The sequence below is a fragment of the Aythya marila genome (genome assembly GCF_965140915.1).
Source record: "Aythya marila genome assembly, chromosome: 1".
Taxonomy (NCBI): Eukaryota; Metazoa; Chordata; class Aves; order Anseriformes; family Anatidae; genus Aythya; species Aythya marila.
In genome coordinates this window covers 166149358-166726073 of record NC_139042.1, presented here as the reverse complement: position 1 = coordinate 166726073, position 576716 = coordinate 166149358, and the positions used below count along the sequence as shown (strand labels likewise).

Sequence of the window (576716 nt, the reverse complement as noted above, 5' to 3'; positions counted from 1 at the left end):
CTGTTAAATATTTTGAGACAAAACAGGCCTTTCTGCTGCTCTTGCCACTGTTTGAAGGGGCAAATTTGAGGTTTGGAAGTATGCCTGTAGGAAGCTACTAAAGTAATTCTGGTCTCTTCACATCTACACTCACGTGAATAAGGACCTGGAGGTGGAAGAGCTGCCCCAGAAAAACCTTTTACATTTAGTCTCAGAGGAAGAACTTGAGACACTTCAGGGCATTTCTACTTAATTCCACTTTTGTGTGTGTGTATAATGCTTTTAATTAATACTACCAAGTGGGTATTTTCCCTGCTCAGCAGACAGGAAAAGAGCCAATGTTATGTCTGTACTATACTCTAGACAGAGAGGCACCCAAACTATAACCTTTAAAAGGCATCTGAGGAAAGGTTCCTAGCTGTCTCACAGCAAGTAAAAAATGTTCTTGGTCATAACTCCAATATATTCTTTGTTATAACCAGATTTGGTTCTACACTGTTATTTCTCCCTTCTTTGACTGATATAAGACAAGCAGTGAGAAAGTGGCAATTGCTCTTTCTTTGGTTTGATGTTGAAGTCTTCCCCCAGAATTCACAGATTATTACAATTTGTATCTTCTTTTTATTAATCCAACAGGTTGATTCTCTGGCTGAAAATGAAAGCCATTTCCCTGCTTTGCATTACTGCTGCATCCTCAGCTTTAAGAGGATTCATTCCCTTTCATATTTAGATCTGGTATTGCATTTTCTGTTTTATTCATCCTTAGAAGACCAGAAGGCCTCCCTCCACCCCTCCTTTTTTTTTTTTTTTTTTTTTTTTTTTTTAATTTACTTAGAATAAGCACATTAATTAAACGGTTGCATTTGGTTGGCTGAAGGTTATGCATGTTACTTATTTAGCTGGAGGTTTATCTGGCTGTCAGAATAACTCGCTGGAGACATCACAATTTGATAACAATACTGGTCAACCAATGTGACCTACCACAGGACCACCTGTGGTGGACCTTATGAGCCAGACTGTAGCTCTTATCCCTGCCTTTTCTGGCATGATTTTATATGCTACTGCACCTCAGGCACACAGTATGTAGCTTCTGTCAAGCCTTCAAGAGACCAGAAGTGTGATTCAGAAAGGGCTGGTAAACATTGAAGATATGACTCAGAGACGTCCATGTTACCTCTTCTTCCAAGATTTCCAGGGCTATAAGCAAGGGAGAAAAGGAACAACCAGACAATCAATTTATGGAACATTGAAAAGGTCAAGATATTGTAATATGCTGTGTAGCACTGAATTTATGAGATATTAAAATTCAAATGCTTCATTCCTAGGAAAATAATTGCTGTGGCATAAATACAGAAGCACAGACTTCCAGCCTGGTGGCAATTAAATATATGTATCTACTCCAATTACACCCTGAGAGAGAGATCCTCTTTGAGATCCTGTGTGATCCTCTTTGGAGGTTGTGTTAAGGTATAGTTTTTCAGCTTGGGCACAATAACTTAACCTGATTACAGTTTTGGATAGAAATTGTTCCTTCCTTCCTTCCTTCCTTCCTTCCTTCCTTCCTTCCTTCCTTCCTTCCTTCCTTCCTTCCTTCCTTCCTTCCTTCCTTCCTTCCTTCCTTCCTTCCTTCCTTCCTTCCTTCCTTCCTCACAAATGACATGATGAGTAGACATCAATAATCAGATCAAACTCTGTTAGCATTTTACCTTCAGCAGGTGAAGTGACAACCTCAGGACCCTCTGTTAAGATCTTTTTACTTCTTATTTTCTTTCAATAGTTTTGGACACTCAGTTTGCACTTTTTACTTGTTTAACTGGGGCAAGGAATTCTGCCACTGATAATTGGCTTTATTTTGACTAATTCATCTTTTGAATTTGGTATACCATCCCCTAAAACATTAGGTGGGAGCCATTTTGCTCTAAGAGAGAGACAAGGTTTCTGATTTGTGTGCTCCTATGTCTCTCACAAGCTTTTGAGAAAAAGCCCTTCATCACAGTCTGTGATCTAAGTCTCTGGTCATTGCTGTATATCAGAGTGACTAAGAGGTTTGCATCACTTTTTAAATCAGTACCCAAATCTGGACCCACTTCTACAGCTGAGGATGCAGCAAGAACACAGGGAGCAGAAAATATTCCTGTATGCACACATTTCTGAATGTTTGCAGAGAGAAACCAGACATAACTGTAATAGAACATGGAAGGTGATGTTTGCCATTTGTTTTCAGTTTCTGAAAAAAAAAATAAATTCTGTCCCAAATTAAAGAAGAAATTACTGCCATGTTTCATTGTAACTATGAATAAACACAGTTGCAAGAGGCAGGTGAAGTGGAAAGTAGGGTTTGATGCCCAATAAGCTGACAAAGCTGGAATATCAAGTGCTTAAAATGATGCAGGGTCACACTGCTAACAAATCCACTTTCCTAAATTTAATGCAGAAGCTGTCTTAATGACTGGAGGTATAGCTATCTATACCAAGGGGATTTCCTCCAGGTATAGCCTGCTAGAAGTCACTCTTGGAAACCATTCTGCTCTTCACCAGTACCAAAACCTCAGTAGCTGCCAAATGAATATTCCTTGGCTTCTTTTGCTGCTTCAGCTTCTTCAATTCCCTTCTCATGGTTTGGGTGACAGAAATCTCATACTAGATGCCCAAGTTCTGGAACAAATCCCATATGATTGTGCTTATACGTGTTTCATGAATGTATGATTCGCCCTTATTTGCAGTGAGTTACCACTGACTGCAAGTAGCTTTTGCCTCCATACAGGATGGGGCTTCTGAAATAGAGTCAAGAACCTACATCTTGGGTGAGTGCCAGGAACACCACAAGGCAGATGCTTGCTGGAATTATAAACTATAGGCTACTCCATAATCCTCCTCTAGTTGCAAGTCACATTTCCAGAGATGTTAATATCTAAAAAGATGCAGGCTCCATCCTGCAGGTAGGAGCAATAGACCTGAGAGGTGCTCAGAAACTTTTGCCAGAATATTAAAAATATAGAATATTACAAGAGATCTCAGTCATCTGAGAACTTAAGAATTTAAGGATTAATGAAGTAAAAACATATCCATGTCTCCTCAAGATATTTTCTTATATCCATGGCAGACTGGTGAATCTGGCAGAAACGTGTTTATGTCTGCTGGGCAGATCCAGTTATAAGAAAAAAATTGCCTATGAAAGCTATTTTGCCAGTACGAAAGCTATAGAAGCTCATTTCCAATGCATGTAAGCTCTTATTTAAGCATCACAAAATCACTCTTCAGGGTACTTTTGGTCTTTGTTACAAGAAGCATATATTTTATAATGCCGTCTGATTGCTTTGTTTGGGTTATAATGGTTTTGCAGTGTTATTTAAACCTAAATAATTTGGTTTTCCTTCTGCTTTATGTTTAGAAAACTTTATGTTCTTGTGTTTTATGTTGGTTTTGTGCATGGGGCTTTTTGTTTGTTTGTTTTGTTTTATTTATTTATTTGCTTCTATTTGGAAACAAATAAACTAGAGAGCATTTTCTGTGCCATCTGAAGTTGAAAATAACAGCATGGAGTCGGGGCGTGCTATTCTAACAGAAAAACAGCAAAAATCGAGAAGGTTAATTTTTTTACAAATTCTAAAACTATAAAAAGTGCTGAGCATGCGGTTGAAGAAGCTGTGAATTTAGATCGGGGGACTGGTGAGTTTTCCCCTTCTTCAAAGTCAGATTGCAGTTCAGTTGCTGATATAACAGGAACTGGATGTTTCACCCACTTTTTCCTGTGAAAATACTGTTTTTAGGCACTTAAATTGTCCATTTCTGACCATTTAAGTTGTCTTACAACCATGGTATAATGAAAACAAAATTTTGTTTGAAAATTCATCTACAAGTGAAAACGAGGCTTGAGAAACTAATACAGCATTAAAATTTGTTGTCCTTTGAATAACTTTACCTTTAGAACACGCTTTTGGAAATGAGCAGGAAAGTGGTCTTTCCATCAGAGACATGTCTCTCACCATTCTACAAAAACCTGTCCAGTTTGAGCCCTTTTGTAAAGCGCAGCTGCACAGCAGAGTGCCTTCAGTGTTGACAGCTAAGAGTCAGGGCAAGAGTTAGGCTGAGAGTTTTCATCTTCCATGAGAAAACTCACTTCCGAATTTGCTTAAGTTACTGGATTTTGGAAAATCACATTTGCACAGATGCTACAAGGATGTCTTGAATTTTAGCAGCTCTGCTTTCTGAAGAGAAGACTCAGTCTCTCCAGAGCAGCTCCCACCTCCGTGGGCTGGCAGCCAGGCTGTGCCTTCCCTACGAGAGAAGAGGGCACAGTAATGAGGGGCATAGAAATGAACGCTTGTGCCTAAAATGCATGATATGCACAGTATTAAGACCATATCATGAGCAGTTAGGATAAAACATATAACTGAGGAAGGTGCTTCATTAGCTGAGCATCATCCAACAAGTTCACCAAATCTAGTGAGGTCATGTAAGAGGGGTAAGGCAACCCAAATGGTGATCTGAAATGGCTTATCCAGCAACCAGTGCAACCCCCAGTTTTCATTCTTCTGATGGAGTCAGGAATTTTCTGTTCTTGGGAAAGATGCCTTCTTTTGTTGTTTGGAGTTTGGGCTTTTCCCTGGTGTGTCTTAAGGGTGTTACATCTCCTGAGTATGTTGTGCCCGTGGTTTTGTGATGCATGTGGTGTTTCAACTCAGAATTTCTTCTCCTGCTGTGCACATGGTCCCCTGGGGATGTAGTCTTGAGCTCCCATTCAGGTGCCTGTGGCTCTGTAGAGGGACAACACAGTCTCCCTCAAAGTTCAGTAGCTAAATGTCAAATTCCTAAGCTTTAATAGAGTATCTCATTTTTTCCCCCCCACATATTAAAGGTTTCTGATTAGACATAAAAACATCTGAAGCCCATGAAATCAGATTACAGAACTTCCCATGCAGATTAAAAAAAAAGGTTTTTGCATTTTACTTGACCCCACAAAATACAGAGTTTGCAGCATGGCTTGATTACCATTTTGAGAGAAATATTAATGTTAAAACATTTCAAACTTTCAAATACTGCCGTAACAATAAACTTTTGCTTTTAATACAGCATACTTTTTGGATTAAGTACTCTTTTGCTACCACTTGACTCCAGAGTCTTATAGCAATTTTTTGCCTGAGATGGGGATTTAGCATGTAAAAGGTGCTAATGTATTGGGCTCACAATGCAGTATAAATCTTTATGGTTGGCAGGAGAGTCCTTTATTCTTTGTGACAAGGTCACGTCACATACAGTGATGTAATTTTGAAAGGACTGAAAAGTACCCAGTCCTCAGGGATAATATATTAGTTTGTCTTTGTGAGGTTTTAATTGTTTTGCCATTCCACTTACGTGAGCGTATGGTAGCTAAGATAATTGATCTCATTCAAACACACAAGCCAAGATGTTGCAATTTCAAACTAGCATGTATCACTGCAGTTATCTTAAATATAATCAAAATAAATTTATTTTTAATTTCATTTAAGTGACACCAACACACTTCTTTTTGTCTCATATAGAGAAAAACTAAAACATAACTAATATAGTTTTCTATTTTATTTATTTATTTATTTATTTTTTATTTCCCAAATTTTGCAAATTAATTCACAGACAGCTTGAGGATACTTAAAACTACTTTTATACACTGTTAAATAAGAAACTGTGGAGTTTTACATATGAAAGGTATAACTATGCAGTTCATTCTAAAGCTGAGTATTGCTTTTTTATTTTTTTCACTATCCTTTGTTAGTCATATTGCAATAAAAGCAAAAATAAAGAATTAATGAATATTTTCTCTACAAAACTGCAAAAGTCATTGTAGAAAAGTCTTGCTAATAAATAAACCGCCTCTGGATACTTTCTTTGATGTGGAATATGTCTTTCTGGAGGACTAGAGGCCTGGTTACTGTTGCACTGTCAGCCACAGGCTCCTAAAACTGCTTGAGGCATGAGATGGAGTGGTGGAGCCTAAGAAACAGTGAACTACACTATCCAGGAGAAAAGTGCAAAACTTTTTGGAAAAACCAGCCATCACAGACCAATTGTGAGTGAAAATGAGGTGGGAGAGTTATGAGCACTGCTGTTGGTTTTGCTGCAGGGGACAGAGTATGGCATTGAGGGCACAGAGCAGATGTGGGTAGACCACTGGGGCTGATCTCTGGACTGGGATAATGGCAATACCTCACACCACGGTGAAAAACCTTCTGCTAACGAAGCTGTGGTTCTGTCAATATGAGCCACATCTACATTGGAGGCCTCAGCTGACACTTCTCTACTCCGTAAAAAATGCATCTCTCACCCGATTGACCTTTTGGGTGAAAGTCTTGCAGCAGAGATGCTGCCTGGATAGCTCGCTGCCCTGTGCCTTCTACACATGGACAGAAATAACCTCAGAGATATGCAGCCCATGGACAGGGTTTTCCAAAAGGTGTCTCACCTGGCATCTTCTCTCACAGAACTACCTCTGCTTTACTCAAACTGGGAGACAGTCAGCCTCCTTCATGTCCTGAACTTTAAGGAAAGATGGCCTCGAATGTCCCCTTATGTGTTATAGTGTTTTTCAAACTATGATCAAATTGTTTTGTGTTTTGTTCTGTGCAAAATATGGCAGGATTTGGAAAAGTGGCCTCTCGGACACTGTGGTTGTCCATTCCTGCCTTTTGTTTAGCCCTTTCAAATAGCCTTTGTTATTTCTTAACACTAAGCTCTCGCTAGACTGCTAGCAGCTGGATTTTTTACGCCTCTTGTTTTCTTAAATAGAAATGGCTAGCTGAAATGCCAGGAATTATTTGGAATGGGGAAATACCACACAGCTCAGTGGGAGAGTTTTTTGTTTCTTTCATTTTTTTTTTTTTTAATTTTATTTTTTCCTCCTGCATCCAAACACAGCTCCACTGGCTGATTCCTCCACCTCCAGCCTCGCTAACAATTTAAGCTCTGCCGGAAAGTACAGTTTCAACCTCAGCTACACCGAGCAGCAGTGCAAAAATAAAGAGCTATGAGGCCTAACCAGCTGATAGTCTGTAAAAGGAAGCATTTTCAAAGACCCACAGGTGTCATGGGGGCCGCTAACTGCAAACCATCTTCCCTAAACCTACCGCTTGCAACGTGTTCTCCCTCCTCTAGCTCTTGCAAGAAAATAGGAAAGAGAAAAAATAACAATTTTTATTCTGGAGGAGGAATTCTCTTCTGTCCCTCCTTATCTTGCCTGCTGTTCTGCAATAGAGCAGGGCTCCTTCTCCTTAAGGAAACCATCTGATGACTTTTTTCTCCACATTTCTCTTTCTCAGGAGTTGGAGCACATAGGGTGTTGCCTGCGATGACAGAGCAGTGAGGGGCCCGCTCTGTGCTCTGCCGCCCGGCTGGGTTTCCGAGCTGAAATAACTTGGAAGTTGCATCCCCCATCAGTGCAAACTTGAATGTGAGGGAAAACTGCGCCCTTGGGGGCTGAGCCAGACCCAGCAGTGGACCCGACACTGCAGGAGCAGGGAGAGGTACGTGACATACTGGTGGGACAGAGACAGCCAGCACATGAGGGGTCAGGGTGGAGACTGAAGAGGTAGCAAGAGCTGCCAGGCTCCATCCATCGACCTGCTCCAAAGTCCACCCAGACCTGTGAGCGGCAGCTTTTGGCACAGCTCTGTCTTTATCTGGGTTTCCAGCCTTAAGGATGAAGAGGACTTCTTCAGGCCGGGCTCACTTGTTGGGACGTGTGGGGCTGAGGAGCATTTCACATTGTGAGTGGGGAGAGCAGGGGGGATGGCATGTTTCAGAACTCTTGGATTTAAATTTTTTTTTGAGTCTTTTAATTGCCATTAAAAATGTGGAGGGGTAGGAAGTTTTCATCCCCGCCGATTACATATTCTTCCTCCCTATTTCTATGCCCTGACCGCTTACAGCACCAGCTCCCTGAGGCGGGGGCTGCCTCTCCTTATCCCCACCCGTGCAGCCGAGCCCTGCCGAGGCCTTCGTCTTTCGTCTCCTGCGGTTCCTCACTCACACCATCCCCAACACCCCGAGCAGCGCACCCCAGCCGCTCTCCCCGTCCCGTGCCACCCCCCCCAAGGCAAACTTTGGCCGGCCCGGCACACCGGGGCGGCGGCGGGCGGCGGGGGCAGCGGCGCACGGCCCCTTTAAATTCCAGCTGTGCGGCGGGGGGGGGGGCAGCACCGCTGGCGGCGCGGCGCGGGGCTGGGGCCGGGGCCGGCTGCCGGTGCTCGGCGGCGGGGGCGCGGAGCCCTGCGGAGCCCCGCGGAGCCCCACGGAGCCCCTCGGAGCCGCTCGGAGCCCAGCGGAGCCCGGGGGGAGGCGGCGGCTGCTGCCGGCGCCGCGGTCCCTCGCGGAGGCGGCGAGGATGCGGGTGGCTTCTGCCTTCTTTTTTTGCCTCCTCGAGATGATTTCCATAGTAACCTGATCGAGCGGTGCAATTTCGGAAACTGGGGTGGCTTTATTATTATTTTTCCGCTTTTTTTTTTTTTTTTTTTCCGTCTTCTCTCTCCCCGCTCACGTTTTTCTCCGCTTCTTCCTTCACCACCCCCCCCCCACCCCGACACCCGCGCCCCCCTCCGAGGAGTGACAGCCGGCAGGTAAGGTGCCCCTGCCCCGCGGGGGCATTTCTGCGCCGCCAACTTCCCCGGGCGGCAGCGGCCAGCAGCGGGGTCCTGCCCGGGGGCTGCAGCCCGGGGCCGGGGCCGGATCCCCGCCGGGGGGGGCGGCACGTCGGGGCGGGGTGCAGCGGGGCCAGGGAGCCCCCTCCCGGGGTTACCCCCAGGGGAGAGCGCCGAGCTCCTCTTACCCTCTTTGTTTGCTTGTTCCCGGAGAGGGTTTTATTCTTCCCTTTGTTTCTCCCTCCTTTTCTTCCTCCCCCCCCCCCCCCCCTCCCCTTCAACCCTCCCCTGCCTGGTTTGTTTCCTTGCTCGTCTTTCCTTCCTCCTCCCTTTTGTGCGGGTGACAAATCGCACGCACTTTACCTTCAAACCTGCAGCGAGCGAGGACGCAGCCACCCGGCTGCCCGCTCCCGGTGCGGCCGGCACCCGCCGCATCTCCGCTCCTCGCCTCCCCCCGGCCCCGGGGGGAGCTCCCGGGGCACCTCGGGGCGCCCAGGGGCCGGCCCTCGTCGAGGGGCAGCGGCCCAAAGCAGCCCCCGGGGGGATGCACATCGCGGAAACCTGTAGGCAGGTCAGTCTAGAAGCTTCTCCCCCCCCAAAACCCGCTCCTTGCCCACCCGCCTGGGCCCGTCCGGAGAAGTTGAGGATGAGGGATGTGTCGTCTTGCTGCTGCCTTGGCCTTGGGTTGGCAACGGCACCAATGGTCCCATGGGTGCCGGGCTGCCAACTGGGCTGCCCTAAGGTCCCAGCCCTTCTCCTCTCTGCCTCCCCTTGCCTCCAGAGCCCAGCATTGTTCCCACCCGGGTGGGCTGCACGGGGCAGGCCCCACAGGTATAGGTTTGGTGGTTGGGGGCTTTTCCCAGTTTCCATCATACCCGGCTGGTCACTATTGCCAGGTGGTGGCTGTGCACCATCAGGTCTCTGCTGAAACTTACTTAGGGAAGGCTCGCCGCCTTCCCTGCTCCTCCGGGTTTCATCCCTAGATGGGCTTCCAGACCGTGACTCAGTTGGGGATGGGGAGGGGGAGTTTGTCATTTTTATACCGGTTTTTACTGAACGCAATGAATAGATGAGTCTGGTCATGGCTTTTTGTTTCTGTCATAAGTGATCAATAATCATCTGGTGGTAAGATGATCTTATTACAGAAAAAGCCAAAGTGCACACTGAAAACAGCTGAAATACAAGGTCAATAACTCATGTGTTATCAATGTTAAGCCTGCTTTGCATATTAGAAGATGACGTATTCCTTTCAAAGTAAAGGCAACTTCAAGCTTTTGATGAGCATTATTTCTGATGTAAATAATGAGCGTTCGGTTAAGACAGGAAACCATCCTTGTTTTGCAGAAGGTTGCCCATCCTAATACACCCCCGGACCTTTTACAGTCTTCGTTTAGACAAGGTGGAGGAGGATTGCAGTGCTCTTAGGTGGGAATAGTTTTTGTAGCTGCCAGTACAGAGCTTGGTTTGTTCCTCGTGCCCAGCAACTGCTACAGGCTTTCCAGACACAAAAGAAAGGCGTAGTCTGTGGCCTGAAGAGCGTGCATGCTAAAAAGGCAGTCAGCTGGAGGGGAAAGCCGATCAACAAACAGCTCTGCCGCCAATTAATAACTAGCCTCGTTTCGGGAGATGCGACAGGCGAGAGGGACGAGCAATGCGTGCTGGGGTGCCGGTGGCTCAGAGAGGACGGCTGTAACCTGCTGGTCAAGCCTCCGGTGGCAGCGGGATGAGGAGCCAGAGCTGTGAGAGAGGGAGCCCGGACAGGAGGAGGCACGGGGGGCAGGTGAGGAAACCTCTGCCGGAGAAGGAGCCAGGTACAGCGCTGGAGCGGGGGAAAGCAATACGAAAAGAGAGCAGGGCAGATAACCAGCAGGGGAAGAGGTTATGCAGGGACTTGGAGGCTGACATAAAAAGCTTGAAGTAATGAGTTTAATCTACAAAATCTAGTTCTTAAATTGTGTATGCCTGCCAATTAACTAACCATTCTGCAAATCAGAATGGAATTCAGATCGTATCTTGGTAAATGTATTGACTCTGAAGTGCTGCAAGGAAAAAAGAAATCTCTCCTCTTTCCCCTACTGGGGGCTTTAAATATGAACAAAAATCAGATCTGAGAATTGAGGAGCCTTTTAATATACTCACTTTCCTGAGTTCGCCTCCTATATAGCATATAGACTCCCACAGTTAAAATCAAAAACCCCAATGGTAATATGACCCCAGGGAGCCAAATTCAGAGTGGTTGTAGGGCATCTTCCCCAGTGAACGTTGCAGTGCATTGTGAGGAGGGGTCACCGTCAGTCACAGTGTGGGCTAGAGTGCAGGAGATGTGTGGCTCTTACCTTGCAGGGAGCATGCATGCATCCCATATAAAACACAGCACAGTGAGGGAAACTACAGCCCTCTTGGTCTTGTCTAGCAAATACTTTGATATTACATGTATGTAAGAAAGAGTTGCAGCATTACCCCTATATTTAAGAGAGTGCTCATGTATGTATTAGTTAATGTGTGCTGTAACAGTTTTCAAAATGGCTGAATGCTATTGATCCAATTAAAAATACTATAAGAGAATATCTGAAATTAGTTTAAATTCCAGCTTGAGAGGACTGTAAAAATAATTTGAGTAGCATGTTGCTTGAGCAGCCAGCTGTAATAATTCTAAGAAATTGACTGAATCCTGCATAAAGCTATTGTTTCACCCAGATTGGACTGGTATGGACTTAGAAATACAGATGTAAATATTATTGCACGGGGTGCTGATCTTGGTGGCAGTTTCTGGCATTGATTCCTCTCTGCTTTTTCTGAGTCTGGGAATGTTTGCTTTAGATGGCTAGCATTAATGTGGTTTAAACTACAGAGGATCAAAAATTCATTATGTTTGATTGCTTGTGCAGAGATGTAATAATACAGATTTTCTCTTTTTCTTAGAGAATTGCTATCTACTTCATGATAAATTTTACAGCTAGTTTCCACATTGATCAGGGGTATATGGTTGGGATGTGTTTATTTTTAATAGGGACTTGCATCTATGCCTGTGCATCTTTTTATACTAGCCGCCTGTGGTATTGCCTGCACGTGTTCATGAAGCAATCTGCCTGAGAGCTGTTAAAATTTGCATGTACAGAACTGTTATGTCTATATGTAGATCAGTTACTACTGCAAGGATAAGTGTGTGCATGGAAAGTTGTTAACAAAGAAGGATGCTGGCTTCTGAAAACTGCCCCATTACTTTAAGATAAACTTTCATGTAATGCATCAGCAAAACAAGCTAGTCAGAGGCAAAAATACTACTGTGTTTTTGATTATGTCCTGCATCCAGGTTATGCTAGTCAGTATAATATACATTTGCAAGGACCCAACACTATGCTTGCCATTAAAATACTTAAGATTTTGTCAGGATAAAACCAGATGTTCAGCATTTGCCTGACAGTTGTTGAAGGAAAAACTATGACAAAACTTCTCTGCAGAAACATTTTGCAGAAGTATGTAATGGTAAATTACTGTATGCTTTAATTTTCATGTTCTACTCTTCAAAATGACCACATGCAAAATAGCACCTCTTTACTCTGTTGTTTTCCCCCTCTCCCATCTATATTTAGAATAATATCTATTTAATTGTGTGACAAATAAGACATATTACTTTTTTTAACCCAGAAAAGGCAGATAGGATAATGGGTTTGGGAGCTGCTCTCTCTTAACTGCACATTGGTGGACCAGAATTCAGCTTGGGTTCCCATCCCAAAACATCCCTCAAGGCTTGCCAGTCCTGGTGCCCTGCACTTCCAAGTCCTCTGGATCTGGGCTATCACAAGGCCTCGCTGAAACTCTGCATAGGGTAAAAGCATTTAAAAAGCCAGTCCTTCCTCTGACAACTCTTTGGTCCTCACCAGCTACTTGGACTGCTGATTGCTGTCTGCATGTGTGTCAGTTGTCCTGTGAGGAGTTCTATGTTGGATGGTAAGAGCATCAACGTTCCTGTCTGTGTAACTATAGACGTGCAAATCAGTAAAATGCACACAAAAGTGGCTTTTTCCAGTGGGAATTATGAAAGAGATCCATCTGATCCTAAGGCCCAATGAGCTATAATTTTGTTAACTTCTGTGGAAGGAGAAGATGTCCAGGTTTGTAAGGAATAGATCAGTGAGCATCATTTACTAGAGTGACTGGTTTACAGTATTTGTATTTAAGTGGAGTCTAGAGACCTCAGCCAGGCTCAGGGCTCAGAGCAAATGTATTCCACTTGGAGATGCTTCAGTTGGTAGGCCTACTTCAAATGGGACAGCAAGGTTCTTTCAGATTAATTCAACACATCACGACTGCCCAGCCAATAGACAGGAGAAGAATGTAAGTAGGAAAAACAAACTCATATCATTATGTCTGCTAATCTGTTGGTGACTTTCCATCTCTAAACTTCATTTCTAAAATGATAATAACTGTTATTTGTTATACGGCAATATAATCATCAGTGGTTGATGTACTTGTATGCATCGTATTTCAGCACCGGGTACTTACCTGGGCTTTAAAACAGAAGTTGTCCCTGGAGGTGTTTGAAAGTTACCCCACTCTTAATACTTTCAGATGAAAACACTGCAAACAATTGAGTAGTAACTGAAAGCCGGTAAAGTAATAGTGTTAGTAAAGAAAGTTAAGATTTATACTGAACTAGACAAACATTTGCGTAAAGTTAAAAAATGCCTAAGGGCTATGAAAGATCATAAAAAAGAATGCTTGACTGAGAGCTTACAGAAATAGAAGCAGTTGTTTTCTCACCAGATTTTAATGAATCTTCCTTCGGTAGCAGAAAACTTGAGATTTTTTGATTATTCGGAACCATGCTCGTAGAGAGATAAAAGTTAATAGTAGATGCCTTTTAAGTGGGATATCCTGCAGTGTTCTAAATAATTTGATTCTGAGGAAAAATAGATCAAATGTGTTTACATGTCATAAAAACAACACGAGGTATTTTTCATATTAGATTTATTACATATATACCTTCTTCTTTGTGGAAAAATTAGATAAATGTGCCTCTTCTCTCTGTGCTATTGACATTTTCATTGGCAAGTTGATGGATGCTGTTTAAAACAAAATGGTTTGCTGAAGACTAGAACAATCACTTGTTTTATATTTGGGAAGAAATATTTTCAGCAAGGATTATGGGTTGATCTGTAAATTATGCATTAATCAAGTTTACGGTTACAAATCTGAATTTATGGAGCAATTACCTTTTTCAGAAATAGGTGCTGTATCAAAGGATTCTGTTTTGCTCATCTTTGGCTATATTTCTCAATGCTGTCAATTACTTTGTACGGTGAAATGTTACTTTTCCTCAAGCATAAATGTAACATCTAGATATTTTGGCCAGTAGGCTCACTTCCACCTGGCTTTTAAGTATAGGTCCATATCTTCCTCTGTTTTATATAGCATCAGGTCAGTTAGAAAACTGATCCTAGGTAACATGGCAATTTGGAAGAGGATGTTGAAACTAAAATGGTCTAATAGTTCATTATGATAAATTTTGTTTACTGTAGATGATCAGATTTTATAGTCTAACTCCAGCCAGACTATAAAACTTTCATCCTTGGTCTTTGGATGGACGTCTTAATGCATAGTTATTATGTCTTAAAAATAAGTAAAGCAGGGGGAAATGGATAAAATTGGAAATACTTACAATAACCTTGACAAACCAGCAGCTAAAAAGTGGTGAAGGGACAGTTGATGAGTTTTTAGAAGTACCTTAGAAGATATGGATTCCTATGATCTATTTAAGGGCACTGCAAATTCATTACACTTCTGGAAGTAGCAAATCCAAATATCCTTTACTGAAAGTCTTAGCTTGTAACAGAAAAAGCTGATTAGTCATCCAAACAGCCAAAAGAGTTAATGTAAGAGTCAACATATCTTATTTTGGAATATACACTACAGAATTGCTTTAGTTATTTAAAAGCATATCAATATGCATAAGGCATTGAGTTACATTAAGAGTTATTAAGCAATATAAAACTCCAGTAAAATCAGTATTATTTAATTTTGAAGCTTTATCTGCATATCACAAATACAAACTCCTGTAGTGCTCATACATTTTGGGGCATGATTTCTTTAAGACACTTCAGAGGAAGAAGTAATAAGTAAATGAGACCATTATTTTGGAGAGTATGGGAAGATTTTTTTCTTCTTTTGCTAACACTTTGTTTATGTAACCTGTAGCCCCTTCCCTTGAATATCAATGCAGTCCTGTGGTTCTATGTCACTGTGATGCAGAGGTAATGAAGGCAAACCTTTACAGAGTATCACAACATTCTCAATATTTTGGCAGTGCACTGGAGATAATTTCAGCATCGAGGCAAAGAAGCTCTGCATTGATAAGCAGGTTTCAAGTTCAACAGCTGGGCAGAAATAAACAGTGCCAAGTGGTCAGATACTAGTTTAAAACCACCCTGCTGAGATTTCTGTCATTTGCATAAAGACCATGAATGACTTCTAAATAAGAACAATAACTTTTTATGCATTTTCCTTCTTCCCACTGCCCAGCAATCAAAGTAAAACATTTAATAAAATTTAGTTTTAACTCTGGTTCAGTCTTCTTTCAAGACCATCATTGCCTGATTGATGCTCCATAGGTACATTGATGAGGTGTCAGCAGGGAATGATGGCAAGACAATCCAGTCACCCAAAGGGTCATGCTTTGATGATTCTCTGAAGTGTCCAATATTCCCATTTACTGCCTGTATTTGGTGCAGGTTCTTCCTCTTTTTCTTCTTAACTGAGAAAGTTCTGCAAATGGGTTACACACAACATGATAATAAAGTGTTTTCCCCCCCTTTCTTGCTTTAGTCCAGCCAAAGAATGTCTTTGAGAAAAGAGAGAGGACAAATGGAAGAGAAGGCAGAAACCTTGTCAACAGATGTGAATGAAATTGAAGCTAGGCCAATTAAATGAAGCTTGCCTGATTCCGAATACTAAAATGTTCCATTGAATTTTTGCTTTTTATTTTTTTACATTCCAACAGTGCTGAGAAGAGGATACCATCATAGGATATAGGATGACTGGAACATTGGAAATCTAAAATTTTTTTTTTTTTTTTTTTTTTTTTTGTAGTTTGTTTGTTTTGCTTTGTTTTGTTTGTTTAGAAGAAGCTGAGATAGAACAGGAAAATGATTTGTTTCTGGATGAAATTTTCATTTTGTTGTTTAAAGCCAAGCTTTTGGTTTCCTTGTCAAGAGCTAAAGACTGATAATGCATCCCACTGGCATAGATATAATTTTATGGACATTGCTTCCACCTGAGTAATCTCACTTTTCTCACAGCACTCCTGCCAATATGAATAATCAACAGTGATCTTGACCATATTTCTTTGTGCTACATAACCTGTCTCCAGCCTAACCTCTCTCTTACTCTAGTAAAGAGACCTGGGAGAGCTGTGCTCTACCACACAAATCACTAAGTGCTCCTTTTTGGCACATTTTGAACTAAAAAGACATCTGTTTGGATGAGCATTTTAGTTACTTCTAATAAGTAGCTAAAAGGATTTGAATGGAAGGACTTACGTAACTTTACTTACTATAAGTGAAATACAAGAAATGGATGTGCTCTTTGATTCAAGTTGTTTTCTGTCACATTTTATTAATGAACAGATTAAGGCAAAATAACAGTCTGCATCATTGCCACTTTTGGACTGGATTTTGCTGGTAAATGGTATAGTGTTATGGAAGTCTTGAATATGATAGTGGTGCTAAAAAAGATGTAAGTGATAGTTTGATCGTAACACAGATGCACAATTAGTTTAGATGCCTGTGTACTGATGACATTTAAATTCACATTTTCCACATTGCAGTTTAAATGATGCTCATGTCCTTGTGGTCATTTTGTTACCTCTCTGTAACTGCTCGTTTTCAGCAAGAGTCAGTTTTAAAACACTGACTTTGACACTGAGTCAGTTTTGACTAAAACTCCGTAATTTGTTTTTAAAAGGTTTACTGCATTAGAAACCAAAACAATTTTCTTTTATTTACAGTAGCTTGGCTGCAGGATAATTTTCTGTGATCTCATCCATAGATGAATCAATTAAGAACTCTTGCTACTTACTAACCTGTTCTCTTCCTATACATTCAGTGTACTTTGATAGAAGATCAAGCTTGAACACATTTGATTTTTTTTTTTTTTTGAGGGGGGGAGTGGGGTGGTAGTTTATAAATACCTCTTTTGTAAGAGATCTTTTTTGATCCATACCATTGCGTATCTTTTTCTTCTATAGCATATTGCAAATTGTTCACATTATTATGTGTATAAGGTGAAGTTTCTTAAGTGATCTTGTGCGCGTCAAGTAGCTAATTTAGGGTATTCTGACAGACTACCTGGGAAATCCTATGGAACACTGTCAGACCCTGGCTGTTCTAGGAATTTCTTTGCTTTGTTTTTTCGTTTCTTTTTTATTGTGTTCAACCTGTTTTAGGAAGGTAGGCAACCACACTGGATAAAACCTTGGCTGAGTGAAGGCTTGAATGCTGACTAGCAAAAAGTAGTTAACAGCTTTGAATTCATGTTTTATCAACCCCTTTCAGAGTCAATGCTCCACTGAAGTAAGGGAAAGAGCCAAATTAGTCTCTTGAAGCTATTGTCACTATTATCTGTTGCCACACTGAAGAAGAAAACACAAGGCTGATTCAGGTTTGACTGGCTGCATTCACAACTAAAAGGATTAACTACTACTGATTCTGCCAGGCATATTATTTCTATTCTGATTGCTTCTACTGACTTTATTACCACGGAACATCTCTTTTTTATTATTATTATTATTATTTTTTTTTTTAAGAGAAAGAAATATAAAGAAGTCTGTGGAAATAACAAAAATTACTGATCACATGGCCTTGGATTCAGTTAGACATATTACATTTCATAGAATGATGGAATCATTAAGGTTGAAAAAGAACTCCAAGATCATCTGGTCCAACCATCAATTCATATTAGCTTCCAATTTTTATACTAGTCACCTGTGAACTGACCACTGGTAGACTCCAGAGAGAATGAATTTATCCAGTCATTCCTTCAAAAGCTTGTTTTATGGTCACAGTCAGAGCAGGGTAAAATAAGCAAAAACTTTGGATTCCCCATGCCTACACTGGCAAGCCAGCTCTATGAGGCTGTTGTAAGCCTATGCTTCTTAAGATATTTTTCCTATTTTATGCTACAGGCACCTGCTGTGTCAAAACATCATCCACAAGATAGAGTAAAAGATGGAAAAAGCTGTCTCAGTGCAGGCTGGCATTTGGAGTCAGAATTACTTTGCTTTTCTCCTGCTGTGTATTTTTCATTGTTACCATTTAACTTGATTCTTTTCCTCCTGAAATCAGGCATCTAAGTGGTTTGCTGACTGGAAACAAAGTGCACTGACAGCACTACTACAGTATCTCTTACATAGTCCTTGGTCACTTTATTTCTGAATAAACCTGGAGTACTATGTTCAGCTCTGGGGTCCCCAGCACAAGAAGGGCATGGAGCTATTAGAATGAGTCCAGAGGATGATCATGGGGCTGGAGCACCTCTCCTATGAAGACAGGCTGAGGAAGTTGGAATCGTTCATCCTGGAGAAGGATCCGGGGAGACCTTATAGCAGACTAAAGGGGCCTGCAAGAAAGCTGTGGAGGGACTCTGTTAGGGAGTGTGGTGACAGGACAAAGGATAACAGCTTTAAGCTAAAAGAGGGTAGGTTTAGATTGGATGTTAGGAGGAAATTCTTCACTCAGAGGGTAGTGAGGCCCTGGCACAGGTTGCCCAGAGAAGCTGTGGATGCCCCATCCCTGGAGGTGTTCAAGGCCAGGCTGGATGGGGCTTTGGGCAACCTGGTCTGGTGGGAGGTGTCCCTGCTCATGGCAGGGGGTTGGAACTGGGGGGTCTTTAAGGTCCCTTCCAACTCTAAGAATTCTGTGGTTTTATGAATGACTAGAGTGCTTCTGGCATTTCTTGTCCTATGAAGAGATGCACTTCAGTCACTTATCTGTGGAAGTGTCAACAGATTATTACCATGTTTTCCTACGTTCTTTGAACTATGTTGTATATTATAATTTTTAAGCCAATAGAGTAAATATGTATATTAGAAACAGAAATATTTGTCCCCATATGCCACATTCTGAAAAAATTTCTTTTCCTATGTGCTAGAAGGTTTGTACTTAGCCCTTTAATGTGAAACTTCTGAACAGTAAAGTAAGATCAGTTTCCCTAGTTTTTGAGGCTCTCTGTAAGATGTTGCTAACATCAGTAACGTGTTTAAAGACCTGATTTAGACCAGGTGTGGGCTCATTAAATTCTCAAGCGTACAAACTTATAAGAACTTTTTAAAATGTTGTGTATGATATAGCTACAGTCTGCTGTTGGAAGATCCACTCTTCCCTAACTTACCCAGCCTTTCCTCAAGCTGATGAAAACTTCTCTTCAGTGCAGTAACTTCATGGCGCATAATTCAATGATGTTAAAATAGGATAATTCATTCCTTTCCCTCTCACATTTTATTTCTTTCTATTAAATAAATTCCAGGCTCAGAAGTAACAAGAGAGTTGCGTTCATGACATGAATATAACTGAGATTTACCTGCAGAATACTTGCATGTTGCTGCCATTTTCAAACTGCTACTCTCACTAGTAATATCACATTACTTTTTTCATGCAGAGATTTTGAGGTACTGAGTTCCAACCATCTTCATTTTATGATGATCAGTCAATGCGTGCAAGTCAAGTCTTAATTTATTCCAGCCATTAGGTGGCAAAGATTCTTGGATATCTGGACTGCAAGCAATACATTATGCCAGAAGCAGACAACTTTTCTGATGCTCCAGCTTGAACACCAGGATCTTCACACACTGGGAGCCACAGGACCAGAGTCTCCTTTCCAGAGCACAGAGCAAATGGGGCAAGTTGACTTTTTCTCAGGAGGGAGATGGAGATAGCCTCCAGAGGTCTAACACACTACATTACAGACAGGAGTGGTCCTAGACTGGTATGATGTTGACCTCAACATTAACTCTTAGCTTAATTCCTTTTTCTTGAAAGATTTGAACTATCTAACAGTTTCTGTGTAGCTGTGGTGTGACAGCTGCTCTTAAAAGCTGTTCTTTGGGAGGAGTGGCTGACATGCCAGAAGGCTATGCTGCCTTTCAGCAAGATGTGGACAGGCTGGAGATACGGGCAGGAAGAGACCAAATGAGGTTTAATAAGAGCAAGTGTAGAGTCCTGCACCTGGGAAGGAACAACTGGACATATCAGTACAGGCTGGAGAGGAGCTCTGAGGAGAAGGACCTGAGGGTCCTGGTGGACGACAAGTTGACTATGAACCAGCAGTGTGCCCTCGTGGCCAAGAGGGCCAATGGGATCCTGGTGTGCATTAAAAGGAGCGTGGCCAGCAGGTCAAGGGAGGTGATCCTCCCTGTTTACTCTGCCCTGGTCAGGCCTCACCTGGAGTACTGTGTCCAGTTCTGGTCTCCCTGGTACAAAAAAGACAGTGATCTCCTGGAAAGAGTCCAGCAGAGGGCCACAAAGATGATACGGGGCCTGAAGCATCTTCCTTATGAGGAAAGGCTGAGAGACCTGGGTCTGTTCAGCCTGGAGAAAAGAAGACTGAGAGGGAATCTCATCAATGTGTATAAATACCTGAGGTGTGGGAGACAGAGGGATTTGGCCAACCTTGTTTCAGTGGTTTGTGGGGACAGGACAAGGGGCAATGGCCACAAGATAGAGCACAGGAAATTCCACACCAACATGCGAAAGAAGGGGCCCTAGATTAGTTTATATATATATATATATATATATTTATATATATAAACTCCCTTCCACAAATTGCTGAAAGATCTGGTGTTTGTTTTATAAAATATGAATGCCCATGCCTAGCTGCATATGTGAGTGATGGCTTGTAGCCGTGCCCATGCTGTCCTGGGGAGCAGACAAGGGACACTTCCAGCATTGTATTGCTTGGAGCTTTGTCTTTCTTGTACCCAGTCCTCCCATCCTTCTCATTCACAGCCCCTATGAGATTAAGTGGCTGATAGTGTTCCATGACCCGTACCACTGCTTTCCACTTTGAGGGCCTGAAATAGATTTTTCTTGTCTCTGACAAGTGAAAATCCTGTCTGTGCCCTACGACCCATTGCCTGAAGTGTGGAGGAGAACAAGTAGCTGATATAGGGGCACTAGAGTGTAGGGCAGCAGCAGCAATCTCTTTGCAGAGCACACAGCTTTCCTGCCATATGTAGCAGAAGCATCTTCCACTGACCCCTCTAAAGACTTATAGAGTTGGCCACTGTAATCATAAACTGTACATGCTGCTGGACTAAAACCAGTACACATGCAGTGCCTTTGCTATAGGCCTTTACATCTAGAGCAACTCCACAACAGAACACATTTTAGCAATAAAGTTAACAACTGTTACTAGTATGGTGGTTAACTAAGTCCAGAAGTGCTAAGGAAACATATTCCCAACTAGCAAATTGTAGACTCATCTGAGGTCAAGAATATGACATGTTACCTGAGAGTATTCTCCAGCATGCTTGTATGGAAAATAGTCAGACAGTGGAATCCATTCGTATCTACCTGCAAAAATGACAGAAACTTGGTATAAGTTATTGTTGAAGAGTAGGTGTGAATTCTGTTTTACTTTGCTTGCTTTGCAGTTTTTTTTCTTTTTTCTCCATGTGAATATCATACAACACCCATTTGAGATGAGCTATTCTGTGCTGTTTTCACCCCCAGCCATTTTTTTCTTACACCCCTGTAGATGGTAATTTTAATTAATTTCTGAGTTATTAAGAATATACCCACTCAGAGGAATGTGCTAAACAATGCAATTCTAAAGATTAATTGTACAGATGTAATTAGAGTCATGCTCTCTGCTCAAAAGCACTACTGAATGTCTACAGTGACATTATTTAAATCATTTGAATCTATGTTGGACAAATGCCATTATCTCTGAAAACTAAATCTGCTCCATAGTGCTTGATTATCCTCTTGCTTACAATATTTTTAACACAGCATGCGTGTCTTCAAGGTACTAGTGAAACTAGTTCTTTGTCCCTTAAAAACAAAACAAAACAAAACAAAAACACCTAGGCAAACTTCAGAGAAGAAATGAAACAATTGCTTCTCTTTAGTGGTCATTCCCTTCAGACTTTGCAACAGAAGGCGAATCCTGTGTTCTGTGGAGCAGTTTCCTGAAGATTAAGTGCAAAATAATTACTACTTTTCAGTTGTGTGAATCAGTGGGGCACAGGGCAAGGATAGTTGGGGGTTTGAAAGACATGAGGGAAGTAATGGTGTTAATGGAAAAGAAGTGGGTGGTAATCGTACATTAAAGACCCTGGGATATTAACCTTTGACTTGCACATGTTGTTTATTTCATGCTTGATTAATAGTTTTAAAATTTAGGAGGAAAGGCACCTTTTGGCCTTTTAAACAATGCACACCTTCAGTGAAACACTTCTCTTTGTTTTGTTTGCTTATTGGAAAGAGGAAAATCGAATTGTATTATTCAGCCTCGCAGCCAGTTTATTACATTTATAGCAGTTGTTGATGGCCTCTTATTTGGAGCCTATGCAGTTTCATTTGGAGTGCTACACATGCTGCATTTATCCAGAGGATTAACTGAATTCTCTGCATTAGGGGGGTGACCTTGGTGAACCAAATGTGTTTTTGAGAACGTACAGGTTCTCCTTGATTTTGGGGGAGGTGTTTTTATTTTATTTTATTTATTTATTATTATTTTTATTAATATCTCTGAGGTTTGTATGCTGACTTGTCCAAGTTCCCTTTTCTGTTTTTGAGTGAGTAATATAAGTATTGAGCAAAATTCTGCCTCTGCCTCAAGTGTAGGGTCCCCCTTGACTCCCAGTAGGAGCCATGAATGTGCTTGCAAGAGCGGAATCAGGCTTATAAATCTATGGTCATGCATTGAGACAGGCTAGCTCTAGTATGAGACAAGTGGGCTGAGTGCTATTCCACTATTACTATATTTCACATTTTAAATCACAGACTAGTAAATTGTCAAATTTGTATATGACCAAGCAGAATCAGTTTGATCAGTGCAATTTACATGGTGTGAATATTTTACACAAAACCAAAAAAAACTCAAACTCTTTCTCTTCAGTGTGAGTGAGATATTATGGATCAGGTTCTTTTAAGGCTGTTTAATGTTTTGGGTATCCAGTTCCCATCTAATTGTATAGGTTCCTTTTGTAGCTGGGCAATTCTAACCCTAATGGTCTTAGAGGGAAACAGTCCCTCTTTGCCTCAGATTCTGAGTCCAAATTTCTATAAACAATGTAGCATAACAATATGCTTATTGTCTTTTTTATAGATGTTTTCCCTTGCATTATAGGAGTGAAATGCCTCATACATATTCACCTACAAAGAGCTTTAAGTTGGAAAAATCAGCATAATAAAATGTTGTTTAATTTTGTAGACTTTACTTTGTTTTCATAGCAAGCAGTTTTATATCCATAAACATCAGATTTTCATATCTGTTATTTATGTAAATTTCTATGTCTGTTATAGATTTGCAGTCCTTGCATATTCTCTATTGAAATTTGATTATGCTGTTTGTAAAACACAGACAAGAATTTAATGCCCATTCGTGGTGATGATGAAGCGTTTTCTTGCTTTTCAGAAGCACACTTAATTGTCTAATTTTATCAGAGGTGGAATTTAAATAGATATATCGAAAAAGCTAACAGAATGAGTGTATTTTTGTTTATTATGGAGCTTTGAGTAAATGGTATGTGACTGTGAAAAGAGCTGCAGTGTGTGGGCGTACTGGTGTTTGAACTGCTGATTGCTGCCAAAGGTTACTGGAGTGAAGACAAATGAATTCTTCAAGGCAATTAAAGGTAATGTAGTTGATGAAACAAAATCTTCAAATCTCTCTCACTTTCATATAACTTTAGATTTAGGTCAGCGTGCCAGTGACATAAGAGCACACAGAAGGTAAAAGCCACTGCTGAAACTTCTTTACAGACGGTCTGCCATGCTGTGTCTTTTGGGGAGGAAGGAGTACCGACAGGAGTGTTTAACATTAAAGCTAGGCACACTCCAATGGTTCCCATTCAACTCTGAATACACTTCAAGGTCCTGATCCTACTGTTGTTAATGGACTGGGGCCTGTCTTAGAGACTGCCTTTCCATTTTCATCCAGGATACACAGGTTTAACGAAGATGCTGCACTTATTATAGCCCTGTGTGAAGCAGGGATTCGGAGACAGAGTGCTTCAAGCATGGATTGAGCAAGCAGCAAAGGTCAGAGTGAGCCTGGACCTGCTTACAGCATGCTGTGAAGACCAAAGTTTTTCCCTATAAATCTTCCCTCAGCAGAGAGATCCAAATTAATTTAATTCTAATAGCAGGAAAGAAGTGGGAAGAGGAAAAGGGTGGAGTAGTAGGATAGAAGAGAACATGCGAATCAAAAAAAATGCAGGGGAATGTAATAAGCATGTGTTGTTCTGGAAAGAAGGTTGATCTAAAAAAAATAAAACTTCCTGCTATTAACTAAAAGAATACAAATCCAAACAAGCTTAAAAATAGATATCTTTCATATCTTTCCATTAAAAAATAAAAAGGAAAGAAAACATCTTAGATTTAATCGCTTTTGTTTGTTTATTTTAAGATGAGACTTCTGTGTTGTCTCAGGTTCAAATATCAGGTTTCTGCACTCTCACAAAAAACAAGTGCAAGCCCCTGGCTATTTCAAGGGCTGTCACTTAAGTTTGCTAGCAGCAGAGTGGTATCTCTGCTACCAAAGGAAGCTTAAAGGGGAAAAAACAGCTGCATACCAGCAGTCAGAATATCCTATGGGCAGAGATTGTTGGTGCTCTAAGCAGGTCAGCTCATCCAAACTCTTAGTATATATGTTTTAATTCTCTGTGCCACAGCTAGAACACTTCATACTATGCTTCTACTATATATCTATGCATAGTCCAAAAAAGATCGGGTTAGGCAAACATTTAGTGGGTAAAAGTCCCCGTAAACAAATCTTTGCTATCTGTTTGCTGCTTTAGGCTCAAGGAACTCAGCAAAAGATGGTGGACAAAACTGCCCAAATTGCTCTGCTTTCAGTGTCAGGTCAGTGGGACATGTGTCTTGAAGTCACTTTGAGTTTCTGAAATCTTACCTATTTTCACACTCAAAGAAGCATGTTTACAGTGCAAATTTTGGGGGAATTAGTTTGTTTTTATTTTTCCCCCTATGATTCAGCCCATTTTATTATAGATGACTCTGTGAAAAGCAAGTGTTTTTACTGCTATACATTTGTGCAGTGTGTGCTTCTCCCATAATATAGGGGTTCAGGGCATCTAAAACATCTTTATGGTAAAAAAAATATAATGTTTTGAGGGTTTCTAAAGCTATACTGAGAGGGAAGGTCACAAGGTATTCATAATCTTTAAAATGAAAATGTCTTACTCATTTAATCTTTAAATGAAAATCTCTTACTCACTTACTTCAAGGAATTTCTTTCTCTACCCACACAAATAAAGGCAGGGCCAGTACATCATATTAAAAATATATGTCAAAGCAGGAGTTCACAAGATGTCTTTCATCCCCATCCTGCTCCATCCTTTCTGCTCATCACTCAACGTCTTTTCCCTACTGAGCACCAGCCACATCATGAGGATATGTGCTGCAGCTTTGCCTTCTGGTCATCTGACCGTCACAGTACAGTTTAGGTTGGAAAGGCTCTCTGGGGGTCACCTGCTAGCTCCAGGGCTGTGGTGCCAAAATGGTGCTATCATGGGAAGTGGATTTTCCTGTTGCAACCAGTTGCACTGATTATGGGCAATGTAACAGCTTCCGAATGCAATCTTCCTAGAAACCCACCCGGAAGGGTGTGTGAGTGCTCTTGGCTGCCATCAGTCAAGGCCCACTTTTGCCACTTGTTGTAGCTTTCTGTGTGGCAGTGGAAAAAGTGGGGGGAAGTCTGAGGAGAAGTCAGTGGAGAAGTCTGAGGAAAATACTTTATCCTTAAGGCGTGCCAAACTACATATAATAATACCTGAAGCAAAGAGGTCACATCAGCTTCCCTCAGCACAGCACTGCTGTGTCCCAGGGAACCCTCTGTCCAAACTCTAGCAGGGCCACCAGAACAGCATAAAATGAATTATGAACTAGGCAGGTGATGTGGGAAAGGGCAGGAAGTTTAGCTGGGAGACAGGAGGAAGAAAGGGGAGCACCATATACTCCCCTGTGCTGGCAGGGGATAGAGTCTTTGTCACATCAGGAAAAGAAACAAAATACTTGATGGAGTGAATGGTGTCTATTTTTAGCAGAAAGAAAATACCTTCTGCATCTTTTGCACTACAGAAGGAGAGCACGTCTTTATTTCTGCTTGAAATAAGGGATTCGATCTGGCTATCCAGTTCAGCCAAAATGCCTATGGGAGTCACAGCTCTCTCTGGTGACAATGACTTGGAGACGTCATGCTCGCGTCCTTTCCATCAGGCCATTAATCACCCGGCAGCTGCAGCGTGTCTTTCTGCAGGCTCTGGGGAGCTCAGAAAGGGTGTGAGGAACCCAGGGAGAGTGGCAAACCGGCATGCCAAGGGGTCTGGCCTTCGCCATGGGGCAGCCACTGCCAGGCCCTCCCAGCAGCAGGTGCTGGGGCAACTCAGGGCGCGGATCCCCTGCCTGGCTGGGTTTCAGTACCCAAGGTGACAGCGATGGTTGTGTGCATCAAAGTTGTAATTTAGTTGCCATAACAACAGGGCACATCCTTTGCAGTCTGGGCACTCCACGCCTGGTGTACGATGTTCGGCGGCTGCTTTAACAAGCTAAAATTGGCTTTTATTTCATTCTTGTAACATCTATTGTTTTGGATAGAGGAGGAACAGCAGCTCACAGCCATTGTGCTTTATGACTTTTTTTTTTTCTTCCAGCTTGTCCTAAAACTCATGGGTACAAGGGAAGTGGAAGTCCAGGTGGCATCATTTTGCATTCTAATTTTGAAAACTTAACAATAAGTGCATAGCATATATATATATATATATATATATACATATATAAACAGAAAACACTTGCAAAAAAGATTTAACATACCTGGGAGTTGAATGTCACAGTGAGTTTCATTTGGACTTTTATTCATCATTAGCTATGGAAAATATTACTGTGATTTTAATAGCATGGTGTTCCCATCACATGAAGTACCAGCAAGTTGGTATGATCTATCAGTAATGTGATGTAGACTGTTAGTGTTGACCATTCTATAAACTTAAAAACAAATAAACTAACCAGCAAAAACAGTTGTACATTGGAAATTCATGATCAGAAATAATGTAAACAAACAGAAAAAGAGCCTTTTTTCCTCTCTATGCTCTCTTGTTCTGCTGACATTAAAGGGTCTAGGCCACGGCACAACGAAGTGCAAAAGAAGTTTTGTCATTCCCGCTGCTTGACTCATCCCTTAGCATTCAGGAGAACTTTCATGTGCACAGATCTTTATCAATAAGTCCCAAACTATTGTTTTATATCTGTTTACTACTTTGATATTTAGTAGACATGTAAGGTAATTTCTGAGGTAATTTTCACCCTAACTCTCAAAAAGATCCAACTCCTTTTAAGGTGACTTCAATCATGGCTTAACACCTTGTCCGAAAGTGATCTGAGGGTTATTGCACAGAAAGCCTAATAAAAGATTTATTTTTCAAAATAATAAGACTGAGACAATAATATTTTACTACACTTTCCTCAACTGGACAGGTAAAATATGTTTGTGTTGACACTTCTGAAGGACAATTCTTGTTCAGGAATGATTTTATACACAATGAGAAGCTGGAATAGCAACAGCAATCTTTGTAAATCCTAATCAAAATCATAATCCAGTTGAATAAGTCTGCTTTGTAGAGTTAAATCACTGTAATTGCACCTGTTCTGTCAAACCCATAGGCCAGTAGCTGCACAGAACTATCTCCCTGTCTAGATATACTGGAGTCAAGAAATTTTCTCTCTCTCTGCACATTTTTCACCCACTTGTGATTCCTAACTCAAGCATTGGCATCAGGAATTTAACCACAGTCCCTTGAGTGCAGATGGTCAGCATATTAGTTTACAGTTCAGCTCAATCTGCACCTCCTCCAGTTGGTTTCATAGTCCACCGGGGGTTTTCTGTGTGCCATTAAGTTAATCCTGGTTCAAATTATCCTAACAAATAAGAATGCCCTCCAAATACTTTTTGAGGGAATTTTATGAATGACCAACTTTGAGGAACTGCATGGATTTTATTCTTGTAATGCATTTCAGGTATTCAATATTTTGTGACCTTCTGAAACAATAGTTTTAGTGTTTACATTCATGGTAGAATAGCAAAGGGATGCCCTCTACATCACGTTGTACTTGTAAAATGCTGCCTTTATTATTAGCAGGGGGAATTGCACAATATAATATTTGAGGCCATAACCAAAACAAGTATAAATTTTCCATAACGGGAAACTCTATCTTTCTCCTCCATGACCAAATTATAGTCTGTTAAAATCAATAGACAATAAGGTAACTGAGTTTTGAAGACTCCTCAAGTAATTCTGCTGCCATAAACAGTCCAAAAATCAGCTGCTCAGTTATCCAAGTTTCCAAATGCTGACTCTCATCTTTCTTTCAGTAAACATAACGTTATCAGTTACATAGGAATATGCTTTCCAACATTGAAACTATGCTATTATGAGGTGCTTGAGTGTTTTGAACACTGAATGAAATATAAGTACCAAGTCCTTGTTTTGTGGTAAGCATCAGATAAAGGCTGTGTACTTGAAAATGCAGTGTATATTTCCTTTAATATTTACATAATCATTTGTTGTTTAAGGGTGGCATGGAGTAACAAAGTTACTCTTGGTAAAAAGAAAAAAAGGTGGGCAGAAAGAAAGAAAACGTGACTCATCAGTTTATTTTCATGAGAAAATTTAGCTAGGTTCCAGCCCCGGGAACAAGGAGAGTGGTTACACTCCTCCAGGCTGCTCTCCCACTACAGCTAAGAAGCTGTGAAAAATAGACTCTTTCAGGGCTTGAATGTGAATGAGTTGAACTCTCCAGCTACTAGAAAATCTTTTCAGAATCAGACAGAGCTGAGCAGGTTTTCAGTTAGTCGTATCCCATTCATTCCCTCACCCCTTATCCTCCACATACTGATTCAGCTTGTAGCAGCACAGGTTAAGGCTTTTGAAGTCTGATCAAAGATCCCACACTGGCTGCAGCGTGGTGGAAATGAAGGCACCTTGCCTGTACTGCTCTTCCTTATTGCGAACGTTATAGCTCCCTCACAGATAACACCGTCATCTAAAACAGGAGCAGAAACAAAACAAAAATGCAAATTGCTCTGTACCTTGGCTGGTATTTTAGCTGTTGAATTACGAATAATCCAAGAATTTTAGCTAGTGCTAAAAGATTTTGTTCCCTCCACTCACTGACAGTTGCTTCTCAAATCCTACTACCTCACCTCCCTGATGTAAACCATTACCTCTCTCTAAAACGAATTACAAATAATGTTTGGATAGAACTGAGTACACCTGCACCACCTCTCACCTGGGAAGAAAGAATTACTTGTGTCACATTTTACAGCAACTGCTTATGAATCACTGACACGTTTTTGACTTTTTAGAGTTCCCATTTCATTGGAATGATGAGTGAACTGGATAACACCTTGTCCTTAAACATTTGTCTTTTGAGTATGATCAAAAGCCCCATGCAGTGCCATTTTTACATGAGGTCCACATAGTCCAACTTCTTGTAAGGAAGGTCTGGCAGGGAAGACCTCTAGCTATGCTGATTCACATTTTGAAAGAAATAGAAGTATTTCAGGTCTCTTTATTAATAATATTAGCTTAATATCTATTTATAAAACAGTCATTGATAAACCAATAATAGTTTAAAGTTTTAATATTAAAAAAAAAAAACAAACCACACATTTTTTACATTGAGTTCCAAGCTGGACAACTTCTGCTTCAGTTTTTCCAAACAGATCCTATTCTATTTATGTTGTCTCCTGAAACTATATGTACATTCAATTATAAATTAGAAAACACTTTTTGCTATTTTTTTAAGGTTGAAACAAAATACTGGGTCAGTATTTGGTCATGAGCTAGAGCAGCAAGTAACACCTCAGCCTGTCACTGTTAGCCTACAATTTTTCTTTGACTTGCTGGTGTTTACATATTTATTGCTTTTTTTTTTTTTTTTTTTTTTTTTTTTCCACCCCTTCCACTTACCTCTAAATTGCTAGACAGGATAAGGTTTTTGATTCTCTTCTCCTTTTGAAGTAAGTCTTGCAGTGGAGATGGGTCTCATGGCCATTTTCCATACTACAAAGCTTTCTGCAGGAACAGACCTTGAGAGGAGATTGTGAGATCCTTCTTGGTAGATGTGTGTGAAGAGACCTCTCTGCCTTTCTCTTTGCTTCTTGGGTCATCTTCTTCAGCAGCAACCTCCTCTCCTGCGAGGGAGCAATAACTCCAGAAAAGTTTATGAAGGATTTCTTGAACTGGCAGCTGGTGTCATTTTGTTGCCCAGTTCTTTTATTACTGACAGTTTCTCACTGTCCACATCTGATGTCAGTGCTGACATGTACCAAGCTAACCAAAACATTTAACTAGTCAGCAACATGATACCCACAAGCTAGCATTTTTCACTTATCTCAGCATTTTTTTTCTGTAGAGGAGAAAGCTAATGGTTTCTGTATAGCTTCTGATTCAGTGCAGAGACTGTGCTCCACTGTCAGTTCATTTCAGTCCACATTGCATCTTGTGATTTTTTTTTTTTTTTCTGTGCAATTCAAAAAAGTATTATTTTTTATTATCTGCAGTATGATAAATAATGTTTCAATGAGATTGCTGATCTACAGCAAGCTCTGAATCAAGCCTAGCACAGGGTTTTCCCAAGTCTGTGAAGGGTGGGCAAAGTTATGGACAAAGACTGGGGTCTACTGAGTTCTGTTTTCCTTCACAACCTCATTATTTAAATGGCTACTGATAAATGAGGTACAGAAAAAGACATTAAAATGACTCATGATATCAGCAAGCATTGCTGCCTGGAAATGTCACATTGCTGTCATTGCACTGAGATAATAGGACCCAATATTTGCTGCTGTATACAATCAATATGGTGAATTGATCCTGGATCCTTTCTTGCTCTTTGCAGAAGAGAGGTGCTGTTGGCCAGAAGTAAGGGTAGAAAAATAAATAAATAGTTGCATTTATGTTTGTTATTAATTTTTATAGACAACAGAAATAAATATTTTTGTGACTTAAAATACAGTGCATTGCAATGTTTCCTGGTGAGGGTGATTAGAACAGCATGTAATGGTGTCTGACTAGCAACATGAATTCATTGACTACCAACTGTTGAATCTTACATATTTGATCTGCTTCTAAACTTTATGTTTTATTAATGTCAAACTTCAGTTTTAATAAGTCCTGATTCTATGCTTCTCAGTCAGCTTCTGAGAAATGAAATTTTTGGGGCTCGTTCCTAAGGAAGAAAGGACGTAGAACTGAGCCTGTCATTTCTGCATAGTATTAACCACGCTTTGGTGTTCAGAGAACTCTTTTAGATCCTTCCATGCAATACACATTTTATAAGGATAATAACAGACAGAAAAAAAAAATTCTGTGAGCTCTGTACTCTGTAGCTTTATATTTTGCTGCATTGAAATCTGGAAGGAGAAGGTCTTTAGGGTTGCAGGCAAGACTATGGGATTCTGGGGTGCATCAGGCCCAGCACTGCCAGCCAGGCTAGGGAAGGGATTGTCCCACTCTGCTCTGCGCCGTGCAGCCTCATCTTGAGCACTGTGTTTGTTTTTGGGTACCACATTATTAGTAGGACATAAAACTGTTAAGAGAGTGTTCAGAGGAGGGCTAAGAAGATGGTGAAGGGTCTAGAGGACAAGATGAGTTCCCTTGGTTTGTTCAGCCCAGAGCAGAGCAGGCTGAGGGGAGGCCTCATGGCAGCCTGCAGCTCCCTCATGAGGGGAGCGGAGGGGCAGGCGCTGAGCTCTGCTCTCTGGGGACAGCAACAGGACCCAAGGAAACGGCATGGAGCTGGGACAGGGGAGGGTCAGGCTGGGGGTTAGGGAAAGGTTCTGCACCCAGAGGGTGCTCGGGTACTGGGACAGGCTCTGCAGGGCAGGGGTCATGGCACCGAGCCTGCTGGAGTTCAAGCAGCATTTGGACAATGTCTTCAGACACATGGTCTGATTTTTAGATGTCTTGTGCAGACCCAGGATTTGGCCTTCTTGATTCCAGGAACAGGGCTTGCTACTGGTAGAGCACACTGCTTCCAAAAGTCAGCACACAAATGGGCACACCTGCTGTCCTGCCCAAAGCCATGCAGCAGTTTGGAGCTGTGCAAGAGGCAGAGCCCCAGTTGTAGGATGCAGTACCTGCTTCAGTCATTCTTGTCTATGTAGAGTCATTAAAGCTATGCTGTTAGGAAAAGAAATGTGCAGGCAGATACTACGGCCTGACCTGACAAGCCTTTCATTTTAATGACTGCTTTAGCTACACCCAGGTTAGGCATGGCAGAGAGGGGTTGCATATATTTTATGGTGTTTTATTAAACCTAAATATATAATATATACTTTTTATTTTTATTTTTATTTTTATTTTTATTTTTTTTGAGGGGGTCAGGGGTAAGTCCTTCCATTTCAGTTTGTACTTGTTTCAAGAGATACTTGATTCAAAACTAAAAGATATGGGGTTTTCTGTGGATGTGTCCGTGAAGGCCCAGCAGCCTGGATGGGCAGCCCAAATTTAATTAAAATAAATTACATCTGTTCGTGTGTAACAACCTCTTATGGTAAACACTGTGTAAGGGTGTCTTGGTGTTTCTGTGATACAGCAAGCCAACCAAAATTTCCGCTTTATTTTTCTTAAATAGAATGAGATGATCCTTCTGGTAATGCCTTTTAAATTTGCCTTTAAAAGCAAATACTGAAGGGGGGGGGAGGAGGGAAGGGAGGGGGAACACGACTACGTTTCTGCAGTAGAAAGCCCATGAGATTTGGACTTCATGGGAGTTTTTAGTAACAGAAGACTGTGAACCTTGTGTTGTTTGTCTTTGTGATGTCCTACCTTACAGTATGAACAGAGAATGCATTTGATTAATCAGATGAGTGTTGTGTCCTTTTCCATGAGCTAACTATCTATCAGGTATGCATCTTCCCCTGAGTTTTAAAAGCAATCTTAGCCTGATATTTTAACTGGTGTGCTACAGTATTGTTGGCATATATCTTGTATTCCTTCATATATAGTATGTTGCTCTACACAATTATTTTGTGTTCACATTGTAAAGTATATTTGAAGCTTTTCTGAAGTAAAAGCACATAACCAATGCTTTAAAAAATATTGCTTGAGGAAATCATTTTATTAATCCTACACACAATATCCTTCCTGTCAAACAGTGGAATTTAGATGGCAGAATCAATAATGTAGTATCCACATGGGGATTGCTAATACACAAATTAGTGCATGGTGCTTCTGCACTTGGTAAGAAAGATAGCCTGTATTCTCTCAGTCCTTTATTGTTGTACAATCAAAGAGAATTGTGGACACAAACAATCCAGTAAAATATAATGGAATATTTCATGAATTGTGATGTTTACTAACAGGAGTAGAAGTTGCTTTTTTCAAGGCATGGCTGAACAGCGTAGCAAACAATATTTACTGTAGTAATAAAAGGCAAATTATCAGTGTTTTCCTTTAAAACCCATCACAGAGGTAAACTAAAATCTAACACAATCTGTAACATTAATGCACCCTGTTTACAGCATAGTATGTGAATATTGCAATACTGATGGTTCATCATATTTATTCAATGTAACAATATTTTTCTGAGTTACTGAAAATGTAAAGGGATGTAAATTACATATAATGAAATAATTTAATTTCTAATGATTACAGAATGATCTAAATATACTGAACAAGACCCCATGACTGCATACTCCAGTAATTGCTCAGTTGCATGCTTATTTTCATAATCAATGCATTACTCAGACTATCTTCAGTGGAATTTATTACCTCATTTTCAGTTTCACGCTACTTAAATATGCAGTAACCAGTCCCACAGAAAATTGTGATCTGTACAGCAAAGAATCATGGTGTCAGAGGTCAGAGTTCTTTGTTTTCATTCCTTTGAAATCACTCTTTAATATTCTAAAAAGGGCAAAAAGCATGTAATTTGCATTTAAAGCACTGCTTTCCTGCATTACATCCCCTTAAATATATCTTTTGGATAGTGGACATTTATCATAGCATTCCTCTTGACTCTAGAAACAGTGCAGAAGGTAGCTGAAGAACCTTTATAACCGTGCAGTACAAGGCAATAAATCCCAAACTGTCACATGATTACTATGGTAACCATCAAGCCTGTCGGGCTTCCAGCTGTACTGAAAGGTAGGTTCAATTTTCAGCTCATCAACTCTTCCTGGTGATTTACTTGTTGACACTGCACGTTTGATATAGTAGTGTTAATGCCCTCTTGCATCGCAAGGGACTAGTACTGACACCCCTTTTTATAAGATGTTGTTCTGTAGCGACCTCAGGAAATCATTTAAAATTGTAGAATTGTATTTCTGTCAGCAAATGCATAAAGTGGCATAAATTACCAGATTTCAATTCCTATTTTTAAGCTGCTGTAACTTTGTATAGAAGAGCAGACCTTCTTTATACAGGAGTATGAAGTATGAGTTTGGAATTGAGATGGAAATCCTGTATTTGCTTAAACATTTATAGTAGGGAATACATACAGGTCATCCCGGTGTGTGTATCACTGCGTTTGCAACCTTCTTCCATTCTTTGCTGGAGAGACTGAGACGGTTTTGGCACGCTGTATGGTGCTTTGTCTTTTTTGTCCTGGAGAATTCTCTATGGAAATGATCTGTGTTTCTGAATGAGTACAGCAAATGCTGTTACGCCTCAAACAGATTACTTGAAATGTTACGTTTTGCATTTACACACCCACTTACTTTCTGCCCAAGGCAGGCTGAAGCTGCATCAGGTGGGCCAAATAAATCAGGGATTGCTGACTAGCATTGCGTTTTTTTAAAGCTGTCTCTCTGCTTTCTGAGGTCAATCCAAGTATGAATGCTATATAAGCTTAAAATGTTTTTGATGTTGAAGAAAGGAAAGAAATCCATGCCAGTTTTTAAAATTTGAGTAGGTTTGGGAACAATGTAACTTTTGAAACATGAGTTACTAGAGAATTTGCATGTGTGTGCATGTGTCACTTGGAGTGTGGTTGGATCCTCTGGTATCCAGTTAGGTGTGAAATCTGATTGCCTTAGGGGTAGATAAAAGCAATCAGTCATAATATCTCTGTTAGGAGTGGATTACTCTGTGTGTTGAAAGCCAAAATCAGCACTTAGTTTTTCTCTCCGATGGGGTGTTGATCAAATGTAACTTCTCTACTCTGATACCTTTCTTAAAAAACACTGTAGAAACCTGGTATTTTTTTGCATTCCACTTTCTGTCAAACCTGATGGAAACTGACTGGTTGTTGCTAAAGGCAGCAGTTATGGGAGGGAGTTTGTCACGTCACACACATGCCAAAGAACTAGTATATAATTTTTTTTGTTTGTTTTCCTCGGAAAAAAACAATGGAGAAAAAACCCTGCAAGGAGCAACTAGTATGTTGTTGGTCTGGTGCCTTTTAAAGTACAGCTTTTTGACCAGAAAGAGCGTTGCTTAGTTTGAAATAGTTTCTTCTACCAAGACATTTGATGCCCGATAGTGGTGTCACTCATCCCATCTTCCACTGCAAGAAGCCTTTAAAGATCTGCATCTTGAAGGGTCTGTAGGTATCCCTGCCTTCCTTTCCCTAAAATAGTCCCTAAAATCCGCCTGAAAACACTGTATATGTCATGTTACAAAAAGAGCCAAAGCATTGCTGATGGTACTAGGGATTTGTAACAGTATATCTGGCCAGAAATTTTACCCTTCTTCAGGCATAGTTATCTGCTGAAAAATGTTTGTATTTGGTTACCTGTAAAAAATGTTGTTAATCTTTGAGACATTGAAAACTCTGAAAGTGGAAGTGTGCTGTTCATCATCCCTTCTCACAGCATAAGTTTGGGTTTTCTTCCAGATGGCAAAGGCAGAGGTGGGAGTAGGGCCCCATCAGACAGGCAGTGGTTTGGCACATTTTTTTGCTCCCATTCTCTGCTCACTGCTATATCAAGTTGTTTTCTTCCAGTATTATTCCAGGCAGGTAGAAGGAGATTTCATGGAAAATACTGCTACAAGGCCAGCCTTGACCTGTCAGACTTAACGAGGGAGACCATTACAGATCCCCAGTCCCAAACAGGCTGATGTTGGGTGTGGAGGTTGTATGGGATGTTGGAATAAGGGGCATTAGGATATAGAGTTTCTTTGGGCCATTTCCCATTGGTGGGTTTTCTTCCCTGCTGTTGTGGTAGATTGGCCTTGGCTGGCTGTCTGATGCACATCTAGCTGCTCTCTCAGTCCCCCTCCTCAACATCACAGGGAAAAAAAAGAGTTGAAAAAGGTCATGGCTCAAAATAAGGACAGGGAGATTTCTTGTTAGTTACCATCATGGGCAAAACAGACCCGACTTGGGGAAGATTAATTTAATTTATTGCCAATTAGAAATAGAGTAGTATGGTGAGAAACAAAGACAGAACTAAAAGCTCCTTGTCTCCATCCCTTCTTCCAAGGCTTGACTCAAACATTCATTCTTGACTTCTGTACCTCCTCCCCCTGAACGGTGCAGGGGAATGGGGGCTGTGGTCAGTCCCTAATAAGTTTCTCCCCCCAGATCCGCTGATTCTACGGGGGCTGCCCACAGGCAGCAGCTCTTCAAGCACTGCTCCCGCATGGCTCCGTACCACGGGGTCCATCCCCCAGGAGCAAACTGTTCCAGCACGGGTCCCCCACAGGTGGGCGGCAGCTCCCCCCAGACCCCCTGCTCCTGCGTGGGCTCCTCTCCACGGGCTGTAGCTCTGGCCTGGGGCCTGCTCCTGCGGGGGCTCTCCATGGGCCTCAGCCTCCTCCAGGCCACATCCACCTGCTCCACCGGGGGCTCCTCCACCCATGGAGGGGCTGCAGCGTGGAGATCTGCTCCATGTGGGACCCATGGGCTGCAGGGGGACATCTTGCTCCACCAGGGGCCTCTCCACAGGCCGCAGGGGAATCTCTGCTGGCGTGTCTGGAGCACCTCCTGCCCTCCTGCTGCACTGACCTTGTTATATGCAGGGCTGCTTCTCTCACATTTTGTCTTTCCCATCTCTCACAGCTGCTGTGCAGTGTTTTTTATCCTTTCTCAAAGATGTTACCACTGAGGCACCACCAACACTGTTGATGGGCTTGGGAGTGTCCTGCAGAAGAAAAAATTCGTTCATGAATTTTTAACTGAATGGTGAAGACCAATACACCCGTTATTTAAGATTTCTCTCTAAAACATGTTATTTTTGCACTGAACAAGATCTTGCCAAGACCTACTTCCTTTTCTTTTACCATTTGTTACAGACTGTATGTATGGAAATTATTCATCTGATTTCAGTGAGGCTTCCTTTGAAAACAGAGCTATTACTTCTCAAAATTTATAGTGACCAGCACAGAAATTAAGACTCTATTCTGCATTTCCCCACAGGATAATGACTAATATATAAGTGAGGTGGTGGGCAAAAGAAGCTGTTAGCTTCTGGCTTTATGCTGGCACCACAGTAGTATTTCATCTAATGAAATTACATAGAAATGTTTTTATTTGAGAAGTCTGATACTCAAAAATGTGATATATTTCTTGTGTTCATTAAAATGATTACTCCATTCCATATGATGACTTAGTCTCATCTTCAAAGGATCAGTAGAACATTGTCATGCAGGGCCATGGGCTTATGGGGAAAGGACAGAAGAAAAGGGACTTTTCATATTATAAGGAATGGTGAGAAGGAAAATCTGAGAAAGAAAAAAGTCTGGTTTTGTTTAAACGTTTGACAGTGATAGATGTGGGTTAGTGTTGCTTTCCAGACCACAGTTGCTTGAAGGCAGTAAAGTTCACTTTTTTGTTCTGGCAGGTCATAGCTAGAGCTTTGTTTGAAACATTGGTTCTTGGCTATGTTGTTAAGCAGAAACTTATTAACTATCCGTATTTTCACAATCCTAAAGCTATATCTGGACTGAGATTTGAGTAGATGTATGTATCTTTCTGGACAAACACAGATGGATCCAGTTCTCATTGGAAAGCTGCTTATAATTTTCTCTGGGTAATTTATGCATATCACAAATCAGAAACGTGCCTAATAAAACTTGGTATCATTTTATACTAGGAGCTATGTATAATAATAATCTTTTCTTGAAAGGTGCTAAGACTGAAAAAAAAGCTGACTTTCTACCATGAACATGGTCAACAATTTATTAAAAGTCTTCTATTTTCTAGAATTCTGCATCTTCAAAATTCATAAATTTTGCCATAAAATTTGGTTCTGGAATCTGAGCTTTCATTTAAAGAGAAATTTATCCCTAACTCTTATTGCTGCAAAGAAAAACTTAAAAAGCATGAAGGGAAGTGTGTCTTCCTTCATGATCATGACAATGTGAAATATGAAAACCTCATTTGAGAGGTTATTAACTCTGAAGCACAGTGCTTTGATAATTCTAAGGCTTGCTCAACTCCTTGAGTGCTGTCCTTTTTAGCAGATGTAGCTTCTTTGCTAGCCTGTAATATCATCATTAATAGCTGTATTGATTCGGTCATCCATTGTTATATTTAATTCATTGCAAAAGTGCAACCACCAAAGATGTTACATAATCCAGAAATCTTAGTGCACTCAATTGGAAGTTGGAAGAAGGAAGCTATAAAATGCAAGGGACCTTTCCTTTCTCTTTATTGCATGAGTCATCCTCATCTTCTCGACACTTCTGACATATTTTACATGCTGTCATTTGGATAGCTTCTGAATTTCGTTCTTTCCCTACATCTCTACATGTTGCTGCCAGGAAGATTTTTTGTTTCCACAGTATTATTAGCTCTACTCCATCAGATTCCAGCAATATTACAATAAAAGGAAGCCAGTGACTATAGGAGTTTTCACTGTATTGGTGCTCTATTAAGACTATGCATCAGTGTATATGATAAAATGGATAAACACTGATAAAGGGCAGAGAACATAACTATTATCCATGTTTTTGCAGTTACAGAGCTCTGTGATGCATTCACTAGTGCTATTTATACATGTGTCACTGAGTAGTCAATAATATCTCAGTGCTTCAATTTTAAAATAAAATATGGCTTTAAAACGCTATAATAAAATCCAAACGTACTGAAATGCTGAAAGATTTTTTCTTTTGTTTAAATATATTTATTTTCAGTTAAAAAGAACACTGTCTCCTGATGATAGAGTTGAGGGAAATTATCATTCACAAAGCAAATCAATGACAGCTCTGCATCAAAAGTGTAGAGCCTAGGAAGGGTTGGAAAGCTAAATTGAGGCATAAATAACTTAGGCTACTAACAGATAGGATGAGGTTTTAGAGAAGGAGGTCTGAAGGGAGGAGAAATGGGACAGGTGTTTCACAGGACATGCAAAAATGAACTGGTTCCCTTCCTGCTGTGGATGGGACTCACTGCTGTGTGGTGAAGGATGCTTCTGGCAGGCAGCATGTATGATGCTGAAACATTTTGCAAAGTGGGCATGTCGCAAAGTGCTGACATTGGTTCCTTGTGAAGGATCAACAAGGCTGGAAGAGTTTTGTTTTGGGGAGGTGATTACAGGGACACCATGGTGGATTCCCCATGGCTGAAACACAGCGGCTGTCTATATAATTGGAAAAGTGGGGAAAAATGCAAAGGTTGTCTGGGAATGGATAAGATCCAGCATGCTCTTGCTGTCATCTGCAGGAGATTTCAAAATAAGCCAGTAGCAACCTTTTCCAGGAAAACAAAATTAATCCCCCTCTGCTAGAGAAGGGAGAGTATCACGTTGAGTATGCTAATTTGAGGTCCTCTTTATAATTTACTTCATTTGCAAATCATGTCATCAACTTTCCACATCATGCAGACCTAAGCTCCGGAGTGAAATATATTGTTTTAAGAAAAGGTGGACAGTGGCATAAATCAAGTACAAGCAGGTCGTTGTTCCGTGGCTCTTTCCCTTCAGCAAACATGCGGTAATGAGATTTAGAGAAGGTGGAGGCAGGGTTTGCAGTAGAGAAATATACGATGGTGACTGACAACCAAGGCGAGAGGAATAAAGGAACCCATGTTTTCAATTAACCATGTCCATGATCAGACCTTGAAAAAATGAGATAGTGGCTATGTAAACCGTGCATAATTTTTGCCAGCCTGTATCAAAATGAGACATTATCACAGTGTGCAATGGAATAGATTGCCAGAGGCAAATGCTTATGTGATAACTTTCCCAGGGGAATAAATGAGAAAACTTGCATGCTGTCAGCTGTAACATTTTATATGTTAGCAGCCATTTTCCGTTTGGGAGCCGTCTTTGGCAAGTGGCAGAAAGATTCCCTTTACACCCAAGAAGGGACAGAGAAATGGTACATATTATACTACATGTATCTATCTATATATTCACAAACAATAGTTTTATAAACCTTTTTACTTTCAAAGGTCTTTATCACTCATTTGCATAGATTTTCATTAAGTTAATGCATTGTTAGTGGTCAGAGGTATGCAGTACTGTAAATTTTGAATTTGTTACTGAATTGATTTTTCTGTGTTATTTTAATTACCTGTTATAGTCATCTGTATATTTCTCCAATTGATGCATTTTTGTGGACTGAAAAACAAAGTATTTGATTTGTACCTGAATCACAGATGGATTCTGCTGATAAAGAAAATCCAAAATATTTCAATAACATATTGGCTGGTATAAGAAAAAAAAAAAAAATCTTGAACAGCGATTTGTGTGGTTTTATACCCAACTACGTACATCCAATATGAACTCTGCTCACTCATAAAACTCTGCTGCTTGATAACTGAAATTTATACTCACTCATACACCCCATTCCTTTTATCAGAAGTAATTAACCTTGTGACTGATTCAAACCACCTCTGGTGTCTGTTAATAGAAGTCCCTTAATGACATACATTTTTCAGATGTTCCAAAAATGAAAATTAAGGTGACCATTTCACAAGTAACATGCACAGTGAAGTTTTATCTCTTGCCTGAACAAATGTTATTGGTTTCTTTTAGATCTTGTTCATTTTTGTCACTTTGGTCTTTGTATGTGCTTAGGCTGTTCTAATGCATGTTTGTCTTTTACTGTTTTTGGTCTCTTGTTTTAGCATGTCTCCATCTCTGATGAGTACTTTTAAATACTTAGTATTTCCCCTGGGTTTTTCTTGAGATTTGTTCTGTGTAGCAAGTTCACAGGGTGGTACTTTCAGAACGATTTCCAGTGGCATTTGGCTGAGTGGCATGACTGTGTCCTGTGGGTGCTGCAGGCATCTCTTCCATTCAGACCCATGCAGCTGGTGAACATTTCTTGTCCTTGGAAACATGGGAGGCTCCTAGTTTACACTGAGCAAAATATGCTGACCTTGTGAATTAATGTACTGAATTGTGCTGGAGCAGTCTCCTAAAGTGTAATTAGTTTCTTAGACATAGTCTGCCAAATTTTTTGGGTTGAAGTGTATATTAGCTTTGCATTGGGGCTGAGATTTCAGGAGCTCCATATTGATCTGAAGTCCTTGCTTTCTAACAGCTGTTAGACTGCAGACTCTCAGTCATGGTTGCAGTAAGAAAATGGCACTTTGATATAAAGCTCAGTTGTTAAATAGTTGCAGAGACTGCCTTATTGCCCCCTAGCCCTATGAGTCTCTCAGCATGCGGCTTGGCTTTGCACATAGTGTGGTTGGAGGGGCAGTCCTACGCTTCCTCCGCCTCATCTGTTTCCTCAGCTCATGTGCTGGATTGAGCAATCTGTGAGCCCAGTGAGTCAGTTCAGCCAACTGATCTGATAGAGAACCTTGTTTTGGCAGATCCATCTTCTGTCAGGCAGGTCACTGCGCCAGCTGGCGCTGCAGTCGTGTGGTTGCCCCTTCTGATGCTGGGGAGGAGCCTGGTGGAAGGTGAAGGTGCTGCTTTCCGGGGTATCGCCCAGCTTCACCAGGCTGCGTGTAACTTTACACTGAATTTCAGGATGGGTGCCTGGATTTTGAGGTCCGGTGAATGGATTTTATGCAGTTATTTGTTATGCAATTCATGCTGCACTGGTTTTCAGTCTCCAGAAACACTGAACTGTAACCACCAACCAGCTTTGAAATTGCATAAATCTTTATGAAGGGGGTTTTGTCTTCACATGTTTTGTGTTATTATGAGCTAAAGATGAATGCTGTTAGTCTGTTTACTTTTTTTTCATTGCTACCTGTAGCAATGTACCTTTTCCCATGGTTCTAATGTAAACTTTACAAGTCCAAAGTGTCCTAGATTCTCTGTGCATGTTCTAAATATTAGAATCAGAAAAGCTTGTTTGTCTGTCACTAAGGATTTTTTTCTTTTTTTCTGGTAGATCTCCTAAAGGTTGATATATTTCTCCTGATTTCTCTTGGATATTATTGATTTTTGTGTGTGTGTGTGTGTGTGTTTGTTTGTGTGTGTTTATATGTTTCTGGCTTTTATTTTATTTTATTTTATTTTATTTTATTTTATTTTATTTTATTTTATTTTATTTTATTTTATTTTATTTTATTTTATTTTATTTTATTTTTATTTATTTTTATTTTTATTTTTATTTTTATTTTTATTTTTATTTTTGTTATCAGAACTAATATAAGCAGGCAGCGATTTGTATTATGTGAAAGAAGAGAAATTTGTGCAGTCCACACTTGCATAAGCTCTCGTGCAGCCCTTTCCAGAGCAGCAGTCCCAGGATAACATCACCAAGAGGCACTGCATAAAGCACCGAGGTGAAAAGGCTGTTCGCTCAGGGCAGTTCCTCAGCCCAGCCCAGCACTTTCCTTCTCATCCCTAGGAAGTCCCAAGGCCACTGTTAAGGGCCTGGTCTGTAGACTCCAAGGCTTTCCCTGCAGGATGGATGATGCCTCAAAGTAACGGGGAGAATTACTTTAATTGTTGGTTCTGTTCTACCGCCACCTTGTTAGGACTTGTTAGAGGAGAGGTATCCTTTCTTCTCTCCTGAGAGGGCTGGTAATTTACTTTGCTTTATGACATTTACCTCCTTTGGAAATTAATTATTTTCTCTCTCTGTCTTTGCAATTTTGATTTTCTCTTCCATTAATGCTTTTATCGTTTGTTGTAGCATCTCTTGCAATCCAATTTACTTATTTGTATTGATATTAATTTATTTAATTTAATTTTAAGATGCTTCACTTTCCTCCCCAAAGCCTTCATAGTCTCTTCAAATAATATTTGTTTGGGTCTATGGATTATAACCTGTAGCATGCTAGCTGCAAGACCCCCTTGCAGAATTTTCAGATTAGCACTCAGATGTTTTTTTCCAGCCCTCATTTGGCAACAGTGTGCTATTAGGATCTGCAAAGCTATTTTTGTTGTTGTTGTTTTGTTATTGCTCAGATCCCACTGTAAAACCTGCTATATAATGCTATAAAATCAATGGCTTGATCATGTGCTGAGCTTTCAGCATGATATTTGCTATGTCTTTTCCTTTCTTGTGGTTTCACTCTTTCTTTCTCCTCCTTCTCTCTCACCTCTTCCCACATGTAAGGTCTCTAAGACAGGCACATTGATTTTGATTTGTTCTGAGAATAGTGAAGTCCAATGGGGCTTGGTCTTCAACCAAGACCTCTTAGTGACTTATACATGTGCTTCTAACTCTTATGTGCTTATCTCTAGCCTGGGGCTTGGTCTTCAACCAAGACCTCTTAGTGACTTATACATGTGCTTCTAACTCTTATGTGCTTATCTCTAGCCCCTGGAAACTTTATCTCTAGCATCTTTCTTTGTTTATCAGACATATGATTTTTTTTTTTTTTGTCCCTTCCAGTATCTTTTTTTTACCCTTAATCTAACATCTATTTACTTTCTCATTTATATAATTTTGGAAAACACTCACAGGTTAAAAAAGACTAATGATCTCACCCAAAATGTGCTGTGTGAATTTGTTAAACAAAAATCAAGTTTCTTGTTTGTTCTTGTTTCCTTATAATTTTAATTAGCAATGATAACTTAATTATAGTTATTCTGATTAGAAGCTCTGGCATATGATGTTTACTACATGTATTTGCTGTGATAAATACAAGTGCATAATCCCTGAGTATGAAAAACTTGCTGTAGACCTTAGAAGCAGAATTTTGAAGCTTGTTGACTTTGTTTGAATAATCCTGTTGGATACATTACATCTCTCATTCTTGGGATGGCAGGTTTATCTCTCAAAAAAATAAGTCTTGCTATTAATTTTCATGATCTTGTTATGCTCCATAATAAGACAGTAATATTCTTGCCCTTCTCTTAGCTTTAATAGGCTGCAACTTTATGCTAATATTTTTCAAAAGTTCCAAATGGACTATTTTTAAATGTTCATTGCTGTTTAGCAAAACCTGTGCCAAACAACTCAAGGGACGGTTTTATTTTTATTGTTGTTGTTGTTTGTTTGTTTGTTTGTTTCCTAATAGGTTGGTTTTTAATGCAGTTGCTAAAAACATGGGGAAAAAATAACACCTTGTGGCTAAACATCTACTAGAGATTGACAGCATTGCTCTTTGTAAAATTTTAAAGATCGTTTTAACTCAAAAATTCTTTATTAAAATAAGAAAAAACTTCTAATTTGCATGTGTGTAATAGAGACCAGAACTCAGTTCTTAAAATAGGAACAATTTTGTTTCTAGAAAACAAAAAGTAATAAAGCACAATCTTTTCCTTTGAATGCAACAAAAACAACAGACCATGTTTCACCGCAGTTATGCTATTTGCCTTAAACAAGTATAGAAGGATTTTTTTTTTCAGTGAGTGCTGCTTAGATTCTGAACCTTGAAAAATCCCATATTTAACCTAAAGCAGTTACATAAGAAAATCTCAGTAATAAAGCTGTTTGTATTTAACTGATAAAAATGTATAAAAATGTATAAAAATGTAATTCTACATCTATGCAAAGTATACTGCTGCATTTAGAAGTACTTCTGGACAATATCAGATGATGCCAAAATACTGATCATATAACCAAGACAATGAATCATTACAAGATGACCTACTATCTGTGAGATACCTAAGTTGATTTCCTAAGGCACTTAAGCTTGTTTTACAAAGATAGTATTTGCTAAAGATTCCTATACACATGTGTATTTTCTATTCCTTTTCTTTTTCAAGACTGTATGGACAGTTTAGAATCCTTTGGGCTATTTTTATTTTTATTTTTGCTTTCCTCTTGTAATGTCTCAGTTGAATCAGGATGATAAAATAAACTGTGGATGCATGCAATGATGATTCCATTCTTTTGTGCAATGTGGTATTGCTTTTGCTTTTTTTTTTTTTGGCACAATGTAAATGAAACATTCTCTGCTTTTCAAAGATTTCCAAAGGCCTTTCTGATGTGTTGCCTGCTATTCCCTGATGTTGTATGCTCTCTCTGTGTAATGGTATCTGTTTCACTGCCCAGTACTATTTACTTCTTTTTACTGATCTCCTTGTTCTATTTGTTTCTTCCTTCCTTTTCTGGTTTTTATAAAGCCCTTCTTTTCCTCTGTGAAATAGCAGCTGCTTGAGATAGGTAATTAACTGATGTATACCAGATCAAAGGGCTGAAGATTGGTCATTAATCTGAAAGTTCATTCAAACACAGTATTTAAATGATTCCTTGAAGTTCTTGGATCAAAATGTTGAGATAGCTGTCTCATGCTATTTTTCATTGTACTTAGGCAGTTGCTTGTAAAGAGAATTCCATACATCTACACAAATCACCAAAACCAAGCATTTTTTTTGAAAAGAACAACAATGTGTATATCACTCTAGGGTTTTAATATGTACAGTGCTGGGTGGGTGATACATGTATGACATTTTCTTTATGAACTTTATGCCAGTGGGGCACCCATGTCTAACATCTGTGTTGAAAAACTGCCACTAACCTTCTAACCAAACATTGACTCTAACCGAGGCCATTTCTCCCCCTCCTGACACAGACATCATTGGTATAGTTTTTGGGCTGAAACTGATGGTTACCAAATAATAGCAAAATTTCAAAATCTTGTATGTGTGTGGGTGCTTTATTCCACTGGGCACCCCAAAAAGCACGTGTTGAAGTGCAGAGAAAGTTTTCAGAATGGTTCTTAAAGTGCAAAACCTCTCCAGCAAAATGTTCGTCATCATTCAATGTAGCTCTAATTGTGGTTTATGTTAGTAGAGGCTTCAGTCATGGCCAAGACAACTGTAATCCCTTTTCTAGCATCACCTCTGCAAAGCAAAGCTCTTCCCACCATTTCCTTCATCTTTAATGCAGTTTATCCATGTTCATAACCTATGAAATTCACTCCTGACTAATAATACCGATAGAGAAAAGACTATATTTAATACATTTTTCTGGTTGAAATGTTAGACACTGACATTTAGCTTCCAGGGAGAAACAAAACAAAACAGTGTTGGAATTATTTGTGACAAAGCAGGAAATGGCTTGGATATGCTTTCTTACTCTTGTCCTCAAACATGATTATGTTTTTCTGCTGATTGGATATTGACTTTTCAGCATCAGGATTAGACTTTGCAATGAATAAATTACAGAGGAAACAGTATATTGCAGTCCAAGAATAATCATCCTTATATGATAACATCTTCATGGGGATGCTCGAACTGTATTAGCAGTGGTTTCCAATACTTGCAGGTCATTGTCATAAGAGTACTGCCCTTCTGACTCTTCATGTTCTCCACTGTTACTGCTTTGTTCTTGTTGGTGCAAACCTATTGGAAAAGTCAAAGCCTTGTGCAAAGCACTTGCTAAAATTATTGTTATAGAGATAAGTAATTTGGGGAAGAATTTTAATGGATTTGGTGAAAGTGTGGCATGTGAAGTGGACATAGATTGAAGAGTTCTTTTAATACTAAAACATTTCTGTACACATGTGCTCCTGATGTGCCAGCATCCCAAAGTTGGTGGATGTATAAGCTTTACTTGGATGTAAGGGTGTTGACAGTGAAGGCTTAGTCATGTAGCTGTCACTGGGAGCAGCTGGGCTCAGACATATGTGATGAGGCGACTAGGGACATGCCCAATGGCTTTGTGAGCTGGAGTCTACTGTGCTACCTTCCCATCAGTCATTTCTGTCAGTTGTGGGAATAATCTTTTTGTCCTTTGGAGAAAACTTTGGGAAGGGCACTAGAGTATTAGGTGTATTCAGGTGGCTTTGTTCTGCAGCTTCACTGAAATTGGAGCAGTTTGAGCGCTGTGGTTTCAGTGATGCAGCCCATCTCAGACATGAAGCAGTCCACTGATCCTTGCTCAGTAGACTGCAAGTGTTAAGGTGTCTTGGCTTAAACCCAGGGAAAAACAAACAAACAAACAAAACAAAACAAAACACATTCATTTTGTACTGAGGGAACTGGCAGAGGAGCTGGCCAAGCCACTGTCCATCATTTATCAACAGTCCTGGCTATCGGGGGAGGTCCCAATCGACTGGCGGCTAGCAAACGTGACGCCCATCTACAAGAAGGGCCGGAGGGCTGACCCAGGAAACTACAGGCCTGTCAGTTTGACCTCAGTGCCAGGAAAGCTCATGGAGCAGATCCTCCTCAGAGTCATCATGCAGCACTTGAAGGGGAAGCAGGCGATCAGGCCCAGTCAGCATGGCTTTATGAAAGGCAGGTCATGCCTGACGAACCTGATCTCCTTCTATGACAGAGTGACGCGCTGGGTGGATGAGGGAAAGGCTGTGGATGTGGTCTACCTTGACTTCAGCAAGGCTTTTGACACCGTCTCCCACAGCATTCTCCTCAAGAAACTGGCTGCTCTTGGCTTGGACTGGCGCACGCTTCGTTGGGTTAGAAACTGGCTGGATAGCCGGGCCCAAAGAGTCGTGGTGAATGGAGCCAAGTCCAGTTGGAGGCCAGTCACTAGTGGCGTCCCCCAGGGCTCGGTGCTGGGGCCGGTCCTCTTTAATATCTTCATCGATGATCTGGACGAGGGCATCGAGTGCACCCTCAGTAAGTTCGCAGATGACACCAAGTTAGGTGCGTGTGTCGATCTGCTTGAGGGTAGGAAAGCTCTGCAGGAGGATCTGGATAGGCTGGACCGATGGGCTGAGGTCAACTGCATGAAGTTTAACAAGGCCAAGTGCCGGGTCCTGCACCTGGGGCGCAATAACCCCAAGCAGAGCTACAGGCTGGGAGAGGAATGGTTGGAGAGCTGCCAGGCAGAGAAGGACCTGGGAGTGATGGTGGACAGTCGGCTGAATATGAGCCAGCAGTGTGCTCAGGTGGCCAAGAAGGCCAACGGCATCCTGGCTTGTATTAGGAACAGCGTGACCAGCAGGGCTAGGGAGGTGATCGTCCCCCTGTACTCAGCTCTGGTGAGGCCGCACCTCGAGTACTGTGTTCAGTTTTGGGCCCCTCGCTACAAGAAGGACATCGAGGTGCTTGAGCGGGTGCAGAGAAGGGCGACGAAGCTGGTGAGGGGCCTGGAGAACAAGTCCTACGAGGAGCGGCTGAGGGAGCTGGGCTTGTTCAGCCTGGAGAAGAGGAGGCTCAGGGGCGACCTTATCGCTCTCTATGGGTACCTCAAGGGAGGCTGTAGCGAGGTGGGGGTTGGCCTGTTCTCCCACGTGCCTGGTGACAGGACGAGGGGGAATGGGTTTAAGTTGAGCCAGGGGAGTTTTAGGCTAGATGTTAGGAAGAACTTCTTCACTGAAAGGGTTGTGAGGCATTGGAACAGGCTGCCCAGGGAAGTGGTGGAGTCACCATCCTTGGAAGTCTTCAAAAGACGTTTAGATGTAGAGCTTAGGGATATGGTTTAGTGGAGGGCTGTTAGCGTTAGGTTGGAGGTTGGACTCGATGACCTTGAGGTCTCTTCCAACCTAGAAAATTCTGTGATTCTGTGATTTTTGTGATGAGAGCTATCAGGATGTACATTTGGCAAGGGGAAGCAACCCTACTGAGGGCAGTGGTAAGTAAGGAATTGGACATGCAGTCCGTGCTTTGCTGTAACTGAGCAGCAGCAGGTACACTGTGAAGTTCACAGCTGCTATCTCTAAGTCTTGCTTGGGTTTCCCTGTGGTCCTCCTCTGGCACTTTTTTTCTACAAGCAGTGTTGACCCCTCTGTGGCTGCAGGGGGCTCCATTCATGCACACACAAGCAGGAAGAAAGGAAAAACCCCCAGGACGAGGTAGAAGCTTTACACTACAGCCTGGATCATAGCTTATGTTCTCCAAGAAGGAATTGTACTGGTGGCCCCACTTACCCCTCACCTGTCCCCTGGGAGCAAGCAGTCTATCTCCACAGATTTTAATTGTGAAAGGAAGAGACCCATTAATATTTTTCCTCTGTACCCTACAGCCCTCATGGAGAAGCCAGAAATATCATCTGTCCCTCAACACTTGCCCAAGCAAATTGAATCTATTTATTACTGCCAAAAATGTGTATTTGCTGTTTTTTACAAAATATGTATTTTCTACATTTGGAGAAAAGTGGTCTTAGATAAATTGTCATCCCTTCCAAGTAAAATACTCTATTCCTTGTTATTGCTTTCAAACTTCAAAGATAGACGGAGGGGCTGAAAGTGTCAATATGTTATTAATTCTCCAGTGGCAGGTTCCTGGCACCAGTCATTCAGATGAAGAGCCATGATAAAGTGAAGCAGTTTAAAATTACAACAAGTTCAAGGTAGATATAGTACCTCATTCGCAGTATCTTCAGGCGAAATACTGAGATGAAATTGGTGAACTTTGATTGATTGTTTGTTAATCACACCAGCGGACAGAGCTGACAAAACCAGCTGCCCTTACAAGATAGTGTGCAGCCATTCATTTCTACCCTGTCATTCGTGCAATTTGTGCAAGAAATAGCTTTTAAAAATGAATTAAAATTGATGCAAGTAACAGGTAGTGAGATGCAGCTGGTGTGGATTCCAGCAATACCCATTTCACAGGGGCAGTGGAGACAAATGCACTTTCATTTTTCCCCCCATAAAGGTTGATGAAGATGAACTAGATTAGAGTATGATTATAGACAGAAAAAATAGCTCTGAGAGAACAGTATAACCTTGCCTTGCCTACCAACCCCCCAGAGTGCTGGATTGTATTTGCTCCTGTCTGTGGAAGAAAAGAAGATACTCCTGCCATTGCCCTGTGGTGCTGGTACAGTGGGGATGTAGCAGGCTTCAAAGACTGCCCCTGTTCGTCCTTCTTCATATGCTGTAGGAAAGTCTTCTTACGCATATTAGCACTTCAGCAACACTTTTCACACAGACTTAACCCCCATCCCACAGCTGAAACAAAGTGATTTTAATGATTTATTTTTTTCTATGTAACTACCTTACATCTTTCGCTTCCATAATAATGAGCTTCCAGTTCATTACAGCTCTCTCTGTTCTTTCATGAGCAGCTGAACCACTCTAGTGACTTGACACTGCCTGGACTGACAGCCTTGCTCCTGCACTGTCCTGTCCTCTTCCCATGGTTACACTATCTGACCCTTCTGCATTGGCTGTGCTGCAGTTTGACTCTCCTAGAAGACTATTTAATCCACTGAAATGGCAGGAGGTTCTAGGGTCTCCTGTGGGCCTTGCACTGTGACAGGTTGTACCCCTTCCTAACTCTTCCCTCCTTCCTTGAACATCAAGTACAAGCAGTAGCTTTTTTTGTGTGTATTTGAAGAAGGGCATGGAGGTGCTCATGTCTCTACAGCTGAGGAGGAAACCTCAGTGTGATGGTGAGGAGGGCGAGGCTAGGACGTTGGAAGGGGGGGGAGCTCTGCAGCAGGAGGGCAGCAAAGGCAATGGGGCAGCCTTCCATCTCCTGAAGCATCACTGAGGGCATGGAGGAGTCTTACAGTCCTTAAGCAAGCTGAAATTGTTTTGAGAATCCATGTTGGATTTGCAGTGCTGGCAGCACAAAAAGCGTACTTTGATTTGCAAATGGCTGCATTTTATATGTAAATTACTGGAAAAGATAAATGTGGAACCCCACAAAGTCGCTTTTAGTTAACGTCAGAATGTAATCCAATTTTAATGAACACAGCCTAAACTTTTAAAGAGCATTCACTTAATTGGAAAAATGTTTATTTGTTGTGTTCATTTTTTTTTTTTTTTTCCTTAACGAATATTTGAGATGCATTTGGAATATATTGCATAACACCAATAAAAATTTTACTAGCAATATGTCTGGGTTTGTGTGCATTTGAGTAAGTTTACTTTCCTATTTTTATACCAGATTGTAATGCAGGAACTCTATTATCCATCTTGCAGCTTGCTAAATAAGCAACAATTAAATGACTCGCTGGGACTAATTAAAAATGATTCTTGCTGCTCACTCTCTACTTTCACATATAGCAACTTGAAACTTTAACATCTTAACCATGTTTCCTGTCCCCTTATACTCTCCACCTGATTTGTGAAAACTGTCTGACCACTGCAGACCTTTTCAGGTGGGAAATTTTTCCTCCTTTTTATCAGACTGTTCAACCAGTATGTATCTCTTTGTAAAATGAAATATTCCTCTCCCATGTTGGTACGCCAGAAACTCAGGTAGGCTTTCCAGAAGGTGAGCACGATGCCTAGGACTTTGGCCACGTAAAGTGGCTGGACATAATGGGAAATTGCTTATTACAAACAAATAGATGTCATACTGGGACAGGGTGTTTTGCAACAATTTGGGAATACAAAGGTGCAAAGGGTGGAAGATTGTAGAACAGTATCTGTAGAACTTACCACCTAGTGAAATCCTAGGGCTATAGGTAACAGAAGAGGATTTCTATTTTGAAACAATCAGTCATAGAAATAAGGATCTACTGTTAGTTTTTTATTCACAAATCCTGAGAAAGACTTTGTAGAAATAAAACACAAAGTGTTAGAGCTGTGTGATGTGTCAGGTTCACGTTGAAAAAAAGGCTTTGTTTTTGTACATAAAGGAGGAGATATCGGTCTACACATCAAAAGAACTTGCTCTTCATTCTTTCCACCTGGTTTGGGATTTATAAAATTTCTAATTTTTGTATAGTAAGAATGACATAATGAAACAATCACAACAATGATTTAAATCAAACTTATACTACTGGAAAGGGATAAAGGCATAAATTTTAATTTAATTTAATTACAATTTTAGCAAGAATAATTCAAGTATTCTTTTATCCAAGCTTCCATTATCACTGAAGTTTAAACTGAATTATGTACTCTCTATATCTGCCAGTCAAATTCTATTGTTATTATTATTATTTTAATTCAGAAATATTGTGGATTTATGGCATTATCTAAATTCTTATGGACAAATAAGCTATGATTAGGTAGGCAAGAAATTACCTTCTCTGCCAAATTAAATTGTCTTTCATGTTAATTACAGAAGCTAATACCTTCCGTTAAAATAAAAATTAAAATAATAATAAATGATGAATATCTTCACTCATTAATAAATTAAAATGTATGTCTGTTAGTTTAGCAACAGTCTGAAACACTTTGTGATTTTGTTTTGAACTTCAGCTTTGATCTAATTAGGCTCACCTCAAACCTCCACCTTGTAGTTTATACCACTGATGGAAAATATTGTACTGACAAGTAAGGAGCTGGTTGCAATGTCTTTTTTGCCTATGCCTATGTTAATACAGTATATTAACTTTGTGGTTGCAGCCAACCCAAGTTCTAGCTCCAGCAAGCTTTCCCAGGGACTGTTTTGGCTCCTTGAAACAAATACTGAAGTCTCTGATGATAAGTACACTGACTCAAAGCTATGAGGTTTTATTGAACTAAGGACGTGATTGGATGAGGCTTTGGGCAACCTGGTCTGGTGGAAGATGTCCCTGCACATGGCAGGGGGATGGAATTGGGTGGGCTTTAAAGTCTCTTCCAACCCAAACCATTCTGTGATTCTGTGATTCTGCTATTCTGTGATCCTGTGACATATATGATGAATTGTATGAAACACGGAAAAAAATATTTTGCATCCCCTCACCCCCCTAGACGGTCAATCAATCCAGAGTATACTTTCTTAAACTTTCCAAATCATAGAATATTTATATTTCTAATCTGTTTTTTTTTTTTTTTTTTTTTTTTCCTACATGCATATGATCTAAGTGTACTAAATATATATTATACCTATCTTTTTAATCATTAACTGTATTTTTCCCTATAAACTTTTAACATCTTTCAGGAACTCTCTGTGTCATTTTGGTGTAAATGTCCATTAGTTCATTTACAAGAAATTAAGCTTAAATTTCTATCTGTTTTTGATGCCTCTCTATTTTTGAATGTTCAGTTTAGAGGCATACAGGGGTTGAAAAGGCAATGCAAGCTTAACGCCATATAACCTTTTCTTGAATGTGTGCTTCATGCACCCCATGTTTGATGAAATGCTTTGAGTGAGCGTTTCTCAAATGTACTTACTTCCAACTGTTTAGATGGTGTATACTAGGAAAACTAAGATATTCTTAATTGCTCCCACTGCTGAAACAGTACTGAACAGCACGTGCAAATGACAGAGGCTTAGTGTTTGTATATTATGCAGAGAGGTTTTCATCTTATCCTTTCCATTGTTGTTGTTTTGTTTTCTTTAAAGGGCAACACCTGGCTCTTGAAATCAAAAGTGAAAGAGAAATCAGAACACAGAATTGTGTGAATAGCAGAAAATGTTAATTTACCTGCAAAAGGATTGTAATTGGGAGCCACCATACAAATGCTTAAGATGTGATCAAATAGCAGTATATGAACTTAAGTAAGCATTTTAATCTCTCAAAAGCATGCTATGAATGAGTCTCCTTGAGAACTAATCAGAAGGGGCTTTATGTGCTTTGTGTCATATTTAATTATAAAATAAATAGGTGTTTTCTATTGCTAATAAACTGTTGAAACGACATCCTCAATTCTGAAGAGATGTTAAAGTATCTATTTCTTGTAGAAGTCAATAGGATTTGGGCACTTTTTGAAGATTTGAACATTATAACTTGATATCAACACTCTGTTGCGTTTTTTTTTTTTTTTTTTTTTTTTTTAAAATTGATCTTGAAACAACATAAAATTAAGATGTAATCTGAACACATTTGATAATGTGTTGTCCCTACCAGCTGCCTTCCTCTGTTAGCACATGTGTTTGCATGGCAGTTCCATTAGCCAGATCAAGGGGTTGATCCAGCTAGGGGAAAAACACCATATTTCTCTGATCTGATTCATTGTGTGCCTGTATAACTGGCTACACACAGGAAGAGCATGTAGGGATTGAAATTAATAGCCAAGGAGAAGGAGAATGAAGAGAGCAGAGGACTGCTGCTTTTGGCAGCTGTGATGATGAAGGTGTTTGCTGAGTACTTGCCATGTTTAACCCACAGTAACTGCAGGCTGCCAGCAAAGGGTAGTCCTGCTCTGTCTCCATCCCTAGTGCTTTCCTAGTGATCATGGGCCAAGTCTGTGGAAATCCAACCAAACAAAATAGATATCCATTTGATCTGCTTATTCAACAAACTCCTCTTGTAGCTTCCTCATTGCTATACCAAGTGCAGGGGGGAGGAGGGACCTTACTGTCAAGGTGAGGAATGTGGAGAGGAAAAGTTATAGCCTCTTGTTGACAAGAGGCGTGTGTACTGAGCTAGATAGCAAATCTCAGTCTTTATTCTCTGCTTTACTCTAGCTGTTGAAGCTGAGAATTTCAGTAAACTAGGAAAGTGAGGCTCTGTAAGATTTTTATTGGCATTTGTTACTCTGACTTCCTGGACTTTTTGAAAAATTTTCATCTTGGAGCTATCAAATATTTTTGAAGAACAGTAGGTTGCTTATTTTGGCTCTTTCAACCTTTAAATAGTACTGTTATAATTTGTAGCCATCAACATGGGCCTCCGTAAGTTAGCTGAATGCACAATAAAGACCATCCATGCTCTAAGACTCTTGCAATTTAAGTAAGGGCAGAAAAAAAAATATTCTCCTAATTATAAGTAAATTGAATCTCAGTAAAATGAAATGTGAGATCTTCCAGTTGCAAAGGTGAGTCAAATGTCTGATTTTTACTGAGAACTTCCCCCTCCTCATGGACTTGTTTGAAGTGGTGAAGAGCAAAAAAAGGAAATTAGATTTTCTGAGTCTTAGGCCTGAATCTTAACCAGACATGCTGACTATCTTTCTTTTCTATATTCTATAAAAAAAAATAAATTACCTTATTGAGAGTAGGCAGGAGTGCTTAGTTAGTGCCAGAGAAACTGATTTAATGCCTGATGCTGATGGAAAGATCCATTGGTTACTGTTAAGCGAAGTGGTCTGGATGCAGCCTCAAGCTCAAAATATCACTAAACTAATGCCAGGACCTGCTAAAAGATGCTTTCTGTACTTGCCATTTTTGTAACATTCCTTCTCCATCCCCCCAAAACTAAAGCTTTTCCTAAAAAGGGGAAGAGAACAGGAAGAAAGAGATGAATCTTGAGGAAAAACATAATGATTAAATCCCTCCAAATGACCCTCAGAACAAATAGGATGAGAATGAGGGTCGCTACTGGAATCAGGATACTTGTCTAAATTGCATTTTGGTTAGGAAAACTGAGGTAGGCTTTCTAGTTTTAATTTTTAATTTTTTATTTAAAAAAAAAATCACAACAAACAAACTTTCATGAAGATGATTAGTAAGCCCTATGAGTTTGCAGGGGCAGGTCAGTTTAGCTTGCCTGACTTTCAGGAGGAACACTCTTGCTTCGTCTATTGACATCTGTAGGTAGAAGCTGGAAATCTCTCTTAACTGCTGAAGATTTATTTAATACCAATTCCTGTAGGTTTGTACCTGGTTATAAAGAATTACTCATTCCATAGCACGTGGGCAGCTCTTGGGAGGCAGGAGGAAGGGAAGAAAACATGTTTGACTTGGGTTTTTCCTCATAGCAGTCCTTTCAGAACACTGATGTCTGCATTTCTATTTCTTCCTGAAGGACAAAACTTGACAGAATGATGAGCTCCAGTATAAAAAGTGTTTTAAGAAAGTTTCTTGTCTCCATTTATTCATTATTTCCTTTGCTTCTTGCTGCGTAGGTTGTCTGTACTAGTGCCCTAAGTGACAACCTGCAGTAGTAATGAGGCAGCAGACTTTTCTCTAATTGAACTCTGTCAGTCCTTCTCATTAAGCCTGCAGAATGTGTGCTGGCTCTCTAATCCAAACTATGACTTTAATTTCTTCTTTTCATCCCCCATCTCACCCGCAGCATGGCATTTGTGCAGATAATGAATACCCCATTTTACACATCACGTGTAGGAGCAAGTTAATTGCTGCTGCTTGGCTGGGACCACCTTCTTGCTTCTCAGTCAGCTTGAGGGAGCTGAAGGACTGGGATTTTGTGATACCTGGTGGTCTCAATCATGGGCAACACCTAGGAAGCCCGTGTTGGTCACCCAGCATGAAGAAGGGAGGAGCCTAGTAGTCAGTTTGCTCCAGAGCCTGCACGGCATAGTTAAATTGTCATCTATCACAGTAGTGGAAAGACATCTCTTTAGAAAAGCCTATGCTTTTGATAGAGATCGCAGACTGTAAGCATAATTGTCTAAATTCCCTTGTGTGGCCTCTTTCTTGAAGATGGGCAGCTGGGATTGCAAGCACCTGGGATTCACCAGAGGTGAGCAAGCCTCTCTGGTCAGAGGTGGGATGGCTTCTCTGCTTCGTTAGAGCTATCTAATAATTAAGGCACTGTTACCTTCCATCCTTGTGAAATGAAAGTTGTTGCTGCTGTAATTTAATGCCACTCCATGTGTACATGCATTCATATCGACTGCTGTAAGGATTGTGGCATGCCTGGAGCTCTGCTTGAATGCATGCATTTGTAACAATATAGGGTGTGTGGCAAGTGTCCAGGTGGATGTGGGTTCTTGTTCTGTGAAGAAATGCTCAAAATACATACTTGCTTTTCAAAGGACTATTTCAGCACCTTTTTGCATTTTATTTATTTATTTATTTATTTATTTATTTATTTATTTATTTATTTATTTATTTATTTATTCCAATGCTAGTACTGCTGGGGATGCTTCTTAGATTTTCACAAAGGAAATATACTGCTGTTTGTTAGTGTTTTGAACTGTTATTTTGTCTGTTGAATGTAGATAGCATTTACCTGACTTTGTGACCCTAATGCTTTGGTTGGCAAGTAGAGGCTCGTAAATCAGAGATAAGGTGTACTGAGACTGACCTGAAAATATGAAGAATATGTTTAAGAACTTTCATATTGGCACACAATATTTTTCTATTGATATTGACTTTTTTTTGTGCCATTTTTTTTCTACATAATACTTGAAAGAGCATTAAAATGGAAGTTAGAACAGCTTATAGATCAGAAAACTCTTTGTATAAGGTTAAACAATGGCTATGTAGCTGTCCGAAAGATCATATTTGCAATGAAAAAAATTTAATAGTCAATTTCATTTTATTGAAAATAAGCTAAAGCTTCAGGAATATGAGATTTTTCAACATAATGCAAATGTCTAGTGAGGAAAAAGAAAGTGTTTTGAAATTAAATAACCTATGTCTACAAATTGCTGCATAAAAATTGGAATGAAAGGCTTCACTTGAGCTTGGAAGTGAAAGTGCTGCCCCTTTAAAGTAACATTCTTCTTTGTTTCTTTACATTTTCAAGGATGACTGCAGATACTGTGCCAGCTCACCTTCAAGGTGCAGCAGTAGTACTCTGAAATTTGACAGGCTGAAGTTTTGAGTTGAATTATACTGACAACCTTGGTCCTTTATATCTCTCTTTAAGGTAGCAAGCCAGAAAACAATATCCTGTTAATAATAACCTTGTGAGTTGGCATAAGGCATAATCTTCAGAGAAAGGGAATAAGGTAGAAATGTCTTAAACAACTGTGAAATGAACTAGCAGAAATTGGTTGCTTAATAGATGTGGGTTTTAAACTACAGGTCAAACATAACCATCCTGGAAACCTTAAGGCTCTTTCAAAGTGGTCTCTTAAGATGATAGGCTGCCTGCTAGGGTTGGTGATCTGAGCATTTTGGGTATATGAGTCATCTGTCACCTAGGCTCCCATCTTCCAAAGGAAACAATGAATTGAAGCTCTCATTTTGTTGGTATGTGGAAAAATAACTAGGTAAATTGTTAATCTGCTTTTCATTTGGCACCTTTTTTTTTTTTTTTGCCCCTACAGAAAAATTTTGTAAGACTACCGTTTGGGGAAAGTTATTTCGGTGGCAAAAGAGCAGCAGAAAAAAGTAAACATTGCAGAAACCACATGGCTGAGTAAAAAATAAAGTAAAAAATAAACATAAAAGCAAATCCAAGCTGTTGAGAGAATAGCAAACTTGATGTTATTCTTTTTGTTGGCATTTTGGTTCTTAGGCCTTTAGGGTACACTAGATTTATGCCTCTGTAATACATTCTTTTTTCTTAAACTATGACATCTTACCATTTCTTTCTCTCTCTCTCTTTTTTTCTTTTTTTCCTCCTTTTTTTTTTTTTTTTTTTTTAAATGGAATTTCAGGAATGTTTTAAGCTACTTGTATTTTTATAATTAGAGGTGGTGGATAATTTGATAGCTGACTACTGTTTTATATCTAATATTACGTTGTCTAGCTTTCTCCCAGATCCATTAATTTGTCTAGACCCCCTATCATCTGTTTTCTGTTGATCCTGAAACACTTGAGACTGCTTTTGTTCTGCAGCAAGTAAACTGTGTGTGGAGAGCCGGTTGGATACGTACTCAGGCGCAGGAGTTACCTTATGAAGGAAGCTAATGTGGCTTAGCCAAATGTTCTTGTCATGTACTTTTAACAAGACGTGCTGTCTGATAACTTTCAGCTGTAAATCCCTTGGTGAGCCCAGCCTCTCAAGAGGCTGCTCTGACTTGCACGAGGTGTTGCTCTGCCAGCCGGCAGCATCTGGAAGAGGAGGGTCACGCTCCACTTTGCATTAAAACTCTCAGGGACCGCAGGACTTGAGGGATGGTGTGTGCAAAAGTGGAAAGTACAGGGCTGTAAGCAGCTGCCTGCAAACTAACAGCACTTAGAAGTGTGAAGCTACTCATAGAAAGCTTTGCTTCTTACTGTGGGTGGTGCTTTTAATCTAGTTTCCTGTGTAAAACTCGGTGCTTATTTCCAAATGGGATGTAGGCATGATCAGAAACTTCATACGGTCACCTGCTTGGATTTCAGCCTAGAGTATTTCTTGTGTGATTACTGGTGTTTTTATTAAGCTTTTTATTATCTTTTGGAAGAATAAAGCCTAAACCAGCACCGAAAGAACATTGGGTAGACATTGTGTGTTGTAAAGTTACCTGTGTTGGCAGGGAGTTTCCTTCTCAGTGAGTGGGATATACTTTCTGTTTATTCCTGGTAGTGCATTTTGCCATACTCCAAATGTTTTGCCTTTTTTAATTTTATTTTCTTAAATCACTTAATACCTGCATACACTATGGTGTGAAAAATATATTTCTGTTTTTATCACTTGTTTAAAAATTCTTTTATTCATACAGAGCTCGTTCTGAACACACGATATACTTGAGGTCAAACTTGTCACCATTATGTGTCGTGTCCCCCCCCTCCCCTTTTTTGTGCCCTACTAAATTTAAAAGAAGAAAATTCAGGTTCTTTAAAACCTGTAGTGAATTCACAGGATTGTTAAGGTAATAGACACTTTGAGAAAACAAGTATATATGTAGAAAAGAAAAAAAAATAAAAAAAAAATTCTGGTCAGAAATCTTACCTTCAAGCTAAGGGTCAAAAAGACTAAGGAAGGTCTTATTTCTTGCTCCTATAAAATATTCCTTGTTTAAATATTTCCTAGTGTTATCTTTTCTCTATTGCCCATGAGAGTGCAGGAAAAAATGAGCTAAAAATGTCTTTGGAACACTGGAGATTTGAGGTCCCTGAGGGAAATCCAGGTTTGCTTCTGCAAGTCCCTAAGCTCTCAGGTGGATGGGTCCAGGGGGATCATCTGTATTGCTACTTCAGTTTCGGATGTCAGTGCTGCCACTAAGTGAAAGTCATCCACAGGCAAAATTTAGATCAGTTTAGTCGTGTGTCATCTGGAGAAAGTCCATTAGTTGAGTTAGCTCAGCCAATTCTCCATGAACTCAGTCTGTGTGCAATAACCTGGACAGTGTCTAGCCCTTGTCCTGTCTCTTGTGGCCTTTCTCACTCTGAGCAGATCCTTCAAGTGAAGACACCTGTCCAAAAGAACTGGCTGTGCTGCATCAGGCTGTTACATTTGGGAGTAAAAGTCAGAGGTGCCCTGACCTGTGTTGGAAATGTCTCTGCAGAAGTCCCTATGGATTTTGCTCCATCCTCGCATGAGTTGCTGGGAACAATGCCAGCCAGAAGTGGAATCCCTCGTTGAATTCTGATATTTCTCATTCTTTGTTGGAGACCCTACAGCATAGTTTCTGTCTGGGGTAGAGGAGTTTCTGGGCTTAATGCAAGCTTCTAATGGAAATTTTGTTTTTCCTGTTAAAGCTTATGTGTTTTGTCATATTTTATGTTATACACATGACAGGCCTGACTTCATAGAGAATTTCCAAAGAGGACTTATTATGACTTTGATTTCACAATTTAGTGTATGATTTTTTGGAGTGCCTTTGGTCAATAGATGGAGAATTGCATGAGAGTTAATTTCTTTCCATTCCTTTATTGCCTTTGCTTTACGATGATAATCCACAGTATGTGTTATTTCTGGACATTCAACCAACACAGTTCATCAGATAACCTTTGAGTATAGTAACACATGATGAGGCAGGTACTTCACGGGCAATTTCATGGCTCTACCCAACAGAAGATTTAATCTTCTCCAATCACTCGGACAATTTCAGCATTGAAGACAAGTGGTTTTGACTGCTGAACTGAATTTAAAACAAACTAACCAAGAAACCAACACTGATGTGTTGATGTGGGTGCAGTGTCTAACTACAGTTATGTTGTGATAAAAGGGACTTGGACCTTCAAAATCAAAATTCCGGAAAGAATGTATGAATAGAATGCTTGGAGAACAGTAAGGTATGCAATCATATCTTTCCTGAAAAGATTTACATCTATTCATATGAATTAGCTGCCATTGTGTGGTACAAAGGTAAATAATCTTAGGCATCACAAATAGATGTACTTATTTCCCAAATCCTTTCTATTATAAAACTGTTACGTGTTATTATCATGTCTTAGGTTGTTTCAAGCTTTCCTGAATATTCAACTTTTTGAGTAGAAGCCTTCTCTGTCTCATATAGGTATCAAATTATCTTTGAGAGAGGGTTATACAGAAATTAACAAAAACAACTTGGTCATTGCTCAGAATCTATCTATGAAAAATTAACTGCTTTGTCCATGTTAGACTCATGTGAGAAGCTTAGGCATATCTGTTCTTTCATAGAGTTTTTTTTGTTCAGAAACTTTTGATAAACCATATATTTCTACCATTTTGTGAGTGCTTTATTGGGGGGTGTGGGTGTCATTTCTAATAGTAGCTCAAATTTGTTTATGAACCTCTGGAATCTGCTTCCGCAACTGCTTGATATTACAGCTGGCTGAAACTTGGCATGTCTGTTTTCAGTGAAATGCCAACACTGAATTTTCCTCTTTTGAATGAGGATGAAAACAAACATTAATTTGTCCACAAAACTGATTTTTCAAAAAACATTATTTCAGCTTCATTGAGGAACTATTTCAAGGAAATCAAAACATTGTATTTGGCTTTTGACTCATATAATTGTTCCATGTAATAGGAAATAACATTCTAAATGAAATGTCTTAGAAAGAAACGCGGCTTTTAAAAATAAATTAAAAAAAAAATGTTTTGAATCCTATTATTTTCTTCTTGTATTTGTTTGTATTATTTTATTGAAATGCTGAAAATGAACTCTCTAGCTTCCAGTTTGCTCTGAATAGCAGTTTCCACCATTCCTTCTGAACCCAGTCAAACTTTGTTAGTGTTCAGAAAATAACTTAGAATTTCAGCATTGTGAAGCAGTTTCAGTGCTGGAGCAATGGAGGCTGAATGAGACCTCTGTAATCGCCGGAAACAAAGAACACTGTCTTTAGATCTTCATTCACTTCTGTCCCTTGTTACTCGTGCCTGGGCAGCAGGAGAGAATTTAACAGTATGGTTGTGAAGGTTTAGAGTGCATTAGGAGAGCTGGAAATGGAGAAAGCATCAACTTAAATGCAGAGTAATTAAACTAGTAGCCAAGAGATAATTGGACAGGATAAGGTTGACGAGCTGTGACCAGGTGTCATGATGTCAGTAGGAATCCTGGGTTTGTCCTCTGTCCTGCTATCAACAGAAATAGTAAAATCTGTTGAGAAATTACGCTTTACTTCCCTTTTGTGTCCCCCGTGAGAGGAGTATTTTTGCAAAATCAGCATGCAGAGCAATAGGATCTATCTATTGTCTCTGCTCATGTTCTACCTTAGTGAAGGTAAATAAGGAATGGGTATTGAACTACCTACAAAAAACAATGAGATACTTGGAAACTACAGAACAGTTACCTGTTCTGATGAGCCTTCATTATGTAATACAGCATAGAATTTGGTGCCAGTTGATATTTTAGAGGACAAAACTGTGCAGGATTTGAAAGGGACCAAAGCAACATAGTGGAGGAGCTCACCATAGTCTCTGGCTCAAATATAAAACAAAAACAAACAAACAAAACTACAAGCTCACGGAAGCTGTAGGGCTCCTAAGGAAAAAATCGTTCAACAAATGCTTGACTTCTGTTTAGCTCTCTAAATGTTAAGTACTGCTGGAGCCAGGGTCCGTACATCTTCTTCCTTGTCAGAAACGGTTGGTCTCAGTTTTGTGCAATATTTTTTTTTCTTTTTTTGGTTAATGTATGTTTTTTAAGGACCTGAAAAGCTATAAATATGGCATTAAGAGTTGATAAATCAGTAAGCTGATGTCATAAGTAATGTAAAGTCACACTTGAAACTGCCTGTATAGAGTGAATTGTCTCCTCCAGTGGTTCTGTTAATGGATCAGATCAAAAAAATTAGCAGACATTCACAAAATAACATAATATTTGCACATGAGAAATGCTAATTAAAATCGAATACTTAGCTTTGTAACTAGTTTTGTTTATTTATTTGTTTTATTTTATTTTTTTTTAAGTTAGAGAAATGTGAGAATTTCTATTTCACTTTATCAGAGGGTTTCAAAGTTGACATTTCTGAATTGCAAGCATGGACATTTGGCATTTAATCTATAGCATGTACCAACAAGAGCAAATTAACATTAAGGACAGTGGTTTTGTTCTTAAGTGCCAGGTTTTTTCTTATCTTGAAATGGAGACAAGAAAACCTGCCTCACACTGTCTTACCCTTGCCCTAGCAGTTGTAAAGGGATGCCTGTGTAAGGGGGTCTTTCCAAGGATACCTGATGGGTCAACACTATGAGTATGGTCCTTAAAGGAGGTAAAGGAGGTATACCGTTAAAGAGGTATGTTAATGACTGTAATAATGCCTGCATCAGAAGTGATAACAGGAGGGTTCTTGCAACTGGTTAGGTAGGAAGCTTAGTATGTTCCCATTTGCTTCTTATTTGGGTACTATTAATACTCTCTTGAATGCAGAAATAGTGATTTTTCTAAAAATATGCATTTTTCTGAGATGTTCCATTCTTAGCTATGGTGGAATGGTGTTTATTGGGGGTGGCAACAGCCTGCCCATTGAACTTCAGAGCTTTGTTGAAGGTCACTAAGGTATTAGGGCTCTGTAGGTCACAGGTTTTATTTTGAAAATAATTTGGCAGCCCAGACACAGGGGCTCTGTTCTTCTTTTACTGTAGATTTCAGTTCCACAGAACTTCTATATTATTATTATTATTAATTATTTTAAAGAAGTTTCCAGTTTTGCACATCTAAAATGAGTAGTGGTCATGACTGCTTGTTTATTTGTTTTTTGTTTGTTTGTTTGTTTTGTTTTGTTCCCCAGTTTTGCCACTATTAAGTATATCATTTTGTTAGTAATGTTAATAGTGACTCTTACCATGTTTGGCAGAGTGCTCTTACAAATAGTGTTTAACTTCAATCTCAAAATGTTAACAGCAATGTTTGAATATAGAGCATTTGTTAAATGCATTATTATTCTCTTGTTTTCCTCAAGATGACATTTGCATTTACTTTTACTTTCATGCAGCATTCACTAACTGGTGAAGGAAAAAGAATTATTTTTTCCTGTTATATAAATATGGATTTTTTTTGCCAAATTCACCCTATCTTCTAGAAGAAACCCATACAAGAAATTCAGGGAGACATCCCTGTGGTTGACTTGAATTTCCTGCAGTATTTATGGCAAGAGTCAGTGAGATCCCATGGTCCTGCTTGTCTGAAGGAGTCACGGACAAAGAGTTCCCTGGGCTTATAGAGGCTTTGAAGAAGAGAGTAGTGATATCCAAGATACAACTACAATTCTTTTCCTTCTTAGCTATCATACTCTTCAAATAGATATTCTGTTGTTGACCAGATTCCTTGGTAAAACCACAAAAGGGATTCAGTGGCTGTTTCTGGATGGATGTCAACTATGGCAGTCGGTGCTAGTATTTTATAAACTACAGAAATCAGGCAAGTTTCTGGTTCACCTTCTGCAAAAGTTGCTGAAAATAATTTGGAGGAAGAAGAGGAAAAAATAATGTGCAAGACAAAAATAAAGCTTGTTGGAATATAATTCAAAATCCTCTATCTCATTAGTATTGAGACGAGATGTATTCGTAAATCAGTTATCTAAATGAAACTGCAAATGAGGCTAATAATAACATTTTTCCATAATATTAAGATAAGAACTAAATACAAGATTACAGTGGCAGTGGTAGGTTGTAGATATGTTTTTTTACTTGAATTCAGGTTCGTATCTAAGATTTTTTGAAAGGCAAAATGGTGTTTTTCTACACGAAAGCTACACAAACTTTGTTCAAAGGGTGCTGAAATAATCTCTTGGAAGTAAACCTCTAACTACATGGAGCTCTAGAATCATTATACCCTAGGCTATTTTTAATTAAGATTTATCAGCATTTTTCAACTGGATTATGAAGTGTAAAGCTCCTAGGCATGGTTATGAACAATGCATAGTAAATATGCTGCGACAGTGTTTTCCACTCCCTTCTTCAAGCCCTCCAAATCTTCAAGTTGAAAAATAGCATTTTATACATGTACTAGCAAACCCTTTGTTATTGAAATACGTGGTAGTTAGGGCTCTATTTTTCTATTGTTTGCATGTGAAGTAGCTTTGCATTTCCACAGAATTTGAATGCAATTTGTCATTATTCTCCTGCTTAGCAGCTGGTGCACATCACTGGATGCTGGCCAGAAGGAAAGGTGGGAGAAGGGGTATAAGCTTCTAAAGAAAGGGTATTGTTTGATTTTTAACTACCAAACAACCACCCCTCCTTTCTCTTTTTCTTTCTTTCTTTCTCTTTTTTTCTGTGCCAAGCTTAGATCTGTGCCAAGATGATGCCTCAAATTCATGTATCTCAGGGTTGACTGCAGTTTATGAATGGTACCTATATTAAAGCATTTATTTTACTTGTGAACAATGTGTCTAATTCCCGTTACAATCGATGAAAATCTAGAAAATTAATTTTCCTTAATAGGCAGCTAGTGCCAATTGAGTTAACTTCGGGAATTGCACGTTGCTTCCAGCTGTTTGTCCAGAGGCAGGTGAGTCTTCCATTGCCCGTCTCATATATGCCATCCCTTGGGCACTTTAGGTGACATCGAATGCCTATGTAAAGATAACTGAATTGAGCTACAGGTCAGGCTACTGGCTCCTAGGGAGTGATTCAGCTTTCCCTGAAGTAGGCACTTAAGTTTGTTGCCTTGACTAGTCACTATGATGGGAGCTTGAATGCTTTACAGAGACACACCTAAATGCAGATGTTTAAATCTTGGATAGATCCCAGTCAGAAGAATTACCTTGCCTCTGATAACAGTTTGGGATTTTGGCAGCCTTAGTTGTTAATTTACATCATGAGAATTTAATTTTTGTACAACAGCAGTTTTCTTTAATAATAAACCTTTAATAAGCTTGTTCAGTTTAATGCTGGCCGCCTTCATTATTTTGTACATAATTTCATGGCTAGAAGACCTATATATGGATGTGAATATGTAGCTGGAGAATACTTAGTTCAGTATTTGTTTGAGCTGAAAGTGGTTTGCTGGGAATAATTTGTATACAGGCATGCATCCACTCTCTCCATGCAAATATGAACCATGAGCAGATTTCTTATACAATTTGACTTAATTTTAAATGATCCTTGCAGCAGCTTGCATTATTTTAAAGTGTTTCTACAGAATAAATTATGCTGAAAACTACTTATTGATGACTTGTTTTTATCCAGACTTGGTTAAAAAAAGTGCATGTAACTGTAAAAATCTATCCAGGAAGGGTCCCTTAATCTCTTCATAACTTCCAAGTGGTAGATGAGGCATGCTGCAATTTCCTAGGCTGGACACCAAGTATTGCCTGGATAGTTGTGAATCGTGTTTTTACTGTCTCAAACAGTAATATCATAACAATCAAAGATAAAATAACAGAATCCCAATAGATGCATAAATATGTAAAACATTTTATTTCCTGTTTGTATTACTCTAATGCAGTGATATGAACAAAAGTACTTGAGTATGTTGTCTCAATTTTATGGAAAGGTTATGCTAAATTGGCAGTTGTGGCATTTGACCAGAAAAATGAGATTTAAAATTGTAACAATAGAATCTGAAAACCTGCTAACTTGCAATGTTTGGTTGTATATTCACTATCAAATAACTGAAATCAGTTTTATTAAGAAAGAGGAGAAAAATTTTAAATATTGACACAATTAGACCTACAGCTGTAACAAAGGGTATTTCAGTTTTTCCCAATATGTGATAGTAATACAACCTGAAGTGCTTTTGTTGTTGATTAACCCTTGGAGAAGGAAGGACTGAATTCAAGTAGAATACTAGGATTTCCTTATGAAATTCATAAAAACTAATTTGTGTGAGGAATTCAAAAACACCTGGGAGAATGGGTAAAATTATTTCTGTAGTGGTGATGTTGAGCAACATATTTAATTGCATACTCAACATGCAATGTACTCCAAGAAAATAAGAATTTTATTTCCACCTAAGCTCAAAACCTGAAATTTCGGATGCTCAGCTATCACCTGACCTTGGGGAGAACAAAGTTTTTTGTTTTGTTTTGTTTGCAGGTGATTTTGGGGGGTGTTTTTTTTTTTTTTTGTTTGTTTGTTTTTGGTTTTGTATTATTGTCTTTTTATTTTTTTCAAAAAAAAAAAAAATCAGCATGCTGCATGAGCTTCCAGTATTTCTTCTGTGGATGAAATAATTAAATGGTAGAATAATGGTACAAAACTGAAGCTGTTTTTACCTTTTCAGCTTTTTCACATTGTTTAGCTTTGGAAACTCCAACCCAGCATGAAGGCTTGGGGCCTGACTTGTCCCATTACACTGAATGAATATTTGGTGTGTAAATCAAGGTTTATGGATTAGACTATAGTTATGTTCTGCTAAACTGACCTTTACTTCACCAAAGATTAAACTGATGCGATATGTAAACTGCTGGGGTTTGGGTTTTGGGTGTATTTTTTTTTTTTTTCTTTTTGCTGTTTCATGCAGCTATGTATGAGGTAGCTTTTTCTTGCTAGAATTTGTCATGCATGCTTTGTTTGTGTTTAAATGTTTTTGATTATAGTGTTCTTTCAAGATCTAGGGGGAAGGATGCATTTTCGTATAAATATACAAGGCAAAGCACAATAAAGAATTGAAGATAAATACTGGAAAGAAAACCGATCAAGTGCTGTTAGGAAAACAATTAAAACACTTTACAGAACATTCCATGTTATCACACTGTGTTGAAATGTGGCAAGTAGGAAGGTAACATTTATCACAACAGTTACGGATCATTCATTAGCCTTCTGTATTTAGATCCCATGAACCCTGAATGTGTATTTCTGGACTTCCTGAGACATAAGGTGTTGTCACTGGCTGTTGATTTCTTAGCAAGAGTCAGGGTGTCAGGGCTCAGGCCTGATGTTATTAAGGCACAGCTGACATGCAGAAGTCTGAAGTGCAATATGTGTGTTTAACCTTCAGTTGGTTATATGTGTGTTGGCAATATGTGTGTTTAATCTTCAGGGCAAATGTAGCTGGTATAACCACATTTTGTTGTGGGCTAACTGAAGACCGTAGCCCAAACCAAATGCAATGTAGTGTGCAGAAAGAGCTGTTCGCATGATAAATATTGAGGTGGTAAACTGCAGTCACTTGTCTCATTAGCTTCCACGTTTTGAACCCTCTCTGGAGAGCTGAGAAAGATGAGAACTTTTGACCTCCTCAGCAAAGCTCTGTGACCATTACTCACTTCTCCAAACTCCTAAGTAGATCAAGAATTGGATCTGGAAAAGTGTGTGATGGCAGGATGTGTCTTTATGATCACACAGTGAGGAAAGCAAACAGATGTATTCCTTGCAAAGGGTTCAGCACTTCTCATTTTAGAAAGTCCTAGATGTTTTTTCCATCCCCACCTCTCTGAAGGACTCTTTGGAAACTGGGCCAGAATCTTCTAAGATTTTCTTTCTAGATTTTTTGCAGATTGCTCTCTTCCCTCACAGAGGGAAGCTGACTTCCTTCACCTTAGATTTGTTAACTGTTTTCCACATGCAGTCTTTTTCTGAGTCTCTCATGCTGTGTGATTGTTTATTTTTCCTCTTTCTTTTCCAGGATTCAGCACCTATACAGGTATGGTTCTATTTAGAAGAAATACCCACTCATTCAAAATTTTGCTAACATCTCATTCCACAAAGAAAGATTATTGTCCTAGACTTTACAAGTGCATAGTTCAAAATTGTTTGTCTTCATACAGATGCTAATTAAAGTTTGTGCTCTGTTGTCTGTCATGACCAGTTCTCCCTTAATTACTGTTCAAAGCAGCTCTGTGAGAGCAGGAATGCTGATCAATGTTGAACCCTAAATGAGCAGGATGCTCTGGGATGCTTTCATATACCTTTCTTGGCAAAGGCTGTGATTAGAAGCACAGTCTAGCTGCACAACAAATATTTGAGTAAATAAACTCTCCATTATGGTACTGTATCAAATTCATTCAGTATCCAAAACCCATCACACATTCAGTGTTTCAAGTAGTTGTCTAAGTGATGTTGATGATGGTCCATGGCTGGTTTTTGGTTTTATTGTTATATATATATATATATATATATATATTTTTTTTTAAAGTAGATTTTCCTTTCAATATTTTCACCTCCTCAAGGTTTATCGTCTCAGATAAATTAGGTGTCAAATATATTTTTAGGGCCTGGAATATGCCTGATCAATTCATGAGCAGAAACCTCACTCTCTTCTACCCAAATTCTGTTTTGTTTTGCTTTTGATACCCCAGTAAATGTTGGCTTGGTGATAAAATTACCAGCATAGAGCCACCATAAGAAGGAAAAAACAAATAACACAACCCAGAAAACCAGAATTTTTCCAAAGGAGGTGCAGAAGGCAAGGAAAATATACTGTTAGTTTGCTTATAAATCAGGATGGTTTTATTTTCATGCTTAGCAATTATAACCATGTTTCTAAGTTTTCCACATGAATCATCTCTGATATTTGGTTAGCATAGTGCAGTTGTGCTGTAGGTCAATAATGATGGGCTTAAGGAGTCAGAGTGCCAAAAAGGCCCTAACTGTGAAGAAATAATATGGTGGTAATTACTGACATGGTGACTTTATGTCGCCAGACTTGTCGCACTCTACCATAGTGGGGATAATGACCATGTGGGATACTGATTCTACCTGATAAGTTACAGAATCAAGGACGGACTATGGGGAGGACAATTTTATAGCCCAATCTTGTTAAGCTGATATGAATCAGCTATTAATCCTGGTTACAATGTCTGAGATCTCTGAGTAGCATTGCTTGCAAGCCATGGATTTGGGCACATAAGTGATAAGGATGCATGTTTCCTTTGTGCTTTCTTTATAACCACTGGAAATGGAAAATAGACATGGTCCACAAAGACGAGATCCAAGCTTGCATACAGCTCATTTCTAAAAGTGTAATGAATGAAGGTTGTTTATGGTCTATCTCTTTTGTGCATTGGACTGCATGGTGTGTATATGTACAAAATCATCATTACTTCTCTGTGTGCTTCTTCAGCCGAGGCCTGCTAACTTCACAAAAAAATCACTTCCGCACCAGTACCATTAAAAGAATATTAATCATAAATTTCCATTGTTCTTGGTTACTCTGAAGTTATCCATATGACCACTTTTGGACGTCTTGCAATACAGCTAGTTCTGTACCGACTAGGCTTTTTCAATACCTCTCTACCCCAGTCAGTCATTCTAGCAGAGTAAAGCTAAAGCTAGTTAGTTTTATATAAACATTGGAGCCCACATGTCCCAGATGAGTCATGAAGAAAATTCTCTGAGGCAGTTCACCAAAAATACTGACTTTATTTTCTCAGATTCAAAAAAAAATAATAATAAAAAAAAATCAATCTGTGTAGAACTTAAAAGACAGTATTAAAATTCAGCATAGCATACAAGAATTACATCATGTCACACATGCTCTCAAAAATAGCATCTTGTTGATGGCATTCAAGTAACAGTATTTAACTGTGCATTTTTCACAGTTTTCAAGATGTTTCATGGAAATTTATATATAACAAGAAAGCTAAAGCCTCTTATTCTCTGGCTACTACAGGAGGCAGACTGCAGTCCGAGGACCTGTGACAGGACAAAGCATTTCATTTTGCCCTGAAAACCCTATCTGCTCTATTTTAACTGAAACAGCTGTGACCAATCTCCATTTCCCAATCTCTGTGAAACCTTTTAAATGGCAGAAAGAGTTTCATGTTGGAAGTGTTGCCCCTCAGAGCCAGATGGCACATCAACCAGTATCCACAATGGCTAAAATTACCACTTCTGAATGGAGGATACTACTGCAAGTACAGATTTTCTCTGACAAGAGCCAGGTTTTACACAGTGGGATTTCATTTCAACTTTAACTCTTCACGTAGCTCTATGTCAGTGGAGTCTGATCTTTTAGTAGTTTCTTTCATGGGGTGGAGAACAAATATGTTCTTTGTTCACTCCAAAAGTGTTGTTCACAATGCAGGGCAGAAAAATGTTGAGACCAAAGCTTGGCATTGGCAGATGTGTGCTAGCACCAGCCAAAATCTTCTTCCTGAAGTTTGGCAGGATAAGAGCTTCTCTTTGCTATCTTGGTGTGAAAAGACAATTCATGCTTGGGAATCTGTCCCCATGTCATCTTCTGCATGTGTAGTCACAGAGCAGGTGGTGTATAGATTGTACTATGTAGATAGCAACACATGCAAATTAGAATGAACTAAAATCCAGGGTGACTCAAGGTGGGAGTGAGGTGTACCACAGACTCTGGAAATGTTATTGCTTCTTGTGGAGTTCTTATCTGCATGCTTTCACCTTCTTCCCAAACACAAACAAGAAGCAGTTAAGCCATCAACTGTGGCATATTAGGAACAGATTATAAACTCATATGAACCTGACATTTGTTTAATGGTCCTTGCCTGGATTTTGAATGGGTAGTGGATAGGTTCTTCTGTTCTATAATGAAGTTAGCTAATGCTTCACATATTGAAAAAGAAAATAGTTGTAAAGAACAGGAGATATACCTTTTGATTGTGAGGCTTTTGTTGATAGCCTTTTGGCTGACTCCATGTTTAGCATATGTCTTTGTTAATGTTTGGGTTTGGGTTATGGATACACATTTGAAATCAATATTTCCACTTTGGTTCACAGAACAGTATTGGACCATGCCATACATGGAGGAAACAAAACCAGATGAAGTGCTCCAACCATCCATGTATGATTTTTTTTATTTAGTCTATGAATTTATTTAGAAATAGTTTATCTCCCATGCTATATGTGTACTGTCAATGTCACGTCCTGAACACCAGCTCATTCACACTACAAATGTGCTGTTGGGCTGTGCTGCTTCCTGGTGCAGCCTGAAAACACTGTCAAGAACATTGAGGGTTCCTCCAGACTCAGGGGACAATAGAAGGGGAAATGCCTAGATAAGCCAAAAAAATGGCTCATCTAGGGGGTGCAGTTTGGTTCAATTTTGGGGTCTAAACTAATAAAACATCCCTCTCCTTGTAGAGGAAGAGGTCTTGCTTTGTCACGAGTGCAAGTGATAATCACACAGTGAGGTCTGCAATGAATAGTCTGTTCATATCTAAAACACCTTGTGAAAGCCATTAGCTAAGGTCAGCAGCTTATACTTTTGTGCCTTAGCAGCTTAGAGATCCTTTTGCCTCAGAACTGCTATATGCAAATATGTGTCTAAATAGCAGTGAAATTGCATTATCCATATTAATAATCATAAGAGTAGCACTTGTAAGACCTGTGGCTTGCAGCACATCTGGTCCTTGTCATAATGTTTCAGAGAAAATGCTCCATGTAAAATGCTTGGTTAACCTGGGCTTGCAGGCTTGAGAACCTAACAAAGCTGTATTACATGCTCAGGTAGATAATAACTGGGTTTCAAGTTTGTAGAACTGTTTTGTGACCTTTTTCTTATTATACTTGTGCATATCACAGTTGAGTTCCTCTGTGTAGTCCATGTGTAGGGGTGACTCACCAGTGTGCCATGCAAAATCATGTGTATAAAGTACCCGTGCTCCTCTTATTCTTTCTCTCTTTTTGTACTTAGAGAAAAAAATGTCTATTTATCAAGAAGAAATTATGGTGGCAACAAGTCCCTAATTCAATCAGCTTTTATTTAGGTATTGGAAATCTTTATGATGCTGCAAAATGTACTTGTTCCATCTTTCCAGTGCTATGTTTCTTGAGATCAAAGAAAAGTCGAATGAGATCTTTTCCTCTTACCACCATTGTTGAGAAGCACTGTGATTTAAAAATAATTTTAATTATTTATTTAATTATTAAGATATTTACTTGCAAAATGCCAGGGCCATGAATGTCCTTGTTCCAAGGAGGAATGGCTTCTCTGCTGTTGAGAGATATGTTTACATATTAAAAGGAGCTGAAGTGCAAAGATGATCAGATGACTTCTGATGACTGTGGCACACCTCCAGCCATGCCTGCAAATACCCCACCTGTTAATCCTGGGTGCTGTTGCTGGGTTGAGTTCTCACCTTTGTGAATGCCCTATGAACAACGATGGGTAGCTCCAGACTGGGAGAAGGAGACAGTAATGCCATTTCCTAATACTGCTTTTTCCTTTTCTCTTGTTGCCATGTTACTGGTCTGGTAACTGTCATCCCCCTGTGCCTCCCTAGTGCTCTGGTTTCTACTGCATCCAGTGGTAACTCCCTGATTGCTATCAGATATTGTAGGTTCTCTGAAAGTACAATTTCCACAACTAGTGTAGAAATAATATTGATCTATTCAAAGCCATATCCCTTTTTATATTACAGAAGAATAATGATTTACATAATCGTGCATTACTTTTTTTTTTTTTTTAATTTATTTACTTATTTTTTGTTTTGCTTGTGGATTTTTTTGGTAAATAACACTGTGAATCTGTGCCACTGCTAATCTCATATTCTCTTACCTGTTATATTTGTCATAATACAACCTGTTAATTGAATCTTGTCTCAATTTGTACTTTAAGTACTGTAAGCCTAGTACCTCATTAGCACCACAAAATCTTGATCACATAAGAACCTTTGTGTATTACTGCAATGAACATATTAAACTGAAATTTCCTCTTGAGATAGCAATAAAAATAATGTTACCAGCGCTCTTGAACTGCTTATCAAATAGAAAAATTATTTTAATACCTGTATATTAAATGAAGTGGAATACTCAGTGACCACCATACTGCTGTTTCCATGAAGGAGATAGAACTGGAAATGTAGGTAAAAGTGCTGACAATGCTTTGTATAAATGTTTTTTAAAACTTTTTGAAAGAATGTGGGGGGAAATACTCTGATTTGTGGTTTTGATATTGAAGGTTTTTTTTGCTTTTAAACAAGAGAAGCAAATCTTATAATTTTGTTGAGGAAAGAAAAGCCCCCTGGTTTTGTTTAAGCTCTGGGTGTTACAAGATACAATGATGCCTCCTTCCCTGCTCTACCAGAGTTTGTTTCTTCGGTGCTTGTCAGTGCAGGAAAGCTAAATGATGTTCACAGTGCTGTTGGATTATTCCCAAACTAGTTTCTTCCAGTAAGTGTATTATTTTAAAATATACTGTGGCCTATGACCACTGGTGAAACATCTTTTGAAACTAGAACCATCCTTCTTCCTTTACTGGCAAAGACACTGATGATGCTTCAAGTCTGTGGTCTTGCTCAGTTCTAAGAAACTAATTCATTGTGTCCAGTGGAAGCAGTCCAAAGGGATAGTCATTGAACAGTTACTTCTTTACAATTACTCACCTATTTCAGACAGTTATGCATTGTCTGTGGCAGCAACAGCTTTTCACTTTAATTCTCCTGCGGTATGAATATGTACAATTTAAATACTATTATAGTTTGATTCATATTTTCCCTGATGTATAGTAGAATAGTATTTATGGTGGTATGGCAACAGCTTTTATGAGTATTCATTGCTCTGGCTGTGCCTCAGTGTTTAATCACTCTGCCATGAGCAATATCCCTGAAAGGGTAACAGGATGTGAGCATCCTGGTTCAAGAAGAACAGCTGCAACAAGATTATTAAACAATTAGTCTCAACGTACCATGTTTTTGGGATATATTGATACATTTCAAGCATTTTGGGAGGTATCAAAACTACAGTAATAGATTTGTTGGAACAGAAGCATGGAACATATGTCTTCAATAGTAAGGTAACAGGTTTGCTAAATATAGTTTTTTTTTTTTTTGTCTTTTACTATGTTCTGTGAACCAGGGTGATTGACAGTAAGCTGTCCAGAGTAACAGTCTGACCTTACTCAATCGATGCTCTTACTTTTTGGTAAATTCTGCTTTAACATAAAGCCATTTTTTTTTTATGCATGCTTAAATTAAGTTAAATTTAGAGAAAAATTACTGAAGAATAATTAAAAAGAAGAAAACAACATTGTTTTCAGAGTTAGCTCGGTATAGAATTATGCTTACTGTGTATATATATATATTTTTGTATTTTTTTTTTGCCTTACATGTATGTAATTGAATGATATGCTTTCTGTTTTCCTCCAGAGCTTTCCAAGGGAGAAGAGCTCAGAAATCAATATTTTTTTTTTTCTCTCCTGAAATACTCAGTATTTCATAACTTGAATAATGACCCTCTAAAATTTATATTTCAAAACGGTTTAAGTCCAGTAGTTTTAATAGGAAATATTATTAAAATTCCATTATTCTAAAGTGGTCAAAGTTCAACTTTCATTAATCATCATAGACCTTAAGTGAACAATTCTAGTCTAGAGATCTATAACTATGTATCATTTATTATTAAAGCTAATTGTTTGTTTAATTATTCACAGCACTGTCATGGATTGATTTCTCTGTGGTCTAGGGATAGAATTTGACTCCATTATTAAAATAATTTAGAGAAATATGTTGTACAATCTCTCTATTTGCAGCAAATGTAATTGAAAAAAAGTTACTTATTTTTCCCAGAAAGTATTTTTGTTTACCTGTTAATAACAAGTCTAATTTTTGTACATAAAAAACATAATGACTTATGTTTTGATATTTTTCTATGTTTTAATTTGAAATACCATCTCATATTAAATACTGTTGAAAGATTATAAAACTTGCAAATTTAACTTCTATGGTTACTGCTTCCAAGGAATAATATTAAAAGAATTTTACAATGATGGTAAATTTAAGCAAAGGGGAGAAGTTGATATATAATTTCACCTGCCTGCTTCACTTCCAATTTGAATGTATATTTGTGTTTGAGGTAGTACTGCATATTTTACTTCGGTTGTTTTGGTGTCAGACATCAAATGTTGAGAACTATTTTTTCATAAAGTGTGGTATATTAGCTATTACTGAATTAAATCCTAAGAAGCTGGCGAAACTGGGATGGCAAGGGACCTAGCCTTATGACCATTGTGTCTTAGCACATGATCAGCCTAAATTGCTTTCTTCTGCTGTCTGAAGGTGGGTTTTTGTTTGTATGTTTCTTTGCTTGTTTTAGTAGCAGATCAATCAATTACTACATTTCTGCTGTTCACTTCTGGATGATTATCCTTAGTCATGGAAAAATTTCCTGAAGCTTGCTTTTCTTTTTTTTTTTTTTTTTTTTTTCTTTTTTTCCTGGATAAGAATCCCGTGGGTTTTTTTTTTTTTTGTTGTTTTTGTTTTTTGGTGTTTCCTTATGAGGTCCCTGAATGTCCTCACAGTCATTAAATGGGCTTTTTTTTTTTTTTTTTGGAGGGTCCACTTCTTTATTGAAATTAAGTATATAAGACCGGGTGCTGAATAATGCAGGATTACTTCATGACTTTCATATTTTCAGTGTTTAAAAGCACTGGCATGCTTGATATGTGTTGTGCATTTCAATAATGGTAAGAATTTGTTACCTATCAAAAAAGAATTGAGTCGTGCTATATGTAGGATACCAAGTGATTTTTTTATTTATTCATTTACTTTTAAAATAAGAATGTATGTTCTCCATTTTCCTGGTGGACCACATATTACTGAGTGAGTCAGTCATGTAATCCTTAGTTTGGTTAGGTAGAAATTAATGTCAATAATCTTTATTGAAGACCTTTATTACGTACCTTGGTATGTAATATTTATGCTTTCTTCACTAGTCTAAGTGCCTTGGTCCCTCTTGATAGACAGCAATTAGATTGACCTTGCCTTCATATTGGCTGTAACTAATGTCATTGTTTTCTTCTAAATACTTAAAAGTAGCTCAACATTGAGTAACTTCATGGGAACGGGGTTTTAACAGAGTGGTATACAGTTTTTGCTTGTAAGTGCGTTTCCTACCCTATCCCCATATAGATGCTAAATACGTCCTTTCCAGGCATCTGGAAATTTGTTCTCCAAGAGTTCCCATAGGTAACTGATGGCAAATGTGGAATTACCTCAGACAGGTACTGATGGATATCATGAGGATAAGTATCTTGAGGATATAATGAGGCTTTTCTGGGTTAGGAACAGTTAGGGACTATTGCAATAGTTGTTAAGAACATAAGAACTGGCATTTGATCAATCTTCTACATTTTGCAAGTGACAGTGTTCACTAATGAACAATAAGAAAAAGTGTAAAGAAGAGATACATGACCACAACAGTTGAAACTATTGAATTATTTTTAGTTAGAAACTAAAAATAGAAACTATTATATATAAATATATATATATTCTATATATAAAATAGAAACTATTTATAGTATGCTCTCCCAGCTCAGTTTACAGGTTTCCTGAACCAAAGTCACTTACCTTAATGGATGCTTAATTTTAATCAATGTGTTTGCCTAAGTTCTTGCACCTATTTTAAGCTTTTAACATATTTTAATTCATGTGTGATCATTTTAAAAAATGTACTTTTTTTTTTTTTTTTTTTTTTTTTTCCAGACCCAGTGGTTTTGTTTCAAAATTCTGCTTGCTAATTTGTTAATTTAATTTTGATGCTTCATGTCGTATTGGAATTGTAGACTATTATTTTCTATGTACTTCTCTTGATCATTCATGATTTTACAGAATTTTACATCACTATTGTCTTCCTTCCAACACTCAGACTGAACAGTATTAACACATAATGCTGCTAATAGGAAAGTATTTTCCATTAATTAGTTGACTAGCTCTCTATTAATCTGTTTTTATGCTGAGGCTTTTTTGATGACAGTTTTTGAAGACACCAGAGCCCATGAAGTTACTCAACTGTGGGAACATGTGATGTATATAAAAAGTTACATATTGAAATTTTGTTTTTCATTGCAATCCTTCCTGATATTCTATATGGTACTCTGGACAGTCATCCAAAACTAAGTAATGTTTTTCCCTCTCAAATGGGACTTTTGGTGAATCTCAACTACCATTCCTAAATGGTGATGATAAATTTAGAGTCTATTACTAGCTAATGACAACCAATGTTAGTTTTGGCTATGTGACTGACTTTGACATTTGAATCTCACTTGCCATTTTATTGTCCATTTGCTCAGTATTGTAAGACTTTTCTGTAACTCTTTATAGCTTTATTTTTTTAAGAATCACTCAGGGTTACTGAACATGCTTTTCATTCATAATTCTTCTGTCTTAAAGAATGTATTAATCTGTGAATTGATCTTTCCTCCTATTTCAAGATAGCTGTGTTTCTCAGAGCTTTTTGTATGGAACATTGCTGCTTTTGTGACTACTGTCCTGCTTCCTGATCAAAGGCATTTTGTAAATTCAGAAGATGGCCTTTCATTCACCTGGTAGCTAATTCATTGAAAGAACTTTTAATATTTCTGTCTGCTATCAATTCTTTCACTAAAGCCATGCTGGTCCTTCTCTTGCATACCACAGATACTCATTTATGTACTGATGCTTTATTGTATTTTCCAGCAATTAAACTGATTTAAGGGATAGATTGTACAAATGGGATATTGTACAATAGTCACGACAATACTTTGGCAATTTCATGTAAGAACTCTTTCATATCTCCTTGATGAACACCATCTGTCTTGGCAATTTGTTACCACTTTTTATCGATCTGTTCTACAGTTTCTCTTTCTATAGAAAGAAAGACTTGTTATGGGATCTTTCATTATCTCCTGGCGTAAAAAAAATTCTTACAGCCTATTTGCTATCTGTTGCTGGCCATGCAAGCTCTTTTGTAAGCTTTTTATTAATTTATTTTAAAATAATTAAAACTTATTATTGCTGATAATGCCCTTAGAAAACTGTTCTTCAAATTCTTTACAGATTAATCATTATTTTACATTTAACATTTTATTTTACATTTGGGAGTATTGGTGGATAGTCGGCTGAATATGAGCCAGCAGTGTGCTCAGGTGGCCAAGAAGGCCAATGCCATCCTGGCTTGCATAAGAAGCAGTGCGGCCAGCAGGGCTAGGGAAGTGATTGTCCCCCTGTACTCAGCTCTGGTGAGGCTACACCTCGAGTACTGTGTTCAGTTTTGGGCCCCTCACTACAAGAGGGACATCAAGGTGCTTGAAAGAGTCCAGAGAAGGGCAACGAAGCTGGTGAGGGGTCTGGAGAACAAGTCCTATGAGGAGTGGCTGAGGGAGCTGGGCTTGTTCAGCCTGGAGAAAAGGAGGCTCAGGGGCGACCTTATTGCTCTCTACAGATACCTTAAAGGAGGCTGTAGAGAGGTGGGGGTTGGTCTGTTCTCCCACGTGCCTGGTGACAGGATGAGAGGGAATGGGCTAAAGTTGCACCAGGGGTGTTTTAGGTTGGATATTAGGAAGAACTTATTTACCGAAAGGGTTGTGAGGCATTGGAACAGGCTGCCCAGGGAAGTGGTGGAGTCACCATCCCTGGAGGTCTTTAAAAGACATTTAGATGTTGAACTTAGCGATATGGTTTAGTGGAGGACTTGTTAGTGTTAGGTGAGAGGTTGGACTCGATGATCTTGAGGTCTCTTCCAACCTAGACAATTCTGTGATTCTGTGATTTAAGTTGCTGGAATTCAGGGTGTGTTATTTGCATGTAAGTTCCATCATAGTTGCTACTATTTTTTAAACAAGCACACATACAAAATGATTATTTTGGGGTGGTTTTATTGAGCTGTTTTTAGGCATCTTTTTTTGCCTCTTTTTCCTTCCCTTCAAACCCTTGTCTTTGATCTCTCCCTTTGTTATGGAACATGGGCACAACCACTGTCTGCATTCCAGCTCTCCTGGACAGGTTGTCCAGATGTATTGTGAGGTGCCACCGCTGCATCCAGCACAAGTCCCTGTGTGAGCCTCACTGGCATCACTGACGTGGCTGTCTACTTGCCTGGGATTTTTGTTTTATACAGAAGATAGCTCTAAACCTCATGCACAGCACAGTAAACCAGAAAATGTGTGCACTCTTGCTGAGCTTGTGTTCATTTGTGTTTGCTCCAAAAGATGTTGAAGTTCTCTGTTTTTTATCTGTTTGCTTACTTGCTCCCTCTCTTCCCCTTTCTCTTCTACCAGATTGCAGCTTCCTCCCCTCACCCCAATGTATGGATTTTTTTTTTCCTTTGTTTCCTCTTGTTTCCTCTTCTCAGATTTAGACGTAGAGGTCCAATTACCAAAATTCATCTGTTCACTTGGAATGATGTGGCATATGAGCATTTTGCTTCTGAATGCTAACAAAAAATAAGGCATTATCATGTAAGTTTTACCTCTTTACTAGCTTTGAGGATGAAAGCAAGAATTTCATATGTACAAAGATTTAGAGGAGTTGGTAGAAATTACCTCCTCAGCTTGGAGGCTCACTATTTCTGTCCTTGTGAAAAAATGTTTTGTGTAGGTGGGTGTATTAAAGTATTGAAGGATTCTACAGGAAAGTTAGGTGATGCTTGCAAAGGTAACAAGTCAAAACATGACAGTATTGATACCCATGGTATTAATGGGTATTAATATTAACCCTATCATGAGTAGGGCATTGTTCTTCATGTTATAAATCATATTAAATATTTAACTATGATTCCTTTATGCTGTGATGTGGACTTACCTAAGAGCACTTCCTTTTTTGCTTGCAGTTCTAGCATTTCAGTTCCGGACACCTTTATTTTATGAAAGCCTGGTTCTTCTTTTGAGACATCCATCAGCTTTTCAGCTGTTATTACCTTAAATATCATCTTCTGATTAGAAAGGGAAATCAGAAAGATGTGCATAGAAATTTAGATTTTTTATCTAGTTTGTTAATGACTTTAAATGCTAAAAAAAAAAAAAAACAAAAAAAAAAACCACAAAAAACACAAAACAACAAACAAACAAACAAAACCCAAACAACTACAACCAACCAAAAAAAAACTACAACCAAACAACAACAACAAAAACTCACCTTATTTTAAAGCATATATATTAATTGACTTGTTATGGGGTAGTGTTGGGGTTTAGCCCAGCAGGCAGCTAAGTACCACACAGCCATTTGCTCACTCCCCACCAGTAGCATGAGGGAGAGATTTGAGGAAAAAAAGCTAAAACACATGTGTTGAGATAAAGATGGTTTAACAGGACAGAAAAAGATATACATGTATGTTTAGAGGATTAATGATTTGAAGAATATTTTTGTATCTAATGAAGGGCTTAAAGGATACTAAAGTACTGTGAGACATTCAGATGCTCAGAACAATAGAAATTTGTTTTTTAAAAAAAGGAAGAATAGAAGAGAAAACAAAACCAAAGATACTTGGGGACATATAGCAATTAACCATGAATATATCCTATTGTTGAATTACTATGAAACATATATGTTATGGAAGGGGGAATCTGTAACACATACTACATTGTGAGCACAAAATGAAATATAGTTTACATGTTATTATCTTTTATTTTTATTTTCATTTAATCCTTGTAGGTTTTGCAAAGCTATTGGTCTTTTTTCTTTAATTTGTCAGGAGAGTTGTAGGGAAAAAATGGTAAGGTAGCTTTATCTGAGAAGATAAATGTGCTTTGGTTCTGAACTGAAACATGACTATAAAATTATACCTTTCTACTCAGGAGATCTGATCTCTATATTTTTAGTCTGTTTCATTCATTAATTTTAATGATAAAAAGTCATCTTTCACTGTTTTTTATCCCAGTTGGGTAGAAAAACCTTCACACTGCGAAGAATGTATTTTGTTTTGCCTTATACTTAATTATTAAACTTGATATCTGGCCTCACAACTGGGAATAAATTGTCCAAATTTAGCCAAATTCCACAGCATAAATGATTTATAATGTTGAAGATTACTGCTGTACTGCTTATATCTATATACATAAATTTAATATATGCATATATATATATTTCTTCGTGACAGCTTCTCTATTGAAAGAACTCTGCCAAAGACAGAGAAGAATTAGCTTCTCCTTTACAACTCACCAGGCTGACTTTTCCAATGTTAGGTTTGCATCCCTACACAAATCCCTCTTAAATTAGGGAGACCCAGTCTAGAAACAATTGAGGTACACACATAACGTTGCCAAGAATAAAACCTGAGGAGAGACTTCTTGAAGTGGGACCAGTTATTGGCACTTTAGTGGGCTTTGGACCATGCTTACTAATACACTCTGAAGTTATTAAAGTCGTAAATAAATTCGCCTCATAGCAGCTGCTTGCTTGGGGTTTTCTTGGAGGTGGGAATAGTGGAAGGGTTGGATATTCTTACTTAGTGTTAAAATCTGATAGAGTTCTTAATGTCTACTGCTGTTTTGACCACAAATGAAAATCTACTATAAATTAAGATGTATCCTTGTTATTCATTTATTTTTAATTTAGTCCTTTAAAGCTTTTTTTTTTTTTATTTTATTTTTATTTTATTTTATTTCCTGATTCTGCTGACCTATTTTGCTAATATGCTTACCATCCTGTTTGTTTATTAAGAGGAAGGCCAACAAAATTTATACTTATTTATTTGTTTAAGTTAAGAATCTTGGGGAAAGAAGCCACTGTTTTCTCACAATGCAGTAAAGGACTATTCAGACATGGTTGAAGCAATGTGTATTATGGAGAAATGCATGCATGCGAGTGGTGTGAATGAAATACATTTGGGCTATACTGGCATAAGTCATTCTCTTTAACTGTACAGAGAGATCATTGGTGAGGTGTCTGTGACTATGTGCTTGCTGCCTCAGCTCAGATGTATTGCTGTAGAAGACAGTTACAGTCTGGAAGCAAAATCTACAAGCTTACATGCTTTCTTGGAGGAGAGTACCTAGGTCTGTACTAGGTACTGTACCTAGGTCTGTACTAGTACTAGGTCTGTTGTTTAGATGGAGAAGGGGGATGAACCAGCAGCTGAAGTCTGTACATTCCCATTGCAGCATGGGATAAATGTGTGGTGCCTCCATCCCACTGCACCTTAGAGATCTTGGGCAGTCCCCAAGCATCAAGTTGTGTGACGACAGTTCTACTGAAGAGCAGGAGTATGTCCACAGAGGATGACACTGCTCTGAGAGCACAGGGTGTAAATGAGGATGCTCCTGGCTCTTGGAGGTCCTGAGTGGTGCTCTGAGATTCATATCAGCATATCAGCCAGCACCTGAAATGTAATAAGAGTCGTGTTGTGTCCCCCCCACCCCCAATTCCACAACTAGAAGTTGGATTTCCTCTCAATGTGAAATGTTCTGAGAAGTGAAGTTGTGGGTTGGAAGGGTATAAGGAGATAATAAGGAAGTCCCACATTTTCTTTGATATATTCATGAGTCATTACTTAAGTTGCATGGTCTGAAACGTTCAAAATCTCCTGTGAAATGGAGCACTGAGAAATGTTTCATCTGTTCCTTATTGGTATTTGGATTATGGAAAAAGGGCAAATCTTAAATTTGATATTTCTGTATCTCATAAAGATCAGCTGTGTACAAATTTACAAAAAGATCATATTGATTCTTCCTGGGTGTTCTTATGTTGAGTAGGGAACCTTTAACATGGAGAAACAAAGTTGTTCCTCAGTATTGTTCCATTTATTGTCCTGCAGAAAGGAGGGTTTGCAAAGATAATTTGTGAGCATGTGTGTAGTTAACAGGCATCATCAGTTTAACTTTTCTTGATACACATGATGTAATTATGCATATGTACAAAAAAGAATGGTTGTTCAACTAATACAATTTATCTATAACAAAGCCCAAATCAAATACAAAAATAATGTCTAATTGTAAGTATCTAAAGCAAGGAGTTACAACTTTAATGCATAGAAATTAGTTTCATTACATCACTGCCTAATGGCTGAATGCTAAAATAAATGCCTCAATGGCACCAGGGATTAATTAGGGACAAAATCTGTTCTTGACTATTTCTAGTAACTTGAAAATAACCAAAACATATTATGGAGTTGCAAGGGTGTGATTTATAGCACAAGATAATCTTTTGCTTTCTCTTTAACTAGCAAGAGGGTATCTGAAGTCTACATGTGTCTTTTGGGGTTCTCCAGTTGCTGCCAATGTGAAATGTGTAATGAATAAGAAAGTGTACATATATGTGTGTGTGTGTGTGTATACATATATTTTTTTCTTTAACTAAGTAATAGCATGTTCAGTTTCCAGAGAAATAACAGCTTTTATCTGAAGTATTTTTACTAGTATGAAGAAAGTTTGGTAACATAGGAATATCATTCATATTTTCATAGGAAAAAAAAAAAAAGATTAGTTATTAAAATGACAGTTTCAGCAAATACCAAAGACAGCTACCCTATGCTTGTGAACTGGAACTCCATACTGAGATTGAATAGTCAGCTTAGCCTCAACTGATTTACTTAACTTGCTAATTTAAGCAGCAGCTGCACTCATAAATCACTCATAAATAGCACATCAGCAAAAGAAGTCAGTAGGAGCTTGGCTTTTTGGACTATATAAGGAAGATGTGATAGACCAGATTCATTCCTGCTCTTGAGCTACCTATAGAGCTACTCTGTATCATGCAGTTATAAGAACTGTTCCTATCTATCAAGCTTGATATACCTAGGTGCCTGGGGAATATTTCTGATAAAACTCTCTAAGAATGCCAATCTGTTATTTTGTTATGGAAACCTAATTCAGTCGGTAAAGCAAAACCTGACTGGGCAAAGTAACTGCCGTGGGCAGAGGGTGTCATGCAAAATGTATCCACATGCAAAATGTGGTACAAATCAGATAGATGGGGAGATTTATGCAGAGAGAGTGCCAGCATCAACTTTCACGGAAGCCTCTGGTAGTGAAGGGAGGAAGGGAGGAAAGGAGTTTTGCTAGTGGAAAACAAATGTGGTTTGACTGGATTGTGGATTGCCAAGAGGCAATCAGAGCAGTGGTGGTGCCCACAGTGGGAACAGCAGGATGGAGTCAGTGAGGGTCTGGCCAGAGAACCAGGAAGGCTTGGGAATTGCTTCCCATGGCCTTGCTTGTCCAGGTACCTCTCAGGAACTAGGGCTACAATCTCTGAAATCCCAGAAGTGGAAATCATGTTGCTTGGCCTGTACCTGTTGTACATCTACCTTTGGCTCTGCATGTTCTGTAATTTGGCCGAAACTGTTTGAGTTTTGATTTATTTAGGCTAGAGAAGAGGAGGTGAAGAATTTCCCAGATGCTTCAGGTAGAGCTGTTCAATTACTGGCTTTCAACCTGGGTGTCATGTTATTGCAGACTGTGAAACTGCACTTCAAACTCATTTCTGGGGAGGGGTGCTTTGTCCTGTTGGGAAAACAACCTGAAAAATAAAAGGGTTGCAAATGGGTCATTGCAGATTTCTTTTAAATGATCAACAGTCCAAAGTTATTCCCCAAGCATAAATTGAAAATGTGACATTCATCCACCATAATGTTATTTTTCAGTGAAGAAAAATTTCTGTGGAAACATTCAATGTTAGTGACTTCCGACATCCTAAAAAATTTGGGATGACAGATGGTTCTGTTGAAAGAAATACTCGGTGGTTATTGTCTGGCAAATGCCCCAGATACTTCCAAGTTCTCTATAGGCAGTTTGACAAAGTACTTGGTTTTCCCACTGTAATTCTGTCTTACTGAATTCTGCATAATTCTGCATTAGCCTTCTTAATCTGTTATGATATGTCTTATTGTAACAGCAAGGCAGTAAAAGCAAGACTTGAACCATTAGTATTTGGTTCCACTTGTCAGGAGGTTTCTTTTTTTAAAAATAAAATAATAATAAAAAAGTTAAATGATATGTAAAATGGGCAGGGTTTAAAAATAAATTCCTCCTTGAAGTGTAGGGTCTGGATTTTTCATTTGCTCAGTAGTTGCACTGTTTCAGATATAGTGTAATCCTTACAGTTTTGTAAGTAGGTTTGAGATGCTTAGTTTGAATGCCAAGGTGATTCAGGGTGGCTTTCAGGCATCATCTTTTCATCCACAAGGTAGATCCTTTGGATGATCTGTGATGATCCAAGTTTTGTCTCCTCAGGCCACTTGCAACCCTGCCTGCGAGGGACCCAGGCATGGGACATGGACTTTCGTTCAGTCTTTTGGTAAGGAGGTAGGTGAATGTTACCTATTCCCCATGACATTCCTATGGAGAAAAGGGTGCAAACCAGCTCTTCTCCCTCTGCTCCTTGAGTGTAACTATGGTTTAAGGTGATTCTCTTTGTTTTCTGTCATTTTGTGGGTGATTTGAACCAGCAAAATGTTGTAAGTTCCATTCCAATGGGCTTTATGCGCTATTTGAAGCGTGTATGCATTGGGGAAAGGATCAATGTCTGTGTATCACCAAGACCACAGGGTCTTGATTTTCCTCCATCTTTTCTGTAAACTCAAGTTATTTCTTTTGCAAATCCAAACTAGCTGCACCTGATTGAAGGTTAGCATAACCTTTAGAATGACGATAGAAGGTGTGGAGCTTGTTTTCCTCATGGCTGGCTTGTTCTTGGAGCTGATGTCTCAGCAGGGAGATGTGCCTTGAGAGGTCTGGCATCTCCCTGCATTTCCAGTTACACCACCACCACCAGCATGCTGGAGTGCTTCACTCAACTGGTTCTGCTTTGCCCATTGCTTCCTCTGTGTTCTTATCATTGTGTCTTAACAGTATGGGGTCCTTGCAGCTTGTGGGTACTTTTGTTCCTGACTATAATTAAGTCCTCTAAAAACCTACATAGAGTTAAATGTGATTCAGGCAATATGTAGGCTTCATGAAAACACCACCTCAATGATTTTTGTCTAAGAGTGTAAGTAGTCTTGAGCAATTGAGAAAAATTGTGACTTGCTGCCCCCGCTTCCACCCAGCAGGATTTATTCCAGTCTGTTAAGAGAAAATCAGGTTCCCCGTTTAATACAATTCATATACTGTCTTCTAGAATCATTGTGCAATTTCATCCATTCCCATGAAATCTTTGTTGGAGGCAGAAGTTCTGTAAATAGTTAATTTGACATCATTCTCCTTAGTCAAGATCAGCTATAAATAGTATTTCTGAGTTGTGTTGAGTCTGAAAGCTCTTGCCTTGGATTTGCTGTCTTCATTCTGTGATAGCTGCTTTTTTTTTTTTTTTTTTTTTTTTCATTTTTCCCCCTCATTATTGCTCTGAACATTTAAATATCTTCTTCAGCAGTGGAATACTGATGTTACACAGATAAAGGAAATACTGGTTAAAAGGATTCATGATTAATTTCATAAAACATATATATTTTTTTCATATGCCAGTCAAATAGGTAATTATTAAAATTAAACATATGAATAATCTATGAAAAAAAGAAAGAGTGAGCCAGAATTCCTCTAAAGGTGGTAGATATTGCTTTTATTAGCAGTACATGTATTTCCTTAGCAAACTTATCTAGATTGGTAGGATCAGTAGTAAAGCTTGGTTGTGTATGTGTGATTAGCACGGGTATTTGGATTGACAAGGGGAATTTTTAGGAGGCAGTTCCCTAGGTGCTCCCTGTACCACTGCTGTATCTTATGTATTAGGGAAATGGAAGGAGAGTGTTCAACCAAATCTGGAGTTGTAGCTGGTAGTTATTTGTGAGCACCTCCACAGAAAAACCTCCAAAGTAGAAACCACCTTTATATGCAGTTTTGCCTCAGCTCAGCATAAGCCCTGCTTGAAAATAATTTCAAATATATACGGGGTAATATGCTTCAAATGAGAACATTTCAATTGTCAGGCTGCAATGTCGGGTAAACTATATTTTATTTAGGACTTATGAATATCAATGCATGCACCTAAGCTGGTGTAGAGTTATGGCCAAGAATGTGAATGCAAGAAGGAGGAGGGGCAGGGGTAAAAAAAAAAAAAAAAAAAGTCAGTAAATTCAAAGTGATGGTTACCAAAGCAACTATGATTCTTTTGCACTTGTACTGTAGTAGTGCTGTATACTTATCAGCACTGCTGAGCTCTGATGTGTTAATATATACATGCAGTGTAGCTGAGTAACTGTGGGAACCAAAGTTGTGGGGGTTTTGAGATGTAAGTCTATTGCAGAGTGCCAGAGATGATAGAGCATTTTGATTTATTTTGGTATTGAATTCACTTCTTTGCAACAGTCATAGAAACAAGTGTCACTAAAGACAAATAATGGAAAATGAGAACATATAACTGTAACAGAGCAAAATGTGTGCAGATTTTCTCCCTCAGCAGCCAGACAAAATACAGGGAAGGAGGAGAGGAATAGACTTTTGTATGGCAAAAAGTGATTATTTTCTTGCTCCTGGGAGAGGAAATGAGTTAAAAGATTAGATTAAAAACCATAAATTAAAAATTGTGGTTACAGCAAATGGGAAATACTTTAAAGATAAGGAGCTAGCTGGAAGAGTTATATACCCTTCCCACTGCCACCAGGCTTGCTGAAAGGATGGCACTGGGAAATGGCAGGAGTTGCCTGGGTTCTCCTGATGGGCAAAAGCACCACTTCTGCCCTGTTTTCCTTCCTACATGGTGCAGTGAGAGCTCCCCCTCCTGTTTTCAGCCTTAGTTTAGCTTCTAGATAATATCAATAATATTAATTAGCATTTTAAAATGAGTATTTAAGAAAATCTGCTAGGATTCAGGAATGTTCTTGCTGCCACACCTGAGAAAGGCCTTTCACTTGTGTGACCTGATGGCACGTTGTGCTTCTTGGCTCTTGGCTCACCAAAGCAGAATTTCTGTTGGAGTGCTTGAGCTGAGCAAATACAAGAACTGGCTGTGACATTTGGTAGAGCAGTTTATTGTGAGGTTTTGTACAAATATACAATTACTGTGGCCAGGAGAGAAATACTTTATGATTTGTTACCAAGTACAGTGGCAGAAAGCTTTTTCAGGGTCCTTACATTTGTAAACCATCCCCAGTCAGTAGTCAACCCAGTATACCAAAATGCCGTTTGTATACCAAATCCAGGAAAAAAAAAAAAAAAAAAAAAAGACCAAGTGTGTTGTAGTGATTTGAAGAAAATCAGGAGTTTGCAAGACAAGGTATTTTGCCTGCCTGCTTGTATCTCAGATGTTTCAGTGACAGTTGTGTTCATGCAGACACGTTCCTATTGTATTAGTCAGAAAATATGATTGAGGTTTATTTTAGCTTCACGGTTTTATGCCAGATACAGTACCTGATAAAGTTAGAGTATTACAGTTACGGTGATACCTTATCTGGTGTAAAGCAGCTGTACAAGTTGAACAGTCAGAATTGTTTGAGCTTAGATTAGATCAGTGATTTGTGTCAGGCAGTTCATGCAGTTTGGGTCCAGGCATTAAAGTCAGATTTACTATCCGATTCAAAGTTCTGGAACAGCCATGACAGGATATAGGCAACTTCAGCTTACAGGCTGAGCCAGAGTTCTTCACAACTTTGCAACTCAATTTTGCTGTAGGCTAACAAGTTGGAGAGTCACCTGGTGTGCAGCACATGGTCTTTATTATCATGAAGGTAATAGGTTTCATTATGTGTTGAAACTAGTTGTCCATGCTAACAATCCAGGATTTATATAGCCTAATTTGTCAAATTCAACTGTAGAAATTCAATTTGATAAAGAAGTAGCAGACACAGCTCTGCAGCCACCCTTACCCTTGCCTTTTTATCTGTATCTGTGGCTTCTCAACAGAAATTGGAAAAAGCAATACTGAAGTTGTAGATACCAAATAAGATCTAAGATATCCATGCCTCCTTTTAGTTATTTCTAGAAAGAGATACCCAAGTAACACTGTATGCTTATTTGACCATGGTAAGTAGATTGAATAGTCTGAGAAAGGTAACAAGCTTTGTAGCTGTGATGGTAAGTTAAGAACTGGTTCCTTGTCAGTACATAAGTGAATTGCTGAAGGATTCTTCACTGGAGTGACATAATCGCCTCAATGCTTCCAGAGTCAGCCTGGGATATTTTCTTCAGAGCTGCTCTTCATGCAAAGTGGATTACCCATTGCTATCCACAGTTAGAAAAAATATTTTAATAACAGTTGTTTGCTGCCTTGTGACAGGTTTCCCTACTCTTGATTTATTTTTGGCACAGCCTCAGTCTGTTTTTTCTTGAACATTGCAATAGAATTAATTCCATAAATAACTCAGAGCTTTTGTGTGTCATATCTAGCAGACTTTTTTTTTTTTTTTTTTTTTTGAGTGGATGTATTCTTGTGTAGGTTGTCACTTTTTTTTTCCTCCCTTGTATTACTTTTGAATGAAGCCACCATAATCTGATGTTAATTTAAATGTCAAATTAAGAATGCTTATATGGAAGTCAAGGATCCTACCCCAGCTAATTATTCACTAGGGCTTCTGCATTCTATGTTAATGAGGTAAAACATGCAAGAGACCAAGTAGCTGAACATCAAAGCTGCCATAAGTGAACATGCAAGAGACTTAAAACTAAAAAAATACCCAAACAGCCTTTTCTCAACATGCCTAGATAAAAAGAGGAGGTATTTATATGGCTTAAAGCAATAATAAAATTCCTAAATTTTAAAGCAATAATTCAAATTCCTAAATGATAGTCCAGTGCAGAAAGATGTCATCTATCCACAAATCAGGAGTCCATGCACACAGCACAGTCATAAAACTGATGGAGCAATGCAAATATTGGGGTGCAGTGTAGTATTATCAGTTTCCAAGGAGGGATGGGTCAGTCTTCTGAATGGGCAAGAAATTTAGACAACCATGGTATGTTAAGGACACCTGCAACAAACCTGCTATTAGCATCCTTGGTTTCATCCACTAGTTAAGTATTTGCATTGGCAGACTTTTGGATAACTACTGGAACAAGGACTGTGTATCTTTTGTCTGCCTAAGATAGCAAGTTAAGTGCTGTCATCTGTTCAGCAGGTTGACTGTACACTGCTCCCGCATGTCTGCCACCTCACAGACCTGTTGCTCTGATGTGCTAGGTAAGGGCAGCAGTTTTCCAGTGGTCTCAAGGAAAGTCTGCCAAAATCAGCAGCGCCTGTGCCTGAGGAGTTGTGCTCAAAATCTGCATGTTAAAGTAAGATCCTTGTGTGGTTTAATTTACTGTCTTTTATTATTATTAACATAATGGTTTGTGACTTGGTTAAGAGGGCTGTTTCTGATAGTAGTAGCAAAGATGAGGGGACTTGTAATTTTGGATGAGATAGGGTAGTTATTGTAGTATCTTTGTGAAAGCCTCTCAAAAATTACCAGAAAAGACATGGGAGTGTTTATGTTCCTCCAGTATTTTATTTTGCTTGCAGATCATTATAAGAATTGTTTAGTGAGCACTGAGCAATTCTGTTTACTGCAATGATATTGATAAGATTGTGGAATTGGATGTTGCAAAAGATGTTAGAGCATAGAAAAGGCCCCTCCGGAATGGCTGACATCATCTATAAATCTAAAGAAATAATGAAATTAGAAAGTGTGTATTGTGCCCAGAACACAGACAATAACAAGTCACCTGGGAAATACCTTTTGACTGATTCGCTGATTGGTAAATGGCTGATGGGATCAGAGAATAGTCAGGAACAGTGGTTTAGAAAAGGAGGAGTTTTTCTTCTTTGGACTTTTAAATAATTGTCTCTAGGACTACTAGCTAGTAGACTTTTCATGAATCAGAATTGGTTGCTTTCTCTCTGTTTTATACAAAACACAACAGATGTTAATGTTTATTTTTGTTTCCATTTATCTCTACTCACCCTCTACTCTTTCTCAGCTTGTCCTTTCATCTCTGTTGCAAAGACTGGAGTTCTCACGTACTCTGTCCTCCTCCTTTCTTCTCTCCCTCTATCCTTCATTTCTTCATAGCTACTAAAAGGAAAGAAGAAAAGAATAAATCATGTTCCTGCATTACATTCTCCTTTCAGTCTCTAGTGACTTTTAATCCTTCTTTTCCTTTCAATCCCTTCTTAACCACTTCTTTATTTGTCTTCTTGCATCTTTAAATTCTTCCTCCTCATTCCTGCATTTTCTCTCCTTGTCAAGATGTTCACCTGTTCTCACTGGATCCAATCTTTCCTGTCCCCTCTTAATGAACTTTGTTATTCCTCTCTTCTCTGCAGCTTTCCAATATGCTTCCAGGTGCATCTAAAGAGAAGGGAAAAAAAATGCAATTCTTTCAGGGCTGATTTTGAACCAACAGTAGCTTCTACTCGCATGGGCACTGTGTGCATCTGTGGAATTGCACAGAGCGACACAGATGGCTAATACTCTTGTGCACATTCTGATTCAAACAGCAAATCAGATGCATATTGAGGATTGAAGGGTTGGGGGAGGTGGGCTCTTTTTTCCACCTCTGACTTTGAAATTATATCTAACCTTTTTGGCTTCCTCTGGTAATAGTTCTTGAATAAATCAGAACAAAGGAGAAAAGGTTAGAAGAAGTGAGATTGGGTAGACATTACAAAAGAGGATGAATAAAATCCTGTTTGCTACTGAGACAATACTTGACCAATGGTTAGCTTCATTTTTTTTTTTTTTCTAGCCTTATGAGCTGCTTTGAATGAGCAAGATCTTCAGATATTCACATGTATATAATATAATACAATAATTCATGTTTGACTTCCATATCTACTTAGCCCCGTGTATGTCCTCTCAATGACTTATCTCCTTTGTCATCCCAGTGAGCATGGAAGAAGAGGTAATTTTTTTTTCTTTTGATAGAATTATATTTTAGTCTGTGTACTTGTGTAGTCTAAATCTAAGTCTGTTCATTCAGAATAATATATTTCAAGGATTTAAAATCATGTGAGACTCAAAGTTAGGCAATTGAACCAAAATCTGTGATTTTTATTTTGAATTCTCAGGCATTTCATACTTGTGTAATTAGTTGCTCCAGCATACTGGACAGATCAGAAATATAAATGGCCTCAAGGGGATTTAGACTTACCAACCAAAATTTAAAATGGATGCTGTTACAATTGCTCAAATGTAAACTTCATTTTGGAGGTTTTACTTAGCTGGAGGTTACTTGAAGCTGGCAGGGTGAGTTGGATAGCTTTATACTTGCACTGTTCTTTTTTTTGTGAACATCTGTTATGGGACTCTAAATTTCAATGAACTGTTCTTCAGCCATTGTATGTGGTGTATCTGGTGGTTAAAATATATTGATGAGCCTGTTTTTGTAGGCTGCAAGATGACACAGAAGCTTTCCCTTCCATATCTGTAGTTTTCCATGTGCCTATGAGGTGGACTAATTCCCATCACAGATCCTGGGATTTAGGAGAAAACAGGAGAGTTGGCAGCACTGGGTAAAATATTGGTCAATCTGACTTTCAAGAAATATGAACAGTTAGTGGGTCTGGCTTTCCAAAATTTTAGTCTTTCGTGTTCTATGGTTGTGCTGGATAACACAAGCTAGAGGTTGCACAAGATGCTCTGATGTGATTCAGCATGCACTTCAAGCTGCCAGTGTGTATCGACCAACGGACCAATCGACCAACTCCTCTTCACGGAGTGAATTTTGTATTCAGAGCTTCTGTGGGTGAAGGTGTAGCTGACTGACTGACTATGATGCATACAATTTTTGATCATTGTGTTCTCTGTAAGCATTGGTATGCAATGCTGATCGTGCTTGCTTGTTTGCTAATACCTTTGAAGAAAAGCGAGGGTCCCTTGCCTCTCAAAGAGTCCTAGATCTTTTTGTATTGGACCCCTGTGTGCCAACCACAGATCTTTGTGTAGAGAAGAAAGGTTGTGCTGGCCTGTAGCAGGGAAGCCATGGAGATGGCAGCCCTGGGTCCTTTGCAGTGCCATTTGGGTCCTGTCACAGAATCTCTTATGCACAGGATTCAGCTGACTTGAGCACACTCCCACTGCTAAGCATATTTTTAAATTGCCAGCACCACCTGCTCTGGTACTGATATGGAGTGAGGGTAAAATCTCCCACTGGTACTGATCCAAGGATGTGATGCAGCCTATGAGAGGATCTTAGCCTCTGCTATAATTATTAAACCCTGTGAAACATGAAATAGTATTTGCTTTCTGTGCTACAGGTATCAGATGGTGTATCCTTCTTATTGCTGTAATGGGATGATAAACAAATAACTGCATTTCATAAATTGGCATTTCCAAAGATATCCCCCTTGTTGAACTGCAGCCAATTAACAATAAGTTCAACTAGCAATGTCTTATAAAATTCTAAAGCTAATTAATTCTAAAAGTGAAAACCAGGCTTAAGAATAATTTGGAATCTGGTGCATTAATAAATCATATGGCTTAGTTCAATTTTCTGCAGTTCTGCTTACACTAGAGAATATCAATTTTTGACCTTTATTTAAAATGAGATTACTTAAAGGTGATCATTAGCTGAACATAGGCTACATAAGGGATGTATTTAGACAACCACCTCTTCAGAAAGATGAAAGAACTGAGGGTCTGCAGTAGCTGGAAGATATACCCATAAGCAAATACAAAGAAAAAGTAATGAATTCTGGCTTTTAGTTGCTTGATTTTAACAGAATGATATTTTAATAGACTAAGAAGAAATAGGAGATCATTGTGATAATTTGTTTGTCAGAATTTGAGACAATGAGCTTAACCTTGGACAAAATCCTTAGCACTGAGCAAACTTTCCAATACTGACAGGTTTGCAGGATTTCAATACTGTGGTTTGAGTGACACTCAGCATTCAGTCCCCTGCCTTTCAGAAAATGCACTTTTGAATTTAAAATTACTTCCTCGCTTTTGCTTAGGCAATGACGCTGCTAAGGGCATTTCATCAGCAACCTACCTATTTTTTTTTTATTTTTCCAGAATTCCCCATTGTCAAATCTAGGTAACAGAAGGCTATTTGAGTATCTAATACATGCACTGTATATGCTTGCCTCTGGAGGAAGCCTAGTTTTGTTTCAGCACAGAAATCCCATAACAATAAAATTTGATGATCTAGTCACATAGAATAATCTATATACATAGATTGCATGAGGTTCTGATTTTGTCTGATGCTTTCTTTGTTACTTTTCTGTTAGCTTTACTTACATTTCTTCCAGTAAATCAATTATTTAAGTTTCAGTGAATATTCAGCAAATTATTTAACTTTTAGTATTAAAGCAATATACAGTGAAATAACTTCCTAGCTTATTAAATTTCTGTAGCTTGAATCCTTCCTTTTTATACAGTATAAGGCTTATTGAGATGATTACATTAATAATACATTACTATAAAAATTAAACTGCATCACAGAGAACATGCTAATAGGTTTCATTGATTTAAACTTGTAAATGGATGCTAGCAATCAGAAACCAGGTGCAAATTTGGCTTCAAATGTGATAGTGATAACAGTACCAAAATCAGTGGCAAGATTCCTAGCTCTGTCGAGGAATAAAAATAATGAGATTACTTATATTTAAGCTTGAAGAAAAATCTGAAGTGCATGCTCTGGACTTTTGTAGAAATGCTATTTTATTCTTGTTATGAATATAAAGTTTGATATAGTATTCTTCACATTTTCATGTTCTGTTTCTCTCTGAATTTGTTTTCATGTTTTAGGATTTAAAAATAATGGTGGGGTAAGATTAGTTTTAACCTAAGCAGATGGAGAAAGTATTTTTCTTAAGAATGAATTCTGATTTCAAGGGATCAGAAAAACTGTGAATACTTAGCACCACTTAGTTATTGTTAGCTTTACCAGTGTCTAGTTGCAGACAGTAGTATTCTCTAAAAACAGGAGGAAAAAATGGTAATAATCTTAGGAGGAAAAAATGGTAATAATCTTTTTTTTTTCTTTTTTTTTTTTTTTTTTTATAGAATGAAAAGAATAAAAAAACAAAAAAGCTTGGCTGTCATTCAAGGATTATTACATAAGGATTATTATTGTTATTATTTTTAATAATAAATGGAATTGTATTGTGCTTTCTTGAAATCTGGAGTCATGTTCTTATTTGGGTTTCTAAACCTTGACTTAAAGATGCACTGTAAAGTGACTTTCCACTTTTAAACTTGCATATCTGCTACAAATTGGTCTCAGAGACCAAATCTTTAAGTAAATTAAGTTTGCATCTTCAAATACAAAGTTTACTGCTGCCCATTAGATTTCTTTAAAATTTTCCTCCTGTTCAGTGTGGGTCACATTTCATTTTATATATGAAAAGCTGAAGTTTGTGATCTGAAAATGAGACCATTACATGTTTTCTGGTCACTTCAGATACTGCAATTCAAATGCCTTTTTTTTTTTTTTTTCTCTCTTACAGATCTCTCCTACAGCTTCTGTATCACATAAACAAGTTTAAGAAGCATACTTTTTATCAATGATAAATCTTGATTTGGATATTCTTTTTCATAGAGAGATTTTGATATTGCCCTTGTCTCTGTAGTAGCCTACAGCCTAAGTTTCTGAAAACTTACCTGTAACCTCTGCAGGATGCAGGGAAATACTAATATTCTTAAGTAAACAGACTTGAAGATGAAGAGAATTTGAGGCTTGTGCAAAATCCCAGAGGAAACTGGTATCAGATCTGGAAATTGAATCCATATTCTAGCACATAACTGTAATAATATACATCATCTGGCTGCTCTCCATGTCTTTATTTCCTGTAAATTTAAAGTTTAGGTGGGGAGTTTTGGAGATACTGGGCAAGATCAGGCTGTTGAGATTCTTGTGGCTTTTTTTGTAAAGAACTTAAAGCCTATAATACATCACCCTTCCTTTTTACAAGGAGAGAAGGAGTAGTTTGAAACTGCATGAAGGTCTGTGAACTTGCCAAGTAACTGAACCAGATGTTCAGATGCCTTTCTATGTAGAGATAAGAGAAGAACCTCCTGGAAGAGGGAGTGAAATAAAAAAAAAAAAAAAAAAAAATAGAGAAGAGAATCCGGCAAAAGCAAATATGGGAGTGGGCATGTTCTATGTCTTGAAATACGGTGGTTCATGAATAGTTTGTTTCTTTTTTAGCCAGGACATGGAAAAGCCAGGAAAAAAAGGCAGGCCTCATATATGGGACTGACTTAGTGTGAACTTTCACTGCTTGTTTTGTGACTCTACAGTATATACATATTCCCAGGGTCAAATCCACGTGTGCTGTTGTTTAGATAGTGGTCTTGGAGTGAAGAGTTGCTAGTTACTGTTCATCACTGGGGGGAGAGGGCTACTGCTCAGCCATCCGCCCCCCACTGTATCCACTCTTGCAGATTGCCAGCCCAAATGTAAGCACTAAAATGTAAGAATAGCCTGTGCCTGGCTTTCTGCCATCAGGGGACTAGTTGTCTCTGTGGTGTTTTTTTGTCACTTGAATTCTACCAGTTTATGATCCTTTTCTTTTTTTTTTTTTTTTTTATTTTTCTTTTTTTTTTTTTTTTATTTTCCTCCCCCTCCTGTGTGTATGTGGTTTGGAAGTATCTAGTGGACGTGAAACAGCATGCATTGTAAGCCTGGCAATCTTTTGTAGATTTAACTGCCCTGGAAAATAAGACAAAAGAATAAATGCAAATGACTTGGCTTGTCTGCCTGCTTAATTCAGCCTTTGTGAACTGTCTTGAAGGCTGTATACGTGTAGGGGGAATTGCAGATTGATAGCAAAGAGCATGGACCTGTTAAAACTGACAATGAATGCTGGGATAATATATTAACTCTAAAGTTCTCCAGTCCTAGTTAAATCATTCATTGCTAAAGGAATACTGTTAAAGAGTCATGTCTGTTAAAGAGTCATGGACATATAGCTACTTATTCTTTTGTTTGTTCTCTTGGCTCTGTTGGGGCTGCAGGGAAGAAGACCTGTTTGCCTTGTCCTGGTTGTAGAAAGAGGATGAAGGTTTGTTCCCAGAGGGGGAATGTGAATGTGTGGGAGGATGAAAACAAACAAACAAACAACAAAAACACACCAGCAAACAAACAACACTTAAGACTTAAAGCCCTTTTGGTTTTCTTTGGGGTGCTGAGAGTAAGACAAATAGGTCATGCGCACCCATCAGACAAAGGCTCCTTATTTTGGAGAGCTGATGGTGTGCAGTTTACTTGTTCCATCTAAAGTCAGTCCCAAAACATTTGCAAGTGGTGGTGACATTAGTAACTATAGGTATCGTGCTGTCAGTGGACAGTCAACTAAAATCATATTTTGATTTTGCTGCTGTATAAATTATTTCCCTAGAAAGTCACTAAAAAAAATGCATCAGGAAGCAACCTTTATTTATTTATTTATTTATTGTCCTAGTATGGATTTTCTGCTTTTTATTTTTTTTCTTCTGCTATAACTGAGGTTTGTCTAAACAGGAAAAAAACAAAATGTGTTTGAGAGTTCATATTAGAAATCCGCGTGTGTAATGGAAGCTAAACTGAGGTGGGAAAAGACAAAATAGTTAATTACATTTGAGGTTATGGTAGTGGTAGGAGACTCTAGAAAGTGTTTACTAGTGGTCTCTTGTTTGCATGTCTGCAGTGCATGAGGAAAAGAAAATGGAAATGGAGAAAAATATTCCATAGGCATTTTTTTTTCTCCCCTATTCTCAAAAGCCTGATTAATTTCTAATACAGTAGTGTCAGCCATGTTAAATATGCTCCATGTGTCTCACTTGTCTGTTTTGTCTCCTGATGTTCAAAGGAGAATTGGTAACTCAGTCATATATATATATATATATTTTACTCAAAATATTCATGGAAAGGAAGTTCAAAAATATGAACGCTAGTCATGAATTCATCATTATCAGATTATTCTCCTGTGCATTCTGTTTATGGTACTGACAGCACGGAATAACATTACTGTCCTTCTTAAGCAGCACCATATTATTGTTGTTATTGTTGTTGCCTGGTGTATTAAATTGTGATGTTCATTACAGATATGATGAGGTGTAGATTAAACATAAAAATCTCTGGAGTTGAGCTGCCAATAATCATGCTGAGGGTTTCAATTATAGAACAATTCCTCCAATTATTCTGCTTAATTTTTGGAAGCAAAGGTCAGAGGAATAAATTTTCTTTGTGTGAACAAGCACTGGGGAAATTATTGAGGACTGAACTATTATCAAATGAGGTGACAGTCTGTTCTGTCAAGTTAGATACTTGCAGGTCACAGTGATGACAAATCTCTGTGCAGTAGCACTGATGCTAGTAGTTAGAAATTTTAATGGAGAAAATGCTGCCTGGGAATTTGGCTGCCCAAGGAAAGCCACTGAGAGATCCACTGGTTTTGCTGTGAGCACTGGTAGATCAACACTGGGTGTTTATGTGAATTTCATCTGTTTTGTTGGGATAGGAAGAACTGGACTAGTGAATGTTCCAGATACAGATGTATGAGAGCTCCTGCAGCTCTTTTGCTGTCTCCAGTGCAAGACTGCAGCAGGAATGGCTGGTTGGCTTTCTGCCCTACTTTACTCATCCTTGATTTAGGAATAAAAATATTTTCCCACTAGAAAAATAGGGAGGGTTGCTTGATGCTTTTAGTCTTTTGAGCACCTCTGAGGAATGGCTACGATATATGAATAGAAAAGGTTATTACTAAATTTTAGTATTTTAATCACAGGGTCATGGGAAATGAAATCTTTGGGAATTTAGTGGCCCTCCTACGCTTCTGTTTCACTTGAATGTTAAATAATCTGGCAGACATTGTACTTGCTACTTGTAATTTCCACAGTCATTAACCACACAAATGTAATGTGTAGAGTGCCATGATGACAGGAGACTCTCTCAGTGTTCTCTTTAGATGGTACTGCCATGCAGCTCCGCAGGAGCTGGTGGCTGCCACAGTGCACGAATGTTTCTGAGCCTGAAGCAAGCAGGCTGGGAACCTCCAGAGGTCCTTGAAACACAACTGGGCAGGACCTGAGCAGCATGGTCTGACTTTGACATTAGCAATTGGACTAAATGGCCTCTGGAGGTCTCTGCAATCTCAGGCTTTTTATAATCCTATAGTTTGGCCTAGAACACACTTTCCCCACTCTTTCTATTTCCCTGCCCTATCTTTCTGTATATTTCTTACCATCTTTTCTTTGCAAGAAAAGTATGTACATCAAAGCCCATAGACTTCAAGTAAATGTATAACTCTTAGTTGTCTCAATTAGTTTTTCAATGAATGCTGTTTCAGCATTGTGAAAGGATATACAGAGATGTTTTTAATGGCTAATGGAATACAGCTGAGTGAATATATGTGATATTATATAAAGACTGATACTTGGGAAAATGGAAAAGGATAGGAAAGATAAAATACATCCACTTTTTCAAAAGAAAAGCTAAGTGGACTGTTAAGAGGAGACCTTTGGGTGGAAAATGAAGAACAGCTTTATTTCTGTGTATAAATAGAATTCAGAGCTCTCAGACATAGTAAAATAAATAATAATGATAATAATAAAAGACAAAGATTTGTCACTTGGATGTAAAGGAAGCAGGGGAGATTTATGTCCCCATATTAAAAAATCTCATATATAAGCCAGCCAACCGTTTTAGTTTTGTCAAATGAGAGGGGAATAATTATTCATTCTGGTTGATGTTCTATAAAGGAATGCACTTATTCAAAGTCGATGACTCTGATAGAAAATGAAAATCTTTGCCTTTTTTCCTTTGTAAAAATCTGGTTCCTTTATGATGACGATGAAAAAAAGCCTTCTTTTACAGAGCCAAAAAAAAGTCATTGTAATTCATTTTAACTTCCTAACAGGGAAAAAAAATAATAAAAAAAAAAATAACAAAAAAGAAAGAAAAGAAAAAGAAAAGAAAAAAATAAAAAATGGAGGAAAATTAAAAAAAAAAAAGTAGGGAATAAAAATTTCAAGTGAAAACTTACTTTAAAAAAGATTAAATTATTTGAGACATACTAGGGATCACCAACAAGTTGGGCTGGAGATCTTTAAATGATTACTAATTCCTGTGAGAATTATTCAAATGCGAATCCATTTACATGTACCTAAAATGAAAAATGGGATCTTTCATAAGATTCTCAGAAGACTTTTTCCCCATTTAGCTCATTTGAGCAGTCAGACTAAAGAAATGCATGATATCAATTTGCATTAAGTGGGAAAGCAGATCACCAGAAAAAGATGATTTGGGAAAATATGGGAGACATCTGCTTTAGTTTTATGAAATATTATTTCATTCAACTTATCAATTTAATTTAGAATCATTTTATCCAACCTGAATGGCTTTATTTCTTCCTAGAAACACCTACTGTGAATGAGACTAGGCAATCGGTGTTCCAGACTTTGAGTCACTGAATGTGTCTGGGTTGGGTGTTTTTGCTGTCAGAACTAATTTATTTTTGAATTCATGCACCTGAACAGTACTAAACAGTACTAAACACACTGGCAGGCCAAAAACACAAATTCTTAACATTATGAGAGGAAAATTTTCAGTCTTTCTGTAGCCATGGAGGACAGGAGGAAGGAGGCTAATGACAAAGATTATATGTGAGCACGTACCAGAATACTTAAATGTGTCAAGAGAAATGAAATAAGGAATAAAAATATTTTCTTTTTTTGTTTGAGTGTGTGTTATCTCCAAATTACAGCTGTGACAGAAGCCTTGACTGATGAATTTTAACTCTTATGTATTGTGAAGAGGTATGTATGGTACAGAGGTAGGTCATACCCATAAGACTGGAGTTTTAGATAAGAGTTTGCTTAAAAATTGGTCTCTGGATAGCTGATGGCATGTTATGGTTGGCTGGAGCCATGGCTTCAGGTCTTAGAGATGATCCTAACCTGAAATCTACACCCCTGAAAGGTGGCTAGTCCCAGAAGCAGAGGTGATAACTATACTTTAAACAGGTGCTCCAATATAGCTGCTGGTGTGGTTGAGGCTGGAGTCTAAACTACCTGGTGAGAGCCCAGGAAGGGGATCTTTAAATTGAGAGGTTATTGCTTCCCAGTCCCAAAATGTTAATGGCATCTTGTCAACCATTGAGTTTTTCTTGCTGGTCATTTACATTTCAATTCTGTTATGTTTGTTTGAAGGAGAGGGTTGCATATATTAAGCATAGAAGAATTTCGGTCTCTCTGAAAAAAAAAAAAAAAAGTTTTTAATGTTTATGGGTTCTTCTGTTATTATTGAGATCTCTACACCTTCATATTATTGAAGCATAACTTTCAAATACTTTCAGGGATTTTACACAATTTCTCTGTGATTGTGTCTGACAAGTTCTAGCTGATTTTCCTAGCAAATTATTTGTGTAGCTTGTTATGACTTTGTATCATGTAAGAGGCTTCTTAGAAATGAGACTGCTCATTAACAAAGAAGCTTTTTTTTTTCCTTCTGCTTATTCTTTTAAAATTTCAATATGTGTGAAAATGGATGTTTTTCAAGGTTACCCAGAGATTACTCCTTGAGGTGGTAATATGCACTATGCACACAAGACAGAGATTAGATATTACTGCATGTCATCAGAACAATATAAGTTCCAAGTATTACTGATTCCTCATGACATTGGCTTAGTTTAGATTGTATTTCTTCTGTACTACTTGAATTTGGGCCTTGCTTTGAAAATGAAGTCTATGAATTGGAAAATAAATAGCCTTGAAACTGTTTATGAATAGAAGGCATCAAAAAAGTTGGTAATAGCTGTATTTAATACTTAATATATATTAAAATATCCTTATGTGTGAGGTTATCTGTGTTTTATTGACCAAAGTCCATTGCAACCTCATTCATATAAGAAAATTTAATGAAGAAATTTGAAGAAGAAAGAATTTTAATTAAAAAGTATTGAACTCTTTTACTGTTGTGAAATACATGATAATTATAGTTAACTTTGTACATATAACCTCTTTCTTTGACTGTTACCACTTTGAAAGTTCTACAGTAGCGAAAAAGCGAAAAGAATCATAGCTATAGTTCAGTGTCAGAGTTCACTTTAATATTCTGTTAATAGTTGACATGGGGCTTTATATATATATATATATATATGTATGTATATAAAGCTATATTTTATTCCTTGTAATCGATAAAAAAGTTGAATTCAAATGGATAGAAGCTTTTACCTAGGGGGAGTGAGTTGTGCAGGTAACATCTGAGACTAACATTTATGAAATGTCTTTTCTGTCTTGTGCTTCACTTGAGAAGTCATTTGCTGTCATTTTCATGGCTGTTGTGATCACTGTTATTGAAAGTATTTCAACGTTCTCAGTCTTCAAAATATTTCCATGAATCTGACAGTTGGTATCCAAATAAAGTCATTACCTAAAGAAGAAGCAGAGAAGAGAATTTGCTGCTATTATTACTTTTGAAGAGAAGACTTATTTTTAAACTGCTCAGCCTGCTATTATATGCATGCTGTTTTTACCTTGTTATTAAAATATCACAACAGAGATCAAATTCAGCTGTGATGAGGAACACACCATCTGTATGTAATTCTACTGCTTCAAAGTATGATATGGTAAGAGTCACGTGGGGAAAAAAATCAGTCTCAATAGGAGCTTATTCAGACTGTATAAAGACCAGGAAGGACTTAAATATTCAATATTAAATATTCATTTTTCTTCATGTTTGTGTCACTAAGAAAGAATTCAAATACAAGTATTTGGGCCAAGTTTTCAGATGCATGTAAACTGTACTAAATGCAAGTGTTTTGGGACGATACCTCACCCTACATGGGGCAAAGAGGGATTTGTTCAACTTTCACACAGCTTTCACAGTGGTTGAAGACAGCTCTAATTTACGCTAGTAATAGCAGACCATCAGGACTTCAGTATGTACATGGAGTTAAGATAGCTTTGTTTCCCATATAAGTTTCTAGAGTATGAAAAGGGACAGAATAAAAGGCCATGTCTCAGTCCTGTCTCTAGGCTCTGTTACACAGATTTGTGTCTCACTGAGCTCCACCAAAATGTGTAGAAGTGATCTAGTCTGTCATTTTATAACCCAGGAAATGACCATCTACTTCAGAATGGGGTGTGGATGTGAGAGCAGGTAGGAGATAAGGAGGGTGATGAAGTTGTAATTCCTAATTGCTGTTGCAAGTGGCATCAGAATAGCTGTAGTAATATAGTAAGCAAAGCAATATAATACACCATCTTCTGTGTCACTGGGTATTGTACTACCTTATTTTCTTGCTATCAGTAACGCAAAATCATAGAAACTTGATTAAGGTACATGGCTGTTTAGTACCTTTTTAGTCATAAAGTGGGAGGACTTTGTTTTTAACTGAAGACATAACAGATATACCAATAATGAAACATGGTTGCCTTAGTCTTCAGAAATTGCATTTGTGTGTGGGTAAAATATGCATTGCTAAGTCAAATATTCCCACATTCTTCCTTGTGGCATGTGCATGTGTAAATGTCCTAGTGAACTGGGAAGAATGGAAGGATCCTTACAGTAGGAAAACCTTTGCTCTAGCTCTTCTTCATGAAGTCTGTAGAAAGAGTCCAGCTTTCCTGGATTTTAAAAGGTGGATGAAAAATACAGCTAATGGGAAGCAAAGCTATTGACTTTTCCTTTTCAAACTTAACTCAGACTGATTAAGCATTTCCATGCTCTAATTTTCTTCAGAGAGCAGTAACTTTTGTCATACTACTTCTTCCCTCTTCTGCCTACTGAAAATCTGTTTTTGATGGCTTTTTTTTTTTTTTTTTCCTTGCAAGTCTGATGATGCAACATATCCCCACTTTATCTGAGGGGTGACTCTGCTCTGTTTAGATGAAATGGCCTTATTCAAGTTGTTATGCAGGAGAAAGTAATTACACAAACACAGAAAGTTTGAGGTTGGAAGGGAGCTCTGGGCGTCAGCCCTCCTCCCCCCTCTCCCCCCATTTTTTTTTGGGGGTGGTTCTCCAGAGACCCAGGATTTGGACTTGATGATCCTTGTGGGTCCCTTCTAACTTGGATATCCTATGATTTGTTCCAACCCCCTGCCAAGCAGGGTCCCCTAGAGCACATTGCACAGGATCACATCCAGGTGGGTTTTGAGTATCTCCAGGCAAGGAGACTCTGAGCCTCTCTGGGCAACCTATGCCAGAGCTCTGTCAACCTCACAGTAAAGAAGTTTTTCCTTTATATTCAGATGTACTTCCCTGTGTTTCAGTTTGTGCCTGTGCTTCTTTTCCTATCACCAGGCACCACCAAAACCAGTCCAGCCCCATCATCTTGACACCTTCCCTTCAGATATTTATAGACATTGATAAGATCCCCTCTCAAAATTCTATTTTCTAAGCTAAATAGGCTCAGCTCTCTCAGCCTCTCCTTGAATTAGGGATGCTCCAGTCCCTTATCAGTTTTGTAGCTTTATATCATCTAGACTCTCCCCAGTAGTTCCATGCCCCTCCTGTACTGGGGAACCCGGCACTCCAGGTGTGACCTCACCAGGCTAATGTTTGCATAAACTGTATATTCTTTTCTCTAGAAAAATAAATAAATAAATAAATAAATATATGGCTTAAGACTAGATTTGGATTTGCTGGTTCTAACTTTGTTGCGGAAGAGTATAGTCATTCTATTCTATAGAATGGAATATAGGTAGAATTAAGGGGACTGAAGGTGCTGTTTATTGTGTGAAAATGCATTTTGTGCCTTCATGTAATAAAGCTAGGAGCAAATAAAATCCTTCATTGTCAGGAATATGGCACTTCGTACAGTGGATACAAAACCTACTGTTGTCTTCCTAGTTGAGTAATTCAGGCCTGAAAATGTTGTGGACTGCTGGCTGGATAGCTATTTCAAGTGTATGTTTACGCTGCTTTAAAATGCAGCATAATTTCACATCTCTGAGATGAAGGATGAGGTGGAGCAGGATGAATGCTTGTCTGTATTGGGCTAGGCACAGGCTGGGCAATCAAGATCTAGTTTGTCAACAAGCTGTTGAGCTATTCCCAGATATCATTATCTGAAAAAAGCAGAAAGGGAGTACAAAAGCCAGAAAAATGTAGCTGTCCTTGTTGACTTTACTTTTCATTGCTGTGAATAATACATTCCTAGAGAAAGCAACGAGGACGAAGGGGAGGGCAAAAGGTGTGCTTTCTGTTTGGTGTCATTAGTAGGTCAGCACCAGGCAGGTGGGTGAGGAAAGCTCTCAGCCTCAGAATAAAAAAATGTCTGGCATTGTTGTTAGCACTTGTGTTTCTTAAGCAGAGAATAGACATACTTGTGTGAGACCTTCTGGTTCATCAGAGTCCCAGTCTTCGCTGGCCCAGGGCCGAGAGCACTGAGTCTTATCGTTCCCTGGGCAACGCGGTAGCTGGTGCTCAGTATGAGCCTGAGCCTTAGCAGACTTTGTCTGTTGCCAGAGGTAAAATTAGATGGTTTCATTGGCCATGTGTGTGATCTCGTTCATATGCAAGATACTGAGCTATTTGCAGATATTGTACCTAGAAAGAATTGGGAAGGGTGAGTGCCTTTGCTGGGTGAAAATAAGTGCTCATTCTTGACCTTCTCTGCATGCTGTTTTTTAAGTCACAACTCAACAGACTGATTTTCTGTAAGGTTTTCTTATGCTGTAAATTAATTACAGGGAGAAGGAGGGGAAGCACCAAATTTCAGCAAATGATTTAATGAATATTGCTGGGCAGCTCTGTGAATAAGACAGTGCTTGAAAGTTCCTGTTTCTTACTCCAGGGATCTTAGTGAGCCTTTCCCTTCTTTTCTTGTTGAGGCCTGGATATTTCTTTTTGCTTTCTGGAAAAGTCACAATCAAGAACATGTGATACTGTAACTGGGTTTCTACTAACAGCTTCACATTTGACTTACAAACATGTTCGTGAGAGGAGAGATAGCAGCTGTGAAGAGGCCAGTCCTGGAAAATGATCCATTGTGATTAACCAAATTTTGTGTGTTGACTAGCAAATGTTTCTATCACCTGAAGTCTAGGGTGCGTTAGGAACAAATGATAAATATTAAATGATGGACAAAAATACCTGATTGGGCCTGACAACAGATTTGTTAAATAACTTTTCTTGTAAAGATTTTGCTGGTGCTATTTGACTTTTTTTTTAAGTGTATAAAATACAAAATACAGTGGTAAATTTGGGAAAGGGGCAATTCTTTAACATCCTCTTCTGTTACTTGCATGAGGAAGGCTAGCAAAAACAGTAAAAAAAAAAAAAAAAAAAAAAAAAAAAAGTGTGGGAGAAATAAATACATCATCTTTGATCCTGGAAAGGGGAATTATCTCATTTCAAACTTCTGGGGCATCTTCACCAGATGGATTTTCCTTTTTCAGACTGATGGCCTGGCTCTTACAAGGGCTTTGTCTAGATTTCTCTAAGCAGTTTCACAGGAGGTTTAGAGTTTCTTTAAAGTTTGGCTTAAGATAACCCCTGGAGCTGCTGATTAGATGTTGGATTTTACTGTAGTTTAAGATTTTAACCACAAAGGAACCCACTCAGTAGTATTAAGAAAGGTAAAATCACTTTTCACCAGTATGCTTAATTTTTATTTCACATAAAATTATCTGATAAGTTCTGAAATAGATAATATGACTGGGGAAAAACAAAACAAAACCACCAAACTTGTCTGTGAACAAAACTATAAGATATATCCTCAGGCACTCAAAGCAGCCCTCAAAATGTGAGAATGTGGGGGGAGCTGAGCTGTGTCAGCTTATGGCTCTCCACATAAGAGACAGAAAAACAGTATTGCTTGCATTAACTATGCAGTGTGAAAATGCTTGCCAGGTTTTTGCACAGTATTCCAGTTTATGAGAATTTAGTGGCAGTTTGCTTTATAGCCACTTAAGATGAGGTGAAATAGTATATTTGGCGGGCAATTAAGGAAGGTACTGTGAGAGCAGCAACAGCTTGAATGGTGCAGAAGTTATAGTCAATGTTGTTTGTTTGTAGTCTTTTAAGTTGAAAGCTTCTGTTCTTAAAGAAGTATAGGAAAAGGCTAATGATGTTGAGCAACATAGCCAGATGTAACCGGAAGCACTCTGAGAGTCGTGAAAATATGATGTTGTTCTTGTAGTGCATACACATGTCCTTTTTTTCATTCCACAATATGATTGGGATCTTATCTTTTTATACAATATAATATATTTTGGTTATCATATTACTAACTGTGGTGCTTTTTTTGAAAGTGACAATAATGGGTATGAGGGGCACTTGATCTTTATTTCACAGAATCACAGAATTGTCTAGGTTGGAAGAGACCTCAAGATCATCGAGTCCAACCTCTGACCTAACACTAACAAGCCCTCCGCTAAACCATATCACTAAGTTCAACATCTAAACGTCTTTTAAAGACCTCCAGGGATGGTGACTTCACCACTTCCCTGGGCAGCCTGTTCCAATGCCTCACAACCCTTTCGGTAAAGAAGTTCTTCCTAATATCCAACCTAAAACACCCCTGGCACAACTTTAGCCCATTCCCCCTCATCCTGTCATTAGGCACGTGGGAGAATAGACCAACCCCCACCTCTACAGCCTCCTTTAATGTACTTATAAAGAGTGATAAGGTTGCCCCTGAGCCTCCTCTTCTCCAGGCTGAACAAGCCCAGCTCCCTCAGCTGCTCCTCGTAGGACTTGTTCTCCAGACCCCTCACCAGCTTTGTTGCCCTTCTCTGGACTCTTTCAAGCACCTTGATGTCCCTCTTGTAGTGAGGGGCCCAAAACTGAACACAGTACTTGAGGTGCAGCCTCACCAGAGCCGAGTACAGGATACAGTCACTTCCCTAGCCCTGCTGGCCACACTGCTTCTTATGCAAGCCAGGATGGCATTGGCCTTCTTGGCCACCTGAGCACACTGCTGGCTCATATTCAGCCGACTGTCAACCAATACTCCCAGGTCCTTCTCCACCTGGCAGCTTTCCAACCATTCCTCTCCCACAGCTGTAGCTCTGCTTGGGGTTATTGCAGCCCAGGTGGAGGACCCGGCACTTGGCCTTGTTGAACTTCATGCAGTTGACCTCAGCCCATCGGTGCAGCCTATCCAGATCCTCCTGCAGAGCATTTCTACCCTCAAGCAGATCGACACACACACCTAACTTGGTGTCATCTGTGAACTTACTGAGGGTGCACTCGATCCCCTCATCCAGATCATCGATAAAGATATTAAAGAGGACTGGCCCCAGTACTGAGGCCTGGGGAACACCACTAGTGACTGGCCTCCAACTGGACTCCATTCACCATGACTCTTTGGGCCCGGTTATTCAGCCGGTTTTTAACCCAACAAAGCATATGCCAGTCCAAGCCACGAGCAGCCAGTTTCTTGAGGAGAATGCTGTGGGAAACGGTGTCAAAAGCCTTGCTGAAGGCAATATATATAATTGGAATACCGCAGTCTACTTAAAATGACTGCAGTCCTACCTATCAGGGAGCATCTAAACTGATGGTTCTTAGAGGCTGTCTCACAACCTGTTTCACACTTTGTACAAATTAAATGATTTTCATGTTTTGTTTCATCTTGTACATAGAATTCACATGCATTTAAGTGGAATGTAACCTCCGCTCAAGAACATTAGACAGATATGTGCATAATTTTCAGGGACAAAAGAAGATGCTTGAGTGAGCAAAATCTGCAGTATTTGTGGATGACCTTATCCAAAGTAAACACAGATTTTATTACTGGTTTCAGCTTCTCTTTATTTTCAGAGTTAGGCTGCAAATTCTGTTTGAACTGAGGCTTTAGGGCTTTTCTTAAATGCAATACTTTGAATGATTTTTAGAAATTAGCTAAATTGTTGAGAAGCTAGTCAAAAATCAAATGCTTACATTTGACCCTACTACTTTTTATACCAAGTTTCTCCTACTATAAAAAGAAAAAAAAAGAAAAGAAATATAGTAAGAAATAATGCCCTTAAGTACCCGAGCAGAATTAAGATAAGCTTTGTTTTCCTTTTATTCTACTTAGTATATTTTCAAAAGCACACAGTGACATGCTTATTTACAATATATTGAGTATGGAAGGCAAGGAAATTAATGGAATAATCTTCCAACCACTTGCACCTTGCTTGGATGCCTATTTCAAAGTGGGAAAGCAAAAGGGTTTTTGTCAAGTCTAAATTGAATTATATGCATAATGCCTATTTATCCTGAAACCAATTAGTGTATCTGCTAAGTACCCAAGTAATTTTTAACAGTAGAGCAATCTTTGTATAGCTATGTCAAAGCAGATTTCAGGAAGTTTGCCTGAGCATTAAGGCTTACAGTTTAAGTAGCATCGGAGACTCTGGATTTGATGGCGAAGTCATTTTAAGAAATTCCTGTTTGCCCTGGTTCCCTCCTGCATAAAATTTTGCTATTTATTCATTGGCATGGTAGGAGTATATGTGGAGCTGCACTATAAATGATCTCAGTGGAAAAAAGCTGGGTAAAAATGTGGCATATGTCCCCATTTTCATCTATTTGAACAAAGTTGCATCAATTTAACAAAACACATCAGCTTAAGCAAGAAGGATGGAAGTGTCTCCATTCATATTACTGTACATTGATTCTGACTTCAGTGTCAGTGGGAGTACATAGTAAAACTGTCAAATGTAGTTCCATAAAATCATCTGTTTTAATGAGCTGCTATGTTAATTTAAAACATATTCACCATGACAAAGACATGCCATGTAATTGTTGAATGTCTTTTGTGCTTCTTATAATTGAATATTTAATTATAATTTTAAAATGATAATATAATTAGCATAATTTATTTGAGAAATCCATATTACTATCCTTAATTACATTATTTTTAACAATACTGCACATTAAAGATAACCTGATAAGGGCTCTCATGCTTCTATTCCTTGGTGCTTGCCCTCTAGACATCCGATGGTAATCCTTACATTTGAGGAAAAATCTATAATTTCTATCATATGATTATGGAAATGTATGAAGTCTAGCAAATTAATCCCATTAACCTCTCTTACCCCAATGGCTTTGGTTATTCCTGGCTTTTTGCGTGAAACTGTAAAAAGCATAAAACTAACAGTAGTGCATGTTTAAATACTTGCAATGTATTCCACTTTCAGTATGATGTTTGTATCAGTGCAGATGTTCTGAAATAATGCAATCCAAGGTATGATGTGTTCGGGGTGTGTGTGTGGGGGAGGATGGCTCATTTTCAAAGCTTTGTCTTTGAGGAAATATCTGTTCAGTAGTATAAACTTTTGATTGAGTTAGAAGTCACAAACCTTAAGATGAACCAGTCCAATACCCTTGCCTCTCTATATCACAAAGGTGGTACCCATGAGATATCATACTAAATGTGGGATCTGGGGCGGGAGTGCCTTGGCATATCCTGCCTGTGGCTCTTGTCCCTAAAGGTGGATAGTCTTCTGCCATCTAATTAGAGCTATTGGTAACAGGGAAGAAAAAAGTGGGGCTCTTCTGATACATGAAAGGAATTCATGTATAAAATCTTTATGCAATTAAATAAAGAAATTCTTCTGTGTCTTGTTTAGCTGCTCTCTGTGCTCTCTGTACTCTCTCTTTGCATCTTTTCCATTCAAAGAAAAGCTACATTTGGGGCAGCAAAAGAGGGAAGTCAGTGAAGTCTAGATGAATACATCACATTGTCTTGGGAGTTTAATAAATTTGACTGTGGTAGGATTCAGACTGTCTGTCTTTGGTGATACTGGCAGTCTAATCCAAAAGTAGTTGTTATAAAAATGGTTCCACCCTTAAAAATGGCTGGTAATTTTACCTGAATGTCATGAACTTAAAAGCTCCACTCCTTTGTATTCCCATACAGTACAATAGGCTTTTCTATTTTTGTGTTCTGCTACAGATGGAGGTTCATCAGGGTGCAACAGGGAGGTAATATAGATTAACATATACTATATGTTACTATGCTATATATGCATACAACCAATTGGAACAAATCATTTCTATTTCTGTTTTATGTATTTTTGTACACTTTGTAATTATCGTTGTTTTTCTTTGTTATACCACACAAAGTGACAGCTCAAAAGACTCATCTAAAGCCTAAGCATTAAACATGAATTAAATATAAAAGAAGACTTGAAATATATTTGAAGAAAATAAGATTAGAGGCAAAACATGAAAAGAACAAGGTTTATTGGGCAGAAAAGGAACTTGTAATTCTATGCACTAGAGAGAGAATGAGGTGAAAAGCACAAAAGAAGAGGTAATGAGTGTGTGGAAAATGGTGTGCTTAGGTTGGGAAAGACTGAGGTTGTATGCAGAGGTGGCAAATAAGGGATTAGAGGGTGAAATAAGCTAGTTACTGGATCAAATAGGGAGGAATCTGGTTCAGTACAAAGGGGTGAAAATCTAGGCTTCTTGGGAAAGGATTAGTATTGAAAAGTGATAATTGCAGTTGAAAGGGAAGACAATAAGGCTTGCACAAGAGGGAAAAAGAAGGATAAAACTGAATCTGAAAAAGCAAAGTTTTAAAAAAGGATTTAGTGAAGCAGAAGTCTGCCATGTAATAGAAACCTCTCATTTAATGCAGGAGGGGATGATGATAACACAAATGAATAATCAATTTAGTTTTAGTTTTCCTCACATGGCGTGTGCCTCAGAATCATAGCTTGAGGACAGAGGCAGGGAGGTCACGGTTGTGATTACATGAAGTGGATTTGGAGCACTTACCATTTTCAGCTGCCAGGTATGCTCCGAGGGGTAAACTTTCAAACCCACAACTGCAAGATACACGTACAAAAGCTAGGGTTTGTTTGGATGATAATAGATTTGGAATGCACCTCTCCCCTACTGGATTTGTATCCCTAAGTCTGTCAAGAGACCTCCCATTCCTCCCCAGAAATATTTATTTATTTATTTTTGTATGTATCTGGATAGCAGTAGGGAATTTTTAGATAGGCACTGTTAATTTTTGTCCCTTTTGTTCCACTCTGGTGCAAGAATAATTTTAGTTGCTAATAATAGTAGAGTTTGGAGCAATTTGGTCACTTTTCATGTGGAATTCAGTGGAGCAATAATGAGCAGAGTTAGTCCAACACTGATAAAATGTCTTTAAATCATTCTGTGATTGATTGGAGGAGTTATCATTGAATGAATTACTAATGAAATATTTTTCAGACATAGATTAATACAAAATGCGTTCACTCTTTATTTGAAGCAATATGGAAAATTAATAAATAATTGTAATTTATTAATCTCTGTGTGGATAGGCATTGTTCGCAATGATTATTGCCTAAAATATGAAAAAGAGTAAGTCTGATATTGTGATCTGAACTGAAAATGTCCGCTTATGCTTCAGAGTTGATATTTTCCAAGAGAGAAATCACTGAGTTGCTTTAGAATGTTGTTTTAGAAATATTCTGTAACATTTTTTACTCCAGTGTCTGAAGTTGAGGATTCTGTTGGTTCAATGTGTCAGTTGGCCAGTTTTACTCCTGTGCAAGATCATGGAGCAGGTCCTTCTGGAAACTATGCTAAAGCACATGTAGAACAGAGAAGTGATTGGTGACAGCCAACATGGCTTCACTAAGGGCAAATTGAGTTTGACAAATCTGGTGGCCATCTACAGTGGGGTTGCAGCATTGGTGGATAGGGGAAGAGCAAGTGTTGTTGTCTACCTGGACTTGTGCAAAGCATTTGACACTGTCCTGCACAACATCCTTGTCTCTAAATTGGAGAGACATGAATCTGATAGATGGACCACTCAGTGGGTAAGGAATTGGCTAAATGGTTGTACTCAAAGAGCTGTGGTCAATGGCAAAATATCCAGGTGGAGTACAGTGGTGAGTGATGTTCCTCAGGGGTCATTTAAGGACAGGTTGGATGGGGTTTTGGGAAGTCTAACCTAGTGGAAGGCGTCCCTCCCCATTGGCAGGGGGCTGGCACTAGAGAATCTTTAAGGTCCCTTCCAACCCAAACCATTCTATAATTCTTTAATTTCTATAATTATTATAATTCTTATAATCATTCTATAATTCTTTATTTTATTTATTTATTTATTTATTTATTTATTTATTTATTTATTTTGTATTGTGAGGATAAGGGCAGGACTAATAAAGTTTCTAATAGGAGAACTTAGAAACTAAAGTTTCTAATAGCAAATACCATCTTCTGATGTTTGTCTCAGGAAAAAATGCATTTGTTTCTGGAGGATAGTTTCCCAAACAGTTTCTAGATTTATTTTCACTGCCTAAGGATTAAATTTTTATGATTTCTACATTTTATTTAAATTGTGCCTTTGCCAATGGAGTCTGAAACTGTGGGACTGCAATGAACTGTGTCAACGTGTCTGGGCTGGATCAAGGTGGGATACATATCTCAAAGGTCTGTGCATCACAAGTTACTGTTTTCAATCCCAAATATGGTGGCCCTTTCTGTAGGGCTGCCATACAGTAAGCCAAACTAGTGGACCTGACCTGGCCTTTCAGTCTTGAGTTATACATGTATGAATCTGTCCAATGTGAAGGAAGGGCATAGGATAGACTATCAAATTATAATTACTTGATAGAAGAATTTAGTCTTTATCTCTTAACAATCAGTTTCTATAGTTATTAGAGGGATCAGCTCTCATTGCTCAAATTCTTATTTCTTTGCTACAGTGCAGCAAAAGGCCCAGATCTAGGGATACTCCACCATTCTACTTTGTAGACCTCTTCATCATGAAGGTAGAGAAGAAACTAAATACTTTGACATGTAATGCTCATTGTTTTCAGTGTTTTTCTTGTAACCTTCTGCTAAAATTTGGATTTTTTCCACTGATCAAAACCAATTAAATGTTATAGATGTTCAGAGAAAAGGATGATTTATTATTATTATTATTATTATTATTATTATTTCTCAATAAACTTCCTTAGAAGATCATTGTCTTATCGAGGAATTTCTGTAAAACTGTCAAGATTTAATAAGTACCTGTAAGTCACTCACATCATATACTTAAGCATCAAATAATAAGCCAGGGGACTAAAAACTGCTTGGGGTAGAAAATCATGTATGTTTCTGACAATTTAAGTCTGACTGCTAGGCTGAAAAAGTGTCTGAAGTAACTTCAGGTTTCTTAAAATGTCACATTTGTAACCAACGTCCTTAATTCATAATGTAAATCTGAATTTCTTAAATAATAAAATAAACTACCCCTCCCCCACTCCCCAAAGGGAGGGTCATTTACTCACTTAGGAGTGATTCCTGTTAATTGAATAGGACATGAAAGGTCTTAAGAAGTCTTCTTGGGCAGGCTTATTCAGAAATAAGTTTAATATTATCACAGGAGTTTTCATGTCATTGTCAGAAAGGTGAAAAACATATCAAGGGTTACTTGAAATGAGGGGGCAGACAATTTTTGGCTTTATCAAAACAAGATATGAAGCTTAAAAAATATATGCCAAGGAACTGATTAGGAACAGCTAATGCTGTTCTGGTCAGAAGAGCTGTAAAATCTCCATCTCCTGTACTTTGGACTAATCTTTTTTATTTTCCAAACCTCTGTTGTGAGTGGAATTGATATAAGAGGATTTATCCACAAATATGTTGTCTTTGAAAGGTAGTTAACAATATATTTTTCTCTAATGATATATTTACTCTACTCCCCTGGACTGAAGATCCATATCCTTCAGGGAGATGCTACCTTTGCCCACCTCAGCTACAGAATGAGCCTTGATATTTTTTTTTTCCACCAGAAGTGTGATACCGAGCTCAGCAAGAGACAGACATTTCCTCTCTACTGCACAATCTACTGCACAAGATGTCTCACACAATCTCTTTAGAAGTTGGCATGGACTTCATCTGTGGATCAGGCTTATTTTTTTCTCCTGGCATTATTATGTTTTTGGCAGTGGCATCATTCCTACTTCCACTACCAGACAGTTACAGAGCATTGCAAAAACTTCAGAAAAATCTGAGGCACTAAATAATCCATTGACTGATCAGTGACAAATGACATTACCCACTTTCTTTCCCTCTGTTGGGAAGACTTATGATGCCTGATGTGGGGTAAAGGAAAGTACCTCAACCCATGATAACATGCCTGTTTTCAAAGTTAAAGATAATTGGAAAGAAATGTGAATGGGTAGAACAAACATGGTCTGGATGCAGTTATATATAGTGAATAAAGTTCAACTTCATTTGTGACTTAATGACTCACTAGACTGCATACCAACTTCAAATTTTAAAGCAATGCAGATGTTTCAGGGACATGGGATTCCATTTCTTAAGTTTCTTGTAAACTATGGAAGATCAATTAAGCAGCAAATTTTTTGTAATGAAAAAAATATGTTCTGTGATCAGTGTCTTTCAAATACAAAATCTTCCTTTTGCACACTAGATTGCAAAATCTCTGTGAAAGATCTTAACAGAGAAAACAATAAAGTTTAGTTCTCCATTTTGTGCAGTGGAAATAGTAATGGGCCAATTATTGGTCCAGGTGACTGTGGTAACAGACAATTCATCCATGTAATTTTTTGTAATTTTTGATTTCAATTCAAAGACTAATACAGACTTACTATATTTTTACATATTCCCTTTAATATTGCAAGAGAGATAATACATGTTTATCTATCACAGAACAGATGCCCACCACTGAAATTTTACAAAAAGGTTTACGCATCACAAAAACAACCCAAACATTTTAATTAAATGAATAGTAATCTATGATATCAAAGTTTGAAGCTAAACGTAAAAAAAAATAAAATATGGATTTAGCAGCTACAGGTTATTCTATCTGTACTGAGTGGTGTATTGTATGATGTCTTTAAGTAAGCAGGAACTCTCCTTAAATTCAATTACTAAATGTGCATGCAGTCTGCAAATTCAAGGATTTAAAATTTGTTTGGCTTTTCTCCCTCTCCTGTGTTTTTTTTTTTTTTTTTTTTTTTTTTTTTCATATTTCTTATTTGAGGATTACAGAATTTGTGAACTCTTCATTGTGGAATTTGGTCTCTTCTGTTTTTATGGTAAAACACCATTTCTACTGTTTCAATGACTACAGGTTCATTAAAACACCTGATGCATAAATTAGAGACTTTGTCACTATTGTTACTGTTGGGGGGGGTAAGAAAAGTACTGGAGGCTTAACCTGAAACTGTCTTACACAGTTTCTTGCAGCAACAAAGAATTTCTCATGTCTTCACTTTGTGGTGTATTGATTCCATGTTAATCAGACAATACTTATCCTTTTTTCTTCCAAGCTCCATTATAGTACTGCTATATGCTTTAGTTTAGAATACACCATTTACAATGTTCTAAATCTTTTGGATTATCTCGATGTTTAATTGTAACCCGTGATGAGAGTGAAGAGAAAACAAAAGATTATCTAGCACTTTAAAAGATTATTAAAGTAAAAATTCTGACCTGAAAATTTCCAACTGTACTCTGGAAACTTATACAAGTGTTTATATGTCACTAGCATAAGATAAAGGTCACCCTGTTGAATCCAAGCTGGTGCTGAGATATTATTTTTTTTTTTGGTAAATATTTGAATTTTAAAGAACTCGGGGCTTTACTGTGGGCCTAAATTCACACTTAAAACTAATAGCTGATAATTGTAGAATACTAATTGCCTATGTGGAATTTCAATGAATATTGGCTGGATAGCTTGATGGTCACACCTCTATTTGCCCAGGTGCTTGAGAGTTTCCGTACCTAACTGAATAACTTGCTGAAGGAAAAATTGGAATTTACCTTCCTTTTGTATATTGAATTATCAGCTTTTCATGAACCACTTTCTTATAGAATAGTTTGGGATTTTGCTTGACAGAGGAGCTGAGGAAGGAATGATGTGGCCTGTCTCTTTAGTGTTTTTGCAGAAGGAAGTAAGAGCAGGTGACTTGGGGCAGACAACAAAACATGATTGCCCAATCCAATGTGTGTGCTTTAAGTGCTGTGAGATGCTCAAATGTCTTCAGATGTATCTACAAGAACACGTTATTGCATGTTTTTCTTTTAGTAAGTCACAGCTACCAAGGTGACATATATTTGTAGAAATCAAACACTTTCTGTGTTCTGTCTGTAATTTGCATTAGAAATGCCTGCCTGTTTTTCAGCCTTTTGGGGCTGGGTGGCTAGGTTTTTTTTGTTGTTGTTGTTGTTTGTTTGTTTTTAAATCTATAATTCATTTTCTGGTCTATAATTACATGGCATTTCCTTCCAGTAATTAAAAGTTAGGCTTCTTAACATACCCATTTTAAACACTTGTTGGGGGGGCGGAGTTGGGTGTGGAACACAAATGAGAAATCAGCAGATATTTCTGTCAGCATGTGATTAACCTGGTTTACATGGAATTACAAATGCTTATGTAGCAAACATCTAGTCCACATATTGTAAGCTAAACCTATGTGATTAAAATCTTTGTCTGAATCTTTGTTTTTAATCACAGAATTTGTACAGGTTCCTATATGGTCAGAGTAAACAAATGTTATTAGTTTTGTGGGATTTGCCAGTCTTAACAAATACCCTTGAATAACTTGTACTATAAAGGCTATATTGTTATTTAGTTCCTCATGGTAATGAAATGATAAAGCTGAACTGGCATTGGGTATACCTAGGTTAGCTTTGTAGCCTGTATTTGGCTGAATGTCTAACCACAAGAAAAATAAGTAAACAAAATTAAAAGCAGGGATAGTTTGATTTAAAGAAAACAGAACAACAAAACTCTCACACACAAAACAATAAAACACCACCCCAACCTCCTGCAACTTTGTTTCAGTTTCAATCAGCATATGAATGTAAATGATCTGAAACACTTCCTTCTGGGGAGATGTTTATATTAGGAATGAATGCTGTTTTTTCATTTATTTCTCATTGCATTATTCTTATGTTTCTAATTTAAATGATTCACATGTTGACTATGAGAAGGATCAGTTCCTTTAAAAAAGAAAAAAGGTTTTTTGAATTTCGGTCACTTGAGGTATTAATTTGGTATTACAGTGCAGCATTTCAAAAGCAAAAATTTCATTAGTTATAAGCACCAAGCTGTCACAGTAAGGTGTGACTTTACTGTGATCTCATTAATAGGATAAAAATTAGGCCCCAACAAAATGAACTAAATTAATTCCCGTTGCTCCTTTTCTGGACTAGTGGGGAAGCAGTGTGTCTACTTCCTTGCAGCCACAGAGAAAAGGAAAAGCCAATTCCAGCAGGACAGCACTTTTCACGATGCTGCACAACAGGAAAAAAAAAAAAAAAAAAAAAAAAAAGAGCTCAAAGCTGGAAACTTCAATCTAGGTCTTATTCTGTTGGACACAAACAAGCAAGAGGCTAATAAAGGGCACAAAGAAATGAAAGACAAAGTGGTAGTAGATGTGGGGGCCAGCAGGCTCTCCACAAGCTGCTGGAGGAAATCATAAAATCATTCAAGTTGGAAAAGACCTCTAAGATCATCTAGTCCAACATTTCACCTAGTACTGACAAGTCCACCACTAAACCATGCTAATACGTTCTACATCTACATATTTCTTGAAGACCTCCAGGGATGAAACAGAACTGAAGAGATCCCACTGTCACTGCCCACTTGGCTTGCAGAAAAGCTTTCAAAGAAAATCATCATCTGTAATTCTCTATAATTCTCTACTCCCACTGTCAAACATACTTCAGTAATGACGCTTTTCATTTTGCCACAGCAGGCCCATTGATGGCTGGTGGTGGCAATTAGGGGGAAAAGCCATTTTGTCAACGAGGTGTGTTGTCCTGTTGCATATCTTCCCCACGCAAGTAGCGGCAGGTGGTGGTCAGGCCTCTCCTCCACCCTATGGACCATCTGCATCTCCTGTTCCTCTGAAGCTGGCTCTGTTAAAACAGCAGCAAAAGAATAGGTCTTGGAAAGCCAACATGGCTGGGCATGGGGCACAATGCAAGGCAGGCCAAGTAGCTCAGTGCAAGCAGGGAATGAGGGCCTGAGGCAGTGTCACTGGCAGCAGCTCCCCAGGGAAGGCCTGGCCCTGATGCCTTCTCTCCTTGCCTCCATCCATCCCTGGGGCTTGATAGGGCTGACACTGATGTGGTCCTGCTTAGAGGCAGTGGGCCCAGGTTGCCGGGTGATTGTGCCCGGCTTGGCCCTGTGCCATGTCCCTGTTCTTGCTGTCATGGAGTGCATTCAGCTTGTATTTCGCCAGGTAGCGATAGAGTTGGGAGAGATGGCAGATTTGGAACTTCTTTGTAAAAGACACAATGGTAATGTATATCTATAGCTTAATTTCTCCTTCTGGCAAATTATTCATCTTTCTTGTGTGATGAAACTCCAAGACAGTCATAGCAGTGCTATTCCTAGGAAAATGTGACGGTCAGCCTGCCATCAGTAGAAATGACTCTATTGCCTAATGGCAGCAGGAATTAGTTTCTCTTCCATTTTACAACTCATACTTTTTTATCTTACCTTCTAACTCACTGCTGTAATCTTAAGGGAAATAGATTATTTGTAACCTTTGAATGGATGGATCGTGAAACCATGTTGCAGACTGTTAATCAGCTGGTTTACGTACTGCATGTACCTTATTTATCCATCTCTCTTTTTTCTTTAATTAAAAACTGAGGGTCATTTTAGACTTTGACACAGAAATAAGTGTTTGCTGTTCTCTTAGGTACTGTTTGTTGCAGTTGAGTGCTTTCATACACACTCTTTCATGATAGCAAATGAATGCAACGAAATTTGAGGTAGTTATCTGCCAAATCAAACATTTTTATTATTTGAGATTTTTATAAGTTCCATCTCTGTTTCTGAGCTGTTGTATCTGCTCTGGAGTTCAAGTGGTACAATAATTTTGTACAATAATGGTACAAAAGTACAATAATGAGAAGAAACCATTTCTTCTCATTTAATTCAAAATGGATCTACATACGAAACAGAGGGAATCCAGTAAAATTTAATTTCTATTCTTGTTGCTTGTGGACAGTAACACTAAAATGGAAGAAAATTAGCTGCTGTAAAGAGGTATGGTAAGAGGAAAAGTAGCCCTTCCCAGTAATGTACTGTTGTTAAACAAAAACATATTTAGTGACTCGCTTTGTTAAAATTACGTGACTACAGAAAAAGACCTTTGAGAACTGAACATTTTGTTCCTTCTCTTTAAGTGCCTCCCATATTATAAAATACAAGAGCTATATTGTTAGTCTTTAGCTTCAGGAAGTATTTTTCTAAGCAACCTGTAAGGGCCTATGGAATTGTTTTTAAATTTGGGGTTGTCCTGGATTTGGGTGAATACAATATTTAAGCATCTGTTTCTTTTACTCTTTTTTTTTTTTTTTTCTTTCTTTTTTTTTTTTTTTTTTCTTTTGAGTTTATTTTGGGGACTATGCCCATAATTTAAAAAATGACGCTATGAGGTCAGAAGATTTTATGAAATAAGCCATTGATGGAAACCGTTTAAGATGAAGCAGCTTTTGTGTAGGCAGCACTAGGAGTGGATTTTGGCATAGAAGATGCACCCACAGCAGCTGCAAAGATAAGTGTCTTCCATTTTGCTTTCTTTTGCTGTCTTGGAGCATCTCTTGGTAAGGGGATGTCAGTTGGCAATGATGGGGTACTTACACTTAAAAGATTCATGGATTTTTGATAATGAGAGCTTAACAAATGTGTAGCTTTACTTCCTGCCTTCTGTAAAAAGCAATCTTAATGAGAAGTTGTTAAACTATATATTTTCCCATGTTCTTTATTCTCTTTGTTAGCAATAGAAACGTGTATTTGTTGAAACCAGATTGTGATTGTGAAAGAGTAACATTGTCTACCACTAGTGTCAGTCATGCAACTAATGACAGTTGAATGGACGTCTTCTAAATATCCTGCATTTTTGTTTTAAGAAGTGAACTGGCTTGTATCAAGCACTGGTTGCAGTGTAGATGTGTGGTTGTTATTTGAGACACAGGGCTACTCAAGTACTTCAACTTTGGAGTACTTTTCCTAAAAAGAAAAGAAAATAAAAATGCTTTAATATCACTCTTTGCATGCTTTTGTGGACAAGACCTTTCTTTGGGGGGTGGAATGGTGTTAAATTTTACAATCCATTCAACTTTCTGCCCTTGCCTGACCTTTCTTTCTGATTCTTTCCATTGGTGTTTGTTACTGTGAAAACCGTTTTCTTCTTTCATATAGTTCTTATAAAGAGGCTTGGTGGGGTTAAGTCTATACTTGCCAAGATTAATCTGTATGATTTACTTGGTTGCTCTATTTTTAGATCACTTCCTGCTCTGTGGGAGATGCAACAAGCAGAACCCTCATTTCTATGCAGAATCAGAAATTCTGTAGCATTTCCAGTGCATATGCTCCAAGTCAGGCAGAACAGGGAATTGTACCTTTGCCTACTATATTCAAACAGAAAGTTTAGCTCAGCAGGACATGCATATTATTTCCTTATTTCCCCAGCCACCTTTGAACATAGGTGTTGGGTGAGTATAGCCTGCTTCAGAATCTGAGAAGCGTGGAGACTTAGCTATGTTCTGAGCACTTTCTTCAGAGCTGAAGCTATCTTAAAGAGGTGTGTTATGTTTTTATTTTATTTTATTTTATTTTATTTTATTTTATTTTATTTTATTTTATTTTATTTTATTTTATTTTATTTTATTTTATTTTATTTTATTTTATTATTTTTTAATCCCAGAAAGCAGCAGAAATTATCAAAATGTGGGAGGCCTTGCAAATGTTGATGGGAAAACTGAAAAGCTCTGGGGACTTGAGCAGTAACAGGGCACGATCTGCACAAAAATTTGGATGATGTGTCGAGTCTGATTAGGTACTTGTAGGTCTTTGCAAATCTAGATCTACTTGTAAATGAGTGTCTTTAAGTAGCATGTGGTGATGAATATGAGCATTGATAAGATCCCTGTACGTTGAGTGGATTTTGCCATGACTCTTATTGGATACTGCTAAAATTTTCAGGAAAGGGACTTTTCTCTTTGTTAGGCAGCATTTAGCACAGGAATCGTGGTCTTGGCTAGGGTTTCATGGCAATACCACAGAATAAGTTTTGAATAATAACTCTCTACCAGAGAAGCGTTGTACTAGATGCTTTCCAGACCACTGTAGAAAATGAAATCCCAAAATGAGGCAGAGAAATTTTGGTGTTTCCAGAAAGAGACATTTCTTGCCAATGCCACTGAGAACTACAGACTGACAGCTCCTTTGAATCAAGTTGTATAGATACAGTTTTAACTTTTATTAATGGGAGTTCTTTGTGCCTGGGCACTTGCAAAACTGCTGGACAGCAAATTATTTTCTGGCTCTTGCTGTGGCCAATTAAATGAATAGTCACTTGGGCTTCCAAAACATTCATCAGTCAACCTCTGAGCTATAGGAAGGTATTTTGAAAGGGCTCAAATAACTGGGGGAACTAATATTCATCATAGTGAAACCTCCTTCATATCAGAAATCGTTCACAAATCTCGGCATACAATTGGATCTGTTGGGGATGTAGTTTCAGTTTTCTTGGCCAGTGTTGTCCTAAGGGAATGATGCAAATCCAGATTCTGAGTTCTAAAAGGGGACTCTGCTTCACTATTACTGCTTATTGTGGTAGGAATTACTGGAACCTGTAAGTGTGTGCTTTTTGAGTCTTTTGAGTACAGGTTTCTATTTCAAGCGTTTACAAAACTGTTGTCCAAGTATCTGACAGGATGAATTCATGACTAGACATGCTTCATGGCTAAGTGCTGGCTCCAGCACTTGGTGCACAACCACCTCATGCAGTGCTACAGGCCGGAGGAAGAGAGGCTGGAAAGCTGCCCAGTGGAAATGGACCTGGGGCTATTGGTTGATAGCTGGCTGAATGTTAGCCAGCAGTGTGCCCAGGTGGCCAGAAAGGCCAACGGCATCCTGGTTTGTATCAGAAATCATGTGGCCAACAGGAATGGGGAAGTGATTGTCCCCCCGTACTTGGCTCTGATGAGGCTATACCTCAAATACTGTGTTCAGTTTTGTCTTCTTACTACAAGAAGGACATCGAAGTACTAGAGCATACCCAAAGAAGGGCAACAAAGCTGGTGAAGGGTCTAGAGAACCAGTCTTATGAGGAGTGCCTGAGGGAGCTGGAGTTGGTTAGCCTAAAAAAAAGGATGCTTGGGGGAGACCTTATCATGCTCTACAACTACTGCAAAGGAGGTTGTAGCGGTGTGGGGGGTTCCGTCCCTTCTCCTGAGCAACAAGCAAGAGGAAAAGGACAAGAGGAAATGGCCCCTGCACCAGGGGAGATTTAGGTTGGATATTGGGAAAAAATTCTTCACTGGAAGGGTTAAGTTATCATCTCCGGAGGCCTTCAAAAGACATGTAGATGTGGTGCTCAGGAACATGTTTTAGTGGTAGACTTGGCAGTGCTAGACTAATGGTTGGATTTGATGACCTTAGAGGTCTTTTCCAACCAAAGTGATTCTATGATACTCTGATCTTTCACAGTATTACTAGACCTTGGTCATATCCAGGTAACTCTTCTGTACTTATGATGATATCTTTCTTGTATCTTTTCTTTTATTAAAAATTCATCCTATGTACATAATGAAAATTTGAAAGTGGGTTCTAGTTTTAGATTTTTTGTTTCATTTTATTTTTTTTCTGTCCTTGCAGTGGTACAGCTGCTATTTGAGTATGACTGCTTTTAGTCAGACTGGTTCTAGACCTTTATTTCTTTCTCTTCTGTACAGGTAACCACAGTTAGAATAAGAGTAATGTTTGCTAAAAACAGAAGGTAATTATATTGTGATCTTGAAAAAATAACATTGTTTTAGTGCTGCATGTGGAATTCTGTCTATGACATAAAACACAATCAAAGTGAATCAGCAGTGTTGCAGAGTGCTTTTCTCCTTTTCTGTTTTTGATTGATTATTTCATTTGGAAGATAACTCTGTAGTAAGTTAAGTGTTGTTTGTTTCCTGAATATGCTGCTTCATGATCCTATCAATCTCATTTGAAAGAAGAGCTATATTTTCTTCAGTCTTGATGTGTTAATTCAAACAACTGTTTAAAGAACCAGTTCCATAGCAAAGAAAAGATTAAACTTTTTGGTGGGAAGCAAAATGAGCAAAAACAAAGTTATCTGCAATAACAATTGTGATCAATTTCTGTTCCTGCTAAAATGATGAAGGTTAGATAAGCATTGAGTTCTGGCACAAATTGAGGCTTAGTATGCTTAGTATCTGGTGTGTATGTGTCTATCTATCATAGTATTTGATACATGTCAGACTCTTGCATAATCTTTTCCTGAATAAATAGGGCACTTCAAAATGTGCCAGAAAGAACAGGCACTCTTCACACAGGCAGAGTGATGGACTTGATGAGTTATTAACCTCTTTCTATTGCTGTTTTTATTAGACTGTGATTGCCCTATATGTATGTAGCATTACTGTCAAAATAAGCCACTACAGTGTGCCGGCCCAAGAAAAATTACTTACAAGAGAAGAACCCTCTTATATATGTCTGCATTTCAACAATTATCATTATGAAATGCTGCTATTTGGTTTTTACAGCTCTTGTTTTCCAGCTACTAGACTATATTTACATTTCTTAATATATTTTCTTCCCCTTTGAACAATAATTCTGCTTTTAAATTTCCCTTGTTGTAAATCATTCAAATTTTAAGTGACTTAATACCCATGTAAAAAAGCTGTTTGTCTCCCTGTTCCACAAAGAGAAACTTTCAAACTACCTTGAAACTTTTTTTTTCTTACATATAAAATTACTTCCAATTCACTTTAGCCTGTGCTTAGTTTTAAACGAGTTTCTGTTTGCAGGTGTCACGATGCTTCAGTCCTGTGAAATAGTATTTTGCTGGCTGCAAAGTCCACTGGAGATTGGTCTCTTAAGGCCTTTTTTACTCTACAAGTCACGTTCCGTTTTGTTAGCTTCTTGGCAGATCAATTCATTCAAGTGACACAGTAACAAACCTCCAGGTCCTAATTATGGTTCTATCAGTCGAAGGGGTGATTTTGAGAGGAGTAGGATGCAAGCAGTGGACCCTATTGTGTGCAGAGCCACCATCCTGAGCTTTTTGTTTGTGCAATTGTATTTATTTATGTGTATCTGTTCATACCTGATTGTAGAAGTGGATCACTTATTTAAAAATTAAAAAAAAAGGGCTCCAATATGAATCATATTTTATGGGTGAAGTTGATTTGCATTAGGTTTAATTTTTGTTCACTTACCTACAATTATCATTGCAATTTCCTGGAAATTACAGTTTAGTCATGAGGGACTTCAGAATGAATAATAAAGAAGTGAATGAATGCAGCATGTATGTTGCGGTTCCAGCCATCTGCTATATGTTTATCCTGGGAGTTTCTACTCAGATGGAGTCAGTACTGCAATGCCATACAGTATCTGAGTACAGAAGCACAAAGAGAAATTCTGCTTTTACATACTCCTATGGTCACTTGGGTTGGGTTGGTGTTTTATGCTGAAGCAAGTATCAACTGTTGTACCAATCTGGGCTGAGAAGCTGCCCTACGTGCTTTATGTCTGTCTTTTAGTGTGGGCATTCTCTATTTAAACGATCTTTTAAAGTTTCAGTGCTGATTCTTCTCTTTGGTAGGGATTAATAGTGAACTACAGTGCCTTCAAAGAAATCTACTGATAAAATGTAGGAGAAGCAGGCTTTGCTAAACTGCTTGTGGCAGGGTACACCAGGAAACTGATAGCCATTCCGTCTCTCCTTGATTTGTTTTTGAGGAAAAACATTGTAGCTAAACAAAATATGGAATTGATTGTGAATCCCATATTTACTGCAGTGGTGTTATGCATTTTTGTGAGGAATAATTGCTAGGAAGTACTTCTGTCAGCAATATTGCTGTGTCCACAGATTCATTTAAACCTCTGCTGGAGGTTTTGCAGAAAGTGAACTAGCACATCATGATTGAGGTGAAAATCTGGTTTACTGCAAGCAGCTTCCATCTGTGGGGTAGGGGAATGAAGGAATTCAGCCATACTAAGTCCTACAAAACCAAGAAGCCTATAAATATACTCTGAAGTCTGTAAATATTGAGCATTTAAACTCAGAGTGAAGTAGTTAATTGCTTTGGATTGTGAGCTCATCTGTAAAGTTAGTTATGCAGCTGCCACATACTTACAAGTTGGCTATTTTCCTGTAACATTCATTGAGAAGTGTGCTTTGTAATTTTTTTCAGTCTATCAAATGTTTAGATGCAATATAAACACAATTAAGTTGATTTCTCAAACCACATTTAAAAAAATATTTTTTGCTATTTTTTTTTTTCAGTTTTAGGCTGCATAATATTTACTCATTTCTTCTTGTGAGAGTCTTTCTTTTCTCACAAACTGTTGATTTTTTTTTAATGTAGTTAAATGTTTTCAAAATCATGTAATGGAATTCTATTGCAATAGAAAATGATTATCTCAGTTAAAATATCTGATCAAAATATTTTCTTGGTCTTTCAGTATGTCTGGTTTCTTAAACCTACAGTTTTTTTTTGTTTTTTTTTTTTTTAGTTTATAAATCCTCTTTTGACTTCTCAGCTCACCTTTTACATGTACAGAAGCTCTGTGTAATGTAACAATGATGACTTCAAGTGCAAATACATATTTTGCAGTAAAATGTAATATTTTAAAGCTTTTAATTAGAAGAAAAGAGCAAATAGTCTGTATTTTGCAAATAGTCTGTCATATGTGTATATGACAAATAAGTGTTTCAACTTCTTAATCCTTACAGGGTCATTTTCCAAATGGGGCTTGGTTTACTTTTATTCTTATAAAAAAAGTAATATTATATGCTGTTTTCTCAATCCTTTAATATTTCTTGTTAATGATGTAGCTGTTTTTCTTCGGTTATATAAAAATCCTTGTTGCTTCTAGCACATATGCAATTGATTCCAAATAAATATTATCATAAAAATGGCTTATAAGATCAAGTATACTCAAAAATCTTGGTGGTGAATAAAGTGTTGAATCATCAGAAAACCAATGTTATAAAATGTAATACAAAAGCATACAAAAAGGCAACCAACTCTTTGAGTGAATACTCACTTTGTAGTTTAGATCCAAGTTCCTAAATGTAGAAAATAATGACAATCTTTAGACTGAACTCTTAAAGTTCAACTTCAATGGCTTTTTAAATACTTATTCAGTTTAATTACTAGACTTGTCCTGTTTCACATCTTCTGGTGAAGGAAAGGTGCAGAGTGATGATTCAAAACCCAGTCAGGAACTGTTGACCCGTGTTAACTGTAATTAATTCTCATGTTGCCTAATTGATTTTCTTTTAGCTTGTTCACAAATGAGAGCACTAATCTAGATTTGGGGAAAGCTCAATACTGTGAGAAACAAAGTTGTGTTTTTGCAATGTAAAATTCCACTAACCTTGCATATTCAAAAGTGATTGTGCAGGCATTACAGTGGGGAGTAAGCTAAGCAGATAAGGAAAAGGTCCCACTGTCACAAAATAAGGAGGATAGCTAGGGAAAACAAGACAAGCAGTGTGAAGTCAGCAAAAACAAAAAAATCATGGGCCCTCTAGTCACAAGAGAAGAAGGAAAAAGAAGAAAAAGGAGAAATTAACAGTTGTTCAAATAAAATTGTACATATATGTATAGTAATAAGTGTTGAGTAGTTTGTGAACCTGTAGCACTCAGCCAATGAGGAAATGAGAGGAATCAAGCGTCAGGTAATAGGGGATATAAGGTATACAGTAATATAAGGTGGCAGCAGTGGCCCCTGCCAAGCAGTGTCATCCTATGAGCACCAGTCCCAGTTTCCGTAGGCTATTGCGGTACTGTGCTGAGTGAATCCCGTACAGTGGTTTGTTCTGCACCTGCAGGTTAGAAACCAGCAAATCTGGGGTGTGGTTGGTAAACCTGTGAGGTGGGATGGGAAGGCTTCCATGGCTGCTCTAGGCTTAGTGGAATATCTTTGAGAAAGTTCTGTCTTTTCCTTCAGTCTACAGAAATGAGGCTACTTGTGTTCAGAATTCAATAGGGAGTCACTGCTCTGTCTAGCCAGCCTGAAGAGCAGAGGTGACTCAGCAATGTGGTCTATCAAACTTTTCTACAGAAAGAAGAGTCCCCTTTCTTTACTTATTTGCCTTTGTCACTTGGTCAGTGTCCTCTTGCCAGCTGCAGAGGATTCAGTACCACCTTCTTGGTGAGGAGAAAGGGAGCTGTTGTGATGTGATCCTGGCAGTGCCACTCAGTTACCACCCTCTTCTTCACCTGGCTTTCCCTCTTAACCTATGTATTTGAGGATGTGATGTTGAGAACTGTTTCAGACTCATGCCCTTTCCCCCAGACAAATGCAATTATTGGGGTGTTAATGCTTTCTGCACCAGCTTCTGATAATTGTCCTTTCTACAAATCGGATCTTCCTGCAAGTGTAAGATTTATTTGTCCATGACTGCTTGTATTATCACTTCTGAGGTAGAGAGATAAGTGAGATTTTGTGATATTCTTTTTGTGTGGATTTTTCTGCTTTCCTTTCCCAAAGCAAGCCATAGATCTGTAATACCATGGCTTTCTGAGAGCCTCAGATCTCCCCTTGATGTACCAGCCCAGACGTTGCTCTCAAGTTTGTTTCATAGCCCAGAAATACAGTTGGCTTCCTGCTTAGCAGCCCACTCATCAGTGCTCATGTTAGCACTCTTCCAGTATTTCTTACTAATATCAGCTTAAAACTGAGTTTCATTTCAAGGCAAAATGAATTCTTTCAGAAAGCTAAAAATACTAGAAGCAGACAAAGTATATTATGTTAACGTGCATGCATATTTTTTATATTTCTGTAGCTCAATACTGTTCTTGTTGAGTGGATACTTCCTTTATCATCACTTAAACTCACATTTACAACCTAGCTTTATCATGTGGAGGAGGCCAGGTTTGTGACTGCAGCACTTGTTTTTTGCTTCTAACAATGTTATTTTGGATGTTGTGTTTTCTTTGTATTTTCATGCAGTGTGGTTAGGTACTCAAGCATACTTCATTTAATACTGTAAGAGAGTTCTTTTATTCTTTAATGTAATGTTGTGGGTATATAATATAGTGTATTTGTAGTCTTCTAATAGTTTGGTTCTCCATTTGGTTCTCTCATTATGGTTCTCCATTTTTCAACTGCTAATATTCCTTATTCATGACCTCTTCTTGTATGACTGACTTCCATATATTAACAGCTTCTTATAAAAGTCTCCAGCCTGCCAGGTGGTAATATGTCGCTAATTTTTTGCCTCAGTAACAATGTGTTTGCATTTATTAGCAATTTGACAGGTCTTTTTTTTTTTTTTTTGAAGTATAATTATTTTGATATCTCTTAAAATTTTAATTAAAATATTTAGATGTTACTTTGTGGGTTTAGTTGGCAGTTGCATACATGTATATTTTGGATGTTTGCAAAACTGCTGTTACATGTTCTTGAATTTTATGTTTTTGCATGTTATTACTTTGGGAGCAATTCACAGCTCTGGAATCTTGCCTTCATAATTAGATGCCAGTGGCAGTGTGTGGCACTGCTTTTTTTTTTTTTTTTTTAATATTATTATTATTATTACACACGGACAATGTAGATTTCTGCAAATAATCTGTCAGAAATGCACATACTCTTTTCAGGGACCTCATACAAAATTAATTAGCTGACAAATGCTATACTGTATGACAAAGAAGTTAAAGACATTTCAGTTTTGAGCTTTTAGTCTGTGTCTGTGATGAGTGCTAGGGAGAAATATACTCTCTTTCCACTTAACTGTTACATATTTATGTATGTATGTATATTTGCAAATGCTAATTTACATGTTAAACCTACATGGGATCTATTCTCATTTCAGGACATATGCATTTGATTATGGGTCTGTCTCTTTTGTTGGAACTACTTGGTCCTGGAAACATCTTTCTGATGTTTCCAAAACTCTTAAACAAAAGAAATTCTGTAGTATAAATAATAAATAAATAAATAAATAATAATAATAATAATAATAATAATAATAATAATAATAATAATAATAATAATAATAATAAAGTACTTTTTTGTTGTTTGTTTAAGCAAAATTAATAGGGAAAAATGGCAATGTATTCCTGACATTTATGGTATTTTTCATTACATATTTAACTTTTTATGGGCTTAGGCCTTCAGGTTTGCACAACATATGTACAAGCTTTGAGCATTTGAAAACAACTGTCATGCCTTGGGGCATTTTAGATATATGAACTGCAGATGGCAATGCAGAAGAATGTGGAAATTTGTTTATGCCCATATTTTTAGCTGATTGCTGGACCTCATATCCTATGTGAACAGTAAAAGGAGTCCTCCCAAAGCACCAACTTCAGTTTATCTTTCCTGCAAATACCTGTGCAAACATGTAGTGATTTCAAAAAAAAAAAAAAAAAGACAGAACGATCATTTCTGACAGTAATTGCTATGTATAGTTATTTATGAAAGCCTAAGAAATAAGTTTTCAGTTTATATGTGTAATTATATAGAAGTAAAATGTTGAAAAGTGTTTTCAAGTTTTAGTTTGTAGTTGAAGCATATAGCTGGTGTGGAAATGCAGTAATATCTACAAGCAACGTGTTATTAATAAATCTGAAGATTTATAAAGAACCTCTTGTGAACAAATGGATTTCTCTTAGTGATTTTGTTTTCATTTTTGTTCTTGGATTTTTCTCTAGTAGAGATCATGGGAAAATGCACTGTTTTACCCTAGGATGAAAACCACTGAGTACATAAATGCAGCTTTATCTTATCAGAAATTAAAGGAACAACTCAGCATTATACTCTGTTTAAAAATTCTTATTAGTTGTGCAGTGAACTATTAATGTCTTGTAAGAACATAAACAGATATTCTCCTTTAGAACTATGAAGACTCATCCAGCCAGTGTGTAATGCACAGTAAATGAATAACCTCTTTGTCAGCCTGTAGGATGATGCCATTCTTAACAACTTTGTCATGCACTACATGTTACTGATTCCCCAGTAAACTGTCACAGGCTGCCTTTGAAAAATTAGTCTTTGTCTATTACGTGAACATACATTATGAGAAGACACAATTCTGTCCTGGCAACACATGACTTCATTGCTAGGAGTAATTTTCTGAACATCCAAGACAATAAAGAGCTGTCATCTTTTTAATTTTGCTATTTTTACTTGAGAAGCATCAGATAGGTGTAGTGTGTCTCTCATATTATATTCTTCACTACTTGCAGTAATATAAATTGTTCTGCTATTATATTCACAAAACTATGAGCATCTGTGATGCTGCATCGCATCTGACTTTTCTTGAAAATAATTTTCTTTAATTTTATTATCCTTTCCCAGTGGAGACGGGGGGGGGGAGGAGGTGGGAGGGACAGACTGAAATTCAGCAAGTCTTAGCGTAGAAAAGGGTAGGCTTTTAATTAATTTCCCATGAGAATGATATTGCAAAAAGAATGGAAGAGAAATGCTGCTAATGGCCCCATTCCTGACTCAGGGGAATATAGTGGTGAACTTACAACCTGCAAACAAAATATTGAAGTCTTTTGTTAGGGATGAGCTACTTTTTGGTTGCTGAATTTTGAGTTTGCTAGAGCCAAGAACACAAATAGACAAAACATTCTTATTTCAGCCTGGGGCTGGCTACTCTGTCAAAAAAGCAGACTCACTTCATACCTACCGCAGCTAGTGGCCAGGCAATAGGTGTTGTACCTGGTGAGAAGACAACCTATAATCTATCAGTGCTGTCATGGTGCTGTCACTCATGCTGGTGGAGGCAGCAAGGAACCATCCTTGGATGCCCTTGGATGGGAAGAGAAAAGTAGGGACACTGCAAATCAAGTGCATGTTACCTAGCAGTGGTGGTATCAGTATGTTGTTGTGAAAATAAATTTGTGTGCTTTAAAATAATCTGTCCCATGCTAACACAGTGCACAGCACAAGCTGGTAAGGGACAGGTATAAAGAAGTTCAAACAGTAACTCAAACTGGGTGAAGATTTCAGCATTTCTTGAAAGTGTCTCAAATAGGGTACTATCCTCATGTTTTATAAGAGAGATGAATGGAGTAATGCCTCATTACATACATATAAACCACTAAAAATATGTTAACAGATATTCAGTGAGCATATGTACATGATGCAAATAAAATGGCTTTTATAATGACCAGGATAAAAGGACAGGACAGTATGCAGGAGGGTAGTGAGCCAAAAGAGCGAGCTGGAAAAGTAGTCTGCTTTGTGCAGTTGAACAGAGCTCCAGTGCAATGTGGAAGTGTAGAGCATGACCAAACTACAAAGCAAAGAATGGGGAAAAGCTTGATCCCCAGGACAGCCTGTAATTCATGAAGTCAGAATTGAATAAGTTCTGCATGCAGCAGTAAACATGATTGTTGAATGGTGTATTTTCCCACCTTTTCTGAAGAAGCAACATCTGAGAATGAAACAAAGCATGTTAGGCACATATATGATTTATATGTAGCCTGGGATTCTGTACGTGTAGTAAAAGACACTAGTCCAAAAATTCCAGTCTTCCATTATCTCTAATTCTCTTCATTTCATGTGCTTTGGTGCAGTCATCATTTCACTGTCTGAAGCTGTATTTTCTTTTTTATCCCATCACTGATTTGTTTTGTTTGGCCTTGTTTAGACAGTAACTCATTTGTCAGTTCCAATTCCTCTGCTGTCTTACTAGCAGAAAATGTAGTAATCCAGAGAGGCAGGATGTTATTAGTTAATATAGTCTTATTTAGTATAACATATAGAATCTGTATTTAAAGCAATAATGCAAGCCTGCTGGTCATGGATTTACTAATCAAGTACCTTAAACCTCCTTTGGAACAATTCTTGCTTCCTTTCTCACTCAGAATTGATGATCTTCTGCTAGTAAAGATTTTGTAATGCCTCAGCAAATGATCTGTCAGTTGATTTAGTAGAAACCAAGGACAGCTAAGTTAAAAAAAAATTTCTAAAGGCAGGGAAAGAACAGGTGTCTGGTAGAGAAGAGACAGGGCTTTTGGTTAGACACATTTTTTGTAACTGATTTTTCCTCTTTATTATTATTATTATTATTATTATTATTATTATTATTATTATTATTATTATTATTATTATTATTATTATTATTTTCTTCTGTATACCCTACTACTAGATGGCTCTACTCTACTTGATCTTTTATTTGTGCTAGTATAGCTTGTTTGTTTTCTTCTCTTGGGAGGTTTCTGATGTACTGAAGTCTTATTCAGCAGTTGCTGCCTGCTTTGATACACTTTCTTCAACCATAGATACTTAAACCTTTCTGATCTCAGATGAGTCTTGTCCTGACAATTTTTGATACAGAGTACTCCAAAAATAGTCCCATGTATACTCACAGCAATGCCACCTTTCTTTAGTCGGATGTTAGCTTTTATATATATATATACACACAATTTACAGTTGTCAATAGTTTAGTCATCATTGTTAGTCATTGCACTTTATCATCTAAAGAAACACAGTACCATGAGACTTTCACTTTTTAATATACATTTTGGACTTAGCATTATGTATGATAGCATATGGTTACTTGCAAGCCCAGTTCTGTTCTGCTTTCCAGGGATGGGAGATCCATTAGGACTTCTCTAGCCTTGTAGATCCATCTCATCTCCAGCCAGGACAAGGTTTGCAGAGAAGTTTTAGCAGAATGGGACTTCTGGTGAGACTGTACCTTTACTTTACAGTTCCTTGGCTGATAAGCATGTCTCTTGGATTTGCACAGAGATGACTGTAAGTTAAAACAGCCTCTAGGCTGCCTAAATTTGCAGTAAGGATTTTTTGTGGCCAATGCACCAGGTATAAATGTGAATTTACCCCTTTTCTTCTGTTTCTGCTGGACTACATTGGCAGATTTAGCCTCTGATTTAAGGATGCTGGAATTTCTAAGCATCTGTTTTGAAGTGAGCAGTTTTAAAAGGGACATATTCAGTACTGCAAACTGGCCAACATGGTTAGGATATTTTAAGCCAATTTCCAAACATTTATTCTAACTACATGAAACACAGATAAAGTACAATAGCACTGCTGAGCAAATGTAAAGACAAATTAAGCCAGCTATTACGGTGCTCCAAAAACATCTGCTAAACAAAGTCAACTGTAGAGATAAAACAATTGAGTTCTCTTTTCAGTTGTCAACCCAACTTTGAAAGAGCTATAAAAGTGACCTATACATTAGTATTCAATTTATGAGCAATTCAGAAAACATTTTTCTGAACTGTAACAATTAGAAAGCAGGCGGCTTTCTAATTTTCCTTCTTCCCCCAATCTGTCTGATACTTGATGGCCTGGCTGGAGTGCAGGAATGCATTGCAAGGATTTTGTCCCTGTGGCTGAACTTTAACAAAACTCTTAAGCGGAATGTAAACCTCATGGGTCTGTGTTCATTTTACATCTTTCATTGCCAAAGGGCAGACTAAGTGCCAACAAACAATATGGAAGAAGGCGTAATAAGTGGATGCAGCATTGCTAGTGATGGTCTGCAGATTTTGATGCAGAGTGGTAAAGCCTCTCTTAGTAGTTCACAACAGGCTGGAATACATTTGGTTCTCCTTGAGCAGAAATGTAGCAATGTAGAGGCATCCCAACAGTTGTTTAGAAAAAAAAAATAAATAAAGGATAAAAAGAGATGTGAGATTTATGTAATAGCTAATGTTATGCATTAGAAATTTAGCATAGTGATAAAATGAACTTACAGAAGAGAAATAAGCTGTAACTAAATGTAATGAATAGGCACTGAGGGATTTCATTTGTTTGTTTTTCACGGTTTATCAGAAAACGGTGGAGACAGCCTGAGTCATCTAATCCTTCATTTTAGTAATTTTACCTCATTTTTAGTAGTCTTTGTTTTACCAGTATAACCTTCTTTCTGGAAGGCAAAACTGTAGGAGATAGGCTGATGAGGCCATGAACAGATTAGCTGCCTCAGATATTCAGGAAATAAATTACATTTGTTGGTGAGATCGTTACCTGAAATGGCATAAGAGAGTTGGGTAGCTAAACAGGAGAAGGCCAGGATGAGATGAAACCAAAGTGGACTTGTTGAAACAAAAGTATTATGCATATTTGAACATTCTTTCATTAGCTGTTACTTTTTAGATTTTGGAAACCTGTTCTCAGACTTGTGAGTGAAGTTTCTCTAGGTTATGTTTACTTTTGCTAAATTTTGGTTTTGAGGAAAGAGGAGGAAGATAACATAATATCAGGCTGGTGGGCTAGTTTATATGCATGGATTTATTGTTGATTGAAGGCAGAAATACTAAGATATCAAAATGATGACTCTCTCACTTGATTAAAAGCCCACTGAGGGCAATAGGAAAAAAAAAAACAAAAAAATCCTAGAATTATGAACTCATGGTCAGGCCAGAAGTCTGTGCCTTGCTAGCTTGAAACCCAGATATTTTCCACTGACCTAGTGCTAACAGATCTGTCATTACAATATCTCAGCAACAATTACAGGGGTTGTTGGAAGTATTATTGCTCTGTTTCTATTGCATGTGTTATTATCATATGTCAATTGTGGTATAATCCCCTATTCTCATGCATCATCTAGTAAACCATGGTGATCTATGTGATGTGGGATAATTGAAGGGAGAGGAAGTCCTGTGAATCAGTGGTAATAAGCATTAACAGATTATAATGTTTTATTGGCTCCTCATTAGACAAGCTTTGAAATCTGAGGAAGACTTCCTTCCAAAGGCAGGCTGGTGGGGGGGCAGGGAGAGAGAGAGGAGGAACTGCATTTCTTATCCTCTGCCCTACCAAGCTTGCCTCAGGCCAGCATATTTGCTCTTTTTTTTTTTTTTTTTTTTTTTTTTCTTTTATGTGTGCATGAGATATCTATCTATTTACCTGCCTACCTTTCTTTCTTAGAACCTGGTTAATTTATTTTTCTGCTGTGCCATTATTAATTTGTACCTTTTGGAATAATTTGAATTTCAAATGTCTAAAAGTAAGGCAATGAGAGACAGTTTTTATTTCTGGTAAAACTCTTTTGCTGTTGGCAGATGCTTTAAGAAAAGGCATCGTGCTAAACATTATACATCTTAATTCTTTTGCAACTTACTTGTATCTTAATATCCGTTTGCCTTAATTGGCCTTTTAATTAAATATGACATTTTAATTGGCTATTCTACCAACTTAACTTGGTTATTAGCATTAGCTATTCCTTTCATCATTGATAATTTTATATGCATTTCCATGTCCATACCAGATATTTTCTTTCTGGTTGTTTAGGAAAATCTGAAATCCTTTTCTATTGCTCCTCCAATGCACTTTCTGGTGCACATGCTAATAGACATTTAGCAGCAGCGTTTGCCATTTACAAAAGTAGACACAGTATATCTAATATCACAGAGAATAAGAAAAATGTCTTAACAGCAAATAACTTTAAATTAATCATCACTGTTAGCATGTTAAGTATTTTAAGCACAAACCAGCTTTGTATTACTTACAGTCTACCTGCCAGGTGATTTTTCAGAAATTTTAAATAAAGCGTTGAAGTATTTTCCTTCATTGTTCCTAATCCATCCTGCTTTAAGTATGATACTCATTTCAAATTTTGAATTTTACATGAAGGAAAACAAACAACAAAAATACTGCTAAGTCTGAGGCGTGGTAGTAGGTTATCATTCTAGAATGTAGAAGACTGCCAAATATTCATAGTGGAGCAAAGAATATATCAAAAGAAGAAGAAGAAAAAAAAAAAAAGACAGCACAGCGATGGTGCAAAGATGTGCACTTAATAATAGGGTTTAATAAAACTGAGATTTTTTTGTTTTCTCTTTGAAAAAAAGCACTTTGGATTCACTAGCAAAGCTAGAATCAAAGGAGCCCATAGGAGTCCATTGGGGCCTTGAATGAAGCTTTGAAAATCTGAGCTTAAGATAACTTACCCTAACAAGCTTTAGGCAATCTATTATTATATTTTGCTCTTTAAGACGCTGTCACATAGTGCTACAGAGGATAGAAGTGTGGGTGAGATGATCGTCTCTATTATTGAAATGCTATATAGGAGCCTTTTGAGAATTAATTAATATTAGCTGCTTGAAAATTGCCTGGTGGAAGGCACAATAGAAGTGGAATATATGGGGAAAGTCATCACGAAAGCAGCAAGCTATTTTTACACATTTGTGCGAGAGAACTTCGGGCTCAGCTGAGGTGCCAGATTGACAGCACTGGCTGCTCTGCTCCCCACAGAACATATGCACTGTGGGCAGTAGCACTGCAAATTATCCCACCGGTGCTTCTGCCCTGTCCTAGATGGCTGGCCTCCAGCTTCCAGCTTGCCTCTTGGCTCTGCTCAGGCTCCCAGTGACTGCCAGCTTCCGTGATGGAAGGTTTTTTGATGTGGATGGTTGCCTGCTGTGAATGGGATGGAGACTTTCTCCATTTCATTTTTCATTCTGTGCTTATGTTGAACACGGTGATATTTTAAAAAACTTTTGTTGAGCTGGACAAGTTCTTTATGTCAAAGAAAGTAAAAACCCACAAATGAAGGTGCTAAACTGTGAATCTGATGGGCACCACTACAAATCCTTCACCGTTTGATGTGGAGACAGAAAATTGTGCTCTTGTAGGTGCAAATGGCTGCTAAGATGATTCTTAGCCTGATTATAAAGCTGGAAGAGAAAGTGGCTTGCTTATAAAAACATTGGCATTACTTGTGTTGTTTTGTTTTTGAAAATATTATGCAGAGAAATGTCACTACCTAATGAAAACCATTTCAAGTCATATATTATAATATGGGTCCCTACATTTTGACTTTGCTATGCTACTAACACCTGTGCCAAACTATAAAGATAAGTTATTTCTACTATTATGAGGCAGCCATGAAAATGGGCTATTTTTAATAATTTTAATTTTATAGAGGTTAAGAAGAAAAAGGGGTGGTGGAGAGGAGTCATGTCACTCTTTCACTCTTACAAAAGAATAAACATACTGGGGTAAACAAGTGCATTCATATTACAGAGACCCTGCCAGTTTAACCTGATTTTATACATGTAATAATAATAATAAAAAATTTTATTTATTTATTTATTTATTTAATCTTGTGAATAGCAGTTACTTTTGTGGCTCATGAGGAGAGAGCCTGATACTGCTCTTAGAGATGTTTGCTTGATGTACTGATTCAGATAAAGTAAAAGCAGGAGATAACTTCCAGCTAAGGTACTGATGTTTAGCTTAGGTGTCTAGCGCCTCATGGTAGTGTTAGTAGCATCTTGTGCAGTATGGTACGGTATTTTGAGTTGAGCAAATTAATGCTGATCTTCTAGCAACAGGAATCAGTTCCTCCAGACTGTAAATACTAGACTACAGTTTGAGGCTTTTTGTGTGTGTGTGTGTGTGTGTGAATATTTATTTACAGTCTAGTGGAGTATGTCTTACTGCTTTTGAACTTGCTAACCTGTCTCATCCTGAAGCTCCTATGAAGCACATAGCCTTTTGCTCACTTCAGTTATGTTGACTGACCAGGCCATGAATTTTCATGATGATTCTCACGCAAAATCCCATGTTCTGCTTTCTATTATCTGGGAATGTTATGTGTGCAAATGCATAGCTGCTGAGTTAGGCTGTTTTATTTTCTGCTCTTGTTTCAGAGAAAGCTTATTCAAACGCTTCTGTAACCCTAAATACTTCACAGCTTTCCCTCACTCCTTTTATTTCTGTACTCAAGGGTTCAACATTAGAGACCCAGCTCCTGAAGGAGGATGTCTGCAAAAAATATCCTTGCAGGCAGTCAATGCCACTCCTCATCTGGCAGGATAATGCCCCGTAGTCCCCTCCACTGCAGGGGGCTGCCTCGGTGACTCCCCACCACCTGCCAAGGACAGACCCGACTTGGCTCTGTGTACAGTGCTGTGGGGAGTTAGGCAGTGGGCTGCCAGGCTCATAGAGGCAAACACACTCGAATTAAACAGATATGCTCTCGATTCATGTTGCTAAGAAATGAGAGAGAGGTCTCTGTGTGTGAATCGCAGCATCTGAGCTTAGCTTGGTAGGCTGCATGGTAATACTTGTCCCTGATGACAGCAGGCATCTAACATTGCTGTAGGTTTAACGTTCTCAGGCAGCGCACTTTCTTCCTGGTATTGGTTTCTGGGAAGGATGAGCTGTCACCACTCTTGATGTGTGTAGAGAACAGAGGTCTCCTGAGATAAGGTTGTTCATTATGCTTCCTGAAAAACCATTAAATTTCTATCAGTGCAATGTGATCCACTCCTTGGGTAGAGATATTGTTTTCTGAACCTTTTCTTCTATCCTAATCTCCACTTCTGTGAAGTTATTTATTTTTTTTCCTAAATCTACAATCGGGAAGAATGTAGAAATATGTAAGTAGTAATAATGCAATATTTTCATGCAGAATCTTACAGTGACAAGATGAAACAAATTATGCATTCTTACTGCATTATCTGGTATGTATTAGACTTTATAAAATGAGACATCATTCATATCATGCTGTTTTGTGTACTTTTGTTGGATTTTGGATGCAGTGTTCTATTAAAAATACATCAATATTGTGCCAATATTTCAAGGTAGTTGGTAGTATTACATGGTAAGAACTGTGACAGTCTATTTTGGTTGAGGTTGTTTGGGCTGATTGATTTTAACAATTAAAAAAAAAAAAGTTGTTTTTAGTTGTTGAAAAGCAATTGAAGTAAATTTAAACATTAAGTTATATGCATCTGACGTCTGTGTGCATGATCTACTTATTTGTGACTGCATTAAAAATTTGGAGAATTTTTATGCATAACAATAATAATGTGCATATACTGTCTATATTTTAAATGAAATAATATGTTCAGAATTACTCCTGTAGTCTAAAGTGGTTTTGGCTGTAGAAAATTAAAAGAGCTGGGGATCTTTTTTATAGGAAGCCTTTATATTCATAGACAATTGTCTAATGCAAATAATTGCAGGAAGTTATTCAGGTAGGTAACGTGTCTTTATTAAAGTATGTAGTGCATTTTACAGGATTGTTTCAATCTTTTTGCCAATCTGAGCATTTGGTGAAAAAATTAATTAAACTTGAGTTTATAATTTCAGAAACCAGATTTTCTTAAAATACATATTCATCCCAGCTGCTAAATCTCTCTTTCTGGGTTATTTCACACATGCTTTGTGATTAATAGTAATGCTAATGGTAAAATCAGACCATTATACAGATGAGATGCAGCTTAACACTGTTCACAGCCTTTGTTAGACTCTGTATGTGTGTGTGATCACATGAAGTAATTGTACTTATTTTGTCAATGCAGATTATCTCTGACCTTCACATTTGTATATCTTTTGAGTGAAACATGTTATGTGTGGTGATTACTAATCATCTCTGCGAGACCGACAATATTTAGATGTAAATACATCAGTGCAAGCAGTGTAGGTCTGTGGTCTCATTCAGCAGCATGTTTGTGACATGAGTCACGTTTTAATAACTGGGAGGGCAAATTACTTGACAGCTGTCTCAACAGAGGAAATAAGGATTGTTTGCATTGTTAATTATCATTTCTTTTTCTATTTAATTTTCACATTTCAAACATAGTTAGTTAATTTTTTGGCAATTTTCAAAGGGCTAGAACGTGTTTGTCCAAAAAAGAGGAACATACCCACTGGAAAGCTTTCCGACTGGGTGAGTTTGAGATCAGCACTATACATGTAGCCATTGTGGTCCTAAGAGCGAAGGGAAATTTAATTGTATTGTTCTGAGTTATCGTACTCCTCAAGGAAAAGCTGCTAAGGGTACTGTTTGTTGCTCTGTACGTTTTAGCGCTTATGTTTCTAGAAGTTTTTATAGGCTTAAGACTAAAGTGTAGTCATTTGATAATATGAATCTTCTGGGAAAGGCTGTTTATGGTATTTTTAAGGGAAGACTAAGACATTATTCCTAGAATGCTGAATATTAACAAAGCCAATGGAAACACTGAAATAACCAACTATAGACTGCATAAAGGTATTTCTTGAAATCAAAAGTGATTGGATTAACTAAACTCCTCATCATTGATGCGGAGGTCTTGCACTACTCCTTTTCACAGGCTGAATTTCAGCCTAAAGCAGTTCCTGAGTCCCTTTTGACACTAGTTCTAGCTTTTAAGAGCTGTGGAAAAAATGTGCATTTTTCAAGTCTGGTTATATATATATTTTTTTTTGTATGTGTGTGTGGGGGGGATAGAAGGGGGAAACTGGGGAAACAAAACATGAGTAAAGTAATACTTTCTAAACAAGACAACCTACAGTTAACTTTGATGAAGGTGGATAACAACCAGCAGCAATTCACTTACAGGTCCACTTGCAGGCTCTGAGCAAACTCTGTGGTACTATATGCTAACAGGATGTTAAAAAGTACTTAGAAATGGGGAACAAAATAAAAACAAAACAAAAAACAACAACAACAAAAACAAACAAACAAACACCACAAAGATAACATAATGCATGCATTAAATAGCACATTGCAAGTGCTATAATACATGTTTCACAGTTTCTTTTACTTAAGCTTCTATAATCTCATTGTGTGGCAACGAACCTCTAAATATAAAAAGAGGATAGGGGTTAGGAGACAGCTAGGTCTGTGTTACTGATAGCTTAGGACAGTAATAGTACTTACCTACACAGTTAGAAGACATAGGATTGGCACAGTTGTTTATTGCTACTTTTCAGGGCAGGTAACTTGTCTGAGGGACAAAAAATTTTTGTGAGACTCTTGAGAGACTGTTTTCCAAGTCTAACTTCAACTCATAAGGAAGAAGGATAGAACTCAGTTTATAGGAGACAACTTGGGTGTGAAAGGAGCAGATCCATAGTTTCCCTGGAGTAGCTCGCTTAATGGAGCAACTAAACTCCTCAGCTGTGACAAATAAGTAAAAATCAGATGTTCCTGCAGTGAAACACACCGCTCTCTGTTTTGAGTTAAGAGATGCTAATTGCTAGTAGATTACTTATGTGGAATTATTTCAGTGGGGCTTTATTGGATGTTTTGGTGGGTTTAAGCTTTATTATTATTATTATTATTATTATTATTTTTCCCCATCTTCTTTTTGTACAACTTCCTAATCTTGGAATTTGTTTGAATGTGTTGACTTCATGTATTCTGTCCTTTAAGAAGTGTGGTCTCATGGAAGAGATTCTCCTCACCTGACTTTATACACCAGTCATCAAAGATCTGTGCTTTATACAGTTACCTTGTTGTCTTTCTGCAGTCAGTGGAAAGGGGTAGGAATTTTTGCTAATGATTCATCTGAGATGTTTTTAGATGAGAGGAATCACATTCCAAAAATGCCTATTTTTTTCCAGAGACACCGAGTGACTTGTGCAGATGTGTGTTTTCAGATGAATCCCACCCAAGATGGTCTCACAGACACCGGGTACTTTTTTTTTTTTTTTTCTTTTCTTACTCTCTTTAGGCATGTTTCAGGATATCTGGGAGCGGAGGTGTGCTTTGCTCTAAGCAGACACAAAGCCATATCCTTTCCATAACAACAAAGCACATGCCAGGCAGGTATTAAAACTTAGATTATTTTCCATGATTTACCTTAAGTCTTTGTCATTCCACATTTTCTATGAAGCTTTAGAATATATGGATATTCCTGTGTTTCCAGTCCCATGTTGCCTCCAGCTATGTGAGACTTTTAAGCTTTTTTAAGGTAACAGATTTTCAGCTTTGAGGTGCTCAGGTACAACTGACCAAGTGCCTTGACATACTAAAATGCAGCTGTATATTTGATGTACTCAAGGTCTATTGAGTTTTGTTGGAATGGACTGAGAACTAGGTAAGCCAAACTCAATCCTAAGTAAGAGTTTTCTCAGATACTCATGATAACAGAAGAAGCTTGAACGTGGATTTAGTCTAAAACTGTGAGGAGAAAATTGGTATGTAAAAATTCATGGAGTGAGCAATTGTCTGCATAGGTGAGGAGTGATATAGAATGCTTGAAAAATGTAAAGTTCAGCTTAAAATTTAACTCTGTATGCCTAGCTTTTAAGAAACTTCTTAGAGTGTTCAGATCTATTGGGTTGTTTAGTATTTTCCTGTGAGAAACACTGTGAGCTGCATCACTGGGGAATTTAAAGTCATGCCAGAATAAAGCATTAGAAAAAACACTGTAGAAATGTATTCTGCACTGTCAGATCAGGAAGCTTACGTACATAGATCTTTTCGAGCTCCAGTTTAAACAAGATTATTGTCCTGTGCTTGTGAAGATGAATAAACCTCTACCATTAAGAGCCATCTTTTTAGCTTGTAGCTAAGATGGACCAGCTACTGCTTTTTTTTTTTTCCCTTAAAAAAAAAAAAGTCATTTGGATCTATTTCTGTAAATATATATATATATAAATATATATAAATAAAATATATATATAAAATCCTTTTTGCATGTTCCGCCCCCCCAACCATTTCACTTGCTCAGCTGTCTTTCTGCTCAGCCATCCCTAGGAGCTGTTTGTTGATTCAGCCGCTTATTTGTTTGAATCAATCAAATTAACTGCAGCAGACTAGTCTGGCCATGTATAGAGTACTGAAGCATAAAGAATAGAAGAATAGTGAAGCACTGCTTGCAATGTTTGATCAGCACCCATATGTAATTTCTTGGGGTAAGCATGGGGTTCACTTGAAAAGGCTGCCACTAAACAGATTCTGAAGGAATTAATTGTCACCTTTTGAAGCACCCATGAAATTGTCAGAGACATGTTCTGCAAAGGTAGGTGTGATCACTTGCAACAGGCATAGAGTTAAACATACTCTGAAAAAGCAGCTAGCTTTGATACAGTAGAGCTATTTAGCAAGTCATGGTAGACCAACAGAGGCTGTGTGGCTTAATGGTATTTTTTAAGATGTAAGGATGAAGATTTATCAAATTTGGGATTGTATGTTCTCATTTTCAGTAGCGTAGGTGAAGTGGACTTAGCTATTATGCAAAAGTGTAACTGGAGAAGCTTCAGAAGGCTATTTCTGTCATTGAGTATATAAATTGCTCAAAAAAGGGATATATGTGAATCCTTAGTCTGTCTGTTTCTTTTATTTGCAGCCTAGGGACCAGAAAGAACACACTTCCTGTTGGACAGCACTGCTGTTCATGGGGTGGTAGCAAAATTTTGAAATACGTGGGGTATCAAGAAATACCAGATGTATTAGTTTCCATAAACCGACCATATATCTAGGTATTTCCCAAAGCATATTGCCTTTTTCTTCCTGGAGATTGTGTAAAGTGGGGGCAAAAAGAAATGTTTAGTAATTTGTCTGGGATTTCTGGTGTCCTGGTAATCCAGTTGGATCAATAGCTGTAGATGACTAGAAGGCCCAGAAGGATGACCACTGCTAATGCACAGATCATCTGTGTCTTTTTTTTTTTTTTCACAGAAAAGAAGGTTTAATCACTCCCTAAAAACACAATTTCAAAGGTATGAAAGCTCTACTGTTTTTGATTAGCCTTTCTTTTTCTTGCAAGCCTCATAAAATTCTCTATCCCATACACTTAAAGTCTCCTTATATGAGAAAGCTATTTAAGATCCATACAGGTATACTATTATTTAGTAATTTTTGATTAAATTATATTGTCTAGCCCACTCTTTCCATTATATAACTAGATACTTCCTATCTTCCCCTTCTAGCTCAGTATGATCTTTTTTTAGATCTCACCTAGATTGTTGGTAGATTCTACAGAGTATGCCTCTTCCTTCTTTTTCAGGGTAGCTTTTTGTGGTGCATGCTGTGTTACAAATAACAATACAAACATGCTAAGCTATTGAGCATGTACACAAATAATGAATATTAATTCTTCCAGTTTTTCACAAATGTTATGTATGCAAAAATGAAATTGTACCCTTTTTATGAAGAGCTATTGTCTATTTTAATAGGATAGAGGAACACTTTTTGTGTGTGTGTGGATAAAAATGCAAAAAAACTCACTGAAATTAGAAACTGTACATAAGGAATTGAAATATCTACTCAAGCTGGAATTTGGCTAGTGCAGCAGTTCAACAGAAGTGCTGTAAGATGCACAGTGAAAAGTAGATGTTTTAGATATCACTTAAAACTACTACATCTGTAGCAGGACAGAGCTTGGTAAAATAACCAAATTTCACTTAGGCCTTATGCTCGGTCATCTATCTTGGCACAGAGTACTGTGCATACAGCAGTCATCCCTCACATCAAATCTACTGAAGATCATCATAAAAGGCTGGAGTAGACTCTCTCTCTCAAAAAATATATACTTTGTTTCTTTATCTCTGATACTCAGTGGCCGAAGAATTGGGTGATGGAAGAGATAAGACATTCTGTCTGGTGCTGATTCCAAGACTGAAATAAAATTGATGCATAACAGCAGTTCTAAGTTCTGTGCATAGCATTCATCCTGTTTGATGGAGGCTGCTATGAAAGATAAAAAGGATATGAGAAATCCAAAATAAATTAATTTGACTCTTGTTATAAGACTGTTATCAAATCCAAGCCAACTCCATTTTCGAATGGATCTGCAACTGCTATATGGAAAAACAAGGAGCAGGAATTGCTGCACCAGCTGTAGTAACAGTTTCTGAGAATATTGGAACCTGGCTGTTCCCAGATATTGCTAGGGGACGTTCTCTGTCTGTCTGTCTATCTATCTATTTATTTAACTTTGCTAGCTAAATTGCTATGTGAACCAGTGTTAACTTGTACATTTAGTCTGAAGTAGAAGTAATCAGCACCCTGCTTTGCAGAACAGCAGTGCAAGAAATTAAGTATTAGGTTCCTCTTGTATTGTTTTCTTCTTTTCTTTTCTTTAATACATACAAATGTGAGGATATATATTTCAGTTTGCATTGCCTTGAGCCAGGAGCAATGCAGACAATCGTTTTCCTATCCTTGCTGGTACTGTAATGATTCTGCCATAGCATTTTGTGTTGAAGAGAAAATTTTGCCTTATGAAGAAATGCAGAGGATAGGATGATACCAGTAACAGAAATACATCAGATAGGATGATACCACTAACAGAAATAAAACATGTTTCATCCTCATGTGAACTTAACAAAGGAAGTTAAGTATCATCTCCGGACTTGTCTTTATGTGGTTGCTTTTCATCTGAATAAACAGGGCTGCATTGATTGGGAAGAGCTGTATACACTGCAGCTATTTGTTCTGCTCTGAATCAGTATATTTGGACCAGTTTTACTGCTGTTGGAACCAGAACTGATTTTGCATTAGAAGAAATAATTTTGTAGGCAGGCCTCACTGCTTAGAGATATTTTTTTGGCTTACCAGCTCCTTTCCTAGACTGCTTTTATCTGGTGCAGACAAGCCTTTCCATGGCACTTCTATCATCCATGTTTGCACAGAACAGATACTGGCTTCTCATTCTGAATGCTGGCTGAAAGCAGGGTTCTTCAGTACTGCTCTCAAATACACCAAGAGTCAACTTCATCATCTTCTCCTGATAACTCTTTTTGTGCCTGATCATTATGCTTGCAGTTAGACCCGTACAGAGGTCCTAAATGCTTTCTCTCTGTGGGAAAAGAACAACAAGAAAATTAAGAAGCTTTCATGAATGGAAATAATTTTTGATACCATTATGAAGCTGTTGCTGTGGATAAATTATTAGGGCTGTATTTGGGTGTCACATTGCCTACGGGGTTTCATGGAAGTGTGTCAAGCAAGGATGGAAGTTATGTCTGGTATCCCTGAACTGATTGTCTGCTCTACAGAGCTGAGTAACTTTTATAAAACACTGTAAAATGTTAGTGGTGAGTCTCATTTTATAGCACTGAAGAATCAGTCCTGGAGACAGTGGGGCAGAGGACTTCCTGCAAGAGAACGTGCCCCAGTACTCATCTCACAGGAGTCATGGAGCCATGCCAGCTTGACCTGTACTCTAGCATCCTGGCTGCCAACCCTGGCAACAGGAACTAACCTGGGCTGTATCTTGTATTTAGTCTATATACTGTGATTTGCAGATGATATTTGCTTATGCAAATAGATGATGTCAGGTTTGAAAGATACGAAGAGGCATAATATTCAATTTCTGCTCCATCCCAGCTCCCAAATTTTGCATGAAAACACGGGCTACTCAGTATGATCGGTGAAGGTGCCTGTCTTGCTGGTGTCCTCCCTCACCTTACAAATTGCATGCCCATGTATGCTTTACTTATCTGTTTCACAACGGGAGTCCATCTGTGTCCACTACTTGGCCTGATGTCTCCTCACTCCTAACTCAAGCTCTGTGCTTCTCTACATTTCCGTGCTGGTAGTTGTGGCCTCAGTTCATTTTCTGAATGGAAAAGAAATACTAAAAAAATAAATAAAAATAGAGCAAGTTCTTTGAACACCAACACCATTAATACCTGCATGTAAAGTAGGAGCTCCATTTTGATAATGAGTTATTAACACAGGAAATGGACATGCTTTCCCTCTAAAATGTGTATGGCCCTTTCAGCATACTCAGAAAAATATTTCTGTATCAGTATTTCCAGAAATACTTTAATAAAATCACACCTCTCAAGTGCTTCTAACAATAAAGTCCAATCAATGCAGCTGATAGTGCTCAGTATGCAGCTCTGTGGTTTACCCTGTACACAAACAAGAAAAAATGAAGAAAAAGCACAAATTGCAGCCACGTTTTCATACCTGCACCTGCCTCAAGCTCACAGCAAAGTAGCTTAAATGCCATGGCAAAAACTGAGAATGTCCACGTAGGGCATAAAATCAGATTATGGAAAAATAGTAATATGTGGGGGGTCCTTGCCAGCAATGAGTACCACAGAACAGTGTCTCAGTGTGCAACCTATATATTGGGTGGGGGGAGGGGGTGGGGGAAGGATGGAAAGGATAGGACATAAAAATGAAAGAGGCCTTCAGAGAGCCTTACGATTCTAACTACTTCCTAAAAAATCCAGCCAGTGTAAATTCAAGAACTACTTGTGTTGGTAATAAGGGGAGTATAGAAGGAACAGCTCTGGCTATATCTCAGAATATTATCTATGTTGTTCCCCCCCTAGTCTAAAGTAATTTATGGCTTGTAGTGAAGTAAAACAAAAAGTTTTTTTCAGGTGTGTTTCATCTGAATTAAGTCCATCTGAATTTAAGCATGCAATAGGGGTACCTAAACCAGAAGCTTAATCATCCTGAATGTCTTCCATGGCATGTCTCTAGAGGAGTGATTCAGTAACCCACAGTCAAATACTCCTGCAAAATATTTTCCTCCTTGTGTTGCTTAATGGACCTAAACCTTGCATAGCTTGCTTGCTTACTTTAGGTCTGTGTTTGCAGTGCAAAATGCTTATTTTGCCAGACTATTTTATTATGAGTATCTGCAAATGATTAGAGATTATCATTGAATGACTGTTATGTGTCTGTTAAGGGAATAGAATTATTAAAAAGCTCTAATTCTTCTTGTCTTCTATATCTGTAGATTACCTATTATGCTATCTATGTTATCTAGCATGTGATCATCAGGGTTTCTAGGACTCTGGATATTTTATTCTGTGATTGTGTGTATGTTAAGTATCCATGTAAAATGGTGAATAAGAAATTGAGTGCCACTGGAAAAAAAAAAAAAAAAAAGCTAGCCAAGATCATTTAATTACAGCTGTTTATTTTGAAAAGGCTGAAGACCACTGGACAATGTGCTGAATGGAATGAGTAAGAATTGCCACCCTGTGCTTTGCATGTTAAAAGTAATGAGGGCAGTCCAAACAAAATTATTTGCATTCTGTCCAACTTCAGCTTGAAAGCACCATACAGTTCCACAGAATAGCTTAATTGCCTAGTATAGCATAATTGCCAGGCATGGGGAGTAATATAATTTACATGTCTGACCACGCAATGAACCAGGGAAACTGCTTGGTTTTAACAGCTTGGTTTTGACTTATCTGAGCCTCAGAATCATTACAGTTTTAAATCCCTGTGCTGGTGCCTGCAGCAGTACCTCGTGTTGCATCTTCCTGCATCCTGGCATTACAGACCTGTGGATTTTTTGGGTCCCTCAAACCGTCAAACAGGGAGGATATGCATCTTGTGCCTGAGAGGCCCTGTGTAGCAGTGGGAAGGGTCTGTGTCTGTGAGTGATTGGCCCCTTGGCTCTTTCCTGCTGCACCTCAATCTCTGCGGAAACAGGGTGAGAAAAGCTGGGTGCACATGCTGGGGAGGGTTGTAACACACTGCTGCAACTAAGCTGCAGTGTGTTACTAACTCGTATTAATCTAATACGAAGTTACTGAGTTACGTTACTAAGTGTGTTGATAATTCGTATTAATCTAATATGAATTCTAAATCATGGGAAGTTTTAAACAATGCACCATTATTGACTGCTTGTCAGTAGCAGTTTTGTTATTTATTTCACTGACTTCCCCAGGATGCTCTAAAAAATGAATAGAAAGGTACTGCCCAAGCATTTCAGCCTACTTTGTCAAGTGTACTTGCCATACAGTGCTCACCTTTGCCACCTGCAGTAGGAGGCGATTCTCAAAAGTTAGAACAGCAAGCGGTAGGGGTTATGTGCTTAGGTAAGGCCGTGTTTGGGAACAAGCTTCTATCTGTCATGTAGTAGTTTCTTGTGCAATTGTTTATGTTCCTATAATTTCACATTGCCAATGCATCATCCATTTGCTTCTATTTAAATTTTTGAACAGACACCCTTATTTTGTGATGAGTCTTCTGTTGTTGTATTCAAATATATGTAAAGATCAATATGATTAAGAAATAGGTGCCTTAAATTCTAGCATTGAGAATAACAAAAAGTTTATTCCAGATTTGAAGCGTAAATTTTATCTCAGATGGTAACATGTTGTCAGTGTCTCTTTGCATCAGCACTGATTTTGTTTTAATTTTAATTTTTTTATTTTTCCCTCACTGTTGGGTTCATCATATCCAACACGTGGTGACAAGTTATATCTATCATATTATAATCCAGTTATAAACAGGAGAAAGCTTGTCATTTTAGTAGTGGGACTAGGCCTCTTATGTTATTAATTTTGCTTGTTTGTTTGTTGCTTTTTGGGGGATGTGGTGGTGGTATTTAAATTCAAAGTTATCAAAAAAGGAGAGTCATCTGTAGACTGCAGCATGTTTTGCCTTTAAGGTTTGGGTAGAAAACACAAAGATGAGTATGGAAGTAGCCAGAGAAATCCAAGATCCTACCAATAACCAAACCAAAAACTAAGCAGTGTGTGTGTTTTGGCATGGTGTGGGCTAGTGTAATTTTCACTTATGAAACAAACAAACAAAAAAACCAAACATGACTTCCACTGCAAGTACAGAAGGTTGGTTCAGATCCTCCTAGAAACTGCTTTCAGACTTGACTGTCACTTCAGTCTTCGTATCTGAATCTCATATTTATGTACCTTGCTGGGGAAAAAAAAATATCACAGATGCCTATATACAGATTTCTTTGGAAGCAGACTTCAGCTGTCAGGTTAACATTTTTTGGCCTGAGTATATCAGTTACAGTGATAAACTTGCACTTTAGGTCTTACTAAAAGGTAGTTTAAGCTGATAGTGATATTGGCAATGACCCCACTGAATTTTGGATTTATTTTTCTCGTTAAGAGAAAATCTCCTTTTAATGTAATTTTATTAGAGACAGATTGCATGACCTAGTGTGTACCGTTTAATACACTATCTACACGTTTCTTATTCCATATGCAATATTGAAGGCATTGTGAGCATATATGCATTTAAAATGAATTGAAATGGAATTCAAATTATTTTTTATGTAGACTTCATCTACTCAGTTAATTCAGTTCAAACACAATTGGCTTTCAATTGCACTGAGGGCATGAATATTCTGTGCTTTTATTACCAAAAATTACAGAAAAGGTACTTTGGTGCTTTCTCTAATTGTTGCTAGTAAAAGTTTAACTTTCTGGGAGATAAATCTTATTTGTAATGACCTTTTTTTTTTTTTTTTTTTTTTTCTCCTCCTTCTCCCCCTTCTGGTTGCAGCCTTCAAGAGAACTTCTGGGGACAGGGAGGGGCTTTTTGTTCATTTTTCATTTTTTTTTTCCATTTTTTTTTCTTTTTTCCTTAAGTCTTCTTAAGGACTAGGATTTATTATTTTGACTGCAAGTTTTCCCCATGTGACCTTATCAGTTTTATATTGACTGTTGCTTTGTGAATGCACTGAGGATGTATCAGATGATAATGATGCAAAATTTTCATCAGTGCTGTCTTTATTCAAATAGTTTTTGCTCTTCTCTTTCCTCGAACTTTTCTTGGATAGCTATAGGCAAATTCATTATCTATTTGCAGTGAATATTCTGTATGCCATCTGTGATGTGAAGGGGGTCAAGTGGGATCGTGTATCAGTTCAGCCTGCCAAGTATTATATCGCATAACAGTATTAGTTCCTTTCAAAAACAAACAAACAAACCAACAAGCAACTAACCAACAAACAAAAAACTTCACCAATTAAATGAAAAGGCTAACAAACAAAACCCCATGCCTGAGGAAGACAGTCATCTACAAAAATGACAACAAATTGCAAATAAATCTTATTCTTTTTTTATTTTTTTCCTCAACAGGTTCACAGTCAGAATGTGACGTTATGTAAAATGGAAACCTGTGAAGAAAGGCACAGATAGCAGTCGTGGATGAATTATTTCCCTTCTTAAGCATCAGCTCTTTAAAACACTATGGTGATTTGGAAAGTCCCAAGAGTGAACTGTGAAGTTTTCTTCATCTCAATCAATGGGTTTCTTAAGCATTTCTCCAAATCATTGATGTTCAGAGATGATGTGTGATGGAAAAAACACCCTGTCTGTGTGTTTATAGCCCCTGTTTTTTGGATTAGTTTGCTGTGTTGCTGAACCGAGTTTGTTTCGAGGGCAAGGAGTGAATGTGATGGATTTATCTTCAGAGATGAACAAACATGGAAGGAATCCAGTAAGTCACAAACTAGAAGATCAAAAGAAGGTAAGATTGTTTTTAATTGGACTTAATTATATTGCAACTGCTTGCAAACTCTTTGGTTTTTAGTAAACTGAAAATTAATGTGCTTTTGAGCAAAAAGCATGCCATCATACAGAAAGTGAACTGCTGTTAGGGGAATGAATTTCTTTATTGTCTGGTAATTCTGTTTCTAATACAGCCTGATCGCGTGGTAATTTGTGTCAAAAGCTCCCTGAATTTGTCTGTCAAATTGTTTGGCAAAACTGTTACTCAGTTGCTATCTATCAGTGCTGTGTTAGTGCCAGAGACCTGCTGAAATAAGTGTCTGACATCAGCCTGACACTGTTTGAGGTCTTTGTCCTTTGAGTGTGTGGATAGACACTTTTTGTTGTGTCCTATTGGTAGTTTTATATATTTTGGTTTTCAGATACTTACTTGTTGTTCAAGTTTCATCCTTCAGTACCCAAGGCAATTTACACATGTAAATTCACATTTCCATATTATGGGAAATCTTTTTGGAAATCCCGCTTCCGTAATGGACAAAAAAAAGATTCACTTTCCTGGTTCATCTATTTTACTCAGAGTATGGTCTGGAAACTTTTTAATAATGATTATTTCATAATCGCAATCTGATGGTTTTTAACATCTTCAGGTCTTTCTTCTATTTCCCCATGCTTTATTAGTCTTTTGATGTGCCAGCTGAGGGGTTACAGACTTGGAACATGTTCTTCCTGGTGTGCCTGGCCTCTAATGGGAGCTCTGCAGCCAGCAGAGAGGTCACTCTGGGGCAGCATTTGTGGCTGTTGTGCACTTAATACTGGGCCTTAAAATGAGATTTAGTGGCCTTTGAATTACTGCATAGGTTGAATGAGGCTGTTAACATCAAAATAATGTATTAAAGTACATATTATGTACTTTATTATTACACAGGCTTGTTACAGTAAGTGCTGCTGGTTTTGGCATGGAATATTGGTATGAAAGCCACTGTCCAATGTTTCAAATAATTTTGATATTATTTGGGAAAAATACAAATTGGGGAAATTTATGAGCAGCATAAATGAAATTGTTTTAAGTCCTGGAAAATTAAATACTTGGTTTTCATGCCTTTGAAATTTGTATTTGTTAATCTAAGTCATTCAGTCACATCTGATAGCCTTTTAAAGAGTGAATTGCTGGAAATATACCATGATAACACATACAATGAAATTATTAGGAAAATATATTCAGACTTTGAGCAGGCTCTTGGTAATGGAAAAGACACAGAGGTACATGATAGGAGATAACTGGTTTAGAGCATGGGACTTTCTCCAATTCATAATTCCCACCCTTTTGTTGCATAAAAGAAAAGCTGTGAAATATTAGGGTTAATCTCAACATCCATTGGACTGCTTTCTGAACCACGGTTATCTGACCTGAAATTGATTATGCTCTAGGGGGTGTGTTTTTCTATTTTTCTTTTTTTTTTTTTTTTTTTTCTTTTTCTCAAAAGAAAGATGTTTTTTCATCTCTAAGTGCATTTTGCAGATTCATGTATAGAGGCTGATTCTTCAGATTGCTTAGGAGGAGAAAGGTTGTTTCAAAGAGGATCTGTGGTACCTTGAGGTCAATTTTTTCTTTGAGCAAGGATATTTTATCCAGCTGTAGAACTATGAAAGAACCACTGAAGACTCTGTAGCTGCTAAAAATATCTGGTCCTGTGGTACAGTTCATGCTGAAGAACTGAATTTCATGATCATAAACAGAAGTCTGGTTAGTTTTCATTACATACTAGTTAGTATGTAATGAAAATTACATACATAATTAGTATGTAATGAAAATTACATACTAGTAGTAATTTAGTAATAATTCTAACTAGTAACGTCAAACCTTTGGTGAGCCAGTGTCTGCTTTTTTTAAAGAAGGTTACTGTTATATTTTAATAAAATGAGGCTTCAAAACAAACAAGAAACACAAGGCATTGTAGTAATTTGGCTATTTCTTTCCATTAAATTGTGTGTAAAGTGTATTTAGAAATAAATTAGACAAGAATAAGTGAAATAAAACCATACTGTTTTGGAAAATATTGTCTGATTCATTGGCTGAAATAGATGCCTTACTGCTGGTATACCTGGATTAGGCCAGGCAGAAGTCAAGCTGAATCTCTTAGTTAGCTTGTGTTCTCATAAATAAAGGAAAGATACCGTGTTCTGGAAAGACTCAACTGTTTTGTTGCTGCAGAAAGTACTGCCTCTGGAATGTTTTCTTTTATTTATTTATTTATTTATTTATTTATTTATTTATTATGGGGAATTTAGAAAAGAAAAAACCACTCTTTATGCTAATTAAGGGTATAAAACTTTGCAGGTGGTTTAAAAAGTGTAGGCATTTGGCATTTAGCTTTTCTAATAATTTCAAAAGATAGGACAAGCTATATAGCTGTTTTTCTTAGATCTGTAATTGGGTTTAGAGGACTATATATAATTTTCATTTTGTTAACTTATGAACTGTCAAGTTTATAGGGCACTCAGATATGTGTCTTATCTCAAAACACATCAAATGCTATCACTTGCATTTTAAAGAGGTGCATACTAATTTTATGGCTGCAGAACTATCAAGCTCCTTAGTCTTTCCGTAGTTCCAAGACATAATGTTTTATTGATTTCTGTCAATATTATGCTTGTTTTTGTGGGCCTGGCAGGTGTCTCTGGGCTCCTACTCATGCGTATGAGCCATTATGTATAACACAAGGCTCAGCCAGAGAGTGAGAGCTTTTGGTGCCTGAGTGGAAGCAGTAGTCCAATTTCTGTGGCTGAATAGTTGAGGAAATAAGGGAGGCAGGCTAACAGTGGGCAATTCAGAGAGGAAAAAGAGTTCAGGAACATCATAGGAATTCAAATCAATTGATTTCAATACAGCACAGGGCTTCCATCTGCAAAATTTTCTACCTGAGAGTGAAACCTCAGGGAATTGGTAATGGGTTTGAATGTGCATGTCTGGGATGTCCATCACCCTTATCTGCTTGAAGACCATGTGTCCATTGTATCTCAGTCCAAAACATATCCTTCCTTCCTCCCATGCTCCAAGATGGACATTTCAGGTTAAATGCAGTGCTTCTACATCTAATTGTTATTCCTACAGTGTACTGTAATTTCTTATTTTGAAGGTATGATAATATTCAAGGCTTTGGGACATGAATGCCATTAAGAAGCAAATGCATTTATCACTGTTTACAGTGGGATGTGCAGATACATGATTTCAGTGCAAAGTAAATGACAGAGAGAGCTATGAACTACTAGTTCAAATAACAGGTTTCAATATCCAACTTGCTGTAAATAATCATTTTAAAATCCAGAGAAGACTGCTTAATCTGTATTTCATCATCTAGTGGCATTATTCTGTTTTCAAAATCCATGGAAAAATGTGTAGTCTGCTGATACATGCATAGTCTATGCTAGCCAAATCTGTAAAATACATTTCCAGAATTTCCTGTCTACTCTAGTCATTTAATTATAATATTTTCCCCCCCAAAGAAAGTCCCATCATGGGCATTTCTTTGACACACTATCCAGGTTATTCGGTATCTTGGAAAAACACCTGCTTGCTTTAGGCAGGCAAAGCCAAGCCTTTGAACAATGCTGCAGCTGTGGCCTTGTTTAACTCTGGAGCCTGACGGTGGGAGCCTGAGAGTGCACTTCACCGTGAGCATACAGATATGTGTGAAGCAACAAACAGGCAAATAACACAGGTTGCCATACCTTCAAGTATCATTTATCTACTTGACCTTGTTTAAATCTGTAAATTTTTTTCAGAACTACAGCAACATACAAAATGGTTCCTGGTGACAATAGTACTTCATTTCTTAAAGATTTGGCACATCTGCTTCATGGGCTAACTAATTTACTGCTTTCTGATGTTCTACATTGTCTAAAGTGTTTTAGGAAATACAAACCCTCCGTGCTTCTATCCTAACTCACACCAGATGACGTGTGTCTAGATTCGTAGCCCATCATGCAGAATACAGCAGTAACAATATTGCAATACTGATAGTTCACAAACCAGGAATCTTTGCATCTCAGTTTACACCACTCACTCCATGGATACACAGCCTGCACTGTTGCACGTCCAGGATGCTTACTTCTCAAAGGGGTATTTATTTATTTATCTGTTTTCCCCTCATATTTTCTTGTAACATCTCTCAACCAAAGCCTAAGCAATGAGAAAGTAAAGTCCGTTTGTCTTGTATATTTGGTTTTTGCTCTTGATGTATTTTTAGGACAGGTGAATTCTGAGGCCTTGGTTCTTCTGTTTAGAGGCTGATCCAAACTGAATTAAAGTGAAAGGAAGTTTAGCAATTCCTAATCACCACCCGAATATATACTTTAAAGTTAAATAACAGAAAGTATAGCAATCTTGGTTACATTATTTCCATCAGTCTTTCTGTATGCAGATGAGCCACTGAGCTCAGAGGATTTTTTAAGAGATACCATGACTCTATTACTGGGCAGTAATTAAACATAATTAATAAGCAGGAATACTGAGTAAGCCTTGTCTACTATTGGAGGTTTTGGACTGAGTGTGTGCACAGCCCTGCTGTTTTCCCCAGTAGCCACTTTAAGATTAACTAAATGTCTAATAATCATAGAGCTTTTGGCTGATGGGATAAAAAAAAGATTTTACCATCAAAAACGTTAGGCAATCTTGTTATGCCTTTAAAGATCAGATCGAGAGGTTTAGAAGGGACAGATGAAATGGGAGTAATCAGCATGTACAACAACTCTTCCTCTATGCCCTGCCTACTTTATCATTGTCAATATTCAACATTTCTGGAAAATTGGATGTCGTCATCATGAGACAGTTGGGCCACCAGTACAATTTGTTCTCGCAAACATGCTCACACTGCTGTGTCTGTACTCCCCATTTTCATGTCTCTGTTCTCATTTTTATGACTAATGTAGTCAGCCAACAACTGTTTTTCAACAATAAAAGCATTAAATTAAACCTGGGTAGGCCAGGTTTATTGCTTTTGCTGCTCAGTAGCTCACTTCTGTCTGAGAACCTAGGATCTGGATGGTGTTGCTTCTCTCCCTGAAAAAGTTGATTTCTCCCTTGCTGATTTTACTTCTGCCTCCAAGACAGCTCTGAGTTTTCTTTCCCACCCCCTTTTCCTTACCCAGTCCCTCTTAAACATATACATATATATACATATTTGTGTCTTCTATGTTGTTTTGTCCATCTGCCCATCCATGTCTATGTCAGGAGATGCTTTGCAAACAACTGCAAGTCAGAAAATCTAGCAAAGAGTCACAGAACCATTAAGCTCAATGTTCACTGTTATCCCTTATCTCAAAACAGCTGGTGGGTTTTATTTTTCAGGATATACATTCAGGGTTTTAACCAAGAATAGGGTGAGTGGATAGGTAGAACTCTTCAGGGTTGGAAGGAGAGGATCGTTCTCTTCTAGTTTTGCTGTTGTGTTTTCTTTAATACTTCTGAATTAGGCAGAGATAGGAAGAACCCACCCAGCTGATAAGGAAAAATGGGCTGTGGGAATAAAACTGTGGTTGGTTTCCAAATTCGTTGCTAAAGCAGCCTGTCACATATTACATCCTTCTTTCCTTTAAACTGTCTCCCTCCACACACCATGAGTTTTCTGTTTCAAAATTTATGCTATAAAGACGTGAATTATTTCCTTCACTGTCAAACCTCCCTGGGGCCCCACCACCTGACTCTTGCTCTCTGAAATTGTTCCATGCACTCTGCTGGTGCAGTTGTTCCAATTTAAAAAATAATCTTCACAGGCTAAGTACATTGTATTAAATATCATTTTATGGAATATGAAACTGATATTTAACAATTCTTAAAGTTCACGCCCTCTGTTTGCAGGTTTTGTTTTTCTTATTAGAGAACTATGATATAAATGAGTACCCATTTCTTTTTCTGCTCTTTTTTTTTTTTTTTCCTTTCCCTTATTCTTTGCCTTCCCTAACCCACTATCTGCAACAAAATCTCAGTTGCAGAGCAGTATTTTGACCCGATGCTGAAAATAGCTAAGATATTAAGTACTGGTTCATTGTTTTTATTAGATACCGACTGATTGTATTTTATATTTTAAGAGTATGTCTTGGTTTCTTAGTCGGCTGCTTTTTTTTCAACTCACTGTTATTATCTGTAAGCTGTCGCTGTTAATGCATGACTGATAGCTGATAAAAACTTGCTTAGGAATACCAGGTAAAGGCTGTACCAGGGTATCCCCACCGCCTGGCTGGAAGAAGCTCAGCTGCTTTGCAGTTGGTTGTGCTGGCAGATTTTTGCGTAATCAGATAGCTGAAATGAATACTATTTTGTACGTACACATACCACATAAATTTTGACATGCACTACAGAGTGAGAGGAGGAAGGTGGCTTTTTCCTTTGGCTTAGTTACTTTTTTTTTTTTTTTTTTTTTTTTTTTTTTACTAAAAGTGATAAAATTACTTACTGGCCTATAGGTCTGGTAGTACTATTAAAGGTAAAATTTACTGTTTCTACCAGTTCCTCTTGTATACGTACTAATAACAATGTAGATTTAAGCATTTTGTTTCAAACTGATTTGCCTAATCCAGAGTGAGATACAAGGGCTAGGAAGCAGAAAACAATGAAATTTGTGGAGGCAATATCTCATGATTACACTGTTTGCTGTGGGAAACCTTGATGGTTACAAATTACCTGTAATGTTTTTATTTGTCAAGTATATATAATAAAGAAAGAAAGAAAGAAAGAAAAAATGCTAGAGGCTTTCCACCATAAATCCTTGTTTTTAATTGCTGTTCCCCCTACATTTTCTAAAGAAAGCTCTTAGCCTCAGGACAAAACAGTTGAAGTGATACTAAATAGCTAAGCTAGTAAATAAGATGGTAAATAAAATCACATGGCTTTTTTTTTTTTTTTTTTTTTTTTTTTTTTGTACTGTTTTATTGCAAAATAAAGAAATCACTGTAGTAGTTAGTATTTTATTGTTCTTCCTGTTATTATTTTTAAGAAGTGTTACTGAATGATATTTGCTTAGCTGATAATGGTTGGTTGCAAGCAATATTTGTTTTGAAATTTTCTGTTGCTCTTTGAGTGTGAAATGCCAATTAGGAAAGGGTTGGGCTGCTGAAATAGTGTGCGACCCAGTCCTGTGTTTTCCTTCTGAAGAAGGAGCATGAGCTTGAGAAGCAGTTGCACAGAGGTTCTCCACCATTGCTGAGGCTCCTATGTGATACCTTGCCTTGCACTGTGACATTGGGGATTTTTATCATAGAACTGCATGGAGATCATACCATCAAAAACTTCTTTTGAGGCTTTTGCAGTCTGAAGCAAGAGCTTAAAAGTAGGGATGGTCTTATAATCTGTTTTAGGGTGTCAACTATCCTGCTTGCCGACTTTATTTATTTAATTTTAAGTATTTTATTAAATCTTGTGGACAGTCCTGTATCAAAGTGGATATTCAGAATAAAGACCTATTTTCATGTTCCCCTTTCCATGAATTTCGAACTTTCCATGGGATTGTTTTCTACTTTAAACAGGCTCTTTACAACAAAGACTAAAAACTAAGAGCCAGAATTCCTCACAAAACATTGGAAAGAGTAAGTAGAAATAAGTTCAACTTTCTTCTTACCCCAGTTCCAGACTAATATTTGAATGTCTGAATGACCAAGAAGGGGAAATTAAGTAAATAAATAAATCGCCAGACCAATTTTGATCTGAATGTAACTAACAACACTTTTTTTGTTTGTTTGATAATTGTTCTAGTTATAAATGAACTGAAACTGTGCTTATGAAGGGGTTGGGAAAAGTTGTTGCTGTCGCCATGTTTGTTTGGCTACTTTATCTAAATCATTCTGTGCTGTTACCTTGAGATTTTAACTGGATCCTAGGATCCAGTGCAGGTCATGGATTCTGCATCCTGTCTGGTATCTCTTCATTCTTGCAGTGCAATTGAAGCATTGCAAATGCCGTAGAATTTGGGTCTTCTGGATTGCAGTCTCATCTACTTTCTTCTCTAATTCCCCCAAAATTGTTGTTGTTGAAATTGCAAGAAGCAGCATCTTCTACTGTTGCTATATCAGAAGAAATAAAGCAGTGTACTGCAATCTGCTTTTGTGGGATATAGAGACTTTTTTTAGACTGCATTTGGTATGTGCTAAAGCAAATGTCTCTTGTGAGACTGTTGTGTGCCTGCTTGTAAAGCAGAGCTTTAAAAGTCTTTTACATTTGTTCTAGATAGGTCTAGCCTTAAGCAACGTATGAGAGGACACCTCTATCTGCTGTTCTGTTTTTTTAGCTCCTGACTAGCAACATATGGCAGAATTACTGACTGATCACCAACAACAATTAATAGTCTCACATCAAACCAGATCTCGTTTTCATGGATGCAGTATATAAATATACACTATGAACAGGGAGAATTGACAAAGCTTGGTACAAATGCAGAAGTGATGCACAGAAAAGTTTAAAGCCTAGAAGCCTAGCTTCCTTAAATAGCTTTTTTTTTTTTTTTTTTTTTTTTTTTTGATATTTCCTGAAGGAAATTCATGTGGAAGAAATAAAAAGCAACCTGCAGAGTGGTACATTGCTGAAGCCACATTTGTGATAATGTGGGCAGCCCATACTCAACATCAAGACTCTCTTCTCAAGAGAAGAATCTTGAGAAGAGAGTCTAGATGTTGTCACAGAGTGGATGGCTATACTTTGTTATACCGTGAACTTAAGAGTGCATTCCTGCTGCATCCCAATTAAAGGATACTGCTGGGAGATTTTCTGGTTCTGTTTTTTATTTTTCAGTTCTTAGGTACTGGTATTAGCTTTTCTGAAGTACAAAAGAATGCAAAGGTAGGAAGGAACTTTGGAAATGGTTAGAAATTTATTTTTAGTGCAAAATTTATTTTATTTTATTTTATTTATTTTATTCTATTTTATTTTATTTTATTTTAATTTTCTCTCACAGCTGGTTACCAGCAAGCACAAGCATATCCATGTTGATTTAGATATAAGCATGTGTACATGTATATATACAAACTAGCATAGTTCTACTCTATGTTTGATGCAGTAAATGAACAAAGCTTCTTTGCTAAAAGAAAAAAAAAAAGTTGTTAGAGCTACTGAGTTTAATAGCACTCTACGTGACAGCTGCATTTTGGGAGGAGGGGGAACAAAGCAAAGCAAACCCTCCCACACACAGAACAATCTTTCAGGGTACTTCCATGTTAGTAAACTGAACCTTAGAGTGTTACTTTGTTTGTCTGTAGTATCTTTAGATGTAATAAATTTTTGTCTCATGAGGCAAACTGCATGGAAAACCCATACAGTTTTTAACATTAAAATTTCTTGATATCTTCTAGAATGGTCAGGATCAGGCAGAGCTATTTCCATTAATGGCACTTTCACTTGAGTGACTGAACAGGGACAGCCCCCGACATTCTGAACAGCAGGCATTACCTGAAGCTGTGGTGCAGAGCACCTACGGTTCCAATTTAATGTTATCCTTCTGGAAGGGAAAATAGGCCTGTGGTCGAAATGCAAGTCAGCAGGCTGTCTTTATAGGTTGGGCTCTTGATGGTTTTGTTTTGTTTTGTTTTGTTTTGTTTTGTCTGCTCCTTTCTTTTTGTTGTTGCTACTGCTGTTGTTTTCTCCTTCCTGTCAGGTGTATTCTCCTTACCTGTCATCTTCCTGCTATCCTTGCCACATGTTTTTTGCCCTCTATCTCTTTGTCATCATTTTCCCTCTCCCCTTGCTCAAGTTAACTCTGCTTATCATTTTGTTTTCAGCATGCATGCACACATACATATACAGAAGCATGAATGTATATGTGTACACACTCATAATTACATGAGTATTTTGAGTGAGTATATAAACATGATATAAACATGTGAGCATACAAACATGTAATATGAACAATCATGTATAGGACAATCTCTAGTGTAATCATACATTAAAATGTTTTGTTTCCTCTTTATTCCATTTGTTCCTTGATTATCTATTTATCAATTTTATTTCTGGAAAATAGTGTCCTTACATCAGAGGTTTTGTAACACATATGTAACCCTATGTATATACACACACACACACATACACACATATATATATATAATTGTCTGGTGTAAACACTGTATCTATAATTTGTCATTTGGAAGGGCTGATTTCCATCAAGTGCTCTTTTTGGCTCAATTACCAAAAAGGCGGTCAGATGACTTTGTATTTATTGTTGGCATCATAAATGAGAATCAAAGGAGAGTACAACACACAAATGCAATAGCCTCTAGAACTCCAATGAGTATCTGCAAAGCACTAATACGTGTTGTACCCTGTGATGGGCATGATTTTAAACAGATTCTGTTATGGTTACTACAAAATTTGCTTTGATATCTTGAAGATATTTCTTACTTGATGTATGGTGATTGAGGTACATACTGACTTCTTGATGGATGATGATCTTTCTCCTTTTTTTATTTTTTTATTTTTTCCCTGAGTGTGCTGACTTAAACAAAAATTACTTTAAACAACTGTCACTTTTAACTTTAAGGTAACAGATCACTATTGAAGTTAAAAATTCTATAAGATGGTTATTTTGATTGCTTGAATCTACTGTGTTTGGAGTAGAACAATTGCTTCTTTGTGAAACACCATCTCTGTCTGTGTTATGCAATAGTTTATTAATAATTTAAATATATCTGTTGTGGCTGTATCCCTTTAGGAAGGATCCCTTTAGTAAGTAACGCTTGAGGCAGAAAGGCTAAAGGTCTGCTTCTCTTCTAGCTTCATTGGTTTTCTTCATACCCTCAGGGAAGTTGCTTAAACTTGGTTTTACCCATCTGTAAAATTAAAAGATCTGAATCATTGACCATTGATTTTTCTCAGAGCATTAAGATCCTCATATTGAAGGCCAAATATCCTTGGCTAGTATTTAAAATAAATACACTGCAGTTAGAGCTATTTATTTGCTTTGCGGCAGAAGAAAGGAATTCTGGTCATGAATCGGAATAGACTTGTGCTGGTGCTGTACGAACACAGAACAACAAGGCTTTGTCTGGCTTAAAGACCTTACGGTTTGCTGGTCACTCCCCTTGATTCCACTCTTGTTTTTAGTACCCAACAGCAGAATACACCTTTTTATGGATTCAATATGTTGTCTGTACAAAATCATCCATCATCGAGGCATTAGGTTGTACTATGAGTGGAACAGAAGGGAGAGGTTTGTGTACACAAAGAAAGACCTACACAGGCTTTGTCTTTCTGATATGCTCACCAAAATAAAATAAAATAAAATAAAATAAAATAAAATAAAATAAAATAGTGCCTTGGCTGTTAATACATTATATCTATATTTTCTTCTAATTTTCATATTTTCTCCACTGTAGTCATCTAAATGTCATCTCAGAATTTCAACAGTCTGTTTGGCTGTGCATTAAGCAGGGACTGTGTTCTTAATTCATTCAGTACATAACTAAAGTAGATGTCACTTTCCTGTCATTGTCAACTGTCACATGACTGCTTCTTACAATGCCAGTTACTCATTTATTTCCAAATGACCATTTAAACAAACCATATAAGAGGAAGAGATTTAAATGGATCAGTAGGGGAGGTGGAAGAAAGAGGTTCATAGAAGAAAATTACAGAATTTTCCAAATGTTTTCCTATGTCAGTCTAGACAACTGGGATTTTGTTCTTTTCTGAAAGCAGAAGGAGCTGGTAACAGCGTGCTTTGGAGTAGCATTAGTCTGGGTGTAAAAAGAGCTTTCTGGCTCAAAATCTCCAGGAAATCCCTTAAATATGTACCAGTAATGCAAGCTGATTTGCAGAATTGTGCAACCCACAAAGAAGAAATAAACGATGCATAAAAACAGCACTCAAAAGTCAAAGCTGTCTGTTAAGGAGTTTACTTTGGTGATTAACTGACATCTCTTGGAAAAAGACTTCAATATTCTACGCTATCCCATGCTTGACAGTAATGAGCTAAAATGGTATGTAAACATTATAAACAAAGATGATCCCAAGAGCAAAATTCCTGAGTGGATCTGTATTTCAAAAGTGCCAAAGAGTGACTATGGAGATATCAGAGCTGATTTTAGCCCATCATAAGTAGAAATAGTGAATATCTTCTGCTTTGTTCCCACCCCCTCCTCCCTAGTGTTTTTTGTTCACTTTCAGTTTGTGTTGTTATAAATAAACTATTAAGCAGAAAAAGAGTTGCAAAACACCTTTAACAGTAGTTAGCCTTTTTTTTTGTTGTTGTTGCTCTTTACTTATTTGTTTATATAAATAAGATGATGAAAGGAAATAAAGTCATTCTTCCACAATGTGTGTCTAATAACTGTAGCCAATACAAATTTGATCTGTCAAAAATCTTGTTGTGTTATCTTGATATGTCAGTTCATGGCATAGCTAGAAAGAAAGGCGGAGTTGTCATTTGTTAGCAGAACAGCTGGCGTAACAGACTGGAAGTTGTGTTCTCCAGGAATTAATTTTTTACCAAGGTAAGTTCAGTCACTGGTTTTAAACTGTTAATTTTACAGCTCAGGCTGTGCTGCTTGCCTGTGTAACAGTACAGTTTCAGAAGAGGTAAAAGGAAAACCATGGAGCATATGTTGGGGGTGGGGTTCCTTTTTTAATTTTTATTTTCTTTCCCTGTAAAGGAGGGTTCTCAGACTGAGGTTGATTGCTCTGACAGCTGCCCAGGGAAATCAGAGACTCTCCTGTATGGGAATCAGAATGTGTATGCTATATATTTGTTTAGTTTGTCTCATTTATTTTATTCTCTTTCTTAGCAGGATTTTTTTTTTTTAACAAAACAACAAATTAAACCTCACTGGGGAAGGGGAGGTGGGGTGAATCCCTTACTTCTATTTAATATTTGCAAAATATACTCATTTGTTCTTTTCATGGGTTACTGCTTAAGAAGATGTAATCTGAGTATATTAAGCTCCATTTTTTTCCTTTCTTTAATGCAGTATATGTTTAGGAATGTTGTGAAGATAATATTCCTACAAGTGCAGCACTTGAGTTTAAGGAGTTGAAAAAAGGAAAAAAAGCACGAAGGGGTAGGAGTTGTGCATGGCAAAAGCCTTCTTGTATTTGAATATTTATTTCTCTGGGTGTTTTTAGCTTTTAATACCATGTGTGGTGATTGCATGCACAGGGAAGGATTCTTTATGTTTGCAAAGTACTATGTGACTGTCTTAGTACTGTATCTATAAACACATCCTGTAGATGTTTCAGGGATGTGTCATGAATGTTTGTCACAACATATTTCTTCTAGTAAATTATGCTGTGACCCAGTTCTCAAAATCAGATAAGTAGCTCTGTATGGACTCTTTAAAGAGGTGGCAGTGTCATGGTTAAGGTTGTGTTCAGATTTATACTATATACTTCGTGGTAATACTCTAAGCTATCATAATCCAGACTTCTTAAATAAAAGTAGGAATTTTTCCAGTGATCTTGGCAGGCTTTCTGCAAAGCCTTTAAATTTTTTGAGGGTTGCTCTATTTTTTGATGTAACATCTTGTTGCAAAAATTGTACTTGGAAATTAGGAGAAATTTCTTCTCAGAAAGAGTGGTCAGGTGTTGGAACGGGTTGCTTAGGGAGGTGGTGGTGTCACTATCCCTGGAAGTGTTTAAGGAAATGTTGGACGTGGTGCTTAGGGACATGGTTTAGTGGGTGACGTTGGTGGTAGGGGGATGGTAGCACCAGATGATATTGTTTTTTTCCAACCTTAATGATCTTCTGATTCTGTGAAGTGATGTGAGCTGGGGGAGGTCAGTGCTTGCAAGGTACCTGTGCTCTGCATGTTCTGGGGTGCCCCAACTGGTCGTTGCCCTACTGGCCATCTGCCTAGCCCAGTGTCTTCGGGAGGTGAGACCAATGTCTCCCTAAGGAGGAGATGGCAGCAGGGTAGAAGAGGAGCAGTTTTCATAGTCATTCCTTCTCTTAAAAAACCCAACTGTTTTCTTCATAGTCAAGGGCAGCTCAGCCTTGTAGGTGGAGGATGAGGAAGATGGATGAAAAGTTCATGCAGATGAGTTTTCTGTTTGCTTTCACAGTTTGTGTGGAAAGACCATTGGAAAACTACTTATGGAATTCTGGGGATTTCATGTAGCATAATGAGACTTACTTCCTTAGAGACAACTGCAATCATTCTTGAATTTCTTAATATTGGAGCTTTATTTGCAAAGTATTTTTATGAGGTCCCCTCTCTCCATGCTACTTAAATTTTTGTGCTTGCTGTATGTCGTATTAGCTTTTAATAAATATATTGACTTTGAGCAGTATAGAAACTTCGCTTCTGAGTAGTATGGAAATTTACTTCTTGAACCAGTTCATGTCACCAGCACAGAATCAGGTGCTGTCTTATTTTTCACATGCACATGCATTAATTACATGCTAGTCTAAAAACCCAGCTGCAGTAAACCTCTGGTACTGCAAGTTGTTCTCAGAATGAAATTACACTGATATGTTAATATTTCTGTCAGTTTCAGATAAATGCAAATGTTGGGTTATTTTTTTCTGCTTTCATGGAGTTCAGTATTTTTTGAAAGTTATAAGTGTCCAGTCTTTCTTTCATATGGAAATATGTGCAGAAGATGAGAATATAGTTCTACAGTTTCACAAGGCTGACCTCCAGTGAGGATTAAATTAGATTCTTCAGACAGTGTAGCTCTAAAGGTTACTGAAAAGAAAATGAAGCACTGGATTATGAGGGAAAAATAACAGATTGTCTTCCTTGAATGAAATTCTGCAAAAAGTGTCATTTAATGTGTATTTAATGTGTTTATCTACATCCTGGAATTTTCAAATTAGCTTTTTCTTTATATTCTTGGCACAAATAAAGAAGTATCTATTATCTGGTTTGAATAAAATTTTTAAGGCAGGATCATGAAAATAAACTTGTTTTAAGAAGTAACGGATACTTGTTTTTCCTTGCAGCTTATCTTTGTTTGATTTTCTTGTTTTTTAATAACTGATGTCTACAAATAAGCTTAAAAAAAAAAAAAAATAAGGAAAAGATAAAAGCTTGCAGTATTGCAGTACTGATTTTAACCAGTAATGATGATATTGTTGAAAATTTTTGGTATCCAGTATTGCCATTGTTCATTACTTTGACAGACATGATTTGACAAATAAAATGTGTGGCATTTCTTCCAAAGGATAGGAAGACGTATATAATAGAGGAAGAGTTAGATTTTGTACTCTGAGACTTTCTAAATGAAAAGTTAAAGTAATAGGGATAAAAGTAGCACCTGCGAGTCTGTGCAAGTGAAGTATACTTAGGACACAGATAGAAAGGGAAAAGCTAGAAATGCCTGTATGCTCCCACCATAGCCCAAATACCCTAAAATTGCTGTAATTGTGATAATAGTTGTGACCTAAGCTTGTCAAATATACATATTTGGCTGACTCTTGCTCATTTCAGGAGTATGTCTTTTTTTTTTTTTTTTTTTTTTTTAAACATTCTATATGCTTTCTCTCACTCTTTATTATTATTATTATTGTTATTATTATTATGTTCTTCTTTTTCCTGTAGCCCCTCCCATCCTCTTCCTCCCCATGGTATTTTATCACAAACTCAAACTGCAAGCTCTTTGGGATGGTGACTTCATTTTTACAGCACATCCATGCAGTGCTTGTTTAAACTAAGCATTCAACATAATGTTTCACGTCTAGGTTATTTATCCTAGTTTTGTTAAAGTTTAGAGAATAGAGTTTTTTTTGGTGGTGTTGGTGGTGGTGGTTGTTGTTTTTGTTTTTTTCTAATGCTGCTAAGAGTGTACAGGTGGATCTGGCCCATTCATTGCTATAACTCAGGGTGGAGATCCTCCTCCCTTAGTGCTGTCATTTTGCAGGCAGGCACCGCTAGATGTTTGTGTGCCATATGCAAATACTTCTCTTTGGCCTGGCCTTGCCAGCAGCTGCCCAAGGGAAGAATAAGTAATTATTAGCATTCTTCTTATTATTATTTTTCCCCATAGTAACTTATATTCAGGAAGCTCTTTTGGAGTTATAGTCAGGGCTAGGAAGTCCCATGGTGGTAGATACTTTTTGTATACATACAAATCATAGTCTGAAATGAAAAAAATGCAATCTACACAAAAGTGAGCGGCATATTTCTGAGTGGTTAATCTGGAAGAGCTTTCCAATACCAGGCATCTTCATTTTATTTGCCCTCACTAAACACAGGCTTACATGCTTGTAAGTGTCCTGAATAAAATGTGGTATTTGAAGGCTGTAAATCTAACAGTAAACTGGATATGCTCTAGTGTATTTTTAGTGTTAGAACAACTTGACAATTAAAATTATGTCAGAGATTTAGAATGCTACAGAATGACATAATTTGGTGGTGTTAGTGCATGTGTAGCTGTGCTTTCTTTTAGAGACATGGTCAAAGTAATGTAGCAGAAAAGTCGGTTTTCTCTGGGGAAGAAAAGATGTCATGTTCAAGACTTGATCTTACCAGATTCGTTTTCACTGATATGGTTATTTCAAAGGCTTGCCTGAATGTTTTTAGTACTTTCTCTACTTGTTTTAAATAAAACAAGTGCTTAATGAGTGTCAATTAAAGTTGTTTTTTTTTTTTTTTTTCCTTTTGTGTTTTTTTTCAAGGAACTCTTTAGTATCTACTTTTTGTTTTATGTTGCACAAAAAAATGTAATGACTTTTCCTGTGAGTATTTAACATTAGATAGCCTATTTAGTTACAGAATAGATTTTGTTGGTTTTGCTTCCAAAGAAATAAATGTACTGAGGTGTCATATCTATCTCAAATATCCTTTCATGTTTGCTAACTGTCGTGCTCTTAGTTCATTTTAAGATGTCATAAAAAGTATTATTTCTGTTCCTTTTCCCCTGATTTAAGTGAGGATAGGTGGTGATGATACAGGAGCAGACTTCTTGAAAGAGAAAATGGTAAACCCAGGAAGGCTTATCTGCCTTTTTATTATTTGTATTTCACCAGTAGTGTTTGTCTTACACGGATATCTAGTAGCCTCTATCTAAAGTCAGACCACATTGTGCTTGCCACCTTACAAAATTATATGGAGAAATGATTTCGGCACTGAAATCAGTGCATCAGGACAAAATCTGTGTGGGCAGATTGTAAAGACAAAATTCATGTTGTTTTTATTTTTTTTTTGTCTTCAGTTAATGGATTGTCTTAGTCATGATTCAAAAGGGTGGCCATAGTCAGAATTTGTCTGATAAGTGAAAATGCATGGGGCCTTTAGGCATTCCTGGCTTTGCAAACAGTAACCATGAGATTCTTGAGCTAAGAGGGAAGGGAGGAGGGAAGGAAAACTAGATGTCATGAAAAGACAACATACTTGAATCTACCAAAAATGACCTTTTCTTTTAACGTAGTACAGGGTAGTAGTACAGTAACGTAGTAGTGTTTGATGTCTGGACCTCATCCTCATGACATTTTCTCACAATTAAAGTGACATCTGTTAGAATATCAGCAGGTTTGATGAACTTTTCTCTGCACAAATAGGCAGTTCTTACGTCTGAAGTGAGATGAGCCCTGAGTTAGATGCAAGTATAAAAGTTCAAGTGAAATCAAAGTTCTATAGTTAATAGAACATGCAGTTAATAGGAACATGCAGTGATGTTATGCATTCTCAGCATAATAGTTTATATAGCAAGAGAGAACCATCTTGACATCAGTTATATTATTATCGTATAGGTGTTTCTAGTGAAGATTTCTGATTCCTCATCATTTTATGGTGCATATAGTCTCAAAAACCTTAATTTAATTTGGCAAATGGCATTTTACTTTTTTTTTATTATTTTATTTTTTAAAGGAAGAATTTTGGTGGTTTGGACTTGCAGCAACTTTGGTCAACAAATATTTTTTACACCATTCTTGCCATGTTTCCTTCTCACTATTCTGAAGACTGGCAAATGAAGTCATAATGTTGAGTAACAAATCATGTGCAGTTGAATTCAGTGCTGATTAGGACAAAAGGATCTTGCATAGGATAGATCACAGTGTGGTTTGGATGATTGTGAGAGAATCTGCCCCGGTAATAGAAGACAGAGAAGCCATTATAGTTATCCTTGCTTGCAAGTGGCTGCATCTTTGCCACTGCAGTGTGCTACTACAGTTTGTATGACTATTTATGGTTGTACAAATACAAATTAAACTATCTTTACTGTTTGGGGCTTAAGTGTTATACTTAGTGGCTCCTAAATCAATTTGCTCTATAGAATTATTGGTGCAGCTTTGATAAAACTTTGCCTTTAGCTAAATCTCTGCAATTACATTGGAAGATAAGAGGCTGCTGTCCAAGAACAGCTGAAGTCAAAATGTAAAGACCTTTAAGTCACACATATGCCTCAGAGAATAAAATTTGATCTGCGGAAGTTACTTTCTGCAGTTGGTGTTTCTTAAGCTAACATAAAAAAAGTGCCCACTTTTCAGCTTCAAGGGGGAGTGTAAAATGTTTCCACACCCAAGTACATTTGATGTGGATATCATAGTAAAAGTACAAAATGCTCTATATTTAATATTCAAAACAGTTGGTAAAGAAGCACTATGAATGAATATAGCTATGCATTGTTTTACATGCAATATTTTTCATTTCTAGCCTTTCCAAATGGATATGGTCTGCCATCTTGCACTACCATAATGGCATTGGTGGTTAAAAAGCTTGTCCATATAACATATAAAAGTCCAAGGGAGAGCATTTTTGGAGGATGTTTTGTCTTGTTTCTCATATAATCCCCACCCTCACAACTAGGAAGGTATATACATATGCATATATAAAGATTACGTATTATCATCTATCAAATAGCTTCAGGAATAAATAAATTTATAATTGCCTCCTATTCCTATCCCAAGAAAGGAAGAATAAAAAGAAAATGGAAGCACTTACCCTTCTAGTGTAAGACCCTAGTATTTCGAATAGTGTTTGACCTTTGAGCAAAAGAAACAGTATTGATATGTATGCACACTCATGTATTTTAATAGGATTTGCTTTTGATCCCAGTGAATTTATGAAATAGCAGTGAGAGCAGGCTCCATGCATATAAATTAAAAGTTTACTTGGTATTTTTAAGCTAGAGATGTTATTTTCATTTTTCATCACAAAATTCAGTCTTTCGAATTACAGAGGTTTGTGTTTCTCAGTTTATTTTTTTCCCTAGGGCTTGATAGCTATAGTCCAAATTGTGTTTCTTAGATGAATTTAGCTATCTACTTTCAATTTTCCATGCTTTACACTATATTTGAAACTTGTCTGTATTTTCAATGAGCATTACTCTAGAATGTCTCTTTCTAAAAAGATACTATGTTAACAATCTCTTTCCCGTACTCCTAATCTAGTTATGTGTGGCTGGAGTCTCAATGAAAAGGAATGATTGTCTTTCTCTTTTTTTGGTCTCTGCTGATAGCCTTTTTGATCTGATATTTTAAAGTTTATCTCATTTTTAAGCTAATAGTAACTGAGGAAATATAGATTAGAATTGCAACCATGCAACTATTAATTTAATCTTTCTGAAAAATTCACTTATAGCTTTAAAATGCTTTGTAAATGCAGCAATTGCTGTAGCACTGTCAATGTTTGTGTCATTTCTTATCGTATTCTGTTAACAGTGTATCTGTTTTCATATATAAATATAAATCTATATAATATTTTTTTTATTATTATTTTTATTACTGCAGTAAGGTATGGAAGTCCGTCTTTCAATGTAATCATGCTTCCACTGCTGGTGGATGATGTGGTTAATACAACACAAGTTTTATGATTTAATTTAAATGTACTCTTTGGAAACAATTCAATCAGACCTCAAAAATAAATAAGTGCCTATAAAGAACAAGAATTGACAGGAAAAGAGACATTTGGAAGGCACTGAAGGAGAATGAATCAATTTGCTGATGCATTATTTCTATTCTGATCTTGTTTTTTTAATGACTTTCAAGCAAGTAGCTGATACTGTGGGAAATTTATACAGGCATATCATATTAGACTTATTCACAATGTACTCATAAAATTCACAAATGATAAGATAAGACTTGAGAATTATGCCATTCAGACAATATACAGTATTTTAATAGACATGCAAATGGGATTGGAGGTGTTCAGGATCATTACTGTTTAAAACCCATGAGCTGCAGTAGATAAGTGGTAGCATCCTTGCCTGTCCTGGGCTGTGTCAGGCTGTCTCCTGCCTGGAGCCTTTAGAGAAAGACCTTGCTGGAGTGAATTGTAACATGGTGCCACTAAATTTGAGTCATTGGGTCCTTTAAAGGGGTAGAGAAGCTTGTTTGTTTGTTTTAAACTGAAAGATGTTTAATTTGGGCCATATAGGTTGGGAAGGCAATTAAAAAGGGGTTGAGGAAGAAACCAAGGGAAGCGTTGTAGCTAATCCTTATGCCTTTAAACTCCAGATGTGAATCCTCAAGAGAAAGGGGTTATTTTGTTGTAGCCTTGGTTTCCAAATAATTGTAAGCACTGTAGGAAATGGATTGTGTCAGTGTAACATGCCTTCTGGATCACTCTGTCTTTTCTCTGAGAAAAATGATTGCAATCAGGGAATGAGAGGTAAAAATCAAAACTCTTTCTAACTGGCTGCGCTTTGTTAGAGGAAGATCTAATCAACCCATGTAGAAGTTCCATGCTTTCTACAAGAGCTGATATGATGCTCTTAGGTACCAATTCTTAGGTTGGAAAAAATCATTCCTTTGATATAAATTGCTCTACTTAAGATTGTTTAGCATTTTTCTTGCAAGTCATTTTCAGAAGTGAATGAACCTTCATATTGATTTATTCTAAGCTAAGGTTTGGCAGCCTCTAGCCCTGGAATGGATGTTTGACCAGAGATAATTTTTCTGAGTCAGGGGTTGATTTAGACAGTATGGCTGAATCATAGGTTTGCTGTTTAAATTCTAAAAATAGCTAATTTTTCATTATCAAATGCCAAATATGCATGCAAGCATTGTAAAGTATTGTATAATATTGAAAAGCATATCCCTCATCTAGAAAAGCATATGATTTAAATATACATTATTTTCAGTGCAATCAGCTTAAAAGAGAGGGATTTCCACATTTTCACTCTACTTTTGAACTTTCTAATCTTTCTAAAAAGTTACCTTTGATTATATTGTTCTTTTAGTTGATCTCATGTTTAGTTAGAAGTTCTTACACTCTCTTTTCCTTTTCCCTTTCCATCTCTGCCATCATATTTCGATGTTTACAGTGCGAGAAGCATTGCTGAAGTTCATCAGCTGGGCCCAAGCACATAACATGAGTACAGTCAGCTTAGTATCATTATTGCAGTAAGGCATTAGTTTGCTGTTAGCACCATGCACCTCCATGAAGCCAAGAAATTTTCACTTTAAAGTTTTAAGGTCTTCAACAGTTGAAGACAGTGTCACATATTGGTGCTGGCAGCTTGTTGATGTCTACAGCCACACACACTTGTGTTGTGAGCAGTGGCACAGCCTCCCTGTATCGTAGCCACCAGCTTTCCAAAGGCATAACTACATTTTTGTTTATGCTTGTACCAGGCAAGATACAGCTCTGGATGAGCATGGCACTGTGCCTGTGCGATTATGTCCTGCAGGTTCCTAAATGCCATCTGGCAGTACTAGGGGGCCGGCTGTATCAGAGTATTGAACCAAGGAAGAGGTTGCACAGTAAACTTGCTTCACCTGGTTCTTGTGTGCCGTGTGTGGAAACTCCACATAGATTGTCCAGCCTGAACATAAGCATCACATGTAGGTGCATGGTGAGCTGGTAAGCCTGCCAGTGTAACCTTTAGCTTTAGATATGCTCACTTCTGAGATTAAATTCACAATTTAATGTTGCTGTTACATGGATTTATTCATTTAATTCCTAATTATTTTTTGAAAGTACTGTATGCCTGAAGACCTAAAACCTCCTGTCTCTACTGAAGCTGGTACTTTCAGATTCATTGAAAACCTGAGCCATGGCATGTGGTTTTTGAAGTCTTTGAACTGCATATAGCTGTCGTTTGAGCTCTGTCTACTTCAGAGGGAAAGGAAACACTTTCCTATTCTACTCACAGACAGCCTGTGCTGGAGGGCTGCTGCCTTTTTTCTCACAATGACTGCAGCAGCTAATCATGTGTAATCCCTGTGTTACTGCTCACAAAGAAAATCTTTGGGCATTGGAAAAGCATAAATTGGTGGATATACACATTTTACATGGATAGATACTTATATTTTATTCTGTAAGTCCTATCATTTTGGATCCACCATTACTCTGCTTTTTTTTTTTTTTTTTAACGTGTCAGATTCACATGGCAGTCATGATTTCATTTGTATTGCCTTGCTCTTGTGAGTTCCTAAAATCTGTAACTTGTAATGCTTGATAAAATATATATATATATATTTATTATTATTATTATTTTTTTTCTTTACTGAGATATAAATATTTTGGGGTAATTTTCAGTTCGGTTCCTTAGGATAAAATGCTGTAAGTTGTTCAACAATAGAGCTGTTACATGTCTATGTCTTCTAGACTTTTTTTTGCTTTTTCCTTTTTTATCACATGAAAATGCTGCTCCTGGACAGGTCTTTGCTGGGCTGCCAAACATCTGGAAACCTTGGACAAACAGCTCTTGCACATGGATAGATTCTATTGCAGTGAGTCCAACACATCAGGGTTTGTCCGAGTTGCTCCATACAAGCTATGTAATGCATATTTCCACCTTAATATACATAGTTTACTAGACAGAAATATGGATCCTATTCAGTGTGATGGATTACACTTTGACTTACAATATCAAAGATTTGGATCGCTTTATGCTCCTAAGCAAACGTAGGTACAAATTTGCAACATTTTCATGTGGTGATTTAGATTATTTGTTTCTATAATTGCATTGAAAATTGAGCAGAGCACTTTTTTTTATATATGTATATTTATATATATAAAAATATATAAATAAATATATAAATATATGTATATATTTATATTATATTTTTATATATATATTAGTGACTTGATAATTTAGCTCACGGATGGTATCAAAATACTAGCTGTGAGTTGTCATGTAGGTATACACCCCTGCTCTCTGTGGATTTCCCATAGAGATGCAGAGAGTTTGTTGGCTTGATTAAATAGTTGGGTTATCGTTTATTATTATTATTATTATTTACTAGTTCATTCTGGCATTGAGTTTTAACGTGTTCTTTTGCTGTTTCATGCTCTTTCATACATCCAGGTTTGTCAAGTGTGCTCCATGGAATCCAAATATGTTACTAGAGGATTCAGACCTCTCTCTGAGACGTAGATTTCTTTGAGGAAAGATCCAGTACCAAAAATCTGAGAACATATACATTCAGAATAAACCTTATGTTGTAGAGTTGGGGATGTTAACATTATAAGGCTTGGCTGTGCACTCAGATACTTTCTTCAGGAGCAAGATAGGAGTGATGCCAACTTGTAGTTCATTATTACTGCAGTTTATGAATACCTCCATAGGTTCAATATGTTTCCTCTACTAAATATCTCTCCTCTACTAAATCTGTCAGCTGCCTTTGAAATGACAGTGACCTTTATTATTATTATTATTCAGGTTTTTATTGTGGTTCTGAGTTTTAGCAAGGGGTACCAGAATGGTGATTACATTTTTCTATCCTCTTCCCTTTGAAGGAGTTAAAAGTCGATGGCTTTTCTGTTCTACAAGCACTATTATACTAATTCAGGATTTAAATTTTAATGTCTTCTAGTGACACCATTAGGCCAAGCGTGTTTCTGCCCATGATTACACATTTAAAATTATACATATTGGAAAGATTTAAGGTATGATCAAGAGTCTGTTAAAGTTCAAATCCCCTTCTGCCAAAACAGACTTCCCAGAATATATGTTTACTGTCATCTAAGTAAATTAAGATGGAGATGAAGATTGATACTTACTCTAAATCACATGGAAGTATTTTGACAGGTTACAGAAATTTGTAAATGACAAGAATTGTGTTTGTTCTCTTGAAAGATTTTGATCAACCATTTTCAGTAAGCTGAGCAGCTTAGAAGTCTTGATGAACACTCCCCATATTTTTTTCCCAAGATAGATACTTAAAGTATGTCCTTAATTGTACTTTATCTGTAAGGGTGACCTTCCTGATCAGCGTTTACAATGTTTATCTCAATATTTGTCACAGACAGATTGGATTATAATGTTGTAGCCTGAGTTTAGCAACATCTAAAGACCATTCAGAAATTCTGTTTAAAAAAGAGTAAGTCATCTTTCTTGCTTAATCATGTCTCATATAGATCCATGTTCTGTAGGTAATGCAGCTGATAATTCATTTACAGCCTTTCAAATCTTCTGGTAAAAGAGAGAGAAATCTGATCTGCTGAGATTCATTATAACAGCAACTAAAACCACTGAAAAGAAAAGAAAATGAGAAGTACACTTGGCATGTATTTATTTACAATTGACTGTGCTATTCTGGGTAATAAATGAGGTGGGATAAGGAAGATAAAGCAAACCCACAAATTTAAAACATATGTAAAATAGCTACAAGAACATTCTGTACATAATTTATATTTAAACTTGAAATGAAGATATGTAAGGTTAAAGAGGAAAAGGAAAAAGTCTCCTGTCTTTTCTGCTTGTATTACGGTTAGTCTGCAACCTGGATATTTTTTTCCATGACTAATTGAAAATTGGCTATATTTCACATCTGTTTTGGTTTAACTAAAGTCTGCTGATGACTACTTGCACTCAGTACAAAAGTTACTTGTATCTCATACAGAGATGTGCTTTACCTCTGCCATACTTGTTCTATTTTTCAGGTTGGAGTTCTTTCTCCTTTTCTTTAAATAATATGCATAACCAAAATTCTTGTTTTAACTGCAGTTTTTGCTCTGTACTTCTATTTTAACTACAGTTATTCTAATATCTGTTATAAGGTACTAAAGGAATTCTGGTTTTCCTATTAAGGCTATTCTTACATTACAAACTTCTTTAACTTGCATTAACAGGCAGATCATGCAAGTTGGTTTTATTAATTTAATCCTGTCTGTTTAAAATCACCCACAGTCTACTTATTTGTTAGATGCTGCAAATAATGTAAAACTGAAAGGTAAAGTATGTTAAAGAGTTAGACTAGAATCTTTTCTGTAATATTTTTGATTTAGTATGTAATCTAATTTAATGTGTTCTTCAGATGCTTCGATCATAGCCACAATTAATGTTGCTATTGTTTGCTATTCAACCAATATACTGGCTTTGCAATACAAAATTCAAGCAGTTCTGTAGATATGCTTTAGGATACACAGAGTAAATATCAGATTAAAAAAAAATAATAAAAAAAAATCAAGTTGTAGGGGATTTTTTTTAGGGTGAATTTCAGTTCTATTTTAAAAAGAGCCTTATGCTTTATGCAAAGTTTCAGAATTTGGAGAAAAGGAATGATTAAAGCTGTAATTGCTCTACTTCAATATGTCTTGCTGAGATGTTCGTTCTTTTATTCTGTGTAGATTAATCAAGTTCAATATTTAACAGTATTCATAACTTTTCTGAGCTTTGACATAGTTATCTGGTATTATGTCAGGTTATGGTAGCTTCTTTGCTTATTGAACATCATTTGCTAGAAACAGCCATAGCTCTGATTGCTAGGGAACATGTATATGCATGCATATACGTCTGTGACTTCAAGCTAAATCTGCAGGGAAATGTGAATGAGCTGTCTAAATTAATCATCTCTCAGCAACTGTTGTATCTCAGACAGATAAAATGTTTCTGAAAAGGTCTAGAGGAAGGGGGCGGAGGGAGACTCAGACGTTAATTGCCTCTGCTGTGTCTTTAAGTAGGGTGCAAAATCAGCATCTGTGCTCCAAATCTACTTCAAAGGGTAGAGGGCTATTGCAGTTCACTGCTGTTTTATGGTTTGAAGAGGAAAAATGGAATCTCAGTTTAGAGGTGAAAATTAAGAGAAAGTGGGTTATTCTTGTTCTGCTCTTAATCCACCCATGCTCTCAGAATGAGCACACCAGACCCACCACCCATAACACGTGCCTTCCTCTCTAGATCCTCATCATCCCAACAGGGCTCAGGAGAGTTTATACCTGAGGTGAAGCAGGAATGCCCAAGGAACGCCCAAGTGAGCTCAGCAGTTCTCCAAGGCAGAGAAGAGACAGTGAACTTCCTCTTCCTCATCATCTTTGCAACATGGCAGGTTGTGACTTTGATTTTGGTCTGATTTCATGGTAGTTATTAATGTGCTTCTGTTACTTTGGAGGTAGAGTTAGGTGAACCCTACTGGCTACCAGCATTAGGCCTTTACAGTTGCAGGTGTAAAATCTTTTTTAATAGAAGCTTGAAATCCACAGAAGTTAATGTTCTGCACATTGCTTATTCATATGATCTTGGGGCCAAGTGCTACAGAACTGCTATTTTCAGAATGTAGAACTAAAAGGCAGCTTAACATCTCAATTTGGGAAGTGCTATGTAATTAATTGCCTGTCTTTATTTTGGAAAGATGGTATGTTTCAAGAAAAAGAATATTTTAAATGGGCAATCTCTGAATTTATCATCTGTTTTTCTACAGTATTGGAGCCACTATCTTCCCCACACACAGATATCTGTTGCAGAAAGTTTACCAAAGAGACAAGGAGGGAATGAACTGACAATGGCATTAATCTTTAGAAATTTTAAACGTCTTTTTCACAATTATTTAAAATTAAATCTTTCTATTTATATAACAAATCTATCCATAAAGATAGAAGTTAGTTCCTCATGAAGCTTTTGTAAAGTTTATCTTGGGGACTTTTCTGATGTTGTTAAGTGGAGAGAAGCAGAAGTTATTTTGTATGGGTATGTGTGTATCCAGCTGCATAATTTACATGAAGAGAAAAAACTGTCTTTGAACGAAACATGTTTTCAACCCAAGGGGGTCTTCCATTAGGCAGTAAATTCAGATTGCCAGAGACACAGCTGACACCAAGTACTCTGCTCTTTGGGAAGTTCAGGCCATTTGGACATGCAGACATTACACCAATGCAAAAATCAATGCAAATATATTTTGATTCAGACAAATCCATATTCAGCACTGACACTATAACACTACAACTATCATTTCTCTCAAGCTAAAATTGCTTTGACTGATGAGAATGGAACAATTTTATTTATTTCTTCAGGGACCCTTCCTCACTGAGATTAGATGTTTAGGGAAATTTATTTTTATTTCTCTTAATAACACATAAAACAGTTTTGTGAAAAGCCAAGGTTATTCAGTGTTCTGGAACTTGCCAGGAGGAATTACTGAAAAGAAACTGGACCACAGCACCAGCTGAAATAGCACAACAGAAAATGCCACTTTGCAAGTCACAGCTGGAAGAAATCCAGGGCACAGAGTCAACAGCTGTCTTTGGTTGTCACAGTACTACTTCATGTAGGGTTCAGAATAAGACTTGTGATTTTTCCCAGTCTCAGTTTGGGAGAAAAAAGTTATCTGTAGTTTTAGTAGGAATGCTATAGATGGACTTTTTTGATGCTAGAGAAAATCATAGTGTAAGTCATCTTCGAACAGAGTTCAGGTCACATGAAGATGGTGGTGATCCATGGGAACAGTCAGCACTGATTTATCAGAGGTAAATTATGACTGATTAAACTTATTACAGTCTATGACAAAATATCTGGATTTGCGGATGAAGGGAGTGGTGGATGCCACTTACTTCTGTTTTTAGCAAGACTTTTAAGATGTCTCATTCAGCATTCTTGTGTGAAGATGTTTGTGGTTTGGTGGATGAAAAGATGGTTTGGATCTTTATCTGGGGAGCAGTAGTTCATCAGTTAGATTCTGCCTGGAGGCCAGTATCAAGGGAAGCATTTCAGGGTTCATTCTTGTTGTGTTCAATATCTTAACTTGGAAGAGGTGACAAAGTGCTTGCTCATAAGGTTTGCACCAGATTAAGTGGCACAAGTCAAAACAGTCAAGGAGAGGGTTGCTGTCCAAGGGGATCTTAAAATCAAAGTAACGGGCCAATAAGAGCTTTATGAAATTCAGGGGTGATAAATGTCAAGTCTTGCTCCTGTGAAGGAATGAACCACAGTAAGGATACATGCTAGAGGTTGTCTGTCTGGGGAGTAGCTCTCCAGAGAAATCACTAGGGCTGTGGTAGGCAAGCCAGGCAAGCATGAGCCAGCAGTGTGCTCTGGCAACATCCTCATTTGTATGAATGGGTACATACCTAGGCATTGAGTGAATACCTCAATATACCTAGGTATGAAGTGAAGTGATAAAGACCTGTCTGGATGTCTACGTGGGCAACCTGCTCTAGGGAACCTGCTTTGACAGGGGGGTTGGACTCAATGGTCTCTTGAGGTCCCTTCCAACTCCTACAATTCTGTGATTGTGATTTTCTTCTTCACTCAGCACTCTTGAGATCCCATATAAAATACTGCACCTGGTTTGGGGCCCCTCTGTCCAGGAAAGGTATCAGTAAACTGGAGTGAGTTTAACAGATGGCCACCATGATGACTGATGCTGGAGCATTTGCCCTGTGAGGAGTGGGGGCTTGTTTGGTCAAGAGAAGGGACAGTTTGGGGAGGAACCAGAAGCAATCCCCTAGCACCTACCAGGAGGGCATGAAGGAGAAGGAGCCAGGCTCTTTGTACATATTGGAAGAAATAGAGAAAGCGTGAATAATCTGAGACAAGAAGTTGTGTTGATGCAAGGAAGTGTGTGTTTGTTTGTTATTTATTTATATATGCATTTTTAAACCAGGATAGTCGAGTACTAGAAGATGTTGCCCATACAGATTGTGCAGTTGCTATTCTTGGAGATTTTCTAGACCTGCCTTGGGACAGCCCTGAGCAACCTGATCTGAGTACACCCTGCTCTGAGATGTAGGTTGCACTACAGCACTCTTGAGGTCTCTTCCACCTTGAATTATTCTTTGATTATCTGGAAGGAACAATTAAAGCAACTAATGGAACAGAGGAATCCTTTTCCCACTATAAAAATAAAAATAAAAGAAACAAAACCACCAATCACAACTGGAAGGCAGGGACATGAATAGAACCATACATCCCCAGAGCAGTGGGGAGCCTATTCCCCCTCAAGGGCAGTTCTCCATCCTGTTGTCAGTCTTGCACAATGAGAAGCAAACACAGAAGAGCTCTGTTTGCAACATCTGAAGATATTCCACAGGCATGTCCCTTGCTCTGCATAGATGTTTTTTGTTTTTGCCCCTTTGGTTTTTAACTCTTATTTTATTTCTTTAATAACTTTGATCATTACCATTTGATCTATCTGACAAGAGCTCCCTCAGGGCCTTTTCCAGGACCATGATAGTGTATTAATGTCAGCCCTAGTGAAGAAGGAAATTTGTGTATTACCTTCTGGACTTTTTTTTTTTTTCCCCGACTGGGGCTCTGCAAGTTAGGGGTGGGGGAAGAAGAAGGAAGAGTGATATAGTGATGTAGTTACTGGATCTGTGAATAAGAGAGACAGTTCTAGGGAAGTTGGTCATGGCCTCCACCAAAGATGCATGTTCAATCTCATCTCATTGCAAAAGAATGTTAAATGAAGATGACCATTAGAGAAGACAAGGAATGTCCCAGAAACCAAGATCCAGCTCTTTGTGAAGCATATTGGGAATGCTGATCTCATATGCAGTCATGTGTTATTGAACCAATGTTCCCATGCAGCCCTCCTTGGTTTTCCTGCTACCCCTTGTGTAGCTTAAAGCATTACATCTGTTGGCAAGGTCAGGACTGGTAAATGCAAACCCAGGAGATCCATGTATTGGTGAATGAGGGAAAGCAACTATTCTGCCAGAAGCTTGCTGTGCATGGTGCAGCTGAGGTGATAGAGGTGCTAATAAGAATTGCAGGGACAGAGTACCAGTTAAAGAGAGAACAACATGTGCAGTGCTTTCTGCAATGCAGGGCATTCTTTATTAGGAGTTGCAGCTTTGCCCTGGTAAAGATGGTTAAGAGACATGAATTAGTAATGTAGAAAGGGTATGATCAGATTTCTCAAGCAAGAAACAAAAAAATCCCAAATGCTTCTTGTCTGGATAGAACTAAATTCTTCATTACTGTGCATGGTTTGTCAGCTATGTGATTAACACAGGTACCTACATATTGGATTGTAACTAAATCTGCACCTGAAATTTTTCTCATTTCCTCACAAGTAATTTTTATAGTTTCTTTCCATATGGCAATGATAATAGAGTACCTTGTGGCCTTCTCTAGCCATCATCACTGAGAATACAAATTGATGGATGATCCTGTGATGATTCTTTTGGATGACGTATATATTTTGCCTGCATATATTTTGTACTGATCCTAAGCAGTTTACAGAACATAAGGAGAATGCAAATCACATGTTCAGGCCTTTTCATTTTGTTGGGAAAAGTTGCTATGGCAAAACACATTCAAAACAAATGAGCAACTGCTCTTTGATAACACCATCTACACTCAGAAGTGAATTTTTCAACTGGGAATTTTTCTCAGGCTAGGTCCAAAGTTAAGCCATCAATTCAATAACATAGATCCCACTATGGATGAACGTAATTTCCCAATATAAATTCAATGTATGCTTTTCTTTCTGCCAGTTTCATACTGTCAATATTCAGGTAAAAAGGTCATGTCACCAGAATGAGGTCCTACTAACTGGTTCTATGTTAGTCACACACATTCATCAAAATCTCATATAGGTCACCCGATACTGACCGATATACAACGTTTATGGCAGACATCTTTTCTTTTCTATGTTACTAGCATTTTATGTACCTCATTGAGACTCTTAATTACATCCTCTGATTAGGAAATGAACAGCTATTCAAGTCCCATTTTAACAGTTCTGTAGAGCATAGCATGGTGTATGTGGCTTTATCTCTTTGATTAATAAAGCCCACTGATATAACCAACCCCTGTAAAAAAATGTTTATCCAGAATTGATACCCAAGTAATTATTTGTTTTAATTATGTAAATTTGCATTTTGCATCAGGAGAGAATTCTCTTAAATGGATTACTGTGAGCAAAAAATATTACAGTGTTTTCCAAACACTGAAAAAATATCTTTCTACCAAAAGAAATTTCATATATATCATGTCATTCCTATATGTCATTGAAAGAATTATTTCAGCCCCTAAGTCCCAAGGAGACTAGTGTGTCCTCTGTAATTTATGTCTGGAGTTTGTAACCTGAGGAAAGCATTTTCAGGTAGTAAAATACAAATATTGCTGTTGTGTCTTTACATGAATCTTAAAAAACTCTGCTTTGTTAAAAAAAAAAAAAAAAAAAAGAGGCACAGCCAAAAGGTTTGGTTCGTATATTTTGTACATTTTTGCAAATTTCATTTTTAATATGTTAAATATTTTCTTTGTTTGTCTAGATTGCTCTCGTATTCACCTAGAAAATACATCATTATCCACAAACCCTTAATCAGAACATGAAAGGATCATTTTATCTCCTGTACTACTTTTTATGCTCTATTTCCCGAGGCTTCTATTGATATATATATATTTTAATGCAAATAACTTACAGAGGTTTCATTTTAGTTGTTGCAAAGCTATTACCTTTAGTTTGAAGTCTTCTAATTGGGATTTTCCTTGATTTTTTTTATCGGACTTTCTTCTGGAAAAGAGCTTCTGTGTTTTAAATTAATTAAATACATGTGCTTAAATTAGCCTTTCAACCACATAAAAAAGCTTTTTATTAGATATTATTTTCTTTGAATATTATTAAGGTTATATTTGAACTGTAGAAATTCCAAAACTGTCAACTGCTTTTTGATGAAACTTCCAACAGATGTACTGAATGTTTCAGATGTACTTTTTTTTTTTTTTTTAGTATAGAGATAATAATAATATAGATAAATATAGAGGTAATAATAATTAACATTAAGTAGTTTGAGAATAAAGGCTCTAAGTATATCTCTATATAAAGGTAGAAGTATGCAGATTTTATTTATTTTTAAATATACACATTTTCATAAACTTCTTAGACAGCTAGTCATGTCCTCTGGCATTTTGCAGTCATAGTGCCTGATTTGCAGGGTGATGTTTTGTAGCTATTGGTATACCAGTTTGTGAGCACATTTGGTATGAGCACATTTTAAAGTTATGTGGAAAGCTTTCATTGCACCTGCATGAGGATCACATTTCTTAGCCAAATTATGATCCAGTAACCATGTTTCTTTTCACATGGGTGCTCTCATTTGCCTTTTCAGCTAGATGTAATCTCTCAAATTACAGTTTATCCTGTTGTTTTCCAGAGTTTTCATTTCTACAATGCAAGAAAGCATGAACTTCATGTAGGATACCAAAGGGTTTTAAAATTGTTCACTTATGTTTGCATAGACGGAATATTATCAAGCACAACTCTAACACAGTTTTTGGTATTTCAGATTTTTCTGGTTTTACTTCTGAAATTCACTTATACAGGGATATTCCATTATAGGAGAGAGAATGTCATTGAAAAATATTCTGCTATATGGAGAAAGATACAGAGCTTGTTTCTTTTCATGTGCACAGTTGACATCCCTATCTAGTATTGAGGAGCTCTGAATCTTGTACAGACTAAGGAAACATACAGATCACTGGAATCCATGGTATCAATCCATGTGGTATGCAAAGGGGATGATTGCCTCGTGCACAAAAACAAAGGAGCAGTTACCACTGTGCTTGCCATGGTAAACAGGCAGCACAAACAGAACATTTAGCAGTGGTAGGCCCTCTGTAGAAGTCTCTGCCACTGACAATGGGCGGGCACAGAACCCATGGGCTGTGCTGTGCAGGAGGATGGGATCTCTAGGAGAGGATGGAGTGCTGAGAGCTGTCACGTCTGAGATCACCTCAAGCGTACATGCTTCTTTCGATAACCAGTCACTTGACGTCAATCTCTGCCGGATGGTGAGCCTTCTGGGGAGAGGCACCAGGGACAGGCAAATTCCAGCCTATAGAGCTGCAGATACATGGGACTGTGTCTAGAGCTAATTTAATTTTCTGTGCGAGATTGGCAATCTTTAGTAGGTGACTGGGGTGGGAGAAGAGCACCCAAGTGGGACTCACATGTGCGAGAAGAAAATGATACAGTCTTTCTAGTGAAGGATTTACCTGTGTGGGAAAGTGAAGAGCTTTTGACCAAAGCTGGTTATTGCATCCTTTAATCCATAAAGCAATTGTGGAAAAGCAGGAAAGCAGTTATGGCAATGCGGTTAATGCCCTTCTTCAGAAATACCATTCTTTAATGACCATAAATCACAAAGGCTGTATTTTGTGGCTCACTGTGAAAACAGCATGCACTGGTACAGTGCAATAATAATAGTCTTGGGGCACAGGCTCATCGTGGGCTTGCAGTCAAGAAAATGACCTGCAAAATTGTGAATATTTGAATATTGATTTGGGGGTGCTCCAGACTTTACCCAAAATGTCTTGCAGCCCAGTACTGCCTAGATGCTGTCTTATTTTATTTATTTATTTATTTATTTTTTTCCACAAGCATTTTTTCCAGTGTCCCCACAGTGTCTCTGGGTGACTGGTTCTTTCAAAATCACAAGCAACAGCAAGATGGAGGGGCACCTGTACAGGAGTTTTTTTTTGTGTGAATTGCAAAGACACTTTGGTAAGGCTTCCTAGACTGCCCTGGACATTCCCTGTGCTGAATCAGATATGGACAGGCATGACAGCAGTGCTATTCTACAGTCTGCTCCAGGAGCAAACCATCCAGTCAGAGCTCCAGGGCAGGTTCTCACACTCATACCTGATGGATGGAAATCTAAGGTACTTTTTCATTCTCCCTCCCTTGTTACAGATTTTGTTTTGGAAGGTAGGTATTGCTTTTGTACTACAGGTTTGTAGTCAAGGCTCCAGGAATCCCAGTCTTTGTACTCTGTCCTTCTTCTCTCTGTCCTCCCAGATAGTTCTGCTCAGACATGTTCTCCTAAATGTCCTTCCATCCTTACAGATGAAAGGAGTCCCTAAACCACACAGTTCTTTTTCAGAGTTGTGTCCTGCGCTCTGTACATTCAGGGACAACTTCCTCAGAATAAGGTAACATTTAATTCTAACTTCTTTTGGAAAAAAAAAAAAAAGCCATATATATATATTTACACAAAAATATTCTCCAAATATTAGTTTGATCTGAGCAGTTGCATTCTTGGTGAATCAATCATCCCTTTAAAAAACAAACAAACAAAACCCAACAACATTGTTCTTTTCAATACTAAAAGTGAGACTTTTGTCTCACTTTCTAGCTGTTCTCGTTCTCTTGTATTTAGAGACTTTGACAGTATCAGTGGGCTCAATGTTGTTTCAAAGGCAGGATCTTACAGCAAAAGGCATCTTACTGTTTCTGAAGAGTAAGCTACTGTGCTAGCTGTAGCTAACATTTATTTTCCTGTTTAAATGCACTTAGCCTCATATTGAAATGGCCTCATGTTTTCATACAGCAGTCTCCTTGACAAGAAGCAAATGCATAGCACATACGGGATTTATGGAATCCCACAGAGAAGGTCCACAAACAAATAACTCCCTTCCTAACTCACAAGCAATGAAAGACTGAAAATTCATCTATTTTCCTTGTTCCTGCATTCATCTTCTGCTAAGCATACTGTAGTACTGAAAACCTATAACAGCTTAAATAGGCTTGCAGATCAAGACCTCCTGATCCCAGAAATTTTTATTTTAATACTTCTTATCCTTAGTTATGAAAGTGAAATGTAGAAAACTGAAATGCAGACCGTTTGTGCCCATATTAGAAAAGGTATAATTTCTCTTTTGGTTGTGTTCATAATTTTGCTTATGCTCCATGGAAGCATATTTCATGAAACCCTGAAAGGTATTAAGGAAATGTCTTTAAAGGTGTGTGCACGTATTGGCATCAGGAACTTAAGTTTCTATTGCTGCTTGTCTTGCATGCGGTGATAATGTTATCATGGAGAGAGGATAACAAGTTCTTTCCTTCTCTTCTGTAGTCTCATTGGCTCTAATGCAGGGGCAGGGGTAGAATTTGCTTTTTGCATCTCTTATTTTGGTCTCTACACTGAAAATATTTGACTTTTTCTAAGCAGATAGAGATGCAATTTGCAGGATATGCATTTACTGAAATTCAGGTATACTGTAAGCATATGCTTGCATATGCTTGTCTGCTTGTAGCACTGTTTAGGACAGAATAGAATAGTTGAGTTGGAAAGGACCATCGTTTCTGGCTGCCTGACTACTTCAGGGCTAGCCAAAAGCTGAAGCCTGTTATTGAGGGCATTGTCCAAATGCCCCTTGAACACTGGCAGGCACGGGGCATCTGATTCTGTCAAGATATTAATACAGATGTTTTCACAGAAGTATTGAGACAAAGGTATCTTCATGAAGGGAGTGAAGTGCAGAATGTAGTTGTATACTAAGAGATGATTACATCGAGGTAGAAGCATAGGAGTCTAAGTCTTTATTTTAAATTATATCTTGCTTGTTTACAAAATGTTGCTTATGTTCTACATTAAAATTCAATTGGTGTCATCTGCTTTTCTGAGTGGCTGTGGTATAATCATTAAATACACAGAAGAACAGCAACCAACTATAATAATTTGCCTGAGGAAGGACTCTGCAATGAAGAGTGTTTAGAGCCAAAAACTGTCTGTACTGACATCGTGGGAATTGCAGTCTAGGCTACAAAATGCCACTGATCATAAGGTCACGTAATAGAGATTACTTATCTGAAATGTAGCTCTTAAATCTCCTTAACTCCCAGTCAGCTTTATAACTGCAAATTACATTATTTTGCTTTAAAATCTGGAAAAAAAAAAAGATTTCCTGCAAGCCTGCAGATAAAAATTTTGGGTGAGGAAAAAAGAGCAACTGCAGCTAAGCTCTACTTAATAAACCCGACAAGTCCCAGTTTAGATGGAAAATCATAATTGGATATACAAATGTATGTATACAAAACTGAACTTGATAAGAATGTTTAGTAAACTGGATATTGGGAAAAGTTGGGAAATGTGTTTATCTCTGACTACCTGACCATGCTTCTGTTTTTTGGTGTCTGTTTGTTTGTTTCTCAGCATCTTGAGATATAGCCAAAAAACCCTCATTCCTGTACTGCACACTTACCAACATCCAGAACCTTATACCATCTAGAAGTCTGTTATTTTATGATATATAAAAAATGTAATAGCTAAAATAAATCTCTTTATCAACTTTCTAAGTATTATTGTTTTATGGTGCTGTACATTGCAGGTAATGGTTGCATCCATTGAGTCTTGCTCATTTTGTGCCATCATTACTTCTTTGGATACTATTTATCAGTCAAGCATTTTTCTTTTTTCCTTTTATTTATTTATTTATTTTCTTCAGACTCTACTAAACTGTACACGTAATTTCAAAATGCTGATGTTACCATCAGGAATACCTTATATTCCTGATGGACAGGAATTCTTAATCCAGTCTCTTGAAGCTGTTTGAAGAGTGGGATTCTGTAGTGGGAGAAAAAAGAAATCCACACATGCTTCATGGTCTGTCCCAGTGGTGAGAGGCAGATCTACTTGTTGGTCTGGCAGTAGCTGAAAAGTTCAGTCAGTCTCAGCCTTTCTTTAGACTTTTCCCCACAGTTATTATTCCTAAAAGGGTAAGGAAATTTAGGATATAATCAAGTGGATTCATAATTTTAAAGATGTGCTATATCATTGAGTAGGTTTTGAGTACTTTGATGATCGACCCTTCAAAAATTCTTTAAATAATCACACCTTAACTTCTGTTCAAGCAGAAGGCAGGTTACACTGCTATGCTTATTTAAGCTATAAGGCAGACCACATATTGGACCCTGTCAGTTTCGGTGGGTGGCAGTCAATTCTTTTAGCCCATTTTAGATAAAAATGGCAGCTGCTGTGCTCAGCATCCATGAAACAAGGAACAGTTTCAAATTATCTGCCAACATGTTGAAAGCTTATAAAAGAGCAGGTTTTCAGGCTCCTGGAGGTTAAAGGAAAGTCAAACAAAAGGTGGAAGGTAGAGAGTTTAAATGTAAATGGATGTCTTTTTCTTAGCACATTAGCTTGAAACAAATAAACTATGCATGCAATAAATGATAGGATGAAACATTAAGCAATAAGATCATGACTCAATATTTGTCAAACAGCAATCCAGCTGCATTCTGCTTGCTGCTGTGCCTTTAAATGCAAGAGACGTTGTTAGGGCTGACTGACCTTCAAAGAGGAGAAAGCAAGTGCACAAAAACAGCTAATAACACTGACAGGGTGTTCTGCTGCAAGACAGAATATTGTCTGTTGCAACCCTAATGGGAAAGGAAGATACATTCTCCTTATTACTATCTGGGCTTCATGCATCTAAAGATCTTCATTTCATATTGAAATCAATATTGAGACACCTTTTTTTTTTCACCCTATCAATTGCATCTGTGAGGCACTGTACTGTTGAAATCAGACCTGTAGTTTCCTAATATCCTAATATTTACAAATAAATAAATAAATATTTGCAAATACATCAGTCCTATGGGCTTTGCTCACTGACGTGTTCTAACTCTCTCCTAGTATGCGATCAGCTAATTGTCATTTTAGTCAGAATTTTCACCTTTGTAAAATGGCACAAATCCAGTCATTAACTAAACCAAACGTCCAAAGATACCATATACAAAAGGCAAAAAAATACCATTTGCTTGGTGATAATTACTAGTGTTCATTTTCTCACTTAAGTGATAGGGCACGTCACACTGTTGCCATAGCAACCCCGATTCTGTCCCATTAGCTGCCTAATGTGAATTTATGAATGCAAGTTTCAACGTGTGGAAAGTGGCTTGAAATAAGGAGTGATTCATCATGTACAACACAGACAGCTGAGTTGCACGCTAAGTCAGGGCCATTTGATTTGGTTTTCAGCGTTAAAGTGGCATACTGTTGTGTAATGGTTAAATAGCTGTTTTAATTTGGGGATGTTTGGTGCTGCATTGCAACATTAATTTTTTATTTTATTTTATTTTTTTAATTGGCATTTTGGTGGATACTGGCTCTATCATAATGATTTTATTGAGATATGAGACATTTCAAAAGTGCATGCATTTTGAGTTAGGTTGCCTCTGGATATGCTTCTGAATCCAGAGATATAATGGGTTCAAATCCTCAAGTTCTTGTAGACTTCCTATGTGGTTTTTGGATAAACATTTAGATCTGTTTCAGTACATTCTTTGCTCCTGTAAAATAAGCAGAAAGAAACAAACAAAAACAACAACTAAACATTTTTAAGTTTTATTTTCTGGTTCACAAGTTATTTAGTCTTTATTCCTGTGTCTACTCACAATTTTCACACCTGTGATGAGTCTTAATAGAAGTATCAGCAGTGGTGTAGGAGTAATCTTCTATCTAAAATAGAAAATGTCTCTACTTACAGCCAGTCTGCTCCATGTCCAACACAAGGAGGCTGTACCAATCGTTAGCTGGGACACTGATGCCTATTTTAGAAGGAGAAGTACTGAATGCTGAAGAATTGCATTAAGGGAATGGAATCACAAATATAATGCCAATGATTTAGAGTCAGAATTAAGGCAGCTCATGCGATTCTATTTTGCATCTGTGCATTTGCATTATGGTACAGTCCTTTATTACATGATTACATACTATTTTTAGGAAGTTTGGAGTTAAAGCTGTGCTATAGGTCTTTCTTCGAAAAGCCCTGTTAACCTATTCATTGACAAGTATAAAGGAACAAGAATAACTGTTTAAGTCTACTTGGAATAAAAGAAGTACACTTCTTTTTATGTAGCCACCTTTCAGAATTAAATTAATACTGCAGGAATATATGCTCAATCTATTTTGAGTAATGCAGAAGTGGAGTCAGACTCCAGCCTTCATTTTCATGTTTTGCTTTCCTGTGTAGTGTTACATTGCATGGAGATATTCAGTCCAGAAGAAGATTTCTGCTCTATTGTAATTCAGAAGTTCACTTTTCAGGGTTATTCTGTGAGGAAGTGGAAGACGCATTATATCTGTTATCATGTCATGAACACATTTGGTTGGATACATCTCCCTTCCTCTTGCCACTTTCCATGATGAAGTTTCGTGGTTGTTGCACTGCTCCTGTGTGTATCAGCTCTTCCAAACACCACAGGCTGGTCGTAACACTTGCTGTTGAGGATGATCTCCCCAACATTACATGTCTTCTAGACAGAAAGGAAGATTTTGCTCATACATCAGTAAAGGACAACCTTATTTTGAAGTTAATAGTACCTGTATCGGAAGGAATAAAGACCTTTTGGGAGCTGATGGTGACACATGGTGTAATAAATGTGTGGTTAAAACAAATAAGCAAACAAAAACATTAAAAAAAAAAACAAACTAAACTTTTAAAAACAATCTAAAATGCTTACATGGAGGTCAAAGACACAACCAACATAATCATTTAAAATCTGATATGAAATGTGCTTGTAAATTCATAATATACTAGCAGTAGTGGATTTTTATCAGAACGGATGCCCATCCAGTAAATTAATGAATGTGAGAGAGTTAATTGCAGCAACAAAACTTGGTCTTCTTACGTAGGAATAAGCAGGGGTGTGGTAGGCAGGGGATAGATGTTGGCTGATGTTCAGCTCAATGCAGAAAGGAATATGAAAGACAAGAAGATCCATTTTTTCTAATGTTATCTCCTCTTCTGCTGAAACTTGATTATTTCTTCTGTGTCTTCAAAAACAACAACAAACACAACAAACGGACAAAAACACAACAAATGAGCTCAGATCTCCAGCTGATCTGGTAATTATTTTTCTGCCTTGAAAGATAACTGCCTATAGGTCTTTTGTTCATTCAAGTGGGAACCTGTAAATTGAAAAACAAGGAACATTTCTCTTTATGGGATCATTTGACAGAGAAAGAGAAGAAAAAAGTACCTTGAAATCAGTAGCAGCAATAAATTATTAGGAAAAAAAAAAAAAACACAACAGTTCTCTATGCTGGCTGACTGAGCCTAGTGAAAAAATCATCCAGTTGCCAGAGAATATACAAAATAGACATATGAAAATAGTTGCCTTAATTCATAAAGGGAGGAAGAACACATTAATAGCAAACTACTCAACTGTTTTCTCATGGTACCACTTAACATTGCAATTGAGGGAGACTTCTCACATGAAGTATGATACTGGACAGTCTCCTGATTCCCACAAAACATGGTTATGTCTGCATGTTGATCTGTATTCTGGGAACCAGCAAAGTCACTTAAAACAGGCAGATGTTTGGGGCTTATAAAGTGCTTTCTAGGTATGAAATACTGCGTTCTGGGCTAGTCAGATTAACTGATGCCCTAACAGTACTTATAGAGAAAACCAGGTGAGATTTATTTCGTTGAGCAGTAAGGTAAGAGAAAACTGAAATTTTGGCTTGGATTTTGGTCAAAAGTTTAAAGTTGATAAAGAGGCTTTCTTTTAATTTATTCACTTTGAAAAAGTCAAAGCATTTTATTTCAGGAATGGCTTAATGATTCATATATACTTTTAACAAGGCTTTTAAAGTTTTTTTGTTTTTGTTTTTGTTTGGAAGTATAGTTCTGCTAAAAAAAAAAATAAGAGAATTAGTTGGCTCCAAGTCATTCTAGAAATAGAATCTGCCCTAGTTTGGGGGGTTTTCCATTTACCAGTAAAATAAACACAGGAACATATCCGTTTCGAAGAAACCCTAGCTGAAATCAGTTTGATACATGAGTCTTTAACTCTTATTTAGTGGTTTAACCATTGAATGAAAATGATATGTGTTTTGCTTTGCCCTTTATGTCAACATCCTGAATCAGCTAGAGCTTTGATGTAGCTGTTCCTAGGTGTCTACAGAGTGGGACAAAAGACAAGTTTAAATAGAATATAAATTAAAATTGTAACTTTTAAAATAAAGTTCAAAGTTAGTGTGTCAGAAAATTGAAGTGAAAAGAGTAATAATATTCTCTCCATCTGGTCATCTTGTTGTTATAGGATTCAGCTTGCAAACTTACTTTCAGTTTCCTTTGTGCCTTTCTGAGATTCAGCAAACTCACCCCAGTTCCCTGTGGGTGCAGGAAGTTACTTCCCCATCTCTGAAGCCTGCCTGGTGTTCACTACAGCTCTGGCTCTTGCAGCTTCTCATTTCAGCTCTGATATTTCTCTGTGCTTACAGACTGCTTTCACCTACTTCGTGAATTACATACCTAGGGTGTATCACAAGTGAACAATGTTCACAAATCAAAAATAAACTGTTTTCCCAAATATATAATTTACAAATACACATATATAATTGCCATCCGTCATGTCATCATATACCTTGTGATCAGCTTTGGCAAACATGTAGTGGGCATTGTCAGTGGAAAGGACTTTGAAGTATTTGTTCCCTGGCGGTACAAAGGGTGGGAGGGACTGCATGAGAAGAGATGCAGTTACTACAAGTTCAGCTCATTTCAAAAGTGGTGCCTTGGGAAGCCGTTTTCTGTTATATAGGAAAGGTCTCATTTTCTTTAACTCATAAGCTAGGAGTTGCAGCAAGTGCTTTGAAACCACCTCTTGTCAGGATATGCAGTGAAAACATATCATTGCTTACAGGATTAGAAAGTCACGGGATCTTAAGTGGCTGTACGGATTTACATATGATAATTAGGAAAGAGTGTTTATAACTTTGGAAACCTGCTGCACAAAAGCCATTATATTACCAGAACACAAACATATATGGCATATTACACCACATACATTAATGTGTATAGCTATTAACATATGATTGCTGACAGGGGATTAATACTGGTCTCTTTTTAACAAAGAAAGAGCAATTAATTTATGTAAGTTTATTGACTTTGGAATGTGAAATGTAAAGTTTAATCCCTAAGCACAAGTGGACGTTCAAAATATTTCAAAGGTGATCGAAGACATTAAAAAGAAACCCACTATTCATACAAAGAAAACACATCCCTTTAGTGCTAGCTGGGTGGCCTTCTGCAGTGTGTTGACCCCATAACTAACATCTTGACTGAAGCCAGTTTATAATACAGCAACATGAGGAGTTGTTGAAAGTATATTGGAGTTCAAAAGGTGGGAGGGTAAGGAAGTAGGGCACACTGTAAGAAATGTCAGAGAATTTTCTGAATTTCAGTTACTGGAAATTATCTAGAGTTGGTTAATAACAATGTCTAGGAATATATGTTTTGTGTGGGTTTTATTAATTTTAGTTATTTGAATTGACATCATGGAAAAAACAAACATTTAAATACCTGCTAGTGCTGTTGCTGCTAAAGAGTAACGAATTGGCAAGTTTTAGAGAGCGTATTTTCTGCTAAGTGTACATATATGCAATGTAAAAACTCATGAAAAATATAGCAGTTGACTGACAAAAATTTAGAAAACTATTTACAGCATATGGAAAAATTGTCAGGAGATTTTGTACATGATCTGAATAATTATGAATTTGAAACTTGATGTTTGAGGCTTTGAATTAGTAAAACTTAACTATACCTAAATATCAGTTACTTAAAACAATCTAAAATATTTTAAAATTTACGTTTATATTAAGTACTATTCTGACTAGGAAAATACATACCTAAGTACTCTGCTTAGAGATTGTAATACAAGATTGTAATAATTTGTCAATGATAATTATCAAGTTTGTATTAGAAGCATGCCAGTTAAAAGAAATACCATTTGTTTTTATTTTTTTCCCACTTTGAAAAGCACATCTGTTTATGTATCTTTGAAAAGCACAACTGCTTATTTTTTAAAAAAGCTATGAATACTACCAAATAAGGGAATTTCAGTTTAGAAATTCATAGGCCGAACTGGGTTTTACACAGGATTCATATTCTGTTCATCATTTCTTTCACACAGATAATGTTTCCTTTGCTGCACATGCTTGCCTTTTGACAAAAGATGAAAATTAAGTGTTTCTATTTTATGCAATTTAAAATAAATATTTAGTTCTGTATCTTAAAAACAAACAATAGAACTGAAGAAATAGTACATACATATAAGTATATGTATGGAACAATATATATATATTGTTCCAAATAATGATGGAATGACACATATCATGCATATTCCCATTGAAGTATGTTTCTGATGGCTAACAAATTGCTTACATATATAGAATTTTTATCAGGATTATTTTCTCACCCATTCTTTTTGTAATATAGATGACATCTTCAGTAGAACTAAGTGAGGTTGCATAGATGAGTGCAATAAAAATCCATGACCTCTTCTGGGGACTGTTCTCATCAGTCAGTGTGTTCAGTGGATTTATGTCATCTTTAGGAAACAGTAACAGTGCTTTTGAAAATGGCAGTTATTTTTCATGAAAATTTTTCCAAATTACCTTTATGCCCGTCAAGAACATCTGCACCTTTCAGCAATTTTAAATGCAGTGTTCTCTGTTATTTTAAATAGAACATTATTTTTCTCCTGCTCTTGAGGAAGATATTTTACACCATCAACAAAAATGATAGAAAAAAATCTTACAGTTAATTCTAAGAACTTAAAAACCTATCTGCTGTAAATGGTACACAGGGGGATGAGGAGAGAAGGAGACAGCAAGACAGGACAATGTAGAGGTCAGGACTGGGAGATAAGACAGCGAGGAATTGTCAGCATGAAAGTTTCAAAAAGCACTTTGCATGCAATCCAATAAATTACATACTCAATATGATATATGAGGTAATCCTGAAGGTTTTTATATGAGGTAGCAATAAAGACATCCCAACCAATACCTGCTTTGAGGAACGTTAAATCTAAAGTGTTAGACTTGGTGAACGTGAGGCTGTAAAGGAGAAAAGTGGGAAGTGCTTTCACTTGGGTTTCTCTGAAGCTGTGAAATCATATAAGCACCTCCTCCATCAACTAGCTCTCATAGCTCTTCCCTGGCTGCCTGTTGCACTTGAGCTCCCTTCTTAAAGGGGGAAACATAATTTTAAAATTTACCTGTTGGGAGCCCCATTGATGCTACAAATAATTAGAAGAAATAGGATTGCTTGGGAGGTTATGCTAAAATAATGATAACATTAATGATATAATGACATAATGATAAAAATAATAATAAAAATAAATAATAAACACGTCAGTCCTTGCAGAGACCAGGAATATAGCTCAACATTACCAAATTGAAATTATGCCCAGGCAAGATGTACTGGAAAGTCGGTGGATATCTGAGTCCTCTTCATGCTCGGTATGGGGCTGCAGAGAGGAGGCTCACAGCTGGTCAGTTGTGTTCAGCCCTTCTGATACTTCTGTAAGTCACTGATGCTAGTATGATGTTGTTGTGAGAGCTCTGGGTGGCTCTTATTTTCAGCTTGAAGTTGAATTTCAAGAGGAGCCTGTAATATTTTAAATCAATATACTAGGGAGTAGCATGTGTCCTATAGATAATTATCTTTTTATTTAAAAGACTGTACAGTAATTTTAAATTAAAATTAGTAAATAAGAGGTTTTCACACATAATAGGTTTCCTGTGATAAACCAAGGAGAACCTTTGTCTCACTGCTTTTTCAGCTTTTGTCAAGTTTATTTGTGTAGTATAGTGTAACATAGACTAAGATCTCCTCAGGGGTTTATTCAGCTAGTGACCATTAATTGAAAAACTCATTTCAGATAATCCCTGTGAGTGAAATTAATCTCTTGGTTTCAATGAAGTCATACATGACCAATTTCATTAAGAACACATACTTTAGATTTATTTTTAAATGTAAGTTTTGGATTTTTTTCATTAATTATATTATCACATTCTTGATTTTTTTAAAAAAAAAAAAAAAAAAAAAAACAAATTATTTTATCTTAATTAAAACAGAAGAATAATATAGTTCTTTGTGGTCATACTGCATCACAAGCTTTACAAAGACTATAAAACCGTCCTCGGTAATTTTCCATCCCAGCAAAACTATTCCTGAAACTGGTTGGCTTAGTTCTTATTCTGTTTTAATTGAAACTTCCTTTTTCTCTTTTGTACATATATGGAATTAAATCTAGAGTCATCTTGGATATATCCATTATAGGAAGTGAGTAGTGTATCTAGGATCTAGGAGGCTCCCTCTAAAATCTGTAGGGAGAGATGGTATCCTGAAACTGTTCATAGGCACGTCATTATTTTGTAAAAATGAACTGCAGTAATTTCTCTTTCTTCTGTCACATTTTTGAATGTCTCAGATGCTGTGCTGTATGCATACTCCAATACTGTATGTGTGGATTAAGTCTTCAGTACGGTGTCAGATGTCTGCTCTTTAGAACCTTGCAGATGACAAAACAACAAAATTGACATTTTTGGTGGTATGCAGCATATGTATAAACCAGTACCAATCTATATACATATACAAATTGCCCTACATTTTTTATATAAAATCATATGTTTACACATATGCTGTCACGTTAAAAGACTTGTGTCAAAACAGCATTATCAAATAATCAGAAGTTAGAAAACAGTAAAAGCTGATGATTCCTCTGAAATGAGGAATGATACTGTTTTCTCCAGTATCCTGTATCCCTCAAGGCACAAGATGCACTTACTTTTCTCATGACTTATTCTCTGACATTTATCATTACAGCAGCTGAGTATTTGCCCTTGCAACCTACCTTCGTAATATTTCTAGTGAGGCAACGTTTTTGTTGTTGTTTTTCATTTGTTTTTTAATATTTTATGCATCAGTACCTAAGGGCCTCTAAGGTCAGTTTGGGGTAATTTTAGAAGTCCAATTAGAGATACTTTGCCCCTGATTTTTCTCAATATTTAGAATTATATAGGAGATTCAGAGCACAGACCTCACTGGCTTCCACTACTGCTGTACCAGCTGAACACTTCTGCACAGTAGACCTCAGGACTTCATGTGTGCATCCAGAAGACAAGGGACAGGCAACGTCTTACATGACTAGCAACATACAGAAACATTATGGCACAAGGAAGAGTAAAAATCTATTCTCCAGACAATGCTGAACTCCTGTAACCACAACACTGCATTTTCTCTTCTTGCAACTCCTCGCATTATTTGCTACCAGAATACAATTCAGTCATTGGATGATGCCAAGGAAAGTGAAAATCAGTTTATGTCAGAGCATGTGTGTGCTGTGCACTTCATCCTTGACCTACATTCAGGAATTTCAATCTTGTCAGAGTGCTTGCTTTTCTTGGACTTCCCACATACCCTCCACACAATTCAGTCACCATTAATTAGTTTGTACACAGCAGCTTATGACGACATGAAAGTACAACCCGTTTTCCCTCATCTTCTTCTCCATATATTTCAAAGCTGATTTCAGTGGAGAGTCAATTTTAACCTCTAACGTCCTAACATACAGCATGCTGTTGTTTAGTAGGCAGTGCGTAAATTTCTTCTGTGCTGGTGTTATGAAGAAGTGAGTCTTGGTAGGGCTAGTATGTTCCAGAAAGGATGAGAGCTTAGTGTAAAATTCTTGCAGTGTTTGGAGCAGGTGTGAGGATATTCAGTGAGAATTTAAGTGTTACTGGGTGTGTCAACATTGTTGTTAGTGCACAAAAAAAAACCCTGATTTACCTCATTGACTTTGAATAACAAATTTGGGCAAATTTACACACAGAAAATGTACAAATAAAAGTCAGATTTTATATTCATGCTCACAATTATTAATGCTATGGAGATTTTTCCTGAAATTAGATTTTTTCTTCATGAGATTTTAAATTATTTTTATTGGGAAAAACAACCCTGTCATTTAATGCAGAAAATAAAAAAGGAAATTTTCAAGCCATATGAATGAATTTTGGAAAAAATAGAAACTGATGAAATACAGATCTGCTAACAAAGTTCAGGCAATACTAATATTATGCATATTAATTACTAATATTATGCATATTATTAATATTATGCATTATTATTACTACCATACCCATGGTTTTTATCAAGTTCTATTTCAACCAGAAACTTCTGTGAGCAAAACTATTTGGGTCATTATAACCAGATGTTATATTGACCTAAAAAGTAACGCTGTGCCCTTTGAATCAGAGGCAGAAGGAAGAACCCACAATTAGCTCCTTACTGGTGTGTGCTGTTGCCTGCACAGAAGCACCTGGAAACCGGAGATTTTCCACTTAAGTTCAAGTATTAATATACATCAATCTGGTCACAGGCTGTAGTGATGATATGATATAACACTATACACTGCCAGCTTTGTTCATAGATTAAAACATATAGAAATTGTTCTTCTGATTTTATTATGCTTTTCTAGAGAAGAGGCTGAAATAAAAGTGGAAAATATGGTCTCTCTGGAAATATTTTATCTGTTTGTAGCTTGCAATAGGAGGTAGTTTTGCTTATGTATAACACTTTTTGACCCTGTAACAAGGAGGATTTTCCTCTTCCAAGAGGAAAAATTAGTAAAATATTATCAAGTAGATTACTATTACCAATAATGTCAATATGACTTACCTACGACTTACTTTCAATAACTTCAAGGCTTGTAAAAAAAATGGAACTGACATAACTGTCTTTTCTCCATGAATGAGAAGTGACCATGGTGCTCTTGACATAAAATGGTTTTGATTTTGTGGGAGTAAGGAAGATATCTAATTTCTTTTCACTGCAAAAGATTGTCGCATTCCCACCTTGCTAGCAGTCAGAAGACAATATGGGCCCCCAGTCAGTAAACCTAATTAGAGGGTTATTCTGCTCCCATATCAACTGCAACTGCGAGGGGCAATCTCATTAGAGTGTGGCCTGCTGAAGGCACTGTTTGTGCCTTTTCAAGCTGGAATGCATTTTTGCTGATAACGTACTCCTGGCAATTATGCTTTTCTCCATCAATTTTGTGGGTGTCTAGGGCTTTGGAATATTACCTCTCCTTTATGTCTGTCACTACTAGTAACACTTTAGAAAAATAGAGCACACCAACATTTGGCTCATATCCGGCTGATGCCAAAGTCACTGTCACTATCGAGTCAACCCATGCTGGCAACACAGATGTTCATAATTTGACAAATACAGTGTAGGTGTGTGCTCAAGTTTTCACCATTGATGGAATTCAAATGTTGTGAACTCCCTTCTCCAGTTTGTTTCTGGACACCTAGGTTAGAAATATGGTCTTGGAATCATAGTATCTGTTATTACTATTGAAAACTGAGACATTTATTTCTAATTTTGACTTCAGACATAACAGTAGCATTCTCTGAAAGCACCTGATTTTAAAAACAAAAACAAACCCCAAAATTCTAAGCAGAGTCATTTGTTAACTTTCCCATAGCCCTAACAGCACCATGTATTAAATTGAACATTTTTGACACACAAATATGTGCTTGAAAGAAAAAAAAAAAAAAAAAAAAAAAAAAAAGGAAATACTAATTTCCTTTCTTGTATATATTCTAGGAGCTTCTTATTATGGATATTATAAAGAAAGCTTTCTTGCAACTGAGACAATAAATTATTTTATTTCTATTATTTGATTTAATGTACTCTTTGCAATTTTCTTTTTAACTGAAGTACCAGAAACTGGTATTTACAGAGCTAATTCAATTAAATAATCAGTCCTTCTTAGTGGATTAGAGAAATGCAGAAATTCAAGGATTTCAGGGAAAAAAAAAATTACTCTCATAAGTAATGCATAAACCAAAGGGAATTTTATTATAAAGTTTAGGTAATTATAAGATCCATATGCACTGCAAGCAGCAAAAATTAGTTTCTTTTTCTTCTGAAGCCTGCTTTCATAGCAGCAGTTGTCCATTCCTCTGAGCTATTGGAGGACCAGTTTTGCTAACAAGGTATTCCCAGAGATTCCTCCCTCATATCATACAGGATAGCAGCTGTGCTAAATGATCTCTGTTGGTCCTCCTATGTTCAAAACTTAGTGGGTTAAAACAGCTACATACTAAAAAGCACAATTAGAAATGAGAAGTTTCGGAGTTGTTTTTTACCTGTTAATGCTGATCAGAAAATTTATTTTTAAAGAAGCACCCTTGAAGAAAATAACCTTTACATTTCCAATCAAAACATAGATTATAATTTAAATTCTTTTTAATTTGACAATACTGCTCTTGGTTGTCAGTAATAAGGGAAGGAATATTTATAAACAGCAGTTTTGTTCTCCTTAATTAAATCTCAATCTTTTATAAAATTAATTGTTACTAATGCAGCAGATACATCAGTGGGCATTTTATTGTGCAGTGGAGAACAGTCCTCTTAAATCTTGTGTTTATTAAGGTTTATTATATTATTTTTTTTTTTTTGTATCTAGCTGTAGACATAACTAATTTCAAGTTAGCTGTGTAAAAGTTAGGCTTCTAGTCCATGTTAGTTGCCTAGGATTTCCATATGGCAAACAGAAAGATGGAAATCCTAGGAGGGAAATTTGCTCCACCTCCCTCTTTCCATTAATTGTAAGAAAAGCTAAAGCATAAATGCTAATTTTTAGTTGGCTGAAATTTGATTAAAAGATTCTGTCATTAGTGCTGAGCTCCCCACATTGATATTTTCTGCTTTTCCTACTCAGCCTCAATGAACACTGAGTAGAAGTAACATGATGCACTTTATCTTTTCAGAGCAGACCACTTCCCATGAGGATTTCAGGGCAAATAGAACAGTTTCGAAGTTCTGTTTTCAAGATTTCTTATGATGTTAAGCCTTACTTTGAATTTTGCTTGGTCTGTTTTTGCTTATGTAGTGGAGCTGAAGACATATACTGGGGTGGTTTACAGACTGCAGTTTTCCGTTCTTTCTTCATCCTGAATCAATGTGAACACCATAAAAAAGGAAAAAAGGATGCTGTGTTATTAGAACCACTTTGAACAACAGTGTTGACTCAACAAGAACAAGAAAATAGTGCCTAAGGATTCAGATTTTTCACTTTTTTTTTTTTTTTTTCTCTCTCTCTCTGTTCTGGAAAAATGACACGGTTCAGGCAGGTTTGCTTGTCTGTGCTTTTTTTTTTTTTTTTTTTTTTTTTTTTTTTTAATACCTGAGCCTGCTGCTTTGCTGTTGTAGCTTATGGTGAATTGTAACATATTTTTTAATACTGCTTTACTCTCTCTGAATATGACATTTAGAAAACGTGTTTTTAACCCCCCTCCCATCCCCCCCTCCCCGGTTCAAAATGTTACCCAGAAGTGTATGTATGACTTTAGAATAGAAAGTTCCACACTACTTTCATTAAGACCTCAAACAGGGGAAGATTTTAGGTGGCCTAATAATTAGTTTGAGATGTTTTCTAATGAGCATGTCCTTTGAAACAAGTATTAGTGAGACTGAAGTTCTTCCTGAGACAATATTCCTCTTGCTCTATGGGAGGGATTCATTGAAAAGGCTTGTCTGAAGCAGTTCTCTGAGCACTCTGGTGCTTCTGCCTCCTTTCTGGGATGCAGAGGGCAATCCCTGAAGGTAACACTGCCACCTTGGGCTCCAACACTGTAAAAGCACAAGGAGAAAGTTCTGCCAAGAAAGTTGTTTTCTTACACTGGAGAGCTGCATGTTACTTTAGGATAGGGAGACCCAACCCCCCGATGTTTCTTCTCAAACACAGAGATTTAGCCTTTCTCACAGATAGCTGAATTATGACTCATTACAATGAGATTTTCTTACTCTTACTTTAATGGTTTCTTCTCGATAATTTATGGTAACTTCAGAAAATTGCTCCTCATTTGATGCCTACAAAGGAATTCTAATAGATTATTTTTCCCCAGTATCTCTATAATTTAAGATTATAGTAACCTTCTATAATCTGATGTTTTAATGATTAAGAACCATACCTTGTTACACACAGGTAGCTTGTTTGTCATCAGATTTCATGATTTGATGTTACACACAGCAAATGGTATGTATGTGAGTGTAACCTGATGCTTTCCAAAATCTGATGCTTGAGACTACAGTTTCAACATACAAAACAATATCTCTTTTTGAGATGAGCTGTCCAACATATGCCCTTTCTTATACTGATTTCTACTAATTTATTTGACTTTGGATGATATATTTGTGTGTTCATTACATGTACTGAAAAGAAAAACAAAGTAGGTTATCACATCAAGATCCCGGGATGATGATGATTTGATAGACTCTAAATTATGTCCTGTGAAAATACCTCTGTAGCTAAGGGAACAAATGCTACTGTATCTCTAATTACTGAGGGGACAAGGGAAAAACAAGGAAAAGCTCCTCCCTCTTTCTCTGCCAAAAAACCTACATGTGACTAGGCTGGAAAGGGGTGCATCACCTCTATCCTATGCTGAAGAGGTTGAAGCATCAAAGCAACTTTGTTGGTTTAGCTTATCTAATTTTTGCATGCATCTTGTCTTACCACTCGCTGCTCAAACTACTCTGGTTGTAGTTGAATGTGAATGGTCAGAGACATAAGGTGAGCTTTCTGCAGGGAAAAGTAATTATGAGAGGGACACCTGATGTAGTTGGGGAAAAAATGAAATGTTAAAGCTCAGATGTCTAATGAAACATACTAAATGCCTCTAAAAAGGAAAAAATGAACACCTTTTTTCTCTGTGTACTAATGTTTTCTCCTCAACAGCTCTGGAAAAAACAAAAGCAAAACCAAAAACAAACAAACAAACAAACAAACAAACAACACCACCAACAAGAAAAACAGACGTGGTTTTTACACACTTTTTTTACATCCTTTGAAATTGCCTCATTTGGTTTAAAAATGTATTGTAATATGAAAAGGTTCTGAAATTAGTTAAATCATGTTAATAATCTGTATTCATATTCTACAGAATAAAATAACATAATACAAGTACAAAAAAAGAAAAAAAAAAAAAAAAGAGAGAGAGAAAAAGAAGCCTTGCATAAATCATCTTACATTTATATGATGTGTTGGTTATACCTAGTTGCATATTAGTAAAGAAAGCGAGCTTCACCATTGTAGCTAGCATGATATGGTAAGAATACATGTCAGAAACAAGAATTGGTTAAATCTGTTCTAAAGAAATAGTAACCACTAATAATGAAGTAAGAAAAACGTTACCATTAGTTGTTGTTCTGTTTTGAAAAATTCTGAATTAACAATGGGAGTTTTGAATGACTGCTAGCAAAGTCCTCATGGGGGAGTTAATAATCCATTAATGTGAGTCCATTGCTCTTCTGCTGGTCATCTTTTCACTTGAGTGCCTGAGACAGTCTGCCCCTATGTCACTTAAGTAAGTCATATGTTTTATTCATTCTCTTAAAAAACAGCTGTTATGGTTACTCTCATGGTGTAGTGGTGATATTTAAACAGTTTTTTATGATGATGGAGATGTTTAGTCACAGTTACGTGATTAGGCAGATACAGCATGACATCTATCCTATAGCCTGAGACAAGTTATGTTCATGTGTGGAATAGCAAGTTGCAGCTCATATTAATTGTCTTCACTTGCTGTATTTATGGGAGATCAATTCACAGTTCTTATTTATTTCTGCTCTTTTAGAGGAGACTGACTTACGTTTATGGCTTTTGATTTTGTTTACCAAAGGGGAGATTTAGTTTCCTTCCCAAACATCTCAGCATAACCTAGCTTTTCCGTGTTACTTTAAATTTAATCTTATACCCACTGCTGAAAAAAAAAAAAAAAAGGTTAGCTAAGTTACAGATACAGGACCTATTCCTCTCTCCTTTGAAAAGCTGCAGTAAACTGGCTTTCAGCATTTCTTTGCTTTGCAGATAAAGGGAAAAGATTACTCCCAAATGCTGTCTGCAGCAAGAAAATCCGTTCTGTAGTTGCTATTATGCTTCAGGAGTTTCTGCACCCCTTGCTGTGGCCTCAGGTCACCCAAAGGCTTGCAGGAATGCTTACATCTAGTTTCAGCAAGGCATTTAATTGTGTGCCTAACATTAAATTCAGCAGGACTTATACACATACATAACTCCAACACTTCCTTGCCATTATCGGTAAGAGTGGTTCGCTCGATTAGGATTACAGGAAGGAAAGACAGATTCTCCTGATGAGGTAGATATCTCTGGATGCCTGCATCTATACTGACATCAAAGGGATATTTTTTTCAGCTCAGAAGCACTCACATCAAAACCACAATGCTTCCTTTCCAATGATGTGGTTAGCAAAGGAAAGAAAGAAAGCTCTTGCCTCTCTCTGAAAATAGTCCATATCAGTCCACATCCTGGCTGCTCCATCAGGACAAGGTAGGGCACTTGGAGCTGCCCTTCAACCCCCACCCAGCTCCCACAAAGTAGCTGGCATTTAGACATGATCCTTGCTATATTGACTGATGTCTCTTTTCCCTTGATGTTGACAGGTGGGGAGGAAAGAATAATCTGTGGAAGGAAGGCTGTAATGACCCACCTGTCCTGCTGTACGAATCACCTTATGTCTGTTCTTTCCTTGGAAAATGTGAGGTCTCCACATTGCATCCATCTCTTTTCCATCGCAGCTTCCCAGATGCTCACCTGGTGCCTGTCCATGTCTCTTATTGACCTTTGTAGGATAGCACCTACTGCTTCATTCATTACCACAACACCCAAATTAACAACAGCCAACCTCTACTGATTTACAGTCTAATGCTAATCTAGCTCAACTGCCACATTTGTGCTTAGGATCCACCTGAGATGCTGCTTTAGTCAGCTCCCCACAGAGCATGGGAGTCCATATTCCGTAGATTTCTGACAAGATATTTCATTAAAGCTTCCAAAAGAAGATAGGGTAGGAGAGGTTTAGGACAGATCTGCTGAGAGATTAGCAGTAGGGATGGAAGCACATAGCCATTTTTATAATAGACATGGGCCACCACCTGATTCCAATGTCTCTGCTGCTCGTGTTAGCTAGGTCTGTAAATGGGAATTAACATTCAGTTCACAAAGTCTATATGTGATACAACGTTATATAGTGTGAGCCCTTGCTGGTAACTTATTTTCTTCTTTTTATTTACCATTGGCATAAGAGGCGCATTTGAATGCATCAGGCATATTCTTACTAGCAGTAATGTTAGCTTTTCTGGCCAGCAAATGTCCTTTATGAGTATGAATTTGATTGAAGCCTGGAAAAGCCTCATATTCTAATTAGAATATTCTATGATTCTATGCATCAGAATACAAATTTGTTTCAGTCCATGTTTGGAATCCCAGTTCTTCAGAAATTATACCCAAGCCAATGTCTTTCCCACTATATCACACTATATTACTATACACAGAGATCTCAGGAGAAAATTGTCCTGTTGTTTTGCAGCTCTCTGAGGAGTAGGCTTGAGTTCTGGACAAGCTGGCACCAGAAAGCTGGAAGGAATTCAGAGACACCCATCAGTGATGATTAAAGATTTAGATTTCATGAAGACATATTAAAAACTAATTATATAGAATTTGTCTAAGTGATGAAATAGCAACATGTCAGTGGAGAATTATTCTCACAGGAACAAGATAATGAAGAAGAGAGGATCGATATTCCTCAAAGTATAAAGAAAAAAAAAAAAAAAAAAAAGTACTATGTACTTTACCTTTGCTTGGCCACTATTCAGAAAATACATGCTAGAGGGTGGTATGATTTGTAGCTGACAGAACCTTGTCTACATTACTTTATATGATTGGCTTAATGTTACTTAATTTATAGTTGTGTTCTCATGCCAGTTGCTGTTTTACACTTCTCTCACAAATTCTGAGAGTGAAGCTGATGGTAGATTGGCCAATCAGCATACACTGTGATTGCCCATCATATTACACAACCTGACACTTAATTTAGTACAGTTTTAAGCAATCAGTGGGAATGTGGAAGTTGGTATACCTTGAACATTGCAACTGAATTCAGGTACAAAAAGAAAAGAATGACCCTGTGCAGTATTAAACATCTCTATCATAATAGGACTTGATTCTGATTAGGTGAGACTCACACTCAGAAATATTGAGTGCTTGTGCTCTATTTTGGTGGATTAACCTAACCACATGGGATCTTGAAGCTAATAGTGTAATAGTGTTATATCTGGTTTTGACAGGAAGAGCCTGCAGAAAACAGATAGAACATCCTATGGGTTTTGCTCTTACAAACCAAAGGTGTTTTTTTTTTTTTTTTTTTCTTTTTTTTTTTTTTTCCCCTGGTGACATCCTGTGCTTTAAGTCTAGGGTTTTTCCCACTCCACTGAGGGGTTCTCCACCAGAATTCCAAGATAGGTGTGTGGACCCATTCAGCACATAAGTTGTTTGTTCTATACTACTTAATCAAAAATGACATCCTTGTTTTAATTTCTAAGAAGTTTTTTTGGTTTGTTTTCTGTGTGGATATATGTGAATGCATTTTAATATCTCAGAGCTGTGGAAAAACTTGCACTGATATGCCCTTGAGAGAGCTCATTTCACATTTCTGTGGATATGCAGATCCACTTCTCAAGGGATAACTCTTTTTAATGTTTATATTACAGTGCTGATCACAAGTCCTAATCAGGATCAGGTATCTGTTCATTTATTTATTTATTCTCTTTAAGAAGATAGTGTCATGGAACGTAGCAAATAAAAGATGGGTGATGAGGACGGATCATTAGCCTAGATGTCTTTGTTGATGCAAAATGTGGCAAAAATAACAAGTCTTAGCTTTGATGAGGTAGTATCATGTGCTACTCTTAGCAGCTGTCATTGAAAATTAAGGCAGTGCATCTGTGTGTGCAGTAAGATTTACAGGCTTGCACTCCAGGTTGGTTTACATCCAGCCATCTACCTCTAGTGGTCCTATTAGCAATGTGGATCTTTATTTCTGTTTAGCACTCTTTGAAATTGCTGAGCCATGAATTGTGTTTCCTAGCTTCTTTCACTGTGAGTCAATTCTGTTAAGATGTCCTGCAAGTGGTATCACAGATTTAATGTCATGTGTAGTTGCTCAGAGGTGCAGAAAAAACAGCATAATTACATTGCTCATACTTGGATCTGTGTTCTGATTGAATCTGTGATTGACTCCTGGGCAGAAAAAATATTAGACAGCTGAATGATTTCTCAGGGACTTCCGATTTTAATTCTTCCCTCCTGTCTCCATTAATCCTCCTTTGGTCTGACCAGCATTACTTTGACCCTTGAGAATTGGTCCAATAATAAGCAACTAAAATAGACTTGCTTTAAGAAGTGGAAAAAATTTCTGTGTGCTTTTTGGTATATGCGTAATGAGAATGATAGCAGAATATTGCGTGTTCAGGATGCAATTTTAATCATCACAGTCATACTTTGGTTTTGAAATCACCAAAATATCAGGCAGGAACATATTGTTCCAGTTGCCATGCAAGTGAGCATTCTTATCATCCAACACAAAATATCTGGTGAAATTAGTATTTTGGATTACTAATAAATCAATAAATGCCATTTTTTCCAATATTTAGTATAATAACTTTTCTGAGCTTGTTTTTTACACCTTCTGCCAGGATAGTAATGGAAGTCTCTCTATTTCTGATTCTAGACTACTGCTTTATTGAGACAGATTCTTCAGAGATGCTGAGGCCCAAAAGCTGGGGTTCGTCTCAGGGGCTGGGGTTCATCTCATGCATGTAGACAGACTTATTTTGATTATTTTAATCAAATTATTTATTTGATTGACAGATTATTTTGTTATTTCAGATGGAATCTCATACAGTATGAAATTCTTAGTCATATGCTTAGTGTACACTTTTTAGACACGTGCCTCAAGTCAGCACTGTGGGCAGGGTACTTTGGCTGTTTGGTGAGAAGGAAAGTCTTATGTTTTCTCTCGTTAAATGTGAAGCAAGTTGTGTAAGAAAATGATAATAAAACAGCATGGGGAAGTGAAAAATTTCAATGTTGAATTTGATGATAGAACTAAAAAATGATTTTAAAGGGGAAAAATGCAATGAAGAAAGAACACAGTAATAAGCTTCCTGGCAGTTTTACAGAGATTTTCAGAAGCATATTAGGAATAGCATAACTCCTGCATACACGTACCAAATTCCCTCTTGAGCACTGCAGATGCCCATGAAAACAGCCATGACTGCAAAACAAAAGCCAATGAAGAGCTATTACAGGAGCATGGAACAATCCAGTTTTTACTAGTTAAGTGAGTTAAAGCATGACAGAGGGAGATGAAACTATAATAAGGTGACAGACGTGCATGAAATAGCAAAGAATATTTTAGAATGCTAACAGTGATGAGTGGGCTACGTGTTTGAATAGTTTAAACAACAAAAGAAATAACCTTTAAAAATCCTTCTGCTTAACATGGTTTACTGTAATATTTTGTTTAATCTGACCAAGATAATCCAGTCAGCAAATCCTCACCAAATTGCAGTTAAAATAATGTCAAAGCCAATTTAAATAAAAAGGTTAGTCATGATGTTTTTGACATTTTTTTTTTTTTCATACAGAGCTGCTGCAAGCTACTCTGAATTTTGAATTTTCTGTCTGTTATGGTAGTCACTGATGCTACCAGTATCTTTGGAAATCATTAATTATATACTCAAATTGTACAGTGCTTCAGAAAGGGGGTTTGTTCCAAGCTCCGAAAACAGTTTTGTCAATATATAGATATGAAAAACCATATGTCTGTGATTTGAAGTAGTGTTTGGGAGAGATGAATCAAAGAGAAATCATAAATCACACTTGAAGACTTGCTTCCCTTCTCCCTCTTACAGTTTTCCAAAGACAAAGAAGCACCCTCCTACAAATCAAACAATCCAGCAGCACTGACAATACACCTGATTAAAACCTTAATATCTAATTCACTTTGTGAGAGAGGGAGAAACTAACTAATCTGGGTTTCTGAGTCTTTAGATCTCCAGATCAGTGCCTAGCTGTCAATGTGAGCTGCATCTTAAACAGACAGGGATGACTTGATCTATCTACACTGTCTGCTTTGTATGATAAAAGAGATCATTTGACCTAGCTAGAATGTGTTCCTAAGCCATAGAAGAAGAATATTGTTTTAATGGCCTTCAAATTTAAAAATGAAATAAAAGTGATGTGAAAAACACTGTAGCCTTTGCTGTCAGTAAGCTTTCAATATCATTATGTTAGACAGTTTTACTTAAAAAAGAAGAATACTGGAAAGCTAAGGTCACAACAAAAAATAAGGGAATTTACAAGTCCAGCATCTAATCCTAGAGATCATAACTACAGAACGTGAAGATGTAGTTGGCAGTGCAGGCTAATGAAACAGCTTGTTTTTCAGGGACTTACAACACTAAATAGCAGGAAAGCTAATGCCAAATGGAAGTTCTGTGCAGTGCATGTTGTATCCTCTGAAAAAGTCCCTATGTGGAGTTAAGGATAAAATAATTTAGCCTTATATGTGACATATTTTAAAAACTTGGAGATTTCTGTAACCTCTCCTCTGGCCATCTCTATAACCTATAATCTCTTCTGTGAGAAACTGCCACAGGGATGTTCCTGACTTTTCTTGTGCAGTGATTCAGCTGCCTTGTTTTTCCAGTGACATCTTCTCACCCTCCTTTCAGGACTAACAGCTGATTCTTTAAATAAATATGTGCCTCAGAGCTGCTTCCAGCCCTCACAGACCTTTAAATCTGGGTCAGACTTAATCCTTGGGTCAGACTTTCTCTTCTTCATTTACCAGAATCATATAGGGATCCCAATTAAAAATGGTTTTCATATGTTCAAGCTGGTAGTGACATATAGTTAAGATGCTCTGATACTTTGTATTGGTGCTTCTTAGCCTATCTATTTAGCTGATGCAAAATTTTTTGCATTTCACCACAGCACATAGTGAGACATGGCACCCTTGTATGACTGTCATTAAAGAACTTCATTCGTAGGATATGCTTGGCAGGCATAGAAATAATGCTTAGATCTGTTAAATTTGTTCAGCTGAGCGTGAATTTTAAATGCTTCCTCTCTCTGAAGCCTTTGCTTGTTTGTCAGGTACCCACTGTATTTTACTTACACAGTTGCTCCCTTTTTCCATTTTTACTGTATACTGTTAACTCTGTATTTATATTCTCTGCCCTTTATTTTCACTGTTATTCAATCTGTCCCCTTATATTTTAAGAAACAATTCCAGCAACTCTCAACAAATCTCCAGCATAATATTTGAATGTTTAAAATGAGACAGAACTTCTGAGTACTAGCTTATTTTAGCTCCTTCCTCCATTCATTAATTTACTTAAGTTGCTAGTCTTTTCATTTCCCTTTCTTCTTCTTATATGTTGTTCCAACATCTGTCACGGTTTACTATTGTGATGGGTCCTTGTCCACTTCAGGTGTGGATTGATGGTCCACAGTCACCACATTCATTTTGAGCTACAACTGGAAGAGTCAGTTCTAGCTGGCCAGTGGATATATCACATTAAGAAGTTCAGCAGTACTATCTTCTCTTCTAGCATTAAAGGGCTTAATTTAACTTCTTCCACTGCAAAATTTGGGCAGTCTCTTATTATTGCCTAGTGTCCTAATATGGAAGAGAGGAGGTAACGTGATTTTTTTTTTTATTGAGTAGGCCTCATCTCAGATCACAAACTAACAGTGCTGAATATGGTAAAAGCAGAAAACAAATGATGGTTATATGGCATACTTGAAAAAGCAGGGTAGTAAGCCTTATTTATTTATTTATTTATCTATCTGTCTTTCTACCTATTTATTTATTTATTTTGTTATATCTTTTCAGCTATATGCAATGTTGAAATTAAATAAACAACATTCTCTGTAACTGTGGCTTTAGATTATAGATGTGGCAGTGTGGAAATTGTCCCTCCTAAATATGGATAATTAGGATAAAATTCTCCCCCCTCTCCAAGCCCATTCCATTATTCTAATGTAAAAGATCTCACAGAGGCAGAGTTGCTATAGTGTCTTTCCTTTTATGGAAAAGGAAAAAAGGAAAAGTTCATTGATTTATTTGTAAATGTGTAGCTTTGTTCTTAGCATGTTAGCTCTATATGTCTTCCTAGCTTACTTCTCTTTGAGTGATAATTTTCTGTTTCAGAGGTTGAGACATTTTAATGAACTAGACTTATCAACAACTCTAGACTGAAACTGTCATAGCATTCAAATACAAACCTCTGGGCAAAGAAGTGCTTTACTTTGCTGTTGCCAGTGTCTGCATTTTTGAGTTGTACAAGGAGTGTTCAGCCAGGCTGTCCTCCACTCTCCATTTCCTAACAAATAGTTAAGTGTTTATATTAGATAAAATCTTTGACATCTTACCTACAATCAGTGTGAACCAATATACATGTAACAAGGGAGGAGAAAAAAATAACAGATAATTCTTCAGGGCTTGCAGGTGTTAGAAATGTCATTGCTTGTACGTCCATTCCACATACTCTAAATATCCTGTGCAGATTCACACTTAAGAACCAAGTAGGTTGTCTTGTGAAGATAAAACAGAGCTGAGAAAGAACAATATATACCAAAAATATTCATTTTCCTCCGGCGATATTTTTTTTCCTTCATTGAACTTGGAGAGACTGATAAATCTCGTTCTTCCTGATGGACATTACACGGGGATATGGCAGAATCCAGTCAGCTGAAGTGAGTTTTGTTACCTGCAATTTCCAGCCTAATCTGCAGAGCTGTACTTGGATAAGTGCAGAACCACACAAAATACTGAAAACTAAATAAATAGCAGAAGGTACAGTTTTTATGAGCAGATATTGACCTCATAAGTATCACTAAGACAGAAAACCCATTGATATTATTGTCTAAGACCAAATAAATTCCTAAGTTCTGTGTTTCTGTAAAATAGTTCTTCATGAAAATTTAGTTATATCCTGCATGACAGTAGACACCTATGTATGTGAAGAAAATCAGGTTATACATGTACACAGCTTGTGGTTTCCTAGTTACTGTGGTAAATATGGGCAAAACTAAAATACTGGTTCACAGTAAGAAAGTGTTAATCTATGTAATGCACTGATAATATCTTTTGATATTGATCCACAAATTCACATTCCAAGTTAGAATCAAATTGGGATTGTAGGAGAGCCCTGACAGAAGACAGAAATCCAATCTGAAAACAAGGGAGTGATGTGTTAGTTTGGAAGATCCATAAACAAAAGAAATAGGTCACAAGGCTCAAGACAAACAGCTCTGAGAGCAGAAAAGGCATTCCAGGCCATAACCTTGAAGGCCTTGAAAGGGAGGGAGGAGTTAGAGGGAACCACAACACAAAAAAGTAGATAGAACAAAAGTAATCTGCCAGGCGCTTTCCTCCGTACAACCAATATAGTCTGAGTCTGATCCAGGCTGAACATAAATCAACAGGCTTTTCTTTCAGCCTATAATTTAGCTAACAAACATCTGTCCTATGCTTGTCATAGACTTTGCTTTTCTCTGCTTTTTTTTTTTTTTTTCCCCTCAGGTTCTCAGTGCATGGTCTTGTTGAATAACTACCCACCCCTCCTGCAGGGCATCAGAAATAAAAATAGAGGTTGAAAACTCGAAGACTATATGGGTTTAAATCTATCTTGTTCACTATTTTATTTTACCAAGAGAATATGTGAAGATATATCCTCAAGGTACATAAACATAATGTTAAAGATTAAGAACAGGCTACCAGGAAATAAAAATGGCTTTTGTCTCTTTTCTTTTATATGTTCTTTAGTGTTCTTCTTTTCTGGGCTGTTATTGCTCTTCATATGCAATTTCTGTTCTTTTTTTGAGAAACTTTATTTTTTTTTTCTCCTTCTACCATAATACACCAAACGATGCACATTTCCACTCTAGAATGCATGGCACTGCTGGAAACACATTATTTGCTGTGTAACAGTCATTAAGCACTAGCATCGATTGAACAGGGGGGAGAGAATGGGAGGGATTATTGCTTAATGTAAAGATGTGAATGCTGTAGTTTGACCTGATGGCTATAAAATTCTGAGTCAAGCATCTGACATATTACTAATTAGATAAAACGGCCCACAGGAAGACTTTGATGATAGTCACAATTTAATATGCTCTTGCAAATGAATTCTTAAGACTGTAGTGTAATTAACTTGTCAATGTATAAGCCTTTACATTTACTGCTTAGAGTATTATCTGGAATTATGAAATAAAATCCTGTTATGGTTGGGGAGCAGGAATTCTGCATACTGGAGGTATTGCCTAGATGAATTCAACATTTTATGTCTTTGAAGTACAACATTGTAAGGTCACAGATGAATTCAACATCTCAAGAGTAACCTTAGATTTAAGAATGCACTGCTAAGGCTAAGAAATTTAGTAGCATATAGTTTCCTTTCTTATTCTAATTTAAGATTTCTTAATCAGTCAGATATGATCAACCCAGATATGATGCTGAGTTTTTTTCCCATCTTTTGGGAACATCTCAATTAAATAATATAATTTTTCCGGCATATTAGATATGTGTATAATATACAATCCTTCATTCTATACTAAGAATCAAAACAAAATCTAAAAAGTTGTTAGTATATTAAATATACATGTACAGGATAATGGCCTTTGTAATGTTACACAAATGTTTGCCATTACACAAGTTTGAGTAACTTAGATTCTATCTGAAGATCTGATACGTAGATGAAATGTAATATATTTTTTCTATACACAGATGGATCTCATTCTGAATTTCATTCTGCAAGCAGTATTTAATTATTGAAAACATGTTCATCAGCTTACTAGTGTCTCAATTTTCTCTTGCCCTCTTTGCTTGTTTTTTTCCCTCCCATCCCTCCTCCCTCAAACAGTAAAAATAAATAAAGGATGAGCTTCTGGTGCTTTCTGGTGTTTTCTATAGAAAGTTAAGCTTCGATGACATTGAGTAATTTATTTTACAGCTCACATGCACTTTGAATTTAAAATTTAATCTGTTCAAATCAGCTTGCATTACCAGAGAATTGTGCTTAGCATGTTCCATGAATGATTCAGTAGATCTTAATAGCTACCTTAGTAATTTCTTATGAATCATTGAAAGAGATCACATTAGTAAACATTAGTGGTAAGTACTAAGCACGTTTTTCATGAAATTGTGTTTCATGTGTACAGTTGATTCCAAAATCTGTGTGTAGCTGTCAGATGAAAAGTTGTATGTTGCATCTTAGATTTATTCTGCTTAAAGAGGGTACTTGATTTTTTCCCTTTATGCAACTGATCTGGATAGCATATCAATGCAGCACCCACAGTGCAGTGTGGTTGCCAGCTCACAAATAGTGCCATACGCCATGGACCAAATGTAAATGATATAAATGCACCTTTGTCTTCCATGCAAAGCTTTTCTTATATTGTACTCACTTATTATGTATGGTAGTTCTGAATTTCTAGGAAGACAAATATTGTTAATAGCATCTGGAGGAATCAAAATAGCTCATAGAAATAATAATTATTAAGGGAGGTTGATGTTTTGTAAACTTTATGTCCCAAGGACTTTTAAATAGCTCTTAATTCAGCAGTAAGCAAGTGGAGTGCTTTCTTCTTAATTATTGTTCCCATGAATGTTTTAATTATGAATGAAGAATGCCATTGTTCCTTGAAAGGAACTTATTTAAATTCAGTTCCATTTGAAAAAAAAAAATAAATGAGAGAATAAATATCTTCACATTCAAAAGCTTCATTAAGCTGCATAGTTGCACTTTCCATCTTCTGCTTGTACTTACAATTTTCCTTTTTATTTTTAGTTTATAAAAATACTGATACATGCAACTTTTAATAGTTTCATTTATTTCAGAAAGGTATACGACACTAAGAAAGAATCCAGTAGGTTTTAATATAATATAGTATTTTGATGTTTTCATTAAACTCTTTCAACTATGATTGTTTTATAGCATTATTATGATAGTAACTGAATACACAGGCCATAACGCTCCAAATCAAAGGGTGGATAATTATATACTAAATCTTCAGAGTGTCAGTATAACTACTTGCTTACCTTTTGCACATTTGTTATTCAGAATAATTGCAATATAAATTAAGTATGAGAGTCCTGTTTCTCTTTAACATTTGAGATGGAGGACCAGTAACCCCTCAACACTCAGCTGAGGAAAGAGCTGCATGCAGCGGAGCTGCTGGGCACTCAGAATGACATTTGGTCTCCAATGATCAGCATCATAAGACACACATTATTTTACTAAGAGACAGAGAGTTTAAAAGTTACTTTAGAAGTTACTGAGTGTAGCAGACCAAAAGGTATGGAGACAAGGTGCATTATTCTAAAATTTAATGCTGATTTCCTCTGGTGTCAGAAAGTTTTATCTATACTTGTCTGTAACTGAAATGATAAAGTAACCTTGATTTACCTTGAGTAAAATAGTACTTCAAAATTGCTTAGCATGCCTTTCACTGCAGAGCACATTGAACCTCTGTCTACAGTACTATGTGGCAACAAAATATATTAATATATATTGCTATTGTTGTAGTCCCATAAATATCCACCATTCAGAACAATCCTAGTTTGCATTTTTATAGTTCTTTTAATGTTATAGCATCCCAGAATGCTATGCAAGCATAATGTGCTGAAATGGGTGCATAAATGATTCTGACACATACATGCCTACCTCTGGTGTATAACATCCTGCACAGATATGAAGAGGACAGAAAATCTGGCAAACAATTTTTCCAAGCTTCTGAAAAAAAACAGCATGGAGAACGTACACATGTCAAGAAGTACAATTCCCTTCTTCTGCCTGTGGAAAGTTGGCCTGTAGGTAGAGATGACATAGTTTCACAGAAGTCCTGTTCCACATGACTCTCACTGAAGTTTTACTTGATTATAAGTGCTGTTTTAGTCCTTGTGATAACGCCAATGTGTAGGGGGTTGTTAGTGGGACTACATCTGGTAATAAGCACTGTACCTGTGGCGTATGGTTTGGAAGATCTTGCTCTAATTCATGACTGCATCAACTCCTTCTGCAAACAATGAGAAATGTTAACTATTTTGTGCACAGAGTGTAATGCACACACTCATCAGGCTGCATGCTTGTTTTTAACAGCAGGCAACAACTAGATACAGTTTGCTTCCTCTCTTGTAAAGCAGGTAGACTGAGAAGGTAAGAGGGCTGCTGCCACTAGGAGAGGTGGGCAATCCCACGGTTCTGGGCGCTGTTTCCAGGACTGTTTCATATTAACAATTTAATACTAAGAAAAAAGCATGAAAAAGTATTCATGGTGCAGGAATTTAATTTTAGTATCTAGCTTAAGGCTGAACTTCCCTTTCCTGCTCTTTTCTGGCATCAGCTTCGTCCTGAATTACCTAGAGCATAGTGGTCAAGCACTCTCCCAGCATGCAGCCTGAGGAGGGCTGGCCTCCAGGGGTGCTACTTTACCCTCAAGTCTATTATGGGAAACGAGGGCAATGACAGGGCAAAACCAAAGCAAAGCAAAACAAAACAACCTGTCCAGCTGTCCAACTTAGGCATCTGCTATCTGAAGAGGGAAAAATTAGTTCGATCTTCAGTAGAAGACTCAGATACTTAGTTTCCAGACCCATTAGATTGCTGTACAAACAGCAGAGATACCAGCTTCAGGTGGACTACAGCTCTGTTAGGCAACCTGCAGAGGTATTTCCTCCTTGCCTCTGACTATAGAGAGATCCTTAGAAGTTGGTTCAGTAGGACTTATTTATCATCTTCTCTCCCTTTCTTATTCAAATACTTTGATACTCAGATACTCTATTTTATATTTATTTATTTATTTATTTATTTATTTATTTATTTATTTTACAGCACAACAGGAACAGAGACCTCCCTGCCTGTTGACATGGGCAGATATTAATAATGGAAAGTCTATATAAGACAAAGAATGGAAAGCAGCCACTGCATAATCCTTACTGCCATTGAGATGATGCATCTGGGGTAGACCACAGCAACTAGACAGAAAATCATAAGAAGGAAACTTCCTTTGCACCTCTCAGCTGGTGGATTGCATATTAGGACTGTCCACTGCCTATATGGCAGTATATGGCTTTTATTTTTATCTTTGATGTCAAGTTTTTATCCTATTCTAACAAATCCACTTGATACAGACAAGACTTTCTTGTAAAAGTGCTGAACACTTAAATCTACAAATTAAGTTGCCAAGAGATCTGGTAGACACTTAAGTCTTAAGATTTAAAAGAGAAGTAGGACATTAATATCCCAGATTTGGCACTCTGAAATCTAGCTTAATTTCTCTATTGCATTGGCTTTTACCAATAAAGTAGATTACCAACTCGCAGAGAAACAGAATGTTATCCAGTTTACCCAGGGTATTGCTAGGAGTACACACATGAAAGAGTGAATTAATGAGAAGCAAAAAGTCATAATTTTGACATTTCCCAAAACTTTTAGTGTTTGGCTTTGCAACTACAATACTTTGTATTATATTAGCCTTTGGTATGTCGTATCATGAATAACTCAAAATAAAAAGAATCTTAAGTGAAAATCATTGGAAACTGTTAGAAAACACTTCTGCGTGTCAGGTATGAACTTTCCTTATGAATGGGAACTCAAATTACAAGAGCCAAATTTGTTCTTAATTTTGATATGTAAATAGTGATTTGAGTAAAATGAACCGTATGTCTGTTGACACGCAGTTAAGTCTTTCTTTTTCTATAATAGATCCATTGTGTTCAGCTTGAGAACAGGTGTTAAGTTTCATCTTTATTCAGGAATTTCCTAATTTGTCACTTTCTATTATAATTCCAATTAAAAAAAAAAAAAAAAAAAGAAAAGCATGCTTTTCAAGTAAAATTTATCATGTAGCTATATAAACAGGATTATATTTAACTTTTTCTTTGGAAGTGTTATATTGGAGATCATTGATTTATATAAGCATAATAAAGGTTAATGTAAACAGGAACAAGATTTATCTCTGACCATAAGGAGTCATCGCTTTCTTTTATAACACTATATACAAAATTATTGTTGATATAGTAATAAATCAAAGACTTCAGTAAGAACTGGATTGGAAAGGAGAACTATAATGGAGTTAAGGTGATGTTTTGCCATAAAGATAAAATGTAATGATTGTACAAGGAAAATTGTTCCTTTTGGAGGAAGATACTTGAAACTACACAGGTATAATTTAACTGTGTGACCAGACATCTTTTTTTTTCTCTGTTCCTATTATTTCAGCCATTGCAGAAGTTTTTATCTATACTTGTACTGTATGGAACAGTACAAGTTATGAGTGTTCTGGTTTGAGGCTGTGTGAAGAAAAAGAGAAAACTAAAAGAAGAAAAACTAAAACATTTGCTTTAGTTGAGCAAAAATGATGTCAGTTTTCCTACAGCTTTTTTTTTTTTTTTAAATAAGATCAATCCTAAAATGAAAGTCTCTTTTCAAAACAAAAGGTTGAAATTTTTTTTTTTTTTTTTTTTTTTTTAAAAAAAACACAACAAAACAAAACTCTAAAACCTATTCCAGGATTTTCATCCAGACAGAATTCTTTGCCAAATCTTCCTGGAAACTGTGGGTAATTTGGCCATGTGTAAAAAGGGCATTTTTAGTCAGACTTACTCTCTGCCAAGAAGAAAATGTCCTTAACTTTGTCATCGTGTCCCAACTTTTGCCAGAATGAAGACCTTTAGGATGAAGAAAATTGGGTCTTTCTGTCTTCTAGGTCATTTAAAACACGTGGGGCACCACAGCCTACCAAAAAAAATAAAACAAAATAATAATTTTATTTAAGGTACAATTATAATTAGTTTTGATTACTGTATATAAAGCTAATCAGAAATACTGCCAAGAGAGAGCTTATACATACACAAACCTTTTCAGTGTTTCAAATATGCTGAAGTTGGCATGAAAAGGAAGAAAGATAAAGGAGAATTTGGGGAATTTTAAAACCACATTAATTTTCAGAACAGATGCAGGAGTTTTTTGTTTGCTTTTATTGAGGATGTTTCATCTACAATAAAAGAGCTGATTGTGCAAGTGATACTTTTGCAGGTAATTAGTCTACGGCATTTCTATAGTTCATGTTGGTATTTTGGAAATATTTTGAAATAATTCAGCATTTCTTGTTTTCAAAGCACCAAGTGTATTTTTTTTTCATTAATCTATTTCACAGTAATAATTTACATGTGTTACATTACCAGCATATAAATTATGTTTCATTTAATTGGAATGACTACAAACAATGTAGAATTAAATGCACCTGCCAATTTTTCTCTCTCAATCCGTTATATGTGTGCTCATAATTTGCACATTGTTATTATTCATCATTGATAATAGCAGGAGTAACCAATACCTTAAACTCTTTCTGCACATTCAGTGCAGGCTGCCATGCGGTATGCTGTGAGAAAAGGATGACAGCGCTACAGCCTTCACTTGTGACGACTGAAATGTCATGGTAATCAAATAAAAGGAATGGGTGCAATCCCTGTGTCTAGTTACTCTGGGTTGTTACCCAAATACTTTGTTATGGCCAGTGGGGCTCCTACATTGCTAGGAAGGAGTTGAATTCATGGTCCACTGAGCTGGCGAAGTATAGCACCTGCATTCCGTTTATTTGTCAGACTGTAGGGTGCAAGAGAAGTATGAGGTATGTCTACATTATTTACTCCCCAGACACATCACCAGAGTATTTCTGTGTGTATTTAAGTTCCTTTTGCTGTAGCAGAATCAGAGTCCTTCCGTCCATTGAGTGCCTTGAGTCACAACCCCTTCATTTTGAACTCCTGGTGGCACACGGAGCCATGACATAGGAGCAGCTCCTCCTGACAGGGAGGAAGGAGCCCTTTGGGGGTGCTGGAGTCACGTAGTGGCCCTGTGCTGGCAAACAGAATGTGCCCCTAAAATACTAATATCTAGTATTTTTATCATTTTACCTGCATTTTACCTAGCCTGTACTGCCCATTTTCAGTTAGATAGCTTGAGGATTACTGTAGCAAAAGCAGCAGTACACAAGATTTAAATTAATTTCTTTATTTTCAAGAGGAGCATATGCAGCTATCAGCCTGAGCTGCACTTTGTAAGACAATGTTAGAAAGAGCCTGACATTGGGAAAGAATATGCTCGCGTATTGTGTCTGAGATTGATGTTACTGATAGGTAATGAGCTGGGTGCTGCATTTTCAAAGGAATAACATTCATCTCTGATATTTACTTTAAAAATGTTACATGTCATTCCTTTCACAGCTCACAGAGCTCAGAAATAGAGCGGAGATGTAAGGCTTGGAGAACTGTAATTTAATTGTGATTGTCACCTCTTATTGGAAGGAACACCAAGCTGTTAGCAATTGGAAATTAATATACCTTGCCAATGGTTTGCCCTGTAGAAAATAGTTGGCGATTGCACTTCAGTTCTCAGTGGCCAGGTATCCCCATAAGAAACATATTGTGATGACAGTGTGTACAAATTGTCAATATAGTTTGGATTTTCAGAGGAGAGGAAACAGGTAAAGAACTGACTTAAGGAAAGCACTATAGTTTTGTCATCTGTATTCAGCATGGAAAGTACAAGATGTTGAGGATTGGGCCGTTGCTATCTTTGAACTGATCAGTGAAGAGCTTCCTAGTTTTCCTAATTTCTTAAACAATTTTTATTCTATTCCTTGACTGCTCATATTTATTCAAAAAAAAAAAATATATATTCAAAATATTCAAAAAAAAAAATATATATATATATATATTGTTTTTTTGGTATGCCATAATAGATGTTTATGAAATGTCAGCATCCCCAGAAGATGCTATGCTACTTTGTTTCTGGGCTAATTATTTAGTCATGTTGAAAACAAAGAGTCTTACTTATTAAAAATAAAACAGATTTATCACTGATTTCTGTTTGCTGAGAGATCATAACATTGTATTTTTCACTGAAGAAAACATGCTTTATTCAAACTTGATTTTTATTACCCTGTAGCAGCTAAGAAACATCAAAGCTCTTTCCATGAAACTGGAACAGCGGTTTCTTTAAAAATATAACTTTATGTAGGGCTGAAAGAATATTTAGAAGCAGAAAGAAGGGGGGAAAAAAGATACAGACAATTATTTTAAGGCCTTCCCTTCAAAACTGCTTAGGCGAGTTAAACGTGTTTTATTCTCATCACCTGTACCCACAGCTGTATTTCCATTTCATGAACAGGACAAGAGGTGAGCTTCTGGAATAGCACATAAGTTCTGATTTCAGGCCTTGTTAAGCGCTATGAATTTTGTATGTGATACATAAAAGTAGATCTTTGAAGAATCTTGATAAAGATGATATTAGAAACCTAACTTGTAATCTGATCTATGCAGATTCATACCTTAAAGAGCAATTTTGTTATTGTGATGGACAATAACAAAATAAAATAAAATACATTATACTGAAATAATTGGATTAGTGTAAATAGAAGCCATTAACCACATTAGCTGAAATAAGGTAGGAAAACAGACTTTTCTTAGTACTTAGATATTTTTTTCCTCAATAATAATTTTTATTACATTAATAGAAAATAAGAAACATTGGCAAATCAGTTAATGTATTAAAGATTCTTTTTAGTATTACAGATACTTAGATACACTGCCAGAAATTCATGATTCAAAAGAGCTTTTGGAAGGTTCTTAAATTTAGAAAGAGGGGATTTATCCTATCTGTTCAGTTGTGAACAGGGACAGGTGGTAAGGAGAGTCAAGTGGGATTTGAGAGTTATGAAGCCTGATCACACAAGGCCATTAAAAACTCAATTAATGTCATGAGTCATGGTTGGACAATTCAGTTACTGCCTGTGACCTTCCCCTGTTAATTTCATCAGTTACTTCCGCCCACGTTAGCAGAGGCTACATCTCCAGCTATTAAAGAATGAAATGTTTCCACTTCATATGGAAAAAAACCGTGACAGATATCACATTTTGGTACTTTCCATAAGGCCAGTGTACCTATTTTTACAGAGACAGCTGCATAAAGTAGTAATGATAACCTTTATACCTATTTATACTTGAAAATAAATGAATTTATAATTTTAATGAAATTTCAACTCTTACAAAAATTGGTGTATTTCATTATATTTTTAAAATATTACAAGATCCTGAAAATTAATATCAGGCTTTATAAAAGCATTACATAATATATTTTCTTACATTACATACAGCACATACAATATTTTCTTAATTAAATAATTCTTCGATATAAAGAATGCACATGAATTGTGATGCACTGGAGACAATTCATTTTTAAGAATGCAAAAAAGGTGGCTTCTATTGTTTGAAACAACTTTAGTTTTGCGTTTCAGGTTTGCATGATAACAATATTGAGATTCGTCCTTCAGTAATTTACACAATTAAGAATTATGTATGAGGACATGTTAACTTTTTGCAAACATCGCCAGTATTTTTCAGGCGGCCTTTGTGAATTTCTTTGTATTGCATGTGGCCCCTGCCATCTTCTGGATATTGTCGGAACTGCCAGCTGTTTGAATGAACGTGAAGGTAATGGAGAGCGGTTTCTTCATCTGTATATGTTACAGAAAATGTGTACAACTGGTATCCATGCACAGGTTAACGTATCAGAGGAAGTAGCCCACATTTTTTGGCCAGTCATTTTAGTGGTGTACAATGCTTTTATTCTGGAGTCTGGTGAAGTCTTAAGCAGTGTTTCTATACCCTGCACTGTTCTCACAAATTTATTCTTTCCCTGAAACAGCTTTACATTTTTACCAGGCCATGAAGCACAGCAAATAAAAGAAGTAAGCTATCAAAAGGAAAAAACAAAAACAAAAAAAAAAAAAAAGAAAAAAAAAGAAAAGAGAAAACAAAACAAAACAAAACAAAAAAAAAAAAAAAACAGAGAGAGAAATACACACAGAGCTGTTCAGATGGAAGAAATGTACGTTACAGAAGAATCAAGGAAGTGTGGTGAAATGTTTTTGAAACTAGGTAATTTCATCTACTTAAATATTCTGGAGAGAGTTCTTGAATATTATGGGTTTCTGGTGGCATGAAGGGGAGTTTGATTTATTAAGTTTAAAATGAGTTACATGCCCTATAATTTCAGTGCCCTTTAGTCCCTGTCACAAATCAGCCTCTCTTGTACATGTATTAATTTGCAACAACCTTTTCCCAAATAGAAATATGCCTAGCCTTGTACATTGCCCTTGACTCACAATCTTCTGTTGTCTTTGAAGTCTTACCATTCTCACTCTGCAGCTCAATCTCATACCTACAAAATCACCACATGCTGTTTTGTTGGCTTAAAATGGCAAATAAGAATGATTTCAGACATGCAAGAATACTTGGACCTTGTTTTGAAATTAAGCTGCTGCTTAATTAGAGCTTGCAGTAAAGAAATTACAATCCCAGTTTTCCTAGTCCACAGAACTCCATCAGTATTTCACTGTATGTAAATGTGATCTCTTGCTATTTCAGCTTTTTGGTTATTTTTGTTTGTTATTATTAACAGGTTTATTTTTGTCTTTTGTCTGTTTTATATTATGAGCTGTTCTCTTTAATAACATTTGAGTTTGAAACAGAACTTTAGATTTTATATGTGAATTATATACAAGCTTCAAGATAATTGGAAAATGATCTTCTTCAGATCTGATGATGCTGAGGAAGGCTGAAGGTTATAGCAAAGCTTGCATTTTGACATGACACAGCAGAAATTTCAAGCGGAAATGCATGAAAATTATATCAAATCTCAAAGCTGTCCTTTCAGATATTCTTTCTGCAACTGCTGTTTCTCTTCAAAAGATGCTCTGTGCAGGCTGTCAAAGTCCTCATGGCAGCCAGCAATTGCTTCTTTTAAATCTTTTCCAAAATATGTCTTCCCTGGGGAATTTCAGCTTCCAGTTCAGAACGGCAATTTTTAAGTTTTATTTATTATTTTTTTTTTCTGAATTCTCTGGTGGCAGTGTTCTGGCTGATGAGATGAAGGATTTTTACACCCTATTAACTGCAACAGAAGAAAAAAAAAATCTGCCCTTGAGATTTGTCTAAGTGAACTCAGATTGTTATTATTATTATTGTTTTAAATGCAAAATAGAAAGCTAATGAAAGAGCAAGTGCCTTGAAGCCAAGCAATGTGTGCCTCTGTTAGTTTAACCTTTTAAAACTTATAGATATACATTCTGTATGAAGCATGAAATGGAAGAAGAAATTTGAAAAAATGTATTCTAGAGAATAGTAGCTTTAAAATGATTGGTGTGTAATTGGAGCAGAACAAGTAAACTATATGAAAAGCCTCTCTCAATACTCAGCAGTTCATTTCAGGGCATGCAGGCAGTGTTGCTGCAGTTAAAGAGGTTGTAAGTGGAATCAAGAAGAAAATTAAGCATTGTTCCATGAGCCCAGAACTAAAGTAAATATACAGCAAACAGTATTCAGGTCAGGTTACAAAGCACTTCCCAGGCCAAATATTCCTTTCAGTTTTTGCAGCACAACTTCAAGGGTGTGGTCTCCAGAGTCCTTCCCTTCTTACTCTTTGGGTGGAGTCCTTACACTTCAATAACTAGAAGGTAAAACATTCTTCCTCAACTCAATAGAAAAATCTGCAGTACATCCCCTCTTTCTAACATGCAATTCCTTCATGCGTCTGCTTCTCAGATGCTAGAGCTGGTTGGGTGTACATTTTCCAGGAGGTACAGTTGTATTCTTCACTCAAATGCAAAACAGAATTAATCCAAAGTACTGTTAGACAAGAAATGCACAAAAATGAAATCCAAACATTTTAAAAGACATAAGTTAGGGGGAGAAACTAGCAACATGTCAATTCCCAAACCACATAAATAGTCTTTCCCTCTGAGGGGGGTGAAAAGATCACTCAGTTATATTTTGAAATCCTCAGGAATAAGAAAGCAACTTCAGAAAAAAACAAACACACACAAAACCTGTTTTAAGAGGAGTAGCCAGTAAATATATTTTCATATAGTCAACTCACTTGCCATTAACACTTTTGATGTACCACATCAAAGCAAACATATGGAATTAGGTTCACTTTCATGTTATATTTAACTAGTATTTGCTTTAATGGGAATGTTTTCTCACTTACCCTGTAAAAGTTAAAGGAGTTTATACTTGTCTCCACTTCAACTCTTTCTCCATGTTGTAACCAACAAACACAATGACCAAATGAGGTTTGATTCAGACTCCAATATCATATAGAGAGACATTTGCAATTAACTTTGGTGTAGCAAATCTTTATGAAATAAGTCTTTCTTATTAGATGGCTTGATAGAAGGGGCTATTGTGATTTTACCTGTTGAAATGTGCACTAAGAGAGAAGTTAATGATAAGGCCTAGAACTGGAGTAGTGAAAAAGTGCAAGCAGGAGTTGCTAAAACTGGATATTTAGTTTTGTTTCATCTGAATTAGATGTAACTTCAGAGAAGTAGATTGTATCTGATGTCACTCAGATTAAAAAAAAAAAAAAAAAAAAAAAAAAAAAAGGCAAGGTAATGTCAATTACAATTTATGTAAAAAATGTGGTACATACACAATTACCAATTATATAAGCTTACACTACACTCACAGAAATGTGTGTCTTCACAGTGGTTTGACTAGAATACTGGGTTTAGCATGAATAAAAGTTTTAAAACAAAGTGGAGGAAAGAACTCATGTAGTCTCTTTACCTTGTTTTTCTAAGTAGAAAGGTGACAATCAGATGAACAAGCAGTAGGTTTGACAACAAGCGGCAAAGGTAAAGAAAACAAATTTTTGGGGGGCTCTCCTGGTAAATGATACAGATAATGAAAGGACCATAGTGAACATGGCCTGGGACTGACAGTGTTCCACAAATCACAGCTCAAAGAATTGTACCTAAATGTGAAAAAAATGTGTGTGTGAATTACTCTGTGTGAATTAATGAAACTGGGTATTGTGTTAACAGGAATGTGATTGAGGAACTAATACAAGTGGCACAGATTCTGAAGGGTTACGTATATACTATGTTACAGACAACAAAGACTGTAGATAAAACAATTTTATTTGGATCAATATCATTTTCAGGAAAGGGATTGAATTGAGATAATGCTGAGATACAGATTTTAATGTAGAATCTGGTATCGTCAGAGTTTGTAGAGAGAAAATTCTTCTGATAACTGGGTCATTATAGGAGACCAGTCGCCAGTTACAGACCTGAGAAAAATGTTACTAACAAAGGTAGAACCTAATTTTCTCAGAAATGAGAACATTATTTCACCACAGAGCAATAAACAAGAAGAAATGTTTTGTATTTGATTTTGGTAAGTCATGAAGATATATGAGACCTGTTTGCAGAAAAAGTCCTTGGTTAATGTGGTCACACAAGCTTTTCATTTAAATGAAGTGTAGATTTATAGCAGCTTTCATTTTTTTTTTTTTTAAAAAAAGCAAATTTTGAGGAATTAAGGAAACTTGTTAGAAAGCTCAGCTAGACTTGAGACTTGGAGAACTTGGGATTATTTTAAGTCAAAAATGTGTGAAGATTCAGAACTTGTACTCCCTACCCCCTTAAAAAAAAAAAAAAAAAAAAAAAAAGTCTTAAGTGGATAATTTTATATTTCAGAATTGATATTTAGACATGTAGAAAATATCGAATTGAGAAGGCAGTAATGTAAGTTTGTTTTAAAAGTCATTAAGTACAGTGAAAAAGAGAGCTTCCTAAAGTGAAGCTGTGTTAATCTTATTTTTCAAAAATATTTGAGACATTGCAGTAAGTTCTTTATAAGTATGAAAAGAAAATAAAAAGGGGGTAAGGGAGGAGAGAAGGGAGATTGTTATAACATGACTGTAATATAAAGATTAAAGGTAAAGTTGGGGTGACCTCACAACTAAATGAATAGGTTGGCATTGACTAAAGAGTATTTGGTATTGAGTATTCAGTAAAGATATTGATGTTCAGTATGGGGTCAGAGGTTTGCTGACTAAATAGTTAGAATGAGTGCATACAATGGAAATTACCATATCCAAGAGGCAACAATTTACTAATTATATTAGTAATTAATTCTTAGTAAATGGGGATTAGTTTTTCTTGGTCCTAGGGTACTGAATGGGGAAAAAAGTCTAGTATGTGAAACTAAGGTCAGATATTTTAATGAGTATTAAGTTAGGGATTGGAGGCACAGAGTAGCAAGAATTTTATAAATGTTTAAAGAAAAAAAAAATAATCCAAGGAGCTATAAAACTTTTTAAAATGGTTCATGATATACTTTGAAATAAAGAATGTGGAGGTGAACAATGAAATAGAAAATGATATAGTAGTTTATAATATTGTTTTGATGAGACAGTTTCCCTTCTTGCTAAAGAAAATATAATAGAACAAAATCATATAGGATCATAAAATTGTTTGGGTTGGAAGGGACCTTTAGGATCATCTAGTCCAATTTCCCTGCCATGGGCAGAGACACCTTCCAAGAGACAAGGTTGCTCAAAGCCCCATTCAATCTGGCCTTGAACAATTTCAGGGATGTGGAATCCATAGCTTCTGTGGGCAACCTGCGCTAGGGCCTCACCGCCCTCACAGTGAAGTATTTATTCCTTATATCTAATCTAAAACTAACCTCTTTTAGTTTAAAACTGTTATCCCTTCTCCTGTCACTACCCTCTGTGGTAAAGAGGTAAAGATTCTCTCCCTCTTTCCTGTAGGTTCCCTTTAAAAATTGGAAGGTTGCTATAATGTCTCTCTGAAGTCTTCTCTAGAAGAAACAACCCCAACTTTCTCAGACTTCCTTCATAGGAGCTCCAGCCCTCTGATCATCCTCATGACCCTCCCCTGGTTCTGCTCTAACAGAACCAATATACTTATTATGCTGGGGGTCCCAAAGCTGAATGCAGCACTCCAGGTGGGGTCTCATCAGAGTGGTGTAGAGTGGGAGAATCACCTCCTTTAACCTGATGGTCACACTGCTTTTGATGCAAGATTCTTCACAGGCTGCAAGTGCACATTGCTGGCTCATGTCAATCTTCTTATTAACCAACACCTCCAGGCACTTCTCCTCAATGTTGTTCTCAATCCATTCTCTGCTCAGCCAGCATTTGTGTTTGGGATTATCCCAGCTTGTCCCAGGACCTTACACTTGGCCTTGTTGAACCTCATGAGGTTCACACAGGCCAATCTCTCAAGCCTATCCGGGTCCCTCTGGATGGCATCCCTTCCCTCTTGTGTGTTGACTGCACCACACAGCTTGGTGGCATTGGCAAACTTGCTGAGGGTGCACTTGATCCCACTGTCCATATTACCAACAAAGATGTTAATTTGATAATATTCAACTGGGGAAACTATTTATTAAGGCAGAAAAAAAAATAAAATCTGAATTGTAACATGATTAGAAAGATGTGTACAGAACATGAATGAGGAAATCCTGAACTAGGGTTGGAGGCAAGTTGCTGGAAGACTCGCTCTAAGATTAGTTTGGGAGTGGATCTTGTTTAACACACATTAATGACTGCAGCACGTTTTTGCCAATGGCATTTGTAGATCAGGAAGCTGAGATACATGAAAAAGTATCTTTGAAGTCTATAGAGTAATAAAAAAAATAAAGTGGAAAAGATATTGTAAATCAGCTTGCTTATAAAATAAGGGATGCTTCATTTAGAAATAACAGAAGAGAAAATTATATTTGTCCATCACAAGTTGAATACGATGAGCTCTTAAGTGGTTTGATAAGCCAAATTTAATCTTGTAGGTGTTGGACAAAGTACGTCCAGGGAAGGGAATTTTTCATTTCACTATCTATAGTTATTGGTAACATGCTGTCTGGAATTGTGTTCTCAGTTCTGGACTCTGTAGAGTACATTCTAAACATGTTGGAATACAAATACAGACTTTCTAGGATGGTGAAGAGAATGCTGAGTTTACCTTACATGTTACAGGAGAGCTTGCCTAGCCAAGTGAATCAGAAGTTGAGAGAGGATATAATTTATGTTTATGAATGCATTGGGTATGATGGGGAGGAATGAACAGCAGGGAAGAAGAAGAAAAAAAATATATATACATAAAATGACCATGAAAAACATTAAGGACTGAAATTAGAACCATCAGAGAAGTGGTGTCATGGAACAGTTTTCAAATTCAAGTACTTGGGGAAAAATGATGTATTTCAAAACAGAGTATGGTAGAAACTTATGACAAGAATTATATCATGTAATTTACTATAATAGTAGAAGACTGAATGTAATGACCTAGGTCCTATATGCTACTCACCTAACAGAAAAGAAAATCAAATATCTATTCTGTTAAGTCATTGTTAGATGCACTTCAGAAAAATAAATAAATAAATAAATAAATTGATTATTTCAGTAGAACTCTATGCCAACGTATGCAACCTCTTTTGTTGCTGCTGCTTTTATAAATGAGATTCTGCTTGGAGTATTAAAATGTCTGATTTTCTGAAAAACTCAGAAATCTTTCTGTTTCTGGAATCCTACTTATGTCCATAATTCTGTCTGTTTCTGTAAGCTCCATTTCTGTTGTTTAAGTGTTTACAACTTCAGATACTCTAACAGAAAAACTATCTAAAACTCTGACATTGGAGAAGAGGCTGGAGTTATTTTGTGTTGCCCTAGGAAAAAGCTGACAATAGCAGGAGGAAGCTAGGCAAAGCAACAGAGGCGAATACCAGAAAGCAGAGAAACCCCCATCATTGAACCATGTAAAACTCCACTAGAAAAATCCCTAACATAAAATGCTAAGAAGAAACAGTTAATCCTATGGAGGTGAAAAAACACCACCTTATTTTTCAATATAATCCTGATTTTTTTCCACACCATCTTCTTCCTTTCTCTTATCCATGCATTTTTATGGTATTACAGAGCACATTTCCACACAGTGAATGTACATAACAATGTAAGCACTAAGATGACTAAACACAAGTGACTCATAACAAAATGTGGCAGGAAGGGGGGAATCATAGTGTAAGGTCATCAGTTAAGCTACAATCAGGCTTACTGTTTCGACCACCCTCTTTGTGCTGAAACATATTTGAAGCATTAGGCTATAAATGAAACTGATATTTTTCCTTAAAATCTTTGAGTACATGGGTCCAATAAAAAGTCATCAGTTGTTTGTTTTACCCCTAAACCTTCATTACTTATTTTTCAGGGCCATTAGTACTGCATTCCAATGCTACTGCATGCCACTGTTGCTTTGCTCCTGTCTGTACACTGTCCTGTCCTTCTATTCTGCTCCATTTCCTTTCCTGGCCTAATTCAGAATGAATGGATAAACATAAGCTTAGTGGACTTTTGTTTTGTATTGATGTGGATACTTCTGGCAGCTATTTCCATCTTATTTGAAATATCTTGGCTTCATTCTTATTTGGATTTTCTGTCTTGGCATGAATATAATACTATTATACTGGTTAGCTGATTTCCAAATGAAATGGCTTATGAAATAACCAAAGTAAAATACTCTTTTAATTCTGCACTACTTTGTACTCCACAATGAAATTTAAAATGAGCATAATTACCATTTCTGAAAAATCCTTTATTTTTGGATTTATTTTTTTTTTCACTATAATTATTATAAAGCAAAGAAAAATTATTGGAACACTAGATGTTTTTAACTTAGCATTGCCTATCAAAAGGAAACTTGTATGGCAGCAACCTCAGCTTCCTGGGGTTATTCTGGTTTGGAAGGAAAGCTCTGGTATCCGATTGCATGGGTGTTCCCAATGAGACTGTTTCAAAAGAGCCTAGAAGTTGTCAGTGTTCTTCCCATCGAAGCATGTTATGAATATCTGAATATTATTGCTTCTTAACAATTTAAGCAAAAAGCTCAAAATAGCCAATACTAGCAGTTCAGTTCCATCTCAGCACTCATCCAAATCCCAGCAAGAGAAACTACAGTATAGAGAAGAAAGAGCCTGAACAATGCCATGCAGATAGGGCACTCTGCAGAGAGGTGCAGAAGTGCTGGCCTTTGCTCTCTGGGCCCTTTATATGTTATTTTTTTTAATGTTTTCTTCTGACTAAAATCTAAGCTAAAATACATGCTCTTTCCAGGTAGCTGGATCTGTTCTCACAGTTGAATGTCCTCATCTCACCTTATTTTATCTGCTCTTCAGCTGATGATGCAGGTTTTGACTGCACAGAAGCACACCTGCACTGGAAGAAGAGTGCTGTCAGCTACTGCATTTGCTGGTGGCCTAGTTGTTGAGGGTAGTCCTCTGTGTTGCTGGAGATCTAATTTTATTGCTATGAAAACAGAGTACATATAAATCCTAGATCTGCTTCAGGGATGAGTCCTTTAGCCACAGTACTGACCATATCTGCTTTGGAGGGACCTTTCTGTGCAACTGAGATACAACTCGTGCTTGTCTGAGTAGACATTGACAAACAAGAGCTTAAGTTGGAGAGAGGCCCTTGTCCTCTCAGAAGAATTATCATCAGATATATAAAGGGTGGAATACAAAATTAACTGCAGTATAATTACAGGTGAAGAGTTTCCACACTAGTAAACAGTCCAAGAAAACAGAAGTTTGCTGCAGGAAAAGAACAGGGTTGATCTTAGGTCCCTAGATCATGAGACAGGCCATATACATGTATACCACTCCTTATGCCTACATCATCTAACTGGCCTAAACTGTTGCTCTGTTTATTTATTTTTATTTTTATTTTTATTTTATTTTTATTTCTACTTTTATTTTCATTATTTTCAGTTAAGAAATAATGCAGCCCTATACTCTCATGCCTAGTGAACAGGGATGTCTTGCCACTAAAATCACTTTGAATGTTTTCCTGGTGTTTGTCAAAAAGAAGTCAAACTGCGTTGTAGTTGAAAATTTTTAAAATGCATATAAATACTTTTTCCTCTCCCCATCCATAAACTATTAACTAATGCAACAAAGCATTTTATGTCCTAAGTATATGCATATTTTGAAAGTAGTGAAACTATTGGTATCTTTAATGTTAAATATGGGCATAAAGCTCTGCAGAATGCATATGGGTTAGCCAACATCTAGCAGTCTTGAGGAATGTATCCTTAAGAATTTGACAGAAAATGAAATTGGCATTTTTAAAAACAACATCAAAACAACAAAACCCCACACCTATGAATAGCTATTATAGACTTTTTTTTTTTTTTTTCAGTTTTAAAAAAGCCAATTTACCTTAAAAATGCTAAGCTATTTTACAGTATCATATGTCTTTCTAAGAGCATTATGGGAATTACAGTGAAGGATAATACAGTACTCACCTCGAGTACTGTACACAGTTCTGGGCACCACAGTACACAAAGGACATTAAACTGTTGGAGAGTGTCCAGAAAGGAGTGATGAAGATGGTGAAGGGCCTAGAGGGGAAGACAGCTGAGGGCACTGGGCCTGTTCAGCCTGGAGAAGAGGAGGCTGAGGGGGGACCTCATTGCTGTCTACAACTTCCTCGTGAGGGGGAGTGGAGAGGCAGGTGACAGGTATTATTCTCTGTAAACACCAGTGATAAGACCCGTGGGAATGGTGTTAAGCTGAGGCAGGGGAAGTTTATGCTTGACATCAGGAAGAGGTTCTTCACCGAGAGGGTGGCCGCACACTGGAACAGGCTCCTCAGGGAAGTAGTCACGGCACCAAGCCTGTCTGAATTTAAAAAGTGATTGGATTGTGCACTTGGTAACATGGTCAAAATTTTTGGATAGACCTGTGCGGTGCCAGGAGTTGGACTTGATGATCCTTATGGGTCCCTTCCAACTCGGGATATTCTATGATTCTATAACAAGAAAAGGTAAAATGTGGCAGTTATGGTACAAATATTTTGTATGCTTGCACTTTACCTCTTTGTTCATGTTTAAATATGCTGTTTTCATATAAACATATTTCTTTTTAATGCCCAGATGGTTGTGAGTTCATTGACATTTATGTTGCCATCAGATATTTTTCTCCTTCATCCTTCATGTTGCTTATGCTTCCCTGTGCCTGTGTAAATTCTCCCCTTCCCCCGCCCCCCCCCCCCAAAAAAAAATAAAATAAAATAAAAATCTGGCAGAAAATGAAAGCAAATGTGACCTGAAAGCTTCACCAAGTGTGGTATTAGTTTAGGTATCTCAAATAACATAATCTTTCATCTTAACATATAGCTTAGAATCAGATGTACTCTTCTCTTCTGGGACAGAGTTTACATGATTTTTCTATAACCATTTGATCAATGCCTTTGTCACTGTCACACAGGTCAGTATGCTTGGGGAAGGATACAGAACAACTGTATTTCTCATCACTTATCATTCACTTGCAGCTCTTCATATTTATGAATTTTATGAATGTTAGTGGTAAGAGAGGGTATAAATTTCAGGCAGCAGCTATCATTTTAGAGGTAATCAAAGGCAGCAGAAGAAATTAGGCATCATAAAAGTATAATTAATGAATTGACTTTTACCACACTCACCAACAATGAGGCAGAATAAGGGCAAGATGTCTGATACGCAGTAAGGGCAAGGTGCAGCTATTCTATAGTATTTCTCTAAATGTAAATAATCACATAGGTCATAATGAATAAAAAATAAAGCATAGCAAAGATTTATGTTGCAGTTAGCGTGTCACAACAGCAAGCATAGAGAGAAATGTCATAAACTTTAAGTAAATAAATGAATAAGGCTTATGCCCAGATGCATATGAATGTATCAACGTACGACAGATCATGACATCAACTACTTCTCTGTACTGCTTAGTTAAAGCTGATGAGTGCTTTAATGAATATGACCTGTTGTCATGGAAGCATCACAACCCTGCCTTGATCAAGTGTTGAATAACAGAGTATAATGAGCCATGCCTTTTTTCTTTAGTAAAATGGAAAGAAATTATTGCTGTATAGAAAAATAAGAATGTTTTAATAAGTGAAACAAAACCTGCCACTGTCAATAAAAGGTTTGTTTATTTATTTATTTACAAATTATAGATGAGTAATGAGATGACATTCATTTTTTCCATTAGCTTTTGTTAACCTTCACCAGGGTATATCATTAACCAAGCTCAGAACATATGGTCTGAATATCTTATATTTGCTGACATGGTTATATTCATTTCAAGTATTTCTGTTAACACCCATGTGTCAATTCTGCTGAGAATGAAGAAGTGAATTATGATAAAGCTCAGTCAATGTTCCTGGAAGCCTCAGTTTGTTTACATCCTGACAGCGCACAGTTATGCCAAACAACTTTTGTTTTACAGGACCTATTTTGACCCCTATAAGGCAGAATATCAGTAAGAAAGTAGTGCAAAGTTTATGAAGGGAAAATAAAGTTTTGTGTATTCACAAAATATAGCAAAATTTAATAGTGTTTTATAGTTCAGATTTAAAATGCTGGTCTTAAACTTACTGCATTTTGAAACACTTTTCTGTGGTGATACAAACCTCCATGCAATATATTTATCTTACTTTTCTTTGTTGCCTCTTCAAAGCCCTTTAGAAGCAATGCAGAGTTCCCCTGAGTTTCATGGACTTGCTGTTGAAAGCCACTGCTTAGAAAACTAAGCCAAACCATTTAGGAAGAAAAGATGTCTGCCAGGAACTAAAATCATTCTCTGTATAATAGCACTGGTAATATTTGTATTTATATAATGACAAAAGCAAAAGAAGGTTTTATTCTCAATTTATATGATCACATCAAAATATTGAGGCTTAAAAAAGGGATTTTAAAGTGAACCACGTTGTACACTAATTACAGATGAGCAAATTAGCAAACAAATAAATATCACAATTGCAAAACATATTTCATTTGCATCTTTGAAGATGTGCATGTTGCTTATTTATGTGACAGTTCCAAAGTGTGGTAGCAAACAACCTATACAGTCAGATGGGTTGAAGTCCGTATGATGTGACCTCATGCACGTCATGCTGAGAAGTGTTTGACTGAGAAACATGGTGAGAAACCCACTTTTTTTTTTTTTTTTTTTTTTTTTTTTTTAATGCATGGTTTATCAGTGGTGGGATTTGCAAATAAGAACTCTGCTGTAAATTCCCATAAATTTGGTGGAGAAATTACACTACATGTTTTGAGACCCCTCAACTTTTGAACTTTCTAACAGATTATACAGAAGCCTGGCTTGCAGTGATTTAACACAAAGGATACCTTCAGGTACCTGTTATGCACTTACCAATTGCTGTGACAGCTATTCCATTTGAGGTTTACATCTCCAGACATCTCCAGCATTTTGACTGTAGACCATCCCTCCAGAGAAGATCTGTGCTGAGCTTCAGAATTTTTCTTTCTAATTTGCTTTTGAACAAATAATTTCCATAGCAGTATTTATTTGATGACTTTGACCAGAGCACCCTGACTAGTAGAATGTTTTCACCTAGCCTTTTGAAATCATTTTGTTCTTTGAAAATTGCTGAAGATATTTGTAGAAATCTAATTTACTCTTCAGGATGTCAAGACAATCTTTGATTCACAACAGTTTTACACTGTGTAGCTCAGACAGTTTCAGTGATGCCATTACTAGTACCAAGAACTCTTCCTACAGTTTGGGAAGAGCCAGAGGGTAAATTATGAAGAAATAAGATGTATTTTCCTCCAAATGTATTTTCAATCACTTTTAGATAAAAAACAGATGGACTCTCCCTAAGGAAATTATTTCATAGCTAATTCTTGACCTCACCTATGTGAACACTATTGTGTTTTAGTTTATTGCATATGTTAATACAATTGATATGTGATTAGGTTGTAAAGAAATAAAAACCTCTAATTAATGGAATTTATGTGAGAAGATGTAGGAATCTGATATGAGAGTCTGTAACAAACTTTTTGCTGATTACACTAAACAGATAAATATCTGATATATACTTCATATTAATGATGCATTACATTAGGTTTCGATTAGGCTTAATGAGATTTACTTTAAGTTTCCAACAGTGCTCAAGTTACATCAAAAATTACAGAAACGGAATAAAATGAAAATACTCTCTTTCGATTTGGTTGAAATGGCCTTAATTTATATTATTATGCAGCCCACTGAGTTCTTTGAAGAACATCCAAACTGTTTCCACACTTATTTTTATAAGGATATGGTTTAAATAAAAGAACTATCAGAACTGTTCTTATATGCAGCCACATACATTGTCATTACTGGCAGAATATCATCTCATTCCTTTGAAATTAGAAATGTTTGTCAGATATCACAGGTTTCAGCCACGTTTCTCTGTGAATTCTAATTAACACACTGTGTTTAATGGGTTGCCCTGAAGCTTTTTCCTCATTTTTGTAAGGAATGTTTCTAGTGCCTGCTTTAGGATTCAAAGCCTTCATCAAGGGTTTTGCTAAAATCCTTCTGATTTTTCTTTTGTCTCAAGCCTCACTTTTTAGTGTTTTTATTATTCAATATTACAGTGGCACATGAAGCTCCAGTTCATCAGTGCTACTTTTACCAGATACAGTGTTGTCCCATGGGGAGAAAACTGTAGCCCAATCTTGTCTCTAGAATAAGAATCAAAAACAAATTATATATTTCAAAAATAAAATAAAATCCCAATAAAACCCAGCAGACAAGTGGTAGGAGAACATTAATGCCTGGACTCCCAAGGCAGCCTAACTGCAAAATCAGCCAGAAGCTCTGATCTCCTAACTTGCAGATTGGATCCAGTTCACTGCAATACTTCTTTGGGAGAGGCCCTGCAGCCATTGGAAGGGGACGGGTCCTGAGCTCCTGGTTCTGGTACCCCTTTTCTTTTAATTTCACACAATTATATTCCTCCCCAGTACCTGACTAGGCAGATCTCTGTTTTGGACCTAAAAATGGGCTCCGGTCATCAGGATGAAACTTGTTTATCAGAGGAGAGGACTTGTCTATGCTATGTTGCCTGACTAGTGCACATCCAACGCGCTGGTGAAAGGCCTCTGATACCTTAGAAGTGAATCTGGGAAACATTCATTCTCGGAGAACCTAGTGGGTTGTGGGTCAGGAAACAGTCCTTCCAAGGACAATTCCAGCCAGCAACTTTGACTAATCTAATATACAGATCATGTTGGAAGGGTTCTTCATTTTTTTTTTTTTTCACCTGTTACACAGTGCTCTTCGTAACCTTGATTTTTAACTGCAGGGTTGGGTTTCTCTGTCTCAGAGCAATTACTTGAAAAGACCTTTTCCATTCAAACTATTGTGGATTTTGTTTTATTTTTTCAAAACACAGCTTACCACATTTTCAGTAAGAGAATAAATAGTTATTTTGAATGTACCTTCAGTAGATTTATTTTTCATTTTAACCAAAACACTGAAATAAAGCTGCATACCACCTAACAAAATCAAATGCTTTCAGCAACAATCACATTTTTCTTAGAATTTTGACTTAAATTAAACCATATTTTTAGTCATGAAAGCTTTTGTAGAGAACATGTTTTCATCAGCTTTCCCTGTGCACAGAACTTTCTGAAGAACAGAGTGTGATTTACTCTGAAAGGAACATCTGCATCCACATGGGGTATGGCAACCTGTCAGTCCATGCTGGCTTTGATTTAGCCAGCATGCTGAGGAAGATTACAGATGTGCCAAGTTGTAAACAGGAATATGTTGATACAATTTGCCTACTAAGGGGCACTACTTAGTCCAGAGGCAGCAAGAGACTGAACTGAAATTGTGGCCTTATAGTTACATGTAATTGTAGACCAATTACTTGTCTTTGGATAAGGAAGAATGAAGTTCAGCCACAGTGTATTCTCTGGATGTTAACAAAATGCTACCTTCTTGTTTTCTTTATCTACAGCATTCAGTTAAAATTCAATTCCTGCACTGAAATCAGAGGATATTCTTTTTTAAAAATTCACAGGCTTGTAGGTTTGTTTGTTTGTTTTACTGTTATGCAGTAAATTAAATTCACTTCTATACAGACTAGAACGGAACCTGGGAAGTTCATTGGACTGCTAAAGCAGTCCAATTCATATTCATATTCATAGCAAAGAGGAAGCTATTTCCGGTGAGAAAGTATTGGATTTCTGCTGCTAAAAGCAAATCCTCATCCTTTTAATACAATAAAATTTATTCTGAAATTCTTCATTTTCATGGGTATGATCAAAGTCCAGAAGATTAGTTGCTGCTAATTGTATTGGCTGTGTGCACCTATTCTATGTTATGATATGTCTACAGTAGTTTTTTACACTGCCCAGTAATTGTCTGCCGTTTTGTTGTGTTTAAGTCTTCTTTTACAGTAGATATGATGGTGTCCAAAATGTGATCAATAACCACTACAACTTGCATCATTTACACATCTTTTAATTCTATTTAAATATAAAATAACATTTTATACTGTGATGGTGGTCAAGCACTGGAACAGGTTGTCCAGAGTAGTTGTGAAGTCTCCGTCCTTGGACTCAACACCCAGCTGGACCTGGTCCTGAACAACCCGCTCTGCTTTGGGCAGGGGAATGGGCTAGATGAACTGCATTGGGCTAGGTGATCTACCTCAATCATTTGGTGATGCAGTGAAATTTTAGAACAACTGTAGGCCATTGCCTCTTTCATTTCACTCGTTAATATGATTTTTTTTTCATGATGAAAACTACAAATTAGATAACCAGCAGAATAAAATCTGTGCATTTCTTAGCTCAGTAATTTCATGCACTATCTCCTCTTCATGACTGTCTCAGCATGTTTAGTCAGTTCAATCTAATTTTTTAATAGCTTGATTTATTACTTAGTGCTAAAATATAGCACCTTTCAGTTCTGTTTTCTATTTGTTTGGCTATATACTCATCTTAAGGTTGTTCTTCGCATAAATATCCCACAGAATGGAACTTTTTTTTTTTTTTTTTTTTAATGCCCTTTATAGATACTGAATTATTAAACTTTCAGTATGCCAGTATGTTAAAATGGGAAATACTTTGGGAATCAAGTACTCAGATGTCCTTAATTTGTGGTGTATTTTGTGTGTGTGTGTGTGTGTTTTATTTGTTTGTTTGTTTGATTGATTGATTTGTTGTTAGGTTTCTGTTGTTCAATTGAGTATCTCACTTGTCCTCTTGATTTGCAATATTCTGAAAGGTGTATACATTTTAAATACACCAAAACTCAAGGTCTTAATTTCCAAGTTTGTTAATGTGAATGACATATACAGCATTTATTTTATTTTTATTTTTTAATAGCAAGATTACCGCTTTTTAAACTGGTGATATTGGTGTTCTTCTCTTGCAGCTATTGCTTCTAGACAGACATTGATAAAAGAATGTGTGGAACTAGCATAACATCTTTACATTCCTACTTAGCATATAATAGCAGGGTCAACATGTTGTCTGCTGATGACAGCATATCTTCTCTTTTGAACTTTTAATGAGTTGAAGGGGGGAAAAAGAGGAAAAAAAATGACAGACACTGATGGCAGAATATTCTTCATTAGAGCAGTGAGGCAGGCAACACATGTTATCAAGCCACCAGACATCCTGGTACTCAGAGAACACTGAAGCAATGAGAGAATTTAGCCAAATTCTGCTTAATTTGAATGAAATCTGGCCTGCTGATCTTTTATCTGAAGTTATTTTTTAAAGTTTTAGTCAAAACAGCTCATGTGTTTAGGAAAAACAAGGGAAAATCATATTGTTTTGTACTGCTGAAATAATCCTGGTATTGTTTCATTTTAAGTAATTTAAAATATGGTAGCCATGTGACCTCTGTATCAAATATATGAAATTTTTGTCCTTGTTAAAATCTGTCCAAATATGGCAGATTAATAAACCTTAGAAGATCGTTAGCAGTCAGGCATGTTCAGTAATGACTTCCATGGCCTACTCTTTGCTGGTACATGTTCTCTGAAAAATTTGCATGTGTCCAGGTTGCATATGAACTGTTTGCCAAGAGTGATTGCAGCTTTTCAGTCTAGGTGGGTAGAACTTTGTTTTGTGGGCCATGTAGGACAAAGCACTATCCAAGACCAGGCAACCCATTATTCCCGAATTCTTGACAATCGTTCCATTCTTCCCCTGCCAAAAGAGAAGTTAACTTTAGCTACAAGGCTGAATGGGTGGATAAGGTAAGAAAGCATATTTGGGTAGGGAAGAATGAAGAGACTGGGACTGGTGGACAAATGGAAAAAAAAAAAAACACACAACAAAACAAAACAAAAACCACAAGCAAACAGACATTAAAACAAACAAACAAACAAAACAAACAAACAAAAAAAACACAACTGTGCTGGGAAATTGAGGGGAGGCTTTGGGAATCAGAAAAGGTTGTTGGAGTTTCAACATGGGACCTGGTTTCAACATGGAGCAGAAAGGAGGGACTTGCAAGCCAGCCACTGGTGATAGGCATGGAGATCAGCAAACTAGTGGAAGGTGAAGCAGAGACGGGCTAGACAAAAAGGCAGAAGTGATGAAGTTAGCTATGCTTGAAATATTCTTTTACAGCAATAATGTGTTTCTTTCTTACTCCCTACTTCACTGTACATTGTATATATAGTTATTAAAAGTCCCCAGAGTCAACTGTAGGTACCTAGGCTGCCTTTTCCTTCCTTTGCATTGCACATGTACATTTACAGTTGCACATGCACAAGGAAGCACATGTACATTCTTGTTTTCAGAATTGCAGTGTGCTTTTTTTTTTCTTTTTTTTTTTTTTTTTTTTTTAATCATTGTTTGCTTAATAATGAGCAATTTTAGGTTGAAAATATATTCTTTTTGTATTGGGGGGGATCAAGCAAACCAGAAAATAATACTAAGTCCTTTTCACCACTGCCAGCTTTTTCAGGTCTCTGTCTATTCTTTCTTGTAGAGAACTCTGTGGCAATATTTCTGCAACGTGAGATTTGTATGTTTGCTGTGATTTTTATGGGTACTTGTTTTAGTGATGCATCTTTAAAATGTCACTATTTTTCTGAAGCAATCACTACCCTTTTAAATGATTCTGTGAAAATATATTTTAGGTCCCCTGCAGCTTTCTCAAACAAATTCCAGCAATAACAAATTAGCCCCCTTAGTGAGTGATCAACATTGTAAACCTACTATTCAAAATAATAGACTTTTTCCTTCTGTTTTTAGCTGCACAAATAAATACCTGTCTTGTCTTTTCCTGGGTATCTCTTTATTCCAGAGAATTACATTTTAGATACATGTACAATAGAAATAGGCAATGTCCTCAAAGAAGTTTCCTAAGTTCTAGCTTTATATTAAGAATTTATATTACTGGTAATTTCCAGTAGCAGCAATTAAAGTCAGAGTCTGATGTGAATGAAAAACAGAGTTTTAGCAAGATCTTTATAGATGGTTCTGCATCATTAATATGCAGTATTACTCATTACATCCCTTTCTACTCCTCCAAGAATAGTTATTCTAAAAAAAAATTGTAGTGAAGCCATCATTCCCTAAAGTGAGGAAATTTTAAGAGCTAACAAAGGTCACTCAGACATCCTGATTTCTTAGAATATCCATTATTTCCTTTTTATTTATATTTTTTTGGATACTAATTCAAATAGGGAAAGTCAAATAGAATTAGCTTGGATTCCTACCATATTAAAATCAACAAACACAGTTGAAGAACAGAGCAATATTATTTTTAATAACTGTTGACATTAAGAGGCATGGATTTTTTTTTTTTTCCAGAAAATCTGTATCCATTTTCTTTTCCTTACAAAAAAAAAGTATGTATTTGCTTTTCAGATCTTTGATGTCCAGTTATGAACAGAAAGTACAGATTTTTTTAACACCCTTAAAATCAGTTTATTAGGCCAAAGCAGTCAGATTTACTCTAAAATTTCTCATGTGAAAACTTCAATTTAGTAAGATACTAAATTCTGTATTTTTAAACAAATATCTTTAAACAAATATACAATCTAATTTCTTTGCTTAAGCATCTATCTAGTAAATTCCTTGGGACAAACACCAATATGTGTACATATGCGTAATTACTGATCTGGATACAGAGTTCTGTGCTTTTCTTGACTCAGACAGTAATTGTGGAAGGTAAAATAAATTCAATAGGATATTACAATAAACTCACTTAAATTATTGTTGGAAGTAATATTATAGAACAAAACTGTAGGTGTTTTATATACATGAAAGTGAAACACACTGATCAGGCAATTTTGTATTTTTATTTTTCTGTGAAAAAAACTGTTAAATACTTAGTATATTTGACTACCTATAAATATTAGGGAAACAGATTCCAGTAAGATTTTTTTTTTTAATCTCAACATAATTTAGATGTAATATTTTAGCAGAAATAATTTGCTAATTATGGTCATAGTTTGAAAAGATGATTAAAAACTAGTCATTCACCTGCTAAAACCATCACTTCTTTCATCTTTATTGCAGCAGCTTTTTGATGTCTATCACAGACTTTAAATGACTTTTTTTTTGGTAAATATTACAAATCACTCCATGTCCCCTTGCACACAAGAAAGTTTTAGCAGTGTTGCTCGGCTTCAGAGAAGCTTCAAATTTCTCTTTTTAGTTCATGTTTATATTTACTTAAAACTAAGGTGTTAATGCCAATATTTTGAAAGGAAAAATATTGGCTTAAGTGAAGCCTGACTCTGCTTATGCATGTGCATGAGACAAATCTGACTCCATCTGGTAAATGTCAAGGCTGTCACAGACTAGTGACAATTCAAAGGAGAGTGAAAGAATCAGCCATGCTCCCTTTCCTTGCAGTTCTAATAGTATGTTGATGTGTCCTTGTATTTTTGAGAGTCTCCCTCAAGGTTGACATGACAAGAATGTGATTTCCAACTTATCCATCTTTATAAAAATATATTGTTCCATTCCTGTCATTGGAAGAATATAAGAACACTAAAATCAGCTGCATCTGTTAACTCTTACTGCACTGTCTAGATCCCAGTGGGAGGAGCTGATTAAAAACAGAGAGAAAATTGGCAATGAGTTTACAAGCCAAATGTGATGAAGGATATGTATGTATACTATATTACACAAGATGACTTGGGCATGGCAGGCTGCCCATTATACTGTTGTTCCTCCTCTGTTCTTCCACCTCTGTTTTAATGATCAGTGGAGGCTTGAGAATGAATTTTCATTTCTATCATCCATGAAGCCTGAAGATTAAATTGCCTTTTCTCTGTACATTTAAAAAAAAAAAAAAAAAAAAAAAAAGAAAAGAAGGAAAAAAAAAAAAAGAATCTGTACAAAGTTAGAAAAATGTTGCTGGAGAATGCACAAAGTCGCTACATGATTTGGTAGTCTCCACAGAAGTGATAAGAAGGACTTATTTCCCAACTCTTTTTACTTTTTCAGGAGGTTTACATTTAGGAATACATAATGGAATACATTTATTCCTTTATTAAATATGAATCCATCTGTGCATTCTGAGTGACCTTTCTGTAAGAGGGTGGTGAGGCCTTTGAGACCCTAAATGTTATCGGCCATTTGGGTGGCAGTGTGCTACTTCAGTTGCTGGAGTGCACATGTCTATGTAGGCACCATTTTCCTTTCTGAGCAATAGCTCAGAAAACTTGCATTACAATATTTTGGTATGGGTTAGTCCTTACCCACAGTTTACACATTTGCATTGCATAAGCAAGTATGTAAGCAGAGAATCAGAAGAGTATTTAAGATATATAGAAATTAAATTCAGTAGAGAAGAGGGCAAAATGTGAGGTCCCCTCTTGTCTTCTTGCGGCTTTAGACTTCAATTTTACTGTCTCAGAATATAAAAGCAAATGATAGCAGCCTTCAGGAAGAAAACTGAGGTTAAGGTTGAACTATCAGAAAGGTTGGTCTGTTCCTTCTGCTAGTGTTTTTCCTCCTTTATAGTCATAATCCAATATTCATGGGGCCGTGACATGAACAGAATGACTGTAATCCAGAAATGGATATAAAATTATTTCTTCAAAATGAAGCAGATTTCAGAGGACAACATGGCAGATTTCCCACAGGTATTTAGATGCATATTGTATGTTATCTATAAGTTACCTAATTAAAATGTATGTTGTCTTATCTGCCTTTCATCTTAGATGTGCTCTGTATGTCCCTCTGGAAGAAAGAGGAGTCAGTGGAGAAAGAGCATCTAGTTGTCCTTGGATATTGTCTTGAATAATAACTCTCCACATGCGTATATAAATATTTTTTGGCAGTTATGTAGGAGATTAGGAGATTTTCTACATGTCCAGATATAACACCAAGTTATTAATCTCACAGGCAATGGCCTTGGTTGCTTAATTATCAACCGGGAGCTCAGTTTCTGATGTACCTGGTGTAAAAACTTGAGCCATTTTTACAATAAATATTAACTTTAAACTTCTGACAGAGAATAATAGAGTGTTCTCCACTGTGTGCTGCAGCTTCAGTCCAGCCCTGCAACTTGTACTGAAATTTTGCTCAGCGGTAAATGAACTTTGGGGCACAAATATTTACAAAATAGGTTTCCCTAACCACAGCTTTTTGATGAGCCATCAAAGTTTGAATGGACCTCTGACCTCCAGTTTTTATTGTTATAAGCTGCCCATTTAAAGCCAAATGTGTGCATGGTCAGGCCAACGTTTGTGAAAGTAAGAGTCACAGTGTGCTTGTACCGTGAAGTCTACTACATCTCTCCCTGTTCAGGCTGAGCATCAACAGACAAGTGACTATCTATTGGCTGTGACTATCCTGACCCTTAAAGATTTAGTACTTCCATTCTTAAATACTGGTGGAAAATAAATAAATAAATAATAATAAAAAAGAATAATGCCCAAAACTACAAAAATAAGAGCAAATCTTAAACCGAGAATAGATGACTACAGATGACTATGGTTATTTTATGTCTCAGAAAATGACTTCTGGATAAAATAAAAGTGGACATCATGGAATATCATATCCAAAGTGTATTTAGTAGTCTCTATTTTGTTTCCTATCATCTCCTGACCAGGGAGCTGGTTGTGTTTGGCTGAGAGATTTTCATACATCAAGTTTCTTCTTCTCCAATGTGTGAATTGGTGTGGGCCCTGCAACCTGACAGGGGATACTTCTGCTGTACGCAAGAGGTAGCCAAGCCAGAGGCATCAGCATGAGGCTTTGGGGGGGTCAGCGTCCCAGTGGTTGGCAAGTCTCTGGGCACACTGCAGCAGCCATCTGGTTCCAAATGTGGTGCATGCAGATCAAAGTGCCTCAGACCAATAAGGCAGATCAGAAATTGTGGCCATGATGTGTGGCTATGTGTTGGGTATTTCTGTGGCTCTGTGGGAGCCTTTGGTTAAGTTGGAGTCCAGGAGATGGGGTGGGCATGTGCAGTAGAGGGAACTACTGCAATACCAGCATGGCATTGATGGATTTGGGGAACTAAAAGGAAATGAGATGTTTCTACTTTCTTTTTCTTTCTTCTACAACCAAAGTTGTGGAAATACAAGTGTTTATGTCAAAGCTTTTTAAAAATCTTTAGACCCATTTTTCCTCCTAAACCATTCCAAACTATTTAGGAGATGATACTTATTCTGTCCTGCTTTGTTGCTACAGCAGTGAGAAGGAACTTTGATGTATGAATGTTCACTGCAGTGTACAAAAATGTTATGAATCATTACATTTATTTCTGCTTCCTAGAGTACAAAGATCTTACTCAGCCCATTTCATACCAAAATATACTATTACTCACATGTTCAGCTGAGACCGACAGTCTCAGCTACTATGAATCATATTTCCCTTATTAAAAGGTGACAGAGCTTCTCTCACAAGCAAGTTTAAAGTGTATTGCAAAGTATCTCTATTTCATTTGGTAGCTGTGTATGTTATGTAACTGTACTTGTTTTATTCAGCAGTAAAATACATTTAGTAATCATTATTTTTCTGTGTGATGGTGGATGGGAAAACATGATTTGTTCTCTGTCGAAGAACATAGTGATGAAATTACTTTGGCTCTATAAGCGATGTTTATGGATAAATCTTACCTGGTTTTGTTTAGACGTTTGCAGAATCACAAAGGCTTCTCAGCATGTTTCAGTGAAACATAGCACCAACATATCACTAGATGAGTAGAAGTTTGTTTAAAATTGTCCTTACTTAAATATACAGGACTGTATTTCACAGCACATTGTACTTCAGTTCTAAATTTAGTCCAGTGAGAAGAATTCTCCAAGTTAGTAGACTCTCCTATGTAGCCTTGAGTTTACTGAGGTAGAAGAGAGCATAAGAATTGTAAATACAGTTCAGACATAATCTACTTCTTGCATTCTTTGAAAGAGAAACATTAGCTAAGACTTTAGAGTGGTTGTTCTCCTATCAGAATGCATCCAGCATACACTCTAAACTTTTTACAGTGACAAAAGTCCTGAGTCATCTGCGTAGGTTTTTTGTTTTGTTTTGTTTTGTTTTGTGTGTGCAGGGAAGGAAGGATCAAGAGTCATCTCCTGAAAGGAAAAGTGTTATTACAGGGCAGGAAGGGGCATAACTCATGAGTTGGAGAAGCTATGTTTATTACCCTCTCACAATTCAAATTGTCATGGTATCCTTCTGTCCCCAAGGGCATCACTGTGCTCACAGCAGAGCTGTGAAAAACTGCTGTGTTTCTGCCACAGACCCTTGGAATTCATTGCCCCCTTTCACTTGTGGTTCAACTGCTACACCTATCTGTGAACTACAGTTGCTGACATGGATCTGCATGTTTGCTTCTGTCCTGCTGGTGTGACAGCTCATGGCAAAGGGATGAGGAAGACAACAGTGAGATAACAGGAGGTGTTGGGGTTACATAAAAACAAACTACTACAAAATTACCAGGGCTGTCAGAGGTGTAAAGACTGTCAAAGAAGTGATGAAAGATGTGTTGGTGCTGGAATGTTTCCCTTTTCCTGACCTGGTTCATGGTACTGAGTTTCTTACTAATTTTATTGAATTTGATATTTTTATCTTGCTTCCAGGTAAATGAGTAATAGTGTTTACAAATAGCACCCTATATGCAAATTAAATTATAATGATAATAATAATAAAATAGGAAGAAAACAGGAAGAGAAATAAAATCAAACATATATTAACAATAAATAAATAACATAACATAAAACCTCTGGAAAATGTATTTTCCTTTAGAACTGTTATTACACTCCTAAGAATAAACTCAGTATCTAATGTGCTCAGAGTTGAGACCTCTTTTCCTTTGTCACTTTCTCCTTCTCCCTATACTCCCTCTCTTTCTTCTCTCTCTCCCTCTCTTCCCATTCTCTTTCTTCCTCTCCCCTTTCTCCTCTCCCTCCCTTTCTATCTCTCTATCTTCTTCCCTCCCTTTTCTCCCCTCTCCTTTCCTCCCTCTCCCACTTTCTATATATATTCTAATCATTTCATCTCAAACACATATTACATCTCAAGGCCAGCCATTTCCCTCCTATTCACAAAGCAGTCAGCTGTTCCATGACATCAATTATTTTAAATGATTCTTCTGCCTGATTAGTTGGTTGGTTATTTAGGAGTAATATTGGAAATATTAGACTTCTTTGAGAATATAAATCATATACTGCCAGACAGATGGAAGTTTGTGTTGTCCAAAAAATATAAAATATAGATGACTCATTCTTATCTTTGGTTTTCCACTGTAAAAAGTGGGTGTCAGCTTCCTGTGTAATTTTGATTTGTTTATCCAGCAGTTTTGTTTGTCCATGCAGTTTTCTCTATGCCAATTGTGGTCTATATTTGGTTTTCATGAAAGGTATGTTTTCTTTGAGGCTATCTTTTTTTTTTTTTTTTTTTTTTTACCACTGCCAAAACCACAAGTGATGCACCATTACTTGGACTTTTGTTCTTAATTTAAATTTGGCATGCTGTCTCCCTCTAGTGTAAAACATGAAACAAAATCCATTCTGATATAAAAGCGAGGAGATAATTCCTTTGTTTGATATTTAGTATGGACTCTGTTGTGAGCTTTTGTTCTTTCCTTGTACAGGGGTGGGGAACAGATCAAGGATGAGGCTACCTGATGGATGAATATTTACTGGGGTCAGTCCTTATGGAAAGTACAGGGGTGCCCGTCATTGAATAAAAAAGCTAGAAGTCAGGGAAGCAACTATTTATCTTGAAGAGGGTGTTCCATCAGAGAACAATACCAACCCTTTTTTTCTGTTTTTCCTAATCTGAATTACTTCATTGTCTTTGAGCAAAATGGAAATTTGTGAAAGTGGAAAAATAAGTTTCAGTTGCTAAAACGTATCACATGTGGGTCTGCCCAGTAGGAGTTGTAATAGTGAGTTCTGATGAAAAACACTTGTTAGATTAAGATGATGGCAATTGAGGAGGATTCTTTTGCTCTCTCTGCTTTTTTTCTTTCCTTCCTTCCTTCCTTCCTTCCTTCCTTCCTTCCTTCCTTCCTTCCTTCCTTCCTTCCTTCCTTCCTTCCTTCCTTCCTTCCTTCCTTCCTTCCTTCCTTCCTTCTTCTAACAAACTTAGGATGCCAAATCAGTGTGAAGCTGATTTGAAAGCTTTGAAAGACTGCATCACAGGGAACTGATAAAAATGGAAGCACAAAAAGCTCCCTGTGTTTCACCAGGTATTGTAAACAATATTTATTTATTTATTCACCCTGCAGAGAAAGGAAATTATTGTATGCTATGTTGCATTATACAGTTTTAGCCAATGAGATCCAAAGCAGTGTGTGAAGAAAACATACCACAAATTCAGTGGATGAAACTGAGCTCGCTGACCTACTGTGGGCAATGGGGAAGTGTTACCTGGTCGTGGCTGTGCAATTGTGTCTCTTCGCAGTGGCTCTTCTTTACCTGGATCTGAAGTGGCAAATGTTGCTGTTTCAGCCTTCAGATAAGGAAGAAAAAAAAAAAAAAAAAAAAAAAGAGCTTGTCTTCCTATTTGTTAGAGCAGGTCAGTTCAGAAGGTGATTAATAGTGTCAGCTTTAAGGGATTTAAGACAGATAGTTCTATATTTTGCAAATTAAAAAAAAAATAGTATTTCAGTCAAATAATTTGAACAACTCACCTAATTCCCCCTTCCCCAAAAGGTAGCTCAAGTACTCTGCTGTTTGTTCTTGACATGTAAATGTGGGTCTCCAGGTATATCTATATCCTTATTATTGTGAAATTTGATGATGAATGTCATACCAACGTAATTCCTACTGATACTGACCTAGTGCTTTTCTACAATTTTCAAAGCAAAATACATAGGATATCCCAGTACTAGCTGCACTAGATTTAATATCTGGATCTACATGTAACAACCAAATTGTATCTGCTAAAAAAGTAAAACTTCATTTTGTAGTGTACTGATTTTTTCATACTTGTACAAAAATTTTCGGACAGCTACAGTTTGCACTATAACTAAAAGGAAGAGATCTCCCATTTAAGTAAGGACTCTGCTAAATAGTGCTTACAACATTCTGGGTATGATTTTCCAGTGTTTGGATCAAGATGAGAAAGAATACAAACACAGAATTCAAAATCCTCCTTTCAATGCACGACAGCTAGAGGAGCATGCCTGAGGAAAGAGACCCAGAATGCAGTGTTCTGTTAATTATAACTCTGGCTTGGGAAGTCTCACATTTGGTGTCACTAATTTCTGTTGCTTTGGGGTTTTCATCTCTAAAAGTGGTGCTTTATTGCCTACATCACAAAATACTGAAATAGCTCATTTTTGTAATGATACCCTTCAATAAAAGACTACTGATGTCGATGCTGATATTATTAGTCTAATGTTACAATACAGAGCGACATATATTAAATAGCAATTTAGATTTTTAAAAAAGTCCCACAAATGCTTTGCTACTTCAGTTTGTGTGGGATTACCAGCTGTAGTTCATTGCAAAAATCACATATAAGCCACAGTTGTGTAACATAACTTATTAAAACATTTGCTTTTTTGACATATCCATTTCTGCAAGGTTTCCACATGACTTATAAAGCAAATTTATTACAGTCATGTTATATCATTAGTCATTTCCATACTCACTTAGAAGAAAAATATAATTGAATTTTGCTTAACAAGGATCAATTAAAAAAATAAAAAGGATAAGACTTTAAGCACAAGTCAGATGATGCTGAAGTCAAGTGAACCCCTTGTGTATTAGATGTCTACTTAGTTGCTCTCAAGTTCCTTGTTTTTTCTTTCTCCTAATCCCATCCAAGATGATCAGCTATATGAAATGAACTTTTGTTTTTATGCTGTTCTCAGGGCTTAGTTGAGAAATAGGAGTGCAGCTGTGATGGCCTTGGCTTTAGACTCTTTTTTTTTTTTTTTCTCCTGAAACACATTCCTTTCTCCTTGCCTGCATCACTGGGCTTTCATCCAAAAATAACTAGATTGTGTTTATATTGTGTCCTCCTTTGCTTTAGCTTCGTTAGGATCCTGTCATGCTCAGCCCTCACACTATGTCACATTCATTATGGTGACTCCTTTATTCCCCTTTCCCCAGACTATATCGTGAGAACTGTGTCGCATTACTTTGTGCTGAGCACATTTCACATTTTTTGTTAGAAAAAGGACAGACAAATGCTTCTAGGGATACCACAAAATCAAAATGTCTTCATCAGCCAAAATTCTTAATACTATTGGTAATTTTAGCTGCAGCTTGATTTTCTAAGAATGTTCAAGTTCTGTCAATCAGAATTTCTAAAAGATCTAAAGCATCAAATGCCGGACTGTTATCTTAGACTTTTGTTTCTGATTGCTCCATTCCATTTTCCACACTTGGTGTTTGACATTCAGTGTTCTTCAAATTAAGCCATTTGTTTCTCACTGTTAGCAGGACGTATACAGTTGCTAATGCAAAGGCTTTTTCCTGGCCCTACAAATAAGTGAATATAAGTCCACAGTCAATTCCCTCTTCAAGTGTCCTTGAACACCTTCTTAGACACTTTATTCTTAAAATGGAAGATGATTTCTGAAAGAATTGCGCAAACCTTTCAAATCAGTTTGCAATGCAGACTCCTTAATAATATATCTTGTTGCAAAAGAAAAGCTAGTCTCATTTTCATAAAAAATAACTCTTTCTCGGAGGGTTCATTTTTGAATGAATATTACAGTTCGGTATTTTAGTATTGTGAAAAATAAATGTTTCTCAAAAGTGGAGAAAGCAAAACTGCAAAAAGTTCTTGGTCAAAATCAATATAATTTGCACCGCTCTTCCATTTAGTAAGGCAATGATGTGCAGGTGATTGAATTAAGTATTCAACCTTTTTCTTCCCTTTCCCAGTCCCTTCCCTTCATTTCTTTTCTCTTCCATTCCCTTTCTATTTGGTCAAATAAAAATATAGTAATACATTAAAAACCAAGTCTCCCTAGAGTATCGGGTCACATTTTGCTGCTAAACCATGAAAACTAATGATATGCTCAAGGAATATGGGTATCTCCCTGAGGTCCATTGTTAAAATTTTGTATCCACTGTTTATCAGTGTGATTTATTTGTCTCTCACAGAGTTCTCCATCTCTAGATGCTGCAAGCATCCCTTCCACAGCTGACATGTCTCTTGGCTCATAACATTTTCTCTAAATGAAAAATATTACAGATCTGGCCACACTAAATAGCAGGAAAAGAATTTCCTAGTGGAGGTTATCCATAAACAAGTTAGCTACCACGTCTTCCATCAAGTAACACAAACTGAGCAGTGCATTATCCTATCTACATATTCTATGTGTTTTGTCAGCAACATATAAACACAGCCAAATACCACTTGATGAACAAACTCTTTTTTATTTTTAGTTAGGAGAGAAAAATATTTCCTCCAGTCTCTTGCCAATGATAAATCACCAAACATGGGAGAATTTATTTTTCTCTCGCTTTCTCTCTTTTTTTATCCTTTTTTTAAATTTTAATTTAAATTATTATTTATATTTTTTATGTGGAGAAAGAAGAGCATCTAATGTTTAAGTATCAGTGACACATCATGACAAGTGTATTTAGTAGAGGATTTTATAAAATAAGTTTCTCTAACAACTCTTTTTTTTCTTTTACTATTTCAAATCTTGAGATAATCATTGTAAGACCAGACAATTTTAACAGTCTATAAGCATTTAACTGTCAAGAACTTTGAGTTTACCTGAAGGTTTTTGCAACTAAAGTGAAGAGTTTCAAAATCACAAAGAGCAAGTAGGTACCCAAATTAAAAGCCCCTGATGGAAATCATCTACTATACACTAGAGATGAGCCAGCCACTTCAAGCCAGTTGTGTGGGTGTGTCTGTGTAAACCTAACTGCATGATTTAGACAAATGTGATTAATCCAAACTCAGCCTGTGTATCAACATCCAGGAAATGTGAGTGGAGGTTTCATATGATTTTTTTTAAATAGAAATTATGCATAAGTAACATATCATTTAGTGAAGAGCCTGATCTGGTAAGCAGTGTTGGTAAAACACTTGGCCCTTTACTATCCTTTACTGTGGCCAGTATGTCACTGTATTGGTTTCACTAATAAACTAAATGTGATCTCATGTACTCCTAAGTACAATTCTACTCCTCCTTTTTGTGTGACTTATGTTTCTTGCTACAACCACGCACAATGATGCTGTCAGCTATTAAAGCAGGCTTTTACAACTTGTAAATTTACACCGTGAGGGTTTGCAAGATGGAATTTAAAAGAGAGATGGTGAAGATGAGGGTAAAGTTTGAATTAGGCAGGCACAGATCTTTTGGAAAACAGTCTCAAGTCCCTGAAAGTTCTCCCTGAGCAAAAACTTACACCAGCTGCTATAATATATTCTGTTGTAGAACACCATGCTGTAAGGTGCTTGCCTAGCTAAATTCAGACTCCTACTAAATAACACTAATAAAACACTTAAGTATTTTCTTGATAATTGCAAGGAAGGAACAAAGCTGGGCCATCCTTACTGTCTTTCAGTTGGAGTTCTCCTACTGGACCTACTGACAGCCATAGCATGTTTTCAAAAGGTCATCAATCATGGAGCCAGCAAGGTTCAGACTCAGGTTAGGAAATAAGGGAATGTCCTATTTCCTAGGTTTAAGCTTTACCCATGGGATTATAGCTATCTGTAGAGGCCAGTCTGTAATAGGTGTTATTTGATTTAAACTTAAGCAAAATTCAGGTGTTAATTTAACTCCCTTTTGCACATAAACAATACTCAGAACTCTTTGCATCCATGCATATATATCACACAATTTTTTATTATTTTCATGTGCATGGAATAGTACAATTTTCCAGGAAATTCCCACTTGAAAATAACTTCAGGCTGCAGATCATTCTTCAGATCTTTCTTCTTCTCATGAATTTTAAACCTGCAGGAGATGCATTCTGATACAGCTGAGGGCACAGAAGTAATTATAGTTTTTCTTTGCTTTGGACAAACTTATTTCTCTGGAGGTTGGTTTCCTAAACGTAGAGTATAAGAACCAACTAAATAAACCAGGTGTCAGAAATTGATTCTCACAATCATTTTTATAGTGAACTGAGTAGCTGAGTCTTCCAGACTCCTGAACTCTGCAAAAGCCATAAGAATTCTCCTGTGTAAAATTAGGATATAAGACATTTAGCATTTAAATATGTATATATTATATATATATAATGTACATATTTAAATATGTAATATTTATAATATTTATAATATATACATATTTATAATATGTAATATATATAATTTTTTTTTCCTGTGAAGTTAGGCCCAAGCATTGCAAGGTAAGTTCATGTGTGTAAGGAAAATTGATGTTTCAACCTACTGTGATTAAGTAGATGAATAAATCATTTATTTTCATTTTACACAGTCTGTTTGTTGACAGTCATTAGATGCTCAGGTGGAGTTAGTTCATTAATGAGCAAATTACTGAAGTTCTGCCCTAATTCTGTTCCAGTTTTTCACATCATAATTATGAAAAAAATAAATATCTGGGGCATTACAGAAAACACTGCATTATTCTTATCCCATGAAATAGTTGCTGTCATATCAAATCAAAGCAAGACAAAGCAAAACAAAACAAAACAAAACCCAATATTTTACACGTAAAATGACATTTTAGTCAAGGACTAAGATGATCATTGTGTGAACTTTAGACAATACTATGCATACAAAAACTTATCCTGCTGCTTTTGAGAGCAATGGGACCATCACTTGGACTTGGAAAAGTAATTCAGGGTCCTTTTGACCCATTCATGGATATTATTTCTATTATTACCCATAAAAGAAAGAACTTTGATATAAAATACTCCTTCACTGAGGTGATGTCTCAGGTTGAAATAAATAGCTAGAAAATGCTAGAAGGCAGACAAAATGATTTTCACTTATTTTATAGTTTGAATGGGAATTTTAGAGAGGATTTTCTTGCCAATAGCAGACTGCAGGGAACAGAGCTAATAGGGTGTGTGGGTGGGCAGGACAGGAACTGTCTTTAAGGATACATTTCTTTATTTCCAGTCCGCTTCTCAGAAACAAGGCTCTGATTTCCTCAATCCCATCCTGTTTTTCCCACTACAGTTTAGCAGTGATTACACTGAAATATCTAACATCAAACTTCTGGGTGATACTTTCTGCTTTTGAAGAGTATTGACATATTGACCCAATTACAGACATTTAAAAACAAGATCATTTTCTGGTTATCAAAATCTGTGTAGTAGTCCTATAGTTGCTCGGGAGAGTTAGTGAAAATTTTCTAGTGTTAGTGTAGTATAGAGCAGTACAGAGCTGGTGTGGTTCCGCATTGATGCAGCCTGCACTGACTGCATGTTTATAACATGCGTTGAAGAAAAGGTATTCAAACTCTGAGCAGTGGAAGTGTGTATGTATCAAGGCAGTTGGGAACATTTTTCCATTACTTGAGGAACAGTGGTGTTATTGAACTTTTATTTTCCCAAAGTGTTTTACTTAAGCAGGACTTATGTTATACAAAGTATTTAAAACTGTTTTATGAAATAGTTTAATATAAGTATAGTCACAGGTAATAGATTGTTCTGTCTCTGTTGAACAGTGCTTGTATTAAACTTCCTTAGCAGTATTGTAAGAACTATAAAGGGATGCTGATTTTCCAAACTCTTTCTTTCTAGTAAAAATTTAAGTGAGTCCACAATGTGTCTCTTTATTTTAAAAAGTCACTGTATAGAGCAATCAGTAAGCTTTAGCCCTAGAAACTAGGACATAAAATGCTACTCTATTATTAGAACCTGTATTATTATTTAAGAAGCAGGAGTAGCACAATCCTATTGCAAATTATGTGTGGGAATTAGAACTCCTAGGTGACTGGGAGTAGAAATCCAATTAAAAACCCAAACTCTTGCGATGGCTTGAGTATCTCATCTTAAATATACAGAAAGCAGTGATGATCCTGTTGTTAAAACCATGAAATTAACTGTAGGGCTTTAAAATTTCTGGCTCTGACGTAAAGTGTCATGTTTGGTTTCAGAGAAACAGTTTTCTCTGTGCCCAATTTCCACATCTCTGCAGTGGGAATAATGCTGCAGTGACAGGCAGGAGTGTGAAATTAATTGATTTTAAAGAAGAGTTCCTATGCTGAATGAAATTAAATATATATATAATATTTATATATTTAATATTTATATATTTATATATTTAATATATATATTGAAAGTCCCACCAAAAATAAAATACAGTGATATTCAATTATCTTTCTTTTAAAAATTAGTCCTGACATAATGCTGCTGTATATTGGCTTTAATTTACTTTTTTTTTTTTTTTTTTAATTCTTTGGCACATAAAGGGTGCTTGTTTGCCAAGAATAATCAATTTATAGAGAAGTAAATGGCTTCCAGAGCTGTGAATATTAAATGATGTCTTAAACATTTTCTGTAAAAACATATTGGTAGTTATGTTTGAATGCATTTATTCTGCCTGCTGCATTCATTCAAATAGTTACTTGGTAATGTAAAACTCCTCTACCGTAGTTCACTCTCTAAAGACCAAATACAGTTCTCATTAGCAGGAACGTTAGTGCAACTATTTTCGACTCTGCTTCAGTGGAGGTTAGTGAGGATCCTAAGTTAAAAAGATAGCTAAATTGCAAATATGAAATCAAAGACTGTACTTAACCACTTGGTAAAAATCAATAACATGTGTGAAACTTTCAGGAGTCCCTACAGAAAAGATCTTCACAACTGTCAGGGCCTTCTGCTTCCCTCCTTTTAGTGTTTTTTATACACCTTAATGTTTTGGCGAAATTGGGTTTAATTGGTATATCGATAGCCCAATTTACAAGTCAAGGCTAGATTTTCCAAGGTGTCTAATAACTATAAGCAGGAATTCATTGAGTTTTTCTTTAAAAGTCAGTACACAGGAACTTTTAAAAATACTTAGGCACTTATCAGCATATTCAGCAAGTAATGTCTTTTAAAACTAGACACTAGTGACTTCAAAACTAGGATTAAACACAGATGTTCAAAGTTGCTGAGATGACTCAGACCTGTTTATGTCAATGGGAAGTAGGTATTAAGTACCTTTCCAGATTTTGCCATTGGGATGTAAGAGTGCTTTACATGTCTGAGTCTGGATCAACATGCCTGTACATAGGCATGTAATTATCCGTCCCTAAGGAATCTGCGTACTTCATCCCATGTGTATTCAATGGATTCGCTTGGGCTAAATTTTAAGCTGCATTTGGATTTCTAGCTTCTAGTACTTTAAGGGATATTAGAGGTAAATGATCAATGCAGGTAACTGAGCAATGTAGTTAAAGTGTTGGGAGCGGGCAAGCTGCAACAATACCAAATTCTACATGAGCTCCTTTGCTTTGCAAAATATGTTAACCCATAAACAGATACATACTGCTCTGGATCACCTACAGCTTCTGAAGTCTTTTTTTGGAAGAGATTTCAGTGTTTTTTTTTTTTTTTTTTTTTTTTTTTTTTTTTCATATTGCTTATGCACTACAGTGGTGAATGTGATGTAAATATCAAAGTATTACACAATTAGTAGAATCACTCCCAAATCAGTTTTATGCCATTGTAAATGGAAATAATTATTTGTCACTTCTGGGGTAGCTAAAGTATTGGCTGAGTATTTTTAGTTCTTATTCTGGCTAAAACGAAGAGGGCAAACACCATCTGTACCTGCATCACCAAGGATGTGTTAACAACTTAAAATGGTAGAGATTTGTCCTCAAAAACTAGAAATGTGACCAAGAGAGGAAACTATTACTGTCTCATTAAGGAAGACCATTAGGTGTTCTGAACAAAGACTTTTCTATTTCAGGAACCAAAAAAAAAATGCCCCAACAACACAGGAGGGACCTAAAATCCAAAGTCATATTAAAAATGAAGAATTGATGCTGCTCCAGAATTTCTTACTAAGGAAAAAAATTGATATAAAACATGAAACTCGGCCTTGCTAAACACAATACAAATATATCAGAGGGTCCAGATTCTGCACATATTTATGCATTAGCTTAACTTAATGTAAGTGAAAAGTCCTGTTGGGTTTAATGGGCTTGCAAATGGGTTTTATGCTGCTAGATCATACATGCTTGAAGTACTGGATAGAAGAAATTCCTGTTCTTGGAAAAGAGCTAATGAAAGCAATATCAAGCAATACTCTGGAGAATCACACAGACTATGTATGTGAGTGAGTGTACAAAGACTTGTAGGATAAGGACATGGAAAAGTAAATGATGTGGCTCTCCAGTATCTCTGTGTAAACTCAATTTATATGTGAAGTTTTTTGTTTCTGTTGGCCCTTCTCAAAACCTTGCTTTGTTTTAGATAGGTTTTTGAGTGTATTTATTTTGGTTTTAGGGGCAGTAGTTGAAAGTGGAGAAAATGTAATTGTCTTTTCTTTTTTGCTTAACATTTTAAGTATACAAAATAAAAACCATAATTGCTCAGTTGGCTAATTGCGTATTTTTTCTGGCTCATTGTTGTTATCAGTGGACAGTAATTTGTTGTCATAGATGGTCTGTTGGGAAAGAGATTTAGTCTAGTCCAGTGGTGATAGGACAGATGGGAAACTTTGAATTACTGAATTACTTAGGAGCACATTTCTTGACTTGCTTAAAGCTTCTGTACTTGTTTCCCCATTCCATAGAACAGCAAATAATTCTACTTGGGTAAAATAGGTGAAAAGTTGTCCTTCAGTAAAGCCAGGTTTTTACTCCTGATGTTTATCTCATAGTGGAGCTGTTGCAACAATCTTAATGTACTTTAAAGGCCTACTTTTTAATAGAAAGTGTGATATAATTTGTGTATATTAATTGGAACAGCTGTCGTACGGAGAACTTAATTCTTTGAACATTTTACATGACAATGTTTAATTGTTGCAGATGAGTGATTTTCTTCTGTGGGCCGTGGTTTCTTGAGGTGGCCTCCAATATGCTACCAGTAAATCTACAATATACTTCTAGGTGGTCCATAAAGATGCCGTGTTAGCAAAGGAACAGTGTTCAAATCTCTTTTGGCTCCATTTGTAATGTTTTAAATTCCAAAAACATTTTGGGTTAATTGGAATATTAATATTTTTTCACCTTGCTTCAGTATTTTTTTTTTGGTCTTAGAACATGAGGGATATCTTGAGGGTCCCTGCACATCTTATTTCATTTTTTGAAGCTGTTGGTGGGACCTAAGTAGAGACTGCATCTTACACTGACCTTCTGTGCTACAATGAATTTCACCCTAAATGCCTATTTTGGAATGAACAGCTTCTATTTCCTCAAAACAAAACCAAGTTGTTTCTGATTTGTTGAAACCCAATAAAAGCATCCAAAACCATTCAGTTATGTTTCTTTTGGGTTTTGAAGAAAGCCTTCCTCCCAGCTGGGTTCATACTGCAATTTATTTTATACGGACTTTTTACATTAGGGAGAAGGAAAGGGATGTGGAAGGGGTAGATAACCATGTTAATTCAGAAGCAACTCTTTTTAGAAAAGAGTTGAGTTCCATTTTCCATAATTAGCAAGGTTTCTAAACTGCTGACAGGGCTGCACTGCTGCTTATTATGAATCAAAGCTGGACATGGGCAAAGTTTGGCTGAAATCTTGCCAGGAGGGTTTTGAAAGGAGAACTATATTTTATGTTCAAATGTTATATTTTTATCTTAATTTTCTGTCCCTTTTGACTACTATTATGAGATTAAAGTTAGATGGATAAAGTCATTTGAGAAGCTGGGTTAAAGTTAAATTGCCTGAGTCAGTTCAAACAACCAGAAACAAAGCTGCATTCTTCCTGGGTTTTTAGGATTACTTTTGATGGCTAAAATAGTCTTTTGTGACATTGAGATGAAGCAATGTTACATGATAGCTCTCAGTCTTAATTCTCATTTGACTGGAGTAGTCCTCTTTCCTACCAGCTGTTGCTATCATCAATTCATTGTTTTCAGTTTTGCTCTAAGAATCTCCTTTCATAAAAGAAACCTCAAACTGATCCTTCTGGGCATTTCAGTAGTATCAAGATATCTAATAATTTAATCAGTGTCATAATAGGGAATGTTTTTCTGTAGTCTGCCTGAGTAAATATGATAATAAACAGAATTGCTGTAACCATATGGAGCTGCTGTCAGTCGGGCTTGGCATATGGTGGCACTAGGGTGACGTGTGCGTGATTTTTATCTGAATGCTAGTGGTAGCAGTAGCAAATAAACATCTGGCAGTCTTCAAAGCTTTGGTCTGCTCTTTGCTCTGTGTTTTCGCATCATGTTCCTGCAGTTTGAAGACTGAGGTAATTTGTTTTCTATTCTGTAAAAACATGTTTCTGTTTCATCAAAAACTGTTTCTAGCAGTGTTCAGGTGCTCAGTTATAAATGTATTTTTATCCCTATTTAAGTTGTAAAGACAGGAACATTTCAGGCTGTGTCATAACTAAATACACAGGAGACATGGATGCCTTTACTGAATATCTGAGAAAATGCTGCAGTCCTTACATGCAGAAGTGTCCTCCAGTCTTTTCATTAGTTCAGCTGAAGTGTTTCAAGTGGGTGAAGGTATAATAAAAAAGTTACATGTGGAGGTACAAGTAAAGGACAGTTTGTCATCCCAGGGAGGATGTGTCATCTCTGCAGACACCTCCAGGGACAGGGAAACCTGGGAGATACAAACAAGGAATCCTTACATCAGTGCCAAGCCAAGGAGAAAGTGGGTATCATGGGGAAACCAAGAAGCTCCTAGTGACTAGAAAGTGAATACCGAGGAATGCTTTTCTCAACTAGAGCAAAGAGAACATTAGGTTGACGTGGGGACCATACCACTATTCCAGTGGTCGGGACTGAAATCCTGAACATTTTGAAAGTAGTGGGGATTTTATCACTGACTTTGCCTGTGCCAGTTTTACAACCCAAGAGCAGGCCTGGTTGCTCATGCAGAGGTTTCTTAGCAGCAAGAGCTACTGGGGAGACGTCTTCCCCATGAGTGACCATGAGCAGCTCGTCAGGAAATACCAGAAGAGAGAACAGACAGTGGTGCTCTGGGGCTGCCAGGGAGGAAAAGGGCACCACTAAGTTGCCTGTTGGGCTGCTTTTATGCCCTTACTGCACTGTGCTGCCCTGGGCTCAGCCCAGTGGAGTATAGCACAGTCCTGTTTGCTGGTAAGTAAGTATTCAGACTCCAGAAAATGCAGCTAACATTTGAGGCATTGATAAAATGCCTAGTAGTGGCATAGATGGAATGTAATTTGTTTAAAGTGTCACAGAGTTGTCAGAGTTGTAGCAGGAATTCAGTCCCTATCTCAGAGCATAATATAGATTGCTTAACTTCACTGCAGCACAAGAATGAACTTCCAAAGTGCCAACATGAAAGGTGCTTCTGGGATGATAAAGGATATCACCGATGAAGACTGAAATCCTGACATTCTTGAAGTCAATAGGAGTTCTGTCATTGATGTCACTAATTCTGGGATTTCAATCCAAAAGATGTTGTGATTGCCCATGTAGAGAGAAAGTGGAAATGTACACGTGGAAATGTCACCCTAGACGAGACAGGAAAGTGCAGAAAAATAAGTGTTTTAAGATTGCTTTTACTGCTTATTTTTCTTAATTAACTTTTAACTCCATCTATATTTCCCTATTTTGAGGTTTGTGTTTTCATATTTCCCCCTTTTATTGCTTTTGATAACCTTTTCTTCTGACTTCCATTTTGTGTAAATGGGAGCAATACTATTTCATTGCCAATTTGATATTTCAGTCCAGATGACATATACATTCCTGTCTTTTCCTATACATTCTCTGAGATGTTGAACACAGATGTCACAAGCATTTATTTGCAATGGTTAAGTTAGGCAAGTCCTTAGAGCTGTGTCGCCTATGTGTTATGCATGGTGCTACCTCTTCATGGTCCGTTTGGTAGATCATCTATCTAATAAAACCTGGGAGAACTATATTCTTGGCTATCTTAGGAATGAAAGAATGGTTGTCTTAGGAATGAGTGGCCTATAATAAATTTTAGGAAGTGTATTTTAATGCTTGTGTGAGATAAAATTTTGAATTTTGGGTCTTGTCTGTATGTGTAGGTGTGGGAAGTGCAAATTCTTACCAAATTTTGATTTGAAAATGTCAAAGTGCATTCTGATATTTGTAATGGGTGCATCATACATAACTGTAAAGATAACAAAATATTCCTTGTACTTTTGTTGATATAAAGCCTTGCTGTCAGCTCAGTTCTGTAATGCTCTTGTTTGTAAGGGAGCTTGTCACAGAGAAAAACACTCTTGTCTTTGGGGCAGACTCCCATAAGGAATAATGTTTCCATGGTGCACTCAGAAATCTAGGTGAAATTTAATTTTCTGCTCCTAGTATAAAACACAGTGTATTCTCAGTAGGAACATACACACTGTGCGAGTAAGGCTCACAGGCAACATTACCACAAATAACTTTTGCAGTATTTTTTGTTGCTGCTCCAAGATCCCTTGATCTCACCATCTGCCTCTTCTGCCCATGTGTAATGTCAGCCCTGATGCTGATGCACATGGCTCATGTTCTGCATTGCTGGAAATGCAGTGCTGCAGCAAAACATGCCTCTTGTGAAAGTAGCAGTTCGACTTCCTCCATGCTCTTGGAAGGTGCAGCTCAGTGGATTTTGGTGTAATTCAGTGCACTAGAGCTGAACCAGAGAAACAACATTTTATCTCTATGTCATTGCAATGTATTTTTCTAAATCATCAAAGCTGCACTATTCCATGGAAAGTCAATTTTTGGGGGAGCATGCCTTCCGGAAGGCGTTTGAACAGAGTGTTTCCAATTGGAAAAAATAATAATAATAAAAAATTAAAAACAGCATGTCCCTAAATTCTGCATCTCAGTAGTAAAAGAGTGGAAAAATAAGTATTTATGTAATGCATGAATAAACTCCTGCATGAATTCTAAAATAAAAATATTCATTTTATTTTCATTCTACTCTACTGCAAGAGAAGGCTAAAATGAAAAAACACAGGATGTTGTTCAGTATTCCAATAATAGTCGCAGATTAGGAGAAGATTAGAGACCAATAGAGTAACCATGAATTATTCTAACAGTGACTGAAACTTGTGCCCATATTCATGGAAAATGAAGGATATAACTATGTTCAGATTGAAGAGAAATAATTATTTATTGGTTTTCCATCAGGGTCAGGGTACTGAAGGAAAAAAAAATAAATAAAAAAATTACATGCTTGGAAACAGGAAATATACAGTTAACAGTTTGAGAAATATTTATGACAGCGCAAATTTATATGCTCTTATTCCAAAAATGGGACTAAGTGAGACATAAAGAGTACACAACTCTTGTGCCAGCACTCTGCACAGGGGTGAATTTCATCCGGAATGAATAAGGGTCTTTTACTTATTTTGTTTATTTTCTGCAGTTACTGTGCCCAATTCCGAACAGTGTGTTTTTCAAATGGTGTTTTCAGACAGCAAAGCAACATCTTTAAGTCAAACACTGAGGGCAGTTTTTATCAGAAAGTTATTATATTGCTTGAATTTAAATCAGCACTTTGCTTTAATGCATTACTCAAATGTTAAGAAATCCACTGATACTTTTCAAATGCTATAGTCCAGAACAAGTGCTTAACATTTATGAACTAAACCACATAAAAAAATAAATGTTTGGCAATGTTTGGAACATAACTGGATTTTTTCTCCAGCAGCTGTGTAGTTTGTGGTACAGCACCTGATAATTACTGACATTATTTATTTTATAAGAGCATTTTATATGTGTGATATACTGTTCATTGCAACTTGTGGCTGCAAATTTTGTCACTGTTTCACCATTAGCCATGTTTGTGAACTGTATTTTCAGTCTAATGAACTGTCAATTCAATCATTTAAACATTTTAAGTATCAGATTTCTAAATGTTAATGGGAGAAATATGCTTTCTTTTTAATACAACAAACTATAAATTGTGATAACATGGCTAATCTTTCTTTTAACACTATTTTTCTAACGCTTCTTTACTGATTTAGAACCTCTGAAAAACATCTGTATTGCTTGAAGGCAATTTGCCTTTTCATCAATTTTTTTAGGTCTTGTGTAAGTAAAGTAGTCTGCACTGAAAGGACCTCAGAGGGAAGTTTGGATTTGTGCGGTTTGAAATCATTTGTTCATTATTATTATCAAAAGAAATATAATTGTTTTCAGTAATACAGTCAGAACATAATATATTTGTTTTCACTTTTATTTTTTGATGTTTAATGTATTCAGCCAGACAGTTACTGTTTTTAATTACTCATCTATGTATGTGTATGATGTGTTTGTATGTGCATGTGTCTTTGCATTTGCAATTTATCTTCCTATTCAAGCATAATTTATTGGTAAATACGACTTTGTAAAGATAGAAGCTAAATTAAATTTAATTTTATCCAAAGATATCTGGGATTGGGATTCTTTCCAAGATACCAATAGATGCAAAGACCACAAATATTTGTAATAATATTTGTAATGTTTTTCTTGTTTTTGTTTTGGCATCAGACATTTATTAATAATTCAGTCGATATTAACTTAGGTTACTCTTTTGTATATTCTTAGAGCCAGACTCAGACATTGTTTCAATATATGCAATTTGTACACATTTCACGGGAAAAAAAAAAAAAAAAAAAAAAAAAAAGAGCTGTATTAATACAATCTTATTCTGTAGTACATGTGCAAACAATCTTACTGTTGAACTCTGAAGATTAGGTCTGTAATTTTATGAGGACAGTCTCATACAGGAAAGGTATGCATCTGCTTTGCTTTCAAATATTGAAATGTAACTTGACTTTATGGAAGTTAGAAATCTTATTGTAAACATTTATCTAAGCAATAGTAAACTCTGCCTCAAGTCCTTTTTTGTTTTGTTTTGTTTTGTTTTGTTTCAAAGTAAGTTATTTTTATCCTACAGGGATGCCATACATTTAAATCAACACATACAGCTGTTTGTCAGGAAATCTGTATGCAGGAAGACATTTTGTGGCATTAAAAAGCTCCTAGCTTTGGGATTATTTTGTATTCACCTCAATGCAAAAAGTAGTGTAAAACTTTTCTTTCCATGTTTTACAAATACTGTGTAAAATGTCTATATGTGGGTATGAAATACACTTACTCTCTAGCTCCTTCACAGAGGTTGAAATGGCCCTGAAAAAGCCATGATCTTTGACTACTAGACTACCACATTAAGTAATAAATAAGAAGGTACAGGCATAGTCGTGTAATGGATGCTTTTTGAAATTCTTTATGTTGTGAAATTCCTTGTATTGTAAATTTGCAGCTGCATCAATACCCTGTGATGCATGTAATGTGTGGTAATACCTTATACTTTAATGATTAAAGACAAATTGGTAGCCTATTAAACCATAATATTCTGAAACAGTACCTTTTTTTCTGTTGTCAATGTATTTTCAAGGCTCAGGTAATTACCAATTCAATAGCATAACCAGATTAATATTTCAGGAGGTGCCATTTTACTCAACCATACTAATCCATCTGCCAAAATTTACAAACCTCTGAAAGCAGGAATTTAAAACAAAAGCAGTGATACATCATCTCTAATGCCTGTTGTGTCTTGAGGCAGCTGTGTCACTGTAGTGCCCAGCTGTGTGTTGTACAAAACAGGGTAGTCACATATTAGTGATCTTTCATGTGTTCATCCTTGTGTTCACACATGGCGCCATTTTCTTTTGGTGATCTTATATCACAGTTAGTGTTTGGAATAAACTTCTCAGATAAGTAAAAGCTAAAATAAAGGGCAGTAATACATGTGTCAGAGTAGAACAAAACTGCAATGCTAGGTTTCGTACTAGGTCAAAGGAAGATGTATATTTACATATATTTATGAGCAACCTCAGAGAGGCAATTCTGTCTGCTTCCTCCTTCCACTAATCTTATGTCCCCCATCTCTTAAAAAATGTGTAAATTATCTTTCATCTCACTATGCAAATGCAAACTTCTAATCCTTTCAGAAAACATACTGTCAAACCACCTAAATTTGATGGGATTAACAGGAAACCAGAACCATCACAGGGGGATAGCATTTACTCAGCTTCTACCATTTGGTGCCATAATAGCTATTCTTCACTGCCCCCACTATTTCACAGGAATCCCCAAATGATTTCTCAATAATCTAATTTATTTTCTTTCTGGTGAACTTCATGAGACATAGAAGAACGTTTGCTTCTCCATCTTATTTTGCTCCCTAAAAATAGCCTACAGAGATGGGTGTAAGGCTGTGATGGTACTCCTGGTGTCCATCTCCTTTTCCTTCAATCAGATGACTGAAGTGATGTTTCAGAGACTACTTTGGAAGTGGTGGAAAGGTGCTTTGCTGCTGGAAGGCAATCTCAAGCCATTATCAATGGGGAGCAGGTCTGACTTGTGCCAGATGGGAGTTGAGTCTCTCCCTCTACAGACTGTGGAGAGATGAATTGGCCACAGAATCACACACTGACTACACATCATATTTTTCACACATTTTAATATGCGTGTGGCTTAGGTCCAAGTAAAGCATCAGAAACAGTGTTGTTAATATGCTGTGTTTCCTGGCTTGACAGGCCTTTGTGGCCTGGTGTCTCAATCTGTACTGAGTACTTCACTCTGCAAACACTGTTGCATTTGTAAGGGGAGAAAACATCACAGGGAAGCCTCCATTCCTCCAGCAGCATGTTGTTAGCCACTACACCCTCTATTTGCCCAGGGCCAGACTGCAACCAGCTCAAAGCAAGCAGAAGCTGGGACCAGACAAATCAAAGCAGACAGTCAGATGTCAGCCTGGGTTCCACTTGAACATATTTTCCTTTGTTACAGCTTTCTCTTTCATTTTGCTTCCACTGTAAGAGGCATCTGCAGTCTTCTTGCTTTTTAGTTTGCTGTTGTTGTTCCATGAGATCTCATAGAGATGTTGAATACCCAACACATGGTTCTTTTCAGCCTTTTGAATCCAACGTTTGCCTTTGTCAGGGGGAAAATGGTGCTTTCAGCTGCAGATATTTCAGCTTCCATTGATGAAAGGAGAGCTTATCATTTGTAAGGAGATGTGTTATCTTTTATTATAACAGCTGATACAGCTGAAGGAAAAAGCAAGCTTTCAGGCACACAGCCCTACTCAAGAATAAGTTTGTATGCAAAACTTAGTGCCTGATCCATATTGAATAAGATGTGGATGACTATAAGCTAGGACAATCTTTTGTAGTAGTTCTATATACAAATATTATTTCAGTCTAGCCTTCTTGCTTTTAACAGGTTATATGAGAAGTGGTAATCTTGCTGTGTTCACTTACAGTACGTTATTTCCTTTCCACTTCTCCAAACTTTCTATATAGAGCAACCTCTCTATAAATAAATAAATAAATAAATATATTTTAATGTTATGCATATTGTTTAGATAAAGAGAGAGGTGTAATATATAGATGTGTAAATGACGTGGTTATGTTGGCCATCTTCAACATTTAGAAAAAGCAGCCTCCTCAGGCAAAGATTTGTCTGTCACACCTCACAGAGTCCCAAAGTGGCTGAGGCTGGCAGGGTCCTCTGGAGCCCACCAGGCCCAAGCCCTGCCCAAGCAGGGCCACCCAGAGCAGGCTGCCCAGGGCCACATCTAGACAGCTTTTGAAGATCTCCAAGAAGGAGACTCCACGGCCTCTCCGGGCAGCCTGTGTTAGAGGTCAGTCACTCACACATAAAGTTCTTCCTGATGTTCAGAAGGAACCTCTTGTGTTCATTGTGCTCTTTGACTCTTGTCCTGGCACTGGGCATTGCTGGGAAGAGCATGAACAGATTGGTCTTGCCAATAAAACCACCGAGTCCTGGGATGGAAGTCAGCCCCATGGCACCTCTACCCATGCTAGAAATACTGAGACATCTCTTTGTAACGGAAGTGGCCCTTCCTTGAATCGATCCAGATCTCCTCTGTGTTCAAAGCTGGAGGTGGATATTGTTGCTTGCCTGTCTACCTCCAGTCATCCAAAACAATGAATAACCAGCTTAGGACATTGTCTACCATGTTCAGAGGATTAAGAAAAGAAAATACCTGTTTTTGAGGGGAGGAGCTCCTGTCTTTATTTCTACTCCGTGGTACTTTGGGGGAATATTTCATTGTCAAATCATCTTTTACTATTCTGCCTGGTCTAGCTATATTGTATAAAATGCCATTTTTTTTTCTTATTATGAAAAAGCTGAGGCTGCATTTGAGTTCATAAAGGTCTGCATTGTTGGCTTTATTTCTGTCTGAGAAAAATGCTGAATGCATGCTTAGTTCCCAATAGCTCTCCTTTACCTTTAGATTTGCTGATTTTCTTCATAGCTCTTTACAGACAGTGTTTTTTATTTTTTTTTTTATTTTTTTTTTTCCCCCCAGAGGTTACCTGATTCATTAGATGATGCAAATACTCTGCCATTCTGCATTTCTGAGTCAAATAATCTCCAACAACCCCTATTATATTCCGTCCTGTAGGGAAAGATTTAGTATTAATTCAAAAATTCTCAGTGATAGAGAAATCACCACAACTGTCGATGTTACACTCTTCCATTGGTTAATTGTTGTGAGAATTAAGAAATGTGCACCTCTTTTCTAGTCTTAATTTGGAGGGCTTCAGCTTTCAACTTTTTTCTACTTCACAGTACTGCTATCTCCAGAAGAATTTGTGCTAGTACCTTCAGTTGCCCACTTATTTGACTTTTGTAGAGATAAGTGTGGCCCGAGGAAAAGATGTTTTCTTTTTTTTTTTCCTTTTTCTTTTTTTTTTCTTTCTTTTTTTTTTAATGTTCTTTGTTTGTTTGTTTGTTTGTTTTATTAATTTTATAGATATATATATCCAAAGCATCTCTATCACTTTAGGAATGATAAAAATTATGACATTAAGAAAGGAGATGTGGTTTGCTTTGGTTCATTATATGTTGGAAATTGCATGTCTGTTGATCTAGACCTTAATACTGGGAGAAATTCAGCCTATTTTTGAGATTTATTTTTCTTTGATCTCATTTCCTAGGGGTTTTCCACAACTTCTGTGTCATAAAAGCTGCTTTGCCTATTTGACCTTCTTAGTAGAAGTTATATAGCAGGCTGTCTCCTTGTGTTTGCATTTTTTGTTGGGTAATCCTTGACTACTTTTATTCTTAAATAAACATTTCATAATATCTATCCTGAATATCTCCCTCAAAGGAATAAGAGTCTTCTTGTCTTCATTCTTCTTCACTAGAATGACACTCTCAGTTCTGTATAGTGCCAGTGGACTACGGTTTTGTCCAGATGGCGGAAGGTACTGAATGATAGTAGGCAAAATTCTAGTTCTTTTAAGCCTAGCTGGCACATATGAAAGCACCAAATCCATGACATTTGTTTTGGGGTAAGTTCTCCAATTATAAACTGTGTATTCCGGACCATGCTATTTCAGACGATCCATTGCTTTGTTTCTCTACATATTTTTTTTGGAGATAACATACATGTTCTTTACATATACATTTTATATATTTTAGAGGAATATGGTGATTCTGTTGTCTTGAAATAAATTCTCTTTGTGTGTGTGTGTGTATGTGTGTGTGTGTGTGTGTCTCTGTGTTGGAGCAGTAAGTTCTAGTGTTCGTGCCATATTCTAATTGGAAGAAAGGATACCCGTATAGCTTCTACTTTCTTCCTGCATGAATAACACAATTATAGAAGACAAAAATATAAATAATTATTCTTTTTCTGAACATATGCCAAATAATCTTCAGCAAAATTTGACCAGAGGGAGAGTTCTGGACATGTGTATGGTTTTGAAAAAATGCAAACATCCTGAATGAGATAACCAAAGAGGTCTTTTTGTATTCTGCTGGAAAATCTTGAAATGAAGCACAGCATTATTGAGCACTGTTGCTGCTGTGTTTATAGAGACAAAGTGCTCCTCTGGAGAAAATATGTAGGGGTAGTCCAAATGTGTATCTCCATGGTGCTTCTGTGTGCACACTTTAATAAACTTTTCAGGAACCACATCATTCCTTTGCCCAGGTAGCATCTTGAAAACTGTTATGGGTAGATACAGAAGCTCTGTACTAATTTATAGCTTAAAGAAGGGGCAAAAATTCTTTTTCTCTCCCTTCTCATGCCTGAATTCACACATTCTTGCTCTCATGAGCCTGAGTGTGCTGCGTTCCATTCTTCAGCTTATGAAATAAATGAAATCCAAATCAAACAAAGTTTCTTTGCTCTAACTTTTTTTTTTTTTTCTTTTCATTTCTCTTTTTGGACTCTATTGACCAAATTGGATTGAAATGTTCAGTCCCATTTTATAGCAAAACCACAGTTTTGTAGCTTTTTCCATGGTGAATTACAGATCAGTTTTGCTTTCAAGGATGACAGACACAGACTTGGTTAGATTGTTGTATCTGTCTTAAGTTGGGTTCCTTATGTTCCACTATAGCAAAAACTGACTTGCCAAATATTTTTATTGGCTTGTCACCTTTGCTGTTATAAAAACATGAAGTAGAGTATCTATTAAAACCAGATTTTAAAATGCCTGAAAATCTTAAATATGTATTGCAGTAATGCGTATGGGGTCATTTTAATGAATGTCTGATTCTTCATTAATTTTTTTTTAATTCTCAAAATGAGCTTGCCTGATTTAGAAGTTCCTTAGGCACTTTAAATACTGCCTTTCATTGTTTCACAGGGGAATTGGATAATTAGTCTGAAATCCATGAAAAGTTTCAGCTAAATTTTCTCTCTAAAATGTCAGGGGAGGACACCGAAGGAAAAAACTGTCCTTGGAGAAGATAGTCAGATGTGCCACCTAGAGTTCAATGCATTTGGTGGAAGACTCTAGTTCAGAATTTCAGCATGGGAACACAATTCTAAGGAGCAGCAAAAATCTGACTCATTTGAATTGAGATGGAAGTTACTGAAACAAATGTGCAAAAATATGAGACATCTTTGTATTTTCTGTGGTATGTAGGGCTTCATAAAGTTTTGGAGAAGTTATCCCCATTTGTAATAGCTTGGGATAAGTTTGCCAAAACATTTAAGGCATATACAGTATATTAAAATTGTGCCTTTGGAAAATAGAAGTGAATTTTGATTTGCAATACTCTCATTTAAAGCACTTTGTAATAGATAGATTAAATAGGATATGCTGTTACACCTATGCAGAGTTGTTAGTAGTGCTTTTTCTTCCTGCCATGGAACAATCTCTAGGCCTCCAGAACCGTTTTTCTATGTATCTGCTTACTGTATTTGCTATAAAGTGATTCATCAGCCTTGACCTGCACTTATCTTTTATTGCTTCATACAAGTCTTTAGATTTATTGTTCTTCTTTTAAAATGGCTCATGACTGCATGAGATGTTCTGATAATAATTTCATGAAACCAGATGCATGCACTTCTGTTTGCAATGTATTCAATGTCCAAGATGTTGTATATGGAAAAATAATAAAATGAAGAGTTTAAAAAAAAAACACAACACAAACATTAATTCTTGGACTAGACTACAAACTGCACCTCTGGTCCTTCTTTACAGCCTTGTTTTCTAATTTTGTTTCTTTTGGAATACTTTACATTTAGAAATACTGAGTGGCACCATGGTTATCCATTTTTTCCTTCTGTTTCCACATGCAAAAAAAAAACAAAAATCATGTATATGCATCTAAGAGTTTTCCTCAAAATCTGGCATGCACTGGAAAATAGACAAGAAGCCATACAAAACCATTGAAAATCAGTTTTGTACGATGCAAAATATGCGTTTCTTAGGAATACTGTTGAAATCCATATTTATCTTTTTTCTTTTTTTTTTTTTCTTTTTTTTTTTTTTTAAATAAAGGAATATTTCTTTGAATGGTTATTTTTTCTGAGTTTTGAAACAATGCAATGACACAGCATTATCAACTATTTATGAGTGGTGTAAGGACTGACTTTACTTGTAGATTTAGAAAGTCAGTCTTCATGGATTTTGCACCTACCTATGAACTGACACACATCAGATTAGGGCTTCAATTAATGTTACCTTTTATGTTGGGTGAACATCCCACTGTTATAATTATACTAAAATTATAGTTTTCTACCCAGTATCTTTTCTAACTCATGCTGGTTTTACATTTGTTCAATTCTAATCACTGTTCAAATGTGTGCATTACTTTGGAGTGCCTGGGTATACTCGTGTAGTCAAAATCAAGACTGAATTGCCCAGGACTTAAATAAGAGGAAAACTAAGTCTGAGTGAGCATTAGAGGTTTATTTTATTTTATTTTATTTTATTTTATTTTATTTTATTTTATTTTATTTTATTTTATTTTATTTTATTTTATTTTAAAGTAGAAAATGAAACCAATCCATATAAAAATGTATACATACTTTCAATCTCTTGCTGAAATACAGATTTAAGAAACACAATGAGCTTCTTGCTTGTAAGCCAAATCCATTTAATTTGATATTGATAGGAAGCCAAACACAACCAAAAATTGTTAGGTATGATTTCTGTAGCAGAAGAGACTGGTGTGGATTAACTTTGGAACATATTTGAAGAAGCTGAATAATTCCATATCATTAAATGATCAGAAAATCTCTTCTGGTCTGCCATCTGTATTGCCTCTCTACTTCATGGAAAGGTGTGCCCAGAAAGCCATTGCTCCCTTTTTATTTGTAACTGGAATGACACCCTATATGGTGCCTGATCAGTACAGAGGATAAAGGTGCCACAATTTGCTTTTTAGGTAACATCCTAACCTACCTGTGGGTGTGTGATGTGCTATTTTCTAGGATTTTGCTTCTATTGATATCAGGAAATGGGATTTGATCAAAGTGCATCTGAGGGAAAGGTGGGAAGGTCAAGAGAGAAGCACCATTGCTTTGTTGATATTGTTGATAGGAGCCTAGGACAGTGTGGCATTGTGTAGGACATGGCAGTGGATATGGTTGTTCCCAAGGACTCCATGTTTAGCTACATGCAACCGCTGTCCCCAGATCTGCATTTGGAAATGTCTGCTCCTTCACAGGAAATCAGGAAAGGTATACTTTATCTGTATATATATAAAGTGGTTAGAAACTAACACTTTCACTTGTGCTCAGGCCTGCCAAGAAGTGAAGGGTATGGTGAGGGCTGTGCCTGCCTTGTGTGAAACCAATGAGGGATCTATCTGAGCTACTATGGCACATAGATGTTTCATAGTAGTAAGCTGCCAGGGCTGCCAATAAAGTAATTTCTATTTTATAAATTATTTTAATTAATAAAATTAACTTTTAAAGTTTATTTATTTATTTATTTTAAAACCAAGTTTCTGAGCTTTGAAATATTATAAAACAATCAACAATGTACATGTGGTGTTATTTAACAGTCATGGAAGTTTATTTATTTATTGAAGACAGCCTACCTCTCTGTGTAAAACTGATGCAATTGTATCTCAAAATATTAGCCTCATCAAATTATTATTTTTTTCTTTGATATGAACCTTTAGGAGAAATGTAAAGGGGATTTTAAGAGCCCTTGAAAAGATGTAGTTATTCAATTCTCACTAATTAATTGATTTTGCTAAAATTTGCCACTTTCAGATTATTAAAGTTAAATATGTTTACAAAACCAGGGACTTTGTTTTTAAAATGTATGTATATTTTAAAGCATATGTTTTTGTATTTGAATCATATTTAATGTATCATATTAAAAATATTTTTCTTTTGATGTGCTTTCCCTGTATGTGGGTATGGGGAAATAGTCTGTTGAAGGGAAGGTAATGATTGGATAAAATGGAAAGTGATTAATGTAGTTTTTTGTTGGTGGTGGTTTTGTTTTTGTTTGTTTGTTTGTTTGTTTTTAATCCTTTGGAAAAAAATAATGCAGCATGAGATGTGATAAATCAGTAGCCAAAGATTTAGACTTTTCAAAAATACAATCAGTGACAGAATAAAATTTGACTAATTTTAGGGCACCTTCCCAAGTTACAAGAGCAACAACTATGATATTTCTTGCTGCCAAAGGCCACCCCAGTACACTGACTGCCTTGTCACCCAACCCCCTCCAGAGCCAGAATCATGCTGGTACCAAAACACAGGGTGCCAGGAAGAGTTTTCTCTATGCTTTAAAGTCAAAATACTGGAATGGGTCATTCTATACAGGTAAAGCTGTATGGGAGATGCTGAAGAAATTCTCAGGCAGTGATCTGGTGTGTGTGGCCCAGGTACTTTTTCCTCTCCATGCTTGGGGTTGGTGTGATGCCCTCTGGGGAGCCCTTCTAGGCTACATGTTTGTGATAGTAAACAGACTGACATATACAGAGCTATGCTTGACCTGTGGATTATTAGTGTCAGTGGAGCTGAACCAATACTTGTGTTAATTGAGAAATACCCCTAGAGCCCTTAATGTAAACCTAGTTTGACTTGTAAATCAATAAACATTTATTTTAAGGAAATACACAGTCCTATGGTCCTTAAATACTTGGGGTGACATGAAGATAAAATATCCTTCTAGTTAGAGAAAGGAATTTCAATCCTTTGGCTAGACAAATATGGGTATATCCTATCAGCAAGTTTTGCCACCAGTTATGCCAAGCTGGCTGAGGGCATATGAATTGCAGTTGTAGTGCAACACATATTTCAGATTGCTCTATGCTACTTCTGGGCTAATATTCTTGGACTATTTGTATCCTGAGGGCAGAGGATAAATCAGAGAGGAAATCAGAGTGAGTTTGCAGGACTGAGCCAAAACACCATACTTATGGATGGTCCTTACCATCAAGCACTCTGAAAGATAAATGTGTGGTGAGAGACTTCGTAATGTCATCCTATATGCCTGCAAAGGCGAGAGTTTTTAATGAGTGGGATGTGGGCAGAAAGAATTAAATGACTAAAGCACAACCACAAGTAGAAAAACAGTCATTTGATTGATTATTAAGATGCTTTTTATTTTTCCTGCTAAATACGTATAAGTTATCCCCAAGATAAAATGAAGTTTCTGGTTTTGTATATAAATACCTTTGAAAGTGCTGTAATGATATTTTCCTATAAACTGGTGTACTTCAGTATAATAAAGTACAAACATAAAATGCAGATGTCATTCTGCTCTGATACCTCAGAGCTGAAGTACTCTAAAGAAATCTTACAGATTTTACAGATTGTTTAAGTGCAAATACCTATTGTTGAGTTTGCTCAGATATTCCTTTTGTACAGATACTCCTTTTGCTACCTTATTACTTTGAGAAATTTTGAAACTGTCTTGGATGTGCATACCCTGTTACTATGTACTTAGTAGTAGATTATCAAAGGCATAAAGGGTTGGATTGGAAGCACTTGGGGAACAATTTTCTGTATCAGTGAAGATGAGAATTGGAGACAGATGTCAGTGATGAAATGTGGGACTTTGTTTCAAGCTGCACTGGGACCAATTATTTACCTGCCAAAAACCACATTCAAATTTGTGGGTGCACACAGAAGTTGTTGAGACCTGAGGATGATTTTATACTCTATGAGACTAGTTTTTCCTCCTCCGGAATTTTACAAGGTACAATTCTGTTATTCGACTACTGTTATTTCCAATGGTATTCAGCTTTTGAATGGTCCTAAATCTATGATGAAGAATTAAATAATATCACTGTCTTTTTTTATTTCTGTTTAGGCTTACTATTGTGCTTAAGTGAAACAGGTCTCATCATGATATAGAGCTACAATTCTTAACTACCCCGAGGTTCCAGCAAAACCAGGGTGATGTTCAGCACTGGCCTTTAATACACTTATTGTGTTCTGATTCTTAGTTTCATAAGTACATGGAAGTACATGGAAGTCTAGGGCAGTACTATAGGCCAAGAATTATTGAGAAAGTTTTGGGGGCATCAGTTTGGAGGTGTATAATATGAGCTATAGACCTAAAGAACTGGCAGTGCAAGGGTATGTAAGGGACCCCGTGTCTGTGGCAAAGGGGACCAATTGCTCCCATCTCAGCTGGCTTTAAATGAAGTATAGTCTCTGTCTGTACATCTGGGACCAGTGTACAGTCACAGCCTCTGTGATGACTGGTCATATGGCATGCTTCTGCTTGGGACACCAAAATTAAGACTTTGCTGGATAACTAGAAGGTAAAATGGAGCTTATTAGGTAAAATGCCATTTCATATTAAATCAGAATATACTTAAAGTCTTTTTTTATTATTTTTTTTCCCCAATGCAAGAGGAAGAAAACAACAAAACCACAAGTGGAAAAAAACAAAACAAAACAAAACTGTTTTTCTATGTTAGAAATGCTCAGTCCCAGGAGTATAAAACTTTTGGTTTGGACATGGATAATTAAAAGAAAAAAAGAATTATAATTAGTTTCATCAAATTGCCAGTGGCATGGGAACTCTTTTCTAGGTAGATCCCAGGGCTTGGGATTTTTGTCCTAGTTCTGGTTAGTCCATATTTATTCTGTCTTCTACACGATCTGAAGCCACATCACTTGTCATCCAGTATAACTCCCTCATCAGCCTGCTAGCAGTTATGCTGCGATGTGGCTCTTTCTCAGTGATACTATTACACTGTGTGCAAAATATGAAACACTCACTGACAGATACCGTCTGCCAGTAATTCCTACTCTCTCTCTCTGTCCCTCTGCCTAATATATTTCAGTATTTCAAACAAAGTAGAATCAAGTAAACTAAAATAAATCCATTGCAGAATGCACTGTAGACTGCTAACTCAGATGTTGATTCTCCAATAGTGAAATCAGATCATAACACCATGGAAAAGTGCGGGTTTGAAGGAACTTGAAGAAGTGATTTATTCCAAAGCAAGGTTAAGTGCCCAGTCAGACCAGGTTCCAAGAACTTTTTCCATTCTGGTCTTGAAAACTTCCGAGGATGGTGACAGGACAGCTTCTTTGCACCTCTGTTTTAGTGCTTGACATTCCTCATGTTGAAAATCTTCCCCTTTATGTCCAGTCTGAACATAGCTGTTTCAACTTATGTCCGTTGTCTATTGTTCTTCAGTCACATACCACTGTGAAACTCTTGGCTACTTCTTCTGATGATGTCTTTGCACATTCTGTCTGACTGCCATTAGCTTAGTCATTTTCTTAGTCTTCAGCTTAAACTCAGGTTATCTTGGTCCCTCAGCCTTTCCTTACCAGGCAAGTGCTCCATTCCCTGACTGCCATGTTAAACCTCTGCTGAACTCAGCTTCAGGGGAATTCATTAACCCTGGAAACTTTGTTGTTAAAGAGCTCTTTACAAGTCTCATGCCAGTCAGGATAAGTTTTGGCAGCTTTAACAGAGGTCATGGTCTCACAATACAAAATGTTCAGTGTCAATAATGCCTTGAGCTACTCACATCTCCCAGTTCTTCAGAAAAATATGTGGGCTATGCTGGAATCAGATTAAGTAATTTTTTCTATCCTTACAAAAACAAACAAAATAAAACAAAACTAAACCAAAACCAAAAACAAACAAACAACAACAACAAACAAACCAACACTTGGATAAAAAGGTTTTATTTTGTTTAAAATGAAATCAATTCAATTTATAAACATAATTAGCACCATCAAAGGGTAGAGGGTTGTTACATGGAGATAAGTATGAGGTCAGGGGCAGAAGGACAAAGTCATGAATGGTGTAATTTGATGTTTCTGCTGCATTCTTTGTAACTGGAAACAGAAACCCTGAGTGACTGAAATCTGGTCATATCTAAGAGAGAATGTGTGGTGAGTGGAAGGAAACAGCATCTCAAAAAGCTGATTATTCTCATCCTTGAACTAAACTCTAGTTTCTGTCTGTTGAACATATTTACTCATGTACTGGGTCTGGCTGGCATGGAGTTAACTTTCCCCATAGCAGCCCATACAGTGCTGTGCTCTGCACGTGTAGCTAGAACAGCCCTGGTATCACACCAGTGTTGTGTCTACTGCTGAGCAATACTGGCATAACATCAGGACTCCCTCTAACTCTCTCAAAGCCAGCAGGCTGGGGGTGGACAAGAGAGAAATAACTGGAATTATTGGACTGCGTGCATCCAATGGTCTGGCATACCAGAACCTCAGGAACACGAAGCTGTAGTGGACACCAGCGCACAGTGTAGCCTAATGCCACCAGGCTACCAAGGGACAGAACTCACCTGTATCTCTGGAGTGATAGGGGGATCCCAACAGCTAACTGTACTGGAGGCTGAAGTGAGTCTAACTGGGAAAGAGTGGCAAAAGCAACATATTGTGACTGGCTCGGATGCTCCGTGCATCCTTGGCATAGACTACATCAAGAGAGGATACTTTAAGGATCCAAAAGGGTACCGGTAGGCTTTTTGCATAGCTACTTAGAGCACCGGGAAGATTAAGCAGCTGTCTACCTTGCCTGATCTCTCAGAAGACTCTTCTGTTGTAGGATTGCTCAGGGTTGAAGAACAGCAGGTGCCAATTTCTACCACAATGATGCACTGACTGCAGTGTCACACCAACTGACTCTCTGATTCCCATCCATGAGTTGGTTCATTGGCTGGAGAGCCAAGAAGTGATCAGCAAGACTCACTCACCCTTTACTAGTCCCATATGGCCAGTGCGAAAGTCTAATGGAGAGTGGAGACTAACAGTGGACTATTGTGGCCTGAACGAAGTCACACCACCACTAAGTGCTGCAGTGCTGGACATGCTAGAACTTCAAAACAAACTAGAGTCAAAGGCAGACAAATGGTACACCCAATTGATATTTATAATGCATTTTTCTCCATCCTGTTGGCAGCAGCATGCAGGACTCAGTTTGCTTTCATTTGGAGGGAATATCACAAGGACAGCTGACCTAATCCGACCAAAGGAATATTCCATGTCATTATGGTGTCACACTCAGCAATGAAAGGTGGGAAAAGGAAGGAGAGAGGAGGGGTGGGCTCTCATTGTGAAAACTTCTGTCCTCCCAAACAATGGCTATGTGTTTTGAGGCCCTGCTTCAAGGATGTGGTCAAGCATTGCTTGTTCGTGGGAAGCATTGCTCGTTTGTGGAAAGTAGAGAGTAATTTCTTTCCTCTGTGCTTCCACATGGCCTTTGCTTGTATTTTTTGTTTGTTGTTGTTGTTGTTGTTTTCCTTTTTCCCTTTCCCTTTTCACTTTAGTTAAATTATTTAAATTTCCCTTAATAATTTTATAATTTTAATTAATTAATAATTTTATTTTTCCTTTAATTGTTATCCTTATTTCAACCCGTGAGCTGTTTCTTTCCTTTTCTTCTTCCCTTCTTCTTCCGAGGGGAAGTGAGAGAGCGGTTGTGGTGTAGTTTAGCTGCCTAACAAGGTAAAACCATCACAACAGTTGAGGCTGGTTTGCCTAGACTTAAAAAAATAATCTATAAAGATGCATGGAATTAATCCCTGCTTGCATGTGTCCTAGAGTAGGCAAAATCCCCTCTGCCATCTTCATCCTCTTACTGCCTGGAGTGATTCCTTTCTCTAAGTATGGACCAGGTTATAACTGTGACTTTTGCTGATCTTCTCAAACTCTCCCTTGAATTCAGTTGTCTTCCTACTGTTGGCCTGCCTAAAACTGAATACCTATTTCATGGGCTAACACTGGTGAAAAGTTGAAGAGAGAGGCTTTGAACTGCAGTCTCAATGGTTTTTCAATGTTACTCTTCCACTAAGATGTCAAGCATATTTTGCAGGAAGGGCAGCTGTCTGGGAAGTAATTCAATAGGTTTGCTTTGGGCAAGTTTAGACATGTGTTTAACATAATACAAAATGTAGTTCATAATTTGATAGAGACATGTTCCTTTCTGTAACGGATACAACAGACAGATGGGGGAGCACAAGTTTCAAGAGAGACAATTATGACTCTTGCAAAACATGCTTGTTGCACAACAGCTGCTTGCCAATATCAGCTATTCTTCTCATGCACTACAGCTGTGCAAATTTATTTTAAAATTTTTAAATTGTTTTAGAATGACAAAAGTATTTTGTTATATATTATATTTTAGATGCTTTTTTTTTTTTTTTTTTTTTTCCTTTTTTTCTTTAGTCTTTTTTAACATTCTGAAATAAAATATCTGGAAATTTTGAAGTGAAACACTTTCAAAGTTAAGAGTTAAATATTTATTTAGAAGAAACATAATGTAGGTAAGTTTTTCAGTACATTTTTCGCTGAAATGAATCACTGAAACTGATCACTGTTTAATTTAGAAACTAATTTAAACAGGCCAGTTTGAAAGAGAATTTTGAAAAAGAACAATGTTGTTTAGATGAGACAGTAAAAATACTTTAAGAAGTAAAGTAGGAATAATTTAGTCTTCATAGTTTTCAGGCTGAAATGTAGATTTTCTACATATATTTTAACTAGCTTTTATTTAAACATTTATTTTGTTGCCATCTTTATTTCTACATACTATATTTCTACTATATTATAAATATATTATATATATTATAAATATATTATAAATAAATATTTCTACTCATATTTCTACAAATTCTCCTTGTTGCGCCCCACTCTAAATTTTAAAATATGATGTCTCTGTGGCTTCAAAGTACAATAAATATTTAAATCAATTTCCCATGGAAATTGCCATTGTCTGAAGTATAACAGCCCATGCTTATATAGGTGTTTTTAGCGATCAATATGTATTTTATTGCCCGGTGGATAAGAACTGGACATGCACTCTGTTGTTAGAATTGAAAGTGGAAAATTTATTCCTTCTGTCACAACTTTCCTAGCTTTCTGGGAGAACTAATTAGCTTACATTACTAATTAGCTTAGTAGCAGTTTTTAATTGTTTCAGAACCTTCCTGGTAATATGGGATGATTTAATATTTCATGTGGCTTCCTTTCCTGCTTTTGTGCTTCAAAGAGTGGTGAACAAATCAGCAAAAACTTCAGAGCCAGCTTCTGTCCTGTACCTCCACTACTCCCACCAGCTTCAGTTTACAAACTCTGCCTAATGGCTTGAAACGGGTATGTCCTTATAGGCCCAAATCTGCATCTGACGATTGAGCTCTTTCTGGTGGCAGTGAGAACTGAGCAAGCTGCAGGATCAAACCCTTCAGGGGTACATTAAAGTACAGCTGAAGGCTGCTTGTCTGCCCTGGCTTCTTTGACTGTAATTGCATTCATGTATTTTAATCTGTATCTCGTCTTCTTTGACTTAATGTGAGGAAGAAAATTAAAAGTAGCTCATTAAATACAGTAATTTATGCATACATCCAACAAGCTATATAGACACACTGACTATGTTTAAAAATAAGTTGCATTACAAGCAGAAAAATGTCTGGTGACTTTCAGCTTACCTCTGTAAGAGCAGCTTGTTAACAGAACTTTGGATTTAGTGTAGAATATTTAAAAGTTAAAAAAAAAATGATGGCAAGTATGGAATTTTTTAAAAAGGGAAAGAAATCTAAGTATTAATTTCAATCTGGGCACATAATAGTTATAGGGTGCATTTTCAAATCTATATAATTAAGGGCTTTAGAAGGATTAGAAGGCAGCTTAAGTCACAGGATTTTTAACTGAAGTGTAGTCATGGGCTATGCATAATAATCTGGATTTTTTCCTACACTGATCAGCTGAAGGATAGTAGAATTGGTAATGATGAAACTATTATAGAATCCAAGTGTGACTCATAAATGTTCCTTACTGTAAGCATAAGAATACAGTGGTACTGTTTGCTTCTTCAGTACAGAAGTATAGGAATAAAATGATCACAAACATGATAACTACTATGTAATCTTTTCCCAAATATTTTAGACATTGGCAAGATTCTCATACCATTTTTGCTATGTATGGATGGATGGATGGACGGATGGACAGATGGACAAATAATCTACCATTTTGATTTTCCTACTATAGATACTTTTTCTGAGTATCTACTCAGCTCCATCTGCATTTTTGCTATGTCAGAATCTTTATAACTGTTATCCACAACTTGAAAGTGACTGATTTTTTTTCTTTCTACTGCCTGAAAGGTCATAATGACTCACAATCATTTTCTTTGCATTCAGTTGTAGCAGCTTACTGATCTGCTGTTTCATAACTGAGATTTCTTCTAACAGACTAGCATAGTAGGTGATGGTGAGGAATCACCGAAAAAAAAAAAAATGGATGGCCCTTCTCACCTCTGCCCTGCCCCCATTCCTAGGCAAGGCCAGAATCTTTTTTGCTCTCTATACAGTCCTTGGGGTCCTGGTCCATGGCTATGACTCTTAGGTAATACAGAAACACACTGAAAAAGAGAATCCAGGTTTGCTACTGCTTTCCATTGCTATTATACAGTCTCATCTGTATAAAATCAATAGTGGTAAGAAGGTTTATAGTAGACTTCAGAAAGGCCCTTGGACTCCTACTTTTATGGTCAAAACATTGGGATATTGGGAGTTATACGTTTGACAATAGGAGTTCTGCTTATATTGAGTGTCATGGCAAACATAAACTGCTATTCTCTGTGACTTTCAGTAAAGGATAAAAACAACTTGTTTATATCAATTCAAAATAATTTAAAAATCATCTGAGGCTTTCAGATTCTAAATTATTTGCTCATTTCTTAGACCAGCACTTTCAATATAACATTCACAGGTTTAGTTCTGGGCAAGAAGTTTTAGTTTTTACACAACCCACTCCCCTTCAAATGATTTTATTCCATTCACAGATGAATTTTGACTTCAACCTGGCTGCCAATTCTCTTGCCAGTAGAAGAAGAGAATTTGAATGAATAAATTTTTAAAACCTACCTTGATAATTTTTTTTTAATCAGTTCATAAGAACTTCTGCATAAGCCGGATTTGTTTCAAAGAGTTCAGAGAAGTGAAGCCGAATAGTTCAGCCTGCCAATTTAAGCAAATCTTATAATGGTCATAAAGTTTCTACCATTCCCACTAATTTATACATTTTCTTTGAACTGATTTACATAAATGAATAATATAATCCCAACCTCAGAATACTTGAATGAGAACTATTGAGCACATGTGGCCATTGAAATGTATGGAACTATTTCTATCTGTGGAAAGATTTTTGTGGAAATTGGGCTTGGTTCTTGGGTTCCGTGAGACCATTGCAATTTGGGATGTTTTTTTCCCCTCCGTTTCATTGAAAGAAGTGAGAATTAGGTACTCAGAGACTGTTAAAATTCTGTCCTTTCAACAGCTTTGCTCAAACTCTTGTTAAGGAATAGTTAAAGTCTGTAAGATTTTGCTTTCACGTGTACAATGTAAATCCAAATATAATTAGTGAGAACTAGAGGTGGCCTAAGCTGAAGTCTGAAATGACTGGGGATATTCACAGCCTGCTGAGGGTATGATCCAAAAGGTATGATGCTAAGGTCTGACTCATTTTAACTCTGTTTCCTGTTGGGTAAGTCTCCTAAAGTCTCCTATTGAATGTTTTTATTTTTTTAATTGAAACCAACTGTCTTTCATCAAAGCAGCGGGAAGTGTGCAATTCTTGAAATCACAGATCAAAGAAAAGCAATCCTCTAGTCCCAGTTGGACAATGTAGATTCTTCTAAGCTCCAGGTACTGCTGTGTTATGTGGACAGATGGGGCGGGTTGAAACCACTAGTATGCTCAGGAATACCTCTGTTACTCTACTGGCTTCTTTGTACAGTCAACAAAGGGTGGCTTAAAGGTAGTTTTTAGCAAAATTATTAAAAAAAACCCCACAACTATCAGGATATACTTTTAAACAGAAGTCATCAAACAGAAGTTCATAAGAAGGATTTTTATTTTGTTTAATCAAAAAAAGAATTGGCATATAATGCAAAACAAATGAAATAAATAAATATTTTCTGCTGGAGAAAAACACACTGGAAATAATTATACCAGGGATAAAGTTTACTTAATTAGTAGAAAGTATATTTTATTGAAATTATTATTATTTGTAATGAGTTGGATGATTACAAAATAGTTGTGGAGCAGTTTTAAAGACACGTGTTTAGAGAAATTTTGAGCTGTCTGCTAATCAAATTCACAGCAGTCTAGAAATAAATTAATAAACTAATAAAATGTTCTGAAGCCTTGAATAAGAGCTGGGTAGTCATGCCTGCTGCCTGTGTCAGCACTGAAAAAAAAAATCTTTCTGTACAGTTCTTAAAGATCTGGGAGGGGAAAAAAATCTTACAAATGTTTTTCTCTTGATATTTACATTCTCAGTAGTTACATTTTCCCTTGATTTGGAAGTAAAATATTTCCAAATAGGATTCATGTTGAAAATACCAAATATTTATGATGTCAACTTGTAGAATAGCCTGAAGGGAAAAAGAGGGTTAGGGTAAAGAACTGGAATGTTCACAAGTGTGTTGGAGGATAGAAATCTTAAACAGTGTAATATTTATGAGCAAGCAAGAGGCTACATTCTGCTCTCAATTACCCTGGCATAAATCTAGAATTACTCATTGGAAGTTCAAAGTTTTTGCTGCAGATTTACACCCATATAACAAGGAACAGAGTTCAATTCTGTAAGGGTGGGAAAATCAATTTGGCCAGAGTTAAAATAGCCTGAAACTCAAACTCTCATCACAGAAAGAAACCTTTTCCAGGTCAAATACCAGATTGTGCATTATGTATCTCTCTTTTTCTTACTCTTTAGCTAAGATATGGAGGCAAGCATGTACCCCTATTCCTTGCAGTAGCATCCCATGACACTAGGTATTGGACTGCTTTTTATTGTCTAAGGCAGTGAAGTGCTCAGATATAGTAGAATTGAGAAGCTTCACAGAAGACCAAAAGGAATCGGGACTACAAGAAGTATTTTCTCTCATAACTTGAAGGAGTAGAGTGCAAAAGGTTGAAGATGTAGACTTGCAAAAGATTAGTGCTCAGGGAACCACAGGAGAATAATAAGAGGGAAAAGACAGTTAGAATCAAAATCCCATATTATGTGATACTAGGAAAGGAAGAGGTCTTTCCCAAATTGAAGTAAGTTGCAGAAAAGACATGAATCCTTTGACAGGTTGTCAGAGTCCACTTTTGAATATTTGCTAGTGACAGATCCCAGTATTGCTCAGGTGGTTTATCCTGCAGAAATTGTAATGCTGTGCTATGATGTTTTCTGAAAAGAAAATAAATACTGCCTACACATCTTGTTCTTATTCTGGAGAAGATTCTTTCACTGGGTGCAGTGAAGGGAATGGAATGAAAAATAAGCCTTTGAAAGAGAGTAAAAGAAAACAATGAAGGAATAATGTATGGAATCTAATTATACCTTTTCTAAATGTAGTGAGTGAGACTGTGTAGGTGTGACTTATGCTTGGCTGACTGAGATAGCTAGAATAATGCAGTTTTGTACCAGCTGAAAATCTTTCTGGGTCTATCAACAGTTATTGAATTATAGGCTGTGATGATACACAAATTTATAAAGAAGACATTTTCTGTTGATAATGGTCTCTGACTTTGTCACCATTGAATATTTGCATGCCACTGTTGACATTTTCACTAGTGGCTGTTAACTTAGTGTTTACCAAGTTTTAGTTGACAGTATGCGTTTAACTGAATGCTCCAGCTAAGTGACCAGTTTAGTCTCCCTTCTGTTTTTGATAAAGCTGTTCTTTGTTCATAGCTCATCCTCGGCTTATTGTAGGTGGAACAAAATTATTTTGGCTTTTTTTTTTTTTTTTTTAATTTAATTTGTGAATGCTGATATTGCTTTTATGGCTGCCATATGCTTGTTACATATGTCAGTTCTAAAAGCCCCGCTGATGTATGAAAGCTGGGAGAGGAGTTTTATCATTTGTCTCCCATCTAGCACTTTTCTTGCACTTGAAGGTAAGTCCAATATAATAAATAGCCAAAGCCTTTTTTTTTTTTAACATGTCACATCTGTAAGATAATATTTATTTCTCCCCAGTATGTTGAGAAGCAGGAAGGAAGCATCTAACATCTGCAGGATTTGAAGTTATTTTTGACAGCTGTGTGTTATTCAGTATTACTTTTGGGGGAGAATGATAAAACAACCCAGGTGAATTGCTCAAAGGACATTAACGTCTGTCAGACATGTTAAACACATGTACTCATATGTAGATAAAGATATACACAAAAGATAAAATTATGTATCTATATACAGAGTGGTGGTGAGAAAATATATTTTGATGACCTGAAAAGCTGATATTTTAATGTACAATCAGATTTCTGTTAAGTTGGAACAAGGTATATGGTATACTATAGATGGGAGTTGTTTGGTAATGAGAAACAGCAGTTCATCCTTGACACCTATTGATCAAAAAACTGGCAGGTTTGGTCTAGAGACATGCAGGATCCATTTCAACATTTGGCCTGGAGCACACTCTGATCACAGAAGAACAGAGTAAGGCATGAGCTTTCAAGGCTAAATGTAGGAAATGTTCACATATGGCCAACAGGAGATAGAATCAGACAGCTGAGATTTTTAGTATATGCATAGGACCTGTATTTAGTGCAAGAACATTCACTTATAGCCAAATAGTACATGGTCAAGATTTTTAATTCATATGAATATTTTGTGGGTAGAGATGAGTGACCTATCTGACGGAGCTCCAAGTTGGCCAAGCAAGACACAAGCCACAGCAAGTGTGGTGATGGGCCCTGGTGAAGAAATGTTGCTAAAAACTGTGTACCTTTATCATAATTTCTCGATCAGAACAGGCCTATAGCCCAAAGTCACAAGCAGAGAGATCATGTCTGTTTCCAAAAAAAAAAAATAAATCATCCTAGTGTGACTTCCAAATACTTTATGATATTTGATATTCACCTAAGAACATAAGATCTAAAATGACAGTACTGACAATAGCAAGGATCCATCACTAAGTATATTGCTTTTCACCATTGGAAGTAGAAGACGTGCAAGAAAAGTGTATGGAAACAGGCATATGGGGAGTAATGCTTCTCCCAGAATACCCATCCAGCATCAGAGTAAAGCCAATGCTAGATTTCAATTGGAAGTGTGGCAAGGAAGGTAATGTAATGATGGTCTTGTATGTCTCCACTAAGAACGACAATGTTTGCCTATACTAGCACTCTTGCCTGTAAAATGCCAGCTGTTATCTTCAGAATTAGGGCAAATGATAGAGGACTTTTCCAACCTAAATGATTCTGTGATTCTACAAGTTTACAAAATGCAATATACATGTAAATATGAAACATTTATGCAGTTAAATAAAATGAAGTTGTTATTGTAAGGAATCTTATTTGATAACAAAATAATGATGACTATTTTCCAGGAGAACAAAACTAGTAACAGGAAATCAAAACCATGACTTGGATCATTCAGCTTTAGTGATAAGCAGTGAGGACTAACAGGTAATATACAATAATTGCACCTTGATCAAGGTATGTGGAGTTAGAAGGGTAGAAGCTAGCACAGTAGGTATTATAAATTATGGGTGATGCAAGCCAGCATTAAATTACTACAGGCTCAAAGTAAGAAGGAAGTAGACAGTAAGCTGTGAGTCAGAAGTGCTCCTCCAGCTGCAGTGCAGCTCACACTTGTTTAAGGTCAAATATCAAAGCTAGTCCCTGAAAATCTATCTTTGTTTTCAAGAAGTATTCTTTATGTATTAATGTAGTCTTTTTTTTTTTCTTTCTTTTCTTTTTTTTCTTTTTTTTTTTTTTTTAATACCCATTCCTAACCTTTTGCTCCCAACCATTTTCATGATTATTAAAAAATTGTTCTTTTCTTCACTGCTGTCTATATTCACTTCTAGCAGAGCAACTGTGCTTCATATCTCTCTGAAACTCTCTGTGCAGTAATTTCCACTGACTGCAGGGGTATCTGCTAGTGATAGTGAAGCTGATTGACTTCAAAGTCTCTCAGTGTTGTTGCCGCACTTGGCCAAGAGTCTGCTCATGACTGTAGCAGATGTTTTTTTTTTTTTTTTTTTTTTTTTAATAGACCAATGAGAACCTTATGGAACAGTTTTTTTACTTCAGTCCTGAAGTGAATGCCAGCATAGCTATGATTTTGAAACCCTCTATCAGAACAACAGTGCTTGTAAAGTTTCACAGATAAAAGCATAGGTTGGCACTCCTGCCTGCTACCTGATGGTAGCTAATCATCAGATTGCTGTTTAGTCTTAGTTGGTTTATATTAATAGGTTATTTTTTACAGTTTGTTAAAAAATTTCACAGTAAGTTTATTGTGTGAAGAAATTTTGGATGAAAGTACAGTTCACACTTCTTATTAAGAGTCAGAACAGCTTTGATTAACTCACAAACATTGCCAGTTTCCTTCTCATCCAATTGGGACTTATAAGTGTCTCTTTAGAGACATAAAATATTCCACTGAGATTTTAGGGTGTATATGCGGTGGAAGAATTTTGTTCTACTGTTCTGTTGAGATCAGTAGTGATTTGAGAGAATTTATATGGACCAGTTTTGGGGGAAAAGAAAGATCATTATGACCTCCTTCAAAATGTCTAATAGAGCAAAACTACTCCCGTTGATAACATTGATAAAAATAGGTCTGTTCCTTACCATTTTCACTGAAACTAATGTTAAAAAATAAGAACTTAATCATGAGTTCTAAAAAAAGTGTCTGCTTTTGTGTTGTCTACCTTAGATATTTCTCCAGTAATTCTGAAGAGAGCTGGAAGACTCCTAAATGCCCTCAGAAGTGATGGAAATGCTTCTTTGGTAATGTGGCAGTGAAGTCATGTAACACATTCTAAGACACAAAGATATAGGGCATGTAAGAGTTGAAATCAGTGAGTCACTATGGCACAACAAAGATGATACAAAGTCCCTTCAGAGATAGCAAGCTGGATGGAGAAGACTGGAAATTTAGGAGAGTGGAGAGACAGAAAATGCCAGTGGCCAGAAGGATGCTGGAGAAGTCAGTGTGCCTGCTATGGACACTACTGCCTGGAGAGAGTGTGTAAATGGGAAATTGAGGATACAAGGAAGAAAGGAAAAATAAAAAGAAAAACAAAAACATAATACTTTGATTCTTAGGATGAATGTAATCTTTCAGACCAGTTATGCATAATGAAGTTACTGGAGGGTTTCTTTGTTAGCTGTACTTAACAGCAGCTTTGGGAGTCTGCTGCTTTTGTTATTCGGTTCATGTACTTAGAAGGGAAAAAATGGTTTACTTTTTTTTTTTTCTTCTTTTCTTTTTCCTTTCCTCTTTCACCTCCCAAAGAGGGAAGCTGATGCTTTCATTAAGCTTTACCAGCTGGCCATATGGAATAGTCAGTAGGTCAGTATGTAAATACTTACATAGTGTATTCAGTTGCTATTAGTCCTTTCTTATTCTTACAACATTTTTGTTTACACTACCCAATCCGATAGTATTTAAGCTTGATTCCCTTGAGCCAAACACTCCATGATTAAATACAGTGCATAGCAACAGATAAATAATTATCATTTTTAACTCACACAGATGTATAAGTGAAAAAAATCTTTACTTAAGAAAGAAGGCATTGAGTTCCCATGTAGACTTCTGAAGGTCATCTAGCCTAATGCTTCCACTTGACTAGATTTTAATGTATCTAACATATTTTGCAAGGATGTGTAAAGGTTTGATACCATCCGATGGAAGATGATGCAAATGTAAAGCATAAGTTTCAAATGATCTGGTCACTTACATCAGCTAATGCAGTCAAAACCATAAACTTCTGGCTGAGCTTTGAAGGGCCAAGTTGCTCAGAGGATAAAACGATATCCTTATTTAAATGTTGTCTTCTTTGAAAAACTTCCCCAAACATTCAGCCAAAGCAGAAGGATTTCCTTTAGGAAGCCGGATGCACCTTTTTCTGTGACTGTAACAGGGCTTCGGATTATATATCTTTTTGAATTCCAAACTGTTAAGAAAAACAATAGCAGCTTACTCAGTAGCATTACACACTGTGGATATGATTAAATACTAGTTACGTGTGTTACCTCGAGACTAATAGAATCACCTAACTTTTGTATTAACAAAAATAGCGTAGGTAGGATTACACTGTGAACATGAGTAAGAGCTGAACAATTTGTCTCATCATTATGTGTTAGATGTAACATATATTATTACACCAAACATGGCATGCTTCTTGTTTTAAGTCAGCACTAATATATTAAAAATGTTTAAACCTGAGTTATCTGGTATTTTAAATAAATCATAACAAAGCTGTTTCAGATACCTTTACTACTTCAGTATCATTGGTTGCTCTTTCAAAGGTACAGTAATTGATTCCAAGAGTTCTTTGTCGCCAGCTGTTTCTATTTGGTGAAGAACTTTCTGCTCAACCTGAAATCATTGCACACAAAATAGTGTGATCATATCGGCGCATTCAAACTCCTTCAGAAGTTGGCCTGGCTCATGTAAGCTATAGACACAGCTGTTACAGCAGTGGGATGAAGCAGGGAAACAGCTCAGAACAGACCTCTGCAGTCTCTGGACCCCTGACATTTCCTGTTTGACCCAGGACACATGCAACAGCTTCCTTGTCGAAGATCATAGACCAGAAGGAGCAAACAAATCTCTTGGCTCCACTTTTGAGGCAGGTGTCCCCTCTCTTGATATTTCCTGTGGTCTGGGAGACATTGCCAGCTGTCTGTTCAGTTCATGCAAGCAGTTTATCTGAGGGATGGGGTTAGAGAAGGGAGCAGCCTTCATGGGACTCACTCTGGTATCAGATGTGATGAAGCAAAGGAAATTTATTCTGGGGTGTTGCACTGTCAATGATTATTCCTGTTAAGTCTTTAGAACTAAAATTCACCTTAATAGTACAACTGACAGATACCATTTTTTATTAAGTTAGTTGAATTTCAGGTGTGTTTATTCTTGTTTTAAGAAATAAATACTACAACTTTTTCTGGAATGTAGGAATAATCCTTAATGCATGCATACTATCTTACTTTGATGTATAGATAATTTATCTAACTCATATTTTCTGTTAAAACATTGATTGCCTGATGCTTTCAGAGTCATGCTTTACGGCCGGTTTGTCATCATTTTCAGTCTTTATTAGAGAAAGAAATAGTTCTGCCTTCAACTTCTCAGTGGAACTGTCACCGCAGTTGATGAGGCTTCTAAGAATTGTGTTATGACCTTTGTTCTGTTTTGCCATTTTTTGGTCTCTCTTTCCTGTTTTAGCGTCTTACTTGACATCCCACTTGAAACATTGTCCTCTCTCTGTTTCCAAACCTCAGATGTCTTCCAGTTTCCTCATAACCCTCTAACCTTGCCTGCAAAAGTTCATCATTTCCCTCATGACAGGGCTTCAGCCATGATCTGTGTCCATCCTGCATCCTGAATCTGGGTAATGTCCTCTACCTGCCTGGCTTAAGGATATCTGAGGATAAATACCTAACAGAGTAAACAAGAAGCCTACAGGTCCTCTCTCTGTACAGTGTGGTTAGCTTGACTCGTTTCTTTGCCATCCCTTTCTAGAAATGTCTCTATCAGCTTCACACAGCCAAGTGAAGGTATGTGTCCCTTGTTTCTATCTGCCAAATCTTTCTATTAACTTCTTTCTCTGTCCTGCCAACAACACTACCGTTCTTCATACCAGGCAGTCCAATAATCTGGTGCTGTCTTGGACTTCATGTAAGCCCAGGTCACAGGTACTTCTAGCAACTTCTCCACCACTGGTTTCTCACAGATAGGCCTTCTTTCTCTTTGAGTGCTATTCACACATATCTAAATTAACTTCATCTCTTTTTTGGATTCTCTGTGGCAGCCTTGACTGATGGTCACTTAGCTCCCTCCCTCAGAGATACCAGGAACAATCCCATTAAATTCATGAATTCAAGGACACTTCCCTGTGTGGTGCAGACACATTGTATCTGAGGTGCTGTGCCCTGCCTAGCCATCTCCCCTGACAATACCTACACATGGTGCAAGTTCGTATACTTTGTCCACAGACGTTTTATGCTGTGCTTTCTTGTTCACATGGAAACCATTAGTGAAATATAACTCTTAAATATTCTTTTCCCCTGATATCCTTCATAAAACCTACATTCAGGCGTGCAAGAGCCTTTAGAATGAAAAATGTAGGTAAGTGATTTCTAAGGAGAGCAGAAGTTTGTTTATTTATCTTTTGCTGTGAGTTAGAATGAAAGAGAACAAAAAAAGGAAAACTAGACTCATAACCACATTCTTACCTATAGAGTATCGTTATTGTTTTCCTCTATTACCTTTACTGATTCCTGCAGATAGTCGATTTTGTAGATTTTTCTTTGTATCTTCAGCAGACCAGAAGTGCTTCTGGGTTTTATTGTTGCAAAGATCTAGAAAAATGGGATTCTGAAGTTGACAGCAGTGAGCTGGTAGTCATAATTAATAATTATTTTGAAAGAGTAATAATTATCTTGAAGGAGTAACACCAGCTTTGCATCATTGTTTCCAAACCCTTTTGGTTATGCATTGCAGATGACTTTCTCCTGGTAAGCTTGCTTACTTATTACTTTTAGGGTTTCTGTGCTGGGAAAATGGGTTGCAAAAGAGACTGTGGGTATCATGACCTCATCATTCGTATTCAAAAGAAGAACAGCAAGATTACCATAATACATTACTTTGTAAAATTATAACCCTGAGAAGTAATAAGATTCAATTACACTTTTTTTGGCAAAGTTGTGTTTAAGAAAGTATCTGTCTCATGACTCTAGTTTACTCTTTGTCTTGATTGTTGGTCAGCAATCCTCATGAGGATTTTTCATCTCAAACCTTGCAAGAGATAAATCCCTCTTTTCCTGTGGTCTGCTTCAGCCCTTGCATATGTGCACTTTCTAAAGTGTTAACTGTTAACAGTTGTGTCTCAGAAACCTAAATTCCTTACACAGGCACAGTGCTTTATGGTGCTGGAGAACAAATGCAGACCGCACAAGGAGCTTTTTTTCCCCTTTGCTCTGCACAAGACTTGAAACATTGCACTGAACACAAATATTCCTCCCATTGGAGCAGAGTGGTGGATCCAGTGGGCTCATCTCATCTAAATTGCAGAGCCATTACCTATGTACAGTCTTGCATAAAGCCCACTGTTCCCACTGTTAGTGGTGGCAAAACCCAGGTGAAGATAACCAGAGGATGCTGAAATGGGTTTGCTGATCCTCTGTACACATACTTCAAAATGCAGGAGATTCTTAAACTAGGTCAGATTCACTCCTATGAACTACAAACAAGAATAGCATAGTCAATGCAGAGAGTTGAATTTGTAACTGATAAGTCATCATGATCTTTGTAAATGAAAGGTAGATGGCAATACTGTGTAACAGTTTTATTCTGCAAAATAATCTCAAATGGTGGCTTAGGAGATTTTTTTTAGTCAGCTTCTCATTTACACTGTTTTCTTTTAAATGCTTTGTGTAACTCTTACCATCCTCAACTTGAAAACTTAAAAGTCCAGAAGACTCTTATTTCCCCTTGGACTTACATCTTAGGGTGAAGACTATGTACTTTTCAGGTAGAGCATAGTTAATATAATGTAGGATAGTAGTGGCAGAGTAGCAATCAGATTATCCTCTCTCTCTCTGTTTTATTATGGTAAAAAATAACAAGAAAAACATGTAGCATTTTTGTCCACAATACTAAGCAATAAAATCCCATAGGAGTTTAATGGTGTGGCATTTTTGCACATTTTTTTTTCCTTATATCACAGTTTAAAACGAGTTTCCCTCCTATAGGTACTCCAAGGAATTTACAATTGTCCTTTTAAGTAAGCATTTATGTTGCTTAGCAGTTTGGACTGTCCATTGTAGCTCATTTTACAGCTTCCTCTGTCTGCCTATATGCCTTGTGTTTCCATGTAGAAGGATTTAAAGTTGCTAGCAAGAATATTTCTGTGAACAAGAAGCAGAAATGATGCTTTGGACATGGACTTCATGGAGCTTTAAATGTTTTTAGAAAGGGAAGTGTTAAAACTGAATAGATGACGTTAGCACCACCACTAAGAAAGAAAGAAAGAAGTGCCCTGAAACGCTGTATTGACTAAATCTCCTAACAATGCTCGTGATTTTCCTATATCCTGCTCTGTGTTTTTGTATGGATTTTTCATAGCACAGGCAGACGTTACCCACGCGGTGATTCAGCGTCTGTTCCTAGCCACGGTCTTGCATGATTTTAACCTGATTTCACGGGAGGAACAGGGAATGAAACACCGTAGCTCATGGTTGTCAGCAGTGAAAAATAGCCAGGAATCAGACAAACAGCTTCATTGCTGAGATTATTTCCGGGATAAAAACTCTTCCAACAGCTGTTTGCTTTGGCCACTGCTCAGGTCCTTTTTTTTTTTAATCAGAAAAAAAAGAGGCTTTTTTTTTTTTTTTTTTTTTTTTTTTAAGATGTGGGCTGGTTATTTATGTAGTCAGGAAGAGGTCTCTGCTTCCAGTGTTGTGGTCTCAGAGCTGTTTTGACAGTTGGAGTACGGAGAGATTTCATCTCCTCTCTCCTTCCTTCTCTCCCATCCTTCATTCTCTTAACACGCAGACCTGGAATGTTGTAGAAAGAAGAGAAAGCAAATTTATGAGTTCTTTAATCCCAGACAGGCAGCTCTGTGGCAGTTACCTTCAAGAAAAGTTCACGCCCCAAAGGAGTGTTTAGTCTTACGGAGCCACTGACTCACTGAGCAGCGCGTGTGAGTGTCTGTGAGGAAGAAGGGCAGAGATGAAGGAGAAGTTTTGCTTCCTCGTGAAACTTGTAATATTATTGTTTTAAGGAGTTTTTGAAAAGATGACTGCTACTTTTGTTTAAAGTATTTGTTCTGGAACTGCTGAAGCTGGAGTCTACCAGACTGAAGTCAGGAGCATTTTCTTTGGCAGAAAGAAGATACATTTATAGAAGCCATGCCTGTGCTTGGGGTTGCATCCAAGCTAAGACAACCAGCCGTAGGGTCAAAGCCTGTTCATACTGCCCTCCCGATACCAAACCTTGGCCCCACCGGCTCACAGCAGTACTCACCAAAGTCCTTGGAGCTTACTGGGGCAGAGAGCTCAATGCTTTCCTGTCAGCTCACGTTAAAGTCAACCTGTGATTTTGGAGAGAGGAGAGCACTTCAAGGAAAAACCCAGGAGATTGAAGATAGCAAGGTTAGTTGTAAACTTTACCTGCAGATCTGAATTCTCAGAAAATGTTGATTTGCTTAGACAAAATCTTATAGAAACCTGCTGCATGTGGAGCTCGGGTGTAATTGGGTAAATGATACACTTTTGCTCTCACCAGTGAACTTACATAGCAGCTTTGTAAATTTGGGGTTGCTCAGTGTTGTTGTTTGAATAAATTTTCTGCTTTTTAAATAATGCTAAGCTACTGATAGTATAAACTTCACAGAACATTTTGATAAGTATCAGTAGAATCACAAGTAGAAAATAATCATCCCAGCACCCAATAAACAGAGCAATGAAATGACAGCATAAAAAAAAAAAAAAAAAAAAAAAAAAAAAAAAAAATTGGCTGCTTCATGTTATATTATGAAGTTTAAAAAGAGCTCTCACGCTCACACCTATTCCCACAGGGAAGCTCTTTTAAAATAAAAACAACTAATTGATTTTCTTTTCACTTTTCAAATTAGCTGGCTACACTTGCAGAACTGCTGAACAAGAAAAACAGCTTCCCAGTGAAAAGTCCCTGTGTTTTCTCTTCTGCAAAGTAGCTTCTTGCTAGCCCCCATCTAGCTCTGACTCAATTGTGATTAAATTATAAAAATAAAGTAAAAAAAATGTCTGAAGTAGGATGCCAAGACACTTTTAGACTGCTTAAGGTTTTGATTATTTTCCTTTTGTAAGGGGGTACTTTTTGACTCATAATCATTAAAAAACCTTCTGTTTGATTTTCTTTTAGTCTTTCTGCTGTAGTTGAAAACATTTTTCATATTTTGAACATGAGTATTAAGTCCCTTCTTGTCATTCATGTATATTCCCATAGATCTTTCAGTACATTATGGCTGCATGTGTAGTTTTGCAGCTTCAGCAAGCAGTGTTATGTGAGTTTGCCTCCCCTTGCTTTTCTAGTACTTTTGGTTTATTGAACTGATTTCCAAACTGTCATTAAACATATATTTGTAGTTGTTTCATATTTAATCTAAGCACATTTAAGTGTAATCAGAGCTGTAAGAGTGTCAAGATAGATATAATATATGTACTTGGTTTTCCTTTGTTTTTAGTTACTGGGTTAATTCAGTATTAGTGAAGAAAGTTGATTTTTTGGGTTTTGGGGGGAAAGCATAGGGTTGAGATCCTGAACATTTGGTCTCCATTTTAATCCCTGCCACATATTTCCCATAGGATGTTGGTCATGTCACTTAATTTTTCTCTCAGAGTTTTCTTTATCACCTCTCTCTCTGCCTTTCAAAGATGATGAATTGGAGGTCTCAAAGGTGCTCTATAGAAACATAGAGAATGAACAGACTGTTCATCTCTTGATTACCAAAAGTGATGAACAACCCTCTTCTATGATATGAGTGCAACAGGAAGATAAGAATAGAACTTTTTAACACAATATAATTCCTGCTTACTTGTTTATTTTTAATAATAAAATTTATTCAGTGGATATTATATGGCATGTATTTTAGATTTGAAAGTACTATTTTCAGAAGAAAAAAAATACAGCTTACACTGCCTTCTGAGAGATTTCTTGATTCTTTAAAAAAGTTGTAGAGGAAGTTATAACATCTTGCTTCAGTGTTTAAACTGCTTAGGAGCTATTAGTGATTAACTAATAGCTCCTAATGGGAGTAAATTCCTCTCATGTTCCACATTTCCTTCCAAGGCATCTGGTCCTGAGTACTACTGAAGTACTAGTGAATAAAGTAACAGTCTGGATGGACCCAAAAGGTGATCTCAATTTGGAGATGTCATGTTTCATGGGTTTGCCAATTCTTTTAAACTTAGAGGATGTTTGTTTGTTTGTTTGTTTGTTTTTACTTTGTTTGTTTGTTTGTTTTTATTAATAATAATAATAAATACTAGACATTAGACCTGTCTCTTTCTTCTCAATGGAGGCAGTTGAGCACATTTAAAAGATGATCCATAAAGATTAAGGTCAGTTTGTGCACACAGTGGTCTGAAAACCTCCCCTGGTCACCTGGACTTATAGAAGTGTTGACCATTCAATAGCTTACTAACCTCTGCAGCTTTTCTGTATTCCCTTTTATAAGTCTTGACACTCCCAGCAAAGCTTAATGGAGGCCCTTGGCCAGTTTCCTTCCAGGCATACTTTTTTGAAGGATGCTCTTTTATTCACCTTTAAAGCACATTTCATGAAAACATTTTTTTGAAAAGTACTTTGGGCTATGAGGTGGGTGGTTGGTGAAGAAATCTATTTTTAGTCTTTTGTCACTAATAAACTTCAAATGATCAGCCTAAATTACCGAATGATATTTTCTTTCATCAGTGATAGAGATACATGCCTCCCTGATTCCCATTGCCTGTTCCCCTCAGTAGTTTGTCTAGATTATTTAAGTAGTTCTAAGCACAAATTTGAATGAGTTGTTAGTGTTGATGTCCCATCAGGTTTGCTGAGCAGATGCAGCTTCTGCATCTGCTCATGTTGTCCTAAAGCTTAACCATATGTGAGTGTCCATAGAACTATGGCTGATTAGCACAGATATTAATCAAAGATGATATCCCTACATGGCTCTGTGGTATACTGTGCTGCATATTAGGAATGTTTCTATTATAATGGTGATCAGATAAAAAGGTCTTTCAATCAAAATGTAATGAATACCTAATTAGAATTTCTAAATGAGAGTAAAATCTGCTTCTGTTTTATATTGCTTATATGCTTGTGTAATATCACTAGATATAAGGCATCACTGCTTTTTGAGAGAAAAATGATGAATATCTATCTGCAAAAGACAATGGAACATATGAATTAATCATCTGGTTAACATTTGCCCTTGGCTGCTGGATTGCAGGCATTGACTTTGCTTTCTTCTATATTTTACACATGCTACACTGCGGACCGCCAGCTTTCTCATCCTGTCTGGAAGGCATATAGATTGACACATGTAGCCTCTGTGACACATCCTGTTGCTATCTATAAGTGCTAAGGATTCCAAGATAAATTTGGGTTATACAAGTCAATACAGCAGGTCACTGCCACCCAGCTGTTTCCTCTATGATGTTGAGTCTCACCACACCTGATTGTTTGAGACTTTTGACACTTGTGTTGGCTTTCTCACACAGTTCCATTGCCAGGGCTGGCTAAGAATACAGCTGCAAACATCAGTTCTGCTTTCCCTAGGTATTTCTCCCTTCTCACATGATTTTGCTGCTTTTGCACATGTAGTCTTGGTGTCTTTCTGTGGATGTGATACAGTTTGAAGTTTGATAAAGTGATATTATTTTAATAAAAATTGTGTGATAAAAAAGTTTTGAGGTGATTATATTCAACTATATATTATTTTAATTGGTTAGAATATAGTTAAACCTAGGAAAGCAAATAAGGTACCAACAATTCAAATAACTTTATGTGTAGTTAATTCAAATACACTTTTGTTCACAATTCTCCTAATTTGTGCTTTGATATGTAAGTCAAATACAAGTCCATCTGCTTTCTTGCTAAGCCTGCTAAAGTTTAAACTGACTGCAAGAACACTTATGATATGAATAGTCATGCAAAATATTTGAACACAAGCATTCAGAGCACATTCTTCTTCCCTGAGTATCATATAGACAAAAGTTTATTCCTATATATGTACACAGGAAAGGAATCCAGCTGCTGGATTCATGAGGTGAAATGCTAGCTCTCCTTGAAGCAGATGGAGTTTTGCTGTTCGTTTCAACCAAAGGTGTGTTTTTTTTGTTTTGTTTTGTTTTGTTTTGTTTTGTTTTAATGCAAACCCACTTCTGAAAATACCAATATATTATATAATATTTTTCTAAATGTATGTAGGGTATTATTTTATATTTCTGTGCCCATACTTTTATACTGCTTGCTAAATTAATGAGACCAAAATTATCAGATCATGCCAGGCTGCCTTGTGATACTCTTATTGTTTTAGGATGTTCTATTAAAAAGTAACAAAATGAAAAAAATAACAATTATATTGCAAAAAAAAAAAGTAAGTTAAGCAATGGCTTAAAAACAAAGGGATGTAGAAAGACTTTATTTGCAAATACTACTTTTTTTGGTCACGAAATGATAGTTTTGTATTATGCCTACCTGTAGCATAGTGCCAATAGCATTTCACTCCAGGTGAACATAGTTGCTTTCAGCTGCCCTCACATAGCTGATACTGTGGTTACAAGGACACTGTTACAAATCCACTCTGGCATAAAGCTGTGCAGATATTCAGCTAGCACCCCTGATGGGAGCTGGCACACCTGGTGGGAGCTGGTACCCCTGCTAATCACGCTGGTCTCCTGGCCTAGCTGCCCAGAGCATTGCCCACAGTGTAGTGCTTTGCTACATGTTTCCCAGGTTTTCCTCCCATCATCAAACTTTTCTTCTTTCAAGAGCACTGCAGCATCAATTAAATTTGCGAACTGAATTTTCTCTGAGATGAATCTGATATATTAATTGTAGTGTTTTGGTTATAAAACCTCAAAGATAAGATTTTAGCTTTCTTTCCTGAGTTAATTAATTCCCATACTGTAATATTAACTTATATATAATTTTTTTTCATGTTTTCAGTTTCTCTTTGTCTGTGCTCTCTCTTTTGCTGTCTGCTTTATCTGCTTCTTCCTTCCTCTTGGCAGACATCTTTACAGGCTTCTGCATATGACTAATTTTTCTCTGTATCCACAAATCAGGTTCTTCTGTCACTGTGACATTTTTTGTATCATTATTCCTTACTGGAAAGTGTTAGTCAGGTTCTACAACTGATCCAATGCACGTATGTAAACCTAAAACTTTTCTAGATGCATCAGTTTTTAGGGATTGTGTTAAGATTCTTGTAACATGGAGATACTGGCATCCAGAAAATATATGGTTAGTAATTTGTCATCTTTCTTAAAGGGGTCTGGCCCCACCAAGCTCATCACAAAACAGTCTAATTTTGAGACAGGAAATGGATCTGCTGCAAGGTCTTCTGAAAGAAATATGATGTGTCCATCTGAGTAAAGACGCATGAGTGGTTTCTTCTGTAGAGCATGGAACCTGAGCAGTTGGGTTGGGGAAGTGGTCTTTATAGCAGCAGAACAGCGAAGATTTGATGTACTCTACATGGGGAATATGGCCAACAAAGATTGGGGTCTGAAATTCTTAGTTGTACCAAGAAAACTTCATTAAAATAATCTAAAATAAAATTTGAAGTCCGTGCCACAAAACAAAGCTAAATGCTTTGGTGTGATTAGGCAAAAACACATACTGCTGCTATTAAGGTGACTTCTGAGACCAATTCCATTTAGTATCATACTACTGCATCTTAGTCTTGATCTGAGGGCTTCCAGAGTCATTCCAGCCAACACTGTTGCAGTAGGACATTTGAATGAGCATGGAAACCTCCCATTTTTCCCTCATCGACTGTCAGCAGTTTTTCAGTGATGTGGTAACTCCTGCCCATTGCCAGATACCAGATTTGGAGGATGACTAGGCTTCTCTATCCAGACAGATCTTAAGAAAAATATTTTTGCTTTCCACACAAGGGTGGAGCTCCTGTTCATGCCAACGGGAGTACTGTGCACATTGGAAAACCAGATGTGTGCCATGAACAACTGTGATATCTCTGTCTTTCCTCAGCTAACCCTTCCACACCATTTACTTAGGTTCTGTGAGACCCTTTCCCACCACTCTCCAACTCTCTGAAGCACGGCATATGTTGCAATCCCACATCTCTTTGACCTTTCAATTTCTTGGATACCTTTTTGTCTGGTCTCACAGGGCCAAGCTTTACCAAGTTTCTTGACATACTGAGTCTAGGGAACATAAATAAATGAGTTTATTTCTCCACTTTGTCATACCCTTCCTTTTCCCAGTGCTAGTACACTGGAGATGTCTGTCTTGTGGGTTGGCAAGAAAGGAGACTGCACATTGTGCCGAGTATTTCATTTATAGCACTACAGCCAAAGCAAGAAAGAGGACAGCAGAAGCAGCCAGAGACTGCCCTTCTTTTCCCCATAGTGACCGCTAGTGCTGGGAAGCCAGCATTGTTTCAAAAGCACTGAACTAGCTGCCAGAAATTTCAATCGGCACTGCTGACACCTGGGACTATGTGTGTTTGAAATTCACAATTGGCCCAGTGAAGCCAGGACAATTGGCAGGAGTTCAGATTGTCAGCAGTTTCAGCTTCTTGCCTTGTTCTCTGAATTATTTCTTTATCAAACAGATAACAGCATCTTCAATGTGCTTTGTGCATCCAGAACCATGTGTCTATGCTCTATTATAACTGTTTTAAGAGCCTCACACTGCATGAGCTTGGAAACAACTTTAGTGTTACGTTTATTCTCTAATCATCTGCACCAATCACGTTTTCACATAGTTGATATAAATGTACTGTAAGACTACTAAGTAACTCTCAAAGATTTTGTATTTATGAGAAGATTGTACTGACTATGGGTTGAAAGAGGCATTTTGTTTGTAATTTGCAATTGGGATTATATATAGGAGGTTATTTACTGACCCACGTTTAAGACCTTTGCCTACCTTTCTACTGCTTTTGTTTTATTTCACAAAAGGAGAGCTAAGAACTCAGCATATTTCATAAAAGTTTGTGTGCTGAGAGTAGATACTACGCATCAGCAGAAAAACAATTGCTTTTACTCTTTTATATTGCATCTGTGCCTAGGGAAGCTGCTTGGGGATTTCCTGATCAAAAATAAAAATGCATTAAAAACATCTTCTTTTCTTGAAAGTGGGAGTGTGTCTGAGTGCCTGTGCACAGACCTCAGAATGTGTGAAACCAGCAGAGCTCCAGAACCTGAAGCAACACAGCAGCATTAGCTTGGTGCAACACTAGAGCTAATAAATGTGGCCTCTCAGGGTAATCTGTTCTCTGTGACCATAAATGGAGATAAGTGGTCTCCATCTCTAGATAAAAATAATGGGCTTATATTATACCCCAGGAGGTTTTACTTAGGCTTTAGTAAAACTTTCCAGCAGTAATAGTAGTTAAACAGAGGAACACTTTATGTTCAGAAGGTATACCATCTCTGTCACTGGAGGATTTTAAAAAACAAACACGTGTACACCTGCCATTCATAGCATCATTAGCACTGACCCTCCACTGTGCAAAAGCCTATATGGCTATCCTGAAGGTCTTCTCTTTTTCTTTTCTCATTCATTGGTTTAGCTGAATGCAGGTCTGGGGTAGTGAAACTGCTACTCTGAGAATCTGAGAGGAAAGCCCTGTGGCCCACAGTACCATCAAGACGTAAGGATTCCATTTGAAAACAGCTTTACTACCATACAAAAAATGCCAATGTATAGTACGGGTGTTTCCAGAGGCATTCCACTGAAATACTATGGTTCCTGTTAAGTTTCCCAAAAGCATGGATAGGTATCATTAGAGACCAGTGAGCTAGTTGCTTCCTCAGAAACACTTGTTTCCATGGCATATAGGATGTTAGCATTGGAGTGCCCTCAAGCCCTCATAGCCCTCAAGCCTCAAGATCCTGCAAGGTCTGGCAGTAGAGGGGCTCAGAGACTCTATTCTATAACAGGTATCCTAGAAGGCTTGTGTACACAATTCAATTTAGAGCTCTGAGACCTTTCAAAATCACTTCAGTGAATTTTTCAGCCTGTTGCATTTCACAGGGGCTGTTCCAACTGCTACCTAGGATCCAGGAGCATCCCAAAGCACACAGCAGAATTAGGGGTTCCACTAAAATTATGAAGTTCAATTCATTTGAAACACATATTTTTCTTCAAGTAAAAACATATTCTTATGTCCTCTCTGTGATTTTTTTTTTCATTTTCAACCAGACCTTGAACCTGGAAACGTTTACAATATTGGTTGGTCTTTATTGTAACAGGTATTGATGCACACAGTAGAAGTTAGTCACAGCCCTATAGGACATATGGCTGTGTTAGATTGCATGAGAAAGGGAAAAATGGTATGCCCATGTAGAGGTAGAGAGAAGATTAAAGGAGAAATGGATGATTTTCCCACACTCGAGCTAGGACTGTGTGGCAGGACTTTGAATCTCAAGTCATATATATCTTGAGTCCCAGCCTTCACATTATAACCACAAGAGCAATCTTTGTCTTTTCAGAGGAATCAGTTAAGAATGACACAACCAGATAATGAGTTATTTTTCCTGCTTACCTAACAAGGAGAGTTTTGGCTCTCTTTATCCTGAAGTCAGTGGCAAGCATCAGCTTGGGCCCATTTCCGAGCTGGAGCTGGAATTTTACTCTAGTAACCACAGTATTTGATTTTGATATATCTGATCAACACAGGTTTTGACACAATTTATTGGAGATGCAAATTATGTTGTCCCCTTTGTAGAGCGGTATAACACTCATCAAAAGGCCTGTGTGTAATGCTTTTCATAGGCTTTTCACTTATTAAACATGGTGTTGAAAGTATAAATAGTTATGGAATAAAACCAGGCCCTTTTTTAAGGAGAGAAGATTTTGGGGGGTCCTAATTTCTTCTTTTGTATGCACTGTCTGGTTCCTTTGTAACAGAAAATCTTCTATTTACAAAATAATAAGGGCATCAGTTGCAAAAGAAAACCACTAGCTTTTTTTTACTTTGTGTTAATTCTAGCCTAGGTCAAGTCTTTTTTTCTCTAGTACATTAATTATTTTAGTTGCATAGCATTTCTTACACTTGCATACAAATCATGCAAAGAGTAGTTCATTTAAAGCAGTTCTGTTTCACTTTGACCTGATTCACAGGATGTGGTCTTGGAGGAAGCCCATGCTTTAACAATAGCCTTTTGACAGCTAGGGTGTTTGGGGATTAAGCTGGGAGAGGAGGGAGCATCTATCTATTCTCAAACCTACTAGTGGAATATTTTGTGTGAATCTTCACTTGCCCGTGATGTTTTTAAGGTCACAAACCTCACTTTTTTGTTTTTACTGGCAGTAGAACGTTGGCTGAAAGACAGCATAACTTACTTAAAATTCAGAAAAGGAATGCAGAGTGTTTTGTCTGGTAAATGCAAAGGGATAATTCCCCAGTGTAAGATGTGCAGATTTCTGATGGCTCTTTTGTATGTTCTGTGTAAACCAGGCTGAGAGAACTTGGAAAATAAGAAAATCAAAGGGAAGAATAATTTCAAAGTGGTTAGGACAGGATCATAGTATTTTGGGGTATATAAACTGAGAAGGTGCCAGCCACTAAATGTCTGTACTAACTCTGCATAAAACATAAGAAAAGTTAAGCAAGTACAATATTAGCATTGTCCGAACCTATTTTCAGTGTGACATTTGGTCTGACTTATCTATTTAGTTATGTTTATTTTCCTGTAAATCTTCCTTTACTGCCTTGCCCCTCTGATCATAATACAGTGGAAAGTATTTCATCATTCTATGTATCTCTCAACACTAGTTTAAAATATTTTATTGAGGTGAAACTCCCCAAAACACGAGTGAATTGCAGCAAGTTAGAAAAGGTAGAACAAAAATAGATGTTGACCCCTCTCTTCTTTATTCCATTTCAAAATATCTGCCTTTGACAATTTTAACACCTGGCTTTGTATCATGTTGATGCTGTGTTAAACTCCAAAAAATTTGGCAGTGAAGGCTTCCTGTTGTGCATCAGGATTTGATTTAGAGGGCATGTGTAAAACCAGCACGACTTAGTAATCGAGTGGTCATGCACAGAAAGATGACTTCCTAGCAAGTGTTGTAAAACATTTGACCACTTTCATTAATCACAAAAGGCTGCTTGGCTCATACATGATTTAGGGTGACTAAGACATAAGTCAGGGTGCAGGACTTTTACTCACCACTACAATAATGGGATTTCCTGGCACCACATCTATGCAGTAAACAGGCTGTTTTGCTTCTTTTTCTAAACTTTTTTTTTTTTTTTTTTTTTTTTTTTTTTTTTTTTGGAAGCTGTCTCTGTAGTGGAAATAAATAGGCATTAAATAAGAATGTGAAATAACAAATAAAAGTTCAAAAGGAGTTTAGAAATATCCTCAGCTGATCGGTCTGCCTGCTTTAGTCATTGCTGGCCAGCTCAACAGCCACAGACAGTGTGCTGGAAGGAAGAATTGAGGGAATCTGTTTCTCATGAAGGAGCAGCACAGATCTGAAAGCTTGAAAGCTGTAGGTTCAGGTTTGCTTTTGAAATGCTTCTGAGCAGGAGCAGGGCCTAGCAACTAGCATGAGAAACCACAAACTACTTTCACTTCTGGTTTCTATCAAGTATCTCCTTGAAATCATTTTACGTGTAAAACGGTACAAATGCCATTATTTGAGAATAATATGTTTTGGTGGCTAAGCACTATTTCATTTTAAGTATTTTTTTTTTAATATAAAAGGAATAATTACCTATTTTTTTAGAGTGTTACTGATGTTACTTGAATGACCTTAAATATTTTTTTTCCACCTAATCTGTTACCGATGTTAACAGCTTCCTGTCTGACAATTTAATAATGCATATATTCTTTGTTCTTGTTTGTAATAAGAAGACATAAGTAGAAGACATTTAATATAAAACTTGCATTTGTCCTGTGGAAATATATAATCCTGACAAAGGTAAGAAGAGAATAATAATAACTCCAATAACTTTGCTGTTTTGTACCTCACCTAAAGTTCTGTATTATTAGCTGTAACCTTAGAAGCAGGGTACTCAGCAGAGAAACTATGTGTAACTGACAGTAAGTCATGGACAATATCACCATTGCTTCTTTTTCTTTGAATAGAATCTAATTAGGAAAACCTTCATGTACTGACTGCTCTTGAGCAAGAACAAGGTTTCTTCAGCTTGGTGTCCACAATGGGTTGGTGTTTGAATAAGCAAAGAGTGAAGGCAAAGACTCCCAGTCTAGGCCAGCTATATCAGTCACAGTCTTCAAGAATTTGGGCCTATAAGATAAGATATTAGCAGAGGGGAGTGGAGAATAAAAAAAAAAATGTGGAAAATAAAACATGGATTGCCTCCCAGGGTGCTGTAGTGTCAATGTGGAATTTGTCTGGGTTATGCTCCCTCCTCTGTGGGCATGGTGCAGAGGAGGTGCAGAGTCCCAAGGAAAGATGAAAAAACAAACCAAGGAGTTTCAGAGAAGGAAGTGCACAAGAGTGAGCATATTTGGAACTAGTGTGTCAGAACAAACATTGTTATTAAAAAAAAATTAATAATATATATATGTATAAATACTTAAAGGGAATTTGGCAACGGAAAAAGAATATAATACAGGAGCTTCAGATCAGCAAAAGAGATACTGGATAACTCAGACTCCCTAAAAGCAAGGGGATTAAGGATATATTTGCATGTACGGAAAATTTGATCCCTTCTCTCCTGAACACTAGAGATGATCTCATTTAATGAGAGAAAATGTAAGATCTCATTGTGAAATACTGATATAGATGCCAACAAAGGCAGAGTGATAGTGGTCACATTTCAGTCCGAAGGGACAAATGTTTCCTTCATTTCACATTAAAAATTTCAGCTTGGTTGACAATAAAGTTGGGATTTTCAACAGTAATTTTCACTTGGATATATACATGCCTTTAAGGATCTCAACAGCCTTTGCACACAGTAACCTGTGATTCACAACATGATTACAACATAAACAAGTGTTTTGTCTTAATGGATTAGAAAGAAATAACATGTATCCTCATCAAGCCATAAATCAATGGCATATCCAAGAATTTGACTTTTGGGTGGTAAATACTGCTTTCTGCTATCAAACTATCTTTGTAATTCAGTCCATTTCTTGCAAAATTCTATGTAGATCCAGTAGTTAACCCATTCTGATGACAGAATTTAAGCTCTTAATTAGGCTGATTGTCTTAGTAAGGCTTGTAAGAATGATATTTTACATATTTTTTGATAAAATATTAGGTGTTGATTTAAGACAATATTACTTTATGATTACTTCACAATTCTTTTTAGTTTTAGAGATCATACTGATATCTTCATTTGAGTGCAGTTGCAGGGCTTTTCCCCTTAATGGTTATATAAAGGTTTCTATCCTTCACAAGTGTTTTATTGCTTCTGTGCTCCACTACTTAATTTCATTTCGCCATTGCTTTTAGGATACTTTCAGATGTGTTACAGTCTGCCAAGCATTGGTGTTCCATGATGTTTTCAGAGCAGCAGAACACAGATTGGAGATGACTAAAAATGTTAATACTGCAAATCTCTATGTTGTTACAGCTCCTTTGAAGCCACTGTATTGTATCATATCTGTAGGTGAATGCAGAGAAGGTAGATAAGATGTTTAAGCTATTGAGGAGTCAGCTTCTGAACAGACTACAATTCGTTATCCAGTATTCACACGCTTCTGCAGCTCTCTGCTTTTATCATCTCCCCAATGTCCTTTAGGGAGATGCACTTTGTTAGCTTGATCGTTTCTAAATGTCCCATTTTACAAATGTGTCAAAATCTGCCCTCCAAAATCAGAACTCACTGTGTTTTGTTGACATCAGCGTGAGTTTCTCCGTTTACTTACTGGAGTCAGGATATCATCCTGTTTCACTGTATCTAGAAAATTCCTAATTTCTTACATTATCACAAGATAGAATTTCAAGCCATCCAGGCTTGGATACTGTTTGCTTCTTCCACAAACCAGCATGGTATTTTTTAAACAAACAAACTGCATCCTGTCTTGGAGGGTGTTATGTCTGTAACCGATTCTCATTACTCATGCTGTACTAAAGTGTAGTTAATGTCATGATTATGTACTTTAGGAAAGTAAAATATAATAGTGAAATAGCATATTCTGTTATTGTGAAGAAAATAAAAAATAAAAAATCTTGCTTTCATGTTTTTATATTTTTTCATTTTGAAATGCTTCATAGATGTTCTTGGAGTACTCCAGGCTCAATCAAAACCAAAACTTCAAAATATACATGATTAACATCTTTACACTCAGTTTTCTTCCTAGCTTTCTTTTGAGAAATCCATACAGCAGTTGGTTAGTAACTGAAGTTATTTTTAGTGAAGTTATTTTTAGAGAAATCTGATTAATATCTTGGCCAGACTTTCTTTAAAGAGGTCTTACAGGTAAACTTGAGCAAATTGCCATTGCTAGTGCTGCTAATTTACACAGAATTTACACAGAATTTCTAGGTTGGAAGAGACCTCAAGATCATCGAGTCCAACCTCTGACCTAACGCTAGCAGTCCCCACTAAACCATATCCCTAAGCTCTACATCTAAACGTCTTTTGAAGACTTCCAGGGATGGTGACTCCACCACTTCCCTGGGCAGCCTGTTCCAATGCCTCACAACCCTTTCAGGGGGAATTGGTTTGTCTGTCAGTAGATGTATCAATGTAGCCTCTTATATAGCCATTATTCTGTGAGCATCTCGGTGCCTGTGTGCAGAGCTGCAGTCTATGCCCGTGTCCCTAGTACTATGTGGGGAAGGATATTCATATAATAAAATGCAGTGCATTGTAGGTCCAGGACAAAGGCCTCATTTTTGGCAAAGAGTGGTTATTTTGTTACGCTGAGCTATTTTGTTACTCTGAGCTATTTTATGCCAGGTGACTAGTATTTTCTTATAATCATGTAATCTGAAATTTATATTCATGGAAATTATCGATATATAAATTATGGATATATAAATTGTGGATACATAAATGAAAAAATATAGAGAGATATTTGTGCACTGAAGCCATTCAGTATGATTTTTTTTTTAAATGAAAAATAAACACGTTACAAGAAAAAATAACTCTTCCCATCTCTCTGTTTTTTTTTTTTGTTTTGTTTTGTTTTCTTTTCTTTTATTCTGTCTGTTTTCTTTTATTCTGTCTGTTTAGATGATCTATTGCATTTAAGTTATTAAAAAATCCACAAATATTTAGGCTATGTTTGTTGCTTAAGTATTTGGAAATACAGATTTTTATTATGAGTGATATCATTTTGTGTTTTCATAAAAAAATAAAAATAAAAAGCATGATTGGCATGTCACTGCCTTTACTTTCCTTGTATGGTACAGTATGCAGCTCATGTCCATTTCTGCACTGTATAGCTGAACTGAAACATGCACAAACAGTATGAGGAAAGGGTAATCAATCTGACTGCATGAAAACTCTGAGGAAATACTGATAAGTAAAACAGCTCATAAATTCAGCATAGAGAATTGTTCAAATTCATGGCTCCAAAGATTAAAATTGAGGCTCCTTCTGTCCCACCCATAAATGACTTTTGGCAGTAGAAATGTGCACAGTAAAAATCTGCTCACAATCCTAATTGCCAATCTGTATTTGTCTCCTCTGTCCTGTTATAGGACAAACCAGAAGATTCCAGTCCTTGTAGGTCATTGTTCTGAAATGTTGTATTTCTTCAATGAAACCTTTCTTTTCAAGTTTAGTAATATTAGGTCCTAATAGCTGAATACTGCTATTAAGTCAGGATTAAGTGCATGTGATAAACGTTCAGCACGAGAAGATGGGGAGCACAGGGGATAGGCTGTTTAGGACTGCTTTTTCCTGTCTGCAGATAACTTAGGAGTCAAAAAAATATTGATGAAGTTCAAGAGTATCTGTAGCTATTTTTGCTGCATCACAGATCAGTGAAGTCTGGTGTCAACATAGAGTGGGGAGTATAGAACAAAGAGTATTTGAGAAAAATCTGTTAATTCTGTCCTGTAATATTTGCTGTTATTGAAAAATGATGCAACATGAATGATAGCTTTCAAACTAGGAATCTGTGGAGGACACTGGTGGAGGTAGAAAACAGACAAAACACAAGTGAGGAGTTAGTGTCAGATACTCTCAGCAACTGTATGGAGCCTCTGATCACAATAGGATTCATCTTGCCTTATTATAGCCAGTTACAAGTCTCGTCTGAGCTAGCTACCTGAGCTTCTACGGTAGCCAGATGGTAGAGATAAATACTTCTTGAGGGCACTTTCTTTCACTTTTCTGAGATGTTTATGTAAAATGACTCACCCTGTAGAGGTACATATATTTATTCCTTAATTAAGGAGAGATGAACCATCTAGTTTTTTACACACCTAATTTTCAGATGCCTAATATTAGTTGAGATTAAATTTACTGTAGTATCGAACTTTTACTGGGAGGATACTCTAATTTCAAGTACTTATTATTAATGCTATTATTATTATTACAGATTATATGTCTGTGTTCCAAACTACATTATTTAAATCTTATGAGGCTACTTTGAAAGCTAGTACAGACATAGTCCTGATAAGGGTGATGGATGTCAGCCTGCTTTATTGGGGGGGAGCATCCTTTTTTGATTTTTGAAACGGTTTGGTGATACAATTATTGGAAGTCCCTGAGAAGTGCTGAGGAGGAGTGATGGGCATGCGAAGATAATACTAAAATGAGCCATATACATAGGAAATAGAGATATCTCTATGAAGAAGACATGTTTCACTTTGATATATTCTTGCAGCTATCTTTCAGCTCAGTGTTACAGATAGTAGAGATACTGAAATGAATCATTGCCCTGACCTATTGCAATAAATTAGTTTATTAAATATATAGCAGTTAGTGCACACACACATAGGACTTACATGTACACACAAGGAGAGATATTTAAAAAGTCGGTGGGCAATTGATGTATTTGCACATATATTGAAAATATTCCACTATCTCAGCAGCATCTCACCACAGATTTATACAGCATTCACATTCAGCCCCAACATTAGACTCCCTCCTTCTTAATTTGTTCTCATGTTGTTGGTTTTTTTTTTCTGAAGAGAAGGGTGACAATCCAGAGACTATATATATACTTAAAGATACAAGATTTCTGAAAGCAAGTTATAAAAAAGAGATGTTCAATAAAGTGCTCTCATACTTATGTTGAGTATTTCATACATCATTTTGGGAAAGTTTGTCTTGAGTATTGCAACCTGCCCATGTGTTACTTTTCTTTGTTTTAGGAGTTGAATGATGTGGCTGTAACAACTACAGCCATTGTTTATAGGGACAGACAACATTAAGGAATTTTGGTTGCTGCTTAATAACTTGACATAAGTGGGAAGGCTTATAGCAAATGAGAGGTCTACATGCAGCCTTAATCAAATGGGATATGTACTCTGTGAAAGGGTGTTGCTTGTTGGCTGTATTCACCGAAACCTCTCTGGTAAATCCTCTCTTGAGCTGTGAGCTACTTTGTTTAGCAAACTGTCTTATACTAAAGATGGTTGGAAAGCACTGGAGCTGTCACCTGTCTAACCAGTCTGCTTATTTTTACTTTGGTCTCGGTGACTGATGTCTCAGCTAGATTTGCAGATTGTTCTGAATATGCCCAGCAGCTATGTGTTGATGGTGACAACTTGATTGCTGCCCTTCATATTTCAAATAAGGCAGATGTAGAACCTTATAGTAAAGTCTGAAAGAGACTTCAGACAAATTAGAAGAATATTCTGCAAACTATGGCAAAAGATGGCTAAATGCACACCATCCAAAAATATAAACACTTTGGTGTGTCAGCGTTTCAGGTATATGGGAAACAGGGCTGGTAAAGCAGTGACTGATTTGCACATCTCGGTGTTTAAGGTCCTTACAAAGTACAATGTTTTTCACAGAAATTATTTTCCTTTCAAGTTGGACAACTGAAAATGTGGGACTGTCAAGTTCATTAGATACATCTAAAAATCTAAATCCCAACCTTTTATATATACATACATATATATATATATATTTGCTAATTTCTTTTAGGGGTTCTGCCTGTTTCTTTCTTCCCATCCTCACCTTATTCATTTCCTCTGAAACTCCCAATTTCTAGGTCTGAACATGAGCCTTGGTTCATGCTACCAATGAAATGGACCAGGTGCTTTTCTGATGAACTTCATGCAATAGCTCTCACTTCAAACTCATCCACAGACAGTAGAGGAAGACATGACAAAAGATGCCCCTAAACTTCAATCTCCAGGAGGTCCTTTCCTCTCCATTGTGCATCTGAATTACCTGTGGTAATTTAATTCCCAAGGTGATACTTACAGTTAGGTGAAATAAATTTGGAGCTTTGTTCCTAAACATAACATTTGTTTCTAGCAGCTCACCTTTTTTTTAAGGATTATTTATGCTTCCATTCAGTGCCATCAAACTATTGCTGAAGAGTCAAATATGAAATATCTCATGAAAATAATTTAATTTAGGGGTACTTTGTATGCCCAAAGTACCAGTATCAGTTTTGATAGAATAATCCATAATTTTAATATTAATATTTTTAATACCTTACCTGGCAGTAGGTGAAGGATAATCACCATTTGTATCCAACAAGCTTCCACTTGTAGATTTTTAATCCCACAAAACACTATTGATCATCCTAAAGAAAGTGCTTACTACTATGCAAATTTTCTTTTGTCTCTCCCATTACATTAAAAGTGAGAATAAAACAGTACAATAGTGTTTTAACATTATTTTAACAGTATTTTCAACAGTTCAATACTATTTTAGTGCTCTTTGGAATCAGTTTTAAACCACAAACTTAATTTAAATCGATACAGGCTGAGCTCAGTGCTTTCTACTAATTTGCTGATTTGTTGATGTGAAACTAGTGATGTGAATCTTCACTTCCTGTACTGTAACAGCTGTGGTATAGCCAATGTACATCACAGTATATTCTTATAGGACTCATCCTCTTGGATTAAGTATTCTTGTATTGGATCTCTTTTGAGGGGCTTTCTTAATTGTTCTTCCAAACTCACTTAAGGCTAAAGAACCTCTCCTCTCTCTTTTAGCTTCATTTGAGACTGTCTCAGAAAAAAAAAAATAATAATAATAAAAAATTGACATATTGTAGTCAACGATTTGATTAAACATAAACTTACATGTTCTACCATTCTTATGATTTACCAGCCATTAAGTCCAAGTGCTCAAATGAGGATTGGGGCCCAGTGATACTAGATACTGTAGAAGTGGGACAACAATACGGATTCCATTCTAAAAAAACTTGTGATGTGAAAACATCCTCAAATAAGTGAGGAGAGAGGGAAGCAGCTCATAGATAAATAGAGCTTTTTATCTGTGTTTATGTTATTGCATAAATGTTTAAATTTTGAACTTCTTGTGGCCTTGTTATGCTAACTTACTATGCTAACTTTTTTCTAGTCAGACATTACAGTAGAAATTGCTCCTTGAAAGGAGCAATGAGAGCCTTATAGACCTTCACCATCCTGAGGATGGGGGTGAAGAAAGCATGAGTGTTTGGGAGAGGAGTGGATGTGTGAGCAGAGAGGCCCTGCTATTGCTCTACAGACAGTACATCAGTGTTAGTAGTTGATAGATATGTAAGGGCTGTGTCTGTTTGAAAGAGCTTCAAGTTAAAGGCTAGAAATTTGAAGTCAGTTCAACGAATCAAAGAAAGGATGTTCAGAGAAATGGGCAAAAAAAAACCTTCACAGCTGTCTCTATCTGGCATGCACTAATTGCTATGATTGTTTGATAAAACAGCACTTTGATGATTAGGGAAATGTTTTCCAAACAAAGTACACATTGAGGCTGATACTGAAAAACTATCTGGAGCTGCTTCTATGAAAATGGTTGCAACATGAATGCTATAGTCACTGCATTCACTTTCTTGACCAGGAAGCCAGCAATTTTATTTTGTCATTGAAAGAGAGCTTTTCTTCCTAGGAGGGAAGAAGCAAAGAAAGGAGAAAAATAGTATAAACTATCTTATCCTGTGTCTTTTCAGGAACAATAATCACATATCCAAATATTCTGTGCTGTGGCTCATTGTGCTTAAAGTTACCATGTTGCTCCAAAACACTTAGCTGACAACCTGTAGGACTCAAACCAATAAAAGAGGTGCTATGGGGACCCTGAAGAAACAGAAGAGGATCACAGCTCCAGAGGATAGGACTGTGTGTCCCAGTGCCAAACAGAAAGGCTCACATGCATAGTCTGGGCCATGAGACTATGCATAGACACAATCCAGCAACTTTTTTAGTGATTCCACGTGCATATAAGATTCCACCCTTTCTATATGACTACTTACAGACCTTATGATGTTAATCTTGAAAAATGCAGTGTAGACATTTGAAAAGAAAATTAGAGCTTGACTCTTAACTGATTGTGGATCAGATCATTTAGTGGAGTGTTTTACACTTGTATAACTGACCAAATTAGAGTCAAGACCTAACTTAACAAGGAGACTAACACCATATCTTTTGATCTTTTGCTGATTCTGCTCCTCCATCTTTCTTAAAAGATTCTTATCAAATACCTTCTCAGAAAGACACTATGAAACACTTATCAAAATATAGCACCAAAACAAAGAAAAAAAACTTTTTTTTTTCTTTTTTTTTTTTTTTTTTTTCTTCTGGCTGATCTTTGAGATATGAGATGACAAAAACTTGCTACTTTCTTGATATGTTAAGGAGCTGTGCTATAACATGCAGAGTAATGAAAAATGAGGTACAAAGCAGCACTGGAACTAGCCATTCTGTCTTTGATGCCTTTTCTGGCTGTTCATTTATCCTTACACAAAAGACCCAGATTGTGGTGCCATCTCTACCACTCTGGAAAAGTTTGATGGGGCGGTTTCTGAAGCACATCAGCAAACTCTTGGTTTGGCTGGTAGGGTGGCTTGGGAACAGCATCAGATGAGTCATCCTCCCTCCCTGCCTTCAGGGGCTGAACATTTTCCTTACACAGCACTTCCAGTCCCTGTTAGGTTTCTCCTGACAAGTAGGGCACTGAGAAGCATTGCTGGCATGGGATCCTCCTGGATTTGTATCTTTTGGAAAACCAGGAATGCTATCAGAATAGATTCCTTTTCCTGAGGCTAGAGAAAATTTCTCCATCAGTATAACCTGTATGTGTGGGGTCTTTATCATATGAGAAGATGACTGCCTCCAAATCTTAGCAATTTGTGTCATTAACAGATCGGTACATAACTACTCATTGCCATTTTTCTAAGTACTGCCATAGCAGCATCAGTGACATGCTGTGTTCGAAACAGTAGTCAGAGAATATAGTTTCCATGTACATTTTTAAAACACAGTTTCAGCTACAGACTAACTTAACTGTGAACAGTTAAACTAGCAGGGCTTGAGATTTTCCAAAGCTCACAAAGTAAGTTTGAAGATTATGATGCTAGTTAGCACCTTATCCCCATTACTCATTTCTGTTGCAAATTGTCGTGGTTTCTCTAACAGTGATATTTTTATAAGATATATTGCTCATCAAAACAGCAGAGGGGTTTATATTCTTAATATTTTGTGGCTATTTGGATATTTGTGGCTATTTGATATTTTGTGGCTATTTTGTGGATATTTGGTGATCACCTGCTAAGATTCTTTAATGCTGAACCAGAGGTGAGCTCACACCACAGCCTTGCAGCCTTCATCGAGGGTCTTCTTCTTCATGGCTGGCTCAAATAAATAATTAAATAAATAATATATATATAAAATACCATAATCCTATTTACATTAGAAAATCAATTTAAAATGTGGTGTCAGAAATCAGAGTAGTCTGTGTGAAAGTAGAAGAAAAAAAGCTATATTATCCTTTGCCTTCATAAGTAGGCCGTCTTGTCTATACACCACAGTATCCACACTATATATGGAGATGTATATGCATGTATATGCATAACCATTGTGTAACCATATACATATAGGTTATATATATAGTATCCTCAGCTTTTACAGTTCATTTTTTTTTCTCTCTTCCTCTCAGCTGCTTTTTTTATTAGCTTGCTATTTTTCAGGTTTCCTGAAAATGTCTTTCAAAGGCTTTGTGTATATTCTTATTTATGTGCTTGTCATAGAGTAAATTTTATTTAGTGAATCTCAAAGATCTTAGACTTCATTGAGGGAAAGATCACACTCTAAATTTAGCTACACTTCATAAAAGTTAAGAAAGTGTCTGGCTTACGGAAAGTAGAATATTTTCCAGAAAAATAACAAGAGAAAACTCTTATCTGTAAAGTGTACAACACTAACCTACAAGCCTCCTTCTTTCTGTTTTATTTGTCTAATTCAATAGCAAATTCCTTATGCAGTCTGAAACATAGACAGGACAAGTGAGACAGAAAAGGTGGCTAGGCAAACCTGTCTAATTTCTCTTTTCTGTTACCAGGATAAACCTAAAATACCAAGCAAGCATTTTATTTTTGTGTTTTCCAACATAGATACACTTTTTTTTTTAAGTATTAATTATTTTTCCTACACATAGTAAAAAGTTTTACATGATGTTTTACATACTTATCTAAATAGTCAGAGAACAGCTTTTAAGGACAAGCATAAGATTCTGAATTTAGGAATACAAGTTTTAGTTGTTCAGTCACACAGTTCCTGTGTTTGAATACAGCAGCATTATGCAAGAAGCCAAGAAAACAAAACAACATTAACTGTTTGGCATACTTCTTAGAAATTCATTTGGGGAGGAAGAAGAGAATTTAACGGTCAGAATATTAGAAGCAGCTGTGGATACCTCAAGCAGGTTTAAAACTTTAAGAGGAGGTCATATGGCTTTAAAGGCAAGCAGGGAGGAGTGCTGGCATTGGCTCATACAATTTTTGAATGGCAAGGAACATAATATTTCAGTAAGTCTTAGTCAAACTGTTTTAATTAGGCTACAAAAGAAAAAAGATCTTATGAACCAAAAACATCTTGCACTGAGTGGGTAAACTTGATCAGTTTAGTCTGAATTATTTGGCTTCAGTCTACATGTCTCATTTGATGTTTGTTGGCCTTTGTACAACTGCAGAAGAGTCATGTAGGAGAGAGGGGTTGGAAAGTACTGTAGACTGTTCTTTTCAGAGACATTTGTCCCTCAAATTTGTGTACTTGAGCCAGAGTTCAGGGTAAAGCTTTGAAAAATAGTGCTTCTTGAAGCACAGCCATATTTATCTGGCACGAATTCATATACAGTGGATACAACACTGGCACAATTACAAAAAAGGAACTGATTACAAAAGTGTATGGAGTGGTGGTTTTAATAGGGTCACAGTTTATTAAAATCATAGCAAACAGAAGAGGAAAGCTCTTTAGAAAATATTATCTTATTTCTCCTCCCTGCAACCTTTCTCCTATTTATCCAGCAATCACTATCTATTTGTTATAGATCCAAAGAGGAAAAATTATAGTAGATTTTAAGATGATTCATCTCTGTCAGACTCTTCAACGATGAATATTTTTTATTTTTTTTTCTTGGGGGGGGGGGGTGGTGAGGAAAGGGAGCATAGTGGTGAAGGTAAATTCTGGAAGATTAAAAGGAAGAGTCTGGGAAATTTTTTCTGTTGTCCTTCCTCAGAATAGCATAGAGAAGACAACATTCAATGCCTACTTAAAATCTGGAGTTACTCTGAAGGTTAACCAGCAGATCCAGCTTTTCAGGGCCTAATTTAAATTGTCAGTGAACTGAGGCCAAAAGTCAAATATATATACATACTTATATATATAGGTATGTACCTCTGAGTTAGAAAAGACTGCGGATGTCTGCAAGTGCACAGAGACTGTCTGACTTGAACTCTTCATACATCAGCCACCTGCTGCATAAGCAATAGGATGAGTAAAATACAGTTGCAGAAGCATCCTGTTCTTTTTACTTTCCAGACAGAAAAACATTTCAGCCAATTTTTGAAAACTGAGCGGGAAACAGAAAGGAGGCAATAAGAAAAGCCCTCAGAGATTTGAAGTGCTTTTCCTCATGGTTGTTTACTGTATCATCTAGACATATTATTTTGTTCTTACAAAACAGAGTAAAACTGCATTCCTCCAAGCCATTAGAAAAAATGGTTACTTGGGCATAGACCAAATATTTATTGCAAATTAAGAATCATCTAGGTGTGAAATTACATTAAAATAAATATCTCTTACTGGAAATTATAAAGTAATTCACTCTTAATTCCCAAATACATTTATATGACTTGAAGATTTTTATTTATTTTCATTACTTTTTTTTTTTTTTTTTTTTAGTCTTCTTTCTGGTATTTTCTCTGTAGAGATTTGGTATTCCTGCAGGTTTTTTGTTTTTGTTTTTGTTTTAATTTGGCTTTCTGTAACTCTTAAGGGGCTTCTCCAGATGTTGGATGCTCATTAAAATGAATTCTGTTCCAGTTCAAAAGTCTTTGGAGAAGCACCGAGTAAGGCAACAGTCCATTGATTCCCTCATATTAGATCCAGTATTGGGTTCATTTCATGTACTTAAGTTCAACAAGTTAAAATGTGCAGCTGTTAGCTCATTTCTCAGTGCTTGTGGCCACAGAAGGCTTTTATGTGCTATTGCAAATTTACTTTTTTTTTTTTTTTTTTTGGGGGGGGGGGGGGGGAGGGAGGATAAAGGGTGCTCATTGTTTCCTTATTGTTCTGTGAATCTGATGCACCAATGACAAATTGCTTTTAAGTCCATAATGACAACATTGAGTTTTCTGCCATTGGTGAAAGAGGTTAGAAACAACAATATAACCAAACTTTGCTGAGTCTGCTGAGTAATTTGAGCATGTTTAGAATGGCTTGTTTTTATGTTTGGGAGAAGGCAAAAAGAAAACAAGAGTCAATTTTTGAATTCATTTTAAGATCAGGGTAATCCCACATAAAGAACATGTTACAATGGAAGGAAGTAAATTCAAGAACACAGAGGTTATATCCTACTTCCTCTGCTTTTTACACCAGTACACAGTAATTTAATAGACTGTTCTAAAGAAGTGGATATGGGATAGTGGATAGTCTTCTCCCCACTCCCCCCCGCAACAGGAAGATAAATAATTACATTTTTCAGATTTGATTGCTAACTGTAACTATATTTTTTACCTTAAGCATGTACTGTTAATTGGGTGTGTAATTTTTGGATTAGCAGGTTGGATTGGGACTCCAGTAAACAGCTTTATTTTTAACCTCGATGCTTTTTCTGCCTATTAAAACAAAGTAGTTCCTATTATCTTAGTGAGACACAACAGTGTCAAGGCAAGCTTCTACAGCATAGAACTAAAGCATGACAGATTTGTAGTGCTATTTCCATCAACTGGAAATAGTCATGAAGGATTTTTTTTTTTCCTTTAATTACTGAATTTTACCAAGGCAGTTTGTTTATCTTTACTCACCAAGACATTTGTTATTGTAGCCATGGTATTTTGGATAGTCAGTATATCTTTATTTCTTACATCTTCTAATATGCTAAATCTTATTTCATTATATATATTTATATATATATGTATTTATTTATTTTGGCCTAATTCCATTGAAAGAAGAACCTTCGGATTTACTTATTGGGAAAGAATACAAATTCTCTTGAAATGAAATATACAAGATGCTTCTGGCTGGATGACTATAGGCAGCATTTGAGGACACTTTTAAAGGCCTATTTGGCACAAAGAAAGTTGGAATGTGTACAGAAGAAAAATAAATTATTGAACTGAAAACAATTACACTTAAACAACATAAAAAGACAGTGTGACAAAGCCACCTAAAATAAAGACATGTAGCTTTAAGCTTGAAAATGTGGTTTGAAAAGAGCTTTCCTATAGCTTACCACATTTTCATGGTTTACTGGGGAAATTGTTTGATTTCTCAATGAAGTCTGTGATAAATTCTTAAGGCCTGTATGCATTAGACCTGAAAGACTCTAAACATTTATCTATACGAATAAATTACCACAAATCCAAGGGTTCTGATTTGCACTTTATAGTTCTGTTGAATTCCATGTGCACATCTTTTGTTCTGAAAGAAATGCAAGGAACATTTACCATTGCCTTACTTTACACTCTTACTTTACAATAACTGTTTCTTTTTCCCAACCCTACTTACAAGTATTACTTTGTTTTTACCGGGGCACACATAGAGTGGACTAGAACCACTGTTTTCATGTAGCTGTCACTGATATCAAAGGTATTTTTGCAGTGACTTTGGAGGGTTGGGTGGGGTGGCTGGGTTAAAGCAGAAGTGAATTGGTGCTAAATTCACACCACACCTGACATCACTTTGGGTTGAGTGTTTTATCTGTGAGTACATCTGTGAGCCATGCACATGCTTGTCCAAGGACAGAATCTGGTCCTTTAACTCTTTGCCAGAAGGTAAGGATTTGAAAGTCCCAGTGGCCTTATGGTTGTTATTCATTCTAATGAAACTATCCTAGCACTGAGAGAATTTATTTGTAACATATATTAGGAGTTGTCTTTTTTTCCTCAGAAAGCTGCACATGTGCACAGCAGCAGTCTTATGGTGGTTGGCAGGTATCCTTGTCTCACTCAAGCATCAAACTTGCTTTTTCAGTTGAAATTCCAGAACAGGGAAAGATTATACTCACGCTTGCCATCTGGTTGGACAAGTTCTTTTGTTTTCAGACAGCAGAGAAAATCTATATCAAATGGATAAAGACAGTTTTTGAAGCCTGATTTGACAGTACTGATTGTTGTATGCACTTGTGTTTTAAATCCTTATTGTATTATTATTAAAAACAAACAAACAGAAAAAAAAAAATAACTTATATTTCAAAACACATGAAACATCTTAACAGAAAAGACCTGAGCATGAATATACCCTTTATAGATCTGTTTAGAAGATACAACTTCCTTGCAGCCTTATTTTCTTGGAAAACTTTCTTTCTTGCTTTGGATGAGCATTTTTTTGTTGTTGTTGATAAATATTCGAATATTATCTTCATACTGTTACATTCACCTCTGTTTCTTCTTGTAAAAGCACTGTATTTCTGCAGTGCCTAAGACTGAAATTTTAGCTCTTCAGGTGTTCTTTTAAGGGCATGATGTTTGGATCAGCACACAACTTTCATTAGCCAAATGTGTATTCTTTATGGCATCTATTATTCTTCCTCGAGTACTGTTGAAAATGTTTATGTCATATCTTGCTAATGTTTCTTTTCAGATTTTACCTCTCATATTAGCTTTGATTTACCATTATATATATATATATATATATATATATATATATTTTCCTTCACTGTCAGTGTATGGCATCTACTTTAAGGATATGATTCAATATACTACTTTTCTACAGAAATCTCTACATCTCCATGATTCTCTACTTATTTTTATGGAGAAAGTGTTGGAACATGTCTTTGCAGGCATCAATTTTGCATGTGGATGTGCATCAGGATGTCAGGAAATGCAGGTTTCTGTGCTGAATGGCACTCTTAGAACATGGTCATTTCTATGAGGCCCTGGTGTACATGATCAGGGTACTGCAAATTATGTTATCTTAATAACTCATAACCCTTCCTAAAAATCTTCTCCCTTTCCTGAGCCAAAGAATAAAACTTTATTCTTAACACAGTTTTTGCATCCTTTCCTTTTGAACAGAAGGAAAATTGAAAATTTCACAGATTGCAGTTGCAGCAAAAGTAGAAGGACTGATGCTCTTTGATCCCTGTAGTAGCCTTGGGATGGAGCAGTAATTTAGATTCTTATTACTTCAGGCCAAATTAAAAGATGGTCTACCTCACCTCAATGCAGATGGGAAGATGAATGACCTTAGCAGGCATCAGGCATTTCAGAGTTCCTGTGTGCTTATGACACGAATCCCTCTTCCCTACCACCCACTCACATCTGTTTAAAGATTTGGTATAATTCCATATATCATCACAACTCCAGAGACTCTTCCGACCTCCCCTTCATGGTGTCTTGTGAGCTAGAAAGAGTTACTTTGGCACCTCCTACACTTGCTCCCCACTCATCAGGAAATACAAGAGGCCTCAATAGAGGTGTTGGCTGCTTTTTCTGGCTTTTGTGTGAAACATGCTGAGAGCCTCTGGGGAAGCTGGTGTTGATCTTTGAGTGGAAGCTGGTTGTTTGGGTCACTAACCCTAATTTAAACTTTCTAAAGAAGAATTCCTGAAAAGCAGTACAAGGCATCATTATGGATTATAAACAGCATGGTAATACTGTCTAAAACAAGCAAGCTGGTATGCTTTGGGTTGAGTCTGGATGTCTTTTTTATGTGAAATACTTACTATTAGATCAATAAAGTCATGCTTCCATTTAATGCATTTTTATTTTACATCTTTTTCTTACATAGAATGGGACATAACGCTGTCCATTGCAGAACTATAGACCCTTAGTGTTGTTTTTTACATGCTGTTTAGCTAAACTGTAAGCTGTTTAATGTGTAGTGTAGATAAAACACAGAAACACAGCTAAAATATTTAACAGGACACAGGGAAGCATGATTATTAATCCCAGATTCCAAATTTCCTTGTTCCAGTTTTTTAACACAAATGATACCGAGTTATGGACAGTCTTCTTGAATGATTATGCTCTTCATTTTCTTAAATGGGCAGGTAAAAAAGATGATGTAATAGACACCAACTGGTTATGCTAAACCTTCCATTAGTATCTGTCATTACAGTATTTGTTCAGATGTAACAGCTGAGGAATATATGGGTTTGACCATTTTGGTCAACTGACATTTTCTACTTGATACGTACTGCTTGTCTCATACTGTTGTTATATATATGGAAAGGATGCTTATGGACTGGCCTCATCTAAACATTACTGATAGTTCTAGTTTTAGGGTTTGATGTGGAAAACCACTCAAGCATTATCATATTTTTTAAAACTGATGGGTCCATCTGATTTTAACCATACTGTGCTGATGCTCAACAAGATTTATCGAGGAGCTTCCCAAAACTCTTTTCAGCCCCACAGGTGTTTTACACCCTATGGTCTCACTGAAGTCACTGTCAGGATTTCTTCTGCACATATGAAAATCACAAAGGCAGGAACAGAAGATTAAAATTTTGGATTGTTCTACTCTTGACAATACTACCAAAACTTTTAAAAAGATTGAAAAGTCTGTGTATGTTCTAGAAATCTGACTGACATTAAACCTAACAGTTTTATAAACACTAATCTAGGGTATTCCTACCCTAGACTATGTGTGACTCAGTATGGTTTTTAACTACCAGATTATACTGGTTATATAGCACATCTAATGTTATCAAGAAAGGGCATCGTATTTTTATTTCTAAAATTAACATGGTGCTGTCCTCAGTAACATTTATTTTAAATGTAAACATTGGCAAAATTGTTTCATGATCAGCCTACAAAACACATCTCTCAAAGACAACCTAGCATCAATATTGCTTTGAATATTTACTGAAGTCATGTGCAATGAATAATGTGGTAGTGCTGTTCCACCTGCATTTTCTGGGTAATGATTAGCCTTCAGCCCGTCTTTTGCAAACACTTAAACATGACTCTTACTCTTCCCCAACTCCTCGTGCCTGCTGTTTTGTGCTCGCTTGTGTAGCCATGAAGATAAACAGATTAGAATTCATAGACTTCTACTAGAATATTAAATAAATAAATAAATAAGTAGACTTAATCTGGATATGTTCTCTGATACTGTTCACAGGCTTTTGCAACAGGAGATGAAGAGAAGAGTAAGCAGTGGGTGTACAAATTGGTTGGCACTTTTAAAAGAGTTGTTATTTTATATCAATTTAAAACATTACTGAGGCTAAGACTCAATAGGTTCAGATTAAAAATGAAAACACCAAAGATAAATATGGGAGGCTTATTTATGTCACGGATGGATAGAAAGTTCTACTTTTTGAAAGTACTGTGGCTAGACTTAAATTACTCTAGTATTATTTCTTGAATTTATCTGGAATTATTAGGAGACTGTCTGCTAATCAGACAGTCTGAATCCGTATGCCCTTGATAAAATTAAGCATGAGATTTACACAAAATCAAGCCATAGGAGAGGGAAGCCATATGATGCAGGATACTGAGCATCGCAAGTTTTTCACAAAATGATTGCCAAATTTAAAGTGTCAGGAGTTAATTCTATCTGTACTGATTTACCTATCAGCATATCTAAGTAGCCAAAGCCACCTTTGTATGTTTTTTTCTTGGGATGGCATACATATTTTCATATATGCATATGAACACACCAAAAATACATTATCTACATATATATTAGTGATTGGGCTGAAGATCTTTTAGGGAATTGCACTCATTGATAACTTCCTATCACTTGCAGACCCTCTGTAGTCAGCCCAATTATGGATGACATTTGCCATGCAGATGAGAGTTGCACCAGTTTGGATTACCTCTATAGCAGAACTACCATCCTTTATTCATATGCACATACATTCATGGTCATGAAATCACTTAGGGATCATTAATAATGAAATGGCTTAGATCACCCATATGTGTTGTATTTGAAGAATGGCATTTTTGCCCTCTTTCAAACCAATCCAGTTAGATTTTTTCTTAGAATATATTTCTATATCTTTTTATGGGCTTTGCAATTGCTATATGAGTATGTCTGATGGATATGAATGTAAAAACATTCTGAAAGAACAAGACAGCATTATAACCTTCACTTGATGAATCCTTCAGTAATACTGAATCAACTGAGATAGTTACAGAACTTCAGTTCTCACCCTGAACCAGCTACCCACAGAACTGCCATTTTACCAGAGGCATCCTGTATGATAATTAATTCCCCTTCCAGCAGCTTCTAAGCTTACTTTAAATGTCTTCTGTCTCTCTAGCCAGTTCCAAATGCACTTTTGCATAAAGACTGATGACAGTACAGACTTTAAGACTGCATAAGTTTAAAGGAAAAAATGTACAAAGTAGCCAAGAAGAAAGAGGGAGAAAATGAACCTTCCTAAACATTTTTCTTCTCCACAATACAAATTGCTATATGTGGCTGTGGAGTCCACCCCTGAGAAGGAACTTTAAAATTGGGACCTTAAAAGGTAACAGAGTCAGAATGAGCAGAGCTGTTTAACATGGGATTCATGTCTCAAATATTAGACAAAAATATTAAGAAGCTATTTATAGTATGCTAATATAGATGATTTAAAATGAATGTTTAGGTGTATAATGAAGGAAAGCTGCTTAATAAAGAATTCTATTACTTTTTTTTCTTTTTTCTTTTTTTTTTTTTTAACTAGAGTTGATCTTGTGCTAGCTTTCAGAAATTAAGGTTAAATTTGCCTATGGAGTTGACATATTTAAGTTAGGAATATAATATTCATACAGTTTCGTAGGAAGCCATGTGAAGAAAAGATGAATGTAAGAGCCTTCTTTAAATAAGTAACATAATGATGCTCTAAAGGAAAAATACAAACATATTTAGAAGGAAGTAAATATTTTAGTTGTCTAACAATTTATCTTTTAAATTGATCTCAACCAAATAGAATGAAAATCAGGTATGTGCTTTTGTTTGGGAAAATGAGAGGAATTATGTCTGATCATTAAGAACAGATCAGAAATTTCCTTGGCTCATCAAATTTATCTTCCTTTTATTATTATTATTTTTTTTTTTATGAGGGTTAATAAGCAGACTTATGAAATGAATAATTCTTTTGAACTTTTATTGCTAAATCAAGTTGAGATGTTTCCAAAGACAATACCATTATTATTAATATTGAGTTTGTGTCATCTGACTAGAGACCAGCTCATTTTCTTCAGGTTTCTTGTATTATTTTCTGCTTGACTAACTATTGGCCATCTGAGCTTAACAAAACTTTCTTGTCTGTTTTCTTCTCAATAAATCCTTGCATTTTTCAAACTACTTGATTTTTCATTCACTTCATTCATTCATTCTCTTTCTTCCCTCTTTGCATCCACTGTTGTTTCTGAAGTATTTTCTGTATACATTCTACATCATTTACAATGTCCCTTTCTTTTCTCCTCTCACACTTCTCACCATTTTCTCACCTTCATGGTGTACCTGAGTGAGGAAGAAAGATGGGGAGTATTTATAGACATGAGCCTTGAAGGGAGATAGAGTATTTCTGATTCCATAAGAGCTTTAATATTTGTCCAGTGTGTCAGCCATAAAGGAAGAATTACTTGGAAGTCATTTTTAAAAATATAGGAGAGCACAAGAGTATTGTGGGCTGTGGCTTGTTCAGATTTTTCCCAGTTGAGTTTGTTTGGAGTCTCCTGTAGTTGATATGTGCTACCCTTTTGTCTAGCTAAGTGAAGTATTCTATTCCACTCCCTTCAACAGAGACAGAAACTGCATGACAAATGCCTTATGTAATAAAATAGTTGTCACTTAAAAAATACAACCCTTATTAGCATAAAAGGATTTTGAACAACCAAATAATGCTCTGTAATGTTCATATAAATATAAATATTATGCACTGTTGAGAGGAAATATCATTAATTTATGCATCAATATAGCTTTTCGCATGTATATGTTTGCTTAGATTGTAGTAAAAATAATGAAAACCCTGTGTGAGGTTTGGGAACAGAATGTACTTACTTTATTTTATTAGAGGTATGATTAGAAATCATAGAAAGGAGAGAAGAAAAGTCTGAAAGAGGAACTGAATAAGGCAGAAAGTCAATCAATTACAGATATTTTTTTTTCCTGGAGGTGGAGGAGACACTGTAGAAAGGGAATTAATCCCATTCTGTGACAACACAAAGAAACATATTGGAAAAGAAAGACATCTGCTAGCTAAGGAGAATATAGATTGGCAAGAGATGAAGTGGGACAACTGAAGGAAAGCTTCTTTAACAGCTCAGAGGAACATATTTTAAATACTATTTTGGAATGGAACAGACCAAAGATTTCAGTGCATTTTGATCTGAATATGGAAAGATGATGCCAAATTAGGAAAAACTGAACTCTCTGGAGTGGGATTTAATCTTAAGGAATGAATATGTTTGAGATGAACAGTGGAAAAGGGCATATAGGTTTTTTTTTTTTTTTTTTTTTTCAGAGCTAGGCACACACTTATTAAAGGGAATACCGAGCAAGATTCCAGATTTAAGCTCAAGACCCATGTTCTCAGTCCCAGGTGCATGGAAGTTGGATAAGACTCAAGGAATTTCTTTGGCTAACAGTATTGATTAACAGTGACATGATTACTAACTGATGGGACAATGAATTTTAATACAATAAGCAAATGTGAGGTGATAAATCTTGACATGAGTAAAGTGGAAAGAGCCATAAGGTAAAGGAGTGTATTTTCTACCTCTCTGAGAAGCTAATCCTTTAAATAGTGGGCTTCATCCTAAGAGAACTATTTTGGAATAAAGTCTAGAGGTAGATACAAAAAGAAAAGTAGCTGAAGCTGAAAGACACTACATTAGCAGTTGCATCTGACACTACATTACAAGTTGCGTCATCCTCTGGGTGATGACAAGAAGACAGTCCAAACAATTTTGACTAATTTCTTTAGCCAGTGAATGGCATGTTTTTCCTCAAAGTTTTACTTAAGTGAAAAGTTCTACAACTGTGGAAGTCTTGAAGCGGTTCCCTTCCGGTTGAATTTAATATGTTCCTGTTTCTTCTTTGGGCTTTCAGGGATTTGCCTTAGTCCCCAGAAGGTCTCAATACTTTGAGCAAGCTGCGTGCTTACAACACACTGGCCACTGTGACTTCAATGTGGAGCTTCATTTTCTTTTTCTTTCAAACTATGACAGAAGGAGGACTTTTACACTTTTTGCTTAGTAGATGTATTGTGCCTGAATTTCATACTTATGCAAAGAAACAGCAGATGTGAATTTCAGGTTTTTCTCAGTCTCAATGCAGAAATCCCCATTTCCGTGAAGAGTGCCCTAGACGTGCTGCTTTGGAAGGGGATATCCATCAGTCTCTCTGTTGAAGTGCAATAGAGCCAGGAACAGGGAATACTGGAAACATCTTTCTGACAACATCTGGAAAAAAAAAAATCTATATTTCAATTCAGTGAGTGAATGAGAATACGTTTTTTTGGCAGGCTCCACCTGTAGGGACAAGTGTAAAGTAAACTGGATTTTATTAGATTGCTGGATGAGAAAAAGTTATGAAAGAGAAGGGACAAGTCTCCAGGCAAGCTGCATCTTACTGGGCTGAGGAAAGGGAAGGTGGTGGCTGCTGCTACTGACACAACACAAACTGTGCAGCAGGTGCCTTCTGCTGTGGGTTACTACACAATGCACAGCTTAAGTGGAGAGGGGTTTGGTAAATAATTAAAAGATAAAGACATTCCTTTTTACATTTTCTCTTCAATATGAAAAGGAGAAATTAGTTTATTTGAACTTAATTTTAAATAATATGATTCCTAAGCTGCTAAATATTTTTGTTAGAAGCTTTTACAGATGGTAAAACATGTTCCTGTAGACTGAATATATTTTAAAAGTCCCCAACATAATAAATATGTCTATGGAGAAAGAGGTGCCTGAAAGCCAGTTATATGAAATTACAAGATAAGTGCCCTTAAATATTAATCCTTGTGAAAGTTGGCTTTGCACAACAAAAATGAAGGAGTAGACTTGATTTATTATTAACAGTGAAATAGAAAGACCACCAATGAACATCTTGAGAAGATTTACAGCAAACATTACTTTTGCAGGATTAGATAACGTGATAGTTTTTATAATACTGTGAACTTTGTAAGAAAGAATAGAAAGGGACAGCTTTCTTCTTGAGAACAGAAATTTCCACAAGCAATTCCCAGGTTTTCCCTTTTGTTTTTCAATAGGGCAAAATGGATTTAATATTAGAAATATGTTTCTTTCTAGATCCAATTTCATCTAGGCTACACTCTTTAAATATGAATCTATAATCCCACTGTTGCAAAGTTTCCTCTAATATATCTGTAAAGCAAAATATGTGTGCAAACACAGACTGCATGAGTTTAACTAAATTGGCTTGGAGCACACATATTTTAGCTAAGCAAGTGTAGGATTTTGTTCAGACAATGTCTATATCACCTGCCTATGAGTTCTGTTTTAGTTAGGAAATATCTGAATGGAATGTCTATGAGGGAGGAGAAAATTCAGTTATAATCAGTTATTAGAACTCTTAATGCAAGCCACATTATGGGGGGAATAATTATCATTCTTCAGCTGGTTACTGTGAAGGCTACTAAAACACTATTGAGGCTTCTGGAAACAAACAACAACAAAACAGAACAAAAAGGAAAAAATCATTTGCTGGGAAATATATTTACACTTTAATAGGGGAAAAAAAAAAAAAAAAGAAAAAGAAAAAAAAGAAATATTCATAGACAAAAAGAGAAAATAATATTTGAGAGTTTAATACTTAAAATTAAAATTAAAAACATTTCAAGAAAAAGAACCAAAATCTGCTCTTAAATATACATGACTTTCAACAAGTCAAAAGAGGGTAGCACATGCATATCCAAAGGATAGCATTCAGTTCATGGACATAAGGAAAAAAAGAGACTTGAGAAATTGCAAACTCCATATAGCATCATCATCATTATTGTAATAACACACGTGGTTGAATTTTAGAAAGTATTTGCAATTGTGATGACAAATGATAAATAAATCAGAACAAGTGACAGGAAATGCAACTGAAGATTATTGCTATTCAGTAACAGGCACAGTGCAAGGTCATCTGCAAATTTATATATATACAGAGAGAGAGAACTCATAAGTTTCACCATAAAATCTTAAAGTTTCTAGCATTAAAAACACTTAAAAGTGTGAATTTGGGTATGAAGAAAGTCATTGTATAATCATAAGGACTGTGAATTTCTTTAAATATCGTATTTTTCTAACTCATATTGCACCTGTATAATTTCTGATTGAGAAGACATTGCTGTATGTGTCTGGTTGTGCTTATGACTCCTGAAATGACTAAGTGTCCATATTGATAATTACCAAGCTATAGTAAACTGGGTTAAGAGCTGTTGGCAAAACTGTTCTACTTCCTTCCACCACCTGCAAATGCAGAACACAAGAGAGAACTAAAATGAAATAAATAGCAGCTGTTCTTTTCCCTGCTTGATAAGTTGGTCTTATACCAGAAATCTCCATGAGAGTTCAAAGTATCGGAGACAGGAAGATAGGAAGGCGTCATGAGCTGTGTTAACTTGAAATAGTTCATACAAGGGGTCATGTGAACAGAAGGGCTGTTGATGACTAAAATCTTGCAATCTGTTTTTGTGCCCCTAAGGGAAAATTACAGTAGTTCATCTGCCTCAAATAAGGCTGGATACTTTATAGTGATGTTTGGTAACTAAATAGTGTGGGGCTCTTTGTAACTTCTAGATAACAACAATAACAACAAATCATTCAGATGATAAAGAATTATATTCTAAATTCTTATGAAAAACAATACCGTCTTGCTTTAAAAGCACAGATGCATCTGGTTAAATGAACTTCCCATAGAAAGGCAAAGCTGGGCTCTTCCATGAAGCTAAGGTGAAGATTTATAATCATTTGGCTTTCCTGATATAATGTAAATGTTAGTCCTGCTCTTCAATAAATCCTGGGTTTCTTTTTAATGCAAATATACATGGAAATTCTCTGCATATGCAAATTTGGAATTTCAGACTTGTCAAGCAATATAAAAAAATATCTTATTCTGAAAATATCAGAAATTAATATTTTTATTTTTAATTTTGATTTAAAATACTTGACACAAATATATAATGTCTTCCATTATCTGCATTTTACACTACTCAGATTATGCACCTTACAAAACAAAAACAAGATCTGAATTATGAATATTATATTGTCTTCTAGAAAAATATGGGAATTGATCTTGAGGGTTAAAACTTCTATATTGGACTAATTTCTTACTGAGAAAAATTGCACTGGAGAGAGAGCTTCTCCAAAAGCTGTTTTGCTTTTCTGTCCATCTCAGTCCCCAGTGAATTTTAAGATTAATCCTGATCTCATCTGCATTCACTAAAATTCTAAATAGGTTTTGCCAGCTCCATATGCCTAACCTCTAATATAAACATGTAATTTCTTTTATTTATTCCCATACAGTTTTTTATATATCTCTATTTTGCTATAATCCCATTCATCTGAGATTAATCCCAATCCTGAGATTTAAGTAATGATTTTTCCTTTATATTTTAAATCAAAGTGAATAGTTACTGGTGAGAAGGAGAAGGGGGCTTCTATTGATGATTCAGAACTCAAAAAAATCGGATGTACCAGTGGCTAATCCTCCATACTTCATACTATTCTTTCATGATTTCAAGTGTGCTTAATATACTTGAAAGGAAGATCAGAGGTTTGGCATGGAAAAGAATTTGAATATACATTTCAAATATACTAGAATGAAGATACCAAATAATAACCACACCATCCTTAACTGCAGTCTTCATTTTACAGAGCTCTCTAGTTGCTAATAACCACAGATTTTAAAATGCATTTGATCTTTGGATGCACAATGGAATGCCCCGACTTGGATCATGTCTGAGACTTAATTTTTGCTAGAAATAGACAACACTGATAGGAAATTCATGTCAAAACTAAAACCAAACAAACACTAAAAACAACAACAACACAACTATATGCTTGAAGAATACCAGTTGCTGTTATAAATTCATTTGTAAAATGTTCAAAGAATGAGTCTTCTGCTCATTATCTGTGCCAAGGATAAATGTTGGCTAGCTCTGTTGGCATGACTGCAGGAAACACAGGCCCCAACAGAAACTGAAATGTCCATTGCTATTATTACTCCCTTTTTGGAGTCAGATCTGCATATGCTTTTTCACATACTATTCACCAAGGCCTACATTTCCACCCTTGCATGTCTGGTTAAAATGCCCATCATAGCTGGGGACACACAGCTTTATATTTTGGATGGTTTGTACAGTAAAACTGCATTGGTTTGGCCTTTCCTAGTGTCAAGCATACTTTTTCCACTCAGTACAATATCACAATGTGGCAAATAAGATACTTCAAAGTATTTTTCCCATAAAATTAAGAGCAAAAGTTCTGGAGAATATTTCTATTGGTAATAAACTTTGCAACCCCCCTGTCTTTAAGGAAACAGAACTGTTCAGCCCAAGCCAAAATATTTGGCATTATCCTTATGTAGATAAAAACACTATATTTTTTACCCGAATAATTATTTAATGTATCATGGTAATTTAAATTATTAATATGTAAAGAATTTGTAAACCTATTGACTTTTTTTTTTTTTTTTTTTTTTCAGTTTTGTAGTTTTGCAGGTTTTTTTGCAGGGTTTTTTTTTTTTTTTCAGTTTTTTGCAGTATTAAGCTGAATATTGTCCTCATGCAGAGGATATGTATATGACAATAAAGATAAGACCTGGAAAAGCATAGTAAGCACAGCTCATTAAATTTTGCTTGGGCAACTGCACAAAGGGAAGTTGATCCTAGGTGAAATTTATAAGTCTTATTCACACTGAAAATTGCTTGAATCATGCTAGATAATGATTCAAATGAGCCAACGTTCATAAGTACTAACAGCTGAGAAAAATAAATCTGCAGTTCTAATAGGTGTTATGACTTCTCTGTCATAATTGAAAAGTAATGCTGAAGTTCCTTTCCATTTACCAAGTGGGTTTGAATTTGGTTTCATGAGAAACGTGAATACGTTATTTGCACACACAGTCACACGCATACACACCACTTTAAGTAAAATTTAAATAATTGCAAATAAAATTAGAGGTATATTAATGCTGATGATAATAATTACATCTCTCTGTACAGCCAACAGATGGTCAAGGTATAAAAGAAGTGTTCAGAGATGTGGCAGAAAAGCTATGAAGATTCTAATTATCCTCTGTTCTGTGGAGAATGCTGGTGAGATACCAGAGCCCTTCTCTATGAGGAACTCATATGAATCTGGTGTGACTCTAGAAACGATTACTATGAATGAAATGCATAACAAGAACAGTAGAAACTTCCCAAATTCAGATTCTCGACAAAGTTCTAAAGAATCTCCTGGAATGGTATATAGTGTCTCCCTTAAATGTGCTTGTGAATGAGAGGACTGGAGGGCACTAAGTAGTTTCTAAACAAGGTTGCAGGAAGAGCTGAGGTTCTGACATCAGTATTGGGAAGATTAGCAGAAATGTGATGCATTTGGACTCAGCAAGAAGTCCAGCTTCCCATACCTTCTGCAGTTCTCTGAAGTGGTCAGAAAAGGTGGAGATAAAGTAGGTCTAGCTGACAGTATACCTCAATTTCCAGAAGATTTCCAAAATGCCATAAAACAAATAAACAAACAAACAAATATAATACACACAAATACAAACAAATAAACAAAAATAAACAAAATAAAGAAAAACTTTTGAAGAAACTAAGCAGCCATAGCGTGAAAGCTGGAATTCTTACATTTTGTAACATGCAGTTGTTTAAAACAGGGGTTAGGAATATATGGTTAGCTCATTAAATGAATGATTATTATTAGTGAAATTCTGCAGGGATTTGTACTAGGACCATATTCATAAATGACCCAAAGAAAATATGAGAATTTACCTGACAAAGTTATGTGTGCTACAACACTATTCAGACAAGGGTTAATTGAAAAATTGCAGAACATCATAAGACTGAGTGATTGAGCAAAGGAAAAACAGATGAAATTCTTCACAGATTATTTTTTTTTAAAGGAAGGTGAAGAGTCACCTTAACTTCACACATGAAATAATAGGGTCTATCATTACTGCCCATGAGTAAGACCTTCAGGTTATGATAGATACTACTATGAAAATGTCAGTTCAGTGCTCAATATAGTCAGAAAGGCCCTCTAAATATTAGAAATAATTAGGAAAGCAATTGAGAAGAAAGTAGAAAATGTAATCTCAACATCTGTGCTGTTTTATGCACAGATGTTAGGCAGGATTATCCTGCCATAGTTTGGCAGGATTGCCAATGCATTAGGGAAAGGCAACAGCCGTTCTCTTTCTCTTCCAATAGAGTAAGTAGAAGGCAGCAAATTAAGCTACAAAAGCCAAACTCAAAACAAACAAACAAGGTAATTCTTCATGTAACAGGTATTTGAGCTATTGAGCAGCTTACTGCAGGACGTTGTGGATGCTGAAAGTTTACAAGATCAAGAGGAGACCAAAGAAGATGAATTCAGTAAAGTTTACTAAATACTTAGAAAATACATGTGGCTAAAATTCTTCAGCTGAGAGTGTTTGGCAACTGCAGATATAAGGAAGAGATATCATGTATACTTACTTTTTTTTTTTTTTTTTTTTTTTTCCCCCACATACTTTCTTGGGTATCCTCTTTTGGCTTCTTTTTGGAACTGGACTAGAAGATCTGCTCCTATGAAGAATATGGTCATTCTTATGGTCCTACTGAATTTTAAACTACTTTCTTTTTCTAGAGGGAAAAAAAAAAAATAATAATAATTTTCTCGGTGTATTATGTTGTTGGTGGTTTGTTTGTTTTTAATACAGGATTTTCAGTCTGTCTAGGCATCTCTTGTGTTGATTAGTGAACCTGCTGAAAATAAACATCAGTTATATCTTAAGGAAGTTACATTTTGTATATGCCTTTCAGTCACTTTCCCACACTTCTGGGGAAAACTGAACAAAGTTTCTGTATTCAACCAGAAAAAAAAAAATGGGGGGGCTCATTTGTCTCTAAAGACAATGACTTCAGTAAAGATGAACCTTGCAATGTCTGTTTTACAGATGCAACTCTGAGAAATGTTTGCAGCATTCTATAAAAGAAATCAGAATGACTAATAGCATAAGATTTTATTTTTTTAAGTTTCATTCCATTTGGGTAAAAGTTTTCTTTAATTAAAATTCAAAATAGAATCAGAGTAAAAGGAAAAAAAAAAAAAAACAGTTGATTGATTTTGTGTCTTCCTTAGTGCTTTGTGGATTACAGATGAGTTCTGCTCTGGACAAGATGAATGAAAAAGTTCCTAAGAATTGTTTTTCAGATGCCAGACATGAAAAAATGTGGACTAACAGAGTTTAGCATTGAAAAATTGTCTTAATCTCTCAATTTGCAAAGCAAAACAATAATTCCTTGCTGAAATTGAACATAGAATCAATGTACATGTCAATACATGTATTGACAGGTTGATTTGGCTTGAAAAATCAAATGAGAAAATTTGAAGTGTGCATGAGTGAGCAACAAAGCCAGATTCTTAATGAACACAAGGAAATAGCCTTCAGTTTGTTAGTAAAACATCACACAATGGGTTGATTTTGTCAGGCAAGGAATTTTTCCACAGAAAATGGGAAGGCATGCCAGGATAGATCAAATAAAGAATGTAAGTGTTTACATCAGGGTGACTGAAGTCTTTCAGCCCAATATCTCCTGACACATTACCCTTTGGTATCTTAAATTTACCAGATGTGTCTCAGTGTAACTTGAGAGTCTACTAGGAACGTGGCTTGTGGCTGTGGAACATGCCCAGGCTGTTGTAGTCTTCTGTCTGAGACTGGCCAGAGTTCAGTCAGAGCAGAGGAGTGTGTGCACTTTCTGTTGGCCAGAAACTGTTCCCACCACTTCACTAATACGGGCTTTTAAAATGTTTGCAACCACCTTGGGTGGGGGTTGTTTTAAATAAAAAGGCATTCAAATTGTCATATATCTTTTTTATAAGTATCTGGTGATTATAGCACCTCTCTGGTATGTCCGTGAGATGAAGAGTAAAAAGTTCTCTCTCATACCTAGGGAGTCAAACCCACCTTTCAGACTTCATTCAGGAGAGCTGATATCACCCAACTGTGATTGGGGTGATACTGTCCTACCAACAGTAGAACACGGTTAATCTTCTTCCATTGACTTTGAATCACTTTACTGATAAGTAATGCAAGATTTAGAGAAAAATGTTTCACTGAGTCAGTCCCTCAATTGAGAAAGGTGGGTCCTGACTTCCAGTGTTGGTTTAAAGTCTACTCACTGTCTGTTTAATGTGCAAAGTCAAAGACATCCAGGGAAAAGTAATATGCAAATTTTTTCAACATACTGAGTACAGAGGTATACACTGTCTTTCCTCGGCCACTCAAACTGAGGCAGTAGAGTGTAAGTCCTGTTTAGTACACAAATCCCGTGTGGATCTCAAGATCTGAACAGAGATCAAAATTTTCTCAAGAACAGAGGTTTCTCTGAGCCATTTATCTGAGATTCAGCCTTCAGACATGCTCCTCTCTTGAGTATTTCTGTAAATAAGTCCTATTTATGTGTGTGTCTGATACATGGATCACTTAGATTGCTTTGAGTGATGTCTGTTTTTTTCCCAAGTTGAAGAGGCAGAGACTGAGAGCTTAGATGCCTGAGAAAGAGTCAGGAATTCTACTTTCTAGCAAAAGGTTTAAGAGTTTAATAATTGATTTTTATCAAGTCATGTCATGTCATTTATTGAAACTTCTGTTGACATGCTTTTTTGAGACTCTATATCTCAGCACAAGCACTTCTAATGCGTTGCTTGATGAGCATTCTAGGATACTGTACTCACTGATGTGTTCACACCTGTAAATACAATGAAAGGTATGGTTCAGCAAAAATGACAGTTGGAAATTCAGTAATAAATTATCCAGATTTTGTTTGTAGTTATCAGATTTCCTTGATGAGCTCCATATAGGACAATCATTAAAATTCCTCATACATATTGGTGGATGTTGCCTAGTGTATGATAATTGCTTGGGACACTAGGAGTTGTTGATATTTCAGTTTATTTAAGAAAACTAGTTGACACAGGAACATAAAATATTTGTGTTAGGATATAGTGTGGAAAGGAAGGTATAGCAGATTTCTGCAGTGGGATATGATGTGGAAAAAGACGTGCAGCAGTTTTCTCCCTTCCAACTGTTATGGTGATTCCTGGACAGTCTGCAGCAATTTGAGCTATAGGCCACCCAACTGCCTTAATGAGTCAAAATCCTGTGATCTGAGAAGCTCAGGCTGTTCTAATAGGACATTTTACTTCTTAATGAGTCTTTACTATCATGTTCTCCTTTCTCCTCACTCCAGTTTATCAGGGTTGAATTTAATGTCTCCTCGCTCCAATTTATCAGGGTTGAATTTAATTGCTGTGATCACTTGAGGGAAAAAAGAAAAAAAAATAAAATAATTTGATGCATGGAGTTCTAGGTTATATCAGCAAATGCATATTAATTAATTGCTTTTGTAATCAAGCTGATAGTGACCTCAGACCCTGCTAAATATGGCAAAAGCCAAGTAAAACAGAGCTCTAACAATTCTGCAGACAAAGTGTGGATGTTCACATAATATAAGAATTCAATTTGGGGCCTATTTATTTTGGTGAATTGTCCTGAAGAAAGGAAAAACACAGTATTTATATAAATAAGAATGTTTTTTTGTTGTTTTTTTTTGTTTTGTTTTGTTTTGTTTTACTTTAACAACAACAAAAGATTCTTACATGATTTAAAGAAAACAATAACCTTTTCAAAAAGATAATCTTAGTAGTTCTGACAGTCTCAAACAAAGCAAAAGAAGATCATGCTTGGATACTAATTTATGACACAATTTAACCCATAGTTTCAGGTTGTATGCTTTGTACAGGACAAGTGTGACAATTTTGTGGTTTTGAAGTGAAACTCATCTCTCCCTAAATACCATACTTAGACAATATCCTGTTAAAACCTATAGTGAAACAGGATTTGCAAGAGAATTTAGTGGATGGAATACATTTATTCCTAACTCAGAAGGCATCTGCTCCTGCAGCAGATTATAAAGCACCAGTAACATCTCTGCTGCTGAACATAGTATTAATTTGTACATCTACTATACATATATCCATTCATTTCTGTATGCAGATCAAAGCATGTAAACAGCACAAAAGGGTATAGTTAGGATATAGTTAGATTTCTACAGCCTTTTAGTTTCTGGTCAACATGATCATTAAAAAAGTCTTAAGAAGTCTAAAACTTCATATTAGTATCCAGATATGGTTTGAAAACATATACCATTTATTAATGACAATTTCATGGTTCTAGATATTCTTATGTCTGACTTGGCTCAGTTTAATCTTTCTCATTTGTCTGGCGCTTTAATTATCTTCCTAACTTTGTTTAAAACACTCTCAGAGAATGTGTAAAAAAAAATCCCTCTTTAAAGACATCCCAAAAAATAAAAAATAAAAAATAAAAAAAAGGATGATTTTTAAATGAAGTTAGAAAATAATACAAGTTACTAGATTAATGCAAAGCAGTAATTAATGGAAACACAAACTAATGAGAACTGCATAGGACCTTTTACTTCTAAGATGCTCTGCTTCAGTTTAAGTCCAGATCAGTAGTAACTAGCTACATGAGGCCTACACAGAATAAGTGTGTGGTCTTGCATGTGACCAGATGTTGATGTTTCAGAAATCCACACTACAACTGGAACCAATTAATACCCTGCTGGAGATCACAGAAAGGAGGCCAGTGACTGAGATAAGCTTGGAGACTAAACTGTCCTCTGACCCAAGTGGCAGTTTCTCAGTGGCAGCTAACGTAGCTACCATTAACAAATTTTCTACTTTAAATATTATATGCATGCTTTGGGTAAACAGAAAAAATCCACATTTGCAGATGTCAGAGGCCTTTGGTGACTGTTAGAGTTGTTTAAAAACAGAATATGTAAAACTGGTAAACTCTGGTGTCCTTGCCTTGGTTTTATGTAGTAGCACTGAGGTTAATGGTTTGCATCTTTAGAGTAGTGTTGCAGGATCTTGCCAGCCCAATTACCTAAAAATGTTTACTTGTAATGATAGTGATAAAAGTCCCATCAATACTTCAGTTGTCTTTAAATGCACATTACTTTTTCACCCCCCTTATCTGTACAGGGAGGTGTAAAGTGCAGAACCCTAGTAGAAACCTCTTTCTACCGAGACACAGAGAAAGCTGAAATTATATGAGTGGAATACTTGCTCTTTTTTAAGAGAAAAGTCTCCAGGCGTGTGAAAGATTTTATTGTGAAGAAATTAAGGCACTTGACTGAACCATTTGTATACAATTCCACATAGTGACTTCCCTATATTGGACCCACTTCAAAAAGCACTATATATAGCATAAGTACAGATAATAGTTAATTGTTCTTGCCAGCATGTTAAATTCCAGGTTGTTCAGTGGAACCTGAAATAATTTGTATCATTTGAAGGGTTGTGAGAAAGTCTTCATCTGTCTCAGTTTTACATTTATGTGAGATACAGTCAGCTAGTGGAAAGCAGACATATGATAGCAGAGGGGCTGGTTTTCTATGTCAAATTTAGAGTTTCTCCCCACTTAGGGCATTGACTGTCTTTGTTGTCTCTCAGAGCTACAATATTTCAGAGGCATGGGGTAACAATGGGTACACCTGCACAGAGTGTCAGAGTAAGAGATTTAGTTCTGAACTCTATGAGACAGCAGATATGTATATGTAAAAAGTAAATGTGGTAAAAGTAAAAAGAGTAAAAACTACTCTTAAAAGTAGTTTGGAGGATGTTGAAGTGACTTTCTGAAATCTTGAACAATCTCAGTTCTGACATTTTAAATGGGATTCTAGGATCAGTTGAGAAAATACCAGTCACTGTATATGAATTATGCCCAAAACTATAACATTATTTGATTTCATAAATAAACCCACTAAGCCTTATTTTCTTCTGCTGTGAAATGTTTCTTCAGTCATAAGATCATAAAGTTGTAGCTGCAAGAGATGTTAGGTCCTTAAGCCCCTCTAACTGTCCATGAAAAAGTGTTTTTTAATATTAATAATATTTTGTTATTTGGACTTTAAATGTCCGTGGGGGAACATGCTTTTGCATTTCTTTCACACAGTGATTAAAGACTATGTATGTAAACACTATTACTGGTTTATACTGCTAATATTGAGACATGAATACAGCACTTCCATGGTCCTACCACCACTGAGGTCATTATGATGTTTCTTACCGCACCAGCTGATCACTGGCAGTCCTTTTGAATTCTGTTAGAAAATCCTTTAAAGATAGAGAAGCTTGTAATCTGTTTGACGTTCTGTAAGTGGGAAGAGAGAAAGTTCTAAAACAGAGAGATACCTGTGTTAAGACATGGACTATATTTATTGTGCAGATCCCTTTTAAATTCTCTTGGAATTATTTCTATCATCACTGTAAAACATTTGTTCTCTGAAGGAAAAACTGGGACAGCTACTAATGAACAATCTTATCTTTAAACCTTGCTTTCCTAGCAACCACAGAGATCTTCAGGCAATTCTTTGATGCAAATAATTACAGTAAAACTGTTTTAAGAATTAGAAGGCATAAAAGCATTACTTTTCTGTGTGTTTAAAGTTGTAATCAAATTTTAAAACAGGTTAAGATATCCAACACAGGTGGATGCTTTCAGTTGTTCTTTCTAGTGCAAACTGTGAGGAAGCACCACAGAGGCCTAAAACCCCATTTGTTTGTTTGTAAAGATGAAGTACCAGTTGGTAGATCTGTGATCTTACAAGCTTATTGAATAAACATATAGTATGAATATGGTGTTATATACAACAGTGCAAAAATAATACTTCTGTTCACATGCCAGTGGAATGCTTTAAGAAAAACTGATAGCAATGGACATACTGGTACAAGAATGTTGTTTTTATGGTAGGTTCATCTGTAAAACCATCTAACGGAAAATAATGCTAATTTCAAAACTCTGCAGAATAAATTTTAGATGTTGAATATTGCCATTACCACTTCTCATATCAAATTTTATAACCTTGTTATAAAATACCTGCTGGGCTGTTTTACTGAAGTTAGATCTGACACTGTGTAAGTTTGGGTAAGTGCCATACACCTGGCTTTTGCATTATTATAAGCTTCTGAGCTTTGAGATGGAAACCAGCTGAGTATTGTAGGTATTGAGTATTGTATATATTAGGGTACATCACTGTTTACATGGTATATGATTACTAAGTAACTTTTAGTATTTCTTTCTGGGTATCAAATGAAGCCCATGAAAACAGTTGTTTCTGATCCAAAGCTCATTACAATTCTTGAAAATATTCTTATTAACCTCAGTGTGCTTTCAAAGAGTGACCTTATCTAAACATTGAACAAAATTCTACTATTATATTTAGGAGACAGATTGTTGCAGAGAATATTTGTATATTGAAAGTGGTCTTCATTCTGTTTCACTCACTGCAGGTTGTTGTTTGGATTAAAGAAAAAGAGGATACAGAGGGTTTTTTAATACTCTGGGTCACTGCAGCAAGATAGCTCAATGACAAGGGTCTTTAAGATTCAGAAATAAGATACGGCATTTGCTAGAGCTAAGCAACAAAATGTGTTTGATTGTACACAGTCATCTACTGGGTTACATCTCATGCTTTCTAGTGGACGAGCTAGAGAGAGAACAATTTGTTGGAATAGATATAAACAAAGGAGTTAGAAATGGCCCTGAGGCTTCCCCATTTAATTGGTGTGTGCTTTTTGGATATTCATAGAAGCTGTTCCATCTTGCTTGTGTGCATTCATTGTGATATGTTTCATAACATTTAATCAACTGTGATGACTACGAGTTATGGTGCAAGGAACAGAAAAGGAAAGGTAACATTTTTGTCCCTTCCAGGTGCTAATTGGTTTACAGAAGTTGCATTAATTGTTTCTGTTAGCTGTTTTAGATTTTTCTCTCATTTAAATAAAATAAAATAGAATATCTGAGCAAGGTAAGTGTTGTATATCTTCACTACATTTAATTGGAAAGTAAGTGTGGGCTGAAGGCTTGTGCACAAGTAATAGTTCTGTATTCTGAAATCCTGTATATAATTATTTGGCAATGAAGAACTGAGAGCATATATATAATGTGAACATTTTAAATCTTATTCATAGAATTCTTTGCTGCTTACAAGGTTTTATAGTATTTTTTGTGTTCTTATTTTACTTGCTAATGCATCATTTGCTAACGCTTTTCTTAAAATTGTTTGAAGACCTAAGTTTCTACTTTACAGTGTTTTACTCTGTTGTCTTGACCTTTAATTTTGCTTCAGGGGAATCCTGTAGCTAGGAAGAAAGGCAACACATACACAATACTATCCCAGAGTAGCATTTAATGATAAAGCTAAGCAGATCCAATGCTTCCACACAGAGAGGTCATTTTCCTGCTCCCCCTTCACCTGCTCCCTCTTTATCTGTACCAGGCCACATGCCCTGTTCTCCTGCCTGGGACCAGTTCCAGGGCATGACAGACTCTTTGCTGAATTGATTCAACTTGTTCACTTTTTAAATAATACACACCCTCTATTTATCAGTCTGTTTTCCACAGTATTGAGTTACAGCAAGGTGAGCAATGGTTATCCAAATTTGGAGAAGGCTAGTACTAGCAAACATGATTGTAAGGGTATGTGATAAGAGATGGATAGAACAAGACATCATTTTCAGCCATATCACATAACTTCAGTCTTGATGTTTCTCGATGAATCCATGTAGTTTAAAAGCCACAATTTAATTTCCTATATGTAAAGTTGGTTATTTGCCATATAACCTAAAGAAACGTGGAGTTTTCTCAGTAACAGTTCATACACACGTGTATGAAATACTATTTATGAATTTATTCATAAATCCAATATATATAGATGCATTTAATAATTCATATTTTCATTTTATGTTTTTTATGTACATAAACATGCCAATTTAATATTAATTAATTGTAGTATTTTTCAGTCTAATGTTTCTAAAAGAAAACAAAGGAAAAGTAACTGAAAAACTACCATGGTTTTAATAATTTAAACTGAACTTTCAGACCGATTGAAAAAAAATATTACAAATAACAGTATGCTGGGAGTAAATTTCCCATGTTGGGGAATAAGAGAGCTTTAGAATATACTTTGTGCTTTAATGAGATATTTTAAGCTTCTTTAAACATAGCAATCCTACCACAGCACTTTGTCAAAATGTACTATTTAGGACTGGAACTCCAAGCTGTGGTGTGCTCATTGCAGTGGCACGCACGTGCCTTGGCTCCTTAAAACTTGGTTTTGTATACAGATGAGATTTTTCTCTTTCTATGGGGATTTCAGTTTTGTCTTTATGCTCATCAAACTCTTCTTCCAGGGGAGTTTTAGGTTAGATGTTAGGAAGAACTTCTTCACTGAAAGGGTTGTGAGGCATTGGAACAGGCTGCCCAGGGAAGTGGTGGAGTCACCATCCCTGGAAGTCTTCAAAAGACGTTTAGATGTAGAGCTTAGGGATATGGTTTAGTGGGGACTGTTAGTGTTAGGTCAGAGGTTGGACTCGATGATCTTGAGGTCTCTTCCAACCTAGAAATTCTGTGATTCTGTGAAATTCTTTCCACAAAACTGAGATCAAGAATATATTGAAAATGAGGTCTTAAATGATGGCTTTTCTCAAAGATTCTATAAAAAGTCAGGATTGAGGAGCTACACCATATGATCTCATACTGGTAGCTTGTACTACTGAGTATGATGTAGTTCTCTTACCCAGGTAGAGTTTGATGACTAATGAAATACGCATGCATAATAAAATTATATATATCCATGTGAGGGGTGACTAAGGTGAGAATATCTGGGAGTAGGGCATTTGCTGTTCAGGTGGATTTAGCTGACCACTTGGAGGTGATACAAAGGGAACTTGTAGCTGAAATTGCTGTAGACACTGTCAGAAAGGAGTTCAGAAGTAATCCTAAATCAGGTTTCAAACAAACAATTTCACTGTGGTCATACATTCCTCTAAATGTGCTCCCTTTACCACCAGCATCTCTTCCTGCTTGCTCAGGTTAGCTTCATCTGAACTATCTATGCAATGGAGCATTTTTGAAACAACAGTGTAATTCATAGTTAATATAAATGTGTATAATATTGCTGGTACTTGTGTTCATATTATGTGACAAGTGCACCTAGATACTGCAAATGTGTAGCATCTTTAAGTAGGCAAATGGTTCAGTTTGGATTTTTGTTGTTGTTATTTTAAAAGGCCCTGCTTGCCTCACTTTTCAGAAGACTAAAATTTTCCTATTTTCAGATTCTTATGTATTAAATAAAGGGAATTATGCTCCTTGTCTGAAGTTCCCAGCTTTGTATTCAAATTGTGCAATTTTTTGTAAAAAGCTTTTTATATGCATTTACATGATTGCATCCTAAGAGAGACAATATGAGGGAAGAAGTTATCAGTTTATATAACTTGTGAATAACCCTAGTGAGTTCAATGCCTTTAGATTATTATTTTTTTCCGTATCATTAACTCAGTTTTTGAATGTCTGTAATTAATTTGTTTGGTTTGCTATGTTGTATTTAACAGAAAATGCTGATTTCTTACTTTCACGTTTCTTTCAGCATTGTATATGAAAACTGGAGCAAACCACAAATCTTATCTCTGAGCCCACTTGGATATAATAATAATTTAATGGCTAAGGAATCCAACTTTGGAAATTAGTAATACACTGTTATTTCTGTATTTTAAAAACCTGCCAGAGTATTTGTTCAAAGAGAATAATCAAACACAGATTCCTTTTACTTGTTGTTCAGAATAAAAAGCAATGTGTTTTGAGCTCTTCAGATGCTGTATAAAAAGCTGACTACGAGTCTTTCTAATTCAAAACAGTATCCCTTATATTATCACTTCCTCCAACTTTCCATCAAATGTAGACCTCTCTTATGATGTCTCTTGCTTGTTCTTACATACCATCTACAGCTGTTGTCATCAAAATACCAAGTTAAGCCTGTACAGGTAAGTTAAAACTGCAGGTCAAAACTTCTAGGCTACTGTTTTTTCTTTCAGTTTCAAGACTTCCGTGAGGAAACCACATTCCAATTCCATCTGCCATTTCTCCTTTTCACCTAGGTATTTATTATAGACAAGATATAATTACAGTAGATGTTGCACTTTCTGAGGTATACGTTAATTTCTGAGAGAATTTTCTAATGAACATCTCAGTGTCAGTAGGTATTAATTACTTTTCATACTATTCTTGTATCAATTAACAATGTGTTAGGTGACCGTGTATAAAATTTCACTGTTCAAGTCCCAGAGGACTAATAGCTTATCTTATATGCAGTCCTAACAATGTTAATGAACAGAAAATGTAAAGATTAAGAAAGGACAATGCTAAAGCAATAACGAAGAGTGATTTGGGGGAATCTGACTCATTTCTCTCTTAAATCACCTTTAAATTAAAAATACCTAGTGTTTAATACAACACTGCATGTTTAGCATCCAGTGAATAAAAATTATAGGAAAGAATTAATGCATTGATATTTGTGCAATTTCCATAACAATATCACTTACAATTCCCAATAATAAATCAGGCTGAAAATAATGTTTTCTTGACAGATTTTCTACAGCAGGGTCCTATATTTAATGCTATCCAGTACTATCCACTTACGCATATTGCATTTGTGAGTATTAAAAACACACACGTACAAGCAAAGGATTGTTTTTCTATTTCTGTTAAGGACTATCATTTGTCATATGATGTCCTTAATTATTAGAAAGTGTTATTTTCTATGAAAATTACTCAGACTATTTTCTAACTGCTTGGTGATAATGTGTGCAAAAAGGGCCTTTATTATCTAAAGATAAGGCCATTTTCCTCCTATTTGCATGTTTATTTGCCTTTTCCTAGTATGCAAGGATGAAATTGATATTCAGTAGTCTTTTTTTTTTTTTCTTTTTTTCCACCTTTCTCAGCTGTGAGCATCTGCTATGCACGATTTCAATGACACATTTGCAAGATTATTCCCTGAAGCTGGTCTCATGTCAGTTGATCATGCCTCAGGCACACAGATGCCTTTCTCTTGAATATTCTTAATCACTTATTTTATTTTTTTCCCAACCAACTCCATCTAAGTTAGGTTCACTGGGAGAAAGGGAAATTGGGGATGAAAGAGAAAGGATTAAAAATCTTTACATTGTGCTGTGATGCAGAGAGAACTAGCAGCCTGTAGACCACCATGAACATCACAACATTTGAAGAGCAACCTCTAAAGCTTTCAGCTACTGACAGAGATTATACAACTGTTATTATTATTATTATTATGCAACTATTGAAAATTATATAGGAGCTACATGGCAAAATTTTTACATCAGTTACATCACTGTAAATGTGAAGCAAAGCTCTCAAGAAATTAACCTCAGCTATGAACCCACATTAAACCCACACACCTGAAGAATACAGTCTCTTATTTTGAAAAGTCTTGAACAAGGACTGACACTGTATATGATATCCCTAAAACAGTTACCCACATAAGGACAATGAAAACAAATTTAATTCAGGAAATACAGTCTTTTTTTTTTTTTTCCATGAACCAATAAAGTATTTAATTGACTTCCATATGGTTTTGTGGCTCCCCCTCCCCTCTTACTGTTGTATGAAAGAAGACAGCTTTTATGGAATTTCCGTTTTTATTGCTGTATTTTAAAAATTGAAAAGCAGTTATTACGAAGGAAAAGCGTAACAGGAAAACAGATCCCAATACTCTGATCCCAAGTGCTGCTGCCACTATTTGAATAAAAACAAAACCCAAACCTTCCTGTGTCTACAGTCTCAAGCCTGCTTTTGCTTTAGTATTGTTTAAACTCCAAGGTTAAAAAAACTGTAAAACAAATGATACCAACGAAGTGGCAGTATATTTTTTCTGAAATATTTCTCACTCACTGTTGTTCGCGTCTCCTAATTCCTTGTAAATCCTAATTCCTGTAAAAAGTTAATGACACAGAATAACTAATGGTGCTTTAGGATCCTCACAGGCTTCATGTCTGCTGACAAATGGCTTAAGTGAGTTCTCAGCAATAAGCAAATACTTCTAATGTATATCTTGGGCTTTTGCTAACTGCTATATTTCCTCCCCTGTGCTTTCAGAAGAGTTCAAAATGTACACTTGCCCAGCTCTGCTTCCATTTTCAATTTCTATTCATTTTCCTTAAGGGTGACATTCTTTTTTCTTCAGGCCACTTTGTTCATCTGAAGTTTGCACACAACAATTACAACAATTTACTTGCCTGTAACATCTTTTTAATTTTCATGTAGTTTTTGATGCTGCAGGCAATCTACATCATATAAAAAGCAGATCTTGTGGTGTCTTTAACGTCCCAGTACAGGACTGGAGACTACATTTTTGGGGGGATTTTTTTTTTTTTTAATGAATACACGTAAAATAAATACTTTTTGGACTGGAACCTCTCTGAGAAGGCTACTTAGGCAATCGTTTAATTTATAGACCTATTTTATAGTTCTTTGCAAAACTAAAGGAAGGCCTATTTTTGGAATATGAGTTGTGGTGTGCTGGGATTGGGAGAAAATTATATCTTTTATTACAGATGGAAAAAAAACAACACTCTAGATACTATGCGTTTAAAACATAGTGAATAAAATACTCCTGTTGAACTACGGATTGCACTTTGGGATTGTGTCACTCCATTTCTGAGTGCCAGAGACTCCATAGCAATGGGGTATGTTGTTACTCCTGCTCGGGGGCCTGGACTGGGGCCTCCCTGAGCCTGCCTGGCAGCTTCAGGGTGCTTCTGCCACATCTGGCTTCCGACTCAAAGGCTTATTTATTATTTCTGCTCCTTTCAGATAGCTAATTAGCATGCTGGATGGTTAGTATGTTGTGGATTTTATTCTGGTTTCTATTTATTTTTCAGGCAGAGCTTTTACAACTGTGGATAGGAGATACACACATTGCAGTTAATAGATTCAGGAAGGTTAAGCTAGATCAAGAAGATCAGTGATGGACTTGTGCTAACTCTCCTTAGTGAGTTCTGCTGTGCTAGAGGAGAGACATCTGGTGATGGAGGCTCCCTGAGGGTTTGTAGGAAACTGTTTCAAGGTAAGAGGAGAAGTCTCCAAAAGACCAGTACCTCTCACCAACTTTATAGTTTAAAGATAACAACCCTTTAAAGTAGGCTGCAGAAAGGAGATGTGAATTCTGTAATCGGTCTCTTTGTTTTCCAGTAAGGAGATAGTTATGTTCCTTGTATGTGCTATGAGAACTCCAAAGAGAAATAAAGCTCACCTGAAGTTTGTGAGCAATTTTTTAAAGTGATTTAAATACCTAGCATCTAGGGTTCAATGAAATTCATTGGCAATTAAATGCTGATTTCCATGATGTACTGAAAGATGTAAGGATATCATCTCTTTCCATCACAAGGCCTTGTCTTCAGTTGTTTATAGGTTTGTCAAATTCAAACTATGGGTTAATACTCTTTTTAGGAGTTGGCTTTATGTAGAAGTTTTAGAAGAATATCTATAAAATTATGTACATTTATTTCTAAGAAGGAAGTTGAAGTGGAGAGAAGAACTAGTGTACAGGGTAAAATAGGAAGAGTCTTATGACTATTTCACTAATGGCTGTGACAACTCTTTTTGGAGCAGAATCTTTGAATTTGGCGAGAGAATGCTGGAGGGTCAGGAAAGTGCTTTTCACTCCTTCCCTGTGAAAAATCTTCTGAAATTTGAACAGGATGTGAGTGTTGGAAAGTTTCAGTTCACATAAACTTGCACTGAACATGCTCCAGCCCTTGGGCTTGAAGGGGTCTGGGGCTATAGTTTAGAGCAGTGCTGAAGAGGGAAACCAGGGGAGAGCTGAGGCTGGGAGAAAGCTAGGGCAAAATTGTTGGGTAAATGAGAAAAGGAACAGGCGGGGGCTGGAAACTTGGATGAGAAGACAGAGGGTGTGCCACAGGTGAGAACTGGGATATTATGTTGATCTTAGCCCTTTACAATAGTGTTGTGCCTGATGAGGGAAAGGAAGCACTCAAAACTAATATTTGAGAAACCAGATTTGGTAGAATAAACCTCCTGAGAGCTTGTGATGTTGGGGCAACTTAAGACATTGCTAGGAGTCCATTTTATTGCATGAGAGGCTGATCTATGGAAACAAGAAGGGTGGCTGAGGTGAGTGCGGCTGGGGGACATTACCTGTGGCTCCCTGTGGTGCTTGCTCACTGTCACCCAAGCTCCAAGTCCTTTTGGCACCACAGGACTTGAAAGCCTTACAGTTTGCTGAACTGGCAGAGCTGTTCAGGGAAGAGTGTTGGTCGTGTGGTTGTCTGCTCCTTGGAGTCGCCTCTCCCCAGCATTGGCACCTGCTGCCCCTAACTGCACAGGCAGAGAAGTTTCTCTGCTCAGCTGAAAAGAAACTTCCACAATCAAATCAAAAGGACCGCTATATTTCTATCAACATCTGATTGAAGCCCTTGCTAGAATTCATAGGATTTTTTCTTAGTCGTGTTGCTTTAAAAATTGATGAGTGAAAAGTCTGAAAATTGTAGGAAAATGTAAACAAACTTCATTGTACAGATAATTTTTCAGTGGCTTCAGGCACAGAGTCCTGATGTTGTTTCCTTATTAAATATGAATCTAGTTCACCCAGCTGTTTCTATATTAACACGCTAAATAATCCAGTGCTTCATTAAGTCTGGTCACACATCCGTAGAGTTCAAAACACCATAAAACTTTTCCCCTTTGTGTAGTAATTGCCTTCACTTGTGAATGGTCAGCACATCCGGCTATAGAGACTAGCCTCTAATGACCAATACTGATAGCAAAGCACATTCAAGCTTTCTTTACTACCTTGCTGTATTATAAAGGGTTTTTATTTTCCCCTCAGAAAAGATATCTATTGATTTTACACAGCAGTGTATTTTGACTGTTGCATTTAATTTTGTGACTGAGTCATGAATAATTTGCCTTTCAGTTAACCTCACTCACTGTGTGAGTATTGCAAACATTTTCTTTTGTAAACTGTGCATTTGTGAGAGGATCTTGAGGCCCCTATTGGGATTCATTTGGAGCTGTATGTAGAGACTAGTGATTCAGAAGAGAGTAAAAATAGGGTAGTTTGAACAGCTCTCTCTGCATAAAACACCACTGGGATTACATCTTGTAAACAAAAGGGAGGAGTTGCAGAAAAATAAAAGCTCCCTTGTGGCTATTTAAATCACTGCTTTTGCCCTTTCTTCTTGCTTTGTTCCCTTAATGCCCTTTTCTACTGTCTGGTGCCTAACACTTGTTGAAGAGTGCGTGGGATTCCCTTTTCTTATTGTTTTGCATTTTTCTTATTCCCCTGCTCGTTACGTACAGTCCAGTCACTTGGATGCTCAGAGGCCTCACCTCCATTTCTGGACTAGCTAAAGATCCTCTACCTGCTAGAGGAGAAGAGAATCAGGCTTCTTGCTGTCTTGCAGTTTTCTGGCTATTGGCAAAAATTCAGAACACAGTCACAGTGTGTCTCAGCTTAATTCAGAAGTATGGAAGAGCTACAAGGATGAACAGCTGCATTGGAAGAAGGGCAGTAACATGTTTTAGATGTCAAATTGATGGAAGAATGTAGTGCTTTCTGAAACAGTTAATCTCAAGCAGTCATTCTGCAGGCAATTTGAGCTTTCTCCCTGTCTAACGCCCACCCACTCACCTTCCACAAACATACAAAAAACAACTAATAATCCATTTGAGAAAGAAAAAGGTTTTGTTTGTTTGTTTTTCCACACTGTTGATAAACATCTGCAGTGGTGGTTTCTCAGATGGTGCACCAGTTGGTGTATTAGATTTAAGACAGCCACTGGAAGAGGAGAATTTCCTCAGAGTACAGCACCTGCAGAAATTTCTTATTCTTTAAATTTACTGTTTAAGGAAGAACACAGTTATTTTCCTCATGCATTTTCACCCTTGCCTTTTGTGGCATTGGCTCAGACAGTGTTGATTTTTGCTAACAGATTATAAAAATAATATATCTATATCTATATATTAAGTAGATTACATATTGGTGTTAATTCCTTTTCTGGCTTCAATTGCCAATATTTTAAAAGAATAATTAAAGCATGTTCATTGCCAGGCCACTCATGATGTGAGAGTTTGAAAGAAGGAAATTTGAAAAGATGAGGAACATGGTCAGAAAAACTCTGGAAAATCTTTCTCAAGAGGGCAGGGTAGCATGTAAAAATGGTTGAAAAATAACCTAAAAGAAGTGAGACAAAATGTGAATGAGATTTGGCAGATCAGCTGACAAGATTAATATGCTAAAAGATACATGGTAATTATTCCTGTGAGGAATATGAAAAAAATGTAAGTAGAAGACTCTTAGCTAGAAATATACTATACATTTAAGTCCCAAAACAAAATAGGTATGCAGTAGCTTCCTTCCAAACTCAACAGGGAACAAGAGGAGAACTTCTTGGACTTGTGTAGGAAATAAGATGTAAGCCATTTGGAGTTTTCTTATATTTATCATAGTTGCCCTGAAAACTGCCTTTTAAGCTGGCCAAATAAGCTATAGGGTCTTCATTAAGCTTCCGTGACTTGAGCATTAAAACATGTCAAGTATGATGCCTAAAGTAAACCTGATGTTCCCAGTGCTGCAGACGTGCGGTGAGTGTTTGCTAAAGTGACCTGTGTTACTTCACCGTGCATGTCCAAGTGGTGCTGTAAACCCTGTTCCAATGACTGGACTCCGTACGCCTACTTTGTGCTGCGCTTTGCTGTATGGTTTAATAATTAAACACACAAGCACAAACACACCACAGCTGGAGACTAGGGTTTATTCCATTAGGGGCAAGACATGTATACAGCATATTTCCAAGGAAATATGATTTACCTGAGTGTGCCTCCACTTGCAATTGTAAACATACTTGCTGTTCTCCTGAATATATATATATATATATATATTTTTTTTTTCCTGTCCATCTGCAATACCTTATCTTGTAACTACATCTTATATTGTCAAAAGCAAGACATGACTCTTATTACCCATTTATACAGCTGCATGGAGGATCCCAGAATATTCTAGGGCTCCTTGATGCTTTAGTAGTTTAATTAATAATACATATAGTACTTTGTTTAGCTGTTTCCGAAATATTTTGGGATCTTTGGCATGGGGGATGCTATAGCTTAATCTAAATCATTATAGCTGCTGCTGTTTCTGAAGTGCATTTCAGGGCTGTTTGAAGTTGAAATCCTCTAGTTATTTCTCATCATTCTCATCAGAGTGCTGCACTGGCTCTAGGAGCCATTTGGAAAACGTAACCAAGGTGCCAAAAGGAAAGGACTTGCTGGTGTAACTGCAGGGATTGGGTAGGATACTAAGGGGCAGAGGTAAATTTTTGTGTAAATTTCAGGTGTCAGAAGAGCATTAAGTTTCATTAACTTTTTTCCTTCTTGCTAAGCTAAGAGGCTTTGGACTGTCCCATGTTCCTCTTGCAGGAAATACAATACTGAGATTTCATCTTCATCAGCTCCTTGAAAATCTTGATCAACAGTGCAGTATGATGAGTAAGGAATTTGAGTATCATGTCAGACTGTGTACTCTGGCAAAGTAGAAGTAATGTATTTAGCACTTTTTTTTTTTTCTGCCACTTTATTTTGCTGTGACTCTAGTATAGGTTTCAGAGAGTTTACTTTGGAAATAGTATGATGCTTTTTCCTGAATGTTATGAGCTTTCCCAAGATATTGTTTGCCATGTAGGCTCCCTCCCCAGCACTAGTCCTTATTCTGTCAGCCTTGCCTCAAGGCATACAATGGGAATTGCCCAAAATAAGCTTACAACCTCCTCACAATAGAGCCTTCATTAGCCTTCAACTCCCATTCAGTTAAAATGAATGCCATGCCTCCATGATAAAGGGAAAGCATGGAAGAACTGGGTATGTTCAGGTGGTTTCCAAGTAGAGGATGTGGGGTCTGTCCCTAAACTCAAGGTGGTATGCTGCCAATGCTAAGTGCTGTTCAGGGCAGTGTCATGCCAGTGGCTGCTTAAGGAGCCATATCGTTCAGCTATGCAAGGAACCTCTTCCAGTTGGGAGGTGATTGATGCAGTGCGAGGGCTATAGGGGAAAATGCCCAGTTCAATGAGAGGAAGAATGGACTAAAAGTATATACAACACATTGTTAATTTGCTCCAGCCAACATCTGGCCTGCTTTGAGAGGGGTTTGAACACTGCCATTGGATTAAAACAGGAATACATTTTTCATCAAAAACACATTCCTGGCATAGTGGCCTTGTTTCCTCCCCTTGGTCTGATTTGTTTTCTTAGTAAATTATGAAACTGGTGATGTGGGTGGGATAAGAGGCAATAGCAGAATAATTAAGATTTGCGGTTTTACTTTTGCCTGGTTCACTTCTGTCTCACTGTTGTTTTTCTTGCACATGTGTATACATGCAATTTTTGAATTTTTCTGCTTTGGTTAATGCATTTTGGAAAGTATATATATATATGTATTGTCTAATTTGACAGTTATTTTAGTATTGTAGTTTTATGGATTTAACTTAAGTTAGTTTTATCAGTATAATATATTTCTGGTATTTCTAGAGCAAAATTTCAGCTCAACCTTTACTGTAGTACTTTGAATTTCCGTGATATTGCAAGAGAATAAAAGCAGTGTGTTCACCTATTACATGTGCAGCAGGTATTTCCTCGTACCCAATAAAAACAAAATTATCTTTTTTCTATATCTGGCAATGGCATAATATTTTGGGCCTGTAAAGCACCATGCCCTGTTTGCTTTGGTAGTGAGTTAAACAGGCAGATCTGTCTGTGCCTAGGTTCAAAGACTGAGGTGGGTGTTGTTTAAGTGATAGATCAGCATTGATTGTTTTTTTACCCAGGTTTTGACAGGATTTTTCCAAGGAGGCATTTCACAATGTTTATGCTTCTCCTTCACTTTTTCCACCAGTATATCTCACTTGTTTGTTTCATTATCAACATTAATATTTTGTGTTTGTTTTGGTTTTCATCTCCTTGTCTGCAGCACTTCTGTCATGGAGTTGGAAACATTCCTCATTTCATAATATCATGTTACTTGCATAACCAATGTAAAAGCCCATCTACATAGGAATATAGAATTGAACTCCTGTATGCTTTATAATTGTCAGTGGATGTTGCATTCCAAGGTATTAAGAATTAAGTTTCAGTCTACCATTGATGGTGATTTCTAGCATAGGGAAACATTAATTTAAAATTAATTTATAAAAGATCACTGGCTGGCAGAACAGTGTCATATACATCTGCAAGGTCTTGCTGTTTTTCATATTACCAAACAGAATAGCATCACAATAACAAGCAGTACAGAAAAGACAAAATAGACGGGGGTCTGCCTCTACCTACTGGTAAAATATCTTTCCCCGTTAGCTGTGTAGGTTGTCAGAAATTTCATGTTTACTATAAGTCAGTAAAGGTTTTGAAATAAAAAATATATATATGTATTTAAAAGCTTAACTTATAACACTAGTGTTTCTTCATGTGTTGAAAATGTAGCACAACAACACTGCTGAATTTCTGTTATGAATAAGCAAACTTGAAATGTGTTTCTTATTATATACACTTTATATACACTCTTCAGAATCAAAGAAAAACCTGTTTATTTACAGTGGTCCTCTCATAGTGCAAGGTTAATTTTCTGTTTCACATTCAAAAGGCAGGAGCTGAGAAAATAGTTCTGACCTGGTTTGGGGCAATTTTTCCTTTCTCTGGCTGTTCTGTGTTCATATCAACATTTTCTGATCAGAGAAGCAGGTGCTCTGCTAAATTATAACACAATCTTTAATGAAATTCTGGTTTACAGACTGTCCTGGGAGGCTTGTGGATGGATCTATTCATATGCTATTTAGGTACTTTTATTAATCCTTTAGCCTTGTGAAACAAAGTTGATTATCTCATTTTACACTTGAGTTTTTTTTGATGCAAAGACGGATATTAGGTATCATAAATAAAATAGATTGTTTTATAGGATGTCATGGGTTATACTCCACATTGTTTAAGTTATAATGGGAAATATATGCTGTTGGCTAAAGGCACCTGTTTAGAATGTGCTATGGCTCTGAGTTGGTTGTGGATGCCACACATTTTATTTACATACAGGTTCTCTTGAAAGAGGTTCTTAGAGTTAATAATGTTTTATATCCTACATATAGTTCCATCTGTGGCTTTGAAGTGCAAAATGATTCAACCAAAAGCGCTCTTGAAGCAAGAGTGAACAAGGGTGTGCAGGCAGTAAGGAGAATGAGAGTCCAGTGGTGAATGGAGTTGTTGCTGCTCAGAGGACTCCATTGTTTTGGAAAGGAAATTGAGGGTAGGAAAAGGCTACAGCTGCACTTCAACAAACCTCTGCAAATGTCAGTAATTTACCTTTTCAGTATGTCTTGGGATAATAACACCTTTCTTTCCCACAACCTGAAACATTTCAGTTGTCAGTGTGAGTGGATGTCAACATTGCATACATCTCCTTGGCTGTGAGCAGTCAAATATAGTTCTTACTCCATGCGAAATGTTTTCCAATTGAAAATATATATGGAGGCCAGATTTTACCAAATAAACATTTCCATCTGCCAAAAATCCAAGCCAAGAAAGTCAACCACTCCCATGAAGATACCACTTAATAGTGGTGTTTATTACAGTTTTCACTCTCATTTAGGCATTTGAGTGATTCTTTCAAGAATCAACCACAAGTTGTATGCTGTTTCCTTCTACACAGTGTAACAAACACACACACAGCAAGAACCGCGCAGTTCCAGTTTGTCTACAAAGCTAGCATTTTTTGCATATTCATAAGTGTTTTGCCTTCTGTAAATAAAATATGTTTGTAGGCCCAAACAAATGTCCTAGAAAACCTATCTAGGAACATTTCTTTCAGCAAATTATCGATTTGTTTGAAAAATGGACATTGATATTTGAACTGATGGCAGGTAATTGTACTGATAATTCCCTTCCCTTTCTCTCACCAAAGATGTAAATAGAAATAAATCTTGCCAGCATCTCTAGGTATTATGTATACTCTGTTTAAATTGAGCTGAAAATGCTGCATTGAAGTATGACCATCTCCCTGAATATGTTCCCTCAGTGCAGACTCTGAAGAATGCGTTATTGTGTCACCAAATGAGTAATGATATACAGCTTAAGTTGGGCTTTGCATGATCCAGAGCAGCACTAATACCAGATAAGGTGGTTATTGCTCAGAGGTTGCCCTGGGGAGGACAGCCAGTCTAATAGAAGCACTGTGTCTGCTGGTGTGTGAGGAAGGGCTGTGGATCGTCAAAGCAGGTGTAACTGGGCATTGCTTGCAGCCAACTTACTCATGAAAACTGCTGTGAATGCTGTAGAGGCAGCTGGCACTAGCTGGAACAGTTTTAAGGCTATATTAATTAATGCCAAAATATTGGCCTGATGCAGATTTGGCTGAGCATCAGGGGAGAATGCAAGCAATTTATTGTATTCATCTGTATGTCCTCCGTTTATGTCATATAAATGCATTAATGCTGCTTGACATGTTTATATTTTTGTATTGAAAGGATGCATAGCTCTACAGTAATTTACTGCTGTTACTTTATTTCTCATATTTAGTTTATTATTTCCATAGATGGAATAAATTTATCTTGATAGAAGCAATTCTATCTGTTGACAGTGTGACTTTTGCTGCAATGTGGTGTTTTGGCTGTAAGATTTAATATCAGTGTTTCTCGAAAAGATGGTCTAAGTTTAATGCATGCCTATAACAAATTATACATAGGAATAGCTTACTTGTGTTTGTCCAGAACTGAGTTGACCAAAAGTCTAAAAGGGAAACAGCAAACTAGGCTTTTCCAGTAAAATCTGGAAAGTTGAATAGGATATTTTTGTGTCCATAGCACACGTAACAACTTATTACTAACATCCAAGAATCGGAATGTTTTATCTTATTAAGAGTAAGAGTAAGATTTTTTTTTATGTCTGTTTTCAGAATATTTTTTTAATCCTAAATTTTTAAATCATTTTAAGTATTGACTTCATACTGCATATGTTTATTTTTTATTTTTCATTTTTCTTTTTTTTTTTTTAATTATTTTTTATTTAAAGAGCAATACACTAGTTAGAAACTCTCTGATGTTTAGTAAAGATGAGAGCATGCATTATATCTTTGTTACCTTGTCTTTTTAATAGAACATGGTAATACCTAATGTAGTTATGTGGTTGGCAAAAAAGATGTGAACAGCTGTGCACCTGAGGCCTCTGCTGGAATAACAAGAAGCTATTGTCATCAGGAAAGGAGGGAGCTATTTAGGAACTGAATTGTTAGACATCTAGTTAGATGGGTATGTTTTACCACTTCATTAATCATCATACCACCTCCTTCAGTGTGATAAGCCCCAAAACAGAGCACTTGCCACGGTATGAAATCCTATTCTCAACAACTTTTCCTGTTATTTTATTCTTAGCCTTCAGTTCCTACTAAGGGTTGATACACTTATTTGGATGCGTGACCAGCTTGTATATATCAATATATGTACTAGGCTTGGGATGCTTTTTGACTGTGCAGTTAGAAAAACAAAAACAGAATTGTAAGGTGTGAATATTTAGGCGGTCACTGTGTCCCTCTCAGAATATTTGTGTCTCTAAAAGCTCCTGCTTTGCAAATTTGTGCTGTTTCTCTCTTCAGGAACAATTTAAGCCAAAAAAAAAAAAATGTATACTGTTTTCAGTTTTGTCCAAGTACAAATCAACATACAAATTGCTGCAGATTTCACCAAAAGTAAAACAGCCAGGATCTGCTGCACACTTTTCCTTTCTATAGATCTCCCTATTCCACTTACAAATATTTTGCCAGATGTCTCCAGATTCAACCACAGAGTCACTAACTTTAGTCATGCAAAAAGTAGAAATTTAATTTAATTTAGTTTTCTACATTGCTCTTCTGGTTACTGAAAGACATCTTCAGAGATTAATTAGTTCTGCTTGTAACCTAATACAATGAGTTAAAATGCCTACAATGTCCTGATCTCTGTGCCTTGCCTGCCCATGGAGTGTAGATGCACACCTCAGGCTAGATGCCTGCGTTTTGGATATCCTTTGATATATTCCATTGCAATTAGTTGATATACTGATTGATCTGAGTTACCCAGGTATGGGAGCAGTGAAGGGTATAAGAAGACTGAGCTAGGAATATGTGCTGCTGCTGGATGTAGCCCTGCTTTTCCAGAGTTCCCTTTCTGTGAGAAGACCTGTTGCTGTTGCTCACCTTCATCTCCTTTGTCATTAAACTCCAGGATGAGTGTCTTGCATGAAGTGGGGCTGGGAAGTGACCTTACTTCCCCACCATGGTCCCTGCAGCTCCAGTGACCACCCTGAGTCACCCTGTGGCTTCAGTGCCACCTCCAGAGGTCCTCTGCCCTGCTCCAGCTCTTACTGCACTTCTGGGGTGCTGGGCTTTGCCTGCCTTGAACTGATGGTGATGCCTGACCAAGATAAACATGTTAAGGAATTCCACCTAACTCCATATCAACAAGGATTAGGGCAGTACAAAGTTTTGAATAGCATTAGGGAAGCAATAGATCCAATGTGGAAACAAATCAAGTTTTTAAGCATCTGTAAACAAGACATCATCAGATAATACCATAACATCATTAACATAACATAACGTCATTAGTACCATAAGCTTACAATAAGCTGTGATGAACACTTCCATTTGTGTAACAGTGCCAAAGGTTTGTTTGGCACATACAAAGGTATGGTTTGTTTGTTTCTTTGCTTGTCTAGCTCCAGGCCCTGGCTCTTTCCCTGCAAAAATCCTTCTGTTTATATGTTGTCTTCATCAGAGCTATTTCTGATTTCTTGTGGTACAGGTGAAAGGAGGTCAAAACCCATGTACATGTTTGACTTGAACAGCTAGTAAAGAGTTCGGATCTTAGTATGTTATTCCTAGCAGAAGGAAACAACAACAACAAAAAAAATAGAAGTGGAAATTTTAATGCTATTTTCTATCTTACATGAACATGAGAAACTCTCCTATCTTACAAGGGAAAAACTAATAATCCAGAGCAATGTCCTTGCCCATATCTCTGTGTGTTTATTCTATTTTTCTGCACATTGCTGTTATTCAGGCTATTCTGCTATTTTTGTTTTTCTTGATTTTTTTGTTGTTGTTGTTCTTGTTTGTTTGTTTGTTTGTTTGTTTTGTTCCTTGGTTTTGTTTCTGCTTCTTTTAGTCATCTCTTTTAGTTTCTCTTTGTCCATCTCAATGAAAACAATTCTAACAAATTCATTCTGCCAAAATTATTTGAATTTCTGAGAGGCCTTGCAGTCTTTGCTTCATGCAAAACCATATGCTTAGCCATCTCTTAGAGATATACCTTATATAATAATTCAGTTATATCTTAAATGATACACATCCATCTTTCATAAGGGAAAAAAAAATTAAAAAAAAATAAAATTGAGGAAACCTTTGATACAAGGATTTTTGATTCAAGGATCTTCTTTCGTAATTATTTTCTTTCTTGATATTCAATAACTGTACATTTATAAATATGCATATAAGGCTATATAAAATACTCCCTGTTTGTGTTCAGATTTACTATACTTCATAGATCAGTCCTACATGAAGCAGTGAACTGCTTTTTAAGGCATCTGTGAGAAGTAGCTGAACAAAATGTTTATTAGTAGGCTCACATTACTATATAAATGATAGAACAGTTCTACAAGAAGATGTTTTGAGATCAGCAGTGTTTTTTGTTGTTGTTGTTGTTTTGTTTTGTTTTTGGTTTTGTTTTTCTTATTTCAGGTTAAAGGTAAGACCAAATACAAGTGCTGTCCTCACTGCAATGCCACAGCTCCTGAAATTTTCATCATGCAAGAGTATAATGAGAAGTATTGCCTTTTGTTTGTTTGCTTGCTTTTTTCTTATCTCTTAGGTGCTTTCTATACCTATGTGCAGTTTATAGCTTTTACTGTGAGCAGGTATATCTGCTGCCAGATAGTTTTATGACGGTAAAACTTTCTATTTAAAAAGGGGACTTTTTAAATACTTGTCCCTCAGATTACGTGAACACATTAAAGGAACCAAGTGATAATGGTGAAGTGATAGCAAAAATAGTCTTTTATGCAAAAACAGGAGAAATAATTACTAGGAAATATAAAGCAGGAGAAATATTTACTAGGAAATATTTTCTCTCTAACTTGGTTCTCTCCAGGAGGAAGACAGTTTATTCTTCCCAAAGGTGAATGAAGACAGTAAGATCAAGGGGTATCCTAAAGCTTGAGGATGATGGTATTAGAAAGGAGCAGAATTAGTAAAAGTTTGTGGATATAGAAGGACACGATGAGGGTAACTACTATTTTTGAAAGGTTGCTGAGGCTTTTTTGATGTGGTGCTCAAATGGACAGAGCATTTCCAGTCTGTTTGCTTGAAAGTACCCCTGAGGAGATGTGAATGTCGAAGCCCTGCAGCCCCAGGTTCCCCCTGGACCACTTTGGGGTTTAACAGCCTGTTCCCCTCATGAGGAGCATGTGGGCAGGTTCAGAGCAGGCTAGGCTGCATTGTTCCTCATGGGCCACGTGACCACTTCATGGTCACAAATTGGCCATGCAAACTCAGTCAAAGAGCTGGCACCTTCCATCCAGGAATAGGGAAGAGCCCAAAATAGCTTCATAAAGGCTTTAAAGGAACATTTACAACTTAGGCAATGGGAGAAAGAAAACTGTTTGTTTCTCTAACCCTTTGTTCTGCCTCCTGACTTTGAGTGAACTCATACATGACGTTTGTTTAGAAGTATTTGGGCTTCCCTGCAAATTAGATTCTGACAGCTTTCCACATAAAACACTTGCTTGTACCAAATTCAGATGGCCCAGTCAGTTTAATAAAACATGTAAGAAACTGGGCAGGGCATAACTAGTCTCAGATGCTGGCACTGCATGTTCCTGTGAAGGGCACAGCATAGGAGTTGCAGAGATGTCTTCAGGATGCATCTGTGGCAGGGCTTGGCCAGCAAAATCCATGGTCTAGTTTTGGTGAAAAGTAATTGAACATAAAAATATATGTATATATATCCTTAAATGATTCTGATGAATGCCACCATACTTTTCCAAGTTTTGTCAAGTGTTTCACATTTTCTATTATTTTATTTTTTTTTAATTTAACTTCTCAGCAAAAAGATCACCCTGCTTATCCTGTACAGCAGAGAACCAAATATCAACAAAGTCCTGCCTGAATGTCACCCACCAACATGCAGAGAGATTCCAGCACAGCTTCCTTCATGCCTAGCAGCAATAGGTTAGCTGTGCACACAACAAGGAACCTGCACAACTCTACGAATTGTGCTCCAGCATCACACCTTCTCTGATTTTTGTTATTTCCCTGCACATGGGCTTGCTGTTCATTCTGCTGTTAGATTCATTATGAACTCTGTTTATATAGTGTGTATGCATTGATTGCAGTATACACACTTAAAACGATCAGATGAAAAGCAACCTATCTGTGAATTTAAGAAATTTTCTCAATTTTTGGCTTTCATCAAGTTGACAACATGCAGTTGTATGTGTATGCTGTCATGATGAAATGTGTCCTTTGCTTCATATCAGATAAATTTGGAGGAGCTTTTTATCCTGCATATAGTTTTTTGGTTGAACTTCATTGGAAGTTGATTGTGCAGTATTGTCATGTCCCCTCTATCATTGTGGTTCTAGTGTGATTGGAATTTGAAGTATGCTACCATAATTAATTGAAATATCCTGTTCTTAAGATAATTGTTTACAGGACTGTGTTGTATCACTAAGTATGATTGTGAACATTTTAATTACCATTTTTAGGACATAGTATCTTATAATGGCTTACATGACAAGACCCTTTACTATCCATATACTGTATCTTATCTTACTGCAGTATTTTCAGACATTTTACAGTGTTACTTGGGGATCCAAATCCTGCAAGTTTGTTTTACTTACTGTTTGACATGTACCAAAGTCACATAGTCTTGCAGTCTTGTATAAATAGCTGTTTTTAAGAAAATACTTCTGTGGATATAACCCAGTTGAAGAAATGCGGTACCTGCATCTATACAATACACAGAAACATAATATTTTGGGAGAGACTCACTTAAATCTCTCTAGCTGAGTTGGGATTGGTTTACTATAAAACCACAGACTAGAGAAGCAATTTGCCCACTTTAATTCTTCTTTTAGTGTTTGGAACATCTTTTTCAGTCAGAGACATAGATGAAACTTAAGTGCTTCAGCAGATTCTAGATCAGAGCTTGAGACTTAAGAGTTTTACTGCTGTGACTCAGGAATAATTATTAGACAGATAATATCAATACCATTGTAACCTGCAACAAGATTATGACAGTAACATAAAATGAAACAGTAATGTAAGTATGGGATTTTATTGCTGATAGTGAAGTAACATGAACCTGCCTAAGGAAGCTGAAAGCAAAGCCATCTGGTGTAATGTTTGAGAAATCTTTCTGTGGGACTGCACAACTCAATATGTACATCAGTTTATAATAAATTCAAAGTTCACTTTCCTCTCTAATGTGTGGTTCCCAAATGTACAAATTTGTAAAATAAAATAAATAAATAATAATAATAAAAATGAAATAAAGAAAAAATTCATTAGGGTTCTAAATTGTTTTCAGGAAGTTCCTTCAAAGCATTTCTCCTTATATTTCCATATTTGCATCAGAAATGAGAGACATTCAGTGGGTCATGGTAAACAAGATAAATTTTTGTTACCAGTGGTTTTCAAGAACAACTGTGAGAATAGAAGGAAAATTTTGTTTTAAAGACTATTCAGTTCCATACTTATTTTATGCATTAAATAATGTAGTAAACAGTTGAACTTCTAACAAAGGGTGTCCTTTGCACAGTAATTCCTGAAATATGAGATCTCCCCACCTCCTCCAAAAAATTTATGTTCCTATGACCCACCTCACTTGCATTTTAGGTGCCTACATCCATCATTCTCATTCTCAAAACTCTCACTCAGCAGCTGCCTATTTTGGCAACACTTGTAGTCCATCCATAGACATCCCAGGTTTTTACATTAAAGATCTGTACAGACTTGAAATTGTACTTCTGAGAATTCTCACAACCTGCGTTGGCTTGACAGAGTCAAGCACCTTACCAGCAAGGTTTATTTAAAGGGCAGGTGAAATAAGCACCTGCCTACTGTAACAAATGGTTACAGTTGGCCAAAAAAAAAAAGACAGTGTGCCACAATTAAATATTCATTGTTCATTGACTGTTTATTTTTAAAAAATAATAATAAAAAAATACACACACTCAAAAAAAAGCATGATTAAATTATTTTTATATTAATTTATTAGGGAGTTGGAAGGTTAATGGCAAGGTCAGCAAAATCAGTTTTGCTTATCTACCAGTAGACTAAATGCAGAGCCATCCTGCACTATTACGTCCAAGAAAAATACTCAGCATTTCTTGGGAAGGGACAAAAGATGGTAGGCAGTCCTTTGGGAGAAGACCTGATGCTCCTTTCACCAAGGATCATTTCTGTTTCTCACATTAGTGAGACAAAATACAGAAGGGGTCTTGTAAGGAAAGGCTGGAGCACAATCTCTTTTCTCCAAAATGAATGCTGTAATCTCTAGACAGCAGAGTTATTTGTTTGCGTTTTCATAGAGTTCCTTTCTTCTTCATCCTCTGCTTCCTGCTCACAGCTTCCCAAATCTTGAATTATTTTCTGCATAGTGGTGTGGCTGCAATGTGAATATCCCTTCCCTAATCCCTTACAGAAGCCTTTAGTCCCAGGGTACCATTGTGTGGGAGGTAGAAGTTATAGATTTAATTAAATTTAAAGGCAGTGACCCTTTAAAGTGAGCCAGTCAATCCCTATCCTTAATTTCTAGTCTGTTATCCAAGAGTCAAGGGTATCACTTGAGTGTATATTTTAAAGAGAAACATGGGACAGTGAGTGAAGAGTTGCAGATGTGGAGCACAGTCCCTTGAGGATGATGGTAGTGTCCTGTGTAAGGCCAGTCACGAGGACCTGGAGAACAGACCTAAAACTCAAAAATACCGACTATTTTGTGGTATATGAGAAATTGGCTTAGCTTTGAAGTTAAAAATAAAATAAAATAAAATAAAATAAAATAAAATAAAATAAAATAAAATAAAATAAAATAAAATAAAATAAAATAAAATAAAATAAAAATAAATGTAGAGATAACTAAAATTTGTACTTACATATCAGGCAGTGCCTATAGTAGAAGAAAAAAAAAAAAAGAAATATGTCAGGTAATTGCTGGGCTTCAATTTCAGATAGCTCTCTCAAGACCCTTGTTTTCTTCAGGTAATAGCCTCTTGCCATCCTTAAGATGTGATAGACTGATAGACCATCTGATTTGCATTCAGTTATACGACACTTGTGTACCTGGAGTCAGCAAAAACAAGTCCTAAAAATCCTGCCATTCAGTTTGTAAATACGTCCAGATCTGGAAGTATTTTTCAACTTCAGTCTCACACCCTCTGGTCATTTCTCTTTGTGCCTTGAAATTCACATCATATCAATGAGATGTAACATTAAGAAACAAACAAACAAACAAACAAACAAAGTATTTTATTTGTAGAAGGAATAATACAGATATCATAGTTTGGATATTAGTTTGAAGCAATAGTGTCCATTGCTTACCTAGAGTTGTCCAGATAAACCTTCCCTACCTCAAAGCCACATTAAATAACTTGGGTGTTCATTTCTGCCAGGGTGGATTTTTACATAATATCTAAGCTTTGATCCTTCATAAATGGCTTTGAAATATGACAGAAGGTGTTACATATAAACTTCACATCATTATTCATTTTAACTATTATCCATTATTGAAACCTCCTTGGTGTCCAGAATTATATATCAGAGTAGTAATATTCAGCATATGAATGTGCTAGTTTATTCATTTAAAAAAATGCTTTAATTTAACTGGTGCATTTATCTGTTGCTAGATTTATTTTGTATTTTTTAAATATGTATATAAATATATGTATCCTGAAGTTGCTGTTTTAATACTGAACTAAGAGGGATTAATTTCATACTGAGCTAAGAGGGATTTTTTTTTTCATTTTCTTCAGAAGTAAATAGCAGGTGAAAATCTTTTGAATCATGAATTGTTGATGTTGCTTTGGGGGGCAGTGTACTCCTATATGGTGTGTAGCAGAACACCAAAAAGTGGGTATATGTTGGAAGATTTCTATGGGAGATTTCAGGTAGAACATAGAGGAAGAACAGGTACAAGGCCATAGAGACATCCCTTCTTGAGATACTGCCTTTTTCCATGTGATGTGCAGCCAAAATTCTCACTAAAGGTGTTTAGGCAAATCTCCCCTTTTATAAAAGAAAACAAGCGGGTTCACAGTGTTTTGATTAGGAGCCTAGACTCTTTTACTTTCCATAGGATGATCCTGCTAGATCTCATTGTGTTACAAAAGCTATATATGACACAGGGCTTTTGGAAATAAATGACGAAGAATATAATGTTGAATCCAACTTAGGATGAAAAGCCTTCTATTGTAAAATTTATGATAATATTATTATATTCCCTTTGTTATTTAAGATTATTGTCTGGCAGAATTTACTTCATACCTATAACATATTGCGCTGGATGATTGCTAATTTAAATATTATTATTATCAGAATGGGCAGACCTTTATTTTGGGCGATGCTTTCAAAAGTGATTAAAGGGAAATAAATACTGTAGAGGTATTCCTATTGTATTGAGCTGCATCCTTAGTCTTTCAAATCATAAAACACTGATTTATATTGCTTAAATTGAAGAAATATGCACATAGTCTGTCATTTGTGTATTAATACTTTCATTTTTCTAAGTTTTAGCAAGGCAGCAATGCTTGCATACTGATCATTACAACTCACACATCCACCAGAAAGACCTATTTCAACAGAACTGAATGACAGTGAGAAGAGGCCCAGACCACTTATGCCTGAAGCCATTGACATATTTAGATGATAGTAATGTTGTGTTACCTTTAGCATCTGATAACTGTGCTGAATGTGTATAATGCATTTATTGATATTAAAATGATGGAGTTAGTGAGAAGCAACAGTCAAAGACCAAAGAAAAGTTAAGCAGAAGTTAAAGTGTCTTGTTATGAAATATGCAGCTTGGAAAGCAGAATTTATTTTGTTTATTTTGATTTGCAAAATCATTCTTCCACATGAGAGAAAACCAAACAATTCAAATTACTTTCTAAGCCTCAAAAAATACAAGCTGGATGGAGACATTATATTTAAAATTAGTTGCAGTCTTACTTGCCACTGTTTTCTTGCAACAAAAGAGCAAAAGTATTTCTTCATATTTTTGCATTTTTATATATCAGAAATTTGCCTTCCCACACTTAAAAAGAAGTGCTGGAAAAGAGGGTTATTTTGATCCTTGGGCCAAGTTCTTTAATGCCAAATCGCAGCGTGGAAAGGATGTCTCCATCCAAGTTATAAATCCTTAAAATGAGCTTTGATGGAAAATCTGGAGGAGTTTCACTGTGGAATCTCTTCAGCTCCATGTGAGGAGCCCTGCTGCTGCTTCTCTCGGGCAGGTGCCCCCTCCCCCTGGGAATGCTCTGGTGGCTTATTGTTTTTGAATAAGAAAGAGCAAGGATGTTTTTATTTGCAAATTACTTTGTGATTTTCAGGTAGGTCTGAGTATTTTTCTCTGCTCTTCTCTGTTGTCTTGATATTGGTGAGCCACAATGGAAGCCTATGCCAATTCAGTTCATTTTTGCCTTTATAGAAAACTTAACTTTTCTTACTGTGCTTTTGTTTAGTGAGTGTAGGACTAGCCATGAAACTATCCTAGAACTGACAAGATATGTATCAGACCCAAGTTTGATGCAAGCTTATTAAAAACAGTATCCCACTCGGCAATAAAATGAGTCTTCTGGTGCAGAGAGCCATTATTGCTAGCTTGGATAGCCAGAAAAGTAGAAATAAGGAGTGCTTTTTTCTTTTATTTTTTTTATTTTTTATTTTTTTTTTCTTTCTCTCTCTTCAAGTGCATGTGCATATACAGGAGAAAGGAGTTTGATTTCATTTATTTATATTGGAGAAGGCAATGTCCTTTTTGGTCAAAATAGTGTCTTCACACTTCACCACTATCAAAACCGAAATATTTCCTCCTCTTGTATTTGTTGCTTCTACAGCATTACAACATCTTCCAGAAGCATCTAATTGTATGTCCCACTACACTGGACAGTCAGCTCCGTTTTCCATCACGTCCTCCTCCCTCTTCCCCATCCCTTCTGGGACACGCATATGTCAAGAAGGGTTGGCTTCTGGGGGAAAACACTTTGGTTCTAAGAAGCCTGCATCTCCAAGGTACACATTTGAGGTTGGAGGGCGTTTTGTTGCATGGACTGAATGCTGGCTAGTGAATGGAGTGCATCCAGCATGCTCTCGAAGTGCACCTCACTTTTTTGTTTCAAGTGAAGGGGACCTTGCTCATGTGCTTTGAGAGTGCTCTGAGAGCTCAAAAGAAGTGGCAAGTCATTACCTTTAGAAGCACACTCCGTATCTGAACTGACATGCTAAGACACACTCACTTTCTGAGTGTTGTCTCTAGGCCTAATACTTAGGCCCAGTAGGGAATCCTGGTCTTCTTCTCTTTAATAAAAGTAACTAGTTTGAATCAATGTCTTATGTAAAAGCACTATTGAATAACAGGTCCTGTATTTTGTTGTACTTTCACTAAAATCATGCCAAAATGTACTTTAAACTTGAAAAATATAGCTAAGTAAGGGGTACAGGTAAGTAAATGGAGTACTAATCACAGGATTGGCTGTTTTGGAGGCTTGCTCTGCATGGCACTTAGCATCATCTCCTGTTAATTCAGGAAGCTCGAGGCCACTATTAATAACTGTGGTGGTGGTGCTCTCTTAACAAGTCTCTCTTCACCACAGCACATGTCTGCAGAGACCCAGCCGTCTGGCTGGGGCCTCTGCAGCTGTGAGTATCTGGCTCCTTCCTGTGGCACTTCATTGCTATTGCACATTGCTATTGCTGACGAGTAGCTGCAATGAACTAGTAAACTAGACAATATGTCTAAACTATAAAGCAAATTGGTATGATTCTTTTCGAAGGTTGAGCAGGTTATTTCATTCTAAAGAGTTAGATTTTGTTTAATTTGCAATATACAAATCACTTAGCAAAACTTATGCACACAGACACACAAATACACACTCAAAGGGACCTACACTGTTGCTTTTCACCTGGCACAGACACATCACAAGCCTTGCCTCAATGTCACTGGTGAATATTGGCCTCAAAGACATATTAATTCTGAGTAATTCTGAGTTGGAAGAAATGTGAGGAAAGAGAGAACAGTAATCAGTGCAAATATCATTTGGGTGATTAGATCACAAACTCTAAGTGAAACTTAGAAATATAAAACAGCCTTGCAATAGCTGAATAAATATCTAAAGATTGCCAGTGATTGTTGAACAGTATTCTGTTCATTTTCTTTGCTGGTATTAGCAAAGTTTTATTTCATTTAATTGTATTTTTATATGAAGATTACTGGATATACGATGCTATTTGCAACATAGAATTGTACTATAGGGATTCTGACATTTTAGTTAATTTCTATGTATTGCTCTAAATGGTTTCTATTCCTCAAATTGTAATTGTTCTCATTTGCTCACTGGGATTCAGAAACAGGGTTTCTGGAATGTCATTTAATACTCATTTCATTCTGTTAAATGAAGTGCATTGTCTTCCACCTTGCCTATAAATTAAGTCATTCTAGTTATATTTTCTGTCCATATATTTTTAATTGTGTAAATATTTTTCCTTGTCATGTAATTTGCTCAATGTTACAGAAAGTGCCACCCCCAGCCTCCCAGTTTTACTTTGAAGCACATGAGTTGGAGTGTGTCTTCTATAGTAAGTTAAATCTTGACATAAATCAGATGCTTGATCTGTCTCTTATGGCAGTCTAATTGTGTGCCATTGTTTGCAAAGTTAGCCCTTTCCCTTGTTAATAGCAGGAATGAAACTAATAGATCAATCTTTTGCAGCCCAGGGAAATAACCTTCAGTAAGAAAACATTTAAAAGGTCAGATTCAGCTTTCCAGTTAAGTTTTCCTTAGTGAAGAGACGAAATGAAGGTATCTCTTTGCAAAGATTTCCTCACCCTCTTCTAACACTAGCCCAGCTTCTCTTTATAAATGCAAGCAGCTTTGGGGACACTCCAACACATGTTTTGTTACCCACAATTTATTGGCCAAGAATAGCTCTAAGTAGAGTTGTGGTCATGCCCTCTACCCTGGCAAGTCCTCTTCATCAGGGACTCTGGGACTGTTATGTAGGCCCTGTTGGGTATTCAACATCCAGTTTAGGCCACACACTGGAAAACAGCCCAGGAAATAAATACACAGCTTTTGCAGCCCATTTCATAGCATACTGGAGAAGAGCAAAAACAAGGCATCAATCTCTTCTTGTACAAGCATGACTTCAACAAGTGTCTGTGGGTGAAAAGCTCTAAGTGCAATCAACAATCAGTTGTCTCCGATGACCACATTTTAAGCAGAATAGATACACTTGTAATTCACATAATACATTTATTAAGTTAACAACACCATATTTCCACTTTGGTTGACTGCTTAATTTCTTATCTTATTCAGATTTTTATTTTTATTTTTATTTTTTTAGAGATTTTACAGATTATCAAATATATGTATATAATCTGAGAACAGAATAAAAGGCAGAATCCTGCTGTGTTAAGAAGTAGCATTGTATATTGCTATGAACCATTGCAACCCAGGTATTCTGCAGCAGCTAGCAACATTCTTTGTAATAGCTAACTTTTCCTTCCATTTCTCCAGTTCTTGTTTGCTACAAGATAAAGGAATAAAAAATTACAAACTGCGGGAAGCTTGCTGATGCCAAAGGCATCTATTTGGGCAATGGAGTTCTTAAAAAGCATCCCCTCCAGATGACAGAGACATAAAGTTGATAATGTACACAGAAGAAAGTGTCAATGGACAGCATTTCAATTCTTTTTTACTAATGAATGAGGATACAGTTGTCTTCTACATCATTTTAAGGGACAAATGCTGAGAAATGGATACTCTCCATTGATTCCTAGATATCTAGGAAGGAAACTTTTTCATATAGTGGACAAATATTTAAATATTGCTTCAAACATAACCTATCCTCCTAAATGGCATGGAAATCTGTCACAAGGTCTTGGCATAACTCAGCTGGCTGCAACTGTTGTTCTTCCCAGCAGCAGTGGCACATAATTGAATGACAGTGGAGCACACTAAGTATGGAAAGCTGTCTTCTGGATAGCAACAGGAGACCATTCTCAGATCTGAAATTCTAGAGTCTGTAGCAAGCAAATAAAAATATGCAGAAGGATCCTGATTCTTGAAATATACATTTTTGCACCGTGCCTATTTATAAAAGAGCTTGATAAATAAATAATATATATATTTATATATATATATATATATATAAGAAATTATTGCAACTCAGAATATCTGGGTTGTATTCCCAGCTCGGCTTGCTCTTGAGAGAGCCACGTTCAATAAATAAATAATAATAAAATGAAAGAAATAAAAGAGAAATCCACCAAGAAAGCCTTTATAACTCAGTTTCAGTTTCCCCACATCTTACAGAAAGTCTAGGGAATCTTAAATAATAGGGGTGATCTCATTTTTGTCTGGAAAGTATGTTGAGATGAATTTGTGGAAGATGCTTACAAGTGTCATGCATTATTATTGTGTTAGGCAGACTGTATGAAATCCATTTGACATTTCCTTCTTAACATTGATTGTGGGTGGTAACATTTCTGTATTCATTTTCAAGAGGATTCATTATAGCTCTGCCTGGTGTATAATTGTCTGCTTTATGATTAAAGAATCTTCTAAGAAAGTCAGTAACTTTCCCCACTCTTTTCCACTCGATTAAACTAATGTATCATCAAGTGTTTTGTTTTATTATTGATCCTGCCAAGTAGCTCTCCTGTGTTCCTTACAGCAGCGTATGAAGTATCAAGGTGAATTTCATAACTATATTTGGGTATTGGAGTTTATTTTCTGTACTTTTTGGAAGGTTAGCATGACATGCAGTTGAGGAATGCTAGGGGAAACCATTGTTAACACGAGCAGGCTGTGCCCAAGCTCAGATTGCCCCACTGAATTCTGCTTTGTGTTGCAAGTAGTTAAATCATCCAATACCAGGATGCAGCTTGGATCACACAAACTCAGAATCATCTCTCTTCTGTTATCACAACGTTGAGACTAGTCCTCTGCATTGCAGATAACGGCAACTCTCCTGTATGTCACCAGTGGCTGGAACCTAGCGCTGAAGTCAAATACTCCCCAGTTGGATGTGTCTGTGAAGCGTGGTGGTAGGGGAGGAAGTTTGGGGAGGAAATGAGTAAGCCATCAGCCCATCCCAGCCTGTAGCTGTAAGGCAGGGACACTGGGCCAAGCAATGAATCGGGGAGGAAGTGTTGCAACAACTAACCCTCCTGTGTGCCTTCTCTGGAACAGCTCTGAATAATAAATAAAATAAAATAAATAGAATAGAATAGAATAGAATAGAATAGAATAGAATAGAATAGAATAGAATAAAATAAAATAAAATAAAATAAAATAAAATAAAATAAAATAAAATAAAATAAAATAAAATAAAATAAAATAAAATAAAAAATATTTTTGGGAAATGTTACTGAACAATTAGTGCAAGAAGTAATGATATATTGCTAGTTCTGGAAAAGGATCATGCACAGCTCTTCCTTAAAGGTGCTCAGCACCCAATAACAGGGGAGCGCTAATACAAAGAAAACCATTGCATGAAGTTACTGTTTTTTTTATCTTGTGGTCTGTGTGACTTCTCTTGGCAAAGTGAATAATGTCAGTCATGTTTAAGATAAAATTACAGTTACATTGATACTTAAAAACTGTGAAGGCGGTTCTCTATTTCCCATGGTATTTGCACTAGAGTATTTCATGTAAAAAAAATATAGTGGTGTGCATACATTCTTATAATTTCATGTGTCTGTCTACATGCTTCTCATTTTTTGCAACTGACTCCTGAGCAGTTGGGTCCCTGGAAGAATGAGATGAATGAAAAGGGTGTCCTATGGGGAAGGGGGCAAACTGAAGCAAGTGGTGACCCTATGGAAAGAGAGGAAATTAAACATGACATTCCCCTGCCAACTGGGTATTGGTTTGCTCTATGGTCTCTGTGAACAACTCTTCACATTTTATTTTTCTTTTAAAATACTTTTGAAGTGGAAGAAAAACTCTTTTACCACTGCTTCCTCCCACTCTTTTTTTCCATCATTTCTTAACTGTCAAAGTACAGGCCATCGATAATTTCTTGTGCCCACTGATGTGATGTAGACTATCAACTTTTGTGTACACACCACCCTTATCTATGACATTTAACTTTAATCTCTGGTATTTACATTCTTTATGCTTTCCACTTTTAAATATATGAAGAAAGAAATATATGAAGGGTGGGTGGGTGAAGTCCATTCTTTGAGTATTAGATACTTGCACAACAGCTGCTAGAATGAAATTTCCCTGGCTGTTTAGTGAGAGGATAGTTCAAATTGTAGTCAAAATTAGGATTGGTACACCAGATTATGTGTGGGTGTGACAAATGAAAAAGGAAATGCTTGGTATTTTTATTTGTAGTACAAAACTAACCCAAAATAATATCAGTGGGTATTAAATTCTGTATGTTCCAGTGGGTCAGTTTCAATGGAGTACAGAAAATAGTTCGGCGTATGGTAGTTCAGAGAATTCTCATGAGACTTTATTTTAGAAGAATGACTGAAGTTGAAACACTAGTAGTAAGGAATACATGATGCTATGGGTGTGGTATGTGCCTTTTATCCTCCTGAATTCATATTGTTCTAAATTTGTGTTAATACCATCTTTAGAGATTCACAGTAGCATTCCTTATATTTATTTATAAACACTGAAGAAACACTTTCTTAGCTGCAATGGTTTTTGAAAAACATTTTACTGGAGTCTTTCATGTCACTCACCTGTAAAAGTGAAAAAAAAAGTTTCAGTCAGTGAAAACAGAGGTGACCAAAGAAGACTTCTAGGTGCAGTAGGGAAGTTTACATCCCCATCTAGCAGCAGAATCCTTTGGCTATGGGAGACATGAATCCTCTTCCAGTTTAATACTATGGAGTTATTTAAAGTCCTAAAACTGTCAAGAAAGCTGTGGCAAAACAGTTGGTGATCTACCTACATGAATTTGTGAAGAAATAGGAAAGACCAAACCAGTTGCAATTCCCTATGAATTTTACTGAAGAAAACCTGTGACAAAGGGACTCGTGGCAAATGAGTCCTTCTGATATGAACATGGACTGAGCAGTGATACCTTCACTGGCTGGAAAGTGAATGTTGGTTCTCTGGGTCAGACTTGGGACTGGGAATTTCATCCACTTTCCCATAACAGTCCTGCCACAGATTTCCTTGTTGAACTAAGCAAGTAGTTAATGGCTTTGGCCTCTGTTTTTACTGTTCACAAAATGGGATTCTGATCCCTTCCTCCCAAGGGTCTGTGAGGTTAAGTAAAAGGATGTTTATAAAGTGACCTCATATTGTTCTTATGGAAGAGGTGCAGTTTCAACAATTTCAAACATAATCTCAGCATAGAGTGTAGCATGGATATTACATTTACTTACACAGCAATGCTGCCATGCATATATGCTTTCTTTCAGTGGTCACATGCAAGGGTAGCAGGATGGTCTGTGCAAGTCCTTTCTTGGAGGATAGGGAGAGGGACCACAGGCACCTCACTGATAGCAGTCACCCCTTGCTGCACTGATGCCCTGACACTGTGTGAAAACTGGGTGAAGTTTCACTAGTCCACACTGCCCCTGCCTGCTGGGAAACCTTGGGGGATGGTGTGAGCACCTCCTGGTGAGCACTGTTCCTTCAGTGCACATGGGATGGTGTCCCTGCCTCTCCTTCTCACTTTATGTGACCATGGTTCCTGCTGTGCACACCCCTCCTCTGTTAGCAAACATGCTCCTTGGGCACATAGATACCTCCATTCGTAACTCTTATTCTGCTTTCAACCTCTCTCCCCCTTTGCTTTGGTTGGTGTAGTTCAGATGGTACTTTCTAAATTTCTGTCAATGAGTGCTGTCTGTTGCAAAGGCTTTTGTGTTACTTGGTCTCACCATTCCCCCCTCCTGTTTTTGCAAAGAAAGGACGCAGCATATTGCCAGAATATACTCTCTAATAAGGCTCCTGGACAGTTGTTGCTTTCAGTCTCCATGCACACTGCGACACACTGAACCATGGGCAAGGGAACAAATGAACTGTACAGAGCAGAAGAGTGTGACTACTGCAGAAAGTGTCATAGAGGTACTGTCACAGGCAGGATCATGAGAGACAAACCAATGAACTCCCACCAAAACATAGGCGCATGTTTCTGCTCTCACTTTCTCTTAGGCAGGCTCCACATGTAGAGCGCGTGGAGGGGCGTGCGTGTAGGTAGGAACACGGTGGGAGGTGGAATTGGAGCAGACATGACTGATTTATGGCAGGAGTTTCCTTTACAGTCATAAGGGGAATTTTGCTTGGTCACAGCAAGCTTGAACCCTCATGAAACAGAGTGAATCATTTGATGTTAAAATAAAACAGAAAATGCAGGGGGAGGGGCATGGCTGTTTTTTTTTTTTTTTTTTTTTAAATAACGTTAAAATTGTTTCCTTTGGTGCTGGCTTCTTAAATTGGAATGTGATCCAGAATAGTTCTTGTGTGCAAGCCAACATTTGTTTTAAGAATTTTTATTGTCTTCTTTCCCGCTCCCCTCTCTCCCTCCTGCCCTCCCCTCTGCTCTGCAGATTTACACTGACTGGGCTAACCACTACCTAGCAAAATCTGGCCACAAGCGGTTGATCAAGGATTTGCAACAGGACATTGCAGATGGAGTTCTGCTAGCAGAAATCATCCAGATCATCGGTAAGCTCAGGGTTCAGAGAAGCACTGAGAGCTGACTCTATGCATGGGGGAATATATAATTCAAGTTGAATGTATTTAACAATAAGATGAACCCTGAATAATACAATTTGACTGGGTCCATATGTCTCTGATATTTGTGTGGTTCATCCTTGTCTTAATTAAAAAATATGTTTATGTGAGCATGTTTGGAAGTGGCTGTTTAACCATACTTTAAATGGCCAGAACTGTATCTTACACACTTTGAATTGTCAGAAATGAATGCTCCATTAAACCATATGTCTCCCATGTGTGCATTTTGTTAGTTGGAGTGGTTCATACTTTCTGGGCTGTCTTGAAACTGTATCCTGACCCTGCAAAGACAATTGTGGAAGATTTCATGTCAGCAGTTATTTTGCAGGGGCTGAAGAATTAGCAGCGACCTCCTTCGCACTTCCCACTTTGCATGATTTGGCATGTGGAAGCAACTGCTGCTAACAAGAGTGTTGTTACTGTGCGACTGAGCTTTACTTAGAAAGGAGCTCTGTGTCAACAAAACCCTGTGCACTTTATTGCTGTGTCTTTTCTGCTCTTCCTTTTTTTTTTTTTTTTTAATTACTTTTTAATTTTTTTTGTGTGTGTGTGTGTGCTTTTTGTTTTGTTTTGTTTTGCTGGGGGGTGGAGAAGAAAGTTTTATCTCCTGGTTTACTTCTTTCTCACCTCTCTGTTTTGTTTAGCAAATGAGAAGGTTGAAGATATCAATGGCTGTCCCCGGAGCCAGTCTCAAATGGTAAGAAAAAAATACATTTTTAGTTTGTGTTGGCACTTCTACAGTTTTCTAAAATGCTTTTTAAAGATTTACTTAAGCTGTGCATATTCTGTCCCATATTTAACATACAGTCCTAATTCTTACATACTATTCCTGGAACTTGTTTTTTACACATATACTTTGTGTTTGTATCTTCATTTTTGTGTTAGCTAACTTTGGGAACTGAGGTAACTCAGCAGCAAAACTTCATGAGTACTAATTAATCCAGAACTGCTTTAGCGAACCTGTTCTTCTCCTGATTATCCAGATAATTTCATTTAACTTCATTTTTAAGGGCAATAAATCCAAGAACAAATTTCTAAGTGGAGTCTTTGTGTCTGGAAAACTGGTTTGATGAACAAGACTTGCCAAATTATTTCTGAATATAAATAGCCTTTTGGATTGTCCACTGTAAAGTCCAGTTAGATGCACTGACTCCAAGACTTTCAGAAATAGCACTTTAGTCATATAGCTTTCTGAGATATAGCTGGCAGCTGCTTAAAGACATTTTAATATGCTCGGGCAACAAGCATTTTGTGACTGTGATTCATATGGAGTCTGACTAATCTTGTGCTGTGTTTATGGTTAGTAAACTACATTTAATAAGATAAATCCTCATTGGAAAGCTGTAGAACTGGCAGGTACAAAATCTGAGCATCAGTAACATCACCATGCATTTACTGAATCATTTACAATTACAACATTCTTCCCCATGCTGTGGACTTTGCCTGTCTGTTCACATCCAAATGCTATATGAATAAGGTGTGCTTATGAATATAGTGTAGCTGGCAAGGATTTCAGAGTATCATGGTTTGGAGGAGTTTGCATAATAGCAAACTGCTGAAGGTTGGCTTAAAAGTGGGAATGGAATACAAAAATGTTGCATTTATTCATTTATTCAGTGCGTTTTTAAAAAGTGGAAGGTGTTTTCTGCAAAGCTGTGAAAGGAAAAAAATAGAATTCCAGCAAAATGCATGTCTTTTTTTTTTTTTTTTCCATTCTTACTTTTCATAAAATGTGGAGGTTTAGAATAAGTTTTTTTTCTTGCTTTTGGGCTTTTTGAAAGTCCACAGTAAGAATATAGGCAATTTCCTTAATAATAGTTATTATTTTAATTACTCATATTACAGCAGCACCTAGTGGCCCTGGCTGAGAACTTTGGGAACGCCAGTGTGGAACTCTAATATTACACACACAGATGGAGAGATAATCACTCCTTACTCTAATCACATTAAAACCTGCCATTCCAGACAGACAAGACAAACAAGAAGAGACAAAAGCACAGAAAAGTGATATTATTTCCCCAGGTTGTGTAACTGGTTAGTGACCATCTAGGATTGCTGAGGGACCCACCACTCTGATATCTATCTAACTTCATTTCCATGAGACAAAGCCAAGCTACAGGGACAAATATTCTCTCAATAATAGTTTGCACAATGTTTGCATCTAAAAAAAAAAAAAAAAAAAAGGCTCTTCCTTCCTCGTTGACCAGAAAATCTTTACATGGCGTATGGGATTCTTGATTCTATCTCTATCTCTAGTGCAGTATAGGGAAGCATGGTTGCTGCAATAGTACCTGAGTACCTGCAGGGTTCTCTTTGGTCTGTATTCTGCCTCCTGCAAGCAGAACTCTGAACTCAGCCAGACCACAGAATATGTCTCAGTTGCTCTGCCTCTCAAATAGGGTGCTTTGAACACTCCTGCACACCATCATGCATCAGTACTCGCACAGTGCTAAAGCATCAGTTCAACTACTAGAAATAGTAATTTCTAGTAATTCAGTCACTTTCTTTTTTTACCTCTACAGTCATATCAGATTATTTTCCTGCCTTTTGAAATACCAATTTTATTCTGCTGATTTCTTTAACTGTGATAGAAAAGTTAAAGTGTACTAGAGTACACTTTAAAGTCGTTAAAGTAGCTCAAATTTGTAAGCTTTCTTCCAAAATCTCTCAAAGACCCCAGGTATTAAGTCTGCTCTTCATTTGTCTCATTTGGATTGTGAACTGATGAACTGATGTGGCCTAGCAGAAAGCAATATTTTATCACATTTTCAGGTATTTCCCATGGCAGTTCTCAATTTTGTTAGCCTATTAGACAATGATAAACCAAATCTCTTCTTGTAGCAGTGGACTCTTGCGTATTTGTAATATTCAGAAAAAAAAAAAAGTAAAAAAGGTTTTTTTTTAAAAAAAAGTAACTGTTCTAAGCTAGTTCTAAGCTTATCTGAAATAGGCCAATATGTAATAATGTGCCCTATTGGGATTTTTCAGAACATCAGCCATCAAATCAGCAGTAATCAAGCTATTCCTATAAACATGCTATCCACTCATTCAGTGCTATGATACTCCTGAAAGTATGTTAGCCATTCATTCATTTGTATTCCTATGCATATTAGCCATTCACCCACTGCCTTCATTTCAACCTTTTTAGTTTATAAACCTCAAGAATCCCACCACCCTTCTCTTTCACATATGTTTTCGTGATCCTTGCTCTCATAACTTGCAATTAAGAAGAAATGTTTTCTGTATTCATTTGCTATTTGATATCCTTCCCAGGAGGTGATGTCTAAGACATTTTATTAGCTTAAGTTAGAGAACACTGACATGGATTGTCTGCTGCTGGGAATACAAAATATGCTCTGTAGATTATACCAATATAAATTCATAATTAATCATTACCAATATTCCCAAGTTCTGTTTCACTCACCATTTGGTTTTCCTCTTTCCATTAGCTTCATCTTTCAAAAGATTTTTGAAGTATCTCAGTTCAGCTGTTAGCAAAATTCATAAACATATTTTCATGTTTATTTTAAAAACATTTTAAATGTTTCTCTTTTAGTTTTCTTCTAGTTAAGTCTGTTGTAATGTCTTGCACTCTGCTCTCATATTGGCAGCAATACAGAAAAAAATTGTAGACCAGTTGAACCAGCTCCACAGGTCCAAGTTCATAAAAATTAAAACTTGTAAACTTCAGCAGCATCCAGTTTTTATATAGTTAGCTTTACCAGAATCCTCATGGCTGTCATTAACTTGTGAGATTTGAGATTTGCTTCTCTGCTGAATAAATATGCTGTGGTAAAATGATTTTGGTATTTACTATTAAGGATTAAAATAAAAATAAGGATTTAGAAGTTTGTTTATTAGAATATACATATACAAGCTTTTTGAGATTATTTTTTTCTTCACAACTATCTCATTCAAGGAGGAATATGTCACTCGAGACTTTTTTTTTTTTTTTCCAAATCTCTTTCCTTCAATGGAAAAAATGATGCCACATTAATCTTTTCGGAAGTCTATCAGTTAATGAAACCTAGATTTTTTTTTTCTTTTAAAAGAAAACAAAAGTCTTTCAATGATTTACATTTTGATGAAATAAAATTATAATTCCTTTCTGCTTGTTTATAATCAATTTGTTTCTTTAATTTCTGTTGAAAATCCTGCTATCATTAGAAAAAGCAGGAGAGTATTTTGGATAGAAAATACATTGTAAAGCTTTTCTATAATGGTCCAAAAAGATAGAATTCATATATATTTCTTCTGAACATATTAAAAAATGTACTGAAAGATCTCCAGTGTTTTTTCTCTAAACAGATCACATCAAAGATGTTTCAAGAATATGAAATATCATTTGTAATCCATTTTAGAAAAAATGCAAGAGAATTAAAGTGTTGGACTGAAAATCTTTTTGTGGTGACAGTACTGTCCCTTGACAGTTTTGAAAAACTAACATTGAACATTGCTGTTCTTTCTTCATGCAGTCTGTGGTGCTTTCAGCTGCACAAATAGTAAAATAAAGCGAAAGTTGCAAAAAATGTTGAGCATATATATTTTTTTTTTTCACATTGAGTTTTTCTTAAGATCGATGTTGTTTTACTATCATTTTTTCTTCCTTGGAATTAGCTCTTACTAATTCCCATGGGAACTGTGTTCCAGTACACATCTATGTAAAAAAGCATTCTTAATTGTAGCTGGTAACAGGGCTTTTCTAATATATATTGAAGGGCAGGAAAGACCCTTTTTATGAAAAGACTCCTAACATAGGAGACTTTAATGCATTTAATGAAGACTATTTTTTTTTTTTTTTCATTTTGTCAATCTTATCTTTGGCACTGTTTCCTACCAGATTGTAAAACCATGCTTCAAAGATAATTTTTACAGTTTGGGATACGCACATACTGCAGTCCAACAGAGGGAGTTGTGTTCAATGAAAATACAGGTCTTGCTTACCACATCCTGGATATCAGAGTGTTAGAAAAGGTGTTAGAGTTGTAGCACATTGCCAAGTGGATATGAACTTTTAGTAAAAATCTGTAGTTATCAGAGCTGACACTTTCTTTGGGGAAGTAGTAGTGTATTTGATACAAATGGGAATCAATGGGACCATGTGCCTCACTAGTAAGATTGTTTCTACAGTATTGTATTTCATTTCATTAACAATACCTTTTAAGAGATGTTAATAAATTGAAAACGCTTCAGTAAAAAGCTACAAGAATATATGTAAAAATTGTGTAGTTTAGCAGGAAGGTGGTGTGAGGTCCCTGCTTAAGCAGGGAACATCTTTGTGATAGAGAGAACTTTCTGTAACATAAAAAGTGTATGAAGTCTGAACCTGAAGTAGGACAAAGTGAACATGTCTATACAGGTAAATGTTGTTTGGTGATGTATTGGGTGCTTCCTAGTGTTGCTGCAGTCCCGCAACTTCTATCCCTCTCATGCCAGCCCCCAACTCCACCCCTCCAGCTCCTTTTTTGCTCACATGCTTAGGTTTTCCACCAGAGGAAGCCAAGGTTACAGGTTGATGAGGTGCTCGCAAATCACTTCTTAGCAGAGTCAGAGTGTGAACAGGATGAATAGGAACTGCTAAATTGATGAACAGGAAACTGAACTGCTAGATGTGCCACAAAGTATACCTGCCCTACAGTATGTACACTTTCCTTAGTATTCTTAAGTATCCTGCTGTCACACTTCCTCAGACAGGGATGTGCTGCACAGACACTGCTGAGCAGCATCCCGCAGTATCCAGGAATGTTAATATACAAGGAGGAGAATATTGTTATTAGCATATTATGTCTAAAAATTGTTTGTAAAGCACAGCACCGTTTGGTATAAAAGAAGTGTGGTATGTTCTAAGACCCATGGAATTTTATATGAGATTGTGTGGGTTTTGTTACGTGGAGCTCTATGAGGACTGGGAAGCTTGGAAATGTCATCCCTATTTTCACTGTCAAGTGGGCCCACATGTGAGCTCTTCCTCTCTGCTCAGTGTTGAATGCTGCAAGAATCTTCTGGCTTTGCTAGGCCATTTTTGGCAAGATTGGCCGTACAGGCTCAAGATGTATGACCCAAGATATTCATTCTATGCTTTCTAGCAGATCCAGGTGAGCGTTCCACACAAGTGTAACACATACAAATATATGCAGAAAGTTGGCTGTATGTAGAAATTGTTTCATTACTAATGGAAGTTCAGTATGACTTTTAAAAAGTAATCCCAGCTCCTTTATTGTGCGGGCCAGTTTCTTCCTCCAGTGATCTCCTTCTTTTAAAATTCTGACTGTTGCCCCATGACTATCAATGCATCTTCACAGATTTCACGACTGGCTGCTGTAAAAGTCTTCTGAAAATACAAAGGAATGAGAGACTCAAGTTTTGTGTTTTCCAGATTTGGTGTGCTTAAATGAACAGAACACAAGTTAGTAATCTATTTCCCGTATTTCTGCAGTGCCTGCTTGTGCACTTAGTTTTCAGAAATGAAATGAATAGCCTGAAGTGTATTAATCAGAGTGTATATACCTCCAAGTAATCGGGTCTAAAAAAAGTAAACATATTTCCATGTTAAAAAAAAAAAAAAAAAAAAAAAAAAAAAAGAGGAGAGTAACATTTTCCTTTCAGATTTTCAGTAATTTGTTCCAGAGAGGCCAGGGATCACTCATAAGTTGTTTCTTGGAGAATCCCATAAAATCCATTAACAACTTTTCATTAAGAATGAAAATTGAGGAAAAACAAGGAATAACTGAGTTATTGTGAGTAAAAACAGCTTTTAAAAATACAGACTATAATTCACCTCCCCTAAAGATCTGTGCTTGTAAGTGACTCATGATGTGCAAAAAGGAAAAGGGATGAATAGTAAAATGAAAAATCTTTCAAACTGTTACTCAGGATAATGAAATCTAAATCTAGTGGTGAAGTTGCAAAAGGATCTTGCAATTCAGAATAAAAAGGTGTGATGAACTTCTATTCTTCTTTACCAGAGAGGAAATGCAGTTTGCATAAGAGAAAGGACAAGGCCTCAGCTGGTACAAATCTCTGTTAAAAATAAATAAATATATATATATAACCAAAAGGAATGGCATCTTGCAACATTGTCCGGATGGTTTCAAAAGTTTATTTCCCTATCCTCTGTGATAGGCGAAGGGAATCTGGGATTCAATAGAGTATCTCTCAAAAAGGGTAGAAAACCAAGTACTTTCAGGTGATAAGTTCACAGCATGTTGTCTAGGTAAGCGATCTCAGTAAAACTTGAGGGAATGAAACAAAAACAACTACAACAAAAATAAAAACAAATTTTAAAAAAAAAAAAAAAAGGAGTAATTAAATTCTGAACTCCTGCAAGACGTTTCCTGTGTTTAAAAGTAGGAAAGCCCATATTTTAGCTGTGTTACATAGAAAAAATCTGTAAGATAAAATTATAGCTTGGGAAGGGGGAGGTGGTGCGATGCTTAAAGGAGAGCAAACAAAGAATATACAAAGGTGTTATGTAAACGACTGCATAGAAAGGATGAGAGGAATATTAAGAATTTGGCTCAGATAGGCAACTTGTTAGAAAGGTGACTTTAATTTGCATGAGATTATTCAGATCTGGAATAGAAGAAAAATAACAACAACAACAAACAACAACAACAACAACAACAACAACAACAACAATAATAATAATAATAATAATAATAATAATAATGATTCTCCTTCCCGTGACACTATATGTGTATTCTAGATCACTCGCTATTTAGCATGACCACATTGGGAATATACATACTTTATTCATTTTGCCAGAGAAGTTTTCCAATGTACAATATCAAAAATAGCACCTAGGGGCCTCTACCTTTGCATACAGCCATGAAAAAGCTGGTAAGCGTAATTTCTTCTCCATTTGATCAGCTTTCTGGGAACACCATTATATATATACTGTATATTATATTATAAGCTGTATAACATTAGCATGGGAATTTCCTTTATCATCTTAGAATTCCCCTCTGCTCTGCAAGTCTTCTGAAATTTCTTCTCTCCTACTGAGTAGATGTATGTCTGTATAGTTATATAGCTTTTTCCTCATGGGATTCAAGAAATGAATGACAGAAGGAGTTGTTCATCTCATAGAGCCATTGTAGTATCCCTACAGTTTGAGATAAATATAGTTCCCTAGGATGTTGAAAACCCTGGAAATGAGGATGTGCAGCCTTATTTCCAGCTGATTGAAAGCGACAGCCGCAGCTCCAGGGATGTCTGCTAAGTTCAGAAGTTTATCCCAGCTTGGAAGCCTGTAGTGGCAAACTGTCCCCATGTGTCATAGGAGGATTCCTTGTTCTCCCTGCATCTTTAACAAAACAAGCCTGTATTGTACAATGCCACAGTAATTAAGAATAGCTGTCATTTTTGCAGTGGTTCCCTGGCTACACCCTCTGCAACTAGGGAGCATAGCCATTTTGGTCTCCCTCGCACCATCTGATCTTTGAGGCATCTTTTGACTGGTAAAAATAATTTTAGCAAAGAGACAATAACGTCAGTGCTGGCTAAAGTATTAACAGTGTGTGTGCTCCAGGTCAAACATCCGAAACCATGTAGTTTACCCCTTCATCTTGATATATTTCATGAATCTGTCTCTTTTCCTCTGGTTCCATCTGTGTCTACAAGGATCCTGGGGCTGGTTCCAACTGTCTTCACAGCACTTTATTCATTTTCTTCTCCTTAGTGAAGAATGGTCTGGAGTATTCCCCATATTGCCTATTTGCTTGCTGTAATATTGCTACCCTTCCTACTTTCACCTGTCAGGTGCACTATAAAGGACCTGGCCACAAGATAAGCAGTGGTGTCCGTGTTACAACTGAAACTCTCTCATGACCTTCCACCATCTTGGAGATCTGTTACTTCTCAAGCACACCTTGATCTGCATAATTAAAAGTCCTCATTTTATTTTTGTTCCAATTAATTATACCAGAGTTTGGACAATGAAATAGACCAAAGGGCTTTAGGTTGCTCTTGATAACTGCCCAAGTTGTCCATGCCTTCATGTGGCCTCAAGCTGGGATGTTACCAAGAAGTAGAGGTGGGGAGGCTGGTGGTGGTGGTATGTGGGCATTTTGCTTTCAGTATAGCTAAGCCTGTTCCTGCATGCAATTCTTCCCTGGTCTTTGTAAGCAGTGGTTGAAGTATCATGCTCCCTATTCCCTGGGAAGAATTTGTCATGGTAATGCACAGCTTATACATACTCTGGCGTCCCTCCTACCAAGGATTTACTTACCACTTAATTCTGCATTTCTGAATCTAGCTTTTGTGGTTTGGCAGAGCACAGCCTCATGCAATTCTTATTTTAGGATTGTGGGTAAAAAACCATTGGAGTCACATTGGTGACAAATACTTCTCCCAGTCTCCTTTCTCTTACCTTTTAACAGTGGCAGTTCTGGATTGAAGCAAACAAGACTGATCCATCATCTAAGCAGGTTCTAAACAGATACTTATCAAAGGAATGACAACATAATACATTTTCAGAGTTCCTATTTTCATAGAATCATAGAATCACAGAATGGTTAGGGTTGGAAGGGACCTAAAAGACCACCTAATTCTAACCCATTCTGCCATGGCCAGGGATGCCACCCACTAGATCAGGCTGCCCGGGGCCATGTCCAACCTGGTCTTGAACGTCTCCAGGGATGAGACATCCACAACTTTTCTGGACAACCTGTTTCAGTGCCTCTCAGCCCTCTGAGTGAAGAATTTCCTCCTAGTATCTAATCTGAATCTACCCTTTTTTAGTTTAAAACTGTTTACCCATATCCTATCACTATTTGCCCATTTAAAAATCCATCTATTTTATAAGCTTCTTTTAAGTACTGAAAGGCTGCTATGAGGTCTCCCCAGAGCCTTCTTTTCTTCAGGCTGAACATCCCCAGCTCTCTCAACCTTATAGGAGTGGCGCTACAGCCTTCTGATCAGCTTCATGGCCCTCCTCTGGACCTGCTCTAACAGGTCTAAATTCTTCTTGTGCTGAGGGCCCCAGAACTGGATGCAGCACTCCAAGCAGGGCCTCACAAGGGCAGAAATCAGGGGGACAGTCACCTCCCTCGACTTTCTGGCCACTCCTTTTTTGATGCAGCCCAGAATGCAGTTGACCTTCTGGGCTGCAAGTGTGCACTGCTGGCTCACGTCAAGTTTTTCCTCCACCAGAACCCCCAAGTCCTTCTCTGCAGTGCTGCTCTCAATGATTTCTTCTCCCAGTCTGTACTCATGTCTGGGATTGGCCAGATTCTGATGGTAGCTGATGAACATTTGCATGTGTTGTTGCAAGTGTTGAAGACTGAACATTTCCTGGTGGTAGTTTCAAGTAGATGATTTTTAACTTAACCAGCAGTGCTTTCTGAGATTCTTCAATGGGTAGGTGGTGTGCATTAAATGTATATCCTCACTGGAGTTCCCAGGGAAGCACCAAAGACTGTTACAGCCAGAAGCATGCCTTAGCGGTCCTTCTGAAGACAGCTGGACAAGTCCTCTCATTTCAAAGACGTTCAGACTGTAAATCTCCTCTTCGAGAATCAACCGCATTCCCATCCCCTTCCCCAGTGACTGGCCTCACTGATCCAGAGAAGAATTTCTTGGACACTTTTGCCACATCCCATCAGTTGTAATGCTCTGTGCAGTGTGCAATGTACAAGATAGTTTCCAAGTGTGTACAATTTGTTTTCCATACACTGAGTGTTCAAACTGACTGTCCCATTTAAATCCCCAGTATTTCTTTGGTTGATGATAGGAATGTAGCCACTAAGATGCATTTCCATTTAGGAATACTGTCCAGGTTTATAGGTCCCTGAAGCTTATTTCTGCTGTCTGAGAACTTCTATGGCATACCATTCATACATCATTTTTGGGAGCTCAAAGCAGAAAGAAATGATTTTTAAGACTTCCACACTTGTATTCATGTCACCACCCAGAAATAACGGAGATGATATCAGGAACAAGCCAGGAACAAACTTCCCTCTCCTCTGTGCAGGGAATTGGCACTCTGCTAAACCAGCACAGTGAGCATCAAGTTATACCTCACTGCCTTTAATTTGCTTTTGTTGTTGTTCATTTGTTTTTGTTTTAGACGTCAACAAACCCTTTTGTATGAACTTTTGTATGCCTTAGTGGAGGGTCAGGGTTTTTTTGTGTAATCCTGTATTGCTAACAGTAATGCATATAGGTATATCAACTATCTAAATATACAAATAAACAATGCAAATGGAAAATCAATTACAGTAAATAACCTCTCCTTCAGCAGTAGAAATTTAAGCTTATCTTATGCTTGCAGGTGCAATTACCTGGACATAAAGACTAGAGTACAAATAAAAATTAGAGCACTAAAAATAGAGCTCTGTGGCACCCCAAAAGAAAAATTAAAAAGTGATCCACCTGAGGGTCCATCTAAGGATATATTATAGGTACAGATATGAATGGTGGAAATTGAGGAAGAAGAGAGGAAAGAATTTCTGTAAGGGTAAGGTTAAAGATGCTAATGTTAAAGATGACTGATATTCAAGGAGGAATGTGTTGGAAGTCTGGTTCCAAGTTTTGCTGAAAAGAGATTATTAATGGCATTAACATAGCTAATTTGAGTTAGATGAGAAGCAGATTCATTTAGCTCAGAACTGGCAGAAGGGGGAATTCAAACTGCTTTTGCAAATAGCTCTTTAAAAAAAAAAAAAAAAAAAAAAAGACCAAGAAGTTGAAAGTAAATATAGATGTGGTGAGAGCTGTGCACACAAGCAGTGTAACAGTTGACCTTGTTTGGGAGACCAAACGTGCCTCTATTGTAAGGGAGAGAGGAAGGTAAGGAAATGATGGTAGAAATTCTGCAAGTGTTAGATCTAGTAGAGGATAAAGGATAGGAAGCTTCATCTATCTTGCCTAAGGATGTTACAGACATGGAAAGGAAGGGGAGGAGAAGGCAACCAAATCATCACTTTTGTAATATGATTTGATTCTGGTTTGACTTTTTATTAGACCTCTTTATTCTGCACTGAAACAAACAGTTCTCTCTACATCCAGAGAAGATCTGAGAACATTAAAAGAACCACAGGATTGATGACAACCTCTCTTCACAAAACAGCTCAGAGTTACTCACTCACATCAGTCAATGAGCTGCATATTCCTCTGAGTCGCTCACATTTGACTGTCTGAAGTCATAAAAGAAAATGCCACAGGAACACATCCTAGATATTATTTTACTGTGCTGGAAGAAGTACATTATTCATTAAAAAAAAAAATAAAAAATCATATGCAGGCATAAGTCTTCTTGTTTATGCTTAGAAATTCCCTGTCTTATTAATGCATGGAGTCACATGATGTCTAGATGTTAATGTAATAATCAGGTCATAAGACGTATTTATATTGTGATGGTATCAGTCTCCATTAAAACTAACAAAAATTTAGACTAAGTTAGGGATGCTTGGTTAGGGCCAAGATTAAGTTTATGTACAATTTGCTTTTGCAGACAAAGACTGTTGAGAACAGAGATATCTTTTCATTCCTTAAAATAAAAAATGTCCCCTCACAATTTTTTTTTTATTTTTTATTTTTTTTCCTCCTAGGAATTCCTTGAACCTCCCTTCCTTTAATCTGTTTGTCAGTACATACATGCCACTGATGCATGACTATCCATCTGTGCTCATTTCTTCTCCCAGCCCCTCAGCTATGCTTGTCAGGAATATAATTTTATCAGAGAATCATTGCGTTAAACTGTATCAGGAAGATAAAACAGTGGAGTAATTTATGCCTGAAGAATAGTGGCTGACATACACATTGAAGTATTTATTGTTTGAAGAGATGCAGTTGACAATTTTGCCATTTTCTCCCATTTGTAGTTATCTTACTCCCCTCTTCAATCTCTTCCCCTCAAAAATGTCATGTGAACATTACCTGAAGTATCATAATTGATCAAATATATACTTGTGATACTGATGCTTAGACAAAGAGATGTCCGTTAATAGAAATTAACTGGAAAATTTTAACACAAACATCTATTTCAAATACATACACACTAATTGACTATGACATGCATTTTAGAAAGCACCTGTTGGTTATATTTGTTAATACATTTTTCCCAGGATAGCAGCAGCAGGATTACAGTAAATATGTGTGCTTCATGATGGTGTATTTTTATCATCTTCTATAGGGAGATTATGTTATAAATACTAGGAATGTCTAGAATGTTTACTGGATTTAAAAATAGAGAAGAAAGTGCATGATGTTTAGCTGAACAGCAAAAATGCATATTTAATCTTTACAAGAAAATAAACAGTCTCTGAAGTGGTTTTCTTTTACAGTGTATCCAAACAAGACTTTTTGGTAATTTTGAGATTTTGTCAGCTTTCTAGATTTTTATCAAATGTCTGGTTATTTTGGAAATGTGGCAAAGTGCCAGTTCTGTTATGGCTATAATTGAGGACTTCCTTCTATTTAAAGATTTTCTAACCACTCCCTTTACATTACTTCTGCTTAATAATTTTGTGTGTTGTATGTTTTTTAGGAAAGGTTATTTTTCAATGTCTGTGAAGCCTTGAACTTCATCAGAGGTAGACTTTTTACATTAGAAAGTATTATTAACTATGAAGAAGAGTCTCAAGATCTCTTATTCATTTTTTTCATCCAAAGATAATTTGCCACTGCCTATCATGGAATCACAGAATGGTTGAGGTTGGCAGGGCCCTCTGGAGCCCATCTGGTCCAAGCTCCCTGCTCAGGCAGGGACACCTGGAGCAAGCTGCCCAGGACCATATCCAGATAGTATCGGTGGTGCAGTCTGCAGTTTCAGTAACATGCAAAACTCTCAAGAAACTATGTGGGTGCATGTTTTGGCATGTAGTGCACACACATGGTCCATAGGAAGTACCTTGTGTAATTCTGATAAAGCTCTTTAATTCAACTGGAGCTTATTGAAAGGCATTTACGCCTTTCTTGCTCTCCCTGCCTGTCACTGGTGAGTGGAAGATTGTGGGAGCTTTGACATTCTGTGAGTTTTATATTTTCTGGACATCTGTGGGAGTCTAAGATGGCCATTCTTCTCTAGAGTTGCCAGAGCTACTTTCTCTGCTCCTAGGGTGAATCCAGACTGAATTTAGAAAAGAGGTACTGAACACAGTTTTGAGATTTAAACATCAAGACCCAGAAATAATACATGAGGGCACACAGCAAGTATGAATATCGTTATCATTTATTCAATTGGACGGGGAAATCCAACCAACAGAAAGATTTTTTAATGGAGTTATAGGAACTGCACAACTGTCCATAAAATGCTGTTGGTGATGTAATGTGTAAAAAAAAAAAAAGCAGTGGACCAGAAAGCAAGTTGTGGCTTCCATTTTAATGGAATTTAATGGAATTTTAATTTTTTAGGGATTTTAACTAGCACTGTTTTGGTGGAAAAGAGTTTGAATTGTGAATTTGGTTGTGGGAGGGGAGGTAGAAAGCACACTCACCTTCTCACGTGCTTAAAATTACAGTAAACACTATCCAAAAACAGTCATGCTTTTGGAATTATTGTGTATTATATCATGCCTAGATAACCATGCTGAATCATCTTGTTGAAGCTACACATACCCAATATTTCAAAGCTTGACACTATAGCAGTAAGGCTGCAAGAAAGGAGGGTAAATAAAGTACCGCAGAATGTCTTAGTGAGATAGTGTGTTCATTACAAATCAACATGATAATAAAAACAACACTGTCTTGCAGTTGTACAAAAAAGCTTGACAACATCCTACTGATCTGCTGGAGAATAAAACACCAAAAACTTGATGCCAGATAAAGTTTTTTTGGCAATATTGCATTACTTCCAGAATATAATATGATTATTACGTTAGAAATTTAGGGGAAAGAACAGAAAGAAGTTGGATAATAAAACTAATATGACAGTCCAGATGTATTTTCTCACTCTGCTCTTGAACTTTCCTTGAACAGGAGCTGCCTACATCTACTGTACCTAACTGCTAGTCTGTTTCATGGAAAGAAAGCCCACTCTGCTTGATTTTATGATATCTTTTACGGACTCACCATTTTGGAGCACCTTGTCCTTTATGCACACTAACCATCTAACCATGCCATCTAACTTTGCTTTTTTGTTAGGCAGTAATTATACCCTCAGAGTATGCTATTCTTTGAACTCTGTTGCAAATCCTGTCCACCTAAAGTCTTTTCCCAATGCCTTATTGCTGGCACAAGGGAATGAACATGAACTGCTGCATCAGAGCTGTGGTCCATCAGGGGTCAATGTTCCCTTTCTGAGAGTGCCAATGTGACAAATATTTTAGGGAGAACAAGTGACCTTGCCAAATCTGTTTGGTCCATTCCCATCCTCTTTCCCCAGAATCTTTGCTAATTGTATTATGGAGATTAGAAGCAGGAGATTCTCTGCTTGCTTTTTCAGTATGCATTTATGCACTATCGTGATCACTATTTATTCCATGATGTGAAGCATGCAGGATTTCTCAGAAATAGAAATAAATAAATAAATAAATAAATAAATAAATAAATAAGATTTTTCTCCTATAGTTGTGAACACAGCCATGGGACTAGATGCAGAGTAGGTATATTTCTTTCATTAACTGCACTCAGTGCTCTGTCAACCCACTTTACCCAGTCCCTGATTGTCAGGAGCCTATGGATGTGACCAGTCTGGAATGGCTTGAAATACCATCAGGAAGGTGAATCTCCGTGTTTGGTGAACACTTGTTAGTGAACTTGACTTACGCTAATTCTGAATACAAACTCTGTTACAGTATTACAGCTCATGACCCTCTTACAGGCAATACTGTTAAGGTACACAAAGGTAAATTGGCTTTAGTAATTGGCTTATGTTGGCTAGAAGTAGAACAGGCTGCTCACAAAGGCTGCTTATTTCAGCAGCATTAACAAATCCCTTTTCATGTAAAGGCTCTTGATCAGCTTAATTAAAAAATTAACACAATCTTTTTTGTGTGTGTGTGTGTGTGTGTGTGTGTGCGTGTGTGTGTAACTTCTCTGTTTAAATCCACTGTGACTGGAACCTTAATGCACAAATCATTAGAATACAGTACAACCAGTTTTGTTTCAGTATAAATAAATAGCGTAAGTACAGTAATCTATTTGGCAGCTTTCTGATGTGCAGGAATTATTTAAAACACAGTCTGAGGAATCTGCTGACCATATGATCAACAGATGATCATATGACATAAGTCAGAGCTATACTTGTTTTAAGTTGAACTTGTTTTAAGTTGGCCTTGTATCCAGATATGAATTAGTCCATGCAGTGTTCAGTTTCAGTCAGTCCAAAATACATTTTTTGTTAGGACTTGATTGTATTCAACCTCACAAACTGATCACAAATCACTTTTGCTTTTTGAAGAGTTGATATCAAGTTAGACTATATGTTTACATATGCAGGTCTTAGCAGTTCTTTCTGGTGGTATCCTGACCAGAACCAAACCTGTAAAGTCCAAAAAGTTGAATCTGAGAGGTCTTCCTGAAGTATAAATGTGCTTCTATTTTAGCTTCTAGCTTTTGGCTGTCTTTAATTCTATAATAATTAGAATAGGCTTTGTTTAGGCTTGTATTGTTGGCTGATTGGAACCTTGTTTGAATTATTCATACCTCTTGATTTATCTGAGTTTATTTGGAATTACAATGGGAGCGTACCGATGGCATTTCCCTCTAGGGAAAAAAATACCACAAGAATTTTCTTTGTCCCAGGGTTTCCACACTTGAGTGCTGAGACCTATTTGCATGTGAAATAAATAATAGCTCATGAAGTTAAACAGCAACAGTTCTATGTATTCTAAATGCACACATAGTCAGCTCACCAACATCCCAGTCTTGTGAGCTCTTTGGTCTGTCATTCACAGACTTCTTCAGTAATTCTTCCCAATAATGACTTTAAATTGGGTTTTTGTATAAGCTTTCAGTTTATAGACAGATCAGCAGCAACAGCCCACAGCAAACGTATGTGCCAGGGTGTCTTCACTGTTCTTGTGTATGTAAGGCTTCCATTTGAATTTCTTAGCATAGTTTTGAAAGATTTATATTGTTACATTGTATAAATTAACTTATTAGAAGATATGTGGCTCCTCCAAAGCTCAGTAAATGCTTGTTTTTCAAATAATATTGTCTGCATTTTGGAACTTGCAAACACTTGGATAACTATTTAAAACACTGCTTCCTCCTACACTTGACGTTTCATTGGCTACAACTAGAAGTGAAAGGACAAACAAAGTGTCTGTTCAGACCTCATTTTACAGGGTCAAGCACTGCTGGTGTTTGTATTAAAACATTTAGCTAAGAATTCAAGAAAAATCTTGGTCCTGTTGAATGTAAGAGCAGATATCCCATTGCCTTTTGTGGATCCAGGTGCTTTTATTTTCCTTGACTGAGCATCTAGACAAAAGATCTTGTGAAGAGTTTGGAAAATGCTTCTCTTTGGTTTGGTCATATACTGAATCATATAGTATATAGCTAAGTAGGCTGCTTATGGGCATAATATTAAAATATATTCAGTCCCAATACTTCTTTGTATATCATTCTAAGTATGGTATAAAATACAATGTGTAGGTGTACTAGCCAAAGTGAATGCCTGAATCCTTCATATGCTTTTTTTAAATTATTATTATTTTTTTAACACTAGGAAGCATAGAGATAAAACCGCATAGTTTTTATCGATTTCTGATTTAATTCTAATAGTTTTAATAACCTGTGACAACAATTCATCTTTGATTTTGTTTCTTTTGAGTTTTATTTTCCATAAGGTTTAGATCAATTTGAGTCAGTAAAATGAAGACTAAACATAAAAGAAAATCAGTGACTTATGTTATGTTCTCACATGCATGTAATTTCCCAAGGACTTGAAGTTCCAGCAGTAAGACTATATAACTTCAGATCAAGTGAAACCACTGTTCTGCACTTTTAGAGTTTGTTAATAACAAGTATTTTTATCACTTTTATTCTGATGAGATCAATCTTCTATAAATATTTTTCAGGGTAATATGCAAAATATATCTAATTAAGAAAAACGTGAGAATGTTTATAAAATCAAAAGGCCAGGAGTATAGGAAATTTGTGCCTTTCCCACACGTGCTGTAGCATTATGGCTTCTGCTGTACTCAAGACTGAGGTGTAGTCTGAAAGCATAAAGTGCATCAGGATGGACTCCATTAGCAAAATTCAAGAGATGCATTGAAATACCCCATAGTTTATCTGTTTACTTATCTTTTAAAGAATTCATCCTGTCATTGGTTGTAATTACCTTTACTTCTAAAAGCTTTTTTTTTTTTTTTTTTTTTTTTTTTTTTTTGATGAGCTAAATGAAGTTGCTATATACTAAGTTGTTCAGAAGGAGAGAATTGGAATGCTTTCAAAGGTTTAATTAAATCTGGTAAATGAGTGCTCTGTTGTAGACTCTCTTTTGACCTAATGGAGAGAAACTACTCTGTTTTAAAGAAGTGTGCATTTTCATGTTGCCCTCTAATTTTCTGAAGCTGCCACACTCCATAAATATTTAGACACTGGTACCTTGCTGACTCAGAAGCGTTGCATAACTAAAAAAAAAAGATGGTAGACAGACTCACTAGAGTGATGCATTGCTTTAAAAACCACTGTTTAAACAGAGTCCCTTTTATTGCTACCTTAAAAAAAAAAAGTCCTCCAGGGGTAGCATTTATCTTCAATTTTGTGTTCTTAGTGCATGTGTAGGGGTCTTTCACAGTGTTCATGGACTGTGGAGATGAGAGCACTAAAGCAGGGAGCTACTTTGAGACTTTAGAAGAGATTTTTTTGCCTAGTCTTTTATTTTGATCCAGGTTGTCGCAGAATCATGTTTTAGTTCTCTAAGAATTTCATGCAAGATGCTGAAATACTTTAATGGTTTTCTGAATCCAGAGCCAGGAGTTTATTCAAGGCTGAGTCCAGCACTGTATTCCAATCAAAAAATCAACACTTTCTTCTAAAAAATTCTGTAATAGGTTTCTATAATCACTTTAGAAATGATCATTGTTGCATTTTGTGCTTTACAATGTCTGCTCTAGAGACTGTTGTAGAGCAAATGTAAGATAACACATAGAAAGAAGAATGGGTAAGAAAAGATGAGAAAAGCAAGAATGCACCACTGGAGATAAGCAGAGTAAAAGTCTGTATTCTCTTAGTTTTGTTTGTTTTAATGTGAGGATGTCAAGATGTTCATAATCATCTGTTTGGCTATCCTAAAATTATGATTAGAATTTAAACTTTTATTGAGAGTAGCTGCATTGTTCATTGACTTTGTTCTTTGTTGGCATATACAAATACATACAATACACACACACACACCAAAAAAATTGCATTTGACATTACAGAGACTCTCTCTCCTTCACTCCAAGTTTTCCAAGCACCAGATTAGGGACTAGGTAAAATACCTGCGACACCAGCTGTCACTTTCATGTTCCTGACAGGATTGACAGTAATATGTGCCAAAAAGAATCTTTCCCACTGCTGCATTTTCTTAAAACCAATACACACCCCAGCTCATACTCTAACCTTAATAGTGACCTCATACATTCTTTTATCAGCATGTCAGTACATATGTATGTTGAATTTTCCAAGTATTTGGGAAGTTAACTTGCTTTACATTTCTGAATTTACTGTTCATATTTCATGTTTGGAGTGCATGCTGGAAGAATTTGGTGTGCGTGTTTCTTCATACTTGTTGGAAAAAGGAAGTGGAAGGTATTTCAGTTTTAAATAACACTATAATCCTTTTCTGAAAAACAAAACAAAACAAAACAAACAAGCAAAAAAACCCTAATAATTAAATAACTCCAGCATCATTTCCTAAATTTTTTTTTGCCTGGGAGGCCTTCTACATACCAATAGTTATTATCCTCCAAGGTAAAATTTCCCTCAAATGCCTCCAGTAAATCTTTTTTTAATTTGCATATATGGTCAATGCTGAGTTTGGAACAGTTTTTGGACTGCTGTTACATAGTTCACTGATACTTATTTTCATTAAATGATACTTAGATTTTTGTACTGCAAGTAATTAGGAGTTTGTTAGAAAATTTAAGCTAAATCTGTGTGCGTGTCAGTGGATTTTGCTTAACACCCTGAAATGTATTATAATTTCCACAGAAAAATGGAATGTCCGTTGCATCTGGGTGAGGTAACCGGCCACGTACAACAGCAAGTCAGCAGAACACACTTAATATCTCCCAGCAGGACTGCTAACACCTGTTTTACTAGGGTGGATTTTCAAATTTACGCCACCCGGTGAAACTTGACATTGCCTTCCAGTACAGTTACAAAAAAAAAAAAAATAAATCACAATAAGCTATCACGCTAAATGCTCGTGGGAAATAAACAATCAGAAAAAGAAATAATATAATTTTTTAGTCTCTTCTCTTCTTTGCATTTCTGCAGATTTTGCTGGTGAGTTTGCTTATCTCACATTTTTCCCTTTCTTCAAGTTTCCCTCATTTCATTTGGCTTCACCCCAAATGTGAACCAAGAATTCATGGCAAATTTAATCAAGTCTGAGTAGTCATAGGTCAAGGTGACAGTGCCACATTCAGCCTGCCATACCAGCATCTTGCACAGAGACTACAAATATGAAACTAAAGAGGTTCCTAAGTAGGGTCAGTAGGTAAGTTTCCTGTTACTGCAGGCCACATTTATTTCCATCCCATTTCCATTTGGAAGTGTTTGGGTGTATTCTCTGCTCTTCAGACTGTCCCATACTGAGTAGTAGTAGTGGTAAAAACCGTCTTTTTCTTTACAGATAATAGTGCATGCAGTTTCTTTACAGGGAATCTTGATAAAAATGTAAGACTTTCAGATAGTCCTGCTCAAGAATCAAGAGCTTTTATTATGAACATATTAACACATAACTATGTTGATAAGCATGCCCAACTTTAAATGTAAAAGAGACAAGAAAGCAGATGGCTTGTATTCAGATGTGCTAAACTAGTTTAACTTGTGCAATATCAAAAGAAACCAGTTTGCTTATGTATGCTTATACTATAGCTTATGCTATAGTATGACTATAATACTTGTAAAATGAGACCATAGGAGTTTACTTCCCATTGGACCCTTTGAAAGTCTTAGACCCTATTTTTTAGTTCTAGTTCTTATAGAGATACATCTGAATAATAATAATAATAATAATAATAATAGCAACAATAACAAGAATAATAATGTTTCTGTAACAAGACCCTCCCCTTTGGACCACATAGGAATCACCTATTCACATATTGTGGATAACATAACTGTGTAGTGAAAATCCTATACAAATTTTTCAAATACGATTTAATGACAACTTTTCTCAGAATACAGGTAAATCATCAACAGTGTCAAATTGAACATAATGAATGCATGGCACAGAAGGATTTTTTTTTTTTTTTTTCTCTTTCTGAAGAGGTGAGAAGACCTTGAAGTGTGCTAAACATCTGTTTTCAAGTGAAGAACAAAAGAGAGTTCTCAATGCCAAATATTATTTCTGTGATCATTTAAGAATCACCCAGACTTCCAAACACTATTGGAAATGTGGCATTTAAAGAATGGATAGGCAGATGGATAAAGATATTGGACTGGGTAATCCATTTTGGCATACCAGTTTTAATCTAGGATGATGTGTTGGCTTCAGCAGAAACTCCTTGGAGTAAACTGGCTAGCAGGAATGTGTGTTTGGGCCCAAGTTGCACTGTGTGAATCAACAATGAACAAAAACTGAAATAAACTTGTCTTTCTCCATCTCTGAGGTGTAGCTTTAGGTGTAGCAGGCTATTCAAAATCATAAATTTGGCCAAAAGTAGATATTCCAGGTAGTGGAGTTTTTTTCTTTGTTTGTTTGTTTTGCTTTTTGTTGTTGCTGTTGTTGTTTGTTTATTTTTACTTTTTGCTTCTAATAAGTATATGTGAGAATGTACGTGACCTAGTCTCATACTGCTCCCCAATGTGCAAGTGAGCGTGAGAGTTTAGGCCACGTACCCTGAAATATGTTTCCATTTCTTCCAAGTCATTCCATATAACTAAGTCTACATGGGCAGTTTCATACTCTTTCTGGCTCCAAAATGTGCACAAGAAATGCTTTTATCCACACATGAACATGTCTCGGTTGCTTGCCTAAATCTTTGTTCTTTTTAGAATCCACAATTAAGACCAGAGCTAAAACTAAACGAGTAGCCAGAACTCTAAAGGTAGTATTTCTCTGTCCTTGTGTCCATGTGAAAGTCAGAAATACAGATAGGATCTGCTCTTCCATTTTTCATTTTATTCATTTTATACAGGCTATGTATTGTGAATATTTAGAGTCCAGGATGCTATCTTTAATTCCTGATTTGTGTTTTTATTTGGTTTTGATTCTACTACCACTACAGAACTTGAATGAGAATACATAATTTTCTGCTTTTTAATTCATTTAAATCCATTAACCTCCTGCTCATCTTAGTGATGAACATCCATACAAAAGCAAAAGAGTGAAATACAGCCCTCAAATCAGGTTAATTCTCTGGGGAAAATACTTAAGAATAAATCTTGCTGGTAATGTGGATTTGAAGAATATCTCGTAGCATAGTTCTAATCCCAAAAGACGTCTATTCAATATTAGTTAAATAAATAAATAAATAAATAAATAAATAGCCATCACAAACATTGGTGAAATTTTTACAAAGCAAATCTTTTACCAGGTTTTATTTGGGGCTTTGTGTTGTGGTTCAGAATGTCAAAAGACATACAGAGCTATGGAAGATAGTGCAGAATGATGTGCTGACAGAAATTACAGTTTTACATTTGATTCCAAAATAATCAAGAGAAATTTAGAAGCATATATGTGTAGAGCGTGTTCTGTTCTTCAGGACTAATCCTGCCAGAACTAGACAAATCTCAACTCACATATATGTTCTCATAAACTATGCTGTCATAAAGTTGACAAAAAAAAAAATTAGTCAAGCCAAGATATTTTTCAGAGCTTCTTACAAATACAGAAGAACATACTGTATTAGTCATCATTACTTGTCTTCTGAGTAGCCCACAATTAAATTGATGCTTGGAAGTGAAGAAAGTGTTGTCTGCCAGACAAAAGAGATGAAAGCTAGTCTTGGTAACAGCAGAATAATTATTAAAAAAAATAGACATATTCTATATGTTGAGTCACTGGTGAGTACGATCCCACAAATGAGCTCTTCCTGTAAGTCTGCAGACTGCTGGGTATTAAGTACTACTGTTTATCTACATGCAAGTCCCACAGTCTGGTTTAGTGATTTATTTCAGTCAGTAAAAATTCAAAAAGCTACCAGTCAAAAGCAGATTACCCAAAACTGCAGGATGTAATATGTTACAGTAGTTTTGCAATGTATCTTCTTTGTATGCCATATAATGTAATAATAGTGTTGCAGTTGTGATATTGCTGCTTATTTGTACATAATTGTTTTAAATATAATCCCCTAAAATGTGGGTGTAGAAATATCTTGGGACTCACTACTATTTATGGTGTAAGTATTTCAGATGCATTTTTCACAAGGTTATGTGTACAAACATTAAAAGGATTTGATTTACACAAGCAGCTTAATACTTTAAAAGCATAATTCAGTAGGCGTAATTTAATAAGCATCAAATGATGTTATCTGATGATGCCTACAAATCTAAATTCCTAAATTATCATCCTCTTAGCTGAGTTTATTTGCACCCATGAAGCTGGAACTACATTTCAGAATAGGACAAATTATTCTTCATTTTTGATAAGGAAATGGTTATATTATTAGAGATGATAGTTTTTGTTTACCTCTGACAGGCAGTCTCGTGTAATATTGATTGGCTTTCAACATTGTTATTTGAATAGCTAGGTGGACAAATACCTACATGGCAATGAATCTGTATTATATCATTATTTATTTTTTCCATTTTTAGGTTTTAATATTTTTAATGTGGCAAATCTGTTACTCAACAAACTACATTTCCTTCAGTCTTTTGAACCTTTAGTAGAACCTAAGTGGTTTGAAACATAGTATTTGTGAGTAACAGTGATGTGAGTTCAGCAGCAGTATGTTCATAGCAATTAAGCAATACAAGCAATGTTCTTATCAATACAAGCAAATTTGATTCACTTTCTGTGTCTTGATATGTAAGATTTGGAATCTGTGTATCCTGATTTATGTACTGAAGCAAACTACATCTGCTACAACACTTTGTATTTCTTACGATACTGTTCATGTTAATGGGAAACATCACCTCTGTTGTGAACTTGTGCTGTTTGAAAGTAAAATTCATTACTAAATTGTGGGCATATTTCATTAAAATTGTCTGGCATCTATATGAAGTATTACAAAGCAAAATCCTTAGTCCTTGATGTTTAAGCAGGTAGATTTCTATATATGCAGTGTTAGCACTTGGAAGAGTTTACCCCAGTGTATAATAATGCCACCACTAACTACTTAAATAAACATGGGCTTCAGGGATTCATACCACTCTTGATTGAAACAGTATTGAGGAGTAGAAACTGCTTGAAATCTCTTAGAGCTTTTGTAATTGAAAAATTACTCTCATCTGTTGGTAAGTTTGAATAAAAAGTGTTTGGGGCTGCTAGGGTTTGAGTTCAAAGAATAACTGTGGTTTGCCAAGGCAAGAAGTAGGTAATTAAAGCAATGTTTATAGACACACTGAAAGCTTCAAAATGGGACAACTTTAAGGCTAACTTCTAGACTGGAAAGGAAAGAAAGTGAAAATAACCCACAAATGTATTAATGGATGTCTTATTGAATCTTCTAACAGTTCCTGAGAGTTTTACAGTAACTGCAGTTATTATCAGAAAAATGACTGTAAGAGTTATGTTCTGACATTTTCTGTGTATTATGTGGCTGTGAGTTGCCACACCAAACTTGCTCAATTCACAAGCCAGAACAAGACTTTATTATAAACCTAACACTGCAGCCACAGTCTATTGTCTGAAAGTTGGCCTCTATTAATTCATGCAGCACCACCAACAGGAATGACTTTGGACTTAAGGTTTGTGTTACAGTTCTCTTGGTGAACCATGAAGCAAAACAGGATGTTCTTTGTAGTTCTGCAGTATATTAAGTCATTGGTGTTAATAGTAATGACTTGATTTGTCTGTGAGTTTAAGACATGTACAAGTAGATATATACATGTAAAATAACCAGGCGCCATTTCTATAAGATAATTAATTTTAATTATTTTTCATCTGGAATGTATGTTAAGATTTAGGCTTATTATTTTCTAAATATTTAGTATTGCAGGTAGATATTGAGATGTTTTCATAGCACTTAAATGTTTAAGTGGGCCCTAGGAAATTACACGTTGTTTAGAGTTATGGCCTCCTGAATTACTGCAGAGAACACATGCCCATTATGAAAAATGTCTTGGTTATTCTAGGAGATCTGCTAGGAAGTATTGATTTGGTTATTTGGAGGTAAGCATTAATTACTTCAGTTTGTTTTGTTTTTGTTTTTGTTTTTGTTTTTTTCCCCTTTAGCTTCTAGTACTTCGTGTCAGAACAAAATTTCCCATCTTTGAAGTAGTTTCAAAGTAGTAGTAATAGTTTGAAGTTCTACATTAAGGTTGATTTGAAAGTTCACAGAAGCTCTCAGTTATACAGCTTATATCCAAACAAAACTTAATTTCTGTTAAATACTTCGGGACAGGAAAATTTGCATTTGAATTGGTTTCTTCTGTAGTTGACGTTGTTTAAAGGTCAAGTAGAGATATTCTCATTGTGTTCTTTATTGTCATGGCTGACCAGGTGTGTAGTTGAAGGTCAGGACAGAGCCAGCCCTATTCCTTGCTGTTGCCATCAGGAGTGGCTCAATCTCCCTGTGCCTCCTCCCCATCTTCCACCTCCTCTCCCAAATCATGCCTTTCTCAAGTTTGGACACACCCTGTCCTCCACTGACTCCTGTGCTCATCTGACTGCATAGGAAACCAGAGTGACTAAAATACAATTGCCTGTTTTGCTGGGTGAGTTTTCTGCACTGAGCCAGCTCCCAGTGTGCTCAGAGAAGTGTTGAAGCCCAGACAAGGTGGCAGCAGCAGGGCCCCACGCCTGGGAGGAGGAGGTGAGGAAGAAGCGGATCATCCCATTTTAGCTGCAGCCAACTTTCAACTCATTTGGCTGTGCCACATCACTATCTCTTATGAAATGACCTACTTTGTCTGTTTATTTATTTATCTATCTATTTATTTATTTATTTATTGTGATGTGAAGCTACATAAACATTTAAGAAAATTACAATTAATGCCTGAGTATCTGCAAGTACAATGCTTGGCCAGAGCTGAGATGGAGTAATCTCATTGATTTAGAGGAATGGTTATACCACTTTCACAGATATACAAATTGGTGACACCAGCCAAACTGATTTATGAAAGCTTAATTGTGAACCCCAACTTAACAGTAAATTTAATAAGAGTTAGCTGCAGAGTTGTATTTATTTACTTTTTAATTGATTTAGGAGATTGTTTATTGTTCCCTATATATAGTAACAGGTTCTTAAAAACAGTTAAATAAGTGTAGGAGAAGACTTTTTAAAAGATGTTGTTACTACTGCTTTGGAGTTTATTGTGTTTAACAAGCTCATATCTAAAAGTTTTGTAGATGCTTATATGTCTATAAAAACTAGCTGTGGGTCAAGAAAGTCTGTGTAAACTCATAGTATATACTTATAGGGTCAGTAGTAAAAAGAAAGTTTCTTCCTTTTAGCTACTAATATTTGCTAAGAATAAAGGCAGAACTGCAATCATAGAAAGACAATAATAGTTAGGCCCTCCTCTCAGGCTAGATAAGATACTGTCAACAATAAAGAAGTTTTCATTCCAGAAATGAAATTACCCCTCATGTTATAAGGGTCGAAAGCTGCTCATATGACGTTTTGTAAAATGTGTAAACATTCAAATAAAATTAAGTCCTTGGACTTGATCTACTCCAGGTTTATGGTTTTAGTGCTGAATTTTCTTTATTTCTTTTAATATTTTTTAATGACAATAGGCATTTAAATTATATTGTTTAATTTTTGTATGTGTGCGTGTAGTCAAATTGCCTTAAAAAATCTGTCAGTCTAAAAAAATGTAATTTAAAATCATGTCTGTTGAAGCCACTTGACATAGGACATCTCTTTACACACCATTATTTTGTGTTGGTAAGAACATTTTTTGACATACAAAGTTGTTAACTGAGAGATGTTACATTTTTACCTAGTATTTGCTTCATAGAATGTGGGAGGGAGGGGGAAAGCAGGAATGGAAATTGACTCAAATGAATTTTTTTGAACATTCTGGTTCCCTAAACTGAAAATTAGAAACATGAAAAGAGTTAATTTAATGCTGTGACTAGTCATTGTACAGGCAGAATTGTGATCCTTTTATTGCTCTATATTTAGTCTACAGCTTTTTCTTCTCTTCCCTACAGCTGTCTGTAGCAACTGTAAAATTCTTCTAAACCACCAGTAGTAGTGCAACATGTCCTTTACTAAGTGAACGCCTTTCAGGGTATCATAAACTTTAATAAAATTAAAATTTTTTAGCATCAGATTTGAAGGACAAAAATAAAGAATCAGTGACCACTGTGACATCATTTTCACAAAATTCTACATCATTCCAAGGAAATACTTTTGCTAAAACGTTTGTTGGATGTTTTTACTTTAATTTTTTCAACTCACTCAGTCACCCATATCTCCAGACATATATTCAGTGTCTAATCCCTTATGGATGCTTTCACTACTGTTTGTTTGTAGTGTATCAAATCCAGTTTTATGTTAAGTAGGTGGGTTGCTGATTTGCCAGCATGCCATTCTGGATTGGGCATTTATGAATTGTTTTTAAGCACCAAAGTGGACAATGAAAGCTTTATATCCGTTCCCCAATTAGGAGTAATCATTCTTGCTAAACTTTGGTAAAGAGCTGTAGTATGCAATGAATGTAAAGTATTCATTCCTGAGCTGTTTCTTTTTTCTTTTTTTCTCCATTTTCACTTTAGTACATTTTGTCAAATAGTCTTATGCAGCTTGTTATTTCTGTTCATATTGCAGATTGAGAATGTTGATGTCTGCCTTAGCTTTCTGGCAGCCAGAGGCGTAAATGTCCAAGGTCTTTCTGCGGAAGGTAAGAGAAGCAGATCATCAGAACAAATAATTGGATTCTTTTTTCCTAAAAAATTATTTTCATAATATAAATTATATGTACTTCCATTCCAAACTGCAGCTGTCTTGAGTGGAATTCAAATGTAGATTACTATATTGCAGTGAGAGAGCGAGAGAAAAATTTAGATTTCCCTTTAATTTTCCCTTGAACCAAGAAATTCAGTATGTTTATGAAACCTAAGGCACATTTTAAAATAATATCTTTATTTTCAAATATATTAATCTTTTCATGTTACCTCCACAACATTAGGTAGGTAGTTTTTTCCATGCATACATTTATCATGTATGGGTTTGTGTATGGGTTTCAAAACCACAAACATTGATGTAAAAATTTTGCTCAGATGTGTAAACTCATGGAAGACTATTTTTTTAAGAGCATTTATTACCAGTAGTAATGTTATAAGGATGCCTATGAAATTTATCGCATTACTTTGATATAATGCATTAAGTGAATGAGCAAATGGTCTTGCTGCTTATATTATAACCCTTTTAAGGACTTTTATTAGTCCTTGCCTGACACACTTATAAATATATAAAATCAAAACCATTGAAATACCAATAGTTTTAATTAATATGTAATATTTGCCATATTAATGTAAAATTAAGCCAGGTGGATACTTTACCTTATAGATTAATACAATGGATACAAGATTTTGGCCTGTAAAGGATTAAGTAGATCTGCAAGGTTCTATGCATCTTCGAAATCCCTTTGGTGCAACTAAAAGATAGAAGGCAAAATACTTTTTTTTTTTCTTTTTTTTTTTTTTTTTCAGAGATGGGAGATCTCTGAAAGATCACAGATCACAGAAGAAAAATCTTGAATGATATAGCTACTGTTTGATTTTAAAATTAACTCACTATTGTGATCCTTCAAAATCTAGTACCTTTCTAGTATCTTAACAGAAGTGGATCATAACCATAACCATAACATATGTACTGTCTCATTTTCTGTACTTCTCAAATTATGGAAAGATCCTTAACTAATTCAAAGGAACCTCTGGAAATCTATACTATAGATATGACGATGGATGAGAATACTGAATAAGTTACATGTTGCTATTCATCTCAAAGCTGTTTAGAACTCAAATTTTCAGCAAAGACTATTTTTACTTGTACACAAAATAAGAATCAAATGTATGAAGAGCAGAAATTTATTACGTGAGAATACTCTTCGTTGTTTGATACCATGACACAATACAACACCCACTTTCTACTTCATAAAATTAAAATTGGATTGCGTTCTGTAATACATACCTTCATTCATCTCCTTTTTTTAGCTTTGGAAAATAATTTTTTTAAAGATAGAAGCTTCAACTGTTTGGCATTAAGTGAAAATACTACCAAAAGCAATAACGATATATAGTTTTAAATGCAAGGTCTATTTTAAAAACATTTTTATTAATCCTTAAAACAGAATTTTAATAAGGCAGACTTTGAGTTCTGACATAAGATTAAAACAAGTTTTGCTGTTTTGCAGTTGGTCGTGACTGGTATAAATCTAATGTCTTTGTACTGATGTTAGTGCAAACTGACACAGAAGTGTGACTCCTTTAAATATACCATTTCTAGCATGTACAATCCTGAACAATTTGCTTGAGGGGAAGGAATTGAGAAAAGCTGGCATGATTTTTTATCATTAAATGATCAGGTTACCTTCATAATGTTTTGTCAGCACATTTATGTTTAAAATTAAGTTTAGAAACAGGTAAGGCTGTTTCCCATAATAGGTTTTGGTGAATGTGTCTTGTCACATAAATTGGGTCATTTATTAATGCATGCTTCAGACAGTTTCTGGAACAGTAAACAATGATCTCAACAAAGATTAAAGATTTCACAGCGAGTTTCCCACCTCATTTTGACACTTGAGCAAGGAGGTCTAGAACCAAAGTTGTTTTCCAGTCTTGACTGCAAAATCTGTACTGGAGAACCCAAATGATAAATAATAAACCAGTTGCTACTAAAGAAAATACTCCTCTCCTCTTCCACACAAGAGTTTAGTACATATTCGAGTTTTCATCTTCAAAGGGAAGAAGAGGAAGTATGGGTACTCAGAACAAATTTTCATTTTGTAAAGTGCATGGTGATGTCCAGGATTGTGTTTGCTTTTGAGAACAGATTGAGCATCTAAGGGCTCCAATGTTTGATGATCTGTTCTTATATGCATTAACATTTCACATAATTTTATTAAAAATAAATCAATATGGTTTAAAATACATTAATATGACAGTGCTTGTTTATAAACTGTGTTTTAAACATTACCTCAGAAAGGCTATGTAGCACATACAACACAATATTTAGATTTGCAGGAAAGACAGAAAGATTGTAATGTTAGGTTACAAGTCTACTGACCTAATGAAAACCTTTCACAAGAACCCCAGTGCCAAAGAAAATTAATAATGAAGATATGAACTGACCTAAGTGCTTCAGATAATTTAATTAAAGCCCCCTGAGTCGTCTTTTTCTGACACACAGATCTGTTATGAACAAAGAATAACATTAGCCTTTTTTAAAACCTGTATCTCAGGCTGGGCAAAGACAAAGAGAAAGGAATGGGATACATGAGGATGCTACTTTGAGTCAACAGACTTTCATATGGGAAGATATTTTAGCCTCAAGTGAAAGCCATAGTTTTGAAGTCTTTATTAATCAGTACTGGCAGTCTGACATAGAAACCTAGAAAATCCTGTAATTGGAAAGTTCAGAGATGTAATTACACATCTTATGGTCACCTCTTTTTATTGTTGTTTTCCATTAATCTGCATTTCTTATATTCCTTACTAATTCTTGGGAATGCATATACACTTATGAATGAGGTTATTACCATCTCTTTCCATTTTTTTTAGCAGTCATTATTTACTTCCACTGTGCACAGAATTTTACCAAGAATCCAGAAGAGGAATTGAAAGCAACTAGTTAGAAGGGGAGTGTTCCTAAAGCCAGAAAGAATTCAGATTTTACTAGGTGTAAAAGAAGGTTCTCTGCTTCCCAAGGATCCTTGTACTTTGTTGAGTCTGTGTATTCATTTGAGATTATATATATTATATAAGGTTAGGTTTAACCTTCTTTATGACCATGCACATTTGACTCATCATGAGGACATTATGGAGATATGTGTTTCTTGCAGCAATGACACATAAATAATTAAAGATAACAAACAATAACATATAAGTGACAGTTAACATGTCCCCGATTGTAGAGATAAATGCAGAAAGGCATAAGCACGTATAGGTTTATGTACATAAATGTTTGAGTATAAAACTGTTACAAAGCTGAAAGTGTAAAACCACAGTTTTCACTCATTTCTCTTTTTTTTTTTTATTTTTTATTTTTTTATTTTTATATATATAGAAATAAGGAATGGAAATTTGAAAGCCATTTTAGGGCTGTTTTTCAGTTTGTCTCGGTACAAACAGCAGCAACATCATCAGCAACAGTACTATCAGTCTTTGGTGGAGCTACAACAGCAAGTCCCTTCACCTTCAGCTGAAAGCAGCCAGTCCAAAACACACCAAGATATGCAGTCAAGGTAGGTTAAGAAGTTAATTTTCTTATGGGTAAAAGCTTTTAATTTGTCTGTTCAAAACAGAGATGTTCTTGTGGGGAAAAACAAAACAAAACAAACAAACAAACAAACCTTCACCTAAAAAAAGGCTTAAAAGACTATATTTTTTAATTCTTATTTTTGTACGAGTTATTTTTGCAATAGGTGTATGAAAACAACATTTATTTAAATGTCTATTTGGTATTAAGCTTGCATTTCTTGAGAGTAAAGCTCCAGTGAGTGTAGAAAACCTTCCCAATTAAATTTAGTTCAATTTTTAGTTAATTTCAAGGCATTCTTCATATTTGTTTCTACAGTCCTTTGCAGGATAAGAGATGTTAAGCACATCTTCAGGTTAGAATAATGATTATTTTCATGTTTTCCTCACATGGGGAGGCAAAATACATGAGGAAAGACACAATAGTGTCATTTATTTTAAAATCATTTTGTTCCCATGCATTCTATTTTTGAGTGCCTAATTCTATTCATGTATTGATATTCTCATCAATAAAATATTTTTTTATTTTGAAGAAGTTTTTTGTTTCTTTTAAGAACCCAATTTAAGATTTAGTTAGTGAAGCAAGAAATTCAACAGAAAACCGTTGAATTACATTACTCTCAGACTGAAGCTGAACAAATATTTTCAGAAAGTAGTTGCCTATTGGCTATGACAAAAGAATCATCTGAGTACAAGTTTCTATTCAAATGGAAAGAGTATTATCAAAGTACACTTTATTGAGGAAGGAAGGAACAAAAAAGCTATTCACACATAGGGCTATATAAAGTGAATTTTTAATTCAGAACTTTATATATTGCTCTGTAGGTATTAATACTTGTTTGTACTTGTTTGATTTAATATTTGCTTGTTTAGAAGATTTTGCATACTTCATTAACATGCATATCTAGCATGTAATAAATCCATGAGTAAAACATCAGACTACAATAATTAAATTTTGGTTCTTGAGTCCTTAACATCTAAAATACACTTTCCTTTTTATAATAAACAGTTGAATAAACTCTTCATTTTTTTCTTCAGTTGAGTAAACCTTTTGCACTTCGGCCCAATAGGAATCTTTGCCTTGAAACTAAGAATGTTATAAAAATAAATTTATAGCAAAATGGTTTTGGTAGCATTTCTGATTACCTCATTTGATACAAAAATTAAGAAACACTTGCATTTGCCTGGGACACTACAATGTGAGATGCTTTTTTTTTTTTTTTTCCTTTGCTTCTGAAAATTAATCTCTTTGAATGCTTTTTCTGTGAAGTTTGCTATTAACATGTAATCTAAGGAATTATGGCAGCATCCGGGAAGACTCTGAGCACTCTGAACATTTTCTGAAGTTGATTTTCTGCTTTCTGTAAGACATTTAATACTGCACAAGAGGAAATAACATCTTCATTCAGAAATCAGATGTTGTTTTCTATCATAAGGAAGATATTTTGATTGTGGGTCTAGAAGTGTTCACTGCTTTAATCAGTGGAATTAAGGGCTTAGCCAGCTGTATGCAAATACCTTTGGTTATTGGGTTTTGTTTAGAATTTAGTAAAACTGAAACATTTCCTGCTTTTCCAACTTAGCCATGGTGTATTTTTAATAAAAATAGTTACCGTGTTCCTTTGCATATCACCACTATTGCAAGGAATTCTGTTTGTCCAAAAAGCTTGGAGCAAAGCAGTTGTTTATGATTTGGAAGACAGCGATTACACACTAGTCCTTTGTCTGCTCAGGAATGATTGGCAAAGGGGGGATGGAATTTTATAAAGCTTTCCTTTCATTATAATTTCCCAAGATCTCATGGTTCTTCAGTGCCTATTTCTCCTCTTCTCCTTTGCTATGAACATACTTCATTATGGAGAAAGTCAATCTTTCTGTGTCCAGAATCTCAGTTTTCATACTTTCATAAAGTGACTTCCCAGGATGGTTTAACGGGATTTCTACTTCCATCAGTGTGCTTTAGACTTCCTACTTTAATGCTGGGAGTCTAATATCACCTCATTCCTTTATATTTATATACATATTGTTGATAGTTATTTATAATCATATTTCTGCTACAAAATTTTTCAGTCTAAAAAATTGTTATACCAAGATTAATACTGTCTTTCTTATTTCCTACCTATAAACTGAAAACAAGATTTTGTCTGTTTCCCTTCACATATACATAAACTGAATTTTTCTCACCAGAAATTTCTGTACTGTCTCAGAGAGTAAAATTTTCTCTACCCATACATTTTCCATAAAGGTTGTAAAGATAAAAAAGGTCCCTAGTTCTGAAAAGTGTCTGAATGAAAGATTTTTATTTTCTGTTGTAAATGCTTCTAGTATTCTGAGCAGTTAGCAAAACAAGGAACTCCAGAACTTAGAAACAAACAGAAATAATAAATATATAGATAAATATGGATTTTTTTTTTTTAATATAAATTTTCTCTTCCATTTGCCATTGTTTTGAAGTGATAATAGGAAATTACAATTACATGTCCACTTCTAAGAAGAAATTAATGTATTTGAAAAATATGGTCTCCTCAAATACATGTGCATATACAAGTGGCTTTTGATTTAAACTGTACGTAGAAGACTTAGTAAGTCTTCCCTTCATAGCAGTCATATAATTTAACTCTTTTTTTTTTTTCCATAAAAGCACATATTTTGGAAAATCAAAATGATTTTCCAAACAGCCATTTTAGTCTTAAGCTGGTAACGAACAAATAGAGGATTCCATTTAGATTCCATTATTTCTAAAATATGAAATTAATAGAAGACAACTCCTTTGATGGGATTTATCTTGCCTGCCTTTTGCTGTGGACAGGCAGCTTACATGGCTCACATTCTAAAATATGATTGCTTTCATGGCAACCATATCTCAGCATTAATTACAGGGGTAACTAGATGACCTTTAAAGGTCTCTTCCAAGCCAAACCATTCTATGCTTCTATGACTGATTGATTTAAGAGCAGAAGTTCCAGAAGGTCCTTGTGGACTCATATGACTTCATTTGACACTTGAGACTTTTAGATATGTTTGAGAAAAAAAGTATTGTTATACAGATTCTTGGAACTTCCTCTTTCATTGAATGAAGAGTAATGAGAAGTAGTAAAACCTAAGGTGTGTAATAGTCACATTTTTTTTCCTTTGTTGTTATACATAATTATTAACTCAGTAATGGATAATCTAACGTCTATCAATAATAGAGTAATTGTGCAATTTTTTTCTAAAGTAGTGTTGATAAAACTAGCTATTTCATATTAAAGACAATTTATTACAAGTTTATAATGTAACAATGACTCCCTTTCTCTATTAGCCTGTTGCAGTTCTAAATGTGCCTTTAAAAATTCTTAAAAATTTCTGTTTTCTTACATTTCATAGTGTGAAAAGTATACAGTGTATATATTTGGGGAAAATTATTCAGGAAATACACATAATGGAAATTATTTTCCATTAATTTGGTCTGTGGTCCTTTATTACCTAGCAATAACTCTTTAGGATTTTCCAGAGGAGCAAGTAATATCACTTCATTAGTAGGGCAGAAGTGAGATAATGAAGACAGTAGACAATGGCACATTTATGTTTACTCAGTAATAGCTTAGTTTTTCAAAGCTATTTTGACTAAATTTTAAAATATTTTGTGAAAATTATATTATGGGTACATGACAAAAAATATTTTTTAACCATTATGTAAATTTAAATATGCTTAGTGTATACCTGTTCATATGTGTATGCACATACAGGCAGAACCAAAACAAATACACTATATATTTTATAGACTTCTTACTTTTTATAACCCTAAGTTTCACATTTCATGTTACGATTAAATTCTTTGAAAGCATGTCTTTATAATTGTAGATATTTTTAAATTATATTATTCTCAGGTCCTAACAAATGTATCTACATTTGGTCAGTGTGACAACACTGTTGTTAATCCCGTGTAATTGTTAACACAAGTGTTAATCCCGTGTAATCTGTCCCAAACCAAGCTCAGAATTGTGAAAAGAATGCACAGAAGCATGCAACATTCTGGATGTGAAAGAGTATCATTGGCCTATGTAATTCTAAGCACAACAGCTAAATTTCAAATTAAAATGTAAAAAGAAAGAAGAAAGTTGATTTATGGTAAATGGAATTTCACTGCAAAGAATATGTTTTATATATTGGTAACTGTAATTTTTTACTGCTAAGTAGAAGAACTCTTAAAATGATTTAGACAATTAGTGGAAAAGTCTGTGGTAAATAATAAGTGGTAACTCAAGGGAGAGAACAGTTTTAAATCAGGTTTTAAACCTGATTTCTTTTTATCCTAAAATTTCCTACATTCTTGTATGACTAACTGTGGAAATTGAATACTTCAAAATCTGAGGTAGGCACTTCACTATTTAGTTATGACTTTGTTGCTGCTTTGAGATTTTGTTTTAAAAAAATACCATGCTGGTGGCCTTATTTATATCTGTCAGTACAGATACATGACAACAATGGTTACATTATATTTTTATGCTTCACTTTACTAGTGGATTCCATTATCACAGCAATACATCTAAACTTTCTGCAGTGATGATCTTTCAACCACCCAGATACTAAGAGAAAACACATGTGGATGAAAGAAGTTCTGTCTCATTTATGGATTAGGCAGTAACTGGTTTCAGTAAGCTGTCAGCAAAATTCCACAAGACGGACAAACTATTTTATCACGTACAGGAATGATGAGCACAGCTTGAGGTCCAGATGGATTTTGTTAAATTTGTTATATTAAAAGAGCACCCTGGTTTTCCTAAGCGCATAAACAAAGTTAGGTAGCTGATTTCTACAGGCAGTTGCATATATAACTAATGTAATGAACTCGGTTTCATGTTGCCTCCTTCTTAGAAGTACTGGGGAAAAAATGAAGCATATTGGACACACAGCTTGTGCTGTGTGAAGCAGTAATGCAAATGTAATGGTTATGATTATGAATTTAAATAGCTCCGTGCCAGAATACTAGCAATCCCTATGCCAATCTTGGTTCCACCACTGTCAATTTAGAAAAAGGCTTTTATTTCAGTATTCATGAGGTTTAAAATGAAACCTTAAGAGTCAGTGCAAAGTGCATTGCACTGACAAAGGCTAAAAAATGAAATGTGTGAACAGTCATTTCTCATGAATCAAAAGCAAAGTAATGAACCAAGTCTCTTCTCTGTCCTTATCTCTTGTCATTACTAGTCACTTGGTTTTAATGAAGAGAATCAGGTATGTTGTTCCTGCTTTGTCAGCTAAACGATCATTATTCAATGACTGCAAAGAGGAAAAATCAGGAAAAGGTTCATTTCTTCTTTAACTAGTAGGGTTTTGAACAGACAAACTATTAGCCAAATCTGATGTGTTTTTATGCATCTGGGAGATAATGCAGAATGAATTTCATTGCTTAGTGTGATTGCACAGGTATGTGCAGCAGCTGACCTTCAAATGGACCTTTGGCCTTTCATTTTACCTTTTCCATTTGGTCCCATTCCATACCTAAAAGACACAATCATTACAGTCCTTACAGTTTCCAATGAAAGGAACTTCTGATGCCTTTACAGACCAGGGCATGAAGTTCTTGCATCCTTGTTGTCCTGATAACAGGTAACTAAACTATGTAGTATCATTGTGTACTAATTAAATCAGTTAGCTGTGTGCCTAAACAAATAGGTTATATGTAACAGTGTTGAGTTGTGTAAAGTGGAGATTTATTCCTGTGATAAGTGCTATGTAGGTTATCGTGAAAAGTGATTCTTCTTGCATATTCCATTTGTTTACCTCACACAAATATCAAAATAATTTACACATTTTATATGACTCATTGCATGCTGGAGATTATTGCAATTTCAGGAGTTCTCTAGGCCACATCTATGATATGTTGGCAGAGCAACATCTAAAACATACACCTTCATTGCCTCCTAAATATTAATATTTGTCACAGTTTCATTTGCAACTATTTTGATTTTTTTTTCGAAAATGGTTGTGTTTTGACACAATGCAAAGAAGCATGAGCAGCATTTGTAGTTTCATAATAAACCCTTCTATTGCAGTTGAGCAACTTAGAAATTACTGTACTCAAAAGGGATACTTTCTGATGATAGCATATTACCGTTCCTTCTGATAACCTTCATACAGAAAAGGCAGAAAAATGCAATAGCAACAATGTATTTTTCACATACTTCTTCCTTGTATCCCATCCTCTCTAAGATAAGAAGATAAGATATTGCTAAATTTTAACATAAGGTAAGAAAACACATTTGAAAGGGATTTTCAATTTCTGAAAGAAATGGTCTCTTTTATAGCCATAAGATAATATAGCACATAGTAGAGAGGAAACATATAAAATATAAAAATGTAAATGTTAAAGGATTATATATCATCTTAATAGCTTTTAAGATTTCTTTAAACTTTTCATCTCTTATTTAAAGTGATCTCTCAGAAAGTGATCTTTTACCTTCCTACATAATTCTATGGGCTGGTTCCTGAAAATCTTGTTCTTTATTGGTTATGTTATTTATTATGTTCTGCAGTTCTTCTCTGCAAAGTATTTGATGTTTTTCCGAATATCTGTGTTAGAAACTTGTGACATAGTTATTCTGATTTCTCCTGTTAATAAATTAACTCTGCCACCTGCTCATTTTTTTCACTGTTCTTGTTCTGTTATTATTTCAAAATGCAAGTGTCATCCTTTCTCGTTTTCTGTTCTTGCAGTTTTCAAAATAATGTTTTAATTCAGTTTAGCGACAATTTCCATTCTGTGCACTTCAGATATTTACATTGTCTGGCACTTTTCTCCTTTGCTTCTGATCACTCATTACTTTTTATATTTCGAGTTTGATGCTCTTTGGCTGTAATTTTCACTGCCGCTAATCCTGATCTTGTAGAACTTAATTGGCGTTTTTTCATTCATCTTTGTAGCATAAAAATCCATTTTATATATATATATATACACACACATAAGGAAAAAAAGACTTAGAATATAGATATTTTCTCTTCAAACATTCTTTGTTGCTCTGCCTTCCCTCTCCTTATAAATCCATTGATTCTCCTCATTCTCTGAAAGTGGGTTCTGCTGAAATCTTGTCCATGAATCTTTTTCTTTTCCTGGCACCTTTGTAATTCTGATAGCTTGCAAACATTTGAGGTTTAAAGCAACATGTTTTTATTTATTCCTCAACAGATTCCTTGCTGGCAGTATACAACTTAATCTTTCCCTTGCATTCATGGAACCCTGTTAGTCAGTTTCACGTTTGTACTGTTACTTTCTTTGCTACTGTCGGTCATTTCTGTCCAATTTATCTCAATATTTTACAGACTGTGCTGCAACTGTGATCTTCTGCTATTGTTCTTTGGCAGTTATCAGTTATCAGAAAGGACATTAACTTTTTTTTTTTTTTTTTTGCAGCTATGGATGAGTTTCTCTCCTCTCTTCATTGCCAAAAAAAATAATAAATAAAAAGTAAAAAAAAAGTAAAATAAAATTTAAAAAATAAAAATAAAAAAGTAAAAGTCCATACACTTCCAAAGAAGTAAGAAGTGAAAGCAGTGTTGTTTATATAAGTAGTATCCATAGAATATTGGTTAAAATAGAAGTGAAAAAATGAGCTCACTTTATATTTAAAATTTACCACATTTAAAAGAGAAACTTCATCATCTTAGGAAAATTGCTTGTATATGTGTTTGTTTTCTGGTATGTGTTTTTGAAAATATTTATACATAGCTAGGTGGAAGTTTTTCTAATTTCTTTAGACCGCATAGATCTTAACTGTATTAGAATGAATGGGGAGATCCCACAAAATATACTCTTGCATGCACTTTAATACCTTAAATAAGAACAGCCTTAATTACATGTTAATTGGTTGATTGATGCAGGTTTATAGCAATCCCAACCATTCTTTAGGATGTGTTGATGAATGCAGATTTTCTGGAAATCTGTGAAAAGTTTCAAAAGACAATGGTTGCAGATTTGAAAGTACAACAGTTTCAGGCTTTGTGGCAGCCCCTTCTTCATCCTCTTTAAGAGAAACCTCTGTTACAGTTTTATTGTGTTGAACTGTGATACAGAATAGTGGCATATGTTGCTGTGTAGATCATCTGACATATTATTGTTCAGGATCATAAATGGTATGGAGATAAGGTCACAAAAAGGTAAGCTGGATCCCTAAGTACATAGCCCTAATTCTGGTAGCAGGTAGCACACTGTTGGCTGATTTGTTCAGATTTTTGTTTTGTTTTGTTTTGTTTTTGTTTTTTAAAGATTTTTTTTGTGCTGTTTGAGGTGAGTTACCAGTCAGGTTAAGCACGGTAGCTAACTAGCACATTTTCCACTTTGTTGATATGCTTTTAGGTTCTTTAAGGTTCTGATTTCACATATTCTTTTAACAAATTCCATAGAATTCCTGCAATACAAATACTGGGACCAGGGTAGAAATTGTGTAGTTGCTGTGATGGATGACTTGTTCTTATTACAAGTCACTGTGTTCTGTGGGAGCAAAAAGGTTGATGCAAAACTGGTTTATCTGAGTTTCAGTTTATGATCTGTGAACTACAGGCAAACATTGAAAACACAATTTTACTTCTATCTCCAAACCTGAATCGGATGCAGATAGACTTCTTGTATAAGATACCAGAAGTTCAAAGAGTGGAAGGGAGAGATGCTCACTTAATGCAGAACAGATGACATGGTATGAGCTAGAGTTCTAACCTGAACCATAGACATTTCCTCCCATGAATGAAAAAAATAATATATGTTTGTGTGTCACATGTATATATCTCAGTATTATATGTATACATAATACCCAAATATGTATTTAAATTATATATATAATTGTATATATGTATAATTATATTACATGTATATAAATAATAAATGTATAATTATATATATGTACCTTTTTTTTTTATATGCATACATATAGTATATATACATATGTTATGGCACAAGGGTTAGGCTAAAAAAGGAAAAGGAGTGTCAGAAATATATTGTTCTTTGGAAAATCAGTTTTTTGGTTTCCTCCTGTCTTCCTTGAATGTTCATTTAAGGAGCCAGAGATCTTTTCGCTGCCCAGATTGTTTGGTATAGTGAGGAGCTTAGAAACTTTTGTATCCTGTGGCCTCTCTCTCAGCAGGCTTGGGATTTGGAATCAGGTGAACCTTAGAATATTATATATTCTGCTTTCTGCCAGGCAGGCTGATGAGAAGTATACATTCAAAGAGCTTTTTTTGTTCTTCTTGTTGTTTTTCTTTTTGTTCTGTTTTGTTTTTAAAAAGATAAAATATTTACAGCACAATCAATATCTTGTAGGATTTTTTTTTTTCCAATAAAAATCCTTTATTTAAACTAGATTTATTTTTCATTATTATTATTGTTTGGAAATTGATAAATCATTCTGATAGAAGAGTCTTAAACAGTTCTGGAGTGCAGTCACTCTGCTGAAACAAATGCACTTTATAAAATCAACAGCATGTTAAAATTCAAGTATGCAAAGGTGGAACTTTGATTACATACTGCAGACCCCTTTGCCTTTTAAGAGATTGCATAGCTGGCATTTTAGAACCACCATGCGACTCATTAGAGGAAAGCAGCTACACTGCTCTGACAGTGTGATGTAATGTGATCCTTTTGATCTTTCAAAAGACTGTTAATGAAAGGTAGATGATATGCAGGCTGACACTACATGGGTTACTTTTTGAAGAAGGAGGTTAAAATATTTTCAGCTTTATTCATGCTTTGTATCCGGGTTCATACAACCTTAATTCTTCAGCTTTTACATGCTATAGACACTTTCAAAGAGCTTCTTCTGTCCTGCTATGCCATGCTATTTGTACAGCAGAAAGACACTTTTTCTGCCATTTTAGTTGAGAGTCCAGCAGTCACTTGTCTTCCCTCTTCATCTTGTTTGCTCTTATATGCCCATTTAAGTTGAAGATTTCACTTCACTTTTAGTGGGAGGGCATTTAAGAACCTTTGGTATTGTAGTCTATGTTGACTCCCTAGGTTCCCCTACATCTTTCATGACCATTTCTTAAACCATTTTATCCTGCCTGCAACTGCATGCCCTCATCCAGGTCCCCATTTTCGTTGAACACAGTGCATCTCTCCTCAGAGTGACTGACTGTGCAGCACAGCCTGTGCAGTGCTGAGTCCTGGTTCCTGCAACTAGACTCGCTGTGGTATAGCTCTAGGGCTTTCCATTAGCACCTCAGGGTAACCACAGTCTGTAACATCTGCACTGCTTCCTTCTCAGTACTTCTCCAGCTACCTCTGTGCTGAGCTGCCTTTCTGGGCAGCCTCAGCATGTTTATTCCATTTTCTCACGGTTTTTCACCAAGGAACCAGCAATGTCCAGTGTCACCATTTCATCTCTGATGTGGAAGCTAGAGTTTTCTTTGATTGTGAGAGAAAATATGGGTGTTTGATTTCCACATGGAAGCCGGTGTTAAAGAGTCCAGTTGATTTCTAAGAATTTTGGATCGGATGTATTTATACAATCTTACCTCTTTTGAACAGGATTTGCTTAAACGGAAGTATTTGCCTGCTCTTCTTGTGTGTTAGAAAGAAGGGGAGAGCTAAGCATGTTGCCAGAGGCCTCCAGGCCTGTTCCTGGCCCAGGCCCAGGGCCGTGCTGGCCCCAGCATCGCAACACTGAGCCCCAGCGCTGGGCTGTCTATCCAGGAGCAAACTGGTTGCCTGCAGGCTCTGCAGACAGTGTTGGTCTCTGCCATTGTTCCCATGTCCCCTTCCTGAAAATGGACCACAGCTGGGCTTTGCAGGCAACTGCTGTGGCTTCTCCTGGGAGTCAAAGCTGACACTGGGTTGGGGAAGAATGCTGGCAGGAGTATTATAGCAATGGAAAGGGTCTTGGGAGCAGAAAGAATAGAACCAGGGGCTTGAAAATCCCCCTTTCCAGCCCTCTGACAAGTAAAGCCTCCCATGTCCCAAATGCTGTGACTAAATTTCTGCTGTCTGGACTACTAATATGCATGTGTGATGCTTTAGTGCAGGAACATATTTATTGTACCTTTGAGTGAATCTGTAAGCATAAATAATTACAACTTTAAACAAAACAGGTTTATTTTCCTGACTGCCAGATGTTACCCACCAACAATTATCAGATAGGATGAAAGGCAACAGGTAAATATTTGTTCATACATTTAGAATAGCTCTAAGAGAGACTGGACTTTAGATGTGTTGCAGTTCCCATTTGTAACATTGCAGCCAGAAGTTGGGAAACAGGCATCTGTGCAAAGCTTTAATTGGTCCAACACAGCAAATGCTAATTGTGAAGGAAGACCCAAAGTCATCCATCAACGCCTTCCAGGGCTGTCTGTAAAATTTGAAAACAGTTTATAGGCTGACGTTTCATGAATTTGCTAGTGGATGGAGTCCCAGGCAACAGGCATGGAAGGAAAGAGATTTTTTCTAGCAAGTTTTTCCAGGTAGATTATTCATATATTAATTCTTATATATATATATATATATATATATATATATAAGTGTTGTTTGTCTATGGGCTAGATTGTCAACAACTCAGCAACTGAGTTCATCACTGAGATCAAGTAATTTGCCTCTTTGGAGTAGCATTGTTTGAAGCAGGAAAGCTACCAGGCACTAGGCAGATCTTTCATCCTCTTCAGGCAGTGGTTAAGATGCATCCTATTCTCTCTGCTTTTCCAACTCACTGTCTGTGTTGATTGTACTATGTATCATTTAACCTTCTACAACATAAATGCACTAAAGTTTTATTTGACATTCCATTTTTTCTCACAAACTTCTTAGTTTAGTCAATGGAGATAACCAGATAACCTTTTCTAGATTCCTTCATTTTAAATATGTTGAGATGGGCTAATAATTCAAGCAAAAATTTAGCAACTTTAGTAAAACATCCTATTTCATATTTGTAGCACGTCTAGTTATTAAGAAAAATAGCTGTAAATGAAATACAAAGTAATATACTAATGGCTAAATAAAAAAATAAAATATAAATAGTAATTATTATGATATTGCAGTTTATTACAATTTCCACAGAAGTTATAGTCATATGAAAGAGTACTTTGTCAGCACTACTGTGAAGATATATATCACAGGATTGAATGATGCATTTATATGTTAAATGATTGATTTGGTTTTGCCTTCTTAAGACTAAAGTAGCTTCCCTTTTATTTATTCATCGAATGCACATGTGCCATTTATGATTGCCAGGCACAGAGGCAGTGCTGAACCCCTTACTAGGTAATAAATTGGTAAAGTAACAATAATCATGCAACACATTCAAGTGTCACTTTGACCCTTGGTTTGTGCCTTTGCCCTACTCCTCTTCAGAACAGCTATGCCTGTATGGGAAGACTTCTTTCCTTTAAGCTTCTTCCAACTGCTCTACACTGAGTCTATCCAATTCAGTGGGCCAGCAGAAATTGCTTAATGCTTTTCTGGTAGAATCAGTACCACCATATTTTTCATATAAGTGCTGCCAGTCTACAAAGTTGGGACTAAATTATTATGGTTCCTGCTACTGCTCAGAAGAGTTACTAGAAGATGCAAAACTGTAAGAGACAAGAGCACTATGTGACTGTCAGAGCTCCTGCTTAGTCAGTTTCCTATCACTTCCTTAAGAATGTAAGGAATTTGATTTTGTGATTGCACCTGAGTATGACCTTAGGCAGTGTGGATCCCAAAGGATGCACCTGTTTACTGTATCTGAAATTACTTGGCAGGAGGCCTTACCTTAGCTATACCTTTTACACATCCCCTATGCAAAAGACTAAAAGAATAAAGGCATCAATTTGCTGTTTAGCAATGACATATTGCTGGGTGTTACAAGGAACATATAGTTTTTTAGCTCTGTAGCACAGCATATTTTATGTTGCAGAAATACTACTTGGATGTCTTAAGAGACTAAGGTGCATTTTCCTATGAAACTTAACAATGAATCTAAGCACGTGTGATGGCTTCCTTAATGGAGCCTCTGATTGATTGCCTGGGTAATGCATCACTTACGTATGTGAACTATGGGGCAATACCAGTAATAAAAACTATGATGGGATTCTCCTTCTGTATAGCTCTACTGTCAGACAGGTCACCTTTCTTTAGTACGGATTCTTCTGTGTCCATGCTGGCTCTGATACAGCAAACCTCTTCCTATCTGCAGATTGTGAACCCATGCAATTTGCTGGAGGTGCTTTTAGCTGTATATTCACATTTCGTACTTTTCATGGGTGCAAAAACACCAGCAAAAAGTTTTAAGGTGCACTAACAGAGCTAGAATTCAGTCACTATGCCTGAATTGTTTATTCCTAAAATAATTTCTAGCAGATGACAAAATATATAACGATATACATTATTTCATAATCTGTGCATTGCATCTCTCATAAAAATCTGCATGTTACATTACTTCATATTTTTGCCAGTTAATTTGTGTTTTCTCTCCATGTTCAATTTGCATTCATTAACTCATAAGTGTGGTAAGTGTGTTCTTTCTGTACATGTTCAAAGAAATCCTTTAATTCAATTTCTCTGTTTCTTCTCATACAGTCTCACAGCCAGATATGCAACTCAGTCTAATCACAGTGGAATTGCAACCAGTCAAAAAAAGGCTTCTAGGTCAGTTAAATATCTCTAATTTATTGCTTATTAGCGATAATCAAGCAAGTCAATGTCCATTGGAAGTTTATCCTTTGGACAGAAGTGGACATTAAAAAATGTGTATTTATGTTATGCGTGCAAGCTTTGCAACAATGAGCTTTGCCATGGGAAAGCCTCGTATGGACTGGAGGGAGCTGATTTTACTGTATATTAGCAATATTTCTGGTTGTTATGTATCTTGCATCTTGGTATCCTGCATGTAAAACATCAGGTGGGGAGGATTAGTTGGTGATTTTAGTGCTCTCTATTTTCTGGCTCAAATTCTTTGTTTAGTTACAAGCCAAAAAAAAATGTCTGGGACCCCATCCCAATTCCCAGTAGATGTTCTTCTGCATGTATTGCAAACCTACCTGAGAGGTTGAGTTCACAGAGACAAGATCACACAGAAGCAAAACAAGAGTGGAAAAAAGAAGCACTTTCAAGAGTTCTGCTCCTTCAAGAGTAGCCCACACACAGTCGCTGCTAGAGAGATGCTTTGTTTTGGCTGTGATTTGACAGAACTGTGTGTAGGAGCTGCACTGTTTGAGATTTCATCGATACTTTTAGCACTATGAGCACTAAAATCTACAAGCCAGGTTGCAGAAGAAAGAAGCTGAGATCTAAAGCTTACTCTTGTTTCTAACATATTTTTTGTGTGTGTGTGGTGGGTAATTAATGTGCTCATTAATCTTTTTTTTTTTTTTTTTTTTCTGTACAGTTCATTGGTGAGAACAATGAACTATAAATTGTGTAATCTACAGTTAAGATTGCATTTTGCAATGTAGTGCACTAACATGAGTTGCTGGTGATAGCTTGGAATGAGCTATACCACGCTCCAGTTGCTTTGCACCTGCATTTATAGGTCTTCAGTTTTTCTTATTGCTGATGCTCCTGTCTTGTCCGCATTCAGTATGTCCAGGTTAACAGTCTTAATGTCTAATACTTTAAATCTGTGGCAGTGTTTCCGAAGCCTGTTCAGAGGTATGTGACTTGTCCCTTATTTGTTATTCTCCTCTTTGCATTTCCTTAGCTGCTTAACATGATTCTGCAAGAGAAATTTAAAACCTGAATTCAATTAAAAAAGACAGCAAATGAGGTAAACTGGAAAGTGTGCAGAGCAAATGGCTTCATGTATAATGTGCTTACTGTGGCAAGTTCTCAAATTCTGGCATGCATAACTATTTTATATTTTAACAGAACAGATGAGTTTCCAGCGTTGCACATGCCTTCTCATTGCTTTTTTCATTACCTTTGACAAATGATCTCAGGGCTCTCACTGCCTGTCAAATTAGGGTAATGAGAAGGAGCGAATGGATTTTTAAGTTTGTTTTAGTGCATTCTTCAGGGAACAGAAGATCACTAGAATTCATGGGTCACAGTAAAGGTTAGCACGCGTGCAGCTGCAGAGCAGAGACAGTCTGCTGTGGGCTCAGCACAGAGGCTAGCAGGGCAGGCTTGCAGCCAGAAAGAGCCATGAAAATAACGAATGGATTAGCTCTCTGAGTCTTAAATTGGTGAAGCAATAGAACGTGGAGCTGTTTACATGTGTTTGCTAATGAAAATAAAATTCGAACATTTTTGTTATACCCATTTTCAACAGAAAAAGTTCAGAAGAAATCTAGAATTTTGCAATTCTTTGTAACCTGTTTTTTTTTTCTTTCTCATGCTGTTCTTTCATCATATAGTGAAACTAACAAAATTCAATATGCATGATTTGCATTGACACCATTAAAACCATTATATCACCCCCATAAGTGAGAAACAGAATATAGATATTATTTTCCAATGGCAAATGTATCTTGCTGAGTTAAGTATTTCATTTTGTCTGTCAGAGAACAAAAGTGGAAAATGAAGTGGCCCACAAAGATGCTGAAGAAGGTTTTAAGCAAGCATGTATTACAGAATCTTTCATAAGAGAACAAATTCAGGCAGATAAAAAGATGCAGGCTTATACATGCCAGGGACAACAGGGTCCACATTTTTTTCATAGCTTAGCCACACAGTAAGGTACAGATGGTGGCAGCAAATACTAACAAATGAACTGTATAGCCTACATTGTATCCTTGTATCGAAAAGGTGTACATTCATCTGTAGCATCTATCTAAACAATATATTTGCAATATTTTTATTTAAAATAATAAGCTCACAAGCCTAAAGAAGTAGAATTGTTTAAACCAATAGCATTCTGAAAATAACGAAAGAACAAAATTATAAAGACAGCTTTTGTGCTGACCACAGCTCTGGAACAGTTAATAGAGAGTAGAGTAAGAAAAATGAAATATTTCTCAATTATGTATTTTTGTGCTTCCAATCAACTTCTGTAAAATTTCCTCCTTAAAAATGACTTATTTAAATAAAAGTTGATACTACATATTAATGGTCTGTTAGGGTGAATCTGTTTTAGCAACATTAATGGCAAATGCAAAGCATCTTCTTACATGTCTTGTGAACCCAGAAAGCATCTTTTTCCCCCTTGTGTGAATAAAGATAAGCTTTTCTTTTAATTTGTTGAGTCTATCTAACTTGAATCCTTCTGTTCATTGTTGCTTACATGAAATCATTGGTTTTGGTCATTGGTTTTAAATTCCAATCTGATATTTGCATACTGCCTCTTCTATGTGTTGCACTGCATACAACGAACCAGTCTCTGATTATACCATTCTAGGCTTCCAGGACCCTCAAGGGTGCCAGCTGCAGGCAGCAGTACCAAAGTCCAGGGAGCTTCTAATTTAAATCGGAGGAGCCAGAGCTTTAACAGCATTGACAAAAACAAGCCTCCACAATATGCAAACGGAAATGAAAAAGGTAAGTGATTAAAAGTTAGTGAGATTACTCTACAGAAGTAATACATAATGGAAAAAGAAAAAAAGGCACCTATCCACAAAAGACAAAGAAGTGAACGTAATACTTGGTGAGGAAGCACTATGGAGACAGCCCTGTGAATTAGGGTTTGTAATTGAGTTGAGGTAAAATTTCAGAACTGAAACCTTTCAAGATGTTACAGTGAGTGGTATTTTATCTGTCTTTGATGGAAATGTCATTGACTGATACTTCTGAAGTAAAAATGAATCCATATTGCATGCCTACAGTCTTGGTCTATGCTCAAGTCCGCTCATACCCATAGGAAGACTGCCATATTAAAGGAGATGGATATTACATTTGCATGAGAATATTACATATGTTTATTCTTTCAGGACCTTACTAAGTATATGCATTAATCCGAATAAGGGATTGGAAATTAAGTCAAATGTAATGAAGTTTTGCAGGGATTTGAATTCAGTGTTCATGTTTTATTGCCTCCTCTAACTACGATCTTCAGTTTCACAAAAAGGGTTCTCTGCGTCCTCCTATTTCTCCAACCCTCTGATTCTGTTTTCCCAGAAAATGTGCCTCTTCAGGCTTTATCTTAGAAATAATAATATAAAAAATCAGCCTTCCAAGTTGTGTAACTAATCCAGTCCTTCCCTCCCCTTCTTTCTCCCTTTGTGTAATGAACAGCATTTTATTCATATCTCTGGGTTAGAATACAGTTGAAAATGATACAATATACATAGTACCCATTCGCATCCTTGGGGTCTGTGGGAGGAACAAGTATGCAGTGAATGTTCTTCATCCAAGCAACAGGCAGCTATCCAGATTTTTTTTTTTTTTACAAAATTCTGATGAACACACTTTGCCCCTAGCTGTATCTGAAGATATAAACCCATCCTTTCAATAGTTATTTCTGTATTTTTACTATCAGTTGAATGTTTCAGATAGTTCTGTACTGCTTTTTATTTTATCAAGGACTTGTTTATGGCAAGACATGCAGACTAAAAAGAGATCAGAATATAAACTGAGCAGACACTGTATAGTTCACAAATATGATAGTGATGTTATGAAGTAGGAGATGGGACTGCTTGAGTGAAGGTATGTACAGCAGTTCAGGCTTTAGAATTACTTCATAATGTTGACATAAGTTTTCTATTGAAATATGTGAAAGAGCAAAATGATTTAAGGTGGGGCATGCTTGTAGATACTAATATTCTTAGCTCATTGCTTGAAAACTGTCTTTGGACTGCTAAGGTTTACACTGCATTGCACATTTACATGGCTTTTTGCATGATGGATTTCTTTACTTTCCCGTTTCTTCACAGCAGAGAATGAGAAACTTGATGAGATTTTTAGTAGAGTCATCACTTACAAGAGTATAAGGGGTGGCTTTCTTTGTATACTATCATTCAATTAGTTTTACAGGATATAGAAAATGTAATGTTGCATAACTACATTGAGTATTGTATTTTAGGTTATTCTATTTGATTTTTTTTTTCCTTTCCAAACAGCAAAATGGATTTAAGAACATTGATTTTACTTATGAATATAAGATAAATACAAGTTTATTTTAAAAGATATGTATAAAGCAGAAGTTAGAGAATATGAATACTACACATGCAAGTATGTAAGTTTTTTTTTTTAATATTACAATGAAATTTCCAAGTAGTCTTTGAATTATTTTTTTTTTATGTACCTGTGGGTGTTCTATGACCTGAGGATTTTTAAAAAATTTGTTCTGAAACAAACTTCAACCCTTACATTAGCAGTAGTAATAATAACACCTTTTTAAAAGAAAAAAAAAAAAATAAAATAAAATAGCAGCACATGCAATAAATGCATTTTAAATTTTGCTTCTAATGTAGATACTTGGAGCAAGAGAACTTTAACAGCTTGTGTTGAATGGACATACAGTCCATATACACTAATTTCTGAGTCTTGGATAGTATAGCAAATAGCTAGTAATTTTGCATTAGTGCTGCATAAGCTGCATAAACTGAATCAGAATAGAGGATGACTTGTACTATGTCAATAGGCATGAGAACTGGGGATCTCCAAATCTCAAGGACAGACCACTTTTGGTACTTTTTTTTTTTTTTTTTTTTTTTTTTGCTAATGTACAACTTCCTGTATGTGCTAAAAAGAGACCTCAAAAAAGATATACAGCATAAGTTTTTTTCTTTGTTTTGTTTTGTTTTAAATCCAGTTATATGTAATACTTGAAATCTGCTCTTGTATAGCACATTTTTCACCTCAGTCACAATACAGGCACAGATTTAAATACATTTTAATCTGTACCTGGATATACAGGCACAGATTTAAAGGAGACCTCAAAGTGGTCCAAAATAAGATTCAATAGATGTCTTTTATATATTGTTTTATTATTTAGAATGCTATTTAATACTATCTATTTTGAAAGTTGCTTAATGAATAGTTTACACTGCAAGAAAGCCACGGACCCCTAAGTGAAAACAGTTATGCTACTCATTCAGTACAGGACAGTTTTCACCTATAGACCCACTCCATTGTCTTGACACAGGTAAATTTATGTGCCAGTGATTAAGTCAGGAAAACAGAATATACCAAAACGGTAAAGATGCCATGAGCTGAAACTCATCTGTGGAATCTGTGGAGCTTTAGTGAGATATATATATATACTTTTAATATATATTTGGACTTATGGTTGGGTTCCAAAGAATATGTGAGTTTTCCAGGTCATATCACATCCATCTCTTTCACACATAATAAAATACAGAGGAAAATAAAACAGTGAAAATGAAAGTATTTGAATAAAGTTAATTGTCCATGTTGCTAATAAGACAGATACCCAGGGCATTTTGAGACTAGCAAAGAAATAATGTTCTAACTCCAGCCAAATTAAAAACAAACAAACAAATATTTACACTTCAGAGCTTAGAAACACTGTCTCTGAACACTGATAAGGACCTTTATGTCACAGAATTTAATTGCACGCCTTTCAATGTCATTTCATAATATCAAATGTCATTTGTATATTGTCCAGAGTTTGTTTCAATTCTCTTTGGTATTTTGCCTGTAAAGACTTTGAGAAACTCTGTTCTGGATCCCAGTTGTCTAATGGTTGCAGATCATTAATCTTCGTGCAGTATGTGTGCCCAGTGCCAGTTTGTTTGTGTTCATTCTAGTGCCAGTCTGCTGCCAGTGCTCCCTTGTGGTGTTCTCCTGTGCTGACAAGGGGTAGATAAATTCTCATGTTGGAAGAGGACATTTGAGCAGGCTGTGCTCTATTCATCTTACCAGACAGACTTCCAGTTCCTCCAAGCATCCTTACAGCTTTCCCTTACAACTCTTCCTTTTTTTGTTAACCCTTTCAGTATGAGTGACTAAAATTGGATATTGTAATCTGGGCACCTGGTGTGACAGTATTAATATGCCTTATGGAAACACTTTGTCTGCTCCAGAATACTAAGAAAATCACTACCTGACTATGCTGCAACTGGGGAGCTGTCATCACAGAACTGCTGTCCTCTCCAACAGCACCAACTACAGAAAAGGTCATGGACAAGAAGATTGAAGAGGATTGTTGTAAATTGGTTTCTGATATCTTTTTTTCTTTCTGCGGTGCGCACCCAGGGGTGTTCTGCTTTCCCAAAGCAGATTGGGCTGAACCCTGAAGCACAGTACTCTCAAGGAGAATGCAGCATTTTTCTCACCAGAAGTTGATTATGCCTTTCAATTGTAAAGGGATTGGGCCCTACAGAGAAACCTGTCTCCTTGTAAAATTCAGTTTATAGAGATATGACATCCTTGTCATATCCTGAATCCATAGCTTCGATTCAGTCTGTATCGAAAGCACCACAAGGTGGGGACAGATTTCATATAATGAACAGCTAAAGCTAAATCCAACTGAATGAGAAAAAAGCAATGAAAGATGTGCAGCTTCAAGTAGTACATTTGGGCTAGGAGGGGAATAAATCTTTTTATTCCACAACTTTAAGCATACAGGCAGACGCTCACTATTTCTTGAGAGTGTGCAATCCACATTCCTTGTGGGAACTTTAAGGATGCACTTTAAATTGAAGGTTAAAGGCAAGTTTTGTGTTTGTACCTTTTGCTGATGTTTGTGGTTTGTGACATAGGGATCAAATAAGCATCAGTGGTTCCAGGAACCTGTGTATTTTGCTATATATGTGGAAGAATAAACTGTTGTTGAAATAGTGAATATGTTCCTTTTTATATTTTTTTTTCAAATGAGTTAATATTATATAGCAGGAAATATGGCAAGGCTTGCATTCTTCTTTTCAGTCAGAAAGCTTCCTCCCCCCTTTCTTTCTTTCAGTAAAATGAATAGCCTGAAGCCATACAAATTTAACAGAATTAATACAAGAGAGTGCAGTGGCATCTCACTGTGCACAGATTGTTACATGTATTCTGCATTAACTTTGCATATTCTTAAGGTGAATTTTCAACTGCAAAACTACTGGGATAGCAAAAGACCCCAATCCTCCTGTGTAATTAAGGCGTGTTTAGTGCAAAGCAAGATATGTGCAGGAAGGTCTTTGTGCACACCCAGTCCTGGGCTATCAGCCATGGGGCTGATCCCTGGTATAAATTAAGGAAGCCTGAGGGCTGCAGTAATATACAACAGCTGCTGTTGGCCCTAGGCTCTGTTCCAGCATCCGAGACTCACCAGAAAATAGCAGGGGCCCAGCCACAAATCCTGCCTCATTCACAGATGAGGGAACAGCTCTGCAGCTGCCAACAGAAGCAGCTCCACATTAATAATGCTACCTGGAGCAAGGGGAATAAGCTATCACCTAGCCTTTCCCAAAAATACTCTGAGGCCACCCGTATTTTCTTGACTCAGTAGAGATGCTCAAAAACTTCTGTGAAGATCATTAGATCTATGGGGTTTGCACACTGGGCTGAGAGCACGCAAAAAAATGTAGGGCAGATGGAGTTTACAGCATCTGCTGAAGATGGAAGTGATTGGGCTTCTGGAGTGCAGTTGGTAATAGTGTTAAGCAAGTTAAGGCTGTTTGTGTAACACATTTCTATTGTATTACTTTTGTTTGGATTTTTTTAAATTTATTTTTAAACAAAAATTTCTTACAATCTATTTAGAGAAGTAGATTTTGCTTGTAAAAAGCAGATTTTTGTTTGTTAAAGAAAAAACACCTCTCCCTCCAGGATGCTTAAAATCTCCCCTTCCTTATTTGTATTAGTGGCCTTCAGACTTCCAGGTGAATAGTCTAATTCATACGAGGGCCTTAGGGCTGAGACTGCAAAAATGGAAATTGCGCACAACTTCAAACTCTGTGCTGAAGGGCAGAAATGTCCTCAGCTACTATATTATTTAGACATGGGAGCTACAGGGCATGACATTGGCCTTGTGTGTATGTAACACATCAAGTGCTCTTTTTTCCATTATGTGAACTGTATTTCCATTGCATGTTTCTAGTAGCACGTATTTCGTAGCATAGACACACTTAAGCCTAATCAGTGGGAGCCACAGAACTCTGAATATCAAGAAAAGACAGATAAACTGAGAGAAAATATGTCACCTGCTGAAATAGCTTTGTACCACATATATGATTACCATTAGTACTTCATTTCTCTGATGCTCCAGAGTAATAGCATTTAGATACTCAGATAAGTCTTGGAAACAGGAGCTTCATATAGAAGAGCTCAGCCCTTTCATGCCTCGGTCTGTTTTGCTTAACAAGGCAAAATGAGTGTTTTGAAAATCATGGATGTCAATTAAGATAGTTTGATTATTGCAGAATGCCTTATTCTCTTTCATTCTGAAGCTTTGCTGAAGTTTCTGGAGAATATAAATGTAGTGAAGGAACCTGAGAGATGTAAATGAGACTTATGTACCTTTTGTTAAACAGTAAAAACCATAATCTTTTTCTGTTTTGTTGTTTTGTTTTGTTTTGTTGTTTTGTTTTTCTTCTGGTGTTGCTTTAGTGTTGCTTTTTTTTTTTTTTTTTTTTTTTAGTCTCTCAGTGTTTTGTTATTAGCAACTGATTGGAAGAATTTCTTTATGAGTTATTAATTATAAAATCTTTACATTGGAAGGTTTAATTTGCATAATGAAATGGTTGCAACAAAGGTGTCTCCATGTGCTCTTGAGCTCATAGAAAGAAGTATTGCACAACACCATGATGGAAGGGAAAAAAAGGCATTTTTGATTAGCATTCTGCATATTCCACACGTGTATATTAAGCTTATTATAAATCACATTTACACTGATTTTTGAAGTTTATATGTAACTGTATTTCTCATGCTGGGGTGGGGGGGTATGCTGTTAATCTTCAAGTAGAAGATGTGAAAATAACTGTACCATTGTGATTCTTTCTATTTTTAAGCAGATTCACCAAAAGGCCCTCACCCATCTGCAGGCATGAATGGAAACGTGCAGCATCCCACCAGCACCGGGCAGCAGCAGGTCTCTGCCATACCCTCTCCAAGTGCCAGCAAGCCTTGGCGCAGCAAATCCATGAATGTCAAACACAGCGCGACCTCGACCATGCTGTCCGTGAAGCAGCCTAGTCCCGCAACCTCCCCTACTCCATCTTCAGACAGGCTCAAGCCACCCCCATCTGAAGGCATGAAGCCACCTTCATCTGGACAAAAATCTATGCTGGAAAAATTCAAGCTGGTTAATGCTAGGACTGCTCTGAGACCTCCTTTGTCATTGAGCTCAGGACCCAGTGATAGTGGGAGAGAAGATGATACCTTTTCAGAGTGTGGTGAGACAGACATGTTAAGCGGTGGGGTGAACAGCGGCGGCTCCACAAGTAGCAGTCCTAAAGTATCACCGAAGTTAACTCCTCCGAAAGCTGGAAGCAAAAATCTCAGCAATAAAAAGTCTTTGCTACAGCCAAAGGACAAAGAGGAAAAGAACAGGGACAAAAATAAAGTTTGCACTGAGAAAACAGTCAAGGAAGAGAAGGACCAAGTCACTGAAACATCTACAAAGAAGAGCTCAAAAATTGCAAGCTTAATCCCAAAGGGAAGCAAGGCAGCAACAGCCAAGAAGGAAAGTTTAATACCGTCTTCTAGTGGAATCCCAAAACCTGGATCGAAGGTGCCAACAGCAAAGCAGAGTGCTTCGTCTGCGTGCACAGGAAGTAAGGAGGTTGAGAAACTGAGGACTACAAAAGGAAACCAATCCCAAACAACACCAAAATCTCAACTCAATGAGAAGGCTTCTCCTTCCTGTGGACTTGCTTCTTCTGAAGGGAAAGAACCAAACTCAGCTCTTGCCCCGGGCTCCTCTGCAGCTCTCTCGGGCTCCGTGGCGGCAAGCAGCAGCCAAGGCACGGGGAACGGCATCGTCCAACTTCCTCAGCAACAGCAATACAGTCATCCCAACACTGCCACAGTAGCTCCTTTCATTTATAGGTAAGGTCACCAAGGGAAATTGGGTTTGTGTTAACATTTAGAAAAGAGAAAGCTAAAAAAGCCAGAGCAATAGTGGTCACACTGTGTCTCATATCTCCCAGTTTCCACGTTCTGTCATGGCATCACATATATTTTCCAGATAATATGTTTTAATTAATATTCATGAATAATTTCTTTCAGGAACACTGACTCTTTACCTTATATAAATGCAATCCATTGCAAATATTTGCCATTTAAAATTCAGGATTGGATTGATTTGGTTGGATTGGAAATACAAATCACGTGTTATGTTCCCTGTGCTGTTTTTGAAAGGTCATGGCAGAATCAGGATTCTAGTGAGAATATTCCTGTGTGCAATTTCAGACCTTCAATGTTTATTTGTTATTATTTGATAATATTTGCTTAAAACACACTGCTTTCTAGAAAAAAAAAAATCCTAAAATACACTTCTGACATTTTCACAGTATGTGACAGCACTAGTAGGATATTAGAAGAAAAGTCATATACAAACTTTTGCAAGCATTCAAAAGTATTTCCATACTTTGAGCAGAGTAAAAAGGATGCTGGCCGCAGGTCCTTTTTTTTTCTGTTTGTTTTTATACATGAAGTAGGTATAAATTAACTCTGTAGAGGCAGCACATTTTTACAGATGGTGCATACTCTTCTGATGGCCAAGAACAGGGGAATGATCAGTTAAACGTATTGATCTTTGTCTGAATTTATTTTGCTGCGTGATAAAGCAACTGAAGAGAAACTGAGAGATTGCATTGTTATACAACTCAGAAAGCAGAGTAAGTGTAGAAAGACTGGCAAGCTGCTCTGAGTCATGATTTCAGATGTCAGATATTGGAGAGCTTTAGCTACATTTGTGGGTAAATTTAACATCTGATAAAATGACAAATATGTTATTAAGCAAAATATACTGGCAGTTTTTGTTAGTGAGTAGTACTGTAGATAATCTTGGCTAAAGATTAAAGAGGTGCTGAAGTAGGCTCTGAGGGAGTATATATATCATTACACACAACTAAACATAGCTTCAAAACCAATCTGGATGAGTGATAAACTGTTTAGGTTGATTCTGAACAAAAGCAGTTCTGAAAATTGTATGGGAAGGGAAAAAGCCATGATGTGGGTTATATTTATTCTAACATTCAGTGAGTAGCCTTTTGAGTTTCAGTTAAATGTATCACTGAATGTGTTTAATATGTATGTTTCTGTATAGCTGTCTGGAATATTTTCAGTTATACAGCCATTTGCAGTGTCATACATAGGATGGCCTACATATGTGTTAGGTTGCATAGATAAGAAGAGAGAAAAAGAGGCTATGCTTTGCCTTCAGATGCATGTGCTATATAATGGCAATTTTACCACATATTAATGCCATTTCATTGCATGATGGAGATATCTTATCACTCTTTTAAGCTTCATCATGAAGCAAAATATATTTGGAATTTTAAAGGGCATTAGAAGCATGCATCTTCCAGCAAAATTTGGTATTAATAATCATCTGTTTGCTTCAAACAAGCAGCAAAGGAGACTGTATTTGATGTTAAATCTCGCATGAAAGTAAATTTCTCAGAGCCAAGGTCTGATCTCAGAATGCTATAAACCCAGGGTAATAGGCTGACTTTGATGAGGTTTCTTCAATGTGTATCTCTGTAACTGAGAGACAAATCTGACCCACAAATACACAGTAAATACATTCCTTACAGCTCTCAAGGGCTTTGTAATAGTACACATTGATTTCACAGAAGAATATAAATATAACCAAGGATAAAATATCCATATTTCCAAAGTCAGCAGATTTATTTTTGTGGATATATGGCAAGTAGAAGTGTACAGGAAGATAGGGTACTGTATTTACATTTTTTCTGCTCTTAAGCGTAAATGTCTTTTGAGTAGTCACAACAATTTATACTGAGAATTTCCACGTATTCTTGTTAGCTGCTAAAACAGCTTTATAGATCAATGAGGTAGTAAACAACAGTTATCATTCAGACAAACAGGTTTATTTTTTATACCTAGTGGGAATATCTAGGCCCTGTGAGTTGGTATTGTAGTCCTTGTAAAAAGATTCAATATAATTCAGTAAAAATACAGTACATTTTATCCAGAATCCTACAGAATTCTTCTTACTGCAATATACTACTGTGATCAGTTTAGGCTGTTAACACGAGGGTAAGTGTTTTCTCTGGTTTGTTGCTGATACCATGTATTTAACAATTTTTTATTATTACTTAAGAGGATATTAGTGTAGATTTGTGAGTAAAAGGAGTTATTTCAAAGAGTTTCTTTGAGGCCAGTATGAATTTTGCTTGGAAAGAGACTGCTGTGCTATAACAGTTATCAACACTCATGTTTACAAGTGGTAAGTTTTTACTAATAGGCAGAAAAGACTGTTTCGCTAGCAGGTGCTGAAATGATACATTGCACTATTCAGTTCTGCACTTTTGGTGCTTGGTTGCTATCTGATACCACGTTGTATTTATGCCTCTTAAACACCATGGCATAGAAATTTGTATGGGTTTATTATTTCTCTTCAAAGATTAGCACCAAAGCTGAGATTCACATAATTTAAATGAATATAATTTAATTTTTTCCATCCTCCTCAGCAAGTGACTATTTATTTTCAAATGTGGTTTTGAATTTACAGCGCCTTAAATGTTCTCTCTGAACTTGACTGCAGAGACCAACTGATTTACAAAAGGCTGAAGTAGATGTAATTTGGTTGCCAGAAAGGTTGTTAAGAAAGATGCAGCAGGCAAACAACTAAGAGCAGTATGTAAGAGACTGTATAATTGTTTAAAGTGTACCAGCCACTATTTTAAATTACACGCTCTTCTACACAGACAAAATTAGTGGAAGATAGAAATGACACCATCTGCCAGAGTTCCTTGGACTCAAATCAAAACTGGCTGTAGATTTTAGTTATCTTCCTAGTGGTGTTTAAATTTCAGATGGAGAAGAGTAACACAGAATTTTAGTGCTTACTAGGTTACACTGAAAACAAGGAAGGAAGAGACAATAATGGGGGAAAAAAAAAGTCTGAATTTTTCTCCTAAAATCCTAGCAGGATAACAACAAGCTTAATTGCTCAGTATATGGAATTCTTAGCTTTTGAATGTATTGCTCAAAAAGTATAATATAACCTGTACTTTCAAACATTTTATTGCATAGATAAGAGCCTGTTTTATCTAATTATAGTTTTTATTTATTTGTTTGTTTGTTTTGTTAGCCAAATTGTGTAAGATTTCCATGAAATGCGAAACATAACAAATAGTTCTAGAAGTAACGCAAATGTTATCTAACTCCATGGGATAAATCCTTAGTTGACATAAATCATCACAGCCCCACATGAAGTATGTGATATGATGGCAATTAACATTTGCTGTGGACTTGCTCAAATACTAAAGGAATATTTCAAAAAGAGAACTTTAAGTTATAACCTGACACATGAACTAGTTTAGTTTTATTTTATTGACTCCTGCCGTAACTGCTGCAGGAATTTAATGGGTCCCTTTCCCATGGTTAGAATATAGAATCTGAAATGCTCAAATCCCTGGGGCTGCAGTGCTCAGGAAGTGTTTATTGTCTGAAATGATGAAAGTACGGAAACTGCTGAAGAGATTTAGCTGACCGCTTATTATCCTGAGCTGTACATCTATGTAGTTCATCAGTTAAATTTCACTCCTTTGGGTAAATTTGTAGTTTAATGATAGAGACATCTGGAATAAGCTTCATTATTGTCTGAATTGAAACCTTTCAGAGATGCTCTTTCAGTGTCAAGAGAAAGAAACTGGTAGCTTCACTACCTAATAGGGTGGTATAGAGAAGATAGGGCTAGACTATTCTCCAAAATGAAGGATAAGAGGTAATGGGTACAGCAGGGGAAACACTGATTTAATATTTTCACCATGAAGGTGGTGAAACACTTGAGCAGGTTGCCCAGGGAGATTGTGGAAGTTCTGTTTTCAGACATTTTCAAGACTTAACCAAATGAGATCCTGAGCAACTTCATGTAACTGGACTTGGCTTGAGCAGGATGCTGGATGAGATGCCTTCTGGAACAATTTTCTGATCTAAATTATTTTATGATTCTGAGAACACTAAAGTGTTCACCAGATAGAGATAGACCAATGGAAATATTAGTATAATAAACAAATGTTACCAGCTACTGAAATATTCTTCCTATCTCCTTTTCTATATGGTGATTGCAACAATTCTATTACTAGACCATAGCTTCAAGGGTGAACCTGCAGAGCTATGACAGATGGGAAGGAGGATATAATCTGGCTGCAACCTCTGGAGACACAGTGAAATTTAATTCCAGCTGCTTGTTCAGGATGTTTTTATACTGGTTTATAGGGTAATAATTGAAATAGTCTTCAAGGATCCTGAAAACACAGAACCTGTGGGTCTTGTTGAAGCCGTATTTGTGTCTAGTTTTAATGACTAGAAGCCACAGACTGTGGAGTAAAAACTAACTTTTCAGTAAAAGACATTTTATGTTAATTGTTTGTTAATAGATTGTACTGATAAAAGTATTGCAACTCATTCTTTAAAAAATGCAGTGACTCAAAGTTATACTGTAGTGCTTTGCTGCTATTTACATTACTGTTGTGAAATTAAAACTGCAGTTGCCACCAAAATTTTGCAATCGTAGGTAGCACTAGACATTGCCACCCACCAGTTGTAACAAAATACAGTGTTTTAAAAAATTATCCCATTTTCTTATGCTTGATTTTCAAGTAGTTGTGCAAGAAGGTCTTCCAGTATAAAGGTGTTGGCTTCAGAGTTGTGAAGGAGGATAGTAAGTGCATAAATCATTATAAACATATACATGATTGCTGAGTTAAGCCTTGTGTGCTGAGTTAAAACTGTAGCCTGATAATTTGATTGCTTCCTGTTTATGAGTTGAAGTTGTTCTTTTAAATTGTCATACAGGCAAGTGTATATTTGTTCCTTTGACTAAATAATCAGCAAAATGTAGGATAGAGGACCAAAAAGGTTATTCTAAGTCCTGTTCAGTCTTCTGCCACTGGCAACCATTTAAGACCTTGTCATAAAGCAATTGAGCTTTATCTTAATCTAGGTAATCTCCACAACTCCAATGGGAAGGTTCCTTCAGTAACTCATCTCATTGTCAGAAATTATTTACAAGCTACGTGATCAGAATGTATCCATTTATTTTGTTAATATTATCCTTTAGCTTAAAAAGTTTTTTTTAAACTCTTTTCAATCTCTCTTTAAATATGTGAAATAATAATTCGATGCCCATCCTTCTCTTTTGCAAGGCTAAACCGAATTGTCTCCTTTCCTTTCATTAGAGTTTCCTCTTCCCCATGATCATCCTAGTAGCCTTTTTCTGCAGCTGTTCCCAATTTAACTCACATGTCTTGAACATGGGTGATCAAAATGCTTATATACCAGATGTGGTCCTGCCAGTCTGTTACACTGACAGTGATACATATTCAAGACAGCTGCACCTCAGAGTTGTTTGGGGAAAATAAAAAAGCGGCATATTCATCTGATATCTTGTGGAATGTCAAGCAATAACCAAACAAATCTTTGATGTTATCTCTGTTTATCAAAGGTTGGCTATTTCGTTAGAGACAGGAAATTACTGACTGTGTTAAAGATAGCTTATTAAGTAGTATTTCAAATTCTGTTCTTAATTACTCTTGTATAGGCTCATTTTAATCAAACTGAATGATCTTGTGCAGGTGTGTTTGAGAGCAGGATTTGTCCCATTAAGCACGTCTTATGCTCTTACAAATAAGTAGCATATAACTAAGTGGGTTGGGGTTAAATATATTCTCTGATAGCCATTTTTAAAATAGAAAGCAGGTAGTCCTGTTTCATGACAGTTGCTTAAATTAACCTACACTGCAGATGCACAGCACTGGAAGAAATATCCACAGGGGAGCTTTTACAAAACTGAAATTATTTTCACTTTCTTCAATGTCAGAAGAGATGCAAGGATTTAGATTTTTTTTATTATTATTTTTTAAGGCAGTGGGCTATGAACAGGTAGAGGATAGAGAGTCATTTATTAACGCCAGTATTTAAGGTTAATGAGAAGATATTAACTGCTTGCTTGCCTGGAGCATGATCTGTGCTGCAGTCCTGCAGAGATCACTTGAGTCATTCATAGGATTAATACAGCCCAGACAGATATAAAAAACAGTATAGGGTAAGGTGAATCTTGCAATTTCATCTTTCTCTTTTTTTTTTTTTTCCTTTTTTAAAATAAAATAAAATAAAATAAAATTGTTGGGCTAAGCAAATAGGCATCTGCATGCTTAATCCAACGTAAATCCCTATGAGAGACGTAGAGGAGCAGGACCTCCTTGCTCCTCAAAAGCTGGAGCTCCTACATGGTTTTGCATGGTAGTGTTTTTCCACTAGACCATTCTGACCCCATGTGGGCTAAGATTGACTCCAGAAAAAAAGAGCAAGGCCTGGGCTATCAAGCACCAAAAGCAGGGCTGCTTCAGAAACAGAGGTGTTGGTTTTGTAGGGCTGTTGGCAACCCAGGTGGAGACCTGGTGAGAGAAGGGCTGTTGTTGAGGGCCCTGTTACCAGGTTTCTCCTTGGGTTACTCAAGCACAGCTGCCCAAGGGCTGAGCAGGTACCTTTTGCCTTTTGGCCAAACACTTCCACAGTAAATAACCAGTTTTCTCATGTAAGCAGAACTTAAACTGCTGCAAAATCCATAGTCCTTTATGAGATTTCTATTGTCACCTCAGATAATGAGAATCACTGATATTTCTACCAAATTAAACAAAAATGTTGAATGAAGTCAGTAAAGCAGTTTCTTTATAATTTGTTTTGCTAGCAAATCAAATTTATTTTACATCATATTTAAATGTTTAAGTTTGAAGCAAGATAAAAGGGACATTTCATGCTTCTTAGATCAGTTATTTCAGGCTGCCTGTAAATTTAAGAAAGCCACATTACATTTACATTTGGTTTATGTTTCCATGGTTATCTTTCTACAAATTAAAGCAAACATCTTTGAATTATTAGTGTTATATGATCTTTTTTACTTTAAGGCTTAGATTCTTTTGCTGTTTTATGTCCCAAAAACTGGCTTTTGTGCTGCAATTATCCCAACCAATCAGATTCTAAAATTTTGAATGGGAACCTTTGCAAGTACGTCTTCCCACAGTGTTTTTATCTTTTTATCTTCTCTTCCTGATTATAGCTGTATTTTTGAAAATGAAAATAAATAAATAAATAAATAAATGCCAAAGAATTGAACTATGGTTTAACTGGTATTTGGTATATCTCTAAAAGGTTTGATTTGACATGCGTAAGCAAAGCCCAGGACAAGTGAAAGCTTTTATTCATTGCTATTTTAGGTGAACAGATTCACTCATCTTACTGAAGTTTATTTGCTACTGTAGATCACTCATTACTTGCCTGTACTCTTTTTACTAGTAGGGAGATCCAGTCCTTTTAACATAAGCTGTTGCGTACCATATAGTCAGTAGTGAGTTATGTATTTGTCTCTGTTGACTGTACAGGCAATAGTTACTGCCAGAGGGTAATCCAGATTGTTGAAGTTTTGTGCTTATCTTTCCCCATTCACTAGATAGAGAAGTAGTGCAAATGTCGGGTATTGGTGTCCACTGAGGGTCCTTAATCCTTTTTTGATGATACATGTACAAATAAACAGTGATGAATCCTTTCAATTCTCTCTTAGCTTATATATAAGCCTCTTGGTCACTCACTCAGGGGTTTGTATCTCCTGTCTCGGTTGATGCAGTGATTGATGGTTAAACAATTACACAATCAAGAATGCAGTTCCATAATGTCAGAAGGACAACAGGTGAAAATGATCCCTTTCTGTTTCTACCCAGAGGTGAACTGACATAAACTCCATATACATTTGTGGAGGAACCTAGGAATACTTGAACTGTACCAAGCTAGCTGAGGGCCCTTTCTGCAAGACCAAAAGCAACATGTGTGTTTCCAGTGTTCCTCGTAACTAGCTCCGGCCTTTCTCTGGCTCCAGCCCTTTCAGCATAGTTGTTTGGGCTTAATACAAAGAGTGCAGACCACTTCAGTTCGTTTTACGATTACTGTAAGAGCCTTTTTCTAAGAGATTTTGGGCTGACCTTTTGCCCTGTGCTGATCCAGCACTAAGTCCAGACAAGAAAACTCATGAGCATTCATGGCCTCTCAAAGTTACTTTCAGTGGAAGCAGACATATCCTTTTTTTATTTTGATGATTTCAGGCAGTACATGAAAGCAGGTGGGACCACAGATTTCAGTTTGTTACTGAGGACGCTGTCCTCAAACACCCAATGTAAAATCAAATTCAAGGACAGTAGTTAACCTTATAGCATGTGCTGTGATTGTGTTTCCAGTAGAACGTACCAGACAGAAATGGTAGACAAGAAGCAAAAATAGTGTTCAGAGAACAGTTTTCTGTTTCCAGCATCCCCAAAGTACATGATCTGATGACAGTGTATTAGAGTAACATTGCTGTTTCTGTTTAAGTAGAGTCCAGGTTAAATGATTCTAATGATTCTAATCAACAGATCCCTCCATGACAGGACTTGCTCTGTTTGCACATGCATATATCTGCTTTCTCAGTTACTGTCATGAATTACTGAACAAATCTGTTCAATAAGTAACTCTAAAGAAAATATTAACTGAAAAGTTATTTCATGAAGTAAGTTGCTATCAAATTATTTTGAGTGATAAGTCATTGCTTTTGTTGGTTTTACTTATAAAATACACATTCATCACACAGTTAAATGCTTGTTTTCAATTTAGTTGGTGGTTGGAAACGCTATGGTGAATTTTAAGAAATAAACTATATATATAATGTTTTAAAATCAGGATATAAATATTTCAACAGTCTTTTAAGAAATCAAAAGACTGTATTATTCATATCATCAAAGCTGGAGAAACTTCATTTCTAAGTGAATATTTTTTCATTTTATTCTGTAAAGTGGCTAGAATAGCTAGAATATCTTTAGTTACATTCTTTTACTGTAAACAAACATGGTACAGGTTGGCATTGATGTCATCATGTTTGAACAGTTCCTGAGTAAGTTAGATGCTACAGCTGTTCCTTAGGAAGGGAATAATTATCTATTTCATATCAATATCCCATGTCTTTGTGTATTTCTTGCTATTTATCATTATGTAATGACAAATAACTGTATCCAACAAAGTGTACCCAACATAATTTATCATTGATATCCACAGAAATACACCATCACAGAAAATATGGGCTATTTATTAGTAAGTTAATGGAAACACTTTTATTATTCCATTTACTGAGAGTTATGTAAGGGGCATTATCAAAAGAAGATACACATAGATTTAAATATCTGAGTCAGATTTCCATTCCACCCTTGCATAAGCTTCTTCACACATGGCCTTTCTCGCCTAGTATTTCATGAACCAATTGCAAGTTTTCGTTTCCCTTAAATATGTGTGGCCATGTGACGTAACCAGTTCAAATGGATTCTGACTATATCTGGTTGATACCTCCTGCTCTTCTGGAGAGAGAAAGTAAGGAAACAAAATGGGTCTGATTTTCTCAGCTGAAACTCTGGGCTGTTCATGAAGAGATGGAGTTCCTAGTCATTTGCAAATTTGGGTAGCTGGAGTCAAATTAACTCAGTAAAAATGTGACATTCATGCTATTTTCACCATATGGCTTTTCCTGAGATGTGTATAGTGATGTGATTTTAGTTGGAGCTTCAATTAAAGTTTGTCTCCATTAATACCTTTATGACAGATAATAATAATAATCAATCTTCTTGCTTGTTTTCAGAACTCTCTCAGAAAATGACAGTACCTCTTTACCACCTGCTGACTCCTGCACCAGTCCTACCAAAATGGATTTGTCGTTCAGTAAGACTGCCAAACAGTGCCTAGAGGAGATATCTGGTAAGTAACAAGAATTCAGGAAAAGCCTAAGTTTAGGAATTATGTACTTTGCTTACATCTTTATCTTACCAGGAGCATTACAGTGTATTGAAATACTCCTGACTTCAGTTCATGAGTGGTATTAAATATGCAGACAATTTGGGTCATGTACAGTTAGTGCTTCAAATGCACAGTTCCCTTATCTGAACTGGTTCCTTCTCTTTGAATATACTCTTCATCATTTTGCAGAAACAGCACTTTCATAAATGAGGGTTTCGAGACGTGTAATTGTTAGTGTCATATTGAACGTTCCAGGAGAGCCATGGAAAATCTACTTCAGGATATTTGATACTATTTTGCATTTAAGGCCATCAAATTAAGTCATAACATCAGAATTGAGACACAAGAGACAGAAGACATATTTCGCTTTTGTAAACGGATCTTTATTCAAAAAATGGGAAAATGAACAAGTTCTCTCTATTGTACCTGACTTTGAAGTCACTGCTAAAACTAAGCTTCTGCAGGCTCTGTCCTTCAATGCCTTGTAAAACTGGGGCAAAATCCTTATTAGGTTACAAACGTGAGGGGACTTTTAAAGTCATATCAGAATAGTTCCTTTGAAGTCGACAAAGGCATGCTGATTTACATCAGCCGAGGATCTGGCCACTACTCTGCCTGTAGACGCAAAGCAAAGTGTGTCACAGCTGACTTCCTCATCAGGATTGAATTGCACGGCAGGCTTGTGTGGGAGTACTTTCAAAGGGTCTTTTAGACAGAAATGTTCTTTCCTTTAATTTTTTTTTTTTCTTTCCTTAATCAGCATCCTTATTCTTAATATCATTTTTTTACAAGAATAAAAGGTGAAATCCTGTCCCACTGGATTCAACTACAGTTTTTCCATCTTACTCCATATCCCTAATGTTCAAACAAATTTATAACGAGTCATGCGGTTCTTCTTACACAGAATATAACTCGCTTTAAAACACTCATTTGACACATCACTCTAAAATTATCTCCCCACCAGAAGGGAAATCAGCTGCCCAGGCTTTGTGGGACTGCCTTGGCATTTAGCTGATTCATACTGAAATTGAGGTTTTGTCCTGGTTTGTCTTAGTCGCTTCAAAAGTTTCCTAAGTCTAACATCTCATATTTGCACAACCATCTTTTATGATAAATGTCACACTGAAACCTGGTGAAGCATTCCCTGGAGGCACCACATGCCTGTTAAAGTTATTTTACAATGGTATTTCTTAAAGTAAAATTAAAAAAAAAATAAATGTTGAACTAATCCAGAAGACAGATTCTTTGTTCTTGAATGTACAAAGAGTATAAATTGAAACACTTATGCAATTGAAAGGATGCTTCAAGGAATTATCTAAAGAGATGATAAAAAAAAAAAATCAGTTCAGTACCTGCTGAAATGATCAAAAAGGATATCATGTCTCCTGGCTTTTTACTGTTCTGAACAGAAATGGAACAGCATCAAAAAGGAAAAAATGGCATAAAGGCACTAGGCATCAGAGATGTTTCTAATCTGATTATTCAGACTCTGGCATTAGCAGTTGACTGACACAACAGGCAGCAAAGCAGAATCACTGGAAAAAATGTCAAGTTTTTGTGGTATGCAGAGGAAAACATGTGTGCCACCTGTAATTGGCTGTTAGCAGCACAAAGAATAAATGGATCAAATACTACATTTGCTGAATAGATAGTTGTCTGCATTGGTGAACTATCACCAAGTCACTGGTGATGTTGCCATTGGTGAACTTCTGTGGAAAAAAAAAAAGAAACAACAACAACAAAAACAAACAAAAAAAAACCTCTTTCACATTGATACTATCTTTCTCAGAACACTTCCACTGCTGCATAATTTTTGTACTGATGGACATAATTTTTGCATTATCTGAAGCTTCTTTTGTGACTTTGTAGCCAAACATACTAGCTCAATATATTGGTAGTCAAACATGATGAATAAGGATCATGCAAGGGACTGAGCATCTGTGGAAACCACTGAAAGGCTGAGAGTTTGTGAAGTGCTGTCCCACATGTATTGTATTTATATTTCTCCAAAACTTGGATGGGGACAAAATTATTAAAATTCTTAACATTAAAATAAAGCTAATTCCCTTGCTCCAGTGGTGAACCAGCTCTGTTCTCTGTGCCCAGCAAGGCCATTCACATTTCTTTGCCACCATCTCAACAACAATGATGGGGGGAAGTAGATGGGGAAAGTGAGAAGCTCTAGGGCTAGTTTCCAGCTCTCCTCTGCTTTGTCTTCCTCATGGTTTCTAAGGGAGCTGTTTAAATTAAAAGCAACTCCTCTCTTCCATCTGAGAGCTGGTGAAAGGATGGGATAGAGCCCTAGTGCAGCTCATTGTTTCTATTTATTTACTGCCTTCTACTGGGCACACGATGACTTGGTTTTACTTGCAAAGCCATGAGGGAGGATGATGGTGCTGGAAGGTAGGGGAGATAGCGAGGCTAGTGTAGACATGGATCCAGAGCTTCTGCCCTGATAACCTGAATAGTCTCTTGTTTGCTTGTCCCTACAAGTCTGCTGCCCTAGATAACTTCCCACATGGCTTATGCCTAAAGCTAGTTCTGCCTCTTGGTAGAGCTACTGTAAATCTGTGTTTCTCCACAGTTCCTCCATCTCTGCTTGGAATTTGTTCCATCTGTGATCTGAAGTGCTTCAGACTTTTTTTTCCTGCCTTTTTTTTTTTTTTTTTTTTTTTTCTGAATATTCCACAGTCCAGCCAGAGCAGCCCCAGATGTTTCCATGATGTGCATGCAAATCAGCAACACAGCACACACACAGTAGGTGTAACAACCTCCTGCGCACCTTGGATCCCCTCTTCAGGCACTGTGCTGGTGACATCCTTGCACAGCTGAGCCTGCTGTAGATTTGCAGGTGTGGGTCACCCATACAGTAATTTTAGTGTATTCTGCATGTGTTTGCCACATTGCACATGTGGCACACAGATGTGGAGACTTCTGTCCAGGAAATCCCAGACAGAAGTTTTGGAGTCCTAACTAATGTCCTGTTCGGGAGTCATGTATGAACACTCTTGCATGTACTTTATGTACCAGTTGCCTCAATAAGACTATTATTATTTTCTGCAAAACAAGAGTATAATTTTTGCAGACAGGATTTGAAAATACAAATGAAAAGGAAGGCTAACAGCAGTAATCAAGTTTGACTCTTGATTTTCATGATATGATTAGGATCAAAGTGGTTAAACTTTCTTATCTAGTATTTGTGTTTCTGCTGCAAATTTATTGGAAAAGGATGTCAGGAAGCTAATCGTTTAAAAATCCTTTGAAAACTGTATATGTCTGTAACTACAAAGTGTGATTTTATGAAATCAGTGATAATGTTTGGCTTTAACAAGTGCTTATATGTTCAAAGAGCTTAAAGCAAAGTGTTAGATTAAATAATTATTCATGAATTTACAAATATTGACTAATTATAAAAAATCTGAGGGATGAAGCAGAAATGAGAGTAATTTTATGAGTTATATGCCAATATCAATGGCAGAATTAGCATAACAATGTTCTTTTTCAAGCTCTATGTTTACTGTGCTTCTTATATTCTCTATGAAATAGAAATAAGGAGAAAAATAGAGAAATAGAAAAACAATAATGCATGGAAATATTTTACAAATTTGTTTTCAAGTGAGCTTGGATGAAGAAACTCAGAATGTTATAAATTTGCAGTTCTATTACATAATTCATTTGAAAATCTCCAAACTATGTACTGAGACTTCAAAGAATGTTTTATCTGACAGCAAAATTTGTCCCTAGTTTATTAGCTGTTATAATTCCTTTTATGAAAGAGACAGTAAAAATAATGTGATACATTACACTGATAGTGATGGGTTGGGGAAATTCCCATGCTGTTCTTTATTTAGGCGTATTTCTGTGTGCTGAGTGAAGAATACATCAAATTGCAAGGTAGTTGGGGAATAATGCTCCGTTGTGACATTTGCTCTCCTCTGGTCTCCTATACTGTCTGGTTAGTTTAGAAAGATTTATTTGTTCATTGCTACTTCATACATTTAAAATAGAAGAATGAGTTTTGCAAAAAGTATTTTTAATAAGGAAACATGAGAATTTTCCACATTGCAATTTTATACCTTCCTGAATAATAGCCTGCAGAGATGGTATGGTAAAGCAGGAGGATAAATTCAGTGCTATTTGTGCTGAGCACTTGGTCCAAATATACGTATGTATCTGCTCAAAGGATGATCATGATGATCTGTATACCAAGTGAGGTAGTGGGATTCATGGAAGAAAAGTTCATATAATCAAAAGCTTCATATAAGAAATTAAGGACTGTAGTTTATATTGTTTGTATACATGAGGGCTGAAGGAAGGTTTTGTGAGTAGCCCTAGTACCTCCAGATCCCAGCATGTGACTCATTGTGTTTTTAACATAGGTACAAAAGGAAAAGGTAGCTGCCAGCTACCCTTGTGTGGCTCCCATATAGCACAAATGTCATTCCTGTCCCTGGACAGTGGCTCATGACCTGTGTCCTGCTGAAGCAGGGCTGCAGAGGATAGCTCAGGTGGGGAAAGTAAGAGGTCAGCAGTCACCGAGGCCCACTGAATGGCCCAGGACTCAGCTACACCCCTACCCAAGATCCTGGCAGCCTGGAGTGGGGTGACAACATTGTACAGGGGGTTTGGTGCAGCTCACCAGGTGAAGATATTTCATCCCTTGCCATAAGTTTTTCTGCTCCCTGCTAGAAAGAGGACTAAATATGCCTGGCTAGTTCTAGCAGACTGGTGTCTGGTTGTCCATGCTGAGAGCTGAGTGCTGCACCATGCAGTACTTCCTTAGCAGGGAAATGCTTAGTCTTGTCTGCAGAGCTAAGGGAGGCCAGATCTAGCACTGTAGTCACGACTGCTTTGTGTGGTCAGGCACGCTCAGCATGAAGGCAGAACATGGCCACCTACAGCTGGCCACAGAGACCAGCCATGGGTGGTAGCTGTCCGGGCAAGAAAGGGCAGGTGAGGAAGTTGCTGTTCATTTATTTGGAGTATCAGGGAGATTCAGCCTTGCCGTTTATGGAAGGAAAAGACCCTGCTCTTTTGATTCTGCAGTGCTGTGCAGGACCACTTAATTGTCCTTCCAAATCATTTGAAACATAGTGACTGTGAATGGTGTATTACGTCTAATATAAACTGAGGTTTCAGAAGCATTAAGTGGAAGAAGAGTGAGTTTGCCTTTCAATGTGCAATTTCCGTCTTCCAAAGACAGCCTTTCAAGGACTTTCTGACATTCTCAAGTGTCCTTCTCAGCCATCCCACAGGGCTTCCTGCCACGACGCCAGGATGTGTGCAGGTAGCGTGTTCCAGCACAGGAGTTTTCGGGCAGTGCTGGAGCCCTGCTGCCAGAGCCTGGGCAGGATGAGCATCCCCTCCAGTGCATGAAGTTCTTGCAGGCACACGCATGGTCATAAAAAATCTTTTAAGAGCCCATATGGATGGCAAAGATAGTGAAGGGCCTAGAGGGGAAGACGTATGAGGAGCGGCTGAGGTCACTTGGCCTGTTCAGCCTGGAAAAGAGGAGGCTGAGGGGAGACCTTATCACAGCGTACAACTTCCTCGTGACGTGGAGTGGAGAGGCAGGTGCCGACCTGTTCTCCTTAATCACCAGTGATAGGACCTGCAGCAGTGGTGTCAAGCTGAGGCAGGGGAGGTTTAGGCTAGACATCAGGAAGAGGTTCTTCACCGAGAGGGTGGTTGCACACTGGAACAGGCAAGTAGTAGTCACTGCACCAAGCCTGTCTGAATTTAAGAAACATTTGTTCTGTGCACTCAAATTTTGGGTAGACCTGTGTGGTGCCAGGAGTTGGACTCAATGATCCTTATGGGTCCCTTCCAACTCGGGATATTCTATGATTCTATGATATGCCACCATGCCCAGCAGACCCAGGGAGTAAATTCAATGGTGCAACCATTCAAGTGTTACATTTTGTTTCCCTGCTGATAAAGTGGCAGACATTTAATATTTGGGACTATGTTATACTCAGGGGGACAGCTTTCTTCTTCTCCCTTCTAACTTTGACTTTGTGGGCAAGGTGAGGAGGAGGAGTGGTATCTCATCTTGTTGTGGTCCCTGTCTTTCTAGGAATGTGTCAGTGATTCAATATGGAAACTCATCGTTGCTTGAGACTGCTGTTTGTTTTTTTTTTTTTTTTTCCTAGATTAGTTCTGTGTTTATGAGGGTTTTCTAGGAAAAAATATACATTTCCTTTAAATGTTAACATCCATTTATTCTGTTAACATCCATTTATTCATTCAGGGTATCTGCGTAGTCTGTATTTCTTAGGGTGGCATTTTTAAAGGTTACTTCCCTGTCAAGGTTTCCCAGGGATTTGAGACAAGCATATTTTAATGCTGACAAAAGCAGTATATTCTTGTATAGCAATTTTCATGTTTGTAGATTTCTCTATAACATTTTATGAAATCAGTTGCCCCTAGATAAAATATTTGCATTTAGAAATTAGAAGTCAATTCAGGTAGTTCTTTATTATCTTTTTTTTTTTTTTTTTTTTTTTTTTTCTGGAACTAATATCTTTTTCACTGTGAGAAAAGGTATATACTTAAAATCTTCTTTCATTCTTGTTATATTATTTAAAAACAAAATTTAGATCTGGAGAACTTAGTTCAGACATTATATTGAATTGTTTTATAAGAAAAATACTATTTCTTTTAATATGTTTTTGTTCAGAAGATTGTGAAGCAGTGATTTTTTTCACAGCTTTTTAATTCTGTACTAGCCTCTGAATCTCACAGAGATGCAAAAAGGGTATATTTCAAGCAGAAAGAAACAAAATATTTATAAATCACCTTACTGGGTAGGTGCTGTTGTGTTCCATTTATTAACTTCTTTATTATCTTAAATTATATATTTTTTATTATTTATAACAGAAATTGCAAGGCTCAAGGTCCATTTGCAAATCTGCTTTTAGCTTCCTGCACAGGGAATAGCAATGATATGGAAGAAATAGTTCATCATCCTTACCTTTCAGGGAGAAAAATATCATTTGACTGTGAGCTAGGTCTATGACTGTAGTATCCTGTTCAGGTGGAGCTGTTTCTTGAAACCTGTGGCACTGTAAACTGGGCAGAGGATTCTGTGTCTCCGGTTTAATTCACCAGGATGTTTGCTGCCATGGCAGCCAGCAGCTTTCGCTGCAGTAGCAGAGAAGAGTCATATATCTGGGAATGCAGGTTGAATACTAAAATGCAAGGAAGCTTGTGCAGAGCTTTGCTTCAGTGGTTAATTTTGGCTCTTTATTGAGCTCTGACGTGGAGGCTGTACTTGCAATTCTGTGTCAGCCCATCTAAAGTGAAGAGCCATGCGCCGGGATCAGTCATGATCTGGTGAGAGGGGGGAAAAAACACCCGAGAGCACTTGTGCCTACTTTGGATTTCAGACCTCAGCAGCTGTAGACAGAGATGCAGGCCCACCACTCTGATGAGACCGGTGATTGGATGGAGAGGGGAAAACACAGTTGGCTTTTGGGATTACTTCTGTGCTGGAGCAGAGTGTTTGATCAACTCTCTTCTGCTTGAGAGAAATCCAAGTGAAAATGACTGTAAGTACGGCAGATTAATGTGACGGGGGAGAAGTGGCTTAGCAGAGACAGCAGCATAATTTTAAAGAAAATGACTGTGTCTGTCTCGTCATTTACACTACATACACTGTATGTTTGAGCTGTGCTTTTCATTATGAGTGCGAGGATGTTCTTCCTGGGATGTGCAGTGTGCAGTACTGGGAGGGTCACCTCCAGACCTTGCTGAAGAGCTGAACTGCTGCCTGTCTCTGAATTATGAAATCTGACTGAGGTGAAGCCACAGCCCGAAAGATGCAGCGATCTGCTGAACTGTCAGTGTTTAAAGGCAAGGAGGTTAGAAGCGGATGTGTTCGTCTACAGAAGCAGAAGTCTCTAACCAATCTCACGCTCACCAGTGAAGGGGAGAAGAGGCGATACTCATATAGGGAGAATTGGTTTGGGAACGCCTCCAAGTCCGGCCAGAGTTACCATCAGCGGGAGGCAGAAGCTGGGAACAAAAGCTCACTTTGCAAGGCACTCTCACACTCGGTACACTCTCTCTGCCACTCTGGTCTCACCACACCCCAAGCGTTCCAGGTGCTACCACCAGCTGGAAACAGCACATCCAGGAGGTCAGGAGATCGGCATACAGATGAAGGCTTTGGGACTGATAATGAGGAGAGGGGGAAATCAGATGATGAAAATGCAACCTGCACGTCCCATTTCCCCAGCAGGAACTGGGCAGAGGAGGAGGAAGAAGGCTGCTTGCGTGAAGGGACTGCACATCTGGATGAAGATGTCATAATAACAATGCTGGGGGACCTAGAACAGGTCCTTTATACTGATATTTTAGGTAAGTTAACTTTGACTTGAAGTCAGAAAGGGAAGGAGGAGACCAAAGTATGTGCACATATTCGCATGGAGCAGATTTTTGATCTTGACAGTGATTTTATGAGACAGAACTGGGTTTGTTTGCCATAGTATGCAAAAATAGGGTCTAGTCATTTCTTGCTAGCCTGCTTACTCTTACCTCTGAAGACTGCATGAAATTAAGATGAATGCATAAATCACTTTTGATGAGTGCATGGACAGTAACTGTGTGTGAATAATTGAGTGAGTTTTCTTAAGCTGTTTGAAAAAATAAGGTGAAACACTTAGGTACTATTAGTTCACTGTAAAATAATTTAATTTTCATGACATTCATCCTCATGAATTTTAAATTGTAATCTCAAATTCAAAGTTCGGTTTAGATAGAAAATGTCTTGGCCTACCTACAAACTGTCCATTATTGCTTTCCCTTTCCCTCTGCTGATAATTTCATCCATATATGTGGAATTGTTAGTGCCATGGTTTCACAGTTTAGCTGTATCAGTACATGCCAGTGATCATTTGAAGTCCAGCGTCATAGGTGCTTCAAAAGGCTTCTGTGTTACTGGCTTTACTTTTCATCTCTCAGTCCTTTGTAAGAGTGCTCAAAGTGTTCATTTCCAAAGCTTTGTTCTTCAGCCAGTCAAATGGTTGAAGTGTCTGCTTGCTTTTCCAAGGTTATATAGCACGTCTAACCTGGAGGTTCTTTTCTGGTGGATGTGTTAGCCCTGAGAGTGTTTAAATTCAGGATAAAATTTTTGCTCTACATGTAATTTAAAAAGCTATCATCTCTAAATAACAAAGAAACAAGTATTCTCTTTTTATGTCTACCTCTAAACTATATTAGGCTACAGTTGTGTGCTAGAAAGGGTTTCTTCTAGAGATTACTGTTAGCAAAGGCAGCTGAGCTCTCCACCTTCTGCTCCTCTTCAGCTGTGTCACAGAACAAATCCCTGTTCTCTCGTGAGCCTCAGTTTCCCCACATGCAGACTAATATTGGTACTCTACTTTGTGAGTGGAGTTAATGTCTAAGAGCAAACAATTCTCTGGGAAGCTGGTTATTGTTTGTAAATTCTTTTGTGAACATCACAGAATTAATGGAATTATTATCCTCTCATTTTCTGCTTTGGGCTGTAATTACATGCATGAAAGTATTAAAATGATCATGAACGTTATTCTTAAATGTGCAATTATGGGTAAGCTTCAGAATATTGAATGTAAAAGTTTAACCTAGGTGATTAGTGATTTCTGTAAGATGTTTATTTTTGATTTCCTGTGTATGTACCTCACACAAAAGAAAAAAAAGGAAAAAAAAAAAAAGAAAAAAAAAAAGAGGAGTATCTTCTCTAGAAATTTACTGAGAGAACCTGTAGTGTTTCACTGCTTATAAGAAGGAATTTGGGGACAATATTTTGGAATGGTTATGTCTAACACAAATGATGAAACTACAAGTGATTGAGCAGATTATATGTCATGGGGTCAGTAAAATATTTACATTAGACTTTCTTGTAAGAGGAATGGAATTCTGAAAGAAAGTTTCATGGTGCCCTAGTTTTAGTCTTTCTTATCCCATCCTCTCTATGCATGAAATAGAATGAATTTTCTTCAATATGCAAAACAGAGTCACTTGAGATAACAAGCCATTTCTGATATATGAGTGCCTGCAAATAAGGGTACACTGTATGATGGTAGTGCTTTTTGCTATAAGAGAGTGTTGAGGAGAGTCTGGGTTCCCTTTGAACCCATACAATGAGCCTAAATCCTGCTGCAATAAGCACCATAGTGTCTCTTCTGGCAGACAAGATTTATCTGGCTTTCAGAATAATGTGTGTATTCTTCATCCCTATGGTCCTGTTGAAGAAGGCTTGATGTATGTGAGGAGCCACAGTGCTGTCCTGAAAATGTAGGTAACATCAGGTGCAAGTCAGGTCTGAGGGTCTTGCACTCATTGCAGAAAATTTCTCAAGCATCACGTTCAATTGTTTATACTTTCTGACTTATTAATCAGTGGTACGTCATAACCCTATCAATATAGCCTTAAGAGAAAAAGGGAAAGGAAAAAGAACAGTTATTTTGAAAACACTTTATAGTTACGGTAATTAGTATTTTGTACATAGTACCATATAGTATTTCAAGATCATAAAATTCCAGTAATATTTTTTGGAAAAAAAAAATAGTGGAATGGTTTTGAAATTACCCCTTGTGTCGCTCAGAGATAAAGAGATTAGACATCAAAATTCCCACCTTTCTAAGATAGAGGAGTGCTACTTTTTCATGGTGTTATTTGTCTAAAGATGAAACATTATTCTCTCTGAAAACATATTTTGTCAGTTTGCCATATATATGTACCTATTTATTATTATTATTATTGGTATTGCAATTATACCTTAAGGCTTTGTTATGCTAGTTATTGTGCAATATATATTAAAAAAGATAGTTGCTGTCATTTTTGCTGCAAGAATTTGCAGTGTTAACATACAACAAAGGACAACTGGCAAAGATAAACAGGAAGGAAAAGGCAAAGTCACTGCACATATGGATTATATTTAGTTCCTCTAATAAGTATGGAGGCAAATGGTTGTTTTACCTTAATTCTGCCTGCTCAACACCCTGAAACTTGTCTTTCAACAGAATATTGGTTTATACCTTGTATGCAAGCTACTGTTTCACCTCGGGTTTGAGGAAGGGCAGATTAGCAGGTCTTTCGTGTCCCCGATACAGGTATTGTGGCAGGAAGATAATGTGCTCCTCTCCTGAAAGTGAATTTGAGTGCATTTGTTGGAGGGGTAATGCCATGACAGTGAGGAACTGAGCACACCATAGGCAACTGCGTGGAGGTAGTCATGGACAGTCTGCCTTGGAACTGTGTGAGTTACCAACAGCAGGCTCAATCTAACAGGATTTAATGGTTTCCAGCACAGCCTTGGTACACAGCTTCTGCCCCATGGGAGTTTCCAGGATGGTGTAGAAACTTCTGTAAATAGCATATGGGATCCGTGCATGTACATGCATGGCAAGGTGCTTGGCCAAGTACATGCCTATCTTGAAACAGAAGCAAGAGGGGTAATTTCAATCTGACTGTGAACATTTGCCTTCTTCAGGGTATTACATGTGAAAATGCACACAGACATCTTATTTTATGGAGCAAAATTTTGTGGATGGACATGCTGCCAGGGTGTGCCTTGACAAGATAGAGAGTTTGGCAACAGGGTTGGGCCTGTATCACCATTTGTCTCTACCCACACTGTCAGTTCCATTGCTGCCAACCCAGAGATTTATGGACTGTTTGACCATGAAACCATAGGATAATTGATTCAGAGCAATAAAACAGTCTAACAGCATTTCCTGAAGGACTTCTGGCTGCAGCAAAGAGGACAGCAGGCATAGACAGTGGTGGGGAAAACCTCAAAATGGCATTGCCGCCAAAGCTAGCTTGACATTGAACCACCACTGCAGAGTATGTTGACTAGTACCACGCATCCTTGGCCTATCAAGGAAGACAGAAAGTGTATATGGAATCTATATGGAGTAACTTCTTTCCATGTACTGCCAAGAGCTGAGATTTTCTTTAAGTACCTGCACAGTGATCAGGCAATCACAAGGCTGGGCTGGAGGGGAAGGTACAGTAGCAATTCAGTTTGTCAAAGAGCTCAAAGACCTCAAAATTCAAAATTGAAAAAGCTTAAGTGAACCATTGTTCAAATACCATTTGCTTCTGCAGGTTCTCCTTTATATTTGAAATAAATGTCACTGTCTATATTAAACATGCTTGTTGTAAACCTATGCTAAACCAATGCTTGTGTTTCTGCTGCAACTTAACCTTAGTGTGTTTAACATTTGCCCTCAAACAGAGATTGCATTTAGATACTTTGTTTTATTAGAATTTAATTCTGTAGGACCTTTGGACTTTTTTTTTTTTTTTTAACATTTCTAGAATACCTTGACTATTCCCCAGTTCTCCTGTCCCCTGATATTCCCTATCTGTCATTTGCGTGGTAAACGATGCTTTTCCTCAGAGACATCACCTTAGTTGAATTTATACTTGCTTAAATTTACACACAAACATGGAAGGAAGAAGGATTGCAACAGAATAAAAAATACAGTAACTTGAAGATGTATATCTTCATTTGTGTTTTACATTTTACAATACTGTAATACTATAGTGCTATATGGTATTTTGCCCGTGCTTGAAATTCTGATCTTGATTTTTGTATGATGTTGAGTTTAACTTCACAAGTGATGGTGAAAAAGTGAGTTTAACTTCACTCATGACAGATGTGTTCAAAGATGAAACAATTTCTCAATGTTGTAAATAACTTAGAAGCTTGCTCTGGATGGGAGTGCTGGAATATAGAGTTAAATATTGCAGATATGTTTAGTGACTGCACAACATCATTATTGATGATAACTTTTGAGAATTAGCAGTAAGATTAGCAAGGTGAGGTATGACTTGAAATGTTTCATTGATGGAATTGAAAAGAAATTTACACACCATGTTGAGCATTGTACACATAACTATAATAATAATGCTTCTTGCTAGCTTTCTTTCATGCAACATGTATGGGACACAGCCAGAATAAATCAGTTACTTTGTCACAGTTTTTGTTTTGAAATTCCCTAATTCTACAAAAGAAGACTGAATTAATATTCCTTGATATATGAATATGCTAGAAAAGATTCATTTCTTTATCTTCATGTATGACTTCAAAATCTTTATATATGTATGCTTCTTTCAGGATTATGAATTTCTAACATGATATACATATATACATGTATATATTGGTGATTGCATGAAATATACATGATTCAGGATGTCTCAGGTGAAGTTTTGTGGGCTCTTCTTTTCAGAAAACCAGACTAAATTGTCACAGTGGATTCCCAAAGAAAGCTAAATTCCATAATTGTATAAACGATGCATGTGTTTGGAGTGTTCTGAGTTTTATCTCAAGTAAAACATTATCTCCTACTTCAGTTCAGGAAAGATGCTTTATTAGGTGCCCAACTTAAGAGTACTCTGAAATAGCCTGGATGTTAAGTGCATACTGAAGAGCTGTTGTAACAGTCATCCCAGTTCTTTCCAGACACATATTTACTGTGGCTTTATTTCTTACCAAGACATGTAAAATGTCAAGGAGTAAAAAAGGGTGTGTGTAATGTATTAAGTGGTCTGGGGCTGCATTGTGCCGTGATTACAGTGGATAAAAATCCCAACACTATAAATCTGAGTTTCATTAACAGATTTGGGCCCTATCAGGGATTCATTGCTAGGGCTTTCTTCAGTGTAGTTTGTTACATACCAAATTCTATTTATAGGTGGATATGTGTTTTATTACAGAGGTATTTACAGTCATGTGTGTGTTTTCTCAGCTGTGAACACATACATGCACTGTATTCAACTTTATATGTTTGTATGCACTGAGATTTATGCTGCTTTTGTTGGTTTCTTCCAGGGGAAGACCCTGAAACAAGAAGAATGAGAACTGTAAAGAATATAGCAGACCTGAGACAGAATTTGGAAGAAACTATGTCCAGCCTTAGAGGGACCCAGATAAGCCACAGGTATATTGCTTATGTGTAGACTGCTACAAATGTGGTCTATAGAAGAGCATTATTACTTGCTGTATGAATTACAGATTTGTAAGGAAAAATTAACTATGACACCACACATGTTGTTTTCTAGAGTCCCTCAACCACTTAAAAATGTCTTCAATGTACTTTTTTTTTTGTCAGTGTCTTACGCAATCATTCACAAAAATGCTTGTTGCTTCCTATACATCTCCATAAAACCTTTAAAATTTATTTTAGGTTCTTTTATAAGTGAAGGTTGTTATATACCCAAACGTGTGCACATACAGACAGACACACACACACAATTTTCCAGCCTTTGCTTTTCCTTCTTTCTCAGGAAGAGAGAAAGCACAGTTCACTGACTTCTCCATTTTGCTTTGGCAGCACGTTGGAGACAACTTTTGACAGCACTGTGACAACTGAGGTGAATGGAAGAAGCATACCAAGCTTGACAAGCCGGTCCACCCCAGTGACTTGGAGGTTAGGGCAGGCCAGCCCTCGGCTGCAGGCAGGAGATGCCCCATCCTTGGGTGCTGGTTATCCTCGCAGCAGTGCGAGTCGCTTCATACACACAGACCCTTCTCGATTCATGTACACCACCCCGCTTCGCCGAGCAGCAGTTTCTCGCCTTGGAAATATCTCTCAGATCGACATGAGTGAGAAGGGAGGTAGTGATTTGGACATGTCCTCTGAAGTTGACGCTGGTGGCTACATGAGTGATGGAGACATTCTTGGGAAGAGTCTTAGAACTGATGACATCAATAGTGGGTAAGCACTTTCTTCCATTTGAAAATATGTGTCATTGGCAAATTCATTAGGATTTTCCTGATAAATTATGGCACACGTCGAAGCATTATGGATGCCACATAGAAATATACATATTAAAAATAATAAAATTAACCCCCTAAACACCCAATGATGTTAGAATATCCTGAATTGGAAGGGACCCTTAAGAATCATCAAGTCCAACTCTTGACACCGCACAGGTCTACCCAAAAGTTCAGACCATGTGACTAAGTGCACAGTCCAATCTCTTCTTAAATTCAGACAGGCTCGGTGCAGTGACCACTCCCCTGGGGAGCAGTGTGCAACCACCCTCTCTGTGAAGAACCCCCTCCTGATGTCAAGCCTAAATTTTCCCTGCCTCAGCTTAACCCCATTCCCGCGGGTCCTGTCACTGGTGTTAATGGAGAAAAGGTCTCCTGCCTCTCGACACCCCCTTACGAGGAAGTTGTAGACTGTGATGAGGTCACCCCTCAGCCTCCTCTTCTCCAGGCTGAACAGGCCCAGTGACCTCAGCCGTTCTTCGTACGTCTTCCCCTCCAGGCCTTTCACCATCTTCGTAGCCCTCCTCTGGACACTCTCCAACAGTTTCATGTCCTTTTTATACTGTGGTGCCCAGAACTGCACACAGTACTCGAGGTGAGGCCGCACCAGCGCAGAGTAGAGCGGGACAATCACCTCCCTTGACCTACTAGCGATGCCGTGCTTGATGCACCCCAGGACACGGTTGGCCCTCCTGGCTGCCAGGGCACACTGCTGGCTCATATTCAACTTGCTGTCTACCACGACCCCCAGATCCCTCTCTTCTAGGCTGCTCTCCAGCGTCTCATCGCCCAGTCTGTACGTGCAGCCAGGGTTTCCCCGTCCCAGGTGCAGGACCCGGCACTTGCTCTTATTGAACTTCATGCGGTTGGTGATCGCCCAGCTCTCCAACCTATCCAGATCCCTCTGCAAGGCCTTTCCACCCTCATTCGAGTCCACAACTCCTCCAAGTTTGGTGTCATCAGCAAACTTGCTCAAAATACCTTCTATTCCTACATCCAGATCGTTTATAAAAATATTGAAAAGTACCGGCCCTAAAATGGAGCCTTGAGGGACCCCACTGGTGACCGCCCGCCAGCCTGACTCAGCCCCATTTACCATAACCCTTTGGGCCCTGCCCGTTAGCCAATTGCTCACCCATTGTATGATGTTTTTATTCAGCTGTATGGTGGACATTTTGTCCAGTAGGATCCTATGGGAAACCGTGTCAAAAGCCTTGCTGAAGTCCAAAAAAATCACATCAGCTGGTTTCCCTTGGTCCACCAGTATGACTTTTTGATTAATTTTAATAAGAGCACAGGTATTTCGTTTAGGAATTTCATAATTATCTGGTAAACCATCATTTTGCTCCGATTGGTCTGAGATGGGTCACCTGTCAGTATTTTTATTTTATTTGAGATGATAGATATGGTATTGGATGCAGCTAATGAAAAGCAGCTGGGGACAGGCCTGTCTTTCACTGTTACTACTTTAGACACTGTCTAGTTTATTCTGTGTTCTAAACAGCTACCTCAGTTTTTCAACTGTGCATATCATCTGAGCTGGTGGAATGTCTTTTGATACAATAGATCAGTTCCTGTCCTAGCTTACCAGGAGGAAGAGTAACAATTTTTTTCATTTTTGTTTGCCTACTGATTGCCTTTGGCATACTGTATTCCCTGTGATAGTGAGAGGAAGTACTTTTTTCATGGGGAAGTTGAGTTTCCTCTGTAAAATAAACTTTGTTGTCATTGTTGTTGTTTTAATTATTTATATTTGTTGATGGTTAAGTTTATGGTTGATCTGTATATATATCTAGTATAGGCCCTTTATGTTGAGATAACAGAAAAAAAAAGTTTCAAATTACTATTTAACAATTTTTGTGTTGATCATATTAACATGATTATTCACTCCTATGTGAGTTAAAAGTTCTAAAGCATCATTAAAAAAAAAAAAAAAGTATTACCATTTTAACCATTTTACTTAAATTACTGTTCAGTGCTTCCAAAAACATTATTTTAGTGGAAATCTTGTTGTCATCTCAAGGCTCCTGGCTGTCTGAGGTAACAATGGCTTGAACAGAAGTCTCACTGAGACCATGGCTATGTCACACTGCACTGCTTGGCTCTGTACATGTTTAGGACTCCTGCTGTCAATCTAATCTTTTATTTTGAAGTATAGCTATGATTAAAGAATGGTGGTTGATGAATTATGATGCATTCCTAAAAACAAATCTAAGTTTGTGTTCCAGCCTCTGTCTAGAGTATTGTATTACCTCAAGCAGCATCCAAAGACAGATCTCTAGAAAGTCCATAACTATAAAGAAAGCAAAGACGTCTGTCTCCTTGGTGCACTGTCTCAATGATCTGTAAATGAAGGAGTGCTGATAAGCTTATCAACTGTTCAGCACAGCATTAGTAGCTGTCAAGTAGGATGCCATATTCATGTGTGCTAGAAAACACAGTGAAATTAAGAAAACAAGGAGTAAAGAGTAAGAGGTCAGAATCACTTGTCTACAATGCAGAAACAGAGAAAAGTAATATTGAAAATGTAATACTTTAATGTCTGAATACCTTTAATCATAAAGAAAATATAAATTCTGCTGTTAATGGATGCATGGGTTTATTAAAAAAAAAAAAAGAAAGAAAGAAAAACGGGGAGGGGGGAGTCCTTTGCAGTGCCTGATGAATTGTATTAATTAGCTTATCACTTGGGAGAATGAATATAGTCATCTTGCTGTGTGACTTTTCTTTGCATCAGTAATAAGGATGACTCAATAGACAGTAAGTTACAATGTGCTCAGTTAACATTCTTAGGTGTGGTAAATGTTAAAAACAAGTTAATAAGGTCTGAAAATTCGGGATTCATTGAGGCATGTAAAGTCTTATCTCCTTTATTCCTCTTCCATTTTCAGTTTAATTACTTTAAGTACCTGGGGACAGGAATGCAGCAGTAATTAGAAATTAGTGTGAGGAATGCCTGTTGCACTTGCTAAGTCTCTCCATTCAGGCCTTATTTATAGAGGATAAAATCTGTATAGACTGGATTGCATTCACACCATGGCCAAGTTTAATATGCAATTTAAGAGCCTTGGAATCTAGTGCATAATTCACCCCTGCTAAATAATCTCTCAAAAGCTATAAATTTTGTCTTTACTAAAAGAATAAAACTAGTGTGCAAGATTGATATATATATATATTTTAACATTTGAAGACAAATATGAAGTTATTGTCTACAGACTCCAGATTTCACAGTTTCAGAAATCCCTTTTTGAACTGCATGCCAGATTTTACTAGCAGATAAAATACCTTAGAGTTTAGTTAAAAATAAACAAATCAACCCTTTGTATTTTAATGCATGTGAGGTTACCTTCATCCAGATTGCCATCCAGGACACAATGTAGTCCCAAGCTTTTGCTGTCTCACAGATCTTGCCTACCACATCTTTGCACTCCAAATCTGGACCAGTTCACATGCCCCACATTGTGGGTATGGTGATGGATGCTCCTGAACTGCTGTATTAGTCCTGCAGTCTCTTGGACAGAAAGATCAGTTGATTTAAATTAAATCATCTCCAGAAGGAACTGCAGGGCGAGGGCCAACACAACATCTGGAGCACCAATAGTGCTTGTGTGCCTTGGCCTGTGCTTCAGATTCTGTGTGGAATTACTGAAGTTAAGTGTTCGTGTACTTGGACACAGATTTCGGATGAAAGATGGATTTGAAGGGCATCATTTCATGGTTCTAGGAGAACTTGTGTTAAAGATTGTTTGAGTTGGGAATGAACTCCAGTAGATCATTTTCACCATCCTTCCAGCAATGGGACCGTGCTTTTTTCACTAAGCCTGTAAATTTTCTTTTTTCACAAATTAAAAGTAGGCTTGCTGGGGTATGCCAACATTTTTCAGTTATCAAAAAAGAGCAAGAGAGCAGGAAAAGACAAACAAACAAAAAACACACTAAAACAGGAACCTATGAGGAAAGACAGTTTAATGCAAGGTACTTTAAGAAAATAATGGAAAGATCTTGAGAGTGGGACAGGCTCATGGTACTGCTCAGTTATAAGCACCAATTTAAACAGCTCACAGAGCTAACTAAACTGTAGGTAGACATTCCATAAATCATTGCTGCTGCTTGAAATTCAGCATCTTTTAATGGTTCTCTAGTGAGTAAGCAGCACTCTTCTCACTGTTGAATTCATTAGTCATTTACTGTAATGTGAAGTGGTAAGAATCAAGAAAGGGGAACACAGGTAGAAACAGATTCTTAAATACCATTGTAAGGGCTTCAGCAGCATCTATCTTCATATATAAGCAATTGTATCCCAGTAGGGACTGTGGATTTAGGTTCTCAATTTCTATTCCCATTTAGATGTACGGTTTTATATGTTTGTGTTCTGTTAGAGTTATGCTTTTTTCATCTAGTCCTGTTCTTTGATAAGACCGCAGCACTTACAATGTACTTAAAACGTATGAAGGTAATTTGAGGGCTTCAGTCCTCAAATGTAAATAAATTTATTTTGGCAAATAATAAATATATTTTAGCAAAGCAGGTTTCCATACAAGCCTTCACAGAAGAAGGTAAATGATCCCAGAAAATGAGCATATACCTGATCTCCCTGCACTGGGTACATAAGCTGAGAATATTTAATATAAGTCTACCATCCAACAGGGCAGCCCTTACCTTAAATATCTGAATTCCACAGTCCATTAACTTTAGAGTGAAACATGTTTGGCAGATGGCTGTATTTCCCACTGATTGACCAAACATTTATTTTCAGGTACATGACAGATGGAGGACTCAACCTATATACGAGAAGTCTGAACCGAATACCAGACCTAGCTGCTTCTCGAGATGTCATTCAGAGAGGAGTTCATGACGTGACTGTGGATGCAGACAGGTAACGGTGCTTTTCCTAGTAAAAAGCTGTCTGAGCTTTCTAGATATTTTTCATCCTTCATACCTGCTAATATATCACTGTTCTGTTCACAAGAAACAGCAAGAGAAAGCACTTCAAAGTGCTTCAAAGACTGCTAGATTTGTGACCACTGAATATTCCAAATACCACAATGGGCAGGGAAAAAGCAAATTTCTCACAAAGAAAGGGGAATTAGAGGAAGAATTTATTATTGAATATGTGAGAGAAAATATTGAGGAGCTGAGACCTTGCCTGCAGTCTTGACTCATGAATTTATGGGTTGCTTGTCAGTAGATGATCATAGGGACACACAGTCCCTAGGCAGCAGAGAGCCTGATGAAGTGGGTCAGAACATATGTTTGGGATTGGTTGGAACGAGAGCCTTGTTTTCTGCCTGTTTTGCTCATGAGCAGTGGGAAGCGATAAGTGGGGTTTATATTCCACTGTTTACGCAGTGTGAAAAGAGATAACACTATCATGCCCTCATACATGTATATGTAGGTGGGAGCATAAAAATATACTCCCATTTCTGCAGATTAGACAAGGGTTTTCTGTTTCTTTTCCTTGAGCTGAAAGTAGATTCAGATTTGGTGGCTTGTGTCCATCGCTGAGGAATACAAATCCATAACCCTACTTTTGCAGAATTTAGAGCTGTCAGCTCTGAGGTTTTGGTAAGACCATCACAAAAATAAGCAGCAGCTGTGAAATTTGGCATTCTTGAGTTTTAGGGGTTTGATTTCAGTCCCATCTTTTTAAAATCAATTTGTTTAATGAGGAAAGGACAAAAAGTTTGTGGAGCAGCTTTGGTTTTACAAACCCAGCAAATTATTTGAAGAAGTTCTGGGATAATAATCTAGGTATGATGTTACTTTCATTTCTCACAGTTTTCCAGTGAAAAAGGTGAAAACATACCTGTGATGTGAGTCAGATATAGTCATCATTAATCAAACAGTGCATGCAGTGCATTGGGACATAGAAGGTAATTTTCATCTAGAGATTCCAAATACTTAAAAAAAAGGGGGGGGGGGGGGGGGGAGGGGAGGAGAGTGATAGTTTAGCTGACTTATTAGCATTTGTTAACCTGCAGAAAAAAGTCAATTTTAGATAGTTTGGGTTGGTTATTTGAAATGTAAGTAATGACATGATGCAAAGACCAGAGCAAGTGTTAGTAGGCGTTTAAGAAAATAATTTGGATGGAAGTCAGGCAGTAACAGAAGGAGAAAATGAGAAATGAGATGTGGGCAGGAGGGACCTTTGTGGAGCTCTGTATGTGAGAACAAGAACCTTAAGCTTAAAGTGGGAGAGATGGTAGAAAATTTGGAGTTTGGGAATCATATAATTAAAGACAGAGAACGTTGTTAATATAGTTTTTTTGTTTGTTTGTTTCTGTATGCCTTTTTTTCACCTGAAATGTGAATTTGTTAGAGCTCTTTCCACCTTGAAATATTCACACACATATTTCAAACTACACATATTTTCTCTGGAAAAAAAGGAAGTCCAAATTTAGAGATTTTAAAATTTTCTTCATATTCCTCAAACCCTGAGTGCCACTCAAAACCTTTGTGTTTGCTTTGCTTCGATGTGTTATTTAGTAACGTGTTAATTTGTTCTATAGTGTGTTGGTACTTACATGTTTTGCATGTGAAGCTACATATAGGCTATCATCTCTAAATTAATGAGCTTGTCCAGCATCTCCCAGTACATAGATCTGTTTTGGTTTGTTTATAGCTTTGTCAGATTGGCTAAAAATGTTATGCCAAAAGCTACTGTGTTTCTGTCTATCATCTCTGAGTCTGTCGCTTGCTACATTTTGAAGCAGGGACTTCAAATTTGTCAGGGGGCTATTTTGGGTCTTTAGTGAAAAGTTGGCCAATGTTATGCAAGACATAAGGCTTTTAAAAATTGAAATTCATTCGTATTCATTAACTATTTATTTGATCTCAACAACTAAAATCTACATATATGCTATCTTCACTGTACATTCTCGTACTGCTCTTGACATTAGCAAACTGCATGAATGAGCCCCAGCACCATTTCTGAGCTTAAAGTCTATTATGGATGTGAAGTGGGATTTAACTTGTAATGACTGTTTTCCTTTATACAAAGAATGAAAGCCTGTGCTTTTCTGGACCTCTGAACTGGGTGCCGTGGAACATACTATGTGCTATCATGTAATTAAAAACTTTATCATAATGCACAGGCATGACAGATTTAAATTATGGATTAGACAATTCTAGCATTTTCTGACTTTTCAGTGCTTGATTTTTGCAACCTTAATGGTGCTTGACACTTTTTTGTGTGTGTGTGTATATGCTATTCCTTGAAGCAGCAAGCAGGTGTTTAGGAAGTGGGAAAAACTCAAGAATTTTTATGAGTTCTGATGACAGCAAAACGCATCTTTGCCAAAATGGGTCACAAAGAAAAAATGTTCTAGGTCACTTAAGAGAAGAAAATTGTTTATCCTGATCTTCACCAAAATGTGTCAAATTTATGATATGATATCAGGTGTCAAAAGAAGCAGTGCAGAGATTGCTGAGATTCTTTGTTTGTCAGAAGATGTTTTGATCCTTCACAACAATGTGGGTACCTGAGATTTCATCTTATCCCATGTATCATATATTAGCTTTTTACTCAAAGAAAAAAAAAAAAAAGGAATTGTCAGGGTTTCAAGGTATTCCTTGCTATTGGCATGATGAACTTCTGTGGAAGAGCATTATTCTCATTTCTGCCAGCCCTGTAGATATGACAAGGACATATGCATTTTCTCTATAGTATCATTATTATAAGTCGTTTTCGTTATTGGCATGATTTTCCCAGGCCTTTCTGTTGCAAAGGATTCTGCTGGCATCTCTGTGCAGGGATAAAATAAATTATAAGCCTCAAATATCTGATTTACATTAACAGGCACCCAAGGAGAGAAGCTGTCTGTCCATCAATAGAGCCAGCAACTTTTGCTGACAGCAGCTTCGTGTTCTTCATGAAAATTAAACTTAGGTTTTCTCTGACAACCTGAATTACAGCTTTTTTACAACTTTTTTTTTTATTTTTGTGATCTGGAGGTACAGTACTCTTAAGATGGGTGGGCTGATGATACCTCTAAGAGTAATGCCATTTCTGGAAAATATAGTTTTTCGGTGTGATTCTCATTTCATGGATAAATCAGGAATAATTCATTAAAATTAAGGGCATGGTACCGGTGTAAAAAGACAGTCAGGTCCCCAGCTTCATTTCACTCTCAACTAATTTCTGATGGCACCTGCATTTCTTCTTATTTGCTGAATGTCAGAAAGTGAAGTGTTCAAGGATCTCCTTATGTAGCCTGAAAGAGCTCATCCAAATAATAGTATTGAATTGCCCTTTGAACAACTTCATAAAAAGTTAAATACGTGAATGCAACATAAGTTAAGGCTTGAGTGTTGCTTGCATACTGCTCTGGAAAGCATATTGCTAAAGAAAGGAATGCAGCATAGTTGCTTGTTCTGGGGAAAGAATTGTAATGGTTAAGTGAAAGGATGAAGGGATGCTGGCAGCATCAGATGTCAATGGCTATATTGTTCTTTATATATATATATATATATTTTTTTTTTTTTTTAATTTGGACACTTTTTGTCTATAAATGCCTCTTCCTTGTGAGTTACCTTGCTTCAGATACCAAAAGAAATTAGTTATAGAACAAGATGAATTGTTTGCAGCAGAGATGTGGTTGGGCGAATTCTCAGTGGCATATTACTTTTCATTTACTGTTCTGTCTTCCTGCTCTACACTCCAGAATTTGCCCTCCGGGACTCTTAGAGGGAGTATTTGAGGAACATTCTTGTAGTTCAAAACCTTTTTCAAAGTAAGATGAGCCAAAAGAGATTAAACATAAGCACACAGAATGAATTATGTTCTTGGAAAGAGTAAAGTTTATTGAAAAGTTAGTTGCAATCAGTCCAAACCACCCTGCATTGTCCATAAAAACTGTTAAGCAAGTCTAATGAAGCCCTTTTGAGAAGGTAATGTAGATCCACTGAGTTCAACCAGGTTGTCCTTCCATACCCTATACATGTTAAATTTAAAACACTGTATCTTTCACAACAGTAAATATAAGTTGTGCAATCACTTTCCCTTCACACCTCTTGACTGCACCACACCATTCTTTTCACCTTTTTTTTCTTTTTGGACAAAGCCCAAAGCTGTACAGGTACTTGTGCTGCTTAGTGTGCTTTTATTGCTTTTATTACCTGCTTCAGCTGCTTTGCTCTTGCATCGAATCTGAGCTCCATTTGTATGGTTTCAGAGTTCTTGTGCACAGGGAGTTTTTAAAATGCTTCTACCATCTGTCACATGTGCAGAAGATTTGGCAGTTATCTCAGATTCACTCAGGATGGCCTGTTTGTTCTCAGCCAAACCATAATCACCATAATACATTATTAATTATAATTATAATAAAATAATTCCAGATTTTGCCTGTAATTTATTAACTAACTTCCTGCATGAATGACTATATGTCTTCTTCCGGTGTTTATTTGAGTAGATGAACCTTGAGCTGGAATATGGTACTTCTGGAAAAGGAACATTGGGATATTGAACCGAGAGCCCTGTTTCATTGTAGTATCAGAAAAGGCTGAGAGAGATCATGAAGACAAACTTAAAATCATAATATAATAAGATGCCTATTCTTGTACTGGAAAGTTTTGGCAGTACAGTGGAATTGCTGGTGGTATTTGGAATTGGACCCTTTGGGATAATGTTCAGTGGACCAGCATACTTTATTTTCCTCTCCTGTTACTTTTGTGTAATGCCATGTGTTTCAGTAGTGTGCTAACAATTTGCTCTGCTATGTGTCCCTGCAGTTTGGTGTTGATGTGATCACTGTTTTACTATGTTGCAACCATTACCTGTTCATTTTACTGCTTCCAGAATTTACTATAGATAAAGGACTATCTATAGTCCTTATATTTATACATGGTCGCTACTCTGTGAACACATTCAGCCCTCCATCTCCCAACATTTTAGCTGTATTCAGCTCTGGGAATACGTGTCGATGGCAATTATACAAATAATAATATTTGTCCTGTAGTTATGAAATAATAAATAATAGGACATAAAATCGATATATACACTGCTCGCCCTTTATGACCTTCTTGGTCAAAATGGAGTTTTGCTATAAATAAGTTTTGCTGTGGGAGGCTTCCTATACCTTTGCTGCACCTGTCTTCAGCACAAAGGATGCCTGGGATTGCTGTTCTGGGGTTCAAACTAAAAAAAAAAGTCATTAATAAAAAGTCATTAATAAAGCTTAATATTACCTTGGTTCATCCAGTCGTGTGATCTGCTGTAATTCTCCTGGCTGTGATTTGACGGTATTAGTAGATTCTTAGGATAGTGAAATAATTATAAATGTCTATATCTCACTGTTTTTGCAATTATTACTCAAATATCTCAAGAAAGCATAATTAAAGAATGTCTCTTGTGGAGCAATTTAAATTTAAAACTCCGTTTTTACTATTGTTGCTCTCTTCTATACTTTTAATCTTCCATAATTTCTTTTCACAGCTGTTACTGTTAACATTTCCCACCATTTACTTTTATTATTCTCAAATGATCCTGCATTTTTGTAATCTCTGATGTAAATCCTTCCTCATTTTGGCATCTGTTAGACTATCAAGAAAAGTTTCTAGTGAGAAGTATCTATTTCAATGTGTAGCTGATTTTCTTATTATTTTTCTTCAAACTAAGGATGCTAAATTTAACTACCTAAAGCATAAATATGTGTGTATCCATGCATGCAGAGTAGAATAATTATGTCAAAAGGAGCGCTCCGGGCTTTTTGGCTCATTATGTCTTTAAGTATTCAGGACCCTTTGAGAATAAATTCCGTATTTTATAAGGCATAATGAAAAGTTAAATTCTCAGTAATATGATTTTGTACAGCGTTATTAATATAGAAAGAATTGCATTTGAATTGAGTATGACTTTATTTCTGATCATGCTTCCAAAAGTAAGGATTTGGACAATATAAGGTAAGCAGAACAACTGGACTTTGATGTAATTTTGTAAGGTTTCCCCATTGCTTGGTTGCTTTAAATATCTATGGAAATTGCTCACAGAAACACAAACCAAAACAAAGAAACATTTAACAGCTGTGTAAGTTTTTAGGTTCAGATATTTTTATTAATATCAGTAACATAAGCAAACTGTGTTGTTAGCATGCTGTCATTAGTATGTTTAACTGTCATGATTCTGCAACATCATGTCTGCAGAAATATTTATTTGCATCCAGCATACATAAGGAATGACATTCAGAAAAGGCAAGAACAGTGCATGGCAGATGTTTACTTTAAAACAAGAATGAGCTGCAAGTGATTATGTGAAATGAATGACAAATAAAGTTTTATCTTATTCATTTTTTGTCAAGTGACAGAAAAGGACACAATATCAACTTATTTCAGTTTTATGAAAAGGAAATCATGGAAGTAAGTTTTTAGACTTAGAAGGAATGGAAGTGAGTTACATTGTAATTTGCTGTAGGGTCATTAAACTGAAGGGTGTCTGTTTGCAGCTGATGCATTTAACTTTCTCACAAATCTACTTCTTCAAAGTGGGCTGTGTGGAGCTATGTATTAATGTCATGCAGTCTATTTGCATTCTTTATTTCTGTTTATCTCAAAGTTTGGTTTACATACTTCAAAGTTATTTGAAGTGAGGCTGGACTTAATATATTTTAACAGATTGCTATACTTCCCTTCAGGAAAAATGCAGATGGTTTATTTTGATTGCAATCTACTTCTGAAGAGAGTATCAGTATATTTAATAACAACTACCTAAAATGCACCTCACAGTTTCAGTAGCATCATTTTGGTTCACTACTTCTCCGCTGTCAGCAAAGACTAACAAGCCTCCCTCGTGTTAGAAAAATATATGGGTTGAAAGATTTAAATCATTACCCAAAATACCCTAGGCTGAAATGTAAAATTAAAGAATTAAAATCTCTTGTGTGATGCATATTTGAGTCTTCAAGTCGAGAAACATATGAAGTTATTTCAAACGTCTTAATTTGGTTGATGGCTGGAGGAAATAATATTATAATTTTATTCTCCTGCATACCTATTTAAAAAATCAAAATCATACTGAAATGTACAATAAAATAGGTGCAATTGATATTACAGTCCTAACATTAACAAACATGGCATGTTTTAGGCATGCTTCATGAAACTGAATATAAAAATTGTGATTTTGAGGATTTAGTATTGGAAATGTAGTGTTGTGTGATCAATAAGTTGTCTTTTGTTATAAATTGCCTCAGAGAGACCTACTTCTTTGTGGAGTAAGCTATTCTTCTTTACTACTTAAGTCATTTATTGAAGAACTGTTTTTTATGATAGCTACTTAAATAGATTGAGGTACTTCTTGGTACATATATATATGCGTGTTAGGCAAACAAAACATAAGAATTATGAGAATGTTCCCATTAGCACTTTCATAGAAACCAATTCTTTTGAAACATTATAGAAATCAGTCGCTTTCAATTTATTAGGTGTAAGTTCACTTTAAAGAACATTTGGATTTGGCAGCTTCAGCAGAACTCTAATATGATGAGAAACAAAACAGAGAGCACTTTTTGCACCTAGAGGAGGTAATGAGAAAGGGACATAATGATCCACTCCGACTTCTGCTGGTTTTTTGTACATTTGCTATTCCACCTGGTTGGCAGTTGGACAAAACAGGCAGGTGAAAGGAAGGATAAAGTTAAATTAAGTATAGCGTCTTAAGGATGTGAGCGCGTATTTGCCACTTCAGTTGTGGGGATGCTTACAGTACAGCAGAGAAAAAACACAAGGATTTGACGCTTTCCCTTTCAGTGTGCTGCTCTTAGAGCAAAGCAGTAAAGCTCTCTGTCCTAGGATGATGTTAAATTCATTTTGTATTGGCAATTGCATTGCAAGGTAGCTTCATCATTAGTGGCTAGAAAAGGAGACTGGAATCCAGCTGAAATCTGGTCATGGGCTGTTTATGATCACATAAAATGAAAAGAAGGATATGTCTAAAGTTGGACAGGTTAAAAAAATAAAATAAAAATGTGGGAGCCTTTTAATTTCCAGAGAAAGAAATGGGCTTTCATCCCTGTAAGCTGTCTGTTCAAAAGGAGAGAGCATGAAGGAAAAGCTGGAAAGGATGCATCGTGGTAGCAAAGCTACCAGCCAGGACAGAGAATACCCCTTGCTGCATAATGCCTGCTGCACAGTGAAGCATGTGTTAACCTTTATCTTAAAAAAAAAAAAAAAAAAAAGTCCCTCAGTTTGCTTGTATCAACATTTTACTTATAAATCTTAACTATGTCACCTCTGAGTGTTCTTTTGATGGGGAGAGGCAAAGACTATCCTCCCTTTTCAATCTGTTCATTGAGTGCCATTGCGGAGCCTTCCTGCCCCTCCTTGAGTCCCTGGTGACAGCCTCAGCTGCTTACAGGGAAGTGTTTTGTGCAGCAATGTGCTTGGAGTTTGTTTTCTTTTGAAGTTACAGCACTAATCTCATCTGTATCTAATTGTTAAAATATTAAGTCTTCAAAGATTTCCTTTGTAAACAAAAGATTGTCATAACAATTTAAGCAGAATCAGATGTATAAATTGAAGAGTGGAACCCTCAATGCAGTTTGCAAATTAAGCTTTGTACAAAAGGATACAATATAGTTATAATTCGAGCCTGCTTAATGGACTGAATAATCTAAAATATTTTAATGAAATTAAAAGAATAGCTTTTCCTAATCTGGTACCTGTGTGCATCAACCTTAATTTCCAGTGTCTTAAATTTTCTTATATATTTCTTTGGGATGTATGATGCTTTAGATCTGTTTCACACTGCAGGACAGAATGTAAAATGGCTGCTAAACCTATTAACTACTGTGTAGGTAAAATTGGGAAAGTAAGAATTGCTTTACTGAAACTTAAAAGCATGTGTAGCTTTGAAAATAATTGTGTTGCCCTGGGTAGTAAAATAATTGACAGATCATGCATTTTTCATTCCTGAAGGTGTTTTGTTTAGGAATAAATCTTGATTATACATGTTAAATTCTTTTATATGATAATAAGGTATAATTTTTACCAGTCCATCAATATACTAACTAAAAAGTGAAAATACAATATTTCAAACTGATAGGATTTGAACAGTGTTCTTGAAAAGAGACTGCAGAGACAGAAAATATTATGTATTACATATCTTCCAACTGGTCATTTGTAAACAGACTAATAGCCATTGCTTGAAATCTAAAAATGTGTTAATTTAAATTAAAAATGCAGGTACATTTTTAGTAGCGAGATCGTGAACCTTAGGAAAAAAGCCATGAGGATTGACTTAATTTTTCAAGTCAAGTCTCAGTCTTTCTATGAGATACTTATTGCCAGATTCAAACACCAAAGTAGACAAGATGTATTGAATGGTCTGTGTCTGGGGTAACAAGGAAATATAATGCTTTTTGAGAGGCAAGTGGTCAATAAAGGTGTATAATCTTCATGACTCGTGAACCACCATCTGGAGGCTCTTATCTATTGACTGTACCAGCAGCATAGACAGATAGCTTTTGGTTTATGTGGTTAAGATGAAACTCCCTTGTTCTGAATATATATATATATATTTTTCATTTTAAGTTTTGTATTTGTTTGTTTCTTTCATTTAACATAAAAGAAATTCTACTGGATCACTGTAGCGAAGTGACACACCTATACGTATTTACATCAGCCATAGCTGATGATGTGACATACTGTCATCTAGAGGTCATCCTGTAGTGGAAGGAATTGCCTTCCAAGGGGTTTTAGAATTGCTCTATGTTAGGAAAACCAGCTTCTGTACAGCAAAGCTATTGAAATATTCAGCATGTTTCTTTAACTTCAAAGAGTTATTCTTTTTCCTCTTTGAGTTACAAACTTTCCCTTCATGAAAAGAATTGCTTTAGTATGTCATGTATGACCTAAATCTTTTGATACTTAAAAAGAAACAAACCAAAAAAAAAAAAAAAAAAACAGACAAGCAAACAAACAAACAAAAACACTGAATAGGCTCTATTTTACAAGCATTTTCCTTTTGTTCAGGATAGAAGGAAATTTATGATATCCTGTTTTGTACATCTTTCTCTCTCTTTAATTACTTAAATTAATGATACAAAAACACTCTTGAGAAATGGGTGAATATAAAATGGATAAACTCAGTGGCAAACCATGTAGGAAAAATAATCTTTTTGTTTATTCAAAATAAAATATGTCAGCAATGTTAATTTAAAGCCTACCAGATAAATTATGAAAGCAAAAAGTCCAACTAGATTTTCATTAGTGCTGTTTTCCAAAATATTACCCATCAAATATTATTTTGGAATGATTCTATTGGATTGGCAGTGTAGGAAATTTTAAGACTGGACTTTGTATATGAGTGTCATTTTAGTGTGTCATTGAATTCCTGAGTAGTGGTAAGTGAGCTTCAAGAAATCAGACTCCATTTCTGCAGATTTCCAGTGTGGGCAGTAGTAGCAGCCTCCATCACAGACAATTTACAATAGAGAGTTTATTAATTTTGGATTGCTTCTTTGCGGTTATTTCTTGGATATGCTGCAGCTATCTGGTACAACCCAGCACAATATTGAAGGTCAACAATACTTTGTGCAGTATTGGTTGTTAGTGGGCTTGGCTAGCACTTACAGAATCATTACTACTTCCTAGACAAAAGCTCTATTTCTCTCACTGGTCATGGCGTTGATAGAAGGGGGAACTGAATAATGTAGTGCTTTGTAAATGATATTTGTTCTCCTGAAGCTTCAGAAACATGGCAAGCACTTTCTCTGCCATGCCCCATTCTGAAAACTTTAGCTGTTGTCTTTCCTCCATGAAAACAGGAACAAAACAAAACAAAACAAAACAAAAACAAACAAACGAACAAAAAACACCAACCACTGCATTCATTTTGCTAAGAATTGTTTAAGGAATAAGGGTTTTGAGCTTCTCTTTCAAGAAATCAGAAATTCACTTCTGGGTTCACAGCTGCGGCCGTGACATAGGTAATTATGATGTCAAATTGCTATCAGCACTTTTCAAGCTACAACTTCTTGTAAACATCTAACCAAAGGGAGCTCAGATTGTTTTGTTGATGGTCTTTTTGCAAAGTGAGTGTTCCTCATAAAGCTGGCTTTAAAGTGTGTCTTTTGCTTTTCCAGCCTCTGTCCCCACCCTGCCTGTATAGTAGGTACCATTAGAGAAAGAAGCATAATGACATATATCCAAATATTCATTTAAGCCTTGAAAGGAACTTCTGTAAAATGTACTAAAACAGTTTAGTGACTACCCTGTACTACACAGCTAACCAGGCTGCCTCCCATCAGTCCCCTGCTTGAGGGAAACACAGAGGATATGAAGTATCTTTTCTTCATCTCTGTCAGCTGTGATGTTTTAGGACAATGTCTTAAAAACAAAGATTAATTATCAGTGCAATGAAGAGATTTCACTCATATAGTACAACACAGAAAAAAAGGACAATGTAAAGGTAATGTAAAATAATTCCTATATTTGAGAGGAGATTAATTAGGAGTTCTACCTCAATTTTTAGGAGATTTTGCCATTTGTGTTACTGGTTGCTGAGAAAACACCTTGTTGTTAAAATGACAGTTTATGTTTTTTAGAGGTAATAGTTCCTGGTGTCTTGGTTGCATTTTTCTAGGTAAAAGCCCATTATAAATCCTAGGAAAGGTGAACCCAACTTAAATATGCCACAACTGGATTTGTAGGATTTTTATTCTAACATGTGAGCCCAGCCGTCAGGAAACAAATAAGCTCTAAAAAGGAAAAAGCAAGAAAATTTAGTAGAAATAAGTAAGATCATTTTCATTTTTAAAAATGAGAACTGTAATCACTCTGATAATTTTACTATTGCTTGCACTGTGAAGGTCACAACACTAAATAAAATAGTTTTCAGAGGACAGTGTTAGGATTTTACATGTTTACTGTTGATCTTTTAGGCAAACAGAAATACACCTGAATGATCTTAAAAACAAATGAATCTTCCCCAGTGGTTTCCTATGTCATCTCCAAATATATATAAAAAAAAAAAAAAAGTTTCAAAAAAAACTGTTTGCAACAGTGTGCCATAATGTAGAGATTATGCCATATGTGTGGTCAGGTCTTCCTGAACAGTATGTGATTAGATTCAAAATCTGGATGCTTAAATTGTAGATTGTAGATTTAGCAAATTGAAAAAATGAATTTGTCTTTTCATTTGACCCTGTAGAATTCCCTCAGGAGAAATTTGTAGATTAATGTATATGTCAAAGAAAGCCTTCACTCTTTAAGGAAATTCAGTTAGACACAAATCTTACTGTATTTCTGTGTCTTTTTCTGTTCCTGGTAGAATAAAAGCCGGTCTGTTGAACCAGTATGATTTTAGATGTGTGTGTATTTTTGCTGTGGCAGTCTCATGAGTATATCATGGGTCTGTGATATAATTAATTAGCCTAACATTTATTATATGTATTTTAGTACTTGGCTCCTCTAAAAAAGATGGAGCAGCTCCTACACTGGGCCCCCCATATAGTCGGCTTTCTTGTGGGTCTCCAGTGCATACAAGCAGGACTATTTGCCATTAAAAACTTCCCAAAAAAGATTGTTAGCACACTTTAAATTTTCTTTACAGTTAGCCAGAGAGTATTCAGAATGACTTAGTACTTTCCTGAGCAATTTTTCAAAAGGAACATATGTGAAAAGGGCAGCCAGAAAGCAAGATGTTGGCCTGGCTGAATCCAGAGCAGGAGGCTCCTAAAGACACAGCAGAGAAGTGACTTCATCATGAAGAACAGGCAAACTGTGTTGCTAATTACGTACCAAAGGAAAATTACCATGTGTCTCCTTAGCACCTTCTAAGTTCTTCTAAAGAAAACTCCCAAGGCTGTGCATACAAGATATTAAAAGAACACTGAAGAGAACACTATTCCCAAGAGCATATGTGCCATGACAAGTATAGTGTCACATATGCCTATGGGGCTGCCTTGGCTCTTACTAGTATGCCAAGAAAATAGAAGCACGCAACATCCTTATCCAATTCAGCCAGAATGCTCTGAAATGATTTTGTATGGATGAAAAGAATGCAAGTATTTCTGTTGTCTCTGTTTTTGGCACGGACGCAACAGATACTTTTAGTGGAATATTCTAGGCCCTTTGTTGCAGAGGAGGTTGGCCAGGTGGTACAGAGAGAGCCCTAGGAGTCCCTGCAATTCTGCCAGCAGCTCAGTGACCTAAAAACCCAGCAAAGGTGGTGTGGTTCTCTCAGCTTCATGCTCTACCTATTGCCAGATACTGCACATAGCCAAACGGTCACTGAAGAACCATTTGATTAATTTAAATCAATTTTAAAAATCATTCTGGTAACTTGCATTTAAATCAATTACAAAAATCATTCTGGTAAATTCCATTTGCCCTCAGGCTATAGGGATCCTGGTGTGGCCTGGAGGTATTGATGTTGTCAAGGTACAATTAGGATGAATGAGGGAATTTAACCTGCAATATATGAATGTGCAAATTTTTAGCCAGATAAATGAGATAGAAGAAAAACTATATTAAATACTAGATAAAGGAGTGCTATATTATGTCAGAAAATATATTTATCAGCATAGTACTTCAGAGTAGTTCTTTGTAGTAGCAAAAAAAGTACTGATTTTCTCTCTGCTGTACTTTCTAAGTTCTCTAATAAATATTTAGTTTCCAATTTGTAACAAAGTCTGTGTGCCAATTCCATCAAGACTTTGTGCAAGTCCTAGGAATCAATTGGCTTCATATTATGATTTCAGTAAAATCTTATGAAGCTAATAGCTGAGGCACTACAGAAATATGTAGCAGTAACTACTGAATACAAATAAATAACTGAATGTGTGGTAGGTATGCAGTGAGATTTAGTATTTGTAGGATCAGTGTGCTTTACACATTGTTTCACTTTATATGCTCAGATTCCTTTAATTTTGCACCAATTGAACAAGCATAAGGCTTTTTTTGGTTACTGAGTATGTATATATATTTTTATTGTTAATTGGCTTCTTTTTGGCAAACACAAAATAATGTGTTGGATGAGAACACACGGAATCATTCATACATTTCCTGAAAGTTAATGTATATTAATATTTCTCCATGAAGTTTTTCTGTCTGCTGTTTTTCTCTAAAGTTTAGAAAGATCATAAGGAAAAAAAAAAATCACTGATAAAGCAAGGATTTTTTAAAGCCAAATGTTTGCCAGAGTTTTAATTTCTCTGGTTAAACAGGGATTTCTTAAAGGAAAGGCATTATCACCATTATTTCTGAGTTACTACTAATTTAAAATATACCCTTCATTAATGGGTTCTTCTTTCTACTGCTAGTTTTTTTCCTCTGATATTTTTATAAAAGCCTTCTGTATTCCCATTTGGATGGCATTACTTCACAATGCTTCTTCTCAGGCCTTATCTCTCTCCTGCAAGACTCAGCTGAAGCCATCTTATTTAATTGGTTTCCTCCCCTTTTTCATTTAACAAGAAAGGACATCTTTAACCTTTGAACTTTAAAATCACACTGGTCATTTGTTTCTTCTTGCATTCTTCTTCTGAAGCAGTATTGAATTCCATTATACCTCGTGGGGTGTCTTTTAGGTTTAACCAACTTTCCTGTACTCTGGTAGTGTTTTTTTTTGTTGTTGTTGTTGTTTTTTTCATTTTTTTTATATATGTTTTTGTTTGTTTGTTTGTTTTTGAATATTTTTGTTCCTGCTCCTTTCATTAAGATGTTTATTCTTATACTCACCATTGCTGTTTTTTTTTTCCTTTTTATAAAAGAAAGGAATATTAATCTTATTAATAATAAAGGTAGTCCCACCTTTCTGAAGGATAGATTATACTTCAAAATAAACTCTGATTTGCCTTGATATATATTTGATTGCATGAGTTACCCAGTAGTTAGCTAGTGCTTTCTTTTACGTATTCCCATAGTCATCACCTCATTTTAAATTTATCACCACTGCATTTTTGATGGTAGGATTATAGCTCAGAGATGGTACTATTCTGAAATCAATGTTCACTGTTTCATCCCTCACTTTCTTCAGTAAATATGAGAATGTATTTTTGATGTCCAGTTACATGTATGAAACTTGTATTCAACCTTATGCAATTGCCCTTCCTTTTTAGGTTTGATTTCATGGTCTCATGTTTGTCCAGTGTACTGTTTTCAACAGCATGGTATCTTTTTCCAGCTTCTCTTTCAACTTCTTATGCTGGGCTTGCCACACTCACATTCATTCTGGTACGCTTACTTGTGTAATACTGCACTCTGTGTGGAGCACTGGCTGGGAGTTTGAAGACAGGATAAATAGGCAAAAATGAGAAAAAGTAATAGAAAGCTGTTGCCAGTATTCAGTTTAGAAATAAGCCTTTTACATCGTGATGAATGCTACTGATGTGGAACATTCAAATAAATTACTTCAGCTTTGCAATGTGGATGGTAACAAATGAGACAGCCAAGAAGGCTGAGACATGGGAGGAGGACAACATCTCCTAAACTGCCAGGGGTTTTGTTAATTGCAACACACTTCAAGTGTTTTTGCTGTTTGCAGTTATGTTTGTATTTCATCTCTGACTTGCTAGTCTGCTCTCCAGCTTAAGTGTTGCCATCATCTATTAGCGTAGAAAGAGGGAAAGGATTTATTTGTAATGAACGACTATTTTTGTTTGTTTTTCAAATGTTGATGCCATTTGAGGCTATCTCCAGCTGTATGTTAGTGACCTACTGGGAATGGTGGTTAGTGACAATCCTGGGAGTCTAACTGGAGTAATTCATAGGCTAGAGGAGATGTACACTCTTACATCTTTCTGAAGCTTTCAAGCTGATGAAGGATTCTTTTATTTTCCTTTGTTTATTTTTTCATTAATTTTGGTTTGGTTTTCATCTTTTCTTATGTAGCTTCAGCCAAGCAGTAGCCCTGCTTTTTGGTCCATTCTGGCTTTAACTCAAGATGACATTTACAGGAAATGAGAATGCTTCAGGATCCTGGGGATGGAACAATGGTGATTGGCTGCTGTTCTGGCAGTGATTTATTAAAGCAGCTCCCCTTATCTCTCTGACTGAGATTTTGGCATAAACCCAGCTATCCAGAGGTCTTATTACCTTCTCAGCAGAAATTTGCTGTGTCATAGACTTTGACATTCAAGTTCAAAGCTTAAGAATGATTTCATTTTTTAATATAAAAATGTGATGGGTTCCAAATAAACTGTGTACCTTCCTTGTAGCTACCAGCCATTTTGGATGCATGTTTCCCCTTGTGTAATTTAAATGACAAGTTAACTTTGCTTTCTCAGAAAAAAAAAATAAAAAAAAATATATATATATATATATACATATATATATATATACATATATATATATATATGTATGTTTTGCAGTGTTTTTACAAAATGGTGAACACTCCTGGGTTTAAGACATATTCTTTGTGTAGGTGCTTTGGGCCTTAATAATTAGGAGACCTTCTAACAGAATAATCAGAGAACAAGGCAGGAAAATTACTGTGATGTGGGTTGTCTTTGCCTCTACATAAAAAGAACATCTTTCCACTGTTTAGCTAATACAAAATAGCAAACATTCATCTGTCTTTCAGCCCATAATTATACGAAACACAATACAGAATTGATGGAATTGGTATTAAGTAGGTATGCTCTATTTCACGCTACCTTGGTTTAATTGCTCTACCTATAAATAAATAATAAAACATAAAAACGAACATTAACTCCCAATTGAACAGACAAGTTGGGCAAAAGTCTGAAGTTCCTCACTTATTACTATGTCACTTTTTTTTTTTTAATTTTCTCAATACAGAAAATTTGCAGGGACTGATTTTTGGAAAAAAATATTTTTTTCCAAGGAGGGACAAAGAAATTGGTATCTTTTTGTAGTAGGCAAATTTGCAGTAGATGAAATCTTGTTTTGTTTTGTTTCGTTTTTACCATGTCCCATCCCTAAACCATACAAGGTTTGAATTAACTTAAATATTATTTTTCTGTTCTGCAGAAAGCCTATCTTGGTAAGTCACCTGTTGGAATACTCTTATATGCCAGTGGGACTGCTGGGAGGTGCCAGGATAGGTAGAACATATCTTTCCAAGAAGATCACTGATATATGCCTGCGTATATCCTGCCTGCATGAGTCTGTCCAAGTGGTGGGTGTGTGAACACACATACAGACACATATGTCAGTGCCTCTGTAGAGTATACAGGCATGTTGTTAGTGGTGGAAACCATGGTGCTTCACAAGCTGCACTACCTCTTTGTGCTGTCACCATCTGTGCAGGTTCCATGTTCAAAGCTGTTTGACTTTGAATGTCACCTAGTAATATCGTGGGAGTTAAAAGCTAAGAGGATGTGACCTTAAATGGTTGGCACATGCTAAGTTTTTAGCTCTTAGAAGATAGAGCATAAGACGGGTCTTAGGAAGCTAACAGATAAAGGATGACACTATGAGCCAAGGGCACAAAACCACAGTGAAAACATTTTCATAGTGAGTCCACATAGGGTAAAATTATGAAAACATTTAGTGAATATTCATCAGGCTCCAGAAGCTGTTTAGATTCCTACAGTCTGTTGAAATAGATAATTAAAAATTTACCCTGACAGTGTAGTTCAGAACTCCTATTTATTTACTTATTTTTGCTTGACAGTGTGGTGCTGTATGTCAGAACTATTTGACATTATCTTACTGTATACATCAGAAATAGAAATGGAAAAAATCTGCACAGTTTCTTTTCCTTTTTTTACAGTGACAAAAGAAGGAAATATTCTATTACTATACTCCATGTCATCAACGTTTTTAGGAATTATCCAGTATTTAATTATTTTGTTTTATTATTTTTGTCTTCACTTACATGTATTGATACTCCAAGCATCCCATTACTATGAGATGTTCCTTATTCTGGAGTTAGGAAAATAGAGGGAACAGATTATTTTTGTTGGTTTGATTATTTTTTATCATCAGATGACTATATCTTCTGGTTTCTAGACTAGTTACCCACTCTTTTAGTCTCTCAGTGTTAAGTTTTCCAAAACCTTGTATCAACTTTTGCCTCAGAAGCACCCATATATTTGCTGTGCTTTATTTCTGCACTGGGAAAATGTATTCTTCCTATTAACTGTGATAAATCTGCCCTTTGCATCTGTTTCTCATGATATTGATTAGCTTCTGGCTGGCTTATCATCTGCTGCTTTGCTCTGTTCTGCATCTGGTTACTACAGACTCTTCTATGATCACCCTGATTGTTTTCTCGTCCTGTCCTGTCCTAAATGCCATGGAAATTGTAAACTTCCTGAGGCAAAGACTTATTTGCATTTTGTTCCACTGCACAGTATGTTCAAAGTATTTTATTATTTCTCAGAGATACCAATAATCAATGTTATGGTAATCACCCAAAGCAACCTTCACAAAATTAACTTTACATCCATTGTTCAAATTCAAAACCATCACCAAATGCTATTCCTTGATGATTCAGTCACACTCTTCTTTCAGAATACTGTTCTTTTCCCAACAGAATTCCTCCTTGAAATATCCTACTTAAAATATGAATGAATAAAACAATGTGAAAAAGTTAATTGAGGCGTTTTGTACAGAGAAGGTGGGGCTGTGAAATTAAAGATTTGGATTGGAAAGCATCTTTGTTGTCCATCTGTACATCTAGTGTAATTCTGAACTGTTGCTGGATAGTGATTTCTGGCTGCCTGTTCTTACCTTGAATATTTTATTTCCCTGAGTGACAATTTTATGGTCTTCCATAGCAGATTGCTTGGAAATTGCCTCTTCTTACTGGGTAGGGTTTTTATATAGATTTTCTCAAATGCAGTAATATAAAAATAAATAAATAATAAAAACAGTAGATAGTAGAATGGAGGAAATGTAAAGAAATACAAGTGAGATAGCTATCAAGAAACTAAAAAACTAAAAAGCAAAACATAATAATTCTTGAACTGGGAGTCAAAGGAAACAAGAAGGTAGTCAGAATTCAATGAAACCAATAATAAAAAAATTACCATAGAAAAAGAAAAGTGATAGATTTCATAATCTTTCTAAAACTGAATTATAAAAGATGGTTTTCTTATAGCAATGTTTGTGTCCATTTTGATAAAGCGTTCCACTAATGTTCTGTAAGGCAGCAGTTAGGCTATCAATATACAGTTAGTACTTAGTAACAGTGACAGGTAGAAATGTTCTTTGATACCTTTATAATGTGAAGTATAAAGCATCCAAGCATTTTAAAATGAAAAGCAAGGAGAAAACTTTCAAATAGTGCTCAGTTAATTCTGGAAGGTAGGAAGGCAGTATCAAGTGATTAGAGAAGTTAAATGCAGAACTATGCCATGAGAATAGGATTCATGGGGAATCAAGAAGTTATTCCTTAGTAATCCTGATGCTAAATATATATATATATATATATATTAAACTGAAATTAGATTCACCTATTTCAACATTCTTTTTGGCACGTAAAACGAGGAAATGGCAGAACTGCAGTATTCTGAAGGGATTGTTCTCATTGATAATGCTTTTAATATCCATATTACTATTAATATGTCATTAAGTTAATGGAAATGTTATTAATGAAGAATGTTCACTGTATTAGCAGAAAATGTTTAAGAATGTGTTCATCCATCAAATATCTGAACATCAAATTAAATGAGAGCAATTCACAGTAAACTGACTTGAAAATAATGAGATTCAAGTTCAGTAAAATAATTCAACCTAAATTAAAACAAGATAAATTTTCAGGGTGCTGTTTTCAGATTCCATTTTTCTGCAGGCATATTCTTGAAAATAACTGCCACCACTTCTTTAAAATCTTTCCTCTTAATCAATATTTTTTACAGCAATTGAGATTAGGTTATTCATTGTAGTGACAACAATGTCAATGAACTCATTTGGCCTTAATGATTTGGTTCTGGAAGCAGCTACTAATTCTGCTTACTACGAGACCAAAGGTTTTTGTACAGTGGTTGCTGAGATGGCTGACAGGGTGGATTAGTGCTGCTGAGCCCTGTAGGAAAAGGTCACTGCAGCAGTACACAGGGGAGGTTTGTCACTGGGAGAGGTGAAACCTACAAAGAGAGGTTTGGACTTGAGCAAGTTAGTCATTGGCAGGTATAAGTAGGATTTTCTTATTGTGTCCTGCTTATCTTTGCCTACCAACACTGCGCTGGGCTTCTAATCACGATTGCCAGGCAGCTGTCACCTCTGCAGGGCTGTCAGCTCCTCTCCTGCCTGCTCCCTGTGTTATTTGTTGGTGCCGTTTCCAAAAGGAAAATCTTGAGCAAAAATGGCACTGTGGGTTTAGAAGGTGAAACTGGAAGACCTTTATCTACTGACAGAGGTTTTTATGTTATGGAAAGCTCCTTTAGGTCTTTATTCTGTTTTTAAATTTGCATGCAGTATTCTGCACGTATCTATATCTCACTGAGAAATCCTGTTCAATCCAAGTAAATTTTGCATCTTGTTTAAATGGGAGTAATTGCATTCAGCTGTGAATTATTGCATGCTGGGGTGCAAGTTCTCTAAAGATTCATAGAAAAATGTAGCATATAGTGGTCTTAAGAGACAATTTCGCTTACTTGCACTAGGTAATACTGGCTATGAAATATTGCTTGCCTGCAAAATGATGGCTCAGCAGTTCATGCTGAAATGTCACGCCATTTCAAAGATTTATCTTTCACAGTGCTACATGCTGAAAAATCACTAGGCTGTATATTGAACCCTATATATACGATATTTTATGTAAATGGCAGTGCATGAGAAAGTAACTGTTTGCAAAATGGCAACTGAATTGTAAGAAGTAAGAAGTGATTGACAGCTTCTTATTTACATTTAACAATACCGAGTCTACCAAGCCTCATCCACAGCAGCATTAACGGTGCTAGCGGAATTTGGTAAACTGGTAGTCTGGATCCACTTATTATGAGTAACTTTATTTAATACTGTGCTAGGTTCTTCTGTCTGGGTTATATTTTTCTTACACCAACTTCATGCTATGTTATCTTTTCTATCATTGAGAAAGTCCAGAATTTGGATTTTTCACTAGTTCTGTATACTGCTGTATTACTGCAGTACTTTGTAATGTGAAATAGAAACTTTCTTAACAGCTTGGAGAGTAACTGAAGTTTGTTACAGATGTTTCTCCCAATCCCAAACATAAACTTCAGGGTAAAGAGTGCCCCCACACCTGTTTAAGACATGTATCTGAAACGTCATTGATTTTAATGGCATTGCAAATACATATGACACATATGTAGTTTGCAGATTGTAACAGGAGTCCTCAGGACTTGTACACAGCTTCTGAATCAATTTAACTATATGCTCAGTTTAGGAACTAGTCTATTTAAGCATTTTGGTGGATCCACATATATTTCACTACAGAACAATACTGCTTATTTCAGGTGGGAAGATCCAGTTTCAAAAAGGTAATTCAGTGTTTATACCTGTTGTTTGTCACCCAATTGTTTTGCAAGGAGCACTTAATAGTTATTACAAAAGATAAAGAAAACCAAATGACTAGTTTGAAGAGCTGGGAGGCAATGATTTTAGGTTTGGGATATGAATATTCATCAGATCTAGCTCACCTAAAATCATCAAGCACAACCTTTCTATGAGTAAAGCTGTCAAGTTTGATGTACTGTGCATGCATAACCTGACTTAGAAATTATTAACTTTGAGATGGAAGAATCTTTTCAAGCAGCATTAAGCAGAACATTTTACCAGTTTCCTATTATTATTTTTTTTTCCTAGTATTTGTAAAGTTCATTGATTTCAGAGAAATGAAAAGCAGCAGTGTGTAAAAGAGAGAGACAGTACTCTGGAGTAAAGCAACTCCTCCTCCTCCAAACTTCAGAAATAAAAAGAAGAAAAAAATGCATTCAGATAATGTAAAGGGGTAAATTCATCTGTCTGTTGTGTGGGAGTACTAGATAGAAGTAAAAGCAAAAGAAGTCCTTCCTGCTTTCCCTGCTCAGCTGCATTATTTGCTATAATTTTAGGCAGGCTGTCTCTCAACAGATTGAAGGGTGTGCAGTATCTTGGGAAAATCAGATCATTTAATCATGTCCTTAACTGCCTAGATGTCACATTTTTAAGCACCTATGCTTGAGAACTTTGGTCTCTACCCAAATTCTACACATCATAAAGAAAATCAATGCTACATAACATCATCTAATTTGTTTTTTTGAATCACTCAGGAATAAATGCTGAAAACACTATAAGTTATGGTTTAATAATAATGGAAATCTCCTTTTTCCAAGGGAAAGTCCTAGGACAATCCTTATCCTAGGACAAGGAGGTCTAGGGTAATTTATACCTCAGAACATGATGTTTCCTATGCTTATTCTAATATAAAAATATTCCCTGTATTGTTACAAATCCCTAATTCCTTTAAAAACACTAGCTAGGCTCTGGCATTTAATTGTGCACTACTTTATGAACTATATTTCTTTTCTGTCCATTGTTGCTTTTTAATTTCATACTTATTTTGTCAAGCCAGTTTATATCTCAATTTGTTTCATTTCTTCCCAAAGAGATTTGTGCTTTTGCAAGTCCTCCCAAGCAAAGGATTTTAAAAGAAATGAGTTTTAGCAACAGTACTGTAAATAAAATAGTGAAGATTTCCTTCAGACAAACTCTGGTAGAAGTTTGTCTATTACACAAACAAATAAACAAAAAGTCAGCCAAAAAGATGTGTTAGGAAAAACTAAATTGAAGTACTTGGTAAGATAAAAGAATGCAAAATAGAGAATCAAATATCTCTAGATGTCAGATTGTTATTTATTTATTTACAAGCAAATGTCTGTCTTGACTTCTACTAGCAGATTATTTTGGTAGTGGAAAGAAAGAAAGACGCAACAAGATGGACTCATCCTGCACAATCTAGGGAAGAACCTTTAATAGCTTGTTTATTTTACATGGTTGTACACTCCAAAATTCCCAAGTGTAAGCCATCACATTTGACAGATTTGAGTATGACCAGAGGCCTGAGCCAGAAGCCTGTCATGTTCAACAATGCCAAATGCTTTTAATAGCAATGTTGCAGCAAAAGAGCAGAGGCCAAGCAGCATCTTGGTCTCAGGAGGCTCCAAGACATTGCTGTGTTACAGGCAGACCATGGCCAACTGCAAGCCATATCTTAATACAATGAGGGACAAAACAACCTTACATTTCCTCAAAGAAAAAGCTTGAATAAGTGAATTTAAAAAGCAATAGGGTGTTGGAGTCTGCCTTTTTGTCATAAGAAGCAGGAATCCCATGATGTTTTTTGCACATACCTGTAGCAGTCGACTTTCTCTTCTCTGTATGTGGAAGCAGCTGCTGACATCTTAACCTTGTAAAAGTCTATTTGAAGGCTCCTGCAACTGGCTTTGGATTTAGGCTTTGGTTTAGGACCATCTTGTCTTATTCTTCACAAGCACTAATTACAGTAAAGTTTTGGCTCAACACCTGTGTTTCTGAAGAAAGAACCTGAGGCCAAAAGCAAGCATATATTTACTCCAGTGCATGAATCAAGTCCATCAGCAGGGGAAAATCACCAGTACCAAGCGAGGGAAAAGTCACATACCATGCTTAACTGGTGAATTTAGAGTATTCTGTAGCTACTTTGCTTTGGAGAAGTATGTATGCATTCTCTCCAGTCTCCAGTTTTTACATAGTTATAGAAAATAAATCCTTAATTCATTTTTATGATCAGGTTTGTAACAGTCACCTGTGTCCAAACTTCTCATGATCAGAAAATTAGAATGGGGTTACTTGAGTACTACCTGATGTTCACAGCAAATCATTCAAACTGCTCTGCTAGATGCAATGGAAACATTAAGAGGTGCCAACTGAAAAGCAGAGCTTTGAAGGAAGGATGAGAGAGCAAGTGTCTTTATTAAGCTGGTGAGCTAGCAAAAAGTGGAGGAAGGTCAGAGGTCTGGCTCTGTTCTGTTTTTCTACTTCTTTGGAAAAAGTCACAAAACATCAAGATGATTGAAGAACTGCCTCCATGATACTGCTGTGCCTTTGCAGTGACTGAACCAATGTAGTCAAGAAAAGGGAGCAGTGTTTTTGGCAAGGGTCTCTTCTGGACGAGGGAAAATGGTAGTCTTGGTTTATTTGTTAACGATTAAATACTTGAATAAAAATAACTCCTCTCATAGTTATTCCTATCTCTCATATTTTTAAGAAAATACATTAGCACAATGGTTGTGATTGTTACCAAATATATTAGGTGTCTCTTTATCCCTTACTGTATTCCTTCTAAACCATTTTGTGCCATTTTGTGATGTGTTTATCCCAGTTAACCTGTACCTTTCCTGGGTGTTAAAATTTTAGAGCCTACACTTGAAATTTAATACTTCTTATAAGGGAAAAAAACAGTTGCTAATATACACAATGATTATCTCTAGAAGAGCTGTGATCAGTAGCAGTACATACTGTATATGCTGGGGATTTTAAGAAATAAGTTTCCAGCCTTCTATAAACTTTTCTCTCTATTCTAGTAGCCTCTGCCCTTTAATATCCCCTGCCTCTGAAAATTTCATCTGGTCTAACAGAGAGCAAAGATTGTCTGAAATCTGGGTTCAATAGGAGAGAACAGGTCAAATACAGGTGAAAAATAAGCATACAAAGTACTTGTGTGAAGACACTGCTCTTTCTCTACTAGAGTTACATGGGAGACACTCATTGCTTCAGGCCATATGCCACTGTCTGTAGTGCACTTTGTCTCTTCTGTCTGTGCCTAGGGTAGAGACAGCATGGCAATTTGATTCTCCAAATTCTCTGCTCCTTGCTAATGTTAAGAGCTCTGACCTTTGTAGGTAACATCCATCCTGTTTTTGTGCAAGATGTGAGTGTTGGCATCCCTCTTCACTGCAATACATCATATTTCCACAATCTTCTGCTGTCTGGTCTTTTGATGTCTTTCTTGCATTCTAATTATTTCTCCAACATCACAGAGTATTTTCATTCTCAGTTCTCTTAGCAGGAGGTAAAGAGGATGCTAGTCCTTTTTGTTCTGTTTCCAGCAGAACTGCAGGCTTTATGCCCATCCATTATTTTTTTTTCTCTCTTTCAGATGGAAAAACTGCACTGAAAAGCTCTGTCTGCATTGGTTTGTTGGCTTTTTTTTTTTTTTTTTTTTTTTTTGTTTCTGATAATTTTAGATTCACTTCCCCACTTTCATAGCTTTCCTGGACTTATTTGGGCTTTTTTGGGGTGGTAACAATGCACAGGAATCTTCCTTTTATTATTACTAAAATTATTTACAAGTTCACATAATCACAAGGATAAGTTGCACTGATGTGTCTTGATTGCAACCCCTGTAATTTCAACCACAATGTTGTTATCAGTTTGGAGAGAGTTTTAACGTGGCTCTGATGTGCTCTGTCCTACGCAGCGAAGTGAGCTGGCTGGAGGAGACCAGCCAGCAGTTACCCTGCAGGTAACTCTGTCCTGGGCAAGATGCATTAGGCGTGGCACATATGGTCCAGTGGGTTGACAAGGTACGTCAAGTGCCAAAGTCTCCTCCATTCACTGTTTGCATCTGCTGCTACCATTTACACAGCTGCCCATGCCACCACGTATACAGCTATGGTGAGCTGTGGAGGGCCAGCCAGAAGGCTTTTATCACCACTTCTCATTTTCTTCCATCACCAAATCCACTTTCTGCCCCTTGGTGTTGATCTCAGTGCACATCCTAGTCACCCTAGTATCCCTGAGAAATGTCTACAATCAAATTAATTAAACACTTAGTAGATCCTGACACATTAGGGAAGTAAATATTCTCAAGCAGTAATTTAATAATAATAATGTATTTATGACATACCTACAGGAGTATCATTAATTATTTTTCTCCTGCTGAAGATGCTTAGAAGGCAGAGACTGAGAGAGGTCCCCTTTTTAAAACCAACAATCCAAACCATGCTGATAAGCTGTGTCAAGAGTACCATGAATTCATGCGTACCATTTTTCTCTTTCAGTCGATCTGGCAATAACAGTAATTTTGGTACTTTGTCCATGTGAAAGACAGAACTCATAGTGAGATGCATTAGTGCGTCACCTTTTCGGCTGAAAGAAGGAGGAGGGAGTGATGGCTTTTAATGGGCTGTTTGAACTTCAGGTTGAAAACAACCAAGAGAAATATTCTGTTATCCAAAAGAAGGACTTTAACCTTCCAAAGTGTTTGGGTTCTTATTTTTTAAATGGAAATTGTTTACAATACAGAATACAGAAATGCCTCCAGGAAACATCTGCCACTGTACTACATGACACTGTAACTAAAAAGGATGCAGAAAAGTTTAGGATTCATGAAATATCACAATCAATTATTGTTGGTTGCCCTTCTATATAGATTTTATCAAAAACTGCCCTTTCCTGTTAAGGGAACTTTTGGTATTTTGGCTCTTGTTTTACATTAAATTGAGTGTCTTTTGTTTGTTTTGTTGGTTGGTTTGCTTTTAAATTGTTGAAAGATATATTGAAATATGTTTGATTTAAGAAAAAAAATCTTTTTAAAGTTTTATTTCTAGCATTTGTTCTTATGTTCTACATTATTTTCATATCTATACTTTTTTTTTCCTATGACTAGTATATGGTAAAATATTTCACTGAAGATGAATTTAGAAAAGGGTGGTTTTGTTCAGCGTTAAGTGAAATTTTCCATAATGATTTGGAACATCAGTAAGATAAATTGAAACATCTGAAATCTAAGATATGATAAGAATTTTTGCAGTCTCCTACTATACCTGTTTTCTCAGTGAAAAAGATGTACTATTTCTGACTAATATAATATAAGTACAGAGTGAAATTTCAAAATGAGTTCCTGAATCAAAATTGAGCTAATCTGGCTTTTTAAAATATTGTGAAATGTTTCTATTTCTATTAGCATAGCAGTACTTTATCGAATATGTTTTGATTAGAAATTTCTAAATATCTAAATACATCAATGATATTTTGCCCTGTCAAATTCCAGAAGCCTGGTCTGCAGTTCACTTCCTCTCTTCTCCAGACTCCTAAAAATTGGATAGAAATTAGGTTGAATCCTGAGGTAATTGTTCCATAAATGAGCTCCCTCTAATCTCATTGGCAAGATGATAAGCACATGACACAGGAACTTTTTAAGAGGTTAAAAGACCAACAAATACTGGGTATCACTCACATATGTAAAAAAAAATGTATGTTTGGAAATTTTCAGAGATATAATTGATCCCAACTGTGATCTCAGAGCAGAAAAAATATTATGGATCAGTGGCTGCTGTTAACGGTCATGTGAAAGGTGACAATATAACATGAGGCACAACTAAATAATATTTAAAATTGATGCAAAAGTCTGGCATGTGACAGAATTAAAGATAACATTAAACTCTTCAAATAAAATTTATCTAAAGCTAACCAATTTCAATAACCTGGATGCCCTAATAGCTCTTTACTGCAGAGAGAGAAAGTCTTAAACAATTGGGGAATGGAAACAATATCAAATAAATGCTGAGATGACTGAACATCTGCAAACAAGAATCTTACTTCTGGAATCTATGTTTTCTGAACACAGCAGCCTGACCTTCATGGAGAAAAAAGAGGCTAGAAAGAAATAAAAATCATGAGAAAAAAAAACTCTAAATCTCAAAAATGAGTAAAAATGTTCCATGAAACAGTTTATTAAAAAGAGAATTAACGAAAAGGAAATGCCTACACAGGATTAATATATAATATTAATATATATATATATACATATATATTATAATATATATATATATTTATTTTGGTAACAGCAAATTTTAAGCAGTCTGGTTTTCCTTGTGTGAAGAATCATGCACATCTGGTATAATTAATTCACACTGCACATTTCCTCTTAGAGAGCCTTTTACTCTCTCTGTCTTCATATGGCTGCCTGTTTTCATGTGAATTACAAACTACAATGGTTTTGAGCTGTTATGTTTTCTGCAAAGTTTAATTAAAATCAGCCAGCAGTTATGACCAGCCAGCAGTGATGAGCAAGGGCCTGAAAACCAGATGTGCACAGAGCATGAACATTTAAGTCTTTGTTGCTAAAATGCTAAAAATCAGGTTATGCAGAAAGAAGAGAAAGTCCATTTCTCCTTCATACAGTAATCTGGGTCTTTACTCAGCAAAACCCAGGAAAAGAGCAACAAGTATGAGACAGGCTTGACAAACAAAAACAGGAAAAGAAACAGCTTTGTGTTTGGCTTTCCTTGTTGTTTGTTAGGCAGATTGTTGTCATAATTCTGGCTATTAGCATGTAAGCCCATTAGGCTTCAGATAATAGGCTTACCCTCTTATCTGAAAATATTTGTGTGGATCAAAAGCCCCTTTAGGCATCAACCTAGAAGCTTTTCCCACAGTTACAATTTGTTGCTTAACTCAACAAACCCTTTCAAAATGTCACTGTATTACATTGAATGTAGGAAGGTGCCCGTTGCTTCCAACTTTCCAGGTAAAATTCACCCCATGCTTTCAGAAGTGCTGCATTTCCAACTGTGCTTTCCTCATGCCAGTAGGAAAGCAGACTACCAGGGAGTGCTGCACAGAGGTGACAAAGGGAGGAGATGGCCAGCACTAAGATGTTACTTAAAAGAAAGAAATTACAAACAAAATGTAATGCTTGTCATCCTCTGCAAAGAACTATGTGGGGTAAAAAATGCCTGTCCCAAGCCAGAAATAATGCACAACCTTGATTTGCCCCAACAGCAAATCTGCATAAAACTGCTGTTTTTAAGTGTTGATATTTCATGGAGTTTTATGGGATGAATATCATGACAAAAATAAACAGATATTTAAGTCTCGTCATTCTGCTAACATAGTTACGTGTGTTTTTTCTTCAGATTGAATTTAGTCAATTATTAACAAGAAAAATAAATCCCTCTGTTCTGCACATAAGCAAAACCAGGATAGATAGTTCTAGCAGATACTTCTAACAGATAGTTCTAAGAGATAAACATGATAGACTATGCACAGAGAGGAGGTTACCGGTAAATCAGGACTTTAACATCAGCCAAATAATTATTGGGAAGAGTAAATCCTCTGAACAATTATCAGGAGGATCTGTTTGGTTTCCTCATGTACTTTAAAGACAAGGTTCAGTAAAGATGTTTGATTTTTTTCTCAGTGCTTTCTTTCTCACCCAGCTGAACCTGTGACTGGCAGTTTACAAAGGTGAATGGCAAATTGGGCGTGTCTCAGGGTGTTTAAGGTTTCAATATGATTTTCCTTCACATACTAATATGGATCCCATGAGATATTTCTTTATGCTTGTGGGATTTCATTTCTCTTAATTTTTGGGGGGGATGCAAAGTGACCATATACAAAGTGAAGAACGACATTTTTACTTCTTGACTAGGTAGCAAGGAATAAAGTTGCTTTTATATTTTCTGAAGAACCACAAAGACACTGTAAATTGTTTATTTATGTCCATTCAACTGATGTTAATTAACTTGTCTGAATCTGCATTTTAAAAATTTAAATATATCTTGGATCCAAACAGTGTATTAAAAGCACAACAAACAGCAGTGGAAAGATAAAACCATCAAAAGCTTTCCTCCCTTCGTTTGTTATGATATTGTCAACAGTTCTTGTTAGAATTATTTCCTTACATCTTGCTTCGGCCCTATATTACTATTTTCCATAAGCTGTTTGAAATGTAATTAAAAATGGATGCTGTTTATCTGCCCCATGAAAACAAAAAAGGAAAAAAAAGAAAAAGAAAAAAATAAAAAGAAGACTGTACATTCCAGGAAAAAAAATCTCTCTTTTATTATTATTATTTTTTTTAAGTTGGATATTTATTATTTTATTGCAGTAATACTTGCCTAAATTCCATTTTGCAAAGTTCCTTTGTTGATACATTGTGTTATGAATTTGGAACTAGTTAATGATTTTCTGCTGTCCCTATCATGTCATATTAAGCATTGTATTCAGAAATAAGTACAAACCATCAATGTTTCTGGCACTTATTCAGGTCCTGAGTTGTGGGTTCTACAAGGTATATATAATTATCCTGAGAAATATAAATCTTCCATCAATTCATTTTTCTTCCTGCAGGCTTTAAAACCAAATTAGTTCTTATAGCACTTATTAAATGCTTGGAAGAAGAAATATGGAAATACACTGACCTTGCAAAAAAAAATGCATTTTGCTCAAATTGTGCTCTTGGGCTATGGTGGGATAGAATTTTCTGACTGTATCTTCTAGAATTTTTTTGAACGTGAAATAAAAATCCTCCCTAAGTGATGCTGCATGAAAGCAGATCCATAAATGCATTTTTATTCTTTCTAATTGTAAACAATTTTCCTTAGAATATGCTAAATAAATGCATTTTGAAAGGAACATGACACTATTTTCTATCATTGAACCCAAAGTAATTCAGGATTAATGCTTCAGTGGTTACCATGTTTGGATATGGCAGGTAATGCATTACACTTGCTGAGGAAAAGGCAGTGAAGTATGAGTCCAACTGACTACATTTTTTAAAAATTTTTTTATTATTTTTTTTTTTTAGCTATGAAGATAGAATAGCTATAATGAAATTTATAGCTCCAGTAAGTTTCTAGTTTGATTCAGGGCCTGGGTTTTTGCTCTGGCAGCCTGTGGCTTGAAACAAAGTATTGATTTTATGAACTCTGTGCCATCTTGAATCTGTCAGTGAAGGGTCAGTGTAGCTATTTTATGAATAATGAACAGCTGAGCTCACAGTAAAAGATTTAAAATGGATTAATTCATGATGAATTGAACTTTGAATGAGAAAGTTTGCCAGCTGATATATTGGCATGCTAGTGAGGAACTGCTTTGAGTAAAACAGTCCAATTATTTTCTTATCTTTTCTTCTTAATGAGCTAAGAGATCATTTCTGTTCTCAAAAGTCTATTAAGGGAGTAGATATAAAATCCTTATTTTAGGCTGAATCTTGCCTTACTCTCCTGAAATGGGTTGAAATATGGGCATCAGAAAGAATTATGGTTCATGGCAGCAGCCTGGACTGCATGTTAATATCCATTTTTCTGGTATGTGGTAGAAAAGCAACATGCGACTCTGTGTTGTGGAGGCTGATTTATGCATTTTTTTTCCCCTGCTTTATGAATTTAAGTGTATGGCATGGACTGGTGGTAAATGAGTTCTGTCTTCCTTTTGCAAGGCTAAACTTGTACAGGTAGGGTAAGGAAAGATGTACTAAGTTCAAGTTTTTTTCTCTGGACATCTGGGTTAAGTCATATCGTTCATATACTTTCAGACTTTTCTACTTACCCATTGTATGTATCTGACTAATTAGTGATGTAAATGCCAACCTTTGATTCCTTAAGTCACATGCAATGTAGATACCTTGAGCATCAGTTACACAGATCTTCTTACACTATAGGTAGCCATTCGCCCCACAGGTGGCTAGATTTGGGGATTTTGCCTTTTTTGTTTGTTTGTTTGTTTGTTTGTTTTTAGGGCACTATTGTCTAATTTAAATAACTATCCAGTTTAAGTGAATGTGTCCTGATCCCAGATGCTGCAGTGGAACAGTGTACTAGCAGCCCATTTGGCAAATACAGAAGTAGGCTATACAAATGAAAGCAATTGTTCATATTTCATTTATCATACCTATGCTGTTTGTATGAATTATTGTGTAGAACCATCCAGTGGCTCTCAGAGAGAGGCATGGAGACCTCCGTCATCTTAGGTTGCAGTCATTTAAATCAGTCGGCTGTGTGTAGCCAAAGAAAGGGTATAACACCTTACCGCTCACAGAATCACAAAATCACAGGATGTCTGAGATTGGAAGGGTCCTCTGGAGGTAACCTGATCCAACCCCATGTGCAAGCAGGGCCACCTAGAGCAGGCTTACAGGATGCTGTCAAGGTGTCTTATGAAGATCTTCAAGGAAGAAGACTCCATAACTTCTCAAGACAACCTGTGCCAGTGATCTGGCACCTTCACGTAAAAAAATATTTCCTGATATTGAGGGAACTTCTTGTGTTCCATTTTGTGCCCATTGTCTTTTGTCCTGTTGCTGAACACAGCTGAGAAGAACCCAGACCTTTCCCCTTTTCACCCTTTATTCAGAAATCTGTACACATTGGTAAGATGCCCCCTGAGCCTCCCTTTCTCCAGACTGAACAGTCCCAGCTCTCTCATCCTTTCCTTATAGAAGAGATGCTCCAGTCACTTCATCATCTTTGGTGTCGTCCACTGGACTTTCCAGTAGATCTATGTCTCTCTTATACAGTGTTGTACTCTTTTCATGAGCAACTCTGTTGCTCATCCTTGATCTCTCTTAGTGGGGATTCATAGATCCTCAAACACACAAATGGAAACACTCTAAACTCAGGAGTTAAGTTTCCTTTTATTCCTGAGTTTTACCTTTCTATCACAATCTCAGATCTTTGATTTATCCTCTAAGATCATTTCCCCTAACTGAAGAAATACACGTGGGCACTGTTTTACTTATACCCACTATGACAACGAACAATTTAGAAGTGTTTAAAGGCCTTCTGCCACATTTTGAAAGCACAGAGTGGCTCTAAAAATCAAGTAGAAGTAGTTTTGCTAAATGTGTTTGTTCAAAGTCCCTGGACCCCATATCCATATATTATGGCCTCTACATAGGTCTCCGAGGTTATGTGAATTCCTCTTGCATTAGCAAGTATGTGACTAAGGATTTCTCATTCTTAAGGAAGACATGCCAGGATCTTAGGTCTAGTATTGTGCTCTAAAGTCCTTCATATGCAGTACAAAGCACGTGACTAATAAAGTGTTATTTTTAATTCAGAGTTACAAACCTCCCTAGAGAGAACATTTTTTTGGCTTAAATGAATGCTTTAAGAGAAAGGGGTTTTGTTTTGTAGAGCTTTATTCAGCAAGCAGCACCTCCTGCATCTGCTTGCAAAAATCTGTAATGAACCAAAGAAAAAATGTGAGCAACTTGTCAAACTGTGCCAAAGGTGCACTGAAGCAACTAGACTTTTCTAGCAAACTTGATAGCACATTGATTGGAGTCTTTCTGCCTTCATATGTCTGATGATCTGCTTGTGAAAAGCTCTTTTATTTGCACACGAAGGCCACTTTGACTGGAGGCAATCTCAAACATTAATGAAATATGCCACTGTTGAAATAAATTCCAGGCATTGACTCAGCTTGTCATTATGGTGGACTTCTTTGAGCAGGCAATTTTAAGGAAAGTGCTGAAAATAGAAACGGGAAGGGTGAAAGGAACAGTCATTGTGGTTGTGCCCTCCACCGTGTCTTGTCTGCAATTAAGAGACTGCTTTGATTTTCTACAACAAATACTGTAAAAGGAGAATAGTTTTATGTACCCATGGAGCTAACAGTTTGTTAGTACTACTTCTTCTTATCATTTACCTTCAGTATTCATCTCCTACCTAATTGCATTCTGTACTTTCAGCTATCACTGAAAACATCCAGAAAAAATTGTTGCAGGTTTCTGCGGGTCTTCATTATGTAGGGTAAAAGAAAGTATTTTCTGGATTGTGTCATTGCTTCTTTGCCCTGGAGATCTGTTGCTTATCCACCTGTTGTGTAAAATAGTGTCTTATCCCATATAAAATATTCTTTATTTGGTTCATGTACTTCAGTGTGTGAAAATTGGATTTTGAGTTCACAGAGCGGACCTCTTATGAGCACTAAATTAAAGAAGCATTTCTAGAGAACAAAAAATAGGATGTGGTTATGTTATCATAAACTGTTACATGCATTCACAATGAGAGTAGTGGCTGCTGGATTACTGGCTTGCTCTCAGTTTGCTGATTAGAACCCTGGACCTCAGCAGCTCACAGCAGGTTGAGGTAAGCTGAGCTGAGCTGAGCTGCCACGTGTATAGGTGGAGTAGAGGCTTTGGGCTATTAGCTGAAAAAATACTGAAAAGTGTCTGCCAGGCATATTCAAAGAGTGATTTTGAAGAGATTTATAAATTAGCCAGATTTGAGATGATTCCTCACAGGAACAGCAAAAGGTACATCCTTGATGTGAAGATTATGGCTTGCTAAATTTCAAGGCTCTTCTCCAGTTCCTCTTGAGATCCAAGGGTTTCTCAAAGAAAAGATTTCCAGAACTTGTCAAACAAGACATTTTTCTCTTAGCCTTAGTCTCCTAGATAGCAAAACTGCATTTGCTGACAACTTTTTTTTAAAGAAATCGACCCAAGGCTAATACCCGACAATAACAAAAAACAGGTTTTGCCAAAGTTCTAAGTAGCTAAAATGTGTTTTGATGAAGGGAAATGGCATCAGCCATTAATAAACAGCAGTGAACAGCCTTACTTGTCATAAACAGTGTAGGGTGCATGAAAAAGAGACAAGTAAGTGAAAGACAAATCTTAGCCAGTATATTAAAAGCCTATGTTAAGTCCCTTAGGTATACTGACAATAAATAATGTCAGTATTGTTTTGATGAGAATTTGCTGAAGACTACCAAGAATGGGTTTTCAGTCTCAAGGTGATGCACGTATAATTTTACCAGATTTTTTAGCTTAACGGAGAAATTAATATGCATGTGGTGTTACAAATTATAAATGAAGCATCTTCATTATTCAGAAAATATATTAACTTATCTGATAGCAACTAAACTATCTAGAGATGGGAAAAGAGGTCTGTAAAGGTGGAAATGGTGTGTGACAAAAGCAAAGAGATTTAACTGCATGGCCACATTAAAATGACTCAGGACAATGCACTAAAGTAAGCACAGTACAATGATCTTCATTGCTTCATGATATGTTTTGTTGTAGCTTTCATTTTTTACTGTATGTTATCAAAAGGACAATTTAAAAGATTGTGTCAAGTAAGAATCAGTCCCTCTAATAGTCCTTAGAAAAGTGACATACAGAAAAGAAAGCAATTTGGGATATTCTTATTTTTACAGGCATACTGTATTATCATACATTTGTATTAAATATATAAATTATTAGAAATCTGGGGGGGATGAAAGCCCTCAAATTTAGAAAAATTCTGACCACTTATCATCAGAGAAATAATTACAGACAAATATAGTGATGGCTCTGAAAGGTCAGTAGTGGAAGTGTCAAAGTAATCTTCTATGTATCTTACAAGATGGCCATGAGTGTTGCCAGAACCTGCTAATAAGCCACTGGTGAGTGAGGTGTGATGAGTGTGAAACACAACAGAGAAGATATAATAGAATGTAAGCATAGTCATTTTTATCTGGCAACTTCAGTTGTAGAGAACAAATGTCATATTTATATTTTATGACTCAGATGAACTATTTCAGAATTTAGGAAATCTGAATCTTCTTACTGAGAAAAATGAGAACAAATGAAGTAGCAAACAATAATATAAAATAAAATAGTGAACAAACGTGCAAACAGAACTAAATGTTGATCTTTGTTCCCAGGGCCTTAGACTCAGGAAACTGATGGTCAAGTATTAATCAACATGAATGATCATACATTAGAAGTTCATGTTGCTTGTGCAAGTGCCCAATACATAGGATCTGGCTTATGATTGTTAACTTTTTTTTTTTATTAATGAAGGCATATTATCTTTTCTAAAACCAACCTGCATTTTAAAATATCTATTTTCTTATCGGTCTTTAAGGTTCTTGGTTTTAATAGTTATAACAAGGTATATTCTTTTGTGGTGCATACTGTTTGAATCTGGCATTTAGCATCACTGAAATTCCATATCACATTAGACAGTGAAAAATGTGGACGGTATAAATAACTAGTAAATGAGAGAGGGTTCTTAGGTGCATGTGGGAAATCTATAAGGTTTGATATTCTAATTGGTTAGATATGAAATTGCATTTTAAAATAACTTGAACGTATATTACCTGGCAATGTTGCAGAAGTTGTATTTATTTCTAGTCATTGTACTCAACAGAGGAAAGCGTAGCACTGTAATAAATTCTTGCCCTCTGAAATACATTTACCTTGTCACTGGAGTGACTTGTAATGTGATTTTCTACCGTTCACAAAACCAAAGTAATGCTTGCTGCAGTTGCTATGATACAAGACTAGTGCACTGAACTTTCTGGTGCAGCACAGCACACATTTCGTAGCATGCAGTTCCCTGTCACTGCTGTTAGGCCTTACATGAACAAGTGAATTTAACCTCACAAAACAATATTCACAGATATTTTCCTGGTTTGCTCTGAACAACTGGTAGTAATAGTACGCAGCTGTAATCAGACTGTAGGACTGAATTTTAGATTTAAGGGGGGAATTGCAGAATATGACCTTAAAGATGGCCCATGACATAGGTTAGAGCAGAACAAGGTGTTTTTTTTCTTGTGTGCTATAATGATTTATATTGCAATAAACTAATAGTCGTAATGTAACACTATGGAGAAACACTGACCAACTTCAACTTCCATGGAAAAAAACAATACTTTTGTGAGACTAGGTAGATGACATTTCTGTAAAAGTAGCTTTTCTCTCATTTACATCTCTGCCTCAATCTGCCAAAGCAGAAGAGTTGACAGCCTGTGTTTCTTGAGAGATGTATAACGTGTTCTCTGTCAACCCTGGTGACTGTATTGTCAGGGATCCTATTTTGATGACATTGCACCCATGAGACAAAGGCTTAAGACAAGAAAATAAAACTTTTGGAAATACTGGCTTCCTACTGACAGTTGATTAGGCTGCAGAAGAAATGCTCCTTTTATTTTTCTGTAGCCTGGAAATCCATCAGGTGTTTTCCAACCTATTAATAATGCTTTGGCTAGCAATACCAGGTAGGTTTAATGGATTTCCCTGCCAGTGTACTGAATGTGATTGCAATGAAGCATGAAACAACATTTTTAATGACTTACTCTACTGCTTGCTTAGAGCTGATGTTAAATTTTTAAAAGACAACTGGGTCTTTCATTAATTGTGAGTGAATAATTAATTTAAAAGTCTGAAAACTAATATTCACCATACATTGGGAAATAGTACTGAAAATTTTCTGGTTAACCTCTCGAAGAATAAATAATTGTGTCTATAGATTTTGAGACACTTTCTTCCTATTGATACACAGTACGTAAAGTAGATGTGCTTCTTTCTCTGCAGTTGGGATGACAGCAGCTCAGTAAGTAGTGGCCTCAGTGACACTCTTGACAACCTCAGCACAGATGATTTGAACACCACCTCATCTGTCAGCTCTTATTCCAATATAACTGCCTCTTCAAGAAAGAATGCCCATGCCCAGGTAAGTAGCTTTCCATTGCCATTTCTTGCAACAACACACAAGCATGTGGGATGACAGGAAAAAAGTAAGAGGGAGAAAAGACGAAAAAGAGAGAGAGAGAGGGGAAAAAAAAAAAAAAAAAAAAAAAGCTTTAGAAACAATATTCCAAAGCAAATGAAGTACTCATATTTTATAAGTTCCTCTATTACAGTTATAGGTGAGAAGCTCTGAGTAGGGACCAACCCTAACCTGTGGGCTGATGTCCCAGTTTCCCTGGCCTGCCCTGCTCCCTTGCTGAGGGCAGACAGGGCAGGATCTAGCCAGGCAGGGCTTGTCCCACCCATGAAAGCTGTAGGATGGGCCCCAGCTGGCAAGACCCTGCCCTGCCTGTCCTGGGAGAGTCCCTAGTGCACCTTAGCACCAAAAAACCCCACATCATTACTGAATCTGTGTTGAGTGCATTTCAACTCACTTCATTGCATTTGGAATGAGTATCTTTTGCAACAGACAGCACAACGTAAAGTGAAATAGTTTTCATTTTTCATGATCTGACACATATCAGAGACAAACTGCCTAGGCTGTAATGTTCTTTCCCTATTTCTATTTTCTCCACTGGGAGATAAAAGCCAGAAGTAGGGAGTCCATATTTTGTAGAGCTTCCTCTCCCCAGTTAGGTACAAGAATGGAAATGGCCTATGGGAATGTCATCTATAATTTGCTTTCTTTGAGGTTGCCTGCCATAAAAAAATACCCATCCTTCTGCTGGGTTTGCTTGGTTCTGCAGGAATTTCAGGCTAAAGACTCTAGATGGTATTGTGCATACCCATACCCATGGTGTTGTAGCTCTTGTAGTATGGACTTGCTTACTTTAAAATATATTTCAGCCCCTGCTCTGGCTGTTAACCTGTCTTTTAAACAGGAACATGGACCAACACACCTACTGAAGTCTTGTCTAACCATATTTTCCATAACCCCACAAATAAAATATTAAGTACTTTAATATTACTTAAAGTTTAACAGATTGGTTCCCTGTTGCAAACACTACAAATGAAAATGTTCCCATGACCTATTGTCTGTGACACTACTGATTCATAATTTTTTTTTCCCTTTCAAATCATGAACACCAATCCAAGTGTTTTAGTCCAAGGTCTGCACACCATCAAAATAGAGCTCTGAGAAGAGTAGAACCACAAGCCATATATGTAACATATATTGTATATGGTGTAGAAAGATAGAAAGATGGGTGGATGGATGGATGGATAGATAGATAGGTAAATAGATAGATAGGTAATGTCCCTTAGATAGATACCTGCCCCTTGTGCCAGGCATCCCAATATTTCTTCCCAGCTCCCCTCTAAATTGAAAGTGATGAAAAAGATGATGTAGACTGCTTACAGGACTCAGTTTATGAAAACGAAAGAAAGGAAAAGAAAAGAGTACCACTAGAAAAGTATTCTCTGCCATGGCATCTTCAGTTCATTAGCAAGGAACTTCAAGGCTGAAAACTCAGCATAGGGGAAGAGTTTGTGCCTTCAGTGATTTGATGTCATATATCCAGGATTCAAGACTGACAACCTAAATTCCATTTAGACTCTTGCAGGCAGGCAGTGTCAGAAATTCAGAGAACTGTTTTGTAGATGTAAATTATGTGAGAATATGTCAATATGAGAAAAACACATCTTTATCATTTCCCCCAGAAAATGAGAAGTAGAGTCACTTTGGGAAGGAAAATTACTTTAATCTGCAATAGAAGCTCCAAGATGAGTTTCAGGCTGATGTACTTGTGCAGTGATACTTACACAAGTTCCAGCATTCTTCAGCTCCTACCATTGCCTTTGCCACTCTATCAGGGTCTCCCATGGTTTCTAAACTGGAGATCTGCCTCTTCCCTTTCATGTCAGTTGCTGATGGCCAGCTGGTCCTGGCTGACTTGTTCCACTGCATCATCACCATCACCACATGGGAAATCTCAGGCTGACTATTTAACTCTTTCTGTGTTTTCCATTTGAGTGATCTCATGTTCCAGATACTCAACCTGATAATATTTGCAATTTGTTCTGTGATAAACAGAGATACAACACATGTTCAAATATTGCTTTCTTTTGCCAGAGCTGCATTATGTTATGACAGCTATGAACAGACTTTTATTAGTTTTCACATCAAACAGATTAATCAGAAAGCAGAGTATTCCATACTAGCTGGAATCTCAGCCAGAAGCTGAGATGACCACAATATATGAGGATTTTGCCAGCTGCTCTCCAGGTGTAGGACATAACAACAGAGCTCCCTTTTGCAGTCCTTTCAAGTGATCATAGCAGTGCAGGCTGGCTGTATCCTGAAGCATAAATTGCATATTTTGTTACTGTTTACATACTAAAACAGGGTTAACATTGCTCTTTGGGCCGAATAATGGTGAAGAGAGGCTTTTAAAAAGTCTTGTACTTGTCATTTCTGGAGATGATGCAGTTTTCAATGATGCTTTAAAAAATGCATAACTATGTGTTTATAACCATTCATTTATGAGAAAAATTCTGGGAACATTACATGTGTTGTAACAATAGAAGCAATGAAAACTCTCATCTGAAGGACCCTGTGATATATATGTAGATGTTTTCTTAGGCTCTTTACCCACCAATCCTTACCCAAAATCTGTGCAAGCCTTCCCAAAGCACATATGAAATTTTGAGAGTATAGAGAACCTTTGCAGTTTGTATGCCACAAATGACAGTAACTGATTATTCCATCGGTCATCTAATCAGTATTAATCCTACTTATGACAGCAGTGCCTAGGAAGCAACCACAGAGGGGTCTCTGTGGAGGAATTGTGGCAAAACAGAATAATAAATAGCTCTCCTCTGAACAAGATTCATTTTGTATACCTGCTTAGGGTGTCTGTATGGGGTCAGAGCTCTCCTTACATCAGACAAAAGCAATGAGCTACCTGACTGGGGCACCACTAGTTATTGTTAAAGAGGAGTAAGTAAAAAGAGGAGTTAAAGAGGAGTAAGTAAACTAAATGAAAAGACAAAGGAAGAAGGAGGAAAGAGGGGAACAGGACTGATGAGATGATGGCAGGTGAGGCTTGAGGTTGAGGTAAGGAGGCTGCAGGAAAACAGAGGAGGAAATGTTACAACAAACAGGCTGTCAGCACACAGACTGCAAGTCTTGTCCAACACAAAAGGTAGGATCAGTCTCTAGTATTTCTGTTTAAGCCACATTTTAGATATCTAATGTATCTATTTAAGGTATGTTGCCCTGTCTTGCTGAGCTGTTCCTTGCAGCACACCCTTATCAGCACGGGCTGTGGGAAAGCAGATGCCACAGGGGTGTTAGGTCCCCCTGGGCATCCTCCACATGGGACCGAGTCCCTGAGCGAGCGTGACCCCAGCTGGTTACCTTCATCCTGCTGATGGGGTAGTGCTTGCAAAAGCTGCTCTTCTATCAACTAGAGCCACTTTCTTGTTCAAAAATGATCGGTTTTAGAGGAGACAAACCAGTGAAAAAGAGATTTACTGCAACACTGATCATTTTGGTAATGTTTTCATTTTTCAGTAGTGGTACAACATAACCTTTACTGCTGGAGCAATAGTCCTAATTTGGTCAGTGGAAGGTTTGGGTAGGTAAAAGCAAGAGACCAGACTGTGGTGATTTTAGTAATATATTTAGGAGTTTCCACACTGAAACTTTTAGTACAACTTCTCAGCACAGTGACTCACTTGTGAAATTCAGAGGGGGCTTACAAACAATAGGGTATTTCTGCTGATGATTAGAGTAAGTTATGTTTTACTTCACTGTAGCTTAGCTATGAAGGGAAGAGTAGAAATCTTCTGAAAATAAAAAGGAAAATATCTTCCCAAAGTAGGAGTTTTAAAATTTTTATGATCAAGATGCTAACATTTTAGATGGGAAGTTTTCATTTCCCTCAGTACAAATAAATCTTATTATAAGTGCTTATTCTCCTTCCTTCCTGAGACTTAAGAAAGCAGTAAGTATTGAAGATGCTGAGACTGACCACTTCTCATGCAAATCTCTTCTAGCTGAAGACAGACTCAGAGAAGCGCTCAGTTACAGACAGCGAAACTTGGGGCAGCACTGAAGAGCTGAAGAAACCAGAGGAAGATTTTGACAGCAGCATAGACAGCAGTGGCAAGTGGAAAGGCCTTCCCTTGGGGCTGTCTGAAGAGTCAGAGAAGGGGGGTCAGAAAGCATCCCTCTCTGTTTCACAGACTGGATCCTGGAGGAGAGGCATGACTGCACAAGTAGGAGCAACTCAGTCCAGGCACAAAGCAGGAACCAGTGCTCTCAAGACCCCGGGTAGGAAACTTACGTAGTTCAGTTTGCTGTGTTAAAAATTAAGCTTTAAACTTTGACTTCATTTAAGCATATTGGTATTTATTCTCACAAATGATTCCAAGCCAAGATTGCCAGAATGTACTAAACTATTCATCTTTATAACCACTTTTTTACTACACTGCATACCAATAATTTATTAATTAAATACAAATGTATCTATAGCATAAACTGTGATTACATTTTGCTTTCTTATCATATAAGTACATCAACATCTATTATGGAATTCTTGAAAGAATTTTTGGATTTGTGTTCTACATACAGTAGGTATTTTATAGTCCATTTTTAAGAAATAAAACTTGTAAAAATATATGTGTTTTATAGACTTTATTTAGTACTAAATGGTTTCTTACCTTCTGAAAGGTCTCTCAGAAGTAACAGTCACTCTTGTAATGTACTTTGGCAGCAAAAGTCCAAAGTTAGTGGAAGCCATTGTTCTTAAGACCTTCTAATCCATAATTTTACTAGGACAGTATCAGTCCTTTGTAGGACATTTTCTAGCACTTTTTTTTTTTTTTTTTGGTCTGACCAAACACTTAATGAGTGTGTATTAACACCTGGTTGTAACAGTAACTGACCAGGAGCTCCTCCCTTTGTAAGTCACTTCTGTTTCTTTGCAATTTGGAACTACTAAATATTGGTTATTCTCTGGTCTGAGAGATCTCCAGGGATCAATGCAGTGGTCAATGTTACAGTAGTTACACCCCATATTGGCAATTAAACGAAGATATCCTACAAGGGTTGCCAAAGCCAAGCTAAGTTTTCCAGGTCTTCCGTTTTACTGAAGATGAGCAGCCAGTGTGCACAACAGAACTGAAGCCTTAAATTTGTAAGCATATCCTAATAGTCTGTGTGTTTGCAGTGTAGATGTCTGATCAGTATCTTGGTAGGTGCATGTATTTGTGTGGCATAAAATGTGCACTGTATAAATACACAAGTGGATTTATTTCTGACTTGTAGGTGTTACTCTTCATTACAGTTTGGTTCCTTAAGATAAATCAGGCCATTTACCTCCAAAACTTTGTAATTGTTTGAAGTATGAATTAAATACTTTGTTGTGCTAAGTATTTGTGCCTTATTTGGAGCATACAATAGATGCTTAAATAGAAATTAGACTATTTAATAGAAAAGGCATTTTTGTCTGCCATCTTCTTTTAAGATGGAAGAGGGTATCTTATTTAAACCTTTCTGAATGCCTTATTAATATGTTAATATTAATAAGTTATTAATATGTTATGTAGAACATACATGTATGGTACATGTATATAGGCATATAGAAGACAGCCTCTCAGAAAATCAAAAATTTTGAAAAGACATCAAGAATATGACAAAGACTATTAACTCCTATAACTGATATCATTATAGATCAAGAAGATTCATACCATGACAACATAATCTCTCTCTGGCAATTTTTATAACTAACAACAGAACAAATTTAGTTACAAGCTAAAAAAATATATATATCAATGACAACCAAGGAATTCGATAAGTACCATTAATTTCTACATGCATAATTATTCTTCTGCAAATATTAACTATATTTCATATTTTACTTTCAAATAGTATTTCTTTTTACATATAGAAATACTATACACAATACAACACAATGCACAATGAACACACATACACTATATATTTTTTTTTTTTAGCATTTCTTACATATAGAAATACTATTAATATGAACAACAACAACAACAACAAGTAATCACAAACAACAACAAAAAAACCCACAGCAGATAAAATTCCTTGTAGTCCATTCTGGAATATTTTCTACAAGTGCACTCTCTTCCTATGCAAGAAACTGGAAATTCTCAGGAGAATGTCAGGCTTGTAATACTTAATGCTTACTTTAATGTATTGTACCTGTTACTGACTGCTTATGGGGTACTACAGAGTCCTAAGCTGGTCTGTTTTCTTAGGGTAGTATTTCTGTTTATTTATTCTTTTCATTTTGAAATAGTAAATATGGAGATGTTACAGCTTCAACCAAAGTGACCTTTTCAAATATACTTTTATTTAGGAAAAACAGATGATGCTAAAGCTTCAGAAAAAGTGAAAACTCCCCTGAAAGGAGCCTCCATTCAGCGCTCTCCATCAGATGCAGGGAAAAGCAGTGGCGATGAAGGAAAGAAGCCTCCCTCTGGCATTGGGCGATCGACTGCTACTGGGTCCTTTGGGTTCAAGAAGTCTGGGATGGGCTCTTCTACCATAATCACCACAAGTGGCGCCACAATCACAAGTGGCTCAGCGACTCTGGGAAAAATGCCAAAATCTTCAGCCATCGGTGGGAAGTCCAACGCAGGGCGGAAGACAAGCTTAGATGGTTCCCAGAACCAGGATGATGGTGTCCTGCACATGAACTCAAAGACAACGCTGCAGTATCGAAGCCTGCCTCGCCCGTCAAAGTCCAGTGGCAGCGGGATCCCCGGCCGAGGCGGACACCGCTCCAGCACCAGCAGCATCGACTCCAATGTCAGCAGCAAGTCTGCGGGTGCTGCCGCCACCAAACTGCGGGAGCCAAGCAAGATCGGGTCTGGGAGGTCCAGTCCCGTCACTATCAATCAGACGGACAAGGAGAAGGAGAAAGTGGCCGTGTCTGATTCCGAGAGTGTCTCACTATCAAGTTCCCCCAAATCCAGCCCAACTTCTGCAAGCGCCTCTGCCACACCGGGTCTTAGGCAGCCAGGATCCAAATACCCAGATATTGCGTCACCCACTTTTCGAAGGTAAGTGTTTTCTATGAATTCCTGGAGTTGCTGTAGATAAAGGAGGGATTTTCAATGTATCAAACCAGTATCCACTGGGCAAAAAGCTTTTTCAAGGCATATTTTCCCACAAGCAGAGATCTGAGTATAAAAAAGGCAAAAAGGATAATATGTCTTTCCACAAGACAAATATTTCTGTAGGCCTAAAGACCTCCCCAGACAAGACATGGCTGTTGCTTGAGCTTTGACCATTTTAAGTACATTCCCATAACAACAGTTTGAAAGCTTGAATAAGTTATTTACTGACTCTTCAGGCACATGAGAAGTTCTTTCTCAACATTCTGATTAATCCCCAAATAGAACACTCATTCAGGTGTGGTCTGTCACCTGAACAGGTGGTGGTGTAGCCTGTTCGGAGAACTGACGAGCTCTGTAGGTTAATAAAGTATTTGCTTTCATGTTGTCAGCAGCTCCAACTAGAAAAGTTTAATTATCCAAGCAGCTTTGTTACACCTTTCTTCGTATATATTAATCGAGACTAAATTTCAATTGGAGATGCCCTATGTAAAGTTTTGGAATGTATAAATCAGCATTCACTTTTGGATGGAGCAGCTCCACTGTTGGAAAAAAAGCCAAGAGTGCCCTCTCGTGCCTAGCTACCAAAACAGCATCTCCAGTTACCATCTGCTGCAGGAGCTGCAACTGAGTTTTATGGGCTTGTTTATAAGTAAAATGGATTCTTACATTATTAGGCATGCTTACTTCACATCACGATAAGCTTTGCATTTATTTCTCATTAATTTATGAGCTGCACTTTAACTGCAGCTTAAAACATTTCCAGTAAGACATTAAGTCATCCCATGACCTTTATTTCAACAGTTTTAGGGGATTTGGTTTTCTTCTCATCATCAGAGTAGAAATTTTCTTCTATAGAATTATTGGGAACAATTATGTGAAATACACCTCTGTCATGACTGCTCGTAGAAACAAATGGAGCACATTTAGCTCTGGTGCAGTTTATTCTGTCTCAATGGTTACCACATGACTGATGACTACATGAGTATCTGCGCAAAAGAAAAAGGGGAAAATTTTATACAAATACTAGATGTTTTTTAAAACTGTGTAGAGTTTTGCAAGCATTTGTTGCAATTGTTTTAGCTGATTTGAGAAGTGAGGGGTTTAAAAGCTAATGATTTAGCTGTGGGAATGTTATATTCCTGAATTTGGGTGAAAGTGTGATCTGTTTATGCAATAAGACAAAAATGTTCCTATTTTACCTCTCTGGGTAAAAGGGTCTGCATGTGCAAAGAGCACATCTGAATAGGAGAAAATAAGAGCTGTTGCTAATGAAAAAAAAAAAAAAAAAACAAACAAAAACGATTATTATGATATGGTTAAGAGAATTTAATTTTGAGATGCCATTGAACAACTAGGTAGGCATGATTTTAGTAGCAGTAATTAAAAATGTGTAGTTTGGCTCTTAGGATGTTACGCCATGAATGTTTGATGTGGCTATCAGTTTCTCTAAAGCTATTTGTTTTACATTTAGGTTGTTTGGTGCCAAGGCAAGTGGTAAAGCTGCCTCTGCACCCAGTACTGAAGGTGTGAAACCCACATCGGCAATGCCCAGCCCTAGTACCACCTTGGCACGGCAAGGCAGCCTGGAATCGCCATCCTCGGGCACAGGCAGCATGGGCAGTGCAGGTGGGCAAAGTGGTAGCAGCAGCCCCCTCTTCAGTAAACCTTCGGACTTAAATGCAGATGTTGTAAGCTTAAGTCACTCCTTGGCTTCCAGTCCCGCCTCAGTGCACTCTTTCACATCAGGTGGTCTTGTGTGGGCTGCAAACCTGAGCAGCTCTTCAGCGGGCAGTAAGGACACACCAAGTTACCAGTCCATGACTAGCCTTCACACCAGTTCCGAGTCTATTGACCTTCCTCTTAGCCATCATGGCTCTCTGTCTGGACTGACAACAAGCACTCAGGAGGTTCAGAGCCTGCTCATGAGGACTGGAAGCGTCAGATCTACTCTTTCGGAAAGGTGAGCTTGCCTATAGATACAGTGACCACAAAACAAGTGAGAGGCAAAAGGACAGGAGCCAAAAAAAAATAAACCCTCCATCTGTTTTCCTAAAGGGACACTGTTTAATTAGCAGCCTAGTTCTGTGTGTTAAAAAAAAAAAAAAAAAAAAAAAAAAAAAAAAAAAAAAAAAAAAGGAAGGAAGAAAAGAAAGCTGAAAGTAACTGCAGGCATTGGATATACAAGCAATTGCCTTCTAAGGTTTTACAAGCGCTTTTTCTGTCTTGTTTTTTTTTTTTTTTCCTATTTTTTTTTTTTTAATTTGGTTCCCTTGTTCTGGGAAAGAACCAGAAAAAAAGGGGAAAATTGTCTAATTAACTCTAATTAAAGGCATGGCACATCTACACAGCTACACAGTGAGTCCTGCACACTAGCTCTACCTGCCATCCCAGTATTCAGTAGGTCCCAAGCTATCTCACTGCCCTCTAGCTAACAAACCTGATCAAGATGTGGGACCTCACCAGTTTTCTTCCCCCTAGCTCAATGCATAAGCAAAGCTGGAGGTCCTCTGGCTTCAGCTGACCACACAGTCTTGCCTTAAAATATCCAGCCCTGACAAGTTTTTCTTGTATAGAGATTATTACACAAACATGAAAATGCAGTTGCACTTGCAGGGAGACAGTTTGAAAGATGATATAAACACAGTCCTGGAAAGTGTCTGGAATAGACAGACAAAAGCAAGAAAGGGGTTTCCCCTGTTCCATCTGTTAAAGACATTTTTGACATGAAGACATTTTACCATTCAAGTTATGTAATAAAATGATGCAACTACCCTGAGAGAAAGGACAACAATACCAAGATTTTTAGTTTTAGTTTTTCATTGTATTTTCTGTGGAACATTTGTTTGACTTTTGTAGAGGAGAAAAAAATAAACTCTGTTAGGTAGTAAGTAATTTTTACTTCCTGTGAAAATTTTCAGGATTTAAAAATGAAATTCTTAATTTACATGGGGATTGAAAATTCAATATTAAATATTTCATTAGCCTTGGATCGAGAAAAGAAAATTATGCTGAGTCAGAAATATTTTCAATATTTTAGGGTTAAAATTAGTTGTTTGGATAATGCACAATTATTTAAAGGAGAAAAAAAAATTGTTTTTGTCATACATGTGAAAAATAGACAGGGTTAACTTTTTCCCCTTTATGTTAAACCGGAGATTATTCAGTAGTAAGCCTTTCCATGAAAAGATTTCACTTTCAGTAAAGCAACATTAAACAGACAAAACAAAACAAGACATCTCTTGGTCAAATCTATATGGAAACACTCCTCACATTTCATTCTCTTATGTTGCAGTCATGAGTATTACTATATCAGCTAAAATCACACCTCTAACTAACGTAATTACAGTACTATAAAATGTGTCTACCAATATAGTCTATGATGACAGCAGTAGTTAACAGTACATTGATACGAGTGATTTGTAATTTGCACTGTGCCTTTAATTTTTTTAATAGTAGTTTGCATTGTGTGCCATCAACTGAATGTGACAATAATTCTTAGAGAGTTAATCTTTAATATTTAGTTTAGAAAAACAACCACTACCTTTTACTATTGCATATATGGATGGTGAGGTCAATAAGATGATGTGGAAAAGTGTTGAATTTATGCCAAAGATCATATTTATGCAGAGGATGTTAAACATCACATTTAAAATATTAACAGTTTGGCATTAGCTCCTGAGCAACCCCTGCTACTAATACTTTATGTATTTGTTCAGTGACTTAATTTCCAGTGGTTCCAAATACTTTGCCTTTGGCAATATTTTAAGTTTCAGATTTGTCCATATGGGGATATAATGATTGAGTCCAGAGAGAACCATTTATCATGTTGATCTGGCCTCAAAACTAATATATGTACCTAGAGAAAATGGTGTCATTTCTGGAATTATAGCCCCAGTAGGGTTTCTGCAGTTTTATTTTTCTCAAAGGTCTGTTACAAGTGCTATGTCATTTCTAAACTTTTTAAAAGAAAAACCTCCACGTAGGAAAGTATTTTCTCACAACAAAAGCATTGTTTTGCAATGTTAAAAGCAGATATAGTAGGCAAAAGGTTATGTCCTTATTCCTTTGTAAACTGTTGTGGGGGGACTCAGATTATCTTTTAGATACCTGTGGTAATTCTTGTATTCTGGCAAGGCATAAGAAATTATCTTCAGAGAGGCTTAGTCTTTTTCTTCGGTCACTCTACAGCATACACAAGATGGAATGAGTGCTCTATATAGTGAGATATACTAACATAATATAGAGACAAAATCAGAAAGACCAAAGCACAAAATAAGACAGAACTAGCAAGCTACATATATTCTATGCAGAGAAAAGTCTAGGAAAAGAGAAGAGAGAGGTAATAATAAATAATACAAATAAATGATGTGTTGCTTTTATTCTTCTTTGTTGAAGCACGGATTGTGTTTTGATAGCTAAACATCACTAACAGCACACATGCTAAAAGGGAATGAAAAGGTTAAAGATTACTTATAAATTTCTTACATCTCCAATTCACTGGTCCCGATGAACTCTTCACTTATTTGCTTCAGGCAGAGTCTGAATTAGCCCCGTAGTCACAGGGGCTAAATAAGTTTTGAAGGAAAGTGAGGAGGTGGGTTGGGACAGAGAACAAGGTGATTATGGGCAAGGCTTGCTTGACCTCACATTCTTGGAAGGATACAGAGGATGTTAAAACAGATTAAGTAGCAGATGACACGAGGTTTGTCATTAATGTCATTTTAAATAATACTAAGTTGACTTAGTTGCAGGAAAAGAGATTTTGTGAGTCAAGGAAAGGAATGGTCAGAAATCCTGAACTTAGTAGAGCTTTATGCTATTTCAAATAATATTCTCATAGGTGCCTAAACAGGTTGGAAAAGAATTGTCAGAGAAGTGAGAGACAGTTTATTAGATTGAAGCAATGTAATAGGGCAGGATATATTTTCACATATACTAAGTGGAAAATGATGAGGCGATGTCTAAGGGGTTCTAGGTTTAGGTTAAAGACTTTGGGACATCAAGTTTTAAGAAATATTTGTTGGAATTGGAAAGAATACAGAAACAAGGCCAAAATCTCAAGGCACATCTATGTCTCCTGCTACCTCCAAAACAGCCATTACCTGCCACAGAGACAGCAAGTGTACAAGTTCTCTGCCACGTGCCCACACACACCTGGCACATCTCAATCCCTCCAGAGATGATCAGATGATGTCACAATGTTGGTCTTCAGGCTATCCACAAAGTAATGCTATGGCATAAACACAGTAAACACAGGCCTCCTGTCAAATGCTGTATCCATATAGCATCAAAGTCTGTTCCAGAAAAATTTTACGTCATTCCATGAAGATCTATTGCTTTGTAATAAGCAGAAAATAGTTTCAGTAAATATTGGCAAAATATTCCTTTTTTTTTTCTTTTTTTTTTTCCCCCCAGCAAAATGTGTATGTCCTTCAGGACTTTTGCCAGTTTTGCACCAGCAGTATTTATTTAGAGAAGTCTACTTCTACTTCCATTGTTATAGCAATGTAACTCCTTATGTGAGAGGACACTTGTATGTCAGTTTACATCAATTTAGAAGGATTTACATCAATTTAGAAGCCAGAGTTCCTCATACTGTAAAATAAAGCTCTCTGCTGGGGTTAACTGGTGAAATATCACTGGTTTAATTGATAAAATTTTCCATGTGGATACATCATCATTAATTAATTCTTTTGATCCTTAATTGCCATTGAGCATTACAGATTTGTATCTTTTTTTCTGCTTGGTCCAAGTGACACAGCAAGGGGTGCGTAAGAATGCAGAAATATAGGACTTTGCTGTGGTCTCATCGGCAATAATGCCTGCATTTTAAGATTAGCAGAGTGGCAGTAGTTTCTAATTGCATAACTGGTTGGCTCCGTTCTACTTCATTAGAATGCAGTTTAGTCTTGAGGACCATGAATATGCATTGAAATCCACTTAAGCTCTTCAAGAATTTCAATTGTTTTGAATTATTGGCAGAGTTGATAGTTGTGTTTTTAAGGTGTGAAACAGCACATCATGTATCAGATTTTGTGGTGTGCTCAACCACTTACAGAAACTCACCTATACGTCCCATATCACCTTGGCTCTGGGTATTCCTTAGCTTGCATTTATTTATTTTATTCCATAGCTTCTCTGCCCAAGGACATTGTACTATGGCCATTCTTTGCCTTTCCCAAGTTGAAATCCACAGCAGGGGCAGGGAACCAAGAACTGTAAGACTTCCTGTATTTCCACCAAGAGAACTTGCAGATGGTTTCAGCAGTGCAAAATAAACAAGGGAATGGAGATAGAGTGGGCTCAATGTTTGAAGTATTTGCAGAAGGAGCTGTTTCACTTATAATCATCTTTATTTGTTTTGAAATTTAGAGATGCGTAAAGGTACATAAAGGAACATCAAGGCCCTATTCTTCTCTGTAAGGAACTAAAAAATACAGGAATGATGCACTGAAATTTACGTTCTCCTTCTACCAACCCTTCTTTGCTCCTGCTTGTTATCTACTGGTGAAGGCAGTCCAATGAAAGCAGGGCACCCAGCACCCCTGGTACAATATAAACAGACCTTTAGCAACAGTGTGAGAACTTTCTTGGGTAGGAAGTATGGTCTTAAGTTACTGTTGCTCTCAGAGGTGTGATTATGATATGTAATACAGAAACTTTATAAAGCCATTTTGTTATTTAATACATACGGTGACATGACATTATGTTCTTACAGGAAAAAAACATTGCCAAACATACTTGATGATAACAAGTTCAAATTCAACCTGATCTGCTAAGTCTTTGAGGGAATGCCCACATTACATTCAATCATGACGAAGACTAGGGGGAGCCTTTTTAGGCAGCTCTTTAATGGTGATAGGGTTTGAATTAGGAAAACTCCAGCTGTAGATCCCTGATAATCAGCTGCCCTGCCACTGTTTGTGCATGAATATGGAACAACGTTGCTTTGGTGCCACTTTTCATTTTCCAGACCATGACCTCACTCTGTGAGCTCCACAGCAACAGAAAGCCAAGGGTCTGTATATTTAGCACTCATTTCTTCAAGCTGAGCTGTCATTTGGCTTCTGGCAAGGCCATGCTGTCTCCTAGCAGGTGCCACAACCTTCATCTCTTTTGAAAATCTACTGGTGCATCATAGGAAACTGTGAAAAATAAAGATTCATACTGTGACCATATGATTCTTGCACAGATTGTGGGGAGAAGCCGCAGGAAGGATAGGAATGGTAGGGAAAGACTTCCTTCTGACTTGGACAGTCTCCAAATTGCTATTGACCCAGCTTAGAGCTTGTCTAGTTGAAAAATGAACGTGTGACAGTCCGTGTCCTCTTGTCCCCTTCAATGAGTCAGGAATTTATTGTGAAAGATACATTAAAAAGCATTAAATGACATTCTGTTATGCACACATATCTAGACCTTTAAAATTTGTAATTCTGAACAGTCCTGTTTACTGTATGTCCTTAGGGATTTTTTTTGTTTTAACAGCATGCAGCTTGACAGAAATACACTACCCAAAAAGGGATTAAGGTATATACATTTTTTGAGCATGACTGCTGCTTCTCTGTTTTACTGTAACTTTTTCTACACTTTCACTTTCTTTCTCATTATATTAATTCTATTTAGAACAGTTCATCATACTTAGATTCAAATCAAAAACAAAACAAACAAACAAAAAAGCATAGATTTTGACAGTGGACTTTTTCTTTCCAAGTCTGCTTAGTGAATAAATTTCCTTCTGAGATATATCTTGGAAAGCAAATACTGTTAAGAACACTTTTCTTATGGGATGAATCTTAGGAGGCATTTGATCCTGGAGATCTAAAAGAAAGAACAAGGTATCTTTGCAATTCAATGTAATTATTGAAAGTATTGAGAAAAGCAAAGTTTAACAGGTAGATCTGAACTTGAACTCTGAAGGCAAACACTCATGCAATTTGAATTGAAGACCTACTCAAGTGTAAATCCAGAAAATATTATTTTTGTATCCAAGATTTGTAAGGACAAAATGATCCCTACTCCAATTACTCATCTTGGTCCCTACCTAGCAATGTTGAGTCCCATTCTGCTATTAATTCCCCAGTAATTAGAGCCATCTTCAACACAGAAAACAGAAGTCATCTGCCCACTTCTGTTCTTCATGTTTAAAATAGGGAATCATTAGGTAATTTATCTTGTCTCATCAGGCATGGGAGCTTATGTCCTTAATCCAGGAAGTAGACTTGGCAAGCAAAGGTATGTGTGCATGCACACAGACACTCTGCAGCCTTCCAGTCACTGTAATTACACAGCTAAAATCTCACGTTATTAAAAAAAAAAAAAAAAAAAAAAAAAAAAAAAACGGTATTTTTTGAAAATTTAAGATAGTGCCCTTCTGCATTGTCCTTTCCTTATAAATAATTTAATTGATTTTCCCATTAGCCCTAAACAATCACTTTGGACTAATGGAAACAGTGGTTGATATGAAGAAGGCATAAAGGGGACCCAACAAGGGTACAGTGGAATGACTGAGGTTTCTGGCTATAAGACTGTAATGGTGGCTGAAAGCTGAAAGTGAAATGGAGTGGAGAAACAGTTTATAGGCATACAAACCTGATCAGTAATTCCAGAAGGACTGTCAGTTTGATTTAAAGTACAGAGACCCCCGCCCAAGACCTAGATCCTGAATTCTCCTTTTCCCATCTCTCTGATCTGATAACCACCAGATAACTCTTCTACACCACATTTAGAAGCAAAGATCATTGCTGTCTTTTTGAAAGGAGAAATGAAATAAATATTTAATCAGGACAAGATGTTTTAATGCATTAGAATACTGCATAAAACCCCAAGCACAACATGAGAACTAGAATGTTCATTCAATCTGCTTTCTAAGCAGAAATACTTGTGCTTTATGAGCCTGAGGCCAGAATATCAAAAGCCCCTTCTGTTCTGCTGTTTGGGGAACACTGATATCTCATGACAGTGTTGAAGAAGGTGCTCATTTCTTTGCAGGATATAATGCTAATTGACATGGGCTATTGCAGACATTTCTGAAAACAGTCTCTTGGTTAATACCCACACTACCTGCCCATTTTACTGTTTAACCACTGCCAGAATTGCCCTTCTTCCAGCCCTGCCAAAACAGTCTGGGGCAATGAGTTATCAGTTCTCCTTCTTAGCCCATGTGGCAGTTGCACATGTTTTATTAGATTTTCATAGGAAGCAATCAATCAGTGCTTTGATTTCCAGATTTCTTCCTTCCCAATAGCTTGTTTCTGCAAATTTTTCCTGTCCCTTTCCCTCCCCCAAATTTGGGGCAGGACACAGTGTCAAGCAGGCCATGCATATGAACACAAGTGCTTGTCATTACCAATGCAAACTGCTTTTTCAGAGCTGTTGATCTGTTTCACTCCCTTCATTTAACCAACTGCCCACCTGATGTGGCAGGTATCATTTCATAAGCAGCTACTCACTTTTCTTGGCTTCTAGTCTGTGCATTGCCCATCCTAGCCATGCAGCTCCTAAGCTTTTGCATCACCCTATATACTTCCGCTAGCTTTGCAGTTCTCTCCTGCCAGCTCAGTTGTCTGTTTTCTATGGTTTATCATCATATCTCTTCAAAGAAAGGGAATACTGTTTTGGGGAGGGGGTTGAAACTGAAGGGGTTTCAAGTCTTGTATATTTTTCTGTTCTAACAGGACAGTAAACATTACTTTGGTAAAATCCCTGGTGATAATCACTTCACTAATTAGACTCAATACATTCCAAGGGTTATGTTTTCTCTAACCAGTGAAGTATATTTATGTCACACCCATTTCTTTCCAAACCTCGTCGTTGTTTTGAGCATGTCAGCTGTGGTTTTTCAGATACACTCCATCGTCCCGGCAGACGAGTCAGGAGGAAGGAAAGGAGTGGCTACGCTCCCATTCAACTGGAGGCCTGCAAGACACCGGCAGTCAGTCCCCGCTTGTTTCTCCTTCAGCTATGTCTTCATCTGCAACTGGAAAATATCACTTTTCCAACCTGGGTAAATGCTATTTCCCTTCACCATTTCTCCCACTTCAGAATAGTACCATAAAATTCAACTGTTCATATATCCTAGTTTGTTAAACTAGATCATTCATTTTAACATCTCTACTGCCATATTTTGGTACTCCAGTAATGGAGAGAAACTCACCAAAGTTTTCATGGAGTAGGTGAGGGTACCTCCTATTTTGTATACAGAAGAAAAAAAAAGAAAGAAAAAAAAAAAATATTTTCTGTGATTTGCTCAAGGAGACAAAAATCTGAGGCAGAGTAGGAAATTAGCCTTTAGATCAAAGCTACTCCTCTATTAGCCAATCTGAGGATTCACAGAGACAGTAGGATTCTTCCATTTATTTTAGTGGATTTCAACCCAGATGCTAAGCATTGTTTTTCTTCTTATGTACAGGTTTGTTTTGAGGCAGGCTTTTCTAATTCATTTCAGTGGCTGGACCTAGCTATAGCATTAGGTCCAGTTTAAGTCCTATCCTTTAAGAGAATGTAATATTCTAGGATGTGAGTCACACTTTAGGTTTATTTGATTGCAGGTTAATATTTAGATTTGGTTATTCTGGATCTTACTTCAGGCTAATACAACCCAAATCTAGTTTTATTAATAATTTTATTTTTTCTGTAATGCTTTATAGAAAACCATTTATTTGCACAGCACTGGACACAAACCTAAGTTCACAAAGAGCTATTGTGTTTTAGGTCCTTGCTGTGGAAGTTGCTGCAACCTTTGAAGCATTCACACTTCTGTCACAGCTTATAGCATTTGTAGGTTACAATCACTTGAAAGCAATTTGATCATCCATACAAGCGCTGGTCTTTATTACATATGGGAAAAAGAAGTTGAACAAAGCCACTTTTAAAAATGAAATTGGATGCTGTCTAAGCAAGCCACTGCTTTGGATTTTTTCCATATACTTGCAGGAGACACAGCTGTCTTTGAGCAGTGATTCTCTCACTCTATCATTTTCTGCTTATTACTACCTTCTTTTTCTTTCTTTTCATAGTTCTTGCATTCACATCAGAGAGTAATAGGATATGCTTTTTTAAAAATTATTATTTATTTTGTCTTCGTCCTTTCCTTCTCACCATTATTGTAGCTCCATGGAATAATTGTCTCTCACAGCACAATTTCAGGCACGTCTTGAATGATCTAAAATAAAACTCCAAATACTTAGGTTGAATTTGGATAGATGATTAGCTGCTTCTTCTTGACGCTGTAGTCCAGGTGAACTATAACCTGGCTTTCCTTCCTATGACAAACAGACTTTGTGAAAGCTTAAAGTAGATTCATCAATACTGTTCTGGATTAGAACTATGAGTGACCAGACTATTCCTATTTATTTTGATGAGATTCAGCTGGCCCGTGAAGAATTTTAACTTGATATGGCTATTGGTGCTGCAGAAAATCAAAAGACAGATATGTCCTCCTTATGCCAATAAAGCTTTGGTCTTTACAGTACTTGGTAAAATATTCATACAAGAAAAACTGAAATGCAAATGCTCATTTATTAAAATAGCTGCTTATAAAAAATACTAACAACTTCTTATTCCTTTTTTAACTTTTAACTTTTGAATCTCTCCCATTGATTTTTCTGTCTTGGGCTGTCAAAACGAACAAGTGTTTATTCAGACACCAGCATTACTGTTACCACATGTTTTACAGGATTAGTCTCATATAACTCCAGCTCCTTGGAGATCATCTCTTTCACCTTTCTGTGGCGGCTTTGGATATGGGAATAAAAGCCTTTCATTTTCTTAGCCATATAAAGTCAGCCTAACCATGCTCTTCCTGCATTGCAACTTTGTGCTGAACCAAAGTTCATTTAATGGAAATGTACTTCATTAATAAAGCCTTGTATTCCAGTGAGCCCAACCAACCTGTCTCAGTTTAACCTTCCTGGACCAAGTATGATGCGTTCAAACAGCATCCCTGCACAAGACACTTCTTTTGATCTGTATGATGACTCCCAACTGTGTGGCAGTGCTACATCCCTAGAAGAGAGACCACGAGCCATTAGTCATTCAGGTTCATTCAGGGACAGCATGGAGGAAGGTAAGACTGATTTATTATTTGGATCAGTGAATAGGCCCCAAAATCTCCAAAGTGTAGTACAATGTTCAAATACTTCTACTGCAACGTGAAAGTTTAGATAATTTTGTGAAACTTCTTTGAATTCTCTTGAGCTAGAAGAAGTATACTTCCTTAGTGAACCCCACAGTGTACTTCCTTACCCTAGAGCACAGTAGATAGTTATTTCCCACAGTAATATGTAATACAGAGTACATCATACTATACTACTTCATGTGTCCCAGAAATTTGAGGGGAAAGGATGCCATTCTTGGAAAATTATTTTGTTCCATTTGCACCAAAATTTCAAGTGTCTTAGCATACCTTGACTACTGTGATTCCATGCTTTTTTAGTCCTACTTCTGCTTTTTTTTTATGCCTTTTTTTTTTTTTTTTTAAGCCCGTGTCACTTACAATCCCTTGTCTTTTGTGGTCATTTAATTTCCTTACTTCCCTGCAGCCTTCTACAGCAAACACAATGAATTTCTGCATCTAAACTCCGCCATTTAATCTAACCAAGTTGCTGCCTTTATGCAGATCATTAGTCTTTCTTGTTTCTCTAATACTATACAACACCTGGAATTTGAATATTATTTTTTTGGATTTGTTTTGTGTTTTGTTATTGTAGTTATTTTGTTGTTTGTTGGTTTATTTTCTTTTTTAACCCCAGAGCATTTAACAAGTCTTAACTAAATGCATGGTAACATTTTCTTCTAACATTTCTGTTAAATCTGATCATCTGCAGGATTCTGTTAAGTACTAATTTCTCACGTCCTTTAATTTAAAAAAAATAAAATATAAAATTTCATGGAGATTCATTCTCTCCCGTCTTGCTTACTGCTAATCGATGACAATATAAATGGTCTTTAAAACAAGCAAATTAAAAATATATATAAAAAATAAATCTTCCGCTAACCCAAAGCTCATAGCTATGGGATAAAGAGGAAAAAAATGAGTTGTAGGTGAAATAACGGACAAATAACACTTTTACTTTTCAATTTTTTCTTCTTCATTTCAGATGATATGTCAGGCAGACATCTGGGTATGTAATACTAGCAGTAGGGTGCAGGACAGATCAAGCTGTGAGTTGTCAGCACATCCTCTGATGGCTGACTGCACAAAAGCATATCACCTAATTCAAGGACAGAGGTGACTACAGACCCTTTGCTGAGGAATAGGTGAATTGTCAAAAGAAACAGTGAAAGAGTAATAGAGAAAACAAGGGAAATAAAAAGGCATAGAAAAAAAGAGGTATTAAATGTAGAATTTCAGTAATGGGTCATCAGTGACTTTGAAAAAAGCTTTTTCATTGGTCATGTCTCATATCCAGCTAGAATGGATAACCGCAATCAACCACGGTAAATGGAAGTCAGTGCAGCAATAATAAACGGTTTTCAGGACTTCATGGTAACTAGAGATTATGAAATTATGTTGTTGGAAGGCCAAAAGTATTTTATTTAAGATATTAGTTCTAAGGAAAATTTTAGTAAAACAAATCTGGTAATGGGTAGAACCACTGAGTACAAAAGCAGAATGGGAACTTAGCTGAAAGTTTAAAAGCGGAGGATGAAAACCTGGTCTTGACTGCAAGCAACAGGATTTCAGGGATGACCACAACTTTGTAAATAATTACCCAGTTACCAAATTAGATTTAAAGTCTTTTTGACTAATCCAAGTATTCTTGTATTGCCAGTTTGGCATACAGACACCTTGACAGACAGAGAGCTATCTCAACAAAATAGTATATTTGTCATACAATGGCAGAGTATAAATATTAAACAAGTTTCTTTTGAAACAAAAATTAAAAGAAGTAATGAAATAAATCATATTTAAAGTTTTCCGTTAATGTGTCTGTCCTTAGAGTGTTATAAGAAGCAGAAGGGGCAATTTGGTCTTAGTTTAGTCTTCACTCCACATTTTCAGAGAGGCCAGGAACAACTTTTTAAGGTGAAGTCCTTCAATCTTCACTCTGGTCTTGAGGCAGACTCTACAGGTGATTAATGGATGTATGTCACCACATCTTGCAGTATCCCTTCACACAAACTACAAATGCCAGCATGCACTGGTCTGTATTGTGCTGAACAGGGAAACCTGCTGAGCAAATCCTGGGAGCTCATCCTGGGGAATGTGAATGATTTTGCTAAGCATATTCTTTTGTAAAAGCAGTTTGCTGAGCTTTGGACAGGTATATAAACAACTCAATTTTTGTTTTCTATAAAGACTGTATTTATCAGATGATTTGTTGTCAAAACAACAAAAGAGATGTTTGGTTTGCTGGTAATAATGCTGAATCTCACTGGCTCACTCTCCTACCTAGCATGCATGAAAGTGCTTTTTCTGTATAAACAATCTTTTCAAGTGCAAGAAAAAATGTCAATAGCTTTTCCATACCGATAACTTATAACTACTCTTTGTGGAAAATTGTTTCTCATTTTAAAAATATGTTTAGTTATTGAGCTACATGGAGGAAGTTTTATGCTTCCATCAATATTTCATGTTATTTTCCTTTTTTTTTAAAGTACACGGGTCCTCATTATCACTTGTCTCCAGCACATCCTCTCTCTACTCTACGGTAAGTATTGACATTTTAGAAAGAAGTTCTGTCTGGCGCTGTGCTTGTTCGTTTTTTCATAAAACTTTTAATAGTTTGAGGTTTAGAAGGATTAAAATTGCACTGCAATAAAGCAAGAACATTTGGTATTATTGTTATTGTATTTTAAAATGTTATTTCCATCTTTTTAAGTGATTGATTTAAAACTGCTCAAAATTGCCTAATGTATATTTTGAAAGCTAGAAAGAAGGTAATAATCTAGGACTTTCACTTCAAGGGGGACCTTATGTTATTGTAGTTAATAATGCTGAGTGCTTTTGCTCATTTTCAGCTATTTTTCTAATTGCACAATTTACAACGTGTTTTTGTCTTGCTGCTGCTTGAGGTGCATTTCTTTAAAAATACAAGATTGCTTCAGGATAAGGGAGATAAAATGTTCAGGTTAAATGTCTATTGATCTTTGTTGAAAATGACAGCATTATTTCTAAAAAGGAGAATGTCTTAAAAATGATTAACCTTAGTTAATTAGGTAATTAGACTAAGTAATTGTCAACTGTATTCTCCTGTCTCAAGCAGAAGCTATTTTTTCCTTTTTTTATTTAATTATCTTTATATATATATATATATATATATATATATATATCTTCTGTGAAACTTTTTGTTTCTGTTCTTCTGCTAACAAGAAATCATCCAGATGGGATGAGTTAAACACATTTTGCCATTCTCTTGCTAATACATTACGGCTGCTTTACAATCTATTTGCTAACCACAATTACATGCTGTAGTTACCCTTTTGTCATGAGAGAACAACCCTCTTATACCATGTGTTCATAAATAGTTTTCTCCTCTCCATATTTTTAGGTGTTGAATAGTGTCAGTTGTCATGTCCAGGCCAAAATCAGTTCTTGCCTGAGAATACCCAATCCATGCAAGCTGATGCCACTGTACCACTTATACACCTGATAGCTCTATGTCTATGCTAAACTTGTGCTAGCCTGGAAAGAGGGTAGTCAAACATCTACCACAATGGTCCCCCTCCTATTTATGTCTAATCATAAAAATGTATATACAAGAGCATGTCTAAAGCATCAGTACACATGCATTAGTTTTGCCTAGGCCTTAGCAGCAAGTTGCAAACAACTCCAGTCCAGATGAGGCCTGAATTATTTTAGGGGTAGAATGTACATGCAGAGTGGCTGCACACGAGGTATGACTAGCATACAAAGCAAAGCTTCTCGCTTATGTTTTGGTAGGGGAAAAATATGTATTACTATATCCCTATCTATGAGACACTATGCACAGTTTCCATGGGAGAATCCAAACTTATAATTCAAGCTTTGTTGTTAAATTTAAGAAGAGTGTTATCAAACACTGGTGGTGATAAAAATGATGATCAGGGCTGGAGCACCTCTCTTGTAAGACAGGCTGGGGGAAGAGGGGGGTTGGAGGCTGATTCATCCTGGAGCAGAGAAGGCTCCAGGGAAACCTTATAGTGGCCTTCCAGTACCTAGAGGGGACATACAAAGGTAGCTGTGGAGGGACTCTTTGGCAGGGAGTGCCAGGGAGTTAGGGGTGCCTATGGAAATGTAGTAACAGATGCAAAAGGATCACAGTGAATAACATTGTTTAGCTCAGCCACACCTGATGGGCCTTTTGGAGCCCAGGCTTTATGCTTTGTTGAAGAGCCCTGCAAACCTGAGATATGACCCTGACCTTATACCAAAATCTAACTCCAGCTCTAGCCAGAGTCCAGCAATCCTTGTCATCCTTTGCTTAAGTGTGCCCATGCTTGTGCAAGCCCTGTCACACTCAAAATCCTGTTACAGGGGAAGGGCAGGGAAAGCTGAGATTTTTTTTTTTTGTTAGCATAAATTAAGTATGGGGAAAAGAAGGAGAAGGAGAAGGAGAAGGAGAAGAAGGGGCAGGGGAAGGGGCAGGGGAAGGGGCAGGGGAAGGGGAAGGGGCAGGGGAAGGGGCAGGGGAAGGGGAAGGGGAAGGGGAAGGGGAAGGGGAAGGGGAAGGGGAAGGGGAAGGGGAAGAGGAAGGGGAAGGGGAAGAAATTATGCAGATTAATTTTTTTAACAAAAAAAAAAAGGAAGGATGAAAAAAATTAGGAATATAGCTATATATGGGAAATGCCTCAATAAGAACAATACAGTTAAAATTGTTATGCATGCAGTGTCTAGGATCTATCCCTTTGCTCTGGTGTCCTGCTCATGCTTCCACTGCTCCTCTGGGTCAATGGCTCCAGTCTGGGAAGAGTGGGGATGGCAAGGTGTCAGCATCCCAAGTTCTTTGCTGGGAGGAGTATGCTTGCTTGTGGTTTCTTCCACCATGTGTGATAGGACAAGGGGGAATGACTGTAAACTAAAAGAGGGTAGGTTAGATTAGACATAAGAAATTCTTTACTCAGAGGGTGGCGAGGCATTGGAACATGTTGCCCAGAGTTGTGGATGCTCCATCCCTGGAGGTGTTCAAGGCCAGGCTGGATGGGGCTTTGAGAGACCTGGTCTAGTAGAAGGTGTCACTGCCCATGGCAAAGGGGTAGAACTAGATGATCCTCATGATAGTAGAGAATGGTACTTTTCCTGTAAAATAAACTCATACTGTTTATCCAACTTCATGATGTAAGCCAGCAGAATAGCTTCTGAAACTTCTGGCTGTAAATTCACAGTGTAGCTAAGCCTCCCTCCTAAAATTATGGATTATGCAGACAGGATAATAAAAGTTATAGAAAAATCTTTAAAGGACAAGGAAATAATTAATATTATAAAATGGCTACGGTTGATTCTCTAGGGATGATTTTTGATCAGAATTTCTCCTGCTTGATCCTTCTGATCCTGTGAAAAATGTTTAAACTTTTCAGCAATTAATCAGGAGATGAGGCAGAAGTGGAGCAGAAAGATGAAAAGTAGGCAATCAGTATCAAATCATCTGAAAGTATAATAGAAATACTTAATTTTTCAGTGATGCTGTGCAGTGTCCCATTGCCTCCATGAAGGGATAGCTTCATAGCATTATGGCACACCTAGCCACACACGTGTCCACATTCAGCTATTATTGGATTCAAGAAAGAATACAAAAGCTGGGTGTTTTATTTTGCTTACACAGGCCAACATCACTCAGCAGGAACTCCAAAGTAGCTGCCTTTCCATAAATGTCTCAGTCAAAGCCATTTATTAGGTTCCTCAAGCATTACCTTAAGCCTTAATGCTAGTGTTTTTCTGCAGTCTAATCACTGGAGGGTTTCAGACAAAGTACAAAATAAAGATCTTTACATATTATTATCAGAGGATGGCTGAAGAGCTTGAAATTACACTCAGAAGATTGATTCTTTGGGAATTAGGATATGAGATTCAGAAAAGACACTTCATGATTTGCTGCTATTGCAATGAGTAAGTCTGATGAGACATCTTCTGCATTCACTAGTATTTTCTGAATGTACTGGCTTTTTTGCGGGGTTGCATTTGGGTTTTCTAAACGTACTTGAATAGACTAGGAATCTAGCTAGCGGAGATATACACATACAGAGACATACATTTAATTTCACGAAAAAGTATGCTATGTAACTGGACATAGTAGACTCCAGGACTGAAATACTGATCCTATTTTGGCAGCCATCTAGCTCTCCAAGAAGTTGAAAAAGCTGTGTGGTAGTGTAAATTATGATAGGTTGTCTCCAGTTTTAATCTCCTCCTGCTCAGTAGGTGAGACACTGCTATTTGCATATCTTTAGTTAATTGCTCTATTTCTTACACTGGCTTTTCAGCATTAGCTACACTTAGAATCCCCAGAATTCATTAACTGTGCTAAGCCAAGCTCAAAGGAGATGTGTAAGGACATGTCATTTGTATGCTAATACTGTAAGACTTCAAAAAGAGAAAAATATATTGCAAGGATTGGATGCTTAGATATGATAGAGAAGTAAAGGGAGGAAAAGAACATGATTTCCTTTTAGAGCAAATTTCTAAAGTTGTGAGCCAATGACTAAGTGCTGGATTACAATGGTGTCAGCATGAACTCTTAAGTGAAAACTTCTCACTTGTATTTGGTTTTCTGATTTTATTTTTTAAGTTGAAAATACACCCAGCAACCTCTTATTTCTTTTTCATTTACTTCTTCCACTGTCCACAAATGATGTCTTGTAGCAGCTCTCTCTTTGACCTCTAGGGAGAGTGGCAACACTTCCCTGTATGCTGAGGAAGCCATCTGCTAAAACATGCAGCATTTCCTTCGCCAATGGAGCCACAGTGGTCTGAGGATGAAGGACAAGTTCTCTATGTGGCAGTTTCAGTAACAGAAGACCAAGTCTTTTTATTTTATTTTATTTTATTTTATTTTATTTTATTTTATTTTATTTTATTTTATTTTATTTTATTTTATTTTACTTTACTTTACTTTTTGCTTTTCTTGGCACAGTAGAATTCATAAAGATGCATAGTCTTTCTTGATCCTTTGATGACTTTTCATACACTACATGTTTGAAGTAACAGTAATGAGAATAGATTTTCAAAATTTTCTGTAGGCAGATCCCATTTCTGTGAATATAAATTAGAAAGCTAATGTCAGTAAGTGTGTCACATCAGTGCTGGCAAATAATCACTATTCTAAATTGTTCCCATTTAGTGATTGTAGGTGTTAGAGTAGCTTCAGCTAAGTGTTGCACAGAAATATCACAGCATCTCAGTCTTTTCAGGAACTATTAACAGATAAACATTTATTGAAAGAGGCATTTTCTAAAAGTCTTCTCCCCCTGCATCAGGTTAAGAAATTAAATATTTCTGTAATCAGTTATTAAAATTCTAACAACACAGATATTGTGCTTAACACTGGCTCAAAAACAAACCCCAAAATAGTTATTTTCATTTGTAATAACACAGATACTGACTAACGTGAATTTTCTGAGGAACTCATCTTTTTCTTTTTACTTTTTTTTTTTTTTTAAGTCTTTCTAGCATTATTTACATCTAATTCTTTTACATATGTTTTTCTTTCATTGATTACTAATCTTCCAGACAATGTCAGACTGTTTCTTTGAACTTGGCCCACCTCAGATCATGGGGTGCATTGATTTTCAGTACACTCACTGATAATTATTTTATGTTACCAAATGGTTTCTTCTCATGCCACATCTTTCCTTTCCACTAGAATTTCACTAAAGCAAGATTTTTTCTGTCTGCCAAATGCCTCCTAAATTAGACTACTCCCCTGCTAACAAATTAAATTACTTTTATCTTAGCAGACATTCAAAGGTATGCTTTGTAATGATTTTGTTTTTTCACTTGTTGAAAAAGACTAATGAATAAATAAGAAGCTTAGCATCATTATACGACACATTACATAACAAAGAGAAAAATATCTACAATTATAAAATACTAGCAAATTTAAGTTAAAACTTTAACGAGCCCTGAGAGATCTTAATATTTTGGTCAGTACTCTGGAATACATTACTTGAAAGTTCAAGTAGCCCTCTCCTCCCACCTTCCTCCGTATATGTTTTCCTGGTATGCTGCCAACTTCTCTTAGCAGGGATTAGTCGGTTAGGATTATTGTTCGGTATACAGTTAAGCAAATATAGTTGTAGGAGCTGTAATAATCATTACGGTATAAAAGTTCACTTGTACAGACTAACGTACATGAGTGACAGCATAGCAAATATTCTTTCCTATCTTAGAAATGTAGTTCTAAGTAGTTCCGTTGCAGTTCTGTTACTGTTCCTCCTTTATCCACTGTTTTGTCCTGTCTGTATGCTGGCAAACTCTTTGGGTTTTCAGCTGGAGCCTCTCTGAGTAAGTTGAAAGGAATTCCATTTATTGTTTTTACTGCATACCTTCCTTAAATGTAACAGATCTGTGAAGCTATTCATTTCACTTCAGAGCTGCTGGCATTTATTTTCTATTACCTCAATTATGTTGCACATTATTTCTAAGTCATTTCTTCTTTGTTTTCTTGCAGGCAGAAGAAAAGGCACATTCAGAGGTAAGAACTTTTCTTCATTTTTACAGTTGTGTATTTTTATGATGTTACTTAGAAGTTTACTGTGTATCTGATATGGCTAAAATTCTGAGATGCTGGTAAAAGGACACCTCATGTAGCAGCTGCACTAGAAGTTATTTTCTTAGTGTTGTGCTGATACTTCCTGGCTGAGGATCTGGAAAGGTGAAAAGAATCAATGAGGATTGGGCTGCTGAGTGGAGGAGTTGTAATATGTCTGATCTCAGACTTAAATCAACTCTGTACTGGATCTAAGAGACTAAGCAGTTCAAGGTAATGTGCTGCCTTTCAGGAGCGAAATACTTAGAAGGTTCACTTTGAACTTCTATCACTTACATTTTGCTTTATATTAAATTTCTGAAACTGACCACTTCAATGTATTTCAGAGAAACACAGATTGATTTCAGATATAAATCAAATCTGACGTGGAAAACAGCTCACAGTGTATAAGAATGGGTGACAGGAGTGGGTCAGCAGCTGGATACAATTACAGCCTTTCTCAAAATGAAGTACTGGTTGTATTAAAAGGGCACCAAGGATTAGAAACAATAAAATGCAGCACCAAGTGGTGCACTTCCACTTTACCAAGCTGTATGCTTTCAGACTCCTGCATTTATTCTGCTCTTATTTTAACTATTCTGATCACATAAAAAGTCAACCAAAAGTTACCTTAAGAAGGTTGAACAAATAAACATATTCTTCCTTAAGCAGTCTATTTCAATATATTTTTCCTGAACTTTTTTAAACTGCTTTCTCTGAAAGTTAAAACAAATGAGCTAAAAAGGTGTGTCATAGCTCAGTAGTGTAAAAAACAATTCCTTAATTCATTTGCCTTCATAAAGAAGCAACACATGGAACATTTATTTTTCATATTCTCCTACGTGGGGAGTTTTTCTAATATCTAGATGTGCTCTGTGAATGCTCTTGCAGGAGATGCTGAATAGCACTTCTGAGAACTGACTTTGTATACTTGGAGGAATGTGATGAAAGTGTAGCCTAAGCAGGCAGCTCAAATAATTGCTATTGAATACCAAAAGAAATCTTGGAAGAAAAAAAAAAAGGGGGGGAGGGGGCAAACCAGGAGAGAGAACAGCTCAAATATGTCTCATTTACTTTGAGACAGTGCAAATGACATAGGCATTTTTGTATCACAAATGTACAGGAACTATTTCACTTTTAAAGTGTATGAAGTATTCCCTGTTGATTTTCACAGGAATCATAAAGTCAAAATACTTAAATAGTCCTTATTAGTGGAGATATTAGTATGAGAATGCCATGTGCTCCCTTTGTTAGGCTGGCTTTAGACATTTTCCTTCACTAGTCTGCAGTAATTCCTTTTACGTCTGAGTATGAAAGGGGTTCAAAGTGAAACGCTATACTGTACTTAAGTTTAGTGCAATGCCTGAAGTCCCAGTAAGATCTCAAGTAGGGTTAAATTCACTTAAAATGATGTGCTAGTTTCATGCTTCATATCTACCCTGGCTGAAATGCAAATGAATGTTTTTCTTAAGTATTCTATTGTTCATAAAAGGTTACAGGATCTTTGAATTTAGTTTATTTTTATGTCATCATGCACATCTAAATCTATATATATGTATTTTTTTAAGTTGGCCAGAGAGTTTTTGGAAAAACAAAACAAAAACAAAACAAATAAACAAACAAAACAGACATAAGCTTTAAAGAAGCTATATGTTTGAATCAAATGTAATTTGGGAACTATTGTGTTAGAAAAATATTACTGTACCCCATGATCCGTGAAGTAAAAATCTGCCTGAGATTGCCATTGAAACCATCTTCATACCAGGCAGTGGAGGAGTAGCTTTTGCACTTCATCTGCATCTAATGCAGACATTTAACATATGTTATTGAATAATATGTCTACAGTCAGACAAGGTGAACTTCTTGCAAATTCCTTCATATTTCACAATTTCAGGCCTCAGCCAGTGCTGCTGTTATTGGTTGCACTAAGAATATGTTTGGAACCCACATGATTTGGTAAAAAAAAAAAAAAAAAAGTGACATTTGCATATGTAAACAAAACAGCTGGAGCAGAATTAGGTCATTACTTTTATTAATTAGTATTTTTTTAAGTTTTGTGATTAAAACATGTGGAACTAAGGTATTGTTTCACATGTTTAGTGATCACATATTAGCAGTACAAAAAATGCAACAAAAAGAAATTCCTGAAATACTGACAACAGCATTTTTTTATCTAGCAAATTCAGAAACTACGGAGAGAGCTGGTTGCATCACAAGAAAAAGTTGCTACACTTACATCTCAACTTTCAGCAAATGTAAGTATTTTTGCTTTTGATGAAAAATATTTTCAGATGGGTTAATTACTCTTATTTAATTCTTATATCAAGATGTAAGCTGGCAGACTTCTGTTTATTTATCTTGGTGTTTTTGAAATTAATTATTTGATTTAATATATACACAATGGAAATAGAAAATAATGTTCTGCAAAGATCAATGGTTATAATTTTTTTTTCTTTTGTTATTACCTGTCCTCTAAGGAGGAATTTTAAGTGTGATAATTGGTGTCTGGCAATTTTCACTGTATTCTTTACAAGTAAAAAAGTGGCAGACTCATGCTTAGTGACAGAAGCACCAACCCTTTTTATCTGGGTCATTTAAAATCCTTTTGAAAGGTATAGAGATGCACTCACTGTGGATCAGAGAGAAATTAAACACTGTGACTGAACAGTAATGCTGAAGTACTCTGTTCCATTATATGTCATCCAAACTATCAAGACTCTAAAGCTTATTACAGATTTTGAGTCACAGTAAAGATTCTGTCAGTTTTGTGGGTATTAAACTGCTACAGCCAGAATGGTACTGCATTTTTTAAGTTGAAAAGCAACTTTTCCCTGACATATGAAATGTTACAAGCACCAAAAATATAGCTGTATCAGTTTCAGTAAAGGTGATGCAGTTTTGTACAAAAAAATAAAATAAAAAAAAATCAGGAAATTCTAACAAATGCTTTATTAAATTTTATTGAAAAAGAGACTACTGGAAAAAAATCTCAGTGTGAATTTTCTTTTATTCAGTGTCTTCAAGATTAATTGATTTGATTTCCACTAAGATGAAATTTCTGTTCTCAGATATGAACATGCAAGGTTTCATTCTGATATTGATGAATGTAGAAAATTATATATAACTTAATAAGACACACTCTGGATAGCAGCAGATTTGTCTGTGCCTGTAGAGTAGGAACGGAGGACTAGAGAAGAAGGTATTGGACAGCGAATATAGTCATGTCATTGCAGGAAACTACACATTTTAATAGTAGTATCTAGGACTTTTTCAAGCTCTATCTTAACAAAACAGACTGGAAGAACCTCATTGATGATTTAGAAGCCTAGTTACCAATCAAAAATAAAATAGAGCAATAATTCTTACCTGCTTTGTAAAGCATGTTACAATTTATGGATTAGACCTTGTTAAAATATTAAAGAAATGCCATTAGTATTTTTTGGTTTATGGTGCTATAAGAATCTGGGACATGTAGCTTTCATAAACTCCACTTGGACAATTGCACCAAGATAAACTGCAGTTTGTGTCACATCTAGTGTGTCCACAGACTTGAATGTTGGTTAACCTTTGAACTGTAAATTACTAGACTTCCTTAAATTCTCAGTTTAATATTTTATCTTTACTTTTCAAAGTTGTCAATGATTTGTATAAACATAAACTTCGTCAAAACAAAGTGAGAAGCATAAGAATGGGTGCATGGCCACACAAATGCATTGATCCTACCTGTAAGAGCAAGGAATGATTTTGTCACTTTGTCACTTTGGATGTGACAATAATTCTGTAGTTCTCTCCCATTCAGTTCCAGTCTTTCCTCAGAATCAAGTTTTTTTTTTTTTTTTGTTTTTTTGTTTTGTTTTGTTTTGTTTTAAAAAAAGAAAGCAAGGAGACACAACCAACAAAAGAACAAACATGAATTGAGCATGAATTGGGCATGAATTGAGAATGTTGATAGAATTCATTATAGTTACATTTCACAAAGATAAACCCTGAAAAATATAGAGTGATGTGAAAAGAAAAACAATATACAAATGTATATAGAATTCACATGCTACAATAACTGTGCTGATATAGAACTCATGAAAACTGGGCTATTTCACCAAGAGTTCCCTGGTGTTCCTTCCAATTGTCATACATTAGTAATATGAGTTATTGAACGTATCAGAAAATAATGCCAGATAGGTAATGCGATCTACAGTTGTGCTTGGTTGCTATGGCTTCAGATGAAGTTACCAGCCAGTTACTGATCAACTGCTGTACAGCGATTTTTAAATGTGATTCAGGATATAACTATAGTTATCATTCCCAAGGAAAGCAGAGATGCAGTTGCAAGAGAGCATCATTATACATTTCAAGAAAGCAGGTCCCTGATGTCTTGGGCAACCTGTAGAGCATCTTTCTTCATAATGTAGATGTACTGAGTATTTAGCTCTATAAATACTGCCATTATTTTCGAGCAATTATTTCAGTCTGTGTAGCACTGTGTTCATGCTGGGGGAAAATAATTTCTAGTTGTGTGAAAGCTGCTTGATCCCTTTGGACTGCCACACTTGAAAGTGAAGAAGAGCTATCTTAGCCCTTTCTGCTGTGGTCAGGTTGCTGCAAAGAACATTTGTATGTCTGGAGCATTATGGATTTCCAGTCTTTTCTGACTTCTGAGGATAAATCAGTGAAGCAAACAATACCAGAATCCTGCAGTATTCGTAAATTAAAAAAAAAAAAAAAAAAAAAAAAAAAAAAAAGATTTGGAGCTGGGTTATTCATTTGGGAATTTATAGCCAGCATGTATATCCTGGGTGTGGGGTTCTTTCTCTTGTATATTTTAGAACTAAAACGTCGATCACATTAATCATCTTTGCCAGGCTAGGCAATTCTTCATTTGCCCATCCTGAGATCAACAAACTAAAGCCAATGCTGAACAATCAGAAGAGCCTAGCCGGCGTCTTGTGTAGTCACTAGAAAACCTCATGCTCTCCACAGGGTGCTTTTCCTTCTACCAAGAACACATGGCTGCAGCAGCTCTGCCTTGTGATGGGGAGCATGGGGAAGAGGGCTGTGGAGGTCCTGTGCTCAGGTGCCTCTACTAGGGCTGGTCTGAGAGCCCCTGTGCTGGTGGTAACTCAGGGCTCTTGGTACCATGCCTCATTCCACTGTGTGGGCAGAAAACAGATTGCACTTCTCTCCTTCCTTTAGTTCTGAACAGAAAGCACCAGCAGATTCTTTGTTGCTGTTGTGTTGAAGTTGAAAGATGATGTTTAGGTGTCAGATGTTTAGGATATGTCCTTCTTCAGCAATGCTGTAGCTTTTAATAAAGCAACAAGTGCAACAGGATAAGAGGATGTTCCCCTGTGCAGCTGAGCCACTAAGGCCATTGTTCAGTTGATTTTGCCCACTTATGTCCAGTCTCCCTGGTAATACTTAGAAGTATTGCCTATGTCTCTGGCTAGTATTCCTTTGTGTGGAGTAAACACTGTGGTTTCTAATAACAATACCATTTCAGAGAAACTTAGTCAAGCTAGAAACATGGATACATTTTGGATTTTGTTGTGGTTATTTTTCCAAACTAATTCTGCTGCACATGTAGGAAATAAGATGGGCTCGATCTGTTGTATTGGGTGGGGATGTGGTCCAATGGACTTCCCAACATGTAAGAGGATTACAGCCCATAGCTTTTCCACCAATCTAAATTAAAAGGTAAAACTTTCAACAGGACACTTAGAAAAACTGTATGCATGTGCATCTATTTTTACCTATCCAGAAGTACCACATTTGTAAACCTGAATGTGCTTGTGTGTATATATATACATGCATGCATGCCATATGTTGTGTAAAAGTTAACTTAGTGCTGTTCTTTTGAATGTGTCATCCACCTTCTAATCTATATCCATGGAGACAGTCCTTAAATTCTGAACCTATAAGCAACTCTAAATCTGATCCTGTTAGCACGTGGGTTTTTTAAACAGTAGTGGAGAAATCTCTCCTTCTTCCAAATCCACAACATGTGGAATTCCCTCAAAATTAAACTTCTCAGGAGCATGAACCTTCAAGGCTTCAATTTGTCCATGCATGAACAAGGGATTTAAGAACCTTCACAATGAAAACGTTCTTTAAAGAAAAGTATTGCTAGTTATCATATGTAAATATTTTGGGGATGTAGTCATGAGATACATCCTTTACAAAAGCAAAAACGTAAAAGCTTTACACAATAAGCCTAGTTCTGAGTTCTTTCCCTGTTATTTCTGGTACAGAAGATGTAAAGAACACTTTCATGTAAGTCCAAAGGATCAAAGGAGACTATATACATTTGTTAGTACTAATTCTGTCAGTCCTTTGAGCACTTTATGTAAGTAAATCCAATGAAGTGTCAATAAAACATCATGAATAAAATCCAGCTTGAAAACAGAGTGTATATACAACCTTTTAATTGTGATATGCCCTATGAAATTCTGTCTAATTACAAAATTGATATTTCAAAGCAAGTGATTATATACTTTTCATAAAAATTATGAACGTAATTAACAAATATCTGATATAATATGACAAACATGAAAAACCCAGGTGGGCTTTTAATTTTCATGAGCTCATTCTGTCTTAGCAATTTTGTCTATAAAATAGATCTGGTTTACTAGCATATCATTTATCTCCTAATCTAACAGGCATATTTCATGAACTCCTGGCTTTTGAAAGAGAAATAGTTCTAATTAAAAAAAAATAAAAATTCTCAGAGAAGAAACAGAAAACATGTTTTACTCTCTCAGCTCTCTCAGTGGATAATACTGTTGCGATCTTCATTTTGAGATGTTTGTGTTTCAGTAGGCTAAAACCTGAATGAACAGTAATTCTTCTGGAAAAAAAAAATTACTTGCTTTCTGTCTTTTATATAGCTACATCCATCTCTGGCAGAGAGCAAGGTATCTTCTGCAGTGTCTTTGCTGAACAAAAAGTTATTCGATCATTTCTGATGCCTTTGATATAAATCCAATCATCTCAGCCTTAGTCCCAAACTCCCCCAGATTTGTGTACTTTCACTGTCTGGACATAGGCACCATTTTTTTCCTCACTGCAGCCTGGAGAAAGAAACTATTAATAATAATAATAATAATAATAATAATAATAGCAAGAAGTTGCGTTACCTCAGAGTTCATCTCCTGCTTGAATTTGTTATTACCATTTCCCTTTTTAAAACTAAATGAAAGTATTGTAGGCAATTAAAAATATAAATAAAAATGAAAATAAAATAAAAATAAAAATAAAAATAAAAATAAAAAAGAGCATCTATTTCATCTCAGTATCACACTATTTGTGTTTTTCCTTGCTTTGCCATAAAAGACATTTTGTAGTACAAGTGTCATTAAAAGACCATCAGAATGAAATTTGACCTGTTTGGTCAAGCCTTTCCTCAATGTATTATTTTATATTATTTTATATCAAAATCTGACAAATGGAATTTATAGCATTTCTTAAGCATTTGAAAACCTCTTCTGAGACTTTTCTTACTTGGATACATTAATTATTCAGGCGTTGTTGGCTGGACTCAAGTACTATGCTTGATTTCAGCAGTTTATTTCATTTGATTAACCCCAAAGTGTTTTCCCTGCATATGATTAAATCCATGAAGGTCCCAGCTGTTGTTTGGATGCTTAATTTACTTTTTTTTTTTTTTTTTTTTTGAGATTCTGGCTTTTTCCCTGGTGCCTGTTTTGATGTTGCTGAAGGGCAAATCTCAATACTAATTAAGAAAGGGCTGTTTTCAGTGCTGAAAATGTCCAACCAGCAGACTTCCAACGTGACTGACAAGGGCTCAAATTCCAGTGAGCAGCCTGAACCCAGCCTGTGTGGAGGGCCTTTGATCAGTGCTTTGTACTGTATGAAGCTGAAGGGTGCATGCTTGTGAATTGTAGTAGACCCAGGATGCCACTGGAAAGCAGAGAGAGTTTGCTGGCTAATGCTCTTGTTTGGCCAGCCCTGAACCACTATCCCGCAGCCAAACAAGAAGATAATAGCAGCCGGCGAACAGAAAAGGTCAACAGATGTACAGTCACTTCTTGCAGTCAGCCAGACCCCTCCTGGCCTCTGACACCTTCTTTCCTTCAGCTGTGTCAGGTGGGAGGACATTTATTTATTTATCTTTGTTTTATAGACCTGGATGCAGCAAGTGAAAGGCAAAGTGCATCAGTAAAGAGTCTTCAGATATGTCAGTAAAACGTTCTAGACAGGCTGTAAATCTAAGAATTGAGGCATTTGAGATTTGGGAAATGTTCTAAATCAAATCTGTCATCTTCACACTGAAGTCATTCCTTGAGATTTATTGCTTTAACTGTTTCCAATGGGAATCTCATAAGTTAATAGAAGTCAAAATTAATTCACATATGATGGACCTGGAGATTAAGAGCTGTATATCATCTATTTGTCTGAGATGTATACAATATTAAAGACAGATACATTTTGCTGCAGACATACTTCCAGTAGTGCCTAGTTACATAACTAACCCTAGTATATCTCCTAGTAAAAATGCTACATTCAGTTATGAAGATGTAAGTTTATCTTTAGCAATGGGTATTATTAAAAGGACATTTAGTCTGAATGCTATATTATATGGTATTCAAATTATGTATTCCATGAATGCAACTGCCGTATCTAACATAGACTTCTGAGGTGTGAGAGATTGACTGTAATTTATGAAAAACAAACAAACAAACAAAACTTCTAAATATTTTTTGCTAGAATGAAAGAATGGATGTTTTTGATAAAGTTAACAATGCTCAGATTCAGAGGATTACCAATTCAATCAAAAAAATACCAATTTAATAAAAGTAAAATAAGCAAACAATTTGAATATTTAATTTCTCATTTCCATTTTTAAAGTTAAAGTTACTTCTTTCTATTTGTTTCAATTGTTTTCATTTCTGAGTTACTTTGCATTTCACTGTTTATATGCAAAGACTGTTTATATGCAAAATAACTGGGTATATATACATATCCACATTTTATAATATCCACAGTCATATATAAATATACAGTGTGGTTTTTGTTTATGTTTGGTATGGTTTTTGCTGTTTTTTTGTTTGTTTGTTTTTTCAAATGAACATTTATTATTTTTTTACATAGTATGTCTTTTGGGACAAATATGCATAAAAATTCAACAAATAGGGGTTCTCTAGACTGCTGAATAAATAAATATTTGCTGCTATGGGGAAAAGTAGCACAGCTTATTGCGCTGAATGCAAAAATAATACCTCGTATATATTATATTATAAAATAATACCATAGAACCATATTATTTTGTAATAAACATTTAAAGTGATGAACAAAGTAATTGAACTTTTTTTCTTGAGTAGTTTTCAGTCAGTGGGCCTTTTAATTATGCTTCTTTATTACTAGCAAATGAAGACCTAAAAGTCTTTATATCAAATGACTTAGGAAAGATCTATTATCATCTTGATCCAATTACATTTAGGATGCAACACTCATGGTGTGCTTCTCCAAGATAATATAGCCAAGGTTATATATTCACTGGCTGAATTTTACTAAGAATTCATAATTCTAACATGGCTATCTTTCTCTAAAGACTATCAGACAATAACTTGATAGTTTCAGTGACCTTTGCTGACATTTTCAATGATGCTTTTTATTTCTTATTTTTTCTTATTAAGTTCCTTGTGGATTATGCATGTACAGCATAAGCTAAAGCTATAGAGCAGGAAATTACTTTGCACAAATATCCATAGTTATGTACCAAAGAACTGCAGTTGTCAAAATATAATTGTAAGAAATCAGAAAAAGCAATGCATAATTAAGCAAATGATTCTTCTTTTCAAGCCATCAGTACCCATTGTTGGTAAAGCCATCCACTGAGACACAGATTTTTTTTATGAGGCAGTGAAGAGAGCTCCATTAGTTAGCTTCCTGTTAAAGACATGTAAAAAAGGGAACATTTGTCTGTAGTTCTGTGATAGTACATCTACCGTGTCTCTGACTGGGCTCTGGGACATTGATCATCAACTTCAGCATTAAAACACCATGAATTAGTCTGGATCTTTTTTAATATTCAACTGATTTTTCAAGTAAAAAGTAAGTTTAAAAGCTAGTGACTTTTATCTTCTCAGAGTAAGAGCTGAAGGCCGTAGTTTTCAAGCTAGCTAGAATAACTGATATTGACTGACAGATTTCAGACTTGTATTTGACACATATGCCAAGTGCATTTTGTTAAAATTATAACTTTAAGTATACAGCCAAAACTATGTATGTTAAAATAGGCATTTAAATAATTACAAGGTAATTCCTAGGAAATTGCGTATTTATCTAGTCTCATGTTTATTTTTTTAAGTTAGTCCCTAGGGTGCATATCCTTTATCGAAAGAGTTATACCTAAGGCATACCTGCAGAAAGCAGGTGGTTTGACCAGCCTACCCATAAGTAAATAAATGCATTATTTGTCAATAATATCCTTTACGTGATGTAAACTCCTTGTAATAAGGAGTAAGATATTGAAATCTTTATTGCAATCAAAAATAATTTTCAAAACACAAAACCCACATACCAGCATAACAGCTCTGAAGTGGAGGTGTGGAAATGAGACACTGTTGTATATATGGTAATCATTTTTTATTTGAGGAATGGATATACAGAGCAAGGTGGGAAAGATGTTAGAATTCTCAAGATTGTCTTTTATATTTGCATGTATATGTATAAATGTATTTATATTTTATATACGTTTTATGTTATTTTTCTACACACATACATACATATGTATAATCAATATAAGACAAACAGACCAAGCAATGACCTTTTATAAAAAGAACTGTGATGTTTTTTGTTTTATTCTCAGAATTACTTTGGAGTGTTTTATTTGGGAACTGAAAATTTATATTTTAAGATAGAGTACCTGAATTCCTCTATTGAAGTGTTCAGTAACTGAAAATAATCACTCCTGGGCTTCTGTTTGGGAGCAGTCTTCTTCTGGTCGATATATCAGTGAACTCCAAACAGGACTTTAAATCCATAATTCATTTCCAGGCTAAGCTAGGCTCCTTGGGGGCTAAAGAAGCCTGAGGAGCACTGGCCTCACTTGACTGCTTCACATCTGTTCAGTCTGAGTTTAAAATTAATACAAAAGCGTTGGAGAAGATGCGCTTGGAGGGGAGAGAATATTAAAAAAAAAAAAAATAGGTCTTTGAGAAAGCCCAGAGTGAAAGTGCTGGATTTTACAAAGGCCGGATATTGTTTGTCCAGTCAAAATGTATAAAGCCTCCTGTATAAAACCTGAAAGTTTCACAGTGCATTGAAGACCCAGTCTAACAACAAATGTTGTCTTCTGTTACTTTCACAGGCTCATCTAGTAGCAGCTTTTGAAAAAAGCTTGGGAAATATGACCGGCCGGTTGCAAAGTCTAACAATGACAGCTGAACAAAAGGTACGTTTAGCAAAGCAGACGGAAAGCAGTCAGCAGATTATATTAGAGTTTTGTTTAAAAAACACTGAAAGGAAACAGGGACAGCTGTGACAATAAGACAGACAGATCTTTCTTTAATGGCCATTGCTATCAAATCTTCATAAAGCTCCAGTAGAATTAAACTCTGCAGCATCAGGTTTTCCTAGACAATATCATAGAATTGTTTGAAGATAAAATCTTTGCTTAAGATTTTAATTAAACATATGCAACTCTAGGTTTAATCCATATTGAAAGATCCTGTAACAAAGACATATCATAACCTACTGGACTGCTTAATTCCAGCCTGACAACATTGTCAGAATAACATCAGTAAATCAGTACAGGAAGGGAAGGACTGTACTTAAAGTAGACAAAAATGCCTCCATTCATTGTAAATGCAGGTTGGGTATCCTATTTGCTTAGAAACAGTTTTGGTTTTCACTGTGCTGTTGTGAGCGTTGGGGAAAAAATCTAAACCTGATAGCTAGTAAATTTAACGTGAGGCTTTGTACCCTGCTGAGGATTAAGAGGGCGCTTAGCACCTACCAGGATTGAACTACTGTAACTGTTTTCTGCCCTTAGTCATTTTGAGCAGTATCCTGTAAACAAGAAGGCCTCATTGAGACAAGCAATGAAAGAAACTGTATATCTGTGAGCTATTTCACCACTAGAGTCAGTGTAGCTGTGTATAAAAATAAAATTTCACAGTGTAGTTGATCATCAACAGGTGAAAAATGGCAAGACTAACTGTGAAATGGATAGAAAATATTTTTATTGCTCGTGTTTTTTGCTGTTTGTCGTTGTTGTTGTTTTGCATCTCAAGCAAAATAAATAAAGAGGAATTAAAGAAAAAACTTGACTTTTTACAAAATATAATTTCCCTCAGAAGATTTTCTTTCCAAAAGAGATTAAAAAGTGACATTGAAATAAATCATCTCATAAGCAAGCTTGTTCCCCAGAAGACTTGGAACATGTCCCTTCCATTCTCTTCTCTACTGTTGAGGTTAAATTCCTTTAGTCTTCATTATATAAACAAGGGCTGGAAGGAGAGTATTAATGATTCAGTAAAAGAAAAGCTATTTTTAAATTAAAATGATGTTGTATTCTGGTACAGAACTCCCTGCACTGGAGTAGTTTTTCTTTAAACTGCAAGACAGTCACTGTTATGGGTTTCAGTTACAGAAACAGTTATGGGTTTCTTTTGTTTGTTTGTTTTTAATTGAATTATTAGTTAATGTTATTTTTTTTTTTTTTTTTTTTGAAGTAGACACACACAAATTCAGATTGGGATTCAGACATTAAACAGTAGCCTTGAATACTGCAGGATGCAAGTCAAATGGTTATATTGTCTTTTGGCACTTTTTTTTCTCTCTCTCTTAACTTTATAATGAATATTAAATTGGGACCCCTTTAAAGTAACCTTTTTTAAAAAAAAAAAAAAAAAGAAAGAAAACTTGGTTTCCATACAAATATCATGATAACTTTGCATAGAATAAATACAAAAGTAAATATGAGTTGAGTTTAATATCTTCATAGAAATTCATCTTCAGTGTAGACTGAAGTAGAATTTCAAGTAGAATTCATTTTAAATGAATTCTACTTGAAGTTAGTGTTGCCCTTATATTCACCCAAGCATTCCCATGAACTTCATTTGGACCACTCTTATCTTTTTAGCTTAGACATACATTGTTCTTGTGCCATGTATTTCAAGCTCTCTTTGTTCTTCCCACAGGAATCTGAGCTTATAGAGCTACGGGAAACCATTGAAATGCTGAAAGCCCAGAATTCTGCTGCACAAGCTGCTATTCAAGGAGCCTTGAATGGTCCTGATCATACCCACAAAGGTATGCTTTTGTCACTATTAAAATAAGTGCAGAGTTTCTCCCTAGGAAAAAAAGGCTAAGTCACTACTTTTCTGTTGTTTTGATGACTCTGTTGCAAGGGCAAGTACATTCTGGAGTGCATGGTAGGCATTCTTGTGGGTTTCCACAACTGGAAACCTTGCATGTGCTTCCTACTTGCCGCAGAGTTCCTGGAGCTTTGTCTTCTCAAAACTGGGTGGCCAGGAATGAATTGTTGGGTGTAAAGAGTTAACCCTGTCACCGTAGTTGGGTATTGAAGTACTCCCAAGTCACTAGTGAAGTCTTACATCAAAACATAGTTATACCTTAGAAATCCAGTGTAAGATGTAGCTCTGAAAGTTGTAATCATTAAGAGACAGACTAATTACAGTTTATTCACTTCACAAAGTGCCAAATCAGTACAGGAAGCGAACTTTTAAAATTCCAGATTCTGAATTAATTTTTCATTGCTGTTTAGTAAATGTTATATTATAAATATATATTTCAAAGTGTCTGTTGATAAGCAATAGCAAAGGAATTACTTGAAGAAAAAAAGAAATAACAGCCTTAATTTCTGAAAGTGCCATTGATCTTTCTTTAAAGAGGTCATTATTTAAATTAGATGCTCACCCTGAGGTCATTTCACTGCATGACTTAAGTATAGCAAAGCTAACTTCTAGGAAGTAGAATATAGCCTAAAAAGTAATTTTCCTTGGAATATAGTGGATATGTTTTGCAAGAATACTTGCCAGTGATTAACTTATAGTTATTAGAGACTTAAGAAATTGCCTCACCAATCTTTTTAAATATTCTCCGCTTCTTATTTTGTTTCATGTGTTTTTAATGAACTCTTGCCTGCTTATTTCCATCATGGTATATTAGAAAGTAGCATCTGAATGCTGATAAACCCTGCTACAAGTCACATAGTGCCTATACTCCTCAGGGAAAACAAACAAACAAACTGTAGTACATATGATGGTAATAACTCAACTAATCCATCTGTAACAGAAGCTACTTTGCTCTGAGGTTATGCCTGCATAGATTGCTGTGTGGGATCACTGCTTTCTTGCCTCCCAGTCCAGAGGAGCACATAAGAGTTTTGTATAGATTCCCATTGACTCTGATGTGGTTTCTCATGGGCTGCAATATCTTGGATCCAAGCCACAAAAAGAATCAATACCATTTATGTGCATTTAGACTCCATTTGAAGAGTGGGACCCTGTATAAATATAAAAAATGATTATTATATTCAAGCAGAGGCTGTGTCACCTAGCCAGATAGCTTTCAATGTATGTTGTTTTCTTTAGATTTACGTATAAGACGGCAACATTCTTCAGAAAGTGTTTCCAGCATCAACAGTGCAACGAGCCACTCAAGCATTGGCAGTGGTAATGATGCTGACTCCAAGAAGAAGAAAAAGAAAAACTGGGTAAGTGCTCAGCAGGTTTTAGCCTGTCTTTTAGCTATTATGTCATTTCCTAGTGCCTGAGTAGCATAATGGCCCATTTCATCTACAATATTCTTGTGGGGCCAGACAGATGCAAAGCAATTCACTTGTACCCATACTGTGACACTATCAGCAAACTAAACATTGTTGAATACCAGTGGGGAATTCTTTGCATAAATCAGGATAATTTAAAATAAAAATAAAAACTGCAAATGGCCTTAAAATAGCTGTTATGACCCAAAATATCTCTGGGCCACATTGAAAACCTGTTTAATTTTAATTCAGCAGGAGTGATTCAAAAGCTTGAGTCAAATACTTTACCCAGCTTTGAAGGGAGTTGAAATCTGTTATGAATTCTCATGTAAAATTAGTACGGTGTTTAAAGAAAGGAAGATGGTTCTCAAATGGAACACACAAATACCACATAGTTCCAAGGGTTTAATCAAATACTTACATTAAATAAAGACGAAAATGTGTTTTTTGTTTGTTTGTTTGTTTGTTTGTTTTTATATTACCTGCATAAACACTTGTTTTAAAATACTTATCAGCCTTCATTCCCTTGATTTGTAATTCCACACTCTTTCATGTTTCTGCAAGGTGAACTCTAGAGGAAGTGAGGTGAATATATACCATGGAAAATTTGGCATGCATCTATAAAGAACCCTATCTTGGCATGATTGCTATTTATTTTGGCAGTAGGCTTTTACACCTTCTTAAAACAGATTATCTTGTATGTCTTCTCAGTTTGCCTCTATTCATTTTAATCTCAAAGTTTAGACTATAGAAAGGGGGAGTGTAGCCAAAATCCATTTCTTTCTTGTTAGATATCATGATCTGGAAAATACTTAATGTTTCTCTGATCAATGGTCACACTCCCCACTCTCCAATTATATCATGAACATAACATGTTTGAGTACCTCATTTTTATAGAGGTTTGTCATTGACTTCTATTCAATTTTAAATCAGAACACCTTTCTGAAAATAAATAAATTAAACAACACATTTTTCCTAAAGATGACCAACTTATGTATTTAGACAAATGTATCAAAGAATGGGCTAGTTAAAACTCACTGCAAACAAAACTGATGTCATCTTGGCTCCTGAAATAAATGGCTCTTTGGCTATTCTGTCCCTTTTCAATACTGGTAAGAGCTTCTAGAGAGAAAAGGCAATGCTTTCACATTCAAAGATCTTACTACTCTAAAGGAAACTGCAGTGAAGAGTAGCTACTTTTCAGCTAACATTCTTCTCAGTAGTACAGCAAAGCAAGCCTCATGTCCCAGCTTAAGTCCTCTTGCTTGTGATCCAAAACATAGCATTGAAATAGTTTGATCAATCAAATTTTTATCTGGAAAGCTAATTGGCAAACCCAGTAAATTGGACTTGTCTTTTCATTTCAGCATTTAGAAGGAGCAGGTTCTGCCTGCTCTAGATGTGAAGTGGTTATTTAAAGCCAGCCCTGGAAGGGAATGCCATGGGAATGGGATTCCACTGGGGCTTAATGGCTTTAAATGAGCACCCCTCTGCCATAGCTGCACCACTCAGTCCTGCACCTTTTCCATAGACTTACGTTTGCGCTGCGCTGGATTAATAAATGAAAAAAAAAACAAAACAAACAAAAAAAAAAACACTGTATCATGTTTTTAGAGATACTGTGTTGCATATGTTAATACCTTGCTTCTGTATACTGACCTCAGGCAGTGGCTAGGATGGCATCTGCAAACTAACTCTTCGAAACATTATCTGCATGCAAATTGCCGAAATGAGGAAAATTATCTTGCTCTATGTTTGTTTTCCAGCTAAGAAGCTCTTTCAAACAGGCCTTTGGAAAGAAGAAGTCCACCAAGCCTCCTTCCTCACATTCTGACATAGAAGAGCTGACAGATTCCTCTCTTCCTTCATCACCCAAATTGTCCCACAGCTCAGGAGAGTGTGGGGCAACATCAATGAAACCATCACAGTCAGCATCTGCGTAAGTTTCTCTCTCTTAGCAAATGTTTCTTCCAAAATGGGATGGACTGTAGGACAGGCCTCCTCAAACGTGTTGCAAATTAGAAACCATTGTCAACAGCTGTGATCTTTTACTCCCTTGCTTCATTCATTTGCTAGGTTTCTTGCAATTTTCACTCCATTTAGACACTGGCAGCGTTTTCTTAGCATTTTCCTTTCTTTCACAGCCTTTATCGAAAATTATCTAGCAGTACAAATTTCTGTACAAATGAATATCCAAAAGCTCATGTTGTACTCTTCCTGCACCATTAACAACTTGATCATATCCATTTAGTAAAAGCCAAATACTAAAGTTGCCTTTCTCCACAACATGCTAAAAAATGTTATTTTATTTTCCTGCTAGCTTTGGATTTTCACAAAATGTTCATCCTTTCGTTCCTAATTTCTCTATTTCATAACTCCTTTTTTATTTAAATCTTTTTCTTCTTCTTTTAGAGTTTGGAATTCTTTGCAGGATTTTATTTTATTTTTTATTTTTATTCAAATCAACATTTACTGTGTCAAGGCTGAGAACAAGTCATCAATCAAAAGCTGTCTCATTTTGTCTTTATGAAATCATCTTTTTTTGTTTGTTTGTTTGTTTGCTTGTAGTTTGTGGATTTTTTTTCTTTCTAATACATTCTTATAGATTTCTCAGTCCTCATTCATATTCTTCCACTTTTTTTTTTTTTTTTAAATTTTTATAAACTCCTAACTTTTTCCAGTGTGTGGAAATCTGACTCTTTGATTGCACACTCAAATGCATGTTACTGGTGCCAGCCTTCCTTTTCTTGTCCTGACTGAGAATAATCAGAGCATGACTATTCTTCCTTAAAGTACTCAGGGGATTCTATTGTAGTGACTAATTGCTGAGGTTTCAAGCAGAATTTCCCTGTGTTAGGTCGGTGCCTTTAATGATCAGTTTTTGATAGACCTTAAGGATTTTTATTGCTAGGTTTAGGAATTTGACAGCAAATATTCCTACAAAAGGAACTGCTCCACAGTAAAAGTTTTTCTTTCCACACATTCTGTGCAACCTACTAGGGAGTATCTCATCTAGCTGTCTAGTTTTATTGTTTCTTTTATAAGAAACTTTTATTATTTCAAGTATATGTATGTTCTGGGGGGAGGATTTCTACATGTTTGGTACCCTCAAATCTGATTTGTTATCAACTTTAAAATCACTAGTAAAAGCCTAAATAGAAAGTGCCTGAAGTTAAACAGAACACTGTTCATCAACTACATTGTCTATTAATGATTCACAGAACTGTTTTCATAACCTTAAACTGTTTTCTTTCTTCCAACCCTGCTTTCTTCTCTGTCTCTTGGATTTGCTCTCTAGGTGTGCAGATCCCTTGAATTTATCAAGGACAATACTACATGATTAGTCTTTTATCCCAAGCTCTTCCCATTGTTGTCTCTGAGCCTGGACTTCCTAATCTCCACACAGTTCATAGACTTCTAGTTCTTCCTCTGTAACATTTCTGAACACAAAATTTTCTGATCTTATTATACCACCCCTTTTATTTTTACTGCGACCTTTCTACATAGTAAAACATAGGTTCCTTTTCTTCCGTGGGGAGATCACATAAGTTGTATTTATTTAGATTAATTTCTTTGTATGTTATACTGATAACATTACTTTCTTTGAAAGACTGTTTTCTGTTGCATCATTTAAAATTCTGTTTCTTTCAAGAGTTTTTGTAATCAACAGCAACCTCTGCTTAAAGATGATGGTTTAGCTCCCTTTACCCAAAATAACCTAATTATTTCTGAATCCCAAGACTGTCATAAGGTAGAAAAAATAAAATTATTTATTTTGTACTAATCTGAATCATTGTCTGAAGTCAGATCAAGATTCTGAGCTTCTTTCTGTGACTGCTCAGGAATGCAACCTTATCTTTTTGGTTTTCTTCCTTTTGATGAAATCCGAACTTCCTGTTGAATTTTACAGTAGCAGGAGCTGAGTGTTGACAAGCTCCAGAGTTTGCAAAAGAAAATTGTATTCATACTTTCTGCTTCCATTCTGCTTGTGTTAGCAGTCTACTCATCATCTTCCTGCTTCTTCCAGAACCAGAGCCAGGCTTTCTGCTTCGTCTTCTATGAAGCTGGCTTGTCAAGTTATATTTTCATTCGTTTTCACCCCCAAAATGCAGTGGGGAAAAAAAATTGCCAACAAATAGATACATGACTTCCCAGATGTCCAAGTTGTTATATAAGCTAAACTATGCCTGTAAAGAAATTTTCATTTCTTACTTTGTTAGTGTAGTTATGGGCACTTCAAACCACGAATTGTACCATAATACTTGGAAAATAAAATCCTAGTAAATGCCTTTATTCATTTTTACTCACATTTAAAATATTTGTACACGTTTTGAATAATATTATTTTTTTTCTTCAATTTGCCATATTTTCATTTGTCCTGAACTCATCAGCTTCCCCTTGCTTACAGTTTCTTTATATATTTTTTCTTGCCCTGAGTCTCATATTCTAAAACATTACCTTTACTTTCTTCCAATTGCATCTGTCCAATACGTGTGTATGCAGGTCCTCTCTAGGCTGGCCACCAAAGAAAAGGCATAACGGCCATGTGATCTACAAGCATAGATCCCGGTAAAATTGAGTGTGGGGCATGGAGTTGTATACTCAACTGCTGACCTGAAGAGTGCTGCATTTTCTTTCCAAAAATACATTTGCATGCATTCTGGCAATTAAATTTGAGCTCTGTTTCTTGTTTGTATATTAGTAGTAATAATCACAATAATAATACTTATTGTTATAAAATGTTTTTTATATTTAAATTGTTCTGCAAATATTAACTATTTACAGTGACAGTAATAAAGAACATGTAACATTTAGTGAATTGGATGAAAATATTGCATAGTATAACAATTTATTCAAAATTCAGTGTTTTATTTTCTACTGGTTCTGTTATGCAGCAGATTTGGGTCTGATAGACACATAGAGGCAAAACAGTCTGAAATGGGAATTGGACAGGCTGGATGCCTAGGCCAGTCATGTTTTGATCTTTTCTCAGAATTGAGTGGTTTCTTCCATTAAAATTAATGCTTACAAAAATAATCACATGGAGATGGCTTTCAATCCTATCTTTCAGTGGAAAAAAAAAAAAAAAAGGCAATGAAAAAATCCTGTTATTTCAGACACTATACATTTCCAAATTGCAAACCATAGGCAAAAGGCAAATCAAAACCAGTACAGATAAAATCTTCTAGATCACGATGTCAAGGTCTGTCTCTTTGTGTACTGTTCAAAACAGAGAATATTGTTATTGCCTAATGATCTGTACTGCATACTTCAGTTCTCACTATTGCTACATAGGAAAACCATAACCTTTGCACCAAAGCAACAATACAGATATAAAATCAAGTTATAACCCATGGGTGATGCACAGTCAAAGAAAGACTTCTGACCAAAATTTAACAGCTTTTTTTTCCCATAGTGAACTATCCAATAAACTAAAGAGGTATAAACCAGGCTGATCATTTCATCTGGAGAGGTGTTTCTTTTCCTCTTTTTTTTTTTTTTTCAATTTAATTCCTTTCTTTTATTTATTTATTTATTTATTTATTATTTGCAATTTGAGCCTTCTCATGTTTCTTTGATAGGATTCTCTCTTCACTCTTAGGTTTCACCAGCAGCAAGCATTTTCTGTACTTTGATACTTAGTAATGACACTGCTTTGGGGGGGAGAACCTTCCTTTAATCTCTTGCCTGTTTCCTGCTCCTCCTTAGGATCTGTGAGTGCACAGAGGCAGAGGCTGAAATTATTCTACAGCTAAAGAGTGAGCTGAGGGAGAAAGAGCTAAAATTAACAGACATTCGTCTTGAAGCCCTCAGCTCTGCACATCATCTGGATCAGATTCGGGAAGCCATGAACCGCATGCAGGTCAGTGCAGTAGTTTAAGTGATCATAGGGGCACACACCAAAGGAATGTTTGGTATATTTTCTTTGGTTTTGTTCTGGTTATCAAAAATGTTGATACAAAATAAACTGCTATAATACAGTTGGACACTTCCAACAGATGGGTATGATAAGTGTTCACTATTAGAATGATAACAATGGTCTTAGCATATATTAATAAATAAAATGTTTAAGAGTGATAGAAGAAAGTATTATACCTGCCCAGAGGATATGTGTTATCTAAACCCTATGGCTGGGGAAATCTACATGACAGACAAGCAAATTTCTACAGAACTTTAATGCTTCAGCCATGGAGGAAATATGTGCATACCCTCTCATAGTGTCTAATTCCTAACCTACTCATGGCTTGAAGAAGCAAACTATATGAAACTTAATTAAATTATTGTATCCAGCATCACTGACTTTGTTGTCAGAAGATTTTCCCCTACACGAGGCTGAAAAAATATAGAAAGAATGTCACTGTTCTTCTCTGTATCATGTAGCTTTATGGGACTCAGCTCTGTTGCCCTGTGGTGGTTCAGCTTGAGTGAGCAGCCAAGCTCCACCACAGCTGCTCTCTCACTCCCCCTCCTCAAAATGGAATGAGGAGAAAATACGATGAAAAGGACTCAAAGGTTGAGATAAAGACAAGGAGATCACGCAGTAATTATTGTAACAGGCAAAACAGACTCAGCATTGGGAGATAGTAAGATTTATTGCTTATTACTAACAAGCTAGAGAAGTGAGAAACAAAGGAAAGATACCAAAAGCACCTTCCTCTCCATCCACACTCTTCCACCTCCTCCCCCCAGGCGGCGCAGGGGAACGGGGGAATGGGGGTTATGGTCAGTCTACAGCGCTTCTTCTCTGCCGCTCCTTCTCGGTCACACTCGTCCCCTGTGCTGTGGGGTCCCTCCCACGGGATGCAGTCCTTGATGAACTGATCCGGCGTGGGCTTTCCACAGGCAGCAGCTCTTCCAGAACTGCTCCAGATATGGGTCCGTACCATGGGATCCATCCCTCAGGAGCAAACTGCTCCAACCTGGGTCCCCCACGGGCAGCAGCTCCTGCCAGGTCACCTGCTCCTGCGTGGTCTCCTCTCCATGGGCTACAGGTCCAGCCTGGAATCTGCTCCAGCAGGGGTCTTCCACAGGCGGCAGCCTCCGTCGGTGCAGGGCCACTTGCTCCACCATGGTCTCCTCCACGGGCTGCAGCGTGGAGCCCTGCTCCACCGTGGTACTCCATGGGCTGCAGGGGGACATCCTGCTGCACCATGGTCCTCACCACAGGCCGCAGGGGACTTCTGCTCCGGCACCTGGAGCACCTCTCCCCCTCCTTCTTCACTGACTTTGGTGCCTGCAAGGCCATTCCTCACTCCTCTCACTCTCCCAGCTGCTGTGTGGTGCAGCGTTTTTTTCCCTGTCTTAAATATGCTGTCACAGAGGCACAAAACAACATCGCTTATTGGCTCGGCTCTGGTCAGCAGTGGGGCCCTTACCAAACATGGGGCAGCTTCTAGATCCTTCTCACAGAAACCACCCCTATGGGCCCCTGCTACCAAAACCTTGCCACGTAAACCCACTACATGCCCACATAAAAGTATCTAGTGTCAGGGAGGGTGCCCAAAATTATCCACAACATCCACACAGAGTGTGACAGAAGTCCTTCAGCAGATCTGTGCTCTACAGTCTTAAACCAGGCTACAAGGACCTAAACCAAGTGAAATCTCCAGAGAGGTTTGCTCTAGTCACATGCCACCAAAGTTTGAATTTCACCAAAGCTGGGCAGAAGTGACTGCTTCAGATGGTGTCACTGGTAATCACTTCTTTTCAAGTTTTCCCCAAAAGACAGACTTGGTGACATTTTGGAGAACTGATGGGGACTGGGAAGGGAAAAAGTTGGATTGTTAAGAAAGAAAAAAGAATACTGTGTGTATTCAAATCATCTTAAAAATCTAAAGCACAGCTGAATGGAATACTGTTAAGAATAGTGTAGTTAACCAGCATACAGTGCAGAGTAGATTAAGATTACAAACCACGTTTCATTGTAGATCCTGATGTGAACCCAAGGCTAAATTTGGGCTTTCACCTATTTTTTTCTGTCAATATTTCCTTATTTGGCCCTTCCCTTTCACCTTCTTCTCACTTTTGCCTATATGATCTAGTCTTTTTGTAGCAGTTGCATTTTGTGCGTGTGTGTAATGCCATCCCTTATGATTTACTTCTATAATGGGCCAGCCAAACAGCCTTCATAAAAGAATAGGACTTTTAGCAGAATGTTAATGAACGTGGAATTAAATGTGATGTGCAAAACGGTCTGCAAGAATAAGCAGTTGCTTTGTGCTGCACTTCATGAAGCAACTGAAAGATAGATCTAGCTAGTACCAGGCTGTTCCCAGGCTGTTTTCATTTTATTATTGTACATCCAGTGATCACTTGGCACCACAGAGGATTTAGCTAAAAAAATTTCCTAGTTGTGCTGATTCATCTGTCACTGTACGTTTTCATCAAAGAGGGTTTGCTGGCAATTACATGAACGATCTCATGTTTGAATGATCAAAAAGTCTTATCTGCTACTAAGGAGGGTTTTGAAACTTAAAATATGAATTTGTATTTTTAATTTTTTTTTTCTCCTCTGTGATGTTGTTGCTTAAATTTTGCATTCAATGGCAATAATCATTTCTGTGACCTTAGGAACACTGACACATCTAATATTTTAACAATAACTTTAACTGACCTAAGATATTTGGTGATTAAAAATAACTTCTAAAACTGAGGATAGCTGAGGAATTTCTCACACTTGTACTGTGGTCAACTGTATAAGAAGCACAGAAAATTGAAGATTGTGGTGTTTAGGAACTGTCTCAAGGCAAAAGGTAGAACAAGGTCTTAGGGTTTTTTCCCTTCACTTCAGAAGTGAAGGCTTTCACTCTCTGATACAGTGCTGCCTGCTGCCATGAAACTGCTAAACCACTTATCTCCTGCAGGTGAACAGCAGGCACCAGGATAAGCACTGCCAGTGGTTTTCTGAAAGAGTAACCTCCTGTGCTTTTATGTTGATTTCTTGTGAATACAGAATGAAATAGAGATACTGAAAGCTGAAAATGATCGTTTAAAGGCAGAGACTGGAAATACTGGAAAGCCTGCTCGGCCGTCCTCAGAGTCTTCAAGCAGCACATCATCTTCTTCATCACGGCAGTCACTAGGACTTTCTCTGAACAATTTAAACATCACAGAATCTGTTACATCAGGTAAACATAATTTGAGCACATGCATGTCTCAGCAATTAGTAAGAATTTATTAGTTTTCATCCTTTTAAGGGGCCATGTACCAGAGGCATGCCTGAAAAGTGAAATGCCTCGTATCACTCGTGAACATTAGATATATATTCACTAATGGAGATGAAGAACAATCTTGGCAGACATTTCTGAAAACTTAACTTTTAGAAGGCTCTGAATGCTAACAGCAGAGTGTTCATTCTATTTCCTCGGTTTCCAGCAGTGATACTCTCTACCTACCTAGTTTACAATACTATTTTATCATCTATTTTACAAGTGATTTGAAAAGAGTAGTATTTTTTTGCAGTATATGACAACTGTGTGTGTATATATATATATATATATATATTTTATTTTTTTTTCTTGTCCATATGGGACAAATGAACATAGTACATGAAATTTTCCTTCTTTATTCTTATTTTTATTTTTATTTTTATTTTTAATTATTCAGTTAGCCCCCTTAACTTCTTCTCATATTTGCATCTGAGGCAGAAGGTTTTCTCAGCTTTATCCTTTACACTTTTTTAAAGCAGTAAATCTAGTTAGCCTATGTTGGACCAAATCACCATTCATGACAGGAGCCAAACCCGCCTGCTTTATTAAGCACTCTCATTGTCTTCTGTGAATGAGAGCAAGCAAGCAAAACTGTGATCCACATCCTGAGCATTAACATTTGATTATTTTCCATGTCATATAGTTTATGATAATAAGCCTTCTACACTTGTTTTCATAACGTAGCCAAGAAACAGAAGTGCTGCCTCTAACATTAGAACCAGAAGCACAGCAGAAGCAGAGCAGCACTCATTAACGTAGACTCCACAGAAAGTATAATGCAGTCTCTGGAAGCAATAAAAATGTGGGTAATAATTGTAGAAAGAGTCTAGGCAAGACTACAGCTGAGAATGTGCCAAACTGCCTGACTGTAATTTGGGTTGGCAGTTAGTTATATTATCTTGCCAGTCATTGATTACATGCGTATTTGAATACTTCTGGCTAATATCAAATTTTATATGAAAATCAGTATGTATTTATTTACATCCCAACCTTTTTTTTTTTTTTTTTTTTTAACCAGTTTTAACTTTTAGAATGGATGAACTCAACTTGGACTGTGGTATACAATAAAGTGTCACAAAAACAGGGAGAAAACATTTATCTGTTGTCCCTGCTCACACATGTGCACACATTAAAACAAATAAATAAATAAGCAGAGTAGATTTTTTTAAATGGTAATTGTAGAAACTCTTTTATGAATAACAGCTATTAGCACTTTGTCTCTTGGCTCTAACTCTGTCTAGATATAGGAATAAACATAATATAAGCTTTAATTTTCTGTGTTATAGGTTCAAAATGTTTTTCTAGCATGCGAAGTAATTACATTTGGTTATAAGAAATTAAAGAAATAAGGGTGCCTAATGAGGAGTGGAGGATATCATTTGATCATGAATCCAGACTTTTTGGTCATCATGAGTATCATTTTGCTGCTGTGCCAGAGAACTTGGAAGGGTGACAGCTTCCTACCAAGTCCTGTGGGGTTTCTGAGGCAGCTGAAGTACTACTAATCAAAAGTCCCTGAGATATGAAGAGGTTAAACATGCTGGAAACTAAGCTGAGAGAGATAACGAAGGCTTTTTATCATCACACTACAAATGCCATGGCACTTACTGGGAGACCAGTGTCAACTAGAAATGACCAAAGCTATTCATTGCTTCCCAGAGGTATGGCCAGCTCCTCCAGATAGGTGAAAGAACAGCAAACAAGAACCAGTACAGGAGTTTCTCAGTAGTGTTTGACAAAAAGTTTGCCAGAGCTCTAACAAAAGCTCCCCTGGGGCCACCATAACATAGCTAGGGATGGGGCTGAGCAAGAGGTAGTTAAAACAATTGGCACTCCCCTGGAATTAGAACCCCTTGGACATTTCTTCTCAGCCCCTTGTGTCAGTGAGAGAGAGCTCTCAGTAGTAGAGGGATTTTTTTTTTTCTAGCTAAAAAGTGGTGCCTCATTCCTATAGACTTACAGAAAACTGCATTTGAAAGGCTACCTGAGTGTCATTTGGAAATGTTTCAGAGGAGGATCAGAGATATTGTAAATTGCTCTCAGATGAACTGTGACATTATGGAAACTCTTAAGGTTTGTCATATATGCCAAAATGCAAAACAAGTGAAGTGAAACATTTAGCGTTGGGGGCACAGAAGAACTGGCTTCCTGGAACAAAACAGGCATAGATTTGATTTGTTTAAACTCACAATAGAAATGTTTCTTCATCTGATCCATTAAAAATAAATAAACAATCAATAAACAATAAATAAACAATCCAACAGAATCTGCTTTCTAGATCTATACTTTATAGGTCTGATGGTAGATTGTCAAAAAATTTATAAGGACCTACTTGCTTATAATACATTAATTGAACTCATATTGATAAGCCTTTTTTGGTTTTGCTTTGAGCAAGTACTTCCATGACTAAATCTCACTGACACCTTCTTTAATTGGGATGGTATCTAACCTTGTGCAAACAATGATACGAAGTCAATGTGTTTCTTCAGTCACCACGATAAGCATGAGCAAGATTCAGGGTAGTGGATTACTGTGCTGACCTTTGAAGAAAATGCAAATCTGTAATCTCTCCTAATTTATTAGTTAGTTTAAACGTCTAACAGTAAAATTGCTGAGAGAACTTCTAGAGGCATCAGTTTTATCCCTTGCAATAAAGCTGCAGGCTCAGTCTTCAGTAAAAAAATATGTCCATAATTCTCATTTTAGGGATTAGTGAGCAGATAGAAGAGCTAGAAACAGAGGCACAACACAGATCAGAATTGCTCTTTACCTCCAAGAAAACAAAAAGCTTTTCTTAGAGGAATGGCTAAATACAGAGTCACATATTCTGGATGAATGTGGTGTGATTTTCTAATACATTCTCTTTGTAAACCTGTACTGCAGGGGAAAAAGAAAAAAAGAAAAAAAGAAAAAAAAAAAAAAAAAAGCCTTTGTCCATAGCATGTGTACAGAAGGTAAAGAAATCAGCTGGAAAGAAATTAAAATGCTATTTTACTGTAGCAGCAAACATATTGGTGAAAGGATTTGTTGTTTTTCTCCTGACAGCATTCTAAAGGGCACAATGAGTGCCCAAAGGTATAAACTCAATTTAGGTTTTAAACAACATTACTTTGTGGGTGTATGTTTATTTTGAACAAATTCCAAGAAAGAAAGCAAAGGCAAAATTGTGATGCAAGTATTCATTTCTTTCTGGTTTCCCAATTCATTTCTACATGATTAAATCTCCTAATATTGCTTCAAGAAAAATTAGAAATTATAAATTGCTGTCATCTTCAAGAGAAGAGGAAAAATAAGAATTAATACAGATGAAAATGATTTCAAGTTGTGATGTCAAGATTTCCTTTTAACCAAAAAACCTTTGGAGCAAGTGTTGAACTGATGAGGTAAGCATAACTGTGTGATTTGTCAGGTTGATCTTGTCTCTTCTTTTATTACAGATATTTTGTTGGATGATGTCACAGATGGAGCACTCCACAAAGAAGGCCACAGTGTGAAAATTTTAGTTACTATAAACAAGGGCTATAGCCGAGCCAAGGTAAGTTCATTATCCAAAGGTCTAGTCACAGAACTACTTCTCTGACAAATCTTGCATTACAGTAGCTAAGATCCTTTAAGTATTTTCAGTCAGGATCTCAGTAAATATTGGAAAGACAGCAGCTATTTCCTTTGTCATCCATGCTCAGTACAGTTACACACTCTCCATAGACTACTGTCATATGGCCTCTTACTGCCTTTGTGGTGGCTCAGACACTACCAATTCTCAGTTTAATTAGTAGTAAGATGTTTTGGGACTTGCTAACTCTATTTTAAAGTGGTTATAAATTAGATTTATGCCTTTGGCCTCTTAGTCTGCAACTATGAATATGCTACTAGGTAATCAATTTGGAATTCCATTGTATTTTCATGTTCTGTGTTGCAGAAATATTCCTAATACTATGCATCTTTTATTTACATTCAACTCTCTATAAATGCAGATCAAATTTTAGAGAAGATTAAGATACTGTGTTTCCTTCTGTATAAAGAAATACCAAAGTAATATCATCTATATATATTTCAAGCACAGAGACGATTAACAAAGCTATCACATTCCAAATAGTATTTTTCTTTATTGGAAAAACAATGAATCTTTATAGCAAACTAATTGCCTCCATTTTTAGTCCAGTTTTCAAAATCTTTCTTTGTAGGATCAAAAAACACATGCGTATCTGATAGGATCAATCGGAGTCAGTGGAAAAACAAAATGGGACGTTTTAGATGGTGTAATCAGACGTCTCTTTAAGGTAAGGCATTGAAAAATTAGCTCAAGTATTAATTCAATAGTCTCTCTCACTTAAGAAAAATCTGTTATATTTTGGTTTGTCTTAACAAGTGTTTTTTTTTTTTTTGTTTGTTTTGTTTCTTTAACATATAGCTAGTACCAGTATTAACCTTTATTATTAATGTTGCTATACTTTTTACATCATCATAATCATTTTCTATTGAATATGACTGCAAGAATCTCCTTGCCAAATGAACTCACCTGTACCAAAATATTTTTCAAACTCCTTTCATTCAATAACCACATATCTAATCTATGTTTATATCTTATACTTTAATATAATTTCAGGAATATATTTTCCGAGTGGACCCAGCTACTAGCCTGGGTTTAAGCTCTGACTGCATTGCTAGCTATTCTATAGGGGATGTAATTAGAGCCCATAGCCTAGAAGTGCCTGAACTGCTGCCTTGTGGATATCTGGTTGGAGATAATAACATCATCACTGTGAACCTGAAAGGTAAAACCCTAATAATACTAGAATATTTTTGCAGACACTGTACAGTCCATCACTGAAATCCCCAATACTTTTTTCTTTTCCTAAGTCCTAACCTTTCTGTATTTTGTCTCCAGTTCAAAGATGCATTTATCACACAAACTCTTTGTAGAGTTTAGGTATTGTACAATGTTATTAGATATTGTACAATGTCTAACAAAGTAGGGCATTTTAAGGCAAATACAAGAATATCCCTTTCATTTTCTGATGGCCAAATCACAGCAAAATACAAATTTCTGAACAGTAGCCAAAAACAAAAACAAAAAAAGAGATTATGATCAAAATATTTATGCATTACCCAGTACCGCAGGAGAAATTTGAGACATTTAAAAAGCTGTAGGGATCTGCTGTTGGAGGGGGGCCTTCAGAAGAACTGTCCATATATTGTTATGACAACCAGCAAGCCTTGAGGCATTGACCTCTTTTTTTATCTTGGTTGCCTATAGTGTCTGAAACACACACCTTTGCCTTGCTGAGCTTTCTTTGCACATTTAACTTGATTTCACTTCTCCCATCTTTCTAGTCATACTGACATTGACACTATTTAATATTTTGACCCTGTGGAAGGGTGTAAGCATTTCCACAGTAATGAACCCCTTGATAGGAGTCTGATTTAGGAAGATGCATCTCACCTTGCTTTAGAGCATGGCACCAAGGATGAAGACAAGCCATTTTTCTTTTCTTTTGTTCCAGGAGTGGAAGAAAACAGTTTGGACAGTTTTGTGTTTGACACATTAATTCCTAAGCCAATTACTCAGCGTTACTTTAATTTACTGATGGAGCATCGCAGAATTATTCTTTCGGGACCCAGTGGCACAGGAAAGACCTATTTAGCTAATAGAATGGCTGAATATGTTATAACTAAATCTGGCAGGAAAAAAACTGAGGATGCAATTGCAACTTTTAACGTAGATCACAAGTCAAGCAAGGTAAGTTACAACTGAAATGACACCCTATTGCCTTCATATTGTTTTTAGTGAGAATATAGAGTAGACCCTAATAATTGGCATATTGTTGTATTGCTCAGTTAGCATCTTTTTCTACAAGGATTCAGTCTCCAATCCCAGCGAAGACTAGAGACCAGATCATTCTCTTGTAAACAAATTACTGCAAAGGGAGTCAGAACTTTTCCTTATTTGAGGAAATTCATCTTAAGGATATATGCAGAGTCACACATCTATGTAACTTTAGTTCTTAAAGTGTCTGTAATTCCTTTGTCAGAAGGGTTGGATATATAAAAAAGCTGGTCTAACTTGCTTTTCTGTAGTGGTAATAGCAGTTTATTGTTAGTGAAGGTTTGAGAATGAGGATTTTGAACTACTCTCTTGGGTGCTGCTTCTTAATAAACACTACATAAATATGACTGCTGCCATGGTTTCTGACATGAATTGGTCAGGAAGCTGACCATATTAAAATGACTTCATGCATCATGTCACACTCAGAGTGATTTACACAGCTCAGATTATCAAGCTTCTAATATGACTACCCAGATTATACTAATGACTTGCTATCCTGAACTGAGTATACTCCTAACTTGGTACCCTAGGAAAGAAAAGGAAAAGTTTTGCCCAGAGCTTTCTGATTTGCACAGAAAATAACGAATGTTAACATAGCGTAAGAAGGAAGCATACACAGATCTCAAAGGGGTGAGAGGACCATTCCAGTAAAAACATCACTTTTCTCTGCCTTAATGCAGAGCATTTGTGTTGCCTTTTTCTTTGGCAGTGAATGCGTTCATGTTTTATTGCTGTACCATATATACATTCATAACAGATATTGTCCTGTGAAAGAGCAAACTTCTGAGTTGCTGGAAAATTACTTGTTGTACGTGGTGTATTTTTGTTTGTTTGTTTTTTGTTTGTTTAGTTTTAGTTTTGGTTGGCTGTTTTTTTCTCCTTTTCCTTTGTTTCTAAGACAATTTACATAGAGTTTGTAGTAAAAAAAGAAAAAAACATCATTGTAAAATGCCAAGTGTGCTTGAATAATACAGATGGTACTTTTTGGAAGAAAACCATGATGCTCCCTAAAGACACCAGAGCATAAAAAGCCAAACAAGTCTTTCTTGAAATAAGAAAAAGGTTGCATATTCTCCTCAAAGAGAAAAAAAAATCTGCTATTCCTGATCCAGGAAGTGAGATGGCAATAGGAACTTTGCCTGTAATACTGAACATTCCTAACACTGACAAAATTAGACACCTCTAGGGATACAGCTGTAAAACTTGACTAACCCAGACCCTCAAGGGCAACAAAGTGTCAGGGAAAATATAAAAGGTTTTGATTATAGAAAGCTTGCTTTTACTCCAGCAATATATGGCAGCCAAACAGATAGCTGACAAAAAATATTTACACAAGGAACTTTATTATGAGGTGTAATAGAGTATCCCCAAGAGGTTGAACAGATTTTCAGTGAGAATAGTAAAAGGAGATATCTGAGGAAGCAGTTCAATATGCCTAGGTTGTGTAACAATTTGGGGCTGGGTTGCTTCTTTGTTTCTTTTTGTTTTGTTTATATATATATATATATATATGCATATAAATGTAGCATTGATAGAAATGTATAGGATATTTCACTGCAACCTGTTTTCCAATGGAGATAAGATATTTTGCCAGCAGGTTTCTAAGGACTGTGTCCACCAAATGGGAATGTATATGCTTCAGTCACTTGCCTTGAATTTAGTGCCTTTGTTCATCTTAGCATGTGGCTTCAATGTTGTCCTGTCTAAGAAGCAGGTCCTCCTGCATGTGCTCATCCAGCTGAACTGTCCACAGTGGTGAAACTCTGTAGCAGCCTCTTTATCTTTCTGAAAATCTTTTCCCCTGAAATTGCATCTATGGTTTAATTGTTTTTTTTTTTTTTTTCTTTCTGATTTTCATTAATCCTACTGAAGGATCTGCGACAATACCTAGCTAACCTAGCTGAACAATGCAGTGCTGACAACAATGGTGCTGACCTCCCTGTGGTCATAATTCTGGATAATCTCCACCACATCAGTTCACTAAGTGACATCTTCAATGGTTTCCTCAATTGTAAATATAATAAATGGTAGGTAGAAGCTATTTTCTCCCCTTCCACACACATTTTGCAATTAAAATGGTAAAAGCTGTTTGTTACTTTGAAAAATAATATATCTCAGGGAAAAATTAGACTCCCTTAGGCTATGACCCTATGTGGGTCTTTTAATTTAGCGACTTCAATAATTTTGACCCTCTTCAGCCAAGTACTTATGTGCCTGCTTTATATAAATGACGTACGTGCTTCTCAGCGAGATGTAAATGTGTCACTGAATTTAAGGGTGTACTTACTTGACTGAATCAGGGTCTTATCCCTTTTGCCCTGTCAGATCACACAAGCTCATTAGTACCCTGAAGACAGTTTATGAGAGAGTAAAAAGAAATGTGCTTTATAATAGTAGAATGTGGGACATGTGTGAACCCATGAACCCATGCAGAAGCAGCTCTATACCTGGTGGACAGTTTTCCTGTGAGCTGTAGTAGTGCAGAAGTGTAAAGCTTGATGACTGTCCTTTATTGCCAAGCAAGAATAAAAAATAATGTTTTCTGGGACTTCTGCTGGTCAAATACATTGGCTATTTCTATTGTAAAAGCACCATCAAAGGGACTTCTCTTCATAAAATCACTGCATGCTATGTCCTACTCATGAGATTCACTGCCTTCTGAAATTAAAACTCTAAGCTTACTACAAAATAATGAGGTACATGAACACAGGGTTGCCTCATTTATTTCTTTATTACAGATGAGTGCTAGTAAACTACAAATGTGCAGAGAGGGAAATCATGCAAGAATAAGCATTAAAAAAAAAAAAAAGTACTACATTAAAAAAAAAAGGAAAGGTACTACAGAAATATTTTAAATCTAAAACTACAACATATCCACGTTTTCTTCAAAATTAGCGTAGTGCAGCTAAGAATAAAGAATATTCTCTGAATATCTGAAAGGATTATCCCTCAACAAAACATACTACTTCTCTTTCCAGTCCCTATATTATTGGAACTATGAACCAGGGAGTTTCTTCTTCACCAAATCTGGAGCTGCATCACAATTTCAGGTACATTCACTCTGTTTTTACTGTGGCCATGTTTGCACAGAACTTTCAAGCTCCCTGCTTCTCAGACCAGTTCTTCAACAAACATTGATCTTTGTCTCATCACAGCAAAGTGTTTTAGCTTCTGTGGCTCTTCTGTGCTGATATGGTGTTTGGGATAAGATACTTTCCAGCATCTCTATAAAGATGCTGAACATAATGGCATTCTTGCATTCCATTTGTTTTCAGCAATGCCTTGAATTCCTGATGGAAAGTGTAACAGTGAATAACATGGTTTACCAGAGCAGTTTTGTATGTGCTGGCTCACGAGACTTCGAAGCTTATGACATTATCATCATCTGTATGTTTAAGAGGAAATTATATACTTGCTATTCATTGCTACTTGACATTTATCGTTTCTACACAGGTGGGTGCTGTGTGCTAATCACACAGAGCCTGTTAAAGGCTTCTTGGGCAGATATCTGAGAAGGAAACTGATTGAGACTGAAATAGAAAAGAACATACGCAATAATGAGCTCATCAAAATCATTGACTGGATCCCAAAAACATGGCATCATCTCAACAGCTTCCTAGAAACACACAGTTCTTCAGATGTAACCATTGGTGAGTCTTGGTGGAGTGGTTTGAAATAAAGATGTAGACTAACCATTTTAGAGATCTAAAGGTTGAAGGTTGAATTCTCTTTTTAAAAGTTGTCATCTCTCAGTGGTAAATACAGCCTAAGTGTGGGGAACGTGACTGGTTTGTGTTGCCAGCAAGGTTGAAATGAAAATGGAAAGACAGTATATATTTCCTGTTATTTATGCCTTGGTTGCTAAAGACTTTCAAGTAAATTATCATCATTTAGCAAACTAGCAAGTGGGAGACATATCTGTACCTGAGGTCTTCTGGTGGAATAGCTATGCTAGCAAGAAGTCATCTTTTTACATAACTTTGCCATTAAAACTTTCAAGTGTTAATCAGGCCTTAGAATTGGATAAAGTGACACTATTTCATTTTTAATAGAAGTTTACTGATAGATCCCATACTGTAGCCCTGCATTAGTATTCTCTATGTTTGAGCTTACTCCAGTGTTCCTTTTTTAATTCTGTGAGGATTATTTTCAGTATGCTCCCTAATTCTTCTCTTTCAATACACAATTTGACTTCTCAGGTCCCCGCCTTTTCCTCCCTTGTCCTATGGATGTTGATGGCTCCAGAGTGTGGTTCACAGACCTCTGGAACTACTCCTTGGTGCCATATCTTCTGGAAGCAGTGAGAGAGGGACTGCAGGTATGTCATTTGCTTCCCTGCATTTTTTTTCCTTAGTTTCATAGTCTTTCTCCAAGTTACTTTTAACCAACGCATCCAATTGTGAATGCTGTTGCATTTACAAGAAATCTGTGGTGGGATTATAAAAATCAGTGTTGGGCTCCTTTTGACTTGCTCATAACCTGACGTACAAAATTTGTCTTTCTCTGCTCCAGCAGTAGCATATCTAATATTTTATGAAGAGGGTTTCACCTCTTTGACAGGTGGGAGGTTCTTTTTCCTCTGTTTAAATAGAGTTCATAGCAATGCTTAATAAAGCTCAGATTGCCTCCCTGTATAAGGCAGTCTCAACCAGCCTCTACATGGGAGAGTTAATAGCCCTTACCCTGGTGTAAGAAAAAAGCATTGGTCTGCCTGATCCTCCCCAGACTATGTACATGAATATGTTTGCAGGCATATTGAAAAGCTTGTGAACAAATATCCAGCCAGACTGAGATCGATTACTCCTTGGTCCCACTGAACATGAGGGTCTGTCCCTTTTTACCCTTGTATCTTGCATTTCCATTTATATTTCCTCAAGTTTTGATCTCTCCTTTTTTCTTCCTCTGTATGGGCAAAGGTTTTCTCCTGACTGTAATTCTCATTGTGGATATTAGTTCATTGTGCTATTAGTTCACCATTCCCTCCATCCTTTCTTCTCCAGGCATTAACACTAGTTCTACTCTCTTAACATTCTCCATTGATTGCTACTGAACTAGCAAAGTTTAATAGCAATTTTGATAGAAGGAGGGCTACAACTAGATTCACCATATAAAGGACTATAAGATGTATATATAAGATATATAGGTTAAGATTTAGGACCATTGCACATCTTTCAAGTAAACATAAATCTTGAAATTAATCCAGACTTTTTTTTTTTTTTGGCTTTTCCCTGTTTCCTTTCCTTTCATGTAGTGCAACTCTGCCCTCTGAAAAGATGCACTGTGGAAAAGCTATATTTTTGCCACTCGTAACAGTGAAAAAATTACTGCACAGTGCAGAGGGGATTGTTTTGGAATAGTCAAAGAACTGTGTAAGCAGCTGCAGTTTCTTTATGGCCTTGTATTGACATAGTGACATACTGATAAGATGGAGGTTTCAAATCTTGCCTGTTGAGTATCTCATGCTTTCCTACAACTGTTTACCTCTCTGGGAATTACAGTGTGTTTATGCCTTGTGCAAAAAACTGCCAAACTTCTGATAGAACAGCCACAGTGAGATTAACAGCACTTGTTTAGATCAGCTATAAAAATGAGGTGATATTCTTCATGTTCATATTTTTCCAAGCATACAGGGTAGGTACTTAAATGGAAACTTCAATTCTGGAGCAGAAGATGGCAGCAGACAGAAGAAAATATGTTGTTTTGTGAACCATTCCAATTTTTATATGCTTTGGATGCCTTCCATAGAATAGTATTATTAATAATAAACAGAAATATTTTTTATGGTATAGTTAAATGTTCCTGGTACCAGAGAAGGGTAGAAACTGACTTTCTAGCATAGCACTTTGTAAACTCACTTGCCAGGCATGGAGTTTACAAACCTTGCCCCAGATTCCAGAAAGGATTTAGTTACTGTTCTTCTCAGATGAGGGGAAATGCTGCCTACAATCAGGAGTTAGCTTTCTACCTCCATGAGAAACACTTCAGCTTATTTAAGCAGATACCTGCTAAGCAGCCGAACCTCTGTGTAGGGCAGAAGGAGTCTGAGTATCTCTGTACACAATATAGGCAGTCAGTTTGACTGCCTAAACTGAAGCTCTGGATTCAGCAAGTGCCTGGGAGCAGGTGTTACAATGATAAGCACAACTCATCTCTCTGGCTTTAGCTCTAGAATCCTTCGCTGTTTAACTCCCATGAAGAGTACAGCCCATCTCAATGCCTCTGCCAATGTTACACTCATTCCTGGACTGTGTGAAGCTGCTTGAGCTAGGAGAAATCATGGAAAGCTCTGGCGGCAGGCTCCCAAGCCCCATGTGTCATTGTCACTATCACATTGTCACACATAACACAGCTAAAGGAAATCTGTAAAGCAGCAACCAAGGGTCTCTCAGTTAACATGTTGCTTCTGAGCAGCACTACAGGGAGAGTGCATTTTAGTGAGGAAGCTTGTGGGCCTCCTTAATTTTCCTTCCTCCTGTCCTTCCAGATGCATAAGCCTTTTCATGCTTCATGGTAGGGAAAATCTATCCGTTGTGAATTTCTTCTTTTCATTAACCTCATGAAAGATCTCAAGGTGTGGACAGATGTCTGCTTCTGCATCCTGTTTTGCTAGGAGAAGAGAACAATCAGTTCTGGCACTTCCTAATTCACTTCAAACAAAATCCAATTAACTTGAATGCTTTAGATAGGTCTGAGTTAATTTCACTGATATGCCTTAAGCAAGTTACCAAAAGGTCTCATTGCTTATTGTGTCAAAAACTTGTAACTCTCACTATTGCCTACAAGTATCACCAGTTACAGAGTGCTTTTCAACTTGCAGCTACTCTGGGTATTGAAGGAGCACTAATGGAGATGAGGTCTTTTGAATGTTGTATCATATTTGAGTGCTGAGCATGTCTAAAAAAAAAACATTTACTAAAATGGTTTAGGTATGTTTGATGACTTTTGTTTGCTATTACAACTGGTACTGGAAGCTCTGTAGGATACTTACCCGTGCTTTATCCATACTACAGATGTACGGTAAGAGGGCACCCTGGGAGGATCCTTCCAAGTGGGTAGCTGATACCTATCCATGGAGCTCTGCAACTCTGCAACATGACTGGCCATCATTACTTCAGTTAAGACCAGAAGATGTTGGTTATGAAGGCTATGCATCAGCAAAAGAAGGAACAACCTCAAAGCATGTTCCACAGACTGATACGGAGGGGGATCCCTTGGTAAGATTTAAACTTTGGGAAAAATGTTTTTCAGTATGTATTTCACTGTCACATGTTAAATTCTACACTGTACAGTAAAAAATGTACTGTGTACCTGTTCCAAAGTGTGCTTTTAGAATTAATCCTACTACAGTTTATAAGAAGTAATGAAAATAACAGAAAAATCTAGCAAGAGGGCAAGTATCACCATCACATTAATATGTCCCTAAATAATATGCATTTTGCATCTGCCCAGAAATCTTTATAATGTTTGGATACCATTCTTAAGCAACTTGATTAATCAGCTTATTCTGAAAACACCTTTTCCAGGTTGGACTGTTTGTCTTCTACATTCTATAAATGAAGCACTGAGAAACTCACATTATCTAACTTTGCTGTCATAGAGAATTTAGTGGAAATGCAAATTAGACTGTTATCCTCCCATTCCCCAGAACATTTCAAGATAACTGATGACTGTATAGCAGTCTCAATGTAAAAGGAATGCAAGTATAGTGGCATTAAAAGATAAGAGGTTTATTTCCCTAAGTGCCAGGTATTGTTTTATTTAAATATGATCCCAGATGCTTGGGTTTACCATTGCCTCCTCTGATAATGGAATATTAAATTGCATATATTGAACTGCTGTTTCTGTATAGTACTTTCTCTATAGACAGTCTTTATCATAATTCATAATACTATTTTAGAGAATTGAACCTCTGGAACATAGGGAGCCCTTTGAAAAAGGGAATATTTGAGAGGAAAATGTATTTAACTCATATCAGTGCTAAAGCAATGACTTCTCAGCCTCCCTGAAGTGTTTGGTACTCATACTCAGACCTTGAACCCCAAGGAAATGTGGGAAATCAAGTCATCTGATCTCTTGTCTTCCAGAACATAAGCCCTGGGGTAACTGACCCTGTGATTCAGGCTGCCAGAGGTTTTATTTTCCAGGCTTCCAGCAAACATGCATCCCCTTCCTCTAAGGTGAAAATACTTGGGCAGGCAGAGTTCAGTGTCCAGCCACCATTGCCCCCTGCACACTGTGATCAGTTGCTTACAGCTTCCTCTATCCAACTAGTTATCAGAAGCCTTGGGGCTTGAGGTGGATTTCACCAGGAGAGAGACACTGACACGTGTGGAGCACAAGCATATCCAAAGACTATCCTTGAGGAAATAGGGCATTTCACAAGTAGGCTGTGTTACACACCCACTGCATATATCCAGTATGTTCAGGCATGGATACTTACATAAACCTCCAGCAAAAGCTTCCTGATTAAACACTCTTCAATTCCAGGAGAAAGCTTTGCAAACAGTGTGGGTTGAAACCATAGAGATGTAAGGATTCATGAGCAAACAGGGAAAAGGTGCTTAACACACACACACAAGGATATCTTTGCCTCTTTGGTATTTCATTGTCTTTTTTTGTTTGTTTGTTTGTTTTGTTTCTTTGTCTGTTGTTTTTTTTTTATTATTATGTTTTTCTAAAGACAGATCATTTGCTCCTTTAAAAACAATAAAATTGTGTTCACAATGTCAACAGTGCTTGCAGCCCTGAGTATGCTGGCAGAAGTGGATGTTTTACAAATAAAATCCTGATGGTTATATACAGTTAGGCATTGAGCATCCAAGTAATTTTCTGGGACTTAATGCTGCTTTTTGATGTGTTTTGTTTTTTTTTTTTTTTCAGATGGACTTCAAGTCCTAATAATGCCCAAATTAATTTTGTGGGGGCTCACCCTCTCTCAGGAAGGAAGGTCGGTTGCTGTTCCCCTGCTGCAGTCAGCCCCTCAGCAGCAGATGGGACCGTTTTTGGAAGTAGCTGGCCTCAGTCCACCCTGTGCTCTCTCCCTCCCCATCTCTCTCCTGCAGAGGGTATATGTTAGTGTGATTATGTTTTCAGTTGCATTTTCAATATGGTGCATCTACACCATCCAAAAATTATCTGGAAGCTTGACTGTCTCCAAATATGGGCCCAGATGTCCAGCTGTGATATGGCTTCCTTCCCTTGCTGGTGGTGCAGCTGCAGCCGTTCTCACCCCTGAATGAAAGAGAGTTATCAGGCAGCTCCATTATATCCCTCTGGCTCTCTGGACCTTTAAATGCACACTGCTATTTAAAGACCAGAAGGTAGGGAAAAGGGTGCCAGGAGAAGCCGCTGACACCCTGCCCTTTCCGAAATCCTTTTGTATGGTCCCCTCAGCTAGATACCAGCACACCTTGTACAGCAATGCAGCTTAATTAAATTTTAACACGGCCACTGCAGCATTAAATGAGACAAGATTATGTAAACATTTCTTTCTTCTTTCAGATGAATATGCTAATGAGGCTTCAAGAGGCAGCCAACTATTCGAGCGCACAAAGCTGTGACAGCGATAGCACCAGCCACCACGACGACATTTTGGATTCGTCCCTTGAATCGACTCTCTGAAAGGGACAAACCTTGGTGGAGGATTATGGTAAAACCTGTTTCCACTAGACCACTGCCAGTATTAAAGCAGCACGCCGAGGTCCCTGAATGAGAATGGTGTGTTGTAGGTAGGCAGGAGACCTAACCCTGCAAAGTCAGGAAGAAAAATTGAAGTGGAAAGCTTGAATTAGTTTAATTTCAAGGCATTGTGATACCTACGGAGCCAAGTGAGACTCCATTTGTCAACTGGAAAATGCCCTAAATCAAGGGCATCTAAGCAGATTGCACACGTGTTAGCCAAACTGGAATTTTTTTTTTCTTTTCGTCTTTCTCTCTTTCTCTGCCTCTCTCTCTGCATCTCTGTTTCTCTGTACGTTTACAGTGCAACTTGGGTTTTTCTTGTTGGTTTTCTTTTTTTTTTCTTTTTTTTTTTTTTTTTTTTTTCCCTTTAGTTTACCCTCAAGCACTGCATGAACAATGCAGTCTTTTAATTCTCTTCTAACCTCTGTTGTGCCGCATGGTGCTGGTCACAGGACTGCAGTGGTGTTTGTGTTGTACGCTACTGCCCATTCCAAAATGAGTCAGAGATGATGCTAGTAACTCAGAAAGCACAAACAGTATTGTGCAATCACCAGAAAACATGACTGTGATATGCTGGATAAGTGCCAATTTAATTCTAACTGCCATGGTCACGGTGATGCGCTCCATCAAGTTTTTAGTATACGAGTCACAGATTTTATAAAGTTGTTTTTACCACAAAGGTCTTTTTTAACCACCTGCCCACTCCTTAACAACAGTTTTATACCAATTATTAACCAACACTGATTAAAGGCTTCTTAGGGCTTCATTTGTTTGAGCCTTTTCAGTGAAAGAAGGAACATTTCTTATGGTGCTGTCTCACTGCCTTAAAACAGATTTCTAGAACAGTTTTACAGTTGGTTTAGTTCCTAAACCATTGGTAATTTACACTGTTTTTTTCTTCATTTACTAATGAAAAAACGTCAGTTAACACAGTAGCCTCATATCTGTATATCATGATTTTTTAAAGAAATGGATAGGAGAAAGAACAGTTGCTATATAATATTTTTATCTTGTGAATAGATTGCTCTGCCTACCCTCAGAAAAACACAAGGAACCCAAACCCACTTCCACTGCCACCTAAATGCTGAGAAAATAGGCTCAAATCCATTTGGTCCCATGGAATGGAGTTTTTGGAGGATAGATGTTTTGAATTTTTATCCAGCAGAGCTGGATGCACTTGATGCAGCATGAGCACAAATATATGTTTTTTGTTTTTTGGTTTTTGTTTTCCTTTTTCTAGTTTTAGCATGTTGTTTTGATTGCTATTGTTGTACATGAAAAAATCAGCATAAAAGAACACTGAAGCAGTGATGTCCACTGTGGAAGAGGAAGAGTTTATACTGTAAAAGTGGGTTGGTTTTGCACAGTCTACTGGGTGGGTAATGTAAATATGAAAAAAGAAAAACAAACAAACAAACAAAAAAAGCCTTGCACAAATCAAATCAAAAACAAGCAAACAAAAAATTGTATTTTATTCTGTTGGTGTTAAGAGATGTTTCACTTGCTGAGATTTCCTGTATGTTGCAAACAAATACAGAATGCAAACCTTAAAAGCTGTTATTACCTGGTGTGTTTGTCCTGTACTTACAGTTGTTCTGACTATGCAGGAGCTATCAATGCTACAGTGAGCATGTTTCAATATCTATATGAAGCCAATACATTTTGGGGGACAAAACATCTGGAAATGTTTAAGTGCATATGTCATGGCAGGCTACAACCAGATTGCATTAAAACTGCTCAGAATATCCGGGAGTGCTCCTTTACCACAAGAGGCATCCGGTTCAAATAGGTGCATATAAACCAGAAGGTACCTAAGGGCTTTGGCATTGTGTAGACATATACTGTACACCTCCATGGATGTTATCTTCAGGATGTGTATTTGGTGCTATTAACTCTTTGTGGCCACCCCGTGGTCACTCGCTGTAAAACAAAGATAAATCAATGCAGTTTTCAAATGGCACTGAGCTGCATCACTGAATCTAGAGGTTCCTACACGGTGCTATTGCCCTAATAAAACTCCAACTGATGTTATGCATGTAGGATTCAGTCAGACCAACATCATGCCCCCAAAATCTGGATCCATTTCTGCTGTACAATGTCAGTGCGTACATCCTGACTGACTCAAAGAACTAAAGGAAAGCTGCTCTTTCCTGTACCTGTGCTCTGAGCAAACCTGCAGATCTTTTCCTGCCATATTTAACACACAAACACACAATATCACATATACAAAACTTCCTGCAATACATCTCAGTGAGTCCACCTAGTTTACAACTCAGAAATTGTTTGTGAAACATTTGTCTGTATACATTTTATATTTTGTACATTTTTGATGTAACATATCATGTAAATAGACAGAAACAGTGAAATAAATCATCTGAAAAGTTTTGTAGTCTTTGTAAAGCCCTAATAATAAGTATTTGGTGTCATCGGACTTAACTGGATGATGTATTTTCTATTGGTTTATTGTTTCTCTAGCTTGTAAACCAGCTTGCGTATATTTTTTTGCAGGTGTGCGCACTGTATCTGTCTAAATTATTACTTTGCCATTAAAGTGGAATTATTTATTGAAAACACAGTCTGGTGTTTTTGCAGTCAGGACCACTTAACGGTTAGATATTATGTCAAACAAAAACACATAAACAAAGTGACAAACTGAAGGATGTAATTTTCTGAATTCGGCAGAACTAATCTGTGTAAAAACAAAATTAGCTACTCTTTCTAGTTCCAGGGTTTTGATATTATTTTTGAGTGCCTGTTTCCATGGTGAGAACAGGTCGTGGAGTTCAGAAACAACTTTAAAGGCTCCCCATTTTCAAGATTATCTTCAAATGCAAATATATTGATTTCAGTGGTGGCAAACTTGTACAGAACTGGTGCACTATTATGGCTTATTTTCAAACCTGAAAGATTTAGGGCCACTTCCTCAGAAGGTATAAATCAATATAATTTAATAGAATTCAATGAAAGCAAGTTCAAATATGTTAGTTAGATAATCATAGATTTTGAGGCTGGAAGAGATCATTATGCTCCAGTGAGTGGTAGCACCTCAGCTATAAGTCTCAGCAGCAGGTCTGTAATTTCCCTGAAATTGTCATATCCTTGGAAAAACATAACAGTATGAAGTAGAAGCTCTAGCACATCACTGTCAATGAAGCTAATTATTCAGTGGGTTGGTTTGTTTTTTGGTGCTTTGTTTTAGATAGATCTTACAAAGTTCCTACTTTTCAAGACAAAAAATACCCCAAACTGCTTTATGTTATGCCTTTTCCTTCTGTATTAGGAAGCCAACAACAATCAAAACCATAATGTATGTTAAGTAATAGTCTTCCTTGCTTTTTTTCTGGAGAGGCAAGTAGCTTGCTCATTCTTATCTTTTTATGTAAAGACATGCTTTCCAGACCCCAAGATATTTTTGCAAGACTTTTTGAACACTTCATTTTGTCAGAGTCCTTTCTGACATGTGGGTATGAGAATTGCACATGGTATTCCTGTGATGGCTTTACTTATGCTATAAACAGGACTAATATCACCTTCCTACTCCCACTTCTTATTTTGCCTGCTTAGGCTTCAGTGGTGACATTCACTCTCTAATTGTATCATCCTACTGGAGGCTCATGTTCAGTTAATTATCTACCAAGACCCTGAGTTCTTTTCATGTTGCATCATTTCAAAATCACTTTGTCCAATCCTGCCTGTATAAACCATGCTCTTTGCTCCTTAGATGTAAGATTGCAAATTTAACTGTATTAAAAGAGGATATTCAAATTAGCCCAACCTACCAAATGATTCAGATCATTATCTACAACTGTCATCTATATAATTTACCACTCGTCCGGCTTCCCTGCTTTCCCAAAACTGCTACCCAACCAATCAGTTTTCAGATGGAGGTAGCAAGTAACATCGTGTCAAGAACAAAATCCTGATGAATCCCATTAGGAATCTCCATGACAATTTCTGATCTACAGTCACATCGCTAGGTTGCATGTCATTGGTGTATTTGCATTCCAGTTAACATGGGTATAAATATCAGAACATCACACAAAACCATGCGTGCATAATGCTGTAGGAACTACTGGATGAGTTGCATGGCTTCTCCATCACTGTTGGACTCCAAGGATGGATTTAGATTAGTTGCTGTTGCAATGACATACGCAGAGCTGATCTTACAAGGGAAGGGGAACAGACTAGATGACTTCAGGGACCCCTTTTAGCGTGACTTTCCTATAATACAGTGTTGCAATGTCTGCATGTTACCCAGCTGCCATTACGTAAGGGAGAAGGTATGAAATTTGTCAGACACCTGTATCCACTGTTTCCGCACATCTACTTGTGCTTGATCTGAAGATCTGATGGTGAATGCCCAGGTGCCCAGGGTGGGATCAGGATAGCACAGCCTGGGAGAGGAAAGTGTTTTTAGCAAAGTACTTGAGACATTGCTCTTGCTCATAAGAACTCATTTTTTAAGCTATCATTAAATAGCCACTGAGTTTCTCAGCATGCACTACTTTTTCTTGATAGCTGAATAATGTCACACAAATTAAATGCTACCACGAAGTTTGGCAATGCAAAAGCTACAGATGCACTATCATGGGAGAAATGTATTGCTGGGTAATAATACCAGTAGCAGAAAATAGGATCTGTCATGAAAGATAAATTAACTAAGACCCAGGCCATGTGACCTTGCCTTTCTACAGTAAATTGCATTTACTGTTCTTTGTTCAACTGCAACCTTAAGCAAACATTGATAAATAGCGATGAGTGAGCGCACAAAGTGGAGCCCTGTTTTTAGTAACAAATTTTATAAATGAAATAATGTTTCGTCTTTGTCAGTGTATTTACTTGTTTTGTAAGCAGTTTTTTATTAAATCAGTCTACATAATTTAGGAAACTAAAATGCATCTTGACAATTAAATGCCAAAGCTGAAAGAAAAGGCACCTGGTAACTGCTATGTAACAAAATAAAACATTTACATGATGACACATAACCAGCTGTAATGATTTTATCACACCATAAATGAATGGCTCTGAAAGAAGAAAGAAACAGACAAAATGCTTATTAGCTCTATGACCAAACCCCGGGGACTTAGCAAAGTAAGTCATTTAGACTAGTGAGCTCTATTTTAGCACTGATAATTCAATGCATCTAAAATATGTTCTGATACTGTGTTCTGTACTTTACAAGTGCAATGAAGACACATACACAGACTGAAAAACAACAACAACAACAAAACAACAACAACAACAAAACTTCTCAGTGCAACTCAGTGCAGGTTAGTTCTTCCCCTCAGTTAAGCTACATACAATAAAGAACTACAGCAGTCCCCGAGCTACAAGAAATAATTGACTGGCAGAATGAATAATTTAGCTCAATCATTACTGCACACTTTGTATACGTGGCACGATCTCAGTGAACCCCATCTCTGCTTATCCAGGTCAAACTAATGGCAGTGTTGGACTAGTGGTACTGACTCCAGATTGTGTCTGGGGATAGTCAGGCTGGAGGCAAAATCTTACATCTTAACTGAACTAACATTACAGGGAAGATATATTTCTCATTTAGTAGAAATAAGAAATCTAAAAGCTATTTGAGAAAACTTTATTGCCTTCTTAGTAATTGCTGTGATTAGTCTCATTATTACTTAATGTCTCTGTATTACTGCTTTTGTACTGCCAGTATGTCTCAGATATGTTATTAATAGCTTCCTTGTAAAAACTTCTGCCATCAACACATTATCTTCTGAACTTGAAATAATACTGCTTATTCAAGAGTTGGTTAATACCTTGTTTCAGATCACCAGCCTATTTAACACGCTACATCCAGATGGTATGTTTCATCTCTAGCTTAAGTGCCTCTAACTTTAAAGAACAAATTTAGTCTTACTATGTGTTCAAATTGAGCAACATTCTTTAATTTCAGCCCTCGATAGTGTTAAGCATGTGTTTAAGTGCTTTCCTAATTCAGACTTCAGTGCCTGCAACTCATTCTTCCATAAACCACTGTCTTTAGAGGATAAGATGGTCAACTAACTGCTACAAGATTCAGCTAAACGCTGTTTGTAGAGACTGTGCAGAATATTACATGCAAGAATTATAATTTAATTGCATGCTTAGGCACAGCATTTAGTAGGATGCCTTATTGCCTGTTGTAATGATCTCTGAAGTTGAATAAAACCTTCAGACTATGTTGCGAATGAGAATGGAGGGAAGCTTCCTTTTCTGGAGTGGAGCAGCTGCTAGCAATAAAACCTAAGTGCTTGTTTGCAGTTGCAGAACAATAGAAAGGTTTCTCTACCTCAAGGATGACAGAAAAGCTGCAATATGTGTTATAGGACATGCTGGAAGAAGTCTTTCATACTGGAAAAATATCAGTACTGTTCAACTGCTCCTGTTTCTTTCTGTATAGCAGAATTAATCAGTTAACTTTTATAATTAATTAAAATATTATGTTACTGGATTCCAGATACTCATGGGTTTTCTGAGCTGTTCAGTAATCAAAATGTTGAATATAGGGCTGAGGCTGAACATGAACCTTAAGCATATACACTCCAAAGGCTGTTTTATATTGGAACTATCTGCCTAATATCAGGGACATACTATGGCAAGTAGAAATCACAGCTATATTTGCAGAAATCTTTGCACTTGGTCAAGAATGCTGAGTACTGCTTGTTCTCTGAGGGATGTTTGGGGGATCAGAGAAAAGAGGGTTTCTGGTTCATCTACCTATTTATGCTCACAAAAATTTCCCCTGCAGTTAGTTCTCTCCCCTTAGTTTTGTTAGCAGACCTTCTGAGTATCAAACCACAGTTGGTCAGGAAGTTTCCAACTAGACAAGCTGTCCTTCCAAGCCAAAATGATGCATCCAAGAATGTCAGAGTGAACAAACTTCAGCTGCACCCCAAGCAGAAGATATTTTTGGCCTTGTTTTCTGCTAGCTTACTGAGCAGCTGCTCCAGAAGGTCCACAAGTGCTGGTGAAGCTTTGCTTGGGACCCAGAGCGTGAAGCTTCTTGCTGTGGAGCCAGAGCCTCTGTTGTTGCAATGCTTCAGCTCCAAATACTGCTGATGCTGCAGGTGGATGTGGAGAGGGTCTCCTGGCTTCCCAGAGTGCCCCTTGGATGCTAGGGAAATACCCAGGCCACCGCCTGCTCACATGGAAGAGTGGAGCACCCCTCCTGAAGCTGGAGGTGGTATAGAAACTGTTAAGATGTGGGAGAGGGGACAAAGTCCATCTTTGCTCTGATCTGTTCCAGCCAATATAAGCAAAACCACTTATATACTTTCTGAAATTAAAACTTCACGCATTCTAGCTAGTAGATTTTTTTTTTTTATTATTATTATTTTTTTTTAAGATAAGCTTTACTGATTATTATTTTTTTCTTTCCAAACACAGAAGAAGGAAATCCCTGTAAAGGTCATTCCTATATGAAAACAGCTTTCTGGTGCTAACACAAATTCCTTAACAGTTCGTTTAGACTGCTTTTGCAATGTAAATGTATGTTAATGCAGAGGCTGAGTGGGGTCTGATTTGCCTTGCTAAGGCAGCCGTTCCTGCTGACTGTGGGAATTGCCATTCCCAAAGCAGGGAAGGCATGTGCTCAAAGCACTTCAGTTTTAGAGCCTTCCTTTTTTTTTTTTTTTTTTTTTTTTTTTTTTTTTCTCCTATTTCAGATTTCAGATAGGAAATAGCTCTTGGTGCTGCCACAGGTCTTTCCTCTGCATTTTGCCCTCTCGCTTCTCTGTCCTTCTGACATTTAACACATCCCTTCATCCCTTTCTGCCTTTCTTCAGTTCCTCTTATAACTGCTGTTCCCATCACTGCTCAGCTTTGCTCCCCTTCTCTCCCTGGCACGTTTCACTTGACCATCTCTTTGCTGCCCAGAAGGCTACTTGCTGCTCAGAGTGTGCCAGGACAGCATCCCGTCCTTCTCTGGCTATGAACACCGAGCATATGCTGTCACAGCTGAGCAGAGCACAGCAATAGCCATCCAAAAGAGCGATGTCCCCTCCCTCGGGCTCACTGCCTGAGTGCCGGCGTTTCTGCATGTGCCGTGGCAAGGCCTGCTGCAGCAGTGGGTGAGAACAGCAGGCTCTGGGAAGAAGCCCCATGCTTTACCTATAGCAGTATGTTCACAGGGAAAAAGCTGAATCACTTCTGGGGTGGTGGCTCCCCGGTGTTCCTCTTTGTTTACACATCCCACCCTTTTTCCTGACTAGGGAATACTAAGTTAAAAGCAGCCTTTCACTGGTTTTCAGTACTATGCCAAAAATAAATAGCTTGCATTTTGTAGCCTAGAGGAAGACTCCATGGGATGTAAAACAGGCGGCATGCAGTGAGTTAGGACATAGGAAAGAGGAGTAGAAGCTCTGAAACTTCTTCTGTTGTCAGACAGTCTGAGTCTTTCCAAAGGAGTTTTATTTCTTTTGCTTTACTGCTTACCAGAGGAAAAGAGGGAAATCTATACCTCTGATTCTGTGGTGCTTCACACACCAAAAAAAGGTGAATTTTCAATGTAAAAAGTGGTGGAATTCTGATCATTTTAGAGAGAACAAACAAAAGCCTCTCATCTTGAAAATGAACCAAATCTGTCTGGCATTTTCAAAGAAAAATGGAAACAGTCGTGTTACTGTAGTGATATTTGTTAAGTAGTCTTGAGCTCTGGGGAACAAACAAACAAAAAAAAATCCCCACATTTTTCCATAGCTGTCACTGGAGTTACAATAATCAGATAATATTATTTAGTACTTGCTTAGTGCTTTTGATGCCTCATCCCAAAGTACTTCACAAAGGTCACAATAAGCATTATTGTTAAGGAATGAATGGGAAAGAAATCTCATTAACGGCAGCAGGGTGCAGATGGCAATATAGCACAGCTTCATGCATAGACCTGTGCCTTGAGATGCTGCTAATGAAGAAAGCCCTAGAATTGATTAACATACTTATTGTCTACTCTCCTTTATTTGATAGGGGGATATATATGCAATTGTTCAGAATATTTTGTGAACTGTCATCGCAGAAGATGCTTTCAACAAATGAAAAAGATACTATTAAAATTTTTTAGACCCATATGATTGCTCACAGAAAATAAGAAACAATTTGTTGCCTGTGTGAGTGTATGTGAATGTGCACTCACATATGGAGAAAAAAAGAAAAGAAAAGAATCATTGGATTTTTGGATTTTAGAGAAGGAGATGTCAAGGGGTGGTTGAAATTATCAAAGTGACTAAGGAGTCTGAACTCTATTTCCAACAATGACTTAAGGCTGCCTAAGTAGTCTTTGTGTTACCCATTGGTAGTTTTTAAATCTATAGTGGTTTGTGATAGTTTTACTCAAAATCTTTGTGCTTACAATTAAACATTACAAGGATAAACATTTCAGCATAGATACCCTAAAGCATTTATGTGTCTGGATTCCAAATTTCAGCTCTCCCAGTTAGTTGGGCTTGGAGGCCTCCATGGTTTAGAGGAGTGGCTTTCTGTTTGCCTTTGGGAAACAGAAGACTAATTGCCTCATATGCAGTAATCTGATGTTGTTTGCAAATGAGATTTCCAGGCAATTGCTAGACATGTATTTTTGGATTCTGTATTTTTACAATATATAACATTCAATATCAGTAATCTTAGATATCACTCCTTTACAGAGTAGACTGGTCTGGCCACAAACCAAAAGACTCCATTTTATTAGGACACGGTTAGGCACAACTTCTGACAGCAGTGCCTATAACTCTGTTAAACATGCTCAGCCTATCTTTTCTCAGGAGATGGCAGCAGCAGCATTCCTGAGATGGCTGCAGTCACTTGCATTTACTTTGGGGGCTTGAGGAGCAAAGCTGGATTGAGAAACAACTCTCCCTTTCCCCCTAAAAAAGTCCTACCTGCAGCCATGTGGAGTGTCATGCTCAGAAAAACACAGACACAAGTGTTACATGCAATGTGAGCGATGGTCTAAAGGGTATAGCTAAAGAAATATTAAAGTCCGAGTTAACTAGCCCTATCTGAACATGTTACAGGTAACCCAAAGCAAGCGTTACCTTTAGAGCCAGTTGAGCAAAGGCACTGTAAGCAATGCTGTGTCAGGATAGCATAACTGCATATCACAGCCACCGACTTCCCTACAAATTTCTCCTCTGCAGATAAAGCAGAGGGCCAAAGAGGAAAGGCAAGAACAGGCAGACAGTGTTTGCATTGGGTGCCGAGCAGGATTTCATTTTGCCATGGGAGATGTTTGGGAGGTGAGGAGTAAAAGTGAGGAGCAATAATATGGGAGAAGCAGGCAGGGAGTAGAGAAAGCTCTTTTGTGTTTTAATCTTTATGTTTTCTGATGCTACAGTGAAAGCACCTGAGGACTTGCATATAATGTTGAACATCTGTCATGTCTTGTGTTGTAATCCTTACCCCATGTGGAGGGGCAGGGGAAGGTTTTTGTTTTCTGAAGACATTTTCACGTGTCTGTCCTTAAATGCATGTTCTGCTGTGAGGATGAAGAAGCCAGAAGTGGCTCTTGGGCAGCAGGAGGTGGGGGCTTGCCTGGCAGGACCCATGCCTCCCACAGAGCTCCTGTGCACCACACACACTGATACGCTGATGACTGTTCAGCCAGCTGCAGTGTTCCTCACCACCTGGGGCTCTCTAGGCCTGTGGACTTCATGTTCAGATATATCACAGGGACCTTGTCCAGCTGACATGTGACAAAGCAACAATAACCATCGCTCTTGCTCTTACTCTCTACTTACTGGCTTTGCTGATTTTCATTTGTGTTCCACTTCAGCCTGCCGCTTTTCATTATCACATCCAAGCATGAGGTAGTATTGGTGGCAATATTATAGTTACCTGTGATAAAAGATGAGCTGTGTGTGCTGTTCACCTCAATCCAGACCATTATCTAATTCTTCCTAGCTAGGGAAAAAAAGATCTCTGATCATTAACATAATGGCTACTTAAAAAAAAAGAAAAAGAAAAAAAATCTAAACAGAAATTACTCCATTCATCTCCCCTAGGAGGAATCTCACCCAGAGAAAAGAAGCTTTTCAGCAAAAAAAATTGCATGTCTCAGATCCGTTGCCAGTCCCTCTGTCTATTTCTGCTGTCTTGAGTAGGCTGCAGGCTGCAGAGGTAGTGCGTGGGAGAGGCAGTCCTTATCTAAACACTGGGGGAGTGTTTCTTACTGCCTTTCCCTTAACACTCTTCTGACTTCAGACGGTTAATGGTGTGGAGAGATGAGTGGTCTCTGCTTTGTTGTTTCCAGGTGGCACAGCTGGAACCTGTCTGGATCTAGTTCTTTCACTGCAGCTGAGAAACAGAGGTTACTGGTAGCAAAGGAAAGATTTTGAGAGATTAGTTTAGAGAAATCTGAAGTTATTATTACAGAGCTATTCTCAGCTGTGAGAGTATTTTACATTCTTTTCTGTCTTTAGAAGTAAAAACTGAGCAGGGAGCAAAACGATGTTTCTCTTCTACCTAAAATGGTAAACTGTAGGATAAGACAGCTGAGTAGGAATCAAAATGAGGGTGGTGAAACACTGGAAGAGCTCTCTAAGAGATGCTGTGGGATTTCCATCGTTGAAGATGTTCGAAACTTGAAAGGATATGACCACGAGCAATCTGCTCCAAAGCAGGTCTGCTCTGAGCAAGAGGCTTCACCATGTAACATTCAGAAGTCACTTCCAAGCTCAATTATTCTGTATTTCTGGGAAAGAAGGGTCAGTAAAGAAACCAAGGCTACCCGCCCGCCCCCCCCAGCAACAACAACAATAAAATGCCCACAATTTAGTAAATATGAAATACTAGAGGTAGTGGCAGCCAACTGAAATTCATTTGTAAAGAGAACAAGCATGACCAGCAGCAGCTCCCATGTATGCTGCTCTTCAATATCTCTTTATTACATTCCAGTAAGAAAAACTTCCAGATAATCCTCATACGTTCCGAACAAGTGTCTGCTTTTTGTTGTAATTCACTATCTGCAGGTCAGGAATTTTCTCTTTCTTTTGCAAATTTTCAGCTATACTGTGAGACACATACTAATTGCTCCCTGAGGTCAGAGCTATTGATGTTCCTTGATTATTTAAAGGTGTGTGAGATAGATGAGTGAACCTCTAAGGGAAATGTTTAACATCAAGAGTTTACAGGTAAATTTAGTGAATGATAGAGATGAGAGCATGACAGCTTTATAGATTGAGATAACACTCTGCGTCTAGGAGAGGTAGCATCTAGGACTATCACTGTCTGTATTGTGATTATTAACGACCTGTAAAACAGTTTGAACTTTGAGATGTCAACAATTGCAAGTAATAGCATTATTTTGATTGTATTGTCTGGCGGTGTCTCTCTCCAGACTATGAAGGAGATAAAATTTGTGGAGTTTGCTTGTTTGTTTGTTTCTTTGTTTGAAGGGGGGACACTATGGCAAATGAAAAATGCATTAGCAAATGTAAGTAATTCAGATTTTAATGAATATGTGGAATTATTCATACAGTTTGCTAGGTTCTCAATTAATTATAAACATTTGGCCATCTGTGAAAAACCTCTGCTTACTTCACAGTGGTGATTCAAAAGGCATATGGATTGCTGGGAGATCTGAAGAATGGAACTGAAAAATAATACTTGGGGTATTATATGAATAAACAGTTTGCATTCAGCTGACGCCATGAAGATCACAATTCTAAAAGGGTATTAGAAGAAGAAAAAAATGATTAACAGTGCATGAATGGAGGTGAGTTCACCAGGGAATTCTTGGGGAAGAAAAGATCAATAAAAGTGTAGAGGCCTATCATAAGCCACGAGCACTACAGAGAACAAAAAATTAAGACTTTTACTTTCCTGTTGCTATAATACAAGTGAGGAAGGAGGAGGACAACTAGTGAATCAAATTATGAGTCAACAACTTGACATTGTTGAGAGGCAGGATATATTATACAAACACAGCTGGGCAAAGGAACTCAGCCACATGCATCCAAGGGTTAGGGTAAGGAAACGAGTCTGAAAGAAAGGAAGTTCTCAATTGCAGTAGGCCCATGTACAATTATTATGAAGTAAACTGCTGGAACATAATAGTCCTCAAAACATGAACACCGGGATAAGACATTTAGCAGAGTATTGACATGTTAAATGATACTCCATGACACTTAGCATGGAGTATCTTTTTATTGGTTTTGATTGAAAATGAGTGGCCTACCCACTTTAGAAAACAGCAAGAAAGTGCAAAGCTAAAAATGAAAATGAAAGATAGGTAGATAGATAGATAGATAGATAGATAGATAGACTGATCTTACCTCTTACCCTGGAACCTTGTAAGTATGGCAGTGCATAGCTCTTACACAGGCCCTGGGATCCTGCCTGGTGCATTAAGGAAGGCAGAGCCTGCTTGTGTCTCTGACTGCTGCTTCTGGACCATGTGCTCCACAGGGGAACTGGTGGATCAGTGGAGGTGGTTTCCTCCCAGCTTTGTACCACCAAAACAGATCAGCAGAATATAGATAGACACAGATGATCAAATCTCCTCTTACTGTGATGCGGCACTTTTGCTTTTGTGGTGCAGCTGATTTAAAGGGGGGTAAAATTAGTCTGACATTGATGGCACAAAGGCAGCCAAGACTCTCACCATCTGTTTTCCTCTGGTGCCTTTTGTGTAATGTT

At 36.8% G+C, this 576716-nt stretch overlaps 1 protein-coding gene across 7 annotated transcripts; it reads left to right on the top strand.

Moving 5' to 3' along the window:
• Positions 1-151845: 151845 nt before the first annotated feature.
• NAV3 (neuron navigator 3) lies at positions 151846-565626 on the top strand. 7 transcript variants are annotated; one of them, XM_082761390.1, is made up of 38 exons: positions 151846-151928; positions 373429-373546; positions 374260-374312; positions 401602-401674; positions 405061-405238; positions 418771-418839; positions 421526-421665; positions 428025-429060; positions 438860-438975; positions 452840-452948; positions 453342-453725; positions 458541-458660; positions 495708-495846; positions 499863-500139; positions 502196-502901; positions 504430-504918; positions 512801-512961; positions 514834-515022; positions 517557-517609; positions 523544-523567; positions 525799-525876; positions 534948-535031; positions 536782-536893; positions 538198-538319; positions 538935-538955; positions 540137-540309; positions 544080-544233; positions 547324-547498; positions 551017-551114; positions 551764-551859; positions 552186-552354; positions 553084-553319; positions 555279-555433; positions 556385-556456; positions 556860-557056; positions 557606-557724; positions 560417-560620; positions 562908-565626. In XM_082761390.1, the coding sequence occupies exons 1-38, from the start codon at positions 151857-151859 to the stop codon at positions 563025-563027; spliced, it is 6891 nt and encodes a 2296-aa protein (XP_082617516.1). In that variant the 5' UTR covers positions 151846-151856; the 3' UTR covers positions 563028-565626. The 7 variants fall into 7 exon arrangements, with proteins under 7 accessions (XP_082617516.1, XP_082617515.1, XP_082617517.1 ...); XM_082761389.1 differs by having other exon boundaries at positions 428022-429060; XM_082761386.1 differs by lacking the exon at positions 151846-151928 and adding an exon at positions 293183-294417.
• Positions 565627-576716: the final 11090 nt, after the last annotated feature.

What these genes read in the sequence shown, in the direction of transcription:
- NAV3 (XM_082761385.1), top strand. Translation starts at nt 294,175, where the DNA reads ATGCCTGTGCTTGGGGTTGCATCCAAGCTAAGACAACCAGCCGTAGGG. An exon ending in CCAAGGTCTTTCTGCGGAAG is followed by an intron (nt 401,675 to 405,060) that starts GTAAGAGAAGCA and finishes TTATATATATAG; the next exon opens with AAATAAGGAATGGAAATTTG. An exon ending in GAAAGAATGCCCATGCCCAG is followed by an intron (nt 495,847 to 499,862) that starts GTAAGTAGCTTT and finishes AATCTCTTCTAG; the next exon opens with CTGAAGACAGACTCAGAGAA.